Source organism: Rattus norvegicus, chromosome 4 (genome assembly GCF_021556685.1).
Source record: "Rattus norvegicus strain SHRSP/BbbUtx chromosome 4, alternate assembly SHRSP_T2T, whole genome shotgun sequence".
Classification (NCBI taxonomy): domain Eukaryota; kingdom Metazoa; phylum Chordata; class Mammalia; order Rodentia; family Muridae; genus Rattus; species Rattus norvegicus.
In genome coordinates, this window is record NC_141537.1 from 71846721 (window position 1) to 72419827 (window position 573107).

Below are 573107 nucleotides of genomic sequence, written 5' to 3' on the forward strand. Positions count from 1 at the left end.
TAGCTTCCTTTATGAATCTACAGCTTGGTTTCTTCTGCTTCAGTTACCCAGACACCAGAAGATAGGCAAATGGTATATCATAAGATTTTTGAAAGAGAGAGATACCACATTCACATAACTTTTATTTTATCATTAATAGTTGTTTAACCTCTTCAATGCCACATTTACAAACTAAACTTTTTACAGTAGAAGAAAGCATAGTATGTATAAAGTTTAGTGCCATGTTTTTTGTTGCAACAATCACTGGGGATCTTGGAGATAAGGAGACCATCACAATACTCACCATGTCTCAACACAATCAACAATTAGCAAACCGATGACAGTGTCAAAGGAGAGAATTCTTCTGCTGCTGGCTGAAGTGCCAGACTGCACTGTCATTCTCAATGTACACACCTGGTGAAATAAAGTACTCACATGCCCTTTGACTCAGAGATCCACCCCTGGGAAGGGTTCCAAGACAAGTTCTGGCACCAGTTCATAGAGATAAGGTCTCCTCGTGTCATTGACGTAATGAGTCCAAATCTCCCCAGTGGAGAGAATGGGTCAGTGAGGTGTGGTAGATAACCAGGGTAAAGCATGTAGCCGGCAGAAACAATTAACTCGGTGTGTTGATAGCAATGTAGACCATGTGGGGTAAAAGACATAAGCAGAAAAGCAAGATCTGTAGTACAGTGCTATTTATGGTTATGAAAAGCCCATCACATGCAAGATGATGCCACATATTAAAGAAGGTAACACTTAGACCCAAGGTTAACATTCACCAACAACAGCATGTGAATCTAGGAGACAGGCACACCAGCACCCAGGACAGAACTTATAGGCATGGCTTCTAGAGCAAGGGAACACTTGAGTTCAAGTCCTGACTCTTCCACCAACTTGCTCTGTCACCTTGGGGGTGGGAGGGGTCTCTTTAACATTTTCCTAAATCTGTTTTCTTAACTTTAAAGTGAGAGCTTATCATTGTAACTCTCTTATGGAACTGTTGTTAAGGACCAATTGGGTTACTATAAATTAATATGTACCCCTAGAGTCCTGACAGCACTTCTCCTTCCTGCTCAGCTTAGAATGTGGAGAAGAGACTCCCTCAAGCTCTTTTCTGGTCCTCAGGAAAGAGAAAATGCAAGGCACAGTGGTCACACCATGTCGTGAAAGCAGGAGAGGCAGATGAGGATGGCAACCTTTAAAATCAGAAGAAAGCAATTAGCAGCCAGAGGCAAATGGTCCTTATGGTCCTTCGAGCATTTGGTTCCTGAGCTCCTTGGCGGCCCACCCACCACGGTTGGCATGTGTGCGTGTGCGACAGGCTACCAGCTGCTGTGTTCGAAAGAAATCCAGCAGGCACATAGACTAAAGCAGTAGCCAGGATGTTATTTCATCCTAAGAAAATGGATCTTAGTCCAAGAACGGGATTTGTTCACCAGAGAGCTTACAAATCCCAGCTGAAAACACGCCCAAGATCTCTTCACATTTCTCCTGAAAGCACAAAAACGAAAATCCTTCAGCATCTTGAAATTTACTTTTGGATTTGCCCTACAATCAAGGACAAAAAAAAATATATATCACAGGGATTCTGTCCATTCTCTATAGACAGAACTGAACGGCACGTTCTCTAACTCAGTTCAGGCAGGAGGGATAGGCAAAGTTTAATCTTAAAAACTGCGAACAGTGTCTGAGGCAATCATTACGGTGTTCTGCATGGAATCCACAGAGGCAGGCTCAAATGGCAAAGCTTCCATTGCCATATCCAACATATAGGATATATGATCATGTACATGCTTTTTTTTTTTCCTATTGCTGTGATAAAACATCACAACCAAAACAACCAATAGAAGGAAAGGCTGATTTGGACCTTACGATTCCAGAAGGGGGTGGGGGGAAGAGAGAGAGAGAGAGAGAGAGAGAGAGAGAGAGAGAGAGAGAGAGAGAGAGAACAATGAGGACAGTGGGAGGCTTTTGAAGGTCCATTGACTCATCTCCTTCAATAAGTCACATTTAATCCTTCTCAGACACTTCCAGCCAGGGGAGCCACATGAGCTCATGGGAACCATTCTCATTCAAACGGCTACACCTACTGAACATCTGCTTTAGAAGTCTGTTGGTTTCGTAAAAAAAATCAATAACTCCAGCACAGTGCATTCTACCAGGGTGACCTTAACACTGCCCAGAGATATTAAGCAACTCCATCACCCAAAGGTTGTCCTTGTGTCAATTTTCAGCCAGTCCCTCTCACTGTCATGTCTCCTATGAGAATCATCCCATATTTTCTCTTTTCTATGGCATTACTGACTTACTGGGAGAGGGAGTGGCATATGCATCTGCACACATGTATGTCAGAGGTCAATTTGCACGGGTTGGTTCTCTCCTTTTCCCCTTTCATTTTCAAGTATGAACTTGGGGGTTTCAAGTTTAATACTGGGTATCTTTAGCCGCTGAGTCCTCTTGGTGGACCTGTGCTTCGTGTTTTTCTCAAAATTTCGTGTAAAAGACAGACTATGTAGTCTGCTATCATTTATACTAACATTTGATTAATGTGAATGGGATTTAGAGAATTGCTAGATCCATTTCAATGAGTACAGACCAGACAGGCCACAAAAATGTCCTGCAACAAAAGCATTAGCCTCCTACAAAGAAGAATTATCTCATCCTATGTGTCTAATGTGGAGGCAGAGAAAGTCGGCACTAGAGGGATGAATGAAGGTATTTATTACCGATGAATCTTTCAAACTTTAATTCACAGATTATTCTTAATGTCCTCTCAAAGTTCTTAAAAGGTCTCTAAAACATTTCCATCTAACATCTCATAGTTATTAATCAGATTTGTATTATCTCAACAAAGAAGCTGGGGCAACCAAATCCTAGTGAGAAAAAAAAAAAAACCTATTAATTTAGGTTATGATCCTGGAGACTTAAGTTCCAAATTGGATAGCCATACTTTGCTTCTCTAGTATTAAATGCAAAGAACTCATTAGGACAGTAAAAATAGGATTAGTAAGTGAGGAACATTGACAGATTTTGTACATGTTCCCTCCAAACATAAGCCAGAGCCAGCAGGATGCTGCCAGCTCTTAGCGTTCAATCTTCAGCTAAAGAACTGCCTCAAACAATGTCATGTCTCCTCTACCAGTCAGCTGGTACTGTGAGACGGATTCACCAAGGGCTGTGAAAGCTCAGCCAATACATCCTGAAGGGAGAAGCCAGAGGGCCAGTCATCCCAGGTTCATTGAAGGCTTAGCTGGGGCCTTTGATAAGACATCACACAACACTTGGGATGTAGCTCAGTGTAGAACACTAGCCTAGAATACAAAGGCCCCAGGTTCACTCTCAAGCTCTACTCAGATTCCTACCCTATCTTCCTTTCTCTCTTCTTCCCTCCCCTTCCTTCTCTCACTCCAGATTCCCCTGCCCCTCCTTTGCCTTCCCATCATACCCTTTCTTTTCCAGAGACCGTGAACCTGAGATCAATCCCTACTTCAACCTTCAAGACTCAACTGCTTGTTGGCTGTGACAGTGTCAAACAATAACTCTGACTTCTAAAAGTCATTTTGGAATGTGGAGACGTTTAAAATAACTTTTTAAAAAGGCTCTGCAGAGTAATCTACCATAAACAAAAACAGGTATGAGGAGGGAAGGCAGGAAGGGGTGGGGACATGGTTATAAAGGATCATCAGAGAGATGAGGGGGAGAGTGCAAGTGTTCACTGACACGGTGGCGATGAGGTTCATGGATGTACACCCATGCTGGAACTTAGAAGGTCCATTCTTTATATGCGTGTAGCTTAGGATGTGTGGGCTACAATGTAATGAAGCTGTTTAACAAAAGAGAAAGGGAGAAGAAGAGAAAGGAAAGAAAAACAGAAAGGAAGGGATTACACAGGCCTTATTTTTACAAAAAAAAAAAAAGCCTAAGAAATTAGGAAATTACACATGATCCCTAATTCATGTGAATACATGTTTTACAAAGGCATGCCAACATACACTTGCTATTCTCAGCTTCCGCTTCCGTGTTACAACATTGGTTTGTCCTAATAAACTCTGAGATGGGGAGGCTTGTCATTCATAACATACATCGTACCCTCCACTGACAGAGCTTCTGTCCTTGAATGCAGAGAGTGATATGTACCAGGGTAGAGCTGTAACAACATCAGCTCTCTGTCTCACATTCTGGTGTGACTGCGTAGTGAGAAAGCCAGCACATGGAATACTGTGGCACCCTCGCTGAGTCCCTGGGAAAATGTCAGGCTTCAGGAACTTGCGATGTAAATACTCGGTTAAATCTTGGCAAACATTACATCTTGATGCTGTTTCACACATGTTGCTGTATAGCTTCCCTAAGTGGAATTTTCCTTAAAGTAAAATATGCAAGCTGTGCTATGTCACATAAATGATATCTGCCTTCTAGCTCTCTGTGCTGTAAGTTCCTGAGGACGAGCCTCCTTTATTCACTTTTCTCTCTTCCTCCCTACTTCAGTCTTTTTTTTCTTTGCTAAAGCCCCACTCCTCCGTGCTTCCTTCCTTCACATTTCCTTTCTGAGTGTATTACCTGCCCACATTTTTTTCGGAGTACACCAGTACTAAGTATCATACACAGCAAAGGCTCTCTCCTACCCTGCCAGATAGCACAGCTCCTAAAAATAAAACAAATGATCTTCTAGTTTTCTGTCTTCTCTCAGCAGTGTAAAGAAGCAAAGCATTGCAGTGATGACTTATGAACCTGCCAGTCCGAGTGTAGCGACTGATGATCAGGATTGCTAAGCGATTCCTGATGGTGAGGGAGAATAAAAGCATCGACAGCTGGGCCGTTTATGCTGCATACCTGCAAGTCCAGTGCTTGAGAGATCGAAGCAGAGGGATCATGAGTTCAAGGCAAGCGTGAGCTATGTAGCCAGTTTGAGGTTATAGAAGCACTTCTGTATATGTGTCCATTCACACAGAGTATGCAAATACCTAAAAATGGTAATATATAGTATTTGATATGTTGATGCTTTCACACATTAATTTATCAGATTTATCTGTGGGATTTAATCTAAAATCTATATTTAGAAGAGCTTTCCGGAGCTGTAGAGAGAGTCTAGTGGTTAAGAGCATTGGCTGCTCTTGAAGGGAACCTGGATTCAGTTCTCAGAATCCACATGGCAACTCATACCCATTCATAACTCCAGGTTCAGGACATCCCAATGCCCGCTTCTGATATGATAGATGAACATATATGCCAGTCAACATTCATACACATAAACTATGGTATTTAAAAACCTGTAACAAGTGGGAAAGAGACCTCACCGCCTGGTCAGGTGGGCACTCCTGAGGCTGCAGAGCAGAAGAGACCACCAACACTGCCCACCCCTGCCCACATCCCTGGCACAAGAGGAAACTGTATAAGGCCTCTGGGCTCCCGTGGGGGAGGGCCCAAGAGCGGCAGGACCCCTGCCTGAGACACCGCCAGAACCTGAAGGAAACAGACCGGATAAACAGTTCTCTGCACCCAAATCCCGTGGGAGGGAGAGCTAAATATTCAGAGAGGCAGACAAGCCTGGGAAACCAGAAGAGACTGCTCTCTGTACATACATCTCGGACGCCAAAGGAAAACACCAAAGGCCATCTGGGACCCTGGTGCACTGAAGCTCCCGGAAGGGGCGGCACAGGTCTTCCTGGTTGCTGCCGCCGCAGAGAGCCCGTGGGCAGCACCCCTCGAGCAAACTTGAGCCTCGGGACCACAGGTAAGACCAACTTGTCTGCGGCAAGAAAGCTGCCTGGTGAAATCGGGACACACAGAGGCAGAATTCCTCTAGGACCGGGCACGTCCTGTGTTTACAGAAAGTCCCACACCCGCGGATCCCGGCCCGAAGCAACCCTCTGCTCCCAGACCCCGTGGGAAAGAGACCTCACCGCCTGGTCAGGTGGGCATTCCTGAGGCTGCAGAGCAGAAGAGACCACCAACACTGCCCACTCCTGCCCACATCCCTGGCCCAAGAGGCAACTGTATAAGGCCTCTGGACTCCCGTGGGGGAGGGCCCAGAAACGGCAGGACCCCTGCCAGAGACACCGCCGGGCCCTGAAGGAAACAGACCAGATGAACAGTTCTCTGCACCCAAGTCCCGTGGGAGGGAGAGCTAAACCTTCAGAGAGGCAGACAAGCCTGGGAAACCAGAAGAGACTGCTCTCTGCACACACATCTCGGACGCCAGAGGAAAAAGCCAAAGACCATCTGGAACCCTGGTGCACTGAAGCTCCCGGAAGGGGCGGCTCAGATCTTCCTGGTTGCTGCCGCCACAGAGAGCCCGTGGGCAGCACCCCTCGAGCAAACTTGAGCCTCGGGACCACAGGTAAGACCAACTTGTCTGCTGCAAGAAAGCTGCCTGGTGAACTCAAGACACAGGCCCACAGGAACAGCTGAAGACCTGTAGAGAGGAAAAACTACACGCCCGAAAGCAGAACACTCTGTCCCCATAATTGACTGAAAGAGAGGAAAACAGGTCTACAGCACTCCTGACACACAGGCTTATAGGACAGTCTAGCCACTGTCAGAAATAGCAGAACAAAGTAACACGAGATAATCTGATGGCGAGAGGCAAGCACAGGAACCCAAGCAACAGAAACCAAGACTACATGGCATCATCGGAGCCCAATTCTCCCACCAAAACAAACATGGAATATCCAAACACACCAGAAAAGCAAGATCTAGTTTCAAAATCATATTTTATCATGATGCTGGAGGACTTCAAGAAAGACGTGAAGAACTCCCTTAGGGAAACACAGGAAAAAATTAATAAACAAGTAGAAGCCTACAGAGAGGAATCGCAAAAATCCCTGAAAGAATTCCAGGAAAACACAATCAAACAGTTGAAGGAATTAAAAATGGAAATAGAAGCAATCAAGAAAGAACACATGGAAACAACCCTGGATATAGAAAACCAAAAGAAGAGACAAGGAGCTGTAGATACAAGCTTCACCAACAGAATACAAGAGATGGAAGAGAGAATCTCAGGAGCAGAAGATTCCATAGAAATCATTGACTCAACTGTCAAAGATAATGTAAAGCGGAAAACGCTACTGGTCCAAAACATACAGGAAATCCAGGACTCAATGAGAAGATCAAACCTAAGGATAATAGGTATAGAAGAGAGTGAAGACTCCCAGCTCAAAGGACCAGTAAATATCTTCAACAAAATCATAGAAGAAAACTTCCCTAACCTAAAAAAAGAGATACCCATAGACATACAAGAAGCCTACAGAACTCCAAATAGATTGGACCAGAAAAGAAACACCTCCCGTCACATAATAGTCAAAACACCAAACGCACAAAATAAAGAAAGAATATTAAAAGCAGTAAGGGAAAAAGGTCAAGTAACATATAAAGGGAGACCAATCAGAATCACACCAGACTTCTCACCAGAAACTATGAAGGCCAGAAGATCCTGGACTGATGTCATACAGACCCTAAGAGAACAAAAATGCCAGCCCAGGTTACTGTATCCAGCAAAACTCTCAATTAACATTGATGGAGAAACCAAGATATTCCATGACAAAACCAATTTACACAATATCTTTCTACAAATCCAGCACTACAAAGGATAATAAATGGTAAAGCCCAACATAAGGAGGCAAGCTATACCCTAGAAGAAGCAAGAAACTAATCGTCTTGGCAACAAAACAAAGAGAATGAAAGCACACAAACATAACCTCACATCCAAATATGAATATAACGGGAAGCAATAATCACTATTCCTTAATATCTCTCAACATCAATGGCCTCAACTCCCCAATAAAAAGACATAGATTAACAAACTGGATACGCAACGAGGACCCTGCATTCTGCTGCCTACAGGAAACACACCTCAGAGACAAAGACAGACATTACCTCAGAGTGAAAGGCTGGAAAACAATTTTCCAAGCAAATGGTCAGAAGAAGCAAGCTGGAGTAGCCATTCTAATATCAAATAAAATCAATTTTCAACTAAAAGTCATCAAAAAAGATAAGGAAGGACACTTCATATTCATCAAAGGAAAAATCCACCAAGATGAACTCTCAATCCTAAATATCTATTCCCCAAATACAAGGGCACCTACATATGTAAAAGAAACCTTACTAAAGCTCAAAACACACATTGCACCTCACACAATAATAGTGGGAGATTTCAACACCCCAGTCTCATCAATGGACAGATCATGGAAACAGAAATTAAACAGAGATGTAGACAGACTAAGAGAAGTCATGAGCCAAATGGACTTAACGGATATTTATAGAACATTCTATCCTAAAGCAAAAGGATATACCTTCTTCTCAGCTCCTCGTGGTACTTTCTCCAAAATTGACCATATAATAGGTCAAAAAATGGGCCTCAACAGGTACAGAAAGATAGAAATAATCCCATGTGTGCTATCGGACCACCACGGCCTAAAACTGGTCTTCAATAACAATAAGGGAAGAATGCCCACATATACGTGGAAATTGAACAATGCTCTACTCAATGATAACCTGGTCAAGGAAGAAATAAAGAAAGAAATTAAAAACTTTTTAGAATTTAATGAAAATGAAGGTACAACATACCCAAACTTATGGGACACAATGAAAGCTGTGCTAAGAGGAAAACTCATAGCGCTGAGTGCCTGCAGAAAGAAACAGGAAAGAGCATATGTCAGCAGCTTGACAGCACACCTAAAAGCTCTAGAACGAAAAGAAGCAAATACACCCAGGAGGAGTAGAAGGCAGGAAATAATCAAACTCAGAGCTGAAATCAACCAAGTAGAAACAAAAAGGACCATAGAAAGAATCAACAGAACCAAAAGTTGGTTCTTTGAGAAAATCAACAAGATAGATAAACCCTTAGCCAGACTAACGAGAGGACACAGAGAGTGCGTCCAAATTAACAAAATCAGAAATGAAAAGGGAGACATAACAACAGATTCAGAGGAAATTCAAAAAATCATCAGATCTTACTACAAAAACCTATATTCAACAAAACTTGAAAATCTTCAGGAAATGGACAATTTCCTAGACAGATACCAGGTACCGAAGTTAAATCAGGAACAGATAAACCAGTTAAACAACCCCATAACTCCTAAGGAAATAGAAGCAGTCATTAAAGGTCTCCCAACCAAAAAGAGCCCAGGTCCAGACGGGTTTAGTGCAGAATTCTATCAAACCTTTATAGAAGACCTCATACCAATATTATCCAAACTGTTCCACAAAATTGAAACAGATGGATCACTACCGAATACCTTCTACGAAGCCACAATTACTCTTATACCTAAACCACACAAAGACACAACAAAGAAAGAGAACTTCAGACCAATTTCCCTTATGAATATCGACGCAAAAATACTCAACAAAATTCTGGCAAACCGAATCCAAGAGCACATCAAAACAATCATCCACCATGACCAAGTAGGCTTCATCCCAGGCACGCAGGGATGGTTTAATATACGGAAAACCATCAATGTGATCCATTGTATAAACAAACTGAAAGAACAAGACCACATGATCATTTCATTAGACGCTGAGAAAGCATTTGACAAAATTCAACACCCCTTCATGATAAAAGTCCTGGAAAGAATAGGAATTCAAGGCCCATACCTGAACATAGTAAAAGCCATATACAGCAAACCAGTTGCTAACATTAAACTAAATGGAGAGAAACTTGAAGCAATCCCACTAAAATCAGGGACTAGACAAGGCTGCCCACTCTCTCCCTACTTATTCAATATAGTTCTTGAAGTTCTAGCCAGAGCAATCAGACAACAAAAGGAGGTCAAGGGGATACAGATCGGAATAGAAGAAGTCAAAATATCACTATTTGCAGATGATATGATAGTATATTTAAGTGATCCCAAAAGTTCCACCAGAGAACTACTAAAGCTGATAAACAACTTCAGCAAAGTGGCTGGGTATAAAATTAACTCAAATAAATCAGTTGCCTTCCTCTATACAAAAGAGAAACAAGCCGAGAAAGAAATTAGGGAAACGACACCCTTCATAATAGATCCAAATAATATAAAGTACCTCGGTGTGACTTTAACCAAGCAAGTAAAAGATCTGTACAATAAGAACTTCAAGACACTGAAGAAGGAAATTGAAGAAGACCTCAGAAGATGGAAAGATCTCCCATGCTCCTGGATTGGCAGGATTAATATAGTAAAAATGGCCATTTTACCAAAAGCGATCTACAGATTCAATGCAATCCCCATCAAAATACCAATCCAATTCTTTAAAGAGTTAGACAGAACAATTTGCAAATTCATCTGGAATAACAAAAAACCCAGGAGAGCTAAAGCTATCCTCAACAATAAAAGGACTTCAGGGGGAATCACTATCCCTGAACTCAAGCAGTATTACAGAGCAATAGTGATAAAAACTGCATGGGATTGGTACAGAGACAGACAGATAGACCAATGCAATAGAATTGAAGACCCAGAAATGAACCCACACACCTATGGTCACTTGATTTTTGACAAAGGAGCCAAAACCATCCAATGGAAAAAAGATAGCATTTTCAGCAAATGGTGCTGGTTCAACTGGAGGTCAACATGTAGAAGAATGCAGATCGATCCATCCTTATCACCCTGTACAAAGCTTAAGTCCAAGTGGATCAAGGACCTCCACATCAAACCAGACACACTCAAACTAATAGAAGAAAAACTAGGGAAGCATCTGGAACACATGGGCACTGGAAAAAATTTCCTGAACAAAACACCAATGGCTTACGCTCTAAGATCAAGAATTGACAAATGGGATCTCATAAAACTGCAAAGCTTCTGTAAGGCAAAGGACACTGTGGTTAGGACAAAACGGCAACCAACAGATTGGGAAAAGATCTTTACCAATCCTACAACAGATAGAGGCCTTATATCCAAAATATACAAAGAACTCAAGAAGTTAGACCACAGGGCAACAAATAACCCTATTAAAAAATGGGGTTCAGAGCTAAACAAAGAATTCACAGCTGAGGAATGCCGAATGGCTGAGAAACACCTAAAGAAATGTTCAACATCTTTAGTCATAAGGGAAATGCAAATCAAAACAACCCTGAGATTTCACCTCACACCAGTGAGAATGGCTAAGATCAAAAACTCAGGGGACAGCAGATGCTGGCGAGGATGCGGAGAAAGAGGAACACTCCTCCATTGTTGTTGGGGTTGCAAACTGGTACAACCATTCTGGAAATCAGTCTGGAGGATCCTCAGAAAATTGGACATTGAACTGCCTGAGGATCCAGCTATACCTCTCTTGGGCATATACCCAAAAGATGCCCCAACATATAAAAAAGACACGTGCTCCACCATGTTCATTGCAGCCTCATTTATTATAGCCAGAAGCTGGAAAGAACCCAGATGCCCTTCAACAGAGGAATGGATACAGAAAATGTGGTTCATCTACACAATGGAATATTACTCAGCTATCAAAAACAACGACTTTATGAAATTCGTAGGCAAATGGTTGGAACTGGAAAACATCATCCTGAGTGAGCTAACCCAAACACAGAAAGACATACATGGTATGCACTCATTGATAAGTGGCTATTAGCCCAAATGCTTGAATTACCCTAGATGCCTAGAACAAATGAAACTCAAGATGGATGATCAAAACGTGAATGCTTCACTCCTTCTTTAAAAGGGGAACAAGAATACCCTTGGCAGGGAAGAGAGAGGCAAAGATTAAAACAGAGACTGAAGGAACACCCATTCAGAGCCTGCCCCACATGTGGCCCATACATATACAGCCACCCAATTAGACAAGATGGATGAAGCAAAGAAGTGCAGACCGACAGGAGCCGGATGTAGATGGCTCCTGAGAGACACAGCCAGAATACAGCAAATACAGAGGCGAATGCCAGCAGCAAACCACTGAACTGAGAATAGGCCCCCGTTGAAGGAATCAGAGAAAGAACTGGAAGAGCTTGAAGGGGCTCGAGACCCCAAAAGTACAACAATGCCAAGCAACCAGAGCTTCCAGGGACTAAGCCACTACCTAAAGACTATACATGGACTGACCCTGGACTCTGACCTCATAGGTAGCAATGAATATCCTAGTAAGAGCACCAGTGGAAGGGGAAGCCCTGGGTCCTGCTAATAGTGAACCCCCAGTGAACTAGACTGGTGGGGGGAGGGCGGCAATGGGGGGAGGGTTGGGAGGGGAACACCCATAAGGAAGGGTAGGGGGAGGGGGATGTTTGCCCGGATACCGGGAAAGGGAATAACACTCGAAATGTATATAAGAAATACTCAAGTTAATAAAAAAATAAAAATAAAAATAAAAAAAACTTGTAACAAGAGCTTCTAAATTATTTCCAAATTTCCAAAATATTTTAGATATTAATCATTACATTGAAACTATCGTAGTGGGTTGGGGATTTAGCTCAGCGGTAGAGCACTTGACTAGCAAGCTCAAGGCCCTGGGTTCGGTCCCCAGCTCCGAAAAAAAAAAAAGAAAGAAAAAAGAAACTATGGTAGTGAGCATTTTCAAAGTATGTTCATTTCAAAGTATATGCTGCTATCACGAAAAGGGCTACAATAAATAACCTCATAGGAGAGAGAATTTCATGTTCCCTATGTGTCTTTAGGCCGTGCTTCATACATCCCTATTATACAAGAACTGACTGTGTCCAACTCTAGAGTCTAACCTGAGGTCTTCCCCAAGTTGGACAGAGGGAAAAACCACAGCTATAATGTCTATAGAGCATCATCTTTGATCTGGCCAATTATAAGTGGCCAAAAAGCAATCTAACAGGCATCACTCAGTCTTAGGACCCCAGCCAAGAGCTTCGGACTACATACATCACATAGATTCTGAGTAGCAGCTCCAGCCACCTAGGAAATACAGTTTACATCCCTGATCTTTCAAAGGCAACGTACTCAGTAGCCCCACCTAACCTCAAAATATAGTCAGTGGACTTGACAGATAGAAATGCATAATTAACATATGCCTGAACAGCACTGGTCAACATCTTCCAAGATAACAACTGTGTATAGCTTAAGAATAGAAAGAAGAGACGATACAATGGAGGCCAAACATTTTAAAAATCATGGATGACGTCATACTAAAGGGTGAAATGCTGACAACTCTTCCTCTAAAATCATGTACGAGGACGACCACATTTATTTTCAGCATAGGATTAGAAATTTTAGTCAGAGAGTTAACCAAGAGAAATAAACAGATATCAAAAACAGAAATGAAAAAAATTGAGGGGGAGGGAGTTTAAAAGACAGCTCAGCAGTTAAGAACACTGGCTGCTCTTCCATAAGTCAAGTGTTCAATTTCCAGCACCCACATGGTGGCTCACGACTGTCTAGAACTATAAGGGATCTAATTCCCTCTTCTGGCATGCAGCTATACCTGCAAACAAAACACCTATTATGTAAAATAAATAAATATTTTTAAAAAGAAGAAAAGAAAAAAGAAATGGAATTATTTCTGTTTGCTAACAACATATTCTTGTAAAAAAAGGGGGGGAGACTATATTTGCATCATACCTCATAAATATATAGAATTATGATCTTTTCGTCAGTTAAAAATGCAGACCAGAGAGGTAGCTCAGTAGTTAAGAGCACTTACTGCTCTTCTCGAGGACCCAGGCTCAGTTTCCAGCATCCACGTCAAGTAGTTCACAAACACCTATAACTCGTGCTATGTGCCTTCTGGCCTTGAAGGGCACACATTCCAGTGGTATACACAGATATTAAAAGAAAAAGAAGCTTTTTGTTTTGTTTTTAGAAGCAGAGCTTCTCTGTGGAGCCCTGGCTGTCTTGGAACTCGCTCAGTAGAACAGGCTGGACTTGAACTCAGAGTTCTACCTGCCTCTGCCTCCCCAGTGTGGGGATTAAAGTCATGAACACATAAATAACCTTATGTCACATTATACTTCATGTACAGGGTCATTTTTTCATAAATTCTCAAAACTATTGAAATCAAATGGTTTGTGCATTTGTAAATCAGAGAAATGGTGCTACACAGCCCTCGACAAAACCTTACCAAACTGTACTCCCTGTTTTTGCACAAGAAAATGGCTTTACACGAATTCCTTTGTGAGTCATCAAACATCTTGGTCTTTGCCAGCTACATAAGTAAAAGATATTGCAGTATAGCTTTAACTGGGAATGCTTGTAAGTATGTAGAAACAGGTTTATAATGTATATTGAGAGCCAGCTAATGCCCATTTCTATGAATATTTTTATTCTTTTTACTTGTACATTTTTCCACTAAAGTCCCTTTACTTTGTATGTTGAATTTCAGTTCTTTTCACACTAGGATAGTTGCTGGGATCCAGTCCTGACAGAGTCACCTTCTGAGGCAGGACATAGCCTCAGACAAGGCCAAAGGCTCATGATCTCTGGTCTTTAACTCTCTCTCTGTGTGTTCTGAGGGCCAGCAGCTGATAGCCTCTAGCAATTTAATTCTCTCTTGCTATTCTTGGACCAAAAGCTGATGATTTCTGGTAATTTAACTCTTACTGTTCTGGGGCCGGAAGCTGATTGGCTGTTGGCAATTAACTGTATTTGTTCTCCTAAGGCCAAAAGCTGATGAGTTCTGGCAATAAACTCCTACTGATAGCAACAGGGGATTAAGAAAAGAAACTCTTGGGCTCTACACTCTTTAGCTTAACTCTTAATGAGCCAGAGAAGAAGAAAAAGGATAAAGAGGAAGATGTGTGTGCACACACATAAACACACACACACATACACACACACACACACAAACACACACACACACACACACACTCACACACACACACACTCAGCAGCTGGGCCCAACCACCTGTTTCATCAATTTCACAAGTGCACATTCATACTTATATACATACATATATATCTACATACATATGCATGTACATACATGTAGACAACAGATTTATATACATATTGTGCATATATACATATTTTATATACATAAATACATACATGCTGACTGACTGACAGACAGACAGACACATTTGATGAATGGAACAGAGCCCCAATAGCCCCAAGTTATTTTTTTCCTTAGTCTTTTCATACCTTCTTAGACAAAAGTTCTTTATAAGATTACCTCATAGATAAAATGTTACACAAAAGGGGAATTACAGAAGGATGTCAGCAGTAAGTTGAAAGCAATATTTCATTCCATAGGTTCATTATAAATTCAAAACATTTTCACATGGTCTGCTTCATTACAGTGGACACCTGTGGTTTTATCCTTGGACCTGGCCTAGAATGAATGTTTTCCTTAATCACAAATCTGTCCCAAGCCTACTTCTCTTTTTAGTGCAATTTATGAAAGCTGATTGTATTCCTTATGATGCAGCTTTTACTTACTATTCTATGAGGAGGGGGCACATTCTATTCTTGATTTTAACTTTATTGCATCTTTCAGGCAAAATAACTAAAACAATCTCCTTAAACTTTCTTCCTAAAATTATATGAATCAAATCAGGAGTTCTATAAAGTCATGAATACATCTAAACAGCACTATTATATGAAAGTACATCTTCATATTGACCTGCTGGAAAATTGCCCAACAGGGTGGGCTTATGCTCAGGAACCATTAGCTTATGTTAATAGTGGTAGGAAAGGCACATCAGCAGCCAAGAACCAATCCTGGGACTAAGTCTCCGTGGCCACACCTCTCCAAAGTGTACCCATCCTAGCCATGCAGAATGATAGTTTATCTCCAGAAAACTCACTTGCTTGCCGTAGCCTTTCCTGAAGGCTTCTTTCAGATTGCTAAAATCAACTTGTGACTATGAAATAAGCACAGATTACATTTACTTATTTTTCCTACCCACTAGATTTTGCCAGACATATTACAATTATCCATGCTGCCCGTCATACCAGATGTTTATCAAGTGTTTATCTGTAACTGTCTCAGCTACTTCACCCATTTGTCTTAAACAATTGAGTAGTTGATGCTCCCAGTTTAACTGTGGTATATGTACCCAACTATATTTTACTAAAACCTCTCATGCTAATCCATGGATTGAATAATGAACCTTTTGCCAAATTGAAAGGGCAGCTTATTTAAAGCTTTTCTGAGAATAATTTATGGCTCTGTTTATTGAGGTTTCAAATATAAGCATTGTCTCTTAGTTACATAAGAAGATGAAAATTTCATTTATAAACGCCAACCTTTCCCTATATCCTCCAGTGTCTAGTAATTATTATTATGTTTAGTCCTTCTGTGGGTCCTTTGGCTACCTTATATAATTTTAATACTCTGTTTCAGCAGCTCTCAGCGGTGTCTAAGGGTCAACTGAATAAGCACATAACCAGTGTCTCCAGCAGTAGCTGAAGGTTATCTCTGTACCTCAAGTTTCTATTAAAAGAACTGCAGTGTAATTTATTGAAGAAATTAAGTGAGACAATTTAGGAGTTTCCCAACAAGTAGCTGTGTTTCAACCAATTTTAAGCAACTAAGTTTAATGAATCACAGGTAGTCAACCATCAGATGATCATGTCCTAGTACAGCCAACTCTTCATCATGACCAGCTATTTCTGAACCTTAATCACCCTTTCTGTCTGTCTGTAAATATTGACTGCCCACAGTGCAGAGTGGCACTCTCTGAACCCCTCCTGATGCTGAGGACTGTCTGAAGCATTCTTTGCCCAAAAGTACTCTAAGTTGTCTAAAGTTTTCTTTTAACACTAGGTATGACTTTCAGCCATAGAGCGATGTGAGAAAATAAAAGTAAATATATTTTTAATCAGTGAGTATGTGGTAAGTATGTCTGTTTGAGTATGGGAATGTGGGCACCCCACATCAGGAGGTCTGTCCTTGTCTTCCACCTTGTTTAAACAAGATTCTGTGGTATAAAGCAGTATATATGCCAAGGTAGGTGGCCAGGGAGCTTTCAAGGACTCTCCTAACTCACAGTAGGGATTACAGATGACTGCTACTAAACACAGCATCATGTGTACTCTGCAGATCAAAATTAAGGTCAACACAGTTACACAGTTGACCCACTAAACCACCTCCACAGACAAAAAGGGGATATATTTTTGTTGTCCCCCCCTCATATCATCTATAATGCCCAAACTTTTAATAATAGCTAATAACAATAGTATATGATTCCAGGATAGACAAGGCTACAACTCTAGACCCCATCTCAAAATAAATAAATAAATAAATAAATAAATAAATAAATAAATAATAGTAGTAGCAGATGAAGCCCCGTGCCTTCCCTCTTAGGATGCAAGTTATCCTTTTGTTCAATGTGACCACACTGTATACACTACCCACCACTATTTCTGCGACCACTCCGTTATCAGATCAAATGCTGTAGTGACGAAATACCTATGTTCAAGTAACACTTTTATTATAATAAAGCACAAATTTTTAGTATGATATGTCATGGTCCTTCTAGCATTCATTCCTAATGTGCCTAATTTGTATCTATGTATAGAAAAAAATCATAGTATGTGGATATGGTGTCATCTACAATTTCAGGCATCCCATAAGTGTGCTGTAATGTTTAGGATGAAGATAAGAAAAGACCACTATGTCGACTATCAAATTCATTCCAAACATTGTTCTAATCTCTGAAAAAGTAATACGACAAAAACAAAAAAAAAAAAATGTAATTCGGAATATCCACACTGCTGGTCTTTAAACCTCATGCAAATGCAAATTTGGAATCTTGTGCATTGCCATCTTGCTTGAGAGATTAAAGTTCCAGAGCAATCTAGAGACTCTGCTCTCCTTATTGCACTTCGCCTTTTTCATTCACCGTGCTACACCCCTAGGCCCGCCCCGTGGGGCGGGGCCCCTCCCGGAGGCTGCGCACTAGGGCCCTTAGCGGACCCGCCTGCAATTAGCAGACTGCGATTGGCTGCTTGCTCCTGACCCTATAGCACTTCTGCAGACCGCGGCTTCACGTTCGCTTCTCTCTCCACTACAGTATGGGGCCGGCGCCGCGCGTCCTGGAACTGTTCTACGATGTGCTGTCCCCCTACTCCTGGCTGGGCTTTGAGGTGACGCGGGGGGTGGAGGGGTTGGCTGTGGCCTGCGAAGCGAGTGCACAGTGAGGCACTGGTCACCAGGCTACAGAAATTCCTGGAAATGTCCTCAGAGTTAGAACAGGGTTCAGACCATACCCGGGTGGAGGTTCACTTTGTGCTTTTAAACGGACCATGACTCCTCCAAGTAAGGTCCTGATCCTAAAGTCTAATATTCTCTTTCCACAGACCCTAGAAAGAGCAGGGGCGACGCCAGTGAAGCTAGGTCAAGTTCGGGGAGAGGATCAGGGGTTCTAGGGTGCTCTACAGGATGAAAACCATACACTCTGGTATCTATTTCAAAGACCTGAGAGTTTTGTCTTTTTAAACCAAGCACTCCAGTGTGCAGTAGCCGTCCCTGCGCTGCACTTAGAGCCAGGAGACAGCCCTGTAAGCCACTTAAGCCATTTGTCCTCTCCAAATGCCACACAGGCTCCCTTTATCTCTGCACCTGTAGGTCCTATGCAGATACCAACACCTCTGGAATATCAAGCTGAAGTTGCGGCCCGCTTTACTCGCTGGGATCATGAAAGACAGTGGTAAGCATGGAGAAGTCGCCTTCACTGGGCAAGGAGGGTTGCTTTCTGTGGCCTGAGGGGCGTGTCCTTCACTGAGTATGCAGACCTCAGACTAAGCTCCTATTTTGCCTTCTATGGGAGGGGTTCCCCAAGCCTGAGACACTCATGTTCTCTCTCACCAGTTGTCTTAACTCTCCACTGCCAGGAAACCAACCACCAGCTATGGTTCCCCACAAAGGCCAGTACATACTCAAAGAGATTCCTCTCCTGAAGCAGCTCTTCCAGGTTCCCATGAGCGTCCCCAAGGATTTCTTTGGTGAACATGTTAAGAAAGGTGAGGAGGAGGCTGGAGAGATGGTTCAGCAGTTAAGAGCACTGGCTGCTCTTCCAGAGGACCTGATTTGTTTCCCAGGACCTACATGGTGGGTCACAACCATCTATAACTCCAGTTTCAGAGGAAATAAAAATAAATAAATAAATGAATGAATAAATAAATAAATAAGGTCAGAAACATTGGAGGAATCTAGTGGAGAACAGACCAGCCAGGGCTTTCTTAGGAGAGCTTTGTGGGGAACCCAGCATCAGCTAGCCAAAAGTGAGGGATGGGCAGAAACAATGACTGAGAAAATCCATTATGAGGAACTGGGATTGGATACAGACTGCAGGTGACTGAGCTTGGGGACATGTATGAAGTAAGGATGAGCTGGTCCTCCAACGGGGAATAAGAATCTTAGCCCTACGTGCCTCTGCCCCACAGGAACTGTAAATGCCATGCGCTTCCTCACCGCGGTGAGCATGGAGCAACCAGAGATGCTGGAGAAGGTGTCCAGAGAGCTGTGGATGCGCATTTGGTCCCGAGTAAGGGCTGGACTCTGAATCCTGGAGGGAAGGGGCAGGGAGCTAGACATTCTGACCTTGCCCAGGGCAATTTCCAGAAAGAGGATCCTGCAGTCATACCTGTCTCTTTGATATTTCCTTCTGGCTAAATGCTCTCTTCTTCTTAGGATGAAGATATCACGGAGTCCCAGAACATTTTGTCTGTGAGTGTCTGGACTGGACCACCCTGCTACTGTCACAGGGACTCTGAGAACAAAAAAAGGTTCTTAACTATTTAGGAAGGAAGTCTGTGTCTGAGGGGACAAGTTACTGTAAAGATAGAACACATAGGAGGCTTTGGAGAACGTTCTGTGGGCTAGGGTTGTAGCTCAGTTGTCAAGTAAAGCACAGTGCATGCTTAATCTGCTTGAGTCCCCGAGTTCAATCCCCAGCCACAACCACAAAAATGTCTACTGTGGATAACATATGAATAAAAGCGGGTTTGGTGACGTGAGTCAGCCTGAGAAGGGGAAGACCAAGTGGGACCCTTAGATGGGAAAGGATGGAGCCTTCTGTTCTCAAGCCTCCAGGGATTCCCAACACAAGCTTCACTACTGTACGCCTGTTACAAAGCAGGAGACTTTACACAGACAAAAGGATAACTGACAAGTGAGAATTAAACAGACGCTCAGTGAGAAATAAATGAAAAGTGCTCAGAAACACAGAGTGCATGCCAGACAGGGATGGGGCTTGAAAAGTTTGATGTTCTTTGGAATTAAGTTAAGAAGCTGAAAATGATCTTTTTTTTCCTGTATACAAATGATACTTGACACATATTGTCTTAATACATGAGACATCAAATCATTCCTAAGCTGGATATGCGATGAATGGCTAGACTTTCCTCTAGTGTCTATACCTAGTTTCTAAAGGCATATACATACGTGTGTGTGTGTGTGTGTGTGTGTGTGTGTGTGTGTGTGTGGTGTGTGTTTAGTCTGTGTTTACGTAATATTTACTAGATATTTTTAACAAGCCACTTCTTTCACTGGCTTATCCATTTCCCCTGTTGCTCAACTACTCTCTCATTTAACTATTAGAAGCAGTGGCTCATAGGAAGTCAAGTTGCAGCTTCTCAACCTAGGCTGTACACCGGCATAGTCATGAGTGCCGGGTGTCATCCTCAAGAAAGACTGATGTCATCAATTAGGGAATGACCTTCACACTGAGACTTTGACTAGGTCCTCAAAAGATTCTGGGTTGAAATGCCACTAATTCTAAACTTTAATGTGCATTCTGATCAGAAGCCTTCTCCTTGTCTGGAAGCCAAGCAGATAGCTGTAGCCATGACTCCATTCCAAAAATCTTCAGGAAATTCTGAAGGACTCAGAACCTACCCTGAGACTGGTAGCAATTCTGAGGCACAGGGGGGAATACACTCTGGGCTTGGATTTTAGGGATATGGCATTTAATGCTGCTATTGACAAACTCCATGCCTCTAAGCAAGTAGTAGATGACTGTTGAGTGCTGTGTTCTAATTGTGAAATGGAAAATGAGGCTAGGTGGTCTCTGGTGCAGTTTCTGTGGCTGTGATCTCTTTTTGCCTTCTGCCTTTTTCACTTTTCTAAAGACTGGGGAAAGTAGACAATTTGTCTTGACTAGGTTAGATAACAAGTTACTTGTAGCTAGTCAAAGATCTTTCCAGGAAACCTTTAGAAGAAAGAAGGAAAAGAATAGTGTTTTCTTCCACCCCCATGGTGCAGTCTCTGCTGCATGCACTTCCCTTGTCTCCCCAGGCAGCAGAGAAGGCCGGAATGGCCACAGCGCAAGCCCAACACCTTCTGAATAAGATCTCCACCGAACTGGTGAAGAGCAAGCTCAGGGAGACCACTGGGGCAGCCTGCAAATATGGGGTAAGCAACTACATGTGTATTCCCAGTCCCTGTCTAAAGATAGAGACGTCATGTTGCCATAGCTGCTCACGCTCCTGTGAGCTGCCTTCTCCCCATCCTAAGTCCTCCTCAGCTTTCCTAAACACCTCATCCACTCCCTTCCTCCCTAAGCCTAGCCAAGGAAGGAAAGGATGGTGGTTTTTAAAAATAAGAATCTATGTGCCACATAGGTAGAGATGAGAATACCTGAGGCCAACGAGTCTCTTAGCAGACATTTTATTTGCTTTGTCTTGTGTACCTCAGTCTTGTAAGCACCAGCTCTGTCACCTTCCCTCCTATTCACTGTTTTCTCCAGGCCTTTGGGCTGCCCACCACTGTTGCCCACGTGGATGGTAAAACCTACATGCTATTTGGGTCTGACCGCATGGAGTTGCTAGCTTACCTGCTAGGTAAGTTCAAGTTTTCATTCCCTTTACCATTTGACCCCAACCCAACACCCATTGTATCACATGCCCATAACAGCTACAATAAAAGGTTCTGGTATTTCTAACAGGGAAGCCTTACATTTAGTTGGTGCAGATCAAGGTTGAATGGAAGGGGAGAAGGAAGCCTTCTAGACCTTGAAGCCAAGCAGGTCCTAGCAGGTCCCGAGGCTTCCAGAACCATCTCCCACTGCCACCCTGTCTTATAACCATGTATAAACATCTGTGATTTTTTCTCTATCTAGGAGAGAAGTGGATGGGCCCTGTGCCCCCAACCCTGAATGCCAGACTTTAAGATTGCCTTAGAAAGTAAACTTTGACATCTCCATCTGATGAAGCTGTCTTCTGTGGCCCTGGGGGTTGAAACAAGAGTCCACCTTTAGCTGTGGCTGCCTTTACGTCTGTGCCTCCCAAGTGCCTCTTGAAAAACCTTAAGCTCTGCATTCCCATAAATAAACCCGATGCCACTAGACAACAATTCTGGGTCTGTGTCTGCCTAGCTGGTGTTGGGGTACCATGATCCTGTGATCACATGTTGCCCATTCCAGAGATTGGGCAAAAAGAGCTCTTTCTGGATTCACAGCCTTCCTTGCTCCCCAGAGCACACTGGGGCAACAGTGGGGTAGGTGCAGGAAACAGTCTCCCTTTCCTCTTGTTTATCAAAGACAGGAAACTAAACTCAGTAAACTTGGCAGCAACAAATCAGCTTGGCATTTACTGTCTCTGACCAGCCAGGGGAACAAGGAGAGAAGAAGGGCTGGGATCCTAAAACTGACTAGTGGAGGCAACCAGGAAAACATTCAGTCATGCTCAGATCTGAGTTCAGAACCAGAGCAAGGTAGTCTCTGGTCTCGTTGTGACCTTCAGATGTTGTTCAATCTTTCATCATTCCAAGATCTTGAGAATATTGTGAGCCTCTGTGCACTCTGCTGTAATGCCTGTTCCCACCTACGTCTCTTCAGCTCTTCCACACCCCTCTCCACCATTTATTTGCCTAAATCCCCACTTCTGTTTATTCCGTACTCTTCAGTAATCAGAAATGTCTGCATTTTGATATCATACTAACTATGTGAGAAGACTGTTCTGAGGCCGAACCCACACTTGGACACCTGATTGGAACTGGGGTCACAGCTTTCAATCAGGCTATGCCTTTTTGCCAGCCTCCCTTTGCTTGTTCCCTCTGGCTTTCTCATTTTTTTTTCTCATTTGCCCCTGTCACTTCCTGTCATTTTCTCTTCCCTTCTCTTCTTGTCTTGGCTCTATGCATCTTCTGGGAGCTAAAATCATCTTTACCCAGGTTCATTGTTGTGTAACACCTGAAGTACATCTTAGATGGACTATTTCCTTCTACAAAGGAGTCTTTAGTATGTATAGTTCACATAAAATAAAAACTATGAAGATCTCCAATGTTTAACACAAGGTCAAGGCAAAAACAATGAGAATCTTTGTATGCATCAGAGATGCCCAGGCGATAGGGACTGTAGAATTTTAGGAATAACTTTGGCCCAGTGGGTAAAAGTACTAAGTGCCAAGTCTGATGACCTGAGCGCAATACCTAGAACCTTCATAGTGAAAAAGAAAATACCCTGTCTTCTGAAACACTCCAGTCCACAGACACAACATGCACTGCGGCACGCACAGGCCCTCACACAAACATAAAATTGCATAGCAGTAGTTTACATATTAAATATGACAACAGAATAATTTAATATGATCTTAGACAGATGAAAAAAATGAAGAAATGTCAGTTTATAAAATCCCTCACTGTTAGTGCCTATGCTTACTTACTGGGCCAAGGTTACCTGATAGAACCTGTGAGAAATTAAACCATACTTGGTCTATCGGGATCACAGCAAGACCTAGGCAATCAGATTTTATGCCCTTATCAGAAATAAAATATAGTGGCAAATATCAAGATCAATATAGTTGTATTTGCCAGGATGCAGTGACATTTGCAAGCTATGCAGGGTACACAATATTAATGTCTAAGACCAACTTTCTTATCAACCTTTCATGCTTTCTTGACTTCTTAGGGAGCATACATAAAAACTCAAGGTGGTCTGAACATTCCACTGCCTAAGGGAGTGCCTTGGTTTCTCAGGAACTATAAGGCACATAGTGGCCCAGAGCAGTAGACCCTAAATAAATAAATAAATAAATAAATAAATAAATAAAGTTAAAATTAATTTTTTAAAAATTGTTGCAGTGATAAAATATCCTGAATAAAAGCAACTCAAGAAAGGAAGGGTTAGGGGTTGGGGATTTAGCTCAGTGGTAGAGCGCTTGCCTAGCAAGCACAAGGCCCTGGGTTCGGTCCCCAGCTCCGAAAAAAAAAAAAAAAGAAAAAAAAAAAAAGAAAGAAAGAAAGGGTTTATTTGAGGTTCAGTCCAGTATGATAAAGAAGTCAGGGTAGTTGAAGCCTAAAACAGCTCATTACTTTTTGCCCATATTCAGAAAGAAAAGAGAAATGAATGCTCATGCTCAGCTCACTTTTTTCCTTTGATTCAATCCAGGATCCCAGCTTAGGGAATTGTGCCACCCACGTGGGCAAATCTTCCCATCTCAACCTAATCAAAATAATTTCACAGACATGCTCAGAGGCCAGTCTCTCCAAGTTATTCTAGATATCATCAAGTTGACCATTGGAATTAACTAGCAAACTCCTGACAATAATGTGTACGCATCTGCTCAATAGAGAAGTGAACAGGCTCTGTACAAACAAATTTTAAGATTTTCATAAATACTGCTGAGATAAACAACAGGCCATCTACTTAAAACCTTCTTCCCCTTAAGAGACTGGAGCTTGGATTTTTCTATGTGGTCTGTCTCTTTTCCCACCCTTCCCCTAGGTTTGCCAGAAAGAGTAGCCACCATTAGTACAGTCATTTGAAAAAAGTTAAATGACTGTTCTCACACAAACTTAAAAGTAGAGCTACCATGTAGTCTAGCAGTAGCACTCTTAGATACATGTACAAAAGTACTGAAATCAGTGTGTCAAAACGATGTGCTTAGCTCCATTCACTGCACCATTGTCCACAGCAGCCAGGAGAGGGAATCGACATAAATGTCTACTAATAGTAACATAAATGAAACATGATGTAAATATAATGCAATGCTACCCAGCCCTAAAACAGAAAGAACTTACTCTTGCAAAGCATGAATGAGCCTGGAAGACAATGTAACAATTCAAATGAGCTGGGTACAAAGGCACATAAAAGCGCTACATGGTCTCACGGGGAGAATCTAAAAGTCAAGCTGGGCGTTTTGGTACACAACGGTAATCACCACACCTGAGAGGCTAGGGACAACAGAATTGTCACTTTCAGGCTGCCGTGGTCTGTATAGTATGAAACTGATAGAAGGAAAGGAGAGAGGATGGATGGGTGGGTGGGTGGATAGATGGGTGGGTAGGTGGGTGGGTGGATGGATGGGTGGGTGGATGGATGGATGGATGGATGGATGGATGGATGGATGGATGGATGGATGAGTAGGTGGATGAGAAAGGAAAACAATAAGAAATATAAAGAAGAGTCTGAATGTCAGTCTTATGTGTAGTAGAAAAGCGGTTACAGCAGGACAGGGCAGAGGTGAGGAAGACTGGGAAGATATTGACCAAAGGCTACAACATTTATGCTCAGCAGAAAGAATGTCTTTTTTTTTTTGTTAATCATTGTATTCATTTACATTTCAAATAATATCCCCTTCCCAGTTTCCCCTTCACATACCCCACATCCCATCCCCCCTTTCCACCTCCCCTTTGCCTCTATGAAAGTGCTCCTGTACCCACTCACCCACTCCTGTCTCACTGCTCCAGCATCTCCCTATGCTGGACCAAGACTCCACAGGACCAAGAGCCTCCTTCCCACTGATGCCAAATAAGGCCATCCTCTGCTACATATGTCTCTGGAGCCATGGATCCCTTCATGTATGTATACTCTTTGGTTGGTGGTTTAGTCCCTGGGAGCTCTGGGTAGTCTGGTTAGTTGATATTGTTTTTCCTATGGGGTTGCAATCCCCATTCAGCTCATTCAGGCCTTCCCTTAGCTCTTCCACAGGGGTCGCTAGGCTCAGTCTGATCATTGGCTGTGAGTATCTGCATCTGTATTGGTCAGGTGCTGGCAAAACCTCTCAGGGAACAGCCATGCCAGGCTCCTGTCAGCAAGCGCTTCATGGCATTAGCAATAGTGTAGGGGTTTGGTGTGTCTGCAGATGGGATGGATCCCGAATTGGGGCAATCTCTGGGTGGCCTTTCCTTCAGTCTCTGTTCCATTTTTTTGTCCCTATCTTTCCTTTGGACAAAAACAATTCTGGGTTAAAAATTTTGAGATGGGTGGGTGGAGGTAAGAATGTCTTTTCAAATCCTCTTGCATAATGTAATGGCTAGATTTATTTCCAAGTTGCAAAAGAAATTTACATTAACTATTTTCATAGGTGATGTTAATAAACGCACTGCAATCTTTCCACAGTATATACATGTATCAAAGCATTTGTACCACATGAATATATAGTAATATATCAAAACGTTAAAATAAAAAATCAGGAAAACATGTAAGGAGATTACAATTCTAAAGTGCTCCATATCTCTCCCTGCACAACCATGCAAGGTCAGTTTCAAAGATTGCAAATATGTGTTCACATGGCCTCAGAAATGGCTTATTGTTTCTACTGTCATGTGGGCCGTGAAAGGTACCCTGATTCGTGGTCGAGATAGGTCAAATCCCTGGGTGACCCTAAGGGATAGCAGGATTATTTCCAGTCTCCTAGAAGATCAGGCCCCTCTCTTGTAGCTACAGCCCCCTAAAACCCCCTGTAGAGAAGTTTGAGACAGATCAGTCAAGTAGGGCAATGCCCCAGCTCCTCCTTCACAAGTAGGGCAATGCCCCAGCTCCTCCTTCACAGGTAAGGACGTAACCACAGGTCAAGTAGGATCATCACATACAAACAGGACCATACCCACAAATATGTAGATGAGGTATTCCCAAGCGCTCAGACCAAACCCATAGGAAGCACCTGCTATCGGACACTGACCCACCCATCCCAAAATTGTATTTAAGAACCCTAGGGAGTAATGACCTGGGGGCAAGATCCCACCCAGCTAAGTTAGCTCCAGGCAACTTAGTACAAACCTTTAATCCTGGGAGACAGGCACACAGATCTCTAAATTCAAGGTCAATCTATAGAGTGAGATCCAAGACAGCCAAGTTTAGGCAGTGAAGGAGTTGGAAAAGAGGAAGCTAGTGACAGTGTAATAGAACAAGGAGGCCATGTTCCAGCTCCTACACGCAGCAGAACTCAGCAGCTTCGGCCATGTGTCTTAGCTGGAGCTAAGAAGGAGATCAACATCACTGAAGTGAAATCTCAGGGAAGTGTTTTTTGAAAGCTATGCTCCAGAGATGCCAAGGTTGTACCTTGTGCTGTGGCTGGACTTTGAGTGTGTAAGAGTCACCCAGGTGGTACCAGTTTTGAAGGCATGAAGGGGTCATGAAGAACAGCTGAGGCTGGGCATTGTGAGAGGCCATGGAAGGCCATTGGTGAAGGTGCACCCTCAGTTGCAACTGATGGTCCAGGACCAAAGAGGTCATGCAAAGGAGTTGCGGCTTGGCACCTGGAAAAGAGCCTGTGAGAGGCTACTGGTGAAGCCTAGTTTCAACAGAAGACCTCAGTGTATTGGAGATGCCAGCACTATGGGATGATCATCAAGAACAGCTGAGGCAGTGGAGTGACTCAACCTGAGGACAGAGCTGGAGAAGTGAAGCCAGCCCTTTGGAGGATCGTGTCTGGATCCAAGGCATTGAAACAAGCTGCCTTGGAGACCCAAAGATGTTAAAGATATCAGAGCCGCAGGCTATCTGCTGAGGAAAGCTGCTAACTGGGAGTGGAAACAAGTCAGGAGAAAGAAGTTTGTTGCAGTCAACGAAGATGAAAAAGGAGTTGAAGGTCTGAAGACCGCTTTGACATCAGACATGGAGATGGCAGAGTTTGAAGTTTGCCCAGCTGGTCGCCTGTCTTAATTAGAGGATTACAATTGAGTGATTGGATGGATCTCAGAAGAAACTGAACTTTGGACTTTTAATATTGTTGATATTGCTATAAACTATGGAAGTTGAAGTAAATGTACTTTTTTATTATGCTAAGTTTAGGTATGGCTTCCATAGACACATGTGTTTGAAAGCCTATGGAGGCCAGGGAATGGAATGTGATAGCTTGCATATGCTGGGCCCAGGGAGTAGCACTATTAGGAGGTGTGGCCTTGTTGGAGGAAATGTGTCACTGTAGGGTGGGCTTGGAGACCCTCCTCCTAGCTGCCTGAGGATGATGAGTCTGTTCCTGGCTTCCTTTGGGTGAAGATGTAGAACTCACCTCCTCCTGCACCATGCCTGCCTGGTTGCTGCCATGCTCCCGCCTTAATGATAATGGACTGAACCTCTGAACCTGTAAGCCAACCCCAATTGAATGTTGTATAAAACTTGCATTGATCATGGTGTCTGTTCACAGCAATAAAACCCTAACTAAGAAAAAAAAATCCTATTCAGAAGGATTAAAGGTATTCAGGAATTATTTGATCGTCTGAGAGCTTCTGTCATAAGAGCTCTAACACTGCCACTTGGGAAAGAGATCTGATCTTCTGGAAATGCTGCCAGAAGCTCCCCTGCACCCCTGTCTGTGCTAGTCAGTCGCCTGCTGGCTCAGCCAGGCTCAGAAGCTGCAGCAACGAAATGGAGGCAGTGCAGCACCAGCAGCGCAGGCCAAGAAAGCAGTTCCCCCTCCCTGCCTGAGTTCTCTCCACTTCTCCTGAACCCACGCACCTAGTCAGGCCAGAGGTCTCAGTGGAAAGCCTCCTGCACACAGGCCAACATCGTCACATTGAAATTCTTCATAATACTTTGAGATCACGTTCCTGGTCTTGGAAGCATAAAAACAAACTGAGTAAATTATCTCAATGAAAGGAAACAAAGTTTTTGAAAGGGGAAAAAGGGAGATGGTGGAGGTAGCAAAAACTTGGAGAAAACAAGTCAGAGGAGAAGGGAAAGTCAGTAAGTATAAAAGTCAAGTGCACACTCAAGGAGCTGATGTTTCAGGGGAGGCCAGAAGATTGAGAACATGGCAGTCTATGGAAAACTAGGATTCGGGGCCCATTAACCATCTTTTTCCTTCTGGAGAGATTTGCAGTCCTTCTCTATTCACCATTATTCGTAGGCAGAGACAATAATAAGAGCTCTTCAGACCCCGGAGTAAGAGGTCAGTGGAGGTTTGTCAGGCCAATGGAACTCCTGCATCCTCACCCTAGGCCTCTCATTCAAGGGTACAGAGTCTCTTCAATGAACTTAAGGACAACTAAAACCATTGGCTTGGACCTGATCGACTCTTTTATTTGTTTACTTACTTATTTATTTAAAATGTTGTATTAGTGGATTATATTTGTAATAGATTAATGAACATGGAAATTACATGTTGAAACATTCAGAAACACCAGAATGGGCTTTGGATGCTGCCAGTTGAACTGTGATTGCTGTGTACTGTTCATGGGAAATGTCTTTACTTATTTTTTTTTTATTAACTTGAGTATTTCTTATATACATTTCGAGTGTTATTCCCTTTCCCGGTATCCGGGCAAACATCCCCCTCCCCCCTCCCCTTCCTTATGGGTGATCCCCTCCCAAACCTCCCCCCATTGCCGCCCTCCCCCCACCAGTCTAGTTCACTGGGGGTTCAGTCTTAGCAGGACCCAGGGCTTCCCCTTCCACTGGTGCTCTTACTAGGATATTCATTGCTACCTATGAGGTCAGAGTCCAGGGTCAGTCCATGTATAGTCTTTAGGTAGTGGCTTAGTCCCTGGAAGCTCTGGTTGCTTGGCATTGTTGTACATATCGGGTCTCGAGCCCCTTCAAGCTCTTCCAGTTCTTTCTCTGATTCCTTCAACGGGGGACCTATTGTCAGTTCAGTGGTTTGCTGCTGGTATTCGCCTCTGTATTTGCTGTATTCTGGCTGTGTCTCTCAGGAGCGATCTACATCCGGCTCCTGTCGGTCTGCACTTCTTTGCTTCATCCATCTTGTCTAATTGGGTGGCTGTATATGTATGGGCCACATGTGGGGCAGGCTCTGAATGGGTGTTCCTTCAGTCTCTGTTTTAATCTTTGCCTCTCTCTTCCCTGCCAAGGGTATTCTTGTTCCCCTTTTAGAGAAGGAGTGAAGCATTCACGTTTTGATCATCCGTCTTGAGTTTCATTTGTTCTAGGCATCTAGGGTAATTCAAGCATTTGGGCTAATAGCCACTTATCAATGAGTGCAAACCATGTATGTCTTTCTGTGATTGGGTTAGCTCACTCAGGATGATGTTTTCCAGTTCCAACCATTTGCCTACGAATTTCATAAAGTCGTTGTTTTTGATAGCTGAGTAATATTCCATTGTGTAGATGAACCACATTTTCTGTATCCATTCCTCTGTTGAAGGGCATCTGGGTTCTTTCCAGCTTCTGGCTATTATAAATAAGGCTGCAATGAACATAGTGGAGCACGTGTCTTTTTTATATGTTGAGGCATCTTTTGGGTATATGCCCAAGAGAGGTATAGCTGGATCCTCAGGCAGTTCAATGTCCAATTTTCTGAGGATCCTCCAGACTGATTTCCAGAATGGTTGTACCAGTTTGCAACCCCAACAACAATGGAGGAGTGTTCCTCTTTCTCCGCATCCTCGCCAGCATCTGCTGTCCCCTGAGTTTTTGATCTTAGCCATTCTCACTGGTGTGAGGTGAAATCTCAGGGTTGTTTTGATTTGCATTTCCCTTATGACTAAAGATGTTGAACATTTCTTTAGGTGTTTCTCAGCCATTCGGCATTCCTCAGCTGTGAATTCTTTGTTTAGCTCTGAACCCCATTTTTTAATAGGGTTATTTGTTGCCCTGCGGTCTAACTTCTTGAGTTCTTTGTATATTTTGGATATAAGGCCTCTATCTGTTGTAGGATTGGTAAAGATCTTTTCCCAATCTGTTGGTTGCCGTTTTGTCCTAACCACAGTGTCCTTTGCCTTACAAAAGCTTTGCAGTTTTATGAGATCCCATTTGTCGATTCTTGATCTTAGAGCGTAAGCCATTGGTGTTTTGTTCAGGAAATTTTTTCCAGTGCCCATGTGTTCCAGATGCTTCCCTAGTTTTTCTTCTATTAGTTTGAGTGTGTCTGGTTTGATGTGGAGGTCCTTGATCCACTTGGACTTAAGCTTTGTACAGGGTGATAAGCATGGATCGATCTGCATTCTTCTACATGTTGACCTCCAGTTGAACCAGCACCATTTGCTGAAAATGCTATCTTTTTTCCATTGGGTGGTTTTGGCTCCTTTGTCAAAAATCAAGTGACCATAGGTATGTGGCTTCATTTCTGGGTCTTCAATTCTATTCCATTGGTCTATCTGTCTGTCTCTGTACCAATCCCATGCAGTTTTTATCACTATTGCTCTGTAATACTGCTTGAGTTCAGGGATAGTGATTCCCCCTGAAGTCCTTTTATTGTTGAGGATAGCTTTAGCTCTCCTGGGTTTTTTGTTATTCCAGATGAATTTGCAAATTGTTCTGTCTAACTCTTTAAAGAATTGGATTGGTATTTTGATGGGGATTGCATTGAATCTGTAGATCGCTTTTGGTAAAATGGCCATTTTTACTATATTAATCCTGCCAATCCAGGAGCATGGGAGATCTTTCCATCTTCTGAGGTCTTCTTCAATTTCCTTCTTCAGTGTCTTGAAGTTCTTATTGTACAGATCTTTTACTTGCTTGGTTAAAGTCACTCCGAGGTACTTTATATTATTTGGGTCTATTATGAAGGGTGTCGTTTCCCTAATTTCTTTCTCGGCTTGTTTCTCTTTTGTATAGAGGAAGGCAACTGATTTATTTGAGTTAATTTTATACCCAGCCACTTTGCTGAAGTTGTTTATCAGCTTTAGTAGTTCTCTGGTGGAACTTTTGGGGTCACTTAAATATACTATCATATCATCTGCAAATAGTGATATTTTGACTTCTTCTTTTCCGATCTGTATCCCCTTGACCTCCTTTTGTTGTCTGATTGCTCTGGCTAGAACTTCAAGAACTATATTGAATAAGTAGGGAGAGAGTGGGCAGCCTTGTCTAGTCCTTGATTTTAGTGGGATTGCTTCAAGTTTCTCTCCATTTAGTTTAATGTTAGCAACTGGTTTGCTGTATATGGCTTTTACTATGTTCAGGTATGGGCCTTGAATTCCTATTCTTTCCAGGACTTTTATCATGAAGGGGTGTTGAATTTTGTCAAATGCTTTCTCAGCCTCTAATGAAATGATCATGTGGTTTTGTTCTTTCAGTTTGTTTATATAATGGATCACGTTGATGGTTTTCCGTATATTAAACCATCCCTGCATGCCTGGGATGAAGCCTACCTGGTCATGGTGGATGATTGTTTTGATGTGCTCTTGGATTCGGTTTGCCAGAATTTTGTTGAGTATTTTTGCGTCGATATTCATAAGGGAAATTGATCTGAAGTTCTCTTTCTTTGTTGTGTCTTTGTGTGGTTTAGGTATAAGAGTAATTGTGGCTTCGTAGAAGGTATTCGGTAGTGATCCATCTGTTTCAATTTTGTGGAATAGTTTGGATAATATTGGTATGAGGTCTTCTATGAAGGTTTAATAGAATTCTGCACTAAACCCCTCTGGACCTGGGCTCTTTTTGGTTGGGAGACCTTTAATGACTGCTTCTATTTCCTTAGGAGTTATGGGGTTGTTTAACTGGTTTATCTGTTCCTGATATAACTTCGGTACCTGGTATCTGTCTAGGAAATTGTCCATTTCCTGAAGATTTTCAAGTTTTGTTGAATATAGGTTTTTATAGTAAGATCTGATGATTTTTTGAATTTCCTCTGAATCTGTTGTTATGTCTCCCTTTTCATTTCTGATTTTGTTAATTTGGACGCACTCTCTGTGTCCTCTCGTTAGTCTGGCTAAGGGTTTATCTATCTTGTTGATTTTCTCAAAGAACCAACTTTTGGTTCTGTTGATTCTTTCTATGGTCCTTTTTGTTTCTACTTGGTTGATTTCAGCTCTGAGTTTGATTATTTCCTGCCTTCTACTCCTCCTGGGTGTATTTGCTTCTTTTTGTTCTAGAGCTTTTAGGTGTGCTGTCAAGCTGCTGACATATGCACTTTCCTGTTTCTTTCTGCAGGCACTCAGCGCTATGAGTTTTCCTCTTAGCACAGCTTTCATTGTGTCCCATAAGTTTGGGTATGTTGTACCTTCATTTTCATTAAATTCTAAAAAGTTTTTAATTTCTTTCTTTATTTCTTCCTTGACCAGGTTATCATTGAGTAGAGCATTGTTCAATTTCCACGTATATGTGGGCATTCTTCCTTGATTGTTATTGAAGACCAGTTTTAGGCCGTGGTGGTCCGATAGCACACATGGGATTATTTCTATCTTTCTGTACCTGTTGAGGCCCGTTTTTTGACCAATTATATGGTCAATTTTGGAGAAAGTACCATGAGGAGCTGAGAAGAAGGTATATCCTTTTGCTTTAGGATAGAATGTTCTATAAATATCCGTTAAGTCCATTTGGCTCATGACTTCTCTTAGTCTGTCTACTTCTCTGTTTAATTTCTGTTTCCATGATCTGTCCATTGATGAGAGTGGGGTGTTGAAATCTCCCACTATTATTGTGTGAGGTGCAATGTGTGTTTTGAGCTTTAGTAAGGTTTCTTTTACATATGTAGGTGCCCTTATATTTGGGGCATAGATATTTAGGATTGAGAGTTCATCTTGGTGGATTTTTCCTTTGATGAATATGAAGTGTCCTTCCTTATCTTTTTTGATGACTTTTAGTTGAAAATTGATTTTATTTGATATTAGAATGGCTACTCCAGCTTGCTTCTTCTGACCATTTGCTTGGAAAATCGTTTTCCAGCCTTTCACTCTGAGGTAATGTCTGTCTTTGTCTCTGAGGTGTGTTTCCTGTAGGCAGCAGAATGCAGGGTCCTCGTTGCATATCCAGTTTGTTAATCTATGTCTTTTTATTGGGGAGTTGAGGCCATTGATGTTGAGAGATATTAAGGAATAGTGATTATTGCTTCCCGTTATATTCATATTTGGATGTGAGGTTATGTTTGTGTGCTTTCATTCTCTTTGTTTTGTTGCCAAGACGGTTAGTTTCTTGCTTCTTCTAGGGTATAGCTTGCCTCCTTATGTTGGGCTTTACCATTTATTATCCTTTGTAGTGCTGGATTTGTAGAAAGATATTGTGTAAATTTGGTTTTGTCATGGAATATCTTGGTTTCTCCATCTATGTTAATTGAGAGTTTTGCAGGATACAGTAACCTGGGCTGGCATTTGTGTTCTCTTAGGGTCTGTATGACATCAGTCCAGGATCTTCTGGCCTTCATAGTTTCTGGCGAGAAGTCTGGTGTGATTCTGATAGGTCTCCCTGTATATGTTACTTGACCTTTTTCCCTGACTGCTTTTAATATTCTTTCTTTATTTTGTGCGTTTGGTGTTTTGACTATTATGTGACGGGAGGTGTTTCTTTTCTGGTCCAATCTATTTGGAGTTCTGTAGGCTTCTTGTATGCCTATGGGTATCTCTTTTTTTAGGTTAGGGAAGTTTTCTTCTATGATTTTGTTGAAGATATTTACTGGTCCTTTGAGCTGGGAGTCTTCACTCTCTTCTACACCTATTATCCTTAGGTTTGATCTTCTCATTGAGTCCTGGATTTCCTGTATGTTTTGGACCAGTAGCTTTTTCTGCTTTACATTATCTTTGACAGTTGAGTCAATGATTTCTATGGAATATTCTGCTCCTGAGATTCTCTCTTCCATCTCTTGTATTCTGTTGGTGAGGCTTGTATCTACAGCTCCTTGTCTCTTCTTTTGATTTTCTATATCCATGGTTGTTTCCATGTGTTCTTTCTTGATTGCTTCTTTTTCCATTTTTAGTTCCTTCAACTGTTTAATTGTGTTTTCCTGGAATTCTTTCAGGGATTTTTGCGATTCTTTCAGGGATTTTTGCGATTCCTCTCTGTAGGCTTCTACTTGTTTATTAATGTTTTCCTGTGTTTCCCTAAGGGAGTTCTTCATGTCTTTCTTGAAGTCCTCCAGCATCATGATCAAATATGATTTTGAAACTAGATCTTGCTTTTCTGGTGTGTTTGGATATTCCATGTTTGTTTTGGTGGGAGAATTGGGCTCCGATGATGCCATGTAGTCTTGGTTTCTGTTGCTTGGCTTCCTGTGCTTGCCTCTCGCCATCAGATTATCTCTAGTGTTACTTTGTTCTGCCATTTCTGACAGTGGCTAGACTGTCCTATAAGCCTGTGTGTCAGGAGTGCTGTAGACCTGTTTTCCTCTCTTTCAGTCAGTTATGGGGACAGAGTGTTCTGCTTTCGGGCGTGTAGTTTTCCTCTCTACAGGTCTTCAGCTGTTCCTGTGGGCCTGTGTCTTGAGTTCACCAGGCAGCTTTCTTGCAGCAGAAAGGTTGGTCTTACCTGTGGTCCCGAGGCTCAAGTTCGCTCGCGGGGTGCTGCCCACGGGCTCTCTGTGGCGGCAGCAACCAGGAATACCTGTGCCGCCCCTTCCGGGAGCTTCAGTGCACCAGGGTTCCAGATGGCCTTTGGTGTTTTCCTCTGGCGTCCGAGATGTGTATGCAGAGTGCAGTCTCTTCTGGTTTCCCAGGCGTGTCTGCCTCTCTGAGGGTTTAGCTCTCCCTCCCACGGGATTTGGGGGCAGAGAACTGTTTATCCGGTCTGTTTCCTTCAGGTCCGGGAGGTGTCTCAGGCAGGTGTCCTGCCGCTCTTGGGCCCTCCCCCACGGGAGCCCAGAGGCCTTATACAGTTTCCTCTTGGGCCAGGGATGTGGGCAGGGGTGGGCAGTGTTGGTGGTCTCTTCTGCTCTGCAGCCTCAGGAGTGCCCACCTGACCAGGCGGTGAGGTCTCTTTCCCACAGGGTCTGGGAGCAGAGGGCTGCTGCGGGCCGGGATCCGCGGGTGTGGGACTTTCGGTAAACACAGGACGTGCCCGGTCCTAGAGGAATTCTGCCTCTGTGTGTCCCGATTTCACCAGGCAGCTTTCTTGCCGCAGACAAGTTGGTCTTACCTGTGTTCCCGAGGCTCAAGTTTGCTCGCGGGGTGCTGCCCACGGGCTCTCTGTGGCGGCAGCAACCAGGAATACCTGTGCCGCCCCTTCCGGGAGCTTCAGTGCACCAGGGTTCCAGATGGCCTTTGGTGTTTTCCTCTGGCGTCCGAGATGTGTATGCAGAGTGCAGTCTCTTCCGGTTTCCCAGGCGTGTCTGCCTCTCTGAGGGTTTAGCTCTCCCTCCCACGGGATTTGGGGGCAGAGAACTGTTTATCCGGTCTGTTTCCTTCAGGTCCGGGAGGTGTCTCAGGCAGGTGTCCTGCCGCTCCTGGGCCCTCCCCCACGGGAGCCCAGAGGCCTTATACAGTTTCCTCTTGGGCCAGGGATGTGGGCAGGGGTGTGCAGTGTTGGTGGTCTCTTCCGCTCTGCAGCCTTAGGAGTGCCCACCTGACCAGGCGGTGAGGTCTCTTTCCCACAGGGTCTGGGATGTCTTTACTTATTTACATGTTTATTTGTTGAGTGTAAGCTTGAAATCAGTCACTAACATCTACGTCCACATGATTCCAGAGTCTTGCTATCTCTTAATAAGTGGGAAGGCATGGTGACATACATCTTTAATATGAGCACTTGGAATACAGAGGCAGAATTGAGGCCAGGCTAATCTAAATAGCAGTTCCAGGACAGCTAGGACTACCTACGTAGAGAAACCCCCGTCTCAAAAAAAAAAAAAAAAGTAGATGTAGGAGGAGGGAAATCAAAAGATTAGAAGATTATGAGTTATTAGATCAATACCTATTGACTAATTACCATCAAATGACAAAGCAATTATTTATTTCCTACTCCATGATAATAACTAAGACACCCATAAAAGAAATGTGAGCAAACCCTCTTTGGGGCTCCACCCTTCCCAGAACTCAATTCCTCCTCTGACCCACAGTAGCACATTGCACCTTCCTTCCAACATTTATTATTTCACACCCGACTTTAGAGCTACCCATCCTTCTACGACAGACCATAAGCTCCTGCCAGTGAGTTTCCACGTTAAGCTGTTACATACACCTTACGGCATAAGTATGACAAGTGGAATATAAAAACATTTGTTGAATCTAAGTTTGCTAGCACTTCTTGGTGTGTGAAGGAGCCGGCACTTCTCTGAGTCAGCATACAAAGTGCTGAAACTTCTTTGTAGGATGATTTCGGCTATACCTACCAAAAACTTCACTTTGAAAGCTTATACCTGGAATGCCAACGCTTGGAAGGCTGAAGCAAGATGATCTGGGCAACTGTGTTCAATTTGTTTTAATTAATCATTTTATTTGTTTACATTTCAAATGATGTCCCCTTCCGGGTTACCCCTTCACAAACTCCTCTTCCCACCCCTCTTCCCCCGTCCCATTTACCTCTATGAAGGTGCTCCTGCACTCACCCACATACTCCTGCCTCCGGCTATGCTGGGGCATCCAGCCTTTCTCTCCTCCCACTGATGTCAGATGAGGCCATCCTCTGCTGCATATGTATCTGGAGTTATACCTCCCTCCATGTGTACTCTTTGCTTAGTGGGTTAGTCCTTGGTAGCTCTGGAGGTCTGATTGGTTGATATTGTTATTCTTCCTATGGGGTTGTAATCTCCTTCAGCTCCTTCAGTCCTTCCCCTAGCTCTTCCATTGGGGTCCCTGGGCTCAGTCTGATGCTTGGCTGTGAGTATCTGCATCTGTATTAGACAGTTGTTGGTAGAACCTCTCAGGAAACAGCCAAATCAGGCTCCTGTCAGCAAGCGCTTCTTGGCACCAGCAGTCATGTCAGGGTTTGGTGTCTGCATACGGGATGGACCCCTAGGTGGGGTGGTCTCTGGATGGCCTTTCCTTCTGTCTCTGTTCCATTTTTTGTCCCTGTATTTCCTTTCAGTGTCCACATTTTTAATATGAATAAATTACAGAGAGAAAAAGAATTTACCTTATTTACAAATACAAATAAAGACAGATATAAAAAGATACTGATCATTAAATCTTAAAGGCATTCTAAATGGCTATCATTTGGAAAGTCATTGATTAAATGAATGATTCCCTTAAGATAATCTAACTATACATTTGTGGCTCATGCTGTAATATGTTAACATTTAAAGAGGTGGAAAGAAAATAACACGTGCCTGTATAATTCACTGGGAAGTGGTCAGAAGGTACTTTCTAAGGGAGAGAGTGATTTGCATCTGAGTTGACACTTGGTTTTGCAGGTGTATGCTTGTCAGGGAGTAGCCTGAAAAAGCAATCTGTTTCATGGGAGAAGGAAAGAGCTTCTAACACTGAACTCTACTTCATTCGTGCTGAGGTAGTTAGGCAGATGTGTATTGCTGTCTGCAGTCTGCTTTGAACTGTACCAAAACCTAAAGTGCACTGAAAAAGTGAATAAGGTGATGATTTGGGTAAAATGGATATTCGTGTGATAAAGCAAATACAGTGTAGTGCTGATTGTAAAAACTTGTGGTATGTGTATTAGTTATACATTTTTCTCTATTTCTAATAATAAAATAGTATATTCACAGAGGTCAGAAATAATATCCATGAATAGTTACACGGAAAAAGCAAAATGAAAATAAATATTAATGGCGGGCTTCAGAATGTATTCAGGACAGTTTACCTGTCCATGGTCTTCAGTTGGGCAAACTGATGAGGTTTGGAGGTAGAAAGAATTCTTTTTTACTATGAATCTCATATGCATAAGTTGCATACTATAAATAGACCGTTTAAACGAACTGAAACAACTGTATTTTGGAGAAAGGGATTTTTGATTCATTAACAAACACGTTGATGCTTTCTCAGACCATCATTTATCATCTTTTAAATTCTATGTGTCTTATCATTCCGCCCACATCACAGAACCCTGGAGACCAAAATCAAACATGTTACTTCTCTAGGTAGCCCCTAGCATGGGGCTCTGTACAATGTAAACAAGTGCTCCTCCCTGAAATCAGGTTCTATCGACAAGATGGTGCCCTCTGCTGGTTTCACGAAGATCTACCCATTACAAGTCTAGCTTTGGCCACAGTTCACCAAATCAAAGGGAGGCACAGGGTGGGAAAGCACTGATAAGCAGAGGCTTTCAAAAGTTTGTAGATTAGAAACGGATGCTCTGAAAGGACACCGTGGTTAGGACAAATCGGCAACCAACAGATTGGGAAAAGATCTTTACCAATCCTACAACAGATAGAGGCCTTATATCCAAAATATACAAAGAACTCAAGAAGTTAGACCGCAGGGAAACAAATAACCCTATTAAAAAATGAGGTTCAGAGCTAAACAAAGAATTCACAGCTGAGGAATGCCGAATGGCTGAGAAACACCTAAAGAAATGTTCAACATCTTTAATCATAAGGGAAATGCAAATCAAAACAACCCTGAGATTTCACCTCACACCAGTGAGAATGGCTAAGATCAAAAACTCAGGTGACAGCAGATGCTGGCGAGGATGCGGAGAAAGAGGAACACTCCTCCATTGTTGGTGGGATTGCAGACTGGTACAACCATTCTGGAAATCAGTCTGGAGGTTCCTCAGAAAATTGGACATTGAACTGCCTGAGGATCCAGCTATACCTCTCTTGGGCATATACCCAAAAGATGCCCCAACATATACAAAAGGCACGTGCTCCACTATGTTCATCGCAGCCTTATTTATAGTAGCCAGAAGCTGGAAAGAACCCAGATGCCCTTCAACAGAGGAATGGATACAGAAAATATGGTACATCTACACAATGGAATATTACTCAGCTATCAAAAACAACGAGTTTATGAAATTCGTAGGCAAATGGTTGGAACTGGAAAACATCATCCTGAGTGAGCTAACCCAAACACAGAAAGACATACATGGTATGCACTCACTGATAAGTGGCTATTAGCCCAAATGCTTGAATTACCCTAGATGCCTAGAACAAATGAAACTCAAGACGGATGATCAAAACATGAATGCTTCACTCCTTCTCTAAAAGGGGAACAAGAATACCCTTGGCAGGGAAGAGAGAGGCAAGGATTAAAACAGAGACTGAAGGAACTCCCATTCAGAGCCTGCCCCACATGTGGCCCATACATATACAGCCACCCAATTAGACAAGATGGATGAAGCAAAGAAGTGCAGACCGACAGGAGCCAGATGTAGATCGCTCCTGAGAGACACAGCCAGAATACAGCAAATACAGAGGCGAATGCCAGCAGCAAACCACTAAACTGAGAATAGGACCCCCGTTGAAGGAATCAGAGAAAGAACTGGAAGAGCTTGAAGGGGCTCGAGACCCCATATGTACAACAATGCCAAGCAACCAGAGCTTCCAGGGACTAAGCCACTACCTAAAGACTATGCATGGACTGATCCTGGACTCTGACCTCATAGGTAGCAATGAATATCCTAGTAAGAGCACCAGTGGAAGGGGAAGCCCTGGGTCCTGCTAAGACTGAACCCACAGTGAACTAGACTGTTGGGGGGAGGGCGGCAATGGGGGGATGGTTGGGAGGGGAACACCCATAAGGAAGGGGAGGGGGGAGGGGGATGTTTACCCGGAAACCAAAGAATTATTATTACGTATTAAATAAATTAAAAAAAAAAAAGAAAAGAAACGGATGCTCTGTAATCCCATCCAGCGTCCTGTAAGTCTCCTTAAGTGACATAATTGAGATTTGAAACTAGGTCTGTCGATCTCAAAACTGCATACTTAACCCTGAGGTCTTCTGCTTGCTGGCATTTAGAGATGCATGGACATGCAACTCATTCAACTATCTGCTTTTTATTTGTCTGTTTACTTTTATTTTCAATACAGTGTCTTACTGAGTCACTCAGGCTGGCCTGGAACTCATGAGTCTCCTACTTGGGCCTGTGGAATGCTAGAGAGTGCAGGCCCCTGCCTGCACTCCTGGCTACATGTTTGTCTCTCTCCACCTCCGTTACCATTTGTAATGAACTCAGTGCTAACCTTAGACTAAGACTTCTGTTGTTGTTACTGGGCAACAACTGTAATCAAGTTCTCAAATTACATTAAAGCTTTTTGTGGCTTGGTGAATTCGTGCGTTAGACTGGCTGCCTAAAGCCCGCTGCCCGAGTCATTCCTTCCTAGTGAACGTTGTGCAACACTTAGCCTTGTATCTGAGGGTGAGATCATGTATTACCTCCTATGTTGGAGGATTTACAGCTCGGCGGAAGCAGTAAGGGATTAACAAAGAAGAAAGCACTACTGAATTAACAGGTCAAGGTCTGTTTGGTTCGAACTCATTCACTTTATCTGAACTGGCTAGATCCTCTGGAGAATAAAAATGATAATGAGCCTTACCCAGCAGGCTTCTGACCAAGGACCAAACAAGACCATTTCTTTTTTCACAGAATTCACGTTTAATAGATACTTTAAAAAAAAAAAAAAGGAAAGAAAAAAAAAGAATTAACAGGCTGGTTTCTGTGACTGCTATAAGATGGTCTGCCCATTACCAATAGTGGAAGAAGGACTAACCACCCCCCAGCCCTGTAGGAAAGGCTTATCTGGGATCACAGCGCATCATGTGTTTAAGCATGAGTAGAGTGCTCACTTCTGCTTAGAGAAATATTCTTTGCTCTTATTGACGCCAGGCTTGATGGTATCACTGCCAGGTTTCCGGCTAGCTGAGCACACTTCGCCATGTTTGTCAGTGAACTAGAAGGCCTGGACTAGTCTCAGAATCTCATCCACAGAGAGGCCAACAGGAAGATCATTTATTGTTATCTGGTGAAGGCTACCTTTATCATCAATAATAAAGAGGCCCCTGAAAGAGATAACCTTCATCTGCCTTTAAGACTCCATCATCCTGAGCAATGGTGCGCTTGGGATCTGATACCAAGGGAATGCTCAGGGGTCCCAATCCTCCTTGTTTCTTGGGTGTGTTAATCCATGCCACATGACAGAAGTGAGAATCCACAGAAGCTCCAATCACTCGGCAGTGGAGTTTCTTAAATTCTTCTGCTCTATCACTGAAAGCAACGATCTCCGTGGGACAGACAAAAGTAAAGTCAAGAGGGTAAAAAAAAGAATGCAACACATTTTCCTTTCTACTCACTTAGGCTGATATCTTTGAATTGTCCATCTGGCATAACAGCCGTGGCTTTGAAGTCAGGAGCAGGATGCCCACCTTTTGCATTTCCTGAAGACATCTTGCTATCAGCAGGGGCGAGTTACAGGTTTCTCCACAAGACCATTTTTTTTAAAACAGTGTCTCATTTAGACCCAATCAATTATTTCTATCCAAAGCTATATATCTAGGATGTGTGAGTCAACCTTCTCGCACTAAAACAAAATATGCAAAAAGAATGTGAAGCTTTGTTCTTGGCTTATGGTTTCAGAAGGTTCTGGTCAGCAATAGATCCATCGCTTTGACTGAGCAAAGGCAGCCAAAGCATCAGGCAGAGGAGGCTATTCACCTTGTAGTGAGCAAAAAAAGAAAGAAAGAAAGAAAGAAAGAAAGAAGGAAGGAAGGAAGGAAGGAAGGAAGGAAGGAAAGAAAGAAAGAAAGAAAGAAAGAAAGAAAGAAAGAAAGAAAGAAAGAAAAGAGAGAAAGAATAAGGGTAGGGTTTGGGGACAAAACATATCCTTCAAAGTCCAGCTCACTGGGCTACACTTGGGCAGGGGGTTCTGGCTGTATACAAATGTGAGGTGATCAATGTGCAAGGAGTAAGCCAGCCAGCTGCCCTCCTCCTATAGTTCTGTTTATTTCCTGCCATGAATTCCTGCCCCGACTTTCTTTTTTTTTTTAAAGATTTATTTATTTATTTATTTTGAGTGCATTGTAGCTGTCTTCAGACACACCAGAAGAGGGCATCAGATCCCATTACAATGGTTGTGAGCCACCACCTGGTTGCTGAAACAACCAGGACCTCTGGAAGAGCAGTCAGTGCTCTTAGCCGCTGAGCCATCTCTCCAGTCCCCTGCCCTGACTTTCTTCAATGATGGAGTCTGACCTGATGGAGTTGTAAGATATAATAAACCCAATATAATAAACCCTTTCTCCCCAAGCTGGGTTTTGTTGTTGTTGTTGTTGTTGTTGTTGTTGTTGTTGTTGTTCTTTTTATTTTTATTTTTATCATGGTGCTCATCAGAGCTATAGGAACCCTAACCAACTTCTCTAAGATGATGTGAGACTAATGGGCTTAGGGAATAATGGAAACTCAGGAGGATAAGTCAAGGTCTAATGATCCTGTGATGGTAAATTTTGTCAGCTTGACTGGGTTTAGAACTCTTAGGACATTAGTGGGACACACTTTGGGGACTAAAGAGGGAAGACCTGCCCTGACTGTAGGCTACCCCATCACATAAGCTTGGGTTCCAGACAGAATTAAAATTAGAGGAGGGTAAGTTGAAAGCTAGGTGAACCCAGGCACTCCTCTTTCTCTGCTTCCCATCCACTCTGATAGGAGCATGCTCAGCTGTCACATCTTCCCATTACAAACAACATTATTATCTTAGATCCTTAGTCAAGATAAACTTTACCTCCCTTAAACCGATTTAGCAGATGTCTCATCACAGCCACTGGAAAGTAACTAACACGGACACAGAGCTGATGAAAGGGAAGAACGTGTTGGCTTTTTGTATTCAGGGCAATAAAATCTATTTGTCTCTCAATAAAAACTTACTTATTTTATCCTCTTCTCAGAATTCATCATCCAATTTATAAAAACGAGGAGAAAGCACACATAAGATAGTCAGCGTGCTGTGTAGTCTTAGAAACACTCAATTCACCACTACCATCTAATAGTGGAATGTGTCTGCCACTGTTCAAAAAACCCAGTAACAAGCGGGGCAGTGGTGACATAGGCCTTTAAGTTCAGCACATGGGAGGCAGAGGCTGGTGAATCTCTGAATTTGAAGCCAGCCTGGTCTACTGAGTGAGTTCCAGGACAGCCAGGGCTACACAGTAAAACCCTGTTTTGAAAAAAGCAAAACAATGGCCACAACAACAAAAACCAACAACAATTGCTCCTTTGCTCCCCTCTCCCTTACTCTGGCCTTGGCAATCTCTCGCTATCCCCTCCAGCACGGTTTCAATGATGGAAGTGAACGAGGAGGCTGTTCCATTAGCCCTTCAGTAACCCTTCATAACAACATATGTTAACAGAATTGCAGCCTATCCACTTCATATGTTTCATAGATGTTATAAATAACTTAATGGGGCTGAGGATCAGTGTGTTATAGGTCAGTGTGTTAGCTTAGTATGTGCAAGGACCTGAGTTTGATCCCCAACCAGAAATTACTATAGTAAAGACTTTTATCATCAAGTGAAATGTATGTGACCTAATTTCTAAAATGTTTTAAAGCTGCAAAGCAATGTGTGTCCACTAGTATCAACTGGGTATGGTCTATTTTGTAAACAGCCTAGAATCACAAAACTTTTAAATGATATCAAGATATTTAACAATCGTGTTTCCTTTGCCTTTTAAATAGTTTATAACTTCTTGACAACTGATGCAATTGATTTCAAAATCCTGGGTTAGCGAATTAAAGAACACAGACAATCCAGACCCGCTGATTATATCACAGTTAGCAGTTCTCAAGGTTACAGCCTCCTCCTCTGTAAACCAAGAGCCTTAAACTATAGAGGTCCCCGTTCTGCAGCAGGAACACAGCCGGGACATCCCACACCCTCAGGGCCTTTGCCTTTTACCTCATTCCTCTTCCCCCCTCAAACTCACAACTTAAGACAAAGTACAGTTGTACAACAAAGTACACTGAGGACTCCTCAACAACTCCCTTCTGTTGGATTATTAACTGAGGTTTAGATTTGAATTCCAGCCGTACTTTCTCCATATGAGCTGAATAGGAAGGAAACTGGTACAAACAATGAAAGGAATACTTGGGTACAAGCAAAACTACAGGTTGTCTTTCCTGTCCCAATTCTTACTTTATATAAAGATATACCTCACATGGGTAGTATAGTCTACCATGATGCCCCATCCTTTCCTCCAGAGAAATCTTGGACAGAGGCTCCCTAGGAAGTCCTACCACTAACTCAGACAGGCTTGTTCTTATTTTCATATCCGTCCTCTCCGTCTTCTCCCTCCCTCCCTCCCTCCCTCCCTCCCTCCCTCCCTCCCTCCCTCCCTCTCCCTCTTCTTCCCTCTCTCTCTATTCCTGAGGACCCTAGATTATATTTCCAGTCTTTTTAGTTCTGTTGGGTTTGTCTAATGCTAATGAGGTGAGGGAATAGAGTCCACTGGGACACAGCAGACCACTCCCCTCTCTCACACTTACTCACAGCCCAAACTCACAAATAGAGCATTAAAAGCAGTTACAGGAGCTACAGGGTGCAGTGAAGCCCTTTGTGGGGCTAGCTCCTGATCAGAGCACAGATTTAAGGGCGTGGAGCAAGAATCCATTTACTTTCAGGGATTCGGTGAACATTGAAAAGAATTTTTTCTTGTAATGCTCAAAGCAAAATAACAGTAAGTAAACACAAAACACTAAATAATCAGGTAAAAGCTGAGGCAGAGAAAGGAACGATGTGGTTACGCAGTGCAGAATCCAAAGCAGGTTTCACATACAAGTAGGATTTGTGAAAAGTCTTCTGAGAAGCAAGAGTATACCTCCGACACTTCCTGAGACAAAGAATCCACAGACAGAGCAGCAGAGGCGTGATATGCCACTCCAATTTCGACCATGGCTCTCTTTATACCCAACAGTGTAAATACACCACCGTCTTTGCTCCAGTCTTTCAGGAAAGACAAGTACAAAACAACTCAGGAAGTACTTTGTGCTTAGGATTGTGACTAGCACCCAAGATGTTTTGAGTAGGACAAGGGAAAGACTAATTCCAACTCTGGTCCTAAGTACAAAGACCATTGGGAGTGGGAGGGGACAGGGTTTTACCGGGGAAACTCAGGTGGAGCAGTAACAGGAGGTCAGTCTTGGGAGAAAGGGGTGGAGAAAGACTAGGCCTGAAGGAAGGATTAGGGCAGAAGAGAGGGTGGGGCAAGTGGGCTCCGCCTTCTGCCACCAGTGTTCCAGGTCTGCTAGGGGTTTTCCGCGCGTCCCTGCGAGACAGGTGAGCCCGAGCTCCTGGGACCTCTACAAGGGGGCGGGGCGCAGTCCATGGGTGTCGGGCTGGTGTGGGCGGAGAGGGTCTGCGAGTTCTTGCTGCACTGAGTTCAGGAAACTGGCAGGGTGTTTGACCGATGTAAGCTGTCTTGAGACTGACTGTTGCTGTTTTCTCAGATGAGAAAGGGCGTCTTTTCCCAACAGCCTTCCAGCCTCTGTGGGGGCAGGAAACTTGAAATCTGAGATTAGCGATTTGTGGGGAGGAGGACTGGTCAGGACTACGTGGGCTAGTCATTAGGATTTCTAGTGGTTGCCCTAGGCCTTTCTAAGATTCTTCCTCACTTAGTTTGTGTCCTTGTGGCCTTGTTGTGTCTGGGTTCACATTTTCCTCCTTCTAGAGCATGGGCTGACTCAACTGTGACTTGAAGCAAACGTCACGCTGACAGGTAAGGGATGAGTACTCTCTCCATCGGGGTCATATTGGGGGCCCTCTGGCTGGGAAGAAAAAGAATAGAGGACTTTCTCAAAGCTTCATCTATCATATGGATTCCAGACATTCCAGTGTGCACTGAACACTGAAGCCACAGGCAAGGTGCCCTGGATCCTGCATGGGGTAGCTGGGAGCTAAAAGAGAAGGTTCAGTGGTTCAGGAGAGAGAGAGAGAGAGAGAGAGAGAGAGAGAGAGAGAGAGAGAGAGAGAGAGAGAGAGAGAGAAGAATGCAGGCAGTGCCATGGAATAGTAACAGGGTTGAGAATCAGAACTGAACTAATTTCCCAGCTTTCCATACCAATAACCAAGAGACAATAATGGAGCCGCCAGAAGCCCCGAAGATCATTGGTTTCAGACTGAACACTGGAAACCCAAATAAAGGAGCATGATATTTTTACCTTGGGGTCTGGCACTGCTGCAGTGCCAATCACTAGCTAACACACAACTATGTGTCTTTCTGCAGGTGCCTGGGAGGGGCGATGGTGCCAAGGCAGCTGTTGGGGAAACTGAAGCAGCCGTTTCTCTTCCTGAGCAGTGCCTCCCTCCTCCTGGGGCTGGCTTTACTGGTCATACAGCCTGATGTCGCCCCTGTTGCTTACTTCTTCCTCTGCTTGGCTGGCTTCTGCTTTATCGCTTGCCTCCTGGCCTGTGTTATGGAACGGTGTCTCCAACCAATGCCAAGTTCAAGGCAGACTGACAATCCAGAGGCCTCGGGCAATGCACAGTGAGTTAATGGGAGATGGGCAGGATGATGGGAAGACACCCTAGACCCTTGTTCCCTCTGTGCCCATCCCTTTTTAAGCATAGACTTTGCTTTCCCCTGTCACTGGTATCATTAAAAGCAATGCTCAGCAGACACTAGAGAGGTCTTTTGCAAGAGTGGAATAGAAAAAGAGGATCTTCTTTCAGGCAGCCACTAATGACCGCATTTCTCCTCCCACAGGGTCAATGAAGCTTTTGAGGTGCCAACCTACGAACAGGCTGTAGTAGTGATGGATTCACAATCACAGCACCATCTCCAAGAGCTGGAGCAACCACCGCCTTACAGCAGTATCATAATATCCCCAGGAATTGAGGGGGCACAGCCTAGCCAACCAGAGAGGCCTGACACAGGCAGTCAGAAAAGGCGAGTGGGCTCAGAGGGGACAATGACGCCCAGAGGAAACCCTGGAAGAGCTCTTCGACTTAGGGGTCCACGAGTTGTGTCCACTGCTCCTGATCTGCAAAGCTTGAGGGTGGCCCCAAAACTGGAGCCTAATACTCCACCCCCTGCCTATGAAATCGGTTTTGCTCACCCTGATGATGACAGTGTTTTCTATGAAGATAAATGGATACTTCCCTAAGCGATGCTCTCAGAACCTATCACCTGTGAACTCATTTGCCCAGCATTTCCTAATATCTATTGAATCAGAAGTTGGTTTTGCCCAAACATCACAATTGATGCCTTCAAAGCAGTGGGGAGTTGGGCTCCGGAATGTCCTTCACAGTCGAGATATAAATGGCATACCTGGATTCTTCTGGAAACATTCTGGAGCCTACCTGACGAGCAGTACTTCCAGCGTAAGGTGGAAGAAGAGAGAGATAAGTTACCAAGAGAAGCTGGAGGGGTACCTCGGAGTGACAGTTGTGTTTCTTCTACTGCAGACACCAAGTCTCGCTGAGATTCCTGATGGGGATGAGAGATTCTAAGGGTGAGGGGAGCTGAAAAGTTTGCGCAAGAACGGGATGCTAGTAAAAACATAAAAATAACTCGAATCGAATCCCAATTCCAGTGCCTATTGTTTTCAATACCAACCAGGCAATCCGCATTACTGGGGACAACTGGTAGATAAGAGAAGTCTAAATAGAGACAGAATGAGAGGAAACAGGGTAGGAGAAGCGCGACCTGAAGCGCCCCCAGCCTGGGAGAAGAGCGCCTCCTAGTGCTTTCCATTTTTCTTGCACCCTGGCCCTGGAAGTTCAAGGCGAGCAAGGATAACAAGAGAAGCCCAGCCCCTTTGGTTTCCTGGTAGTTGAGGCCGGAGGGACCGGAGGAACCAGGGGAGGGAGCTGCGGTTTCCGCGGGAATCGCTAGCCAATCAGATCCCCGAGTGGGAGAAACCTTGTTCTTTTCCCGCCTCTTCCCGTTCTTCCTAGAGTCTACTCTCTTCCCATTGGGCTGTGCGAGCCTCAGCGACAAGTGTGCGCTTGCGCATGTCCGGGCGTGGGTGGGGCTTGCTGACTCGGGGCGGGGCCGTGCGCAGGCGCGGCGCTGGCGGGGGCTGGGGGAGGGATGCGGGGGCTGGCGCGGCCCGTTTGTTTGTTTTGTGGGTGGTGCGCGTGCAGCCCGGGAAAAGCTGGAAATGGCGGCGTCGAGCGGGAGGTCTCAGTCTTCCCTGCACAGGAAGGGGCTGATGGCGGCTGACAGGAGGAGCAGGTGAGGAGGGCAGAGTCGGGGAGGCTGCCGAGCGAGCGGCGCGCCTTCTTGGCCTGGTCCCGCGTGTGCAGAAGCTGTAGCAGCCTCCCTTTCTTTGTCCAGCGCAGAGGAATCTATACGAGAATGGATCTTATCAGTCCTGCTACATGTCGCCTGCGGCATCTCACCTTTTCCAGAGATGCTCTGTCCTTTTCCTTCCAATTCTTATCTGAGGACTTAAACTCATGTCTCTTTAAAAAGCAGAGACTGTGCAGACTTCGCGGCTTGGCCTCGAGCGCATTTGATTAGGATTGACTATATCATGTCCTGGACTGCTTTTCCATATAATAAATGTTTGTTAGAGAATTCCACACAGGTTTGGGGGATTTGAATCTTTTGAGAGGATTAGATGGTTCCCGTTTCTCCGTCTCACTCAGTCAGTTTCGATGAAAACATTTGCACAGGACGACACAATTTAATATTTCCTGTCCAATCCTCTAACATTAATTTAGAAACGGGAGCCATTAAAGGACATGAAATCAAGACGTTAGAACCCTCTTGGTATTCTTTTTCTCCATTCTGTTTTCCTTGGGTGTCCGAAAATTCCAGGTGACTGGAAACTTCGAGAAAGTTCGTATTTAAGCTTCTCCTGGTAGTTTGAAATAAAAGGAAGTAGCAGGTGCGGGGAGTAGGTGGTGCTTCAGATAAAACATCGATGACTGCTTCGTTCAAAATTCAAGCCTGGGACATAAGAGGATTTAGAATAGAATCAGTAAATTGTGCCTGGGGATGAAATTGTCTAGAGAAGATGCCCGCCCCCTCCTGTTTTTTGCAAGGGAGTTCTAGTGCAATGTCAGCATTTAAAAGCTACCGGGCTGTAATCCTAGTATCCTGATGCCTGAGGCAAGAGGATCAGAAACTCAAGACCAGTTTGGTCTCCTGGCCTAGTCCTGTCAAAGAGAATGAGGTGGTGGAGGAGAAGTCAGATGCTCACTAGGAAACCGGAGCACGGTGAGCAGAGTGAACCTGGAGAGACTAGTAGAGTGAAAGTCAAGGGAATGGAGCCTTTTAAGCAACGGATGTCCCTAATGAAATAAGTCTGCTATATCATGCATCGTGTACCTAAGGATATACCCAACTAACAGCTGCAAGAAGATTAATTTTGTCTTCGCCAGATTCTATATTTAACATCATTACTGTGTTGTCTTGTATGGTGATTTTTAACTGAGATTTTAAATTCATGTAGAGCAGATTCTAGTGAATTTTGAAATAGCTGGTACAGTCTGAATACTTACTCTGCCTGGATACCTCTTGTTCATGCATTTTTCCCAGGACCCTATTTTGCTATCTAACTTTCCACAGAAAGGACTTAAAGGAGCCTTTGTGAGAGGGGCATTTGACCAGAGCATGGTTTTTCAGCGATGGAAGATGCTTCTTTGTTCCCCTATATTTTACCCACATTGAAATCAGGATTCTTGGTGTATAAAGTGAACTGTTATACTATCTATCACTCTATTGTCATCAGACCCTAAGCATTGTCTCATACTAAATAAACTGGAGATCAGAGTGTGTGTGTGTGTGTGTGTGTGACATACACACACACGCACACACATGCATGCACACACAAACACTGGGCACATATAGGGTATTTATTGGAAATGGGATTCTTTTATTCATGAGCATAAGCAGGTCTCTTCAAATTTGAGAGAAAAACTAGGGAACCTTTCAAATACATTTGTTGCTGGAAACTAAATTACCAAAATAATTTAACCATTGCTTGCACTATTCTTGTGATTACAAGTGACACCATGTTCACCATTGGTATCTGCCTCCTATGGCTTTCACTCAGTTTCTACTTACCCCATGCCTTGTAGGATTTTGATCACTTTTTAGTATTAGTTTATCATAAAAAGGTAAAATGTTTTTGATATAATTTATGTGGGCAGTCTAGAGCAAGTGTGCGGGTGTGTCTGAAAAATATGGGTGTCAGCTTTAGGCTTTTATTACTTCATTCCTATGTTAAGATCATTTTCAACTTAGGTTAGTTTTCTAAGATAAAAAGTATGTCATGTTTTCTGAACACTGAAGCTTGTCTATCAGAGGAGTGTTTCTTTACATTAGTTTGACCAAGATAGCTCTTTGCTCTCCTCATCAGATCATTATCTCAGATAGTCTGATGTAAACATTCTCTAGAGGGTTATACCTTATTTGCTTAATAAGTAATAGGTCAGCCTATTACTGCTTAGTACATTTCTATTTTAAGAGATTTAACAAAATATGCCTTATCTTGCTTATTGTTTTTTTTACTCACTTCTTTTCTCCTCTTGTGTGTTCGGGCTCATACTTGAAAGTCCCTGTGTCTGCCTTTTTCTCTGTAGGATTTTGGCAGTGTGTGGAATGCATCCTGACCATCAGGAAACTCTGAAAAAGAATCGAGTGGTGCTGGCCAAACAGCTGCTGCTGAGCGAACTGTTAGAACATCTCCTAGAAAAGGACATTATCACTTTGGAAATGAGGGAGCTAATCCAGGTATCTGGGGAGAAAGGCTCCAAGAAGAGAAACTGGTCTTAGGCAAGAAAGACTTTGAAAAGGGTATGCTAAGGAAGAGGAATGCCCTTCTCAGCCTTGAGTTTGTTTGATAGAAAATCTCACCCGTGTATTCGCACTCTATAAACAGGAATTCCCAAGATGAATGAGAACACTACTTAGGAAGCTCATGTGGAAAAATAGCATTGTGGCTAAATAAATAAATGTAATTCAGTATTTTATTCCTGTGCCTTAGGCCAAAGGGGGCAGTTTCAGCCAGAATGTGGAACTCCTCAACCTGCTGCCAAAGAGAGGACCCCAGGCTTTTGATGCCTTCTGTGAAGCCCTGCGGGAGACCAGGCAGGGTCACTTGGAAGACTTACTGCTCACAACCCTCTCTGATATCCAGCACATACTCCCACCGGTATGAAGCCCTAGGACTGTAGCCTGGGATGGGTTAGTTTGTCCAGAAAATATAGAGAGCAAAGGGTGTGGGAGAGAGAAACTTGATTTTCATTAAGACAGAACCATCTCTCTGAGGTCTTTCATGGTAAGTCTTGATTTCTTACAGTTGAGCTGTGACTATGACTCAAGTCTCCCCTTCTCGGTGTGTGAGTCCTGCCCTCCTCACAAGCAGTCCCGCCTATCCACAGGTGAGAACTAACCGGACAAAAGGAACCTCCCACATTGACTTACCTGCTTTTTGACTGGTTTCTGACTTTCCCCTAAAAGCAAGACGAATATCATGATAGGAACAGTTCTTTATGAATTTTGACAGGCTAGCAGGATAGGTTAGAGGGATATAAATCAGACTCGTTCCCCTCTGTCATAGGGAGAATTCAAAATAATCAGGTTTTTTTTTTTTTTTTTTTTTTTGGTACCATTCAGATGAGAAATACAATTTACTGTATATGTTTTGAGTTGGCTTCTCTGTAAAGCCAAACAAGAAAAGGCTACATTCAGGACTCCCTGTCTGTACTTCAGTGATTAGAACCTGGCTTGTCTCAGAAGTGCTCTCCACCATTCAGCAAGTTGAGTATCTACTATTTGAAGCCATGCATAGGGGGCCCAGTGATGAACAGAAGCCAGCAGGGTCTGTGCCAGCACGGAGCTTACATGTGGGGGAAGTAAACCAGAAAGCCTCAGTTAGAATGACTAATTAATGAAGTTACAAGAGCCCTGCTGAAATGGGTACTAACTTGGCATTCTCCCTACCGCAGATACTATGGAACACTCCTTAGATAATGGTGATGGTCCTCCCTGTCTTCAGGTGAAGCCATGCACTCCTGAGTTTTACCAGGCACACTACCAGCTGGTGAGTTTGCATAATTTCAACAAGAGAGGTGGGGAGTGGGAGGCTTTCCTGGTCTTCTGAACCTGGGCTGCATGTTTTGCTGTCTTTGCTTGCCCTTGTGAGAATGCCATTGATGATTGATGCCTTCTGTGGCTTTTCCTTTTTATCATAACTGGTATGATTTAAAAAAAAAAAAGTAAAGGGGATTAGATTGGGGAAGTTGTCTGCTTTTGGGATGTGAGTTCTTGTTTGGGGTGTGTTTTGAAATTTTTGATCTTGTAGGGTAACGACATTGCCTGTCATCAAGAAGCTCCTGGTCTAATTGGCCTCCTCCTTCTAGGCCTATAGGTTGCAGTCTCAGCCTCGTGGCTTGGCACTGGTGATGAGTAATGTGCACTTCACTGGAGAGAAAGACCTGGAATTTCGCTCCGGAGGGGATGTGGACCACACTACTCTAGTCACCCTCTTCAAGCTTTTGGGCTACAATGTCCATGTGCTGTATGACCAGACTGCACAGGTACATACGGCTGGGAAGGCCATGTAAATTGGGTGGGCTGCACTTTGGGTTGGTACTTCATTCCTCCTGTGCCTGCTGGATGTTTCCCACTGTCGTGCTGCTTCCTGCAATCTAGTAAAAGGAACTAGGACCAGCCAGTTGTCTGAACACTGCTGTCTCAGGGTTACTGTGCTTTCATGGAGTTATAACAGTCCACAGAGGCTTGGGTTCCCACATGTATGTGCTAAGAAATTTGACTCCCAGTCACTCAGGAAGTGATGAGACACCAAGATCCATCCAAACTCCAAAAGGGTATTTATAAATCAGACTACGCAGGCATTTACTTTATAGTTGATACTGTTACTTAAGAGACCGATTGTTGTTTAAATCGTTCCTTTTGGTAGATTCAGTAAATCGCACGTGGAAGAATATATGTGAGTACTATTTAGAAATAGTCTAAGTCGGTGTTGGATTGTTTTAGGGTATTCTGGACAAGTCTCATACATAAGCTTTAGTTATGAGTTATTCCTCACTGACTTCTTTTTGAGTATCACTGGTAGATCAGGAGTTAAAGTTCAAGGTCAGTCTCCTTTGCATAGTAATTTGAAGGGCAGCTCAGACTACATGAGACCTTTTCTTTTATAAGCAAATAAGTAAATAAATTTCCTTTGTCCCCTTGTGGTTAAGGATCCTGGTTTGTGTTGAAAGTTTATTGTGGTCATCTTAGCTGTCCCACTTCTGTGAAAATAATTACGTATTTGCTACATCTTGGGTGTGGCCACTCTCATAAGTATGTGCCTCAGTGCTGTCCTTGACATGCTGCTTTTGCCAGCTTGCCCATAATTGCCCATTTAAAATAGGTCCATTCTTGCTTCAAAGCCATGACTGGAGGTTGAAGTTGTGTCTTGGTGGTTAGAACATTTGCATAGTGTATGCAAAGCCCTGAATTTAATCTCCTACAAGGAGAGGGTGGGGGAAGCATAGCAAGACCAACCTTTTCCATTACTAGGGGACTGAAGTAGGTGGCTTGTCCTCAGTAACTGTTGAAGGGCTTGGTGGGCTACCTTACAAGGTTTGTGGTGTGTTTGTTTTCTAAGGGTTTGGTCTATCTTTTTCTTATATTTTTCTAAGAGACTATTATGTTATGGTTTTCTAAATTGTGTGTTGCTGACAATGAATCTTAGATGTCTCATAAAGGATTCAATTCTGTTTCACAATGTAGTTAAATACTGCTGGTTTTCATTTTACTTTATTTTGTTTTTGAGACATTCAGGAAACTTGATGAGTCTATGAAGTGAACTTTATACAGGCCACTTCCACTTAGTCTTTATTTAAGGCAGATTCGAGGGCTACTGAATTCTCAATTCCCAAGTTGTTCTGTCATATGAGTTGCAGTGGGGTGCTAAATTTTGAGCACCTTGTAATTTGAAGACTGTTGAAACACATACACACACATTTAATGTGGTTCCGAATTCAAGGATAGATGTGGAGGGAGCTTTTAACATTACTTTATCTAATAGGGCTGGAGCTTCTATTCTTACAGGAGCTATAAATAACTTGAGTCAGAAGAGTAAATACAGTGGTTGGAACTCAGAGAAGCAGTCTAAGTTGGGGGAAGTGTATAGAGGAGAAGAGCATGTCATAAGCCAGATGTTTGCTGTCAACATTGTACTTTACTACATTGGGAAGGTGCAGAATTCTCTTTTCCTGTTGGGCTTTCCAAAGACTACTTTTTAAAAACTATAATACATGGCAAACAGAGAAACACAACTAAGAAATCTAAGCTCCTCCTTTGTATCATTATCATTCATTTTGACTTGCAATAATTCCCTTGAAATGAAAAAATAATACAATGAATTGTAGAAAATTCTTTTCTGCTGTTGTTACTGAAGAGAACACTAGTGTTCTTACCACTTAGTTATGTATTCAATGTCTGCATTAGAGGTAACTTGACTCTGGAATCAGTTTAACACATTAGGAAGGAGAGATGTTTTCTAAGGTGGTAAGTTTTATTCTCACCACATGCTGTTGTTTTTGAATTTGCATTTGGGTTACAGAAAACAGGAAGACTGTAAGGACATTCTATGGGTCATCCCTGGAAAATGCAACTATCTATACAGCTTTGCAGATGATATACCACTCATATGGCCTCCAGCCCCCAGCTAAAGAATACCCAAGAACTGCAAACCCTGCTATCTATATAAGTACTGTGCTTTTATTTAAAAAAAAAAAATCTACAAATCCTATTTTAAGGATTTAAAGCTGTGTCATTTGTGGAAAAAAGTCCACCCAAATAAGTGATCTGCATTTGTTGAATGATTTCTCTTATATTCAGTTATAATGTATACATGTTCTCTTAGCTTTATTACCCCTTTTACTGATAAAAGAAGCAGCAAGTTTAACATGGCCAGGTGTCCAGGGGTGTGTGTGTGTGTGTGTGTGTGTGTGTGTGTGTGTGTGTGTGTGTAATTTTTATTCCATTCTTCAAGCAAAAGTAACTTTTAACTGGCCCTAGAACACTCACAGTTACTCATTCTCGCCAAATAAAGTCATAGTATTTATTAACCCATAACTATGTTATGGGTTGCTTCTGCTTACCCAGAAAATATGTCTGCTTTCTCACCAAAACCAGTTTCATCGTTTCCAGTTATATTCCGGAATATACAAGAAGTATCCAAAAGGCCAGGTATAATAATAAGTGTGTGTGATCCCTATACTAGCTTAGGAGACTGAGGCAGGAGGACTGAGGAGAGTTCAAGGCCAGCATGGGCTTCATAGTAAGTTTTGAATTAGCCTGAGCTATGTAGTATGTCCCTGTTTGTGAATAAACGCAAAAACAAAAAAAAAACAAATATCTTCAAGCAGATAGATTAGCAACTCTCAAATTTTAAAATATCAGATTTAGGGGGGTTTATTAACATCATTTGCTGAAGTTTTTCACATTTTGCATAACTTCTGAGTGCTGCCACAATCACTGCCTTGGGAGACCACACCTTTAAAAGCTCTAAACATTGAGAGTGGGAAGGATGATAAATTTGAATCTTGTGTGCTGTGACTGTTCTGCCTAGAGCAAATTCATCTTCATTTTATCCCTTAAAATTTGAAATAAGATGAACTAACATGATGCTAGATTTTTTTTTTCTCTCTGTCCACTGCAAGTAAGAAGGCTTGGTCTAGACCTCTTCAGTTGCAAAGGGAGAAGTAGATTTTAAAAGTAGAATGGATACTATGTAGTTTTCTTTCAAAGAACCAAATTCTTAAGTTGGTGGTATCTGTATAGTAAATCAATGAAGATAAAATTCTTAAGTTGGACCCCAGGTTGAGCGATAATAAGCTTCTTTGAACAAATATTGAAATTAACACTCTGACATGTTTGTTACAGTAATGGATGATCTTTGAAGTATGTGAGTAAATTCTTTCTTTGCAATATTCCATTTAACCTTCATAAACTAAGAGAAAATTGACTTGTAATGATTTTCTTATAACATGAAAATTGGAAGTTAGAGGGATTATGTCTCTTGTTGTAATATATGAATTGGGTTTCCCAATTAAATGGATATGATCTCAGCTATATGTGGTCTTCCCTGTATGGGAGTACATCACAGCTGCTTCTCCTGTGCAATGGGTCTTATGCAAACATCATTGTGGCACACTTAGAATCCAGACAGATACTCGATAAGTCCTGCTGTTCTCCATGGTCTTGAGACTTGATCCAGCATCACAGAAGTTTATGCTCTTGCAGCTAAGAAAGTGCTGTCTCCTTATATATAAGTGGGCCGAAGGTCTGGGAATGACACACTCAGAGTAACTTCATGTTTGCTTGTTTTTTTAACGTGTATATATATTTGTGTTGACTTGTGTTTAGGTGTGTGGGGGAGGGAGGGCCTTAATATTGATGTCAGAAGTCTTTGCTCTACCTTACTTGCTGAAGCAGAGTCTCCCAGTTGAACCCATAGCTTCCAGTGATTACTGTAGTTAGCCAGCTTGCTCTAGGAATTCCTCTGTCTCTGCCATTCAGTTGTAAGAATTATAGCCAAGGCCCTATGTTCACCCAGTATTACTCAGGTTCCGGGATCAAAGCTCTGAGTTCAGACTTTAATGGCATACACTTTACCTATGTGTGCATACCCACACACATCATGTGTCTTCTTTAGTAACTCACTTTAATTCCGGAGTTCTTCGTCTATTTCAGTGAACCCATGACTCCATATTTCAGAGATTAATGTCTGAAATGCATTTTTCTTGTGAGTGTATAGTTTTCTTTAGCCTTTCAGAGAGTTTATGAGTTATCAGTGATCACAGGAAAATGGAGGAAAACACTTACCTTCCAGTAGGTCAGTTTCTTTGAAACAAGCCAGAGATTAATTCAGGCATTGGAGGCTGATGCTGACTGTGGTGGACAGTACTAGCAGGTGTCTCTGTCTTCTAGGAAATGCAAGAGAAACTTCAGAATTTTGCACAGTTACCTGCACACCGGGTCACAGACTCCTGCATAGTAGCACTCCTCTCACATGGTGTGGAAGGTGGCATCTACGGGGTGGATGGCAAACTGCTTCAGGTGTGTATAGCTTTGTGAATGCTGACCATTGAAAATAGTCCATTCTATGTCCTCTCTGTCCGTCTGTATTAGCTCCTTTTCCTTGCTGTAATCAAATACCTGACAAGAAGCTTCTGAGGAGAAGATTTGCTTCGGCTTATGGCTTGAAGGCACACAGTCCATTGTGGCAATGGGAGCTTAGGGTGCTTTGTTAAACCATTTCAGCTGAAGTTTTAATACTGCGGGACATAGAATATCTTCATTGTTTGTCAGAGCTAATTATTTTTTTATTTTATAATCATCAGTGCTAAAAACACTGCTTAACATGAATACATAGCATAAAATGGCAGATGTGTGTTTTGGACTGTTTCAGAAATTGTTGGAAAAGCTATCCCAATCCCAACCCAAAATTCAATAATGTTTTTATGAAAATCAATCTAGCAATTCAAAAACAATTTTTAAAGTCAAACAAATTTCTAACTGTACATTCCAAAAATTACCAGTTTTACATGTTTGTGATGAAGAATGCTGAAAGAAAATTATTAAGTCAGTTTTCTATAATTAAACCATTGTGCTTCTCTAAAGGCAAAACTCTGTCCAACAAAGACACCGTAGGAATCTAAGTTAAGTATTCAAGGCAGCTTTACTGGGACATGCACTGCACATGCTACACGTTCATAACTAAGGCTGGGATGATAAATCCTTTGACAGCCCACACATTTAGAAAGTTATGACTAAAGGTTAGGAAACTCGGTTCTAGGGGCTAGAGAGATGGCTTCACAGTTAGGAGCACTTTCTGCTCTATAGAGGATGCAGGTTCCATTCCTAGCACCCACGTCTGGCTACTGAAGAACATGTCGTCGTAGTTCCCAAAGACCTAATACCCTCTAGCTTCTGTGGAACTCTCCATGCACCTGGTGCATATAAACTAGTGCAGGCGCACATGCACATAAATACAAATAATAAATCTCTACAAGAAAAAAGGAGTCTATACTTGTGAGTCTAAGTCCTATCATAAGGCACCCAAACACCACTTTTAAACCATAACCTGCCCCTGGTCCTCTTAAGACTAAGTGTGCATCTCATAGTGAAAAATACATTTCTAAGAATCTCCTAAGTTTTAGCTCTTTCAACACTGTTCAAAAGTATAAGTTTAAAGTATTGTGAAACTGGAGATAAAACTTAAAATACAACCAGTTACGTTCAATATACAATGGCAGGGTAAACTTTTCTGTTCCAAAAAGAAAGGAATGGGGTCATAATAATGAAGTGGACAAAAACATCACTGAAGCCCTCATGAGTGAATAACAAGCCTACAGCCCTATGCTCAGCATCCAGCTCCACGTTGCATCATTTGCTCCAACTAACATGATAAACCTGCTCTCCTAGCTCTGGCATGTGGCTTAGATGGCCTCTTTGGAGGCCTGCTTCACTTGGTGCCAACAGCTTTCTATAGCAAAGGTCCCATGTTTCTGCTTTCTCCATTACGTGATCCTCCATTTACATCTTAGTAGTTACTTTCTGTCCTACCTACTCAGGAGTTCTATACAGGTATCCAGCCTTGCCGAGGCTATACATTGCCGGCCTCCGTGGCTTTGTGGAACCTTGCTCTAAGTGTCTGATTCCACCTTCCCTGCTGCCAGCTTGAGATGTAGCCTGGCTGCAGCAGTCTTTGACTTCTAGCTGACCCTTGGAAAATACTCCCCTGGTAGCCTATGTCCAGCAGGATACACCTAAAGATTATTTTTCAGGTACTCTGTTTTATAGATGTTTGTATTTTCAACCCTGGAACTCTCTTGATTGAATTCTTTTCCCTCAGTTTTTCCCCCTTTGCTATTGTCCAATGTAGAGTTCAATTTTTGCCTTAAAGGCTCCAATAGAACTCTCTCCCATGATGTCTAGTACTGGTTCCAGTCATCCTTGAGGACACGTGTTTCCTAGAACCTTTGACACCTGAGAATCTGAAGGGTTCTGGTAAAAAATAAAGAATTTCTACCCTGTCCTTCATTTTAACCAAGCTCAAGAGCCTTTCTTAAAGTCGTTTTCATATCTTTATGCTATACACTTCACTCACTATGAATGTGAGTAAGTGTAATGAGCAGCAGCCTGAATGTTGTTGGAAAATGTCACCTGCAAATAAATTAGTCCATTATTTAAATTCACCTACAAGTTTTCAGAATACAGACAGCTGCATCCAATTCCTCACCAAAGTGGGACACAAGCTGACAAACAAGATTAAAGTCCTTGGTCTGTTCTGTGATCTATTGAGTCTGGCCTGTATCTTCATTTCTCTTAATACTTGGGTCTTTTGAATTCCCACGAAAGTGGCCCGTGAAGCCCTGCTTACAGGACTTTGTGACTACAGCTTCTAATTCTCCCACATTCCTCCAACAAACTAGTTCCAAAGGCCTATGAACCATGTGGGAAGGTTTATCACTATATCGACCCCACTCAGTTTTCACTATTAGTTTTTTTAGACTGAGACCAAATACTTAGCAAGAAGCAACTTAAGGGAGAAACAGTTCATTTTGGCTCCCTGTTTGAGGATATAAGCCCTAGTGGCAAGGAAGCCAACTCCGTGGACACAGGAGCATGAGGCTACTTACTTTATATAGGTGGTTCATGTAGCATCAAAGAAGAGATGCTGGCTTGTCTGGCTTTCTTTGCACCAACCCTTTCTTTCAGTCTGGGTTCCAGGTCTTTCCTCCTCAGTTAATTCTTTCTGGAAATTCAGTACCCTCAAAAGTAAACTAAGGTGTATCTCCTAAGAAGCTGTAAACTTAGTCAAGTTGACAGGATCAGCTGTCACCCCACCTTCAGATGACGGTTGAATTTGTGTGTTAGACTCCAAGAGGTCTCAATGGCTGCCTAACTTCCCCTCTCCTTTGTTTGTTTCTGGTAGCTCCAAGAGGTTTTTCGACTTTTTGACAATGCTAACTGTCCAAGTCTACAGAACAAACCAAAAATGTTCTTCATCCAAGCATGTCGTGGAGGTGAGTGCCCTGGCAAACCAGCATCTGGGTGGTGGCTCCTGGGCAGCCTCCACCAGCTCTCACTTTCCTGTTTGCTCCTCTCAGGTGCTATTGGATCCCTTGGGCACCTCCTTCTGTTCACTGCTGCCACCGCCTCTCTTGCTCTGTAAGTGTCTCCCAATGCATGGGGTGTGCTAAGACTCGAGCAGCCCACAGCTCTCAGTCTGATCAGCTCAGCACACCTCCATGGCTGTCAGGACTCTCTTCTCAGTGTGTGCCTTTTCCTAAGAACTTGGACTCCTCTGCTTATTAACTGCATTGTACTTTTTATTGTTTCTCATTCCAGTTAAGGATTTCTGCTTGGCTCTTCCAAATCTTCCTTCCTTCTCTTTCTTACCTTCCACTTTCTCCCTGTGCCGTGTTCATGCTCCCATGTGCTTGCCTGCTCTATACCATTCTCAGAGCATGCAGGAGAACAGTACAGAACTCACATCTGCCTTGGACTCTTCTGAGCTGCCTCTATCCTCTTCTTTCTTGCATGCAGTGTCTTCTACCCCTTTAAGAGCCAGGCCTGTATAGCATGGCTCAGAAGACACATAGGCCTCCTTCTCATCTTGAGGAAAACAGTAGTAATTAAGAATCTAAATTTGGAATCAGATTGTGACTCTACTGCTTAATAATTATGTGAAGTTAGAGAACTTTCACATCCCTCTACGTCCATTTCCTTCTCATAAACCATGTATAGTCAAGTTCTTTAACCTGTTCTGATGATTATCAAAATTTGTACCTAAGAGCTTTCAGGGTAAATGTGGAAAGAAAGCCAGCCATGGCTGCTACAACGTGATCAGCATCCTCATTGGGTTAAAGTTTGCATTATGCAAACATGCAGGTGCTTTATGTTTCCCTGTGTATCACTGCAGAGTATATTTTAAAGTCTTGCAGTGACTATAAATCCCATCACAGAAGCAGAATAAGATATCTAAGTAGTATATGGATTACTCAAGAAATTAAAGCAAGTATGTATGGAGCAGCTTGAGTTTGGATCTCATGCAAGGATGAAACTTGTGTGATAGCAGCTGTACAAGTAAGAGTATGCAGTAATGAGGTGTCTTATCTGAGGTGCATTTGAAGGGGCTTTTGTAGCTATAAAAGGCTTAACTTAGACCATTGATACATGCTTTATACAGGTGTGGATAGAGTCTTTCCCAGAAAAGGGATGGTGTACATGACAAACAGAAGGTTATAAAATTGATCTTCTAGGTGTACAGTGTGCCATCATTTATCATTCTCCACCAAATATATCTACAATGCTCAAATCTAAAAGGCTTAACATCTCTATAAGTGATGTAGTGAGATGTGACTGATCACAGGCTATTAATCCAGATAATTACAAACCTTTAGTCATAGCTGAGATTTTGAGCTACAACAGATAATACTTTGTGAGTTTAACTATGAAATTAATATGGTGCATTTTTCCAGGAAAGTTCCCATGGAAAGGGAGCTGTGCTAAGAAAAGAGCATGTGAGGGCAAGCATTTTTCACTCAGGTGTTTTTCTAGGCCTAGGGGCACTGCTTTACACACACGGTAGCACTTAAACATTTTGAATGAATAGAGGAAATTTATGTCTAAAAATGAGCAATAATATAGAAAGCAACTGTGAAGAAAGGGTAGATAATGTTTATTGATTAATATGCCTGAAATTTGAAGGCAAGAGGTAAGGTCTCCATCTCTTAAAGGACATCCTTAGCTTGGCCTAGATGGCAGTAACAACAAAATGGACCATTAGTGGCCATTTTTTCTCTCCCTCAGAAGTATATGTAGTGCTGGGGCTGGAGAAATGGCTCAGCGGTTATGAGCACTAGCTTGTTCTGTCAGAGGTCCTAAGTTCAATTCCCAGCAACCACATGGTGGCTCACAACCATCTGTAATGAGATCTAATGCCCTCTTCTGTGTGTCTGAAGACAGTGACAGTGTACTCATTCATACATAAAATAAATAAATTTTTTAAAAAAGAAATTTTCTTCTGGAGTAATTTTTGTTGTACCCCTCCAGTGTCTAAAATCAGGTTTATTAAAGTGTAATATAAAACCGATGCTTCCCTGAAAATTTGAACTTGTCACTCTTCCCAAAATACAAGAATTGACTCCCAGGTCAGAAGGACAAGTTGGATAAGAGCATAGGCTTTAGCTCAGTGTGCTATGTACCGAGCTCTTAGTAGGAGATGGTGCCTGGTAGGTACATGGACGACACTTAATTTAAATTTAAGAAAAAAAGTTTTTAAGTCAGTGAATCTTGGTCCTTTTACCCAAAGTTCCTTAAGTTTCAGTTTGTGTTGCATGCAGGAAGTCCTGAGAAAGGGTTATCTTGGTTTGGTGTGCTGACCTGTGCATCTTCACTGTTTCCTTCTACAGACAGACGCCTTCCTAATTCTAAAACAGTAGCATGTCCATTTTGTAGGAGAAAATGCTCATTTGTGCTAATTTTTAAGTTCTTCCATTTTTGAACTTCTCTAAGTCTTGAATGCTTATCAAGTTTGTCTTACAAACTTAACAAGTAGGAAAAGTTTTAGAAGTATGAAAAACTGAAAACCTCTGATCACATTTTCTCTCATTTTTTTAAATTGATAACATAGTTTAAGGTTGTAAATTTAATGTAGAATACAAATAGTAAGCAGACTTGTTTTTTTTCTTCTAAGACTGAGTATCACTATTTTATTGTCTAATGCAGGGGGAAAGTTTAATTTCTGTACACTATTACTAACTGAACAAGTTTAATGTTAGTATTCCTAACTGCATTTGCAAGGAGTATTTAATTTGGCACATTCAGACTTATGCAGAATAGGAATGTAGCTGCATGTGTCTGGCCTTTGGAAGTTACTCCTTGAGCAATCATGCGTGTTTAGAAAGCAGTAACTTTTTTAATTTTGTTTTAATTCTTTAGCTATAGGTTGGAGACAGCAGCTAAAAATAGCTCTTCGATCACAATTATAGGGAACTTGGATGTATCTATACAAATCTATAAAAGATGTGAGAAAGTAACATCTTCCTCTCTTCTGTTGGTCTGTTGCAGATGAGACAGATAGAGGGGTTGACCAGCAAGATGGAAAGAACCATGCACAATCCCCTGGATGTGAGGAGAGTGATGCTGGCAAGGAGGAATTAATGAAGATGAGACTTCCTACTCGCTCAGACATGATATGTGGCTATGCTTGCCTTAAAGGTATTTTGAGACACCATAAGAATACAAGAGGTTATATTGTCCTAGATGTGGGGTTTATTTTTTGTTTTGTCTTCGTACTAAAGTCTACTTCACACTAGGGAGGGTAGAAGATGGAATAGAAGTCTGACTTTGTGAGACTTGCCCATGACCTTCACACCCCTGGTTGTAGGCAATGCTGCCATGCGGAATACCAAACGGGGTTCCTGGTACATTGAGGCCCTCACTCAGGTGTTCTCTGAGAGAGCTTGTGACATGCACGTGGCCGACATGCTTGTTAAGGTAAGTCCATTCCAACGGGCTCCACAAGCCTTTGCATCTCCATAGTGTTGGTCTTCCTTGACTTGCACACTTTTTTCATCTACCCTTCTGGCTGGTCTGGACATGGAAGCACAAAGTGATCTCAGACCTTGGCCCATTGATTCTGCCTTCCCAGGTGAATGCCCTTATCAAGGAGCGTGAAGGCTATGCCCCTGGTACAGAATTCCACCGATGCAAGGAGATGTCTGAGTACTGTAGTACTCTGTGCCAGCAGCTCTACCTGTTCCCAGGCTACCCACCCACGTGATGCCACCTGCTAGTCATGCTGTTGGAGGCCACTGGACCACGGGGCACAATGGAGACTTCTCTTCAAGATGTTTTTGTTCTGTCTACTCCCTCAGGGATATGAGATTCTCCCAAGCTTGTTTCCTGTCAGCCATCTCCGTCTTTGGGGGTGAAACTTGAGGACAGCTCCTCTGGTGTGGTGTTCTCTTCCTGTAGAGCCAGCTATGAATGGATCTGTTGCCAGAAGCATTTTGGCTATAGCCAATGAGACTAGAAAATGACATTGTGAACACAGTATTATTGTGGGGAGAGGGCATACGGATTTCTCAATGTTTGTGATATTTTTGTTCCCAGGGCTCTTAGGGATACTTTGATTATTGCTTTTTTATATCAGTTAAGGACTTTCAGATATCATCTCCTACTTTTTTTTTCATATCTGCAACCTCATTTTTTCCATAGTGAAGATTTGGAAAATGTCCCAATTTAATGCAGTTGTTGTCATCTGTCATGAAGCGGCAGGTGAGACCCTGCTACTTGAGCAGAAGTTTCAGACCTTTGAGTTCAGGCCTTAGGTGAAGGACAGTCCCTCAGCCTTTCCATTGGTTTCTTTGTGTTCATTGTACCCAGCTTTTGAGCAGAGCCTGGGGTCTGCTTGCTGTGACACTGGAAGTTATGAATTGTCACTGAAATGAACCTTATTGGGCATATCAACATAAAAATGCAGTGACAGGTGAGTGTGCTGTGTCTCATACTGTCACTTGTCACCAGGATATCTCTCCTTCCTTACTGTGGTTTCTGCTGTGCAGTTAAACTACTTGATGGCTGACCTCCAAGAACCCTCTTGCTTTGCATTGGTTCCCCTCCTTGACCCATTCACTGCTTCTGCCACGTCTGTGAAATCTTCCTTTGTAGAATGTTTCTGGCCACTTAAGCAGTACTGCTTCAGCATAAGGTTTCTTCGGTTTTCTGCGGCAGTGTCTCCATTCTCACTGTTTCTCTGTTTTAGTGAGGATAGTACTATAGGTGATATAACCTAGAAGCACTTATCTCTGCTCTTATGAAACTTTCTTATTCTTAAAAACCTTTTGCATTTCCATTTTTTTCCTCTTTTCCAGTTTATTCTCCACATGACAGAGTAGTTTTGTTTTTTTTTAATATCTGGTGATGTCACTCCCTTGTTAAGAACATTAGCTTCCTGTTACACCTCATCTAAAATTCAAATTCTTACCCAGTTTATGAGATCCGGCTTTTACGTTCCCTTTGGATCTCATTAGATGGTGATTTCTCTCTGTGTTCAGCCCCTCAGTTCCTCAGCTCAGTGTTGCAAGTGTTCTGAGCTCTTCTTTAAGATAGTCTCTGATTCTTGAGTCTGGCGGAGGCCTCTTGACCGTGATGTTGATGAAGTAAGTCTTCTGTACCTCCTTAGGATGGCATCATGTTGGTCCTTGTGCTTACTGCAGGTTGTAATGGCACGTTTCACTTGCTCCCTCCAAAGCTGAAGGCTCCAAGAGAGCAGGACTGTACTCCTTACTTATTGGCTATTCAGTACGGCACTTACTAGGTCTTCAATGAATGTTTCCTGAGTAAAGGAAGGAGACAAGCAGCTAACTTTAGTTAGAGCCTATCTTTTGCGATTTCTAAATTGCTATTATAGTACTCAGTTTAATTAGTATTTGTACTCTTGTGGGGGTTTTTTTCCAGGTGTTTTATTTTTATCCACTGTTTTGTTGTTTTTTTACATTGTTTGAAGATGTATCACGTGTGAGACAACTTCTTTCACATCTCCATGGTGCCCCGCAAATTTGAGGCCTATGGTAGTTGAGGTGCTCAATTAATGTTTGTCGTATGAACCAGGTGGTTTGAAGACTTGCTGCCAAATTCTGCCTTTGGGTCAGTATAGGATGCATGAGTGGTAGACTCTTCACACTTCCCACTGCCAAGATTTTGTATTGCCATCAGGTGCCAAATAAATGTCGATACTTACTACTGATTTGTGCCTGGTGTCTGTATTTGTGCATGCTCAATCTTCTGAAATGTTTATTTCATTGGCCCCTTACACTGCATCATTTCTTCCCCGTCACAAGGCATGCTGAGATCCTCCTATTTTGTTACCACTGTTTTTCATTATGACCAGGTGTAGGCCTGTCTTCATTGGCATAACCTGGGATTTCTCATGTTCAAATGAGATGCAGGAACAAGTGGTTGTTCTGGCATGTTAAGTTACAGGACAGGAGCTGAAATAGCAGGTAGGACAAGAAAGAGGATGTGGAAGTGAGGAGAGTACTGGGATTCCATTTTTCATTCAACCCAATTAAAGATTTTTTCAAAGTAGACAAAAATGTAGCAAATTCTAGATGGTCATGAGGAGATGTAAGCAATGAATACTTAAGCTAGGGAACACTTGGAGTGCATGCATGGAAAAGCAGATATATTCAAGTTGTGGCCTAGGGAGGGTTGATGAGACCCAGGAAATGCTATTGAAGCATTGAAAAGTAAAGAGCTGTGGAAAGCTGCTGAGGGATGACAAGTGTCTGTCAACCAGTAGAGTCACGAAGCATGTCTCTTTAGCTAGAGGGAGTGCTGGTGAGGAGAACGTTGGGAGCAAAGGAGCTAGAGGCTAGGGAGATTGGCCAAAGTACTACAGAAAAACAGTATGTAGCTTAAGTGAGGGTGGATACAAAATTCTAGAAGGTAAGTGGACATAGGTACCCTTTTTCAAGATAGTGAGGACACAGGAGGTGTGGTAATTTGGAGAATTACAGAGTAGAGCCTGCCCTAAGTCCATGTCCTTCCCACCCGCCCTTGAATAAGGGTGTCAGGTTGAATTTCACAGCTCTCTTCCCTTCCCCTACTTACCTCTGCCAGGGGATTCTCTTCTAAAATTATCCCCTTCCCTGAGGTGGGGGCCGTCCTCTGCTGCCCTTCCCCATCCTGTTTTCTCAAACAGGAAAGGAAACAGGAAGAAATGAAACCACTGTTCACAAGAGCAAAGCTATAACAAGGGGAAAGGGAGGAGGCTAAAGAGGAGGAAGACACCCAGCTATAGCTGATAAAGTGTTGCTAACAGAGCTTCCATTCGGTCTTCCCTGCAGTCTCATAGGGAGTCACTTGGCCTCTTTTTGCCCAGAAGAGACAATGAGGCTCAGATACTTTGAGCTATCAAAAAAGCAAGAAATGCAGTATTGAGGGCATGTCTTGTACGATCACATAGATCGGATTTTATGATAGATCTGCTCTTTAATGAGACACTGGCTAAAAGAGCTAAGTCTCCATTTGCCCATACCTAAAGGTAAGGAAAGGGTTTGTGTCTTAAAAAGTCATTGTAATGGTTAAAAGGGAAGATGCCAGGAAAATAATGTATTTAAAAAGACAGAAATAAGGGGTTGGGGATTTAGCTCAGTGGTAGAGCGCTTGCCTAGGAAGCACAAGGCCCTGGGTTCGGTCCCCAGCTCCGAAAAAAAGAACCAAAAAAAAAAAAAAAAAAGACAGAAATAGGTTAAAGAAACTTCTAGTATCCTTCCAGTGGATACTACACTGGAAGGCCTTAAAGAGTGATGGTCAGGATATGACCCTTTTGGGCATTGCCTTATCTGCCCTTGAGTCACTGTGTCATTTGTCTGTAATGAACTGCCTGTTTCATGCGCGCGTGCGCGTGCACACACACACACACACACACACACAGTGACATTTGGGTGAGAATATGACTCAATGATAGGATGCTTGACTAGAATGCACGAGACCCTGGCTTTAGTCCCCAGTATTGCCCTATACACTGGGGAGGCCAAACTAGCAGAGGCTAGGATTGGAAAAGAAGCATAAACTGAAAGGGAAACCTGTTTCTTTTTCGGGTAAGGACACTAAAAGATAATCTCATCTCATACACAACTACCTATACCCCCATCTTCCTGTTTAATATGGCCTTTAATCTTAGTATCATGAGACAGACGTCGTCAGACGTTCGAACAATACACATACATGCTTGCATGTGAATTTGCATCCAAGTTTAGGAGCTTTCCAGCCCATCTTGGGGCTCTCCAGAACCTAAGCACTGAGCGCAATGAGGTGTCATAGTAAGAGGTGGGCACAGTTTAAATTTAGTTCTCTCGTAAAATGATAGCCCATGGGGTTTAAACTACTTACAGTCTTGAACACAAGGTGTTTAACTCTTAAGTCCTGCAGTCTAGAACTAGTTTTCTGTATATGTTCGTGCTCTTGCTTTGAGAATCTGGGTGTTAATCATTGCAGTTGGTGTTCATCTTGGCCTGATATCCGTGAGCACTTAGCAGTCCCTGCTAGTCTCTGCTTGCAAACCGTAGGCCATGACTACACCGTTCTGCTTCAGGGCTTATGTGCTCAGGAATACTTTGGAAGCAGCAGTCATATCTGACAGTTTTTTCAGAAAGTTTCCTAAGAAAGTAGTTACCTTCAGAGAGCCAAGGTCCACAAATGGGAAAAAAATCTTACTCTGAAGATCTCCAAGAGTCTTTGTTCTTTATTAGGGATCCCTTGATCTCCGTTTTCTGTTATCTTCATCTGGCCCTTACTCCCTCTCCTGTCCCACATGTGTAATCTTTGTGGGTGTATGTAAGCCCTGCAACCACAGGACTGATTCTGGAAAGGGCTTTTATTATTTTCAGCTTTACTGGTATATAATTGGCAATTGGAAATGATATAAAGTGAAAGCATACAATCTGATATATTAACATGTATGCATTGTAAAGTGACCGATCCCAGGGTCCAGATTCTGAACCATCACCTCCCATTACCCCTCTGTGTATGTGTGGCATCGTCTGTAACCTACCCTTAACTGATTTCAGGCACTCAGTGTGGTATTGTTACCTGTAGCCATCATGTAAATCGGCTCTCCAGAACTCAGAGCTGAATAACTGATGTGTGTCCGTGACCAGCATCTTCCCAGGACTCCCAAACCCCACTCCATCTCAGCCCACGGCCTTCAACTCTGGATATGTTCCACTACTGTGGATTCTGCATATAAAGCATACACAGTACTTGAATATGTCGAACATAGCTTAACATTGCCTAAAGGAAAGTCTTGTTTTGTCGCTGAGTCATGTGTGTAAACTTTATACCTTCACCGATTGACAGCCAGGGAGACGGTTCTGTGTCTTGACTGGTAGAGATATGCTGCAGTAACAAAAGAACACAGCTATCTGACAGTGGTTTGTTTTCCTCCATACAAACCTAAGTAAGACTGCTGGGTCAGACCGTAAGGACCATGACAGTTTCCCGCACTGTGAGTACCTAAAGGTCCCCATTGCTCTGCCTCTTCGCCAGTGCTTGCCATGCTTCTTGTTCTCACTCATCCTCGCAGGTGGGGGTGATGTCTCACTGTGCTTTTCCTGTATCTTTCCCTCTGATAAGTGATATTCCACACCTAGAAAGGTACTTTTGTGTATAAACACCATCACAGTATCTGAGTGTCTGACAGCATTGCCTTAAAAAAAGTGTTGCTTTTTGGGTTTTTTTTTTTTTTTTTTTTTTTTGGTTTTGGGGTTTTTTTGTTGTTGTTTTGGTTTGGTTTTGTTTGTTGGGTTTTTTTTGCTGCTGCTGAGTCATGTGTGTAAACCTCCTTCATACCTTCACCTGTTGACAGCTAGACAACTCAGAATAGAAAGGCGCTTGGAGTCTAACGACCTGAGTTCAAGCCCCAGAACCCACGTGGTGGAAGGAGAGAATCAATTCCCAAAAGTTGTTCTCTGACCCTCATACATGTGCCAAAGCACGTGTGCAGTCACAAAATGTACACACACACACACACACACTCTCTCTCTCTCTCTCTCTCTCACACACACACACACACACACTCTCTCTCTCTCTCACACACACACACACACACATACTCTCTCACACACTCTCTCTCTCTCTCTCTTTCTCTCTCTCTCTCACACACACACACACACACACACACACACGACTCCTGTTTGCTTTGTTTTTCATTTTAAAGGGGCCAGAAAAATGGCTTGATGGTTAGAAAAAACTTACTGCTTTGTTTAGGACCCCCAGCACCCATGTCAGGCCATACACAATTGTTAAAACTAGCTGCAGGGCATCTTGACACCCTCCTCTGGACTCCATGGGCACCCGTACTCATGTGTACTGCACCACACGTAAAGGCAGGTAACTAAAAATAATGACAATAAAAATTAAATTCCTTTTTGTAATTTTTTTTAATCTTTAAAAGAAAAGGTACTTTTAATGGCGTCTTACCTTCCCACTTGGAACAATCCCATTTAACATAGGTCAGAATCATTGCAGACCAGATATTTGGTGTGCATACCTTTCAGTCCTTGAGATGGTTACTTGTCCATCTTCTCCTGTTTCTTGGGTTCCTACTATCACCTGCCCTGTGACTAGCTAACCTACCCTGGTAGAACTGTCATTGGCACCACAGTCCAGTTGAGAGCTCAGTCCCTCCCTACTGATCTGAGCTGCTGCTGGGGCTCTCACATATGTCTAGGAAATGAGAGACAATCCACACCCAGTGGTGATATGGGTGGGGTCGAGGGGAAGGCCCCAGCGTGTTTTTAGCTGCTCTTGGCAGACTCAAGGGCCGAGAGCTGGAGGAGAAAGCTGGGAATCTGATGCATGTGGAGAGCTGGCTGCAGAAAAGTCCAGATGAAGCCTTAAGAGATACTGAGCTGAAACCAGCCCAACCAACAAGGAGAGATAGCAGAGAGGCGTCAGCTGCTCTCCCAGGTGAGTTGCCTGTCTAATGTTACCAAAACACTGAGTGGCTTCGTTCAACATTCTCTCTCCCCTCACTTACCACGAGGTCTGCGGGGACGCTCAGCTATACACACAGCCTAGAAATTTCAGTAGGAACTTTTTCACTCTGGTCCTGCTGATACTTAGAAAGGAACTAGTGAGCCTTGTAGGAAAGGAACAACGCTGCCGGCTGGCAGAGGGAATTCCCTGTTGGACTGTCCCATAGGTTCTCCTACCCCCACCCCCACACTCCACTCACACCTGCTTCGACCCCAGAAGGATCAGATGTGGCAGTGGGGGGGGGATGGGTCATGTGATGGAGAGACAGCTATAAATAGCTAGAGGTGGGCATGTTGCCCCAGACGCCTTGGGGACAGTCAAAAGCAGAGGCTTAAGGAGGTACTAGGGGGAGACTAGGAGCAAGCAGGCCAAGGCCTGGCTGGGGCTTGGGGGGAGGACACATGGAGCGGTCCCAGTCCCAGCAACATGGAGGTGAACAAAGCTGGTGGGGCACTGCCCCCCAGTACCAGTACATGCCCTTCGAACATTGTACCAGCTATGGACTGCCCTCAGAGAATGGGGGCCTTCAGCACCGGCCCCGAAAGGACCTGGGTCCCAGGCACAATGCCCACCCAACACAGGTAACGTGCTGGGGAAGGAAGGGGAGCAGCGGACAGTTGTCTGGGGCTGAGCATTAGTGAAAATTGATTGTTGTGTGAGAAGGAGGTACAGAATTTATTTGAAAATTAAATGGTAAATATATTCAATACATGAAAGCCTTTTAAAGATCTGAGCTTACTGTGTTTACTTAAGAGTTGCATGCACTTTTACATAGCCTTTACTAACAATGTTCAAACCATGTGGGGAACCAGCAAAGCCATACTTCCATGAAGAGTGCAAGCTTATGTGCTTACATAACCAGTGGGTTTTGTAGGAGCTGCAAATGCCGTAAGGATCGCCTCTGCCTTCACCTACATGTAGGCAACATAGGCTTTCTCTATACAATCCCCCAAGCAGAGGAAACAGAGTGAATGATTTCTCAGTGATCAATGACCAGTATTGAAATAAGCACAGAAATAGGGTCCAGTTTTTAAGGGCTTGGAGGTAAAATTCTGGTCCAGCATTGGCCTAGCTTGTTTGAGATCTTGTTTGTTTGTTTGTTGGTTGGCAGGGTTGTAATTGTTAAAAGGGGCCAACAAAATTATTAAGTAAAGGTGCTTGTCTGTAAACCTAACAACCTGAGTGTGATCCCTGGGACCCACATGGTGGAAGGAAAAACACAAAGCTTTCCGTGAAACATAAGACACTAAGGGAATTGCAGAGCTATGCCCAAAGGCAATTACCCTCCAGGACTTGGGGATCAGTGGTATATGGGCAGCTAAAACAGAAATAGGTGTGGGCACAAGATAAGGAAGGTGAAATTAATTGCCTTGGGAAATTTACAGGCCACTATTAGCACAAGTGAATGCCTCTTAACTGCAGAGAATGCAGTAGAAGAGAACGGAAGGGGTATGAGAAAGATCAGACTTTAGAAGTTTTGCTGACAGGGCTATGGGTCCTGGAGTCAGGCTCAGAACCTGGAGGTGGGCTGTGTAGGTGGTATCACCACAAGGGTCATGAGAATCTGTTCCCTGAGCAGTTGCTAAGGGTAGGTACACAGTGAGGAGGGAAATGTGTTGAGCAGGATATAAATGTCAGAGACAGCTCATTCTCACCCCAGTGCTGGTCATTTCTAGAGGAAGCTGGCTGACCACTTGAGCAAAAGTGCTATCAGAGCACTTTTCTTTTTGATTTCGGGTTTTCAAGATGGGGCTTCTCTGTGTATCCTTGCCTGTCTTGGAACTAGCTCTGTCCATCAGGTGGCCTAGAGCTCACAGAAATCCACCTGGCTATGCCTCCAGAGTGCTGGGCATAAAGGTATGCACCACCACTACCCAGTTAGTTAGAGCACTTTCTGGTGACTGGACACTTGACCAAAGGAAAAATAGCAAGCTTAGTTTGGGAGTAGAGTTAGTTCATCCAGATTCCAACCCACCTTGAAAGCAAGCAGGAATGTAATGTGTTTTCTTTTTGTCTAATGTTTCTGAGGGAAAATACTATACTTACACAGAAACCAGAGTCGTGTGGAGCTCCCAGGATACAAAAGTCATCAGCATTTTATCAATTTGGTTTTGCCACTATCCCCCACCTCAATTCTACACACACTAGAGGACTCACAGCATTTTGTGAACATGGTTCTGTGCCCAATCCCTACCTCAGTCTTGTACAGACAAGAGGACTCTCAAAACATTTTGTCAAGATAGTTCCCCCCCCTCCCCTTCCCACCTCAGTTCTGCACACACTAGAGGATTCTCAACACTTTACAGACATTTCGTCACTTGTACATTTTGGCTTTGATTTCTCCCTCTCTAAACCTGTCATAATGTGGTGGTTACTCCTGGACCAGCAGAATACATCTGGCTCTTAGCAGCATTTTCCCAGCCTGAGTGTTAGAAGGGACTAAGCACACTGTTTCCTCATTTTTTCCAGTCTGCAAGTAAGAGTGCTAAGAGCTGATCTTCAAGGGAAATGCTTTCTGATTGTTTTTGAGGACGGATCTTACTGTGTATCCCTAGCTGGCCTGGAACTCTCTATGTAGACCCTGTTGGCTTCAGATTCACAGAGATCTGCCAGTCCCTGCCTCCTGGGTGCTGGGACTAAAGGTGTGCACCACCACACACAGCTAGGGGTATTTTCTATCTCTGGGTTATTGATAGAGTTTGAAGAGAAATGCTGCTTTCCTCATGAGCAGGATATTTAGTATGTGCCTGCTCAAGACCGAAACATCAAACTGCTGCTCATATTGTGAAATAAGATCTCTTCTATCCGGGCTGTCCCAGAATCATGGCCTGGGCTGACCTGGCCCCAGAGGATGAGTTAGTGTGGAGTATGTGGGGCCATCATGAAGTGATTAGCACCCTTATACATTCTTCACAGACACACCCTAACACACGGATAGGTCTGCCCTCCTCACTTCTTGGTGGGACCCAGTTAGCTCACTTTGGGAAGTAAATTAACTTGTATTTTTTGAGCCCAGATCCTGTTTGTATATATAAATTCTGGCATGTGAGATGGATGGGCTTTGTACAACTTTAATAAGGAAGCTGAGTATCTCAAGGTAGACAAGCATTCCAAGGCAAGACACAAGCAGATACCATCCAGCACTGTAAATATATAACTACATTTACTATATAGTTATATAACTATATAGTTATATATAACATAATTAGCTAGGTTACTGTGGACTCTCTTTGTCTAAGTTGGATCTTGAGATGGTTACTCAATGCAGGGGTAACAGGGAAATACAGAAACATGTGGGACACAGGGTAATACAGGAAATGCCTGCCTGGTATGGGTAAGTAATTTCCACACAGTTCTTAGTACCTCCACTTCCAAGTAGAAGTTAAGTTTCTTGATAAAAGCTATTATGGACCAAGACATGTCTGGGTTTGGAGAAATGAAACAGAAGCAGGCATGGAAGAGCAATGGAAAACAGAACTGTGTAAATGGACAGAAGAGAGCTGAGAGAAGGGAAGACCGTAAAGTACTCTGCATGCAACTTTCGATGCCCAAGATTCAAAACAACTCCTCTCCGTAACTCTAAATCTATGTCATGCCTTCTTGACTCCTCAAAAAGATAGACAGAGACCATTCTTTATTCATACAGATATATGGCCATCACAAAGAACAATATTCATATCAGGCACAGGACAGGGGAATACCCAAGAAGACGGACTCCAGTTCTACTGTGGACAGCTTGGATGAGGACCACTATTCTAAATGTCAAGGTGATGGGGACTGAGGAATAAAGGAATCTGGAATAGGAGGTACAGGGGTTGGGAGAATAACCTAAACGCCCCATTACACATCTCCCAACACACGAGCATGTGCACACACACACACACACACACACACACACACACACACACACACACTTTGCCTTCTTTCCCAACCATAATAGTTTTACATGGACATTATATTTACAAGGACATTACAGGAGTAGGGCTGTAGTACTTTCTGGAATGACAGGGACAGCAACTGGCAGAGACATAAAGAGATGTCCAGTGACCAATACAGCAACGACTCTCACCTCCCCTCCTCAGGCTGCTCCCAAAGAAATGAGCAAAGAGCTGCTTTCTTCCTTCTTTACCCTTACCTCTCCCTAGACTGTGTCCATCGCCTGGGACGTGTGCTGAGAAGGAAGCTGGGGGAAGACTGGATCTTTCTTGTGCTCCTGGGCCTACTGATGGCTCTTGTCAGCTGGTGCATGGACTATGTTAGCGCCAAGAGCCTTCAGGGTAAGTTCTCCCTGGACTGCTGCCCTCCACCTTTTCCATGTAGAGACTCTTTCTGAGCTCTGATGTAGAGTAGACCAGGTGTGTTGGGCTAAGCATGTTGCAGGAGTGATCAGGTATGACTCTGACTCTAGATAAAACTAAAGTTATTGAGAACCTTAACGCCACCCAGGCCCTTTCCTGCCAGCTGCCATGCAGACTCTGAGTGCCCCTCTAACAGGGTTTCTGGCATATGCAGCTTTCCCAGGATTCTTCAGTCTCATCGCTGACATTTCTAAGCCTTAGGAACGCCTTCTGTTGTCAGTGGTTACCCTGTATCCTATAGCCAAGTGCTACATCATCTTACTCAACTGACTTGCACCACAGCCACCACCAACCTCAGCCAGAGGGAGCTTGGACAGGAGGCCACCAACCTCAGCTCAGAGTTTCTACATGTACAGTGAAAGGGATGCCCTGGGGCCAGGCAAACAAGATGTCCAGGGCATGGGGGCGTGGGGGACAGGATGAGATGATCTCACTGTCAACCTTTCCTCAATTCTAACTGACTCAGGGTCTGTGTTCCTACAGCCTACAAGTGGACCTATGCCCAGATGCAGCCCAGCCTTCCTCTACAGTACTTGGCCTGGGTCACCTTCCCACTTATCCTCATCCTCTTCAGTGCCCTCTTTTGCCAACTCATCTCTCCCCAGGCTGTGGGTGAGTACTTTCTATATGACGCAGTCTGGTGTTGTACAGACCTCCCACTCTGAAGTGCCCCCGTCCTCCTCAACATGGTTATTGTTTTTCCTATCTCTACTTTCTTCTCCCACTTAACCTCCAGCCTGAGCGCGTATATACAGTATCTGTTTTAAACCTATTTAGGCTCTGGAATCCCTGAGATGAAGACAATTCTTCGTGGTGTTGTCTTGAAGGAATACCTCACACTCAAGGCCTTTGTAGCCAAGGTGGTGGCCTTGACAGCCGGTCTGGGCAGTGGTATCCCTGTGGGGAAAGAGGTAAGTGTGCGCAGCCAAGGGAAGGGATGGCAGAGCTGACTGACCCGGCTAGGGCCAAAGGGCAGTAACGATGGGGAAGCCTTAGAAGTCTGTTACCCTGGGTTTGATGACACAGCTACTAGAGTTGGAGAACCTTATAGTAGCCCCTCGACTGGGCATAAGTAAGGTTTGGGGCTGGAAAACTGCTGGGAAGAGGGGTATTGCTCTGACCTGGGAGATGCTAACATTATCCATGACTTCTACCTGTAGATGCCAGTAGCAGGCCCAAGTTATAGCAACCAGAATGTCTCTAGAAAACGTCTGCCCTCTACATAATCTGCATAATCTGAACCAATCTCTCCTTGCCTTACTATTTATTTATTTATTTATTTATTTATTTATTTATTTATTTATTACTTATTTTTGGTTTGTGTTTGCTTGTTTGAAATAGTCTCATTCTATAGCTCAGGTTCACCTGGAACTTTTTTTTTCCTTTTTTTTTTTCCTTTTTTTTTTTTTTTTCGGAGCTGGGGACCGAACCCAGGGCCTTCCGCTTGCTAGGCAAGCGCTCTACCACTGAGCTAAATCCCCAACCCCCACCTGGAACTTTTATGTTGCCCAGGCTAGCCTCAAAATCAGCACAGTCCTTGGGTTTCCCCATTATTTTGACATGAGAAAACAGATCTAGAATGAGACTTCTTCCTTCAAGTTGCCAGCTAGTCTCCTTAGGCTTCATCCCTGTGAGCACACTTGCCATCCCCACCCCCATCACCAATCTGCACAGTAGCCAAAGCATCTTTCAAAATGGAATTGGAAGCTTCTGACCTCTAGTCAAGAAAGTCTTGAGAGCTTTCCATATCACTTAATATAAGATCTTCACTCCTCCCAACAGTTGGCCAGCCCCAGGCTGATCTACATCCTCGTGTCTGTCTGGTGTCCAGCCCTACAGTCTGCCTGCGACCCTGTGCTTGGATTATATATAAGGCTGTTCTCTATCTTTCTACCGTTCCGTGCTGGTCCCTAGAACACTTCCACTCTGACACCCATGAGGCTCTCTCATGTAATTATCACTTAAAGGACTAACTCAGGTGGTTACTGTCCAGGGCAGGCCATTTTCTCCAAGTCTCCACCTTGCCTCTTTTGCCTTACTCCTCTTCATTTGCTTCCTAGGCTGTGGCATTACCTGATAGCACACTGATTTTTCATCTCTTCCTTCCTTTAAGGCAGAACTTGTGTCTGGCTTCTCCATTTCTAGCAACTAGCCCAGGGCCTGGAACAGGAAACTGGTTTAATGTCATCACCATATGTCTCCTCCATCCCTGAGCCCTGTCTCTCCTATTCTCTTCCAGGGTCCCTTTGTTCACATTGCCAGCATCTGTGCTGCTGTCCTCAGCAAATTCATGTCCATGTTCTCTGGTGTCTATGAGGTAAGGTGAGGCAGTACAGCACAGCAGGAACCAGTTGGTAGAAGGAAGCCCTCAGTGTGTGCAGAGAGCAGGGGAGGATTGCCTGCTCTGGGCTGGCCTTGGTGCTGAAGGCGGCATCTCACTAACCTGTGCTCCAGTTCTCCATGTCCCTGCCTGCTGATCCTCTGTCCAGCCTCTGTCTGTCTTCCTAGTGTCTATCCCTTCCTGATCTGTGTGCCCCTTTGGTGACTGAGCCAGTCCTGCCCCATGTTACCTTCCTGCACACATGAACTGTGTCCATTCCTTTCCACGTTTCCTCCTGTGCTGTGCCCGTTCTTCTGTGGTCCCTGACACCCACCCACCTGGTTTACATGCCACCTGTCTGTTCCCCTCGGCCACCTGCCTTGCCTGTCGTGCTTCTCTGTTGCAGACCGTGCCTGGGCAGCTTGATCTCCTGGTGCCAGCCTGTGCAGTGGGCGTGGGATGCTACTTTGCAGCCCCTGTTGGAGGCAAGTTTCACTTCCTCCCTACCTTGGTTGCCTGAGCCAGATTTGGAAGGGTGGTTAGTGTCTGCTGTAGCTTTGGGGTTGAGGGGCCATGCTCACTGAAGAGACTTATGGGTGGGCAATCATGGAGTGACTGTAGATCGCCGCACCCGGGCTCCAGGGACCCATCCGTTTCTACCCAAGAGCTGAGTGCTCCTTTGACGTTGGCTGTTCTCACCTGATGGTTTTCTGTTGGCGAGGTCTTCCCACCTCTTGCTACTTCTCCTCAGCCCCCTTTGTTTCATCACTATTTGATCATTTACTGGGCATCTATCCACTCAACATTTTCCTTGGTATGTTTTTGGGTTGTTGGTTTAGAAGGTCACTTCCTGATTGCCAAACTCACTGAGTTTCTCCTGGCCTGGGAATCACAGGGATGATGGGACCGTGTTCATTCCTGTGATGTAGGCCTCTCATTCTCTTTTGTTTCCCAACCATGCTTATTCTCCTCCCATCTCTCTGCCTCTGCCCTTCTCCTGTCTGTCTGTCTGTCTCTCCCTAGTAGCAGCCATACTATTACACTGACATCCTGACAGTGGGCTGTGCCGTGGGGGTCGGTTGCTGTTTTGGAACACCACTTGGAGGCAAGTCTGCCCTCTCCCCAGTGCATGAGCCGACCAGCTGGTTCTTGTCAGCTTCACCAAGTGCTATAATTAACCATTTCCACTGTAACGAGAGCTGCTGCTCTTAGGTAGCACCTGCCTTGCGCCTTCTTCTGACCATTTTGCATGAATTCCCACCTAGTACTGCGAGTGCAGTTCAATAGAGCATTACAGAAAGACCAGTGGCTGGAGCAGGGCTGTGTTGGCAGCACACGCAGAGCCAGGTATTAGAAGCATAGCAGCTCTCCTGGTCTCCACTTACGCTGAAGCCTTTCTGCATTGCCGAGCCTTTTGCTTTACACATTCTGTTCTGTGTCAAGTGATTCTGTGTACTTCCTTCTCCAAGGGGAAACTTACCTCCTTTGTTTTATTAAAGACACTGGGATTTCAGTAGACTGTACATAGATTAATAATGCGCTTTAAAATGGGAAGCACTTATGGGAGCTTTAGAGTAAGTTATTTTTCATATGCCAGCAACTTAAAAGTGGGTTTAACTTTTTCTATCCATGTAAGAAAAAGAGTGATATTATCATAGGTTAGTAGCAACCAGACATGGTCACAAAAGGCAGGCCTCTTCATTCCCTTATCAAAGTTGAGTTGTAACTGTGTTAGCAGGGCAGGGATGTGTATCATTGAAATCACTGGTGATGAAAGTCCATGTTGATAGTTGAAGAAATGCAGTTATAGAAAGGCATGGGCTTCCTAAACAACCAGGTGCTAGAAGCCTCTTTTCAATGATGAAACTGCAATCAGTCTTTTCATAGAGGAGTTTTCTGGGTATCTAAAATGGCTTAACTTAGAGATGATGTATGCTGAGAGTACAAAATTAATGAAAGCTTATTCTGTATGCCTTGTTCTCATATGGGTGGAAGCTTGCAGCATAGGTGCATCCAGGAAACGTGTTCACCACTGGCATCCTGTTTACACTTCTGTTGTCAGCTCCAGTCATTAAAGTCATTAGCCCCTGTCAGTGAATAGTAGTGTGTTTGAGTTTCTGCACATTAGACATTCACAGCTATATTTATACAATGCTGCATTTATTTACCCCTTAGCCTTCCAAATAAAAAGGAGAATGTATGGTTGTTTTGGTTGTCAGGAGCATTTTAAAGGGAAGGGAGTCTGCATTCTCTTCCTGACACTTCGGTTTATGAGGACTCAGAGGTTCTTTCTGGTCTTACAACTTACCTTAGGTAAGGTATCAGGCATTGCTCTAGACACAGGAAATTGCCAAGCACTTGTAAGTGAAGGGGCTGTGCTCAGGCTGTTTGCATTATGCAGCAAATGACAAACCTATCTGCAGATGGCAGTACTTGATTCTTTTCTGTGAATATAGAGTAACTAAGAGAAAAAAATGTAGTGTGGAGGTCCTTTACTCACAGCATAGGCAACTCCTAATTCCTTGTACTGATCAAAGTAATATAATTCATCATCCTATCGAAATAACCAAAGCCCTTTGGCTCCCAGTGTGTGCCAGACAGTGGGGTTGGTCCTGCACTCTCAAGGGGCTTAGGCAGACAGGCACATAGATCATTGCAGGCAGTTAAGTGACCATGTGGCTTCCTAGGCAAAGTGCAATGAACCACCAAGGCAGCCTGGGGGAGCCTGTGAAGCGTTATGAAAGAGACATTGTTTGCCATGTGTGTAATTAGTAAGTAGAAGCCTAAAAGAAGGGAAGGAAACCCTGAACAGAATGGACAGTATCCAAAGTCAATATCTGCTGTTACAGTAATAAGTAGTACTAGGGAGAATGACAAAGTAAAATAGGAAGTGACTCAGAACAGATAAGTGGACCTGAACCATGAAGGTCTGCAGAAGTCGTGCAAGCTTTATTCTCTAGGGTAGGATTGCCCAAATATGTTTTTCAGAGCAGAGTTCTTCCCAGTGTTAGTAGGTGTAATGAGTGAAAACCCACTCCAAGTTCCAGTGGGTTAGAAAAATGCAAGATTAAAAGGAATAAACAAGTAGTTAAAAACAAATGAACTGGGTAGGCAGTGAGAACATCTGAGCTGTTGGGATGCATTATGAGTACCCAGGATGGCTGTAAACAGCATGTCCAACCAAGCCTTCTTTGTAGAGACCTTGTTATGGGACCTGTGACATCTCATGAGACTGACTTTGTGAAGTATTGTCATGGGTGAAGCGAAACCATGGAAGGATTTAAAACAAGGAAGTGACATGGTTAGCTCAGCCTGCCTATCCAATCCCTTTGGCACAAGTGTGCAGGATAGAGTTGGCTGTGGATTAACAGGATTGATCTAAGATTAACAAGAAGACTATTGTTCTCGTCCTGATTCTACACGATGACAGGCAGAATTGGGCAGCAAAGGAGATATAGGAGGGACTGAGAAACTCGAGTGGGATCAGGTCATATTGATGCTGCCTGGTGGCTGATATTTTTGTGAAGATAGGAGAGAGAGTTCTATGCCAACATCCAGGCTCACAGTGCTTGCACTGCAATAGACTACTATCAGCAAACATGAGAGAGGATGCAGGAAGTAAACTGGGTCTGGAGGGGAGTAAAAAAATTTTACTTAGAGGATATTGAATTTAAAGTTCCTATGGCATGCCCAAATATAAAATAGGCAACTAGGTTGATGAGTCTACCGTCCAGGAACTGAGTTGAATCTAATCAGTATCCATGGCTGATGCCACAGGCATAAGCAAAATTGAGAAAGAAATTGTGTTTGTGAGTAGCAGGAGATGGAGACCAAGAGCAGTGCCTTCAGTGGATAGGGGCGTGGCATGGGAACTAGACAAGAAGTCAGAAGAAAAGAGGAGAGCAGTGTTCCAGATCTAAGACACCAGAGTTTCTAAATGCTGCTCGTGTTTTTAAAGCTGTTTCCTTTTAGCAGCATATTTTATGTTTGTCTCTGGCTAACATGAAAGGTAGCTCTCACTCCCAGTCACACTGTGACAGACCCGCTATAGAAAAGGATCCCAGGTCTCCATCATGGAGGATAAATGGTTTTAAAATGTAAGTTGGAGGGGCTGGGGATTTAGCTCAGTGGTAGAGCGCTTACCTAGGAAGCACAAGGCCCTGGGTTCCGTCCCCAGCTCCAAAAAAAAGAACCCCAAAAAAAATGTAAGTTGGATAATTGCACTCAGGCAGAACAAAGATGTGATTCACACCGTGTACTCCTGTCCTTAGGATTTAAAGAGGAGAGCAGAAGAGTGGCTGGCATAACTCTTCATTACTCCGCTCCACTCTTTGAAATTCCCTCGCTGTGTTCTTTCCTCCTCCGTATCCTCCCTTCTCCTCTCTATTCCAGTATAGGCACTGAATCCCAAATGGGTGCTCACCACTACGCCAGGGCTTAGTTTCCAAGGAACCTCCAATCCCAGAAAACTTAGGAGTGTGTACAAGTAGCTACATCTGAAAGTGGAAAATACAATAATCCAAAATATGGAGAGAGTAGGATGAGAAACAGATGCTTTCTACTTGACAAGGAAGATCGGGGATGGCTTTCTAGAGAAGGCAATACCAGAGAAATCCACTGCCAAGACAGCTTTGGGCTCCACAAGAAAACAGCCCTAAGCCACCATCTCCTGAGTACATAGTCACTGTCCCTGCAAAAGAGAGGTTGGCGGTCATGAGGGATTTGAGAGATGTGACTTTTGAACACAGGGTGAGGAAAAGAAAATCCCTATTATGTGAGCTGCTGTCCGAATACGGAGGGGATGGCTGGCCTTGAACATACCAACAATGTACACCATGAGAAAAGGACAAAGTTCGCTTTGTTCGTTCATTTTTGGTTTGGTTTGGCTGGTCCTCAGCTCCTTCTCAGTCCTCTGTACTGTTTGATATGGAGGAGGCTTAGCTTAGGTTAAGGTAAAGTCATTGATGACCTAATCAAAGATCAACTCCCTTATCCTAAAGTTTACAGATACTCTTCTCTGTTGTTGCAAATGATGCTTTTATGGCCTCATTAGCATTGCTTCCTTTGGCTTAGCACGCCTTATGTTTGCTACACTCGCTTCCTCACTTTTTGCTTGAGCCTCTCCCCTCAAAACAAGAATTAGTGCCTACTGGCTACCATTCCTTTTTACCTCACTCACCTCGCTAAGCATGATGGGTTTCCCTTCTTCTCACCTAGGTTGTCCTGGCTTTGGTCCTTGTGAGTCACATCTTGTATCATTATCATTAGGAACGCTCCTCTGCTTTCTTTTTCTGGAATATTGAATCCTGTAGATGTGCATAATGCCCTATCCTGTTTTTCTTATTCCTCATAAACTTGCCCTTGGGTGGAGGGAGCAATAGGGAGATGAAAAGGGGTGTCAAGGAATATGCAAACCCTGAAGCCTCTTTGGCAACAATGCTGACCACCTGCTCTGGAAGCTTCTTCCCTTTTTAATAATTCTGCAGGACTGTTTTACCTTTCTGTAAATGTCCATGGATATCTGACAGTTGTGAACCCACTCTGTCCTATAATTTAAGTACAAATGTACTTGAGCTTGAGGTTCAGGGAGTTAAGAGCCTGTCCATCTCCCATCTCCTCCATACCTCATTGGTCCACATTCCTGGGCTGGGAGCAGAAAGTCTCCATAGACACGTATGCGGTCATAGAGAGGAGCTACAAGAAAGCATCACTTGCACTGGGGCTCCACAGACTCACAGTTCAGGGGAAGCTCTGCGGTCTGAGCCGTGGGAGGCGTGGGCGTCTGCACGTGACCTGCTTCCCTGCCCCACAGGAGTGCTGTTCAGCATCGAGGTCACCTCTACCTACTTTGCCGTTCGGAATTACTGGCGAGGATTCTTTGCAGCCACCTTCAGTGCCTTTGTGTTCCGCGTCCTGGCAGTGTGGAACAAGGATGCTGGTAACGGGAGGTCTCAGTGGAGGTGGTGTGAAACAGGGGTGGTGGTGAAGTGGCAGAAACCGTAACTCTGGAGCACTTCAGAAAAACAATGGATGCCGTTGTTTGGGGAGCAAGAGCAAGGCTCAGGGTCTAGGGAGGAATTAGATCATGGTATAGAGAGTATAACCATGGAGAGATGCTAGTAGGAAAAATGAAAATTCAATGGGAGAGAAGAGGTTGGGGTTGAAAGAAGGGAAGATACCTTGACACTTGTCTTCTTCTCCCTGCGGCTCTCTCCGAGCTCCCACCCTAATGCTGCCTTTTTATCCTACAGTCACTATTACTGCTCTGTTCAGAACTAATTTCCGGATGGATTTCCCCTTTGACCTGAAGGAACTCCCAGCTTTTGCTGTCATTGGGTTAGTGGGACCACTCTTTCTGGGTGTGGGGAGCAGAGACAGGGAGGGGCGTGGCTGCGGGCCAGGAAGAAGCCACGGAGAGCATAAATAAAAGTATGGATTAACCATGAGGCAGCTGAGCGGTGAGAGAAGGAGGGAAGCTGCTGGGTTGCTTCCCTACAGAGTCCGGGTCAGAGCTTCCAGCCTTGTGACTTGCACCCTTAGGATTTGCTGCGGGTTCTTGGGAGCTGTTTTTGTTTATCTGCATCGCCAAGTCATGCTCGGTGTCCGAAAGCACAAGGCTCTCAGCCAGTTTCTTGCTAAGCAGTGAGTCATTGCCCTTCCCTTGCCCTGCACACTTACCTTCTGATTTCCCGCCAGCAGCTCCTCCTTCAGGTGAATGCCTTTAGGTGGCCTTGCTGTGTTCAGCTGTGGGAAGCTCTGATACTGTGGGTAGGGGCAGCTGTGCAGGCTTTTCCCAAGCGGTCATTTTCTTGACCAAGAGAGTATTCGTTGTTGAAATGAATAGAAGGCTATGGGAAACAACAGCTCGGCAGCTGAGTGTGGCTGCTTTGTGGGCTGGCTAAGTGGGGGATAGCACTAACTTTTTTCTCTTTTTCAGCCGCCTGCTCTATCCTGGAATCGTTACTTTTGTCATCGCCTCACTCACCTTTCCACCAGGAATGGGTCAATTCATGGCTGGAGAGGTCAGCTCTAGGGGTGTCTAAGAGCAGGGGGTTAGCTCAGACCTGTGGCTCTGTATCTAAGCCAAGAGTGGGCAACTGCTCAGACTTGGAGCTTGCATAGTTTTGCCCAAGGGTAGACTTTCTCTCAGAGAAAAGAACAGAAAGAATTCTGGACTAACGAGGCTTGGGTATACGTTCTCTAACACAGGACATAAAATACATTTGTGGAAAACCTGCCCGCTCTGCTTCTTCCCTCACAGCTGATGCCCCGTGAAGCTATCAGCACCCTCTTTGACAACAACACATGGGTAAAGCACATAGGTGATCCCAAAAGCTTGGGCCAGTCAGCTGTGTGGATTCACCCCCAGGTCAACGTGGTCATCATCATCCTTCTCTTCTTCGTCATGAAGGTATTCTGCCCCTCTGAGCTTCTCTCTGTTTACAGTAGAGGGGCCCAGGCCTTGTACAGGAAGGATACAACTTCATCTGCTCTGTGTCCAACCTAGACAGAAATCATGAGGAAACCACAGCATAAGTTGCCTGTCTATCAAAATGAACCAGGGTGTAGTTTAATTGCTCCGTTCATGTCAACTTAGTGATGTGCACCATAATTATAATAACCCTTTTAATAGCTCCTCTTGTTATCTTTTTAAGGCATCAGAGCAGTCAAGTAAATTTGAGCAAGACAGAGTTTAGCAATATAGATAACTGTGTAAAAACCCCAGACCAATTAACCAAATTCCTCCCACGTGTTAGATAATTAGATATTTAATCTCCACGGATTTGTTATCCACTTCCAGGTGAATTGCACATAAATCTCTCTCATCTCTTTTCTAGAATTTTGAAGGTGATGAGATACCAAATCAACCTTATTAAGACTATAAATAATTTTTACAAATGTAATTATTCCCTGTTCAGCCAGTGAGAATATAAGGGGTTTTTTTCTAGACTAGACCAGCTTTTCTAACTTTAATTAGGAAATAAAAGCTGCTACCTTCGCATCCTTTCCTTTTTAGATCTGCCTTATCACAAATTATAAATGTGGGGACTTTACATTATTACCTCGTACTAAGATGTTTATAATTCCCAGACCTGATTGTGACACCTATATAGTTGATGATTGTTTGGTCTCCTTTTGGGGATTTCTCCTTTACTAGTAACATGCCTTAAATAACCAAGCCAGTATTTCCTGTGGGACTTGGGATTCTTATAGGTATCTCTGTCCAGCCTAAATTCCCCTGCTTTTCAATACCTTGCTCTTTTATGATATTTTCATGACTTTATATTATACAAAACTATGAACCACTAAGTCATATTGGTGTTATTCTTGTAAGACAGTGACTTTGGTTTTTCAATAAATGCTATGAATCCCATGTGCCAAGTACATAACTCTTGGTCATTGGCTTTTGGCTAATTTTGTATTTCCTAGTTTTCTGCTGTTGCTTGTTAACACACTTTTCAGTGATATTATTATTAAAGGTGCCAGCTGCTTCACACACCAGGTCTCAGATCTGAAGCGTAGGCTCCCAGAGTTTGCTGTGGATTTCTTCTTTCCCAGCCCATTCACTGATGGTGAACTAGCTTCATCAGTATTTGGATGCCTTGTTTTACCCTTTCTGTTTCTTTCTTCAAAATGAATGCTAATTTTTCCAGAAAACATTTCAAGAGTCTTCTTAAGGATTCAGTGTCTGGACTTTGATTTATAATTCTCATCTTCTCTAATTTACATGTTCTGGCTTTCTATACTGGTTGAACTTACTTTACTGGGGAGCAAAGTCAGGTTTTATTTTGTAGCGCATGCTAGCCTTAAACGTATAATCTCCTGCTGAGATTATAGCATGAGCCCCATACAATAACTGCATTGACTGCTGTGTCTACACTCCCATCTGCAAGAACCCAGTCCACGTTTTGATAGTAGTTCAGAATCTATGTTACAGCTTGGTCTAAGCTGTATGTTACCTCTGGGGTTCTATAGACTGCTAAAATATCAAGATTTTTCAAGCTTTCTAAAAAATAAAATATCTCTTAACACCATTTACTTTCTACCTTATTCATATCCCCAGAGTTCAAGTTATATATCTTCCCCAAATCAAGCTTATTTTCAGAACCCCACTTGGATGACATAGAAGGATTCATCTGCATGTCACTATAATTAACGTCTCATGGAATTATATCCTAGAGAACATTCATATTGTAAGTTTGCAAGAAAGAGAAACACGTTTTGGGCTATATTCAATCCCAACAGTTTATAGAAGATCTACAACATTCTTTACGACTTCTAATTACCAAAGTATTCCTTGCTGCAAAGTCAGCTTTCCCAGTCACTGCTTCCCAGTGTTTTCATTGCCCAATCACTGCACTCACAGTGGTACCCTTATTTTTTTTTCAGCTGTGAAAAATAGAACATATAGCCAAATTAAAATAAAGAAGTCCTTCTATCCATCTGGTTTTCTTTATTCTAATTAAATATCTGTGGTAGGCTGCCTTATAAGGAAAAGAGTAATTTTTGGCTCACAGTTTTGGACATCCAAGGTTACACAGTCACATCCGTAATGGCGCTCTTGCTAACAGAATCCTAAGCTGTGAGGAAGATCACGTGGCCAACAACAAGAAGCACCTGAGGTTGAGTTCCTGTCTGTTTCTCACTCCTCAGAAAGCTACCAGGAAGCCATCACTAATGTCTTGTCCAGTGTCTTGTCTAATCCTTAGAAATTTCCAAAGCCTCCACACCAAAGTACCACAGCTTGATTAGGTCCTCACCTTCTTGATATCACAACAGAGATGAATTTCCAAATGGAAGCCTGTGAGACATTCCAATTGTGATGAAGCCAAAGCAGGGACTAGTACTACTTTTCACAACTAGGTTTGAAATCTAGTCTGTGTCCATGTGGCCTTCTGGCAGTGTCAGGAAGGGAGCTTACATTCTCGGTTCAGCTGCTCCTTAATATTGGTGAAAGGCATGTCCTACTTCCCTGCCTTTCCCATCCTCAAGGTGTGCGAAGCGTCATCATGTTGTTCATGAAGGGATTTTCCATGAACATGAATGCATTTCTACCATCTCTGCTCCCTTTTACTAAGGCTAACACCATTGCCTATGGTTGTTGAGTTTTAGCACAGCCTGAGGCCCTATGGGAGCCTTTTAGCTTGATTTTCCTTGTGATGGGTATAAATATAATGATGTCAGTGATAATAGGTTTCTGGTTTCTCATTTCTTTAGAACTGGGTCTTTAAAATCTTAGAAGTTGCTTCTGTGCCACACGACTCTTGGTTTTTTTCTTCATATAGCAATAGCTAAAAAAAAAAGTTTGTTAATCTCAGTCACCCTGTTTGTGCCATGGGAGATGATAGCTTTAGCACCCCCTGGTCTGGATTTACACTTCTCTGGGAAGATACTGCTTTCGGCTTCAAAATCAGACCTATCTGTTGCCCACCATCTGTATCTCTGGAGCTTTCAGATAATCTGAGCCTACAAACTCCCCCTCTGACTACCATGTTCTTATTCCCAAGAATACATGAGAGTGCAAGGATTCTTGATGTGCTAAATGTCATCACTCAAGAAGCTGAAGCAACAAGTGCATGGGAATCCACCTCCAGATTGTCTGAGACACTCGCCTCCAGAGGCGAGCTCATCTGCATTCGTAGCATGCTCTCCGGATGAATATTACTTTGGAATGTTTGAGTAAATATTAAGCTTTGAGGAATCTTTACTGTTTTACATGAACATCACACCATCAATTTATTGTTTTTCTTTGCTTCCTGTCTACATTTATGGAGCTTAGGGCCACTGCGGAGGAGGCAGAAGTAAGGCTCACCCTCTTCCCGCAAAGAATCGTCAGTCTGAAGTCTTTTCATTTTGCACATGTAATTGCAGTTCTCAACCATCTTGATGATCATATTCTGACATGAAGTAAATATTTTGCTTCATCTCACACTTCTGGAGTAAAATCCTCTCTGGGTCTTCATCAGTACCTCTTGGGTTTAGCCTTGGCTTGAAGCAATGCTTTCTAAAGTTCATAAACTTAAGAAATTTATTTTTATTAATATATCACCCGTATAATTCAAGGAACTTCAAATATTTTAATCTTCACAGCTTGTTAGACTTTTAGCCATTTTCGTTTTGTACCCAGTTAGTTTGGAATCCTTTTCTAAGATTTCTTAGCTTACATAGGAAGTACCTTCAAAACTGTGCCTCATGCTTTCATTTTTTTTTTTCTCTAGGCATTTAATGTTTAGCCATTACTTCTGTTCTGCTCTATTTCTGAATTCTTCTGCATTCTTTGCCTCATACTGCTCTTGCTATAATTGCCCCAATTTCTGTTGGAATGGTGCCTTGCAAAGTTGACCTTGGATATCTTTTCTGTTATATTGAAAGACTAATCAGGTTCTCAGTTTGCCCCTGAGTCAAGACATATCAGTGATTTTTTTTTTCAGTACTGGGCATTGAACACAAGGCCTCACAGATTCTAAGAATACATTCTATCACCGTATGTCCCCAGGATCCAGATATAATTTCAATCCTTGTTTAAGGTGGTTTGATATCGGAGACAAAGGCTCAAGCAGAGCAGTCTTCTCTTCAGGTTCCCTGTGATCCTTACCTCCTCTATGGCTTTGTAAATGGTCAAATCAAAGCTAAATTAATCCTACAAAAGTTCAACAGACTTTAAGGTATCTGCTACATTGATTTGGGGCCCGTTTATAAAGATATCAGCTGGGAAGGTAAAAGCATCTTCCAGCTTAGCATTTCGGACTACTCCACAGAGGTAAACTTCCTGGGCTGACAGAGTTCACTGGTGTGGGTCATTTTGGAACAGTGAAAAAGGTATCCTCTTGGGCTCCCTTGTTCTAGGTTGCCAAAAAAAAATATATAGTCACTCAGAGTTGGAAGGATTTGTGTTAGCCATCTGGAGGAACTTTCTTATCCTGATGTCTTTGTTGATCTCTCAGCCTGAAAGCGCCAAGTTTTTTAGACTCTGGAGAATGGTGACAGACAAGAAGGCTTCCAACAGGGTTAGCTATCTCAGGACATTTCTGTTATGATTCTTGAAGCAGGAGGGAGGTGGGTAAAGAGCAGAGAGGGGAATGGGGGAACCTTTGGAAAGAGTACTGTAATGTTTCTTTTTTCACCCTAGTTTTGGATGTCCATTGTGGCCACGACTATGCCCATACCCTGTGGAGGCTTCATGCCTGTTTTTGTGCTAGGTAAGGGTTGATGGCATCGTACTAATAGCTACAGTCTGGGTGGTTGGTAGAAAAACCTAGAATGTTTGTACTCTTAATGCCTAAGCTCATATATTCCGAGAGTATAGAGACAAAGACATTTATCTTAATATTTTTCTTCTTTATCTTCCCCCTAGGAGCTGCCTTTGGAAGGCTGGTAGGAGAGATCATGGCCATGCTGTTCCCTGAGGGTATCTTATTTGATGATATCATCTATAAGATCTTACCAGGGGGCTATGCAGTGATTGGTGAGACTTATTCCTAACCTCTATAACCAGATATCGAGTCTGGTTACACATCTTCTTTCAATGTACAGCAATTTAGTTTAAAGACAACAATATATAATTCAAGTTTTGTTCAAACGACGAGCCCACGGCTCTGCCTCCCACTGTTTCTTTTTTGTAAGCCTTAGTCCTCCCTCCTGTGGAAAATGGACATAGGAATCAAATAAGAAGATGGGAAGGGGCAACGTGCATTGTCTTTGCATGGTTAGTGGGCTCTTTCTTTCCTGATAATTACGGAACCAATAATGCAGGCGATGGGCCAAGTCCAAACTGAGCTGTGCTGATGTTAATGGAGGCTAAGAAATCAAGAGTGAGAGCTGGGAAACATGAGCCCTGGACTTCTAAGATGACTTGTGAGGTAGACCTATGTATAGCACTCTACTGCCTGACCCTAGTCCATTTATAAAAGTTTCCTTATCAATAGGCGTCTTCAGTTCTCTTCATACCTCTCAAGCATCTCTCTTCTTCCATAATGTACATTTCCCACTTTACACATACTATGTAGTTTATGTTCTGAACTATGCTCTGTGTGTGCATCACCTACTAGGATCACACGTCCCAATGTTAGACTTTTGTGACCTTTTATTTTATATTTTCACATAAGCCTTCTTTTATATTTCCTCACAGGATATTTTCATTATTTTGTTGGCTTTAGGGTTTTTTCTTTTTTATGTTTCTTTAGCTTTATGGTTTACTATCTTTTAGGGGTTGTTGTTGTCATTGTTGTTGTTTTGAGACAGGGTCTCTTTACATAGCTCTGATGTCCTGAAACTCTTTAGACCAGGCTAGCCCTTTTCTCGTGTTTGAATAAGAAATACAGTTAAAGTATGAGTGACTAGTGAGTCGATAAGAAAACAATTTAAAATACATAAGATTGGTTCTATTGTATAGAGTCATAATGATTTAAATGTGTAAGAATTTTAGAAGATATTTAGTATCCATTTTAGTCAGTGGATGAGAGCACGGTATACCAAGGAAGTATGCCTTGTTAATATAGTAGACACAGACTCAAAACCGGTGGATCCTGATCAATAAAGGTAATGCCATTGCTCTATGTCCATAACATGATTCTTGAATTTTCACACTATTTATTTATAAACTGACATGATTGACACCTGAGGCTCAAAGTAAGATGCCATCGCTGGGTCTTTTAATGTTCAGTGGAAAAGCAATGAATGGGTAAGATATCACTCTGTTCACATTGTAAATGAAAAGCTCTGCATCTACACAAATTGTGACTTGCTGAATGTTATACATACATTAGATCAAAAGGATAATGTTTGAACAGGCCAGCTTTCTAGCCCTTACTCTTGAAAAATAGTAATCTAGAATTCCTGACACTAACCAGGTCCTGTCTCCTATTCTGTGTCATTGTCATTGTGCCCTCATTTATTGTCCATGTCAGGAAAGACAACTCCAATCCATTAATACATTCCTGTCATTCCAGGAGCAGCAGCTTTGACAGGGGCTGTCTCTCACACAGTCTCCACAGCTGTGATTTGCTTCGAATTAACTGGTCAGATTGCTCACATCCTGCCCATGATGGTGGCTGTTATCTTGGCCAACATGGTGGCCCAAAGTCTGCAGCCCTCCCTCTATGACAGCATCATCCAGGTCAAGAAGCTTCCCTATTTGCCAGACCTTGGTTGGAACCAGCTCAGGTCAGGGCCAGCCACCAGCTGGAATTAGTTTACATAATGATGGGAGGAGGGAGGTTCTGGAGTGGAAAATGAGACTAGATCAGTGTTGGGAAGCATTGTTTCTTAATTATTTTCATATCTGCACACACTTAGTAAATACTGTGAGTGAGAGGAAGCATGGCAGACCTTGTGGGAAAAAGGAAGGGCCAGCATAGGCCATGAGTGGGCTAACCCAGGATGCTTTCTCCCTCTTAGCAAATTTACAATTTTTGTTGAGGACATCATGGTACGTGACGTGAAGTTTGTTTCAGCTTCTTGTACATACGGGGAACTAAGAAACCTACTCCAGACCACCACAGTCAAGACTTTACCATTGGTTGACTCCAAAGGTAAGTGGAAAGTAAGGAAGCCAACAAAGACTACCCACCTGGTGACCAGTGAGTTGTACAGTGGCAGAGAACACCACTGTCACCTTAGTAACTCTCTAATGCTGATATTAAAACACCTAATGGAAACATGGTAGGGAGAACTGTTTATTTCAGTGTATGGTTTCCAGGAGTTCAGTCCATTTTGGTAGAGACAAAATGCTGGAACAGAGCAGCACACATCGTGGCAGGCCCCGATGCCAAGACGCACACCGCCCCCCCCATTTCTTGTGCTTCTATTTTTTCTTTCTGGGATGCAAAACTATAAGATCATGCTACCTATATTCAGAGTGGATCTTGCCCCCTCATTTAATCTCTAGGAATGTCCTCATAGACACACCCAGAAATGGGCTCAGCAGTCTTCCGGGTGAGTGGGAATCCAGTTAGGCTGACTGTAAGCTGCTGGGGAAGCTCAGCAAAGACTTACTGAGGAGCACACTCTTCCTGCAGAAAACAAACGTCCGTAACACAGGCCCACAGGCAGTTAAACTGCTATTAAGCCAGTACGCGAAGTTCTTACTCTTCATGGCCGCCATGAATCTTAAAGTCTTCCTGGGCTTGGGATTGGTGAATGTTCTGTATTCTAATGCAGAGCTAGGCCTTTAGACTCTGGTCACAGCATTTTTGCCAAGCAGTCAATACAGAGCTATGTTTTATATGTGTCTCTCTCTTAAGACACCTTATTTACTAGATTTTTTTTTCATTTATTAACCCTGAACATATCGCCAACAGCACTGTAATCCTACCCAGACAAAAACTCATCTAACATGTTTCCTCAGTAAGGCAAAGCACAGCCTTCCCTTCCTGTGCTCAGAAACAGTAGACGGCATCAGCAGTGCATCTAGGGGACATTTTAAAGAGCAGAATCACCACACAAAGCAGAGATTGGAGAAACACTGTGGCTCAGATAGACTGCTAACAGAGCCCTTGTTTCTCTGGCTGAAATGGGGAGGCCGCGTGCTGTTTGTTCACCTCAGCTGGGAACATGAGATTCACGAGGTTCACTTTGTTGTTGCTCTGTGCGTGGCTGTGAATTACAGCCAAGACATCTCTAGTATTGGAATCACAGATATATATTCTTGTGAGCAAGTGAGTTCACAAATAGGGACTAATAAACATGTGGGTCAACTGTAAATCCCCCCATACACACTTAATTAAATTCTGTCATTTCTTCAATGACCAACCTAAGGAACAGTGAAAACTCTTCCTCATGGAGGAGTGAATGACTTTGGTAACTGTGATTTTCACATTTCCTTCTCGTCACCATTCTTCCTGCCCACCACTTTCACTTAGGTGTGTGTCAGTTCTCCCTGTAGTCTGTCTTTCTCATTAGATTGGGTAGTCTTTGAATGTAGATGTCATAATCTCTATCTTTGGAGTTCTAATTATTAGCTGGACCTTCCTAGTCTGTGAATTAGAAAATAGAGATGAGGAGCTGTTTGGAGCCAGAAAAATTGTTAGTTTTCAACTTCAAATATTGAGTGTCCAAATTTCTCAAGCTACATTAGTCTAGGCATTTCCCTAAGCTCAGAGACCTCTAAGGAACTTCTGAAGCCATGGATCTTCCTGTTACATGGCAGCAAGGGCGCAGCCAGTGGGGTACAAGGCTTTCTTGATAATGGCCAAGAAGTAACCGTATATGGTACATCTAAGATCTAAGTGCCCTTGGTGCAATACTACGGTAGTAAACTTAATGCAAATGTTCAGCACTGTAGCAGAATTCCTATAAACACATAAAGGGCTCATGAAAAGTAAACACTTTGCTCATATTCTATCAGGGTCAGGTGCTTTAAGTGATGAGTCTTCTAAAATAGAAGACCCAGTACTAGGTTGCCCATAGACGTCTTTCAGAGTGTGATTGAGTCTAAGGTTGTCACAACTGCCTCTCACGTTTCATTGCATTTGGATAGGGTTGATCAGCCTATTTTAATAGTGAGCTTACATATTTGCAAACACTATGTTAGGGCAGCATACAGCTAAGTACAGATTAGCACCAATTAGTATGGTGCCAATTGAGTCTGTAAGTGCTAAATGTTAGGAATTACAGGGATCAAGTTAGGCCACCCTGGAGTTTAAGATGAGTTTTTAGTAAGAAAAGGCAAGAATTCGAATAAGAAAAGGCTCTCAGCTTCTATTTCACCTGACCTGGTAGCCGGGTGGATGTGGAGCTGGCCATCAAGGACACGTGGTTCTCCCCCAGATTCAATGATCCTGCTAGGCTCTGTGGAACGCTCAGAACTGCAGTCCCTCCTGCAGCGCCACCTGTGTGCAGAGCGAAGGTTGAAGGCTGCCCAGGACATGGCTCGAAAGTTATCAGAGCTGCCCTATAATGGCCAGGCTCAGCTGGCTGGGGAGTGGCATCCTGGTGGTCGACCTGAGTCCTTTGCCTTCGTAGATGAAGATGAAGATGAGGACGTCTCCCGGAAGACAGAGGTGACCAAGACAAAAGGGAAAGGGAGGCTGACAGGGAGAATTGTCAGTAGGTGTCACCAGTGGCATTGCTGGACTGGGTGGGGCAGGGCGGGACTATGAGAGGTGCAGGACAAAAGGAAGGGGGGAAGGAAAACACGGAAGAGTGAGAAAGAGACAACATGGAATCCATGGCAAAAGAGACTAGTGCCAGGATGGTGTTTTTGGAAAGAAAAAAAGGAATTTAGGAGGTTGGGGAAAGGGGTACAGTTAGATTTCCTGGGCACCTGTTCGTAAAGGTAGCGAGGTATCATGTGATGTGGGACTTCTCTGAATCTAAGAAGTTTGCTTATTTTATTTTTTAGCTTCCACAGACTCCAACTCCTCCTCCTCCTCCCCCTCCTCCTCTGCCTCCCCAGTTTCCTATTGCTCCATCATACCCTGAAGAGCCTAACGGGCCACTGCCCAGCCACAAACAGCCCCCTGAAGCTTCAGACTCTGCAGGTAACTGCCTCTCAACACGTCCTGGGAATTACATTAGGGACTCACCTTTCCCTAAGAGCTAGTCTTGTAAGGAGATATGAGGCTGCGTGATTTTAAGAGCTGACTCTAATTGGTTAATCTCTATAATGCTGTCTTAGGGAGTTGGGACAGAGGTAGAAAAGAGGAATCCACTGAGGCACAGCGTTGAGGAAGTGCACTTCTTTAATGGCACAGTGTCAGGGGCCACTGGAAGCCCCTGGCCACTTCCTCCATCTTCTCACTGCTCCTTTCAGATCAAAGGTCCTCCATCTTCCAGCGCCTGCTGCACTGCTTACTGGGCAAAGCTCACTCCACAAAGAAGAAAATAACCCAGGTAAGGGTGTGTTAGAGAAAGAAGGATGGTCAGTTTGTCTTTTAGGAATGGAAAACCAAAGTCCTTGGTTAGAAGGGCAGAGGTCCCACCAAGGTGATGGTTTGAAAAGGGGGCTTTTTGGAACCTGCCCTAGAGGACATAGTTTCTGAGAATCATGACTAACCTGAGAAGAGAAGGGAAGAACTTGGCCTTGTATCTTTGTTCCTTAGGATTCAACAGATTTAGTGGATAACATGTCACCTGAAGAGGTAAGAAAATCTATAGCCTGAGACGGATTGTTTCACCCAGTGAAGGTATTGCTTTTTTTTTTTTTTATAAAGAAGCCATTATTGAGGAATAAGTTTCAATAAAATTAAGCATTTAGTATATTTTAAGAGATTGATCACCTTGACAACATCAGGATGTTGATTTTGGTAAAAATCATATTAAGCATTACAGAAATTATGGAAAGAATTTCATGTGAAAAAAGTCACCTGGTATCCCAGCTATGATTTAAATCTAACATAGAGAGAGCTCGGCTTCTAACTGGTGCTGAACTTTTTATAAGACCCAGCAGCAGGCTGGAGAGATGGCTCAGTGATTAAGAGCACTGACTGCTCTTCCAGAGGTCCTGAGTTCAATTCCCAGCAACCACATGGTGGCTCACAACCATCTGTAATAGGATCTGATGCCCTCTTCTAGTGTGTCTGAAGATAGCTACAGTGTACTCATATGCATAAATAAATCTTACAAACAAAAAAAACCTATTAAAACAAAATGATCCAGCAGCAACATCTTCCCCTTGAACAGAAGCTGCAGTTGTATCTGGGTGTGGTCAGCTCACAAACACTAGAGTCCAGTAATGGCTGTCTATGGAGCCCTTGGCAGACTTAACACAGTGCATCCATACTTCATTTGCAAAATGTAGTTAGAGAGAAAGTTTTTAAGAGGATTCCATGAGCTATGATGTGCACAGCAATTAGAATTATGCCCAGCACAGATGAAGTTCTTGGCAAACGTTCTCTGAAAATGGTGTCTCTGTTACTGGGGAAAGGCAAAAACAAACAAACAAACAAAGCTGAGAAGTTCTGGGATGATCTTGAAGCAAGAAAACAGATCCTATCTAAGTCCTCTAGCCCCAATTTCTTTGCAACATTTTGGATAAGTGTCCTCTTATGCTAAAAGCTAGTTAGGCCCCACATGACCTTTGCGTCAGGCCATAGGAGTTTAGAGTATATATGGCTATGTCCAGAAATTTCACATGAAGGGAGGCTCACTGTTGACACCATACTAAATGTGAGGACAACTTTTACTGACATTTTCTTATGGTTTGAGTGCAGATTTGGACAAACAGATGAAGTGACATCACCCAGAAAGTAGGACCAAAGAACATCTTAGATTCAATTATAATGCTAGAGAGGATGGCTTATCTGGATTTGTACCTTAGTGAGTTAGTTAATAGACCAATAGAACAAAACCATGCACAACATAGACAGTTCAAGTCAACTACGTATGAAGTGGTACAGAGTCTGTTCAGATTCAATAAATATCCACTCTGCTTTCCACATAAGGGGCAACTGCTAGCTTCCTTGGACTTCACCTGTTGATATCACTTAGCACTCAATGAGTGCACATCCAGTAGGCAGAGCAAAGGTAAGTGCCAACATTCCAGACTGAGTATAAAAAGTGCCATTTCTGAAAGGCAAAGACTCACAAAGTGTCAAGGTACGATATGGATTATTAGACAGAAAACATGTCTGATTGGGAATGTCAGTAAGGTACAGAACGAAGGTTGGAAAGAAATGAAAATGGAGGTAATAAAAGTTAGAAGGTTTAGAGACACAGGAGAACTCTCAGAAGACTATGGGAAGGAGCCACTTTCTGGGTACCTGAAGGTGAAGGGTAAAGTTTGAGGCCAGATAACAGAGGAGAAGTAAGCTGTGAGTCTCTGAGAAGAAAAAGTATACCTATTGATCAATGGTTTCTGTGGTGGTTCCTATAGAACAAAGCCGAGTTGAAGGGGTCTCTGTGAAACTTTGTCAACAGATTGAGGCCTGGGAGCGGGAGCAGCTGAGCCAGCCTGTGTGTTTTGATTTCTGCTGCATTGACCAGTCTCCCTTCCAGCTGGTGGAGCAGACAACTCTGCACAAGGCAAGCCCTTGCTGATTGCTCAGGGCTAAGGGAGGGCAGAAGTGGGGACATGCTGACCTGTACTTTCCCCATCAGACTCATACACTCTTCTCACTTCTTGGCCTCCATCTTGCCTATGTGACCAGCATGGGGAAGCTCAGAGGTGTCTTGGCACTAGAAGAGGTAAGGATGAACAAATCTCACTTGACCAGAGAGAGGGAAGAATGGATCCAGGACAAGGGGACATGAATGGGGAACATATAATACAGATGTCCTATCAGAAGACTGCAAGGCATGTTGTGGTCACATAGTTTTCCAGCCCAGAAGGAAGCCTGTGTATTCTTCTCCCAGCAGCTTAACTTGGGAATGGGCTTTAGGTGTGAGCTATGGGGAGGGGTGTGGAACTGTGAGGGAGATATTCTTCGAGCACTAAGGAGAAGAAGGTTCCTGGGGGGTGCTTTCTCAGGGGAACTGGAGAGGAGTTGAAATACAGGAGTAGTTTGTCTTTCCATCTTCCCCTGTCTGTTCCCTGTCTGTTTCTTGCTTTCTTACTATTTCTGTTTCTGTTTCCTCCTGGTTTGTCTATTCTTGTGGTGTCTCTCTCATTGCCCTCTGTCTTCCTTTTTTCCTACTGTCTACCTCTTTACCTCTCCTCTTCCTTAGCTACAGAAAGCTATCAAGGGCCACACCAAATCTGGAGTGCAGCTTCGCCCTCCACTTGCCAGCTTCCGGAATACAACTTCAATTCGGAAGACCCCTGGGGGGCCACCCCCTCCTGCAGAGAGCTGGAATGTGCCTGAGGGTGAAGATGGAGCTCCTGAAAGAGAAGTCATGGTTCCTACCATGCCAGAGACTCCTGTCCCACCACCATCTCCAGAGGTCCCTTCCTGCCTGGCCCCAGCCAGAGTGGAGGGTGAGCTGGAGGAACTGGAGATGGTGGGGAACCTAGGGCCTGAGGAGGACCTGGCTGACATCTTGCATGGCCCCAGTCTGCGGTCCACTGATGAGGAAGATGAGGACGAGCTGATCCTGTGAACAACACCCTCCAAGCTTTCTTCATAAAAACCACAGGGCCCATGTCAGAGAGTGGGCTTGTATATGAAATGGGTGCCCTGAAGTTGGGGAGACCTCCATTTCATCGTTGTTCCTACCCCACTATGAAAGGTGATGGTGATGATCTTAAGGAGAACTTGATCTTGGGCAGGGAAGAATTTGGGTCCATCAGACCCCCCTCCCCATTTCCAGGGAGGGTTCAAGGCCCCATGCTCAAAGGACTTCTGTGTTCCTGCTGTGCAGGTTCAGTCCCTGTCACTCTAATGCCCCACAGTTCCCAGTGTCATTCTGTCACCATCCTGGCCCGGCATGCCTGTCTATATTTCAGTTTCCATATGGAGTAGGTGAGTGGAGGCCCAGATTGAAAGAATCCGCAAGTGTCACATTGGAAGGGCATGTGGGACCACAATATTGCCATGTGGATTGACTACCCTAAAATGTGCCCCCAAGCCTGCCAGCTGTACTTTCTACCTGTGTGCTCCCCCAAATTTGTCCTAGACCCCATCATTGCTGCCACTGTTTCTAGGCCAAGCCCTTTATCAGGGCTGAAAAAGCCAACCTTTGTTTCCACAGAACCATGTGCAGTTCCCTGGAAAGGAGGTTGATGATGTGTGTAGAGACAGGCGTCATGGCTCAGTACAGGTGTCAGACCCCTACAGCCGAGAGCTCTGTTTCTTGTCCCAGCCTCTTTGCCTAGCTCCTTGTTACACTTAACTAACTTAGCCCGCCAGGAGTCAGCTCTGCCTTGGGGCCACTCTTACTAGAGCTCCTCCCAAAACAGACAAGGCTCTGTCTCGTGCAGCTTTGGGGAATGCAGACTCCAGCCCTTTATAAACTCTGTGGGATCCTCTGGCATAAACTGGGGCACCCTGAGCGTGGCAAGCTTTAGTTTACTCATCCTTAGAGGACCCCCATCTTTTTCCTTTCAAACCAGCAAGGAGCTTGATAGTCGTACTGTACAGCATTGGCCTGCTTAGCCTAGAAATATATGCCGGGTGTTGTAACATTCAGACACCTTGGCTCATTCATGGGTTCTTTCTGTCCCTCACTGTATGCCTTTAGCTCTGTAGTTGAACCCTCATATATTCTCCCAGTTCTGTCCCTTTCCCCAACTCCAGGTTTCTTCTGTCCCCCCCCCCCCCAAATAAGACACTCATAGTCAGAGGATGCCACCACATTCTGTTTAGTGTTGTTCAACACAGTCTCTGCCCTTCTCCAACATGGGTTCCTTCCACCACCCCAGGCTAAGACATTGAGGCCTAGGTAGGAGGACTAGCAGGGGGCATCCAAGCCCATGCCCATGTGTATATAATCTATAATACTTATATATATTTATATAGAATTCTCTCTGTCATATATGTCATAGAATCCTTCCTGGGCCTGGGGTGAGAGTTTCACATTAAGAAAACATGCTAAGACTGACCATAAAAATGGGTATTTCTCAGACCTGGAAAACAGAGTGTGGGATCTATATGAACAAGGCTAAGAACTCGTCCTTCAAGATTCCCTTCTTAACACAAGGGAAAGAAAGAAGGTGTGTGGGCTGGGGGAGGCAATGGGAGGGAAGGAATGGAAGGTTTGGATTTTCATTTAATAAAGTCAATTGAAAATGAAGGTGTACCCCCCCTTAAAAAAAATCATTCAGCAAGAGCAGTTTCATTCACAAGAATATAAAAAACAGCCCTGCTCCCCGGCTGCTGTAAAACGTGCTGCACAGCCTTTAACCCCAAAGGAAAAGCAACCCTTCCCACCTACCCCTAACACCCTTTTCCTGCACATGCCCCACCCCTCCCCTAAAGTAGGCTAGAAGCAAACCCCCATGCACCCTGCCCCAGCACCAAAGAGGTGGTCCCTCCCTCTAAAAGAGTTCAAAATGGTCCTGGGCCAGCTCCTTGAGTCTTCTCTTTTCAGAGTGGGGTGAGCCTCTGTGGCAGTATGCCGCAGCCTGGGGACACCAAGCCCCTGCTCAGGTACAAACCCTACTAAGTTTCTTCAAGTCTTTTGTAGTCTTTCATTGGGGACCATTTAGCTTCCTTGAGGAATGGAAGGGGGAAAGAAAGCTGCTTTAGTTTACTCTTCCTAACTCTCCAGGGCCCTGAGCAAAGGGAACCAAGATGAATACACCTGCTCACTGGACTTGCTGTCCACGGTCACCTGGGGAAGAATACGGGGACACTGAGATGAGACAAACGTGTTGATAGAGCAGGATAGACAAGGCAAAGAGACCCTGGGAATAGGTTAGCTTCAACATGCAGATTCCCAGGGGGCTAGGACAGGAGGCCAGGGGTTAGGGGCAGTTACCAGGGTTGGCAGGTTAGCCCTTCCTAGTCCTAGAAATGAGGTCCTTGTAAGCTAAACCACAACACACTAGCAAACACGAGGTATCTTCTCCTCCCATTCAGGCAGCATTAGATGAGCTAAGTGACTGTTCACCTACTGTGGCTCTCCTGGTTTGTTCCCATGTTTCCTACATTAAGAGACCTTAAGATCCCATGCTTCCCCCTCCCCTGAAGGATGTGGGACACCTACTCTGGTTACACTTCAGTGTAAGAATGTGGTACAGGACAGCATCACAGATGAACAGAATCACTCCAACAGTGAGCCTCATCATTTTGATGGGTAGGGGAGTAATTTAGAACCCCTGACATTATAGTAGGACACAAGGCCTTGGGACTGGAGCTATGGATAGACAGGAGGAAGGAGAAAAACACGCTGACAAGCTTGGGCATCTCCTATCAAAACTCTGCTTATGCCAAGGACCAGATTGGACCTGTGGCTGTTGCAGCACCCTCACAACAATACTGCACTGACTTGCTGTTGCTTCCTGCCCCCATGGCCCACTCCAAATCAAAGGGAAAAGGAGGTAGGGGCAGGCAAGAGTATGTCTCACCACAGCTACTCCTATAAGGAACACTGGATTGAGGACCCCTGGGAACAGCTGACAAAAAGCAGAAGCAGCCCGTGTCCACCCTGGCCCTCAGCCAGCCACCCAGCCCAGCCAAGGCAGTGACAGCACCAGGCTCCCCATTCCACTCTGCTCAACCCTGAGTCCCCAAGAAGTTATAAAAATGTAGAAAAGGCAAAGATAAAAGTGTAAACAGCTCCAGAGAATTTGGGAAGGTAGAGGGAGGCCCGGCCCTCATGGTTCCCCACTGAAGGGGACACTGCATCCTAGGTCAACAATTTGAGACGCTTCCCCTCCTTGGGGCTGGGTGCCAGATGGAAGAAGGCAGAAAGAGAAGCCAGAACTGGACCAACCCCAGTGGGCTTAAGGTCCCCCTTCCAGCCATAAGACATTCAAGTGGCTGTGTTTATTCTTTGTCTCATTGGTGACCCTCTTGTCTCTGAGTAGGCCTTGATAAAGAATCATACTGTGACCCCTGTCAATCCCAGCTGCCATGTCCACCTCACCCTTGGCTCCTGATTGCAAAAGCCAAAGATTGCCTGAGCTGGGCCCACTGCCTATGCCAAACACAGAAGGGCCCTTCAGACCACTGCTTCAGGCAGGTACTCTGCTATACCTGCCAAGCCATGTCCAACAGCCCCTGAGGCCTGCTTCCCACAGTGGGGATGCACTGGTGCCATGGGCAGAGAAATCAGAATCAGGAAAGCAAGAGTGAAATGGAGAAAAGAGGCATTCAGACAGCACAGCCAAGGCTCCTGGAAGACGAAATCGGGGGTGTAAAAACTGAGATTCAGTGTTCGGCGCGACAGACCTGGGCATGGACCCAAGAGCCATAGCCATGGCTCATCTCCCACCACCATGCCACCTAATTGCCTGGGTCTCAGTTCTTGGAATGATGGTTTCTGAAGTGCAAGCCCAGATAAAACCCCCTGCTGATCCTTCACTTTCCAGGGTGGCTAGCGGCCTGGGGAGGGCTGAAAGCTCCCAGTTCCCTGCTGTCTTCTGCCTGGGTTTCATCTGTGCTGCTGGAGCTTGCGGGGGTATGGGTTGCAGCCATGCCCCTCAGGTCAGAGTGGGGTGGGAAGAAGCTAGTTGTTGGCATCCCCCTCCTCCTCATCAAAGGACTGCACACCTGAGGATGTGACATCAGACACCTTCCGGCTGAGAGCAGTGGACATCTCTGGGTCCTCTCGTGGGGAAAGTGACTCCAGATCCCGACATCCTGCATCTTCTTCCTCCTCAGGAGCCAGTGGTCTCTTCTCTTCCTCTACAGGTCCCCTAGCCAGTTCCACCCCACCAACTTCTGATGCCCAGTCAGTGTCTACCCCCAATAAAGGTGGAGGCTCCTGAGCAGAGTATCCTGAAGCAGGTTGGGAAGGCCCCATGTCATGCAGGCTGGGCTGTGAGTCATCAAATGCAGGGCCAAGATAGGATCCTGTAGCTGGAGATGCAATGAGGGACTGATCGCTTGCTTCCCAGGCGTCAGATGACCCCAGACAGTACATCCCCTGTGACACGTAGGAGTGAGGCCATCCATCCATGGGGGCTTGAGCTAGTGCATCTGTAAACAGAGTGGGCAGGGTTAGAGGAGACACGGAACATCACAGGCAGTAAGGAGAGCTCACAGAACTGTCCTATGGTTATGAGGCAAATGCAGGGGCACTGGAGGAGCTGAGACAAATGGAAAGGTCCTAGAAGAACCTGGATGGCTAGAGGGGGTCTGAAGCCCTTTCTCACCCTGACTTTCCATCAGCTCCTGGTAGTTGTCACTGTAATTGCAGTCCAGTGGCTCCTGGGTAGAATTGACACTCATGTCCTCGCCATCCATGGAAGACCAGGCCATAAGGGTAGCCTCAGAGATAGCAAACTGTTCCATGACACCTATGAGGAAAAATGAAATTGTCTTAAGGGTCCTCAGCCAGCATAGTGTCTCATGCCTTTAATCCTAGCACTCAGGAAGCAGAGGCAGGTGGATCTTTTGAGTTTGAAGCCAGTATGGTCTACAAAGCAAGTTCCAGGACAACCAAGGCTACACAGTGAGACCCTGTCTCAAAAAGCCAGCTCTAATCAAACTAAACCAAATCAAACGAAGAAAAGAGCCCTCAAATAACCCTTAGACCCATGTAAGGGGTATGGAGGAACCTATTGCTGTGTGGTTCAGTGGAAGTAAAATATAAACCATGTATGAGATCATTTTTAAAAAGTTACCAGAAATAAGTGAAATTAGTTTTAATAATAAATCTTATTTAAGTATAATATATGTGATTCTTTTTCAACATACAATCAATATAAACATTAATAAAGAGGTGCCTTACATTTTCCATATGAAGTAGCCAGCGGCTACTCTATTACTCTGATATAAGGCTGAACCATGGAGGATTTTTCCAAAGGTTCATATTTAGGATTCCTAGGGTCAAGGGAAAGGTGGGTTCTTCTGGTGAAACAACCTGGGGTATTAAAGTCAGAGTTCCAGAAGTTTGTCTTTGGAGGTTTTAGAATTTGAACCTGGACCAGGAAAGATGGCTTATGGGTAAAGAGAGTGTACTGCTCTAGCCAAGGGCCTGAGTTTGGTTCTGAGCACCCACACCAGGCAACTCACAGCTTCAGGGGATCCAACACCGTCCCAGGTCTCTTACATACATGTGAAACACATAAACATATGCAGGCAAACATGCATGAGCTTAAATAAAATAATAAGTATTGTTTTTAAAAAGAAAATAAACCTAGTTTCAGGTGGTCTAGGACATTCAAGATCAATGAAGACTCCCCAAGGGAGCATCAGGTAAATGTGGGTCCCCAGTCACATAAGGGGCTATATCAAGAGACTAGAAGGGCGGGCATAACAGTGAGGATGTGAACATTTCAGCATTGCAGATCCCTGTTCTAGTCAGAGCCACGAAAAAGCTGAAGCTCTCATTGCTATTACCTTGTCCTCCACATCAATCACCCAGCCCCACTCAGACTTCCTCCACCACCCACCACCCATACCAGCAACACTAAAATCCTTCCCCTCCCCTCAGACGTACCCCTCTTCTTGGGTATCTTCCTGATACCTGCCGACAGGATCAATTCACCTTTGTATACACACCACATAATTGTCATCAGACCTATACTACTTCTCTGGAACTAAACTACTGTCTCCAGGGCTATTCCCTTAATCATCTACTAGCTGTCACAGTAATGAGTACAGTAAGTCAATTCATGAAATCAAATGTTGACGAGCATGGCCTCAAGAAATTCCCCAGGCCTCTTTCATTTTTAGAAACAAATACAAGCAGAGTTATTTGAAGCCCAAGGCCACTGCATTTTTCTTCTATACTAAGAGAGGCCGGGGGGAAGACAGTACCATACCAGAGAAAAGAAAACATCTGGGACACATGGCCTTACAAATTTCATCAGAGTCCCATTTTCTAAGGCTATAACAAAAATGTACTGGAGGGCACTTATCAGAATTAGCCAGTCCAAAACAAACAAACAACAAACCTTAAAAATCAAGGCTGATAGAAAATGTGATCCTGTGGTCAACATGCAGGAAGACAATTTTGCCATCAGGAAGCAGATTAGAAGGGTCAGTCTCTGACCATCCAAACAACAAACTATCATTTGAAGGCTTGGGATTTGGGAGTAGAAGTACCTGCTAAGAAACGTGCCTCCTTCTCACCATCGCTGAGGTCAGAGTAAGCATCTGTATCCCTGCGCACAGCCTCATGGCTGTGTTGTGGCTGAATTGCTGGGGCCTTCCCCCAGCCCTGCCACTCAATCATGTGGGCCACCCGACCTTGGCCCATGGCTGTAGGCTTTGTCACATGGTCCTTCATGCTCCTTGAGATCCCTATGGAGTCAGACAATACCCACACCCTTCAGAATATCACAAAATACTTAGCAGACTCTACAGTCATCCCTACCCAGGACACATGGGATTCCATGCACTGGGGAAAGTATCCCCTCGTATCTTGTGGGCGATACTCAGGATTGGAGAGACTTAACATAAAACCAGATGTTTCAGAGCTGTGGGCATGAACCCCAGCAGGCTTAAGGAAAAGGGTCACAAGGAAGAACCTGTCAGCAGTCCCATTTCCAGGTCTGGAAGTCTCACCTGAGAATGATGACTTGGCCAGGGCCCCAATGCCATAGGCATTAGAGTTTCGCTTAAGCTTCGGGAGGATGGAAGTGGTGTCCTCCATGGAGAGCTAGGACAGGGAAGGTAAGAGAGTGGGCAGAGGAATAAGAAGGCTTGGGGTGCCTTATATACAGAATGGAGTTTCTGGCTCCCTGGAAGGTGGATACCCAAGGCAGCAATTGACAAAGAAAACCAAGGAAGTATAATCCTGGTACACCCCTGAGATCTGGGGGTCAGCAGAACAGTCTGTCTACACGGGGTCCCAATGAACAAACAAAGAAAAGAAGGGTCAAGGTGGATTGAGAAGGATTAGGGGTAGCTGCACTCACATTGATGCCGTCCCAGGAGAAATCTGTTCGTGTTTGCTGTAGGAGAGAGGAGAGGGGATGGTATCCGGGTACCTCTAGTAGTGCAAACAATTTTGCCTTCCTCTGAGGAACTTCCAGATATGCATAGAGAGGCAGACCTTCTAGAGGCCAAGAAAAACCTCAGTGTGGAGCATGTGGTGTGTGTTTTAGGGAAGCAGGGAGATTTATGAAGAGAATTCCCCCCTTGGGGCTTTATGGGATGATGAAATGGGTCAAGTAGCTAGGAGCTTGGGGGAGCTGGTGGGCTTCTGAAGCAACCAGCCTTACCTCTGTAGAAGGCCGATGCAGACTGCTGCCATGCAGTGAGCTGGTGCTGTCCATGTTGATCTGATCGACATCCTTGAGGCCTTTCCAGTCCACCGCAATCACCTCATTCCCTGAAGCAGTCAGATTAGTTTCTTACCTTCATTTCCCAGGCTCTCTGCTTGTTCCCTCTCCGTAAAAGGCAGAGGAGAGGCCACACCCTAGGATCCAGCCCTTCTCCTCTTCCTCCTCCTCCTCCTTTCTTTACCACCACCACCACCACCAGCACCACCCCAATGTCCCCCAATGTCATGCCTTCTGACTATCCATTTTCTTCTCTGTCTACCATCCCAAATTTCTGGAGAGAGAAAAAATACGTGAAATGAAACACTCATTTTCAGCTCAGTAGGGAATAGCATACTTAGGGGGAAAAATGCTCCCTGGCCTTTTCTGGTGTTGTTTACACAGAGAGGGAGGGGGTCAGAGACTGAGTTGTATTAGGAAAACCATTCTCCAGTATGTACTGAGCATTGTTCAGATTGTCTTTATTGGATCCAGACTGCTCACCAATTACTGCCCTAAAAACAAGGGCACAGTTTTCTCAGGGAACCTACTCTGCAGCTGGCTTTGATATTCGAGGGATGAGAGGAATGTGCTTTCCCCCTCTGGCTTTCCTAATAGTCAGGAACTTGGTTGATAGGAAAAGATATGGTGGGGATAGAGACAGCTGGGAAGTGAAAACTTGAGACTTTCCCCTGGAAGCCAGAGGGTTCCAAGATGAGGTGGACACTTTGAGCCCAATTCTCTTAGGGGACAGGAAATCGATTCAAGAGAAGAGTTAGAGATAGTAACAAGAAACATGAGGACTTTGTAATTTCAGAGCTAAAGGAAGAGAAATTTAAGGTGAGAAGACACAAAACAATGGTGGAGGTGGACAGGACACTTTGAAAACTGGTGCAAAACTAGGGGAACAGGAGGGAGATTCCCGACAGAAGTGAAGAATTACTTGACTATTTACAGAGATATTCAAGAATCGGGTGCAACCATCTGGCCTAAAGCCACTGCATACATGAACTTTGTCTTTGGCGTTTAGGATCATAGGTCCCTATTTTGAAAGAAGCGCACTGACTGGGTCTTGGGCAGGAAGAGGCATCCTGCATGCAGCAATAGAACTGGTAACTAACAAAGGGGATGGGGTCTCAGGGACGGACAGGAATCGGCTTGCCACACACCCAAAGTTGTTATGCTCTTTTGGGATCTTGTGAAACCGTGAGACAGGTAAGACCAGGACCTGTGGCTAGGTCAGAAAGGAAAGACATCTGGACCCAGCAGTAACGGGGCAGGCAGAGCAAGCTCTCTGGGAGAAGAGTGGGAGCTAGGGGAGGGAGGGGGTGGCCTTTGAGGAAGAGGGGGAGCTGAGTCAGAGCCTTAGGGGGCAGGGAGATGGAGGGGAGGAGAACAGGGAAAGAGGTGAAAGCAGAGGAGGGTCTCCATGGAAATAAACTGGGTCTCAGAAATCAGGCTTCCGGAGAGTGAGTTTGTTTGTAATAATAATACAAATTATTCTCTCAGCCTGAGGTCACTAGGGCGTGTAGGCGGGAGAAATTGGGAGTTAGGGAGGGGAAAATTGGGGGGTTGGGGAGAGGACTGTACTAATGTGTTCAGCCCTAAAGTGGAATGGATGCGTGGGGTGGGGGTAGGGGGGCGGTAGTAAGGCAAAAGCTGGAAGGAGAGGACCATTAAGGAAGCGCCTTTCTTCCCTCCCCTGCCAAAGGTAAATAAAAAGCCGGCCCTGCCCCGCCTGCCCCCGCTGACAGGTGCAGCCGGGTCCCAGGGTTCCTAGGGGGACCCCACCCTTCTGGGAAGCGGACTCCCGACCTCTCTCCGGGAGGTAAACCTCTACCTCTTCTCTGAGTGCACAGCTCTTCCAGAGCACCCCGGCCCAAGCCCATTCCCTCCAAGCGTGGAACCGGTTCCCTCCCGGTGGCACACGCTCTTCCCGCCCCCGCCCCAGAGGGAAAATGCACGTGAACAAAGCAAATCGGGGGAGGCAGGAGCGACGGGAAAAGGCTACCAAGAGGGAAATGGTTGGGGGCAAAACACACAAGCCATATGGGGAAGAGGGTGAAGATGGGAGGGGGCGTGCAGAAGAAAGTCAGGGATGAGGCTGGCGAGGATGTTCTGAGAAGAGGGGCTGCTCCAGAAAGAAGGGCTCGGGGAGGCTCTGGCTACAGCAGAGTAGACGCGCGAATGGCCGGAAGGTGGAGGGATGGGGCCATCGGGAGTAGGGAACAGCGACGGAGCAAGGAAGGATGCTGTGGAGATGCTACCAGGGAAGGACCGCGCCTGCGGGAGGGCGATGGAGAGAAGGCAATGAGCTGAGAGGGATGGAAGACCTGGAGGCGCGAGGGCACAGGAATAGAGGGACCTTAGCGGATGGAGTGAAAGTAAAGGCGCGAGGCAGGGCCGGGCGGGCACGGAGGGAGGTCCCCAGGGGCAAGGATGGGGATGGGGGAGGGGGCCGGAGGAGCGCCCCGGGGCGAGCTTGCCCCTGACCCGCGCCTGGCCGCGGTACCCACCCACAGTCCTCGAGCCGATGCAGCCCATGGCTCCGGGGGCCGCCGGGGGCCGGCCCTCACCGACTCCGGGCGCTCGCCGGGGGGAGCACCGGGAGCCGCGCCGCCGCCCCAGCCGCTCTGCAGCGCCGCGGCTGTCTCCGCTCGGCTCCGCTCCCCCCTCCCCTCTCCATCCCTCCCCACGGCAGCCTCCGTCGCCGCCGCTGCCGCCGCCGCCACCGCCTGGCTCCCCCGCCCCGCTCAGCTCTCGGCGGCCGGGGAGGGGGATGCTCGGGGATTGGCTGCGCGCGGAGCCTCCCCGCCCTGCCCCCGACCGGGCGCCGCGCTCCCCGCGCCCCTCGCCGAGCTGCAGCCAGGTCCCTCCGTCTGTCCTTCGCAGCCCCCGCCCCTGAGCTCTTTGCTCATCCCGGCTGAATGCTCTCGGGAGATGCTGATGAAGAGTGGATAATAACCCGCTGTGTCTCAGGAGCCCAGTCAGGAAGCCAGGGCCCACCCTTAGGATCTGCTTGTTGGACTTTGAGGGTCGAGGGGTGAGAAGGCCGAGAAAGAAAGTGGGGCGGAGATGAGAGAACACCCTACTGAATGGCCTTGGGTACCAAATTCCGCAAACATTTGTTTTCTTCCTGATGCTGCATCTGGGACGCACGGATCCAATCTGGGATTGGATGCCGTTCTGGTTGCCCTGCGTTTCACGTGCGTTGCTTTGCCCACCCAAACAGATCGTGAAGTCTTTGCCAGTGGATGCTGCGAGATGCTTCCCTGTCCTCTAGCTGTTCTGGGCTGGGTGTGGGGCTGGTGCAAGTAATATAGCTCTAGGCTTGGGCCCGGATGGGAGGAGAAATGGAATAATTCTATTGCAGCTATAGGAAAATGAAAATATCAGGATGCGAAGCCGGCCACAAGACATGGTTTTAAATCAGTTTTAACTTTTCTGAGCTTTATGTGTATGTCCGGAAGCAGCAAAGGGAGAATACTGCCCCCTGCCGAGAAGGGTCAGCGCTACACCAAGGGCCATATGGGAAAAAAGAGGGAGACCTGAGTTGGGAGAGTCAGACCAGCACTATTAACAACTGGCAAGAAGAGTCTAGAAGGCACACTAGGAAGGACAAGCAGACCCTTTCGACTTAGCTGAACCAGTAACCGCAACTCTGGGCAAGCAGGTCTGGGTGGTACCATTGACGAGAAGCAAGCACTAATTCTGGGTCAGTTTGCTTTCCACAGGTTTTGTATCTTTTCTGGGATGGGTGAGGAAGGAGAGCAGGAGCCCTTGTTGGTTTGAGGCAGAGTGAAAGGGCGTGCCTTACATGTGAAAGTGTGGCCTTTAGATTATGATTGAGGAATTACATCCGATGAAATCCCAAATGAAGATATGGGAGAAGATTTTTTTTTTGCTCATTTTCTGTTACCATAACAAAATGCCCGAGACTAGAAAGTTTATAAAGACTAGAAGTTTGTTTGGACGCTGGAAAGGGCAAGAGCCTGGTGTTAGTAACTGCTGCAAGTGTCCTAAGGGCTTTGATGCATTGTAACACTTGGAGGATATGATATTGGAGGATATGTGAGACAGGATGAATATTCTAGCTTCAGCCTCTTTCATAAAGCTGCTAGTGCCAACCTCTGTGACCTTCACTAATCCTTATTATTGCTCTAAGACCTTGTCTCCAAATAACATTAACATATGAATTCAGGGATTAAGTCCAAGTCATGGATTTGAAGGGCCACTTGCAAATTCTATCAGGAATTGACACTAACTGCAGATCTGGGAGGTGGATTTAGATCTGGGGATTTGTTCTGGCCAGCTGCCTTCTGGCCCCTGCAGACAGTTCCTTCTCAGCATGTAGAGGCATTCTGTCCCATTCTCTGAATCTCTTGAGGCAAGACTAACGAGCTCCAGTTTTCATAACAAAAACAAGCTTCCTGGAAGACAATTTGACAGTACAGGCCTCCTATATGAAACATATTTAAAATTGCATCTGCTTTTACACTTATAAAGACCTTAACATAAATTGTTCAGGAGGCCTAGAAGAAAGATTGAGAGTTCAGTCATGGCTGGGTTACACAGAGAGTTCAAGGCCAACGTGGCTAACTTTGTGAGACTCAAACAGACTTACAGTTTGACTCTCAGCAAAATCCTAATATTAATTAACTTATATTTGAAGTTTTATAACACAAGGCTCTGGCGGTGTCCGCATATGGCACTTTCTAACCGGGTTCCTTTTGGAACAGATCCGAAGGTGAAACCCTGTCTTTACTTCTCTTGTTGTCACTACTGCATGCCTGTGGCCCCTTGAGGGTAACTCTTGGATGGAAAGATACAACCACATTCAGTAATAGTATCGTGTATTATGCAGATTCTTGTCCTAGCATCTATGGGTGGAATAAAAGAATCCATTAACTTTGTATGGGGAAAAAAACTACATGCATATTCCCTAGCATATAACTGAAATTTTTCCTTTACTTGAGCTACACATATAAGGAGAAAGCCACAATAGTGTTACATCACCGATGTGTCTCCATCACCGGTCAAAATCACAGATGCTTGCATTACAAAACGGTCATTGAATTTCTTTTCTATGATATTTGTTATATCGCCACTCTCCTTTGAAATCATTAAAAAGTATAATTAAAATTACACTTGCTTTTTACATTTGTTATTTAATGGTTTTCTTGAGAAGCAACAAGGTCAGGGATATAACTCAGTGGTAGAGCACTTGCCTGGCATGAATAAAGCCCTAAGCTTTCTTTTGGTTAATCCAATGATATAGTTATATATTTTATCTGAGAGGTTTTTGTACATATACTGCAGACTGTGATTACATTTAACTACCATTACACTTTATTACCACTTTCCCTATGAACCACTTTTTCACCTTAGATCCCCAATGGCTATACAGTTGAAGAAAATGATCCATTTCCCCCAATCTAGTAACAATTTCCAGCCAACAGCTCTTTAAGAAGGGCCTTGTGGTACCTTCCCTATCATTGATGGGATGATGAAAGGTCAGTCTTTTCTAGTTGTTCATAACTGCTGTGTGTTCATGATTCCGGCAGCCATGGAAGGCAGTATTTAATGGAGTGCCTCATCCTCTGGTTCTTGAATTCTTTGTGGCCACTCTTTCACAATATTTGATGCTAGATATGGCAACAAAGGCCTACACTGGAAGGTGAAGACAAGAAGATCAGATATTTAAGGTTAGTCTTGGCTATATGACAAGTTCAAGGTTATCTGGGCTATAAGAAACCCTATCTGGGCTAGAGAGATGGCTCTGTGCTTAAGAGTACTGGCTGCTCTTCCAAAGACCTGGGTTCAAGCCTCAACACCCACATCACGATTCACAACTGTCTATAATTCCAGTTCCAGGAGATCTGACAGACTACCATGGAGGTAGGACACCAATGAGCATAAAATAAATTCTTAAAAATTTTAAAAAAGAAACCCTATCTAAAAAGAAGGAAAGAAAGAAAGAAAGAAAGAAAGAAAGAAAGAAAGAAAGAAAGAAAAAGAGAGAGGAAGAAAGCAGCTATATTACTATATTGGGGATCCAGGCATTAAAATATTTGAAGCCTCCTGAACTCTAAATATAATCATAGTAGATGATTTTCTTGTTCTTTGGAGGTTTAATCTGATTAAAAGTCACAAATGGAATGACCACTGGGATCTTCTGGAGATTGGTGGTATATATTTCATTTCATTGAAAGTATGCTGAAAGGGTACTGAAAGTCAGAGGATAAATAGTTCCCCCATGCACACACTCTTCCTCCCCCACTACCCAACCTTGAGGTATTTCTCAACAAATAGTCTAGAGCCCTGTAGCTTAATGATCTGTGTCATTTGTTTCAATCGGGCATCAGGTTAAGGTAAAGGGCTAAGAAAATTCCAGAGAAAGAGACATTCGAAGTCTGAGAACAGGCAAGATTAGTTCCCTGAGCAGGTAAGGAGGTGGGCAGAGGTTTACACAGGGGAATCATCACTGTTCCTTCATCCCATGGGTGGGAGGATGGGGGTGGTGAGTGCGAACCGGTCAATGCTAGCAGGTCCCAGAGCTTTAGTGTTAGGAAGATGAGGGATTCCATCTGATGGCATCCTTTTCTGGAAAGTAGAAGACAAGCTGATACGCTGAGTCAGGGCATGGAAAAAGATAATACACAAATATCACTTTGCACCTGGGAAAGACTTTTCTGTCTATTCATATAGAAACCCTAATAGGAAGCCGCACAGTTGGGATATATATATTCCTCCTATTTGCATGAATCCATGTTCATGTGTGCAGAGGACAAGAGCCAATGTGGGATGTTTTCCACTATAGCTTTCTGACCCATCATTTCTTTAATGTTTATTTTGTTTTACATGTAGGAGTTTTTTTTGATTATGTACACTTTGCTTGCCTGGTGCTTTCAAGGTCCAGAAGAGGGTGTCAGATCCTCTGGAACTGGAATTAGACACTCCTGAGCCACCATGTAGGTACTGGGAATTAAACCAAAGTCGTCTGGAAGAGCAGTAGTGCTCTTAACCACTGAGCCATCACTCCTACTTCCCAACCTTACCTTTCGAGGAGAGCTCTCCTAATGAAGTAGGTGCTCATTGATTTGGGTACACTAGCCGGAGCCTCCGAGAGAACTTACTGCCTCCACCCCCCTCGTCATCCCCCCAATGCTAGGGTTGCAAATGCACACCACCACACCCAGATTTTATGTAGGAGCTGGGGATCTGAACTGAGGTCTTCACATTCGCACAGCAAGTACTTTACTCCTTGAGCTATCTTTCCTAACCCTTCAACTGACTTTCTTGTCTTCAAGATTATACACCTAGGTTAAATCCATCCTAGTATTGTAGGAAAGAGCTTTGATTATGTGTTTTTTCATTTCCTTTTAAATAATTACTGTTAATGAATAAACAGTATTATGCATAACATTATGGAGACTGAACAGGTTATATTTAGGAATATACATGTATATACTTATAAATATATGCATATTAAAGTAATTAATGAAACAGGTCGTGAATTTGAAAGAGCAAGGATGGATATATGGGAGGACTTTAAGGGAGGAAAGGGAAAGTAATCATAATCCTCAAAATAAAAGAAAGAGAATTTAATTTGAGTGGGCAAGGAGGTGGGGGAAGATCTGGGGGGAAATTAGGGGAAAGGAAAAAACATAGTAAAATATATTATATGAAGAGTTTTCTCAATTAAAATAAATAAAAGCAGTATTACTCAGTTAAGGGAATTTTGGTTGATAACCCTTCTCTCACTCCTGACAGTCTTTAATTAAGGTGAACTCATAAGCTAAGAAGGGATGCGTCAACTTACATTCCTAATTTCTGAAATAGAAAAACAATTAACTCTCCTGAAGAGGCTTGCAGCAAGAGGTCTCAGGTGCTGTCGTATGATACTTATAACTCATATTCCATTGAACGTCTATGAAAAAAGTGTGGATCTTGGGCCATCGACGAAGAGGTTCAGAAAATCCCCTTGCAGAGTCAGCTTCGGGGCAACTCCCAGCTAGCTGCCCGTAGGAGGCCTGCTTGCATAAGGCACCGGGAGTGGGCATGAAACATAGCAGAACCTTGTCTGAGTAGAAATCACAGATTCTGAGAACTAGCAATGACAGTATATTTATTTAATATATTTGAGGTTTTTCTTTTTGGGGAGGGAATGATACATTGTCGTCTCTCACTACAGCCCAGGATGGCCTGAAATGTATTATGTCGTCCAGGCTGGCTTTGGGGTTATGGTCCTCCTCCTCCTCCTTCGTGCTAGAATGTGGAGCTTTCTTCACCTCACTCAAGCTCTCAGCGAGATGCTCAGAACGATCAATAGATGACGTTCCCAGCCCGTGTGCTGGTGGAGGGTCCTACACTGCGCAGGACAAGTCTGCTGAGACTCCAAACGGTCAGCTTGACAGATGCCGAGAGCCACAGCAGGTGCTTTCTGCCTTCTGTTGGCAGGAGAGGCAGAAAGGCCTGTGCTGACCAATCTCCAATCTGCTAGTCAATGAGGAAGACATAACTCTTTAGGCCAACACAGCTTGCTAATTTCCTGTGATCGGACACCTTTGCAACTCTGAGCCAGGTTCATTTCCATACGTAATGGGACAGAAGTGTATAGGTATGTTTCAGGGTGGTACGTACTGTCTTTGACGCTATTCCCAGCCACTCATCTCCTATGTGCAAAACTCTCCCTCCTGGGTGCGACGGTTAATTTTTATTGTCAACTTGACTATATTTAGAATTAAATAAAAGACATCGTTCTAGAGATATCCCCAAGGGAGTTTCCAGAGATAGTTAATGCAAGAGGGGAGATGCACCCTGAATGAGAGTGGTACCATCCCATGGCCTGTGGTACTGGACTGGATGAACAAGACAGCAAGCTAAGCCAGCATCCATCACTCCCCACCCCCTGAGAAGTATAACCAGCTGCCCCATATTTCTGTAGTCATGCCTTCCCTGCCGTGGTGGACTGTGCACACTCAGATTACAAACCTTCCTTCTGCTTTTTCTTCAGGTATTTTGTCTCAGTTAAGAGAGCAACAGATATCGTGGGTAAGTCAGCATCACCAATCCACGTAGCATAGGTCTACCGGATGCCAGTGCACAGACAGCTGCCTCCAGGAGACACTCACAGGAGCTGTGCTTCAGGCCACCAGCGGGATAGATGCACCTGTTTGCTGTTAAACAGATCTGTGTGAAAGCTCAGCAGAGGATGACTTCAGATTTGAATGTTCCATCCACCCCAGCTTAGATATAATTTGTCCACTAAGAATCATGTGCTGGAAGTTTCTTTTCTACTGTAACAGTATGGAGAGATGGTGGATACTTTAAAGGGTGGAGCATAGTGGGAGAAAATTAGATCATTGAGGGAACTCTCCTCAGAAGATTGGAGCCCTTCTATCGAGAGAGTTAGGGTTCTCAGAACCGGACTCGGTGTTGGAAGAGTGGGTAGTTAGAAAGCCTAGGGCCCATCTCTGCATCTCCCCTCGCTCTTTGTAGCCCACATATGAATTTTTTGCTATGTGATTCCATGTACCAGTTGTACTGGGCTGAGGAGGCATCCTCATGTGATAGTCGCCCTGTGACAGAGCAGAATGGGAACTAAGATACTATCTAAAACCCTCAAGGAGTAAGGCCAGTGCTAGGGATCTGGGATGAGTGGAGCTCAATTTCTCTCTCCAATGATCTAGTGCTCTTTTGCTGCTTCCCACCAGATCCCAAAGGTCACACAGGACATTGAGATGCTATCATTAAGCCCAAGTCAAAAGCTGGAGCAGACCAGGCAGAATGCTAGGAAGCAGGCCTTAGAAGTTCAGAAACCAGAAGTCAGAGGTGAGGAATTTGTAAATCTCAGATAACAGGACCAGATGGGGTTTCTGAAGTCAAGGAACCAGTCAACTGTCATAAACCCGAGAGGAAGAGAAGGAACTGGTCTGTCGTGCAGAGATTGAAACAGCTATGTACTCTGGCCCCAGTGACCTTCCCGACAGGGCTACAAATAGATCCTAGAACTGGAAGGCAGACTTCTCACCACAGGAGATTCGGTTCTTAGACAGTTCGAGTCGGTGGCAACACATACTCTGTTAGGCTCCGCACCTCCTGTGGGGCACCTTGAGCCCTCATCCTTACGTGGGCCAGGGGGAGATACCCCTGCCTGGTGCTAACAAGCCTGCTGGATAGAATTCTATACTACCTGTCTGTCTTCTTTCTTACCAGGTAACCAATGCTAGCTTCCCTTTTCTGAGGTATAGGTCAGGTCAGGTCCTTCTTTAAATGCTTGTTTGGGTAAGGATCTGCTGCAAAATCCAGTTGCCCAAAACTTACTTGGCAAATGCACGTGGTTCTCCCAGAACACATCCTACTCTAAGCAAGCCTGCTGAGTCCAGGGAAGGGTTCATGGGCCTTTATTTTTGACAATTAAAAAACAGTGAAAGCCAAGAGTGGTGGTGTTGGTGCGTGCCTGCAATCCTAGTATTTAGGAGGCTGAATCACGAGGTTTGCTGTGAATTTGAGGCCAGCTTGGACTATGAAAGGACTATGAAACCCTCAGAAAGGTTTTGTTTTGAGAAAACCAGCCAAACAAGGGCTGGAAAGATGGTTTATAAGTTAATAGCTCTTGTCCTTCCAGAGGACCTGGGTTTGATTCCTAGCACCCACATGGTGGTTCACAACTATCTGTATCTCTACTTATAAGGTATCTTTGGCCCACCCCTCTGGCCTCTACAGGCAGTGCATAGAAAATGGCAAAATACCCATACATAAAAAACACAAACAAAAGGAAGAGTGAAGGCTGGGTGTAGTGGCACACACTTATAATTTGATCATCAAAAAATGCGACCTGGTCATCCTGGGCTGCATATCTCCTTTGAGGCTATCCTGGGCTAATAGCAAGGTTACCCTGCTTCAGACAAAGAAAAGGTCATGCAATAATGAGAAAGGGATCCACCCAGAGTACAGCGTGCATTTCTTTTCATTCTTAGGCTGCCATTCTTTTCCCTACCACATGTCTCCCAGGTAGTTCTGTTGGATTATTTGTACATGATTTTTTTTTATTTTTTATTTTTGAGACAGTGTTTTTCTGTATATCCCTGCCTGTCCTGGACCTCGATATGTAGACTAGTCTGGCCCTGAACTCCAAGATCCACCTGGCCCTGCCCCTGCCCCTGCCCCTGCCCCTGCCTCAAGTGTTGCAATTAAAGTCATGCACCACCACTCCTGGCTTATAACTTTTTAAAATTGTGACATTAAACAATATTGAAATAAATCTAGACGTTATCTTCTTTTGCTCATGAGTTTAAAATAATGTTATGAAAGAGCAGATCCCATTGTGTATGTTTTACTACAATAAAATTTAAATATCACACACACACACACACACACACACACACACACACACACACACACACACACACATATTGAGCTACTTAAGATTTCCAGAGAACTAACTATTCTCCTGGTCTGTATGTTTAAGAAGGGGTGTGTAATGTTGTGGGAGGTGTCCCGGTCATTGTTAGTTAAAGTTTTGTCATAATAAGCTGATAGGAGAGTCTTTGCAGGCGTTCACTAGGTGAGTCAGTTTCGATTAGTCTGCCTGTTACTGTCTCCACCCAGGAGAGAAAATTCAAAGGAAGCTGCAAACATAATTTCAGATACTGTGTGCTTCTCTCTAACTTAATGAAAGTCCCACAAACAAATGTATTCATTGTAGAAAAAAATTAATTACAGATTAGTAAAACAAAAATACATCATTAATCTCTGTATCTTGTGCTATTAACATTTTTATTGGATTTTTTTAATTTACATTTCAAATGTTATCCTCTTTCCCAGTTTCTCATCCATAAACCCCCTATCCCATCCCCCCACTCCTTCTTCTTTGAGGGTGTTCCCCCACTCATCCACCCACCCCTTCCTGCCTCCCCACCTTGACATTCCCTTACACAGGGTGGGGGGCCCAGCCTTGGCAGTACCAAGGGCTTCTCCTCCCACTGATGCCCAACAAGGCCATCCTCTGTTACATATGCAGCTGGAGCCATGGGTCTGTCCATGTGTGCTCTTTGGATGGTGGTTTAGTCCCTGGGAGCTCTGGTTGGTTGGTATTGTGGCTGCAAAAGCCACTAGCACGTACCTTGTCTTCTCCTTTTTCTCACCTCCATTCAGCAGTTCCCACGTAGTCTATGTGGATAGATTTTGTTCTTTTCAACCTGGCTTTGGTCATGCATGAGGAACATCCATAAGATTGCACACCTCCTAACATTTCACCCCTTTTTAATTTTTTTGCTAGATTGCCATTTTTCTTTTTTGCTGCTTCTTAATTCCAAATTAAGAGTGTTTGTGCAGCACCTACTGTGTGACAGTACTGCTCCAGCTGCTAGATGCCTAGACAAGTGCTCTCTTGGTGTTTAAAGTCAAGGCAAAAGCTGCTGGGGAGAAGAACACAAGACAACAACAAAAACAAAACAACTAGACTAGATTGGTTGGAGCACACAGTGGGGAGCAGAGGCAGGCGGATTTCTCAGAACCTGGAGCCACCATGGTCCACATAGTGAGTTCCAGGCCAGGCAAGACTACACTACACATGTGTCAAAGACAAAACAAACCCCACTAAATTCAATAGTTGCATATATTAGCGTTAAAGCAAAAGGCTGAGTGATATATTAAAGATAATGAGTGCATTGAAGGGAAATAAAGGTAGGTACGAAAATAAATAGAGTCAGTAAGTATAGTTCTGAACAGGGTGGCCATGAAGTGGTCCACTCAGAAGACAGCATTTGAGAAAGGAAATAAAGGAATTGATACCATGAGCCATGTAGATACCTGTGGTTCAAACCTAAAACGATCACCTCCTGCAGTGGTTCTCAACCTGTGGGTTACCATCCCTTTGGTGGTCCAACGCTCCTCTCACAAAAGTCTAAGACCATCACAAAACACAGATATTTATATTATGACTTCTATCAGTACTAGAATTACAATTATGAAGTAGCAATGAAAATGAGGAAACTGTATTAAAGGGTTGAGGTAGTAAGAAGGTTGAGAACCACTGCCCTATACGCTTAATTATCTGAACACATACTCCGTAGATGGTGATATATTTGGGAAGTGGGGAACCTTTAGAAGATGGGACTTTCCTAGAGAAAGTGGATCTCTTTAGGAAGGGCCTATATCCAAGCCTTCATCAACTTCAAGTTCCCTCTGCTTCCTGGCGCAACAAACAGCTGTTGAACACTCAGTTACTACGGACAGGTCACTCTACCATTCCTTCCCAACCATGATGATCTTAAAGCCCCTGACCATGGTGCCAAAATAAATTCTTTCTCTATTAAGTTGCTTCTGTTAGGCATTTGTTCATAGTAAAGCAAAAGTAAATAAGGCAGAAATTTCGCACCAAGAATGGGTCCATTGCTGTGATGAACCTAGCCACATGGTTCAAACTAATTTGGAACTGGTTTGCAGGGGTTCCAGAAGCCTTACGAAACTGTAAGCAAAAATTAGTAGGCCATTCTGGTGGGAGTTCAGAAGACCAGAATGCTGACAGAAATGTGGCTAGTTTCTGAGGTTTCAGGGAGGAACAAGTATTATGTCAGAAAATGGGCTGGAGGTCACTCTTGTTTTATATTCTGGAAATGAATCTGTCTATGCTGTGCCTTTGACCTCCAGATTTCAGTGATGTTTGATTAAAAGTAGTTAAGTAATTAATTCAGTACAAAAATATTGGAAGACAGTATACCATCCAGTCTGTGATATGGTTATTACTCACTGCTTTTTCTTTTCTTATGTTATTTATTTATTTTTACACTCCAGATTTTATTCCCCTCCTGGTCCACCCTCCGACTCTTCCCAATCCCATACCTCCTCACTCCCAACCCCTGTGTTAACGACGATGTCCTCACTCCACCAACTCCACCAGACCTCAAAACTTCCTGGGGCCTCCAGTCTCTTGAGGGTTAGGTGCATCTTCTCTGACTGAACCCAGACCCAGGAGTCCTCAGCTGCAGATGACTTGGAGGCCTCATCTCAGCTGGTGTATGCTGCCTGGTTGGTAGTCCAGTGTCAGAGATCTCGGGGGTCCAGGTTAATTGAGACTGCTGAACCTCCTACAGGATTGCTCTCCTCCTCAGCTTCCTCCAGCTTTTCTCTAATTCAACCACAGGGGTCAGCAGCTTCTCTCCATTGGTTGGGTACACATATCTGCATCTGACTCTTTCAGCTGCTTGTCGGGTCCTTTGGAGGGCAGTCATGATAGGTCCCTTTTTTGTGAATGCCCTATAGCTTCACTAATGCTGTCAGGTCTTGGAGCCTCCCCTTGAGCTGGAACCTACCTGGGCCTATCGCTGGACCTTCTTTTTCCTCAGTCTCGTCTCCATTTCCATCCCTGTAGTTTTTTCAGACAGAAACAATTATGGGTCAGAGTTTTGACTGTGGGATAGCAACCTCATCCTTCACTTGATGCTCTGTCTTTCTGCTGGAGGTAAGCTCAACAAGTTCCCTCTCCCCACTGTATGGCATTTCATCTAGGGTCTGCCCCACACACACTTTGAGTCCTGAGAGTCTCTCACTTCCCAGGTGTCTGGTACAATCAGGAGGGTCCTCCTAACCTTTTTCCTCCTGAGGTTGCCTGTTTCCATTCTTTCTGCTGGCTCTCAGGGCTTCAATCCTTCCCCCCCAATACCAGATCATGTTCCCCTCCCCCACCGCAATCCGCTTTTCCTCCCCTGTCCCTCCTTCCCTTCCCCTTTGTGGTTGCTTTCTTCTCCCTCCCAAGCAGTACTGAGATGTTCTCACTTGGGCTCTTCAGCTTGTTGACCATTTTGAGTTCTGTAGACTGTATCTTGGGTATTCTGTACTTTTTTTTGGTGGGGAGGGATATCCATTTATTAGTGTGCATATCCTTTTGGGTCTGAGTTACCTCACTCAGGATGAAATTTTCTAGTTCCATCCATTTGCCTGCAAAACTCAGGATGTCCTCATTCTTATTAGCTGAGTAGTACTCCATTGTGTAAATGAACCACATTTTCTGTGTCCAGTATTCTGTTGTGGGCCATCTGGGTTGTTTCCCATTTCTGGCTATCACAAATAAGGTTGCTATGAACATAGTGGAACATGTGCCCCTGTGGCATGGTGGGGCATCTTTTTTTTAATGGAATTATATTTTTATTAGATATATTTCTTTATTTACATTTCATGGGGCATCTTTTTGGTATATTCCCAAGAGTGGTATTTCTGGATCTTTAGGTAGGTCTATTTACAATTTTCTGAGGAGCTTCCAAATTGATTTCCAGAGTGGTTGTACCAGTTTGCAATCCCACCAGCAATGAAGGAGTGTTCCTCTTTCTCTATATCCTCACCAACATGTGTTGTCACCTGAGGTTTTGATCTTAGTCATTCTGACTGGTATAAGGTGAAATCTCAGGGTTTTGATTTGCATTTCTCTGATCACTAAGGACTTTGAACATTTCTTTAGGTGCTTCTCAGACATTCGAGATTCCTCTGTTTAATTCTATACCCCACTTTTAGATTGAGTTGTTTGGTATTTTGGTGGTTAGCTTCTTGAGTTCTTTATATATTTTTGATATTAGCCCTCTATTGGATGTGAGGTTAGTGAAGATGTTTTCTCCAATCTGTAGAATGACGACTTGTCTTATTGACTATGTCCTTTGCTTTACAGAAGCTTTCCAGTTTAATGAGGTCCCATTTATCAGTTCTTGATCTTAGAGCATGAGATACCAGAGCTGTTTAGGAACTTCCCCCAGTGCCAATGAATTCAAGGCTCTTTCCCACTTTCTCTTCTATTAGTTTGAGTGTATCTGGTTTTATGTTGAGGTCCTTGATCCACTTGGAGCTTTATACAAGGAGATAAAAATGGGCCAATTTGCACTCTTTTACATGCTGACCTCCAGTTGAACCAGCACCAATGGTTGAAAATGCTGTCTTTCCCCCATTGGATAGTTTTAGCTCTTTTGTGAAAGATCGAGTGTGCATAAGTGTGTGGTTTTATTTCTGTGTCTTCAACTCTATTCCACTGATCAACCTGTCTGTTGCTGTACCAATACCAGGCAGTTTTTATCACTACTGTTCTGTAGTACAGCTTGAGGTCAGGGATGGTGATTCCGCCAGCCTTTCTTTTGTTTTTAAAGATTCTTTTCGGTATTTTTTTTTTTTTTTTGCCTTTCCAGATGAATTTGAGAATTGCTCTTTCCATGTCTTTGAAGAATTGTTTGAGATTTTGATGGGGATTGCATTGAATCTGTAGATTACCTTTGGTAGGCTGTCCATTTTTCGACATTAATTCTGCCAATCCATGAGCATGGGAGATCTCTCCATTTTCTGAGATCTTCTTCAATTTCTTTCTTGAGAGACTTGAAGTTCTTATCATATAGATCTTTCATTTGTTTGGTTAGAGTTACCCCCAAGATATTTTATATTCTCTGTGGCTATCATGAAGGGAGTTGTTTCCCTAATTTCTTTCTCAGCCTATTTATCATTTGAGTAGAGGAAGGCTAATGATTTATTTGAGTTAATTTTATATCCAGCCACTTTGCTGAAGTTGTTTATCAGTTGTAGAAGTGCTCTGGTAGAAATATTGGGGTTGCTTATGAATACTATCACATCATCTGCAAATAGTGATACCTTTAATTCTTCTTTGCCAATTTGTATCCCCTTGATCTCTTGTTGTTGTCTTATTGTTCTAGCTTGCACTTCGACTACTATATTGAATAGATATGGGGAGAGTGGGATCCTTGTCTTGTCCCCGATTTTAGTGGGATTGCTTCAAGTATCTCTCCATTTAATTTGATATTGGCTGTTGGTTTGCAGTAAATTGCTTTCATTCTGTTTAGGTATGGGACTTCAATTCCCGATGTCTCCAATACTTTTAACATGAAGGGGTGTTGTATTTTGTCAAATACTTTTTCTACAACTAAGGAGATGATCATGTGATTTTTCTTTCTTTTAGTTTGTTTATATGGTGGATTACATTAATGGATTTGCATATATTGAACCAACCTTGCATCCCTGGGATGAAACCTACTTGCTCGAGGGGAATGTTCGTTTTGATGTGTTCTCAGATTCGGTTTGCAAGAATTTTATTGAGTATTTTTGCATCAATATTCATAAGCAAGATTGGTCTGAAGTTCAAGGAAAAGAAACAGAGGGTAGAGTGGAAATATGAGAGAAGTTTCTGGGTTGGTATGTGTGAGTATTAGGAAGTTTCAAGTTTCAGACAAGATTATTGAGGGAAAGGCAGCTACAGTTGTTAAGGATATCAATGCAATTAATGAGGGACCAGACACTTTGCAATATGGAAGAACACCCAACCCACAGAGGCTCCAAGGTATTAAATTGAAACTTCATATGAAAAACATACATTATAAAAAACAGAGTGCCTGGAAAGATAGAGCCTTTTGGGGTAATTTGCTAGAGAAAGGCTATCTAGGTAAATGACTTCTGAGAGTCAGCTATAAGCACTTTTAACCATTGTCAGAAGAGGACATCTTGAGCTGAGAAGAGAGCTTGGTATTATCTATTCGATGCTGGTTTAGAAGACATACAGGATGCAAGAATAACGGGTACAAGGAGCCTTAAGCCAAGGTTTCAGAAAGAAAAAAATTAATACTCAATGAAACTAGACAGTGTGAACAGAGTCAGATTTTCTAAGAGATCAATATGTGAAACTTTGAGGATTTGAAGCTTAAGCTACAATAGAGACCTTAAGATGTTAGAGATGCCAGGAATGCTGAACACGTGCTGAGGAAAACTACATGCACCACATGTGGCCAGTTCAAGAGAAAGGTCACATAATGTTGTAAATTAAAGAACTGGTGTGGGGCAACCCAAGCCTATTGGAGCCCAAATGGTGCTACCATAAACCCTAAATGCCTTGTAGAAAAACAGGGTTTGATGTCTGACCTATTGTGTTTTAGTCTTGCTTTGGTCCAACCCTTTCTTGCTATTTCCCCATCCCATCCTCCTGTTTGCAATGGGGATGTTCACTATTTATCATTATATATATCGAAAGTATCTAATTCTCCTTTTCAGTTTATTAAGTTTGATTGAGACTTTGAGTTTCGAAAGTGCTCTGGATTTTGACTTTTCTTTTGGCTGCCCTAAACTGTTAATTGTAGGCCTCCCTTCTCTTTTCGGGGTCACTGGCCAGCCCCTCAAGGACAAAGGTAGCAGAAGCAATGAGAAGAGTTTAGGCAGCTGTAAGAAGGATAGATGCACTTCCAGAGATCACTGCACTGAGACAACTCTATTGTTCCAGGGATAGGGAGTATAAGGGATTTTAGGGGAACAGGTGGAAAGGGCTAATTGGTCATAACATAACCTAATTATCTTATGGGTGGGAAGGCTTGATTGGTCATAATACAGTACCTAATTGTGTGGGAAGCCAGAGTGGTACTCATGTGCTAAGTTATGCAAGGCTTGCAGAGAGTTCTGCACACAGCCAATTTTCAGATAAGTATGTGCTCAGGCACACTCTCTAGACAAGGTCAGGCAGAGGGAGGGAAACCCCACAAGAAATCCTCCATTTTGCACCAAGCTTGAAGAGCCATCCGGACATAGAGGCTTAATGGGAGGGTTCTCCAACAGTCCACTGATTATGAATTTTACAAACATTATGTGCATCAGATGGTAGAGATGGCTGGAGACTATTGCTTTCTCCAGGTGGCTCAGTGACAGTCACCAATAATGTGGTGGAAACTGTGCCCTGTCTACTAAGGCCAAGGCTCTTGCAGCCTACAGATGGCAGCCCACATATCTCCTAGTGCTTGTGGACTGGTTTGGTGATCCAATGGGTGTCAAGAATTCTTCTGATAGTTTTTACAGAACAGGTTAATGAAGGTAATCTCAAAGAATGTATAAGTTGCGTCGTTAGGAACTGGGCATGTGTAGGCACAGAGGACATGAATCTTTCATATGACATAAGCTTGCTAGGCCTTGTATCCTGGCCTGCCTGCTTTATCCAACTGTGTGGGATGGGAAGCCCTGTGTATTGCAGCGAGCTGCCAGCTGTGGATCCTCAGGAAAAAGTACATTGCATCCGACTGCTTCTTCTACTACAGCTCTTGGATATATTTGTATCCGTCTTGGCATATTTGATAGCTGTGATCAGACCTAGGCTTTTGAATGCTGCTGAAACTATTAATTACCATGGGGAATTTTGAAGCCAGACCGGATATGTTCTGCATTTTAAGATGGACATGAACCTTTGGGGACGAGAGTAGATATTATGGTTTGAAAATAAAATGCTCCTTCAGCCTCCTATGTTTGAATATTTGGTCCCTAATGGGAAGAACTATGGAAAGGAACTGTGGGCCACTTGGAGGACACGGGTCAACAGGGTAGCTCTGAGCATTACAGCCCAAGCCCCATTTCTGAACCTAGCCCTCTTAGCTTCCTGGTTGGTACCACGAGACAAGCAGCTGTTGAATAGTCTTGTTGCTCCAGACTAAGCCCCCTTACATGTCTTCCTCGCTGAGATGCTCTAAAACATTGAATCAAAATAAATTTCTGAACTGAGAATAGGACCCCCGTTGAAGGAATCAGAGAAAGAACTGGAAGAGCTTGAAGGGGCTCGAGACCCCATATGTACAACAATGCCAAGCAACCAGAGCTTCCAGGGACTAAGCCACTACCTAAAGACTGTACATGGACTGACCCTGGACTCTGACCTCATAGGTAGCAATGAATATCCTAGTAAGAGCACCAGTGGAAGGGGAAGCCCTAGGTCCTGCTAAGACTGAACCCCCAGTGAACTAGATTGTTGGGGGGAGGGCGGCAATGGGGGGAGGATAAAGAAGGGGAACACCCATAACGAAGGGGAGGGATTAGGGGGATGTTTGCCTGGAAACCGGGAAAGGGAATAACACTCGAAATGTATATAAGAAATACTCAAGTTAATAAAAAATAAATAAATAAATAAATAAATAAATAAATAAATAAATAAATTTCTCCTCTTTTTTTTCTTCTGTTAGGTAATATGTCACAAGAATGTAAAAGTAATATAATTGAAGAACACCGTGTTTTTGTTTTCTTTTATTCTAGTTTGGATTATATTTGAGGGCATCTTTGCTAGGATGTTGTAATAAAGCTGTTTCCCGTGCGGGTGACATGACCATCAACTCTTATGAAGAATATATCACCCTACAGAATACCTTAGCAGGCAAGTATGGCCACAAGATAAACAGAACAACACAGTGACAACTAGGCCTATAGTGATGGTATCGTTCCCTCACAGAAGGAGTGGGATAAGGACAGTCACGAAGGCCCCTTCTGGGATTCTGTTCACCACACTGTACTGTTCTGTGGAAGTAGTCTTAAAGGAGGAGTGTTAGAGTACAGAGTTGGAAGGTTGGGACTCTGGGGAACAGTTTTTTTCTGAGTTATCACCCATGCTGAGGTTGGGCTTTTAGGAGAAACAAGCTACCTTTGAGTTACCCATGTTCATGTAAGCAAACCCTCATAAACTCATTGATTCACCGAGAGAGCCACCGTGATGAATCCTCTCCATAGCTGTCTTTCCTTGTCAGTGCCAATCTAGAGTGATCTTTATGTGTACCTAGGCAAAATCATATGATACAAGATTATTGGCATGTCCTACCATGCTTAGCTTTGTGGAAGAACAAACTTGGCACAGGAAATGTCAAGTGCAAGGCTCCAAGGTAGGAGTGTTTTTTTTTTGTCTATGTTGTTGGAACACAATGAATAGATGAGGTCAAGGAATACTTTTGGCAGATATGTGGGAGAAGGTGTGGCTAGGGAAGGGTATGGCTAATTTTTCAATTAGATTGATTTCCCCAGTGAAACCAGAAGGAACGCCATCAGTTGTATGAGTGTGGTAGTTTGAATATGCTTGGCCCAGTGGGTGGCACTATTTGGAGGTGTGGCCTTGTTGGAGGAAGTGTGTCACTGTAGGCGTGGGCTTTAAGACCTTCCTCCTAACCACGTGGAAGCCAATCTGCTCCTAGCTGCATTCAGACCAAGAGGTGGAACTTTTAGCATCCTAGTTCCATACCTGCCTGGACACTGCCATGCTCCCACCTTGATGGTAGTGGACTGAATCTTTGACTCTGTCAGCCAGCACAAATTAAATGTTGTCCTTATAAGAGTTGCCTCAATCATGGTGTCTGTTCACAGCAGTAAAACCCTAAGACAATGAGGCCAAAGGGCGATAGGTAAAGATGAGGTCTAGACGTCTTCCTAGAGACTGGGAAAGTAAATGGACACGAAAACTGAATGTTTATGAGGAAACAGAACTAATTGCCAAGGGCCACTTGAAGTTCATTGTCAGGAGTTTTCAAATGCTATTAGTCAGAAGGTTTGTGTATTCAACCCTGCTGAAATGCATGGGTGCAGGCATGGTTATAGAGTGGAGGTTAACATATGATTAGGTCTTGCAAGTACCAAAGAGGAAGAAAGAGGCACAAAGGAACTGGGAACTGATTTAAGAGAGTCACTTCATCAGTTGTCTAAGGAATTGAAACTGATACAGAAGCATGACAATAGAAAATGGAATTGTCTCGGGATCCAAGACTTATCTGAGTTAAAGTAGAAGTAGAGGGGTGGTGAGAAATAAAAGAAAGCGGTCAGAGGGAGAGAAGCTTAGAATTTCAGAGGGAAGTCGTGGCTTATGTATTTGGAACTGTATTGTGATGTGATGGCCACTCGAAATGTGTCAATAATGAACACACACACACAAAAATCTTCAAACACACCAGAAGAGGGGATCAGATCCCATTACATATGTTTGTGAGCTACCATTGGGGCTGCTGGTAATTGAACTTGGGACCCTTAGAAAAGCAATCAGTGCTCTTAACACCTGAGCCATCTCTCCAGCCCCTGGCTTAGGTTTTTCTAATACTACTTTATTCAGGGTTCTTCAGTGGTTCAAACCTCTCTTCTAGCCCATTGATCAGAGGTAGGGGAAAAAGGGAAAGGGGGCTGTGGACCTGCGTAGTCGTTCCTTTGGGAGATTTTGTTCTTTACTGTCAGGTAACCAGTAGTCCAGTCCAATAGCAAACACCAATATCAATCAGTAGTGACAGGCTAGTCCAAGGCAAACACGAAACACGTATCAGTAGCAGCATCTCAATCCTGCAAAGCTTCACTGAATGAGCATGAGTCAGCGGAACTGGCAAGAATCAGCTGGAACACTACAAGTTCTTTGTTGAGTTTCTCTTCTTGAACTCAAGACAAGCGAAGTTCAGGGAAGATCAGTGAAGCACTGTACAGCATGGCAATGCAAGAGCATCCTTCACTTCTGTGGGGTTCTAGTTATACTCTTCCCAAACGTCACATGCCTCTCAAACGTCTGTTTCAGCAAACTATCCTCTCACAAGACAGCTTCCCCCCCCAAAAAAAAATATCACAACTGAGTTTACTCAGTTTTCCTTAGCAACGTGGCCCATGAGCCTGGGGTCGCCACTACACTCTTTCACATATGGGCAGTTTTGACTGTCCTCAGTGGGAGGAAGGAAAGGAGAAGAAAAAGGAAGAGGAAAAAGGGACTCATGGTTTGAGGGTGTGTGGGGATGTCCAGAAAGAGTTAGAAAGAGGTGTGAAAAGTGTACATGATGTAAATAAATTGCACTCATATATGTAATCACCAAAGAGCACATACAAATATTTTAAAAGATGTGCTATAGTGTAAATTGTGCTGAATTCTCATGAGTTAGTACCAACAAGAAATATTTCACTAATAGATTTTAAAATATAGGCCCTCCATAGAAATGGCAGGATTTTAAACATACTAGTTTAAGAAAGTATATCATGGGGGTAAAAAGATGACTCAGATGTTTAGAGCACTGGCTGCTCTTCCAGAGGATCTGGGTTTGATTCCTAGTACGCAGAGGCAGATCGTAAAATCTGTAACTCCAGTTCCAGGGAATCCGACACCCTCTCTGGCCTCCTCGAGCACCAGGCATATAAGCCGTACACAAACAGATGTGAAGGTGAGACACCCCCACAGAACTAACGCAAACACACAGTCCTGAAAGTATATTATTAAAAATAGTATCTCTCTATGGATGTGGATCATGTTTTTATTATATTTTGTCGGGAAAGTGGTGGTGATGGGTAAAGCTATGAAAGTAGGATTCATCTACAGGGGTATTATAATGTCTGAACACTCATAGTAGAGGCATTTTGGAATGACTGAAAGTGAACTAGAACATAGCAATCCTCTAGTAATGGTCAGGATGAAAAAGGATTGTACAAGTACATGCAGTAAGTAGTTCACAGTTTGATGACATGATGTTCAAAGCTGGGAGATATTAGGGAGGAACAAAGGGGAATTGTCTAGACATGGCAGTGAGGTTCCAAAGAGACATTTGTTCCAGGGTCAGCGCTAGCGGCACAAAGGCTGTGATAGAAAAACATTGCCACAATTTGACAGGGCTACAGAGGAGGTGTGTCACAGCAGATGCAGCTTAGTGCAGGAAGGGAGAGAATGCTTTTTGCTGAGAATGGCCTCTGAGTTCCAGATCCAACTGAAAGGTTCGGGAGTTAAACAAGAAAGTAAGATGTAAGGTGAATTGAAGAGCTAGGGCTTCTTAAGGGACTGACACGTATGGTGTTAGGAAACTTAATGAAATGCACTCTGGTGTTTTCCAGCCAGAAAACAAAGGGAAGGCTATGAGCACAGGAAGGTAGAGAGGAGATAGTCTCCTTTATTCTCCTCTGTAGAGGACATAGTAGATTGAGGAAATGGGGGTTATATTTGAGTCTGAGGTAAGGCTCTTCTACCTAGCCACCAAATGGTGATGTCCCTCGAGGTCCAGAATCCTAAGTGCTCTTAACTTCTCGTGCAATATTTGCACTATTGTTTGAGTGGTATAAACAAATGTAGAACAAAGGCCATATGGTAAAGGCTAGGCTGCTAGCCACAGGCACTATCCTGAGGTGATGGGACCTTTAGGTGGTATGGGCTGGTGAGAGAAATTTAGTTATAGGGACTGGCTTTCAGTTTCAGAGGTTTAGTCCATTATCAGCATGGTGGGAAACATGGCAGCACGCAGACAGACAGGATGCTGGCGAAGGAGCTGAGAATTCTATATCTTGATCTGTAGGCAGCAGGAAGAGAACTCTTAAGCATCTGAGACCTCAAAGCCTTCCCCCACAATGGCACACTTCCTCCAGCAAGGCCATATCTCCTAATAGTGCCACTCCCTTTGTGCTAAGCATTCAAACACAAGTCTATGGGGGCCATTCCTATTCAAACCATCACACACATGTTCCTGCTATTATCAAACTGTCCTACTGTGGCACTTATAAAATTCAAAACTCTTGTCATTCCATTCTATGTAATCTAAAACTCTGCAGTAGCTTCACATTGTTCTTAAGATGAAGCCGTACCTCTTCTTCAAGCTCTGGAATCCCCACATCCAGCCTCTCTTCAACCTGCACTGCCCCTCACCCTCAGACACCCTGTGGCCTTACCTCTCTGGGGTTCCAGCATGGGCTATGTTCCCAACTGTCACAGAGTCTTGCCAAAGTTGCTCCTTCCAGTTAACATGCCCATCTTCCTGATTCATATCGGAAAAACCTTGCTTGAGCTTTCGAGCTCAGGTAATACATGCCCTGATTCTATGGCCTTTCAAGTCTCTGAAACAGATCTACGTTGGTTTTATTTGATGAACATTTCCCCTAGTAGATCCCCTAAGGGTGCGGACTCTCTATGAGGGCTGGCAGCACATCTGCCTTCACTCAGTATTGTACTAGGCTTGATGTTAAACAAAAGGCTGAGAAGCACCTTTGTTCATATTATATACCACCACAGAATGTTCTATGTGTGGTACGCGCTAAATATTGTCAAATGAATGAATGAGTTGGGGTGTTATGAAGATCCTGAAGCTGTTTTCAACTACAGGGTCGGCCATCTACTATGGATTCTAGAGGTTCTGAAACTCAGTGTCAGTCAGTAAATGGATGATGTATGCCTCTAGATCTGTGCCAAGCTCTATGTTGGACTGCTACTAAGCCGCAACCAAGCAACTGTAGCAACCAAGTAGGAATTGAGAGATTTGGGAGGTGGCACGAGTATTACAGCTCATACTTCTGTACCAGATCTGCAATAGTTTGCCCAAGCAAGTCGTCGATCTTGGCATCTGCTGTTCTGGGTAAATTCCTTTCCTCTTTCTGACACAGCAGCCATTTGCCACATAGCTCTCATCCCTGGGTGTTGAGGTAAATAGCAACCAAGCAGGTGGCATAAGCAGACTCTGCTGGTTAACATGAGCAGCCACTTCCTGTGTTAGATCAACCCCTTGGGTGGGTTACTGACATTCAACTTGCCTTGCTGAAAGGGAGTGGAGGTAGGAAGCAGTTCCACATAAGTACTTTTCATCTCTGACACGATAGGTTGTCTATCCATACTCACCCGAGCCCCTGAAATGTTTACTGCCTGTCATGACATAGCTATTTTCAGTGACAAATGCTGCAGCTTCTAGGCCAGGCTCTTTGGTTCTGCCTTCCTCTGGGTACAGAAGACGGAAGCAGCAGATGCCCCACTACCGGTAGTCTCTGTGCCAGGAATCTGCCTGTGTTGCTGTGGGTGCCCTGGGCCTCTTTTCCTGTCTGCCCTTCACAGCTCCTATGATTGCTGACTCTTTGCCATTTGACCATCTGCCTTGCCTGGCCCCCACATTTGTGAGCTGATGCTTGCAATGCTTTTGGGTTCCCATCTGGCCCAGCACCAAGGGTGAATGAAGGTCTCATACCTGTTACTGCTCCTCTGACCACTGCAGACTTGGCCCCGTAGTCCTTTCTCTGCTACTTACAGACCTGATGGGATCCTCACAGAGTTTAGAGCTAAGAAGGCCACCCAGCTATTGTGTTTATGTCTCCTCACTAGGAAAGCACTGTGGAGTAGGTGATCAAACAAACAAACACACAACAAACCCAATGTAACTTTACTTTTCCTTCTGAGAGCAAGGACTTAGGTTGTTTAGAATATGGAAGTTATGTGAAAATATGGGTTGACCTGAGGTTGGAGAAAAGGAAGAGAAAGTACATATAAGAGGAGGCTGATATCCGTCAGCCATTTGGACTGATCTAGAAGTAATTGTTCTACCCCTCCATTGTGGATGGCAGCTGGGCATAGCAGGAAGCTGTTGGGTGGGGCCTTGGCCACAAAGCTTCACCTTTATCTCATCCCCATTCCCATCAACATTCTCAAGTCCAAGAGTCTTTTGTACTGACAAACAAGTGCCAGCAGGACCAGGGCCTCAACACTTTTGGCTACACGTGGGAAACTCTAAGTCATAATGTATATAGCACTCTGTGCAAAGAGAGCCCTCTGCAAAAGCAGAGGCAGGATGGAGTTTCACTTCTCTCATCTCTTGTTTCTTAGATTATAAAAGCAATCCATGTTCATGGGAAAATACAACCAATAAAAGTCTTTGGCTGTCCCTGGTTGTTTTTTGTTATGTGTTTGTTTGTTTGTTTGTTTGTTTGTTTGTTTGAGACAGGGTTTCTCTGTGTAGCCTTGGCTGTCCAGAAATTCACTCTGTAGACCAGGTTAGCCTCAACTCACAGAGTTGAGATCAGCCTGCCTCTGCTGGGATTAAAGGAAGGCATGGGCTACCATAGCCTGGCTACTATCTCTGATTCTAGTCCCCAAACCTAAAACCTGATGTTAATGATCTTCGGAAACTTTCTGGCAACGTGATACTATTTAATGATGTCATAAACAATTTATAGAGGCAGAATGCAAGTGCAGGTGAACAAGCACATACAAGGACAGAAAGACTCTGATGCTGACAGGAAGGAAAGGGTTTATTTGAATTATACTTCCCAGGTCACAGTCTATCATTGAAGGAAGCCAGGGCAAGCATTCAAGACATGGAGGAAGGAACTGACGCAGAGACCATAGAAGAATATTGCTTATTGGTTTGCTGCTCGTGGCTAGCTCAGCTTGCTTTTACGTATATCCCAGGACCCCCTGTTCAATGAATGATGACACTGCCCCAAGAGAGCAAGGTCCTCCCACATCCATCATAAAGCAAGACAATGCCTTCCAAACTTCCCTAGAAGCAATCTGATAGAGGTGTTTTCACATTTGAGGTTCCCTTTTCCAAGATGACTTTAGCTGTGCCAAGTTGTCAAAAAAAAAAAAAAAAAAAACTAACCAACATACTGTCTTACAAAAATTATGTAGTTTAGAAGGTGAGTCTCCAACATCTAGTTAGCTTTAGTTTCCTTAGCAGCCAAATATAATAATTATTATTAACAATAATAACAATAATATACCCTTACGGGTTTATTGTGAATATTAAATGGAAGTAATATACTCCCACAGCATAGAATTGTATAACAGCCAACAATATTAATGCATTATCTCTCTGTGTGTGTCTCTGTGTGTGCAGGTATGCCAGAGATTATGTTCACATATGGTCCTTGATGCTTATGGGTGTGTGTGCATAGCTGTACTGCTGGAGATCAAGTCTGAGGTGTCATGCATGCAAGGCAGGCATTGTACCATTGAGCTGTACCTAGCCTGAGTGTGAGTGATTATTGCAGTCATTGTTAATGTTTCAGCGGTTCACTAGTGCTTACGGTAGTGTGTCCTATCTTTACTCTTTTGTCTGCTTGCAGCCAGCATATTGGAAAGACTTCTTTCTGATAGTATCTTTGCTTTGCAATTCTTTCTTCGGTCATTATGATGTTTCTTCCAGGAACGCTTTGAATGTCACACTTGGTACCATATACCTTTGGGGGGAGGGGCTTCATAGCTCATAGTTAGTGGATATAAAGCCCGGGAAGTGTGTAGGATATTTTAGTAGCCAAGGTCAGTGGTCATTTTCTGGTTCCTTCTCTCTGGTTTACTATATGCCTGAAATGGAGACATTGACTGACTTCCTACACATCACTCATATTACCCAAGAACATCACATAGGAAAAACCATGGAGAATCATTAGGGTAGTTTCTGCTTGCTGTCTGCATTGACTATCACCTCCGCCCGAGACATCCTGGGACAGTCATTCTGACCCTTTCGGAGATTCTGTTTTGTTTTTAATTTGTATTTAGAGTGACTGGCTTAAAACTCCTAGCTCTAATATTTTGCATCTTAAATGCTCTTAGTTGTCTGTGAAATGGAGTCTGCCTACACACTCTCCTATTCTTGATTTATAAATAGGTTCAGCTGCCAACAATTACACATACTCTATTTTTCGATGCTCCTTAAAGAGGTTTTTAGAGGGTAGGTGGCTTTTACTCTTATAAACTTATCTGGAAACTCCACTTCCCCAACACGGGCATATTTGGAAGGATGCTGACGACTCGGTCTGAGAAGCCCAAGAAACAATCTCTAACACGCAGAATAAATCCAGTGTCAAATTTCTAACAGATCTTCATAGGAACAGGCCTAGGACCAGCTTGTGCATGTTAGGATGTGTATACCTGAGCACTTTTGTGTCATACATGGTCACACATGCAACGCAAAACACTGGTGATGGAAACATTAAGATGACGGAGAAAAGTGTGGGGCCTGGAACGATGATGAATGCACAGTCATAGATATGACTCAAGACATAAGGTTGACGGAAGGAAAAGGGCATTGAATCAACCAAGACACATTAAACTTGTCTGGCAAACTGGAAGGGAGCATGTGAGGGAAAGCTGCCTAGGTTAACTGGCTGGAAATTTCCGTTCTTTTCCAGCTTGGGACTTGCATGGAGGTAATTCTGTGAACTATATAGAATTTTCAGACATGGCATGCTGTTTATTCCTTCACATAAGGAAGCAGGCAAATGAATTAGATGCCATCCCTTTTACAGTCGAGGCAATGAAACCGAATGAAGAAACGTGTCCGTTGGGTTGGAAACTGGGCTCCCTGGCCTCACTCTGTACTGCATCTCTGCCAAAGGGGTTAATTAACTCGGACCTAAGTGCGCCCCCGGGGCCATCTTTTCAAATAACATACCCAGTTTCTCATCCTAAGTTCCTGGGGTTAGTTTGCATGCCCCTAAAGCACAGTTCAAGGTTTCTGGACCGTAGGGTGCAATAGATGGGGAGCGCCAAGGTTTGGAAACTCAGAAGACAGTGAGAACCTCAGCCAGGGATGACGGTAAAACCAAAGGAAGCACCGGAGGGTTGGATATTGGACTAGAGACTCTAACGCGTAACTCTATAATTTGGACGAAGTTTCCGTGTATAATTTTACAAAAAGAAAAGAAAAAGAAAAAAAAAGAAGGGAAGGAAAAGAAAAGGAAGATTAAGACAGTAAGAAAAGCAGACATCAGCTTTGTCAGACTTCTTTCATGTAGCCTGGGGCACAGTCTCAGGCTGAGGAATCCGGTTGGACCAGTGGGGGGCTCCACCGAGCTTTGTCCTGGGGGCCGCTGACAACCCAAATACTCTTGAGGGGCTGGGAAAGGCTTGAAGAGATCCTCAAGGACTGGTCCCCGGAGGCTATTTGGGTCTTTCTAGGTTGTTAGACCGCTCACCCTGACTTCGCCCTTGTACCTTCATTCCTGGACTCAAAGCACTGGACACTCTCCCCGGGGCAACAAATTTGCAGGCGGGTCTAGCTCTAAGCGAATTCCTAGAAGCCTTAAGAGGCAGTTTAGCTCAGGAAGTTAGCATTCCCCTAGAGCGCTTAGGCTCCTACTCACACACTACTGCGTTACAGAAGGCCGGCCTAGGAGCCGGGTGCCAGCAGAGCGAACGTCCCCTCACCATCCCCGCCCACCCACGAGTAGGGTCCCATCTCAGTCCTACGTTCCGGGACTGACCACAGGACACGTGGGACGCGGAGCTGAAGCTGCAGGGAGGGGCGGGGTCAGTCAATGGCAGGCAGGCCCGGGAAGCGGGACTGAGCAGCTTCGGGACCTCTGGGATACTCGCCGGCCTGCACAGCCCCGGAGTGCGGACGGTGAGTCAGTTCTCCAGCACTCGCGGGTCGGGAGGGGGGAGGGGGGGTAGGTGGCAGGTCAGGAAATGACATCAGAGGCCTGTGCTGGGGAAGGGTGGTCTGTGCCCGGCGGGGGCGGTGATGCGTAGGGAGGCCGCAGGCGGACCTTTGCAGAGCCTGCGGCCCAGGGCAGGACCCGGGCCCCTTCCTGGGGGAGTTTCCTGCCCGGCCCTCCCTCCCCGGCCTCTCCCCGCCCCCTCTCCGGGCCGCTCCTTGTATGGTCTGGGCGCCGCTCTCTCCCCGCCCCCTCCCTCCCTTCCCTTGCGCGTCGTCCCTCCCCGCTTGGCTAGAAGCTGCTCCGGACCGGGACGCAGAGTCCGTGGACTCGGCGCCGAGGCGGTCATCCGAGACGCGGCTCTCACGCTCCTGCCCGCGGTGAGGCGCGGGGAGAAGCTCCGCAGCCCCGGGAAGGGGACGCGGGGAGGCGAGGGTGGGGTCACCGAGGGGCTCTTGGACCGAGGAGTGTCAGCCCGGCACCGCTCTGCGTAACCTGACGACCCACCCCCAGCAGCCCGGCCTGACTATGGCGGCCCCCCGCCCGCCTCCCGCGATCTCCGTCTCGGTCTCGGCCCCCGCGTTTTACGCCCCGCAGAAGAAGTTCGCCCCGGTTGTGGCCCCGAAGCCCAAAGTGAATCCTTTCCGGCCTGGGGACAGCGAGTCTCCTGTGGCAGCCGGGGCCCAGAGAGCACAGATGGGCCGGGTGGGCGAGATCCCCCCACCGCCCCCGGAAGGTATGCGGCTGGGATTGGGGGCCCCGATTCTTCTCGGGCGCCAGGTTGGGGGTCGGTGGTTTGGGGAATTTGGGGTTGTCTGGAAAGGCTGTTGTGGAGGGGGCTGGGCTCTGGGTGGCTACCCTGTCCTGAGCAGATGTTCTTACCTCATCTTGGAGCTCCTGGCTAGGAGCCAGAACCCTTGGGACTGTTCCAAGACTCCCGCCTGGGGGTAGGAGGCGGGAATGTGGGCCAGGAATCTTCCCCTCTGGATCCGTTCTCTGAAGTGTAACGGGAGCTGCACGGTTCTTCAACCTAGCTCGTTCTCACTCGACCTGCTTCGCCCAGGGCATCCCGAGCCCCTGTTATGGTCTGCACACGCTCTTGGGATGCAGAAAAAGAGTTCTTGGATTAGGGGGTTAAAACAGTAGGCTGAGAGAAGGAACGAGGGCCGGTACTGATAGCCTTCTCTCTCCTTCCTACCCAGACTTTCCTTTGCCCCCTCCTCCCGTTATTGGGGAGGGCGACGACTCAGAGGGGGCCCTGGGAGGTGCCTTCCCACCTCCACCTCCCCCGTTGATCGAAGAACCATTCCCCCCTGCTCCTCTGGAGGAGGACATCTTCCCCTCCCCTCCACCTCCACTGGAGGAGGAGGGAGGACCTGAGGCCCCTACCCAGCTCCCACCGCAGGTAGGGAGGGCTTGGAGGGCAGCTTTGCTGGAGATGGGGTGGGGGACGCCTCCATGAGCTGGAGAGGAGTCTTTAACTCTCTCCCGATGGGAGTGGGACGACAAGGGAAGACTGGGATGGGTGCTCTGACCCCTGACCCTCCAGCCCAGGGAGAAAGTGAGCAGTATTGACCTGGAGATCGACTCTCTGTCCTCACTGCTGGATGACATGACCAAGAACGATCCCTTCAAAGCCCGGGTAAGGGGCAGGACAGTAGGAAAGTCTGGGCCTAGAAGGAGAGGAGGGGATACAGGAAGAGATGTCCACCTCCTCTAAGTACATCCCCCCCTTCTGCTTCTCCTTGCAGGTGTCATCTGGATATGTACCTCCACCAGTTGCTACTCCATTTGTTCCCAAACCTAGTACCAAGCCTGCCCCTGTGGGCACAGCACCCTTACCTCCTTGGAAGGCCCCTTCTAGCTCTCAGCCACCACCTCAGCCGCAGGCCAAGCCTCAGGTCCAGCTCCATGCCCAGCCTCAGGCCAAGCCCCATGTCCAACCCCAGTCTGTGTCTTCCGCTAATACACAGCCCCGAGGTCCCCTTTCTCAGGCTCCAACTCCAGCACCTAAGTTTGCTCCAGTGGCACCTAAATTTACTCCCGTGGCTTCCAAATTCAGCCCTGGTGCTCCAAGTGGACCTGGGCCACAGCCCAGTCAAAAATCGGTGCCTCTGGAAGCTCCTTCTTCTGTGGGCACAGGCTCCCCCCAGCCCCCTAGCTTCACCTATGCTCAGCAGAAGGAGAAGCCCCTAGTTCAAGAGAAGCAGCACCCACTGCCTCCACCAGCTCAAAACCAAAACCAGGTGAGGAAGCCACAGGCTGAGGCCAGGGGCTGGATGAAATAGGACTGCAGAAAAAAGAGGGCAAGAGGGTGAGGGTGGGGTAGAGAACTAGAGGAGCCAGAGTGGGTGTGGTGATGGGGGAAGTGTAGGGTTATCTGTCCTGGCAGAGAGAAAGTTCTTCTGGAGGAAGTCTGGGACTAGCTGGGGCCTGGGTCAATCGGTACAGCAGCTGGGGTTTAGAAGTAAGAGGATACAGGGGCTGGGGATTTAGCTCAGTGGTAGAGCGCTTACCTAGGAAGCGCAAGGCCCTGGGTTCGGTCCCCAGCTCCGAAAAAAAGAACCAAAAAAAAAAAAAAAAAAAAAAGAGGATACAACGTTTCCCCTGTGCCTCTGCCCTAGAATGTTAGAGAGGAGAATGAGATCATTAGCCCAACCTTAGTTTTTCCCATTCTTGGGCCTTGACTAAATCCCTAGGCTCCTGGGTTTTCTGAGCACTTCATTGCCTGAGGGCCCATCTAGAGATAAAAGTATAGTCAGCACCTGGAAACACTTGCTGGGCCAGCATCAGCTGAGTGCCAGGCACTGCTCTGTGCTCTGGAGGCTGGGTCTATGGGCTGGAGAGATCTCTCCAACAGGTTCAGTCTTCTGAAGTCACAGGTTCAGGGTAGAATTTCTAGCCTGTTTCTCACAAGTTGTTAGACCCTAGTAAAATTGGGTGAACTTTGAACACACACACACACACACACACACACACACACACACACATCACACACCCGTCTTTGAAATAGCTACCCATCCCAAACAACGGTGAAGTGCAAGTCAGCTTATCTTCTTAGTCTAGCACATAAGAGCTCAAAATAGAAACAGACAGTACAGTTGTTGCCTGTTAGTTCAGAGAAAGAGATCTTCTGAGTTGAAGGGACTTTCTGGGTATCTGACTGGTAACTGTAAACGTCTGGATGTACTCAGACACAGTGTAGGAATAAGTGTAGCTGGATTCTGATAGCTCAGAATCTGAGTTACAGGGATTTGAAACTATGACCCAGCATGGGGGCTGGCAACTTAGGAACAGCTTCACGAGGTTGGTCTGCCTTCAGGTACTTGAGGACTTGAGAATCCAGAAGGGATTGAGAAGAGGATTAGGTGGATAGAGCTTGTGGAGAATTCCAGGGTACGGATAACACAGGAGGGCTATTTGGAGAACAGAAAGCACAAGGCTCCTAGCAGACAGACTTTGAGCTGTGCTTGAGATGGGTGGAGATTTGTGGCAGAAGCACTAGAGAACAAAATCTCCAGTAGGGAGCTTGTGCGCATTGGAGAATCACTGATGGTGTCTCAGTTGTGTGTGGTTTGGCCAGGAGGACTGGTGAAAAGTAATACTGCAAAGCTTTTCCAGCCGAAGTGCATATTAGAGGTAGGGAGATCTGGGATGCAGGTGAGTTCACTCCTGGGCCACAGTAGTATTAGTTGCAGTGAGAAATAAGATCCATGGATGAGAGCTGTTCCAATGGAAGGGCCTACAGGAGGCTGCAACTGAGAGCAGCTGGGGTGGGCGAACACAAATGCCAGGGAGGCTCAGAGCTGGGTATGTTGAGGAGTAACAATATTACTGACAAAATAGAGAAGTGCAGATGGGGAAATGGTTTGAACGGGAAGAGGAGGGGTCTAGATGTCATTGTGTTGAGCAACAGGCTTCAGGAGCACTTGCCTTCAGCTGGAACTGTCATTCAGCTAATGTGGGACTGTAACACAAGGGCAGGCCTCAAGTTAGAGGTAGCTGACAAGTCTTCCAAGAATTCCATAGCAGGAAGTTAAGAGCCTCAGGGACCTTGGGCCACTTTGTGCTGTGCAGAGAGAATGGAGGAAGATCCCAGGACGGGATTCTTAGAAGTGGATGATGTGACCTTGGGAACTTCATGTAGGTTTAGGGAGCATGACTTAGATAAGCAGGGGTTCAACTCTTAGGACTTCGTAAGGACTTCGTTAGGACTATTTGGACCATATATGGTGGTGACAGAGGTTGAATGAATAATTGGTGGAAACATGGAAGTTGGTAGTGTAGCCTGATCTCAAAGTTTAGCTGTGAAGTTGAGTATGGTGGTCTGTAAGATACAGAACATGGAAAGTTGAGGCAGGAGGATTACTAAGAGTTCCAGTCAGACTAGAGTGTGAGTCTCAGTCCTTCTCAGTCTCTCTCTCTGTCTCTCTCTCTCTCTGTCTCTCTCTCTTTCTCTCTTTCTCTCTTTCTCTCTCTCTCTCTCTCTCTCTCTCTCTCTCTCTCTCTGTGTGTGTGTGTGTGTGTGTGTGTGTGTGTGTGTGTGTGTGTGTGTCTCACCAGCTTCAACTTAGGGGAAGAGAATCCAAGTATACATTTCAATCAGGAGGCAAAAGCCAGTGGGGAAGAAGCCAGAGATCTCAGAGAGCAGCAATTGACCCCAGAGAGGCACTGAAGGGAGGAAGGACAGGGTGACACACAGTGTTTGATTGGAGAGAAAGAAGGATGAGGGAAGTTAAACTGGCTAGCTGCCAGGCATTTAAGGGGTGAGGTCATCGGTGTGTGTGATGAGGGAGGGGGTGAAACTGTTGGGGGCTCGGGGAGATGGAAAAGGTTTGGAACAGCTGCTGTGGGGAAGGCAACTGGGAATCTGGCAGATCCAAATACCAGAGAGGTTGGGGCTGGAGGGTGGGAGGGTGTGGCAGGTGCTGCAGTGTTTTGGGAACTCTGCAGTGTTCAGTGGTCTCTCCACCTACTTTCTGCAGTGTGGAGGCAAAACAGGAAACAGGCAGTGCTGTGGCCCAGGGTTAGAGATTGGACCAGATAGCCTAGGGTGGTAGAAGAGGCCTTTGTTGAAAAAGCTAGACCAAGCCAGTCTAGGCACTTGATTGACAAGGCACGTGGGCAGGCCCTGGGACACTCAAGACCTTCTGTTTGGCTGTTAGTATGGGTGGTGAAAGGAGAGGTGGGAATATTTGGGGAGGATCTTGGGACCAAAGTTCTGATAAGTGTAGGTCCAAGATGTCCTGTGGTAGATGATAGGAAGAAGAGAATTTTGAAGCCGAGGGAGTTGAACAGTGACATTGCTGCTGACTGGCAGAGAAGGCAGCAGCTGATAGTGTCCTGCAGGAAGGACACGGGTACCCACAGGGAGACGTGCGGTTGAGCAGTTTATCCTTCCAAACGTGGGAATGGCCATTTATAGTAGCATTCACTAGAGAGCAAGGATGAGCTGCGTCCGTGTCCGTTTCCCTGTCCTCAAAGGGCAGGGAAGGGAACTTGGAAGAAGTGAAAGGTGAAGCTTGCATTCAAGGACTCCTGTTAGTGAAGAGTAGAGGGACTGCAGGAGTCAGTTTTAGGGAAGGTGACTAAGGTCTGGGGGACTTTTGTGCTTTTCTTGGGAAGGTACAGCATGGGAGGTAGAACTCTGAGTACTAGAGAGGAGATAGTGAAGGGCTCCAGAGGTGGAGGGATGGAGGCGTCAGAAAATGATTCAGGCCACAGTGTCCTGAGTGCATGTAAATCCTGCAGTCGACTAGACTCACCCAGACACGCTGGGACAGGTCATATAGTCCCTCAAGTTCTTGCCCTTAACCAAAGAATGTTCTCTCCCCTCAAGGATATTTAGCCCTCAGGGTCTTCTACATAGGAGGAGTGGGCTGGCTTAGGAACTGACGTTTTGCCCTCCCCTGGAGACTTTACTGGGGAAGGACTGGGGTCAGGTCGACTAGAAAACCCTCACTTTGATCACCGTGTCTGTTTGAAAAGCTTAGGGCTGGCCTCCTACACACAGCTTTTGGGGTTTAACCTATGCTTTCAACCTGTGTTACATCCTCATACTGACAGGCCACTCAGCAGCAGGCAGGGTGTGTGTGTGTGTGTGTGTGTGCGCGTGCGTGCGTGTGTGTGTGTGTGTGTGTGCGTGCATATGGTGTGGCATTTGTGGTAGGAGGAGGGGGCTGTCTGAGCAGGCCCTGTGAAATTGGTGTTGTGGTCTGGTATATCTGATGCTTTTGTGATCTGAGCTGCTGTGTGTGTGATTCCCCCTGCTTAGTTGCTCTGGCCTGACTGAATGCCAGGGGTTGCAAGGGTTTGTATTATATAAATGAAGATGTCCCACACAGTAGGAGATGGAGGCTAAGGATAGTGCTAGGGGTCAGGAAAGAGAGCCGGGGAGAGAGGAGCTTGAGGAGACCAAGCATCGGGAGGAGGTAAAAGCTGAGTCTCAGTGTAAGAAGGGGTCAGTAGGTCCATCTGGGAGGATTTAGAGAACATAAAGAGTGCTTTGGTTTCTTTTCTTTTTATTTTTTTAAGGTACGTTCTCCTGGAGGCCCAGGCCCCTTGACCCTGAAGGAGGTGGAAGAGTTGGAGCAGCTGACCCAGCAGCTGATGCAGGACATGGAGCACCCTCAGAGGCAGAGCGTGGCAGTAAATGGTGAGTCCAGCACCCGCTCTTCGGGGACACCTCACCTATTGGTGTGTTGGCTGGCTATGAACTTACAAGAGCTCTCGTGAGCTTCTGTCCTTCTGGTTGAGATGCAATTTTTGGTCTTCCCAGAGTCCTGTGGCAAATGCAGTCAGCCACTGGCCCGAGCACAGCCTGCAGTCCGTGCACTGGGACAACTGTTCCATATCACCTGCTTCACTTGTCATCAGTGTCAGCAGCAGCTGCAGGGACAGCAGTTCTATAGCCTGGAGGGGGCACCGTATTGTGAGGGCTGCTACACTGTAAGTCTGTCTGGGGACTTCCGGTTGCGGTGGGGCTGGATGAATCCTGGAAGAGACTTGGGTACTCTGGTTCCTTCACAACCTGCTAATTGTCTCCCAGGACACTCTGGAGAAGTGCAACACTTGTGGGCAGCCCATCACTGACCGAATGCTGAGGGCCACTGGCAAAGCCTACCACCCACATTGCTTCACCTGTGTGGTCTGCGCCTGTCCCCTGGAGGGCACTTCCTTCATTGTGGACCAGGCCAATCAGCCCCACTGTGTTCCTGACTATCACAAGTGAGGATCTGTCGTGTCTGTTTTCTGTTCCATCCATGTTTTGTCTTGTAACCAGGCTCCCACCTGGCTGTAGGTCAGCCATAGAGCACAGATCTTGGTTGCTGACCATAATTGTGGCCTTAGGCTGTTTCCACGTTAGCCTCGACTCCCTTGGGCTGCTTGGGATGTGCCTTGTGTTCAGCAGGTGGTCCTAGAGTGGCTAGAGTCACGTGTAGGCTGGGTTCTCAGAGTTCCTGTGCAGCACAGCTGCTTGGGGTGTTAGCTTTTTCTCAGAACTAAATAGTCTGTTACCGACTTGGACTGTATGTCTGGGGCATTTTTTGGGGGTGACTAGGATTCCCTCTTCTTTCTCTGGGGTCAGGCTGGAGAACTGCACATGCAGGTATCTTGTGTTCCGCTTCAGGGTTCCTGGTAACGTGTAGTGTGGGTGGGGTAGGGTGTGGAGGAACACCTGTGACCGAGGTGTGGGAGATGGAGCATTGTGTGAGTAGAGAGGCAGGAAATTTCTCTTGATAAGGGCCTGCTGTGTGCTACTTGCTCTTTGGCCTTTCTCATGAACTTGCTCCACCCATACATGTGGAATAAGCAGGTGTTCCTTGTGGCCACACAACCCGTGCTTCCTTATCCTGTGCCCTCCTGAGGGCTAAATGCCTGACAGGGTGCCTGGATCCACTGAACCTTCTGGAACTGCTTTCTGACCCTTTAGGCAATATGCTCCAAGGTGCTCTGTCTGCTCGGAGCCCATCATGCCTGAGCCTGGCCGGGATGAGACTGTGCGAGTAGTCGCGCTGGATAAGAACTTTCATATGAAGTGTTACAAGTGTGAGGTCAGTTGTCCCTTCTGTCTTGAGAGATCTCTGAGCCATGGGAAAACTAAGGGACTTGCCAATGGGAGGGAAGAGTTGTGGGTTTGCCTTGTGCATGTATGCACTGGAATTGGGGGTGTTGTAGCAGTGAGAAGCAGTCAGAATGCAGTTGGGATAGGATGGGATAGACTCCAACCCTGTGGTGGGATGGCAGTGGGGAGGTTCCCTGCAGACTGTACTCCTACAGAAGAGGCCTGGTAAGGAGCAGGGAAGGTAGTGTGATCAGGAAGACAGTGCGAGGCCAGGATGTCAGCCCTAGGCACACTTGGTCTTCCCACTTCAGGTGCAGCTGCAGCACAGTAGTGGGTGAAGCAGGCACCTTCCTGGCCAGCTTTCCTCACAGCTTTCCCCCTTTCCAGGACTGTGGGAAAGCCCTGTCCATTGAGGCAGATGACAACGGCTGTTTCCCTCTGGATGGCCATGTCCTTTGTCGGAAGTGCCACTCTGCTAGAGCCCAGACCTGAGTTGAAGATGGACCTCCTTCCACACCACAGGTCCATCCCCCACCGTGGACCACCCACAGAGGCCAGTCCTTGCCTCCACCCTCCCTGCATTCCAAATCCCTCCCTTGTGTCTCAAGTGCCCTGACCCAGGGCCCCAGCATGGCCTAGAAGTACTGAGGCTCCGTCCTGGTGCTGAGGCCCAGCCCTGGGCTCCAACCCTTGCCTCTTCTGCAGGGATCACCTATCATCCTGAGGCCCCCAACCCAAGGGTCACATTTAGTGCTGCTGCTTTCACTGCTGCACCAATGCCCTTGGCTGGCCTGAGCAGCCTATGCAATGTGCTTGCTGAGGGTGGAAGCCCCAACCCTCTGGGAACGTGGCTCCAGCAGCCTGGACACCCACCTTGCTCTGTGCTGCTAGGTTGTGGCCACAGCTAAGATTATAAAACCTCATTTTCCAGAATTGCTAGCACTTGGTTTTTTGATAATACCCTATACTCTTGGAGTTGAAATAAAGGGTCTTGATGGGGAAAAAGATCAGGGGAGGGATAAAAACTCAACTCTGTTTATTTACAAAAATAGATAATGCATATGTAAGTATATATATTAAACCCTCCCCCCAGCACCCACCCACCCACAGTCCCCTTCACTTGTACCCCACCCACCCCCTTTATAAACAAAGGCTCCTTGGTCCAAAGGCAGAGTTCTGATTGACTGGGCAGGAGCAGCACCAATAGCCTACATTTCGTAGGCTGAGGAAAGGCCCAGGGAGTGGACAGAGGGCTGGAACATCTTTTCAGTGGATGCTCAGTCCTTAAATCCTTGAATACTGCAGAGAATGCGCTTCTGGTGCCCTGGCAATGTGATTCCCATCTGCGTCAGGTCCCTGTGGAAGAGAGAAGGAGGCTGTGAGTCTAGAAGCTCAACCTCAGCCACCCTCCCATGCCCATGTTGGTGCTGCCTGGCCCCAGCGTTCTCACTCGGCTGTCAGCTCCAGCACACACTCCATGGTGTCCAGGCCTGCCGAGCGGAAGTGCAGGATGTAGCGCTTCATGCGTATGGATTCAAGCCACTCAGAGACACTTCGATAAGGGATCCCATCAGAGCCACTCAGGCTGGGCAGACGTAGGGTCACCCTATGGGAAACAACATCATGTTTGTACCCCTGAAGTTCAGGAGCTGGCTGGCCTGGGCCACCACATGGCAGCCAGCATTGAGTCAGATGCTTGTGTTAGCTCATCTAGGCTCTGCACATAAACTGGCTGCTACTTGAGCTTACTTCCTGGCCTGTTTCCTGGTATGCTCTGCTCTCTCAAAGCAGCAGGCAGGCAGCACACTGACCTGTCCCTTAGGTAGATCTAGAGGGTGGTTGCCGTGGCCATCTCTAGTGCAGTGAATCCTTTAGACATGAATGCTTGACTGAGAAACCAGGGGCTACGGCAGGGTGCTCCCTTCTCCTAAGATGTCCACCTAGGAGCAGCCCTCACTTGCCATATTCAACCCGGACTGTTATTCTTACACTCTGATAACCATAATACAATGAGTGTTCCTGTAGGAAAGCCAGCCAGAGCCAAAAACCATTAGCAAAGTAAATCTGCTGGGGGAAAAATATCCAGCATTCCAGAAAGATTAGCACACACAGTCTCCAGCGTCTGAGGGAGTTGTGCTCCAAAAGATAGTCTCAAAAGTTGGAACATGAAAACAATTTCTCCCAGAAACAAGGTTATATATGGTGGATTTGATACTCAGGCGGGTACACCAAGCTGCTTTTCCCGATAAAGCACTTGAAGTCCAGCCTCGCCTGGCTCCCAGCTTGACTCCCTCCCTCCTTCCACTTCATTCTCTACATTCTGGCCATGTTTCTGGACAAAGACAGTTTTGGGAAACTGGTCACCATCTCTTGTTCTCACAAAGTGCTACCTTTTCAGCATGGCTGGTCCTCTGTCCTGACCTTGGCTGCCTCCCATTCTCAGGGCTGCAGCCTCTACCATTCTGTCCTGTCTGTGATCCCGTGTTCCTCATGCTCCTGCCAGACTGGCCATGTAGTCAGAGGCCTCCTCAGACTCCCTTCTGTCCCTACCCTAATCCAGCTGCCTATGTTCTCGGGAGCAAGTTCAAGGCTGTAGCAAAAGAGCTTGAGCTAGTACGTCCTCCAAGATGTGTCAAATCTGTGATCTTTCCTCCACATTCGAGTATATGTGTGTGGGGAAAGGGAAATATCCCAATTTTCAGATGGCCACAGGAAGTGAGGCCAGAGGTGAGGGCCCAGTCATTAATTAACATAGTAGGGGTGACAAGCAAGAGTGACTTTAAAGGTTCCAAGGGAAAGAGTGAGAGGTGGGTAACCTACGTCTGACTCTTTAAACCGTACGTGCTCTCAGCTTTTTACCTTGCATCAAGTTAACACCATGGTAGCTGATCCTACCTCTGTCAGCCTGAGTTTCCCCAGAAGACACGGACTGGGTGCTATCTCATGCTGGATTCTGTCCAGTGCTCCCCAGGGCCCAACACTCAGTGGATAGGATGGAATGTCCATTCTTATTTTTCCAGATTTGACCTCCAAACCCCCATCCTTCTTGGACATACTTACCTAGGGTCAAAGTTGGCAATTGTCCTTAGGGAATGGGGGTCCGTGAGCAGCTGTTCCAGATGTGCCTGCAGCTGGAGGAAGTGGGGCCGACGGGCACGGTCGTAAGCCCAGCAGTTCTTCATGAGTTCATACAGGGGGGCAGGACAATCCACAGGAGGGGGCAGCCGGTACCCATCCTCAATGCTTTTCATTACCTGGTAAAAGAGATGGAGAGATGTCTAGGGAGGAAGTTAGATCCACTAGAAAACCACTTGTACAAGATGATTGAGATGTCACCTGTAAGTAACCCCAGCCAGGATAGCAAAGAAGTAACAGGGAAGGGAGCACAGGAACTAGTGCCAAAGGTTGGAGTTGAAAAGTAATACTCATAGGAAAAGACCGTGGGTGTGGGGGGTGGGATTAGAAGAGACAGGAATTGTATCAGGGATGACATGGGGAAATAGTCCAGGTTTACCTCTTGATTGCTCATCTCCCCATAGGGTTTGTCGCCAAAACTCAACACCTCCCACATTACAATCCCAAAGCTCCAAACATCACTGGCTGTGGTGAAGATCCGATGGGCAATAGCTTCTGGGGCTGTCCAACGGATAGGGATCTTTCCTCCCTAAGAAGGCATTGCAAAGAAGAGTGCTGTTTCAGGGCACGGACTAGTACAAAACTGGAAAGGAAATCTTGCTTGAGCATGGGTCAGCAAAAGAAGTGTAAATGTGAATGTGGATGGGGCTCCAACCTGGGTTTCATAGGTGCCATCGAAGTCATCCAGGAGGCGGGTCAGGCCAAAGTCAGATACCTTGCAGCACAAGTTCTGATTCACCAAGATGTTCCTGGCAGCCAGGTCTCTATGGACATAATTGTGGCCACTGAGGTAGTTCATGCCTGATGCTATGCCCAGAAGCATAGCCACTAGCTGACCAGGAACTAGCTGGTCCTCCCGTTCCTGTAGTAGGGCGAATGTATATATCAGAGGATGAAAAGTCTGTGAGACATGAGACTCCAAGGTGTGACCCCTCCTGAACTGACCCTCTGCCGGCCTCACCTTCAGAAAGGCATCAAGGGCTCCATTTTCCATAAATTCTGTGATGATCATGATCGGCTTTCCTGGGACACAGCACATGCATCACAGCTAGACCCTGGTTTTCTCCACTGACAGCCTACTCCCCTCCTCCATTGCTCGCACCCCTCTCCCACACATTCCACTCCAGTTCTTGGGGACCACTGCACATACTTTTCGTGATGACACCTTCTAGGCGTAGAATGTGTGGGTGGTTGAACTGGCCCATGATAGTTGCTTCTCGAAGGAAATTCCACCAGTAGCCATCTGGGGATGTGTCTTTCAAGGTCTTAATGGCCACGGTCTTGCAGTCTTGGCTGGGGATTCTCAGGGCTCCCCGATACACTTCCCCAAACTCCCCTAGATGAGAGGAAAATAAGGTTGTGGCTTGATGCAGTCAGACTATCCCATGATCAGGTGGTGTCACCTCCAGTCCTCTGGTTTCTCCTCATTGGGAATCTGAGGAAGGACAGAGCTCGGGTTGCCCTTCCAGAAAAGCGACAGTCTGGAACCAGCACGAAGCTATGCGACCCAACCAGTGCTGTCTTCCATGGCTAGCATGGTCCTAGGCGTACGTTAGGTATTCAGTAACTATGCACTGTGTTTATGAAGGATAAGTTGGTCCAGGGCTAATGACTGCATAACAGAAGGCCTGCCTGTTTCCTGTGAGTGAGCTCCCTGGTCACAGCTCTTGCTGGCTCAGTTGCACCACTGACAAGGACACTGCTAGGCTTTGTTCTCAGTTGAGATCTATTTTCCTTGGTGACCCAGGGGATTGGGGCAGCCCAAGGACACTGGGCCCCTGATGGGGTAGAATGCTCACTTAGGGAGGCTCTGAATCTCTCCTGTTTTGGGAATCCTCTGAGAACAACCTGCACCTTGTCACGTTCACACCTCTATGGGTAGAAATGGTGTACTTAACATTCTTTATCAGAAACCCCAAAACCACAGAGCAAAGTGTGTAGGAGGAAGAGGCTGCTCCAGGGCATAGAAATTCAAGGATACAGGATAAAGCAGGCATGGGCTCACGTGGGAACTCAAGGCTCGAAGAAAGGAACCTGGTAGCGGCCATGCGCCACCACACAGAGGAGACCAGATGGGGGTCACAGCAGAGCTTACCTTCTCCTATGACAGTGTCCACAATCAGCCAGGCAGGGTCCAGTTCCTGGGCAAAGTCTAAGGCTCCCTGTGCAGGGTCCTCATAGGCCTGGAGGTCCACATAGGGTTTTAGCCACAGCTTGTCCTCTGGGGGAAGGGGTGGGAGAACAAGAGAGCTCAGCCAATGTAGCACAGGGATCAGAGCACGGGAGGGATAGGGCTAGGAAGGGCAGACAGCTGAGCCCATTCCCAGTACTTCTTTGCTCTCTGAGGTGAGTCTGGCTTTAGCTCAAACAGAGAAAATCTCTATTCTTAGCCATAAAGCTACCATATGGACCCCAGCCTTTTTCTTGTCTATTTTCCAGGCTTTTCTGTCCTACTCTTCAGGGTACAGCAGTGGCTAGAATTCAGATCCTGCAGTAAATTCCCTGCCCTGAGTTACCCGATATTCCTATGACTTGTGACCCAGCTTCTGTCCCCATGTTGTCCAAGTCACTTACAGCTCATTCACTCCCAGATGAAGCCTCCCTTCAGTGCCAGCTACTCAGATAGACAGCAAATGCTCCCTTTGGCAGAGACAACTAATGAGGTGACAAGCAGGAAGCCTGCTACATGTCTCAGAGGACTTCAACCTCTTCCTGCCTGGCCTTAGCCCATAGACCTGGCCACCAAGCTGGGGAACATGGTCCAGAACCCAGAGAAGCTGTGCACTGGTATCGAGAACTCGTAGATAATTGCATCAGAGCTGCTTGCTGACAGCTATCAGGGCAGAGTTAATTAACCAAAATTAATTAGGTGGCAAAACACAAGATCCTTAGGGACAATATATTGCACCAGCATTCCCAGAGTTGACCTGGGTGTCTATCTGTCTGTCTGTCTATTTGCCTCTCTCTCTTTCTCTCTACCCCCTCCCCCTGCCCCTCTCACTTTTCCTCTCCTTCTTCCTCTCTCCCTCTCTCTCACCCTCTCTCTCACCCATTCACACTCCTGGCTCACCTCGATCGACATTGGTGGTGCGTTCACGCTGCCTCTGCTGTCTCTGTCGCTGGCCTCTCCTGTGGGAAGTAGGGCAACTTCTTCAGGGACTCGGGGAAACCTCAGTGGTCCAATGAGCTCTGGCTGAATTTGCCACAGACATGAGAACTGGGTGTAGGGCATGTCTAAGCTTTGGTTTTAGGGAACAGGAGGATCATTAGTGGGTACAGCCTTCTAACAAAGTAAAGGGACCCCAGATGAATGGGTAGGGAAGACAGCCAGCACCTTGAACGGAAGACATAAATCCCGATCAGCAGAGCTATTCCAAGCAGCAATCCAAAGATGATGGCCACAATCTCTCCTCCAGTCAGGCTTCTGGAAACTGGGTGTCAGAGTTCAGAAGGCTGAGGGCTCACAGCCATTAGAGGTAAAAAAGGCTAAAAGGTAGGGTCCCAAGTCTACCCAGGGTCAGTTTCTAAATGGACATTGGACCTATGCTTCCCTTAACAGAGATTATTGAATGGGCACATTATGTACATAAACACAGAGAAGAGCAAGGGTCACTTAAAAATCAGAGCTGAAGTGTCTGCAGGAGATGACAACTGTGTATGTTTGGGTGGGACACAAGATAAGTAACCTACCTGGTGGGCTTGTCCGGAACTCATGGTCAGGGGAGAAAGGGCCAGGCCCCAGTGGGGTCAGTGTTCGTACTCTGACAATGTATGTGGTATCTGGCTGAAGTTTTGTCAGCAAGACCCTGGGTTCCAGCACCATTTGGTGCCATTCTTCATCCTGTGGACGGGACTTGCATTAATAAGGTTGTGCTGAGCCAGGCTTGATAAAGAAGAGAGACATGGAAGGGCCTGGACAGGGTGGGCTGTCACAGTAAGGTCAGGGTCCTTCGCAGACCCTTTCTCTATCCTGAGAGAGTTTGCTTTGACTATTTCTCCCCATCCTATACCCCAAGTTAGGAATGTACCCAAAACCCTGCATGGTGTCTCCCAAGTGTTTTCTGACCTGGTTCAGCACGTGCAGCTCATAGCTCAGATTCCCCCCAGGGTTTTGGAGTCGGGACCCTGCCCAAGTCAGCTCCAGCTGCCTCGGCTCTTTCTTCACCAGCTTCAGTGACAGGCCAGAGAGTGACTCTGGACATCCGGAATGACAGCGTTGAATGGGGAAGATAAGGAGGAATGACTTAAGTTGTACCTCTGCTGCTTCCTGCCCATCACCCATCCCTGTGGTCTGAGGTGCCTCACCTGCTTGCCCCATGTTGATACTGAGAGAAGCGCTGCTAGGGCTGGAACTGTCCAGTCCCGACACTCTGTTCTGGGATTTGATGGTAAACGTGTAGTTGGCATAAGGCTCGAGGCCTTCAACTTGCACAGTAGATGCGGTGAGCCCGGAAGCTGCCGGGGAAAAGTGCACACCTTTTCCACAGGGTTGGCAGGGACCCCCATCCTGTGCAATGCCCCGACACTGCAAGCATTCCACACTGTATCTGATATCTTGGCGTCCCCCTGTATCTCTTGGGGGCTCCCAGCGTAGGGAGAGCTGAGTGCCTGATGCAGAGAAGCTCAGATTTTGGGGAGCTGATGGGGGACCTGTGGGAGAAGAGGCGTTATGAAATTAGTGTCCGTTTGCTCTCACCCAAGCCACTGACCCCTGCTTCTGTCCATCATCCCAATTACGTTTCCCAGTGAACTCTACCACAGAGGACGTAGTATATAACACACTTCTGCATTGTAGAGAGAACAGAGGGCAAGGGCAGCTATAATCAGTGCCCCCACTAACTGGGTCTCCACTACTTGGTAAGCTCTGGATTCTGGCCCGAAGGAGGGCCCTAGCACCTGTTGCCAGATCACCAGGCCCTGACTGCAAGACTTACGCGTGCATGCTACCTGGGGGCCCTCCCCAGGGGCTCGATAATGTCCATTCTCACAGGTACAGATGGTAGACCCCTCAGACTCTGCTACGCTATGTTGGGGGCACTTGAGACAGTGGAGAGTATTCATGTCCATTCGATAGAAACCAGTAGGACAGGCTGGAGAGAGAAGGTAGAACCATGGTTTTTGTTGTTTTATTTTACGTGAAGAACAAACCCTTTAACCCCCTTCCTTATCCTCCTTTGCTGGAATTGGAACACCCCCAAAGACATCCCACTCGGGTTAAAAAATCATGGAAGCCCCACCCAGGTGGTCCCTGGGGTTTCCCACGTCCCCATTTCTTACCAGTGCATTCCACACTTCCACCGCTTTCCTCATAGCCAGGCTCGCACTGGCACTGACCCACAGGCACCAACCACTCGCCATCAGGGCTGCAATGCATGCGTGGTGTACCTGAGGACCCCAGGCTGATCTGTGCATGGGAGAGGCAGGTTCCAGCTACTTCTACCAACCCTGTAGGTCCAGGGAGAGTGTGAGGGAAGTGGGCCAAGCCATGCACAGTCTCTGCGCAGCGCTGGTAGAACACCCTTACAGATACGAGCGCCACACAGGATCCCGGGTTGTGGAAAGCTAGGTAGAGACCACGGCGGGTGAGGTGACCCAAGGAGCAGTGCTCTACGTTCAGCTTTACAGAGCCAGAGGCCAGGTCTCTGATGGTGAAGCTCTGGTCTGCTGCCACAGTTGTTACCTAGGCGAGAAGAAGGAATGATGTTAAGCCCCTGCTTTATCCTGTATAATAAACAACTCTTGATTTAATATAGGATGGCTACCTCTAATCCAAAGATCTAAACCGCAAAGAGCTTCCAAACCTGACAATGCCTATAACATGCCCCAACGGGAAACTTTCTACATACGTGATCAATCACAGTGAAAGAATGGAATCGAACTAAAAAAAACTGTCTAAAATTCCTTCAAGCTACATGTATAAAACATAAATAAATTCATAATTAGAATTAGGTCCCATTCCCAAAATATGTCTATATAAATACTCCAAAGTCTGAAATCTGAAACACTTTAGACCCCAAGCATTGTGGATAAGGAACACCCAATGTATCCGGCCGTGACCAGCTCGTGATGTGCAAGGTCCCCAGGTGAGCATTTTATAGACTCGTTTTTTGGCTCAGGCAATAACCCTGTGAGACAAGATGCCTTATCGTTTTACCTGACAGAAAAGGAAATTAAGGCTACAGCAAACAAGTTCTTCTAACAGACAGTATAGCTATGACACAATGGAGCTAGGACTGGAACCCAGACAGCGGAATGCTACAGACCATAAAATTTCCACCACTGGGAAGTGTTCCCAAGCCTGATGCCAATGAGGTGATCAGTTACAGAGTGTGTCATAACTAATTTATTACCAATAACAAACTTTACAACCTTCGCTCTTTGGAAAGAAATGAGAGCACATCCTATAATAATAAGCTCGAGACTGGTTTGTATTCTAGCATGTTTCCACACTATGAGAGAACGGCGTGGGAGTGGTGAATAGCGGTCTGGAACTGTCCTGTGTAGTTCCAAGCAATACTCTTGGGGGCATGTCACCTATGAAAATCATGGGCACCGAAGTGAAACGTCTGAAAATCTCCACACTATGCTTTCCCTTCCAACAATAGCATCAAGCTATTTCAATGGATGCCAGCAATAAGGATATTATATGATGAGGTAACTCCTGTTCGGAGAGGTTAAATGATGCCCTTAAAGCCAGCGCACAGCCAGTGGTACTCAGTACAGCCTTTCTGTACTGGTGTCCGGTCCTGCCTTCTTATTCTACATTCGCACTTGTTTCCAGTTTCTTCTCGGTTTCTCCTTGGCTGAGTTGGGTCATGTTGAGGACCGAGGTAAGGATCTATATCAGAGAAGGGATGGCACGGCACGAAGGGGTGGCAGCACCTTTTGGAACAAAGGCCGTCGGAGTTGAATGCCCACATCCTGGTCACTCTCCATGTAGAAAAGGTTGAAGGTCTCTTTGCATCCCAGAGGCCCAGCTCCCCCTGGGAAACTTTTACAGTCCCGCACAGTGAACTGCAGCTCTACGTGGACACGTGAGGCTTCCTCTCCTCGGTAGATCCAGTTGGAGCGAAGCCAGTGGTCAGTATCTCCACCTTCCTGTATTGGGCAGTCTTGGTACATGTACAGGGGTGTCCCGTTCAGCATTTGTTGCACCTCACTCCACTGCAAGAAGAGAATCAGATTCAGTGAGCAGAGCTGATGAAGAGGGATATGGAGTCAGAGGTCCAGGTTAATGGACCTCACTGGACCTTCCAGCCCAGGATGGACTGGGAGAGATAAGAGAGCAACCCTTTAAGAACCTACCCAGCCCTGGTTGGTCCCTTAATTTCTTCTGCTTCAAATACAAGGGTATGGGTAGGAATTTTGTCCTACTTAGGCAGCAGAACTGTTAGGTACCCATAAAGGCAAAGCTCATTCAAAAGCTATCCTTCAGTTTCTTTAGAGCCTTATTTTTCAAACAGTAAAGTGTCTGCCCTTGGAGGAGCAGGCAAGCAAAGAACCATTTACCTGGGGATCTCACCATCTCCGATATGCCTCCTACTCATAGCCACTTCCAAAATCTCAACACCAAAATCCCATGTACCATCTAGTCTACCCCTTGACTTTCTTTTCACATTGAGAGAATTCTTAAATCTACTTATGATAATGGCTGTCATTACCATAACTTGCCACAGGCCACTGATACAGAACCAGTGTGGAGTGGCTTGCCCGATAACTGAGGCAGAGCTGGGGTGCAAAGGCAGGTACTCCAGGCACAGAATTTATGCTCTAACTTCACATCTAGCAGGTTCAGGAATTGACGGATAAAGGTTAGGTCTCCACATCCTTCCATCTTTATTCAAGCCATTATTTATGGTTGGAAATAAAACTGTCTAGACCACCTTCAAAGCCTCCTGAGAGATAGTCTAGATGGTTCTGCCTTGTTAGAATAAATGTCATACAAGGGTTATTCTGTAACCTCTTCTGTTGTAACAAATGATGCCCTCAAACTAGGCCTATAGACTACATACAGACCCCTCTCTTGCTGCAGTCTATAAACAGCATACGAGTATATGGATGCACCATAATCATCAACCATTCACCTGTTGTTGGATAATTACTTAGTTTCTAGCTTTTTTTTTTTTTTTCATTTTATTCTAGGAAAGCAGACTGATGAATGTGAGATTTCCAAGAGTCGCTGAATCAATAGATAGGTCTCAAATTTTATAAGATGTTGCTAACTTGGCCTCCAAAGGTTCTTATCAGTTTACACTTCCGTGACAAGTGCAAGAGAGTTCATTTTCTAAAAGGTTTGTCAGAAGAGATATTAATGTTCTTCTTACATTTTGCCAGGGCTGTTGCCAAGGCAGCCTCGTCGTATGCTTGACCGTATGTTTCTCTTTTGTTCATCGGCTATGAATGTTTACTGAAGTCTGTTATTCATTTGGGTGAGTTTTTAAAAAAGTGCAGTATAAATGCTAATTATTTGCTTGATATCTATGCTTCAAATACTCTCAGTCATGCCACAATTCTCAGTCATGCCACATTTTTGCTAATGGCATCTTTTATGTGAAAACACATTTTCATTTTTTGCATAATAACATCATGGATTTAGGGCTGTGTGTTTTGGCTGAGATCATAAAATTCTTTTTATCTGTTGGCTTGAAATTTTTGTAGGTTTTTTTTTTTTTTGGTTTAAACTTTATTCTTACTAGAATTTATTTTCGTATGTGCTCATGGAACAAGGAGCAGAGTTTTTCCTTTTTTCTGTCACAAACCTTAGAGACATCTGGTTGGCAATATGGTGACCAATCAGTATTTTGAGGGTCAGTGCACACCCCCAACTATATTTATGTGGCATTATTTGAGATGATTACTAGGAAAAAACTATAGATGCAGGATTAGCTCATACAAGCTGCCCTTTGGTAAAAGAAACTTACATCTTTGGAAGGGATTTAAATTAGTGAGCTAACACTGCCAGAAAGAAGGCTGCTCACTGAAAACTCCTCTAACCCCAGAGACTTGTAAACTGGGCACAGCAGGACAGCCTTTGTTCATTTCACACTTGGGCCTGTCACTACCTCCCCGCCCCCACTCCTTTCCAAAGCTCAGGGTAATATGTACGCTTCAACCCTCTGAACTTTGCTGGAACTTCATCCTGTGTGAGTAAAGGTAATTAAAATAGTGTTTCTCCCGTTCATTCATCATCCGTTGTCACTTTCACAGGCTCACTGAGGGGGAGGGTAGGAAGTATTTCTGTCCCCAGCAGTACTTTCCACATTGACTAGAAACTCCATGGTCACCCGCATGAGAACACTGTACATGTGGATCCTGTGTTTGGACTTTCTACTCTGTCCCACTGGCCTGGGTTTCTCATCATCATTCCAAGTTTTAATTACTGTTGATGTTCTGATTATCTGTGGGGACAGATACCGCACTTCATCAGTACCATTCTTTCTCTTAGGTGTTTCCTTGGCCAGATGTAGTTATGAAAGTCCACAGATTTCACAAAGTAGTTTACTGATATTTGGGATGTCATCCCATAACTCGATGGAGAGGAGACTGAGAACCTAAGAAAGTTCACTCTGAGATTTATCCCACTCCAGCGAGCGGGCCCTCATGACTTAAAAAAAAAAAAAAGTATCACTAATTAAGAATTGGTGGAGTGGAGCCATTTCGAATCATATAACTAATTCTGTATTATGTCAGAGTTCAAAGGTGAAGAGGGGAGTCCAAAGGCCACAAAGCTGGAATGAGAGGACGCCTGGAGTCTACTGAGGGCAAACTTTGCTAGGAGCCTAAGAGGAAGAAGGCACAGGGCTCAGGCAGGTGGATGGGGGTGATTGTGGTACTGTGGCAGACCAGTAGCCAGACTGCCAAGGCTGCAGCTGGAGCCTAGGGAGACAGATGCTCCCAGCTGTAACTGTCTCTTCCAGCTCCAACAGTGACAGATGGGGACAACTCTGGGGCCAGGAACAGCACTGAGGATCCTTTCACTTGACACTCAGGAGCTGTTGGTTGCTACACGGGTGTATTTTGGGAGCTTGGCTCCAAGGACTTAATCTGTTTTAGAAAGAGGGAAGGGACATGAAAGAGAGTCGGAGTACAGTTGCTGGTGCGTTGCCCTTCTAGCATCGGACAGGAAAGGGGCCTTGCTTCCACTGGGGCTCAATTAGGGACGAGTTATTTGGGTGGGGCTGGTGGAGCTTAAAAAAGAGCCACTGGGAGCTAGCAGATGGTCCTGCTGCCTTCCTTGTGGGTGATTAGCTGGTTTATGAGATGAGGCACCTATTAAAGCTGGCCTAATCCAGGATTTTCCAAATGGCCCCTCCTAGAGGATACATTATGATTTAGTCTATTAACTCTAATTGTAGGCCACTCTGTGGAAGAGCTCAAAGGGGAGCCTCGACCCTCCGGTCCAAGAGAGAAAGAAGGCAATAACCCCAATCCCAGAAACAGCAGCAGCACATTTTTTTAGGTATTGGAGGAAGGAAGGAAACCAGAGAATAGGTCCAGGACCAGTAAGTCTCCAACCCTAGAGGTACCATTCTGTGGTTCAGAGGCAGCTCTACTGGGTTCCAGCAAGGGTGTCTCTGGATTTTGGGTCTGAATGCAGTCGCTATGACACAGTAACTGTCCACCTCTGCTAACTGGGTCTCAGGGACATCTAAGGAGGTTAGCCACTTGGAGCTGTATTTTTTTCTTTCTCAAACAGATGGAATACATGGTGTTTGTGGAGCCTGCCTGGGAGGGGTGGAGAACAAGCCTAGTGTGCTGGGGCCTTGGACGGGAGCAGCTTTTAAGTTTGAGGGAGTCAAAATACCTTTGAAGACTTTGATGAAAATTTTGGCTCTCTCCTTCAGGAAGAAAAACCCATACATCATTTACACGTTTATGGAGCCCTCTAATGTTCTGAAATCCATCCACATGACTCCACCGTAATGAATAGAGCTGAGACTGGGGGATGCTTTCCAGGTGTCTCAGCTCCGGTCCAGCCTCCCTTAGCATAAGCATGCTCTTCCTAGGGGATGAGAGAGCTCATCCCCCACTACGGAAGGAGGGTGAGGGAGTGGAGATAGTCCCCGCTGAGTGAAGCATGACACCCCCCAACTACCCAGGAGTACCATTCTGGAGGCTCTGACTCAGCTTCCCCTCCCCCTCTTGAGGAGACACTTCCAGTTTTTCCTGCTCTTTTCTGTTCCTCCACCCACCTCTCCACCCCATTTCCCACTGGCCTTCAGATTTGAACTTCCCCCAGGTCGTTCAGACACTTACCCCAGTCTCTGGGGGATCCAGAAGCCAGCCCAACTCTCCTTGTGCTGTGCTCGTGTCCATTAAAGTGACTGGATAGGGGAGAAAAGGAGGATGTCATCCTAGGGAGGTGTCCGACTCCCTACATTGGGTATTCTGGGACTCCCCAGTCCTAGGCTTCCACAATGTCTTCCTAACTGTGTGACATCCTGAGGCAGAGGAGAAAGGCAGAGTGGGGCAAGGGCTGGGGGACTGGTGCCCGAACCAGAGCATTGGAAGAGCAACCCCAGACATGACACCAACAGAGCCCGGGAGAACATCCGCAAGGATGCCAAGGGCAGATGTCAGGGAAGCAAAGCCTAAATAGTCCTGAGTGGGACCCTGGCAGGGGGATCCTGCTGGATTTTGACTCCAGTTATCAGTGGCCTGCTCTGGAAGGTGAGGGTAGAGGAGGTGGGGCGCTAGGCGAAGCTATGATTTTGGGAAGTGGGAGGGGCATGGTCAGAGGGCGTGCAAAACTTTGGGTGTGAGGTTGGACCCCTACACCTGGCAATCCCAAAAGTTCTAACCCTTCCACCATTAGAGGACTATTTTGATCCGGTTAGGCTGGCAGAAGGAGGCTTTCCGCCTCAGACTTCTGAGTGCTGCAAGGTCAGGGGTGGGCACATGGAGGGTCCCATGGTGCTGCAGTGGGAGTGCAGCTTCCTGGCTGTGGTCAGGAACTCCCTCTCCACCCGCAGCGAATAGTGCTGGCCAACAGGGTAGGGGTGACTGATCCCGTAGGCAGGAGTCTAGGGTTAAAGATCAAAGATTGGCCTGGCCGATCGATCTCCCCGCTACTGGGGAGAAGCCAGGGAGAAGTAGTGGGGCGAGGGGAAGAGGGCCTCCTCAGGAATGCCGGCTCTTGCAGGCTGCTGCCGGTCAGCCGGGAAAGGGAGAGGGCGGGGGTCGGTACCTTCCTCGGCGCGCGCCCCCGGGGGCAGCGGGGCGCAGAGCAGCAGCAGCAGCAGTGCGAGCCCCAGGGGCCAGCGCCGCTCCATGGCGCCGGCCGGGACCCGGGACCACGGCCCCTACGGCTGGGCCAGGTCGCGAGGGACTGGGCGATCCAGGCCGGCAAGGCGGGGGCGGAGGGCGGGGCCAGATGAGGGGCGGAGCCTGGGCCTCACCTGGTTCACCTTCTTAAAGGGACAGTAAGACAGGAAGGAAACTTGTTCGACAGGTAATAAACTTTAAAACCTGGAGGCGTCTTAGTAGGAATGAAACTGAGGGCGCCCCCTAGTGGGTGTTGCTAGGAATTGACTAGACATTCTTAAGCGTATCCTAAATCCAACCCAGTTTTGATCCAGCTTTCAATCGAATTCAGCTTGACTTGAAAGAGATCTCCGTTTTACTCCTTTTCTTTTCTGTGGACTCGAGACTTGTCATGCCCACTTGGAATTCTAGGAGTGGGAGACACTCCTTCATCCTTTTCGGCTCCGATGACAACCATGCAAATTGGTACAATTCTTTGCAAAGTCTGGAGGAGTCCTCAGGGAGAAGCTGGCGTGACCAGGGTGTTTAGTGGCAGAGAAAGATTGAGATTGAGAAAGGCCTGCAGGCAGGGAGCCTCAAGGTGTGCTCAGGGAGTGGTACACGAGCCAGTTTGACTGCTGGGGTACAGCACTTGTCTTGGGAGCCAGGGCAGAAAGACAGGCGCGGACCAGAGCCAGGAGGTTTTGGTAAACAAGAGGAGGAGTTTGCACCTCCCACAGAGCATACACCAGGATCTAGATAGCATTCCCAGTATAGTTTTAGTGAAGAAAGGAGCTTGCTACTTAACACGACCTTAGTGGTGGCATATCTGGGCTCTCTCTTTGGGACTGCCTCCCATCCTACTTAACAGATGTCTGTTCAGCTTTCACTGTGTATGTCCTTTAAGCTCAGAGACAATACAGTCCTTGTCCTAAACAAACTATTTGTCTGAAGGGGTAGGGGGAGCTGAAGTCAGCACGCAGATGACTAAAAGGTAAGCAGGACTGAACCCCAAAGAGGTGAAAACAGGCTGACAGTGTGAGCTATGCAGACAGTCACTGATAGCTCCCGTCCCTGGGGCCCCTCTTTTTCATCCTTTTCTGGCTTCATCCCATTCATGTGACTCACACGTATCTTTTCTACCATTTACACTGTTGCATATTTTGATCATTGTTCTGGAGGGGAAGAGGTAGATCCTAGATACTATTAGAATTAATGCTTCTTATTATTTCCCATTGTTAAAAAATACAAGAATTGCTAGACAAATATGATCCCTAATTTCTTGGTCTAGCTTACTCTTGTTGACGTAATGTCATATATAACAGTCATTGGGGAAAAAAAAACCCATGTTCAATGGGAAGAACTAAGTGTTGAATAGAACTCTCCTTCCCTCACTCTGTAAAATGCCCCAAATTAATCACCATCTATTTTTCATAGTTCCTCTCAAAAATTTCTCCATGTCTGCGTACTATTTTATACTCCCCACCCCCTTTCCCTCCACCCCTCTACACAGACATGCATTTAAATTGTGGGCAGCGGCTAAAGGACAGAGGACACGCACTACTTTGCACTGGGGATATCTTCCCCTGATGTTTAGCATCTGGCAAGGAGAAGGCCCATGCCTGCTCTCTCCATGCGGAACTTTGTGATTTCAGCAGGGAGGAATGGATGAAGGGTGCAAAGCCAACAGAAGGGGGAATGGAGCAGCATTGGACAATCAATGCTAGGAAATAAGCCAGACTCTGGTGAGGTAATGCATGTGCTGTTTTGTGGAGTTTGTTAAAGTTAGAAGACCCTTGGGACTCTAGGGGATGAGGGAATTATGTCATGCAATGGAAGTCAGAGTGTTGTTGAGCTCTGGAAAGGAGACTTGCTTTTGTGTTAGGGTAAATTTTCTATCCCGGTGTGCATTTTTTTGTTTTGTTTTGTTTTGTCAACTTGACACAAGCTATAGTTATCTGGGAACACCAAACTCAGTTGAAGTACCGCCTCCATCAGATTGGCCTGTGGGCTAGTCTGTGGGGGGATTGCCTAGATTAATGACTAATGTGGGAGGACCCAGTCCACTGTGGGCGATGCCATTCCTAGGGCAGGTGGTCCTAGGGAGTATAAGAAAGCGAACTGAGTAAACCTTGGGATGCAAGCCAGGAAGCAGTGTTCTTTTATGATCTCTGTGTCAGTTGTTACCCCAGGTTCCTGCCTGGGACATCCCTTCACAATGGTTCGGTCCATAAACTGAAATAAATCCTTTCCTCCCTAAGCTGCATGTATATGGGACCTGAGTCCTTCACTTTCATTCAAGGTGATCTCAAGGTGACATTGCTTTCTGGTGTGTTACACACAAGAGGCACTTTCAATTTTGGACTCTGTCTTTGGTTAGCAGTGTGACCCTGTTGAGATATTTACATGCCCTGAGTCTATTTCCAGGGCTTTTCCTGGCCAGTGGAAAGACATCAGGACTCTGAGTCAGAAAACTTAGGCCAGTTCCCTTAATTGTTCTATGCTTTGGTTTCCTTGCCTATAAAATGAGATTAATCAAGCCCAGCTCCCAAATCAGGAAAGACCATCAGATGGGCGAAAGTCCTTCCTTATCTGTTCTACCCTGAGCAAATGCTAATTTTCTAGAAGAACACTGGGGCCTGGGGCTTGGGGTGCTCTCCCATGGGCTTCTTACCTTACTCCTGAACTCAACAACAACCTCTGTGACTAACATATCATTCTTTATTTTTTTCCTTTCAAAATAAACTTTATTGAGGATCGACATGAAATAAACTACACCCCTTCTGAGTATACAGTTCAGTAGGCTCTGACAAATGTGTGTGCCCTCATCACGGCCATCTCAACACCGATACAAATTGTTCCCATTACTTAGAAACCTTTCCTTGTACTGCTTTGAATGATCCCATTTCTGGCCTCAGGCATCTGTCAGCATAGATAAGCGTGTCCTTTTCCAGAATTTCATTAGTCTCTGGGGTCTGGCTTTTCCTCTTTAGCAGGATGTCACCAAGATTCCTCCCCATTGCACATGTGTCAACTGTTGGCACTTGTTGCTAAGCATCGTCCTCTGTGTGGATGTCCTAAGACATTACTTAACAATTCTAAGTGAAAACGGAAACTTCTCCACTCTGCTTCCCTAGCAGGCTAGGCCTCTGATCTGAGGGCCTTCCACTCGGCCACGGCTCCTTCCTAGCTGAAGTCTGGCTTCATCCCTACCCAGGAAGGAGAGTTGCAGTCTTTGCAGTTTGGGCTTCCCCTGAACTCTTGCTTATTCCTGTAACCCTGAACTTCACGCTGCTTTGGTGAGTTGAAACGTCCCCTACGTCATCCCCTGACTGGTTCCTTTCTGACCTAGGATAAGGTTAAATTACACCCAGCTTAGTTGAAGGCCTTGTAGATCCATAAAGCTCTGGTTAAAATGCAACTTAGAGCCCTAGAAGGGTGGCCTATAAGGCAGCTAGTAATAACGCTGAGAGCATTAGTACAAATTAACTTATCAGATCAGAGTCAGGTCTCCTAACAAGGGCTCATGTGGACGGGACCAGAACAGCTCTGCTAGTGAAAAGGGGCTGGCCCATACTTGCAGAAGCAAGATTTAGGAGATTGTGTGGGCTGTGGGAAGGAAACCCAGCTGGTACCTGGGCAGCGTTGGAGTGGATTCTGTACATCTTTGATCATAGTCTGGTCTGGTCCTTCCCTTCCCTTCTTAGCTGTGTGCTTACCTATCTCCCCTCTGATCCTAGTTTACTATCAGGCACAGGGGCGGGGATAATAATAGTTACCGTTTATTACAGCACCTACGCACGCTGCTAGGTACTTTACATATATTATGTCTCTTCTCACACCAACCCTTTGAGCAGTGTATTATTAGTCCATTTTATAGATGGAAAAACCCACGGCAGAGATAGGGGAAGGCACTTGTTAAAGTCGCTCAACTGTAGAACCAGTATTGAACTCAGTTCTGTAGGACCCTTTGGCTAACTAACTCGTGCTTTTCAGAAGCAAAGATGTCAGGTTCACTCCTTCAGCTCACTCCCCCCAAACCCCTGGGCACACAAACTAACCTGTATCTTAATATACAGTCTAATCAAATAAGAGTTTCCTAATTTTGCATTTTATAAAACAATGGAGTCACCTGGAATGAACTTTTTGGCATTTGAGGTCTTTGGTTCATCTTGCAGGTGTGAGATTTAGTCACGTGGTTCTATGTTGATTTCTTCTCCAAGTGCATGATTCACTCTTATTCATTGTATGAAGAACGTCTTATTTTTAAAGGCCTCTTGCTCTATGGTTAAGTATTCTACGCTTGAATTGCTACATTGGATGACTCCCATTGTTTACCTTGCTTGTCCGTGTGCCTTCCAAGCAGGTTTAATCCCACTGAGAGCAACTTCCATTAAGATTTGGCTAACTTTACAGTCATTGATTGATCAACATATACTGAGGCAGCCTGGGCCATTCTCTTTACTCCAGATGTTTTTTCTCTTGATCCACATACCACTTTGCTAGGAGGGAGACACTCAAATTGTTCAGGTACCTGAGTCTTTATATCAGAACCAGGTCTGTTCTGAGACAGTGACAGTTGGAAGTTTCTCTGATGTGTCTGGGGAGGTTTTAATACTGTTACCTAATAGCTAGTGTGACATTATGCAAACCACAGCTTCCTTAGCCTCAGCTTTGCTTGTATACAAAACGAGGGGGGTGGTGATGCTATGATGTGAATGTACTCCGTCCAAGCTTTATGTATTGAGAATTTAATCCCTGGTTCACATACTTGGGGGTCAGGCCTTTGGGAAGCAACTTGGATTAGATGCTATCACTAGGGTAGGTCTTATGAAGGCTTTATACAATGAAGAAGACACTCAGGTTTTTATTTTTACCCTGTCTCTGTCTTGTCCTGTTGTGATGCAACCAAAAGGCCCTTAGCAGAGGAGTTTTTGCTAAGATACGAACTCTATATTTTGACTTTTCCAGCTCCAGAACCTAAATCAACTTCTCTTCTTCACAAATCACTCAATCTCAGGTATTTTGTTACAGCAACAGAGAAAAGGAGGAGGAAGAGGAGGAGGAGGAGGAAGAGGAAGAGGAAGAAGAAGAGGGAGAGGAGGAGAAAAGAAAAAGAAACTAAGAAAGGTGGCAATAATATTGGTCATAGATAGAGCAAGGAAAATATGAAATATGAGAACAGAAGCTCCTGGAATCGGTATGTGACTTAAAGATGAAGGCATTTCATATGCATGTCCAGGTATATTTGTAAAGAAGGTTTGAGATGTCCATGGTGAAGTCTGCTGAAACAAAGAAGGACACTGATTAAAATTAGTCTCTGGGTTAAACAGGATGTTTGGCTGAAGCTAGCTGGAGATGAGAACAGACAAAGCTAAAAATAAAAGAGAAACAGAGAGAAACCACTCAGGTCGCCTATGTTAAGAATCATTAGGCGAATAGTACCTGTCACGTTGACACTTCCAAGATATACTGCATTTCTCTCTGTGTTTAGTTACACTGTATGCTCCCTGTATGTCTCTGAAGTATTAACGTTCTCTAAAGCATTCTGGTTTTCCTGGAATAAAAAGGGAGTGGAGAAGCTGGGAGCCAGTGTTACTTGCTTACTTAGCCTGGGTTATATGGGGTGGGGGGGGGGGAATCTCAGGTTGGAAAATGAGCACAAGGAGCCACAAAAGGGAGGTGAGCGGATTGTGAGGCTGCTAGAAGGGGAGGGGGCAGGCAGGCACTGTGTGGGAATTAGCTCAGGAGTTCTGCCTCACACCCAACTGTGTATTTAGAGAGGAGCCTTTACCTAAATACCTTCTTATCCCCGTTCTTATCAGATCTCACAACAGAGTGCAAAAGCATCACTACATAGCGACTTTAGTATTTCAATTCATTTCTGCATCATCAGAGTGTGAGAGTGGACAAGTCAGTGCTGCGAAAAAGCTATGATTCAGACTCCTTGTGGATAGTACTTGTGTATGTCTTGTGAGAAAGCCTACCTTCCTACCCTGCCTTGTTTACATGACAGCCTGAGAAGACAGCAATGCCAACCTGAGGAATTAACTGTGGTTTTTAGTAACACCCAGGCAGGCAGGTAGATGGGTGGGAGGAAAAGGAAGAGAGCAAATGTCTTAGTGAACCCAGGCATGTTAAAAATTTAATAAGGGCAGGCTGAGGCAAGCTCTGGATACAACCCCCCAGGAACACAGAGAGATCTTGGTCATTGTCAAAAGTTTACTGGTTAGATCTTGGGAGAGGAAAGGAAAATGGCAAACTGCTCGTGGTTTAACGTTGATTTTTAGTTTAGCAAGCACGAGAGAGGAGAGGGCTAAGTATGTCTTCCAGGCTAGTAGAGTTTATTTCTACAATGTGTTGCCAGTCTAGGCTGAAATCTCTCGGGAATTCACTTCTACAGAGAGCCAGGAAGAAAACTGGCATGAGCCACACTTGTTTTCCAAGTTAAAAGTCCCTTAGTTTTAAAATCTTGTTTTGTCTTGTCAAAGAAGTACTTCTAGTACTCGGGAGGCAGAGGCAGGGAGAACCCCGAGTTTTGGGGCCAGCCTTGCCAACACAGTGATTTCCAGAACAGCCAAGGCTACAACAGGGAAATCCTGTCTGTAAAACCAAAACCAACCCTCTCACCCCCAAATTGAAAAGAAGTTAGCAGTGTGAGACCTTTCATTTCAGCATAGATTGCATCTCTTTCAAATTTTGAACCAAAGATGTTTTTTTATCAAATAAATCTAATAGATAACTTAAAATCGTGTCTTAGTTAAAACACTTTTTTTTTTTATTGTGATATGAGTAAGGCAACCTATGAGGAAGCGGTTTTACTTTGGAATTACAGTTGCAGAAGGTTGAGGTCCATCGTGACACATCACAGCTAGCTGGGGCAGCAGCTAAGAGCTCACCTCTTGGACACCAAACAGGAAGCAGAGGATGAACTTGAAATGGTGTGAATCCTTCGAAATCTCAAGTCTGCCCTGCTGACGTCCTCAGGCTGCACTGCCTCATCTGTCCCCATGGAGCCACTCACTAGGAGCAAATTCAAATGGCTGAGACGTATGAGGGGCAGCTCATTCAAACCACCACAACTTTCTTCGAATTCCATTAGAAAGGTACTATTCTGATAAGTCGCTGCTACATATACTATATATTAAAAACACATCTTATAGAGTATTACAGGTGCAGTTTACATTATATGTTCCAAATACTACTATAAAGTTACTATTATACATACTATATATTACACGTATTCTATATACAGTTTTAAAGTTATTATTCTACAGGCGTACTTATGCATACACATTTGCACATAAAGACAATTACACTGCTAAATCTATCCCAGAGCTTCAGAGTCCCCCCCAACTCCCAAAACCAGGTCATATAGTCTGAAAGCCACCTAGTGATCAAGGTTGGTAACTGCATCTGCTCGCTAGCATTCCAGGTAGTCCAGCCAGTGAAATTTGTTTACAGGGATCATAGAAAACCAGGTAAACACTTTTCAGTGAAACGTGTTAGTGATAGGACTTAAACATATTACCATGATTATAGAGATGGGTAGTCTATGAGGCAGAACACTTCCTGATTTCCTCATCTCGGTAAGAACAGCCTTCCAACCAGGCCGGGAAGCAAAGGAAAAGTTTGGGATGAAATAGCTTAACTCTTGAACCCACGGCTTCAGATACAACAAAAAGCAGAGAGCAAGTGGTTGCGGAAGTGCCTGCGGTGATAAAAGGACAGCCGCCTGGGGCTTTTTGTGCTTCATTCGCCCCAGGAGAGAGGGATTTTACGTATTCTTATGCTAACTAACCTCTGGGTAGGGCAATGATTTACAAAAATGTAGAGTTCTTTTTCTTCCTCCATCCCCCTCACTTTCTTCTCTTTTTATTAATTTCTGTTCCTCCTTCCTCCCTTCTTTTTCTCTTTTTAATTCCCTCTCCTTGTTTGGAATTCCTATATAATAAAGTAACTGGAAGGCCTGAAACCTGAAGTCCTAGGTGTTTAATGTACTTAATTTTTGTTTATTTTAGTGCTCCTGGAGTTGTGGAAAGTGCGTAAGACCGTAAACTAACCTTCCTGAGTCAGAGAGACTTTTTCTGATGGAATCCATAGATTTCTATGATCCTTCTACGTCAGTGGCCAATCGCTGCATTATGTGAAAGGCAACCTTGTTAGAGACTGGAAGAGAGGGCCCAGGGAGTGTGGGAAGCTTGTTGGCAGGATATATATGGAAAAGGTGATTTTTATATTCATCCTGGCAGTGTGACTTCAGTTTGGGCCCATTCATTCCACAGAAGTTAACTGAGCTCACCCTGTAGACTGGAAACTGCTCTAAGTGTTGGAGACACAGTGGCAAGGAAAAAGAAAGCCCTAAAGAAGAAGAGGGCTGGGGAGGGGGGGGGGGGAAGAGGAAGAGGAGGAGAGAGAGGAGGAGGAAGAGAGAGGGGAGGAAGATAAAGGTAGTACCTTAATAAGTAACAAAACACACTTTTCATCTGGTTAAGAAATACTAGGAGACAGTTAAAACAGGTGAAAGGAAAATCGGATTATTGGAGGAGATGTCTATGATGTAGACAAGAGTGGGGCTTGACCAGAGTGTCAAAGAGTGGGAACATGCTCTATCTTTTATCAGAGGAAGAACAATTGCTGAGGGCTAGGCAGGAAGATGGGACACACAAGGAAAGCATGGCCTAAGCAGAACTTGAAAGGAGAATCCTTGAAACAGGTTTTCAGTGGGGCATGCTGGGACTGGGGACAAGTCAGTTGGATGCAGACACTACTTCAGGCCTGGGCAGGCAGGGTTTGATAAGCATACACTGAGAGAGTAGCATCTGCCCAAGAACTGTTGTGCAGTGTGGTCTGGTGAACAAGGCTGAGGTCAGTAAGGTGGAGGGGAGATAAACCTAACAACGTGGGCTGGAGCTGGCCTTGGAGACTGGCGTGTGGAGTCTGAACAACCTGCTCTGTAAATCAGAATCAGCAATAATTCTGTACATGGTAGCCATTTGTTTAGATGTATGTTCTTAGCCTGATTGTCTGAATCAAGGAAGAGGAGGTAGAGAGCAGAGGCTGGCCAGAGTAAAGAGTTCAGGGAAGAAATAACAATGGCTCATATTTGGGTTGTTGGGGAAGCATGATATTCACTTACAGAATCATAGGACATGTTGGCTGGTTAGAAGTGGAGGTGAGGGATGTTAACAATTTCCTAGCGTCATGCTGACAGTTGTGGTGTTTATTTTTCAGAGTTTGAAAGTAAGAGAGCTGGAATGACTTTCTTTTCCCCCTAGGAAAATGCTTTCAAGGCAAGAGTGAATGGGGAATGGAGAGGCAGTGTAGCAGTTAAGAGGATTACTGCTTTTGGAGGAACCTGAGTCTGGTTCCCAGAACTCACAAGGCAGCTCACAACCATCTCTAACTCCTATTCTGTTGGATTTTTTATCTCTTCTGGTGGCTGTGAGTACACACACACACACACACACACACACACACACACACACGAAACACCCATACACACAAAATAAATATAAAAGAGTGAATACATGAGAGAATTACATGAGTTCCTATGGGTTCAAACTCCAATGTGTATGCAGTTTTCAGGAGAATGCTGACTCAGATGAGCTCAGGAAGAGCTCTCCATGGTCATCTCAGACCCCAAAATAGTTACAGGACATTGTTTCTAGAGCATTCTGTGCCACTATTCAAGAGGGGAATGCCAGAGAAGAGGTGGGTGGGTGGGGGAAACACCCTCATAGAAGCAGAGGGAGGAGGAATGAGATAGGGAGTTAATGGATGGGGAAACTGGGAAAGAGGATAACATTTGGAATGTAAATTTAAAAATATATCCAATTAAATGTCAGAGTTGGGAAAAAGAATTAGCAAAGACTAATTAATATACTAATATGGGAAAAGCTGCAAGACTAGTGGTTGACTGAATAAAGTTATTTCAGAAAAATTCACACACATTTACTTTTTTATCAATGTAGAAAGTATATACACACAAACTGTAGGTGTCTGAATCAGAGCAGTCTTGAGGTGATGGGGCAAGAAAGAGCATCCCTGTCAGAAGCTCAAGGGGCTGTTGCAATGTTAAGGACACCAGAAAATCAAGGACTCCCCCGTGGGCAAGGCTTCCAAATACAATACACTTATATTGCCCAATTTGAAGGAAGATGCTTTACATTTAAAAGATCAATTCGTGTGCAGCCTGGGGGACAGATGTCAGATGACAATGGCACTAGACTTTCTGTACCAAGCCAGCATGTTGAATGGGTCTCCAGTGCGAGGCCCTCCCCTTGTAGGTTTGCACGCCCCCACACAGCTGCTCCAGCCTCTCCCACAGCTGTCGTATTCCCGCTGCTGCTGTCCATCTCTGCTGCGGCTTCCTACCCTAAACCTCCCCTAGTCACCGGCCTCCTGCTGCTCCCAGGAAGAAGGCCCACCTACTAGAAAGATGTTCTCTTCATCACCTTTGGATTTCTGGTTCTTTAAATGACCACTGAGACTTGCTCCCCCCAGAAGACTCACTTTAATTTCTTTTGAAGACTTTTCCATTTGGTTTTATGAATATGTTTTAAGGTCTGTGCCTGTGTAAGGTTTATATGCATGTACTGCCTGCAGAGCTCAAAGGGCCAGCGATCTCCTGGAACTGAAGGGACAGGTGTGTTCGTGAGCCACCTGATGGGGGTGCTGGGAACGGAACCTGGGTCCTCGGCAAGTGCAGTAAACGCTCTTAACCTCGGAGTCACTGTTCTTTCCCCAGGAGATAGTTTATTTTTATTTTTATATTTTTAGATTTATTCATTTTATTTTATGTATATGGTGTTTGGCCTGCGTGCATGTATGTGTACCATATGTATGCAGTGCCCGGGAAGTTCAGAAGAGGGCATCAGATCCCCTGGAACTGGAATTATGGATGGTTTAAGCTGCCATGTTTGTGCTGAGAGTCAAACCCAGGTCCTCTGTAAGAGCAGCCAGTGATCTTAACAAGTGAACCACCTTTCTAGCCCCTCATTTGCTCATATGATGGATGAAGAGGTTGAAACCAACAGAGGCTAAGTAATCGTCTCCAATAACTCTCTACTAGTGCCTCTACTCTGGTATGAACATGGGCAGGGGTTCCAAAGACCCTTATAGTAAGGACTGGTCCTCTGGGTAGTTCGTACGAGAAGTTTTGGACACTTTGAGAGCTGGGCACTGGCAGAAGATTTTAAAGCCACTGCAGTTATGACTTGAGAAGAGATTACTGGACTCAATGAGTCAGTCCTTTCCTCTGTCTTGACCCTTTTCCTAGAGCCTATCTTGCTATTTCTGCCACTATCTGCTACCCTCATCAGGTCAGAGCAGCCAGGCCTTCTGATGTTGGGCTTTGGAACTCCAAGGCTGTGAGCTAACCTAATTTTTTGTTTGTTTTTCTTTTTTTTTTTTAAATCAAATATATTACGTTACTTGTCACACAACCTTTTTCCAAGGAAAATCTTAGGGAATGAGTACTATACACTATTGAAATTAATGAATAAGACAGTATTTTAAAAGTATGATAAAAACCAAAAATAATGTCTTCATTATAACATAAAAGTATAAAGAAAATGTGTTTATCGTAAATAAATATTCATTTTGATCACTTGTCATGAGTAGATACAGGTGGCATAATGGAACACACAGTTGCTTGCCCCTGTGTATAGGGTTCAGATCCAAATATAGGCAGGTTTAAGGTGAGTGTTAGTAACTTAAACATTGTGGAAGAGTTGTCACCAATCCTTGTCTTTGCTCAGAAAGGTTCAAAGCAAACAAAATTTAAAAACTTCTGGATTTATTTGGTTGTTCTATTCCTGGAAAAATCATTACATCTTAGAGCAGTGCAAAAACTACTTTGTGTTTATATTTAGTGTAGTTAAATTCTTAGCTCAGATATTTTTCACCCACACAGATGTCTGGTGGAGAAACTCAATGTTATTGCTGGGGGAGCGGGATTTATTGTTGTGTGGGACAAACACATCTTGGCCTCTGTCAGTAGCAACCCCTCCCTTAACCGACGACCTAGAAACACCTAGATAAATTTCCTAAGAATGTCTAAGGAGGTGGTACTGTCCCCATTTAGCAGAAATGCTTTAATAATGACATTTATTGTTTTCCTTGCCCTTAAACTTTTTTTTTGAAACAAAGCATCAACTAGTATCCCTATATGTCAGAAAAATCCGCAGGAAGGATGTGGTGTATGGCATTTTAACAAAGGGACCTCATGAGTAGGTTTGAGCATGAGGTCTAACTTCTTCAGAGTAAAGTTTCCCTGTCACACTTTCCTTTCTCCTTTTTGTGTGACTCCAAAATGTAGTTTCACTTGGAAAAATCCAGAACCCTAACCTTAGCTTTTTGAGTCTGCTCTTCTCTGCATGGGGACACAATCATAATTTCAAAGAGCTCTCCCTACTCCATTAAGAATGATCCCGTCAGGTATTCCAACTCATCTCCTATAATCTAGTACTTGAATTCTTTTTTTTTTAAATTTTTTAAAAATTTTTTCTTTCTTTCTTTCTTTCTTTCTTTTTTTTTTTATTAACTTGACTATTTCTTATATACATTTCGAGTGTTATTCCCTTTCCTGGTTTCCGGGCAAACATCCCCCTCCCCCCTCCCCTTCCTTATGGGTGTTCCCCTCCCAACCCTCCCCCCATTGCCGCCCTCCCCCCATAGTCTACTTCACTGGGGGTTCAGACTTAGCAGGACCCAGGGCTTCCCCTTCCACTGGTGCTCTTACTAGGATATTCATTGCTACCTATGGGGTCAGAGTCCAGGGTCAGTCCATGTATAGTCTTTAGGTAGTGGCTTAGTCCCTGGAAGCTCTGGTTGCTTGACATTGTTGTACTTTTGGGGTCTCGAGCCCCTTCAAGCTCTTCCAGTTCTTTCTCTGATTCCTTCAACGGGGGTCCTATTCTCAGTTCAGTGGTTTGCTGCTGGCATTCGCCTCTGTGTTTGCTGTATTCTGGCTGTGTCTTGAATTCTTAAAGAGAGGTTTAATCCACATGTGACATCCCTTTGGTGGGTACATGATGGCTTGGATAAATGTCAAGTTTAGAATGGGAACAAGATAGGCAGAAGCTAATGTTTTTTGGCTGCCTTTGATGAGTAAGGTAACTTGATTGTGCATATGGAAGATTGCAGATGGCTGGAGGCATTTCTTGGAGAGACAATACTATTTTGGATGTGTGCCCAAAGCCCATGTATGGGAGCCCTTTTCTCTAGTGCATTAGCACTGGAAGACAGGACTTTTGAAAAGTGATTAGGTCATAAAGGTTCAGCCTTCATGAACAGATTATTGGCATTTCTGTAACAGTGCATTTGCTGGAATGGTGGGCTATGTCCCTGTTTGTCCTCTCTTGCCCATATCTACCTTCTGCCACAGGATGACAGGGTAAGAAAAGTTCCTTCAGGTGCCAAGCACCGCTTCCCTGCATGCCTAGCCTCCAGCACTGTTAGACAAACATTTCAGTGCTTTGTAAGTTACCCCGTCTCAGGAGTTTTGCAGTGCGACAATGGTGGGTGGTAAAGTTGGACTTTTTTTCCAGAGAGGCTGATGAAAAGGAGAGAGATCAAGGTTCCTAGACAGTAATGAGAAAAGGCAGGAGTCAGGATCCTGGAGTTACAATTGGCAGGAAGCTTGAGGGTTGGTCTTGGGCTTTGAACGTGATGCTGTGAAGGGGGAGCCTTTTAGGGTACCAGCGATGAAAGAGGAAGCTACTGAGTGTTCTGAGAGGAAGAAGCAGGACTCCACATTACTGAAAAGACGTGGTTAAAAGACTGCAGATTTATTTTATGCTAAAACACAATAATTACTTTCTGTTTAACCCAAGGAAAGCGTATGGGTGAGTTAGCTCTCTGGATAAAGGTGCCTGCTGCCAAACCTAATGACCCGAGTTCAATCCCTGGGACCCATGCGGTGGAAGGAAAGAACTGACAAGTTGTCTCTGACTTCGATCCACGTGTCATGGTATTCTTCCACCCCACACATGTACAAGCAAAATAAAACTTTAAAAGCCAACAAGAAAGAAGGCATTCTCGGCTTGCTTTCTGATTCTTGTTTTGGATCCACAACGTGTGTGTGTGTGTGTGTGTGTGTGTGTGTGTGTGTGTGTGTCTGTGTGTGTGTGGTGTGTGTGTGTGTCTGTGTGTGTGACTGTGTGTGTGTGTCTGTGTGTGTGTGTCTGTGTGTCTGTGTATCTGTGTATGTGTGTGTGTGTGTCTGTGTGTGTGTGGTGTGTGTGTGTGTCTGTGTGTGTGTCTGTGTGTGTGTCTGTGTGTGTGTGACTGTGTGTGTGTGTCTGCGTGTGTGTGTCTGTGTGTGGGTGTGTGTCTGTGTATGTGTGTATGTGTCTGTGTGTGTGGTGTGTGTGTGTGTGTGTGTGCTGTGTTTATCTTGCCAGTGACTGTAAAGAGCGTAGTGATGCACAAAGCACAAGCCTTTATTTATATACTTATATTATTTAAGACAGGGGCTCACCTATCCTAGGCGAGTCTACAGTTTTCTATATAGCTGAGGTTGACCTTGAACTTCTGATTTTCTTCTTTCCACCTTCCAAGCGCTTGGATTATAGGTGCCCACCCATTGCCATCCAGATTATTATAGTGCTGGGGATTGAGCTGAGAGCCTCATGCAAGCCACGAAAGCATGTTACCCAGTGGGTGGTAGCTGGAAATTGCTCCTAATGTGTTATTGCTTGCTCATGAGCTTGTCTCGTGTTACTATTACAGTGGCTTGAGGAAGAGGCATCTCAGATTAGAACGAGAAAGCAATGGATACTGAACTGAAGGCAGATCAGAATCCGAACTCCGTGCTTCTTTACCACAAACCAGCTCTACGTTCATTACATTCTGAGACTGTCAAGATGAGCGTTTTTATTTTGCACCTCTCTTTGGAATGATATGTTATTTTCTTAGACTGCTTCTAAATGTTTGCCTGCTTGGGCGTATTTATTCATTGCCACCTGGTGGTAAATAAGAAATATTATGAGGAACAGGAGAAGGAAGAAGGTGAGAAAACAGTTGTTAGTGACTCAGAAAGGCAATCTCAGTTCAGAAATGTGAAACAGAGTTAGTCACTGAAAACATGGCAACAGAGATAAAGCCTGCTCGTTTTGGCTAGGATAGGCAGCAGGGAATACAGAGAAGTCCTGCGCTTTTAGGATGCTCAATTCAGGGCAAAGGTGGACTTGCAGAACCTTCCCTTTATTTCTAAGAACACAGTGGAGCCATAGACTATGTATCTAATAATAAAGAGGAGAAGTGGGACCACATATGGCACTTTAAAATACAATTACACAAAGGGAAGATGATTGCAAATGAGCTAAGCACAGTGCCAGCCATACAGGCTTTCAAAATAGGTTAGTCAATTTGAGATCAAGTTTCTTTTCTAGGCCTACTTACATACCTTGTGATTAATTAATTTTTTTTTAAATTTTGTTCTACCCTTATGTTTGTTTCCCTGGTATGATGGGAAGAATTGATCTTACCTACCAGCCCTCCTATCTCAAAACACAAAGCTGTTGATTCATACAGAATGTACCTGGTGTTTGTGCAGCCACCGGCCGTCTTTCTCTAAGTTACCCTTTTTAGCCACACTGGATTCTCTCTTTTTATCTCATGCAGATAAACGCAGAGCTGGGATTTTCTGTAAGGATTGTCAGGGGATGCTACATTTTGGGGACTTTTTTCTCCACTATGTTCAAGGGAAATTGGGGGAATTTCCACATTGTTTTAGGGAAACAGTGAGTGCTTCTTAACTTGCCTCTCTTTTTTTTTTTTGGCAATAAGGCAAATATATTTTGAACATTATGAAAGTGAATTCCTTGAATAGTTATTTATGAAAAAAATAGAAACGAAACATCCAAATTTTAAAGAAACATCTTTTACAATGTGTGTACATTCGTACATTTACAGCGTGTACTCACATTATATATGAATCAGGAAACTGGAGGAAGGAACAGACAGAGTTTTCTATTTAACATGCACTAAGAACCATAGACACTATGGCCAAGTGAAGGCAGGCCTAGCTTTGTATTACAGTGTGGTTTGGTAAAGCTTTATCATGCTCTTCTAAGAGAAAACATCGGTTATTATAAGGGTGGATGATGAGTAGTTTTTCAGCTTACCCTTCTCTTAAGATGCATGCTTTCTTGGGCTGGAGAGATGGCTCAGGGGTTAAGAGCACCCGACTGCTCTTCCAGAGGTCCTGAGTTCAATTCCCAGCAACCACATGGTGGCTCACAACCATCTGTAAGGAGACCCGATGCCCTCTTCTGGTGTGTCTGAAGACAGCTACAGTGTACTTATATATAATAAATGAATAAATAAATCTTAAAAAAAAAAAGATGCATGCTTTCTTGTGTTTTCCAGAAACTGACCTCACCAGGAGACTTCTGCGACAAACAAAAACAAACTTTCACGTGAAGAGATGAAATAAATGAATTTTTTTTTTAATTCTTTTTTTTCGGAGCTGGGGACCGAACCCAGGGCCTTGCGCTTGCTAGGCAAGTGCTCTGCCACTGAGCTAAATCCCCAACCCCATGAATTTTTACCTAGAAGAAAAGTTATTTCCTGCTGTGTGTGTCCTCAGGCCTCCATAAAAATTCACAGGTTAAACTCTACCGTCTTTTTTTTTTTAATTTTTTTTTTATTAACTTGAGTATTTCTTATATACATTTCGAGTGTTATTCCCTTTCCCGGTTTCCGGGCAAACATCCCCCTCCCCCCTCCCCTTCCTTATGGGTGTTCCCCTCCCAACCCTCCCCCCATTGCCGCCCTCCCCCCCATAGTCTAGTTCACTGGGGGTTCAGTCTTAGCAGGACCCAGGGCTTCCCCTTCCACTGGTGCTCTTACTAGGCTATTCATTGCTACCTATGGGGTCAGAGTCCAGGGTCAGTCCATGTATAGTCTTTAGGTAGTGAACTTGCCTCTCTTTTATCCTCCAGTTCCCAGCACTAACTCAGACTGGTATGTAGGTCATTATGTTTTGGCCTCACCCCAAGAAGATATTTCTTCACCTGCTACCACCAACACTCCCCTCAGACAGACCTGTACCTGCAAGAAGAGATATGATGGCTGTTTAGGAATGGGAGGAGAGGGAAGGAGGGGAACATCGGTCAGAAAAAAAAATGAGAAGAAAATTACAATCAGGAGATGGAAATTTTGGGTTATGATTTTCAACGTAAGCAAGAAGATTACATAACTTCAGCAGATGTGACTCATATTGATTTTTACTCCTTTCTTCTTCCAAATGATTATGAAGATGGAATGAACTTGGAAGATCTGAATGAAATTATGAGAGTTAGGTGATTCTTATTCATGGAGGACAAAAGTCCAAAAGTGAATTGAAAGAAGAAAATGAACTTTTACTTTTAGGAGGTACCACCATTGGTAAACATCATGGGAATATAACTTGGCTTTTTTCTTCTTTTTCTTTTTTTTGCACATAGCCCTCACTCCGGTTGCTGCCTTTTCTCATTTTCCCCCTGAGATTTTGTCAAAATTACATTTGCATCTGTTCCAAGGAGTCAGATATTTGTACCCGATCTATTTTGAAAAAACAAAACAAAAGGAAAAAAAAAAACCTCTGAGAACCTTGATTCTTGTTCTTATCCTCTTTAATGTTCCCCTTTTATAGGAAGCCATTTTGATGTCTTTTAACCTTTTTGTGCGCATACATATATGTGTGGGTGTGGGTGTGCATGTGTGTGTACGTAAATTATATACTTGTGAATTTTTGATTTTTCAGTTATGAGCATGCTCTCCACTGTGGAAAATGAAACTCTTCCTGTATCCCACTATTTCCTGTAGTTCTAATATTTTTAAAATATGTATGCAATGTTTAGCTCTGACAGTAGAAATGCTCTTTATATCGAAAGCATGTTTTAAACTAAGACCACTTCTCCCCTTCTGGACACAATTTTTCTCCCAGCTTAACAGTTGCTTGTTTGTGTTTCACTCTTATACCCGTGTCATCAGTGTAAATCTTTCTTTACAATTTTATATGCACTAGTGTTCTGGTTAGTTTTTATTGTCAGCTTGACAGAGTAAGAGGAAAGGGGAAGAAAGTCTCAGCTGAGCTATTTCTCAGATCATACTGGCCTGTGGCCACGTCTGCAGGGAATTGTCTTGGCTATGTGGGAAGTCCTATCCCGCTGTCACCTATTGGCTGGTGGTCCTGGGTTTTATAAGGAGAGGGGCTAAGCATGAGCCAGAGGAGGACAATCCAGTCAGGAGTGTTTATCCTTGGTTTCAGCTTGAGTTCCTGCTCTGATTTCCCTTGGCAATGAACTCAAAATGTGCACTGAAGCAAACCCTTTCCTTCCTTAAGTTACTTTTGGCCAGAGCGTTTCACCACAGCAACAGGAAAAACAAAAACAAAAACAAAAACAAACAAAGCAAAAAACAAAAACAAAAACAAAAACAAACAAAGCAAAAAACAAAAACAAAAACAAAATAAAACCTAGAATAAGCAGGAGTAGCAGAATTTTATTTGCCTGGGAACATCCTCCCAGAGCCTCTTGGTCTGCTCCAGCTTAGACTTGTCATACTTAACACCCTCCTCCTGCCATCCCTCAGCATGAGCCTTCCTCTTCATCTCATCCCCATGGTGTCCCTTTTCTCTTCTACATCTTAGAGCATGTGTTGCTTACCCCTGTTTTCTTTTGCCTCAAGAGATCCTCTAACATTGGAGTACATGTTCTCCACGGGCTCTCAGGAAAAGTGGATATAGAATAAACTTTTTCTTGATTTTAATTTCTACTCTCCCATAAGCATGATGGATTTTGTCAGAGTATTTATATATAAATTATGTATAAGCATATATATATTTTACATGCCACTATACTCTGTATTTTTGATCTTCTTCTTTCCCTTCTGTCCTCCCCCACCCTGTCTTCCTCCCCAATTTTTCCCCTTTCTGCCTTCATGTCTCTTGTACTTCATTTCTCTATTTCTTCCCCATTCCCTCTTCACATTCTTGCTTAAGATCTCCTCAATCCCTTTCCAGTTTTCTTGCCACTTTTATTTGGATCTGTATGTACACACACACACACACACACACACACACACACACACACACACACACACCCTGTGAATCTAGAATCTTCAAATGAGAGAAATCACGCAGCATTTGTCTTTCTGAGGCTGTCTATTTCTCTTCAATGATCCATTTTCCAGCAACCATAATGACTTTATTTTGTGAATTTACCTTGTATAAAGTTTCTTGGAGCATTTGTCTGTAAAGCCTGCAAAGTTGCTCCTTGACCTACATATGGCCACAGTCCAGGAAAGCCATTGTCAGTTGAAAACAGTGTTAGCTAAAAGTGTGGTAAAACATCTGACCCCACGGGTAGCATTGTTGTCTAGGAATTGCCCAGCATCTTAACAACATATCATGGCCTCTGAAAAGCTTAACACACAAAATTCAAAATGCGATTTTAACCAACTTTTTATAGCTTTTGCACCGATGTGATGTCAGAAAAATAGTGGGTTTAATCCTGTAAGTCATGAGTAATTTACCGTTGGCACTGAGCAAGTAGAGAGTTCTAGGTTAGTGCCAATTTTCCTTCAGCAAGGGACACAGGTTTGTTCATCATGAGATTTGCAGTTTTAAGTATGTTCCCCTGTTTCTACTATGACAGTGCCTCTCAAAAAACCTCTTTATGCTCTGCAGAGAATACACATAAATCTTTTCCTAGGGTGAGGGACGGGTGGTAGCCCCAGTTATGCAAAATTCAGGAGATGATCTGGGAACTAGAGTTCTTTCCTCTGCACTCCTTCCCTTTTTTACTTCCTTTTCTGCCATGTTAAGGGTCAAACCTTGGGCCTTCTGCATGCTGGACCAAAGCTTTAGTTCTGAACCCAGTTGGTACAATCCGCATCCTACGTTGACTCTATACTTTCTTCCAGTGGTAGCCAGTGCCATTTTCTCCAAGTGCAGGTCAGGTACACTCCTAACTCTCTCTGCTACTCATGAAGGATTCATTTCTCACAGAGAACTTGTCTTTGACAGCTTGTCCAACTACCTTTCAGCTTTCCACGTGTTTTGTTTTCAAGTCTCTTTGTTATTATGACTTGATGCCCTTAAATAATTTATAACAATCTCTGTGCTGCTATTTAAGAAGAGTTTGGAGAAATGAAAGAATGAACAACAAAGTCCTGGCTTCTATCTGTCTTTGTCCACTTGGCTGTGTTTTGGTCAAGAACAATAGTTTTGGATTTGTTTTCTGCAGTGAAGTCCTGATTTTAAAATCTCCAGTGGAAACTCAGGATATAAAATAATTGTCAAGAGATCAGCTCTGTTGGATGAGAGCACCAAGTTTTCTTTCTCTATTTCTTTTTAGTTTTGGCCCATAAGAACATACTGGAAACAGAGTCTGCAAACCACTGAGTCAGAGGCTCTGAACATCTCTCCCATATACATGTTGAACTTCATGGCATTAAGAAAGGAGCATTGATTTATTCCTTAAAAGATTTCTGGTATTCTTTCTGGTTATTCAAATGGTGTAAGAAAGCAAAAAAGAGGGATAGAGAGATGGCTCATTGGTTAAGATTTTATACTGCCCTGGCCTAGGACCTCAGTTTGCTTCCCATCATCCATGTTGGGCAGCTTACAACTGACTGTGACTTCAGTTCCAGAAACCTTTGACTTAGTGTGCATATACTCACCTCCAATATACACCAAGTTAAAAACATCAAAAATAAACATTAAAAAAGTGTGAAGGCACCACTTAATGATTAAAATAAAAGTGTATGAAAAATCTCCTTACAACATAATCTTATAATTGTAAAAATAACCTGAAAGTCTTGTTTTTTAGTGGAAAAGAAAGTGTAGAGATTTATTTGAATATTAAAAATATTAACCATCTTTAGATAGTTTGTGTGTGTGTGTGTGTGCTATGCTGAGATTTTGATAGTTAAAAACTGTTTCCTTTTGCTTTTTTAAAGATTTATTTTTATGTATGTGTCCTTGAATGTGGATGTCAGCATGTGTGTTGGAGCTCACAGAGGCCGGGAGAGAATGTCCGATCCCTTGGAGCTGGACTTATAGGCAATCATGAGCTACCTAATATGCAGGGAATCGAACTCTGTTCCTCTCCAAGAGCACTAATCACTTCAACCTCTGAGCCATCTCGCTAGCCCCATTTTTTTTTTTTTTGAGACAGGATCTCATTGTATAAATAGTATAAGTGGGCTTTGCCCTTGAAACCCTCTTGCTCTTGAGGGCTAGAATTAGAACTTGAAGCCCCACACTCAGATGTATATTTTGGTGAATGGGGGTTATGGGAATTCTTCAAATTCATTTTCAGAGAGCTAAAATTCCATTTTATAGTGACTTTTTTTTAAAAATCAGAATCCATGTTACAACCTTAAATTATTTACTTAAAGAGAGTGCTGAGAAGTTTGTAGGGCCAGACAAAGATATTCAGAACATTTTTAAGGAAAACAATTCTTAACTTTATGCATGGTTTGACCTAAAATGTATATGTGGTTTAAACATTAAAAGAGAATTTCTTTCTCCAATCCCCTTCTCTTGTACAGCTATGTGCAGAAATTCTATAAGAGGGTTGGAGAGATGGCTCAGTGGTTAAGAGCACTGACTGCCCTTCCAGAGGTCCTGAGTTCAATTCTCAGCCATCACATGATGCCTCAAAACCATCTGAATTGGGATCTGATGCCCTCTGCTGGTGTGTCTGAAAATAAGATAGATAAATAAATAAATCTTTAAAAATAATAATACAAAAAGAAATTCTGTAAGAATATGAAAGTGTTTGTTCACTCGCCACAGGGCACACAAAGGTCCCATGGAGAATGAGCTAAAAGATTTTAAAAGCTTGCCAAATGTAGCACATTTTTGTGTGTCACAATGACATGTGACAATGTGTCACAGATGACACAATGCTTTGCAAGTAATAAGGAAAAAGGCAAAACAAAATGAAAAAATTAATGAACAGAAATGAACAAACAGAAACCATTTATTAGTGTAGAGATTTAAAAAGGAGATATGGGTAGCTCTTTGCAGACTTTTCCATCTGGAACCTGAGATCTTACTGGGACTAATTTGACACTAGCCCTCTCATAGAGGACTTAGGCTTCATCCTGAGAAACAACATAACCAATTATGGCACAGCAAAGAAGCTATTAGCTCATCTGGAGGCACCAGACACCTTTAGGAGAAAGAAACACCACCTAAAGTTTTATGAGAGTTGATGTTTTGATTGGTGTTCTGTATTTGAAGGACTGTTGAAAACAGCTAAGCTGATGGGTCTACTTATACTGTCATTTGTTGGTAGACTGTGAAAGTGTCGGAACTCTGAGACTTGTCACATGAACCACTGTGAGACAGAATCGTGTTTGAGGAATCCTCCTAATCCTTTTTCTCTTCTTTTTCTTTGTTTTTCTGAACCTAACTTTATAGCCCCGGCTAGCCTCAAATTCACTACATAGAATGATCCTCTTGCTTCCAGTTTCCAGGTGTTGGGATTGCAGGCATGTACCACCATGCGCAGTTGCTGAGGACTGAAATCAGCATATAAGGCAAGCATTTTCCCAACCTAGCTATATCCTGGGTCCAAATTCAGCTTTCTCATGGAAGGGAATTGAGACATGAGATTGTGTAGCTGTCAACGGAAGAGAAGGCAAAGTCTTCGGGGAGAAGGGACTGCTTCTGGCCAGGGATGTGCTTTGGTGGTAGAACAAGTATCTTGGAGATGCCTGTGAGCACACAATGTACACTTGGTTACACATGGCTACAACAGGGCGTGTGTGTCATGGCCTCAACTTGCTTGATGATGACATCAGGAAGTTGGCCTCTGGCCCAGGAATTTTGAGAAGAGCCAAAACATTGTGAAATGTTCAGAGGCTGCTCTCTGTTGCTATCTTCAAGGAGAAGCCGAGGGAAGCCTGCAAAGCACTAGGCCTAGATCCTGGAACTTCCTACTGGGTCAATCTATTTGCCTTATTGTTTCTTCGATAACCTTTTGCAAATTTACTAAAAGACAAAGCAATTCTCCAATCAAATGCCCTTGTCTAGTTGGCTGTCTGTCGTTTCCCTATAGTTTCCACTATAAATCTGTAAATACTTGTACCTGTTTTCACCTCTCTTTGATATTTCATACATAGGCCCCTCGCTTGTGGAGTATTGACTTGGGGGTGTCATATGAGGCCATTTTCTGTGAGCCCTCCTAGTAGACCCTGACTTCAGGATGACTGGCATCTCAAGAGGGAATTCCTGCCTTAACTTGCCCCAGCATCTTCACCTTGTTCTTCATCTTCACTTCCTCTTCCCCCTTTGCTTTGGTGTTTCTATGCCCGCCGTTCATGGGCATAGGTTCTTGGTTCCGTTTTCACTTGGTTAGATCCTTTCACTGCTCTCTGAGCTGGGCTAGCTGATCAGGACCGGCTTCCTTTGTATGGTTGGTGGTGAAGGCAAGATGCAACCTGTGCAACATAAATCACCTGGTGAACAGCAAGCCTTCTGGCAGGCTAGTTATTATGATCTTGGGTATTGTTTCAGAATGGAGCTCACGCCACGTAAGGCAGCTTCTTCTTTGAGGCCTAGATTTGCCTTGCGCTTGTCCTGATGGAGTTTGGTTTCTCAACTCCTACTGTGATGTACTCTCTGGGCCACTTTTCCTTCTCTGTCATCTATTCCTCCTCATTGCTGTTTGTTTGTTCTCTCTTCAGAGTCGTTTCAGGAACAAATACATTTTATTTTTCAAAACGTCAAAACTAAGGTGTGAATAGATAGCATATTTGAACATAGCGCATGAAGGAAGTTTGTATTTTAGCTAGGAACTCTGCTATAGAGTCTGATGTGAAGTTTGAGAGGTCAGTGGGTAGGGAGATTGTCTAAGCCTTGCACAGTCCCCTTTGCTACTGACCTAGGGAGTGTTAATATAGTGTCTAAAGGACACTATGAAATGTTTACTCAGGGCATGAGGGTCCCAGGGTTGGTTCTGTTTTAGAGAAGGAAATATGAATAGCATATCTTTTAAGAATTACTTTAGAGGGAGTTGGAGAGATGGCTCAGTGGTTAAGAGCACTGACCGCTCTTGCAGAGGTCCTGAGTTCAATTCCCAGAGCCACATGGTGGCTCACAACCATCTGTAATGGGATCCGATGCCCTCTTCTGGTGTGTCTGAAGACAGCTACACAGTACTCATATAACTAAAATAAATAAATCTTAAAAAAAGAGACGTCCTTTAGAAGGAAATAGTATACTGAAGCAATGTGTTTGCCAGTCAAGATGCTGTCACTAGTGCTGTAGTGATATGACTCTTCTAGGACTAACAACTGTTTTCTGACTGGATTTGAGGGCTTGCTATAGAATAGGGATTTCTTGCCTGCTTCTGTAAACCTGACCAAAAGTCCATGGTATGGGAGGTCATAGACTCTATCAGGGAATATCAGACTACTTTCTAAATATTTGTGCGTTATACCCAGAGATTTATACTGCTCTCAACATTAGTCAGTGAAGTTTCTTTTTGAAGTGGTTACAATTAATGCAGAGACTTTAACGCTAACGGGCTGAGAATAAGTGACTGTGTGAGACTCAGCTCTAAACTGGACATTTACATCCCTCTCCCTGACCCGCAGTAAACATCATGGAGGAAGTGATAGAAAGACTATAAGGACTGGGTGTGGAGGACTGCTGTGTGACACATATGACAGGCTATTGCACTGATGAACTCATTGTAGCTGTGGTTACCTGCACAAAACCTTCCCACAGTCAAGACAATCAAAATTTCAGCACGGCTAGAAGGATGTCATAAAGCCCCATCCTTAGCTGAGAAGCTAATTGAAGAGTCATTTTTCTTCAGAGATGTGGCCATGGGTAGGTTGCTGATGTAGCAGCGGAAGGCCGCATACTCATATCTCCGTGTCCATATGGGAAGCACTAATTGAATTTAGTTATATAAACCAAGCAAGGAAGCAAGGAAACAAGGAAACAAGGAAGCAAGCAGGCAAGCAGGCAGGCAGGCAAGCAAGCAGGCAAGCAGGCAAGCAGGCAAGCAGGCAGGCAAGCAGGCAAGCAGGCAAGCAGGCAAGCAGGCAAGCAGGCAGGCAGGCAGGCAAGCAGGCAAGCAGGCAAGCAGGCAGGCAAGTAGGCAAGCAGGCAGGCAAGTAGGCAAGCAGGCAGGCAAGCAGGCAAGCAGGCAAGCAAGCAGGCAAGCAGGCAAGCAGGCAAGCAGGCAAGCAGGCAAGCAGGCAAACTGAAAACTCTGAAGACATGAAGTTGCATGTGTGCATGGCATAATGTTCTGGGGGAGCTCTAGGAAGGGAGTGGATATTGTCGTAGGCTTTTGAGTGAAGAGACAGGATACTGGGGAGTTTTTAGAACAACAGCTTTAATATGCAGGCTCAGATGAACTCTGTTTTGTAACAAAACTGATGGAAAACTACAGTAAAACATGTATTTTTTAATGAATGTTTTTGGTTTGCCTCCGTGTTAGTAATATCATTCCATCGGTTATTTGATAGCCTGTGGTAAGATTCTAATGTTAGACATGGAGGAAGGGAGGAAGGAAGGTAGTATGGTCTCACATGAGTATTTTGCCAGAGTCTAAATCACATGGATGTCTCTCTCTCCTTCCCTCAAGGTCTCTGGGAAGGCTTATTAAGCAAGGATGGGGTCGCAGGAGAGATGTGGTCAAGGACATTGTGTGGCTCTTGTGGCTATTTTCTCCTTTCCTTTTCCCTGGTTATCAGGAGCCATATAATAACATGATCTGAACACATTGTGCCCATGTATGAAAAAAAAAAGAGAGAAGCCATTCAACATTTCAACATGGATGGGGGAAGGACTTGTGAAACCCCACTCCTACTGAGAAGCTGTTTTCATCTGAAAGATGTTGGGGGATAAAGACTCATATTTCTTTGTGTGTATGTGTGTGTGTGTGTGTGTGTGTGTGTGAGTGTTTGTGTGTCTATGTGAATGTGTATGTATGTGTATGTGTGTGGAACTATGTGTGTGTCACTATGTGTGTATATGTATAAGTGTGTGTAATGTGTAAGTATGTATGTGAATGTGTGTGTTTGTGTGTGTGTGTGTTTCTGTCTGTGTTTAGGTAGCTTGTACTTGAATGGATGGCCCTACATCCAAGTATATTCAGGTAATGCCAATAGGATGAAGCAGGTTATTAAAAACAGGAGATATGAAGGGGAGAGGATATATATGGAAAGGGGATTCACACACACACACACACACATATGACAAGATACATTGTATGCATGTGTGGAATTGTTAAAGAATAAATGAAAATATTGGAGAGAGAGAGAGAGAGAGAGAGAGAGAGAGAGAGAGAGAGAGAGAGAGAGAACACTCTTCCAGTAGGGGTATTCCCAACCACTCCTTAGTCTCTCCTTCTCACATTTGCCTGCACACCTGGCTGTGGCAGAGTAAGCAAATACAGGTTATACAAATTGGGACAGGTGTCATTGATCTGGGAGTGATTTGCATGTCTAGGGAGACTAATTATTATCATTCAAGTCCTAGGTACTGGAGTTTTGCTGCTGGGTGGGCTTTTGCATGAATCCAGGGTGGAAGTTTCAATGTTTTTAATCCTGATAGTGGTTTGGCTGTAGATTCTGTTTCCCCTGTAGCAGTTTCAGTGCTCTGGAGTCTGTCTGAGCAAATCCTCCCTCAACAAGATGCCCTCCACACCCACATTGATCTTCATTGTCATCTTTTTTCTGGTATCAGTGGCCTCTATGTTGCAGAATGGCTTCATGATCATTGTGCTGGGCAGAGAGTGGATGAGGAACCGGGCACTGCCGGCAGTTGACATGATTGTGGCTTCTCTTGCTTCCTCCCGGTTCTGCCTACATGGGATAGCCATCCTCAACAATTTCTTGGCCTCCTTTGATTTTTGTTACCAAGCAAACTTTGTTGGCATCCTCTGGGACTTCATTAATACTCTCATTTTGTGGCTTACTGCCTGGCTTGCCATCTTCTACTGTGTGAAGATCTCCTCTTTCTCCCACCCTGTCCTCTTTTGGCTCAAGTGGAGGATTTCCCAGTTAGTTCCCAGGCTGCTGCTGGTATCTCTCATCATGGGTGGCCTGTCAGCCATCATATCAGCTACCGGGAACATCATTGCCAATCAGATGATCATCTCCCAAGGTTTCCATGGAAACTGTACTTTTGGTCACATGTCACTGGACTTCTATCGGTATTATTACCTGTCTCACGCAGTGCTCATGTGGTTCACTCCTTTCTTCCTGTTTCTAGTGTCCATTATCTTCCTCATGTTCTCACTGTACCGGCATGTGGAGAAGATGAGGGGCCATAGGCCTGGGCCTTGGGATCCCCGTACACAGGCACACACCATGGCTCTGAAATCCCTTACTGTCTTCATCACCTTCTATATATTATTTTTTCTGGCCCTGATAATTTCTAGTACAAAAAGTAAAACTATGCACAGTTACTGGTATTGGGTCCGAGAAATTATCATCTACACTGGCATCTTTTTGAACTCCATCATCTTGGTGCTTAGCAACCCCAAGCTGAGAAAGGCCCTGAAGATGAGATTTTAGGATATACATGCTGCCTGATGATTAGTTTTGAAGGCCTTGGACTAAAGGTGTCTCTGTTCTCAAGTGATCAGTGCTGTGACAAAGGATCCATAAGATTTGGGTACACCCTTCTTTCTTTCCTTCTTTTACATTTCTGTCATAGTCCACATAGTCTTCTTCTAACTTTTTGTGTTCCTATTGTCCCCTTCATTTCTGTTAGTTCCTTGTCTGAGTTCCAAATCACCCAGGGTTTTCTTAACCAAAGTCCTCAGTTCCTCGGAGGCACTGGTGATTCTATGAAGGCAAGCCAAATAATTTTCTTCAAGCTTCATTCGTGTCTGTCCTCTATGTAAGAAGATACGTGATCATTATCAGTTGGTTTTGTGTCAAGGATTCCTGCAGGCCACCCACTTTGTGACCCCAGGTGTCCCCCTCAGCTAAGTTCTAACCTTTTTAAGTACCCGTCTTCTAACTTTCACTTCCTTCCCCACTTTTCTTTCTTTTACCAATCTTCACCACCCTCATAATGTGTACCCTGACTAAAACTGATCCCATCACAAGGCCCGTTTCAGATTGATCTAGGTGACTGAGGGCAGGAAGAGCTTGTCCTGTCCACAACTTCAAGTCCATTGCAGTTACATTATCTGACGTGAAAAGATCTTCAGGTTTTGGCCGATGAAGAGAGATGGAAAACAAAGGAAATTCTTAGATTTTGTTTAATTTGTGGTTGTGCTGGATATCCACAAATGGGTAGGACAGACTATAGATGAGGACTTTAAGATGGAGCTGTATTCCAGTACCTTGGTTTTTTTGAGATGACTTCTTAGAAAGCTCAAGCTGGTCACAATCTTCCTGCTTCGGTCTTCTGAGCTCATTGATTATTGGCAAGAGCTAAACTACACGGTGACTGTTAATTTGGATCATCTTAGTCCTCCTGATTTTGCTCGCCCAGGGGTACTTCCTGGATGTTGCTGCTGATCCGGTTTGCCTTCTCCAGACTGCAGCTTGTGAAAAGTGATCTACTGGGAGTGAAAAGGAAAATGTGGCAATTTTAATGTCCATTAACTTTTAACTTATCACCTTTTTGTGTGAGTATTTTACTATGCACATAACACAATGATAAAGCTGGGCATGAATATATTCAATAAATATGCATTTGGCTGTCTGTGTCTTCCTTGGTTTAGGCTCTGTATCAGAATATCATAGACCGTGTGACTCTTTCTTACAGGGCTAGAATATGTGGTGCCAGCATAGTTGGGCTTTTTTCTGGTGATTGCCTTCCTTCTGGTTGCAAACATCTACCTGTACACTAATATAGCAGAGAAGAATCTGGGGTTGTTTTATAGCCCAACTTTTTAACTAAAGACACCTTAAGTGAATCCCTGATGGAACTCAAGCCTAGTATAAGTGCATTTCTTTTAAATTTACTGTGTGTGTGTGTGTGTGTGTGTGTGTGTGTGTGTGTGTGCGCGCGCGCGTGTATGCCACAAAGGCTAGAAGGCTACAGTTATGGGATGTGTGAAGCTGCTGACGTCGGTGCTAGGAACCAAACTCAGATTCCCTGAAAGAGTAGCAAGCACTAAGCTCCCCTCAACCACAAATCCATCTTTCTGGTATAGATAAGTGTGTTTTTACTTCCTGTACTATTGCTTTACTCTTATGACACACAACACTGCCCTTTATTCCTCCCAACATTGCTGAATTATGTGTGTTGGGAGAGAGGACACATGACACAGGCTTTCAGAAGACAGCTTTCAGAAACAGGCTTTTTCTTCCACCATATGGGTCTTGGGGAATGGGACTCAGGTTGTTAGTCTTGTCAGCAAGTGCCTTTCCTTACTAAATTCTGTCACCAACTCCTCTGAAGCTGTGTAAGAGTTCTTGGGATGAACTGGACAGTACATAGCATTTAAAAGACAGTGCGCAGGGCACTTCTTTCTCTTTTTGATGTGGAGTATTGAGTCGAGCGTTCTAGATTCCTATTCAACTATTTTCATATTTACCCTTATAAAAACTATAAAAAAATTTGAAATGATCAGTTTTGTGTCAGCCTGAAAGGTACATCTAAGTAGGAGAAAGCAAAATGCCACAAACATAAGCAGTGATGGAAATCACCATAAATTCTGAGGCAGAAGAGATGTGGTAAGAGCACACACTGCTCTTGCAGAGGACCCAGGTTTGGTTCCCAGCACCCACACAGTAGTTCCCAAACATCTGAAACTTCACGGCCAAGGGATCTGATGACTTCTTCTGACTTTTATGGGCAGCAGACATGCACATGGTATCCATATAAACATTTATGCAAAACACTCCTACATACAAAATAGAGTAAATATTAAAAACATACTATAAAACAATTATATATTTAAATAAAAATGACTACTCATCTTTTTTAATGAATTCAATTTACACATAATACATGCACAGTAAATGTTTGTGGTTTATGATTTCTGTGTGAAAGCACTTCAACAGCAACTAATTCCCTGTTATAGCCCGACACTTTTCATAGCATTATTATCTAATAGGAGAGGCTTACAAATACTTGTTAAATCAATTGAGGTTAATTATACATCTTTAATCTTATGAGGCATCAATGGTCTAAGAGGTAGGGAGAAGCAATAGAAATTTTCCATACTTCAAGGTCTTTGGCTGTCCAAACTCCAGAGTTCAAAGACCCAGTTTCCCTCATTTCTCTAGGTTTGAGTAGAAAACGGTAAAAACTCAGCCAAAGAAACTAGGATGCAACCTCCCCCACTCCCACCCCCAGGCTGGTGGTCAGCAATGAGGTTACAGATTCTCAGTTATGCTTAGATTTTTCCGTGGTTGCTGGGGAGATAAACTCAGACCCTCATACTTGTGTGGCAAGCACTTACTGAGTCATTTCCCAAGTCGTAATAATTGCTTTTTAGTATTTTTTCCATTCTTCATTTCTATGTGTGTGTGTGCTCCTGTGCTCCCAACAAGGTGTTTGTGTAGAGGCCCGAGGGCAACTTTGTGAAGTTGGTTCTTTCCTTCCACTTCTGTGTGGTTTCCAGGGAAGGAACTCAGGTCTTCAGGGTTGTTGGCAAGTACTTTGATCCATGGTGCCATTTAGCAAGGCCCATGATTTTAAAGAAAGAGGGATCTAGTTGGAATCCACAGTTGCTAACTTTGAATCAGATAGAAGTAAATTATATTGCGAACTATTGTGAGAGAGCCAGGTCTTGGCATTGGTGTAGCTCTTGCTCTTTTGCCATGACTTAACTGTGATTTAGATATGGGTCTTAATCTGTAACTTGAGATAAAAGAAAACTCTTTTTTTTATGTAAAAGAAATGAGTTTTCTTTTATCTATGAAATTCATCTGATTTCTTAATGCTGCCAAATCCAGGCTTCAAGGAAAGTCAATGCATTAGAACAAATACTTTCCACGTTATAGAGGTGGGCATAAGGAAATGGAGGTGTTCTCTGCCATGCTCAAATGCTCATAGTAAGGAGTGGGGCTTGGGTTGAAGCCTGGCTCCTGGCCAGGACTCTCACTGCCTATTCCATTGGTTTTCAACTATTTTGGTGAGATTTCATTGTGAAACTCACTGCTAACCAAATATTCCCTTCTTCATTCTGTGCAGTTGCCTCTTCTGCTCTATTCTGTGATGCTGAGTCCTCAGCTGATTAGCCAAACTCTCTCAGGAGAGGCTTCGATCTGTTTCTGTCTCTCTGTCCAAGGGATGTTCTTACTGTACCTCTTCCATAGGGTTGCTGTAAGAGTTAACTAGTTTGTGGGCATCTAGCATACTATCTAGAACCTACCAATCACCTCTCACCCCTATCATGGACATGAGCTCCAATATTCAGTAGGGTGCATGCCCTGTGGATTTCATTACCAAGCATCCCCAGGTGTGTGGTCTTAAGTATCAGATTAGAGAAGCGTAACTGCCTATGTAAGAGACACCATATGCAAGGGCCTGATACATTATTCACACTGATGTTGACAATGGGTAGGGAATAGAAAACAGAGTAGGCAAATTCACAGGCAGACAGGGGGAGACTTTGGAAACTTAGCCTCGGCAGTATTTGCATCTATTCTGAGGAGAAGAAACCTTTTTATCCTTCTCGGAGAACCTGCATCCTCACCTCTGGCTTTACTTCTCTCCTTAGAGCTTGTGGAGAAACAAACACATTGGCGAGACTTCTTAGAGCAACAAACCACCCTCCATGGGACCCATCATGTCCACAGGAGAAACGAGCACAGCTCATACAGTTCTGGGATGTCAGATTACTGATAAGACAGTCATCACTTTATTTGTCATTTTAGTCTTTTCGTGTCTGGTGGCAGTGGTAGGCAATGGATTTATCATTATAGCATTGGGCATGAAATGGTTGCTCCGGAGGACATTGTCAGCTCATAATAAGTTACTGATCAGTCTAGCAGCCTCTCGCTTCTGTCTTCAGTGTGTGGTGATAGGTAAGAATATTTATGTTTTCCTGAATCCATCAAGCTTCCCATACAACCCTGTAATACAGCTCCTAAATTTAATGTGGGACTTCTTGACTGCTGCGACCATCTGGTTCTGCTCTTTGCTAGGTTTCTTCTATTGTGTGAAAATTGCAACCTTAACCCATCCTGTCTTTGTCTGGCTAAAGTACAGGTTGCCTGGGTGGGTACCATGGATGTTGCTTAGTGCTGTGGGGATGTCGAGCTTAACTAGTATCCTGTGTTTCATAGGCAATCATATGATATATCAAAACTATGCAAGGAGGGGCCATCAACCTTGGAATGCCACTGGAAATAGCTTAAGACACTCGCTTGAGAAATTCTACTTCATTTCTATAAAAATAATCATGTGGACAGTTCCTACTGTTATCTTTAGTATCTTTATGAGTTTGCTCCTCGTATCTTTGGTAAGACACATGAAGAAGACTCTCTTGGCCCTCTCAGAACTTCGGGATGTTTGGGCACAGGCCCACTTCAAAGCCCTTCTTCCTCTGCTCTCCTTCATCATCCTTTTTATCTCCTGTTTTCTGACACTGGTACTCAGTTCTGCCAGCAGCACGCCGTATCAGGAATTCAGGTACTGGATGTGGCAGGTGGTGATTCATCTGTGCACAGTGATACACCCCATTGTTATACTCCTCAGTAACCCCGTTTTGAGAGTGGTGATGAAGAGGGGCTGCTGCTGAAGCTGAGGGGTAACCTGAATGGCAGTCGATGTTAACCCTTGGACAGTGGAACGGAAGGCACAGGAGCAAAGGACACAGCTTCTTCTTTTGTTACATTCGATATCTATTCCCACTTTATTCCATGACGTATGAATACCATTAGCGCATAGGATTCAAGGTGGGCTCCAAGATCCTGAAAATGAGCTAGTGTCACCATGTTATCGGTGGGACTTGATGTCATCAAAGGACCTGAAAGCTATGACATTCCCTGTGATATCTCTTGGATGCTAAAATTATTGGCTGGGAACTGGGTGAAGAGACTCCAACACACCATATAATATTTCCTGTGTTGAGTGAAACTGGAGAAGATGCTTAGAACTTCCTTTTGCCTCTGGATGCATCCTGTGGACCACCCTTTCCTTTTCACTACTTCTCAGAACTTTAGCCATTTGCCATGGTCTTTCTGTCATCAGAGACAAAGCTAAGGCACTCCCTGATTTGAATTCTGATGCAGTTTGTATTTGGGGGCACCAGTATGTGCCATCCTGAATGTTTATGTTCTCAAGTGACCTTCTGAGACTCGTCAGAAAGCCCAGGGTCTTGGATCTGTTTATTGTTGAAATTCCCTAGAATGGCCTGGTTTGTCAGTCTTTTTCTGGAAATGTCAAGGTTACAGGTCATACTTCCCTTCTCTTGTGTTGATCCAGGGATGCACTAAAGTCTTTGATATGTGCGAGATCACCCGTGCTGTTCTGGGGCGTATGTTTAAGAACAGAAAGACTCTTGGTTTGATGAGGAACTGCACACTGCATCTCTGCGTCTCTTAATTCCTTTCAAGTCTTTGGTACACTCAGTTATCCCTTGAGCAGTTCCAACTGACATCTCTCAACTTCAGGTCCCATGAACATATCTTAGACAGCATTACTTTCTGCTTGTGACTGCTCCTCCCTCTGCATTAGGAGATTAATCCCTGCTTTTGGAGTTTCCAGACTGACATTTGTGCACCCAGCCACATTTCTCCATCCCAGCTCTTCAACTAAGACAACACACAAAGTTCCAGCCAGTCCTCCCTTATTACTCTCTCCTTCTTCACCAAATACTCTCCTAATGTTTCCTTTCTGAAAAACAAAACCATTCCTTTTCATAACTTCCCATGACAGAACATCTGCCGATCAGCCCCTTGCTGAGCGCTCTCTGTAGTCTTTCATGGCGTGCCTCAGTTACTCACGTTGAAGTGTGTTTCTGTAGGATATAGTTCATGTTATCTCAGCCCTCACCCTCTTATAGGTTTTGGTATATGACTCTCTTGATAGCAAGTGGTTTCTTAAGAAAGTTGACTTTTCTTTTTTCAGAACAAATGTTCTAAGTAATCTTTGTAAAGGGTTAAAAAAAGATTGTAAATGTGGCTAGCTTTTTATTGTCTAGGCTCTTTATCTCCTGAAATCCAATCCAATCCCTCTCCTTCTGCTGTCACCACTCACACAGCTTTATATATGGCCCCCAGGCAGGGAATTACCAAATTCTAAACCTGTATTTTCTTGCTGAACATTATTGCCTGACATTTCACAAGCACTTCATACTTAGCAAACCTAGATTTCTTCTTCCTCTCTTCTGTGCCCCTTTCTTGTCTCCCTGCTGGCCCTTTCCATTGTCCTGGTGCCTTTATTATGCTACCACTTTAGTGGGGCAAAGTCAGGCTTCTGAGTTTTCATTCCCCATTTGCTATCTGAACAGAACCAGCATAAGGACAGCATTGTTGACATGCCGATGTGGACAGGGGACATTCCACATTGTTCCATCCCTAGATGAAGCGCTACAAGTGGTTAATGAGTACCGAGAGAGGGAGAGGCAGTTGTCTCCAAGGCTGAACTCCATAAAGGTTGTGCAATCCCAAGGCATCAGCCCTGGACACGTGTACATATGAGCAAAACATACACAAGCTGAAGCATATACACATACACATACATTACATATACTTTACATATAGCTATACCCATATACATAAATATATAGAACACACACATTGATGCACGTGTGTGTGTGTGTGTGTGTGTGAGTGTGTGTGTGTGTGTGTGTAACACCAATAACTAAAGAAAAGATCACGAATTTGGGATTGGGGACAAGGGTAGAATTGGAGGTAGAAGATGAGGTGGCAGGAATAAAGTAATTGCATTGTTCATTGCCCTGTCTAGTTTTATGTTGATTTGATACAAACAAGAGTCCTTTGAGAGGAGGGAAACTCAGATGGGAAAATACATCCATAATACCTGGTTACAGGCAGGCCCATAGGGCATTGTTTTTAATTACCGAGAGGGCCCAACCTACTGTGAATGGTTCCATCCCTGGGTTCGTTGTCCTGGGTTCAATAAGAAAGCAGGCTGAGTAAGCCATGAGGAGCAAGGCAGTAAGCAGCACTCTTTCTCCATCAGCTCCTGCCTCTGGTTCCTATGCTTGAATTCCTGTCCTGACTTCCTTCATTGCTAAGCAGAGATAGGGAAGCATAAGTAAAATAAGCTCTTTCCTCCTCTAGTTGCTTTTGGTCCTGGTATTTTACACCAGCAATAGTAACCCTAAGAAAGACACTCAGCTGCGAAGATTTCAAAAGAAAAAAAAAGGTAAAACTATTAAAGAAGAAAGAATGCTTATATGTGCTCCTGTGACACCAAGCTGCACAAGGCAGCCCATGGAGTAATGGAGAATGAGCCCAAGATAGTTAAACCATTTCCTGAAATGGAAAATGATGTCTTAAAAATGAAAATTTAAACAAAGGAAAAAGGAGCAGTTGGGGAGATAGTTCACTAGGTAAGAGTACTTGCTTCAAGGCATGAAGATCTGAGTTCAAATCCCCAGCACCCACATAAAAAATTGGGTGTGGCCACTTCTATGCCAGTAGCCCCAGTACACTATAGGGGGACAAGACAAGGGCTTGCTGTGGCTTGATGGCTGCTACCCTAAGCCCAGGTTCAGAGAAAGACATTGTTTCAAGGGAGTAAGGTAGAGAGTGATAGAGCAGGACACCCGACACACCCCTCCGGCTTCTGTGAACTCACACACATGTAAACACACCACACACACACACTCATTTGTTATTTTTCTACTAGCTCCATAGCAATATATATATTATATATTATATACATATAAATATATATATAATTAAATTGCTAGTTGGTGGACTTAAGAAATAGCTTATCAGTATTTAATATATTAATAAGTTACATAATCTTAAAATTTTCTTTACACATACTTTCAAAAGATTTATTTATGTTTGTTTATGTGTTTGAGGTTTTGCCTTTATGTATGTGTGTACCATGTGTGTGCAGTGTATGCAGGTCAAACAATTGTGAGTTGCCATGTAGGTTCTGGGAATCAAATCTGGGTCCTCTTCAAGAGCAAAAAGGGCTCTTCACCCTTCGGCCATCTCTCCAGACTCCTATATACTTTTTTGAGGTAGGGTCTCATGTAGCTCAGCCAGGGAGACCTGCTATGGAGCTGAAGATAACCTCTTATCTTTACTTTCAGGTACTGAGTTGTTTCTATATTAGAAACTGGAAAGTTGTTAGAAACATTATTTGCAAAGAAATGATGGCTTATTAGATTGTTTCTGATATCTGTGTTGATAATTATGTATCAATTGAAATGTTCTTCAATACAACCAATAAATTATCACTTATAAAAGGAAACACCCCAGTCTCAGGCATTTTATTATCACAACACTAGCCGGACTAAGCTGACTCCCCTTGCCAAACTAATCTCTGGAAGGTACAGCTTTAATCTATTTCAAGAATACCTAACCATATCTTAGTACCTACCAGACAAAACATAGACCTCTGAACTTGACATTCAAGTACCTCTACCGTCTGGTAACAGCTTCTAGGAGAATGCCGTTTCAATGAATTTGGATTGTCATTGCAATGAGTGAACCTAAAGTTTCCTCTTTCACCCTGGGAAGTGTTTCCTATCACATGTGCCTGTCAGAATCCTACTCAACATTTTTGCACTTTTCTTTGACTTTTAAAGGTTGTCTCACATGCTTCTCCAATTGAAGCCTTTTTGGATGCTGCCCAAACTTTTAATCTTTCCCACTTTTGAGGATACCTAAGTTGGTATTCCCCTGTTGTGACCTGAATTCGACCTCGTGCTCCTGTTATTTGTTTGCTGTGTCCTCCCTATGAGATATTAACGTCTTGAAGGAATGGGTGATTCATGCTCTTGCACGTGTCCTCTGCAGTGCTTATAAGCACTTGCTGTCTTAAACAGATGGACTACTGCACCTGAAAACTAGGTATGACACACATACATTTGCCTGTACATTTATATGTGGGCTGTCTGTGACTCAATGCCTAGGTTTAAACTATAAGCCTTTCATTAAGTCACTGGCTTGCTTTCTAAAACTTTGTTTAGTTTTATATTTGAGGTATGTACCATAGAGGAATAATAAATGTAGAGGTGAGAGTGAAGTACCATTTTCTGATGTCTTTCCATCCTTCTTTATTATACATTAGTGTGTTGCTAAGCAACTGTGCACCATCGGGTGTATCACATCTACATGAGAAGCCAATTCTTGCCTTTGTTACTGCCCCAGACTTCCTCTGCAAAGTGCCCTAAAAAAAACCTTTCTTTGTTCCTTTTGGTTTTCACATCATTAGCTAAGAGATGCCCATAATCCAAATGACCTCCCCACAGGAACAAGTTCCTTTAGAGCTTGAACACATAGGACAATTCACAAGAAGCAAAGTTTGTTGCATTTAAGAATGTCTAATGACAATTGTTATAATGATCAACTTTTAGTCACAGACCAATTTTTGCATATATTACATTGGTGACGTTAATAATGCTCACTTATTGAATATATAGTTTGTGTAAGACATGAGGCTAGAATATTAATTTAGATATTTTATATGCTTGATTATTTATTTATTTATTTATTTATTTATTTATTTATTTATTTATTCTATATGTATGTCTTGTCTGAATGCATGCAAAGGTCAGAAAAAGGCATCAAATTTCCTGGAACTGGAGTTAAGAGATGTTGTGAGCTATCATGTGGGTGCTAGAAATCAAATCCAGATCCTTTTCAAGAGCAACAAATGCTTTAAACCACTGAACCATCTCTCCAACCCTTACATGCTTGATTTTTAAATATCATAACAAAGTGGAAGTTGCAACCTAGTCGTATTAATGTTAGGGTTAGTCAATAGTAAAAATGGAATTATTGAGTACTCTCACACTTAAAACAGTGCTGTCTGGGAATGTGGATCAGCTAGAGTACTTGGCTGCTATGCACAAGGCTTGAGTTTGATTTTTTTGGTGTTGAATGGCCATCACTACCAGACAGTACATACGTGAAAAACCATGATAGGCAAGAAAGCATTGTGAGCCGTGGGGAAAGGGACTATTTAATAGTGCATCAGCAAATTAATGTTCCAACCTGAAAGGACAAAAATGAAGTCATTTTAGTGTAATTTCAAAGTATGTCATACTTAATATAAATGCCTAAAATTTTAAAGCTCAGTTTATTTTTTACTAATGATTTAATTTGCTCCCTATATTTTATCCTATACAATACGATCTCTAAATTGTAAGGGGCCTAATGTGGTTTGTAGTCCACAGGAGGCTGAGGCAGTAGCTTGCTATTAGCTAAAGGACAGCCTGGGCTATATAGTGAGTTCCAGGTCAGCCTGGGCTACAGTGAGATACTGCTTGAAAATAACAAATCAATAAACCAATAAATAAACAAAGAAATGAATAATTTAAGGAAATGTTTGTATACATACCTCATTGCACTGATGTTGTTATACAGCCTGCATATATTCTTTAATTACCTCAACTAGAGAAACTTTGCTTCCTTAAGACGAAGATCAGAAATGTCAATCATAATGAAAATATTTCAAGACAGTCATCACTACAGCTTGCTATATGAATAAAACCTAAGAAAATTTGTGAGGCCATTGCCAGATGTCCTAGAATCCTTGAAAAAGTTTTAATACTAATTTTTGATAAACACAATATATTTAGTAATATGACATATTTATATTATCTGAAAACTCACAGCATATTTACTAAGTCTAGAGACAGTCTTACGAAGTTCAAAAAACTTTAAGAAGGACCATAACTGCCACTGCTTTTTTTCATTTTAGAAAATTTCTAAGTTGGAGAAAGAAATTAGGTTATAGGCAATAGAAATGTGAAGGAAAAATTAAAAACCATATTTATTTATTTGTTTATCTATTTTATGCATGTGAGTGTTTTGCCTGTGTGTATAGATATGTCCACCATATGCCTGTCCAGTGGCTTAAGAGGTTAGAAGGTCATCAGATATCCTGGAAGTGGAGTTAAAGATGATTGTGAATTACCAGGTAGGTGTGGAGGACTAAAACCAGGTGTTTTTAATTGCTGAGTCATCTCTCCAGTCCAGAAAAAATTGTGCAATTATATTTATATAATTGCCTAAATATATATGGACAAAGTCATGTGGGCACAAACATATGGACAAAGTCAAAGATTACCATGGAAGTTGAATGAAACCTAGAGGAAGGCAGTGAAACTAGACAGACTCTCTCCTATCTTAAAACATTGTATAGCTTCACTCTTTAAAAATATCCATAAAAATAAACAGAAAACACAGCCCAGGAAAGCAAACCTGGATACAAATAATAGTTTAGTATAAGTTCAGTGTGGCTTAATTTACAATTTCAAATTAGAGGAACATTCTGTCACTGATGTTTAGAAAACAAGATAGCTATCTGAAAAAAAGTGTTTACCTTCATTATCTCAAATCATAAACAGGATGAACTTCAAATGTACCAGTGATTTTTAACTCTAGAAATGACACCTGTTTGACAGATGAAAATGGGACAGTAAACATCTTTGAAAAGCCAGGGGTGTGGAAAGTCTCTTAAACTCACAGAAGAAATGATTGGTTTCTTAGAGTTAAATAAAATCTACATAACAGGGCTGCAGAGATCATTCAGCAGTTAAGAGCATGGATGTTCTTCCAAAGGACCCAATTTAATTCCCAGCACCCACATGGCAGCTCACAACTGTCTGTAATTCCAGTTCCAGGGAATCTGACAATCTCACACAGACATACAGGCAGGCAGAACACCAATGTACATAAAAGTAAATTATTGAAAAATATTTGCATGGCAAAATGTATAAAAATTACAGAACATCAAGTTGGGAGCATCTCTCCCATCAGTAAAAAACAAAACAAAACACTTTAATCTTCAATATATAGACAGGTCATAGAAGTAAAAGCAAAATAAACAAAAATTTAGAAAAGAGAGCAAAGATTGAATATGAAACTCACAGAAAGAAACAAAAGAAATATTTAAATATAATTTATAATTGGGGAAATGTAAATTTAAAAAGATTGTAGTCATACCACTTAAAAATTATCTGTTTGTCAAACTTCCTAAACGTTCAACCAGGTTTTCTTTTGCTAAGTTGTCAAGGAAACACTGCCCATGTACATTGCTGATGAGGATATAAATTGGTACAGTATGTACAGAGGCTTATTTGGCAATATGAAATTACACCCTTTGATTCAGCAATCCTTCTTGGGAGTTTGGTGTGGAGCACGCCTCTTCATATAGTTCATACCTCGCCCTCTCAGACCTGCTGTGACTGGAATCAGCAATGAAAGGAGGTGGGGCCTGGTTGTTAGCAGGCTTGCCAGGGCTTTGTAAGGAGTCCATTGTAGGATCTGTAGAAAGAGTGGTCTGTCTTCTAGAAAGAGCTGACTCTGGTGCTTAGGAAGTCCTGGCAGAAGGTAGGGTTTATAGTGCTAGTTTTATTGGGATAAACTCGTGTATATTCATCTCAGTTTTCTGGATCCTGCTATCCCCAGTTTGGTGTCCTGAGTTTTTCAGAGCATTAGCATGACACCAACACTCAGCCATTCACTATGTAGACTCCTGTTTTGTGTTCCAGAAGTCTCAGACTTATAATCAAGTGTGAAAAGAGAACTTTTTGTCAGCATGACAGACATAGAAGCTTTTTGGCCCTTTATCTAGATCCTGCATTTGACTTTGGCAGCCCTACACTAATTGCTTTCTCTTTGTCATGTTCTCTAGTACAGTCAGAGTCGCAACCTTGCTACCTGTCTATCCCAAGAACACAAGAGTGACTTGCACATGCAGCAGATGTACTGGCTTTAAGCTGACTTTAGAGTAGGCTGCTTCCCTTAAAATAGGAGAATTTACCCCAAAGTAATAGCCCTTAATTTTTACACACTATCCTCATTATAGAACACACAGGATCAGGAAGCTTCTGGGAGTGATTTTGCTGACCATTATTTCCAAGAGATCCACACAAAGAATCTGTGCTTCCCATCCATGTAGATTTAGAGTATGTGGGCATAAAGGTCTTGCTTCCCAAGAACATTACCAGAAGTGACACAAAAAGAGTCTTAAACAGTCTATGGCTTCCACCTAGTTATTTTATGTTTCTTATCCCAGAAGGCCAGGAAGTAAGGAAAAAGATGCCTTTTGGTGGGAATAATTGGCCATGATCATCATGTGAAAAGAGGGTTATGAGGAATATGTACCACATTCGCTGGACCACTGAGTGATCTCTTGGGACTTCTGAAGCTGTATCTATTGTACATGGGCAAGCACAGTTGACATGGCTTATAAAAGAGGATAATTAAAGTCTTAGGCCTCTGAGAGATAAACTCTGAGAATGGTTTATACTAGTTTTGATCTTATATCCAACATCAGAGTAGAAGTTGTCCATAGTTGATTTCATTAAAACGTTGTTTCTCTAAAAATTTCAGCCAGCCAGAGTTATGGGGGAAGCTATAAGGAGATGGAGTGAACCTATTGTGTCAGTCAAAACTGAATGGTGTCAGGGTAGGTTATCCTTTGAGCATCCTCTTCCTTTTCCAGTGCTCTACACAAAGTTGATGTACACATCATCTCCATCAGTTCACTGTTGGACTTTTCTGTTGAGTTGTGAGAGGTGCTTTACCTAAAGGACTCGTCTAGGAGATTTTCCCATACACTGTTTTGTGAGGATCTGGGGTAATGTCTCTCTGATGCAGGATGATAATAGTACCCTTTCCATAGTTTTGGGTGAGACAAGCTTTGTGGTTCAGTCTACACCACACAGGATCAAAGAGAATGTTTATTGACTATGTGATCACCTTGTATATTGTTCAGCATCTTCCTCATCCTTTTCAGTGGCTTTCATTTGAAAGTAACTCTTCCAAGTATCAGCTCTTCAGGTGTCTCCATCTCATGCTTTGCATCTGAGCAATGGAGCCTAGTGGTTCAGTCTTCATGAGGAATGTCTTGATCCACACACGAATATCTCTTCTTTACATATCCATATGACTGTCTATTTCAAACCCACATCAAAATCAACATCCTTGCTAGCCTCTGAATCTAATCCCTAACACGTGAGTAATCCTTTGTGTTGCAATTTCATTAGCTTTGTGTCAGTATATGGTTCTTCATCTTTCAGCTGCTTTGGTCAAAATCTTTTACAGTCAACATCCAATCACTCAGCAGCTAGAGCTAAACCATTTGTAGTTGACACACTTCTAGGTTGTGGTCCCATAAGAAGCCAAGTTGCTCCTACCATTTACTGAAATAAGATTGTGTCACCAAGGTTTGAAAACATTAGGGATAGAGTTTCAGTTGTCTACTTCCAAGAGTATCTGTAATTCTGTTCTAACTCACTACCTTCACAGTTATGGTCTGGTGCGAGCCACTGTTAGTACATGGCTGTATTGTTACAATTGCCTCCTAACTGGTTCTGCAGCTCTTACTGTTCTTATGCCTTTTGTTTGTTTTCAACACAATAGTCAGTAGGGTCCATTAAAAATACAAATTGAATCCTGTCGTAGGTCTTTCATAACTCTGTTTGCTTTCCACCTCAAGAGTACAGCTTAAGTCTGAGGGCAAAAGGAAATGCTTAACTCTGAAATCATCTTCTTGTAGCCAGTCATCTTCTCAGACTTTGTAGAAGGATATTTTTAATTTGTTCTTTGGCCGTTTCATGCATGCATACATTGTCTTGAGCACATCCAACCCAAATCCTCTTCACACTTCTTTTGCCTGTTTGGCTTCCTTGATGTTCCTTGAATACATCAGGTATGTTTCTCAGATCCTTGTTTTTGGTGCTTGAAATGTTCTCCTGTAGATAGAGACCTTACATGCATGTGCACTGTCTCCCTTTTCTAAACTGCAGTCTTCCATACTGCCTAGCCTGATATTTTTCCTACAATTATCACAATCCATTGTACTTCTTTGTATTGTCTACTGTTTATTCCCTCGCTATACTGCAAGCTCCACAAGTACACAGTTTTGTGCCTGGTAGGTACTCAATACATATTAGTTGAATACATGCATATATATTACAGGAAACGAGACTAATTTTATTCACACAAACATTTTTCTTTCTATATCACTGAGAATGACCATCAGAGGCTGGATTATCAACTGACATTATCTTATATATACTCAGAAATGTGAGTGATTTTTTGCTGGTTCCCTCATATAACACCTAGCTCTTACAATGTCTACAGCCATTTATTGACAGAGATAATAATATCATTATACTTCTTTCACTTTTTAAGAAGAATTTATAGGAACTGGGGTGATAGTTCTGCTGATAAAGTGCTTGTGTGTGCAAAGCCCTGTGCTCAATCCTTAGCATTATGTGAATGGCATGATGTTATGTGTCTATAACTCCACACTCAGAAGGTAGAGGCAAGAGGTCCAGAAGTTCAAGATTATGCTGGGCTTTATAGTAAGTTCAAGGTAAGCATGAGATAAAGGAAACCCTTTAAAGAAAAAAATTCCAGTTGACATAATTAAAAAAGAACTTATCAACCATCTAGATATGGTGATCTAGATATACACCCATCTACTGAGAGCAATGGGTATGTGCAAGCAGGGTGCTAACATTCAAGAAACATTCCATGCTGTTTTCTTCCTGTATGCATGAGCTAGTAACAGGAATGCAAAAACAACAAAGAACTAAAGAGACCATAAGTCAACTTCTACTAGTGTTTATTACTGAGAGAATTCTAAAGTGGAAATTACCCCAGGACAGCCATTACCTAGCATGATCTATTTATAATATGTTGCTGCAAATTCTGTTTGTTCAGATACTGTATCTTGGAGAATTTCCATCCATTTCTTATGACAATTTATCTGGTTTGACATTTCCTAATGCCATCATGATCTTTTAGGCCTCAGTGTTCATGGTTTGCCTCACTGGCTCCTCTTGTGTAAATCACTCAGGTGAAAATGGGTATTCTGCAGAAGAGAGCCATCTGAATGGGCCCCTAAGTGGGAGGAGAACTGTGAAGCAAGCTGGGCCTTTGAAGTCAGAGCAGAACTGTGAGGCTGAGAGCAATAGGATGTTTCTTCTGCTTCTTCTCCTGGTGTTGGCTTCTGTCATGGGTTTGAAATGGCTGTGGATAAAAGACTTGACAGTGGGCTTTAGCAGTGAGCAGCTTGAATGTGGTTTTGAACTTCAGTAAGCTGAGCTGACTGACAGAACTTCCAAATGTAAATAAGACTTATTCTGTTTGATAAGGATAGAGTCAGGTCTGAGGATGCAGGGACTGTGGTGGTGGCCAGTCATTCCTGAGTACTTCAATTTTTGTTTCTTGTCCTGTGAATGAAATGATTTTATAAGTGATTGAATAATTTGTTAAGATAGAATATTTATATAGTATCACTAATCACTATTTTGCATTTGGTGATGACTTTTAAAATGGAAAATTATGTCTTTGCTAATAGATTTTTCTACCTTTTGTATCAGAACTAAAATATGCTCCCTCTCTGTCTCTGTCTCTCTCTGTGTGCATGGCGTCATGTGTGGCACATGTTTCTATCTACATATGGAGGCCAGAGTCTTATGTTTAATGTCTTCCTTAATCACTGTTCTCCTTATATTGAGTCAGAGTTTCTTACTTGAACCCAGAAATCACTGATTCACATAGTTTAATTGTCCAGCTTGGTTCAGGGTGGGGATCTCCTATCTCCACTTTCCAAGTGTTAGGATTGCAGAAAGGTCTACACATCTACATGGCACTTATGCAAGCTCAGGAATTTGGACTCAGACCTTTATACTTGTACGACAAAGTACTCTGCCTACTGAGGCATCTTGCCAGCTCAAGTGAGAGAGAAAGAGATAAAGGATTTAGAACTAAAATTTGAGCTTCATGGCTCTCTGCTCTGCTGACAAACTCTTTGGATTGTTATGACTTGGGTCATCATTGAAAGCAGGTCCTACCTAATCCTGATGCAGAAAGAACTCAATGTATGATACAGTATTGCAGTCTCATCAGCAATGGACTATGGATATGATGGAGGTCTCATAATATAAAGAAACTAAAAAGTTCATAGGGGAATTATAACACAAAGGATTACTCACATGTTTGTGGGAATGCTGGTATAAACACACCTGGTGAATTGCTAGTCATAGAAGTAATCAGCACAATTATGTAAATAAGTAATACATGCTAATGAAAACCAAAGACTGTGCTACTGATTTATATCGTTACTATGCTATATGCTTTCCTGTTCCTTTAGAGTGTACTCCTGTCTATAGAAGCTTACAGTAAGACAGTATGCACATTCTCCCCACCACAGCTTTACACATCTTCATTTGCCACATTTCCTGATTGCATCAGGAGGCTGTGCGGAGGGACTGCCTGCACCATGCAGGCTTGGGTGAGTGTACTCTGGGAGGCAAATGCCAGATGAAACTGCTCAGTGACTCATTTCTCAGAAAATCTCCCCATTGTTAAGCAATGCCTGACTGTACTGTCCCTAATGGTGGGAAGTTTCAAAGAGAAAGAAAAATAGGCAGTTTAGAGATTTATAGTTAGAAGAAGTCTGGTTTTCTAACCCCCTTTTTAATATATTTAAAGAATCTTTACGAAGCTGGGGAAAGCTGACTTTCTTAAGTTAGATCCAGTGCCTTGTGTGTAGGTGTAGAAGCATTCCTTATGGTCACTGAGTTGTTAATTTATTATTGTGGTTATTATAATTGCTCCCAGAAAGTCATCCTCAACCTTCAGAACCGAGATGAGATTTCAGGGTCTCAACAAAAAGACTGTTTTATGTATGCAAATACATATACATATGCACATGCATATGCACATACATATGTATGTATGTATTTATGTATGTATATATGTATGAGTATATGTATATTTACGTGTCAGAAAGTCCCACTACACAACTCATGATGGTCTTAAACTTGGGATCTGCCTGTCTCTATTTCCTAAATGCTGGTATTACAGGCAATCATTATGCCATGGTTATTTTCCTTCTTAAATTTTAAATACTTTTCACTTTATTTAAATTTTACTATACTTACTTATTTTGTGTTTATATGGAGGCCACCAGGGTACACACCAGACAATTTTCAAGAGTCAGTTTTCTTCTCTCGTTGTATTGGTCTGGGGGATTACTCTCAGGACATCAGGTGTGGCAGCAACTGTCATTAACTGCTGAGCTATCTCATTGGCTCCTTACATTTTTCCTTCTGAGATAGGGTCTTGCGTAGCCCAGGGTGAACTACAACTCCTGATTCTCCAGTCTTAATTTCCGAAGTAAAACATCGTTGCTCTGGAGCCACATGCATAGACACCTCAGGAGTATGTGGAGTATACTCAGAAGTATATAAAGAAAATCAAGAAGATAAAATATCTCCCAGCGAGATGAGGGCTTCTCTGCTTCCGCTGTCATAACTTTATCAGAGGATTTACCAAGCCAGTTTCCTCAGATTACTAGATATTGAAAGCATCTGCTCCAAAAGATGTGGCCAGAGATCAAGATTATCTCAAAAAGGAAAAGCAGCCAACCCTCAGCCACAGGATAGATACTCTTTTGTGTTGCTATGTGGGAGTCGAAGGAAATCGTGCTTGTCCATTTGGAGAATGATGTGTTTATTGTAGGACTCAGAACCATGTCTATACTGTAGCATGTGTTCAAATGAGTCAGACTTTTACACTGTATTCAGCAAACATTCTTTGTGCAAATCTTTTTGAGAATCAGAAGTTGGATGGTGATGAACACTTTTTAAGGAAGGATTGAGAGTCACAATAAATAGAATTATTTGTAGACATTGCTGGTTATACATATATACATATATGCATATGTATTGTTTTAAAATATAATATGTAATTAGTTTTTAGAAAAAATTTAACTGAAGCTGCGAAGAGGGTAACATTGCAGAGTACCCAGTATGTAGGAACCACAAAGTCCTTCAGATGTGGGGAGCATCTTGGACACTGCTTTGTGGAGCACCACTTCAAGATTCTGGAAAGTTCCTAAGGTGGTGTGGGCATGCACATATTTCTGTGTCCTGTTTTCCTCTAGAAGGTACCTAAGGCTAGCTATGGTTCTCTCATATCAAAAGGGCCGCAAAGCCACTGAGTTTGGGGTACATGATCCCTGCCCTCACATCAATAGAGAGCATTCATTCTTAAGTAAAACTGATCAAAACCTTGAGATATTTTCATTACTTCTCTGTCCACATTTGCTTGCTTATTTAAACATTGGGTGGTGTCCTTTAAGTCTACTATAAAGCACACAATCTAGAAATTCCAATGAAAACACTGCTCCTGGCACCTTCCCTCCAGCCTGGGTCAGCCCTGGAACCACTGTTTTTGACCCATATTGTTGTTAGTCCCTATTGCTTTTGCCCTTGTTTTTGAAGTTGTCACCCTTTATGGAGTGTACCTTATTTCCCCTCTGTTTTCCTGATCACCCTGGTAAGAAAACAACCAGTCATGACGTAACCCTGAGAAGTCAAGTTGCTAAACCTTTAAGAGGCTTCCTGACTTCAGTCTCAATTTGTAATCTGTGAATGGCTTCTATGAACTTAGGGAATCTGTGGGGCCAGGACCAGAGAATTCGTAACAGAATAGAGTCATCGATCACAGCCAGATGTAAACCCAATCTCTCACTCCTAATTTAGAAACAGAGTGAGATGTTCTACAGGCGACACCTTCAGCAGCCCCTGAATCACCCTCATCAGCACACAGAGCTTTGCCAAGGAGAAGGTTGTTTAGGGGACAGGGCCATTCAGTCTTTGTTAAATACACCAGATTTGCTCCATTCCTACTGCTATGAGAAATACATAAAACTGAGTAATTTATAGACAACAGACATTTATTTTACTTCCACCCTGGAGGCCAAGAAGTCTTAGACTGAAGTTCTGAGTTCCTCTTCTGGGGAGAGCTTCTTTGTTTCTTTGTTTCTTATTAATAATTCCATTTGTTTACATCTCAAATGATATCCCACTTCCCTGTTACCCTTCCACAAGCTCCCCATTTCACAACCTCCCTCTCCTCCCTCCCCTTTCCATCCACCATGGTGTTCCTCCTCCCACACACCCTCATCTCCTGACCCACTCCTCCAGTATCTCCTGCTGGTGCATCTAACTTCCACAGGACCAAGGGCCTCCCCTCCCATTGATGTCAGACTAGGCCATCCTCTGCTACATACATGTCTGGAGCCATGGATTCCTCCTGTACACTCCTTGGTTGGTGGTCTAGTCCCCGGCAGCACTGGGTGGTCTGGCCAGCTGATGCTCTTCCTGTGGGGTTGCAATCCTTCTCAGCTCCTCCAGTTCTTCTGTCAGCTCCCCTTTGAGGGTCCCTGAGCACAGTCTGATGGTTGGCTCCAAGCATACACATAGGCATTGGTCAGTTACTGGCTGAACCTCCTAAGGAGCGGCTATACCACGTTCCTGTCAGCAAGCCTTTTGGCAATGGCAACAGTGTCTGGTTTGGTGTCTGCAGACAGGATGGATTCCAGGTGGGGCAGTCCCCAGATGGCCCTTCCTTCAGTCTCTGCTCCATTTTTTTGTCCATGTTATTCCTTTGGACAGGAACATTTCTGGGTTAAAAAAAAACCAGAGATGGGTGAGTGGCCACATCCCACCATAAGGGCTGTGCCTATTTACTGAAGGTGATCTCTACAGGTTCTATCTCCCATTCTCTGCTAAAATCATCCCTGTTGGGTCATGGGAGTATCTTCTTTCCCTGGCATCTGTGACCCTCCAGTATCCCCATTTCCTCATCCCCCCTGCTACATATTTTTATTTGATTTCCTGACACTGTACCTTTCTCCTGTCCCCTCCTGTACCTGATACTGGCCCCTCTATTTCCTCCCCCTCCTCTCCTCCTCCACCTCCCACTATAATTCTGTTCCCCCCTCAATGCGGGGCTGAAGCATCCACACCCTGTTCTTCCTTCCTTCTAAGCGCCATATGGTCTGTGTGCTGTATCATGGGAATTGTGAATGAGTGCATGTCGTGTGTGTTCTTTTGTGTCTGGGTTACCTCACTCAGGGTGATATTTTCTAGTTCCCTCCACTTGCCAGGGAGTTTCCTGAAGTCATTTATTTATTTATTTATTTATTTATTTATTTATTTATTTATTTATTTATTTAATATTTTCTTTATTTCCAATTCAAATATTATCCCCCTTTCTTGGTTTCTCCTCTGGAAACACCCTATCCCAACCCCCCTCCGCCTGCTTCTCCCACCCACCTACCCACTCTCTCCCACCTTCCCGCCCTTTACAGGGGCATCGAGCCTTCACCAGGACCAAGGGCCTTTCTTCCCAATGATGCCTGACCAGGCCATCCTCTGATAATAAGCAGCTGGAGCCAAGAGTTCCTCAATGTGTACTCTCTGGTTGGTGGTTTACTTCCCAGGAGCTCTGGGGTGTCTGGTTGGTTGATGTTGTTCTTCCTATGGGGTTGCAAACCCCTTCAGCTCCTTCAGTCCTTTCTCTAATTCCTCCATTGTGGACCTGTTCTCAGTCCAATGGTTGGCTGAGAGCATCCACTTCTGTATTTGTCAGGCTCTGGCAGAGACTCTCAGGAGACCGCTATATCAGGCTCCTGTCAGCATGCACTTCTTGGCATCCCCAGTAGTGACTGGGCTTGGAGACTGCATGTGGGATGGATCCCCATGGGGGGCAGTCTTTGGATGACGTTTCCTTCAGTCTCTGCTCCACACTTTTTATTTCCTCCTGTTCCCCTTCCTAAGAAGGACAGAAGCATCCACACTTTGGTCTTCCTTCTTCTGGAGTTTCATGTGGTCTGTAAATTGTTTCTTGGGTAATCTGACTTTTTGGGCTAATATCCACTTACCAGTGAGTGCATATCATGGGTGACTTTTAGTGATTGGGTTACTTCACTTAGGATGATATTTTATAGTTCCATCCATTTGCCTATGAATTTCTTGAAGTCATTTTTTTAAATTTTTAGTTTTCATTTATTTATTTTTTTCCATTTTTTAAAAATTGGGTATTGTTTGTGTATATTTCAAATGTTATTCCCTTTCCCAGTTTCCTGTCCATCAGCCCTTTAACACCCCATCTCCTTCTATAAGGGTGTTCCCCTCCCCATCCTCACCCCCTTACGACTCCCCCTGACAATTCCCTACACTGGGGGTCCAACCTTAGCAGGACCAAGGGCTTCTCCTTCTATTGGTACCCAGCAAGGTCATCCTTTGCTACATATGCAGTTGGAGCCATGGGTCAGTCCATGTATAGTCTTTGGGTAGTGGTTTAGTCCCAGAAAGCTCTGGTTGGTTGGCATTGTTGTTCTTATGGGGTTGAAAACACCTTCAGCTCTTTCAGTCCTTTCTCTAATTCCTCCAACAGGGGTTCCTTTCACAATTCAGTGGTTTGCTGCTAGCATTCGCCTTTTTTTTCCCCTCCATGTTTATTAAATTGGTTATTTCTTATTTACATTCCAGTTATTACCTTTCCAAGTTTCCAGGCAAGCATCCCCCTAACCCCTCCTCCTTCCCTTCTCTATGGGTGTTCCCCTCCCCATTCCACCCCCCATTACCACCCTCCCCCCAACAATCACGTTCACTGGGGGTTCAGTCTTGGCAGGACCAAGGGCTTCCCCCTCCACTGGTGCCCTTACTAGGCAATTCAACTATGCAGTTGGAGCCCAGGGTCAGTCCATGTATAGTCTTTGGTTAGTGGCTTAGTCCCTGGAAGCTCTGGTTGGTTGGCATTGTTGTTCATATGGAGTCTTAAGCCCCTTCAAGCTCTTCCAGTCCTTTCTCTGATTCCTTCAATGGAGGTAGCATTCTCAGTTCAGTGGTTTGCTGCCGGCATTTGCCTAGGTATTTGCCATATTCTGGCTGTGTCTCTCAGGAGAGATCTACATCTGGTTCCTGTCAGCCTGCACTTCTTTGCTTCATCCATCTTATCTAGTTTGGTGGCTGTATATGTATGGGCCACATGTGGGGCAGGCTCTGAATGGGCGTTCCTTCAGTCTCTGTTCTAAACTTTGTCTCCCTATCTCCTCCAAAGGGTATTCTTGTTCTCCTTTTAAAGAAGGAGTGAAGCATCCACATTTTGGACGTCCTTCTTGAGTTTCATGTGTTCTGTGCATCTAGGGTAATTCAAGCATTTGGGCTAATAGCCACTTATCAATGAGTGCATACCATGTGTGTTTTTCTGTGATTGGGTTACCTCACTCAGGATGATATTTTCCAGTTCCAACCATTTGCCTACAAATTTCATAAAGTCATTGTTTTTGATAGCTGAGTAGTATTCCATTGTGTAGATGTACCACATTTTCTGTATTCATTCCTCTGTGGAAGGGCATCTGGGTTCTTTCCAGCTTCTGGCTATTATAAATAAGGCTGCTATGAACATAGTGGAGCACGTGTCTTTTTTATATGTTGAGGCATCTTGTGGGTATATGCCCAAGGGAGGTATAACTGGGTCCTCAGGTAGCGCAATGTCCAATTTTCTGAGGAACCTCCAGACTGATTTCCAGAATGGTTGTATCAGTCTGCAATCCCACCAACAATGGAGGAGTGTTCCTCTTTCTCCACAACCTTGCCAGCATCTGCTGTCGCCAGAGTTTTTGATCTTAGCTATTCTGACTGGTGTGAGCTAGAATCTCAGGGTTGTTTTGATTTGCATTTTCCTTATGACTGAAGATGTTGAACATTTCTTTAGGTGCTTCTCAGCCATTCGGCATTCCTCAGCTGTGAATTCTTTGTTTAGTTCTGAACCCCATTTTTTTCTTTATTAACTTGAGTATTTCTTATTTATATTTCAATTGTTATTCCCTTTCCCGGTTTCCGGGCAACATCCCCCTAACCTCTCACCCTCTCCTTCTATATGGGTGTTCCCCTCCCCATCCTCTCCCCATTACCGCCCTCCCCCCAACAATCATGTTCACTGGGGGTTCAGTCTTAGCAGGACCAAGGGCTTCCCCTTCCACTGGTGCTTTTACTAGGCTATTCATTGCTACCTATGAGGTTGGAGCCCAGGGTCAGTCCATGTATAGTCTTTGGGTAGTGGCTTAGTCCCTGGAAGCTCTGGTTGGTTGGCATTTTTGTTCATATGGGGTCTCGAGCCCCTTCAAGCTCTTCCAGTCCTTTCTCTGATTCCTTCAACAGGGGTCCCATTCTCAGTTCAGTGGTTTGCTGCTGGCATTCGCCTATGTATTTGCCATATTCTGGCTGTGTCTCTCAGGAAAGATCTACATCCATGAACCCCGTTTTTAAATAGGGTTATTTGTTTCCCTGCCATCTAACTTCTTGAGTTCTTCGTATATTTTGGATCTAAGCCCTCTATCTCTTGTAGGATCGGTAAAGATCTTTTCCCAATCTGTTTGTTGCCATTTTGTCCTAACAACAGTTTCTGTTGCCTTACAGAAGCTTTGTAGTATTATGAGATCCCATTTGTCGATTCTTGATCTTAGAGTATAAGCCATTGGTGTTTTGTTCAGGAAATTTTCCCCAGTGCCCATGAGTTTGAGACTCTTCCCCACTTTTTTTCTATTAGTTTGAGTGTATTTGGTTTGATGTGGAGGTCCTTGATCCACTTGGACTTAAGCTTTGTACATGGTGATAAGAATGGATCGATTTACATTCTTCTACAGGCTGACCTCCAGTTGAACTAGCACCATTTGTTGAAAATGCTATCTTTTTTCCATTGGATGGTTTTGGCTCCTTTGACAAAGATCAAGTGACCATAGGTGTGTGGGATCATTTCTGGGTCTTCAATTCTATTCCACTGATCTATCTGCCTGTCTCTGTACCAATACCATACAGTTTTGTTTATTTATTTATTTTTATCACTATTGCTCTGCAATTCTGCTTGAGGTCGTGGATGGTGATTCCCCCAGAAGTTCTTTTATTGTTGAGAATAGTTTTAGCTATCTTGTTTTTTTGTTATTCCAAATGAAATTGCAAATTTTTCTTTCTACCTCTATGAAGAATTGAATTTGAGTTTTGCTGGGGATTGCATTGAATCTGAAGATTGCTTTTGTTAAAATAACCATTTTTTATGTTAATCCTGCCAATCCATGAGCTTGGGATGTCTTTCCATCATCAGAAATCTTCTTTAGTTTATTTCTTCAGAGACTTGAAGTTCTTGACATACAGATCTTCCTTTGCTTGGATGAAGACACACCGAGGTATTTTATATTATGCTATTATGAAGGGTGTCGTCTCCCTAATTTCTTTCTTGGCTTGTTTCTCTTTTGTGTCGAGGAAGGCTACTGATTTATTTGAGTTAATTTTATACCCAGCCACTTTGCTGAAGGTGTTTAACAGGCTTAGTAGTTCTCTGGTAGAACTACTTGGGATCACTTAAGTACACTATCATATCATCTGCAAATAGTGTTATTTTGACTTCTTTCTTTCCAATTTGTTTCCCTTTGACCTCCTTTGTTGTCTGATTCCTCTGACTAGGACTTCAAGAACTATATTGAATAAGTAGGGAGAGAGTGGGCAGTCTTGTCTAGTCCCTGATTTTAGTGGGATTGCTTCAAGTTTCTCTCCATTTAGTTTAATGTTAGCTATTGGTTTGCTGTATATGGCTTTTACTATGTTTAGGTATGGGCTTTGAATTCATGTTCTTTCCAGGACTTTTATCATGAAGTGGTATTGAATGTTGTTAAATGCGTTCTCAGCATCTTATGAAATGATCATATGGTTTTTATCTTTTAGTTTGTTTATGTAGTGGATTATATCAATGGATTTCCATATATTAAACCATCCCTGCATCCCTGGGATGAAGCCTTCTTGATCATTATGGATGATTGTTTTGATGTATTCTTGGGTTTGGTTTGTAAGAATTTTATTGAGTATTTTTGTGTAATATTGATTCATAAGGGAAATTGGTCTGAAGTTCTCTTTCTTTGTTGGGCCTTTGCGTGGGTTAGGTATAAGAGTAATTGTGCCTTCATAGGAAAGATTTGGTAGTGGTCTGTATGTTTCTATTTTGTGGAATAATTTGGACAGTAATGGTATTAGGCCTTCTATGAAGGTCTGATAGAATTCTGCACTAAACCCATGTGGTCCTGGGCTCTATTTGGTTGGGAGACTTTTAATGAGTGCTTCTATTTCTTTAAGAGTTATGGGGTTGTTTAGATGGTTTATCTGTTCCTGATTTCACTTTGGTACCTGGTATTTGTCTAGAAAATAGTTCATTTCCCCCAGGTTTTCAAGTTTTGTGGAATATAGGCTTATGTAGTAGGATTTGATAATTTTTTGAATTTCCTCAGATTCTGTTGTTATATCTTCCTTTTCATTTCTGATTTTGTTAATTTGGACACACTCTCTGTTTCCTCTGGTTAGTCTGGCTAAGGTTTATCTATCTTGTTGATTTTCTCAAAGAACCAGCTCCTGGTTCTGTTGATTCTTTGTATAGTCTTTTTTCCCCCTATTTGTTTGATATTAGCCGTGAGTTTGATTATTTCCTGCCTTCTACTCCTCTTGGGTGTATTTGCTTTTTTATTTTTTTATTTTTATTTTTTGTTCTAGAGCTTTTAGGTGTGCTGTCAAGCTGCTGATATATGCCCTCTCCTATTTCTTTCTGCAGGCACTTAGAGCTATGAGTTTTCCTCTTAGCATAGCTTTCATTGTGTCCCATAAGTTTGGGTATGTTATACCTTCATTTTCTTTAAATTATAAGAATCTTTAATTTCTTTCTTTATTTTTTTCCTTGACCAGGTTATCATTGAGTAGAGCATTGTTCAGCTTCCACGTATATGTGGGCATTCTTCCCTTATATTTGTTATTGAAGACACCAGCTTTAGTTCATGGTGATCTGATAGGATGCATGGCATTATTTCTATCTTCCTGTGTCTGTTGAGGCTTCTTTTGTGACCGTTTATATGGTCAGTTTTGGAGAAGGTACCATGAGGTGCTGAGAAGAAGGTATATCCTTTTGTTTTAGGATGGAATGTTCTATACATATCCGTTAAGTCCATTTGGTTCATAACTTCTGTTAGTTTCTCTATGTCTCTGTTTAATTTCTTTTTCCATGATCTGTCCATTGATAAGAGTGGGGTGTTGAAATCTCCTACTATTATTGTGTGAGGTGCAATGTGTGCTTTGAGGTTTAGTAAGGTTTCTTTTATGAATGTATGTGCCCTTGTATTTGGAGCATAGATATTTAGGGTTGAGAGTTCATCTTGGTGGATTTTTTTCTTTGATAAATATGACGTATCCTTCTTTATCTTTTTTTCTGATGACTTTTGGTCAAAAGTCGATTTTATTCATTATTTGAATGACTACTCCAGGTTGCTTCTTTGGACCATTTGATTGGAAAGTCGTTTTCCAGCCTTTTGTTCTGAGGTAGTGTTTGTCTTTGTCTCTGAGGTGTGTTTGCTGTGTGCAGCAAACTGCTGGGTCCTCTTTACGTATCCAGTTCATTAATCTATGTCTTTTTGTTGGGGAATGGAGTCCATTGATATTGAGAAATATTAACGAATAGTGATTGTTGCTTTCTGTTATTTTCGCATTTATAGGTGGGATTATGTTTGCGTGTTTCTCTTCTTTTGGTTTTGTTGCAAGAAGTCTACTTTCTTGCTTTTCCTATGTTGTTGCCTCCTTGTGTTGGGATTTTCCATCTAATATCCTTTGTAGGGCTGGATTTGTAGAAAGATATTGTGTAAATTTAGTTTTATCATGGAATATCTTGTTTTCTCTCTCAATGTTAGTTGAGAGTTTTGCTGGATATAGTAGCCTTTGTATTCTCTTACGGTCTCTGACATTTGTCCAGGATTTCTGACTTTCATAGTCTCTGGTGAGTTGTCTGGTATAATTCTTATAGGCCTGCCTTTATATGTTACTTAACATTTTTCCCTTACTGCTTTTAATATTCTTTCTCTTTTTTGTGCATTTGTTGTTTTGAATATTATGTGACAGAAAGAATTTCTTTTCTGGTCCAATCTATTTGGAGTTCTGTAGGCTTCTTGTATGCTTATGGGCATCTCTTTCTTTAGGTTAGGGAAGTTTTTTTCTATGATTTTGTTCAAGATATTTACTGGTCCTTTGAACTGGGAGTCTTCACTCTCTTCTATACCTATTATCCTTAGGTTTGATCTTCTCATTGTGTCCTGAATTTCTTGGATGTTTTGGATCAGTAGCTTTTTCCATTTTTCATTATCTTTGACTGTTGTGTCAATGTTTTCTATGGTATCTTCTGCTCCTGAGACTCCTTCTTCTATCTCTGGTATTCTGTTGGTGATGCTTGCATCTATGACTTCTGATCTCTTACCCAGGTTTTATGTATCCAGCGTTGTCTCCCCTTGTGCTTTCTTTATTGTTTCTATTTCCATTTTTAACTCCTGGATGGTTTTGTTCATTTCCTTCTCCTGTTTGTTTTTTTTTTCCCCCAGTAGTTCTTTAAGGGATTTTTGTGTTTCCTCTTTAAGGGCTTCTTGTTGTTTACTTGCGTTGTCCTGTATTTCCCAAAGGGAAATCTTCTTAAAGTCCTCCATCATCATGATAAAATGTGATTTTAAATCTAGATCTTACTTTCTGGTGTGTTTGGATATCCAGTATTTGCTTTGGTGGGAGAACTGGGCTCTGATGATGTCAAGTAGTCTTGGTTTCTTTTGCTTGGGTTCCTGCGCTTGCCTCCTGCCATCAGGTTGTCTCTGGTGTTAGCTTGTCTTGCTGTTTCTGATGGTGGCTTTATCCTCCTGTGAGCCTATGCACTCCTGTAGTCCTGTTTTCCTGTTTTCTTTCAGCCAGTTATAGGAACAGAGTGTTCTGCTCTCAGGCGTGTAGTTGCTCTTCAAGGCTGGCTTTCGGCTCTCTGTGAGGGCAGCAATTAGAAGGGTCCTGCCCCTACTTTTCCTAGGTCCTTGTGCACAGGGGGCACAGATGGCACAAGGCGTTTTCCTCTTGGGTCAGGAATGTGGACAGAGAGTAGTCTCCTTTGCTTTTACAGCAGTGTCCACACTTCTGAGGGTCTAGCTCCCCACCCCCACTCCCACGGGATTTGGGTGCAGGGAGCTGTTTTACCAGTTCGGTTCAGATCTGAGTTCAGATCTAGACCGAAGGGCTCCTGCCGCTTGACTGCTCCTATATTCCTGTGTCCAGAGGCACTATCCAGTTTCCCCTTGGGCCAGGGATATGGGCAAAGGTGGGCAGAAGTGGCAGTGTGTCCTGCCCTGCAGTCTCAGGATTGCCTGCACTTCTGAGTGTTCAGCTCTTTCTCCCATGGGATTTGGGAGCAGGCAGCTGAGGGCCATTCGGGCCACAGCCAGAAACTGGAAGTGCTGAGTAGTATTCCACTGTGTAAATGTACAACATTTTCTGTATCCATTTCTCTCTTGAGGGACATCTGGGTTCTTTCCAGCTTCTGGCTATTATAAATAAGACTGCTATGATCATAGTGGGGCATGTGTCCTCGTCATATGTTGGAGTATGTTTTGGTTATATGCCCACGAGTGATATAGCTTGGTTCTCAGGTAGTACTATGTCCAATTTTCTGAGCAACCTCCAGACTGATTTCCAGAGTGGTTGTACCAGTTTGTAATCCCACCAACAATGGAGGAATGTTCCTCTTTCTCCACATCCTCGCCAGTATCTGTTGTCACCTGAGCTTTTTATCGTAACTATTCTTACTAGTGTGAGGTGAAATCTCAGAATTGTTTTTATTTGCATTTCCCTTATGACTAAGGATATTGAACATATCTTTAGGCGCTTTTCAGCCATTCCTCAGTGGAAAATTCTTTGTTTAGCTCTGTACCCCATTTTTTAATAGGGTTTTTGATTTCTCTGGAGTCTAACTTCTTGAGTTCTTTGTATATATTGGATATTGGCCCTGTATCTGATGTAGGATTGATAAAGATCTTTTCCTAACTTGTTGGTTGCTGTTTTGTCTTAATGTTACTGTCCTATGCCTTACAGAAGCTTTGCAATTTTATAAAGTCTGATTTGCTGATTCTTGATCTTAGAGCATATGCCATTGATGTTCTGTTCAGGAAATTTCCCCCAGTGCCCATGTGTTCAGGGCTCTTCCTCACTTTTTATTTTATTAGTTTGAGTGTATCTGGTTTTATGTGGAGGACCTTGATCCACTTGGACTTGAGCTCTTTACAGGGTGATAAGAATGGATCGATTTGCATTCTTCTACATGCTGACTGCCAGTTGAACCAGCTTTTTTAAGTGCTTTTCAGCCATGTGAGATTTCTCAGTTGAGAATTCTCTGTTTTTTAATAGGGTTATTTGGTTCTCTGGAGTCTAATTTGATTTCTTTCTATATTTTGGATATTAGCCTTCTATCTGATGTAGGGTTAGTAAAGATCTTTCCCCAATCTGGGGGTTGCCATTTTGTCCTAATGACAGTGTCCTTTGCCTTACAGAAGCTTTTCAATTAGATGAGGTCCCATTATTCGATTTTTGATCTTAGAGCATATGCCATTGGTGTTCTGTTCCGGAAATTTCCCCTGTGCCCGTGCGTTCAAGGTTGTCACAGCTGATTTCACTTGTCATTCTTCTGCTTCATGTCATCTGCATAAGAGGGAGGACAGAAGGATTGTCCCATAGCTTTATTTGTTTCTCAAAGTCCCAATTCTTCATGCTCTAATACTGGTAATGCAATTTAACTTGAATTTTGGCTGAGAAATGAAGGTCATAGCAGCATCACTAATTTTTTTTACAATATAAAAATGTTGATGTCCTCTTTTTGATAATGTGATTAATGCAGAAAACTTAAAGACTAGAATGTTTTAAAGAAATTTTAAAATCTCTATGGCTTCCCAGGGATAATTGCAGCTAGCACTCACTACCCATTCTAGTTCTAGATATCCCTCAATGAATGGATAAAGAAAAAGTGGTACATTTACATAATGAAATACATAACTGAACTATTAAAAAATGACACTGGTGGGTGCGCAGAGGACACCCAGGAGCCTACCTGCCTCAGGAACCACTACAGTGTGCAAGAATGTGGTGAAGAGATGGGAGAGAAAGGAAAGCAGAAGGGTTTGAGAGCTATGAAGTGAGGCACTGCTGCCTTCCCACTTGAGGTCATGGTGAAGTTCTGGCGAATGCTGCTGCTGTGGGCCATGTCTAGGTCCTGCAGCCATAGGTATCTGTGTTGATATCTATGACTCGTATTATCACCAAAGTCCATGAGGATGTCCCTGGTCTGAGCTCCCTCCTGGGACCATGTTGATATATAAGGGCTGTGCAGAGCTATCCCTGCACCTTGACAGCTGCAGCACTTGGTAAAGTGGGCCCTATACCTTGCATGGGTTGCACAATAGAGCTTTTGATAAAGGCACAGGTGAGCTGGCCCAAGGGCATGAAGAGCAGAAGAGAGATGCTGCCTCTTACCTAGTATTAGGTGAGCTAGCCTGGGCAATGCTGGAGACCTCTCCTTGGTGGTGTGGGTATGGCAGACAGACCAGTTCACCTATGACACAGGCCCAGGTCCAGGGCTCTAAGTTGTCCCATCAGAACATCTACCCTATCTATGAATTGCAGGAGCACATGAAGGGGCTGGGCATGCAGATCCAAGGCTACAGGATCTTCATGACGCAGGGTAACAGCTAGATATGTGAGAGGAGTCCCAGTGAGGATTCTGTATGGACAGTGTAGAAAAAGCCAGAGGCCTCTAACCAGCCCAGTGACTCATTACATTGGACTTTTGCAAGTAAAGCTCTGCGGGCAAATGGTATACTGTGGGACATACTGTTACATAAACACTAGAGCTTGCACAATGAGGCTTTTAATGTCGATTTTTTATTTTTCTTTTTTTGGGAGGAGTATACAAGAGCAAAGGGTGGATATGAAGGGTTTGGAAATGAATGGAATTGAGGTGCATGATGTGACATTTACAAAGAATCAGTAAAAAGTTTTACAAAATGACATCTTGTACTTTTCAAGCAAATGGATAAAACTAGAAAAAAAATCATCCTAAATGAGGTAATTAAGACCCCAAAAGACAAATATGATCAGTGCCTTGTCCAGTCATCATCAGAGAGGTTTCCATTGGCAGCGGATGGGAGCCCCGTGGAGACCCACAGACAGACATTATGCAGACAGAGTCTAAATTGAAGATTTCCAATGAGTTCCTTCCCACTGGGTTGGGTGAATTTGGTGGAAGAACAAGCGGAAAGATTGTAGGAGTCATAGCGGATGAAGGACACCAGGAAAACACAGCTCACTGAATTAAACAAGCAGGGCATGCATGCATGGGCTCACAGACAGAAGCTGCAAGCAAGAGACCTGTAGAAGTCTGCACTAGGTCCTCTGCATATGAATTCCTTCCTTCCTTCCTTCCTTCCTTCCTTCCTTCCTTCCTTCCTTCCTTCCTTCCTTCCTTCCTTCCTCTCTCTCTCTCTCTCTCTCTCTCTCTCTCTCTCTCTCTCTCTCTCTTTCTTTCATGGGACTCCTAACTATGGGAGCACATGTGTCTTTAGCTCATTGAAACTCCTTTTCTCCTGTTTGGTTGCCTTGTTCAGTCTCAGTGTGAGGGCTTTTTCTTTGTCTTATTGCATTTTGTTTTGTTGTGTTTGGTTATCGTCTCCTGTGGGGGCTGTTCTTTTCTGAAGGGAGATGGAGATGAATGTATCTGAGGGAGAAGGGAGGTGGGGACAAGAAGGTGGGGCAAGTGGAGGAAAGGAAAACTGTGGTTGGTATTATATTAGAGAAGAATCTATTTTCAATAAAAAAAGAAAATTTAAATCACTATGGATCCTTAGATATAAATACAGTTAGCACACACTACTATTTTTAGTCACTTCTCACTTTGAATAGTGCTAGTCTAGGTATATTCTATAAAAGCAGAGCCAATATTTCAGACATATAAACATAATTTTACAAAATTGGGAAAACACACTTACATTCCTTCAACATGCTGTGCTTTTCTTTTTGTCTGCAGTGACAGCCACAAGAAGGCCTTTCTATGACTATGAAAAGAGTTTGAAATATAAAAATAAGTGAGATACATAAAAAATACCAAGCAATGGATAACAAGCTTAGCATTCTTTCCATTCCACAAGAGATATCATCTGTTTTGACAGATGGTAAAGTTCAGGACACCCAAATACCAGGAAGTATGCTATAACACAAGGAAAGCACCCATATCATTCTGTGGAGTAAAATTCTTTGGTTAAGTCAGTCACTAATAGAACTTTATTTTACATCAGCACAAAACTGTGAATGGAACCAGGATGAAATCAATACAGCGATGTTTCTGAACTGTTCCATCACGGCACCAATGACACTTCACTGACCCCAAAAGGGCAGCCAGAATGGGCACACATTTCAGGCAAGATCTTTCTATTTTTGCTCATCGTTGGAACATACCATGTGAGGGTTGTTGTAGAAATTCAGAAGAGAATGGGTAGGCTGATTTCTGTGTGCTCAGCCCTGTAACATCATGTCCCAAGTTGCATATATTCAGATAGTTTGACAACACTTATTTATTCAAAACTACTAAAGATGCGTGCTTTATTATCCAAGACAAGCCTGGGCACTGTTAATGGCTTTCACATTGAGCAATCTTATAACTGTTTTATTTTGTGTAGTTTTATATTGTTTATATCATATATCTGTCTGGTCTATCTATCATATATACAGTGAAGTAGATTTGATGACTCTGACATAATGTGCAGAGTGTAGGATTAATAATAGATTCATAATCCAAATCTAATCAGAAGATCTTCCTTTAGTGAGCTTGAGGAAGTCATATATATTCTTTGAACATATTTTTAAAACTCTGATTGTGCCGATTCCTATTCCATTATCTGTTCTGGGAATAAACTGTGGCAGTGTAGATAAACTGCTTAGCATTTTACACATTCCATAAATGTTGTTAAAATTCAAAGGAAGATGATATTTTCCGGTCTAAATACTCTGGTACCAATATCCTTTCCAAGAATTTGGATAAATATATTTGCAAAGTTACCTTAAATTCTTATTTAGGTTTTGGAAATTAACACAGAGATGAGTAATTTGCTCTTTCTGGCTATATCACCACCAGTCAATGGTCCGTACTGTAGGTTTCAGAGAACTTGGTAAAGAGATGGAATTGGTTTGCTATTGCTATGAAATAAATGACAAGCTCCCGTGGTTTGAACAGTGCCTACTTATTAGCTCATATTTCTGCAGGCCAGTACTTTGTGTTCTGCATGGCCGGAAACACTGCTTACCTTCCTGGTTTGATTTTGATTCTAACCTGAGTCTGGAATTCCTTTTCCTGCCTCACTGATGACTAAGAATTCATTTTCTCAGCTGTAAGATCGAAGATTTCATTTTAAAATTGACTTAATCTTTTGACAGTTTCTTAGTTTTATATAGTGTAACAATATCATATTACCTTATTGCCTTCTCTTATGACCCTCCCATTCCTGTCAAGTCTCTCCTTCTGCCAAACTAGGGCTCCTCCTGTTTTCACATTTTATGCATGTGTTCACAGTTGTTATACATTCATGACCACAGTGGCTATCTCATATTTAGAGGCTACCATTTTATTTTATTCGTCCCTACCTTCTGCTTCTATGGTCTTTCTTCATCCTCTTCTATGATGTCCCCTTGTTTTTGGAGCTGGTAGAGTAAATGGCATATTTAGGGCAGAGGACTTAGCAGTCTCATGTTCTCAGCACTGTCTGTTGATGAGCCTTCATTGTGAGTCTTTGGTGGCTACCCACTGGCAAGTGAGATGAAATCCTCATTTTGCTATTTTTTATCTGCATAAAAGTCATTAGTTCCTTCCACCTGGCCCTCACAGACAGCCACTGTTGCATATTTGATTTACTGGAGGCTAGACTGAGTATGACTTTCTGGCTTCCTCTTTTCATCTGCTAGGAAAACAATCATTCTTTCAACGTATAAATTACTTAGGTTAGCTGTGCATCATTGGCAAGAGTATCTCTAGGCTGAAAACGATCTTACTGGACAGTCTATGTATAGCCCATTCCTGAACAATAATGGGGCATGATGGTGGATTTATGGTGATATGGCGACAGAAGCATCCTTAAATCCACACGGAATGGGGAGAGAGTTAGTAGAAAGCATAATAGGATGTGGAAAGTTTCAAGCCGAGAGATTTGGATGTGTATTAAAGGTAGGCAACTTCACAGTGATCTATTTGAAAAATTAATTGTATCTATTCCTACAAATGTGGTCCCACGATGTTTGAAGAGGCCAGGATCCTGCAGGTGTAACTAAGTCTAAACCTGAGAAACATGATCGTACATGAACTACAGTTAATAATTAATGCTTAATTTATAACAGTGAAAACATCTACTGTGACTTGTGTGTTTATTGGCTATTTTCTGTGGACAAATTTCTATTCAAACATATTAGTAAATATGTTCTTTGACAAATATATATGATATATTCTGCTCATATTCAGCCTATCATCCTCTGCACTTTCATTCCAGCTTATCTCTTTCTCCTCCTCTTACTACCAACTTCCCACCTCTAATTTCAGTACTATTTTTATGGCTGAATTTTAAACACTCTATGTTTTTGGATTCAGATTTCTTCTCTGACTTGTGACTTGTAAATATTTTCTATCATTATGTGGTTATATTTCAGGTTATGATGGCAAAAATCACTTTTAGGTTTGATTAAGTTCAATTTATTTTTATCTTTAGATATTTATAATTTAGTGTTATATCCAAGAACACATTGTTTTACCCAGACCATGAAGATGTGCTCTTATAGTTTCTTCTAAAAACTTTATAGCTGTGGTTTTTGTATTTAGAGCCATGATCCATTTTGAGTTTTCGAACCATCTTAGCACCATTTTTGAAACTTCTTGAGTTTTTATGAAAATGAAAATATTACTATATTTAAAGCAGTTCAAATAGGGCAGGAGGAGGCATAGCAATCACAAGTATAAATTTGTGGTTATTATTTTTTTATCATTTATTACACCATTGGCTTGTTTTTCTCTCTGAAGAGTACCTTAGTCTTTATACCAATATGCCTGATCTATTATCTCAAAGACATGTGATGAAATAATTTTGTAGAATAGATGGCTAATAAGCAGGCCTTTTCTGATGAGACAGTCAGTGGCTAAGGCTTTGGGCAGATGCTATCCTCAACACTGACGACTTTATTGAACTTGACTTGTTTGCTACTGAGTTGAGCTGAGTGCTACTCAAACCTTAGGGCATGTCAGCCACATGTTCTTTTGTAATGAGATGTCATCCTAGAGCTCATGGCCTATAATCTCTGGGTGCAGATCACCTTGGGACCTAGCATAGAAATACTTAGGTATATTTTCCACTCCAGTCCTGCCACCCCCACCTTTCTGTGTCCTCTTTCCTTTGTTCTCGGTGTAAGCTCAGGATGGAGAAAGTTCTCTAGCATTAGTTTCAGCCGTTGTTCCTGGGGCTTCCAACGTCTAAAAGCTGAAGATATCACTCTTACTCCAGCACCCTTCACAGTCTCCACCAACATTCTTTGCCCAGATGATCTCATCCAGTTTAATAGCTTTAAGTACCATGTAAGTGTGATTCTCCAAACCTGTTACTCCAGCCTCTGCTGCCTACTGAGATCCAAACTTACATTTCAATTGTCTAGCTCATGTCTCAACTTAGATATCTAACAGGCATCTCAGGTGCTACACGACCAAAACAGATTTCCTCCCACAGACACGCTCTTCCATTCCCAGAAAATGACTCTGTGAGAGTCCCTCCAGTGACTAAAGTTAAACCTTTAGAACTGGTGCTACATTTCACCCTGTTTCTTAGTCCTATCCCTCAGAAAAGTTATATCAGCTCCACTTTCATGACGCAGCAGCCTCTTACCTTTCCATTGCTTTGTTCCCCTTGGGTTCCCACATGAGGAAAAACTCCGCTCTGCTTGTACAGCGTAGTTCCTCTGACCGTTTTCTTCCACTCTACCCTACCCTAGATCTGTTAGTTACATAGTTGTCTGAGGGATCCACTTAAAGAGATAAATTTGGTCAGTCATTCCGTACTTTAAATTATTATTATTATTATTATTTTTTTATTAACTTGAGTATTTCTTATATACATTTCAAGTGTTATTCCCTTTCCCGGTTTCCGGGCAAACATCCCCCTCCCCCCTCCCCTTCCTTATGGGTGTTCCCCTCCCAACCCTCCCCCCATTGCCGCCCTCCCCCCATAGTCTAGTTCACTGGGGGTTCAGTCTTAGCAGGACCCAGGGCTTCCTCTTCCACTGGTGCTCTTACTAGGATATTCATTGCTACCTATGGGGTCAGAGTCCAGGGTCAGTCCATGTATAGTCTTTAGGTAGTGGCTTAGTCCCTGGAAGCTCTGGTTGCTTGACATTGTTGTACTTCGTACTTTAAATTCTTGAATGGGTTTCAATTATACTAAAATACCATCCAAATTTCTTCCCAGGGCCAACATAAATTTCTTGATTTTGCTTTTTAGTTACATGATACTAAACACTGATATTTCTGTGAGGAGACAATACCTGATTTCATCCAGTTTAACCTTTATATGATTTAAAAGTACCTGCACAAAAACCTATCCAAATACCTTTGAAGCCCTTTAGTAAAACAAACAAACAAACAAACAAACAAACAAACAAACAAACAAACAAGTAGACCTGAAACGCTGAGATGGTTTAGGAGAGAATATTTTGTATAGATTAAATACTTGATGAACCTCTGCTAAGTTCATCCTGTAGTTTGTGGAGAGAGACTCTTTCCTTTCACCTCAAAACTCGTGGGGATCAGGGGCTTCCATCATGATATCCACAAAGCTTAGTGTACCATGCTTTCATTTGGAGTCATTACATATTTGGGGTCTTGCTTTGGCAGAAGGCCATAGAGAGTGTGCTGGTTAGTTTTTGTTGACACAAGCTAGGATCATTCGGGAAGAGGGAACTTCAACTGAGAAAATGAGTCCATGCCATTAGCCTACAGTCAAGTTCACAGTGCAGTGTCTCAATTAATGATTGATGTGGGTGGGCCCATCCCATGGAGACTGATGCTACCCTCTGGTAAGTAGTCCTGAATAGTAAAGCAGACTGAGCAAGCTACGATGAGCAAGCCAGTAAGCAGCTCTCCTCCATGGTCTCTGCTTTGGTTCCTGCCCTGAGTTTTTGTACTCGCTTTGCCCAGTGATGGATTGTAACCTGTAAGCCAAATATACCACTTTCTCCCTAAGTTTCTTTCTGAGGTCATGTTTATCACAGCAATAGAAACTCAGACTAAAACACAGGGTGAGACACAGGATGATTGGCTAGATTTTGGAGAACACAGATGTAAGTTTACACATATATATTCAACGGAACTGAATATGATTGGCCTGTGGGCAAATCTATGGTGAATTTTGTTAACAATTGATGCAGTTGGACTCATCCCTTATAATCAAGGACATCCAATGTGGTCATGACAGATTCCTCAATAAATTATGCCTAGGAAACTGAATATCCACATGTAGAAAGGTTTGATAGGAAATCTTCTGATATATGAAAGAAACCCAGGAAGGTGAAAGCTATATAAATCATTTCCCAGGCCTGGGAAGCACAAAGTCAGATTCTTGGTACTGGTGTTATTTGGTTCTTCTAGTCGTTATCTATTGTTTCTCAGCATCAGTCCAGCTCAGAGGTGGACCTGCTGCTACCTTCCTATCAAGCATTTACATACTGGGATGGATGGCCAAGGCTGCTTTATTACTTGAGGTGACCTTCTGATGAGTTATATGATCGGAAGGAAAAGAAAACCTGTGCATTCTGCTTTGGCTCATATTCTCTCTTGGAATGAAGTAAGAGAGGATGAATATGGTTATAATTACATAAGATTATGAAAAGAACATTGGTTGAGAGCAAGGCTCTGCTTCCCTGGGCCTCTCGACTTATATATATATATATATATATAGTGTCCTGAGTGTCCTGAGAAAATTTCTCCTAACCTTCTTCTTTTTTTTTTTTTTTTTTTTTTTTTTATTAACTTGAGTATTTCTTATATACATTTCGAGTGTTATTCCCTTTCCCGGTTTCCGGGCAAACATCCCCCTCCCCCCTCCCCTTCCTTATGGGTGTTCCCCTCCCAACCCTCCCCCCATTGCCGCCCTCCCCCCATAGACTAGTTCACTGTGGGTTCAGTCTTAGCAGGACCCAGGGCTTCCCCTTCCACTGGTGCTCTTACTAGGATATTCATTGCTACCTATGGGGTCAGAGTCCAGGGTCAGTCCATGTATAGTCTTTAGGTAGTGGCTTAGTCCCTGGAAGCTCTGGTTGCTTGGCATTGTTGTACTTTTGGGGTCTCGAGCCCCTTCAAGCTCTTCCAGTTCTTTCTCTGATTCCTTCAATAGGGGACCTATTCTCAGTTCAGTGGTTTGCTGCTGGCATTCGCCTCTATATTTGCTGTATTCTGGCTGTGTCTCTCAGGAGCGATCTACATCCGGCTCCTGTCGGTCTGCACTTCTTTGCTTCATCCATCTTGTCTAATTGGGTGGCTGTATATGTATGGGCCACATGTGGGGCAGGCTCTGAATGGGTGTTCCTTCAGTCTCTGTTTTAATCTTTGCCTCTCCCTTCCCTGCCAAGGGTATTCTTTTTCCTCATTTAAAGAAGGAGTGAAGCATTCACATTTTGATCATCCGTCTTGAGTTTCGTTTGTTCTAGGGATCTAGGGTAATTCAAGCATTTGGGCTAATAGCCACTTATCAATGAGTGCATACCATGTATGTCTTTCTGTGATTGGGTTAGCTCACTCAGGATGATATTTTCCAGTTCCAACCATTTGCCTACGAATTTCATAAACTCGTTGTTTTTGATAGCTGAGTAATATTCCATTGTGTAGATGTACCACATTTTCTGTATCCATTCCTCTGTTGAAGGGCATCTGGGTTCTTTCCAGCTTCTGGCTATTATAAATAAGGCTGCGATGAACATAGTGGAGCACGTGTCTCTTTTATATGTTGAGGCATCTTTTGGGTATATGCCCAAGAGAGGTATAGCTGGATCATCAGGCAGTTCAATGTCCAATTTTCTGAGGAACCTCCAGACTGATTTCCAGAATGGTTTTACCAGTCTGCAATCCCACCAACAATGGAGGAGTGTTCCTCTTTCTCCACATCCTCGCCAGCATCTGCTGTCACCTGAGTTTTTGATCTTAGCCAATCGCACTGGTGTGAGGTGAAATCTCAGGGTTGTTTTGATTTGCATTTCCCTTATGACTAAAGATGTTGAACATTTCTTTAGGTGTTTCTCAGCCATTCGGCATTCCTCAGCTGTGAATTCTTTGTTTAGCTCTGAACCCCATTTTTTAATAGGGTTATTTGTTTCCCTGCGGTCTAACTTCTTGAGTTCTTTGTATATTTTGGAAATAAGGCCTCTATCTGTTGTAGGATTGGTAAAGATCTTTTCCCAATCTGTTGCTTGCCGTTTTGTCCTAACCACAGTGTCCTTTGCCTTACAGAAGCTTTGCAGTTTTATGAGATCCCATTTGTCGATTCTTGATCTTAGAGCATAAGCCATTGGTGTTTTGTTCAGGAAATTTTTTCCAGTGCCCATGTGTTCCAGATGCTTCCCTAGTTTTTCTTCTATTAGTTTGAGTGTGTCTGGTTTGATGTGGAGGTCCTTGATCCACTTGGACTTAAGCTTTGTACAGGGTGATAAGGATGGATCGATCTGCATTCTTCTACATGTTGCCCTCCAGTTGAACCAGCACCATTTGCTGAAAATACTATCTTTTTTCCATTGGATGGTTTTGGCTCCTTTGTCAAAAATCAAGTGACCATAGGTGTGTGGGTTCATTTCTGGGTCTTCAATTCTATTCCATTGGTCTATCTGTCTGTCTCTGTACCAATACCATGCAGTTTTTATCACTATTGCTCTGTAATACTGCTTGAGTTCAGGGATAGTGATTCCCCCTGAAGTCCTTTTATTGTTGAGGATAGCTTTAGCTATCCTGGGTTTTTTGTTATTCCAGATGAATTTGCAAATTGTTCTGTCTAACTCTTTGAAGAATTGGATTGGTATTTTGATGGGGATTGCATTGAATCTGTAGATTGCTTTTGGTAAAATGGCCATTTTTACCATATTAATCCTGCCAATCCATGAGCATGGGAGATCTTTCCATCTTCTGAGGTCTTCTTCAATTTCTTTCCTCAGTGTCTTGAAGTTCTTATTGTACAGATCTTTTACTTGCTTGGTTAAAGTCACACCGAGGTACTTTATATTATTTGGGTCTATTATGAAGGGTGTCGTTTCCCTAATTTCTTTCTCGGCTTGTTTCTCTTTTGTATAGAGGAAGGCAACTGATTTATTTGAGTTAATTTTATACCCAGCCACTTTGCTGAAGTTGTTTATCAGCTTTAGTAGTTCTCTGGTGGAACTTTTGGGATCACTTAAATATACTATCATGTCATCTGCAAATAGTGATATTTTGACCTCTTCTTTTCCGATCTGTATCCCTTTGATCTCCTTTTGTTGTCTGATTGCTCTGGCTAGAACTTCAAGAACTATATTGAATAAGTAGGGAGAGAGTGGGCAGCCTTGTCTAGTCCCTGATTTTAGTGGGATTGCTTCAAGTTTCTCTCCATTTAGTTTAATGTTAGCAACTGGTTTGCTGTATATGGCTTTTACTATGTTTAGGTATGGGCCTTGAATTCCTATTCTTTCCAGGACTTTTATCATGAAGGGGTGTTGAATTTTGTCAAATGCTTTCTCAGCATCTAATGAAATGATCATGTGGTTCTGTTCTTTCAGTTTGTTTATATAATGGATCACGTTGATGGTTTTCCGTATATTAAACCATCCCTGCATGCCTGGGATGAAGCCTACTTGATCATGGTGGATGATTGTTTTGATGTGCTCTTGAATTCGGTTTGCCAGAATTTTATTGAGTATTTTTGCGTCGATATTCATAAGGGAAATTGGTCTGAAGTTCTCTTTCTTTGTTGTGTCTTTGTGTGGTTTAGGTATAAGAGTAATTGTGGCTTCATAGAAGGAATTCGGTAGGGCTCCATCTGTTTCAATTTTGTGGAATAGTTTGGATAATATTGGTATGAGGTCTTCTATGAAGGTTTGATAGAATTCTGCACTAAACCCGTCTGGACCTGGGCTCTTTTTGGTTGGGAGACCTTTAATGACTGCTTCTATTTCCTTAGGAGTTATGGGGTTGTTTAACTGGTTTATCTGTTCCTGATTTAACTTCGATACCTGGTATCTGTCTAGGAAATTGTCCATTTCCTGAAGATTTTCAAATTTTGTTGAATATAGGTTTTTATAGTAAGATCTGATGATTTTTTGAATTTCCTCCGAATCTGTAGTTATGTCTCCCTTTTCATTTCTGATTTTGTTAATTTGGACACACTCTCTGTGTCCTCTCGTTAGTCTGGCTAAGGGTTTATCTATCTTGTTGATTTTCTCAAAGAACCAACTTTTGGTTCTGTTGATTCTTTCTATGGTCCTTTTTGTTTCTACTTGGTTGATTTCAGCTCTGAGTTTGATTATTTCCTGCCTTCTACTCCTCCTGGGTGTATTTGCTTCTTTTTGTTCTAGAGCTTTTAGGTGTGCTGTCAAGCTGCTGACATATGCTCTTTCCTGTTTCTTTCTGCAGGCACTCAGCGCTATGAGTTTTCCTCTTAGCACAGCTTTCATTGTGTCCCATAAGTTTGAATATGTTGTATCTTCATTTTCATTAAATTCTAAAAAGTTTTTAATTTCTTTCTTTATTTCTTCCTTGACCAGGTTATCATTGAGTAGAGCATTGTTCAATTTCCACGTATATGTGGGCATTCTTCCCTTATTGTTATTGAAGACCAGTTTTAGGCCGTGGTGGTCCGATAGCACGCATGGGATTATTTCTATCTTTCTGTACCTGTTGAGGCCCGTTTTTTGACCAATTATATGGTCAATTTTGGAGAAAGTACCATGAGGAGCTGAGAAGAAGGTATATCCTTTTGCTGTAGGATAGAATGTTCTATAAATATCCGTTAAGTCCATTTGGCTCATGACTTCTCTTAGTCTGTCTACATCACTGTTTAATTTCTGTTTCCATGATCTGTCCATTGATGAGAGTGGGGTGTTGAAATCTCCCACTATTATTGTGTGAGGTGCAATGTGTGTTTTGAGCTTTAGTAAGGTTTCTTTTACATATGTAGGTGCCCTTGTATTTGGGGCATAGATATTTAGGATTGAGAGTTCATCTTGGTTGATTTTTCCTTTGATGAATATGAAGTGTCCTTCCTTATCTTTTTTGATGACTTTTAGTTGGAAATTGATTTTATTTGATATTAGAATGGCTACTCCAGCTTGCTTCTTCTGACCATTTGCTTGGAAAGTTGTTTTCCAGCCTTTCACTCTGAGGTAGTGTCTGTCTTTGTCTCTGAGGTGTGTTTCCTGTAGGCAGCAGAATGCAGGGTCCTCGTTGCGTATCCAGTTTGTTAATCTATGTCTTTTTATTGGGGAGTTGAGGCCATTGATATTGATAGATATTAAGGAATAATGCTTATTGCTTCCCGTTATATTCATATTTGATGTGAGGTTATGTTTGTGTGCTTTCATTCTCTTTGTTTTGTTGCCAAGACAATTAGTTTCTTGCTTCTTCTAGGGTATAGCTTGCCTCCTTATGTTGGGCTTTACCATTTATTATCCTTTGTAGTGCTGGATTTGTAGAAAGATATTGTGTAAATTTGGTTTTGTCATGGAATATCTTGGTTTCTCCATCAATGTTAATTGAGAGTTTTGCTGGATACAGTAATCTGGGCTGGCATTTGTGTTCTCTTAGGGTCTGTATAACATCAGTCCAGGATCTTCTGGCCTTCATAGTTTCTGGCGAGAAGTCTGGTGTGATTCTGATAGGTCTCCCTTTATATGTTACTTGACCTTTTTCCCTTACTGCTTTTAATATTCTTTCTTTATTTTGTGCGTTTGGTGTTTTGACAATTATGTGACGGGAGGTGTTTCTTTTCTGGTCCAATCTATTTGGAGTTCTGTAGGCTTCCTGTATGTCTATGGGTATCTCTTTTTTTAGGTTAGGGAAGTTTTCTTCTATGATTTTGTTGAAGATATTTACTGGTCCTTTGAGCTGGGAGTCTTCACTCTCTTCTATACCTATTATCCTTAGGTTTGATCTTCTCATTGAGTCCTGGATTTCCTGTATGTTTTGGACCAGTAGCTTTTTCCGCTTTACATTATCTTTGACAGTTGAGTCAATGATTTCTATGGAATCTTCTGCTCCTGATATTCTCTCTTCCATCTCTTGTATTCTGTTGGTGAAGCTTGTATCTACAGCTCCTTGTCTCTTCTTTTGGTTTTCTATATCCAGGGTTGTTTCCATGTGTTCTTTCTTGATTGCTTCTATTTCCATTTTTAATTCCTTCAACTGTTTGATTGTGTTTTCCTGGAATTCTTTCAGGGATTTTTGCGATTCCTCTCTGTAGGCTTTTACTTGTTTATTAATGTTTTCCTGTGCTTCCCTAAGTGTGTTCAGGTCTTTCCTGAAGTCCTCCAGCATCATGATCAAATATGATTTTGAAACTAGATCTTGCTTTTCTGGTGTGTTTGGATATTCCATGTTTGTTTTGGTGGGAGAATTGGGCTCCGATGATGGCATGTAGTCTTGGTTTCTGTTGCTTGGGTTCCTGCGCTTGCCTCTCGCCATCAGATTATCTCTAGTGTTACTTTGTTCTGCTATTTCTGACAGTGGCTAGACTGTCCTATAAGCCTGTGTGTCAGGAGTGCTGTAGACCTGTTTTCCTCTCTTTCAGTCAGTTATGGGGACAGAGTGTTCTGCTTTCGGGCGTGTAGTTTTTCCTCTCTACAGGTCTTCAGCTGTTCCTGTGGGCCTGTGTCTTGAGTTCACCAGGCAGCTTTCTTGCAGCAGAAAATTTGGTCTTACCTGTGGTCCCGAGGCTCAGGTTTGCTCGTGGGGTGCTGCCCAGGGGCTCTCTGCAGCGGCAGCAACCAGGAAGACCTGTGCCGCCCCTTCCGGGAGCTTCAGTGCACCAGGGTTCCAGATGGTCTTTGGCTTTTTCCTCTGGCGTCCGAGATGTGTGTGCAGGGAGCAGTCTCTTCTGGTTTCCCAGGCCTGTCTGCCTCTCTGAAGGTTTAGCTCTCCCTCCCACGGGATTTGGGTGCAGAGAACTGTTTATCCGGTGTGTTTCCTTCAGGATCCGGCGGTGTCTGTGGCAGGGGTCCTGCCGCTCCTGGGCCCTCCCCCACGGGAGCCCAGAGGCCTTATACAGTTTCCTCTTGGGCCAGGGATGTGGGCAGGGGTGAGCAGTGTTGGTGGTCTCTTCCACTCTGCAGCCTCAGGAGTGCCCACCTGACCAGGCGGTTGGGTCTCTCTCTCACCGGGTCTGGGAGCAGAGAGCTGCTGCGGGCCGGGATCCGCGGGTGTGTGACTTCCGGTAAACACAGAACGTGCCCGGTTCTAGAGAAATTCTGCTTCCGTGTGTCCCAAGCTCACCAGGCAGCTTTCTTGCAGCAGAAAATTTGGTCTTACCTGTTGTCCCGAGGCTCAAGTTCGCTCGTGGGGTGCTGCCCAGGGGCTCTCTGCAGCGGCAGCAACCAGGAAGACCTGTGCCGCCCCTTCCGGGAGCTTCAGTGCACCAGGGTTCCAGATGGTCTTTGGCTTTTTCCTCTGGCGTCCGAGATGTGTGTGCAGGGAGCAGTCTCTTCTGGTTTCCCAGGCCTGTCTGCCTCTCTGAAGGTTTAGCTCTCCCTCCCACGGGATTTGGGTGCAGAGAACTGTTTATCCGGTCTGTTTCCTTCAGGGTCCGGCGGTGTCTGTGGCAGGGGTCCTGCCGCTCCTGGGCCCTCCCCCACGGGAGCCCAGAGGCCTTATACAGTTTCCTCTTGGGCCAGGGATGTGGGCAGGGGTGTGCAGTGTTGGTGGTCTCTTCCGCTCTGCAGCCTCAGGAGTGCCCACCTGACCAGGCGGTTGGGTCTCTCTCTCACCGAGTCTGGGAGCAGAGAGCCTTTTTTTTTTTTTTTTTTTGGTTCTTTTTTTTCGGAGCTGGGGACCGAACCCAGGGCCTTGCGCTTCCTAGGTAAGCGCTCTACCACTGAGCTAAATCCCCAGCCCCCTAACCTTCTTCTTATCTCCTATAAGTATGAAAAGCAACTTTCACTCTCTAGCAATCTCCAGGAACATTCTTTTATTTTCTTCAAAGCACTAATAAATATTTGTTTCTTGCTTATCATTACTAACATTTTATAGGACTTCATTTTCTATAAAAGCTAAGATTTACTTGACTGGTCAACTGTAGGCTCAGGGACCAGAATCATGGCAGTCAATAACTAATAAGCTAACTAACTAACTAACTAACTAACTAACTGACTGACTAACTAAATGCTGTATGAGTGTGAGGGATATAGCTTAGTACTAGAATGATTTCCTAGCATATGCATGGTTCTAGGTTGAACTCCCTGAATCAAAACATCTATAAATATTTTATTTAGTAGATAAACAAATAGTTGAAAAAATATAAGAAGCATGATATAACCAGATGATTTTAGCGGAATTGATTGTTTTACTGTAGATTACTAATTTTCAACAGTGGTAGATGACCTATGGCTCTAGGTTGTTAGTTGATGGATTCAACCAGTAGCAACCGAAAAAACACAACAAAAACTGGCAGTCAATAAGACTTTTTTCTTGTCATTATTACCTAAAAAAAACCCTAGTGTTCTGCTGATACAGTATTTACATGAAACTAGGCATTTTAAGTAACCTAGAGATGCTTAAAGCATACAGATGTGCACAGATATTATACTGTGGGGATAAAATTTCAGATTATTAGTTGGACTCATTTTCTAAGGCAACTGTTTCATAACAAAATCATATTCTAAAAGAATAGGTGAATGCTTAAAAAGCAGGCACAGGCAAATTAAGACATATTTGAAGTATTGAACTGAAAATCTCTTAATGTAAATTACCTTGAATATATTTTCCTTCAGAAAATATTTTTTGGAATAAAATGGCAGACTAAGGGTCATGATCCATGACTTCTCACAGAACAGTAGTAACTTCCTACTGACAACAGTTGTTCTGGGAGAGCTCCAGAATATAAGCTTTGGCTCTGCACCAGAGATAAAGAACTAACATGGCACTCATTGATAAGTGGCTATTAGCCCAAATGCTTGAATTGCCCTAGATGCACAGAACATATGAAACTCAAGAAGGATGACCAAAATGCAAATGCTTCACTCCTTCTTTAAAAGGGGAACAAGAATACCCTTGGGAGGGAATAGGGAGGCAAAGATTAAAACAGAGACTGAAGGAACACCCATTCAGAGCCTGCCCCACATGTGGCCCATACATATACAGCCACCCAATTAGACAAGATGGATGAAGCAAAGAAGTGCAGGCTGACAGGAATCAGATGTAGATCTCTCCTGAGAGACACAGCCAGAATACAGCAAATACATAGGCAAATGCCATCATTAAATCACTGAACTGAGAACGGGACCTTCGTTGAAGGAATCTTAGAAAGGACTGAAAGAGCTTGAAGGGGCTTGAGACCCCATATGAACAACAATGCCAACCAACCAGAGCTTCCAGGGACTAAGCCACTACCCAAAGACTATACATGGACTGACCCTGGACTCCAACTCCATACATAACAATGAATAGCCTAGTAAGAGCACCAGTGGAAGGGGAAGCCCTTGGTCCTGCCAAGACTGAACCCCCAGTGAATATGATTGTTGGGGGGAGGGTGGTAATGGGGGTAGGGTGGGGAGGAGAACACCCATAGAGAAGGGAAGGGGGAGAGGTTAGGGGGATGTTGGCCCGGAAACCGGGAAAGAGAATAATAATCGAAATGCAAATAATATTTTCTTACAAAAAAAAAAAGAAGAAGAAGAAGAACTAGCATGTCTACACAGAAAAGGATAGGGAGCATTTAATGTATGTGACGTTTGCCAGTAATCATGGCAGCTCAAAACAGGAGAAAGGTTGCCCTCACCAGTGGAAAGTGGAAGAGTAGTCCTTTTGGGGCCTTCATTGCATATTCTAGCAGCCTTTCACTATCAGAGATGCCTGAAGCTCTTTCCACTGAGGTTTCCTGCAGTTTCCACCAACCCCAATCTCAGCTGATGGAGGTGTCCAGAATTCTGTGGTCCCTCTGCTCCAGGGCCAAAGACATTATATCATCAGGTGCTGAAGCCAACATTGTCCTGCCCATAACTGGAGGGTAATGTCCCATCTAGCCTGTGACTTCATACCTGCTCATATCTTAAAATTTTGTTTTTGTTTTTGACACAGGGTCTCATGTAGCTCATACTAACTTTGAACTTACTGTACAGCTGTAGGTGATTGTGAACTCCTAATCTTCCTGCCTCTACCTCTCAAGTGCTGGTATAACAGGTACTGGTCACTGTTTTTCATTGTTCATTTTGGTGTGGTTTCTTTGAAACTCAAATTTGTGGAATTTGTGAAAGATAGTTGCTTCTTTGACTATGCAGAGTTCACACCCAAGTTTATATGAACACAAAAATATCAAGGAAATACAACATTAAAGAAGTATAATTTTCAGCAACCATTCCAAAGGAATGTATAAAATATGGTACTGAAAACCAGACATATAGATAATGAGACACAGCAGAGAGATCAGACATAAGTTTACACATGTATGGTCAACTGAACTTTGACTAGAATGCCAAAAATATGCAGTGGGAAAAATATGATTTCCTCAGTTAACGATGCTGGGGAAAGTGGGGGAAACTGGATATCCATAGGTAGAAAGGTGAAGCCAGACCCTTATGTTATATGATACACAAACTTGCTTAAAATAGGTTGAACACTCAAGCCTAAGATCTTAAATCATAACACTATAAGAAATGAAGAAATATAAGACACGAACACTTCCTGACATTGATATGGACACTAAGCTTTGTGATATCACACAGAATATACAAAGAAGGAAAATCAAAATAGAGGAGGGTTTTATCAGATGAAAATGTTCGGTACAGCAAAGGAAGCCATCAGCACAGTGGTAAAGATTATTCCTTCAGGCATACAAATGTTACATACAATGCTATATGGGACGAGGAAGATCAAAGAAATACAAAACAGAAGGAACACAGTAAATTTCCAGTAACCAACCCAAAAGAATGCAAACAGCATGGTATTGTGATAAAACCAGACATACAGAGCACTGAGACACAACAGAGGGCCCAGACTCTATTCACACGCAGGCAACTGAACTTTGACTCGGCTGCCAAGAATGTGCAGTGTTGGAAGAATGGTTTCTTCACTAAGAAAGAAGAAAATTGTAAGGGAATTACACAACTCAATAGCAAAATCATCCTCAAACAACCTGATTTAAATGTGAGCAAAGGATCTGAGGAGATGATAGTTTCCAAAAGCAACATTCAAACAGACAAGAAATGTATGAAATGTGCTCAGCGCCATCAACTTTAGAGAAATGCAAATCCAAACCACGAAGAAGCATTACCTCACACCTGTTAGTGCTTACCAAAAGGAGATAAATGCTGGGGAGGAGACAGAGAAAACAAGCTCTTGTATGCACTGGTTGAAATGTAAATTGGTATAGACAGTTGAGGAAATAACATAGATGTTTGTTAGAGGGGGGCAAAGAACAATTAATTTATTATCCAACAGTCCCATTCCTAGGTATATGTTATATCTTAGTTTCTTTTCAGTCACTCTAAGAAAATACCTTAGGTTGGGTAATTTCTAAAGAGAATGATTTATTCTTACTCAGAGTTTAGAAGCTCAGGATTATGGCACTGGGGTTTGCTGATCTTCTGGTGAAGGAAGGTGGGTGTATGTAGAAGACAGTTGCACATCAAAAAACCAGGGAGACACAAGACACTGCCATTACTTTAGCTGTTCAACAAAACCAATCCAGTCCTACGAGAGAGAATGCACATGAAAATATTAATCATTTTTAAATGAATTTTCAGCCCTGAAAGTTCTCAACACCTTTTAATATGGCCACACTGGAATAGTATTCAGCATAAATTTTGGTGTGGACCAAGAACGTTCAAAAGAGAATAGCAAATATCCAGAGGAAGTGAAATCATAAATCAGAGATATCAGCATTTTTATGTCAACTACAGTATCAACTACAGTAGGCAAGACATGAAGGCAACCTAAGAAAGTATTAAGATGTAAATGAGTGGAGAGAACATGACACATAACCACTATAAAATATTATTCAGTCTTAAATAATGAAAAACTGCTATGCGAAGCAACAGAAATGAACATTATGTCCTAGAAAACATTAAGCTAAGCAAAGAACTCTAGACATAAAAAGACAAACACTAAAGGACTTCACTTAAGGAACCTAAAATAACCAAAATAAGTCAAAACCACAGTGATGTTGCCAGGGATCTAGGATAAGGAGATGAATGGAAAGATGTTGGTCAGGGAGGACATAATTTCAGCTATGTTAAACAAGTTAGTCCTGGAGGCTGGATGTTCAGCTGTGTGACAGCAGCTAGTCATACCGGAGTATACACTTGCAACTTGCTGAAAAAGTAGATCTTATATGTCCTTGTCACACATAAAAGTATTTGAAAAAGGAACTCTCAAGAAGACAGACATGTCAAAGTGCTTTTACTTTTCAACCTGGTTTAGTGGGGGTCCTTTTAATGTTTGTGCTAGTAGACAGGGGCTCTCATGTGTCTTTGTGGTAGACAAATCTGAGGTGGCTTTCATGAATACCAACCCAGACCTTTGTGAGGGACTTTGTGATCCCTCACTTTCCAGGTTGATAAGAGCTGTGACTTGATCTAGTCAAAGGAGTCCAACATATTGCGTATCCTGTAACCATGCTGTGTGTTTCTAGTCAATAGCACAGGCAAAGAAGGACAGGTTAACATGTCTAGACTGTGTTGTTTCTGTCTTGCTCATACCTCCCTCTGCTGGTCTAATGAAGTAAGTTAGTGGCCATATTTAAATATGGCTACATGGAAAACATTGAGGTCAGCCTCTGGTGCCTAAATGTATTCCAACAAACATCCCATAGGAAACCTAGGCACTCAGTCCTAGAGCCATGAGGAAATCTGTTCTTTCACTGGACAAAGAACAGTTTAGATGGTTATAAATTACTTATTGCATACAAACCATAGGGGATTTAAGTAAAGATTTGTGTAGAAAAGTAGACCTAGGTATTAACTTAGAAAGAGTGGCTATTCATGAGTGAGGGTAGATGTATGGCAGGGAAACTCAGCTAAGATAGACTTCTTTAGTGTCATGATTTTCCTTAGGTATCTCCTAGATATATCTATGCATTTATGTATGTACATATGTTCCTACCTACTTACCTGCCTACTTGTAATAGAAAGAGACAAGTGGTCATTTAGTTCAATGATGGGATAAAAATGATTGAACTCAATTACCAAGAAGAAAAAACTTGGGGTTGGGGATTTAGCTCAGTGGTAGAGCACTAGCCTAGCAAGCACAAGGCCCTGGGTTCTGTCCCCAGATCCGAGAAAAAAAAAAGGGGTGAGAAAAAAGAAGAAAAAACTTTCCCCAGTGATGCTATTGCAAGCATGGCAGCATGTAGGCAAAATCAGAGAAGGCAAATCATGAGCAGCTGGTGCCCCATGGTACCCGAGCCCAGGAAATATTTGCATCATATCTGAGCCAAAAGCACACCGTTTATCTACTGTCTGAGCATCATTCGCATTGAAAGTTGTGGCTCACATGCAGAAACCAACCATTTATCTCACATCTCCAGAAGGGAGTGTGAGGGACTGTGGGTAGGGGCTGGGAGGAGGCCAGGAACCAAGGCAACCAGTGGTGACAGGAGGGGCTGAAATGCTATCAACTGTATCAGTTTTCTTCATGTCGATCTTTGTTCTGCTCTGTTTCCTGGGAATCCTGGCAAACGGCTTCATTGTGCTGATGCTGAGCAGGGAATGGCTATGGCGCGGTAGGCTGCTCCCCTCAGACATGATCCTCCTCAGTTTGGGCACCTCCCGATTCTGCCAGCAGTGCGTTGGGCTGGTGAACAGTTTCTACTATTCCCTCCACCTTGTTGAGTACTCCAGGAGCCTTGCCCGTCAACTCATTAGTCTTCACATGGACTTCTTGAACTCAGCCACTTTCTGGTTTGGCACCTGGCTCAGCGTCCTGTTCTGTATCAAGATTGCTAACTTCTCCCATCCTGCCTTCCTGTGGTTGAAGTGGAGATTCCCAGCATTGGTGCCTTGGCTCCTACTGGGCTCTATCTTGGTGTCCTTCATCGTAACTCTGATGTTCTTTTGGGGAAACCACACTGTCTATCAGGCATTCTTAAGGAGAAAGTTTTCTGGGAACACAACCTTTAAGGAGTGGAACAGAAGGCTGGAAATAGACTATTTCATGCCTCTGAAACTTGTCACCACGTCAATTCCTTGCTCTCTTTTTCTAGTCTCAATTTTGCTGTTGATCAATTCTCTCAGAAGGCATTCACAAAGAATGCAGCACAATGCTCACAGCTTGCAAGACCCCAACACCCAGGCTCACAGCAGAGCCCTGAAGTCACTCATCTCATTTCTGGTTCTTTACGCGCTGTCCTATGTGTCCATGGTCATTGACGCTACAGTTGTCATCTCCTCAGATAATGTGTGGTATTGGCCCTGGCAAATTATACTTTACTTGTGCATGTCCGTACATCCATTTATCCTTATCACTAATAATCTCAAGTTCCGAGGCACCTTCAGGCAGCTACTCCTGTTGGCCAGGGGATTCTGGGTGACCTAGAAGGTTTGGTCTCTTTATATGTACCCTTTGAAGAGACTTAGGTGAGGGTGACTTCCCTTGGAAGTGATCTCATCTACATGGAAATGTCTTTGTAGGCTGACATGGGGTGATACTATGTGGTTCCTCCTTGGGAAAGAGGAGAAGAAAATACAGGGATTCTGAGCGTTCTTCCTTATCTTGGGATATTATGAAAATGGACATTCTGAATCCTGAACCAGTATTGATCTGAAGTGCAAAGTACAATATGCCTGTTCCCTTCATGTCTGCTATCCTCTTGGTACTTATTAATTCCTTAGAGAACAGTCTTGATCAACCGGATCATCTCGTCTTGTCTGGCTACTGGGGAGGTAAAAGAAGTTGTCTCACTGCTGCATTGCGATGAACATGGGTGGGAAGCAAGTGTCCTTGAGACAGAGTAGCACTCAGTATGAGAACCCCAAAGAACTGGTGGCTGTGAATGTGGTGGCTGGTGCAAGGAATCCTGATCACTCTTCACTGTATGGAGATTATTTGTCTCTTGACAAATTTGGGAACTTTGTCTTTAGTTTTGTGAAGATTACTGGGAAATTCTTAATGCTGTGCTGTTTCATTTCTTAATAATGTTTTCCTTTTCCTGCCTTTAATTTTCTCCTCTCTGCAGCTTCCCTTGCTAGTTATTCCTAAACAAACAAACAAACAAACAAACAAACAAACAAGAGACCAATCCACCTTTTCCTAACTGTCTTTGGGAACCATTTTACTACCCTCAGGCCGTGCTACAAAGCCACTTCTGTACTGAATAAACATGGTCTTACATTCAGGAAAAAACAGACTCAAAAATCTCACTTATTTTATATCCAAATTCCAATTTTTAAAAGAAAATCTTAGTATTAATTGTTCTAAATATTGTTTTTAAAAATAACTTGCTCTAATAGTTACATACATGTTCTGAAAGGTAATTTTGGAAAGAAAATATGATTAGACCTGGTGTTTGTAAGACAGAACCAAAGCTCTTAGAAGTCCATGCCAGCTTATTGCTCTTGCCTTCATAGGGCCTCTCTATATCCTGTAGCCTCTTATGCCCTTTTGTAGCCCTTCTGTAGATCTTTCTCTTCAGCATTGTAGAGAGAAAGAAGTTTCGATAAAAGGCATCAATTTGTAAATTTCAGAGACCGCTTTACAGCTGGATTTCTGATAGAGATTGCACTCTTCCCTGAGAGTAAAAGCAGTTGCTCTGCTGACTAGGGTATATGTAGCTAAGTGAACATAGGCTTGTGAAACTTAGGCTTGGAGAAACTGGTTCTCCATATTAAATTTAAACATTTTTCATATGCAATACTTAGAAAGGTTAAGAAATCAAACTATTGATGAATATATATGGAAAAGTCTCCCTTCTCCTTATCTTCTTTGAGGGCACTGTTTGTCAGTTTTATGTTTGTGCCTCTAGAAATATTTTATTCTGTATTAATGCCTGCCCAAAGAACCAGTCTATTGACTTACAAACCAGTAACTCTACACTCCTAACCAAATGTGGTGTTAACTATGCTGTGTTTTCTATGCAAATGGTTGTGCAATATGTGTGTTGCTCAGTTCTTTGCGCTCTCCATTTCACATTGTATCTCAGAAGTCTGCTTAAATGGGCACACATTGAGCTGCTGCTTCTTCTTCTTCTTCTTCTTCTTCTTCTTCTTCTTCTTCTTCTTCTTCTTCTTCTTCTTCTTCTTCTTCTTCTTCTTCTCCTCCTCCTCCTCCTCCTCCTCCTCCTCCTCCTCCTCCTCCTCCACCTCCTCCTCCTCTTCCTCCTCCTCCTTCTTGTTTTTCTTGTCCTTGTTCTTCTCCTTCTTTTTCATCCTCCTCCTTGTTCTTCCTTTTCTTTTTCCTCCTCTCCCCCTCCTCCTCCTCTTCCTTCTCCTCCTCTACCTCCTCCTCCTGCTTCTTCTTTAGTATAATGGAGCATGGTTTAGTTTCCTGACTATGGTTATCCAGGTTATTTCTTATCTTTTGATATTACGACAATTTAGGGACTGAAGGTCTAGATCATCAAGAAAGAGGACTTTCTCAGCAAGCATGAAGACCTAACTGAATTCTCAACAACACCATAAAAAGCTGGTTGTGGCTCTGCATTCTTATAACCATGGCACTGGGGCGAGGAGGTCAATAGATCCTAAAAGTCTGCTGGTAAGCTAGCCTAGGCAAAAGGGAGAGCTTCTGGTTCAGTGAGAGACCCCATCTCAAGGCTAAAGAGGTGAAACAGGAAGCTCTTTAATGTCTTGCTCTGGCTTTTGTATGTAATCATGTGTGTGTGTGTGTGCACTGACATACTCATGTGCATGTATCACATATAAATTCTACAAGAAATGTGCACATGCACACTCTTTATAATCTTGCATGTGTTCACATTCTATGAAATGTGCTTAGTCAAATGGCATGCAACTATCTGCTTTTGATGAAATCATCCTCGCTATGTTTGCAACAACTTATTTTCTCATGAGCAAGTGGCATATTTTTACACTTTTTTGATAAACCTGTTAGGTTAAAAAAACCATTTTATTATGTTTATATTTTCTATGACATTATGATAGAATTGCCATTACCTTACATGTTTTGAAACATTTTTGTTTTGTTTAATTTGGTCTTTGACCTTTTTCTTGATGATTGCTGGAGATCTTCTTGTGGAGAAATCAGCTCTTTGACACAGTAAGTGCTTACAGTAGGGAGCAGTAAAACACTCCCTAAATCCTGGGGTTTAATTTTTTTTCCTGATTTTTACTTATAACTTAAAAACGCACTTGGAGGAATGATGATTCATAGGAAGTTTCAAACATAATTGTGAGTGTTTTAACTTTTAAAAATGAAGATCTTTGAGCTTGGTGGCACACGCCTTTAATCCCAACACTTGGCAAGCAGAGACAAGTGGATATGAATATGAGGCCAGCCTAGTCTATAGGTCAAGTTTTAGTACAACCAGGACCACATAGAGAAACCCTGTTTTAACAAAGTAAAAGAAACAATATAAAAACAAAACAAAACTGCAGAACTTCAATGTTACTGGAAATGCATAATCCTAAATATAATTAATCCTCTGTGTTTCAGTTTTCTGGTATGTTAAATGAGGTGGCTACTTTCTAATAGCTGTAATGGGTGCACAGTGTATACATGACACATAAATAATACTCATAATTTAAAAATAGTTATAATAACTCATAATTAATGCTATTATTATTTTCTGTATTTGTGTTGGTATGAGGAAGGCAGAGTATGTATGGCCAGGACATCTTCTGGTCACGAACAAAGATTTTCTCTAACTCTTATCTTTGTCCCTAGTTTTCCATTTGTCTCCTTGTCAGACATGGGAACACTGTGTGTGAGGGGTGAGGAAAACACTTGTGGTAGGTAGGAAACTTCTGGAGAGAGAGAGAGATTCTGATATTGTAGCATGCTTTGGATCCACTAGACTGCTGTTTATGGATGTGGTTCTAATTGAAAACCTCACCCGAGTCGTATTTTAATGTCAGCCAATGGAGGCAAAATAGAAGATCTAAGAGAGATTTTACCCTTTGGAAGGGAAAAAGAAAATTATAATCAAGAGCTTCTGAATATGACTACTTCTTCAAACTTTTTTCTGAAATCAGATGGTATCAATGAGAAATCAGATGTTTGGGTGAATCCTGGACCAGGATCGCCATATCCACTGTCATTCCATGTCTGTGGTGTCCAGTGTTTGGTGTTAATGTCTTTTTACAGCCTTCATCTCACCACCAGCAAATACCACCCTTCCAGGTAAAGAGTGTTCTTCTCTCTCTCTCTCTCTCTCTCTCTCTCTCTCTCTTTCTTTGTTACTTTGTTTCTTCTTTCTGTCTTTCTTTCTTTCTTTCTTTCTTTCTTTCTTTCTTTCTTTCTTTCTTTCTTTCTTTCTTTCTGTCTGTCTGTCTTTCTGTCTGTCTGTTTTTCTTTCTTTTCTTTTTTTTCCAGTCTTACTATGTAGCCAAGTCTTGCTTGGAGTTCACTTGATAGTTAAGGGTGCCCTTGAGTTCAGAAATCTACCTGCTTCTACCTCTAGAGTGCTGAGATTAAAGGCACTCAGCACTTCTAAAGATGCTATAAAATAGAAAAATACGTTCCTACAGAATGATCTACAGGTTAGAATCAGTTGAGAACTAATTCAGTTAACACTTTTGAATATGCATGTTAATGCCTGTGTAACACAGTGGACTCACAGGTGCAGCCTCCTCCTCAGGGAACCAGCAGTCTTGTGGGAGTCAGGAATTACATGTCTGACGAGTAATCATATTGTTACACATTGGCAAAAGTGCCTGGAAGGGAAAGAAGATCGTTTATCAGTGCATACATTGGGAAAACATGGCTTTATATGGTAGACACTCAAGTTGAGACTGTCTTCACGAAGCAACTCCCTAATGAGGTGATAAGTGTGCTTGGGGTAGATCCAATTCCGGAAGGAGACACACCCTGAAGTCTGACAGTAGCTCCAGCTAAGATCCCCTGCTCTCTGCAGTAGGATTCCTAGTAGGGGGCTCTTAGGAAAGGAAAGTGCTGAATGGGGGATTTTACTGTGGACAAATGTTTGGATGTATTTAATCTTGGGGGAGCCCTGTTTGTGGATTAATCAGGCTTGTCAAGAAATTTCAATTGCTTTTTTTGACTTTAAGAAATTCTGTAAACATTTCCTAATTCTCGTCCCTATTGCCTGTGTCCTCACTGCTCTTCAGGAGACAGACTGAGTTCTTGATTATACTATGAGCAAGGATGCTGAATTTCGTGCTGGGCTTATTATACATTGACTTTTTTATTATTATTAAAATGGTATGAACTCTTTTCCAGGCTAGGAACTGGTGGGATTTCTGACTCCTATGTGAATCAGTATCAGAAAAGCAAGTTCCAAATACCAGCCTCACCTAGGTGGGACTTCCTAGTCAGGAGTTACCTTTCTGAAGCATGGTAGGAGGTCAAATGTGGTTGCTATCACCGGTGACAGGGAGAACACCAATGGAATTCTGTCTATTTTTGCTGAGCTTTCGTAGTGCTGCCTAGATGCTGTGGTGTCTTCTCATATCAACAATAAATAAATAAATAAATAAATAAATAAATAAATAAATAAATGACACTGGAAAGTAGAAGGCACTTTGTGGATATTTCATTTGGTTCAGTTCTCAATGTCAAGATTCATTTTTACTCCTAATATTTTTTGATGTTCTGAATAACTTCCAGTCTGTATGTCTAACTCACCAGTATTTTGGTCTCTGAACTCTCCCCTAAAGCCCTACGAAGTTATGAAATCCACCTCAACTAATGGAAGCTGAATCATAAATGTTTCATTGTTTCTTTCCCTCAAAACATGGGATAGAGACTCATTGAAGTAATGACAGAAGACAGTGCATCTTTTTTTTTTTTCTGTTGTTATCAGTAGTACAGCATGAAGGAAGAGAGCTTTTAGTTATTGTGGTGTAAGTGCTTCTCCAATACCCAAACTGGGCAATCTGTTCCTTGCCTATAATGCAAATTCCTTGGCCTTATTTTCTAAGATCTACTATATCTGCCCCTCTGTAGCCCCAGCTCTTCCCTGTAACTCCTCAGAATGAGATCTTTGCCAAACTGGTTTACTCACCTTTCAATAGCTCCTTTCTGGTCTCTGCTTCCTCACCTGGGTCATGCCATAGAAACAGCCCATTTTTCTCTACTTAGTCATCTACTGAAAATTGTCCATTTTCCAAGGCTCACCCTGTTTACCTTCTCTTTTAATTCCATTTCAAACCACAAGGATTTCTTACCTCTCTAATGGAACTCCATTAACTTGTAAACTTTTCTGTCTCTCTTTTGGCCAAGAGCTGATACTACAAACTGTATTTCTTGCACTGCAATATTATGTTGGAATTTGGTTTTATTTATTTAGTTTGACATTAATCTCTTATCTCTCAACAGACTCTCTAGGCTGTGGGAGGACCTGTTTTTTGTTGCACCTGACACTGGGTGCTGCATTCACTGGAGCTCGATGTTGTGTTTGTCTCTAAGACTCATGTGGTATTCCAGAAAGTGTGATTCGTGCAGCACACAGGAGGAAGGAGGTAGTAACAAGAGTGGTGATGACAGAAGCGAGGGTTAGGCACAAAAAAGATATCTGGTAAATGTAGCATTTGATTGATTGTGAATGGAGAACTTGATATTTAGGGCAATGATGAAAATGACTAGGGCAATTATCCTGATGTTCACTGAGTCAGCAAATGTGTGCATTGCATTTCTGGATGGCATAAACTGCTTTTGAATCTTGTTAGGAAAAGGGCAGAGTTATAAAAAAGATTCCAAGGCACATGTCATTATCATTCAGACTTTTAAAATTAGTATCCTCCAACCCCTCTGTCATTTCTTTGTACAATTGGACTTTTTCCGACCTCATTATAGGCTGTATTGTCCCAGGATCAGGCCTTTCCTTTCTATTCTCGAGTTTTTTATACTTAAGGTCTTACTCCACTGTTCAGCTCAATTGTCTGACAGCACCACTATTCTATTGCCCTGTGTGACACCCTGGTTGTGTGTGACTCTCCCCACCCTTGTGTGAGTGAGTGTGTGTGTGTGTGTGTATGTGTGTGTGTGTGTGTGTGTGTATGTGTATGTGTGTGTGATGCATTTTGGGCCAAAGGAAGAGGGACATGAGAAAAGGGAGTTGAAGGTATAGGAAGAGGGTATGCAAGGTCAGGAGGGTGAGCAAGTTCAGAAGGGTCAGCAGGTAGGTGACTTTAAATAGGACAAAGAGGTCAGCTTGTCCCTGGGGAGCTGCACTAGAGTGAGCTCACTGACCTAGCTTATACCATTACCTCATGGAGCAGATAAGTCAGTCTTCTGGGGGAGTTAAGGAAACCTAGTAGGAGTTCATGATTTGAAACTGAGTAAAGGACCTTGAAGAGGACTCTGGACATGAGAACATGCTTTTTACTAGATTCTAAGCTTCTTGAAGTCAGGATCTTCTCTGAATTTTTATATGTAAACATTCCTAATGTGTGTTTCTCAGTACAATTTTTGTTGAGTACATGAATAAACTCATCTAAGTTGTCTTTGAGGACTGTTTACTTGTGTGTGTGTGTGTGTGTGTGTGTGTGTGTGTGTGTGTGTGTGTGTGTGAAGTCAGGACAAAGGAGGCAGAGGCAGAGGCAGAGGCAGAGGCAGAGGCAGAGGCAGAGGCAGAGGCAGAGGCAGAGGCAGAGGCAGAGGCAGAGGCAGAGGCAGAGGCAGAGGCAGAGGCAGAGGCAGAGGCAGAGGCAGAGGTTCCTTCTTGCTCCTCCATAATTCACGTTAGGTCAATGACAATAGAAAAATCACTCATTTGGGTTCCAGTGATTAATCAAGCTTAATCTTCTGCTAATAAGATCAGGGTCAAATATAGGACATTATATCAATTACAATTATATCTGTGTTTTGAAATTTTGCTGTCTCCTTGGTGAAATGTTGGCATTTATTTGACTGTCGAAATGATTAATAAAAGACAAATGCGCATATCATGTTCAATGACAACATTTGGAAGCTGACAGTGCCCACAGATGAAGTCAGCAAGGGAGTGCCTCTCAAATCTTTTGGCTTTGTTATGGGTAAACTCTTTGTTACAGCAAAGGCATGTTTGCCTTCCAAACATCTCATTGTTTTGCTTGCTGCCTTTTTTTTTTTCTTAAAGCAAAGAATAAAGATCTCTCTCTCTCTCTCTCTCTCTCTCTCTCTCTCTCTCTCTCTCTCTCCCTCCCTCCCTCCCTCCCTCCCTCCCTCCCTCTCTCTGCAGTAGATGAGAAGAGGCTTCCTCTGCAGCCTTGGCTGGCCAGTAACTCACTTTGTAGATTGGGCTGAACTCAAAATTACAACGATCCTTCCACTTTACAATCAAAATGCTGGGACTGCCTGTGAAGACCACCATACTTGCAAGATTTGATTTATTTTTAGATATAGTTTTTGATAAGGGAATATGTTTTGAGATTAATTTAGAGGAGGAGAAAAAAATCATGATTCTTCATTCACACTGTCTGAGTTTAAATGATTTATGGTGAATCATGAGAAACTAATCCAGAATCTTAGCCTTTGCATAGTTGTAGTTACAATGGGACTGTTTCACTGCATTGTTCTGGAATATGCTAAATCAGGTGAGAACTAGTGGATATCAAATGAGATTAGGTATGAAAGAGTTGTTCATGATCTTCAGAGTATTATATAATGAAAATGATTAGTTTTAGGGTTAGGAGGGATGTAAGGGGAGGTTCTGATACTAAGGTCTAGTTTCCTAATTGGTTTTTGGTTTGTCAATAAAGAAGGCCGGCTGGGAGTCAATTACTGGGCTGAAAGTACATGTGGGACTTAAGGGTCCCAAGGGGAAAAGGAGGAACAGGGAAGGAGAAAGGGGGCTTTTTTGCCAAGCTTTGGAGGAAAAAGGACCCAGCAAACGTGTAAGACCTCAGGGAGGGCTAGGGCCTGCGACTTTGCTACAAGTGGGTGACCACGGATGTGAAGGAGAGATGGAGATAATAAATTGGTAAGGGCATTCGACTCCAGGCAGGGGATATTTGTGCCCAGCAATTGTGCCTAGTGGACAGTTGTAAAGTAACAGAGCAGTTTGTGTGTCTTTTGTCTGTGAATTCAAAGGTCCCAGGAGTAATGCCACCCTCCTGGAGCAAAAGCAGGTAGAAAAGGAAGTTGGGTTATGACTGGTGGCCGCTGATTCCAGAGCTAAGCCTGGTAGAACAAAAGGTAGCCCAGAGGGGCTGATAGTGCAGCTGTGGTCCTGGGCAAAGGCGATAATGTGAATTTTTAAAAACTACACGCTACAGAGGGATGGTTCGTAGGATCTAATGAAATAAAAAGAAGAAATATTTAACCCAAGTCTTTCTAATATGGTTAAAAGATGGGGTTAGACGTTGGTGGAGATGATGGGAGATCAGATGGGTTCAACCCTCCACCTGTTTACTTCCTCCTGATAGTTGTTCTGTGGCTGAGATGAGTTCCCTGTTTGATGGTTGAGACTAGAAACTGGTTTTGCATACTGTAACCATCTGCTGAGTTTCTGAGCCCAGCACCTGGGGCCCATGCTAGTTGAAGCTTTAGTTAAAGGGTTTGCTCTCTCTCTCTCTCTCTCTCTCTCTCTCTCTCTCTCTCTCTCCTTCCTTCCTCCCTCCCTCCCCTCCTCTTCCTTCTCCCTCCCTTCCTCCCTCCCTCCCCCTCTTCTCTCTCTCTCTCTCTCTCTCTCTCTCTCTCTCTCTCTCTCTCTCCTTCTTTCTTTCTTAGCCAGTACTAAGCTTTGGTCCATGACGTCCCTACTGAGAGACAAGAATACCCACTGACACTCTTATGTAAACACAATAATAACAATTGAGAATCACAGATAAGAATAAAGATAGAAACAATTTTTAGGGTCATACGTTTGACCCTACTGTTTGTCTCAAAATGCAGCTGAGGATCAGAAAGCAGATGTGATGACTTTGAGGTTACTTTCTAGATTGAAGTGGGGATATTTAAATAGATATAGACCAACAATGCCCAGTTTCTTCTGAGAACACCAACTGCGTTGTCACTCATGGGGCAGGACTGGTAGGTCTCAGTGTCTCATGGGAGGCGACAGAGGGTTTGGTTTGGGATTGAAAGGATGTCGGCAAAGTTTAGTGTTCCTTCTCTAAGGCTACGTGAGTCTCTACATTGCCATTAAGTTATATAGGAAAATGGCTTAAATATAGAATGGGTGATAGGCTGTGGGTAAATTTGCCAATCATATGGCCTCTTTTTAGTTTTATGTGTAGAAGGGAACCATTCATTCTATGGTTAGAATGAGAGTACAGAACCCACACATCTGGACACCCCATCTTTCTTGCAGTCATAATTAAAATTATACAGGAAAATCTTCACAAAGTTTATTGTTCTAAGTCTTTCTTTGTTCCCTTTGACTTGCAATGACCTGATTTAGAAACATGGCACATCTCCCCTTTTATTTGCTTCTCCTCTAGTTTCTAAATAGAGACTGCAATATGTTATCAAATTAAAATAACAACACACAGTGAAGCTCTTAAAAATGTCTACATGGCAATGAGTGACAGGACACTGCAATGTGGGATGTGGATGTGATGGTGGATCATGGGCTCATTCAAGGACTTTAAGGGAAGGGGGAGTTTTAAAAGCAAAACATGACTATTTTTAAATAAACATTCATTGGTTATAAGGACTCTTGGTGCTGATGTGTACACTGTTTATTGCTAGGAAACAAATTCATACCAGTGACTGACTGCTGGTTGAGATGACTTGAAGGTTGCAGTTAAGTTTGTTGTTGGATAGGCTTTAACTACAAGGTTGTACTTTTGGCTGTATGCACTGTTATGGAACTTTTCATCAAGTGAACATGCATGAGGCCTCCTTTGTTGATGACTTTATACATGTAATACAGGCTCCGACATGCCTGTTTTGCTTTTGCAGCTTCCACAATAGAGTTGGTGAACTGACAGGCTGAATGAAGACCATATAGAAAAGTCACTTCTTCAGGTCCACTTCCTCACAGAAGTGAGAGAACTATGCCGAGAGGGAAGAAAGATGATCTTAGAATTGCCACAACACTTGCCTGTGGCCATCTCAATACCCCCAAGAATGCTTCTCAGGAGTTCCTTGTATTAAAGATCTTATTCTGAAAGAAATGCTAAAACGTTTTTATAAAAAAGTTGTATTATTTTTATCTCATGTGTAGGAATGTTTGCCTGCATGTATGTATATTTACTATGTGTTTGTCTGGTGCTTGCAGAGGCCAGATGAGGGAATCAGATCCTTTGGAACTAGAGATATAGACTGTTTTTTGATGTCATGTAGGTTCTGGGAATTGAACCCTGCTCTTCTGCAGGAGAAGCAAACACTGCTGAGATATCTATCTAGGCCCCAGTGCTAACACATTCTGAAGATCCTGTATTCAGGGTTTGTTGTTCTTGTTTGTTTGTTTGTTTGTTTGTTTGTTTGTTTAGTCTTTTTGGAGAAAGTAGCATTTTCTTGTTTTCTTTAACATAATATTTCTATTAATTTTTTGGGGGGAATATCACATCATGTACCCCAACCATGCTCATTTCTTAGTCCTTCCATGACCTCCCCACTACCTTGGGACAGCCCCAGAAAATTAAAAGAAAAAAACCAAGTCAAATTTGTGTTATTTATATATTCACTGGAGCATGGTCAGACTGTCAGTGTCCTGCCTATAAAACCCAGGGATGGGTGTGGACTCATGAACCTCTCTCTCTCTTGAGAGAATGTTGATGGGTCCACTCTTGTACAGGTTCAGGTAATCATAGCCACTGTGAGTTCATGAGCACAATGAGTGTGGGATGCCTGGATGACAGTATTCTACGATACTCCATTCCTTCTTCTGGTTTATACACCCCTACTCCCCATTCCTCCCACTCTACCTCCCACTAGCTTCAGTGGTCTCTGGGCCTTGGAAGAAGTGCTATAGATGTCCCTTTTAGGGATGAACATTCAATAATTCTCAGCACTTTAACTGGTTTGGAGTCTCTGCACTAGCTGATGTCCACTGAGGGGAGACAGCTCCTTTGGCTAAACATGACAGCCATACTAATCTATAGACTTCTAATAATTAGAAGGTAATTTGATGTCTGCGACATACTTGGCAAAACTAAAGTCACCTTCCAGGTCTATATCCCTCCCAGCCAAAGGCTTTGACTAGGTTAAGAATATGAGTTATGAAGTTGCTTTTGTGGATTGGACTTCATGAACTAAGAACGTATTTGATTACCCCCATGATTGTTATGCCACTATTGTACTGGTGGACTTTTCTTGCCTAGCAGGTCAGTAGAGTAGTAGCATACTGAGTCAACAACAGAGTAGGACTCTGGGTGACTTTCCTCCCCCAGCAGCCTGTAGAGTGCCTTCTTGTACCATAAAAGCTAGTCACCTGGAGGGAAACATACAGCTCAACTTCATCTTGAATTTCTCTGTCTTACAAACAAACAGTGCAGTATCATCAGCAATAGGATCTTGTTATCTTGTTCTGGTGGGCAAACAAGAGCAGTGAACAATAAAAAGCAGGGGCCTTTGAGTCCTTCCTGACCAGTCATTGTAGCTCAACTCTGGCATAGGGATTTATTTCACAACCCATAACTTTATCAATGTAATCAGGGTAGCACCATTCATATACTCTTAAATTTTATTTTTAATTATTTTATAAAGTAACAAATTTCTTTATGGCTTTCCCAAACATTCTTAGTCTTGCTGAAACTTCTACCCAGTGTCCTTTTTATTCTTCCATGTCCATGACTCTCTATCCCATCTTTAACATTTTCATCCTCGGTAATTTTTCCCTTTTGTTTTTAGTCTGTACCTCATGTTGATAGCGTTGGATATGTAGTGGATACGTCTTGAGGTACATTACTTATCCTATGTATAACATATCAAAGTCTGGTTAATCTATCGGGCGTATAAATCCATCATGTTATATGTTGCTTTTCTTTTTTTTTTTTTTCGTTTTCCTAGAACAGATTTTTTTATCGTGTAACACAGAATCAACTTAAATTGGTCAGTATGGCTTACATTACAAGGTCCTGTGGGCTGAGAACTTAGCAGAGGTTGATTTCTCATAGCTCTCTAGCCCGAGAGGTCTGAAATCAGCGTGTTGGCAAAGGTCACTTCTGATGGGGCTCCCTCCCTGCCTTCCCTGTGTTCATGTGGTGAAGAGAGCCCGAGCTCCAACCTTATAAGGAGGTTACTATTCCACCACGGGCCCCACTCTCATGACTTCATCAGTCCAACCACTGCTCAAACGATCCACCTGATCTGACATAACACTAGAGGATTAGATCTCGTTCACTTTATGACACATCCAAATTTATTATTTTTCTAAGTAAATAAGGGATTGTCTGGAGCATTTTTCCCAGTAATATGCAGGGCAGTACATGCTCTGACATCTTTGGGTTTCCATATAGGAAGAATCTGCTTCTGGGTTCCTTTTCCATCCACGGTTCTACTTGACAACATTGTCAAATCTCAGGCCTTGCCAAGTGCTCTGATTCCAGAATCTGGAAAAGCAAGCCTAGTCGTCTTTTAGTTTAATTTTAGCTGATAAATTAATTTTTTCACTTTTTTTAGAGCTCCGTTGTCAAACAAGAATTATGTCTTTCGGGATCTTAAACTATCAATATTTTACAATAAAGTAAAGTTTTTTTTTTTTTATTAACTTGAGTATTTCTTATATACATTTCGAGTGTTATTCCCTTTCCCGGTTTCCGGGCAAACATCTCCCTCCCCCCTCCCCTTCCTTATGGATGTTCCCCTCCCAACCCTCCCCTCATTGCCGCCCTCCCCCCCATAGTCTAGTTCACTGGGGGTTCAGTCTTAGCAGGACCCAGGGCTTCCCCTTCCACTGGTGCTCTTACTAGGATATTCATTGCTACCTATGGGGTCAGAGTCCAGGGTCTGTCCATGTATAGTCTTTAGGTAGTAGCTTAGTCCCTGGAAGCTCTGGTTGCTTGACATTGTTGTACATACGGGGTCTCGAGCCCCTTCAAGCTCTTCCAGTTCTTTCTCTGATTCCTTCAACGGGGGACCTATTCTCAGTTCAGTGGTTTGCTGCTGGCATTCGCCTCTGTATTTGCTGTGTTCTGGCTGTGTCTATCAGGAGCGATCTACATCCGGCTCCTGTCGGTCTGCACTTCTTTGCTTCATCCATCTTGTCTAATTGGGTGGCTGTATATGTATGGGCCACATGTGGGGCAGGCTCTGAATGGGTGTTACTTCAGTCTCTGTTATAATCTTTGCCTCTCCCTTCCCTGCCAAGGGTATTCTTTTTCCTCATTTAAAGAAGGAGTGAAGCATTCACATTTTGATCATCCGTCTTGAGTTTCGTTTGTTCTAGGGATCTAGGGTAATTCAAGCATTTGGGCTAATAGCCACTTATCAATGAGTGCATACCATGTATGTCTTTCTGTGATTGGGTTAGCTCACTCAGGATGATATTTTCCAGTTCCAACCATTTGCCTACGAATTTCATAAACTCGTTGTTTTTGATAGCTGAGTAATATTCCATTGTGTAGATGTACCACATTTTCTGTATCCATTCCTCTGTTGAAGGGCATCTGGGTTCTTTCCATTTTCTGGCTATTATAAATAAGGCTGCGATGAACATAGTGGAGCACGTGTCTCTTTTATATGTTGAGGCATCTTTTGGGTATATGCCCAAGAGAGGTATAGCTGGATCCTCAGGCAGTTCAATGTCCAATTTTCTGAGGAACCTCCAGACTGATTTCCAGAATGGTTTTACCAGTCTGCAATCCCACCAACAATGGAGGAGTGTTCCTCTTTCTCCACATCCTCGCCAGCATCTGCTGTCCCCTGAGTTTTTGATCATAGCCATTCTCACTGGTGTGAGGTGAAATCTCAGGGTTGTTTTGATTTGCATTTCCCTTATGACTAAAGATGTTGAACATTTCTTTAGGTGTTTCTCAGCCATTTGGCATTCCTCAGCTGTGAATTCTTTGTTTAGCTCTGAACCCCATTTTTTAATAGGGTTATTTGTTTCCCTGCGGTCTAACTTCCTGAATTCTTTGTATATTTTGGATATAAGGCCTCTATCTGTTGTAGGATTGGTAAAGATCTTTTCCCAATCTGTTGGTTGCCGTTTTGTCCTAACCACAGTGTCCTTTGCCTTACAGAAGCTTTGCAGTTTTATGAGATCCCATTTGTCGATTCTTGATCTTAGAGCGTAAGCCACTGGTGTTTTGTTTAGGAAATTTTTTCCAGTGCCCATGTGTTCCAGATGCTTCCCTAGTTTTTCTTCTATTAGTTTGAGTGTGTCTGGTTTGATGTGGAGGTCCTTGATCCACTTAGACTTAAGCTTTGTACAGGGTGATAAGCATGGATCAATCTGCATTCTTCTACATGTTGCCCTCCAGTTGAACCAGCACCATTTGCTGAAAATGCTATCTTTTTTCCATTGGATGGTTTTGGCTCCTTTGTCAAAAATCAAGTGACCATAGGTGTGTGGGTTCAGTTCTGGGTCTTCAATTCTATTCCATTGGTCTATCTGTCTGTCTCTGTACCAATACCATGCAGTTTTTATCACTATTGCTCTGTAATACTGCTTGAGTTCAGGGATAGTGATTCCCCCTGAAGTCCTTTTATTGTTGAGGATAGTTTTAGCTATCCTGGGTTTTTTGTTATTGCAGATGAATTTGCAAATTGTCTGTCTAACTCTTTGAAGAATTGGATTGGTATTTTGATGGGGATTGCATTGAATCTGTAGATTGTTTTTGGTAAAATGGCCATTTTTACTATATTAATCCTGCCAATCCATGAGCATGGGAGATCTTTCCATCTTCTGAGGTCTTCTTCAATTTCTTTCCTCAGTGTCTTGAAGTTCTTATTGTACAGATCTTTTACTTGCTTGGTTAAAGTCACACCGAGGTACTTTATATTATTTGGGTCTATTATGAAGGGTGTCGTTTCCCTAATTTCTTTCTCGGCTTCTTTCTCTTTTGTATAGAGGAAGGCAACTGATTTATTTGAGTTAATTTTATACCCAGCCACTTTGCTGAAGTTGTTTATCAGCTTTAGTAGTTCTCTGGTGGAACTTTTGGCATCACTTAAATATACTATCATATCATCTGCAAATAGTGATATTTTGACCTCTTCTTTTCCGATCTGTATCCCCTTGATCTCCTTTTGTTGTCTGATTGCTCTGGCTAGAACTTCAAGAACTATATTGAATAAGTAGGGAGAGAGTGGGCAGCCTTGTCTAGTCCCTGATTTTAGTGGGATTGCTTCAAGTTTCTCTCCATTTAGTTTAATGTTAGCAACTGGTTTGCTGTATATGGCTTTTACTATGTTTAGGTATGGGCCTTGAATTCCTATTCTTTCCAGGACTTTTATCATGAAGGGGTGTTGAATTTTGTCAAATGCTTTCTCAGCATCTAATGAAATGATCATGTGGTTCTGTTCTTTCAGTTTGTTTATATAATGGATCACGTTGATGGTTTTCCGTATATTAAGCCATCCCTGCATGCCTGGGATGAAGCCTACTTGATCATGGTGGATGATTGTTTTGATGTGCTCTTGAATTCGGTTTGCCAGAATTTTATTGAGTATTTTTGCGTCGATATTCATAAGGGAAATTGGTCTGAAGTTCTCTTTCTTTGTTGTGTCTTTGTGTGGTTTAGGTATAAGAGTAATTGTGGCTTCGTAGAAGGTATTCGGTAGTGATCCATCTGTTTCAATTTTGTGGAACAGTTTGGATAATATTGGTATGAGGTCTTCTATGAAGGTTTGATAGAATTCTGCACTAAACCCGTCTGGACCTGGGCTCTTTTTGGTTGGGAGACCTTTAATGACTGCTTCTATTTCCTTAGGAGTTATGGGGTTGTTTAACTGGTTTATCTGTTCCTGATTTAACTTCGATACCTGGTATCTGTCTAGGAAATTGTCCATTTCCTGAAGATTTTCAAGTTTTGTTGAATATAGGTTTTTATAGTAAGATCTGATGATTTTTTGAATTTCCTCTGAATCTGTTGTTATGTCTCCCTTTTCATTTCTGATTTTGTTAATTTGGACGCACTCTCTGTGTCCTCTCGTTAGTCTGGCTAAGGGTTTATCTATCTTGTTGATTTTCTCAAAGAACCAACTTTTGGTTCTGTTGATTCTTTCTATGGTCCTTTTTGTTTCTACTTGGTTGATTTCAGCTCTGAGTTTGATTATTTCCTGCCTTCTACTCCTCCTGGGTGTATTTGCTTCTTTTTGTTCTAGAGCTTTTAGGTGTGCTGTCAAGCTGCTGACATATGCTCTTTCCTGTTTCTTTCTGCAGGCACTCAGCGCTATGAGTTTTCTTCTTAGCACAGCTTTCATTGTGTCCCATAAGTTAGGGTATGTTGTACCTTCATTTTCATTAAATTCTAAAAAGTTTTTAATTTCTTTCTTTATTTCTTCCTTGACCAGGTTATCATTGAGTAGAGCATTGTTCAATTTCCACATATATGTGGGCATTCTTCCCTTATTGTTATTGAAGACCAGTTTTAGGCCGTGGTGGTCCGATAGCACGCATGGGATTATTTCTATCTTTCTGTACCTGTTGAGGCCCGTTTTTTGACCAATTATATGGTCAATTTTGGAGAAAGTACCATGAGGAGCTGAGAAGAAGGTATATCCTTTTGCTTTAGGATAGAATGTTCTATAAATATCCGTTAAGTCCATTTGGCTCATGACTTCTCTTAGTCTGTCAACATCATTGTTTAATTTCTGTTTCCATGATCTGTCCATTGATGAGAGTGGGGTGTTGAAATCTCCCACTATTATTGTGTGAGGTGCAATGTGTGTTTTGAGCTTTAGTAAGGTTTCTTTTACATATGTAGGTGCCCTTGTATTTGGGGCATAGATATTTAGGATTGAGTGTTCATCTTGGTGGATTTTTCCTTTGATGAATATGAAGTGTCCTTCCTTATCTTTTTTGATGACTTTTAGTTGAAAATTGATTTTATTTGATATTAGAATGGCTACTGCAGCTTGTTTCTTCTGACCATTTGCTTGGAGAGTTGTTTTCCAGCCTTTCACTATGAGGAAGTGTTTGTCTTTGTCTCTGAGGTGTGTTTCCTGTAGGCAGCAGAATGCAGGGTCCTCGTTGCGTATCCAGTTTGTTAATCTATTTCTTTTTATTGGGGAGTTGAGGCCATTGATGTTGAGAGATATTAAGGAATAGTGATTATTGCTTCCCGTTATATTCATATTTGGATGTGAGGTTATGTTTGTGTGCTTTCATTCTCTTTGTTTTGTTGCCAAGACGATTAGTTTCTTGCTTCTTCTAGGGTATAGCTTGCCTCCTTATGTTGGGCTTTACCATTTATTATCCTTTGTAGTGCTGGATTTGTAGAAAGATATTGTGTATATTTGTTTTTGTCATGGAATATCTTGGTTTCTCCATCTATGTTAATTGAGAGTTTTGCAGGATACAGTAACCTGGGCTGGCATTTGTGTTCTCTTAGGGTCTGTATGACATCAGTCCAGGATCTTCTGGCCTTCATAGTTTCTGGCGAGAAGTCTGGTGTGATTCTGATAGGTCTGCCTTTATATGTTACTTGACCTTTTTCCCTTACTGCTTTTAATATTCTTTCTTTATTTTGTGCGTTTGGTGTTTTGGCAATTATGTGACGAGATGTGTTTCTTTTCTGGTCCCATCTATTTGGAGTTCTGTAGGCTTCTTGTATGTCTATGGGTATCTCTTTTTTTAGGTTAGGGAAGTTTTCTTCTATTATTTTGTTGAAGATGTTTACTGGTCCTTTGAGCTGGGAGTCTTCACTCTCTTCTATACCTATTATCCTTAGGTTTGATCTTCTCATTGAGTCCTGGATTTCCTGTATGTTTTGGACCAGTAGCTTTTTCTGCTTTACATTATCTTTGACAGTTCAGTCAATGATTTCTATGGAATCTTCTGCTCCTGAGATTCTCTCTTCCATCTCTTGTATTCTGTTGGTGAAGCTTGTATCTACAGCTCCTTTTGTCTTCTTTTGGTTTTCTATATCCAGGGTTGTTTCCATGTGTTCTTTCTTGATTGCTTCTATTTCCATTTTTAATTCCTTCAACTGTTTGATTGTGTTTTCCTGGAATTCTTTCAGGGATTTTTGTGATTCCTCTCTGTAGGCTTCTACTTGTTTATTAATGTTTTCCTGTGTTTCCCTAAGGGAGTTCTTCACGTCTTTCTTGAAGTCCTCCAGCATCATGATCAAATATGATTTTGAAACTAGATCTTGCTTTTCTGGTGTGTTTGGATATTCCATGTTTGTTTTGGTGGGAGAATTGGGCTCCGATGATGCCATGTATTCTTGGTTTCTGTTGCTTGGGTTCCTGTGCTTGCCTCTCGCCATCAGATTATCTCTAGTGTTACTTTGTTCTGCTATTTCTGACAGTGGCTAGACTGTCCTATAAGCCTGTGTGTCAGGAGTGCTGTAGACCTGTTTTCCTCTCTTTCAGTCAGTTATGGGGACAGAGTGTTCTGCTTTCGGGCGTGTAGTTTTTCCTCTCTACAGGTCTTCAGCTGTTCCTGTGGGCCTGTGTCTTGAGTTCACCAGTCAGCTTTCTTGCAGCAGAAAAGTTGGTCTTACCTGTGGTCCCGAGGCTCAAGTTCGCTCGTGGGGTGCTGCCCACGGGCTCTCCGCAGCGGCAGCAACCAGGAAGATATGCGCCACCTCTTCCGTGAGCTTCAGTGCAGCAGGGTTTCAGATGGCCTTTGGTGTTTTCCTCTGGCGTCCGAGATGTGTGTGCAGAGAGCAGTCTCTTCTGGTTTCCCAGGCTTGTCTCTATATGTTGCTTTTCAAACTATTCCAATTTCTTTTTTCATTTCTCTTTTGATATATGAGTTAAACAAACAAATGGTGTTTATTATCCAATTTCTTGTGGGGATTTTCAAATCTCTTTCTAGCATTGATATCTAATTGAATTACGTTGTATTTAGAATATACACTCTGCATTATTTCAACCCCTTAAGAGATTTTTGAGACTTGTTTTATGGCCAAGCCCATTATGAGTCCTGATCAATGCTCTTTAAGAAGCACACATGTCCTGCTTGTGTATTGGATAGCATTGTCCTTAAGTATCCTTTGGGGACACTGGCAGCATTGTTTCCATATTTGTGTCCTTACTGACTTTCTGATATTTTGTTCATTTATTAAGGTACAACTGCTGACTTGGTATTGGTTATTTTCTTGTAGTTTTATTTGTTTTTCTGTCATGTTGAACTTCTCTTACTTACCTTTATACATCGAAGAGAAACAAGCAGTGTGTAAGCTGCTGTCCACTTAGTGACATTATAACTTCAAATATTTTATGTTTTATTCTAAAGTGTCATTGAGATTCTTCCATTTCTATGTCTGTGTTAGTTGACTGAATTATTTCAGTCGTATTTTCCTTCTTTTCAAAAGTCAAAGGTCTCATAATTTTTATTTGCATGCTTAGTATCAAGAATTTAAAGGAATTGCATAATTGTTTTTGTTGTATTCTTTTGAATCATTTTATTCTCATAGTCACTTATTTGTAAGTTAGTTTAAACTTTTTATGGTTTTTAAATGAATGCAAGATAGTTATCATTTCAGAGATAATTTTCTTCTCAACTTTTATGTGTTAGCTTTTTCCATGCCTGCGACATGCTCTGCATATTCAGGACCACCTCCTCGTTCTAGCTGAGGAGTGCTGAAACGACTTTGTCCTTCATTTGAAGTATGGAGGTTGTTTGCTTTATAAGTCTTTGGCAATGTTTTGCCTCAAAATTTCTTTTTCCCAGTCTTGTGGTGCTTTGCTCTTCAGTGACTCCAGGGAAGCAAGAGGCTTCCAGGAGCCCATGGTGATGACTTTAGCTGAAATACCCCAAAAAGGGGAGATACAACCTGTAGAGACCACCTCCAGTAGATAAGCGTGACCTCCAGCTGAGGGATGGGGCCACCCATGCTTCTCAAAAATTTAAACCTAGATCTTGGTTGCTGGTTCCATACCCATCCCTACAAAACCCAGAGGAAGTCCATCACCCAGGTACTCTAACAGGCTCAGGATCACAGGAGAACAGGATCACAGAGGAAGCTTGACTCCCAGGAGATTGGACACACCTAGGAGCACTGGAGCTCTGACACACTCAAGGTCACAGTTGAGACAACAACATCTTCCCCAACACCAAGCATAACTGGGACCCACAAAGGAACCAGGGAAACACAAACCCCCACCCAGACACAGGCATGGGTTCCTTCCAGGTTGTATCTGTTTCCAGAGCAAACTCAGGGCTCTGGACTCCTACTCCTGCAACACCCAGAGAAAGCTTGACTCCCTGGAGCTCTGATACAACCTCAGGAGGTTGGTCACACCAGGACTTCAGTATCTCAGATGCAGCTTGGATCCTAGGAGCTCTGACACACTTAAGATCCCAGGATCCCAGGATCCCAGGATCACTAAGACTCTGAAGAGTTCTTAAACAACCAGGATCACAAGAAGGACAGGCTCCAGTCAGAGACAGCTAGGGCAGGCACTAGAGATAACCAGATGGTGAGCGGCAAGTGCAAAAACAAAAGCAACAGAAACCAAAATTACTTGGCATCACCAGAGCCCAGTTCTCCCACCAAAGCAAATACTGAATATCACAACACACCAGAAAAGCAAGATTTGGATTAAAATCACGTCTCATGATGGTGATAGAGGACTTTAAGAAGGACATTAATAATTCCCTTAAAGAAATACAGGACAAAACAGGTAAATAAGTAGAAACCCTTAAAGAGGAAACACAAAAGCCCCTTAAAGAATTACAGGAAAACACAATCAAACAGGTGAGAGAATTGAACAAAACCATCCAGGATCTAAAAGTAGAAATAGAAACAATAAAGAAATCACAAAAGGAAACATCGGGAGATAGAAACCCAGGAAAGAGATCAGGAATCATAGATGCAAACATCAGCAACAGAATAACAAGAGTTAGAAGAGATAATCTAAGGTGCAGAAGATACCATAGAAAACATTGACACCAGTCAAAAAATGCAAAATGCAAAAAGCTCCTAACCCAAACATCCAGGAAATCAAGGTCACAATGAGAAGACCAAAGCTAAGAATAATAGGTAAAGAAGATAGTAAAGATTCCCAACTTAAAGGGCCAGTAAATATCTTCAGCAAAATTATAGAAGAAAACTTCCTTAACCTAGAGAAAGAAATGCCCATGAACATACAAGAAGCCTACAGAACCCCAAATAGACTGGACCAGAAAAGAAATTCCTCCTGTCACATAATAGTCAAAACATCAAATGCACAAAAGAAAGAATATTAAAAATAGTAAGGGAAAATGGTCAATTAGCATATAAATGTAGACCTATCAGAATTACACCAGACTTCTCACAAGAGATTATGAAAGCCAGAAGATCCTGGACAGATGTCATACAGACTCTAAGAAAACACAAATGCCAGCCCAGGTTACTGTATCCAGCAAAACTCTCAATTAGCATAGATGGAGAAACCTAGATATTCCTGACAAAACCAAATTTACACAGTATCTTTCCATAAAACCAGTCCAACAAAGGATAATAGATGGGAATCTCCAACACAAGGAGGGAAACTATAACCTAGGAAAAGCAAAAAAGTAATCTTGCAAACATTCAGAAGAGGATAGACACAGAAACATAATTCTACCTCTAACAACAAAAATAACAGGAAACAGCAATCACTACTCCTTAATATCTCTTAATATCAATGGACTCAATTCCCCAATAAAGAGACATAGACTAACAGACTGTATGTGTAAACAAGACCTAGCATTTTGCTGCTTACAGGAAACTCACCTCAGTGTCAAAGGCATATATTACCTCAGAGTAAAGGGTTGGAAAAAGTTTTCCAAGGAAATGGTTCCAAGAAACAACCTGGAGTAATCTTTCTTTCTTTTTTTTTTTAAAGTTTGAAATTATATGCTTTAATAACAATTATTATTAATATAAATGACAAAAGCCACAAAATATGTTGAGACAAAAAGCACTCTTGTGTTATATCTTTTGACATCTAAAAAGCACTTCATTATTTAATTTTCTTCTCTCTAAATTTTGTTCTTTGTGGTTGGTTTACTAAACAAGTATCTATTAAGCTTTCACCATGTACCCAGTATTGATCAGACATTGAGGATATTAAACTGAATAGAAAGGGAGTCTAATGTTTCTTACTCACTACTCATTTAGTGTTTTTATTTTTTTTACTTTATTAGAATACTTTATTAGTTTTTATAATCAAACCCACGTAGATAAGACCTTACATATTTAATACAGTGTGTTACCCCTGTACAAATGGAAAAAACTTAAGTTCAACATTTCTAGACCAATATGGCTGTTAATTTCTGTACAGTGCCAACTCAACACAGTAAACGGGGATACTTTTTTCCAAAGTTGACAGCACAGCTAAAGTTTCAAAAAATTCAAATTATATATCTGTATATATATATTTATATTTATATAAAAAGACCAATAATAGCAGTGTGTTATGCATCAACAGCAGCAACAGCTTTTCCAGGTTCTGCAGTCATCTGAACAAAACTGTAGAAACATCCAGCACACTCCATTGAAAAAAAAAAAGTAAAAAAACAAAACCCGAGAAAACAGCACAGTTCTGTTACTCTTGTGGTACCTGGCACCATTTTTTTTTAAATTATCTTCTCAATCATCATCTGGAAAGAAAACATTCTGAGCAACATCATTAAAAACAGCTCTGATAAAGCACGGTCACTACTACGTATCATAAAGCAGGTACAAGCTATTTTACATCCACAGAGGTATGATACAGTACTGTCCTACATCTATAATACTAGAGGATACAATTTAAAAGGCATTATTTGAGACTTGATTCTACTTTTCCAGCAGAGGGCACAAAGGATGGTGTGACACAGCTTTGTAAAGAAACATACTCTAGACAAGATTTCCTTTCACTAGTGGCACAGTTCTAAGGATTCATTCTCTCCATGAATGTCAGCTAAAACCGTTATTAAAAAAATGAAATATCCCTAGAACAAAACCGTATAACCACCGGATTCACATGAAGATGACCTAGTGGAGACAAGCTGGACCTCACCTTACCAACAAGCTATCAAATCTGTTATGTTTAAACAGTGAGACCTCCAAGGAAGGAGATGCCAAGTAGTGCTTCAAAGCTTTGGACCACAATCAAACACAGCATCCTTTTCAACAGAAGCAGAAGCTCATCTGAATATGCTCAAGGATGCTGACATCAACATTTAATCATCTCCTCACTCATCCAGGAAGAAGGGGAGATCAGTTACTACTGTACTTTATTGTGTTCAACCAAATCACCATGTTACAAAAATAGCAAGCTGCCATAATAAAAAATAAGGCTCCTCTATCCAGCACCAGATAGCATCATTTTACTTTCAAGCCTAGAAATTGCACACTTGTATATAAACCAACCGAAGATGAGGATTGAGAGTTCATCTTGGTGGATTTTTCCTTTGATGAATATGAAGTGTCCTTCCTTATCTTTTTTGATGACTTTTAGTTGAAAATTGATTTTATTTGATATTAGAATGGCTACTCCAGCTTGCTTCTTCTGACCATTTGCTTGGAAAGTTGTTTTCCAGCCTTTCACTCTGAGGTAGTGTCTGTCTTTGTCTCTGAGGTGTGTTTCCTGTAGGCAGCAGAATGCAGGGTCCTCATTGCGTATCCAGTTTGTTAATCTATGTCTTTTTATTGGGGAGTTGAGGCCATTGATGTTGAGAGATATTAAGGAATAGTGATTATTGCTTCCTGTTATATTAATATTTGGATGTGAGGTTATGTTTGTGTGCTTTTCTTCTCTTTGTTTTGTTGCCAAGATGATTAGTTTCTTGCTTCTTCTAGGGTATAGCTTGCCTCCTTATGTTGGGCTTTACCCTTTATTATCCTTTGTAGTGCTGGATTTGTAGAAAGATATTGTGTAAATTTGTTTTTGTCATGGAATATCTTGGTTTCTCCATCTATGTTAATTGAGAGTTTTGCAGGATACAGTAACCTGGGCTGGCATTTGTGCTCTCTTAGGGTCTGTATGACATCTGTCCAGGATCTTCTGGCCTTCATAGTTTCTGGCGAAAAGTCTGGTGTGATTCTGATAGGTCTGCCTTTATATGTTACTTGACAATTTTCCCTTACTGCTTTTAATATTCTTTCTTTATTTTGTGCATTTGGTGTTTTGACAATTATGTGACGGGATGTGTTTCTTTTCTGGTCCCATCTATTTGGAGTTCTGTAGGCTTCTTGTATGCCTATGGGTATCTCTTTTTTTTAGGTTAGGGAAGTTTTCTTCTATGATTTTGTTGAAGATATTTACTGGTCCTTTGAGCTGGGAGTCTTCACTCTCTTCTATACCTATTATCCTTAGGTTTGATCTTCTCATTGAGTCCTGGATTTCCTGTATGTTTTGGACCAGTAGCTTTTTCTGCTTTACATTATCTTTGACAGTTGAGACAATGATTTCTATGGAATCTTCTGCTCCTGAGATTCTCTCTTCCATCTCTTGTATTCTGTTGGTGAAGCTTGTATCTACAGCTCCTTGTCTTTTCTTTTGATTTTCTATGTCCAGGGTTGTTTCCATGTGTTCTTTCTTGATTGCTTCTATTTCCATTTTTAATTCCTTCAACTGTTTGATTGTGTTTTCCTGGAATTCTTTCAGGGATTTTTGTGATTCCTCTCTGTAGGCTTCTACTTGTTCTCTAAGATAGTTCTTTATGTCTTTCTTGAAGTCCTCCAGCATCATGATCAAATATGATTTTGAAACTAGATCTTGCTTTTCTGGTGTGTTTGGATATTCCGTGTTTGCTTTGGTGGGAGAATTGGGCTCTGATGATGCCATGTAGTCTTGGTTTCTGTTGCTTGGGTTCCTGCGCTTGCCTCTCGCCATCAGATTATCCCTAGTGTTACTTTGTTCTGCTATTTCTGACCGTGGCTAGACTGTCCTATAAGCCTGTGTGTCAGGAGTGTTGTAGACCTGTTTTCCTGTTTTCTTTCAGCCAGTTATGGGGACAGAGTGTTCTGCTTTCGGGCGTGTAGTTTTTCCTCTCTACAGGTCTTCAGCTGTTCCTGTGGGCCTGTGTCTTGAGTTCACCAGGCAGGTTTCTTGCAGGGGAAAAGTTGGTCCTACCTGTGGTTCCGAGGCTCAAGTTTGCTCGTGGGGTACTGCCTAAGTCCTCTCAGCGGCGGCAGCAACCGGGAAGATCTGCGCCACTCTTTCCGGGAGCCTCCGTGCACCAGGGTTCCAGATGACGTTTGGTGTTTTCCTCTGGCGTCTGGATGTGCACAGAGTGCAGTCTCTTCTGGTTTCCCAGGCGTGTCTGCCTCTCTGAAGGTTTAGCTCTCCCTCCCACGGGATTTGGGTGCAGAGAACTGTTTATCCGGTCTGTTTCCTTCAGGTTCTGGCGGTGTCTCAGGCGCAGGGGTCCTGCCGCTCCGGGCCCTCCCCTACGGGAACCCAGAGGCCTTATACAGTTGCCTCTTGGGCCAGGGATGTGGGCAGGGGTGGGCAGTGTTGGTGGTCTCCTCTGCTCTGCAGCCTCAGGAGTGCCCACCTGATCAGGCGGTGAGGTCTCTCTCCCACGGGGTTTGGGAGCAGAGAGCTGCTGCAGGCCGGGATCCGAGGGTGTGGAGTAATCTTTCTAATTTCGCATAAAATTGACTTGGGTCAAAAGTTATCAGAAAGGAGAAGGAAAGGCACTTCAAACTCATCAAAGGAAAAATCCACCAAGATGAATTCTCATTTCTGTATATCTATGCTCCATGCAAGGGCACCTACATTCATAAAATAAACCTGACTAAAGCTGAAAGCATATATTGCACTATACACAATAATAGTGGAAGACTTCAACACCCCACTCTCAGCCATGGACAGATCATGGAAACAGAAACTGAACAGAGACAGTGAAACTAACAGAAGTTATGAATCAAATGAATTTAACAAATATTTATAGGACATTTCATCCTAAAACTAAAGAATATACCTTCTTCTCAACACCTCATGGTACTTTCTCCAAAATTGAACATATGATCAATCACAAAACAGGGCTTAAGAGTTACAAGAAGATTGAAATAAACCCAGGCATCCTATTAGATAGATCATCATGGACTACAGTTGGTCTTCAATAACAACAAAAACAAAGAAAGGCCACATACACATGGAAGCAGAACACTGCTCTACTTAATGATTACTTGGTCAAGGAAGAAATAAAGAAGAAATGAAAGACTTTTAAGAATTTAGTGAAAATGAAGACACAACATACCCAAACTTATGGGACACAATGAAAGCAGTGTTAAGAGGGAAAACTCATAGCTCTGAATGCCTCCAAAAAGAAACTGTAGAAAGCATACATCAGTAGCTTGACAGCACACCTAAAAACTCTAGAACAAAAAGAAATAAATTCACCCAAGAGGAGTAGATGGCAGGAAATAATCAAACTCAGGGCTGAAATCGACCAAGTAGAAACAAAAAAAAAAAAACCCAAAAAACAAACAAACAAACAAACAAACAAACAACAACAACAAACCTATACAAAGAATCAACAAAACCAGGAGCTGGTTCTTTGAAAACATCAGTAAGATAGATGAATCCTTAGTCAGACTAACCAGAGAGCACAGGGTCAGTATAAAAATTAATAAAATCAGAAATGAAAAGGGAGACATAACAACAGAATCTGAGGAAATTAAAAAACCATCAGATCCTACTACAAAAGCCTATACTCAACAAAACTGGAAAATCTGGATGAAATGGACAATTTTCTAGACAGATACCAGGTACCAAAGATAAATCAGGATCAGAGAAACCATCTAAACAGTTCTATAAGTCCTAAAGAAATAGAAGCAGTTATTAAAATTCTCCCAACCAAAAAAATGCCCAGGACCGGATGGGTTTAGTGCACAATTTTATCAGGCCTTCATAGAAGAGCTCAAACCAATACTGTCCAAACTATTCCACAAAGTAGAAACAGACGGAGCACTACCAAATTCCTTCTATTTCCCTTATGAATAACTATGTAAAACTACTCAGTATAATTCTTGCAAACCAAATCCAAGAACACATCAAAACCATCATTCATGAAGATCAAGTAGGCTTCACCCCGGGGATGCAGGGATGGTGCAATATATGGAAATTCATCAATGTAATCTATTATATAAAAAACTCAAAGAAAAAAACCACATGGTCATCTCAGCATCTAATGATGCTGAGAAAGCATTTGGCAAAATTCAATACTTCTTCATGATAAAAGTCATGGAAAGATCAGGAATTCAAGGCCCATACCTAAACATAGTAAAAGCCATATACAGCAAACCAGTAGACAACATCAAACTAAATGGAGATAAGCTTGAAGCAATCCCATTAAAATCAGGGACTGGACAAGGCTGCCCACTCTCTCCCTACTTAGTTAATATAGTACTTGAAGTCCTAGTCAGAGCAATCAGACAACAAAAGGAGGTCAAGGGGATACAAATTAGAAATCAAAATATCACTATTTCCAGATGATTTGATAGTATACTTAAGTGACCCCAAAAGTTCCATCAGAGAACTACTAAGCCTGATAAATAACTTCAGCAAAGTGGCTGGATATAAAATTAATTCAAATAAATCAGTAGCCTTCCTCTACTGTAAGGATAAACAGGCTGAGAAAGAAATTAGGGAAATGACACCTTTTGCAATATCCCAAATAACATAAAATGTGTGTGACTCTAACCAAGCAAGTGAAAGATCTGTATGACCAGAACTTCACGTCTCCGAAGAAAGAAATTGAAGATCTCAGTTGACAGAAAGATCTCTCATGCTCAAGGATTAGCAGAATTAATATAGTAAAAAATGGCCATTTTGCCAAAAGCAATCTACAGATTTAATGCAATACCCATTAAAGTTCCAACTCAATTCTTCATAGAGTTAGAAGGAACAATTTGCAAATTCATCTGGAATAACAAAAAACCTAGGATAACGTAAACTATTCTCAACAATAAAAGGACTTCTGGGGGACTCACCATCCCTCACCTCAAGCAGTATTACAGAGCAATAGTGATAAAAACTGCATGGTATTGGTACAGAGACAGGCAGGTAGATCAGTGGAATAGAATTGAAGACTCAGAAATTTACCCACACAACTATTATCACTTGATCTTTGACAAAGGAGCTAAAACCATCCAATGGAAAAAAGGCAGCATTTTCAACAAATGGTGCTGGTTCAACTGGATGTCAGCATGTAGAAGAACGCACATCAATCTATTTGTATTGCCCTGTAGAAAGCTCAAGTCCAAGTGCATGAAGCACCTCCACATAAAACCAGATACACTCAAAGTATTTATGTATTTATTTATGGATTCATTTATTTAATTTATTTATTCATTCACTTGTTAAAAATTATTGCTTTGGGCCTAGGGAGATGGATCAGAGGTTAAGGGTGTTTGTTGGTATTGCAGAAGCCCAGCACCACAGGGTTGCTTACAACTGTCCCCAACTTCAGTTCTGAGAAGACTGATGCCCTCTTCTAAATTCCAAGGCACCAGACATGTACCCGATAAACATAGATTCATGCAGGCAAGACATAAATAGAAAAATAAATCTAAAAAGTTTAAGAGGTGGTGCTTTGGTCTTTGTATATGCTATAGGAAAATTCAGTCCAGCCAATTATCCTATCTATCCCTTCATCAACATATTTTGTACTGAGTTGCTCAATGATTTATTTTCAGTATTGTAATGTGTGGTACATTATTAACTGTGGTCAAAATTGTCAAAGAACTAATAAAAACATATTGTTCAGTTTTAGCCTGAACAATAGCATAAAATGTGGAGATTTTGCTTTGGTGTTAGGAGTTTAATGGACTTAGTAAAGGAAATGGTATTTTCAATACTGAGAGAGAAACAACGACAGAAGGAACTGGAACCACAAGCAAGTTTGATAAACTTTTCTGAAGTGGATTAAAGAATTGGAAAACAAACACATAGATGTTTAGCCTCATTAATGATCAGGGATACACAAAATAAAACTACAGCATGATTGTAGAAGTAAAATTACAAAGAAGCAAATTTATTTTTGAGTTAAAATTGTTGCTTTTGGGCTGGAAAGATGGTTCAGAAGTTAAAGTGTTTGTTGCTATTGCAGAGGACCTCTGTCTGGTTCCCCACACCCACATGGTGACTTAGAACTGTCTACAACTCCTAAGGATGTCTCATTACCTTGTCAACAAAGAGTTAAATGTGTTGAGGATGCTGATAAATTGGAATCCTCACTTGTTGCTCGTGACCAGAAAGGAGGGCTCATCTTCAGAAAGTTAAGTTTGGCCATTTCTCAAAGAACTAAACAGAAATTCCACTTCTGGGTATCTCTGAACGAGCTGAATAAATGTGAATTAAACAGTGTAATGGTTCACAGCATCACTATGAATAGTGGTCAAAAGATGAAAGTACAAATATCCATTGTATCGTATGATAACTGGATTCACAAATGCAGCCGTGTATACACACAGCTGGGTGTGACTCAGCCACACAAGGGAGCAAAGACCTGTTATAAACGACAAGGATTGGGTTTGAAAACACCAAATGAGGTGAAGAAGAGCAGGTATTTCTTTTATAGGTCTACTTATATGACATTCCTGGAGCTTGCAAATCCACAGGTAGGCAGCATGTTAGTGGTCATTGGGAGCTAAGAAAAGGAGAGGTTGCTTAATGGAAATAAGATGCCTGTAGATTTTGTCATTGATTAAAATATTCTAAAATTACATAGATTCGAGGTTGCAGGATTCTGTGATTATATCAAGCACCAATAAAGTAAATGGAAAAAAATACATGAACTGTGTTATGTGAATTTAATCTTTATTTAAACTTTTATTAGAAATTTATGATGTTTCTCTTCTCCTTAAGCTTTGAGACCATTTCTAGTGTGTTGCATAAAACTTGCAATGCTCATTTTATGGTTTGTGGCATTGTTGTAGCCACCACACACTTGAGATCTGTCATATCTGGAATTAAAAAAATGCCTATTTTTTTCTCTTTTTAAAAGAAATAAAATTCATGTGGATGTTTTGCCTGCGCACGTGTCTGTGCACCACATGGGTGCAATGCCTGAAGAGGAAAGAAGAGAACAGCAGATCCCAAGGGACTGAAGTTGCAGATGAGTGGGAACTACCATGTGTGTTCTGGGAACAGAACCAAGGTCCCACGTAAGAACAAGCGCTCTTCCCAGCTGAGCTATAGCCCCAGCTCCAGGATGAGAGATCCTTAATTTTCATTTTAAAAAGTTGTTTTAAAGATTTGTCAGAATGAAATCACCATGGCTTTGCTTTATTGTCTAGGGTGTTTCGAAGAGACATGCCCACCCTGTGTATATGTTAGAATAGGTGAAGCAAAAGACTTCTAAAGGAAAGAATTCTTTCCTTGCTGTGTTCAGTGGCTCATCTCCCATTCTGTGGGCTGTGTCCTTTCAATCAAGTATGACTTCTGAATATACCCCCAAATTTTCAAAAGAGAATATGGCTTTGTATAGAAAGTATTAGTTTGAGGTTCTGATATTGTGTCTCTCTGACCTGCCACTTGCCTTCCTGGCAAGTTGGAAATGGAAGGAAGGCAAATGAAGCCCTTGGGACTTGCATGTGACCAAAGCTTACTTTCTAGGGCTCTGGAGATCATGAGTATGACATTGGCTCCTGATATGTGTGAAGTCCACACCCTGCTAAGGCGGGCTGATCAAATGGGAATCATATGGCATTTATTCCTCTGACCTAAGACCAATTTGAAAAGTTGGTAACTTACCACTTATTTCTTCTTCCTTTCTTTCTGACTTCTACACATTTGGAAATTTTAGCAATGAAAAGGCTCGTGACATAAATTATGTGCACATCTAATTAGAGTAATCTTCTTTTCTAATCTGTATGTCTGCTGGGTCATTCCTCCTTTCTTTTATATAAGAACAAAAAATATATATTCATTTTCTTATATTTATATAAGTCTTTCATAGGTTGGATCATTTTAAAGGCATGTGATTCACTTTCTTTGAATTAAGGCAAGGACAAAAAAAAAACCGAATGCAGAGTTAAAATGAGAGTTCTCTTTTAACTCAAAGGAGTATAGTCTATATCACAGATCTATGTATTTGTACGCATGCACACACACACATTTCATGTGCACCCATATATGCACACTTATATACATACAAAAGGAACTATATACATCAGTATACTTATATGTATATCACTATGAATTATATACCCAAATTCCCACTATATAGAGAGAAGGCTTCTTTACAGAATTGTTTCCTAATTCTTTGACTCAAAACTCTTCATCAGAACTCGACTGAAGGCGGCTTTCACATCCTTGTTCCTCAGGCTGTAGATGAGAGGATTCAGCATTGGGGTGACCACAGCATAGAAGACCACCACCACCTTGTCTTGCTCAGCAGAAGCTGTGGAGGTGGGCTCCATATGTGTGAAAAGGGCCATCCCATAAGACATAGAGACCACAGTTAAGTGGGAAGCACAAGTACCAAAGGCTTTGCGGCGTCCCTGGGTAGAGCGGATCTTTAAGATGGCAGCCACAATGTGGGCATAGGACAGAGAGACCAGGCAGCAGGGCACCAGCAGCACCACCACACTAGAGGCCAGAATCACCACTTGGTTGAGGGTGATGTCCACACAGGCCAACCTGACCAGTGCCAGTGTCTCGCAGGCCACATGGTTGAGCACGTTGTGCCCACAGGTAGGAAGGCGCATGGTGACCGCTGTCTCCACAGCAGAATTAACTAAACCCACAAACCAAGAGACGCCTGCTAGACCCATGCAGAGCCTTGGGCTCATCACCACTGTGTACCGTAGTGGATCACAGACAGCCACATAGCGGTCATAGGCCATGGCAGCCAGCAGCAAGAACTCAGTTCCTCCTAGGGCCAGAGCGAAGAAGTGTTGGGTCCCACATAGAGCAAAAGAGATGGTCTTCTTCTCCATGAGGAAGTGTGCCAGCATCTGGGGGACCCCACTGGAGGTATAGCAGATGTCTACCACTGACAGGTGACAGAGGAAGAAGTACATGGGCAGGTGGAGTCGTGGGTCCAGTGCAATGAGCAGGACAATGAGCCCATTGCCCAGCAGAGTCAGCAGGTAGGTGACCCCAAAGAGGACAAAGAGTCCAGCTTGGATGTGTTTGTCACTGGAGAGACCCATGAGGATAAACTCACTTACCCAGGTTGCATTGTCTTTCTTCATGGAGCAGCTGAGATTGCTGGCCAGGAGTAGGGGAAAGAGAGGTCAGAGGGGGCAAATACAGGTGTCAAGATAGGTTGTGCACTGACTCCTAGGTTAGGATTTCAGCTGGACCTGGAACACAGCTTGGTGCTTTAAGCTGGTGATTAGGGAGGAACATATCCAAAACAATGGAGAAAAGATTTGGCCACTGACACAAATACATGAGATTTGGGGGAGTAAATCCCTACTTTACTTGTCCCTTTTCATTTCTAGGACTCTGCAAGTTGAGACAATATAGGGTGTAGGTAATCTGCCAATGTAGAAGGATAGAACAAATAAAATAAATGATGGAAAAGAGTAGTGCTAGAGTTAAAAAGGAAACAAAGGAAAAAAAAGTCAGTAAGGAAGGTATCAAAGTGGACAAGGTCTTACAGCCAGAATACAGCAAACACAGAGGCGAATGCCAGCAGCAAACCACTGAACTGAAAATAGGACCCCCGTTGAAGGAATCAGAGAAAGAACTGGAAGAGCTTGAAGGGGCTCGAGACCCCATATGTACAACAATGCCAAGCAACCAGAGCTTCCAGGGACTAAGCCACTACCTAAAGACTATACATGGACTGACCCTGGACTCTGACTTCATAGGTAGCAATGAATATCCTAGTAGGAGCACCAGTGGAAGGGGAAGCCCTGGGTCCTGCTAAGACTGAACCCCCAGTGAACTAGATTGTTGGGGGGAGGGAGGCAATGGGGGGAGGACGGGGAGGGGAACACCCATAAAGAAGAGAAGGGGGAAGGGGGATGTTTGCCTGGAAACCGGGAAAGGGAATAACACTCGAAATGTATATAAGAAATACTCAAGTTAAAAAAAATTGTCACATAGAAAAAAAAACAAACAACAACAACAACAACAACAACAAAACAAAGAAACAAAGTGGACAAGGTCTTAATGACAATAGGGCAAGTGGAAAGAAAGGTAGCTTCTTCCCTGTCAAACAGTAGCAGCTAATGTCTTATATGTACTGCTGGGCCTGAGATGATGGGTGGCTCAGCATTTCCTTGAAACATTTTGAAAGCATCCGTTCTGCTCCTCTTCTTTCTCCCAATAAACTCCAGTGAGTGATAGTGATAGTGTGGAAGAGAATCTTCCCACATCCTCCTCATAATCATCCACCTTAGGAGGCATCTCTCGTTGAGACGGGTATCTGCTGTGTACTGGGAACAGTGTGAAGCTTCCTGTCAGTGAGAAAAACAAGGCAAAATTACAAGTCCCACCCTCTTGGTTCTTATAAATTAACCAGGGACACAGAGATTAATTTTAAAAATTACAAACATTAATTAAATTGTGTTGCGTGCTATGAAAAGAATAAATTCATTCCTTGGATAATTAAATTTCAGCCTTTGTAACTAAGTTATCATTGTTCCTATTCCTTATATTTTTATTACATGTAACTTGCACTGTACATTTTGACTATTTATTTAGATGTTTATGAAAGTGTCTGAGTTTTGAATGAACAAGGGGAGGCAGACATATTGATACCAAGCATGAAGTGATAAAAAAGCTCTCAATCCTTTTCACTGTGGTGAATTCTCCTTATTTATTTGAGTTTGCATTTGACTATCTACAGTCCATCATAGCTGAGTGGTTACTGAGAAAATCCAATTAAATTCCCTCAGATTTCTTACTGGCAGTATGATCTTTAGGTATGCTTCTTTTACTCAAAATAGTTAATGGGTCAATAATTCATTTATTGAATATAGCAGGCTTCATGCTTTCATCCAGTCTTTATAAAATCTTATCTTCCAATACTAAGACTCTGAGCTTTGAACATCAGTGTTTCACAGAACCAAATAGAAAATAAAAAATATTGGAGTTTGGTGTATTCCTTGGGAGTCGATAAACTGGTTTGTACATACATAGCTAAACAATATAAACACTACAAATTATCATTGACACAGCTAGAGTAGAGCCAAAGTATCAAACCAGTGAGTTTTGATGAAAAGGATGACTCCATTCTGATTTTCTTTGGTTCAAAGAGTGGTTAGAGTCCCATCTAATTGTTGGATGGGGAGAGTAGAGTGTTGCTGGGCATTGCAGACAGCTCTGGCCTTTCTTTGGTTCTGAATTGTAGTGACCAGAAAGTATCACAGTGAGAACCATGAAGGGTAAAAAGTGGCTTTGGGTTCCCAGTAAAAGTTAAGGCTTAGGGAGGTGCTAGCTGGGATTTAGAGCTGCATAGCAGTTTGAGGCCTGTTCTTTAAGTCTTCAGAGAGAGTGGTTGAGTTTGGACTTGGTACCACTTCCAGGCCACTTTGTTGCTGTACAAAGAATGCCCATCTGTATCCTAGTGGGAAGGATCTAGATTTCATCCAGAGTGCAGTGAACCCTGCTAGAAATGGAAGGGTTCCCTCTTACTTTCCACATAAAGAATCCAAGGGGCAAGGTGAGGTCACCTGCACAGGTCTCAAATTCACCTGAGAACCAATATGAAGCTCAGGTATCACCTAGCACATTAGTGCGAGGCAGAGGGGCTGTTGGCAGATATAGTCCAAGGAAGAGGATGCTTGAGGGCCATGGATGGTGGGGTCAGACTGGCATCTTGCCTTCTAGAACAGGGGATGCTCTCAATGTACAGCCAGGGAATCCCAGCTCCCGCTTGCCTACTTGAGCCGTGAACCTGCTCTGTTACAGGCTTCTTGACCTTTGTATTCCTATTTTTTTTCCACTGGAATCATGGGAGCAACAAAAATAAATAATACTTTCTGTAAAGTCTGTCAAGTAAGGTCAGATGAATCAGTGAACAGAAATACATTTTGGAAAAGCACTCTGTAAATCCTTACTGGACATTTTTCCTGCTCTCAGAGAGTTCACATCACTTAGGCTAATTTATTCACTAGCCCAAAGACAAGTGACAGAGTGACATACAGAAGATCAGAAAGTTAAAAGAATGGGGGAGGAGCACAAGATCATTTATAATAACTCCTAGTGATTAAACTTAATTTCAACCCCTTGTTGTAAGACATTTCAAGAATCTAGGTCAAATGTGTATATAGTCACTGTCAGCATCATTGCTATATGAAAGTCCCACCTACTTGTTTTAGTAATATTTGATGTTGGTTTTATGTAAAGATCAACTCTTTATTTGATCAATGGCCTTGTTCAGATATTTAGAAAATTTCAGTTCACCTTTCTGTATTTGATAAACATATGCTATATACTTGGTAGGACCTGACCAGTGACAGGAGCAGAGATTATCAGGGTCCAAAAGTGATCTCTCTCTCTCTCTCTCTCTCTCTCTCTCTCTCTCTCTCTCTCTCTCTCTCTCTCTCTCCAGACATTCATACTTGTATTAATTATGGAAAGGTGGTTGTGTCAATATGCTCTTATTAGAGGAGATTCCAACATCCCCTCAGTAACTGAAGACAGGTCCTGGCTGTGTCCCCAGGCAGTAGAAACACAGAAGTTATCAAATGGAAGTAAGTAAACAACCAGTGTTTGCTTCTCAAAACTGGGAGCAATGAAAAGAATGGTAGGACAGCGGGACCAATTTTCTGCTCAAATAAAATCTTGTCTTTTATCTTCGGGTCTCTAAGCTGATTATCACATTTAGGTCACACATAAACATTTTTGTTTTGCTTTTTGTTTTTGTTTTTGTTTTTTTTTCAGTTGGGAATGGGAGTTCAGTAAATGTCATTTCTTGTCTTAAAGACCAAAGGTCTTATGGATAAAGGGGCATATCATTAGTAGTAGGAAAATCAGTTGGGCTAAGAATAAAAACACTGTCCTCTGATGCATGAGCCTCTTTCCAAAGTCTTTCATCATTTCTACAGTGTGATGTTCACTAACTTTTTAAACACCAGGTAAGTATTAAACCTGCTTTTTTTCTTAATAACTATGCTTTAGACATTGGACAGTTGAGAATATTTATTGTCTTTCCTTTACGAAGAGCTGTTTTCTACAACATCCTTTGGATCACCCATCAACTCCCTCCCTTGTCCACTCCTGTTCACCCCAACTTCACAGGTGTTTTAAGGTCAAGAAAATAGCAACCTTTGATATCCAAAATTTTCTTCTAGGAGTGTTTATTTCTGGTATTTAGTGCATTGCAGTTGTATTTTCTGTTTCACAATTGACCACAAAGGAGGACTATGGACTGACTTATATAATCTAACTCACAATTTAAAACATGTGGAGCTGCAGCCAATGAGAACAACACACTAGTGATTACAAAAGCAGTTCTGGCTTCTCCCACAGGTTTGGGCTCCATCATCTCACTACCTCTTTACAAGTTTCCCTGTGGGTGAGTCATTGATGCAGAGTACTCACCTCAGGTTAAGGACTCAATTTGACTGGCTCATCTCAAAGAAAGTCCTTGAAGAACTTCTCTTTTGTCTTTTTAGACATGGAGATCTTACTCTATTAGTCTGGGCTGATAACTTTCAGAGCTTGGGAATCTCCAGAGGGCAATTACTTACTTTCGTTGTGTTCTTTTACACTCTTCCTCCACTTACATCTCTGTTACCAAGCTTCCCTTCTAAAGTTCCCTATGGAATCCACATTTTGAAAGCCTGTTACTCAACTTTTAATTGTCCTTGTAGTTTCTGGGCTAATGACACTGTGTATGGCTCATTTTAGACTTGGCAGGAGTCTGGAGCAAGGCATTGAATCCCTGACCTTGAGAGAGGAGTTGAAAAACAAATGGAGCAGTAGAGCATTGGTAAATCTGAGACCCTTGCTGTGCTTTATAGGAAGATCACCAACAATTCCTCCTTCCTTCCTCCTTCCAACTCCAAGTTGGTTTCTCTGATGTTGGAAGTATGGGCAACACAATAGAACTGTCATCAATGACTGGAGAGCCATTGACAAGTCCCAAGTTCACAGTCACTAAAATGATCTTAGTCTCCTTGGTGCTGATAATGCTTTCCTGATACGCAGGATCATCCCTTTAGTGACAATAGACTTGAATACTATTATTTTACTTGTTCTTCTTTAGATAATCTCCAGCTCATCTCTGCTCAGTTCACTCCTCTGTTCAACTTAGGACCCCAGAGGACTCTAAGGTTTCCCAGCTTCACTGTCTACAGTAATTCTAATTCAGAATTGTAGCCAAGAGAAAGAGGAAAGGCAAAAATATAAAAGAATAAATTGAAGAACATCATGGGAGAGAAGAGGAAAGAAGAGTGATGCTTAGAATTTGGACTGCAAAGTGCATGTCTTGTAAGAAGTGATGGGATTCTACCAAAGATAAAGGAGAACTATTAGTACCATTTTGCAGAATAAATATGACCAGATATAGCTAAAATGCTTTCTTGCTCATAAAAATGCACCTTATCTCCTTTAGGATACATTTTGATACAGATGATATATAACTCCATGAAACGTGTAGGTTGGAAAATGGTAGAAAATGTGTCCAAACAGTTGGATGACTATAGAATGCTCAAATGTCAAAAAGTAGTGATGTCTAAGAATAATCTACAGGTTATCTCTGGGTAATAAGATAATTGTTTGCATTTTGTACTTCCTTGATTATCAATACTTATAAATGTCTAGAACCAAGACAAAGAACAATGTTATCAAACATGCATCCAAAATTAGATGAAAAAAAAATCCTGAGATATGGCCCATCCTCATATAATGATATAGTAAGTAGTATTAAGAAAGTAACCTACCATTTATATATCCAGTACTAGTAAATTGTTCTCATGAAACTGAGTGCCTTTTAAATGGCTAAGGAAAGTACACATATTCTGTGTGCAACAAAACCATTGCAAATGTTAACTCACAGCAGCTGCAGTTGCCTGCACTGAGGCTGGGCCTGAGTTTCAGTGAAATTTGGCCTGATGATACATACTCATTGATTAGGACGGGATCAATGTCATCCTTTCCCTACCCATTGAAGTATTAGTTACTGGTGGATTTTGCAGTGCGATAGTCATAGTCTTTAGTAAACATTGGTAAGCCCATTAGTCCCAAATAAATATTTCCAAACTCATGACTGCACAGGTGTTTAGATTTAGATTTTTCTAAACCTACTTTAACAAAGGTTCTTAAATCCTTTAATCTCTTTTATAACCGTCTACCCACAAGAGGTAGTGGAAAGGAAAGGTTAATAGGGCAAAGGGCGATATGGACATATTTAGAAAAGGTTCTTTGGGGGCAATTACAATCTCCACTGTCAGTATATCAGCAGTTCAATTCACAAGAATCAGCAGTGGTAGCTTGATCCACTTGCAAACCCCATTCATGAATCATGAATGGTAGGTAGTTTCAGAAGCAGCAGCAATGCTCTGCCACTAGGCTTGAGTCTGGACTCTGCAGAAGTGGCAAGAAGTTGCCAGACTATCACAAGAACTTCATTGTTGTGTTTGTCTCTATGAAGTCACAATAAATGATAATCAGTGAATAAGGCAAGGCAAACTAATGCCACGTGGTCGTCAGTGAAGACCAGGGTCAGCAAAACCCAATGAAGACCACCAAAGAGCAGCATGGCAAAACAACGCTACAATGTCATCTACTGTCTGTTGGGTTATAGTTATACATTTTCCAAACATCACATGTTTTCTCAAGTGTCTGCTCTAGCAAAACATCATCTGCCTCTTTTTCAGGCAGCTTCCAGAAAAAACTCCACGTGTGTTTTCTCAGCAAAACATCCTCCCATATGTCTCAAACATTTCATAAGACAGTTTCCAGAAAAACATCACATGACACAACTGATTCTCCAAAGAAACCAGAGATTTCCACTTTACAGATGGCTCCTTTGTGATTCAATGGGTCAAAGAATAATCCATGAAAACATGAATGTGAGAAAAGCATTTTTAGGGAAAAGGAAGTTGAGTAGGTTGGGAAGAAGATAAGAGAAGGGTGAAAATAATTAGAATGTATCATACCATAGTTCATTAAATTGTCCAAGAACAAACTTAATTGAGAAAAAATTTATTGAAAGCAGAAAAAATGTAGTTAAAATTGAATCACATTTTGGCATGCCAACTAGTGCTACCAAATTTCAAGTCTTCCTTGGGTAACCATATAGTAACAACATCAGTTGACGTGTCAATGTGGATTAAGGCGATCTCACAACCCCTAGATGGAGAGCTATAGGCAATTAATACCTGCTGAGAGAGGAAGAAAGTATCTTTTCCGGGAAGGGGCCCTCTGATAGACTATCTAATCAAAAGGGATCAGTTTTAAACACATAATGATCAATACTTAAGGGACTCAACACATTGTATTTATAAATTTATATTTATATATGTAACAATATATATAGCATGGATACTCTCCAACCCATATTATTTATGCATTCAGGGTTAGAAGATAGGATTACAGTAGATATGAGTGATGTAGGACAGAATTGTTGATCTTACTTTAGATCTCTTTTCTTCCATGAAACAGGTTCCATACAACATCAGCTGCTGACTTTCTAGGCTCATGCACTTTCCCCTTTTCAGCAAGCATCAGTTATAAAGGTGCCCCCTGAGTGCACAGTGTAGTCATCAAACCTTTTTCTATTGATGAAAAAGACAATACAAAAATTGTAGAGATGTTCTTAAAAAGCTGGAAGAAACTTGGGAAACATTTTCAACCTCTTTTTCTCAAAACAAACAAAAAAACCAAAACCAAACAAAAAATAAAGATTGAATGTAGCTTAGAGAGTAGAAGTGGTGGGAACGATATTACATTCTAGATTAGAAGAGGACTAGAGCTGTATCTCGACCACATGACCTGACTCTCCACCTGCCACCAGTTGTGCTGTCATTCATAGGGCAGGAGAGATGGGTTCTTGTACTTCATGGGGAGCAGCAGAAGGTAAGTTGAACTTGTGGGTATGGTGAGGAAAAGCTTAGGTTTATGGTGTTCTGTCTGTGGGCTGGTTGAAGATTCTGACTACCACAGGATTATTCAGGAATCAGGCCGAAGAACAGCATGGGATGGCTAATGTACTGGAGGTTAAGTCAACAAGTCAACCTCTATCATGAAATGCTCTCTCTGTCTCTTAGAAAAGTTTCAAAATTTTGGATCTAACATTAAGGTTATTGATCCATTGATGTTGGAGTGAATAACTAATAAGAATCTAGTTTCATCTTTGTACATGTGTTTCAATTTTCCAAGCAGCATTTGCTAAACAAGCTGTCTGTCTTCTTTTCCCCTGTATCAATAATCTGACATGGCTGACATGGTTTTATTTTTGTCATTTTTGTTGTGAGCCTTAGCTTGTAGCAGCTGAGCTGTCTTTTCCAGCGTGAATTTGTTTCTCATTCAGCCAGAAAGAAGTAAAACAACTCATATTACTGCAGTGATAGAGCACAGAAGACATGCTAAGAGGGAAATCCAGACACAACAGGGTCCATTTTTTAGGACTGCATTTTTGTTTTTAAATACTCAAAGTTGACAGGTCTATAGATGGAAAGCAGTGCAGTGGTTTCAGGAGCTGGGTGAAAGAGCGGCTGAATTGTTGCAGTGGCATTTTGTTGTGGGTGTGATAAGAGTGATCTTAAGGTTGTATGATAAGAATGGTCTAAAGGTGGAAAGATGTGAGATTGTATGACATTGAGAGGAGGCTGAATGTCACTGAAACAACAGTCTCACTAGAAACTTAATATGTGCTCTATTCTGTCTTGCTCCTTCTCTCAACCTGTTCCCAATACATGGAATAAAAGTTTGAATAGTTCTGAAATAATGCTGCAGTGTTTCTTTAGTTTCGTTTGAAAGATAAATAAGAGATCCATTTTGCTTTGTTAAATGATATTTAGTTATGTTTTTTTCTAAAGTTGTTTTAAATATTAGGATTAGACCATGACTGTTTTGTCTCATCATCTGGTGTTATTGGAACTCGCTCATTTTTGTGATTATTAAATACTTTCTGCTGGAGAACAGAGTTCTTCCCTTGCTTAGTGTGTAAGCTCACCTCTGATTATATGTAGCCTTGTGTGTAATCTGGATGAATTTCTGAGCATTGACAAGAGTATATGGTTAGATACCTGTATTAGATATTTGTCTGAGATCTCTAATATTTGAATTAATGAGCTGGCATTTGTCCTCCATTTGGCAAAAGAAGGAAACCGATGCCTATAGACTTGCACATGCCCAGATCTGCAGGAATCCTGATGTCACCAGCCTTAGATCGTATGTGTGTTCTCTATGACTAAGGTGTACCATGTGACTCATACACTTCTGTTTTTGTATAGAATTGTGTTTGTTTGTTTGTGTTTGTGTATCACATATGACATATGACAACCTTGGGTGTCAGCCTATTTGACAAATCTGCTTAGCCAGTGAGCACCAGGAACCTTACTCCCTTTGCTAAGCCACTGAATTACAAGTGTGTTCTAACATGACAACTTTTAAATTTTTTAAAAAATGCTTATTTATTTTATTTTCATTTTATGTGTATGGGTGGTTTGCCTTTAAGCATGTATATGATGCATATGTGTACCACATATGTGCCTAGTGCCCACAAATACCTGAAGAGGGTATGAGATCTATTGGGACTTGAATCACAGAAAGCTGTTGTGAGTGTTTGGAAATAAACCCAGGTCCTCTGTGAGAGCAACAAGTGGTGCTAACTTCTGAGACAGCTCTTAAGGCATCACACCCATCATTTAATATTGTTTCTTGGCATTAAACTCAGATAATCATGCTTGGCCAGCATGTGCTTGACTGACTTCTCCTACCTGCTCAGCTTTTGTATTTCTGGTCTAAGGCCTGTTTAATTCTTTGGGCACAGACAAGTTTGAAATTTGTGGATATTCTGTTTTTATAGTCTGAAGAATAGTTAAATACATATTTATAGATTTTAGGATAAAAGTTGACTTGCATTTCATTCATTCATTCATTCATTCATTCATTCATTCATTCATTATGTGTGTTAGAGAAGGTCCAATTATGCCATGGTAGACATGTGGAAGTCAGAGAATAACTTGTGAATCAGACCTTTTCTTTCATCATGTGGATCCTAGGACTCAAATACAGGTCATCAGGATTGATGGTAAGTTCCTTAACCCATTGAGCCATCTATCATCACAGAACTAGAGTCTTAACAAAATGACTTCTGTGCACTTCCTTTCTGATTCAAACACACCACTATTCTGTTTTCTCTCTTCCTTTCAGTTAAGAAAATGCACACATTTCATTTAACCTTTTCGATGGTATTTACAACTTAAAGTTGTTGTAATTTGTTTTCTTTGATTCAAGCAGAAGCCAAAATAAAGACTAGTGGTAAAATTCTGCTTCCTTATTACTGCAAAGGAGCATCATGTAGATTTAGGTCCTGATAACAATTCCCTTATACACATACACAGGCACACTTAAGGGCAGGTTATGTGAGTGGCTCATACCCTAGGCATGGCCAGGATTGGAAAACTAAAGGAAGTGACAGACAACAGTTGTGGACCACACACAAAATCTGCACATTAAATGGATCCATAAACCTAGAAGGACAACTTTCCTTTTGAAAACTGTCTCCTAATTCTTTGACTCAAAGTTTTTCATCAGAACTCGACTGAAGGCAGCCTTCACATCTTTGTTCCTCAGACTGTAGATGAGAGGATTCAGCATGGGGGTGACCACAGCATAGAATAGCACAACTACCTTGTCCTGCTCAGCAGAGGCTGTAGAGCGGGGCTGCATGTAGGTGAAGAGGGCCATCCCATAAGACATGGAGACCACAGTCAAGTGAGAGGCACAGGTCTCAAAGGCTTTGCGGCGTCCTTGGGTAGAGTGGATCTTCATGATGGCAGCCACAATGTGGGCATAAGACAGAGAGACCAGGCAGCAGGGCACCAGCAGCACCACCACACTAGAGGCCAGAATCACCACTTGGTTGAGGGTGATGTCCACACAGGCCAACCTGACCAGTGCCAGTGTCTCACAGGCCACATGGTTGAGCACATTGTGCCCACAGGTAGGAAGGTGCATGGTGACTGCTGTCTCCACAGCAGAATTAACTAAACCCACAAACCAAGAGACGCCTGCTAGACCCATGCAGAGCCTTGGGCTCATCACCACTGTGTACCGTAGTGGATCACAGACAGCCACATAGCGGTCATAGGCCATGGCAGCCAGCAGCAAGAACTCAGTTCCCCCAAGGGTCAGAGCAAAGAAGAGCTGGGTCCCACATAGGGCAAAAGAGATGGTCTTCTTCTCCATGAGGAAGTGTGCCAGCATCTGGGGGACCCCACTGGAGGTGTAGCAGATGTCTACCACTGACAAGTGACAGAGAAAGAAGTACATGGGCAGGTGGAGTCGTGGGTCCAGTGCAATAAGCAGGACAATGAGCCCATTGCCCAGAAGAGTCAGCAGGTAGGTGACCCCAAAGAGGACAAAGAGTCCAGCTTGGATGTGTTTGTCACTGGAGAGACCCATGAGGATAAACTCACTTACCCAGGTTGCATTATCTTTCTTCATGGAGCAGCTGAGATTGCTGGCCAGGAGTAGGGGAAAGAGAGGTCAGAGGGGGCAAGTACAGGTATCACCAGAGGTTATGCACTGAGTCCTAGGCTAGGATTTCAGCTGGACCTGGAACACAGCTTGGTGTTTTAAGCTGATGATTAGGGAGGAACATACCCAAAACAATGGAGAAAGGAAGATTTGCCACTGACATAAATAAATGCATGAGATTCTGAGGGGCTAATCCCCACTTTAAATGTACCTTAAAAAATAGCACTAGTGATAAAAACTGCATGGTATTGGTACAGAGACAGACAGGTTGATCAATGGAATAGAATCAAAGACTGAGAAATAAATCCACATATCTACAGACACTTGATCTTTGACAAAGAAGGCAAAATATACAATGGAAAACAGAAAGCATCTTCAATAAATGGTGCTGGTCTGTCTGTATATTGAAAATTGAAAGTAGATTTGTATTTGTCATTTTGCACAAAGCTCAAGTCCAAATGAATCAAGGACCTCAACTTAAAACCAGATACACTGAATCTAATAGAGGAGAAAGTGGGAAAGAGCCTCAAACTCAATGACACGAGGGTTGGTGGATTTCCTAAACAGAACTCCAATGGCTCATGCTTTAAGATCGGGAATTGGTACACGGGACCTCATGAAATTGAAAAGGTTCTGTACAACAAAGAACATAGTTAATAGGACAAATTGGAAACCTACAGAATGGAAAAAAAAACTTCACTAACCCCACATCCGATAGAGGGCTAATATCCAACACATATAAAGAACTGAAGAAGTCAACCACCACCACCACCACCATCACTACCACCATCACCACCACCACCACAAAACCCCAGGCAACCCAATCAAAAAGTGGGGTATAGAACTAAACAGAGAATTAACAACAGAGGAATCCCAAATGGGTAAGAAGTACTTAAAGAAGTGTAAAGTCCTTAGTGATCAGGGAAATGCAAATCAAAACAACCCTGAGATTCTACCTTATACCAGGCAGAACAAGATAAAAAACTCAGGTGCTAGCACATGCTGGCAAGGATGTGGAGAAAGAGGAACGCTCTCCTCCATTGCTGGTGGGATTACAAGCAATCAATCTAGAAGTTCCTCAGAAAATTGGAAATAGATTTACCTCAAGACCCAGCAATACCACTCTTTGGGATATACCCAAAAGATGCCCCACAATGCCACAAGGGCACATGTTTCATTATTTTCATAGCAGCCTTGTTTGCGATGGCCAGTAGCTGGAAAAAACCCCGATGACCCATAACAGAAGAATGGATACAGAAAATGTGGTACATCTACACAATGGAATACTACTCAGTTATTGAAAACAATGACTTCATGAATTTTTTATGCAAATGGATGAAACTAGACTATGTCATCCTGAGTGAGATAACTCAGACCCAAAAGCACATGCATGGTATATACTTACTAATATGTTTATATTGGCCAAAAAAGTACAGAATACCCAGGTTACGATCCATAGAACTCAAAAGGTTAACAAGCCAAAGGACTCGAGGGAGGATGTCTCAATCCCACTTGGGAAAGAGAAAAAAAGCAATCATGGACAGGAAATGTTGGGGCAGAGGGAGGGAAAGATGTGGGAGAGGGGGAGGGAAAGGAAAGCGGAACGTGATCAGGCATTGGTCCTGGGAACCTGGAGTGAAACCCTGATGGTCAGCAGAAAGAATGAAACAGATGACTTTGGGAGGTAGGAGGTGGTGGGGAGGTCCCTCTAAAATGTACCAGAGACCTGGGAGGTAAGAGACTCTCAGGACATAGAGGACTTTAGATAAAATGCCCTATAATGGGGAGAGGGAATTTGTAGAGTTCACCTATAGTAGAAAGACAGGGCATCAAGTGGAAGGATGGGATTGCCATCCCACAGTCAAAAACTCTGACGCAGAATTGTTCCTGTCTTAAAAAAACAAAAGAAAACAAAAAACCAAAACAAAAATCAAAAACCAAAAACCCCCCAAAGAAACTGCAAGGACAAAAGAGCCTGAGGGAAAGGAGGTCCAGTGACAGGCCCAAATTGGGATCCAGCTCAATGGAAGAAGGCTCTAAGCTCTGACACTATTACTGATGCTATCGTGTGTTTACAGACAGGAGCCTAGCATGGCTGCCCTCCAATAGCCCCAACAAGCAGCTGAAAGTCAGATGCAGATATTTACACCCAACCAGTGGACAGAATTTAGGGACCTCTGTGGTTGAAATAGGGAAAAGCTGGAAGAAGCTAAGGAGGAGGGCAGTCCCATGGTAAGACCAGCAGTCTCAGCTAAGTTTTCTCAGATACTGAACCACCAACCAGTCAGCATACATTAGCTGATATGAGGCCCCCAACACATATACAGCAGAGGACTGCCTGATCTGGCCTCAGTGAGAGAAGACACACCTAACTCACAAGAAACTTGAGGCCCCAGGGAGTAGGAGGTATGGTGGGATGGGGGTGGTGGTAGGGTGGGGACATCCTCTTGGAGATAGGGGTTGGGGGAGGAGGTATGAGATGAAGAACAGTCAGAGGGCAGACCTGGAGGGGGATAACGACTAGACTGCAAAAATCATTAAGGAATAAAAAAAAATTCTTGCACTCTTCAAATTGAAACAATATAGGAGGTAGTTTGACAGTGTAGAAGGACAGAGAAAAAATAGATTAAAGATCAGAAAACAGAGAATAATATAAGATTTTAAAAATGAAAATAAAGGTAAAACAAAGAAAAGAAAAATCTCAGTAAGGAAAGCATGAAAGTGGAAAAGGTCTTAAAGACAATAAGGAATGTGGGAAGAAACGTAGATTCTTCCCTGTCAGACAGTAGCAGCTAACGTCTTATATGTACTTCTGGGCCTGAGATGATGGGTGGTTCAGCATTTCCTTAAACCATTTGAAAGCAGCCATTCTGCTATGCTTCTTGTTCCCAATAAACTCCAGTGTAAGTGATTGTATAGAAGAGAATCCTCCCACATCCTCCTCCCTGTAGCCAACAGCCACTAGGATGAGTCTCTCTTTGAGATGGACATCTCCTGTGTGCTGGGAGTGGTGAGGGGGGTCCCTGTCTGTAAGAATCACAAGACAGAATAATAAGTTCCATCGTCTTACTTCATATAAATTTATTCAGGGACACAGAGATTAATTTAAAAGAGTACAAACATTAATTAAACCGGGTTAAATGTTATGAAAGAACAAGGTCAGTAATTGGATAATAATTAAATTTCAGCCTTTATTTAGCTATCTAAGAAAGTGTGAGATTTTGGTGAACAATGGGAGTCAGACATATTGATACCAAGCATGAAGTCAGAAGAAAGCTCTCAATCCTTTCACTGTGGGAATTCTCCTTTCTCACCTGAATTTGTGATCGACTGTCTACAGTCCATTGTGGCTGAATGGTTCTTGAGAAAATCCAATTAAATTCCCTCAGATATTTTTACTGGCATTACAATCTCTAGGCAGGCTTCTTCCTAACAGTTAAATAATTCATTTAATAAATATGTCAGGCTTCATGCCTTCACCCTATCTTTAAGGAAACTTACCTTCAATACTAAGACTCTGTGCTTTGAATATCAGTGTTTCTCCAGAATCAAAAGGGAAAAAATATTGGAGTTTGGTGTTTTCCTTGAAAGTCAATAAACCAGTTTGGGCCTATATAGTTAAACAATATAAATATTGTAAACTATTACTAATACAACTAGAGCAGAGCCACAGCACCAAACAGGAAAGTTCTAAAAACTGTAATTCTGCTTTAATTTCCCATGGTGGAAACAGCGGTTAGAGTCCCATCTAATTGTTGGAAGGGGAGAGTAGAGTGTTGCTGGGCATTGCAGACAGCTCTGGCCTCTCTTTGGTTCTGATTCTGCAGTGAGCAGAAAGTATCACAGTGGGAAGCATGAAGGGTAGACAGTGGCTTTGGGTTTCACTTAAAGGATAGGGCAGGCTTAGGAAGGTGCTAGCTGAGACTCAGAGCACTGTGATAAGTCAGGGACGTTCCTCTGAGTCTTCAGAGAAAGAGAGAGAGAGAGTGGTTCCATTTGGTTTGATTTTACTCCCAGGTCACTTGTGACTGTAGAAAGAATCCTCATCTGTACCCTGTTGTGAAGGATCCAGATTCCATCCAGAGTGCAGTGATCCCTGCTAGAAATGGAAGGGTTCCCTCTTATTTTCCACATAAAGAATGCAAGGGGCAAGGTGAGGTCACCTGCACAGGTCTCAAATACACCTGAAAACCAATATGAAGCTCAGGTATCATCTAGCACATTAGTGAGAGGCAGAGGGGACTGTTGGCAGATATAGTCCAAGGAGGAGGATGCTTGAGGGCCATGGATGGTGGGGTCAGACTGTCATCTTGCCTTCTAGAACAGGGGATGCTCTCAATGTACAGCCAGGGAATCCCAGCTCCCGCTTGCCTACTTGAGTCATGAACCTGCTCTGTTACAGGCTCCTTGACCTTTGTATTCCTATTTTTTTTCACTGGAATCATGGGAGCAACAAAAATAAATAATGCTTTCTGTAAAGTCTGTCAAGTAAGGTCAGATGAATCAGTGAACAGAAATACATTTCGGAAAAGCACTCATAAATCCTTACTGGACATTTTTCCTGCTCTCAGAGTTCACATCACTTAGGCTAATTTATTCACTAGCCCAAAGACAAGTGACAGGGTGACATACAGAAGATCAGAAAGTTAAAAGAATAGGGGAGGAGCACAAGATCATTTATAATAACTCCCAGTGATTAAACTTAATTTCAACCCCTTGTTGTAAGACATTTCAAGAATCTAGGTCAAATGTGTATATAGTCACTGTCAGCATCATTGCTATATGAACTTCCTACCTATTGGTTTTAGTAATATTTGATGTTGGTTTTATGTAAAGATCAACTCTTTATTTGATCAATGGCCTTGTTCAGATATTTAGAAAATTTCAGTTCACCTTTCTGTATTTGATAAACATATGCTATATACTTGGTAGGACCTGACCAGTGACAGGAGCAGAGATTATCAGGGTCAGAAACTTATGCTTGCAAAAATAATAGAAAGGTTGTGTCAATATGCTTTTATCAGAGGAAGTTCCAACATCCCCTCAGTAACTGAGGTCCTGGCTGTGTCCCCAGGCAGTAGAAACATGGAAGTTATCAAATGGAAGCAAACAAACAACCAGTGTTTGCTTCTCAAACTGGGAGCAATGAAAAGAATGGTAGGACAGCGGGACCAATTTTCTGCTTGAATAAAATCTCATCTTTGTACCATCGGATAAGTTGTGATATTGCCATAGTATAGGTTTTTTTTCTTTTTGCTGTTGTTGTTGTTGTTTTTGTCTTTTCACTTAGCATATTAGGAATAGCATTAAAATTCCTTCTAGTTATACAGGTTTGTGACAAGTTAGAAACATTTATGGTAGTTTAAAACAGGATATAATGAAATACATAATTCTCTGCTCTTTTATCACTCTATGCATAAAGAGTAAAATTATTGGCAAGAAATAAGGGTCAGAGCTGGTGAGATGGCTCAGGGCGTGAAGAAGCCTGCCGTCAATCTTGACAACCCGAGTTTTCTTCTTGGAACCCACATGATACAAGTAGAGAACAACTCCTTCAAATTGTGTCTGATACACTTTTGAATGCCATTTTCATGTGTGTCCCCGCATAAATTAATAAAATAGAAACTATATTTAAAATGAAGGGTCTCTAAGCTGACCATTGCATTTAGGTCACAGATAAACAGTCTTTTTTTATTGGTTTTGTGTGTGTGTGTGTGTGTGTGTGTGTGTGTGTGTGTGTGTTGTGTGTGTGTGTGTTCAGTAAATGGCATTTCTTGTCTTAAAGACCAAAGGTATTATGGATAAAGGGGCATATCATTAGTACTGGGAAAATCAGTTAGACTAAAAGTAAAAACACTGTCCTCTGATACATGAGCCTCTTTCCAAAGTCTTTCATCATTTCTGCTTTTGACATTGGACAGTTGAGACCATTTATTCTCTTTCCCTTTGGAAATCCTGGGTTCCCTATCATCCTTCACATGAACTATCTACTCCATCCCTTGTCCATTCCTGTTTACACCAACTGTTCAGATATTTCAAGGCAAAGATAATAGCCTTTGAGCTCCAATATTTTGTTCTAGGAATGTTTATCTATGGTATTTTAGAGCACTGTAGTTGAATTGCATATTGAGTGACTAACAGCAAAGGAGGACTTTAAGGAATGACTTTTGTAAGTCACAATTTAAAACTTTTCCAGTTGCAGCCAGTAAGAACAATACACTAGCGGTAACAATAGCTATCCTGGCTACTCCCAAAAGCTGAGCTCTGTCATCTCACTACCCCTTACAGCATTCCCTGTGCGTGAGTCACTGATGCAAAGTACTCACCTCATGTAAAGGATTCAAGTGCATGGGCATGCGGCTCCTCTCAAACAAATCCTTGAAGAACTTATTTTTTTGCCTTCTTAGGCATGGAGGTTTACTCTGTCAGTTTGGGGTGATAACTTTCAGAGCTTGGGAATCTCCAGAGGGCAATTACTTACTCTTGGTGTGTTCTTCTACACTCTTCCTCCAGTTACATCTCTGTTACTCGGCTTTCCTTCTAAAGTTCCCTGTGGAATCCACATTTAAAGCCCGTTATTCAACTTTTAATTGTCCTTGTAGTTTCTGGGCTAATGACACTGTGTATGGCTCATTTTAGACTTGGCAGGAGTCTGGAGCAAGGCATTGAATCCCTAGCCTTGAGAGAGGACTTGAAAAACAAATTGAGCAGTAGAGGATTAGGTAAATCTGAGACCCTTGTGCTTTATAGGAAGATCACCAACAATTCCTCCTTCCGTCCTCCTTCCAACTCCAAGTTGGTTTCTCTGATGTTGGAAGTATGGGCAACACAATAGAACTGTCATCAATGACTGGAGAGCCATTGACAAGTCCCAAGTTCACAGTCACTAAAATGATCTTAGTCTCCTTGGTGCTGATAATGCTTTCCTGATATGCAGGATCATCCCTTTAGTGACAACAGTCCTGAATACTATTATTTTACTTGTTCTTCAGATAATCTCAAGCTCATCTTCCCAGCTTCACGGTCTATGGTAATTCTAATTCATAATTGTAGCCAAGACAAAGAGGCAAGGCAAAAATAAAAATGAACAAATTGAACAACATAATGGAGGAGAAGAGGAGAGAAGAGTGATGCTTAGAATTTGGACTGCAAAATGCATGTCTTGTAAGAAGTGATGGGACTCTACCAAAGATAAAGAAGAACTATTAGGTACCATTTTTCCAGAATAAATATGACTGGATATAGTTAAAAATCCTTTCTTGCTCATAAAAATGCACAGTATCAACTCTATGATACCTTTTTTTATAATAGATGATATGTAATTCTATGTAGGTTGGAAAATGGTAGGAAAAATGTCCAAACAATTGGATAACTATAGAATGCTCAAATGTCAAAGAGCAGTGATATCTAGGAAGGATCCATGGGTTGTCTCTGGGTAATAAAATTGTAATTTCATATTTTGTGCTTCTTTGATTATTAATATATATAAATGTCTAGAACCAAGACAAAGGTAAATATTACCAACTATATATCCAAGTGAGATGGAAGAACCTGTAGACATTGCTTCTCCTTATATAGCAGTGCAGTGATATTAATAAATTAGCCTACTGTTATCATATCCAGCACTAGTAATCTTTGTGAGACTGACTCGCGTTTGAAGGGTAAAAGAAGTATACATGTGTGCACAGCATAACTATTGCAAATGTTAACTCACAACAGCTTCAGTTCGCTGTACTGTACTTAGACCTGGGCCTGGACAAAATTGGGAGTGACAACAGCTATTTATTGGTGAGGGAAGGATTAATAGTTCCCTTTCCCTACCCACTGAACTATTAGTTACTGATAGAGTCTGGGCAATCCATAATCATGCACTTCAGTAATGATTGGTAAACCCATTAGGCCCCCAATGGATAGTTCTAGGCTCAAGAGTACACAGATTGCTCCCTTGTCACTCAATGGGTCCCAAAATAAAACATGAAGTTGTGACTGTAACAAAAGCATTTTTGCAAAAAAAAAAATAGAGGTTCAACATGGTGGGAAGAAGATAAGAGTGACAATAATTAGAATATTATAATAGTCATTAAATTGTCTATAAACACATTTAATTGAGAAAAGAATGTATTGAAGAGGGAGAAGGTGTAATTAAAACTAGATCACATTTTGGCATGCCAACTGGTGTTGTCAATTTTTTGGCATCCATATAATGACTCCATCAGCTGACATGCCAATTTCGATGTGGGCGATTTCGCAGCCTCTAGGTGAAGAGCCATGGGCAATTGCTGGCTTCTGAGAGAAGAAAAAACTGTCTGAGGAGTGGGTTGTCTGATAGCTTGTTCAATCAAAAGGGGTTAGCCCTAAACATATAATGAGCAACACTAATGGGACTCAGCATGTTGTATTTATAAATTTATTTTTATATATGCAACAATATATCATGGATACTCTCCAACTCACATTATTCATGCAGGCAGGGTTAGAAGACAGGATTATAGTAGGCGTGTGTGAGTGATGTAGGACAGAGTAGTTGATCTTAGTTTCGGTCTTTCTTCTTCCTCTGTAATAACGGAAGGAAAAGGTTCCACACATCAGCTGCTGAGTTTCTGGGGCCATGGCTTTCTCATACTATAATTATGTTTTAGCAAGCTTCAGTCACAGAAGTGCCTCTTGATTGCCCAGTGTAGTTATCAAACCCTTTTCTATTTATGAGAAAGACAATACGAAAATTGTAGAGATGTTTTTTAAAAGGTGGAAGAAGTTTAGGAAATTCTTTCAATCTATTTTCTTCAAAAAAAGGGGGGGATTGGGTGCGGCTTACAGAGTAGAATTAGAGCAGTATCTGGACCTTATGATCTGATTTTCACATTACACTAACTACTGTGCTGTCACTCAGGGCAGGAGAGATAGGTACCAGTACCTCGGGGAGCAGCAGAAGATAGGCTTAACTTATGGGTAAGGTGAGGAAAGGTTTAGGTTTATGGTTTTCTGCCTGTGGGCTTCTGACTACCACAAGATTATGCTGGAATCTGCTGAAGAAGAGCATGACATGGGTAGCGTACTAGAGGTTGAATCAACAAGTCAACCTCTATTATAAAATATTCTGTTTCTTAGAAGTTTCAAGGGCTTGGATCTTATGTTAAAATGTTTGTTTCATTGGGGTGATGTTGCAGTGGGTGAGCGATAAGAATGTAGTTTCTGTTTTTTACAAGTGTTTCCAAATCGCCAGCAGCGTTTGCTAAAAAGACTGCCTGTCTTTCTTTGATCCATGTCAAGAATCTGATGGCTGACTTGGGTTTATTTTTGCCATTTTTGTTGTGAGCCTTAGCTTGTAGCAGCTGAACTGTCTTTTCCAGCATGAATTTGTTTCTCATTCAGCCAGAAAGAAGTAAAATAACTCATATTACTGCAGTGATAGAGTACAGAAGACATGCTAAGAGGGAAATCCAAACACAACAGGGCCCATCCTTTAAGACTGCTTTTTTTTTTTTGAAATATTCAAAGTTGACAGGGCCATAGATCGAAAGTACTTCAGTGGTTTTTCAGAAGCTAAGATGATAGGGTGCCTTGTTGCAATGGCATTTTGTTGTGGGTGTGTTAAGAATGGGCTTAAGGTGGTATGATAAGAATGGCCTTAAGGTGGAAAGCTGTGAGGTTGTATGACATTGAGAGGAGGCTGAATGTTATTGAAACAAAAGTTTCACAAAAATCTTAATATCTGCTCTATTCTGTCTTACTCCTTCTCTCAACCTGTTCCCAAAGCATGACGTAAAGGTTTGAACTGTCCTAAAATTATGCTACTGTGTTTCTTTAGTTTTGTTTCAAAGATAAATAATGGATCAGTTTTCTTTGTTAAATGATATTTAATTATGATTTGTAAAAGTTGTTTTAAATGTTTGTTGATCACTGTTTTGTTTTATTATCTCAGGTGATTGGTACTCACTCATTTTGGTGTTTGTTAAATTGTTCCTGATGGAGAAACAGAGTTCGTGTCTTGCTTAATACCGTGGATGACCTCTGATTATGTGTAGTATAGCCTTGTGTTCAGGTATGTGCTCTGAATGAGTATTGGGGTTGATGTGAGTATGTCATGGTAAATGTGTATACCATGGATACCAGAGAATAACTTGTGAGTCAGACGTTTTCTTTCATCGTGTGGGTCTTGAGTGTCAAACACACATCATCATCATTGATGACAAATACCTTAACTCACTAATCCATCTTGCCATCCCAGAAGTAGCGTATTAACAAATTAGTGTGCATTACTCTGATATCTGAAATACCACTCCTTTCTGGTTCATACACATTGCTATATTGTTTTTTCTCTTCCTTTCAGTTAAGAAAATGCACATATTTCATTTAACTTTCTACACGGTATTTACACCTTAATGTTGCTGTAATTTGTTTTCTTTGAACTAAGCCACATTAAAGACTGGAGGTAAAATTCTGCTCCTATTACATAGGAGCATCACATAGATTTAGGTACTGATAACTATTCCCTTACATACAAACACGGGCACGCTTAAGGACAGGTTTTGTGAACTTCGTATACCCCAATACTGACCAGGATTGGGAGAGTAAATTCAGTGACAGGCATTGGTGTGTAGGAAATACACATGATCCATCTATTAAATGTGTTCATAATCTTCAGCAGGACACTTTTTTAAATGACATTTTTTTTCTAATTCTTTGACTCAAAGTTCTTCTTCAGAACTTGATGGAAAGCAGCCTTTACATCCTTGTTCCTCAGACTGTAGATGAGAGGATTCAGCATAGGGGTGACCAAAGCATAGAAGATCACCACCACCTTGTCCTGCTCAGCAGAGGCTGTGGAAGTGGGCTGCATGTAGGTGAAGAGGGCCATCCCATAAGACATGGAGACCACAGTCAGGTGGGAGGCACAGGTCTCAAAGGCTTTGTGGCGTCCCTGGGTAGAGCGGATCTTCATGATGGCAGCCACAATGTGGGCATAGGACAGAGAGACCAGGCAGCAGGGCACCAGCAGCACCACCACACTAGAGGCCAGAATCACCACTTGGTTGAGGGTGATGTCCACACAGGCCAACCTGACCAGTGCCAGTGTCTCACAGGCCACATGGTTGAGCACATTGTGCCCACAGGTAGGAAGGCGCATGGTGACCGCTGTCTCCACAGCAGAATTAACTAAACCCACAAACCAAGAGACACCTGCTAGTCCCATGCAGAGCCTTGGGCTCATCACCACTGTGTACCGTAGTGGATCACAGACAGCCACATAGCGGTCATAGGCCATGGCAGCCAGCAGCAAGAACTCAGTTCCTCCTAGGGCCAGAGCGAAGAAGTGTTGGGTCCCACATAGAGCAAAAGAGATGGTCTTCTTCTCCATGGGGAAGTGTGCCAGCATCTGGGGGACCCCACTGGAGGTATAGCAGATGTCTACCACTGACAGGTGACAGAGGAAGAAGTACATGGGCAGGTGGAGTCGTGGGTCCAGTGCAATGAGCAGGACAATGAGCCCATTGCCCAGCAGAGTCAGCAGGTAGGTGACCCCAAAGAGGACAAAGAGTCCAGCTTGGATGTGTTTGTCACTGGAGAGACCCATGAGGATAAACTCACTAACCCAGGTCATGTTTTCTCCCATGGAGCAGCTGGCCCAGCTGGCCAGAAGTATAGGAAGTAGAATCAAGGACAGGCAAGTTAAAATATCATTTCACATTGTGCACTTAGTCCTAGGCTACTACTGGAATAAGAGGTGGGACATAGCCTTTTATTTTTAATCTAGGTGGTTAGGGGAGGAAATAATAGAGACAATGAATTTATTCTCCTGAAAAGAAAAAAGAAAAAAAAAAAAAGCAGAGAGGGTGTTGGACAAGGGAGAAACTACAGATAGGCATGGTGGCACTTCCTGTAATCTTATCGTGGGGAAGTTGGAGACAAATGTATCAGAGATCAAGAACAGTCTGAGCTACAAAAGGGAATTTGAGGCCAGTAGGGGCTCAATGAAACTCTTTCTCAAACAAGCAGACAACTAAAGCAGAAAGGGAGACTTGGCTTCTCATACTAAAGTATCAATTTCTGAAGGTTAATACCCCTGATTTGGCCATTAATTTATATCTAGCATCTTTTGCCATAGCAATTATAAGTAATCAATCAATGTAGAAGGAAATATGATCCATAATAGGGGTGGAGGAAAAGAAAAAGTTATCACAGATATAAAGAAACAGTAAGGGAAAATTAACATCTAGTAAAATTAAAGACTTGGGCATGGGCAAGGGCAAGGGCAAGGTAGTACTGAAAGTTATCAGGACAAAAAAAGTACATTGTATAATGTGGTGGATCAGTGGTCATGTCTTCCGATCAAACACAAGAAAAGAATAAGCATGCTTTCATGACTGCCAGCATCATTTCCAACATCCCAGTTCTATTGTTATCCACGCTTCTTGCAAGTCTAGGTCATGGCCTTGCATGGAGTCCTCTCAAATGCTCTTAGTTTCATGAATCTGTGTTGAGGAAGCTTATGTCCCTGAGATGAACATGTGTTAAGAAGCTGATTGTTCCAGGAAATGTGCAGGGCATTTTGTTCCTGTCCATGAGCACAAAGACAGAGACATTGGTCATTCTTTCTTGGCTCTTATAATATAGAGATTAATTTAAAAAGATAAAAATAAGTATACTTGTGCTAAGCACTATGGATAAATACAAGGTTAGGACTTAGTTAAGTAAATTTTAATTTTGGTGGATATTCCTTATATCTCAATAATATGCAATGTATATTGTGTATTTTAAAGATATCTAAGTAAGCAATAATACAGTAGTTGCTGAGAGATTTTGGTGAACAGTGGCATGTATATTGATGCTGAGCGTGAGGGTTTGGAACGGTCTTGACCTTTTCCACTATGGTGAATCTCCTTTTCTGTCTGAGTTTGTACTAGGTCATTGCCTTTTATGGTGGTTAACTGTTCCTTGTATAAAGTTAGTGTCATCAGATACTTAATTCCAAATTTTAGGTGTATTTCTTTCTAGTATTTATCTTTCCAGATCTATACTTTATTTATTCTTTTGCTCAATGTTATTTTATTGTTTTACTCGATTCTTTTTCAATTTCATTCACATATATAACATTCTTTGATCAACCCCCCCCCTTGTTACTATCCTTTCTTGTCTTTTTTATACCTACCCACTCCTTTTTTTTCCTTGAGTCCTTCTGCCTCCCACTTTCATGTGTCTTCCTCATGTGTATGTGACCTTCTGCAATGAATTAGGGTTCCTGTCATAAGCATCAATGAAGGGATTATTTGCTTGAGTTGGGGGCGATGCACCAAGCTTATTGTTTCTTAATTTATAATGTTTGGGAAATAGAATAAGCCTAGAAATACATTAAGAAATGAATGGATAATGACAGTGTGGTACATATATACAGTATAATTATACAATGTGAGATCATACACAGTAAAATTATATTTTGCTCTGAAGAAAAATAAAATTATAAACTTTCAGATAAATGGATGAAATTAAAAAAAATATTGAGTGAGGTCACACAGGCCTCCCATGTCATTTCTCTTTTGTGTGTATTAGTTTTGAAGCTTCAGCTTCACGTTTTTAACTACCTATAGAGGCCAAGAAGATAGGAAGGGGATTTTTGGGAGGAGGCGGTAAAGGGGGCGAGATGGTAGGGCACAGGTGATATGGAGGTAGAGCAAACAAGTACGAGGGATGGAAGAGTTTGAGTAGAAATGTGGGTGGGGATGGGGGAAGAAAGGGCTTGGAAGAAAGCTTAACCCAGTTTTTCAACTCACCTGGATGAAATACTTCCTTTTGATATGAAGTGTGCATTTATGGACTGACCCTGGACTCTGACCCCATAGGTAGCAATGAATATCCTAGTAAGAGCACCAGTGGAAGGGGAAGCCCTGGGTCCTGCTAAGACTGAACCCCCAGTGAACTAGTCTATGGGGGGAGGGCGGCAATGGGGGGAGGGTTGGGAGGGGAACACCCATAAGGAAGGGGAGGGGGGAGGGGGATGTTTGCCCGGAAACCGGGAAAGGGAATAACACTCGAAATGTATATAAGAAATACTCAAGTTAATAAAAAAAAAAACATCAGAGGTTTCACAGAATAAAATAAGAAAATTTAAAAATTGGACCTTGGTATATTCTTTGGAGGTGAATGACTTCATTATACCTAAATCATTGTAGCAAACTAGAGGACATTCAGTGTATCAAGATTATGGCAACCAACCAGATTAGAGACACAGCTTCAACTATAAGCGGTCCGAAGAGCATAATTCCATTCTGATCTCCCTGTCTGCCAACAGTGGCTGGAGCCCTAATTGTTGGAGTGGGAGAAGAGTATTCTAAGATAGAGCAGGTCCCTGGCCTCCCCACAGCTCTGATCCAAAGTGTATATTTCATTCTTTTCCAGCTTTACTTACATATATAACATTCTTTGATCAAAGTAACCCCGTTATCCTCTTTTACCTTATTTCCATTCTCACCATGAAGGTGCCTCTGGCTAGAAGGTATCTCTATGGAAACCAGGAGAGGGGGCGTTAGATTCTCAGTGTTAGAGGTTGGTGATAGGGTCAGATCCTAGGGAGATGCTGGTTGGGATTCTGAACGCTGCCCAGGGAGCCTGTGACAGTCTGCGAAGCTTGTCCTCTGAGTCAGCAGAGGGAGTGATTCATTAGACTTATTACCAATCTGAGGCCACTTATTACTTACAGACAGAATTTTCACTTTCAGATTGGAATGAGGGATTCAGATTCCCTCCCAAAAAAATGTGGTCAAAAAAATGTAGAGATGAAAGGAACCACAGAGCAAGGAGTCAGAATTTCCTTCATCTTATGCACAGGGAATCCAAGGGCCTGGGAGAGGCTGTCTGTCTCTGTCTTAGATCTACCTAGGGACCAAGATAAAGGCAGTCTGCCTGACAGACAGAAGTGTCTTTGGTCAGATATGACTCATGGAAGGGGACTTCTGGGCATCTTAGATGGAGGTCTCAGGAAGGTATTCTGAGATACCAATAGATGTGGAGAGTAGGCAAAGCTTTGAATGAAAAGTTAGGAAATCTGCGTTGTGGTCTACCTGTTTCATGAATGAATCACCTGACCGCCATAACTTCAGATTCTTCATCTGAAATGTGTGGATGATGACACATTTCCTTGGAGTTTTTGAATATATATCAGATGAACTAATAGATATAAATTTGTTTCAGCCACGTACTCAGTAAAATCTTAAAAGGCGTGATCCTTACACTCAGAAAGCCTACAGTACTGAGGCCAAATCTGTCCACCAGTATGAAGACAAGTGACAGGTAGGAACAAGTGCTTTTAAGGTCAGAAAGTTAACAGGATGTGGCTTTAAGACAATCTGCAATAAACCACAGTGCCTAAGCCCAATAACAGAATTCCTGCTTCAATACATTGCAGAAATTAAGTTAGACTATCCATACACAATGCCCATTGCACACAGCGCCAACTCCCTATCTTTTTCTTCCATTTTAGACCCCAGCTAAACTTTTATTCTTGATAGATGACTTTGCTGTGAGTTCTTTTGGACAATTAGAGAAGAATTTCATCCACTTTTCCTATTTCATAAACAGTTGATGAGAGCATGGCAGGGCCTCGTCAGTGGGAGGAGCATGAGCTCCAGGTACTATCGAAAGAGGACCCTCTCTCTAGAAGCTCACCCAGGCAGGCGAGCTAGAGACAGCAAGTTGTTAAGCTCCTTTGTTACATAGGAAGCTTCAGTAGCATCCCACTAACTAAAGAGAGACTGCCTATGCCAGCAAACAATAGATGTATTTTACATGGGAGCACAAATACTCCTATATAGATATAAAGTAGAAGTAAAGAAACAACTAATATTTCTGTTTCTTTGAAGATATGTTTGAGATTATGGTAAGACATGCTTGCACCATGTATTAAATTCCATTGACACATCATCTGGTTAGCTGCCATATGTGAAGTGTGCACGTTCATCTGCAGAGTGAAAGTGTTAGATTTAGTGAGCATTACAATATCTTGTAGTCCTAAAGGCTTATGACAAGTTAAGATTCATACATTATAGTTCAAAGCCACAAAAAAAGTAAAAATAAAGTATTTGGTCTTCCTGCATTCTATGCATGCCTGAGAAAGTTATAGGTCAGATAGTATTATTGGTCACAGGGTTTCCTATTGAATTATTCAGACTGAACATAAAACTGTTTGTGGTGATGGTTTTTAAAATCAGGGACCAAGGAAATAAGAATGTGGCTATGCGATTAGATACCATACAACTCTTTGGTCAAGCCAAAGTGCTTATAATCTCCCATGATACGAGTCTTCATTCAAAGTCCAATCTAGATAAAATCCAGGGTGAAAATTCCACTATAGCAACAAATTTCCTATCAGATCAAGAATCAAACTTTTCTTTCTCTTATTGGAATTATTTTCCCAAATGCCGAGATGGTTCATAATTTTGCCTTTTAGAGAGGGAGGGCTCTATATCTGCCCTTGGATCTTCTACCAACCCTATACCTTCTCCTTTCCTTCTCATGACAACATTGGAGAGATGCTTCAAGACTAGGCAGTAACTTTTGATTTATACTATTCCATTCCGTAAATGCCTGCCTGCATCGAACATTTTGTTTAATAGTTCATTGTTGGGTAACAGACCTAGAAGGACTCTTTAGTGGCCAGAAATCAATGAGTTGCATCAATAAGTCACTGGAGGAATTCAAAATGCCTTTAACTGTAACCGGTGAGAACAACACAGGAGATGTTAACAGAGCCATGCTGGCTGCCTAGGTGGCTTTGATGGCAGATGCTCATCACCTGCTCTGATCTATCCCTGTAGGGAAACCACTGAGGCCAGTGCTAACCACCGGTACAAGACTCACTTTGGCTGGGAGGTGGGACAACCCTTAGGAAGTCCTCGGAGCACAGTGTTTCCTCTTCTTGGGCATGAAGGGTTTCTTTGTCATTCTGAGCTGATAACTTTTCAGAGCTTATGGATCCCCAGAGGGCAATTATTTGCCTTAAAAAAGTATCTTCTTCCCCTAGCTACTTCTCTACAATCCCACCTCTGTCTTCTAAGTTCCCTGTGGAATAAACATGCTGAAAGTATTTTACATAAACTTTTAATTGTCCTAGTTCCTAGGCTAAAGAGACCTCTGACTTTTGAATCTTTCAGTACATTCTAAGGCTTCTTCTGTATTTCTAGACACTTTTTCTACGGTCAGGGGACAGGGATATTTGTCTTTGTGGCCTGATTACTGGGGATTGACAGTAATTGGAACTTAACAGTATCTGAAATGGCTAGAGAGATACATGGTAAAACCCTTCAAGACATAGGCACAGGCAAGGACTTTCCAAAAAGGATATGGACAGTGCAGGAAATGACCCAAAGAGCTGACATATGGAATTGCAAGAAATTAAAATCTTCTGTATAGCAAAGGAAAAAAATCTGCAGGGGGAAAAGGAGCAGACAGAGTGTGTGGAAATTTTTGCCAACCATTTATCAGGTCTGTCTGACATGTAACTAGGTATGTTACATATAGGATATGCAACAAATTAGCTGCAAAAATTAAGCATCAATGAAATAAGTCTTCCAATCAATAAATGAGCTAATTAACAATCAACAATTTTCAAAGGAAAAATCCAAATGGCAACAAATACTGGAAATTTGATCAATATATCCTAGGTCATGAGAGCAATAAAAATTAAAACTACCTTGGCATTCTGTCTTACTCCAGTCTGAAAGCTATTATAAAAACAAACGAAACAAACCAAAACAAAAAATAAATTCTGGCAAAAGTTTTGAAGAAAGAGGAACCCTTAAACACTACTATTGGATGTGGAAACTTGTGCAGTCACTGTGGAAATTGGTGCGGAGTTTTCTAAAAAACTAAAACAAACAAACAATCATAAAAAACCTGAAAAAATAATCCCCTGAAAATATAGTTTATCAGACAGCCAGCTCTATTCTACTTTTGGTAGGTATACTTGAAGGAATCCAAGTTAAAAGGCCACAGTAATACTTGCACATCTATGTCTACTGACGCTCTACTTACAATAGCTAAGATACAAAACCAACCTAGATGTCCATCAGCAAGCGAAAGGATAAAGAGGCCCATATAAATGATAGAATTTAGGCCCATATAAATGATAGAATTTTAGTCAGTCATAAGGAAAGATCAAATCATGGCATTTGCAGAAAAATAGATGAAACTGGAAAACATGATGTTAAGCTAAATAAGCCAGACTGACCAAGACAAGTTTTGCATGCTTTTCATCCTGTGTACTTCTGTGTATTCACATGTACATGCATATATTTACTTGTAAGTGTCTATGAGTAGGTCATGAAACTAGAAAGAGAATCATGCGAATAGGGGAACAGATCTTAATGGGGGGAGGAAAAAGAGAGAGGGTCGTCAAATATACGTGTCATTAAAGCTTAAGGGATGCCTATTTGGGGGCAGGAGGCTTTGGTGACTGATAATCAGAATAGAATATAGTGCTACACATACATGAAAATGCCACAATGAGTTTCAGTACCTTTTTTTGCTAACTTTAAATTTTAATTTAAAAAGTTTTGGAAAAAAAGACTATACATGGACTGACCCTGGGCTCCAACCTCATAGGTAGCAATGAATATCCTAGTAAGATCACCAGTGGAAGGGGAAGCTCTTGGTCCTGCCAAGACTGAACCACCAGTGAACATGATTGTTGGGGGGGGAGGGCAGTAATGGGGGGAGGATGGGGAGGAGAACACCCATAGAGAAGGGCAGGGGGAGGGATTAGGGGAAAGTTGGCCTGGAAACCGGGAAAGGGAATAACAATCGAAATGTAAATAAGAAATACCCAAGTTAATAAAGATGGAGAAAATGAAAAAAAGTTTTGGAAAAGGGTTAAAGTAATTGGGAAAAGGAAAGGAAAGAGAAATTAAATTATAGAAGCTAGATTCTGTCCTAGAGGGAAAAGATACAATTTCCTTCTCTTCTATATCCAACAACTCATGTGGGTGACAAGGGAATTGTGTGTATACATCACATAGTTGAGCAGTTATTTCCATGGAAATGAGCCATTGAGAAATCTCATGTTCAGACTTGTTCCTTCCCAATAGCATCCTTGGTGAGTTCCTGTCTTATCTATTTTATTGTATTTCCTTTGTGTATTTGCACAGCATAAAAGTTTGCCTTTCTAGATTTTGTCATTTCCACCACTTTTAAATATAAATATGAAAATTTAAAGTATTTGCATATGCATGTCTGTGCAGGCATATGTGCATTTGCATGTAGGTGACTTTAGAGTCCAGAAGAGAGCATTATATGCCTTGAAACTAGAGCTATAGTTAGTCATATACCTAATATAGATACCGGTAATCAAAATCAGGTCCTCTTGGAAGAATATAAAGCCCATGAGAAGATTTTATTATAACATTTACATATATGACTTAATGAAAATAAATATATTATTTATCAATTGGAAAGATACTACTTTGTATGACTGAGTAATTTTTATATTATTTGACCATTGCTAGGCAGATAGAGATGTCCTGATCTGTAGTTATGATTTATCTCTATAATGGATCAGGGAATGATCATTTGACTTCATGCTCTCTCCTCTTTGACAATCTGAAAATCACCTTTGTTCTCTCTACCACTGAGCATAATATCAGGTCCTGGAAGGCTTCTCAATTTTAAGGTCCATGGGAAAAAATTCTGATAGGAATTTCCACTGGTAGTTGTAGCCAAATATTAAGAGGGAGAGCAGAAGTGAAAAACAGTTGGAAGGAACCAAAAGTGTAAAAGAAAATAATATCTGAGGGGTGGATCTTCCAGTAGTAGATTTGATATGGACAGATAGAGTTCATACCAAAACTGAAAGATAAGAACTGTTGGGTACCATTTTTCTATTATCATATAATAAAATGCTTTCTGCTTGCCAAAAAGAAGTTGCATCTTTTCTATCTTCTGAAAAAAATAAGATTACAAATGATATAGAGCTAGAGTAAAAGAGGGATTGGAGAGTAGAAAATATTAGTGTTAAATTCATCATTGAGACCCCACATGAGATCAAACCAGTTAACATTCAATCATAGAATGGATATGGTCTCCCAAGTCCCAATTCCTAACTGAGGAGTTATTGGTGGTCAGTAGCTTCTAGGAAAGATAGAACGAGTTTTCTTTAAGAGTATGTTCCCTGGTAGGTCAAACATGCTTCAGTAAATGATGCCTGACCTGTGAGTATAGATATAACACAAAACGGGCTTGGTGAGTTACCAAAAAAGCAGAGGACATAAAGCTGGAAAGGAGAGAGGCATGGATGGAATCTGGGAATAATGGAGGGAGAAGCCAGAGGTGGATGAATAGGTTAAACTACATTGCACACATGTATGAAGTTATGAAAAACAAGTATCATGTTAACAAAAGAATGATACATCAAAAATGAATTGGAAGACAAGAAAGTATTTGTGAGTTATTTCTGGCTTCTAAAAATCTAATGTTTCTAAAAGAAACATTCTTTTGCTTATCACTATTTAAAAATTGTCCAAGGGGTTGGGGATTTAGCTCAGTGGTAGAGCACTTGCCTAGCAAGCGCAAAGCCCTGGGTTCGTTCCTCAGCTCCGGAAAAGAAAAAAAATTGTCCACAGTAAACATATATTTGAATTCTGAGTACAAATTAAAATGAACAGTCTTGGAAATGTGGAGATAGATCAACAGGTAAGGTGCTTGCTAGGCAAGCATAAGGACTTTGGTTGAGATCCATGGAACCCACATAAAAGTCTGGCATGGCATACAAAAGCTTGTAACCCCAGTGCTACAGTGGGGTAGAGGTAGGAGGATTGCTGGAGCTTTCTGGGCACCAGCCTAGTTTCAGGTTAATAGAAAGACTTCTTCTCAAGGGAATTAAGGCAGAGGGCAATAGAGCCTACTGGGCCCATATATGTGTACAGACAACATAGGTGTGCCCATATAGCTCTACACATGTGTACAGCACACACACACACACACACACACACACACACACACACACACACACACACACACACACCTTTAATATTGATATAGACCTGTCTCATTGAGATAGTGATATTAGGAAATAATCTTTCTCTCTTAACATTTAGCAATAGTAAACTGCCTTTCAGTGACATGGATAGCTGTTACAGAATAAAGGAAGATATAGTAAAATTGTATCTCATCAAAATAGATATAACCACAAGTTTTAGGTTATTTATACGAACAAAGGTAAATCTCTTTGTACTCTCTGGTAGGACATAGTGGACTAGAGCACTAGAGCAAGCAAAATGTCCATACTTTGCCTTTAGCAGAAAGACCTCTGTATATTTCGCAAGATACATGATATCAGATTCACCCTATGTGAAATAAAGGGGTTCATTGCCTGCAGATCTGGAAATCTGTTTTAGTGTGTGCATTATAGTAGTTCCTTTTCACTCACGATTCTAGATTCTGTACTATCGCACTAAACTATGACCATGTTGTGCTCCTGTAGGCATAACAGGCTACATGTGATTCTCCTTTGAGCCTGATCCACACCAGGAGATTAATGTCAAGAAACAACATTTTATGCACAATTTAGACTCCAAGGCCTTGGACATAATGCATTTCCTGCAGCCCCATCCTGGCTGCTTGCCTGGATCTTTCTCTTCATTCATTTGGAATTATCCCATGACTCCCACTTCCTTACCCCTCCCCTTCTGTGTCTAATGTCTCATTGTCACGAAGTTTCAGGAAACTACAGTAATAGCAAGCTATCAATAATTTATCTCACTCCCATTAAACTGTTAAACCCAGTTCTTGGTTACTAATCTTTTCAGCTAAGATCTTCCTAATGTATTTTTTAAAAAGGGTTACTCTTCTATATATACTATTTACTTTTTTTCCCTCATAGATTCTGAGGTTTCCATCTACAGTCACTTTGAGGGACATCATATCTTGGCTGCATAACCCCATGACAAAAGACAATTAACTCATAATGATAAGAAGGGGGTGGGATTAGAAAAAGATACCCCCAAGAGCCCACACCTAATGATTCACTTTTTCCAGCTGAATCCCATCTTCAAAATGTGCCAGAATTTTCCAGTACACAGCCAACACCTGCGGACCAAACTTTGAACACATGAGTATTCTGGAACATCCTTTCATATTCAAACTACATTATTCCATCCTTCTCCAGGAAAATTTAAGAGGATTCTCGGATAGGAATGGCACTTGAGCATTGCTGAAATATTTCACAACAGTTCAAAAGCCTTGGACACAATTCATCACATTCAATTCTTATATATTTGGTTGTGAGCCTAGCCTTTAACGGTTGAGCCATCTCTCCAGCCCATCACATTCAATTCTTATAGGGAGAAAGTTATAAAAGTTGGGGTTTTTTTGACCCTATATAGAGAAATTTGAAATGTAATCCCACATGTTGGTCTTCTGTCCCAGTTAGCATTAATTATTAACTTAATAAAATATAGAATTAACTGAAGAGTCTCAATAGAATAATTGTTTTTGTCAGGTTAGTCTGTGTGTATGTGCATGAGGGATTGCTTTAACTGATAATTGATACAGTATCATTCTCTGGGCAGGTAGTTGGTAGAAAAGGAAGCCAGCTGAGCATGAGTCTGAGTGAGGTAAAGAACGAGAAAAAAAGCAGAGTTCCTCCATGGTTTTTACTTTACACTCCTGCTTGAACTCTAGTCTTGTAGTGAGAACTGTAAAAGTTTGGTTTCTTTGAAACACACACACACACACACACACACACACACACACACACACACACACACACAGAGGGGGGGGGGATTTGTTTTAATACCAGGTGTGGGGTGAGGCTGCTTCACAGCAGGTGACTATGATTTGCTGTATTCTCTAGCAAGTAAATTCTGAGAACTTCTCAGAAGATGTATAAATACTAGAGTCCAGAGAGGTGGGGATGTTTTTGGTGGTTCTTTCATGGTTGGACGTTGTTGGTGGCTGTTTGATAAGTAGTCTGTGCACAAAGAAGTGAAAAGAAAATTAGATATCAACTTGCCCCAAGGTATTTGACAACTCTAATCAGCAGGAAGTAATCTAAGAGAACTTTGTTTTCTTTTCCCCTCTATTCTGTTTGTCTTTCCTTTCTAGTGAGAGGGAGTTAATAAGTGTAGAGAAGAGTGGAAGAGTGAAAAAGGAACCAACAAAGTAGCAAAAGCCAGCTACACTGATTTCCTTCAAGGAGGAACTATCATCTGGGTTTCTAAAACAAAAACACTCTTTTGCTTGCCAAAGTTGCTTTTGGTCAGATTATTTTATCACAGCAACAGGAAGAAAACCAGAAATATAACTGTGTAGCTTTGGAGAAAATACTTCCATGGTCACAGTGGGGACAAGAAAAGCTTGGCCTATGATTCCATTAGCACTCCATGTTTTACAAGTTATTTTATTGAAAGTTTATGTAATTGACTATTATATATTAACATTGCATACACAGCTCATTTTAAAAAAGAAGCCTTTTCTTAATATATTACAATTATAAATATGATGGAGTCCATAGCAATCTGCACTTCACGATCAGCTTGCTCACGTACCAAGATTTTGAGTTTAAAATACTCTCCGTTGAGGTCCATGAGCATATATACTTCTTTGTTTTCTGCAATGATCTTAACTTCCCAAGTCACTATCCTGGTGGATAGTCTGTGAACAGGATACCAACAGGAGGAGGGGAGAATCCATTTTTTCCCTAAACAATAAACTGCATCTTTTCTCTTCAAATAATCCTTCTAGGTACACATTCTACCAATTTGATGATCAATCCTGTTTTAGAGTGATGTATTTATTTTTCTCCTTTTCCACCATGGCTTCTAAACTTAGGATAAAAATTCACAGCGTTGGTTTATTACGCTTTGGAAAGGAATACACAATCACATTTCACGCTGGTCCTACCATTTGACTCCACAGCCAGGCAACCGCATTCATCTTCATGCATTGATGTAGTGGCTTTCTGTGGAGATTCAGATAATGTGCATCAGGCTGTGGTACTGTGCTGATCTCTGTGGTCAAAGGATGTCTGGACTATTTGTACCTTGGTTTGGTTTTATATGGCTCAGTGGTAGTCTTTTTGTTACATGATCTCACTTTTTTTTTTTTTTTTTTACTTTCTGATGCTATAATTCCTTCATGCTCACACACAGTCATGATATTCTGACACATTGAATCCCAGAGTGGGAAATCTATTTTGCAGACCTCATCTGTAGGATTTCCAAGCTGATTTCTCCGAGAAACCTTTGGTTGAACTTCCAGTTGCCTTTAGCACACTCTTCTGGATGCGTGCATGAACGGATCACTTTTTAAAGAGAACTGGGAAAGGCATCAGGTGGACTTTTTCTATTTTGTGCCTCAACACTTTTGAAGCATCTGGATCTTCCTAAGCCATAGCCTCTGCCAGGGTTCAAAATGATCAGTAAAGCACTTCTACTTTGTGCCTTTTCTGACTTTACCATTTCTTACTCTCATGACAGCTCCTTAGAATTACAATCAGAACACATAGTTTTAATTGTGTTTCCAGCTTTTCTTTGTCTTATTTGATTAATAATTATTGTATGTATATAAGCACATATACATATGTGTGTATATGCATCTCTCTCTTTGTATGTGTGTGTGTGTGTGTGTGTGTGTGTGTGTGTGTGTGTGCGCAGTATATGTGTGCATGCTTGGGAAAATCAGAGGTCAATCTTAGGCAATGTCCTCAGATGTCATTCACTTTGGTTTCTTTTTAAATATATTTTTATTTTTTATTTTCACTGGAGTTACATGTGGTTGTAAATCCCATGTGGGCATTGATAATCAATCCTGGGTCCTCTGGAAGAGTAGCCAGCGCTCTTAATTGCTCGTCTCTTCAGTCCCCATCCACCTTGGTTTTTGTGTTAGAGACTTTATTGTAGGACTTTCATGAATGTCCCTGTGGTATAAAGAAGACCCAGAGACTTCTGATAGAGTTTAAAGCTTAGGCCCTTTGCTGGGGCAATTTCCCAGCTACTTCTAATATAACCCAACTTCTTGGCCTATGTCCCAGCCTCTGGGCTAACTCTTTGCCTGTTACTCTCTGTTACTGTATGTTCTGTTCTATATCCCTCTTAATATTCCTCCTTCAGCTTGCATCTCCCTGAGTAATTTTCTCTGCTGGGAAGTTTCATCCTAAGTTTCACCCTTGTACTTCCCATTCCAACAAATGCTTATCAGATCTTTATTACAGCCAATCAGCAACAAGACAACACCTGATACATCTCTTAAATTGCCTCTAGGCATAGTGGCATGACCTTCATGTTTTTGAACATGTGTGGAAGGACAAGTATTTACAAATATAATTCCAGTGATGGGCCATAGAAATGGCTATAAAATCCTGCCCGCACGTAGCTCTTTGCAGTCACAGAATTTACAACTGAAGACACAGAGACATGTCATCACAGAATGTGAAGGAACCTTACCCCAACAGGTCTTGCATGCCTAGAACTTACTGATTTGGATAGGCCGGCTGGCTAGCAAGCTTCAGAAATATTTTTAGTTCCACCTCCTCAGCACTGAGGTATTACAGATGTGCACGACTTTTTAAAGCGTTTTCCCCCACACGAATTCTAGGTGTCAAAATGAGGTCTTCATGTTGGCGTGGAAAATACTTTATCCAGTGAGCTGACTTCTGAGGCTATCTTTTCTTTTAATTTCCACCCAATCTTTACAAGAGAGGGACTCTTCCCCACCCCCTGGCTTAAGCGTTTCTCTTACGTCATCTTTCGTTCTCAGTACTCCTAGTTTATCCTAAGGCTACACAAGTCACACAAGTGACCAGGACCTTAGAAACTTGAAATGCACAAGGACAAAAACATGTTGATTCAATAATCATGACTCTAATTTTCCATTTAGTGTCCATCTTTCATAGAGAATCAGTTTCTGCTCTCCTATATTCCACTCACTCTATCTGTCCCCAGTGAACAGACTGTCTCCATGTTCAATTTCATGTGGTTACCCATCTCTTGGTCTATAAAAGTTATTCTTCTATGGGGCTTGTCTCTATGAGCTCTTAAGTCTCTTTTATCTTGTTGCTCCACATACTTTCTGCTGTTAAGTCAGTGTTTAGCTATATTTCAGCCTTTGACATGACTTGTCGAGTGTTCTGCTCCAGTCCCTTAATTCATGTATGCAGTTGCCTGGGGCTGTAGAAAGATGTGGGCAGAGGGAATGAAGGAATTCATCTAGGACAGGTCAGATTGCAGCACTAAGCAGCTCTGAACAATCAGGTTAATCACTTGGTCTATGGCATGTGAAGAATTTTGTTCAAATAACCATCTGAATCATTTTGAAAGGCACTTCTTACTTCCAGTAACTTAGTGTCAACTTGATCCTAAAGACAAGATTGGATATGATGAGCATATTCTAGTGAGGAAATCTCATTCTGTCAAATTTACAAGTCTATGAAAAGGCATAGACTTGGCTAGAGTAAGACAGTTAGTAGAGACCCTCGGATCCCGGCCCGCAGCAGCTCTCTGCTCCCAGACCCTGTGAGAGAGAGACCCAACCGCCTGGTCAGGTGGGCACTCCTGAGGCTGCAGAGCGGAAGAGACCACCAACACTGCTCACCCCTGCCCACATCCCTGGCCCAAGAGGAAACCGTATAAGGCCTCTGGGCTCCCGTGGGGGAGGGCCCAGGAGCGGCAGGACCCCTGCCAGAGACACCACCGGACCCTGAAGGCAACAGACCAGATAAACAGTTCTCTGCACCCAAAATCCCGTGGGAGGGAGAGCTAAACCTTCAGAGAGGCAGACAAGCCTGGGAAACCAGAAGAGACTGATCTCTGTACATACATCTCGGATGCCAGAGGAAAACACCAAAGGCCATCTGGAACCCTGGTGCACTGAAGCTCCCGGAAGAGGCGGCACAGGTATTCCTGGTTGCTGCCGCCACAGAGAGCCCGTGGGCAGCACCCCACGAGCGAACTTGAGCCTCGGGACCACAGGTAAGACCAACTTTTCTGCTGCAAGAAAGCTGCCTGGTGAACTAAAGACACAGGCCCACAGGAACAGCTGAAGACCTGTAGAGAGGAAAAACTACACGCCCGAAAGCAGAACACTCTGTTCCCATAACTGGCTGAAAGAAAACAGGAAAACAGGTCTACAGCACTCCTGACACACAGGCTTATAGGACAGTCTAGCCACTGTCAGAAATAGCAGAACAAAGTAACATTAGAGATAATCTGATGGCGAGAGGCAAGCGCAGGAACCCAAGCAACAGAAACCAAGACTACTTGGCATCATTGGAGCCCAATTCTCCCACCAAAACAAACATGGAATATCCAAACACACCAGAAAAGCAAGATCTAGTTTCAAAATCATATTTGATCATGATGCTGGAGGACTTCAAGAAAGACATGAAGAACTCCCTTAGGGAAACACAGGAAAACATTAATAAACAAGTAGAAGCCTACAGAGAGGAATCACAAAAATCCCTGAAAGAATTCCAGGAAAACACAATCAAACAGTTGAAGGAATTAAAAATGGAAATAGAAGCAATCAAGAAAGAACACATGGAAACAACCCTGGATATAGAAAACCAAAAGAAGAGACAAGGAGCTGTAGATACAAGCTTCACCAACAGAATACAAGAGATGGAAGAGAGAATATCAGGAGCAGAAGATTCCATAGAAATCATTGACTCAACTGTCAAAGATAATGTAAAGCGGAAAAAGCTACTGGTCCAAAACATACAGGAAATCCAGGACTCAATGAGAAGATCAAACCTAAGGATAATAGGTATAGAAGAGAGTGAAGACTCCCAGCTCAAAGGACCAGTAAATATCTTCAACAAAATCATAGAAGAAAACTTCCCTAATCTAAAAAAAGAGATACCCATAGGCATACAAGAAGCCTACAGAACTCCAAATAGATTGAACCAGAAAAGAAACACCTCCCGTCACATAATAGTCAAAACACCAAACGCACAAAATAAAAGAATATTAAAATCAGTAAGGGAAAAAGGTCAAGTAACATATAAAGGCAGACCTATCAGAATCACACCAGACTTCTCGCCAGAAACTATGAAGGCCAGAAGATCCTGGACTGATGTCATACAGACCCTAAGAGAACACAAATGCCAGCCCAGGTTACTGTATCCTGTAAAACTCTCAATTAACATAGATGGAGAAACCAAGATATTCCATGACAAAACCAAATTTACACAATATCTTTCTACAAATCCAGCACTATAAAGGATAATAAATGGTAAAGCCCAACATAAGGAGGCAAGCTATAACCTAGAAGAAGCAAGAAACTAATCATCTTGGCAACAAAACAAAGAGAAGAAAAGCACACAAACATAACCTCACATCCAAATATGAATATAACGGGAAGCAATAATCACTATTCCTTAATATCTCTCAACATCAATGGCCTCAACTCCCCAATAAAGACATAGATTAACAAACTGGATATGCAACGAGGACCCTGCATTCTGCTGCCTACAGGAAACACACCTCAGAGACAAAGACAGACATTACCTCAGAGTGAAAGGCTGGAAAACAACTTTCCAAGCAAATGGTCAGAAGAAGCAAGCTGGAGTAGCCATTCTAATATCATATAAAATCAATTTTCAATTAAAAGTCATTAAAAAAGATAAGGAAGGACACTTCATATTCATCAAAGGAAAAATCCACCAAGATGAACTCTCAATCCTAAATATCTATGCCCCAAATACAAGGGCACCTACATACATAAAAGAAACCTTACTAAAGCTCAAAACACACATTGCACCTCACACAATGATAGTGGGAGATTTCAACACCCCACTCTCATCAATGGACAGATCATGGAAACAGAAATTGAACAGAGATGTAGACAGACTAAGAGAAGTCATGAGCCAAATGGACTTAACGGATATTTATAGAACATTCTATCCTAAAGCAAAAGGATATACCTTCTTCTCAGCTCCTCATGGTACTTTCTCCAAAATTGACCATATAATTGGTCAAAAAACGGGCCTCAACAGGTACAGAAAGATAGAAATAATCCCATGCGTGCTATCGGACCACCACGGCCTAAAACTGGTCTTCAATAACAATCAAGGAAGAATGCCCACCTACACTTGGAAATTGAACAATGCTCTACTCAATGATAACCTGGTCAAGGAAGAAATAAAGAAAGAAATTAAAAACTTTTTAGAATTTAATGAAAATGAAGGTACAACATACCCAAACTTATGGGACACAATGAAAGCTGTGCTAAGAGGAAAACTCCTAGCGCTGAGTGCCTGCAGAAAGAAACAGGAAAGAGCATATGTCAGCAGCTTGACAGCACACCTAAAAGCTCTAGAACAAAAAGAAGCACATATACCCAGGAGGAGTAGAAGGCAGGAAATAATCAAACTCAGAGCGGAAATCAACCAAGTAGAAACAAAAAGGACCATAGAAAGAATCAACAGAACCAAAAGTTGGTTCTTTGAGAAAATCAACAAGATAGATAAACCCTTAGCCAGACTAACGAGAGGACACAGAGAGTGTGTCCAAATTAACAAAATCAGAAATGAAAAGGGAGACATAACAACAGATTCAGAGGAAATTCAAAAAATCATTAGATCTTACTATAAAAACCTATATTCAACAAAACTTGAAAATCTTCAGGAAATGGATAATTTCCTAGACAGATACCAGGTACCGAAGTTAAATCAGGAACAGATAAACCAGTTAAACAACCCCATAACTCCTAAGGAAATAGAAGCAGTCATTAAAGGTCTCCCAACCAAAAAGAGCCCAGGTCCAGACGGGTTTAGTGCCGAATTCTTTCAAACCTTCATAGAAGACCTCATACCAATATTATCCAAACTATTCCACAAAATTGAAACAGATGGAGCCCTACCGAATTCATTCTACGAAGCCACAATTACTCTTATACCTAAACCACACAAAGACACAACAAAGAAAGAGAACTTCAGACCAATTTCCCTTATGAATATCGACGCAAAAATACTCAATAAAATTCTGGCAAACCGAATTCAAGAGCACATCAAAACAATCATCCACCATGATCAAGTAGGCTTCATCCCAGGCATGCAGGGATGGTTTAATATACGGAAAACCATCAACGTGATCCATTATATAAACAAACTGAAAGAACAGAACCACATGATCATTTCATTAGATGCTGAGAAAGCATTTGACAAAATTCAACACCCCTTCATGATAAAAGTCCTGGAAAGAATAGGAATTCAAGGCCCATACCTAAACATAGTAAAAGCCATATACAGCAAACCAGTTGCTAACATTAAACTAAATGGAGAGAAACTTGAAGCAATCCCACTAAAATCAGGGACTAGACAAGGCTGCCCACTCTCTCCCTACTTATTCAATATAGTTCTTGAAGTTCTAGCCAGAGCTATCAGACAACAATAGGAGATCAAAGGGATACAGATCGGAAAAGAAGAGGTCAAAATATCACTATTTGCAGATGACATGATAGTATATTTAAGTGATCCCAAAATTTCCACCAGAGAGCTACTAAAGCTGATAAACAACTTCAGCAAAGTGGCTGGGTATAAAATTAACTCAAATAAATCAGTTGCCTTCCTCTATACAAAAGAGAAACAAGCCGAGAAAGAAATTAGGGAAACGACACCCTTCATAATAGACCCAAATAATATAAAGTACCTCGGTGTGACTTTAACCAAGCAAGTAAAAGATCTGTACAATAAGAACTTCAAGACACTGAGGAAAAAATTGAAGAAGACCTCAGAAGATGGAAAGATCTCCCATGCTCATGGATTGGCAGGATTAATATAGTAAAAATGGCCATTTTACCAAAAGCAATCTACAGATTCAATGCAATCCCCATCAAAATACCAATCCAATTCTTCAAAGAGTTAGACAGAACAATTTGCAAATTCATCTGGAACAACAAAAAACCCAGGATAGCTAAAGCTATCCTCAACAATAAAAGGACTTCAGGGGGAATCACTATCCCTGAACTCAAGCAGTATTACAGAGCAATAGTGATAAAAACTGCATGGTATTGGTACAGAGACAGACACATAGACCAATGGAATAGAATTGAAGACCCAGAAATGAACCCACACACCTATGGTCACTTGATTTTTGACAAAGGAGCCAAAACCATCCAATGGAAAAAAGATAGCATTTTCAGCAAATGGTGCTGGTTCAACTGGAGGGCAACATATAGAAGAATGCAGATAGATCCATGCCTATCACCCTGTACAAAGCTTAAGTCCAAGTGGATCAAGGACCTCCACATCAAACCAGACACACTCAAACTAATAGAAGAAAAACTAGGGAAGCATCTGGAACACATGGGCACTGGAAAAAATTTCCTGAACAAAACACCAATGGCTTATGCTCTAAGATCAAGAATCGACAAATGGGATCTCATAAAACTGCAAAGCTTCTGTAAGGCAAAGGACACTGTGGTTAGGACAAAACGGCAACCAACAGATTGGGAAAAGATCTTTACCAATCCTACAACAGATAGAGGCCTTATATCCAAAATATACAAAGAACTCAAGAAGTTAGACCGCAGGGAAACAAATAACCCTATTAAAAAATGGGGTTCAGAGCTAAACAAAGAATTCACAGCTGAGGAATGCCAAATGGCTGAGAAACACCTAAAGAAATGTTCAACATCTTTAGTCATAAGGGAAATGCAAATCAAAACAACCCTGAGATTTCACCTCACACCAGTGTGATTGGCTAGGATCAAAAACTCAGGTGACAGCAGATGCTGGCGAGGATGTGGAGAAAGAGGAACACTCCTCCATTGTTGGTGGGATTGCAGACTGGTAAAACCATTCTGGAAATCAGTCTGGAGGTTCCTCAGAAAATTGGACATTGAACTGCCTGAGGATCCAGCTATACCTCTCTTGGGCATATACCCAAAAGATGCCTCAACATATAAAAGAGACACGTGCTCCACTATGTTCATCGCAGCCTTATTTATAATAGCCAGAAACTGGAAAGAACCCAGATGCCCTTCAACAGAGGAATGGATACAGAAAATGTGGTACATCTACACAATGGAATATTACTCAGCTATCAAAAACAACGAGTTTATGAAATTCGTAGGCAAATGGTTGGAACTGGAAAATATCATCCTGAGTGAGCTAACCCAATCACAGAAAGACATACATGGTATGCACTCATTGATAAGTGGCTATTAGCCCAAATGCTTGAATTACCCTAGATCCCTAGAACAAACGAAACTCAAGACGGATGATCAAAATGTGAATGCTTCACTCCTTCTTTAAATGAGGAAAAAGAATACCCTTGGCAGGGAAGGGAGAGGCAAAGATTAAAACAGAGACTTAAGGAACACCCATTCAGAGCCTGCCCCACATGTGGCCCATACATATACAGCCACCCAATTAGACAAGATGGATGAAGCAAAGAAGTGCAGACTGACAGGAGCCGGATGTAGATCGCTCCTGAGAGACACAGCCAGAATACAGCAAATATAGAGGCGAATGCCAGCAGCAAATCACTGAACTGAGAATAGGTCCCCTATTGAAGGAATCAGAGAAAGAACTGGAAGAGCTTGAAGGGGCTCGAGACCCCAAAAGTACAACAATGCCAAGCAACCAGAGCTTCCAGGGACTAAGCCACTACCTAAAGACTATACATGGACTGACCCTGGACTCTGACCCCATAGGTAGCAATGAATATCCTAGTAAGAGCACCAGTGGAAGGGGAAGCCCTGGGTCCTGCTAAGACTGAACCCACAGTGAACTAGTCTATGGGGGGAGGGCGGCAATGGGGGAAGGGTTGGGAGGGGAACACCCATAAGGAAGGGGAGGGGGGAGGGGGATGTTTGCCCGGAAACCGGGAACGGGAATAACACTCGAAATGTATATAAGAAATACTCAAGTTAATAAAAAAAAAAGAAAAAAGTAAAAAAAAAAAAATTCTGGCAAACCGAATTCAAGAGCACATCAAAACAATCATCCACCATGACCAAGTAGGCTTCATCCCAGGCATGCAGGGATGGTTTAATATACGGAAAACCATCAACGTGATCCAGTATATAAACAAACTGAAAGAACAAAACCACATGATCATTTCATTAGACGCTGAGAAAGCATTTGACAAAATTCAACACCCCTTCATGATAAAAGTCCTGGAGAGAATAGGAATTCAAGGCCCATACCTGAACATAGTAAAAGCCATATACAGCAAACCAGTTGCTAACATTAAACTAAGTGGAGAGAAACTCGAAGCAATCCCACTAAAATCAGGGACTAGACAAGGCTGCCCACTCTCTCCCTACTTATTCAATATAGTTCTTGAAGTTCTAGCCAGAGCAATCAGACAACAAAAGGAGGTCAAGTGGATATAGATCGGAAAAGAAGAAGTCAAAATATCACTGTTTGCAGATGATATGATAGTGTATTTAAGTGATCCAAAAAGTTCCACCAGACAACTACTAAAGCTGATAAACAACTTCAGCAAAGTGGCTGGGTATAAAATTAACTCAAATAAATCAGTAGCCTTCCTCTACACAAAAGAGAAACAAGCCGAGAAAGAAATTAGGGAAACGACACCCTTCATAATAGACCCAAATAATATAAAGTACCTCGGTGTGAATTTAACCAAGCAAGTAAAAGATCTGTACAATAAGAACTACAAGACACTGAAGAAGGAAATTGAAGAAGACCTCAGAAGATGGAAAGATCTCCCATGCTCATGGATTGGCAGGATTAATATAGTAAAAATGGCCATTTTACCAAAAGCAATCTACAGATTCAATGCAATCCCCATCAAAATACCAATCCAATTCTTCAAAGAGTTAGACAGAACAATTTGCAAATTCATCTGGAATAACAAAAAACCCAGGATAGCTAAAGCTATCCTCAACAATAAAAGGACTTCAGGGGGAATCACTATCCCTGAACTCAAGCAGTATTACAGAGCAATAGTGATAAAAACTGCATGGTATTGGTACAGAGACAGACAGATAGACCAATGGAATAGAATTGAAGACCCAGAAATGAACCCACACACCTATGGTCACTTGATTTTTGACAAAGGAGCCAAAACCATCCAATGGAAAAAAGATAGCATTTTCAGCAAATGGTGCTGGTTCAACTGGAGGGCAACATGTAGAAGAATGCAGATCGATCCATGCTTATCACCCTGTATAAAGCTTAAGTCCAAGTGGATCAAGGACCTCCACATCAAACCAGACACACTCAAACTAATAAAAGAAAAACTAGGGAAGCATCTGGAACACATGGGCACTGGAAAAAATTTCCTAAACAAAACACCAATGGCTTATGCTCTAAGATCAAGAATCGACAAATGGGATCTCATAAAACTACAAAGCTTCTGTAAGGGAAAGGACACGGTGGTTAGGACAAAACGGCAACCAACAGATTGGGAAAAGATCTTTACCAATCCTACAACAGATAGAGGCCTTTATCCAAAATATACAAAGAACTCAAGAAGTTAGACCGCAGGGAAACAAATAACCCTATTAAAAAATGGGGTTCAGAGCTAAACAAAGAATTCACAGCTGAGGAATGCCAAATGGCTGAGAAACACCTAAAGAAATGTTCAACATCTTTAGTCATAAGGGAAATGCAAATCAAAACAACCCTGAGATTTCACCTCACACCAGTGAGAATGGCTAAGATCAAAAACTCAGGGGACAACAGATGCTGGAGAGGATGTGGAGGAAGAGGAACACTCCTCCATTGTTGGTGGGATTGCAAACTGGTACAACCATTCTGGAAATCAGTCTGGAGGTTCCTCAGAAAATTGGACATTGAACTGCCTGAGGATCCAGCTATACCTCTCTTGGGCATATACCCAAAAGATTCCCCAACATATAAAAAAGACACGTGCTCCACTATGTTCATTGCAGCCTTATTTATAATAGCCAGAAGCTGGAAAGAACCCTGATGCCCTTCAACAGAGGAATGGATACAGAAAATGTGGTACATCTACACAATGGAATATTACTCAGCTATCAAAAACAACGACTTTATGAAATTCGTAGGCAAATGGTTGGAACTGGAAAACATCATCCTGAGTGAGCTAACCCAATCACAGAAAGACATACATGGTATGCACTCATTGATAAGTGGCTATTAGCCCAAATGCTTGAATTACCCTAGATGCCTAGAGCAAATGAAACTCAAGACGGATGATCAAAATGTGAATGCTTCACTCCTTCTTTAAAAGGGGAACAAGAATACCCTTGGCAGGGAAGAGAGAGGCAAAGATTAAAACAGAGACTGAAGGAACACCCATTCAGAGTCTGCCCCACATGTGGCCCATACATATATAGCCACCCAATTAGACAAGATGGATGAAGCAAAGAAGTGCAGACCGACAGGAGCCGGATGTAGATCGCTCCTAAGAGACACAGCCAGAATACAGCAAATACAGAGGCGAATGCCAGCAGCAAACTGCTGAACTGAGAATAGGACCCCCGTTGAAGGAATCAGAGAAAGAACTGGAAGAGCTTGAAGGGGCTCGAGACTCCATATGTACAACAATGCCAAGCAACCAGAGCTTTCAGGGACTAAGCCCCTACCCAAAGACTATACATGGACTGACCCTGGACTCTGACCTCATAGGTAGCAATGCATATCCTAGTAAGAGCACCAGTGGAAGGGGAAGCCCTGGGTCCTGCTAAGAGTGAACCCCCAGTGAACTAGACTGGTGGGGGGAGGGCGGCAATGGGGGGAGGTTTGGGAGGGGAACACCCATAAGGAAGAGGAGGGGGGAGGGGGATGTTTGCCCGGATACCGGGAAAGGGAATAACACTTGAAATGTATATAAGAAATACCCAAGTTAATAAAAAAAAGAATATAAAAAAAAGAATTAGTACCTCATCTTCAAGCCATGACAAGAATTCTTTTCACTACCATGAGTTTCTGACAAAGTTACCTAACAATAGCCTTTCTCCAAATGCATTTCTTTTACTATCACCAAAGAGTTAATTTGAACAAGGTGTCAGTACCTCAGAATTGTTTCTGTAAACTCCTGTAAATTCACAGAGTTAATACAGACCCTCTTGTCTCTTGGTGCTTAGTGTCTTTCGTGGTGCTGTCTGTGAATATGGGCCACCCCATCCCCTACAGGAGCATACACCATGAGTCTTAACACTCCCAGTGTAACCAATGAGCTGAGCTATTGCCTACTTCGGTACCCAGCTTCTCTTGGTGCTCACAGGTCCTATTCTTTTATGCAGAAAGCCAGCAACTCATGCTTTACTTCACCAGATCTCAGTGTAGTTAGTAAGGACATTTTCCTACAATTACACAAACATTTTCTGTATTTTTTTTTCAGGTCTAGGAGGAAATGACAGATATGTTTCCTTCTCTTTTTGGACAGGAAGAGAAAACATTACATTTATATTTGAGTCACTGAAAAGGTGTCAGAAAGGGTTTCTGTTCTCATAGCTGAGGGCAAAGTAAGCAAGGTTTAAGTGGATGTCCTTTCAGACCCTGTCTTTCTCAGGTGAACGTTTACTCAAAAGAATTAATTTAGTTAAAAATGGGAAGGTCCAGGGACAGGCCCAAAGTGGGATCCAGCTCAAGGGGAGGCCCAAAGACCTGTCACCATTACTGAAGCTATGGGGCATTCAAAAAGAGGAACCTACCATGACTACTTCCCCCAAAACCCAACAAGCAGCTGAAAGAGTCAGATGCAGATATGTGCACCCAACCAAAGAGCAGAAGCTGCTGACCCCTCTGGGTGAATGAGAGAAAAACTGGCGGAAGCTAAGGAGGAGGGCAACACTGTAGGAGGACCACCAATTCAATTAACCTGGACGCCTGAGATCTCTTAGACATTGGATCACCAACCAGGCAGCATACACCAGCTGAGATGAGGCCTCTAACACATATACAGCAGAGAACTCCTGGGTCTGAGTTCACTCAAGGAAGATGCACCTAATGCTCAAGAGACTAGAGGCCCCAGAAAGTATAGGGGTCTGGTGGGGTGGGTGGGGATATCCTTGTGGAGACAGGGGGATGGAGGTTGTGGGGAGGAGGTATGAGATGTGGAAACCTGGGGCGGGTGGTGGACCAGGAGGGGAATAAAAAAAAAAAAGACAGTTAGTAGAGAGCCAGATGAGATGAAAAATGAGGTATTTCTAATATCGTCTTATTTTCTTCTTGACCACCCTGCTTCTTGCATTCTTTCCATTCTGAAAGGAAGTGGTTATAGTAGCAGTCTTTTTATATGCTCTGGCATTCTGAAATTCTGTGCATGAAGCTTACGGAAGTATCTGTCTGTGATCTGGATCATTTTCTTGCCTCAAGTAAGAAATCAAATGAAATGAAATCATAAAGATATGGAAAGAAACAGAAAACAGTGTTTTGATCAGATGTTTCTTGACTCTTGGATATAATTCACTTTCTGGCATTATGATAAGCAAGCTTACTTTTCCCTCTAGATATGGCTGAGCTGGGCCTAGGCCTGAGCATTTTTTTTTAAAGTTTTGTCTGTGATGGACTAAGCAATGACCACCATCTGTATATCCACAATATATGGGGTCATTTTTGTGTATGGCAAAAGAGATTTTTCAGATGTGATTAAGGTTTTTCTTTGTATTTATTTTATATCCTGACTGCAGTTTCTCCTTCTTCCTCTTTTCCCAGTTCCTAGTCCCTACCTTTCCTCTCCCCTACCATCCTCTTCAGAAAATGGCTGGCCTTGATGGATATCAACCAGCCATGGCATATTGAATTGCAATTAGACTAGGTTCCTCCTATTGTGTTAAAGCTAGACAAGGAAACCCAGGAGGGGGAAAGAGTTCCCAATGCAGGCAATAAAGTCAGAGAGAAGCTCCTGTTTCTACTGTTAAGAGTTCCACAAGAAGACCAAGGTACACAACTGTAACATATTTGCAGAGGGCCTATGTCAGTCCTATGTAGACTCCCTGGTTGTTGTCCTGATTCTGTGGGATTTCTTGTGGTCTTCTTGACCTTTTTGGCTCCTGCAATCCTTCCTCTCCCTCTTTTGTGTGATTATCCAAGTTCCACCTAATGTTTATCTGTGGCTCTCTGCATCTGTGTCCCTCAGTTGTTGGGTGAAGCCTCTCTGATGACAGTTGGGCTCTATGCCAATCTATGAGTATAGCCTAGTATCATTAGGAATAATGATTTCAAATGAATGATTCCAAATGAATTATTTATTTCATTGAATTTTTTCACTCATGTTTGGTTCTATTGTGGGACTCTGGGATATCCAGAGTTAGTCTCCTGGCCCGCCCTCTAGGTAGTGTCAGGAGTGGGCTCCCTTTCATGGCCTTAAGCTGGACCAATCATTGGTTGGCCACCCCCACAATTTCTGTATCACATTTACCCTAGTATATCTTATAGGCAGGACAAATTGTAGGTTGAAAGTTTTGTGGCTGTGTTGGTGTCTCAATCCCTCTACTGGAAGTTTCACCTGGTTATAGGGGATGGCCAATTCAGGACCCATGTCCCCCATTGCCAGGAGTTTCACTTAGGGTCAGCTTTCCATTGTCCTAAGTTTCTAGCTCATCCCAGATGTAGCCTGTCTCCCAATTATCCTAATATCTCTCAACTAGGGAATGCAGGTGGCCCCCAAAGCAGAAAACAAAATTGAATTCTCCTTCAAAGCATCCAGACTCCTGATAATATCTTGATCTTAGCCCAGTAAAAGTGATTTCATACTTTGGATCTTCAGACCAATAAGAGTAAGATATGTGCCATTTAAAGTCATGAAATTAGTGTTCATTAGTTATGTTAGTAAAGGAAAACAATCGGTTTCAAATCTTTCTTTTTATATCCATCCCCAGAGTCTCTAGTTTGGATTGATCAGCTTTGTTTTTTATACCTTGCCTATTTTTCTTAACTCCTGCCTCATTATTACTCTTGTTCCTCTTCATTAATCCATTGTTTCTGTCTGTGGAAACTCCTAATCATTGGCCCTCTCAGTATTTATTACAACCGAGAAGTCATTTCTCACAATCAATGATTGTGCTGCCTACTCTGAATTCTATAATGAAGGAATGCCTCTTGCTGACTTGGTTTTAGGACCCTCCCTCTCAGCTGAGCCTCGTCACTTTATTGGTTCTGAGTGAGAGTATTTTAGGGACACAATTCACAAGGTCCTTATGAGTCACTGGTAGCTCAGGCCTCACAGTCATTGTGTACCTTAACAGCTACTAACTGTCTGCTTCTGTGTAGCAAGAGTTCTTCACTATTAACGGCTCTCTCCTGTTTATGTAAAGACTTGGCTACTTGAACAACAAGACAGTAAATTTGATTCTCAGTTTTGACTTTGTGTGACAGAAACTGGATCAATGCTCACACTTATAACTTCCAAAGTAGAGTGTTTGCCCACCTAAGCAATGTCTTCAGAGATAGTCTCCAAAATTATTTGATGACTCTTGTCCTAATTGAAACTGTCATGTCTCAGTAGAGAAATCACAAGGTAAAGGCAGGTACTGGAGAGAACTCTGTAGAGACCTGGTATATTTTGGTATATCTTCTCCCTTATCTCCACAAAACAGGGATGGCACATTTCTCTTTCACTTCAAGGTGTGCATGCTTTTGAACCAGTTACTATGTACCCTTTGAAGCTTGGGAAGCCCAAGGACTGGTAAGAACAATGGCTAGAGCATCTTGAGAGGGCAGAGCAGAGAGTTAGAGAAGGCTGCATAGCATCTTTACTTAAACCACAGTAGAGATGCTCAACGCTCCTGTGAACCAGAGATGGGCTTTGAGGAAGTAAGCTGGTGTAGTCTCATTTTGACTCCCTTATAAGAGATGCTTTGGGGGTTATAGAAAACATGGCTCCAATGGTGTAGGTAGATACTTGTCGCTAAGAGGGAAAGTTGTAAGTGGTCAGCCAAAGGGAATGAATGATGGCAGCAAAAGTGGTGAAATGAAGTTCTGCCTGAATCCTGGGAGCTGCAAAGTGTCCATTAGAACTGTTAAGGCTACCACGGAAATACAAATAACCAGCCTTGGGACTCTGTTTATAGATTATACAATTATATATCAATGAAAACATATTTTTTATACTCAACCCAGAGGTAGCAGAAGTCATCTAAGTAAGCTCTCCATGGAAAAGAACAGTTGGAACAAGACAGAAGAGAAGTTGACTTAACTCACCTTAAGTTTCTGAGACAGAGGGTGTTTAGTCAGGGTTTCTACTGTTGTGAGGAGACAGTGTTGCCACAGAAACTCTTATAAAGGAAAACATTTAATTGGTTCTGGCTTACAGTTCATGATTTAATCCATTATCATCATGGTGACATACAGGAGACATGGTGCTGGAGAGGGAGCTAAGAGAATCATGCATGAGAATCAGCAAGCAATAGGAAGAGAGAGTCACTGCACCTGGCTTGAGCATTTGAAACCTCTAAGACCACCATCAATGACACATTCTTCCAATGACGTCTCATTTTTTTAAAAAAAATTTTGTGGTAGTCTTTATTATGATTTTAGCTATTGCTAACACAGCATGGCAGCAAATTACATGAGTAATGTAATATAACACAATCTTTTAAATTGAAGCCTTATACCTTACTATGCTTGAGGATATATGGAGCTCCCAATTGTGATGCCTCTACTGTAAGGCCACACTTTTTTAAATTAATGAACCTCTGGAGACCATATTGATTGAAACAACCACAGAGGGCAAGAAGCCCTGGAAGGAGGCACAGAACCATGGCTTTCCATGGCACTAGATATTTCTGATAATGAAATGAATATTTTGGGAGGGCATAAATGACTGAAACCATCCTTATTTTACAAGAAGAAAAAAGAATTTGTGTGACATATTTCATGTTTGGTCTAAATGAGGAAGAAATTTTTCTCCCATTGTGTAGAAATGAGGGAATGAGGGTAAGAAAGAACAGTTATTTTCTGCCATGAATTCAGCTTGTATAGTAAATAAGTCTCTTTATTTGCAGAACTCTAAAGGTTTGAGATCTCTTCATCTGGATCTCGATACTCATCCCCACTATGACATTTCCTGAGACTCTCAAATCATGTGCACATACAGCATGTATTAGGGAGAGCATGCCTGGTGCCTAACACGGTAGATTATGCAATCCAGATGCCCCAGTTGAACTCTTGGCTTCACTGTAATTTATATAGGCAAGCCAAGGTATCTGTTGCCTTAATTTTTCCCAAGGTACAAAAGATGGCTGATAATGTCTGTCTCAGAAGACTTCTGTGAAAATGAAACGAGATAATTCATGCACAGCACATAACACACAGTACAGTGTCTGTTAAACTCTCCAGGAATGTTAAGTATTTTTCAACTCTAGAAAAATGGTACTACCCAAGCCAAATGCTACAAACAGATTAATTTTTATTTCCACTCACATTTTCTTGTATCTTGTTGAGTCTTGTAAACTCAAGCCTTTTTCTTTTTTTTCCTCCCTCTTTTTCAAATACAAGCTGTTCTAACAGTTTTCTGTAGCAAAACCAGCGTGTTTTATGCCACATTTAGTATTGTAGAACAGATTTTGGAAGCAATTTTTTAGACATTCCATTGGTTAATGCTGCTCCTCAGGCTTGGTCTTATGTGTATAATGCTTTATATAGCCTTAACTGAATGACAACTGTGGCCATAGTCAGGGCTTCTGCATGTGAAGGTTGAGTGGGCCAGTGTGGGCTATAGGGATACACTGCAAAGACTGCATGGATCCCTTGTTGAAATCTTTTCTGGTCAAGATAGTACACAGTATCTTGGTCAAGACTTCTGGACATGACACTGAAGCCAGACTAGAGGCAAATTAAGTATATTAAGGTGGAAACCAGGAGCGAATTTAAAGAGGGAAACTGGATTTGGAAGCTATTTGTGGATGGAACAAGAGATTTTTCTCATTTTCTCTGTCCCTACGAATGATCATCACTCTGCCTGAGTCCTGAGGAAAGGGAAAAAGTGTTTGCATGACTCTGTCTTACATACTTTCTTCACCTTCCTTCAGGTCTGTTTAAAAAAGCCCATAAAAAGTCAACCAGCTTCTTTGATAGACCACTCTTTGGTTCTGATCTTGTTAGGTCAGGTTTGCTGATTTGCTGAGGAAGAGAAAGCATGCTTCCATGTATGTACCTCTTCATCTCAAAGATATCCATAAACACTGTCCCACTGAGAAAGAGAATGTGAACAAGACATCCTAGAAGGAAGCCACATCTCACTTCGAAGTTTCTACATGTTGGTTCGCTTATTAGGACTTTAATAACTGGAGAGGTTGCAGTGCAGCAGGTCCAAGCTTAATACTAGTTTATTTTTGGCTATCTTTAGCCTTATAGCGATTCCTTGCTCACCTCTGTGTCTGAACTAACATCCCTGTGATTATCAGGTGAAATGTTTTAGAATGTTATTTTTCTTTTCTTTTATTGGGTATTTTCTCATTTACATTTCAAATGTTATCTCCCCTTTCCCAGTTTCCCCTCTGGAAACCCCTATCCCATTCCCCACTCCTGCTTCTATGAGGGTACTCCCCCACCCACCCACCAACTCCCTCCCACCTACTCTCTCCCATCTCCATGCCCTGGCATTCCCCTACACCAGGGCATCAAGCTTTCACAGGACCAAGGGCCTCTCATCCCATTGATGTCAGACAATGCCATTCTCTGCTACATATCCAGCTGGAGCCATGAGTCCCTCCATGTGTACTCTTTGGTTGGTGGTTTAGTCCCTGGGAGCTCTGAGGGGAGGTCTTGTTGGTTGTTCTTCCAATGGAGTTGCAAACCCCTTTAGCTCTTTAAATCCTTTCTCTAACTCCATTGGGATCCCCATGCTAAGTCCAGTGACTGGCTCTGAGCATACCCCTCCAAATTTGTCAGGCTCTGGCAGAGCCTCTAAGGAGACAGCTATAACAGGCTCCTGTCAGCATGCACTTCTTAGCACCCACAATAATGTCTGAGTTTGGTGTCTGTATATGGGATGCATCTCCAGGTGGGGCAGTCTTTGGATGGCCTTTCTTTCAGTCTCAGCTCCAAACTTTGTCTTCGTATTTCCTCCTGTGAGTATTTTTGTTCCCCCTTCTAAGAAGGACTAAAGCATCCAAACTATGGTATTCCATCTTTTTGAGCTTCAGGTGGTCTGTGAATTGTATCTTGGGTATTCTGAGGTTTTGGGCTAAGATCCATTTATCAGTGAATTCATACCATGTGTGTTCTTTTGTGACTAGTTTACCTTACTCAGGATGATAATTTCTAGTCCATCCATTTGCCTAAGAATTTCATGAAGTCATTGTTTTTAATAGCTGAGTAGTACTCCATTGTGGCAATGTATCACATTTTCTGTATCCATTCCTTTATTGAAGGGCATCTGGGTTTTTTCTAGCTTTTGGCTAAGATAAATAGGGCTGCTATTAACATAGTGGAGTATGTATCCTTGTCATCTGTTGGGTCATCTTTTGGGTATTTGCCCAGGAGTGGTATAGCTGTGTCCTCAGGTAGTATTGTGTCCAGTTTTCTGAGGAACCTCCAGACTGATTTCCAGAATGGTTGTACCAGCTTGCAATCCCACCAACAACGGAGGAGTGTTCCTCTTTCTTCACATCCTGGCAAGCATCTACTGTCATCTGAGTTTTTTTCTTAGCCATTCTGACTGATGTAAGGTGGAATCTCAGGGTTGTTTTAGTTTGAATTTCCCTGATGACTAAGATGTTGAACATTTCTTTAGTTGCTTCTTGGACATTTGATATTCCTCAGTTGAAATCTTTGTTAAGCTCTTTATCCCATTTTTAATATGGATATTTGATTCTCTGGAGTCTAACTTCTTGAGTTCTTTCTATATATAAGGTATTATCCCTCTATTGAATGTAGGATTGGTTAAGTTCTTTTCCCAATCTGTTTGTTGCCATTTTATCCTATTGACAGTGTCCTTTACCTTACAGAAGCTTTGCAATTTTATGAGGTCCCATTTGTCAATACTTGATCTTAGAACATAGGCCATTGGTATTCTATTCAGGAAATTTTCCCCTGTGCCCATGTGCTCAATGCTATTCCCTAGTTTCTGTTCAATTAGTTTGAGTGTCTCTGGTTTTATGTAGAGGCCCTTGATCCACTTGGACTTGAGCTTTGTACAACACAAGGAGGTAAGAATGAATCAATCTGCATTCTTCTACATGCTAACCTCCAGTTGAACTAGCACCCTTTGTTGAAAATACTACCTTTTTTTCCCTTGGATGGTTTTAGCTCCTTTGTCAAAGATCTAGTGACCGTAGGTGTGTGGGTTCATTTCTGGGTCTTCAATTCTATTCCATCGATCTACCTGCCTGTCTCTGTACCAATATCATACAGTTTTTTAAACATTTTTTTAATCACTATTGCTCTATAATACGACTTGAGGTTAGGGATGGTGATTCCCCCAGAAGTTCTTTTTTTTAGGGAATATTTTTCCATATCCTGGGTGTTTTGCTATTCCAAATGTTTTGAGAAATTGTTTTTTGTAACTCTATGAAGAATTGACTTGGCATTTTGATGGGGTTTGTTTTGAAGGTGTAGGTCGCTTTTGGCAAGATGGACATTTTTACTATATTAATCCTGCCAATCTATGAGCATGGGATATCTTTTCATTTTCTGAGATCTTCTTTGATTTCTTTCTTCAGAGACTTGAAGATCTTGTCATACAGACTTTCACTCGCTTGGTTAGAGTCACACCAAGGTATTTTATATTATTTGTGAGTTTCAGAATGTTATTTATTGAGCAGACTACTAGCTTCCACCAAGCAGAAAGCTAGGGATGTCATATCATCTGGAGCCTACAGCAGAATTTCCTCCACTTAGTTATAACCTACTACCTGCTCTTTTTTCATATTTGTTATGACTTTGTTTTGTTACTATAATATCTTCATGAAACAATTGCCATGTTGTGGCATGAAATTTGGGGAAACCAAACTCTGATTCTTAGGCCATAGTCACTCATATTAGGCTCCAGAATACTTTGGTATGTCTTTTGAGACATCTTGTCATTAGGGATATACCCCCAATGATATCATGGATCTCAGTTGTGGAAATCTCTTTGTGTCAAGTGGACACAGACACTAAAGCCAGACTGGAAGACAAACAAGTAAAGTAAGGTGTGGGTTCAGAGTTCTTATTCATGGAATTGGGTTTGGAAGCTATTTGTGAAAGCAATAAGACAACAAAATTGCATCAACAAGAAAATTGTAGCTGAATTAGGTGACACAAGTCTGGCCTAATGTCAAATGTTGCCACAGTAGAGTAGTGGGGTCCTGGGGATTCCTGACTTCTAGGTCCAATCAGATTGGAGGGTTTTTTTTTTTTTTTAGAGATTTAGGGAGCGAAATCATAGCCTTTATTAGCACTGCCAACATCAAACATACACAGAATCTAATTCTACCAGCTTTTGGATCACTGGATTGATGTTGAAACCTTGTGGTTATAAAAGGGATGTTTATACTCCTTATTTAGAGGAAAGATCTCTACTTAAAGCACTCTTGGAAAACAATTTTTAGATCCTTAGGCTATTAAAATTTACCTGAAATTTTTTTTCTAAGAAAAACAATAGGAGCGTAACTTATTACCACAGGTAGCACGATATTTTTCTCAGTTCATATTTTTGTGATATGTATGTGTTTTTTAAAATAGAGATCGTGGCTTTAAAAACAAGTTCTGGGTCCCTGTAGAGGAGGGCCCAGGAGGAGCAGATCCACTGCATCTGAGACAACGCCAGAACCTGAAGGGACCGACCGGATAAACAGTTCTCTGCACCCAAATCCTGTGGGAGGGAGAGCTAAACCTTCAGAGAGGCAGACACGCCTGGGAAACCAGAAGAGACTGCACTCTGCACACATCTCTGACGCCAGAGGAAAACACCAAACGCCATCTGGAACCCTGGTGCACAGAAGCTCCCGGAAAGGGCGGCACAGATCTTCCTGGTTGCTGCCGCCATGGAGAGCTCGTAAGCAACACCCCACGAGCAAACTTGAACCTCGGGACCACAGGTAAGACCAACTTTCCTGCTGCAAGTGAGCTGCCTGGTGAACTCAAGACACAGGCCCACAGGAACAGCTGAAGACCTGTAGATAGGAAAAACTACACGCCCGAAAGCAGAACACTCTGTCCCCATAACTGGCTGAAAGAAAACAGGAAAACAGTTCTACAGCACTCCTGACACACAGGCTTATAGGACAGTCTAGCCACTGTCAGAAATAGCAGAACAAAGTAACACTAGAGATAATCTGATGGCGAGAGGCAAGTGCAGGAACCCAAGCAATAGAAACCAAGACTACAGGAGAGCTCGTAGGCAGCACCCTATGAGCAAACTTGAGCCTCGGGACCACAGGTAAGACCAACTTTTGTGCTGCAAGAGACCTGCCTGGTGAACTCAGGACACACAGAGGCAAAATTCCACTAGGACCGGGCACTTCTTGTGTTTACCGGCAGTCCCAAACCCGTGGATCCCGGCCCGCAGCAGCTCTCTGCTCCCAGACCCCGGGGGAGAGAGACCTCACCGCCTGGTCAAGTGGGCACTCCTGAGGCTGCAGAGCAGAAGAGTCCACCAACACTGCCCACTCCTACCCACATACCTGGCCCAAGAGGAAACTGTATAAGGCCTCTGGGTTCCCGTGGGGGAGGGCCCAGGAGCAACAGGATCCCTGTGCCTGAGACACCGCCTGAACCTGAAAGGACAGACCGGATAAACAGTTCTCTACACCCAAATCCCGTGGGAGGGAGAGCTAAAACTACAGAGAGGCAGACACGCCTGGGAAACCAGAAGAGACGGCACTCTGCACACATCTCTGACGCCAGAGGAAAACACCCCACGAGCAAACTTGACCCTGGGGACCACAGGTAAGACCAACTTTTCTGCTGCAAGTGAGCTGCCTGGTGAACTCCAGACACAGGCCCACAGGAACAGCTGAAGACCTGTAGAGAGGAAAAACTACACGCCAGAAAGCAGAACACTCTGTCCCCATAACTGGCTGAAAGAAAACAGGAAAACAGTTCTACAGCACTCCTGACACACAGGCTTATAGGACAGTCTAGCCACGGTCAGAAATAGCAGAACAAAGTAACACTAGAGATAATCTGATGGCGAGAGGCAAGCGCAGGAAACCAAGCAACAGAAACCAAGACTACATTGCATCATTGGAGCCCAATTCTCCCACCAAAGCAAACACGGAATATCCAAACACACCAGAAAAGCAAGATCTAGTTTCAAAATCATATTTGATCATGATGCTGGAGGACTTCAAGAAAGACATGAAGAACTCCTTTGGAGAACAAGTGGAAGCCTACAGAGAAGAATCGCAAAAATCCCTGAAAGAATTCCAGGAAAACACAATCAAACAGTTGAAGGAAGTAAAAATGGAAATAGAAGCAATCAAGAAAGAACACATGGAAACAACCCTGAGTATAGAAAACCAAAAGAAGAGACAAGGAGCTGTAGATACAAGCTTCACCAACAGAATACAAGAGATGGAAGAGAGAATCTCAGGAGCAGAAGATTCCATAGAAATCATTGACTCAACTGTCAAAGATAATGTAAAGCGGAAAAAGCTACTGGTCCAAAACATACAGGAAATCCAGGACTCAATGAGAAGATCAAACCTAAGGATAATAGGTATAGAAGAGAGTGAAGACTCCCAGCTCAAAGGACCAGTAAATATCTTCAACAAAATCATAGAAGAAAACTTCCCTAACCTAAAAAAAGAGATACCCATAGGCATACAAGAGGCCTACAGAACTCCAAATAGATTGGACCAGAAAAGAAACACCTCCTGTCACATAATAGTCAAAACACCAAACGCACAAAATAAAGAAAGAATATTAAAAGCAGTATGGGAAAAAGGTCAAGTAACATATAAAGGCAGACCTATCAGAATCACACCAAACTTTTCACCAGAAACTATGAAGGCCAGAAGTTCCTGGACAGATGTCATACAGACCCTAAGAGAGCACAAATGCCAGCCCAGGTTACTGTATCCTGCAAAACTCTCAATTAACATAGATGGAGTAACCAAGATATTCCATGACAAAACCAAATTTATACAATATCTTTCTACAAATCCAGCACTACAAAGGATAATAAATGGTAAAGCCCAACATAAGGAGGCAAGCTAAACCCTAGAAGAAACAAGAACCTAATCGTCTTGGGAACAAAACAAAGAGAAGAAAAGCACACAAACATAACCTCACATCCAAATATGAATATAACAGGAAGTAATAAGCACTATTCCTTAATATCTCTCAACATCAATGGCCTCAACTCCCCAATAAAAAGACATAGATTAACAAACTGGATATGCAATGAGGACCCTGCATTTTGCTGCCTACAGGAAACACACCTCAGAGACAAAGACAGACACTACCTCAGAGTGAAAGGCTGGAAAACAACTTTCCAAGCAAATGGTCAGAAGAAGCCAGCTGGAGTAGCCATTCTAATATCAAATAAAATCAATTTTCAACTAAAATTCATCAAAAAAGATAAGGAAGGACACTTCATATTCATCAAAGGAAAAATCCACCAAGATGAACTCTCAATCCTAAATATCTATGCCCCAAATACAAGGGCAGCTACATATGTAAAAGAAACCTTACTAAAGCTCAAAACACACATTGCACCTCCCACAATAATAGTAGGAGACTTCAACACCCCACTCTCATCAATGGACAGATCATGGAAACAGAAATTAAACAGAGAAGTAGACAGACTAAGAGAATTCATGAGCCAAATGGACTGAACAGATATTTATAGAACATTCTACCCTAAAGCAAAAAGATATACCTTCTTCTCAGCTCCTCATGGTACTTTCTCCAAAATTGACCATATAATTGGTCAAAAACCGGGCCTCAACAGGTACAGAAAGATAGAAATAATCCCATGTGTCCCATGGGTGGTCCCATCGGACCACCACGGCCTAAAACTGGTCTTCAATAACAATAAGGGAAGAATGCCCACATATACGCGGAAATTGAACAATGCTCTACTCAGTGATAACCTGGTCAAGGAAGAAATAAAGAAAGAAATTAAAGACTTTTTAGAATTTAATGAAAATGAAGGTACAACATACCCAAACTTATGGGACACAATGAAAGCTGTGCTAAGAGGAAAACTCATAGCGCTGAGTGCCTGCAGAAAGAAACAGGAAAGAGCATATGTCAGCAGCTTGACAGCACACCTAAAAGCTCTAGAACAAAAAGAAGCAAATACACCCAGGAGGAGTAGAAGGCATCAAATAATCAAACTCAGAGGGGAAATCAACCAAGTAGAAACAAAAAGGACCATAGAAAGAATCAACAGAACCAAAAGTTGGTACTTTGAGAAAATCAACAAGATAGATAAACCCTTAGCCAGACTAACGAGAGGACACAGAGAGTGCGTCCAAATTAAGAAAATCAGAAGTGGGGCTGGGGATTTAGCTCAGTGGTAGAGCGCTTACCTAGGAAGCGCAAGGCCCTGGGTTCGGTCCCCAGCTCCGAAAAAAAGAACCAAAAAAAAAAAAAAAAAAAAAAGAAAATCAGAAGTGAAAAGGGAGACATAACTACAGATTCAGAGAAAATTCAAAAAATCATCAGATCTTACTACAAAAGCCTATATTCAACAAAACTTGAAAATCTGCAGGAAATGAACAATTTCCTAGACACACACCAGGTACCGAAGTTAAATCAGGAACAGATAAACCAGTTAAACAACCCCATAACTCCTAAGGAAATAGAAGCAGTCATTAAAGGTCTCCCAACCAAAAAGAGCTCAGGTCCAGACGGGTTTAGTGCAGAATTCTATCAGACCTTCATAGAAGACCTCATACCAATATTATCCAAACTATTCCACAAAATTGAAACAGATGGAGCACTACCGAATTCCTTCTATGAAGCCACAATTACTCTTATACCTAAACCACACAAAGACCCAACAAAGAAAGAGAACTTCAGACCAATTTCCCTTATGAATATCGAAGCAAAAAACTCAATAAAATTCTGGCAAACCGAATCCAAGAGCACATCAAAACAATCATCCACCATGATCAAGTAGGCTTCATCCCAGGCATGCAGGGATGGTTTAATATACGGAAAACCATCAACATGATCCATTATATAAACAAACTGAAAGAACAAAACCACATGATCATTTCATTAGATGCTGAGAAAGCATTTGACAAAATTCAACACCCCTTCATGATAAAAGTCCTGGAAAGAATAGGAATTCAAGGCCCATACCTAAACATAGTAAAAGCCATATACAGCAAACCAGTTGCTAACATTAAACTAAATGGAGAGAAACTTGAAGCAATCCCACTAAAATCAGGGACTAGACAAGGCTGCCCCCTCTCTCCCTACTTATTCAATATAGTTCTTGAAGTTCTAGCCAGAGCAATCAGAGAAAAAAAGGAGGTCAAGGGGATACAGATTGGAAAAGAAGAAGTCAAAATATCACTATTTGCAGATGATATGACAGTATATTTAAGTGATTCCAAAACTTCCACCAGAGAACTACTAAAGCTGATAAACAGCTTCAGCAAAGTGGCTGGGTATAAAATTAACTCAAATAAATCAGTAGCCTTCCTCTACACAAAAGAGAAACAAGCCGAGAAAGAAATTAGGGAAACGACACCCTTCATAATAATCCCAAATCATATAAAATACCTCGGTGTGATTCTAACCAAGCAAGTGAAAGATCTGTGTGATAAGAACTTCAAGCCTCTGAAGAAAGAAATTGAAGAAGACCTCAGAAGGTGGAGAGATCTCCCATGCTCATGGATCGGCAGGATTAATATATTAAAAATGGCCATTTTACCAAAAGCGATCTCCAGATTTCAATGCAATCCCCACCAAAATACCAATCCAATTCTTCAGAGAGTTAGACAGAACAATTTGCAAATTCATCTGGAATAACAAAAAACCCAGGATAGCTAAAACTATCCTCAACAATAAAAGGACTTCAGGGGGAATCACTATCCCTGAACTCAAGCAGTATTACAGAGCAATAGTGATAAAAACTGCATGGTATTGGTACAGAGACAGACAGATAGACCAATGGAATAGAATTGAAGACCCAGAAATGAACCCACACACCTATGGTCACTTGATTCTTGACAAAGGAGTTAAAACCATCCAACGGAAAATAGATAGCATTTTCAGCAAATGGTGCTGGTTCAACTGGAGGTCAACATGTAGAAGAATGCAGATCGATCCATGCTTATCACCCTGTACAAAGCTTAAGTCCAAGTGGATCAAGGACCTCCACATCAAACTAGATACCCTCAAACTAATAGAAGAAAAACTAGGGAAGCATCTCAAACACATGGGCACTAGAAAAAGTTTCCTGAAGAAAACACCAGTGGCTTATGCTCTAAGATCATGAATCGACAAATGGGATCTCATAAAACTGCAAAGCTTCTGTAAGGCAAAGGACACTGTGGTTAGGACAAAACGGCAACCAACAGATTGGGAAAAGATCTTTACCAATCCTACAACAGATAGAGGCCTTATATCCAAAATATACAAAGAACTCAAGAATTTAGACTGCAGGGAGACAAATAACCCTGTTAAAAATGGGGTTCAGAGCTAAACAAAGAATTCACAGCTGAGGAATGCCGAATAGCTGAGAAACACCTAAAGAAATGTTCAACATCTTTAGTCATAAGGGAAATGCAAATCAAAACAACCCTGAGATTTCACCTCACACCAGTGAGAATGGCTAAGATCAAAAACTCAGGTGACAGCAGATGCTGGCGAGGATGCGGAGAAAGAGGAACACTCCTCCATTGTTGGTGGGATTGCAGACTGGTACAACCATTCTGGAAATCAGTCTGGAGGTTCCTCAGAAAATTGGACATTGAACTGCCTGAGGATCCAGCTATACCTCTCTTGGGCATATACCCAAAAGATGCCCCAACATATAAAAAAGTCACGTGCTCCACTATTTTAATCGCAGCCTTATTTATAATAGCCAGAAGCTGGAAAGAACCCAGATGCCCTTCAACAGAGGAATGGATACAGAAAATGTGGTACATCTACACAATGGAATATTACTCAGCTATCAAAAACAATGACTTTATGGGATTCGTAGGCAAATGTATGGAACTGGAAAGTATCATCCTGAGTGAGGTAACCCAATCACAGAAAAACACACATGTTATGCACTCATTGATAAGTGGCTATTAGCCCAAATGCTTGAATTACCCTAGATGCCTAGAACAAATGAAACTCAAGACGGATGATCAAAATGTGAATGCTTCACTCCTTCTTTAAAAGGGGAACAAGAATACCCTTGGCAGGGAAGAGAGAGGCAAAGATTAAAACAGAGACTGAAGGAACACCCATTCAGAGCCTGCCCCACATGTGGCCCATACATATACAGCCACCCAGTTAGACAAGATGGATGAAGCAAAGAAGTGCAGACCGACAGGAGCCGGATGTAGATCGCTCCTGAGAGACACAACCAGAATACAGCAAATACAGAGGCGAATGCCAGCAGCAAACCACTGAACTGAGAATAGGACCCCCGTTGAAGGAATCAGAGAAAGAACTGGAAGAGCTTGAAGGGGCTCGAGACCCCATATGTACAACAATGCCAAGCAACCAGAGCTTCCAGGGACTAAGCCACTACCTTAAGACTATACATGGACTGACCCTGGACTCTGACCTCATAGGTAGCAATGAATAGCCTAGTAAGAGCACCAGTGGAAGGGGAAGCCCTGGGTCCTGCTGAGACTGAACCCCCAGTTAACTAGACTTTTGGGGGGAGGATGGCAATGGGGGGTGGGTGGGAGGGGAACACCCATAAGGAAGGGGAGGGGGGAGGGGGATGTTTGCCCGGAAACCCAAGAATTATTAAGTATTAAATAAATTAAAAAAAATAAACTGTAACTTATCAATCAAAAAAAAAGAAAGAAATACTCAAGTTAATAAAAAAATAACACAAAAATTACAAAAAAGAGAAATACTCAAGTTAATAAAAAAAACAAAAAGAATAAAAAGAAGTTCTGGCTGTGCACATTTTGTCAGGCATTGAAGTATTTATTTTTATTTTAAATTACATGATCATTTTCTTTTGTACATTTTTGACCATATAGAAAATTAATATAAGAACAAGATTTATTCAGAAAACTAATTTTTAATAATTTAATTCTTATAGGAAAATTCAATAAGTTATATAATTATATAGTTGTCACTTGATAACAGTTTTCTAGATTCATGCATAAAGTGATTGTTAAAAGTTTGGGAGTTGTGGCTAGAGAGATAGCTCAGGGATGCCAGTCCTTGCTGCTCTTGCACGCGCCTTATTTTTTGTTTCTAAGCACCCTTTTGATAGCTAACTACTATATCACATTTTGCTCCAGTTCCAGGATATCCACCCCTCCTTCTGACCTCTGTTGACACTTCTTGCACATGGTGTTTAACCATATATATAGGCCAACATTCTTTCACACAAAACTAAAATATTTGAGTACATTTTACCCTGCAGCTTTACGATCAGCTAGCCATGTAGGCATAACTTTTTTTTTTTTTTTTACCAAAGATAAGACTACTTTAATGCATCTATAGACTTCATAGAGAAGTAATAATACTGAACATTGATATTGAACATTGAAAAGAAAAAGACTGAAATGGGTCCATGTAATGAGGTCTTCTCGGATGTATATCTTCCTTACCATACATCCTAATGCAATGGAAGGGAGTTGTGATGACAGGTAATTTATCTTTCTGTGGAAGTGGATCCATAGAAGGAGACTGTGCTCACAGAACACCTAACAATCGTGTCTAAAATCATCCAAGTGTCTTTGCTCTCTTGACATCCCTTGCCTGACTAGAGGTGACTACACTGCTGGAATAGAGGCTTCCTCAACAAGGTACTCGTTTGAGTCCTGGATTTAGGAAACAGTGATGGGAAAAAGCAGGTATAACCCATGCTCAGAAGAGAAATCCCTCACTTCATCTCATCTACGGAATCTACATTCAAAATTATATTTGTGTGTATACGTGTGTGTGTGTGTGTGTGTGTATGTGTGTGTGTGTGTGTGTGTGTGTGTGTATTTGTAGATTGTAATAATAGATATGGGGACAGGGGCTCCTGAGAGGAGAAGTGATCTCACAAGAAGGACAGGGAAAGGAGGAGTAACGGAATACATATGACACGAAAGCAGAAAGGGAGAGTGATCTGGAGAAAGAAAAGGGATCTGCCAGGAGCGGGACGGCTCCAAGGATGGCATTTGAATAGTGGGGTGACTTAGAACAAAATAAAACTACATGTATGTGTGAAAATGTCACGATACAGTCCATAGCTGCATCTAAGAACCTAAAATATTACCAATAACAAGCAGCATTTTCTGTAGAGAAGGTGGTGTCTCATCCCTTGTCTCATGCCTGACTTGTCCTTCACAGTGGAATTATGGGGCCTTTTCTAAAGCAACGCTGTGGCGAGATATGAATAGTTATTGCCATCAATGTCCATTTCTACATCTATATAGTTCTATAGACACCAAGGGCATTTAATATTCCTTGTGAATGGGTTTTCTGCTTAAATGCCAGAATAGGTTAATTTGAAAAAAATGCATCCAAACTACATCCAGGCATTTTGCTTGTGTTTCCATGATAACTTCCTTATATAACAACAAAGAGAATCAGAGAGTAGCTCAGCAAAACAGAGACCATTGTGGGATCAGAGAAATCAACACAATCACAGTGAACACAAAATTTGGAGAGAGACCTATTCAAACCCTACCCATGAATTGGAGACCATATAGTGGAAAGTTACTCTCCCCAGGAAGTTCTCTATGCTTTACTGTGTTTACACCCACTTCCCCCACCCGCAGCATGCCATTCCCTGATCCAGGACTGAACATACTGGGTGTGATTTGCTTTGTAGGGAAAAGTTCTGTTCTAAACACAAACCTTATTTTATCTCTTAATATCTTTAATCTTCTGTATTATCACAAATTACCAGGTCCCTGTGAGACAAATGCTAATATCAATTTCAGCTTATTCAGTGAAGTCCCAAGGGCTCAAAATGGTTACTGAAACTTGGTCAAGGTCATAGTCAGAACTCAGGGTCAGAGAGTCTGACTTCCAGCTCCTGCAACAGGGCACTGTCACTGATTTCTCTTCTCGAATGGCACTGAATTCCAGCAATATTCAGATGAATGATGTTACTTTCCTCATGTGTATTTAATGGTAACAATACAGGGTGGGTTCCTGTCTCCCTGTGAATTCTTTACTAGAAAGCTGCATCTCTTTTAGGGAGCCCCTGAAACCCAGAGCTAGCATGAACCTGCTTGCTGAGGCATCAAGAGAACAAACCAGGCAGAGGAGGGTGTAGACACTGCAGGGAACGTAGATCCTCAGAACAGCTGACTGAGCTCCTGATATCTGGAAGAGAAGTCTCCTGTCTCTTATGATGCAGTGGGAAAAAGGATTTGCCTTTTTCCTCCATCATGGAAATCTTCATTTCCACATATGGGGTTGGAATTTCTGAAGTTCTAGGTAGGGTTTTATTAGTAGACCGAGTTCCTGTTTAAATTCTTGTTAGTATCTTAGAGAAATGTTGCCTATGAAAGGTCTATAAAAATATTGCTTCTGCAAGTAGGTCAGGGCTTAGATGTGGAAAATGCTTTATGTGTAGCCAGACTCCATCGGGGATTTAATAAGTATTTTCTGTGTTTACTTCCCCTTTCCTTTCTCCTTTTGGATGACTGTGTTCCAGTTCCCTTGTCCTGCCTCTCTTTTAATCTGTGTATCCCATTCCACACTTAGCCTGGGGAGAAATTCACGGTCTGGGAATGAAAAAGTTTCTAGTACCGCAACCATCTTCTTAGCAAGGATTTAGCCTTTTAAGGAAAAGGACCTATGCAAGCAGAGTAACTGGAAGGTTTTTTCTTTTTTCTTTTATCTCAGAGGAAACTTCATGTACCTGGGTTCATAGTATATGGGGGACCACTCTTCAGAATTGGAGAAGAAAAATATGGAATCTGAGCAGAGGGCCTCCATTTAAACTGGAAGGAGGCATCTTCATACGCAGTCTAGGGCAGGAGCAGCTTTACAGAGGTTCCCAAGCTTGGATTCAGTTCAGAACAACAGGGGAGAGGGGTGAAGCAATGCTTAAATCGCACCAAGATCACTAAATCAAGATCTCCTGTGAGTCCAGCAGCCACCATCTTTCAAAGTATCTCGTAATTCCAGTGTGTTTACTTGACACTACTGTTTCAGACCAGAGAATAAAGTTCAGCTCAGTTTGAGTTTTGTGAATAATAGTGACTGGAGTACCAAAAGTGGGAAATTGACATCATCAGTTCTGAATATCAGAGTCTTATTTGTGGAGTTGGAGACTAGGAAAAATGTTTGTATTTTGGATATGTAAAACACAGACACAATGAAGAGTGTTGGTTTATAGACATCTGGCAGTGGCCATTGTCCTGTTGAGGAACCAAGGAAACATTTGATACTACTCACATCGTCTTAAGCACTACATGGAGATTCTGCATTTTCTTTCTTTCTTTCTCTCTTTCTTTCTTTCTTTCTTTCTTTCTTTCTTTCTTTCTTTCTTTCTTTCTTTCTTTCTTTCCAGTCTTGTGAATATATTTATTTATTTTTTCCCCATCTTTATTAACTTGGTATATCTTATTTACATTTCGATTGTTATTCCCTTTGCCGGTTTCCGGGCCAACATCCACCTAACCCCTTCCCCTCCCCTTCTAAAAGGGTGTTCCCCTCCCCATCCTCTCCCAATTACCACCCTCCCCCCAACAATCACTTTCACTGGGGCTTCAGTCTTGGCAGGACCAGGGCTTCCCCTTCCACTGGTGCCCTTACTAGGGTATTCATTGCTACCTATGAGGTCAGAGTCCAGGGTCAGTCCATGTATAGTCTTTGGGTAGTGGCTTAGTCCCTGGAAGCTCTGGTTGGTTGGCATTGTTGTTCATATGGGGTCTCAAGCCCCTTCAAGCTCTTTCAGTCCTTTCTAAGATTCCTTCAACGAGGGTCCTATTCTCAGTTCAGTGGTTTAATGATGGCATTTGCCTATGTATTTGCTGTTTTCTGGCTGTGTCTCTCAGGAGAGATCTACATCTGGTTCCTGTCAGCCTGCACTTCTTCGCTTCATCCATTTTATCTAGTTTGGTGGCTTTATATGTATGGGCCACATGTGGGGCAGGCTCTGAATGGGTGTTCCTTCTGCCTCTGTTCTAAACTTTGCCTCCCTATTCCCTGCCAAGGGTATTCTTGTTCCCCTTTTAAAGAAGGAGTGAAGCATTCACATTTTGGTCATCCTTCTTGAGTTTCATGTGTTCTGTGCATCTAGGGTAATTCAAGCATCTGGGCTAATATCCACTTATCAATGAGTACATACCATGTGTGTTTTTCTGTGATTGGGTTACCTCACTCAGGATGATATTTTCCAATTCCATCCATTTGCCTATGAATTTCATAAAGTAATTGTTTTTGATAGTTGAGCAATATTCCATTGCGTAGATGTACCACATTTTCTGTATCCATTCCTCTGTTGAAGGGCATCTGGGTTCTTTCCAGCTTTTGGTTATTTGGTTATTTGTCTCCCTGCAGTCTAACTTCATGAGTTCTTTGTATATTTTGGATATAAGCCCTCTATCAGTTATAGAATTGGTAAAGATCTTTCCCCAAACTGTTGGTTGCTGTTTTGTCCTAACCACAGTGTCCTTTGCCTTACAGAAGCTTTGCAGTTTTATGAGATCCCATTTGTCGATTCTTGATCTTAGAGCATAAGCCATTGGTGTTTTGTTCAGGAAATTTTTTCCAGTGTCCATGTGTTCCAGATGCTTCCCTAGTTTTTCTTCTATTAGTTTGAGTGTGTCTGGTTTGATGTGGAGGTCCTTGATCCACTTGGACCTAAGCTTTGTACAGGGTGATAAGCATGGATCGATCTGCATTCTTCTACATGTTGACCTCCAATTGAACCAGCACCATTTGCTGAAAATGCTATCTATTTTCCATTGGATGGTTTTAACTCCTTTGTCAAGAATCAAGTGACCGTAGGTATGTGGGTTCATTTCTGGGTCTTCAATTCTATTCCATTGGTCTATCTGTCTGTCTCTGTACCAATACCATGCAGTTTTTATCACTATTGCTCTGTAATACTGCTTGAGTTCTGCAATAGTGGTTCCCGCAGAAGTCCTTTTATTGTTGAGGATAGTTTTAGCTATCCTGGGTTTTTTGTTATTCCAGATGAATTTGCAAATTGTTCTTTTTAACTCTCTGAAGAATTGGATTGGTATTTTTGTGGGGATTGCATTGAATCTGTAGATCGCTTTTGGTAAAATGGCCATTTTTACTATATTAATCCTGCCAATCCATGAGCATGGGAGATCTCTCCATCTTCTGAGGTCTTCTTCAATTTCTTTCTTCAGAGGCTTGAAGTTCTTATCACACAGATCTTTCACTTGCTTGGTTAGAGTCACACCAAGGTATTTTATATGATTTGGGACTATAATGAAGGGTGTCGTTTCCCTAATTTCTTTCTCGGCTTGTTTCTCTTTTCTGTAGAGGAAGGCTACTGATTTATTTGAGTTAATTTTATACCCAGCCACTTTGCTGAAGCTGTTTATCAGCTTTAGTAGTTCTCTGGTGGAAATTTTGGGATCACTTAAATATACTGTCATGTCATCTACAAATAGTGATATTTTGACTTCTTCCTTTCCAATCTGTATCCCTTTGATCTCATTTTGTCTGATTGCTCTGGCTAGAACTTCAAGAATTATATTGAATAAGTAGGGAGAGAGTGGGCAGCCTTGTCTAGTCCCTGATTTTAGTTGGATTGCTTCAAGTTTCTCTCCATTTAGTTTAATATTAGTTACTGGTTTGCTGTATATGGCTTTTACTATGTTTAGGTATGGGCCTTGAATTCCTATTCTTTCCAGGACTTTTATCATGAAGGGTTGTTGAATTTTGTCAAATGCTTTCTCAGCATCTAATGAAATGTTCATGTGGTTTTTATCTTTCAGTTTGTTTATATAGTGGATTACGTTGATGATTTTCCGTATATTAAACCATCCCTGCCTGCCTGGGATGAAGCCTAGTTGCTCATGGTGGAAGATTGTTTTGATGTGCTCTTGAATTTGGTTTACAAGAATTTTATTGAGTATTTTTGCGTCGATATTCATAAGGGAAATTGGTCTGAAGTTCTCTTTCTTTGTTGGGTCTTTGTGTGGTTTAGGTATAAAAGTAATTGTGGCTTTGTAGAAGGAATTCGGTAGGGCTCCATCTGTTTCAATTTTGTGGAATAGTTTGGATAATATTGGTATGAGGTCTTCTATGAGGGTCTGATAGAATTCTGCACTAAACCCGTCTGGACCTGGGCTCTTTTTGGTTGAGAGACCTTTAATGACTGCTTCTATTTCTTAAGGAGTTATGGGGTTGTTTAACTGGTTTATCTCTTCCTGATTTAACATTGGTACCTGGTATCTGTTTAGGAAATTGTCCATATCCTGCAGATTTTCAGGTTTTGTTGAATATAGGCTTTTGTAGTAGGATCTGATGATTTTTGAATTTCCTCTGATTCTGATGTTATGTCTGCATTTTCTGCACTACTGATGTTCCATCCTCTTGGAGTTTTGGCTGACTTGGAGAATGCAATATTTTCTAGAATTAACCAATTCCCAGAAAGAGTAAACTGTTGTCCTGTGAGTTTAATGTTAATACATAAACCACACAACACATCCATCAGGAGCCTCCTTTTTTTAATTTTCCCATATCAAGTCAGCATTTCCTCTGTCCTAAACAACCCTGGCTGATCTGCTTAGCAGCTATGTATAGCCTAGAGCCCATAAAAATGATTAAAACTACCCAAAGTGTACTTGCTCAAGCTTTCTGCTTCTCTTTGCATTTCTCCACACAAACACCATCACTGAGCCTCTGGGCCATACTTGCCTCTTCTGCTCCTGACTCATACAGGTGCCTCATCCTTTAGCCCTACATGACTTGGGCTGCTATTTCTATGTTGTCACCTTCAGTATCTGTTTGAGACAAATCTCAGGTACACATGTTAAAACTGTTAAATATTTCAGCACTTGCAATGAAAGCCAAGGTTGCGTCTTCCCCTGGCAGGTGATTAAACAGGGCTGAGCTGGCGCTTCTGGTTTTATCAGCATTAGCTGGGGCTAGAGTCATTGTTTATCTCTGGAAGGACAGCTTTTCTGGATGTGAGCTTTGATACCTAAAAAGTAGCGTCTGTGTATGGGATGCCTAGGTTTGCACAGGCTAACTTGGTGCTTTGGTCTAGTCTTTTCTAGCTTTAGAACCATAGCTTCCTACAAATAATAGTGCTATTGGTAACTCCTCAAAAATTATTTTAGTTTCCATGACACCACAATCTCTTGGATTTTCTCTTCCATTTCTGATTCTAAACACTAGAGTCCTACTACACATCTCACTTCTTCCTTCAGCAACTTACTGAAAAGGTACGCCGGGGAAGACACTCGTGAGGACCTGGAAATAGTACAGAGATAAAGGAGATCACATTTCACTGAGTTTCATCAAGTTTATATTGTGTTGTGAAGATCAATTACAAAGGAAAACAGAAAAGTGAAGATGATTTCCTGTAATGAAAGGTGGTTATAAGTTGATTGATGATCATGTGAGGGAGGAGGCAGAAGTGACAGTGTGGTATAGGTAATGAATGGCTCTTTCAGGAGGTAGGAGTCAAGCTGGAGCAGCCAGTGAGTAACTGGAAGGCAGCCTGGGAAGCTTGACAGGAAGAGCCATCCAGAGAGTCAGCCAGGGTCATTAAGGAAAGTATGGAGCCAAGGATGAGTACTCCAGAGTGCTGTCATTTCATGCTTCTCAAGGTAAAGTTGCTGCATTCTTTTTGGCTGTTGCATGGGCTTACAAAGCAAGCATGAGACAGAATGTATATTCATCATATATAAGTAATTCATCATATATAAGTAATGGAAGGAATTAGGCAGTAGGTAAAGCATACATTGATAGAGAGAATCCTGACATTCCCTGGCATGTTGAGGTGAATAGTGTTAATGATAATGTAGTATATATTTCAAAATAAGTAGAAAAGAGAATGTTTGATGGCTAAATACAATGTAGTGGTAAGAAATGAGGTCATGGATATAGCAATTGTTCTCGTTTGATCACTGCATAAACATGTATCAAAATTTTATGTGTATATATGTGTATATATATATGTGAATTCTTTACATTATAGTCCATGCATTGCCAAGTAAAAATAAATTTCCATTTGGGAATTGTGGAGTGTTCTGGTACTGCTTGTATCTTGATGTTAATTATGCGTCCCCAAGAGGCGCTGCCTAGGACAAGGAGTGAATCACATACTCAGGTGACTTCATTGGAACCTTCTCCCCATTTTAACTTGTAAAATAAAGGCTAAAGCCAGTGATTGGGCAGGGAAAGGGAAGGTGGAGCTGAAGAGTTTGGGGGAGAGAGAGAAGCAGGAGAAAGTGACGGAGGAGGAGGAGGAGGAGGAGGAGGAGGAAGAGGAGGAGGAGGAGGAGGAGGAGGAGGAGGAAGAGGAAGAGGAAGATGTGGAAGAAAAATAGAGCTGAAGCACATGGCCTGGAGACACCGAAAGTTATAAGGGATCCCATAACTAGGGAATAGTGTAGTGTAGTGGTAGATCTGCCCATCTAGGCTCGTAACTTGTATTCATAGTAATCGAGTTGTGTTTTCACTGCATGGGTTTATTTGGGTTGGAGAATTTACTGCAACAAAGAATGTAGCTAATTGGGAGAAAGGGCTGGGCTGGCATACAAGAGGGGCCTTGGGTTTAAACCCCAGTACCACCTGAAACAGAAAGTAGATACATACTTCTAGTTTGTTATTAATTCAAATTATACTGGCATGAACATATTTTGCCATAACCTTTTTTGTCCCAAGGCAAATAAATATGTAAGGTTGAACCACTGAAATAAAATTATTGAAACCAAGCATACATAACATTGTTAATTAATCTTTCCCAGTACCACTTTTGGCAGTTGCATAAATACATATCCTCGTCAACCTGTATGAGAATGGGTATTTCATATTTCTGGACTTGAACTAGTCATCTTAAAGTATTTTAAGTTTCACAGCTTCAAACACTGTAGTGTAATTTTCCTTTGGAATTCTCTTCTGAATGTGACATGTTTTCTAGGTTTAAAAATCTATTTGCATTTCCTTCCTATGAATAATCTATGCCTTCTGCTCATTTTTCTTCAAGGCTATTAATCGGTTTTATTGAAAGAGTACATATATATATATATACATGTATATATATACATGTATATATATATATATAATGAAATGAGTCTCTTTCACATCTTTAGTACAGTCTCTTAGCACAACCCACATGGCATCTCTTTGTCCCATCATTGCTAACAAGAATATGCCGTGTTGACTAATTTTTAGAGTTCCCTATGTGTACTGGCTGAATTTATGTGTCAACTTGACACAAACTGGAGTAATGTCAAGGAACTTGAGGAAATGCCTCCATGAAATGCAGCTGTAAGGCATTTTGTCAACTAGTGATCAAGGAGGGGAGGGCCCATTGTGGATGGTTCAATATGAAAGCAAGCTGAGCAAGCCAGGAAACCAGTAAGCAGTATTCCTCCATGGCATCAACATTAGCTCCTGCCTCCAAGTTCCTGCCCTGTGTGAGTTCCTGTCCTGACTTCCTGGTGATGGACAGCAATGTGGAAGTGTAAACTGAATAAACTCTTTCCTCCCTAACTTGCATCTTGGTCATGGTGTTTTGTGCAGGAATACAAACCCTGACTAAGACTAACTGGTACCAGCAGTGGGGTATTCCTATGAGAGCCTGACCATGTTTTGGGGGAGGACTATGGAAGGACTTTGGAACTTTGAGCTAGAAGAGCCATTGGGATGTTAAGAGCTCTGTGGTAGCTTGGAAGGTAATATTGAAAACTGCAAATGATGGAGACCTGGCTTGTGAAAATTTAGAGGGAAGATTAAAGACTCTTATCAGAGCCATTGCTATTTTGATTGTGAAGATTCTTTGGTTTTGGCTAGCTGGGGCTGAAGAATCATCTGTGATTAACAAGATACCAGAACTACTGAAGCAAAACCTTTGCATTACTGGATTGATTGATGCTAGTTACCTGGAGCTAAGAAATTAGCAGTGATTAAGAAGAGACAAGCAGGGGTTGGGGATTTAGCTCAGTGGTAGAGCGCTTGCCTAGGAAGTGCAAGGCCCTCAGTTCGGTCCCCAGCTCCGGAAAAAAAAAAAGGAAAAAAAAACTGCTAAGAAGAGACAAGCATCACTAGGGTGAAATTTTCTGGGTAGTGTTTCCTGAGAGCACGAGAAACTGTGTTCCAGAGGCAGACACTGTTGTATCTTACATTGGCAGCCAGATTTGGTAATGTCATCCTGAGTCACACAGGAGGTACTTGTTTTGAAACATGAAGGAACAACAGTTGATGCTTGGCACTGTGACAGGCCAGGAACATTGGTGAAGGTGCAGCCTCCGTGGTAGTTGAAGGCCTAGGACTGAAGGGGTCATCCAGGGAAGTTGAAGCTTAGCCTCATGAAAAGAGCCTTTGAGAGGCTACTTGTGAAAGTGCAGTCCAGTTGCAGCAGAAGACAGCAATATTTCTGAGATTCCAGTACCATGAGATGACCACCAAGAACAGCAGCAGCAGTGGGGTATAGGTAGCTGGAGCCTAGAAGATGTGTGCTACAAAGGGCAGAGTTGGAGAAGTGACCCAAGCCCTTGTAGGAGCCCAGAAGATCATGAGTGGATCCCAGACATTGGACTGTTAGAATCTGATTTTGCTTTTGATTGTGACTGTGCCCTGATATTTTTCCCTCTTGAAGTAAGAAAGTATTTTAGTGGAGCCCACAGTTAAGAGACTGTAAATTGTAAAAAGACTTTGAATTAAAAAAAATGAATATTTTAATGGAATTGAAAATTTAATATGTAAGAGGTAAAGACTGTGGGATTCCTAAAGTTATTTAAATCTTGGTGATGAATAAGAAAGTAAGGGTTGAGGCTTAATAGTGATGTGTTTGTGTGTCAAGTTGACAAGGAGTCAGTTGTGCTGGCTCGTTTTGTGTGTCAACTTGACCCAAGCTGGCATTATTACAGAGAAACAGGAAGTGCCTCCATGAGATCCAGCTGTAAGACATTTTCTCAATTAGTGATCAAGGGAGGAAGGGCCCACTGTGGATGGGGCCATCCCTGAACTGGTAGTTCTGGGTTCTTTAAGAAAGAAAGCTGAGCAAACCAGGGGAAGCAAGCCAGTAAGCAGCACCCCTCCATGGCATCTGCATCAGCTCCTGCCTCCAAGTTCCTTCCCTGTGTGAGTTCCAGTCCTGACTTCCTTTAATAATGGACAGCAATGTGGAAGTGTAAGCCGAATAAACCCTTTCCTGCCTAACTTGCTTCTTGGCCATGATGTTTTGTGTAGCAATGCAAACTCTGACTAAGACACCATGGAGTGTTTGGCCCTGGAGCTTATACATGCTATTCCTTCTACCTGGACTCTCATTTCTCTTCTGCCTGTCTCTGGCTATCCCTTTTGGCTTTAGGTCTTACACATTATTTATGTGATAAGTTATCATAACTCAAGACTTGTACTACTCAAAGTCTAGCTCTTTTTCTTACAGAATCTTGTATTTTCCACCCAGTGTAATATATATGCAGTTTGCAACATCTTTTTTTTCTTTTTTTCTGTTGAGCAGTGTAGATTTTAAATTCCTTTCAAGTCCAAAGTTTATTTCTCTAATTATCAGGACAGATGCTAGGGGTACATTAACATTTTGATTATTGTTGAGTCCACAGTTGTTCAGTTCTTGGCATGGGACACCATAAACAGTTATGGGTTGCACATTTGGGTGGATAAAAATGTTTGGATATTTTCTAGACTGCATATATTTAAATTTGTGCCCATTTATGTTCTTTAATAAATTAGGACACATTGAAGCAATATAGAGAGAGTCATATCAAGGAACTTTATTTTCACTAGTCATCTGTCATAAAGCAATGTAGATTATATTTTTTCATTCCCATATCTTTGCCTTTATTAATGACAATATTTCTTTTGAATTGCTGACTGATACCAATCCTCATACTACATAAATATAGCTTTTCATCTACTTCTGGACCATTATACCCTTCCTGATAGAGCTGGAACCAGGCTTTCTTCTCCTTATTATATGATTGTAGGTGAAGACTGTGCACGCATGTGTGCACACTCAGCTGTGTATTTTTGTTTGTGTGTGCATACTTAAGTATATATAATTATTATGGGAAAATTGATAGACAATAACAAATAAAATAAAGGGAAACAGTCAATAGCTTACTGTTTAAAAGATTTGACCAAAAACAAAATGAAATGAAACAAAAAGCCCACAAATATACGAACAAACAAACCCCATTGAGTTCCTTTTGTGTTTGCCAACTACTTTCCAGTTTGAGGCCTGTCTTGGAGTGTGGTTGACATATCCAATGACACCCCATTAGAGGTATCAGTTGTAAATATTTTCATGGCTAAGAGGGTACTTTGTATCCATTTCCCCTTCTCCATGCTGGGATTTGGGGAATTTGTATGCTTTGGACTTGTGCAGATATTTGATTGTATGTCTTTTTGTTGAGAGAGAGAGAGAGAGAGAGAGAGAGAGAGAGAGAGAGAGAGAGAGAGAGAGGGAGAGTCAGAGAGACAGAGACAGAGAGTGACAGATACACAGAGAGAGACAGAGAGACAGAGAGGAAGGGAGAGGAAGGGAGAGGAAGGGAGAGGAAGGGAGGAATAGAGAGAAACTATGAAAGTTGGTAAGTAGGGAGATGGGAAGATCTGGATAAGATCAAACTATATATTTTTTCAATAGATAAAAATATTTTCTTAAAATTATTTATTAAAAAATAAATAATTCAGAGATAGCAATGTCAATAATTAATTACATGCTGCTTTAGCTCAACTCTTGCTACTAATAAGTCTCACACATGGCCTAGTATAGCATTGTACAAGGCCACACCTACTCCAACAAAACCACCTCCTAAGAGTGCCACTTCCTAGGACCAAGCATTCAAACACTTGAGCCTACATGGCCATACCTATTTGTACAACTACATTCCACTCCCTGGTCTCCATAGGCTTGTAGACATAACACAATGCGAAATGCATTTAGTCTGACTTCAAAAGTCTCTATAGTCTATCACAGTCTCAATGATATTTAAAAGTCCAAACTTAGAAGTATCTTTTGAGATTCATGCAATCTCTTAACTGTAATCTCCCATAAAATCAAATAAGAATGCAGATCCCATTCTTCCTACATATCATTCTATAGGATATACATTACCATTCGAAAAGATAGGGAAGAGGACATAATGATGAAATACTGGACCAAAGCAAGACCAAAAATCAGCTGGGCAAACTGCAAATTCTGGGTCTCCGTGTCTGATGTCAAAATGCTCTTCAAATCTCCAGCTCCTTTCAGCTTTGTTGACTGCAAGACACTTCTTCCCTTTGGGCTGCTAGCAGCTTTCCTCAGCAGGTATACCATGACTCTGGCATTTCTAACGTCTTGGGGTTTCCAAGACCTTCTGGGCTTCACCTTGATAGCTTCATGTAACGGCCTTTCTAGGCCTCCATTCAGGGATACCATTGACACATGTGTAGCCTCAGCAGCTTTCCTTAGTCATGGGAGGAGACTCCATAACCCCTTTCTTCCATCCTTGATTGCAAAGCCAGAACCATATGGTCAAAGCTGCCAGGTTCCACTGCTTGCTGGGTCTGGAACATGTCCCATCATTCAGTTACATCTTCACCAGCTTTCTGTTTTCCATAGTTTCCTTCACTGCCTAAACTTGGTCATCCTGGAACTTCCTCTGTTGATTAAGCTGATCTTGAACTAAGAAATATGCATGTCTCTGTCATGTGAGTGCTGGGATTAAAGGTGTGTACCACTATGCCTGGATCTAAACTTTAATTTCTTTTCACAAGATGGAAGGTTAGCTGGGTGGGATCTTGTCCTTAGGTGGCCACTCCCTTAATTCCGTTTAATATCTTTAATCTGTTCATCTCCTTAAGCCCGGGCTTTAGCTTCTTACCACTTCCTGGTAGTATGTCTTTAATCATTGAACCAAAAATTTTGTATTTTTTTTCTACAGCTTGCTGCATTTCATCAAAATGTTCTTTACAAGAGTTAACCTTAGGACTCTCTATGCTAGGTTGTTTTAAGATTTCCATTGCTAATGAAACTAATCTAAGTCTCTTCACCTTAGCCTCAGGCAGACGTTCCATACAAGGGCACAAAGCAGCCACATTCTTCAACAAAATATCACAAGAATACTCTCTAGGAGTACAAAAGTTCTTTTCTGAAACATCTTGATCCAGGCCCCCACAGTTGAAGTCACCCTTAGCACCATTGTCTTCTATGTTCTTACTAGAATGGCCAACTTTGTCCAACTTAATGCTTTCAACTGCTCTTCTAATCCACAGTCTCAAACTCCACATTCCTCCAAATAAAACATATTCAAGCCCATCACAGCAATACCCCAGTCCCAGACACCAACTTCTGTCTTAGCGCTTTATTGCTGTGAAAAAACACTATGACCAAAGCAACTCTTATTTAAAAAAATTAATTGGGGCTGGTTTATAGTCACAGAGGTTTAGTCCATGATCATCATGGTGAGAAGCATGTCATCATGCAGGCAGACATAGAGTGGAAGGAGCTGAGAGTTCTACATCTTGAACCACAGGCAGCAAAAGAAGACTGGATTCCACACTAGGCAGAGCTTTAGCATAGGAGAACTCAAGGCCTGCTCCCACAGTGATGCACTTCCTCCGACAAGGCCATACCTCATCCAACAAGACCATATCTTATAATATTACCACTCCCTGTGAGCAAGCATTCAAATACATGATTCTATGAGAGCCATACTTATACAAAACATCACATTTTGCTTTCTCTATAATTGTCTAAACATCATTAAATCCTCCAAAAAATAAAGTTAAATGTGGCCAAATGGCTCAACATATCTTTATACTAGCTGACTGAATAGCTGAAAGGTCTCATGGATAGAAGTCTAAACTGTATTCTTACTCTTTGGAAGGATAGAGAAGCTATAGGTAGCATCTTTATTAGTCTACGAACAAAGTCTTAAACATTCAGAAAGTCAGTCATTCCACAAAGAGAATGATTTTGCAGGTCATCTGCTCATGGATTACACTTGTGCAATATTTTTTTGAGGTGTTGCTTCTTTTTTCTGTTTGCCAGTAATTTTTTGATAATAACAACAGACCCTCTTCTAAGTGCATCACCAATACTGAATCATTTAATCCTCATGGCAACCAGCTGTGGTATTTTTCCTTCTTCAAATTACATGTAAGTGATGGGAATATAAACATCTGCTTGATCATACTCTACTTCCCTTAAAGTGGATTACTTCATTTCAGTCTTTGTGTAAAGAAATATTTGAAAACATGAAGACCTAGGGTAGAACCAAGCTTGACCAGAAAAAATAAGTCCATGAAATGATTCCTAATGATACTCTGCTATTCTCATAGATTGATGCCTTGACCAGTCTTAACATAGAAGCTTCCTCCAGCAGCAGATGGGAGTGAGTTTAGAGACTTACATTTGAACTTTATGCAGAGAGAGAGAGAGACTCTAAATTGTAGGTCTTCACTGGATCCCTCACCTAGGAGAATGGAAAACCAAGTAGAAGAAGGTATGAAAAGGTTGTAGAAATCAGAGAGGATATAGAACATGGTCCATTGAAACAGCTAGCATGGTGCATATGAACTCACAGAGACTGAAGAGGCAAACATGGGGCCTGAATGGATCTGCACCAGGTCCTCCATATATGTATGTTATAGCTGTTAGCTTGTGTGTGTGTGTGTGTGTGTGTGTGTGTGTGTGTGTGTGTGTGTGTGTGTTTGCCTGTTCTTGGGACTCTTTTCCTCCTATTGGGCTGCCTTGTCCAGCCCCGGTGGCTTGAAGGCTTTTGCCTTGTCTTAATTGTATCTTGTTCTGTCCTGTTTTCCTACAGTCTTTTCTGAAGAGAAACAGGGGAAGTGGATCTGAGTGGAAGGGGAGATTAGGGGAGTTGAGAGGAGTAGAGGGAGGGGAAAGTTTGGTTAGGATGTATTGTATGAAAGACAGATCTGTTTTCAATAATTTTTTAAAAAAAGAAGTGAAATTAATGGGTCAAAGAAGAGAAATATTGCCAGAAACGAGGATGTAGGAGGTGAAACTACACTGAGATAGAATTGCTGAAGAAAACATTTAAGAGTAATCAAGTGAAATTTTATTGTTAAAAAGGTTTTGTTGCTAGCTAAGTTGGAATTTAAGAAAAAATACTTTCATAAAGTAACCTTCTGAATTGAGTATTTGTCTTTATTTCTTATTTAGAGGAGTAGGAAACAATTGTGTGGGTAAGAATTATTATTAGCTATTTATTTGTTGAAATTCCATATTTTTATTTGATTTATATTTACATATACATAAGCATACATATATACACATTATATCAAATTAATAGACACAGACTTTAATATGTCAACTGGGAACTCTATTTGTACTTTTCTTTTTGTTGGAGAAGCTTTCTTTGCTTGTCTATTGGCTGAACGCAGAGCTTCACACATACCAGAGAAGTGTTCTTTCTCTGAGTTATGTCTTTAACCCTCCTTTTCCTTATTAACTTTTAGAGGGTATTGGTCTCACTGAGTTGCTCAGGCTGGCATTGGGTTTACTTAGGAGTTTAGGAAGACACTGGAGTTTTGGGTAAATACCTAAGTAGCTGGTATTTTTATTTTTGTTGTAATTTTCCAGCACATTTTATGGTTGTGTATTTCAGATTTAAATCTTAAATCTTTCTTCTCCTCCTGTGTGCTTGAATGTGTAAACCTTATTATTTATTGTACCCAGCTATTGTACCCAGCTATTTTTACCTTCCCACAGTGCTGTATGCTCTCTTTACTACATTTTACCTTATCTCTTCCTGTCTTTCCACATCCCCACTGCATCGCTAGTTCAGACCATTATGCCCTCTTCTATGGATTATTGCTACAGACCCCCACTTGTCACCTCTTTCTCCTTGTCATATTGCTCAGTCACTTCCTTAATGTACAAGTGTTTTTGTACCATATACATACCCCCACATACTCAAAAGTGAATGCCAAATGTGTCATTGAGACCCCTATGCTAGTTTCCTTCAAAAACACTGGATGATGGTTACCGCAGCAGTCACCCTGAGATAATGATCAGTCATTCTGACAGCAAGTCTATGCACGCATGGTCTTTAGAAAACACATGTAATGTCCTAAGACTCTGCTGCTTATGGGAGAAAGGGCCTGTAACAGCATGTGCTTTTCTTCCTACCACCTCCTGCTCCTGTAGGCATTCACAGTGGGGGTTAAGGAGAATCAAGTTAACAAGTAGGGCATGTGTGGCTGTCAGTGGACTTCCAGGTGACTCAATCACTTCTCCAAAAGCTGTTTTAGATAGCTTAATATCCATCAGGCACCTCTCATGACTGCTACCTGTGTCTGGTCATGTGGATCAGTTAGACTTTGCCCTGAGACAACTGAGTCTGGAAAGGTAGAGGGAAGACGCAGGCCCAGGGAGCAACCCTCTAGTCTGCTGACTGCTCCTTACCTCTATCTCTGTGCATGTATCTGCCTCTGGGTACTGGCTCAACCTCTTCTTTTCCATTTATCTATGTTCCCTGTCTAGTACCCGCCACACCCATAGTCTCAACAGCCACCTACAATCCCCAATTGATTCATCTTCTTGAGCCTGCATCCTGAACCTTTGGTGTGTGTCTTTTCTGCTCTATCGTGATCTTCCATGTTTGTCCCAGCCACATACCAAAACAGAGTGACAAGGTCTTTCCTCCATGGCTTCTGTGCCTGGGCTCTCATTTCAGCAATAGCACACCATTAAGCAAATGACCTGGGTTAGAAATGGTCCCCAAGCCCGTTTCTGCCCAGATTTTGATGTTCTACTTCTTCATCTCTTACTCTTCTAGAAATATCTAATTTTCTATGCAGGAACTCTGAACCGGTTTCCATTGCCTCCCACACAGGAGGTGGAAACTGATTCCCAATTATGTCTGTCTCACTGCATCCAAGCTATCGCACAAAGGGCAGGGGAGGACAGCAGCTCACAGTGCAGATCCTCCGGCCATTGCTGAGATCCTTTTCAGTTTGCTTCAGCCTTTGCTAACCAGTTTTGCTTGGTGCCTTCTCCATCCTTCTCTTCTGGCTAACACCTACTTATCCTCTAGTATTCCAAGTAGCCACCTATTGCCCCAAGACGCCTTCTGGAACAACTCCCCCCAGCCTTGACAAGTCTAGCATGATTAAGTGGTCTCCAAGCTACTCTCTCCGTATGCTGTTACTCGTCACATCTGTCCTTCCAAACACAGGCAGAGTCTAAGTCAGTCACTGGCTTGCACAGGCCTGGGAATTATGGGGGAAACTTGACAGGGATCAAAGGATGTCTTCAATGTAGATCAAGGTTTCTCCACTTCTTGATATTCCTCCAGGATGGAATGAAGGACACAGTTACCCCCTGTGTCTCTTCTCAGGCAGTTTCCAAATTCTTATTCCTGAATCTCACCCTTGAGTTCCCAGGAGTCTTACACTAGGGGACACTTCAGCATGTGGGAGCTCCCCTCTCTGTCTTGGCCTCTGCCACTTATCAGGGCTCACATAGACCCTGATCCACGGAGCCCCAGGACTCTGTGAATGGCAGAAGTGATCTCCCGGTTGCGCAGGCTGTAGATGAGAGGATATAGAAGTGGTGTGACGTTGGTATAAACCAGCGCTAGTGTGCGATCCAGTCGCGGGGAGTAACTGGACTTGGGCCGCACGTACATGAAGGTGGCACAGCCGTAATGCAAGAAGGTGACAGCCAGGTGTGAAGCACAGGTCGAGGCAGCCTTGCGTCTGCCTCCACCACCGTGCAGGCGGCGCAGGGCAGAGGCAATGGCCCCATAGGAGGTCAGGATGAGCATTGAGGGCAGCAACAGCAGCACCAGGCAGGCTCCTAGCAAGGGCAGCTCATCTATGTAGCTCCGTGTGCAGGCCAAGTGCAGCAGGGCGGTGATGTCGCAGAAGAAATGCACCAGCAGGCGGGAGCCACAGAAAGGGAGGTGGAACACTGCCACCGTTAGTCCCACGGATACAGCTAGTCCGCCAAGGCAGCAGGCCAGGGCCAGTCGTGCACATAGACCTGGGGTCACAATGGATGCATAGCGCAGTGGGTGGCAGATGGCCACGTAGCGGTCATAGGCCATGGCTGCCAACAAGAAGCACTCAGCCCCACCCAGTGCCACAAACATCTGCATCTGGACAGCACAGCCCAGGAAGGAGATGGGGCTGCCCCTGCCATGGCCAGGCATGCTCAGGTCGGCTAGAGATCGGGGCACCACCACTAGCGTGTAACAGAGTTCAATGGCTGACAACTGACAAAGGAAGAGCAGCATGGGTGGCCTGCTGGGCACTGAGACCACAGCCACCAGGATGAGCAGGTTACCACTCAAAGTGGCCAGGTGCACAGCCAGCAGCACCAGGAAGAGAAGGGGCCTCAGATGCGGAAACTCAAAAAAGCCTTGAAGGAGAAAGCCACGGGATATGGTGCTATTGCTGGGGCTGTCCATGCACTGGAGTCAGGCGGCACCTGTGGGAGAGAAGCAGAGGAAGGGTGAGCCTGTGGGGGTGGCCTTTCTGACGGCTGAGAAAGGGTTATTTGGGAGTTAGAACACTAGGGAGCGGTGGCTATAGAAATGGTCCACGGTTCATTACTGGTCCCTCTTCCCTACCACATCTCCAGAGGGACACTTTACTAAATACTGCGGCTTTTCCTGCCTTCCACACTAGAATTGAAGTAACTGCTTTCTCAAATCGCAGTTTCCAGAGGAGTTCTGCTTTCCAGAGGAGACTTTGGTCACATCACTCCTAACCTCCACACAAAGAATCAAGCACCAGCCACATTTGAGTTATTTTACGGGTTCTATATGATCATAGGTTTTAGACTTCAAGGTATCCCAAAGCAGGAAATGTCTCTCTCCTCTCTACTTCTCCATCCTCTTCTTTAGTTAACTATCACTCTGAACTGCCTTCTGAGGTATGTCATGGAGTCACAGAGTACAACATATATACAGGTCTTCCAGATCATCATCTCATGCAGCTTCTTATTTTTAAAGGGAAACATAACTGAGCTGGGGTTGGGGCTGGATATAAAGGCTTTGTCTTCTCAGAGAAATTAATAAAAAGAAACAATGAAAGAAAGGAAGAAAGACAGAAAAGAAAGAAAGAAAATGAATTTCCGAGACAGAATCTGGAAGTCCCCACAGCCCATATAATGTTCTGGAAGGAGGTCACTGGACTCAATCAGATAATATATATTAGTTCAGCAGAAACCCATTTCCATGGTACACACTGGAATAGACATTTGGGGAGCAAGGATGCTCTATAAGAGGGCCTTGTTGGACTTGTCAGGATCCAAATTCACCACACATTGTGACTGATACTCGAGGAAAAGTGGTGCATGTCTTGCTGGCTCAACTCTCAAAGTGATCAGTGCCGTCCACAGTCGTCATCAGACCCCAGTTTCTCTCTATCTGCTGTCTCAGCTATAAGTAACAGTTGGGAAACGTTATCATTGTGAAGGTCTACTACTGCTGTCTCAGCTATAAGTAACAGTTGGGAAACGTTATCATTGTGAAGGTCTACTACGCTGCTCAGAGTCTTCTGAATGAAACAGATGCAGGGTGTAATGAAGGCTGTGTGGCCTGCAGGAGGATGTTTGACCTTTTAACAGATGTTAATCACAATTTCGTTATGTCCTTTAAACATTTAATTCCAGACTCATCCATTCAATGTTCCTTTTTTTTTATTAGATATATTTCTTTACTTACATTTCAAATGTTATTCCCTTTCCTGGCTCCCCTGTCCCCAAGTGCCCCTCATCTCCCCCTCCCCCATACAGGTATTTCCCCCATCCATCCCCCTTACTGCCAACCCCACCCCCATATTCCTCTGCACTGGGTGTCCAGCCTTGGCAGGACCAAGGGCTTCCCCTTCCACTGGTGCCCCAACAAGGCCATTCTCTGCTACATATGCAGTTGGAGCCCAGGGTCAGTCCATGTATAGTCTTTGGGTAGTGGTTTAATCCCTGGAAGCTCTGGTTGGTTAGCATTGTTGTTCTTATGGAGTTGCAAGCTCCTTCAACTCTTTCAATCCTTCCTCTAATTTCCCCCAAGGGGGTCATGTTCTCAGTTCAGTGGTTTGCTGATAGCATTGACCTCTGTATTGGACATGCTATGGATGTGTCTCTCAGGAGAGATCTATATGGCCCTTTCAGCATGCACGTTTTAGCTTCATCAATCTTATCTAGTTTTGGTGGATATATATATATATATATATATATATATATATATATATATATATATATATATTTATGCCACATGTGGGTCAGGCTCTGAATGGCCATTCCTTCAGTTGCTGCTCTAAACTTTGATTCCAGCCATTCAATGTTCTAATCAACATGGACTGTGTAATTTGTTCATAGGCCTCATGTCAGGGTGCATGAGTGGTGAAGTCAGGTGAAAACAGCCACGTATTGTTGAATGAAAGAACTGCAAGGAGAATGGCTTTTGCTATTGAGTGCACCTTTTAGAGAGTTTTGATTTATGGGTGTCATCCTATGCTCTTTCTTTGTAGTGCTTGGTGGGAACATTTGTTAACACATTTTAGTCTAGTGGAGGTGGGTGGGGCAGGAATAGTCTTGAGACTCACTTCCCGTGGAGTTTAAACCCTTCCCTCCTTTGGGGGGGCAGATGGGTTTTTCCTCTGTTGAACACATTCAACAAACCTGAGTCCTGTGCTCGTTCTCAGCCAGATGTTGTAGCATTAGGAATGAAGTTCAGAGAGACAGAATTGGTGTCTTCAGGTTTTAGGCAGATAAACCTTCTGGAGTGCTCAAGACAGAGACAGCTCTTGAGCTGCCTCTGCTGGCCTCCTTACCACTTCCTTTTCATCTCTGAAGAGAAGAGAGTGGAGTGGGCTCTGGAAGGAGAGACAGATACAATCTCTTTTAATTTCTTCCATTTTCATGATGTAAACCAGACCAACGACAATAAGCACTGGGTGATGGATCAAGAACCTGCATTAAGTTGCTCAAGAAGAAACACATTTCAAAGTGAGACTGTCTAAAACAAACCAAATGGGTCAACTCATTGAACATGACCAATGGGGGTTATTTCTGCTTTGCTTAGCTCTTCAGGAGGGATTGATATAAACCCCAGGATTGTAAGCTACTGTAGTAGACTAAGAAAATGAAAATGAAACTGGGCATGGTGGTGCTCAACTTTAATTCTAGCACAGAGGCAGGTGGCACAGACTCTTCCAAAGCTTCAGTGGTTCCAACCTAGAGGGGAAGAGAGAGAGAGAGAGAGAGAGAGAGAGAGAGAGAGAGAGAGAGAGAGGATGAGAGAGAGAATGAGAGAGAGAGGCAGGAGGAGGAGAAGGAGGAGGAGGAAGAGGAGGAAGAGGAGGAGGAGGAGGAGAAGGAGGAGGAGGAGGAGGAGGAGAAGGAGGAGGAGGAAGAGGAGGAGGAGGAAGAGGAGAAGGAGGAGGAGGAGGAGGAGAAGATGCCTGTGCCACCTTCTCTCATAAAGATAAAGGTGGAAAATTTCACTTTTCTGGGGAATTAATAACACCAACAAGAGTAATGAACACTTAAGAGGGTTCTAGGAAAGTGATCATGAGGACTTGAAGCATAACCCGTTTAACCTAAGAACAACCCAGTGGGAGTTTTCTCCACACTCACTTTATAGGTGAGGAAACCGAATGTCTTATGGCTAACTAGCTAATGCTAGATCAAAATTTGCACCCAAGCATCTTAGCACCGGATAACTTTTGGTTTTATACATTTGTTCTGCATAGTCTAGACAATGGTCTGTGATGGCTATACTTTTGGTTTTGAATTACTTGATTAAGTATCTATCAAGGCAAAGTAAAAGAATAAGTAACAAAACAGCTATAACACCACTGATAAATTAGGTGCTCAAAACATGCAGCAGAAGTAGCTGGAAAGATGGTTCAATGGTTAAGAACACCTCTGTCTTTGCAAAGGCCACAGGGCTTGGCTCCCAGCATGCATATGGTGGTTCAAAACTATAACTCCAGTTCCAAGGAACCTAATGCCCTCTTCAGTTCTCTGTAGGCATGAGGCAGGCATGTGATACACAGACATACATAAAGGAAAGATGCATATGCATAAAATAAAAGTTAATAAATCTTTAAAGATTTCTTAAAAAGAACTCCAGTATTAATAAAAAACAATCAGCAGAAATGGCTGGTAGTAGGTATTTTGAGGCAGCCAGCCCATGTTCTGACTAGAGAGAGGTCTGAATAGTGCAACATCTCCTTGAGTGAGGCTTCCACATAAAAGAGCAAATAACAGCAGATATAACATAATCAAATCAAGACACAGAAAGCAAAGACTGACTGCAGTAGCCCCTTTGAGACAGCCAGATACAATTGCTCATAGATTTCAGGAAGAGCAGAGTGCCTTCTCTGCAGAGGCTTCCAAGTCAAAGGAAAACCAGCCCCAGATACAGACAAGGTCAACAAATCAGGCATTCAAAACACCCAACAGAAACCAACTCAGGGAGCTGAGCCAGCCAGCTGACTGTTCCTGAATGGTGAATTTTCCATGGCTGAATTTTTGGCTTCTTTTCTATCCCTATAGGCACTTTTACATCATGTGATAAACAATAGCAACCTCTGTGGCAGACAGTTCATCTTCTAGCTGTTTTCCCTCTCTCTCACACAATTAGGAGACATATCCCATCTAAGACAAGGGACCTTAGAGGACATGCTGAGACAAGTAAGCTTGTGGTTCTGAAATGGGATAGGGGCAGTCCTGCTCCACGAGCCAGCTTCTCAGTGAACTCAAATAACACAATTTATATACGTAACGAACATCATAACTTTATGTGGCCCTTCTCATTTAAATGCTGCCTCAGATGGCCTGCACACAAGAGGTATATGCTATCTCTTTTCTATGGTTTCCTGCAGACTAGAAACGACTCCCAGACTCTCAGACATTTTTGTCCTCAGATTTATCTTCACTGACATTTCTCTTGAGGACAGTGGATGTGAACAGTAATGCAGATAATTTAAGAGAGCAAACCTAAAAATAATTTCTCTTTAGTTTTGACATTCATCATTGGTCTTGTTATTGTTCTAGCAGATTCTTGTTTCTAATTGTGTAAGGCTTCACAAAACACCCACAGAGTCATGGCTGGCTGGTGGCCCGGGACATCTGGATGTGGTTGGAAGGTTTTCTGGGTTAGGGATTCTGACCTTGGATTCAATTTTTGCTGCATAGAGCAATAAAAATGATCTGTTATAATAATGTTTCTTATTGGCCATTTCAATAGCCAATCAAAGCACTGCTAAGCACAGTTGTATAATGAGTAGAAGAGGAGATAGGAGAGACAGACAAGTCAGACTCCTCCAGCATTTGAGAGTTCCATACATGCTAAGCTCTCCAGCATTAAGGGTTAATCAAGTTAGATTAAGGGTTAGTCAAGGTAGATTCCACACCTTAGTAAACTCATGTGAGTCTCAGAGAGACAGCTACCCACTCTGGAGCTTCAATAATGGCTGTGGGCAGAACTGGACTGGTCCCAGTACTTTTGACAGAATAGTTCTAGTGTGTGTGTGTGTGTGTGTGTGTGTGTGTGTGTGTGTGTGTGTGTGTGTGTGTAATAATTGCCTTACAGTTTAGACTGAAACTCACTTGTCTATCCTTTTTGTAAGCTAGCATCCTAACTTACAAAAGAACTAATAAGAAATATGCCATAGCAGAAGTCTTTGTCCTAAAATAAATCAAGTTTCACAACTTATGAATAAACCTGGATATCCTGAATGGACTCAGCCTCTGATCTAAGACTTTCTATAAATGATAGTGAAATAATTTATTTGGTGTTTTTTTTTAAAGAAATAACATATATTCAAAATATGTTTTATTTTCCCCCTTAATTTTTGCTGAAGGACAAGGAACACTCACAGTTTAGGGGTACTTTGTTTTCTGGATGCCTGAGTTGGAAAGGAGGGGGCAAATGAACTAACTCTTACAGGCTTGGTGCTTCACTGTGGAACAACAAAAGAGAAATTTGATGAGGACTCCACAGAGAATGTGGAGACACTTCTAGAACAGATTTGGCACACAGTAGGCATACAGGCACACTGTGGGTAGTCTTACTCTTATGCTTTCTTACTTGGAAGCCTTAGGTTTATTATCCTTTTAGTATTCATCTTTCTTTCCTGGAAAATTCACCCCTTGACTAGTCCGATACTTCAAGTTCTTTGGCCTGTGTGCTTGCTATCTTCCTGAGGTCCCAGTGTACATTGTATGCTGGGTGGGTATAAATAGATATAGCTACAGATTACTTTATCCACAATCTATAGATCTCTGCTGGCTGTCTGTCTGTCTGTCTGTCTGTCTGTCTGTCTGCCTGCCTGCCTGCCTGCCTGCCTTCCTTCCTTTCTTCCTTTCTTTCTTTCTTTCTTTCTTTCTTTCTTTCTTTCTTTCTTTCTTTCTTTCTTTTTCTTTCTTTCTTTCTCCTCTCTCTCTCTCTTTCTCTTTATCTATCTACCTATCATCTGTCTGTCTGTTTACATTTTCTGTCTTTACTATCTATGTACCCTCTCCCTGCTTCCCCTCCCTCTCTCCTACCCCACCTTTCTTTTCTCTTTCCACCCCTCCTTTTCCCTCCCTCTTTCTTCTTTCTTTCTAGCTAGCATCTACCTACCACAATATCTTTATGCTACTATTTTTCTCCTGGGTTTGTAATTATCTTTATGCCACTGCACCAGCTATATATATTTCTCAGTTGAAATATCATCTTAACTACTTGCCAGCTGTACTAATTTTGGGCAAGGTCCTCAATTTCTCTGATGCTTCACCTCTTTATATGAATGAAGGTGATGACATTAGCTACCTAGAGTCATTACAGAGATTAGGAATAGTAAAAGGAAAAGCCACAGCACAGTGGCTACCACAAAGAAAGTAACTCACATATTGAGATGTAACTTTCGCTTCTACATTGATGTCTTAGCCTTTGGGCTCTGCCTGAAAAGTGACTGTAGTAGCTGCTTTTTCTAGTCCTTCACCTTGTTTTATGTCAGATGTCTTGAAATGCATTAATTTTATATGTTTATGTTATTATATATTTCAATTAAACATTGTGGAATAAAGTCCCTTGAATTTAAGCTTTTCGTGTTGGTATATTTTACTAATGCGAACATTCCCTGTGGTGTCTTTCCATCAGTGTGACAGTTTATTTACTCAGGGTTGCTGAGTCACATCTCGATTTAGTGATTACATTGTGTACTCTTTTTTTTCCAGCTATTTATGATCTCAGCTTTGATTCCTGGGAGATGTATTATTTGCCTGTGTGGCATTTTTATCCACTGGCTTTGTTTCTTTTACAAGATAAAGTAGCTTGCTAAATCCTTCCTGAGTATGACATGAGACCTTGTCAAAGGCTTTTTGTGAGTCTCAGTGTAAGAACTCTTGTTAGTTTCTTGGTGTCATGTTTATTCCCTAAGAGCAGCTAAGCGAATTAACAGAGAAATTTTTGTTTTACACAGACATTCTTGCTTTCTTCCCATTATTGCATTTTTGAAGTATTTAAAGATCCTACATTTTATACAGATGAGGTGATCTTGACAGTTTTTGTGGCTACCCATGAGTTCTTAAAATGGTAGCCACATAGGTGACCTTTGTCCAGCTCTGGGTCAACATGCTACCATGGACATTGACTAATATTTCCCAGACTTAATGCTTCCTGATGATTCAAAGGGAGCAGGCCCAACATTACTGAGTTCATCTGTTTAGAGGATACAGTACTGAGTGTATCTGTTTAAAGCACTCTGGATACTTTGCATGCTTTGTTCTCCTTTTCCAAAAATCAATTGTGTGGGATTAGGACTTTCGGAAGAGGATATTTTCCAGGCATCCTGCTCTCCCTTACCTTCAATTGGATAGGAACTTTGAACCATGGAAATCTAGGAGCCCTACTGATTGTAGAGCTGGCTCGCTGCCTTTGATGTGTTGAAAGAGATTCTCTCCCTGAATGAAACAGCAGCCATTTTAATGAATGTCTTTAACACAGGCTTCCTCCAGAGGCAGATAGATAAGCTTCAAAACCAAGCACTTTAATGTTCTACATAAAAACTGTCTGGTGCAGAGACTGCCCCAGTTCTGACACTGTGAAGGTCAACCCTATGACAGGAAATGAGTGATCACTGTGTTGTTAGATTTTGAAAAGTATCTTAGGTCCAGGGATCACTTACTTTACTGGAAAGTATCAATATCTTTGCTCTGTTAGAAAATTGGTTCATTTACAAAATTTATTTTTAAATCAATTACTGTTTTTTATGAAGGTGATTTTTGAAAATACTCCTGATTTAGATTTTTTTTTTGTCATGCTACAAGACAGCAAGAGGGGCTACCTTGTAAGACTGAAAGGCTCTCCTTCTAAAAGATGGGTTCTTCTTCCTTGCTGGCCACAGAGTTAGAGGTAAATGGTGGGTAATATAGATGTATAGGGAGGGAAACCAACACTATTTCAATATTGCTAGAACATGTTCACTGAGATGAAAACAGACAAATAAAAAGGTCAGCCCTTATGGGGAAAAAAGTGCTTATTTCTGTGATAAGTGTTTTTCTGAGGGAAGTGGCTTCCTGGAATCATCTGGCTGTTTTGTGATCATGAATGCATCATATTTTTCTTCCTTACTTTCCATTTTTCTACTTCCTTCCAGTCTGAATTTGACCCCCAAGTTTATGAGAAGACAGTAAACAATTAGATTAAATAAGATCAATGCAGGCTGTTCAACCTGCTGCAGCCAGCCTTGGACAGGGACCTATATTCTCCACAGTGGAAAGACCTATGATAGGTGTGGTCCCAGGACCTGAGGACTTCATTCCAAAACAGAAGGGATAAATGGAGTCTTTCCTGTTTTGTTCTTGTCATTGGTAAAGTTTCGACTTCCATAAAGCTGAACAATGACCTTAGACCTGGTCATCCTGAATACTCTCTCTTCTGTCTCTAAAAACTGAAGCATGGTTCCTTCTTTGTCTTCTTACAAATTATCTTATGGGACCCATGCATTTTTGGATTCCCCTCTTCATGAAAGCCTCTGTTTACACAGGGACACAAAAATCTCCTACTTGTGAATGGGGAAGCAGAGACAAGAGGGTCAGCACATAATCAAAGTAATAAATAAAATGAAAGAAACTGCATAGTCCTGGCGCCTATGGTTGCTTCATACTATACCTCAGTGTACTCAGAAAGGCAGAGCTCTGCAGATGAGAGCACACTGAACATGTGCACTGTGTAACATCCTGAGGAGAGAGCTATTAGATCTGACAGAGAGAAGATGGGGTAATGGAATGGATACCTACTTCATCAGTGCTATCTTTATAGTGCACACTCAATGAGAACATATTTTACTTTGTTATTCCTATGGTCTCTCTCTTCTTTTCTCTCTTCTTTTCTCTGTCTGTCTCTGTCTCTGTATCTGTCTCTCTCTCTCTGTCTCTCTCTGTCTCTCTCTGTCTCTCTCTGTCTCTCTCTCTCTCTCTCTCTCTCTCTCTCTCTCTCTCTCTCTCTCTGTTTGTTGTTTGTTTATGAAATCCATCACCAGTCTTCTGCTTACCTGAATTCAGAGCAGGATGGCTTGGGAATGTTGAAGAAGTGACTCAGGTCATGGTCTCTAGAGGCTGGCAAGATCCTGGGTAAAATGGCAAGCAGATGCTGCAGTGGGTAAGTATGGAAAGAAAGGGAGAAACACAGGGAGACTGACAAGAGATGGTGATGCTGATGGGGATGAGAAAAAATGAGAAGTGGGGAGACAGCAAACCCGGATGGAGGATTGTCCCAGGTGTTTCCGATGAATTGTGTCTGGTTGGAGCTATAATCTTAGCTTGTTTTATGTCCCTGGAGAGTTGAGGTGATGGGGAAAAACGGAGTACACTAGTCCATTCCAATGGGAAGGCAAGAGCAAAAATATTCTGTGATTAATTATCCCCACAAAGTCTCTTCTCAAGGTTGGAGACCAGGGTGGAGCTTGGCAAAGGTACAACTCTGTAGTCGTCCAGAGAGAAATGACTTCCTATTTTGAGCTGCCCATCTGCCCAGAGCCTGGTCCTCCCCTTTGGCATCACACTTTCCCCAGAGTGTTTCTTTCTTCTCTATCATCATGGCAATTCCTCTCTGATGTGTCCATGCTACTCCAAGCAGCAGCTCAGACTGTGCTGCAGAAAGTCAGGCACTGGGGAGGTCCAAGATGACAACATTCTAGCAGTTTCAGCAATGAGAACTAGGATTAGGATGTCTGAATGAATCCCCTAGCTCCCACACATGTACAAGGTCCCCAGAAAAGAGCCGTGAAAATCCTAATCTAAGCAATTCTTTTGACCCTGCTATGTGAGTGAGACAGTTCAGGCAGGGAACCCTAAAAAAACAGAACTGAATACATGCTCTTGATGGCTTTGTCATTATCTTTCATGACCATATGTGCACCAGAATCATATTTCTTAAGAGCTGACTGGTTTTAATTAATTATCTCAATCAATCTCTTATTTATTAGGCTAGCAAATGTTTATTGAAAGGTAATATGTGCTTCCAGGTATTGACTTAAAACTTGGGTGATGGTGACCAGACAACAAAATTGTTAAACATTCTTGCCTGTATACAACTTACATTCTAGGAAAAAGAAATAGACAATAATTACATTAAGGTAATTGTATACTGTATTCGAAACTAATAAAGCTAATAGGAAAAAGTAGAAGCGGAAAGAAAATGTGGGAGCTGGTATGTGGAACTTTAAAGGGGTTGAGGTGAAGTTTTATTTGATGTAGAGAAGTGAACCATGTGGGCATGGGGGAACATGTGAGAAAGGCCTCTGCTGAGGCTGTGTAGTGGGGAATAGGCCTGATATGCTTGTGTCACTGTGATAAAACCAGCGTTTCCGAAGAGTAGCACAAGGAAGGGCAAGAGGGTGGTAAGAAGCCAGTAAGAAGTACCTTGTGAGAGGTTTTTGTGTGAAGACTGAGGGCTGAAATATTATTCAAGTTTCCTTTCCTCTGCTGTGTTTAGAGTTGATTGTAGGGGACCAGGGAAGAACTCAGGGGAGAGAGGTTAGGAAATTCTGTTACATATATATTGGTAGAAAAATGACTTGGATCAGATTAGCAGTAGATTGATGAAAAACATTGGATTAGGATATATTTTAAATTCAGAGCAATCATGGTTTCCTAATGGGCTGGATATGGGTTGGGGGAAAAAGAGGAGGTATGGTTACCTGAGAGTAGGAAGCTCCACATGGACAAAGGTTTAGAAACTCAATCAGGCATTTCAGTCAGGATATACTAAGTTTCAAACCCCTGCCAGACAGCTAGTCAATGTGAAGTTTGCCATTTACCTTATGAGAGAGGTATAAGTGTGGTCAGCAGTTATTGCCATTAAACTGATGGGAATTTGAATCCTGGTACACTCAAATGTTAGTTTACCAAGTCAAGAAGAGACCAGAATAGAAGTCTGAGTGAGAGTCTATGTGCTGGGTTTTATTTGAGACCATTTGTTTCTCTTCTACATAACTCCCAGTCTTCACATTTACATAGTTATAAAATATAGATGATTCTATACTACATTAGTATGACTTCCTCTGTTGACAATAAGCAATGGCGTCAGTCCCTACCCAGTTAGTATGGAAAGGTCTTGTGTCAGATTGGATAAGAGTATATGAGCACATCTCCCTCTTCCACCCGGTGTGATGTGAGGGCACACCAAAAGGCCCTTAATGGAGAAACATTTGAAAATAAAAATGGTGGCTTCTGAAGTTCCTGGTTCCTATCCCAAAATTTGACAATGTTTTGGCTACATGGACTCTATGCATTGCTTCTTTTGCGTAAGCGTGCATTTGCACATGGTTATGCTTGCATGTGGAAGAGGTTGGCATTAGGTATCTTTCTTAATTGCCACGTAGTTTTTTTGAGACAGCGACTCTCACATATCCCCAACTAGCTAGACAGGCTGGCCAGTGAACTCCAGGGACTTCCTTGCCTCTCTCTGCCCCTCCAACCTCGGTATTGTAAGCGGCACCTATATTTTCATGTTGCTGTGGATCTGAACATAGGTTCTCATGTTTGCACAGCAATTGTTTTGGTAGCTGAGCCATCATCCCAGGCCCTGTATGTAACTCATAGGCCCTGATTGGAATGGCTAAAACAAGTGAATATAATTTGTGTCTAAAGCTCTCAGATTTGTAAATGAGATCTTGTTTACATGAACACTTTGTAAAGTCTAAAACACCACACAAATCACACAATTATGGTCGTGATGCACAGACACCATCGTTGTATTTTTTAGTCTGAGTTTCCTCCATCCACTCTTCCTAGGCATTAAATTTTCAGAAGTTGCCCTTATTCTCAGTCTTTCTCCACACAGTTTTCTGTAAAGTGAGAAGCGACTGGGCTGGGACAGTCTGGACCAGCTTCCCTAGTAGTTAGGAGTCACAGAAGGATTTCATTCACAAATAGCAACATAATTATGCTTCTGAATTTTAGAAATGGAGCCAAATGAGTCTTGGATATAAATTTTAAGATGTATTAAGTCTTGAGCGAAAGCAAAGTTTATTAATAACAGGAGTTTGGGTTCTTCTATATAATGTTCTATTTGACTGCAGGCTGACTTCTTTTGAAGACTTAGTGTCAACAAATGCATATCTCTTCTTGGGTCCTGGCATTCCTCAGACTGGTGGTGCTGTTATCCAGCTTTCTGGGACTGCTGTGAGTTTTCTCAGACAAGGGGTCATGTGAGAGCTGTGTTTAAACAAAAGCTGGGGATCCTGACTGACATCATCATTCCCACATTCATTAGCCATTTGTCACCAGATAGCTTGCTGGGGCCCTGCTTCTGGGGAGAAGGTGGATATGCTTTCTAATGAACTGGATGAGCTAAGAAGATGCTCCATTATTTATGGGAATATTGATTTTAGGAGAAAAATAAATAGAATAAACCTAAGTTATTAAAAACAAATTGAATAAGGAAATCAATGACATAGAGACAGGTCACCATGGAGACTCATGTTAAGCCTTTAAGGGATTGTCATGGTTTGAATGAGAAATGTTCTCCACAGTTAAGTGTTGCTGAACACCCAGTAGGTGGTACCCTTTGGAGACACCTACTTTGTAGATGGTGCAGCCTTGTGGCTGGAGGAAGTACATCACTGGGACGGGCTTTTAAAGGTCTGGTAATGCTGACCTTACACACTTCCTGTTCCTGTTCATGGTCTCGGCCTTGCACTTGTGATAGCTTCCTGCTCCTGCTGTCATGCCTGCAGCTGGATGCTGTCTCCTTTACCACAATGAATTCTCGTTCCTCTGTAATATAAGAGGAGATAAACTCTTTCTTAAGTTGCCTTGGTCATGAGGTTTTATCACAGAATAGGAAGGTGACTAATATAAGGATTCTCTAAAATTTCTAAGAAAATAATTCACAAGCAGGAAAAACTGTATAAACAGACAAATACAGAATTAAAATAGGCATAGAGGAGATTAAAAAATAAATTTAAAAACTATGTAAAAGTTAATAAAAGCTGACTTGCCCAAAAAGAAATAGAGGAGTTGAACATTAACATCTAGAAGGCCATCCTTTGTCCTGACTGCTTTCAATGTAAATGCAAAAAAATTGCTCAACCTATTTAATGTGTGCATTTTGCATAATTTAGATTTATGGCATACTTTCAAGTTTATTATAATTGTCCACTTTTTGGAATTTCATTTGAATTATTTGGGGATTATGCGTCCTTTCAAATGAAGATAAAAATCTACCTGTAAAATTCATTTATATTGGAAGCACTGAGGACAAAAGATGACCTTTTCGATGTTAATGTCATTCATGATCATTAACTGCATTCAGTTCTTTTATTTCTTTTTGGGAAAAATCAGCATTTAATTTCAGATGTTTTTACTGTATCTACAAATACCTTTAAATAATTTCTTATATTTAATAATAAAACATTAATATTAAGCAAATTCAGTGTTTTTAATTTTTATTTAAAAACATCTATTAATTCATTTTGGTATATGAATATTTTGTCTGCATGTATGTCTGTGCACCTCATGCATGCCTGTTATATGTGAAGGCCAGAAGAGGACATTGGTCCTTTGGAACTGGAGTTAGAGACGGTTATAATCTACCATATGTGCGAGGAACACAAAGCTCTTTCCACTCACAAATAGCACTAGGACAACCAGGAATGTTAAGCGTGCAGGGTTGTCTTTTCAAAGAAACAGATGTACGCAAAGGAACATGGGGAGGAAGAACGGTAGGAGCCAGAGGGGTTGAGCACACCACAAAAACACAGCCCACAGAATCAACTAAGCAGGGCTCATAGGGGCTCACAGAGACTGATGTGGCAATCATGAAGCCTGTATGACTCCTCCATAGGTCCTCAGCATATCAGTTGTCATTGTTAGCCTCATATTTTTGTGGGATCATTAACAGTGGGAGTGGGAGTATCTCTAATTCTTTTATTTGTTCTTGAGACCTCTTTTTTCTTACTGGATTGCCTTGTCTAGTCTTAATATGAGGGTTTGTTCCTTGTCGTATTGTGACTTATTATGCAATGTTCCATTCATATCCTTGAAAGGGCTGTTCTATTCTAAGGGAAAGTTGAAGAGGAGTGGATCTATGGGAGGGGTGAGTAGAGGTGGGGCATGACTGGGAGGAGTGGGGAGGCTGGGAGGAGTGGTGAGAATGGAAACTGGACTCAGGATGTATTGAAAAAAAAGGAAAAAGAAAACGAAAGAAAGAAAATGAAAAAAATATGTATCATTTGGATTTCAACCCTGAAGGCTGAGAATGGAAATGGTTAATAACCTGGTGATCTGAACTATCTGCAGGGTCAGGCCATAGCAAGCTCTCAAAACCAGGACCAGAGGGAGCTAATAGTGTAGGTGACCTATGTGTTATCTGTATGGTCAGGAGCTTCCAAGCTCCCACTTCTAGGACCCGAGGTGACTTATAGACTAGATGACCTGTGCCTTATCTGAATGAGCAAGAACACACCAGACCCTCCCCCTAGGCCCTTAGGATACACACATAGCCTATCTCTAGAGCCCATCTTCATGGAAGAAGCTTTGTCTCCTTGTGCCTGGGAGATTGTGTTAGACAAGAAAACATTTTCCCAAATTATATGGTACTACATATGCCTAAAATAAACTGTCTAGGCACCTCTAGATTTGAACTAGCATCAGCTAAGTCATGTTGAATTTGATTTTCTTCTTACTTCACATGGGTTGTTACTCTTCCTGCTAGTGGGGTTTACAGATACCCCCCCATGGGTGTTGGACATTGAACCTGGGTTCTCTGCAAGAGCAGTAAGTGCTCTTAACTGATGAGCCATCTTTCTATCCTCCAGTGTTTGGTAAACAATTGTTTTAAAAACCACTTGTCACTTTGCCAGGAATGTAGGCAAGGCTCAACCTCAGGAAATGTGAGAGAGAAGATGACGTACATGAGAGAAATGATGAGAATGAATAGAAAGATAGAAACAGGGCCTTTTAATTTCATAAAACATATGCCTACATTCCACAACAAATGTCATATTTGAGGGGTAAATCTGGGGTACCCTTGTGAAGATTCAAGATGAACATGTGAATAAATCTGTATAAAGAATACTTATTGGTGAAGTATTTATGACCCTCGCCAATATAGTACCAAAAGAAAATAACTGACATGGAAAATAGATTGAAATTTCTTGATGATGACATAATTTGTATTTGAATGCAGTGGGATGAAAGACAGTTTAGTCTCACTGGGTCTCTTACCTGCACTTAGAAGTAGATGGCCACCACAAAATGAACTCAATGTTAGCATCTCTTCTATGCTTCCACCTGTACCCCCATATGGCAGATGAGGGGTAACCAGGTCAACTGTGCTCCCTTGTGTTGCCCAGGGGATATGAGGTGGTGCTGTACTTTCAAGTGCTGCAGTCAGTGAGGGGTAGGGCCAGCTCTTCTACTGTCATGCCCCTGGGACCTCAGGTGGCTGGGGTGGGGGTAAAGAGAGAGAAAGACATGGAATGGGGCCAGCTCAGAACAAGGGTCAGACATGAACATGGCTTCAGGCAACAGCCCAAACCAGGGATCTCTGCATGGCCTTTGGTGGTAGTGAAGGCCTCAGTCATCAGCATAAATCCTGACTGGGATGTGACTATGGGCCCAGACGTTGCCTCCAGGGGCATCATGAGACCAGTAACAAAGTGGAATTATATACAGCAAGGTAAGAGTGACATAGAAAGGATGCCAATTGCAGAAATGAGTCCTGCTGTTCGTGAGTTATTCAGGAGATTATACAAAAGAGCTGCTGTTGGAGATACAGAGGTAGAGGACAAAGGTCGGGGCGGAATATAATATCTTGGGTTATATTATAGTTAAGTACCAGGTGGAAGAAGACTAGTATGGAGTCTGTGAACTTATAGGCAGTTTGTTCTAAAGAGTGTCTGGAAACAGAAAACCCAGTTCCTAATTTTTTTGCCACTATTTCTTTAAAAGTTTTGTCAAATTAATCATTGGCCAAATCTCAGCCATTTAGGGGCAGTGAAGTTCTTTTTTTTTTTTTTTTTTTTTTTTTTTTTTTTTTTTTTTATTAACTTGAGTATTTCTTATATACATTTCGAGTGTTATTCCCTTTCCCGGTTTCCGGGCAAACATCCCCCTCCCCCCTCCCCTTCCTTATGGGTGTTCCCCTCCCAACCCTCCCCCCATTGCCGCCCTCCCCCCATAGACTAGTTCACTGTGGGTTCAGTCTTAGCAGGACCCAGGGCTTCCCCTTCCACTGGTGCTCTTACTAGGATATTCATTGCTACCTATGGGGTCAGAGTCCAGGGTCAGTCCATGTATAGTCTTTAGGTAGTGGCTTAGTCCCTGGAAGCTCTGGTTGCTTGGCATTGTTGTACTTTTGGGGTCTCGAGCCCCTTCAAGCTCTTCCAGTTCTTTCTCTGATTCCTTCAATAGGGGACCTATTCTCAGTTCAGTGGTTTGCTGCTGGCATTCGCCTCTATATTTGCTGTATTCTGGCTGTGTCTCTCAGGAGCGATCTACATCCGGCTCCTGTCGGTCTGCACTTCTTTGCTTCATCCATCTTGTCTAATTGGGTGGCTGTATATGTATGGGCCACATGTGGGGCAGGCTCTGAATGGGTGTTCCTTCAGTCTCTGTTTTAATCTTTGCCTCTCCCTTCCCTGCCAAGGGTATTCTTTTTCCTCATTTAAAGAAGGAGTGAAGCATTCACATTTTGATCATCCGTCTTGAGTTTCGTTTGTTCTAGGTATCTAGGGTAATTCAAGCATTTGGGCTAATAGCCACTTATCAATGAGTGCATACCATGTATGTCTTTCTGTGATTGGGTTAGCTCCCTCAGGATGATATTTTCCAGTTCCAACCATTTGCCTACGAATTTCATAAACTCGTTGTTTTTGATAGCTGAGTAATATTCCATTGTGTAGATGTACCACATTTTCTGTATCCATTCCTCTGTTGAAGGGCATCTGGGTTCTTTCCAGCTTCTGGCTATTATAAATAAGGCTGCGATGAACATAGTGGAGCACGTGTCTCTTTTATATGTTGAGGCATCTTTTGGGTATATGCCCAAGAGAGGTATAGCTGGATCCTCAGGCAGTTCAATGTCCAATTTTCTGAGGAACCTCCAGACTGATTTCCAGAATGGTTTTACCAGTCTGCAATCCCACCAACAATGGAGGAGTGTTCCTCTTTCTCCACATCCTCGCCAGCATCTGCTGTCACCTGAGTTTTTGATCTTAGCCAATCGCACTGGTGTGAGGTGAAATCTCAGGGTTGTTTTGATTTGCATTTCCCTTATGACTAAAGATGTTGAACATTTCTTTAGGTGTTTCTCAGCCATTCGGCATTCCTCAGCTGTGAATTCTTTGTTTAGCTCTGAACCCCATTTTTTTTTTTTTTTTTTTTTAAAATTTTAAAGAATTTTTTCTTTTTTTTTTTATTTTTATTTTTTTATTAACTTGAGTATTTCTTATATACATTTCGAGTGTTATTCCCTTTCCCGGTTTCCGGGCAAACATCCCCCTCCCCCCTCCCCTTCCTTATGGGTGTTCCCCTCCCAACCCTCCCCCCATTGCCGCCCTCCCCCCATAGACTAGTTCACTGGGGGTTCAGTCTTAGCAGGACCCAGGGCTTCCCCTTCCACTGGTGCTCTTACTAGGATATTCATTGCTACCTATGGGGTCAGAGTCCAGGGTCAGTTCATGTATAGTCTTTAGGTAGTGGCTTAGTCCCTGGAAGCTCTGGTTGCTTGGCATTGTTGTACTTTTGGGGTCTCGAGCCCCTTCAAGCTCTTCCAGTTCTTTCTCTGATTCCTTCAATAGGGGACCTATTCTCAGTTCAGTGGTTTGCTGCTGGCATTCGCCTCTATATTTGCTGTATTCTGGCTGTGTCTCTCAGGAGCGATCTACATCCGGCTCCTGTCGGTCTGCACTTCTTTGCTTCATCCATCTTGTCTAATTGGGTGGCTGTATATGTATGGGCCACATGTGGGGCAGGCTCTGAATGGGTGTTCCTTCAGTCTCTGTTTTAATCTTTGCCTCTCCCTTCCCTGCCAAGGGTATTCTTTTTCCTCATTTAAAGAAGGAGTGAAGCATTCACATTTTGATCATCCGTCTTGAGTTTCATTTGTTCTAGGGATCTAGGGTAATTCAAGCATTTGGGCTAATAGCCACTTATCAATGAGTGCATACCATGTATGTCTTTCTGTGATTGGGTTAGCTCACTCAGGATGATATTTTCCAGTTCCAACCATTTGCCTACGAATTTCATAAACTCGTTGTTTTTGATAGCTGAGTAATATTCCATTGTGTAGATGTACCACATTTTCTGTATCCATTCCTCTGTTGAAGGGCATCTGGGTTCTTTCCAGCTTCTGGCTATTATAAATAAGGCTGCGATGAACATAGTGGAGCACGTGTCTCTTTTATATGTTGAGGCATCTTTTGGGTATATGCCCAAGAGAGGTATAGCTGGATCCTCAGGCAGTTCAATGTCCAATTTTCTGAGGAACCTCCAGACTGATTTCCAGAATGGTTTTACCAGTCTGCAATCCCACCAACAATGGAGGAGTGTTCCTCTTTCTCCACATCCTCGCCAGCATCTGCTGTCACCTGAGTTTTTGATCTTAGCCAATCGCACTGGTGTGAGGTGAAATCTCAGGGTTGTTTTGATTTGCATTTCCCTTATGACTAAAGATGTTGAACATTTCTTTAGGTGTTTCTCAGCCATTCGGCATTCCTCAGCTGTGAATTCTTTGTTTAGCTCTGAACCCCATTTTTTAATAGGGTTATTTGTTTCCCTGCGGTCTAACTTCTTGAGTTCTTTGTATATTTTGGATATAAGGCCTCTATCTGTTGTAGGATTGGTAAAGATCTTTTCCCAATCTGTTGGTTGCCGTTTTGTCCTAACCACAGTGTCCTTTGCCTTACAGAAGCTTTGCAGTTTTATGAGATCCCATTTTTCGATTCTTGATCTTAGAGCATAAGCCATTGGTGTTTTGTTCAGGAAATTTTTTCCAGTGCCCATGTGTTCCAGATGCTTCCCTAGTTTTTCTTCTATTAGTTTGAGTGTGTCTGGTTTGATGTGGAGGTCCTTGATCCACTTGGACTTAAGCTTTGTACAGGGTGATAAGGATGGATCGATCTGCATTCTTCTACATGTTGCCCTCCAGTTGAACCAGCACCATTTGCTGAAAATACTATCTTTTTTCCATTGGATGGTTTTGGCTCCTTTGTCAAAAATCAAGTGACCATAGGTGTGTGGGTTCATTTCTGGGTCTTCAATTCTATTCCATTGGTCTATCTGTCTGTCTCTGTACCAATACCATGCAGTTTTTATCACTATTGCTCTGTAATACTGCTTGAGTTCAGGGATAGTGATTCCCCCTGAAGTCCTTTTATTGTTGAGGATAGCTTTAGCTATCCTGGGTTTTTTGTTATTCCAGATGAATTTGCAAATTGTTCTGTCTAACTCTTTGAAGAATTGGATTGGTATTTTGATGGGGATTGCATTGAATCTGTAGATTGCTTTTGGTAAAATGGCCATTTTTACCATATTAATCCTGCCAATCCATGAGCATGGGAGATCTTTCCATCTTCTGAGGTCTTCTTCAATTTCTTTCCTCAGTGTCTTGAAGTTCCTATTGTACAGATCTTTTACTTGCTTGGTTAAAGTCACACCGAGGTACTTTATATTATTTGGGTCTATTATGAAGGGTGTCGTTTCCCTAATTTCTTTCTCGGCTTGTTTCTCTTTTGTATAGAGGAAGGCAACTGATTTATTTGAGTTAATTTTATACCCAGCCACTTTGCTGAAGTTGTTTATCAGCTTTAGTAGTTCTCTGGTGGAACTTTTGGGATCACTTAAATATACTATCATGTCATCTGCAAATAGTGATATTTTGACCTCTTCTTTTCCGATCTGTATCCCTTTGATCTCCTTTTGTTGTCTGATTGCTCTGGCTAGAACTTCAAGAACTATATTGAATAAGTAGGGAGAGAGTGGGCAGCCTTGTCTAGTCCCTGATTTTAGTGGGATTGCTTCAAGTTTCTCTCCATTTAGTTTAATGTTAGCAACTGGTTTGCTGTATATGGCTTTTACTATGTTTAGGTATGGGCCTTGAATTCCTATTCTTTCCAGGACTTTTATCATGAAGGGGTGTTGAATTTTGTCAAATGCTTTCTCAGCATCTAATGAAATGATCATGTGGTTCTGTTCTTTCAGTTTGCTTATATAATGGATCACGTTGATGGTTTTCCGTATATTAAACCATCCCTGCATGCCTGGGATGAAGCCTACTTGATCATGGTGGATGATTGTTTTGATGTGCTCTTGAATTCGGTTTGCCAGAATTTTATTGAGTATTTTTGCGTCGATATTCATAAGGGAAATTGGTCTGAAGTTCTCTTTCTTTGTTGTGTCTTTGTGTGGTTTAGGTATAAGAGTAATTGTGGCTTCGTAGAAGGAATTCGGTAGGGCTCCATCTGTTTCAATTTTGTGGAATAGTTTGGATAATATTGGTATGAGGTCTTCTATGAAGGTTTGATAGAATTCTGCACTAAACCCGTCTGGACCTGGGCTCTTTTTGGTTGGGAGACCTTTAATGACTGCTTCTATTTCCTTAGGAGTTATGGGGTTGTTTAACTGGTTTATCTGTTCCTGATTTAACTTCGATACCTGGTATCTGTCTAGGAAATTGTCCATTTCCTGAAGATTTTCAAATTTTGTTGAATATAGGTTTTTATAGTAAGATCTGATGATTTTTTGAATTTCCTCCAAATCTGTAGTTATGTCTCCCTTTTCATTTCTGATTTTGTTAATTTGGACACACTCTCTGTGTCCTCTCGTTAGTCTGGCTAAGGGTTTATCTATCTTGTTGATTTTCTCAAAGAACCAACTTTTGGTTCTGTTGATTCTTTCTATGGTCCTTTTTGTTTCTACTTGGTTGATTTCAGCTCTGAGTTTGATTATTTCCTGCCTTCTACTCCTCCTGGGTGTATTTGCTTCTTTTTGTTCTAGAGCTTTTAGGTGTGCTGTCAAGCTGCTGACATATGCTCTTTCCTGTTTCTTTCTGCAGGCACTCAGCGCTATGAGTTTTCCTCTTAGCACAGCTTTCATTGTGTCCCATAAGTTTGAGTATGTTGTATCTTCATTTTCATTAAATTCTAAAAAGTTTTTAATTTCTTTCTTTATTTCTTCCTTGACCAGGTTATCATTGAGTAGAGCATTGTTCAATTTCCACGTATATGTGGGCATTCTTCCCTTATTGTTATTGAAGACCAGTTTTAGGCCGTGGTGGTCCGATAGCACGCATGGGATTATTTCTATCTTTCTGTACCTGTTGAGGCCCGTTTTTTGACCAATTATATGGTCAATTTTGGAGAAAGTACCATGAGGAGCTGAGAAGAAGGTATATCCTTTTGCTTTAGGATAGAATGTTCTATAAATATCCGTTAAGTCCATTTGGCTCATGACTTCTCTTAGTCTGTCTACATCACTGTTTAATTTCTGTTTCCATGATCTGTCCATTGATGAGAGTGGGGTGTTGAAATCTCCCACTATTATTGTGTGAGGTGCAATGTGTGTTTTGAGCTTTAGTAAGGTTTCTTTTACATATGTAGGTGCCCTTGTATTTGGGGCATAGATATTTAGGATTGAGAGTTCATCTTGGTTGATTTTTCCTTTGATGAATATGAAGTGTCCTTCCTTATCTTTTTTGATGACTTTTAGTTGGAAATTGATTTTATTTGATATTAGAATGGCTACTCCAGCTTGCTTCTTCTGACCATTTGCTTGGAAAGTTGTTTTCCAGCCTTTCACTCTGAGGTAGTGTCTGTCTTTGTCTCTGAGGTGTGTTTCCTGTAGGCAGCAGAATGCAGGGCCCTCGTTGCGTATCCAGTTTGTTAATCTATGTCTTTTTTTGGGGAGTTCAGGCCATTGATATTGAGAGATATTAAGGAATAGTGATTATTGCTTCCCGTTATATTCATATTTGATGTGAGGTTATGTTTGTGTGCTTTCATTCTCTTTGTTTTGTTGCCAAGACGATTAGTTTCTTGCTTCTTCTAGGGTATAGCTTGCCTCCTTATGTTGGGCTTTACCATTTATTATCCTTTGTAGTGCTGGATTTGTAGAAAGATATTGTGTAAATTTGGTTTTGTCATGGAATATCTTGGTTTCTCCATCTATGTTAATTGAGAGTTTTGCTGGATACAGTAATCTGGGCTGGCATTTGTGTTCTCTTAGGGTCTGTATAACATCAGTCCAGGATCTTCTGGCCTTCATAGTTTCTGGTGAGAAGTCTGGTGTGATTCTGATAGGTCTCCCTTTATATGTTACTTGACCTTTTTCCCTTACTGCTTTTAATATTCTTTCTTTATTTTGTGCGTTTGGTGTTTTGACAATTATGTGACGGGAGGTGTTTCTTTTCTGGTCCAATCTATTTGGAGTTCTGTAGGCTTCCTGTATGTCTATGGGTATCTCTTTTTTTAGGTTAGGGAAGTTTTCTTCTATGATTTTTTTGAAGATATTTACTGGTCCTTTGAGCTGGGAGTCTTCACTCTCTTCTATACCTATTATCCTTAGGTTTGATCTTCTCATTGAGTCCTGGATTTCCTGTATGTTTCGGACCAGTAGCTTTTTCCGCTTTACATTATCTTTGACAGTTGAGTCAATGATTTCTATGGAATCTTCTGCTCCTGAGATTCTCTCTTCCATCTCTTGTATTCTGTTGGTGAAGCTTGTATCTACAGCTCCTTGTCTCTTCTTTTGGTTTTCTATATCCAGGGTTGTTTCCATGTGTTCTTTCTTGATTGCTTCTATTTCCATTTTTAATTCCTTCAACTGTTTGATTGTGTTTTCCTGGAATTCTTTCAGGGATTTTTGCGATTCCTCTCTGTAGGCTTTTACTTGTTTATTAATGTTTTCCTGTGCTTCCCTAAGTGTGTTCAGGTCTTTCCTGAAGTCCTCCAGCATCATGATCAAATATGATTTTGAAACTAGATCTTGCTTTTCTGGTGTGTTTGGATATTCCATGTTTGTTTTGGTGGGAGAATTGGGCTCCGATGATGGCATGTAGTCTTGGTTTCTGTTGCTTGGGTTCCTGCGCTTGCCTCTCGCCATCAGATTATCTCTAGTGTTACTTTGTTCTGCTATTTCTGACAGTGGCTAGACTGTCTTATAAGCCTGTGTGTCAGGAGTGCTGTATACCTGTTTTCCTCTCTTTCAGTCAGTTATGGGGACAGAGTGTTCTGCTTTCGGGCGTGTAGTTTTTCCTCTCTACAGGTCTTCAGCTGTTCCTGTGGGCCTGTGTCTTGAGTTCACCAGGCAGCTTTCTTGCAGCAGAAAATTTGGTCTTACCTGTGGTCCCGAGGCTCAGGTTTGCTCGTGGGGTGCTGTTCAGGGGCTCTCTGCAGCGGCAGCAACCAGGAAGACCTGTGCCGCCCCTTCCGGGAGCTTCAGTGCACCAGGGTTCCAGATGGTCTTTGGCTTTTTCCTCTGGCGTCCGAGATGTGTGTGCAGGGAGCAGTCTCTTCTGGTTTCCCAGGCCTGTCTGCCTCTCTGAAGGCTTAGCTCTCCCTCCCACGGGATTTGGGTGCAGAGAACTGTTTATCCGGTCTGTTTCCTTCAGGGTCCGGCGGTGTCTGTGGCAGGGGTCCTGCCGCTCCTGGGCCCTCCCCCACGGGAGCCCAGAGGCCTTATACAGTTTCCTCTTGGGCCAGGGATGTGGGCAGGGGTGAGCAGTGTTGGTGGTCTCTTCCGCTCTGCAGCCTCAGGAGTGCCCACCTGACCAGGCGGTTGGGTCTCTCTCTCACCGGGTCTGGGAGCAGAGAGCTGCTGCGGGCCGGGATCCGCGGGTGTGGGACTTCCGGTAAACACAGAATGTGCCCGGTTCTAGAGAAATTCTGCTTCCGTGTGTCCCAAGCTCACCAGGCAGCTTTCTTGCAGCAGAAAATTTGGTCTTACCTGTGGTCCCGAGGCTCAAGTTCGCTCGTGGGGTGCTGCCCAGGGGCTCTCTGCAGCGGCAGCAACCAGGAAGACCTGTGCCGCCCCTTCCGGGAGCTTCAGTGCACCAGGGTTCCAGATGGTCTTTGGCTTTTTCCTCTGGCGTCCGAGATGTGTGTGCAGGGAGCAGTCTCTTCTGGTTTCCCAGGCCTGTCTGCCTCTCTGAAGGTTTAGCTCTCCCTCCCACGGGATTTGGGTGCAGAGAACTGTTTATCCGGTCTGTTTCCTTCAGGGTCCGGCGGTGTCTCCGGCAGGGGTCCTGCCGCTCCTGGGCCCTCCCCCACGGGAGCCCAGAGGCCTTATACAGTTTCCTCTTGGGCCAGGGATGTGGGCAGGGGTGAGCAGTGTTGGTGGTCTCTTCCGCTCTGCAGCCTCAGGAGTGCCCACCTGACCAGGCGGTTGGGTCTCTCTCTCACCGGGTCTGGGAGCAGAGAGCTGCTGCGGGCCGGGATCCGCGGGTGTCGGGGCAGTGAAGTTCTAATCACAAATACTTTAATGCAGGTTAAATTAAATAATATTGGTTATAAAGTTGTTTTTCAAATTATAGCAGGCTGGGGTCAGAAGAGATAGCTTAGTTGATACCAATTGCTGAACTTGCAAAAGACCACTTAGGGTTGGTTCTCAGCATCCACATTATGGCTCATAAGAATTTGTGACTTCAGTTCTAGGAGATCTGACTCCCTCTTCTCACTTCTGTAGGCTATAGGCATGTATGAGGTACACCTACACACACGTAAGCTAAACATTTATACACATAAAAAGTAAATCTTTCACCAGCAAGTCCCAGATGCCAGGAAAACAAGAGGCTCCCAGGACCCAGTAGGGCTGAGACTAGCTGATGCCCAACAAAGAGAAGGGAGAACCTTTAGAGACCATATCCAGAGGTTAGGCAAGGCTCCCGGTTGGGGGATGGAGTCACCCACCCATCTCCAAATTTTTTTTATTGTTTATTTTTATTAAATGTATATAGTCACCGTACAATCTGATTATTACACACCCTCTTCCAATATACCCTCAATCAGATCTTCCCCCATCCCACCCCCTACTTCACCTTTGCAAAAGATTTCAAAGTGTCTGTTTATGTACCAATATTATGCAGATTTTATCATTATTGCTCCTTAGTACAGCTTGAGATCAGGGCTGGTGATTTCTCCCTAGTTTCTCCCTGGGTTTTTGTTTTTCCATATGAAATTAGAATTGCTCTTTTAAGGTCTATAAAAATTGTCTTGGAATTTGATGGAGGTTGCATTGAATCTGTAGATTGCTTTTGGTAAGATGCCATTTCCACTGTTAATTCTACTGATCCTGAGCATGGGAGATTTTTCCATTTTCCGACATCATCCTCAATTTCTTTTTTTTGTTTTATTTTTTTATTAACTTGAGTATTTCTTTTTTTTCATTTTATTTTTCTTTATTAACTTGAGTATTTCTTATATACATTTCGAGTGTTATTCCCTTTCCCGGTATCCGGGCAAAGATCTCCCTCCCCCCTCCCCTTCCTTATGGGTGTTCCCCTCCCAACCCTCCCCCCATTGCCGCCCTCCCCCCACCAGTCTAGTTCACTGGGGGTTCACTCTTAGCAGGACCCAGGGCTTCCCCTTCCACTGGTGCTCTTACTAGGCTATTCATTGCTACCTGTGAGGTCAGAGTCCAGGGTCAGTCCATGGATAGTCTTTAGGTAGTGGCTTAGTCCCTGGAAGCTCTGATTGCTTGGCATTGTTGTACATATGGGGTCTCGAGCCCCTTCAAGCTCTTCCAGTTCTTTCTCTGATTCCTTCAACGGGGGTCCTATTCTCAGTTCAGTGGTTTGCTGCTGGCATTTGCCTCTGTATTTGCTGTATTCTGGCTGTGTCTCTCAGGAGCGATCTACATCCGGCTCCTGTCGGTCTGCACTTCTTTGCTTCATCCATCTTGTCTAACTGGGTGGCTGTATATGTATGGTCCACCTGTGGGGCAGGCTCTGAATGGGTGTTCCTTCAGTCTCTGTTTTAATCTTTGCCTCTCTCTTCCCTGCCAAGGGTATTCTTGTTCCCCTTTTAAAGAAGGAGTGAAGCATTCACATTTTGATCATCCGTCTTGAGTTTCATTGGTTCTAGGCATCTAGGGTAATTCAAGCATTTGGGCTAATAGCCACTTATCAATGAGTGCATACCATGTGTGTTTTTCTGTGATTGGGTTACCTCACTCAGGATGATATTTTCCAGTTCCGACCATTTGCCTATGAATTTCATAAAGTCATTGTTTTTGATAGCTGAGTAATATTCCATTGTGTAGATGTACCACATTTTCTGTATCCATTCCTCTTTTGAAGGGCATCTGGGTTCTTTCCAGCTTTTGCCTATTATAAATAAGGCTGCGATGAACATAGTAGAGCACGTGTCTTTTTTATATGTTGGGGCATCTTTTGGGTATGTGCCCAAGAGAGGTATAGCTGGATCCTCAGGCAGTTCAATGTCCAATTTTCTGAGGAACCTCCAGACTGATTTCCAGAATGGTTGTACCAGTCTGCAATCCCACCAACAATGGAGGAGTGTTCCTCTTTCTCCGCATCCTCGCCAGGATCTGCTGTCACCTGAGTTTTTGATCTTAGCCATTCTCACTGGTGTGAGGTGAAATCTCAGGGTTGTTTTGATTTGGATTTCCCTTATGACTAAAGTTGTTGAACATTTCTTTAGGTGTTTCTCAGCCATTTGGCATTCCTCAGCTGTGAATTCTTTGTTTAGCTCTGAACCCCATTTTTAATAGGGTTATTTGTCTCCCTGCAGTCTAACTTCTTGAGTTCTTTGTATATTTTGGATATAAGGCCTCTATCTGTTGTAGGATTGGTAAAGATCTTTTCCCAATCTGTTGGTTGCCGTTTTGTCCTAACCACAGTGTCCTTTGCCTTACAGAAGCTTTGCAGTTTTATGAGATCCCATTTGTCGATTCTTGATCTTAGAGCATATGCCATTGGTGTTTTGTTCAGGAAATTTTTTCCAGTGCCCATGCGTTCCAGATGCTTCCCTAGTTTATCTTCTATTAGTTTGAGTGTATCTGGTTTCATGTGGAGGTCCTTGATCCACTTGGACTTAAGCTTTGTACAGGGTGATAAGCATGGATCGATCTGCATTCTTCTACATGTTGACTTCCAGTTGAACCAGCACCATTTGCTGAAAAAGCTATCTTTTTTCCATTTGATGGTTTTGGCTCCTTTGTCAAAAATCAAGTGCCCATAGGTGTGTGGGTTCATTTCTGGGTCTTCAATTCTCTTCCATTGGTCTATTTGTCTGTCTCTGTACCAATACCATGCAGTTTTTATCACTATTGCTCTGTAATACTGCTTGAGTTCAGGGATAGTGATTCCCCCTGAAGTCCTTTTATTGTTGAGGATAGTTTTAGCTATCCTAGGTTTTTTGCTATTCCAGATGAATTTGCAAATTGTTCGGTCTAACTCTTTGAAGAATTGGATTGGTATTTTGATGGGGATTGCATTGAATCTGTAGATCGCTTTTGGTAAAATGGCCATTTTTACTATATTAATCCTGCCAATCCATGAGCATGGGAGATCTTTCCATCTTCTGAGGTCTTCTTCAATTTCTTTCCTCAGTGTCTTGAAGTTCTTATTGTACAGATCTTTTACTTGCTTGGTTAAAGTCACACCGAGGTACTTTATATTATTTGGGTCTATTATGAAGGGTGTCGTTTCCCTAATTTCTTTCTCGGCTTGTTTCTCTTTTGTATAGAGGAAGACAACTGATTTATTTGAGTTAATTTTATACCCAGCCACTTTGCTGAAGTTGTTTATCAGCTTTAGTAGTTCTCTGGTGGAACTTTTGGGATCACTTAAATATACTATCATGTCATCTGCAAATAGTGATATTTTGACCTCTTCTTTTCCGATCTGTATCCCTTTGATCTCCTTTTGTTGTCTGATTGCTCTGGCTAGAACTTCAAGAACTATATTGAATAAGTAGGGAGAGAGTGGGCAGCCTTGTCTAGTCCCTGATTTTAGTGGGATTGCTTCAAGTTTCTCTCCATTTAGTTTAATGTTAGCAACTGGTTTGCTGTATATGGCTTTTACTATGTTTAGGTATGGGCCTTGAATTCCTATTCTTTCCAGGACTTTTATCATGAAGGGGTGTTGAATTTTGTCAAATGCTTTCTCAGCATCTAATGAAATGATCATGTGGTTCTGTTCTTTCAGTTTGTTTATATAATGGATCACGTTGATGGTTTTCCGTATATTAAACCATCCCTGCATGCCTGGGATGAAGCCTACTTGATCATGGTGGATGATTGTTTTGATGTGCTCTTGGATTCGGTTTGCCAGAATTTTATTGAGTTTTTTGCTTCGATATTCATAAGGGAAATTGGTCTGAAGTTCTCTTTCTTTGTTGGGTCTTTGTGTGGTTTAGGTATAAGAGTAATTGTGGCTTCATAGAAGGAATTCGGTAGTGCTCCATCTGTTTCAATTTTGTGGAATAGTTTGGATAATATTGGTATGAGGTCTTCTATGAAGGTCTGATAGAATTCTGCACTAAACCCGTCTGGACCTGGGCTCTTTTTGGTTGGGAGAACGTTAATGACTGCTTCTATTTCCTTAGGAGTTATGGGGTTATTTAACTGGTTTACCTGTTCCTGATTTAACTTCGGTACCTGGTATCTGTCTAGGAAATTGTCCATTTCCTGCAGATTTTCAAGTTTTGTTGAATATAGGCTTTTGTAGTAAGATCTGATGATTTTTTGAATTTCCTCTGAATCTGTAGTTATGTCTCCCTTTTCATGTCTGATTTTGTTAATTTGGACATACGCTCTGTGTCCTCTCGTTAGTCTGGCTAAGGGTTTATCTATCTTGTTGATTTTCTCAAAGAACCAACTTTTGGTTCTGTTGATTCTTTCTATGGTCCTTTTTGTTTCTACTTGGTTGATTTCAGCTCTGAGTTTGATTATTTCCTGCCTTCTACTCCTCCTGGGTGTATTTGCTTCTTTTTGTTCTAGAGCTTTTAGGTGTGCTGTCAAGCTGCTGACATATGCTCTTTCCTGTTTCTTTCTGCAGGCACTCAGCGCTATGAGTTTTCCTCTTAGCACAGCTTTTACTGTGTCCCATAAGTTTGGGTATGTTTTACCTTCATTTTCATTAAATTCTAAAAAGTCTTTAATTTCTTTCTTTATTTCTTCCTTGATCAGGTTATCATTGAGTAGAGCATTGTTCAATTTCCACGTATATGTGGGCATTCTTCCCTTATTGTGATTGAAGACCAGTTTTAGGCCGTGGTGGCCCGATAGCACGCATGGGATTATTTCTATCTTTCTGTACCTTTTGAGGCCCGTTTTTTGGCCAATTATATGGTTAATTTTGGAGAAAGTACCATGAGGAGCTGAGAAGAAGGTATATCCTTTTGCTTTAGGGCAGAATCTTCTATAAATATCTGTTAAGTCCATTTGGCTCATGACTTCTCTTAGTCTGTCTACGTCTCTGTTTAATTTCTGTTTCCATGATCGGTCCATTGATGAGAGTGGGGTGTTGAAGTCTCCTACTATTATTGTGCAATGTGTGTTTTGAGCTTTAATAAGGTTTCTTTTACGTATGTAGGTGTTCTTGTATTTGGGGCATAGATATTTAGGATTGAGAGTTCATCTTGGTGGATTTTTCCTTTGATGAATATGAAGTGTCCTTCCTTATCTTTTTTGATGACTTTTAGTTGGAAATTGATTTTATTTGATATTAGAATGGCTTCTCCAGCTTGCTTCTTCTGACCATTTGCTTGGAAAGTTGTTTTCCAGCCTTTCACTCTGAGGTAGTGTCTGTCATTGTCTCTGAGGTGTGTTTCCTGTAGGCAGCAGAATGCAGGGTCCTCATTGCGTATCCAGTTTGTTAATCTTTGTCTTTTTATTGGGGAGTTGAGGCTATTGATGTTGAGAGATATTAAGGAATAGTGATTATTGCTTCCCGTTATATTCATATTTGGATGTGAGGTTATGTTTGTGTACTTTCATTCTCTTTGTTTTGTTGTCAATACGATTAGTTTCTTGCTTCTTCTAGGGTATAGCTTGCCTCCTTATGTTGGGCTTTACCATTTATTATCCTTTGTAGTGCTGGATTTGTAGAAAGATATTGTGTAAATTTGGTTTTGTCATGGAATATCTTGGTTTCTCCATCTATGTTAATTGAGAGTTTTGCTGGATACAGTAATCTGGGCTGGCATTTGTGTTCTCTTAGGGTCTGTATAACATCAGTCCAGGATCTTCTGGCCTTCATAGTTTCTGGTGAGAAGTCTGGTGTGATTCTGATAGGTCTCCCTTTATATGTTACTTGACCTTTTTCCCTTACTGCTTTTAATATTCTTTCTTTATTTTGTGCGTTTGGTGTTTTGACAATTATGTGACGGGAGGTGTTTCTTTTCTGGTCCAATCTATTTGGAGTTCTGTAGGCTTCCTGTATGTCTATGGGTATCTCTTTTTTTAGGTTAGGGAAGTTTTCTTCTATGATTTTTTTGAAGATATTTACTGGTCCTTTGAGCTGGGAGTCTTCACTCTCTTCTATACCTATTATCCTTAGGTTTGATCTTCTCATTGAGTCCTGGATTTCCTGTATGTTTCGGACCAGTAGCTTTTTCCGCTTTACATTATCTTTGACAGTTGAGTCAATGATTTCTATGGAATCTTCTGCTCCTGAGATTCTCTCTTCCATCTCTTGTATTCTGTTGGTGAAGCTTGTATCTACAGCTCCTTGTCTCTTCTTTTGGTTTTCTATATCCAGGGTTGTTTCCATGTGTTCTTTCTTGATTGCTTCTATTTCCATTTTTAATTCCTTCAACTGTTTGATTGTGTTTTCCTGGAATTCTTTCAGGGATTTTTGCGATTCCTCTCTGTAGGCTTTTACTTGTTTATTAATGTTTTCCTGTGCTTCCCTAAGTGTGTTCAGGTCTTTCCTGAAGTCCTCCAGCATCATGATCAAATATGATTTTGAAACTAGATCTTGCTTTTCTGGTGTGTTTGGATATTCCATGTTTGTTTTGGTGGGAGAATTGGGCTCTGATGATGGCATGTAGTCTTGGTTTCTGTTGCTTGGGTTCCTGCGCTTGCCTCTCGCCATCAGATTATCTCTAGTGTTACTTTGTTCTGCTATTTCTGACAGTGGCTAGACTGTCTTATAAGCCTGTGTGTCAGGAGTGCTGTATACCTGTTTTCCTCTCTTTCAGTCAGTTATGGGGACAGAGTGTTCTGCTTTCGGGCGTGTAGTTTTTCCTCTCTACAGGTCTTCAGCTGTTCCTGTGGGCCTGTGTCTTGAGTTCACCAGGCAGCTTTCTTGCAGCAGAAAATTTGGTCTTACCTGTGGTCCCGAGGCTCAGGTTTGCTCGTGGGGTGCTGTTCAGGGGCTCTCTGCAGCGGCAGCAACCAGGAAGACCTGTGCCGCCCCTTCCGGGAGCTTCAGTGCACCAGGGTTCCAGATGGTCTTTGGCTTTTTCCTCTGGCGTCCGAGATGTGTGTGCAGGGAGCAGTCTCTTCTGGTTTCCCAGGCCTGTCTGCCTCTCTGAAGGCTTAGCTCTCCCTCCCACGGGATTTGGGTGCAGAGAACTGTTTATCCGGTCTGTTTCCTTCAGGGTCCGGCGGTGTCTGTGGCAGGGGTCCTGCCGCTCCTGGGCCCTCCCCCACGGGAGCCCAGAGGCCTTATACAGTTTCCTCTTGGGCCAGGGATGTGGGCAGGGGTGAGCAGTGTTGGTGGTCTCTTCCGCTCTGCAGCCTCAGGAGTGCCCACCTGACCAGGCGGTTGGGTCTCTCTCTCACCGGGTCTGGGAGCAGAGAGCTGCTGCGGGCCGGGATCCGCGGGTGTGGGACTTCCGGTAAACACAGAATGTGCCCGGTTCTAGAGAAATTCTGCTTCCGTGTGTCCCAAGCTCACCAGGCAGCTTTCTTGCAGCAGAAAATTTGGTCTTACCTGTGGTCCCGAGGCTCAAGTTCGCTCGTGGGGTGCTGCCCAGGGGCTCTCTGCAGCGGCAGCAACCAGGAAGACCTGTGCCGCCCCTTCCGGGAGCTTCAGTGCACCAGGGTTCCAGATGGTCTTTGGCTTTTTCCTCTGGCGTCCGAGATGTGTGTGCAGGGAGCAGTCTCTTCTGGTTTCCCAGGCCTGTCTGCCTCTCTGAAGGTTTAGCTCTCCCTCCCACGGGATTTGGGTGCAGAGAACTGTTTATCCGGTCTGTTTCCTTCAGGGTCCGGCGGTGTCTCCGGCAGGGGTCCTGCCGCTCCTGGGCCCTCCCCCACGGGAGCCCAGAGGCCTTATACAGTTTCCTCTTGGGCCAGGGATGTGGGCAGGGGTGAGCAGTGTTGGTGGTCTCTTCCGCTCTGCAGCCTCAGGAGTGCCCACCTGACCAGGCGGTTGGGTCTCTCTCTCACCGGGTCTGGGAGCAGAGAGCTGCTGCGGGCCGGGATCCGCGGGTGTCGGGGCAGTGAAGTTCTAATCACAAATACTTTAATGCAGGTTAAATTAAATAATATTGGTTATAAAGTTGTTTTTCAAATTATAGCAGGCTGGGGTCAGAAGAGATAGCTTAGTTGATACCAATTGCTGAACTTGCAAAAGACCACTTAGGGTTGGTTCTCAGCATCCACATTATGGCTCATAAGAATTTGTGACTTCAGTTCTAGGAGATCTGACTCCCTCTTCTCACTTCTGTAGGCTATAGGCATGTATGAGGTACACCTACACACACGTAAGCTAAACATTTATACACATAAAAAGTAAATCTTTCACCAGCAAGTCCCAGATGCCAGGAAAACAAGAGGCTCCCAGGACCCAGTAGGGCTGAGACTAGCTGATGCCCAACAAAGAGAAGGGAGAACCTTTAGAGACCATATCCAGAGGTTAGGCAAGGCTCCCGGTTGGGGGATGGAGTCACCCACCCATCTCCAAATTTTTTTTATTGTTTATTTTTATTAAATGTATATAGTCACCGTACAATCTGATTATTACACACCCTCTTCCAATATACCCTCAATCAGATCTTCCCCCATCCCACCCCCTACTTCACCTTTGCAAAAGATTTCAAAGTGTCTGTTTATGTACCAATATTATGCAGATTTTATCATTATTGCTCCTTAGTACAGCTTGAGATCAGGGCTGGTGATTTCTCCCTAGTTTCTCCCTGGGTTTTTGTTTTTCCATATGAAATTAGAATTGCTCTTTTAAGGTCTATAAAAATTGTCTTGGAATTTGATGGAGGTTGCATTGAATCTGTAGATTGCTTTTGGTAAGATGCCATTTCCACTGTTAATTCTACTGATCCTGAGCATGGGAGATTTTTCCATTTTCCGACATCATCCTCAATTTCTTTTTTTTGTTTTATTTTTTTATTAACTTGAGTATTTCTTTTTTTTTCATTTTATTTTTCTTTATTAACTTGAGTATTTCTTATATACATTTCGAGTGTTATTCCCTTTCCCGGTATCCGGGCAAAGATCTCCCTCCCCCCTCCCCTTCCTTATGGGTGTTCCCCTCCCAACCCTCCCCCCATTGCCGCCCTCCCCCCACCAGTCTAGTTCACTGGGGGTTCACTCTTAGCAGGACCCAGGGCTTCCCCTTCCACTGGTGCTCTTACTAGGCTATTCATTGCTACCTGTGAGGTCAGAGTCCAGGGTCAGTCCATGGATAGTCTTTAGGTAGTGGCTTAGTCCCTGGAAGCTCTGATTGCTTGGCATTGTTGTACATATGGGGTCTCGAGCCCCTTCAAGCTCTTCCAGTTCTTTCTCTGATTCCTTCAACGGGGGTCCTATTCTCAGTTCAGTGGTTTGCTGCTGGCATTTGCCTCTGTATTTGCTGTATTCTGGCTGTGTCTCTCAGGAGCGATCTACATCCGGCTCCTGTCGGTCTGCACTTCTTTGCTTCATCCATCTTGTCTAACTGGGTGGCTGTATATGTATGGTCCACCTGTGGGGCAGGCTCTGAATGGGTGTTCCTTCAGTCTCTGTTTTAATCTTTGCCTCTCTCTTCCCTGCCAAGGGTATTCTTGTTCCCCTTTTAAAGAAGGAGTGAAGCATTCACATTTTGATCATCCGTCTTGAGTTTCATTGGTTCTAGGCATCTAGGGTAATTCAAGCATTTGGGCTAATAGCCACTTATCAATGAGTGCATACCATGTGTGTTTTTCTGTGATTGGGTTACCTCACTCAGGATGATATTTTCCAGTTCCGACCATTTGCCTATGAATTTCATAAAGTCATTGTTTTTGATAGCTGAGTAATATTCCATTGTGTAGATGTACCACATTTTCTGTATCCATTCCTCTTTTGAAGGGCATCTGGGTTCTTTCCAGCTTTTGCCTATTATAAATAAGGCTGCGATGAACATAGTAGAGCACGTGTCTTTTTTATATGTTGGGGCATCTTTTGGGTATGTGCCCAAGAGAGGTATAGCTGGATCCTCAGGCAGTTCAATGTCCAATTTTCTGAGGAACCTCCAGACTGATTTCCAGAATGGTTGTACCAGTCTGCAATCCCACCAACAATGGAGGAGTGTTCCTCTTTCTCCGCATCCTCGCCAGGATCTGCTGTCACCTGAGTTTTTGATCTTAGCCATTCTCACTGGTGTGAGGTGAAATCTCAGGGTTGTTTTGATTTGGATTTCCCTTATGACTAAAGTTGTTGAACATTTCTTTAGGTGTTTCTCAGCCATTTGGCATTCCTCAGCTGTGAATTCTTTGTTTAGCTCTGAACCCCATTTTTAATAGGGTTATTTGTCTCCCTGCAGTCTAACTTCTTGAGTTCTTTGTATATTTTGGATATAAGGCCTCTATCTGTTGTAGGATTGGTAAAGATCTTTTCCCAATCTGTTGGTTGCCGTTTTGTCCTAACCACAGTGTCCTTTGCCTTACAGAAGCTTTGCAGTTTTATGAGATCCCATTTGTCGATTCTTGATCTTAGAGCATATGCCATTGGTGTTTTGTTCAGGAAATTTTTTCCAGTGCCCATGCGTTCCAGATGCTTCCCTAGTTTATCTTCTATTAGTTTGAGTGTATCTGGTTTCATGTGGAGGTCCTTGATCCACTTGGACTTAAGCTTTGTACAGGGTGATAAGCATGGATCGATCTGCATTCTTCTACATGTTGACTTCCAGTTGAACCAGCACCATTTGCTGAAAAAGCTATCTTTTTTCCATTTGATGGTTTTGGCTCCTTTGTCAAAAATCAAGTGCCCATAGGTGTGTGGGTTCATTTCTGGGTCTTCAATTCTCTTCCATTGGTCTATTTGTCTGTCTCTGTACCAATACCATGCAGTTTTTATCACTATTGCTCTGTAATACTGCTTGAGTTCAGGGATAGTGATTCCCCCTGAAGTCCTTTTATTGTTGAGGATAGTTTTAGCTATCCTAGGTTTTTTGCTATTCCAGATGAATTTGCAAATTGTTCGGTCTAACTCTTTGAAGAATTGGATTGGTATTTTGATGGGGATTGCATTGAATCTGTAGATCGCTTTTGGTAAAATGGCCATTTTTACTATATTAATCCTGCCAATCCATGAGCATGGGAGATCTTTCCATCTTCTGAGGTCTTCTTCAATTTCTTTCCTCAGTGTCTTGAAGTTCTTATTGTACAGATCTTTTACTTGCTTGGTTAAAGTCACACCGAGGTACTTTATATTATTTGGGTCTATTATGAAGGGTGTCGTTTCCCTAATTTCTTTCTCGGCTTGTTTCTCTTTTGTATAGAGGAAGACAACTGATTTATTTGAGTTAATTTTATACCCAGCCACTTTGCTGAAGTTGTTTATCAGCTTTAGTAGTTCTCTGGTGGAACTTTTGGGATCACTTAAATATACTATCATGTCATCTGCAAATAGTGATATTTTGACCTCTTCTTTTCCGATCTGTATCCCTTTGATCTCCTTTTGTTGTCTGATTGCTCTGGCTAGAACTTCAAGAACTATATTGAATAAGTAGGGAGAGAGTGGGCAGCCTTGTCTAGTCCCTGATTTTAGTGGGATTGCTTCAAGTTTCTCTCCATTTAGTTTAATGTTAGCAACTGGTTTGCTGTATATGGCTTTTACTATGTTTAGGTATGGGCCTTGAATTCCTATTCTTTCCAGGACTTTTATCATGAAGGGGTGTTGAATTTTGTCAAATGCTTTCTCAGCATCTAATGAAATGATCATGTGGTTCTGTTCTTTCAGTTTGTTTATATAATGGATCACGTTGATGGTTTTCCGTATATTAAACCATCCCTGCATGCCTGGGATGAAGCCTACTTGATCATGGTGGATGATTGTTTTGATGTGCTCTTGGATTCGGTTTGCCAGAATTTTATTGAGTTTTTTGCTTCGATATTCATAAGGGAAATTGGTCTGAAGTTCTCTTTCTTTGTTGGGTCTTTGTGTGGTTTAGGTATAAGAGTAATTGTGGCTTCATAGAAGGAATTCGGTAGTGCTCCATCTGTTTCAATTTTGTGGAATAGTTTGGATAATATTGGTATGAGGTCTTCTATGAAGGTCTGATAGAATTCTGCACTAAACCCGTCTGGACCTGGGCTCTTTTTGGTTGGGAGAACGTTAATGACTGCTTCTATTTCCTTAGGAGTTATGGGGTTATTTAACTGGTTTACCTGTTCCTGATTTAACTTCGGTACCTGGTATCTGTCTAGGAAATTGTCCATTTCCTGCAGATTTTCAAGTTTTGTTGAATATAGGCTTTTGTAGTAAGATCTGATGATTTTTTGAATTTCCTCTGAATCTGTAGTTATGTCTCCCTTTTCATGTCTGATTTTGTTAATTTGGACATACGCTCTGTGTCCTCTCGTTAGTCTGGCTAAGGGTTTATCTATCTTGTTGATTTTCTCAAAGAACCAACTTTTGGTTCTGTTGATTCTTTCTATGGTCCTTTTTGTTTCTACTTGGTTGATTTCAGCTCTGAGTTTGATTATTTCCTGCCTTCTACTCCTCCTGGGTGTATTTGCTTCTTTTTGTTCTAGAGCTTTTAGGTGTGCTGTCAAGCTGCTGACATATGCTCTTTCCTGTTTCTTTCTGCAGGCACTCAGCGCTATGAGTTTTCCTCTTAGCACAGCTTTTACTGTGTCCCATAAGTTTGGGTATGTTTTACCTTCATTTTCATTAAATTCTAAAAAGTCTTTAATTTCTTTCTTTATTTCTTCCTTGATCAGGTTATCATTGAGTAGAGCATTGTTCAATTTCCACGTATATGTGGGCATTCTTCCCTTATTGTGATTGAAGACCAGTTTTAGGCCGTGGTGGCCCGATAGCACGCATGGGATTATTTCTATCTTTCTGTACCTTTTGAGGCCCGTTTTTTGGCCAATTATATGGTTAATTTTGGAGAAAGTACCATGAGGAGCTGAGAAGAAGGTATATCCTTTTGCTTTAGGGCAGAATCTTCTATAAATATCTGTTAAGTCCATTTGGCTCATGACTTCTCTTAGTCTGTCTACGTCTCTGTTTAATTTCTGTTTCCATGATCGGTCCATTGATGAGAGTGGGGTGTTGAAGTCTCCTACTATTATTGTGCAATGTGTGTTTTGAGCTTTAATAAGGTTTCTTTTACGTATGTAGGTGTTCTTGTATTTGGGGCATAGATATTTAGGATTGAGAGTTCATCTTGGTGGATTTTTCCTTTGATGAATATGAAGTGTCCTTCCTTATCTTTTTTGATGACTTTTAGTTGGAAATTGATTTTATTTGATATTAGAATGGCTTCTCCAGCTTGCTTCTTCTGACCATTTGCTTGGAAAGTTGTTTTCCAGCCTTTCACTCTGAGGTAGTGTCTGTCATTGTCTCTGAGGTGTGTTTCCTGTAGGCAGCAGAATGCAGGGTCCTCATTGCGTATCCCGTTTGTTAATCTATGTCTTTTTATTGGGGAGTTGAGGCCATTGATGTTGAGAGATATTAAGGAATAGTGATTATTGTTTCCTGTTATATTCATATTTGGATGTGAGGTTATGTTTGTGTGCTTTTCTTCTTTTTGTTTTGTTGCCAAGACGATTAGGTTCTTGTTTCTTCTATGGTTTAGCTTGCCTCCTTATGTTGGCCTTTACCATTTATTATCCTTTGTAGTGCTGGATTTGTAGAAAGATATTGTATAAATTTGGTTTTGTCATGGAATATCTTGGTTTCTCCATCTATGTTAATTGAGAGTTTTGCAGGATACAGTAACCTGGCCTGGCATTTGTGTTCTCTTTGGGTCTGTATGACATCTGTCCAGGATCTTCTGGCTTTCATAGTTTCTGGCAAAAAGTCTGGTGTAATTCTGATAGGTCTGCCTTTATATGTTACTTGACCTTTTTCCCTTACTGATTTTAATATTCTTTCTTTATTTTGTGCTTTTGGTGTTTTGACTATTATGTGACGGGAGGTGTTTCTTTTCTGGTCCAATCTATTTGGAGTTCTGTAGGCTTCTTGTATGCCTCTGGATATCTCTTTTTTTAGGTTACAGAAGTTTTCTTCTATGATTTTGTTGAAGATATTTACCGGTCCTTTGAGCTGGGAGTCTTCACTCTCTTCTATACCTATTATCCTTAGGTTTGATCTTCTCATTGAGTCCTAGATTTCCTGTATGTTTTGGACCAGTAGCTTTTTCCGCTTTACATTATCTTTGACAGTTGAGTCAATGATTTCTATGGAATCTTCTGCTCCTGAGATTCTCTCTTCCATCTCTTGTATTCTGTTGGTGAAGCTCATATCTACAGCTCCTTGTCTCTTCTTTTGGTTTTCTATATCCAGGGTTGTTTCCATGTGTTCTTTCTTGATTGCTTCTATTTCCATTTTTAATTCCTTCAACTGTTTGATTGTGTTTTCCTGGAATTCTTTCAGGGATTTTTGTGACTCCTCTCTATGGGCTTCTACTTGTTTATTTATGATTTCCTGGAATTCTTTCAGGCATTTTTGCGATTCCTCTCCATAGGCTTCTACTTGTTCTCTAAGGGAGTTCTTCACGTCTTTCTTGAAGTCCTCCAGCATCCTGATCAAATACGATTTTGAAACTAGATCTTGCTTTTCTGGTGTGTTTGGATAATCCGTGTTTGCTTTGGTGGGAGAATTGGGCTCCGATGATGCAATGTAGTCTTGGTTTCTGTTGCTTGGGTTTCTGTGCTTGCCTCTCGCCATCAGATTATGTCTAGTGTTACTTTGTTGTGCTATTTCTGACAGTGGCTAAACAGTCCTATAAGCCTGTGTGTCAGGAGTGCTGTAGACCTGTTTTCCTGTTTTCTTTCAGCCAGTTATGGGGACAGAGTGTTCTGCTTTCGGGCGTGTAGTTTTTCCTCTCTACAGGTCTTCAGCTGTTCCTGTGGGCCTGTGTCTGTTGTTCACCAGGCAGGTCACTTGTAGCATACAAGTTGGTCTTACCTGTGGTCCCGAGGCTCAAGTTTGCTCACGGGGTGCTGCCTATGAGCTCTGTGTGGCAGCAGCAACCAGGAAGATCTGCGCCGCTGTTTCCGGGAGCCTCCGTGCACCAGGGTCCCAGATGGCGTTTGGTGTTTTCCTCTGGAGTCAGAGATGTGTGCAGAATGTAGTCTCTTCTGGTTTCCCAGGAGTGTCTGCCTCTCTATATGTTTAGCTCTCCCTCCCACGGGATTTGGGTGCAGAGAACTGTTTATCTGGTCTTTCCCTTCAGGTTCCGGCGGTGTCTCAGGTGCAGGGGTCCTGCCGCTCCTGGGCCCTCCCCCAAGGGAACCCAGAGACCGTATACAGTTTCCTCTTGGGCCAGGGATGTGGGCAGGGGTGGGCAGTGTTGGTGGTCTCTTCCGCTCTGCAGCCCCAGGAGTGCCCACCTGACCAGGCAGTGAGGACTCTCCCACGGGGTCTGGGAGCAGAGAGCTGCTGCGGGCTGGGATCCTCGGGTTTGGGACTTCCGGTAAACACAGGAAGTGCCCGGTCCTAGAGGAATTTTGCCTCTGTGTGTCTTGAGTTCACCAGGCAGGTCTCTTGCAGCAGAAAATTTGGTCTTACCTGTGGTCCCGAGGCTCAAGTTTGCTCGTGGGTTGCTGCCTACAAGCTCTCAGCGGCGGCAGCAACCAGGAAGACCATCTCCAAATTTTTTAACCCAGAATTGCTCCTTTCTAAAGGAAATACGGGGACAAAGTGTGGAGCAGAGACTGAAGGAAAGGTCATCCAGAGACTGCCCCACCTGGGGATGCATCCCATATACAGACACCGAACCCAGACACTATTGCTGATGCCAAGAAGTGCTTGCTCACAGGACCTTGTTATAGCTCTCTCCTGAGAAACTTTGCCAGAGCCTGACAAATTCAGGTGTTGATGCTCACAGCCAACCATTGGACTTAGCACGGGGACCCCAATGGAGGAGTTAGAGAAAGGACTGAAGGACCTGAAGAGGTTTGCAACCCTATAGGAAAAATAACAATATCAACCAACCAGACCCCACAGAGTCCCCAGGGACTAAACCAACCAAAGAATACACATGGAAGGACCCATGGTTCCAGCCACATATGTAGCAGAGGATGGCATTGTCTGACATCAATAGGACGAAAGGCCCTTGGTCCAGCGAAGAAGGCTTGATTCTCCAGTGTAGGGGAATGCCAGGGCAGTGAGGTGGGAGTGGGTAGGTGGGAGGGGGAGCACCTTCATAGAAGCAGGGGTTGGGGGATGGAATAGGGGGTTTGCAGAGGGGAAACTGGGAAAGGGGATAACATCTGAAATGTAAATACATAAAATAACCAATAAAAAAGTAAATATTTTAAAATGTTAAAGGACTGAACCAGCTTTGGCTCTATTGTGAATTGTGATTTGAAGAAGATGGAGATAAAATGTAAACTCCATGTTCAGAAGTCAGCCCCAGCACAAGCTGGCAGAGACTACAAGTCACTGTAGTTCATGTCTTTACACATGCCAGGATCTGCAGGAATGACTGTTCTTACAAGAGAAGCAAAAATTTGTAATGAGTCCTGGGAGTAATAATTAGGGCCCCACTCATCAGGAATTTAACATCTGAATGGACAGACCGCAGGGAATGAGGTAAGATACTCAAGTAGGTTTGAGGTAGAAGACAAGGACATCCACTCCTAAAGCTTGTAATATCCAGAGTAGAGGCAAAGATAATCTTAATGATATTAGGTAGGTGACCTAATGAGAAGACTTTGTTTCAGAGTTAGTGTGACCTTGAATCCTTAAAAAATAAAAATACAATAATTACAGTCAATTAACACTCTAAGCCAAGAACTATTTGTCTTTATTTAATTATACTGAGGAAATAATTTAGTCTCCAAATGATGTCATTATTATTAATCCCTCCACTTTGAGTTTTTGAGACAAAGTCTAACTCTTGCAGCCTGGTGTACTGGCTGGTTTTGTGTATAAAGGGGACACAGACTAGAGGCATCAGAGAGGAAGTAACCTTGGTGAGAAAATGCTTCCATAAGATCAAGCTGTAATCCATTACCTTAGTTATCAATGAGAGTGGGTCCAGAACATTGTGGGTAGTGCCAGGCCTGGGCTGGTGGTCCTGGGTTTTATAAGAAAGCAGCTGAGAAAGCCAGGTAAAGCAAACCAGTAAGCAGCACCTCTCCACAGCCTCTTCATCAGCTTCTGCCTCCAGGATCCTGCCCTGCTTGATTTCCTATCTTGGCTTCCTTTGCCCATGAACAGCAATGTGGAAGTACATGCTGAATAGTCTTTCTTCCACAGTTTGCTTTTTGGTCATAGTGTTTTGTTCAAGCAAAACAAACCTTAAGACACCTAGCCTGCTCTCAATTCCTTAGAAATTCTGCTCCATTTGTCCACGTGGTTGAAGTTACAGACATGCCTGGGTTTTCATTAGCATTTTACACATGGTGAAACCAAGACCTGGTTAGCTCAACCAGTAAGCAGTAGAGCCAGGCTCTATAAACCCTGGGAATGACTTCAGAATCAAGATTCTGCAAGTGTGTGCTACAGCTGTGGGTGTTAGAGAGGTAGAGGAAAGGGCTAGTACACCCACCACCCTCAATATCTGAAGACTTGGAAGTTTGTTCCTGCTAATGCCTGTACTCTGCATTTCTCTGTGCCCCGGGGTCCCTTTATACCACTGATCAATGTACTCACCATCACTAGATGGTAATCCCAAGACAAAGGGCGTCTTGCTTTTTAATGCACTGGACTTCTGACATGAAGGTGGTACAATCCAGTGAAAGACAGTGTTTAGGATCAGAGAAGGTAGGACTTTAGTGCTGGCTCCCCTCACATGTGACTTTGTAGCCTTAGGTGTGTTATTTAAGTTCTATTCCATCTTATCTTGTCATTCGCTGTTAGTGTTGTGTACAAGGTCTCCATGAGCAGGTTTTGGAATTAGACCTTTGAGTCCTGGATTGTCCGTTTATGATGAGTGAGCGTCATGGCACATTACAAGCTTTTCTATTTTGAGTTTCCCTTTTTCAAAAACAGAAATGATAGCAAGTGTACAGCCACCAGGGAGTTTTAAGGAAGATATAATGGAGTATTGGCATGATGCCTAAGAACTGGTGAGTGCTGGGCAGGCGCTCTCCGTATTTACAGAGCCATAAAATTTTAACCTGGTTTATAGAGCTATTTATAGTTTATAATGAGAAGGACACAGAGTGAAAACTCTCTTTCGTACATATGCTGTGCACGGCACCAAGGAGGCCCTCACTGTGCATCAAGTGTTATTACTGTTCACCTTAGTGAACTTACACAGAGAAGCTACCCACCAAGCTCATCTTCTTCCTCTAGAGGCCTCGTGCTCTGCAAGTTCTCTGCATATGTCTCTTAAATGCAGAAGACCTCTACAGGCAGTGAACCTAGAATGCAAACCTTTTAAATTAATTTTCATGTGTATGGATGTTTTGCCAACATGTTTATGTGCACACCACACACATGCCTGGTGCCTGTGGAGACCAGGAGAGGGCACTGGATCTCCTGAAGCAGGTGTGACAGATGGTTGTGAGCCACCATGTGGGTGCTAGCAATTGAACCCATGTCCTCTGGAAGAGCAGTCAGTGCTCTTAATTATTGAGCCATCTCTGTAACCCTGAAATTCAGTCTTGTTACTGATAATGTAAGAAAGTCGCACCACAGAGGAACGTTCAGCCGGGCTGTTTTCTCCAGGATCCTTCCCAGAGCTGTATCCGGAGATTCTCCTGCCTCCTTAGCAGGTAGCTTAGTCCCTCTGGGTTATTGGGGCTGTCTCTTCTTGCTTAGGCTTGAATAAGCCTCTTTCATGGCTGCTTCATCACTTCTTATGAAAGTTCCTGTTAAGAAAATAAAAATTACTTTAGTTGCCTCCTTATCATAAGTAAAATGAAAACAAAGCTATGAAAGGCTGAGTTGTGGTCTTCAGTTTCCATTCCATTAGCTATGTCTTCTGACACTTAGAAATATTTTTTCTCCTATTTTATTAATTTTTTTCATAATTTCCCACAATGTATCATGGACATATTCTTCTCTGCCCCCAAGGCTAAATAGGGTAGGAGGAAGGAATATGGGGAGGAGTAACTAGCATTAAAGACATTTTGAAACATTATATGGCATTTTTAGAAATATATTTTTTGTTCGTGTGCTTGTATGTACATATGTGTGTGTGTGTATTCATGTGTGAACAGGTGCTGCCTGCATGTGTGTGTACTTGTGTAGGCCAGAATAGCCTCAGTTGTTCTTCAAGTGCCATCCACCTTGTTTCTTCTTTTAATGTTTATACTACCATAATATTAATTATTATTATTCATCATACTTGAAGGTCTCTCATTGTCCTGAAGCTTACCAAATAGGCTGATGGTCTAGCTGGTAAACTCCCATAATCACAAGTGAGCATGTTACACTAACGCCACCCTTCCCTTGGTTAAATGTGGCTTGTTGTAGAAGAAGTCAAACTTGGGTCCTTATTTTACAAGGCGAGAATTTATCAATTGCCATTGCATTTTTAAATCTTTTCTTGTATGTGTTTTATTATTTTCAATTTTGCTTACTATTTCCCAGCTTACTGCTGTGGAAACGAGATCTTGGCTTTCTTATATCCCTTTCTAACATAAACACGTACCAGAGAAACACACACACACACACACACACACACACACACACACACACACACACACACACACTTCCTTTCCTGGCATAACAATGACATCATGACTTGGGTATTGAACAATACTGTGAACAATTATACTCACCTTAATTATGACTGGGTTATAGGTTATTTTATCACCCCTAATTATTATGTCTTCTTTCTTGTAAAGTTTTTACTCCCCCTGAAATTAATAATTACCTCATTGATTGTTTGGGTAGCACTCTATGTGGCTATCAATACTTTCCCTGAACACTGAGACAGTAGTATGTCTTTGAGTTTATTTTAACCATAACAGGCTGTCATGGAGACATTTTCTCCACAGTCTTGCCTCTTTTTCCACCCCATGGACCACTTATTCTTACGTTGGTATTTCTTGATTCTTTGTTCTTATTTGTAAGTGGGTCAATATAAAACATAGACTATTGTTTGGTAGGCTTTGGAAATTGGTTGGTACCTCAGTGATTTCAGTGGAGATCTCTAAATGACAGCTCTAGCCGCCTTCCATGGACATGCCAGCATACTTAGAAAGGGATATATTGATCGTCACCTGTCAGGAATAAACCTAGCTGCTCACAACCTAGAAATCTCTAGGCAAAGAGACAAGAGGATAGAATGTTGGAGGAGTCTTTGTCAATGCTCCTCTTCTGAGCATAGGACCTGCTGTGCACTATGTATGGTGTCTTTAAATGCGGAGTTCACTCACTCGACCTTCCTGCTTTCTGCTGGGAACAGTGTGGCAGCTACTGTCGGCAGCTTCTGAGAAGACTTTTAAACATGTCTGTATTTTACGCTCCCTGTCATTGCACTCTTCCTGGGTTCTGGAGACTGTCTGGTAATCTTCCATACACCTCTGCACTTTCAGGCTACTTTCAGCTTAGATCTCTGGTTTCCTTCATCTGCCCCATTGATTTTTCTACCCACCTGTTCTGTCAAGCTTTAAACTTCTTGGCTCTCACCACTGCTCTCATTTCTTTGATTCTTGAAGATGAATGTCTTTTTAAAGCTCTTGATTGTGGTTCTAGTGACATTTGCTAAAAACGGGTGTGAATGTATATAAGACTTATGCACAAATGCTCTGCTTTGAGAGGGACCCCATCGTGTGCAGCTTGGCAGTACGGAAGCTGAGATTCTCTTCCTTACACATGTGTTCCCTCCTGACAGCAGCTAGGTCCTTGCTATTTGTACCCCTCTTTTTCCTTCCCTCCTTTTCCTTTCTCTCCTCTCCTCACTCTCACTCTTTCTTTCTACCTACATTTTTACTAGTTGGATGAAACTAAACAGGGATATTGCTTTCTCCTATTTAATGTGGCCCACATTAAACCAGTTACCTTTTCCTTTTTCATGGGATAATGTTACAATGTGTCCATATATTCGTCCCATGGCATCTTCATCAGAATCCTTCATTCCATCATTCCTGATTTTGTTGCCTTCTAGATTCCAGAAAACTTTTTGGTGCCTATTGTTATTAAATATCATTCTTCAGCCTCTAGTCAGTTCTTGTCACTCCTTATAAGGTTTATTGACTTCTCTTTTGTTGAAATTGTCATGATTGTATGCAATCAAAGAACTGTAAGTGATACAAGATATGAGGTACTCTCTATGGTAATTTCTTTGCTTTTGTAGTCTGAAAAACAAACACTGATTTGAGGGATTTTTCTCTCCAACATATTGAATTAATTCATGATTAGAATCATATTCTTATGAAATACTTTTTTGAAGAATAGAGATAAATTATGGAATGGGGCTTAGTTTCACTCATCTGTAACTACAAACCAAAACAAAATGACAGCTTGTCAGTGACAAGCAGTGAGCATTTAGTTTTTGCTTCTGTGTTTGGGGTTGACTTAGTTACCTTCTTCACACCGTTGGTTTGTAAGTAAACCGTTGCTCTCCTCCGTGTGTTTTGCTCTGGGGACCGTGCTCTAGGGGCAGAGGCTCCCACGGATATAATTTCTTTTTTCCAGGAAACGTTCTTTTTTTATTAACTTGAGTATTTCTTATATACATTTCGAGTGTTATTCCCTTTCCCGGTTTCCGGGCAAACATCCCCTCCCCCCTCCCCTTCTCTCCCCTTCTTTATGGGTGTTCCCCTCCCCATCCTCCCCCCATTGCCGCCCTCCCTCCCACAGTCTAGTTCACTGGGGGTTCAGTCTTAGCAGGACCCAGGGCTTCCCCTTCCTCTGGTGCTCTTACGAGGATATTCATTGCTACCTATGAGGTCAGAGTCCAGGGTCAGTCCATGTATAGTCTTTAGGTAGTGGCTTAGTCCCTGGAAGCTCTGGTTGCTTGGCATTGTTGTACCTATGGGGTCTCGAGCCCCTTCAAGCTCTTCTAGTTCTTTCTCTGATTCCTTCAACGGGGTCCTATTCTCAGTTCAGTGGTTTGCTGCTGGCATTCGCCTCTGTGTTTGCTGTATTCTGGCTGTGTCTCTCAGGAGCGATCTACATCTGGCTCCTGTCGGCCTGCACTTCTTTGCTTCATCCATCTTGTCTAATTAGATGGCTGTATATGTATGGGCCACGGATATATTCTTAGGAGGATGACAAGAATGCTAAAACAAAAGCCAACCATGCATGCTCATTTCAAGCCTCTACTCATACCACATTTAACATACTAGCCCAATAGGATACCGGCAAAGTAAGTCACTTAGGTAAAGATTGGAAACTTTATTTCTACAAGTCCACAGCAAGAATGTGAATGTTTGGTACTGTTATAGGAAAGTGAATATTTTCTGTAATACTCCATTCTATCAGAGTCTGCATCTCTGTTGTGATTACTCATATTTCCCAAATTTCTTCTGCCTCCATCCAACAAAATCACATCCTAAAGTCTTTTGATCTATATCTGTGACATACATTGTCTGGATATATATTTATATTAAAGACTGATGAATGATTTGGAGAACATGAGTACCTGCCACACACTTCACATATAATCACAGAGTAAGAATTCAGTAACAGAAATAAACACTTCCACCAGAAACTTTAAAAAAAGTGCTAGATAGAATTTCTGAAGCCCTGCTGGGCAAAGAAATGTTTCTAGGTCCATAGATTTGGACCTGGCTATTTTCTATAGGAATCACATTCTGCTCTGTTGTTTAAATTTGTTTTGAACCTTGGGAGACCTTTCTGTGTCAGTCATTACTGAGTTTCTTCCAGAGAGTTGAAGACATAGCATTTATTTTTGTATCTCACATGCTCTCAGCTTCTTTTAGCTGAAGCTGGTAACAATTTTGACAATATCATCTTCTCAAAAACAGTGTGAGTTTTCTATGGGTTTCATTCCGTGTAAAAACATGCTAAAACATGACCAGTTCTTTATGCAACATACCTTCTTTCTAGAGTTACTGGGAGATGAGTAATTGAGTGGTACCAAGCTCTGTTAGGGCATCCCTGAAAGCTTTATACTCAGCTGCAAAAATCAGAAAAGATGAAGCCTCAGTCTCCCACAAAGTGATATTGAATGCTCCAACTTCACCCTTGATTTGGTCTTTATTCTGAGGCTGTTTAAGAACTATCACGTGTTTTATCTGAGTCCATCTTTCAACCTTGCAATTTCTTATGTTAAATCTGCCCCCCCCCCGAGTGTTTGCAAACTGACCATTTATTTCCTCAGTTCTACCATTTCAGGCAATATCATAATAATGCCGCTACAAGAAATTAACTCACCTTTCTAAATTCTTCTCCAAAAGTTCTTTGCATGATGCCATAATTTAGTAGTTGTATTTTCTGTTAGTTATCTCAGGAAAGTACTATACCATCTTTGGCAGTATATGATATCTGTTACATTTTTCAGTTTTTACTCTCAGTTTTCTTGCAGCCGACAGCCAACATTACATCTGTAAAGCTTTAGCAGTGTGTGCTCTGTGCTACCAATGTGTTTTCTAGTTGGGTGTTTGTATAAAAAAACAACCTGCATAGCAGTCGTTACGGGGTGTGCTTATTTTTACTGCATATACATTTGTGGTTCAACTGGAGCAGTTCTGTTCTTTGCTGCTTATTCTGGGCTCCAAACAGGAAGGAAGCCATTACCTGGAGTTTGTTCTTTTTAAGCTGATAACAACAGAGTGAAAAAGGAAGTTCATCCGCACAAGTAACATTTTCAGTATTTGCTTATGTCAGAGAGATTTTTCTAATATTGCTGATCTGATACCAAGTTAGATGCTGCTGTCACAATCATGGGGGAGATGAGTGAATTCCATTCATATGACACCATGAGAGCGGATATACTGTAATACTCTTACGTGGGGGATGAATTGGTACCATAATTAAATCCTTCATGAGACATGCTAGAAATATGAAAAAATTAAGTGGATCTGAGGAAGGAAAAGATTTTTCTTAACTCTCCTCCACTCCCAGGGTCTGGTTTACATTCTTTGGGAGCTGAGTCAAGAATTTCTTCCCAAAAGGAAAACGCAAAACTGCTGTGGAGACTTCCTGTGTATAGATGATACCTCCTTTCCTGGAAAATTTCCTAGTTAAGATGATTGCAACAGCTGATCGACTTTGGTCAAGGCCAGATCACGTGTCTTACATCTTAATGGCCTTTGACTTTAACCCTGCCATCTGTAAACCTGAACAATTCAACCACAACCACTTCGCAATTTTATCTAATAAAAGAAATTAAGATAAGATAAATAAGTAGACACATTTTAAATTTGCTTTTAAAAAGCTTTGCTTAATCTTGGAAATTGTAAATTATATCCTTTGAACAACTCACGAGACCTCAGAAGTGGTGACATCACATACATAGCTATCAACAGGTAAACATGCTCTTAACCTAAAACTCACATTCTGATCCTGTCTTTAGTGTATACTTGTGGGCTTTGTTAGTTTTTTAATAAACTCCAACTTTATTTCAAACAGATTGTCCTAATTTTTTTTCTGTAAGTTAAATCAAAAGCCTCCAACCTGGAATCATTCAGCTGGCTAGGTCAGCCTGCAATACTACCATGGGTATTGTCATCTCTCAGAAGTACACCCTTGATCTAAAAGCCTTCCTTCTTACAGTAAGTATTTGTTTCTCCTCTGAAGAAATTGTTCCATTTTTAAAATGAACTTATTTCTTCCATTGCTGAATACATCTTTTGTTAAAAGAACAAACAATTCTTTCATGCCCCACTTTTCCAGGGAAGCAAATGCTCAAAGTAAACAATAAGTCGCACACACTAAAAGAACTAGTTTATGTTGGCAGAGATCTTGGGGATGTTTCTGACAATGTGTTGAACACTCGTGGTAATACTTGATGGAAGAGAGCAGCCATAATTTAAGCTTTCACTGCATTCGTTGGGTTTAGGTTCATGATGGCAGTTATACCGGAGGCTCTAACATTTGCAATAATGGTGAATGCAAACATAGATCCACAGCCTTCTGGACACAGTAAGTCGCCTGAAATCTACTGGAAAACAGGTTAGATAATTAGGCAATAGAACTCATGACACAGGTCTATCTAGTCCATGCTAGGTTTTATGTTCTCTAAAACCAAAGGACTTAGGACAGGAGTTCTTAAACCTTTTCATCACTGGCATCTAATATATATAATACATAAAAATGTTAAGAAATGGTGATAGAAAACAATAAGTATTTGTATGGTTAAATCGGTATAATTAGGTAGGACAAGAAATATTTGTGTGTACAGTAAAAACACTGTAGTTCATAATCCACCAATCACAAATCGAGACTGAGGGGCTTCTAGGCTGCCTGCACTGATTGGCAGTGGATGGCATGTTGATGTGCACAGTGCAAAGTGCACACATATCATGTGTTCAAATATGGAGCTACAGTGAAATCCCATAATGCAACATGGTTGAGCACCACCCAAATATCTTGGATCCACTAAGCCCTTGAGTTTGAATCAATTTCTGCTCATTTCACATCAAGAAATCATTTCCCGTTGTCAAGGGTTTTAGAATTCCCCCATTCATTACTGCATACGAGACTTTAACTGCAGAGTTAGAAGTTGTGGCTTAGGGGATCTTGATCTCATCAAACACTATAGTATGGGGCATAGTAGTATGTATTGTCTCTATATACTAGACGTTCTTCAGAACCTGATAGGTGGAGAGAACCAGGGCAATCTCAGTGAACTTCTGATTGACGTGAATAGAATCCCTTTTTTTTCTGTATTTTTTTTTTACTGCATCTTAACATATTTAGAGTCCCTTTTCATTTCACATAGCTTGTGAGTATAATCACTGAGTCTTGTCATAAGGTATTCAAACTTTTAAGAACCACACAAGCAAGCAAATTAGAGATGGTACAGCATTCCAGAACCTCATATCCTTACAGAGGCTCTCCTGAGACTCAGTGGTTAAATGAGTCAAGTTTTAATGGGTGAGGACTCTACCATGTTGTTAGATAAGAGAATCCCTATTACTGTTATTGTTATTATTGTTGTTGTTGTTGTTATTGTTATTCATCTGCCATTAGATGAAGAATGGGACCACATCAGCCCTCAAAGCTCCACAGTTCTAAATCAATCAACTCCTGCCCATACCACTTCTAAGATGTATGCCTTCCTTTTGGGTCCATTCCTTCCTGCCTGTAGTTTCCATGGCACGCTGAGGGCTGGAGATCATGCAGCTGTCCCACCTTCTTCTAGGAAACAGCAGCTGCCATTGCTTTGTGTGAGCCAGGGAAAGAGTTATGAGATTCAAAAGTAAATTTAATCTTGTCAAATTTGCCTCAAAATAGATCAAACAGTTCTCTAAAACCATATGGTGGTGGTTTTCTCAGTTTTCCAATGTATATCTGACAAAGAAATTCTTAACAATTGATAGAATTCCAATTCTCTGATATCCTATGATGAAAAACTCACATTTTGTTAAATACTAACCTCACAAGGAAAAACTTTCTCGATTTTTTGTTTGACGATGGTCCTTTAGATTTCAAGTCACTGTTCTTTCTTGATAATTCACCTTCTAAACCCTGCTCTAAGTGTGCCTGGCACGCTTACCATTCTGGTTGAGCAGGTGGTTAGAACAGCAAGGCTTGAACCAGAGCATGGGAAAGATGCATGATAAATACAAGTTTAGAAACTGAGTTTAAAAATACATCACATTGCCTATTATCAATTTATCATCAATTAAAAGTACAGGAATATTTTTACCCCATTTATAAACCAGATACTTTCCTAGTCTATTCCTATGAAATTTATTTTTTAAGCTATAGATTTTTCTAGGTTCAAAGGTGATACTTGCTTACAGGATAAAGGCTTGGAATTCAAAGAACCTAAAAGGCAGAAATATTATTATCTATAAAAGCACGATATGTTGTTTTACTGATGATTGCTTAACAATAAAGACATGTTTATAAAGCATACATACTAACTTTAAAATTATTTCTTAGTAATTATAAAACAATATTCAGTATTCTTAATAGTGAAGAAGAATTAGATCTTGGGAAGTGTGAAGAAGACCAAATGGTCCTAATTGTCTTTGCTTGTGTTGCTGGAGTTCCAGATGGTCATGAGTTGCCCTAACATGTGTGAACTAAACTCCAGTTCTCTGTAAAAGCCCTGCATGCTCTGAACCACTGAACCATGTTTTTTCAGCTCCCCAAAGCACAAAGATTTTAAATTTTCATGAACTATGTCTTTTCAATTTTTTTCTTCATGGATTGGGATTTGTCATGTCTAATAAGTTTTGGCTTAACTTAAGACATTAAAAATTCTGTCCTATTTTTCCCGAATTATTTTTTGAACACTTAACATATATTTATATTACTTATCAAAATTTGCATTCAGTTTTTGTACATGGTGCGAAGTATCAATCATGTTTTATTTTTTTAACGCGGACTATCAAATCTATAAGAACCACTTGTTGAAAGATTATATTTTATTGAATTTTTTGAACTTTAATAAGAAATGTATTAGTTACATATATGTGAATGTATCTGTAGACTGGATTTGTTACACTGATCTAATGTTTGCCCTTTTAGTAGCACCACACTGACATGGTTTTGTGTATTAATCTTGATTTTTTAATCATGATTAATCAAAGTCTAAAAATGATGCTTCTACGTTCTCCTACTTTGCCTGTTTCACAATTGTTTTAGCTCTTCTAGCCTCCTTGATTTTTCCATATAAAGTCTAGCTTGCCAAGTTCTAAAAAAATAGAATCGTGTTAGGAAATTTTATTAAGATTATAATAAATCTTTGGGGAAATTTATAACATTTTAAAGCTCAGTCTTAGTATTTAAGAGGTTGGGGAAGGGGAGTCAAGCATTTGAGCTAGCCCAGGTTAGATGGTAAATCATGGGCTAGGCTAGGCTAGATAGTGAATCACAGGCCAGCAGGCGATACATGATCTTACCTCTAGACAACAACAAAATATTGCCATCTTCAATTTATAGGGAATACTACCAATTTGAGTCAGTAGGTATTTGGGACTTCTTTTTTGTTGTTTTAGAATTTTAGAATACAAGTCATAAATGTATTTTGTTAAGTTCTTTGCAAAGTTTCTCAGATTTTAGATTCCCATGCCCACATTTTTCTCCTGTTTGATTGAATTTATTAGTGATGCTTTCTACAGTGTGTCTGGTTGGTTGGTTGGGCTTAGTTCAGCTGCGGTTTTTGGTTATTTATTTTCTGATTTGTGAGACAGAATCCTACTCCATAGCTCAGAGTAACCTGTACCTACTATGTAACCCAGGGTGGACTAACACAGCTGTATTCCTGTCTCTACTTACATGCTTGATTACAGGAATGAATTCTCATGATGAGATCCAGTCTGCTTCCTAACACATTAAGTTTCTAATTTCCAAAGTTCCCATTTTTCAAAATCTAATTTCCTTTCTTATTTTTAGACATTTTTTATCCAGATAGGATTCTTTCCTATATGTCACTGGCTTTCCTCTCTAGGTTATGAATTGTCTTCCTCATTTTATTAGTTTTCCTGTTAAGAAAGGAAACTCTGATCATGACAAAATCAAGTTGGGCACATTAAATATACATTCATGATTAAATATGTCGAGTATAGTAATAGAAAAAATCTCCCTGCAAGAAATAGTATGTCCACTGTCAGAGACCTCCTGCAAGAATTATATTCATAATTAAAATATCATAAGCACTTATGTTAAACTCAAGAAAAATAAAATATATACTCACCTTTACCTTCAGCATATCCTTAGACATGCTTAACAATGCATTACAATAAGGAAAGAAAAATAGAAATAAAGGCACAACACATTCATGCTCTTTAGCAAGTGTGGTCCTCTATGCTTGTGAGATGGGACAAATATCCCCGGATGATGAACGGAACGTGACAGGGAGCAGGAAGCAGTGACCAAGGATGAATTCTGGCTTTTGACCTGAGCTGTCACTGGAATTCACACCTTCAAATGAGTTAATGGTAAATTTTAATATAAAAATTAAGAAAAATATCAAAGTTTTAATATATGAGTCTAGATTTTTATCTGAGGAAAAGGTCAAGAGGAGATGTAAGATATCTTGGATAGGCATCATAATAGATGCCTATTTAGATCTCAGTGCAGAGGTTAGGACTAAAAATACAAATTCAGATGTTATCAGAATATGTACGGCACTCAAAAATTTGGGCCAAATGGAATTAGTTAAGAAGATAATGCTACAGGCTACTACTTTAAGGAAAGCTAATGACACCGGAAGAGACTAGACCCCATAGACAAGACAAAAGCCTGAACTTACCTTATTATCACTGAACTGTGGGAGAGAAATACTTTTTCAATGGTCATCAGGAAATAGATCAATAGGAAAATGTTACTGAACATTAAATAAAAAGTTATGGGTAATGAAGGCAGTGGAAGCTATTGGTCAGGTGGGAAGACAATGACCCAGAGCCCAACCAGGTGGGTTCAGGAAGGTAAAGAATCTCAGATAGCAAAGTCAAAATGCTCTTGATATACTGAGAAGTGGGGAGAAGCAGGAAACTTCAAGGGTAAAGCTCCAAGGGAAGAGCTTGTTTGCTAAAGCAATAGGATAGTTATATATAGTTGTAAGGAATCCAGTATGGAGGAGCTGGAGAGATGGCGCAGCAGTCAGGACACATACTCCTTTGACAAAGGATCCAGCATTCATATGGGACAGCTTACAGTTGGTCTTTAACTCTGGACCAGAGGTATCTGACTCATACACACATACCTATACACAGATGAACACACACACACACACACACACACACACACACACCTATGGACACACACACACAAAATAAAAATCTTTAAAACAAATTAACCCAGTGCATCAAGAGAAATTGTGATATGGGTCAAAAGGAGAAAAATTAAATTTATTTTCTCTGAAATTATAGTTTTTCTAGGAGAAGAATGAGATAGAATATTAATAACCCAAAGTGATAACCCACAGATCATTTTCATAACATAGATTACCTTTTTCCCTCTCTCAGTTCATTCTGTTTAACTTAACCAGACACAAGGAGAGGAATATTTCCTTTCCTTTTCCTTCCCGCCCCATCTCTCCTCCACCCCCTCAGTCTCTGTCTCTGCCTCTCCATCTATCTATATATCTTTTCCTCTCTACCACTCATCATTTAGGCCTGATATAGTTTAAGGTACCCTAAATGAGTGGGAAATATGTCTTTACAGTTCAATAGCTAAAAGTCTCAACTATATATCTTTTCTTATAACTCTTGCAGCTAAAGCTCATCCAGTCAGCCCAGGGCCATCAGGATGTTGAATTTGTAACAGATGACACAAATGTAGCTTAAACAATGATTAAAAAGAAATGATTCATCCTGCTAGTAGCCTCAAGTGGCCAATGTCTACAGCCCTAGTATTATAACCAAACTCTCCTCGTAGCATTTTTCCTCTCTGTGGTTTTGAACTTGTAGATGCTGGACCCTATCATATTTAAACTCAGGTCTCTACATGTTCTATGAGCAATGGGTGCCTTAGTCACATCTGCATCATTGTGACAAAAAAACCTCGCAAATATTTACCTTTGGTTTATGATTTGAGGGTTTTAATCCATTTGGCGAGGAAAGCATGAGAACAGCCATTCATGGATGTGTGGTTATGGGGCAAAGGATAGACAGCTCTCTACATCCTGGTGTGCTAGAAAGTGAAGTGTGGCAGAAGCTAGGAGCAGAGCTACAACAGTTACCCCAAATGACCTTCTCTCAGCTAGGCTCTACCTCCTAAAGGTACACAATCTCCAAAACTATACCTGCCCCTGGGAACTAGCATTTGGAAAAAGAGCCTCCCTGGGGGGGGGCAGTTCAGGCACAGTACAGTTCTCCAAATGTTTTCTAATATTTCCTTTCCCTGTGAAGCATCCCAAGGATTTTTTTCTCTTGTTTTCTAACCAAGAAGCTGGAGCAGAGCAGTACACTGCATGTATGCCCATCATAACCTCCTTAGCAAAATATCAGAGCAATGGAACAACCTCTTCCTACAAGCATTCTCTCCATCTGTTAGAATTTTTGGAGACTTAAAGAGGGGTTAAATATCATTTGTGTTAGCTTTGTTTGGTTCATGAAGCTCTAAGTCTTGGCCAGCTAATGTTTATAGAATCAGACACAGGCAAAAGCATATTTATATCCAGGATATACGTGTTAAGAAAGTATAAATCATTCTTGTTTCACCTTGGGTACAGCCTTTTCTAATGGCCAACCTGTGTGTTACATAAAGAGAATTCAGTGTATATCGGTTAAATAAATGACGCCACTAGTGGTCTAGGTTGTGTTGAGATAGGGACCATTAAGTACAACATCCTACTTTTTGCCATTTAGAGACATTCTCTGTGTGAATGTCTTATTTATATAAATTATTTATAGAAATGAAGACACAAAACAGATTTAAGCAACTTTTAGTTCAGGAGTTCTTAGAGTACAGAACACATATACTTAAGATTGGGTACTAGAATTCTGAATAATCTTGAACAAGCTAAAAGCTCTTTTGTTTTCCCTGGCACACAAGGCAATAACTGTAGACTTTGTGAACTGGTCAATTGTCGGTAGCAAGGAGCTCATGTTGGCACACTCAAGCAAGACGCCCCATAGGAAGGTGCTGATGTCTGCTGTGATCTGTACTTCAGTGTTAATAGTAAAGACCTTCTCAGAGGGAGGAGCAAGCCCACTCCAGGCAGTCCTTCCTAAGGCTACTCTTTTCCTTCACACAGTGAAACTCACTGATGCAAATTGCTCAGCTGGGTTTTAATTAAAAGTCTGTTCCCTGGGGTTTCCTGATGTACCTACTTCTCTTCCTTCTCTCTCCTTTAGTCACTTCTCTTTTCCCACAACACCCTGTACACAGGCCCATGGTAGAGAGCCTGACAATAATGAGGCCCCAGAAACAGTTCAAAGGCGCTGTAAAACTTTGAAAATTAAGCCCTGGAGATTTCAAGAGCTGTAATTAGAATCCATGGTTAGTAGTGACCTAAGATAACCCTACCCTCTAACTGGAAATTTCTTATGCCCACGAGTCTGCTAGAGCCTGGGTGGGAGTCAGTGGCCTTCTGGACCCAAGAGTGAACAGAGTCTTCCTGGAACCTTTTGAGTCATGCCCCAAATTTCCTCTAACATAGCAGTTAGGGTGCATTTAGTTCCTCACTATTAAAATAGAATATTTTAATGAATAGCTGCAGTGACAAATGTTTGCAGTTGTTCAGTTTTTTCAAAATAAACTTCCGAAAGTGGAAGTGTAGTTTGGAAAAGCAGGAGTAGTTTAAGGATTCATTAGAAATATCAACTCACTCATTTATGCAAACATTTATTTAACAGTTAATGTATGCACACACACATGTGCGCACACACACATACACACACACATACACACACACACACACACACATACACACACACATACACACACATACACACAGAGTACTCATTAGGTTCTGGTTTCCAGGAGTGAACAAGACAAAGTTTCTAACTGCCTAGTGGCCAAGGAATACACACGTACTAAAAAAAATAAAATATAAAAAATAAAATAAAGAAAAACAAGGCCTAAACTAGACATCTTTATTATATTTCCAAGGTTCAAGGAACATTGTGCAAGAGGAAGTGGAAAGACTTCAAAAGCCAGAAAATGGGGAGGAATGCCGAGAAAATGTTATCTGGATGTGGAGGGTGGTTACACTCATGAGTTCACAGTACCTGTGGTTATCTGCACAAGACCAGCATAAGATTGAGCCTCGCAACATTTCAGCAAACAGGAAGATGGATCGCCTCCTGAGGCCCTACCCTGTCCTGTGCAGCTACTGGCAGGTAAATGTTCCTGAGGATTAAGAAAAAAAAATTCAGTGAAAAAATTTTCATGCTCCAGTTAATAACTTTACAACCTGGCTAATGTAAACGACTCTAATTAAACTCTGTATGTCACTAAAATATTAATAATAAAGACATGAAATTAGGAGGGGGCATCTTGAAAAGAAGAGTCTAGAAAGAGTTGGGGGGTAGGGAAGGGTAATGGGGGATGAGTATGATCAAACTATGTTATATATTTATCAAAGGATAAATTAAAACGCAATTTAATCTTCATAAAAGGCACTGACTTTGAGGTTATAAAACACAACAGTACTTTGTTTCTACTTATGTCCCTGCAGGCTTCCTACCACAAAGATTCAAAAAATAGTTACTTTGAAATTGTATAAATTTTTAAAAAAATTAAACCCAACAGCTATTAAATTCACACCACACACCACACACACACACACACACACACACACACACACACACACACACACACACACACATATATATATATATATAAACATAGTCACATAAATACTTAAGATTCAGAGAGTACAGAGTCAGGGATGGCTTTATTCTCTCTCTCATGCTATCTAACATTTTTGCAAAACAATCTTTTCTGTTGAAGACCATACAAGTTTGGTTTGGACTTTGAAATAGCTCCTTATTGGTCTCACTTCATTCCTCTACTTCCCCCAAAGGGAGAATTCTCTACTCTTCCTGTAGTGGTTGAGTGATTCTCTTGAAGTTAAAGTCAGATCTCATAATTCAACTGTCAGTATGCCAATAGTCCCTTCTTCTCAGAATGAACGCCAGCCAAAGAGTGATGTTCAAAGAATGGATGTTGAAATCCGAAAATCAGAGACATGGTGATGTCAATTCTCACTGCTTTCGTAGCATTGGAATTTTTCTGAGAACAGTTAAAAAAAAAGAAATAGAAGACTATAATAGGGACACACAGGAAAATGAAAGAATGTTCACCTTTGAAGATAATGTGATTATATAATTAGAAATCATGAAAGAATCTACAAGAATAGCATAATAACTAAAAAGTAAGATTAATGAGACAGAGTAGGCAGTTAATTATGTCCAATATGGAAAACCAATTATACTATACCTGTGTTCTGTATACCGAGAAACACTGTTATCTGCATATGGCTACACTCATGAACTCACACCTGGGAGTTATCTGCACAAATCCTGCATGAGATCTGGCCTCTCAATGTTTCGGCAAGTCTGAGGCCTCCAGAGGCACTACCTTATCTTGTGCAGTAGAAGCGGAAATGGAAGTTTTAGACACTGCAACGTCCTACCAATCTTTCAAAGAATAGCTAACATTAACATCCCTCAAACTGTTCCATAAAACAGCAAGTGAAGCAGCACTGATTCTACAGAGCTAGAATCACCCTGTGGTCAAAATCATAAAAGGACAGAACAAAACAAGAGCTCTACAGACTGGTGTCCTTGTTGAATATACATACAGAGATTCTCAATAATATACTTGCAAACTGAATTCAAGAACACCATTACCAAGTTGGTTTCATTCCAAGGAAGCCCAGAGGATTCAACACACACAAATAAATAAAAACACAACAGATAAATACACTTAAGGACAGAAACCATATGTTCATCTCAGTAGCTGCAAAAGAGGCCTTTAATGAACTTCAACTTTCTTTAAGAATAAAAACCCTGAGAAATCAGAAAAGAAAGAGCAGGGGGATCCTAAAACTATGTGTGAAAACATACAACAAACAATGTATTAAATGGAAAAACCTGGGAACATTTCCTGTAAAGTCAGGAATGAGTCAAGCATGCTCACTCTCTCTGCTCCTTCTCAGTATACTGTGTGATGTCTAACCTTCAGTGATAAGACTGGAGAAGGAAGTAAAAGGCTTATAAGTAGGAAAAGATTAAGCTGAAAGCGCCTATTTGAAGATGAGATGATCTTATAATTAAATGACGATCCCTAAGGACTCCAACAGAAAATTCTTAGAATTCATAAACCTAGCAAGTTGGCAGTGCGTAAAATCAACATCTAAATTCTGCTAGCTTTTCTATAGGTCAATAATGATCCTACTGAGAAAGAAATCAGAAAAAAAAACCCTCCTACTCATTGTAACTTTAAACAAAGTCTAAGAGTCATTCCAATTGAGGAGTTGAAAGATCTCTGTAAGGAAGAAAAAAAATTAAAACAATAAAGAAAGAAATTGAAGAAGACAATAGAAGATGGAAAAATCCCATGCTTATGAACTGACAGAAATAGTATTGTGAAAAGTTGCTATACTCCAGAAGTGGTCCACAGATTCAAAGCAGTCTTGGTTGAAATCCCAATTAAATTCTCCACAGAGTTGACTTTAGAGGGAAGGAGAAAGGACACAGAATAGGCAGAGTACTGCTGGGGGCATCAAAATACCTAACTTTAAATTACATTACAGAACCTAGTGACAAGGACAGCATGCCACTGACACAAAAACTGACATGTAGATCAATGGAATAGAATAAAGTATCCTGAAATAACCCTCCACAGCGACAGCTTTAACAGCGGTGTCAGAATGTTTATTAGAAGAAAGCCTGTCCAACAAATGGTGCTGAAAACGTTGCACTTAAACACACAAATACACACACACACACACACACACACACACACACACACACACACACACGAAAGAATGAAACTAAATCCATGCCTTTCTCCTGCAGAAAGATCAATTCAAAGTGCAACAAAGACTTAACATGAAAATCGGAAATGCTGAAATTGTTAGTGGAAATTATTAAAATATAATTATTTTAAAATTATAAAATAGGTAAAAATTATTAAAATATAGACCTATGAAAGGTAATGTGCTGTGAATAATACAGAAAATATGGTTAAGATCAGAGGGGATTGCATAACATTGAGAAACTTCTGCATGGCAAAGAAAACAATCAGCATATTGGAAAGACAGTCTCAGAATGGCAGACAATCTTTTCCAACAATATATGACTGGGGATTAATATATAGAATTTATAAAGAGCACCAAAAAATTGCGTACTGCTCCAAATCAGCCAATCAGTAGGTGGGCTAATGAATTCAGTGGACTGTTCTCGAGAGAAGAAAGACAAACGGCCAGTAACTATTTGAAAACAGTGAAACACAAAATAAAACTACTCTAGGATCAATCTCATCTCTGTCACGAAGGCTATTGTTAAGAAAATCAGTGACAACCAATGCAGATAGAGAGGGCAAAGAAAACTTTATATGCCACTGAGGAAAATAGAATTTTGTTCCTCTCCTGCAGAAATCATTATGGAAGTTTCTCAAAAAAACTAAAATTAGAATTAGGATATGACCAGCTATGCTATTCTTTGGGTACATACCTATGATGGCTATTGTTCTACTAACCTGCCAGGATAGAGAATCATCTGAGAGATGGGGCTCTCAACATGCCTGTGAGGATTATCTTAAATACACTGAGTGAGGTACCCACAGTGGGTGGGCACTCATTCCCTAAGACTGGGATTCTGGACTGAATAAACTGAAAAAAGCCACCTGAGCCCCAGCATGCTCTCTGCTTTTGAGTGCAGATATGATGTGGCCAGTTCCTCCAAGCACCTCCTGCTGCAATTCTCCATCATGATGAACTATAACCTGGAAATGTATGCCAAAATAAACCTATCTTATGTAGCTTTTAACTCTCTGTCTTCATTACAGCAACAAGAAAAGAAACCAAGACAACACCCTAAGGATTCCCAGTGAGAAGACCACAGAGTTACTCGCACATTAATGCTGTACTGTTTGTTCAGAATAGGCAAGATTTGGAACTAGCCTAGACGTCCATCAACAGACAGATGGATGAAGAAAATGTGATATGTATACACAATGGAATTTTATTCAGCTGTAAAGAAAAACAAGCTGATCACAACCACGGGGGGGGGGGGATGTATTCAACTGGTGATCACTGTATGAAGCTAAATAAGCTAGTCTTAAAAAGAAAAAATCTTTGTGTTTTCTCTAAGCGTGTGTGTGTGTGTGTGTGTGTGTGTGTGTGTGTGTGTGTGTGTGTTAGGGGGAACAGTTAGGCCATGAAAGGAGGAAGGGAATTATTACAGGGTATGAAGAGGGAGTGGTGATGGAGGTAAAAGAAAACAGAAGCCAGAACCACTTAGGAGGAGGAAGGGGGTCACTAAAAGTGGGAGACAGAAGATAAGTAATATTGGCAAGGGAGTGAATAAATACAAAATATCTGATAATTTTGTAGGAAAATGTCACTATGAAACCCAAATTTTTTTTTTATTAACTTGAGTATTTCTTATATACATTTCAAGTGTTATTCCCTTTCCCGGTTTCCGGGCAAACATCCCCCTCCCCCCTCCCCTTCCTTATGGGTGTTCCCCTCCCAACCCTCCCCCCATTGCCGCCCTCCCCCCATAGTCTAGTTCACTGGGAAACCCCAAATTTAAGAAAAAATGAATAGAATGTTTTTTCTTATAATCTATAAGTTCTGCAACTGTGTAAATGTATTAAAATGATATACTTACATTCTTAAGACCTCTCCTGCCTCTCTGTAATTTTTTTATTTTAAATTTTATTTTTAATAACACACACACACACACACACACACACACACACACACACACACACACACTCCCCTACTGTACCTTGAGTATATCTTGACTATATTAATTTTCCCCTCTCCCTTTTTAGTTTCCCCGTGGGTACACATCTCCCTCCCAGCTTAATGTCCTTTTTTAATAGCTTTTAATCTGTTAATGGATGTTTTTATCCTACCGAGTTCCACTAGTCTTTCTTATGTGCATGGACATGGAGTCATCTATTGCGGAATGGAGAATTTACCAGTGTTCACACTTCTCCCTCAGAAAAGCGATTCTCCCCCAGGAACTGCTTCAGCTTCTTCCCTCTCTCAACTTCCTATAGTTTTTCAGCGAGGAGCTTTTAGCTGGGTTTGAGCCTGTGCAAGTCTTGTATAGGTAACCACAACTGCTTTGAGTTCATGTGTGCAACCTCCGTGCCATGTCCGGAGGACGGCATTTCCCAACCCTCCTGCCCATCTCTGGCTCCTACATTCTTTCAGCACCACATTCTACGATGTTTCCTGAGCCTCGGAATGGAAGGGTTGATCCAAGCATCCTATTCGTATCTAAACATGAACAATCACTTACTCTCAGCGCTCTGAACACCAGTAAGGCGTCTCTGCCTTAGTCACAACCCACTACAGTGAGGAACTTCTCTGAGTGAGACTGGGAGCAGCACGAATCTTTGGATAGAAATGTAAATATTTAGAAGGCAGTTTGACAACATGACCATTTAGAAAAGGATCATTAAGTTCTTCCTTAGGGCTTATGACTTCCATAGCCATTGGTTTTCAATCACCGTGTTTAAAATACCAGCACGAGCACTCCTATCCTCAGATACTACTGGATAAGAAGGCACATCTTGCCTGCCAGGTCAGGTGGTAGCGTGCAGTGTCTAGCTCTTGATGTGACCACTGATACCGGGCCCCCACAGCACCCTGAAACCGTCTCTTCACACACCTTTCACGGCTATTCCTGTTCTTTGTAGTTTCTTATTTGGAGTGGGCTTTTGGTTTCTTGGCTCTTTTCCTTCTGTTTTTCAAACACTGAGACAGAATTTTGTAAAAGACCTCTTTATTTTTTTCCTTCAGTCTGAGGCTGCGGTGGCGGGGCGGGGATGGGGGTGGGGCGGAGATACACAGGTACAGACACTGCTGAAGTTTCAGCCTGGACTTACTGCGCCATCTGGAGGACAAACAAGAAAGAACCCCAGTTATTATTCTTTTTATTGGATTTTTTAAAATTTACATTTCAAATATTAACCCCTTTCCCCGATTTCCCATCCATAACCCCCCTATTCCACCCCTTCTTGTATAACAGTGTTCCCTCACCCAACCACCCACCCCTTCCCGCCTCCCCACCTGGACATTCCCCTACACTGGGGTGTCCAGCCTTGGCAGGACCAAGGGCTTCTCCTCCCATTGATGCCCAACAAGGCCATCCTCTGCTATATATGCAGCTGGGTCTGTCCATGTACTCTTTGGATGGTGGTTTAGTCCCTGGGAGCTCTGGTTGGTTGGTATTGTTGTTCTTATAGAACTGCAAACCCCTTCAGTTCCTTCAGTCCTTTCTCTAACTCCTTCAATGGGGATCTCATTCTCAGTTCAATGGTTGGCTGCGAGCATTCGCCTCTGTATTTATCATGCTCTGGCAGAGCCTCTCAGAAGACAGCTATATGAGGCTCCTACCAGCATGCACTTCTTGGCATCAGCAATATTGTTTGGGTTTGGTGGCTGTATGTATATAGAGCCCTGGTTATTTAGCTGACAGAAATAAGCTATAGGAATGTTCTTGGACTATACATAGTTGAAAGATGTGGGTCATAATACCTAGACAAAAAAAGAGCTTCTTCAAAGTTAATGTTTGGTGAGATTCAAGTGGACAGGGAGAAGAAAAGGGGCTGGCAAGAAGGAAACCAGAGGCCCAGAAATGGAAGATTGAGGAGTCTATTTAAAAGTTGATCTTTTTCCTTGAAAGTTTCTGTTTTCACCTCCCACAAAACATTGCTGAAGCCATTCTCATAAGAACTAACTCTTGCATGTGGAAAATGGGAAAGGGTAGATCAGTTCTTGTTTGTCCAATTTGACCATCACTATGGTAATATTTTATGTTGCCTGTTATTAGTTAGAAGAGAATAGGAGATCTTTTCCTTGATCTTGTTATGCTAGGCAAATGAGTACCGTTGGGCTACATCATCCAAGGCTCTACAGATGTGGATATGTGCTCCCATAGGCTGATGGTCCTGTTTCTGGAATGATGTACACCTTTTAGACCTACTTAAAGACATAGACTACTGGGGATTGGGTGGGTCTTGAGAGCTATAATCTAATTTTGCTTTCTGCTCTCCCTGTTTTTGATATGCTGAGATAAGAACAAAGTAGATAGCAAGCTCCTGAAATTCCAGGAACCATCAGACCATTTCTGACACAATGCACTTTTTTCTTCTTCCTTTTTCTTTTATTTTTTAAATTTTATTTGTCTTTGATATTTTATGTATTTACTTTTCAAATGTTATCTCTTTTCTTCCTTCTCCCATACCTCCTTCCCCGACCTCCTACTTCTATGAGGATGCTGCCGCTTCCACCCACCCACTCCACCCTCAATGCCCTGGCATTACCCTACATTGGGGAAATGAGTCTTCACAGGACCAAGGGCTTATCCTCCTACTGATGCTGGACAATGCCATCCTCTGCTACATATGTGGCCAGAGCCATGGGTTCCTCCATGTGTACTCATTGGTTGGTAGTTTAGTCCCTGGGAACTCTGATAGGGTCTGGTTGGTTGGTATTGTTGTTCTTCCTATGGGGTTGCAGACCTCTTCAGCTCTTTCTGTCTTTTCTCTAACTCCTCCATTGGGATCTCCTTGTTCAGTCCAATGGTTGGCTGCAACCATTCTCATCTGTATCAGGAGGGCTCTGGCAGAGCCTCTCAGGAGACACCCATATCTGGCTCCTGTCAGCAAGCACTTCTTGGCATCAGCAATAGTGACTGGATTTGGTGGCTGCATATAAGATGGATCCCCAAGTGGGGCAGTCTCTGGATGACCTTTTCTTCAGTCCCTGCTCCACTTTTAGTCCCTGTATTTCCTCCCGTGAGTATTTTGTTCTCCCTTCTAAGAAGTAATGAAGCATCCACATTTTGGTCTTCCTTCTTCTTGGGCTCCATATGATATGTGAATTTTTTCTTAGGTATTCCAAGTTTTTGGGCTAATATCCATTATCAGTGAGTGCATACCATGTGTGTCCTTTTTGTGACTGGGCTACATCACTTAGGGTATTTTCTAGTTCCATCCATTTCCCTATGAATTCCATGAAGTCATTGTTTTGATAGCTGAGTAGTACTCCATTGTGTAGATGTACAACAATTTCTGTAACCATTCTACTGTTGAAGAACATCTGGGTTCTTTCCAATGTCTAGCTATTATAAATAAGGCTGCTATGAACACCATCTTGGTAGATATTTCCTTTGATGAATATGAAGTGTCCTTTCTTATCTTTTTTGATAACTTTTGGTTGAACGTCGACTTTCTTTGATATTAGAATGGCTACCCCAGCTAGTTTCTTGGGACCATTTGCTTGGAAAATTGTTTTCCAGCCTTTTCCTCTGTCCTTTGTCACTGAGGTGTGTTTCCTGTATACAGAAAAATGCTGAATCCTGTTCACATATCCAGTTTATTGGACTATACCTTTTTATTGAGGAATTGAGTCCATTGATGTTAAGAGATATTAAGGAATAATGATTGTTGTTTCTTGTTGTTTTTATTGTTAGAGGTGCATTTATGTTTGTGTGGTTCTCTTCTTTTGGGTTTGTTGCAAGAAGATTACTTTCTTGCTTTTTTCTAGGGTGTAGTTTTCCTCCTTGTGTTGGAGTTTTCTATCTACTATCCTTTGTAGGGCTGGATTTGTGGAAAGATAGTGTGTAAGTTTGGTAATCTTGATTTCTTCTTCTATGTTAATTGAGAGTTTTGCTGAATATAGTAGCCTGGGCTGGCACTTGTGTTCTCTTATGGTCTGTATGACATATGTCCAGGATCTTCTGGCCTTCACAGTCTCTGGTGAGAAGTCTGGTGTAATTCTGATAGGTCTGCTTTTATTTGTTACTTGACCTTTTCCCCTTATGCTTTTAATATTCTTTCTTTGTTTTGTGTATTTGGTGTTTTGACTATTATGTGATGGGAGGGATTTCTTTTCTGGTTCAATCTATTTGGAGTTCTGTAGGCTTCTTGTATGTTTATGGGCATCTCTTTTTTAGGTTAGAGAAGTTTTCTTCTACAATTTTGTTGAAGATATTTTCTGGCCCTTTAAGTTGGGAATCTTCATTCTCTTCTATACCTGTTATTCTTAGGTTTGATCTTCTTATTCTGTCCTGGATTTCCTGGATATTTTGAGTTAGGATCATTTTGCTAGTTGCATTTTCTTTGACTATTGTGTCAATGATTTCTATGGTATCTTCTTCTCCTGAGATTCTCTCCTTAATCTCTTGTATTCTGTTGGTGATGATTGCATCTGTGACTCCTGATCTCTTTCCTGGGTTTTCTATTTCCAGGGTTGTCTCTCTTTGTGATTTCTTTATTGTTTCTATTTCCATTTTTAGATCCTGAATGGTTTTGTTCAATTCCCTCACCTGTTTGGTTGTGTTTTCCTGTAATTCTTTAAGGGATTTTTGTGTTTCCTCTTTAAGGGCTTCTACTTGTTTACCTGTGTTCTCATGTATTTCTTTATGGGGGTTTATTTATATCCTTCTTAAAGTTCTCTATCAGTATCATGAGATGTGATTTTAAATCTAAATGTTGCTTTTCCTGTGTGTTGGGATATCCAGTATTTGCTGTGGTAGGAGAACTGGGCTCAAATGATGCCAAGTAATCTTGCTTTCTGCTGCTTATGTTCTTGTGCTTGCCTCTCACCATCTGGCTATCTCTGAGGTTAGTTGGTCTTGCTGTCTCTGACTGGAGCTTGTCCCTTTTGTGGGCCTGTGAGACTGTGATCATTGGAGTGAGAGCTCTCCTGGCAGAACAGCTCTCTGCCTGCAGGTTTTGGGTCTGAAAGCTGTGGGACAGCGCCAACTCTGGGTGTAGATTGAGACCATAAGGGTCCTGTCCTAGGCTGCCCTGAGGCTCCTGTGTTCCATGTGCTCCAGGCTTGTCTCTCCTTGGACAGTCAATGGGGAGAAAGTGGGGTCTCACCTGTGGGCTATGGCTTAGGAGGGAGAGTGCTCTTGGCAAACCAGCTCTCTGAGTGCAGGTTTCGTGTCCCCACAATGCATTTTATTTTCTAAAATCATGAACAGAACTAGACTTCTGCTCCTTTGGGTCACTTCTGTTAGATATTTGGTTACAGCAATGTGAAGACTAAATGATACTCTTGATGACCCCCTGGTCTACATTTTCATCAGAAGTAAACTATCTTGTGTCTAACTGTCCTCATATGCTGAAACTTAGGTCATATGAACTAAAGAAAGACATGGAACAAGGAGCACATATTCCAGAGAAAGAAGACAGGTGCCATACTGCTCAAGCTTGAAGAAAGGGAACTTGTTTTTTTTCCATATGACAGGTAAAAGAAACGCAAATCAACAGAAGCAAGGCAACACCTTATTGATTTACTAAATAAGACAATATGAGTCCCACTATGGAGCTTGAGTCATGACTACATCAAGATTCTTGAAAAATGTCCTTGGAGACATCATTCTTTATTTTTTGATATCTCATCAACTTTTATTTACAAAGTCTTGTGTGTGTGTTGGGGTGTATGTGTATGTGAAGATAATGGTAACACAAGACAATTCAGGTTCATATGATTTGTAGACACCATGATTTTAAAAAGAAACTCTTCCCTAACTATGTTTTTTGTGATGCATTTAAAATAGGGCGGTGATTGGCAGGTTTACTTAAATCTCTAAGCATATGTAGTAAAGTCACTGGATCCAGCAACTTGAGGGTGTGGTTGACCATTCATGGATTCATGCTTACATTTGTGTTGGGGGTATCAGGATCTATGATTAACAGCCCATTTCAGCCATGTAGAGATGAAAGTCAGTTCTTAGTAGGAAATTTTACAAAACAGGTAAAAACATATATTCAGATAAGGGCAGTGGAACTAGCATCCTATGATCTATCTTATTGATATAGTAATTTTTCATTTTATGTGTATTTTTACAAGGTACACACATGTATATATACATGTGTATGTCCCATGTGTGTTCATGTGTGTATGTATGTATGCACATGGATGTGGGGGGTAGAGGTTGATGTCAGGAACCTTTCTTCTTTCTCTTCCACTTTTTTTCTTTATGGTAAATCCCCTGATCAAAGTCAAAGTTTGCCTGTTATGGTTTGTTTGCTATCTAACTTGCTTCGAGGATCCCTTCTCTCTACCTGCTAAAGGTGAGATTACAGATAGGCCATTATACCCACTCAACTCTTCTGTGGGTTCTGGGTATCCCACTCTGGTCGTCTTACTTGTGTGGTAAGTGCTTCAACTGTTGAACCATCTTCTATTTTAAATTTTTGCTCTATCCCTAATTGGTCACCTTAAAATTTAGGCTTCCTCACCTGGAGGCTGTATTTGTATACATAGCTATTCAATGTTTACACATCATGGAGTTGCAAAGACATTTATTCTCCGAAACAGAAATCTAGTGTAAGTTTCTGACCACAAACTGCAGCATATCTTACATAGATTTCATAGTTTGTATGGCATAAGCAAATCAAATATTTACTTTCTTGGTCTTAGTCTATCTGATATTAATAAAAATGTTTTTAAGGATAACAGATATAACTTTCAGTGAATCATTCAGTTATTTCTCAAAGGAAAAATGTCTGATATTTGGTAAGCAGTGTGGCCACTGTGTGGCAGAGGTGAGGTGTCTACTTGTGGTAAAAGCTACATGCTAAGAGAACAATTCTCAGTAATATTATAAAGACACATATATATTTGTATATATATATATGTATTTATATTTGTATATATGAATCCATATCACCCACTGCCTTCATGGAGTATATATGTCTATGAATTTCAGTGTGTTATATAAATGCTTTAACTTCCAGTAACATACTAACTTGAGACAGGCCCGCCTGTGATAGTTCATAAGTGTTCCTGTGCACAAAGGTTCACCTGAGTTAAGCAAGCGAGTTCTTCACCACAATATCACTAATATTGACAAAGCAGATGTTAATCACCTACTCTGTTGAGACGACTCAAACAAATGATATTTGCACATTAATTTTAGGAAGAGCACAAAGTTTTTATAAACAAAATATAGTCCTTCAATTAAGTCTTTGGCTTTGAGCAGCTTTTGTGAACAAGCAGAGAACATAAAAAAATGCTAAACAAGAAGGTCAGGAAACAAATCGCACAGTTTAAAATTAATCTCGAGGCAATAGATTGAGTCAGCTACATTGCAAAGTTTGAAAGCCGCTGCATAATTTAATCTCTACCCTGCAAAAGAATTAAGATGATTCTAACAATGGGGGGTCGCCCCTAAAATTGAATTTTGTGGAACCATGAGAGCTTTTCTATTGCATCTCATAAATGATCTTCTCTCTGAGAGAACAGCTAGTGTGTGTTCACTCTGTATGTTCTGTACCTTCGGCTGTATACATTTTCATGGGGTTTTCCTGCCACTCTGGCAAAGAGGCAAGGCTTTTGGCCACAGCATGTTGGACAGGCCAGCCCCAGGCTTTAAAGAAAGGGGCTAGATTCTTCTGTACGACCTCAGAGAACTTCTTCACCCACAGATTCATCTTGTCTTCATTGTTTTGAGGAAGGCCAGTGAGGGTTTGGTAGTTAGCAAAGAGCTGGATGAATGGCTCCCACCCAAACCCCTCCTGGAGCTGCAAAGAGAAGGGAATGGCAGAGTGACATACAACCTGCAAGTCAGCTCCCGAACACGTGCATAAAATCACATGGTGGGTTTTAGTTATAAACCACGCTGTTATGATGATCTAATTTGTCAGTGGTCTCTCCTTTCTTTTCCTCCAGAAGCTTATCCCCTGTGATAGGTGTCCTATCTCAAGCTTCCTCAGTCCAATCTCAGGCAGGTTTTGTACTGTGACTCATTTGATTCATATCAAGGTCTCAATAAGTGGCAATTAATTTAAGCAGTTATTACCATTGCTGCTAAGCCTAATGCTGAAGATCTGGATCTGACTGACGAGAGTGATATCCTTTCATCTTGTGCAGCTAAACATTGGAAATGGAGTGCTGGGATTATTCCACTTTAAATGTGATGCCTCATAGTTTGGGAATCTGTGACCCTTGGGAATAACAGCCTTGAGCAATCCAGCTCCAACCGGTTCTTTTATTCTTGCCCAACTGTAACCACAGCCTGGACTATTAGGAGATGATTTATATTAGCTATAACCAGGTATCGATGGAGCTGTGCTAAGAGGCACATGCATAGACAGTCAATGAATGTTCATACAAGCCACATTAGAATGTCAGGCAGGGAATAAACGTTGCAAAGGAAAATAATAAGAAAAAATCCCCAAAGGCTTCAGAGAAACTCATGTTAAAAGCTAAATGGGCGATTCTTGATATTTATAGGATGCAAAACTGTTCGTCAGGTGGAAAAGGGCATCATTAGTAAATGTCAGTAGTTATGAGCAGTGGTGAGCCATTCTGAAGGTGAGATGTTTGCAGCTGTAGCAGATTGGGTAACAGGTGAGGACTGGAACTGGATGTGTGGTGTTCTACAGGAAGGGGCAGGGAACTACTGGTGGGTTTCAGGTTTATAGCACTTGCTGGCAGCACTCTGCATGACTAATCCAGTTGAGAAATAGGGAGACTATGAAAAGAGTACTGGAGAACCAGATTGAAAGGTGCGGAAGAACTGATTTTACTTGCGACATTGGAATATGGAACACCAGTAATGGGGGAGGTGGCTACCTGACCAGAAATTCAGTCTCAGACCCCAGACCAGTGGTTTGTCTCCAAAGGCTTTGAATTGATCATGAATATCAATGTTTTAACTGACACCATGATTGGGTCCTATAGCTTTTAAGACAGATTTCCTATTAACAAGGAAGCTGATGTGATCCAGAAGTTATCTCAGACTCCCTGAAATCACAAAGGCAGTGAAAACCCAGAGACAGAGTGCTATACTGACTAAAGCATTAAAACTGGCCTCTAGATTTGTCTTTACTAATTAATTAGGTCAATTAGGTTATCTTATCTCTGTTTCCCTGGAAATATGAGCACGTAGTATGGCTATGTGAATATATTTTTCAATGTGTTTCCCACAGATAGTAGGGAAGTGGTGGGGAAGGGTTTTGAAATGTTGTAAAATACTGCATATTACTTATTTTACAATGAAGTACGACTTCATGCATATGTGATGTTTGCTTAAGAAAATGGCATTTTGAACAATTTGTTACCATGCTACTGTCCCTACACTCTAATACATTGTTGGAGTAGGGTGACATTAATTTCTCCTAAGCTATCAAGGATGCTCAGGAGAATCTATTTGCATTTGGTTAAGTTGTGTTTCAACATAGATTGTCTGAGCACAGCTCTATAATTCTGCTGTGTTTTCCATAATGATCCCATATATTTTATTGATTTCCACAGAGTAGAGAAGAGGAAACACACTTAGTTATCCACATCATATGTGCCATGCCTAACCTACAAGAAGATCCACCATCTACCCATCTCCCTACACTGTGTAGGGATCTTGGGATTACCAGGAAGTCTGGTGGTTCCCGCCCCCTGAATATATACACAGTACCTGGAGATAAGTTTCTAGAGCTGTCCATACAATCCAGTTACTCAGAGGTGCTCCCTTGTTCAGATGGTCTTTGATTCTCTGCTTCCTAAGCTCGGGATTCAGTGAAGGATGCGCTTGATCCCTGGGGATGTTTAAAACCGTCTCGTGCACATAAATACTCCAGAGATTACACAAAGCTTCAGTGGTGTGAGGTCGAAAAGTCCATCCAGGCTTCTGATGATTGTGGCCCAGTTCATGTGTCACACCCCAAACACCATGTGACCTTATTTTGAACTCATTAATGATGCCTTCCACTATAATAATTAAGCCCATAATGGGGTATCCAGAATGAAGAAAACCTGAGGGAAATACCAGGAAGTAAGAGGAAAAGCGACACATATGATGCCTTTTTGTAATTTGCATCTTCACTATCACCCCAGAAGACCTAGAATATGAGTAAGTTCACGTGGGCTCTACCCACCACCTAAGCTTATTTGCAGCCCATAAAGCTTTCTTCTCTGTTTCTTAGACAGAATTTGATGTCCATCTGCGTTTCACTGTGAATGGTTGATTATGTGGAATGTATTGCTGGCTGACAGCACTCATTATTATTTCCTTTATTTTCAGATGGGTGATGTGTGCATGTCATGAGGTCTTATGTCTAGATGAGGAAACACATCAAGAATCTTCTCCAGGTTAGTCTTAATCTTAAGGAATCATTTTTGAAGGTCAATTAGTTTTTCCTCATTGTTCCCTCCACAACGATTATTTCTCCTGTTTTATTCAGCATTAACAAGTCCTCTTGGCTCCTCTGAAAGGTACTGAGTACCCATCTCTTGTCTTTCTTCTTCCCAGTACTGTTTTGTACACTGTGTAAAGATTATCCTTGTACTATTCAAATACTGACTTCTCTGCCCCGTATCTGGCTACATTCCAGACATGGCACTGTAATGCTTGTTCTAAGTTATCTCCTGCCTCAATGTTGTGCAAACATTGCTCCTATTTACTCTCTTCTTTGTCAGTAAAAGCTGGTTAGCCAATGGCTGGGTAGAAGAGAGGGAATCTGATTCCAGCCAGGATGGCAGAGAGGGGAGAGAGAGGAGAGAGAGAGAGAGAGAGAGAGAGAGAGAGAGAGAGAGAGAGAGAGAGAGAGAGAGAGAGATTCACCATGAGGAGAGAGTTCAAAAGACACCATAGAAAAACACTTGGGTTAGAGAGAGTCAAATCAATACTAAAATGCAAGTAAGTATCTTGGGGATTGGCAGGGAGGTAACCAGATTATCTTCTAAGATTAGAATAGATTAATAACTGCCAGTTATTGTGCTGTAATGCTTATCAAATAAATCCTATAGTTTCTTCTCATTTGTTTGGGAACTAGCTGGGATAGAGAAAAGATTATCACTTTTAGAAATGCATTTTTACTTGCCCAACTTTGACTCCATTTAATTATGTTCCTTAATAACATGGTTTCATGTGGTTTTCTATGTGAAAAATTTACAGATTTTGCTTTTCAGTCTTACTATCCCGTAACTCTTTGTATGTTTGAGATTTAAAGGATGTGGACTATGCCCCCTTTCCCAGCTGGTCTCCATAAAATTATGTCAGTTCAACTGAAAGTCAACTCTCATAGATTTACCATGAAGTACCTACCAAATGAAATCTGCTTGTCAAGTACAACCCTCTCAGGTCTTTGGAAAGGGAAGGGTCGGGCTGCCAGCTTGGCTACAGCCTTTACTATCTTGTCCCAGAGTTGGAGCAGTGGGTAGGGGTCCTGAAGGACTTTGAGGTTTACTGTTGGAATTGTCAGGATGATATTGTCTGTGGCTAGTTCTCCCCATGGAGCTTTGCTGTGTTCGATCAGATTCTTCCATTCCTCCTGGGTCGTCTTACCTGGAAATAAAGGTTACATAGCCTGACCCACACCATCTTTTTTCTAGATTTCAACTTTGACTGTAGACCACACAGTAATAAATCTCCTTTGTCTTTCCATGTCTCCTTTCTGATCTCCCAGAAGGGAGTGTTCAGATTTTCATTCCACTTTCTGTCTTGAGACTCACCTTTCCTCCAATCACTCCATTGCCTTCTCTCAAACCAGATCCCTTCTTTTCCTCTAGTTTTCCCTCAGCTTTGTTTCCCATTATAAAATCCGTCTTCTACTTACCCAGTCTGAAGTATGGAGCAGACACAGCTCCACTGATGGTGACAGACACATTATCCTGATTGTATTTGTTGGGCACCATGATGTAAAGAAGGCCCCCATAGAGCCAGGAGATGGACGTCTGGGATGAAGTTAAGTGGTACACATAGGTCATCACAGGAGGACGGATGTAAGTTTTTGCTTGGCTTATGTTGTCTATGTGGCAGCCAATGAGGACCTATCATAGTGAGCACAAGTCTTCATGAGAATGACAGAACCATCCTCTCTTATATATAGTTAAACAGAGTCAAAGTTGAGGAAGTAAGAGTGGATTTCTAAAAGTGATAATCTTTTATCTATCCTGACTAGTTCCCAAATAAATGAGACAGAAACTATAGGATTTGTGTGTGTGTGTGTGTGTGTGTGTGTGTGTGTATCTAAAAGACCTGGTAGAGGTGGAAAGAAGATAACCTCAGAATGATAAATGTCTCATCTCATGCATAAGTAAAATATTAGTACCATTTATTCACTTTCTTTAGGGCTCCCTTATCTGTTCATAAATACTTGGGGCTTATAAAAAGGCAAAAGGAGTTCCAAGGTAAATATTAACTCAGAAAACACACTGCCTATGGCTATGTCAGAAAACACTCTGCCTATGTCTATGTCAGGAAACACATTGTCTATGGCTATGCCATTTTCCTTGGGTCTCAAGAAGAGATGACTATGGAAATGGTTTATGGAGTTGAAGCTTGGAAAATATTTAGATAATATTTCAGATACCCCAGGAAAGAAAAACAATGAGAGAAACTTTGATAGTAAGGTAATAAAAGAAATGAGTCTCTTAACCATCTATTATGTGCCACAACTCAGCTTTTTAGTGACTATTGTCTTTGTTTATTAAAAAAAAAGTGTGTTTCTGACCTATGTCTGGTAAGAACGTTGGGAGAATCTAAAATACTGCTGAAGCGAGGCAAGAAGATCTACCCAGCAAGTTTCATGACAGCCAGAGCAACATAGAGAAACCCTGTTACAAATAAGAAAAAAAAAATATGACTAGACGAGGCGGTAAAGTTGCTATGGACGCGTCAGAAGGGAAACAAATGCTTTACCTTCAGTTTGGCATGAGTGGCTTCAGTCGGAAGTGTTACTTGTGCAACCTGCCCTTCAGGTAAGTAGAGTCCTGTGCTTACCCAGGAGTTGTCGTTGCCTGATGAGAGTCATAAGAAAGGTTGTAGTCTTTCCATCCACGATTCCACTTTCTTCCAAAACTCCCCAAGCTCCCCCAATCCTAGAGCTACAGGATCTCCCAGATGTCCTCAAAGTGCCCCAGCTGCCTGTCTTCCTAGACTTAACTTCGCTAAAGATTATAGAGAAGAAAGAAGATGGACTTTGGAGCGGTGGGGAGGTGGGGCACCCTGAAGTGATGCTGAAGCTAGCCGGCTCTCTTTCTTTATGGGCCCAGGACCCGCTCGCTCTCCATTTCTTACCTGTGCTTATTTTAATAGTCATTGGAGATTCCGTAGGAGGTAGTAAGGTGGGAGGGGGAAGTAGCTGAGATCTGTCAACTCCGGATTTGAATAATTCATAAGCCAGGGACAGCAGAAAAGCCTGAGAGCTGCCCTTTGTGATTGGGTGTTGCTCAGTCACACTTGGGAAGCCCTGGCTTTGGATCATTTTCAGGGCATGTTCCTTCACAGAATCGTAGATGGAAATCCTCTGATGCGTCATTTGAAACATGTAGAAACAATCTTGTGAGAGCTTATTCAACCAGCCCTCTTGTAAGCTACTACCCTGGCTGTGGATCACGGACTCATATTGAGACAGGGCTCTACGGATGTGATAGTTTATCACCTCAGGATTGGGGACTGGGAAACGGCCCCGCTGGACCACCTGGCTAATGATGCCAAGGCCAAAGCGTTTAAGGATGATGTTATTTGGGTATTGTGTCATACAGTTAGAGTCTGGGTTCCTGCGGCCCCACATCCAGGCCTCTGCACCAATTAGCAAGCCTCCACCTTCTGCAACAAATTCCTCTACCTTCTTGGGATCTGTTTTGCCCAAGGAGCAGCTGCAAAACACACTCAAGTCATTGGTTAGAAGTTCTGTTTCACTCCACTCGAAACTGCTGTTTGGTAACACAGACTTCAGTGCTTTCATTTCTGAAGCTAACCCAATTCTGCCTGTCTGATTCCCCATCAGCCAGCGCAAAGCATTGAGTACAAACGGCAGCATAGTTTGATTAAGTATCAAACTCTCATGCCCCGCCAGCACCACCCGACCACGGCCGAAGCGGGCAGCTGCAAGAAAGCAGTTGAATGAATTGTCTACTCCCAAGGGAAGTGCTCGCTGTCCATGCACAAGTAGCTGGGAGGGGACTGGCCCTGTCTCAATGTCCATCTCAGACATCCCTTTCAGGAGCTGCTGCTGGTCATACTTGAGCTCATCCTCGCACCTGGAAAGAGACAGTTTTCACATCAGTGCCTGCCAAAGAAGTGAGTATAGCATTGGTAGGTCAGCAGAGACCTCCCTGCATCTCAGCCCTTTTGGTCCAAAACCTTCAAGAGCAAACAGAGGAGAATGCTATTTTTACCTCACTAGGATGCATCTTCAAATCATTTTTAACTGAGAGGAAAGGTAAGGTGAGAAGGGAAGAAAGGAAAGAAAAATGATAAAACTGATCACAGCAGTTGTGTGTGCATATAAATAAACACCAAAACAAAACACTGCAAAACCAAAGCAAACAGACAAAACCGAATTATTGAGCAAAAGGTGGGAGGAAATATTTACAATATGTTAAAAAGTCAAAGAGTAGCATCTCTAGTACTACGAAGAACACCTAATCAGAGGAAAAGATGGACGTGGAAAAAAAGGAGAGGAAGAACTTTAAGAAAGAAGTGAGAATTGCTATAAATGCATTGGTAACAGAAAATACAAGTGAAAAGTGACATTAATATCAACCAAAAAGTCAAAATATTCGATACTCATAATAATATAAGCTATATTTTGTCATAGATTAATATGGTTTTTTAAAATGGCAATTTTCAATTTCAATAAACACGTCATAAACAAATACTTTTGAATCCAGAATTCACCTTCTTAGACTAGGTGGGAAACTTGTATGTGATATAATTTATATAGATACTCATGTGGAATCTTTAACAACACATATTAATAATAATTTATACCTTTGCTCTCCTCCATTATGTGGTATTTACTCCTTTTTGTTTAGTTTGGTTTTCATTTTTTGACACAGGGTTTCTCTGTATATCTCTGCTTGTTTTAAAACCTGTTCTGCCTGCCTCTGCTTTCAAGTGCTGGGATTGGACCAACTCCCCCCCCCCCCCCCAAAAAAAAAAACTTTAGTTACTCTTAAAGCCATCTTTTTGGAGTCAAAAGCATTGGGTAGTTGGTTCAATCCTTCAGTCATTGAAAAGCCCCCTATTTTTCTAATTTTTATCTCATCTTTATGTAGAATCCTGCTCTGTAGGATACTGCAAGGCTGGCCCTCGCTATCTCACCACACTCTGCTCCTGGAGAGAGAGGTTTCTGAATGTAAAGCTGCACAATTTATTCATGTTACATTTTCCTTGCTATTTGTGGAATAGGTTGACATTGTATTTAATTGACTGATTGATTAATTCATTGATTTATTGATTCATTCATTCACACTTAGTCCCTACTTACAATGTCAGGTCCTGCACAGTGTTTGAATAATACAATGGTAAGGAGAACAGACACAATTCCTTTTCAAAGTCTCTCTGTGTGAGGGGGTATGTGTATACACGCCTGTTTACTAGTGTGTGTGTACTCACATCTGTGTGTAGACACAGATTTAAGAGTGTGCATGCACATACATGGTGGCCTGAGGCTGATGTTTAGAAATCTTCTTTGATCACTCTCCACCTTATCTATTGAGGTTGGATCTCTCAGTTGAACCCAGAGCTTACCTGTTCACATAGCCCAATAGAAAACTTCCTCTGGGGATCCCTTATCTCTGCCTCCTACCTACTGGGATCATTGGATGGCCTCCATGCCAACCTAGCATTTATGTGGTTGCTTGGGATTTAATTGTAGTCCTCACACTTGCTTGGCAAGCACTTTTTTCTTTCAAATCATCTCCCCAGACATAAAACAAACACAATTTATATTTTATATACTTTGTGGATCTTTTCATAACTTCCCTTTTAAGTTGTAACCACTTCTCTCTAATTACTAATAATGAGGCTATTTAATTGTAAGTACAACAAAATACCCTGACCTCAAGATATTTAATAACCAGTCTACTAGAGAACATAAGATATTGTGGCTTAACTACTGTGGTAGTTTGTATAGCTATGGCCCCATAAACTCAAGTATAAAATAGCACTAGGGAATGGTACTCCTTGAGAAAATGTGTCACTGGGATGGGTTTTGAGGTTTCAGAAGCTCAAGGCAGTTCCAGAGTCTTTCCTTTTCTGCTGCATGCCAACCTAGATGTAGAAGTCTCAGCTTCTTCTCCAGCGTTGTGTCTGCCCGTGGGCTACCCTGCTTTTCATTGGGATGATAATGGACTAAACCTGTGAATGCGTAAAACAGCCCCTAGCTAAATGTTTTCCTTTATAAGAGTTTCTGTGGCCATGGCATCTTTTCATACAACAAAACATTAACTAAGAAAACCACCGTATGTGATAATTGCATTAGTAATTATAATTATTTCACTCTGTGATAGCCAATTTATCCACTGTTAGGCTGAAATCTCCTTTAAAAATGGGGTAATTGGACTGTTATTTAACAAGAACGAGATTCCCACGAGGAAAGCATCACTTACTGGACGTAGAGTGTGAGATTGGGTATCTCCTTAGAAACCTTGAACCAGTCTCTATTCCCAGAGATATCTGTGAAATACACTCCAGCCACACTTGTCACCTGGTTTCCAGGAAAACTGGACAGCACCTTTTCATGGCCATGGTGAACAGCCCAAGTCAAAGCCTGGCCCCCAATTAGCAAGCCTCCTCCATTCTTCATGAACCGGATCAGCGTCTCAGTCAAGGTTTCACTGTAGGCATCAATGCAATAAACTCCAAGAGCCTCTCTAGGTTCAGGCTGAACCACTGCGTTTACCCCAGAGTCCCCGAGGATTTTAACTAATGATGCCAAGGAAGAATGCACTGCAATGGGAGCCTCCGGGTAGGGGCAGAGCCAGCTCACTGCATTGAGAAGAAATGGAGCCAAGCCAGCATGCAGCAGGTAGCTCTCATGGGACAGGACCACCAGGCGGCCGTGGCCATAGAAAGAGGCAGCAATGAGCACCTGGTCCTTGTCATTCACCATCACTGGGAAGGCTGCCTCTCCAGTAAGGAGAAGCTCACTGGGAGTGGGTTCTTTGGGAAGATTCCAACTGGTCACTCCATTCATGAGGGCCTCAAAAGCAGCATCGGGAGTTGTTGCCATGGTTCTGCCAGCTGCTGCAGAGGAAGCAGAGACTCAGCATGGTGAATGAATGAATGGATGCCAAATAAATGTAATCAAGAAGTGTTTTCACAATCTTACACAATGAAGTCTGTACTCAAGCTTTGATTTCCTCTGGAGATCTTCATCCTCAGGATGCATTTTCACTCTTTGCTTATTTCTTGCTATCCTCTCCTAACTTCCACCCAGATGCTCACTATGGCTTTTTTCCATTGTCTTAGTTCTCCTCTCTTCTAGCCCCACGATGCCCACCAGACACTGTACTTAGGGCTACTCTTCATGTAGAAGAGCTGTAATGACTCCCATGACTGACCCCGGCCCAGACTCCTGTGATGTACACAACTCTTGTTTTCATAAGCATATCAGTTCCTACTGCTATTTGTGAGGAACTGAGCTCATCTACCTTCTCAAAGGAGCAAACATTTGAATTTATTTCCTTCTGTGTAAAGAAGATACCATCAACCTTGAGAAGTCTGATGTAAAGGTTGATTTGTGTAGAGACTGGCATAGGCATCTACATCTGTCAAAAGCTGACTTCCACATGCGTATCGCTCTCCCCAGTTGCTCAGAATGATGGAGAACAGCCCAGTTTTAGAATCTTATTTGCCCTCTTCCTCTCTCTACTTCAAACACCCTATCATCAAACTTTGCAAAATATCAGTTACATCTCTTTCCACTACTGGCGCCTCTAACTTGTTCCCGAATCTTCAGATTTCAGGTGCCAATTGTAATTATCAATGATCACACAAACTCCTCGTCTGGTCAGAAACTTTCTGTGCTAGTTACTGTCCAGTTGACACAACCTAGATCCACCTGGGAAAAAGAATCTCAAACAGGAATTATATGGATCAAGTTGTCCTGTGAGCGTGTCTTGGGATGATTGTCTTGATTGTTAATTGAAGTGGAAAGACCCAATTTGACTTGGAGAGGCATCATTTCATATGTTGGGTCATGGACTATTGTAAGAGTAGAGAAATCTGGCTAGTTCTACAGCAAGTCAGTAGTAGGCACGATACATGCATCTGCCTGTGTTCATGACTGCGGGTGGATGTGGTGTGATATCCTTAAGCTCCTTACCCTGTGATGCCCTTGACACGATGGACTGGACCCTGGAATTATGAAGTCAAATAAAGCCTTCTTTCCCTATGTTATTTTTTGTTAGGGTACTTGTTAGCCCAAGAGACATGTAGCTTGAAATGGTGCCTCACTCCTGGGAAATAGGAACCCTGCTTTCAGCCCACAAATGGAAGTCTAGGATCCTCTTTGCATGACTTTTCAGCTCTATATTCTGTTCTATTCTCAATAAAGACTCTATTTAAAAAGCTTGTGGTTTTTAGTGTACAAGAGGTCATTTCGTGTAAAATGCCATCCCCTTCCTCCCCCTTTTTGCTGTTTGACAATACGAATTTACTAACAATAGAAGCCAGATCCCAAAATTTCCGAGAACAGAGACTTGTTCTTAGAAGGCGTGGGGTACAGGATCTTTAGACTCAAAACATGGCTTTGATTCATGTCGAAGTCAGATTGTGAGCAGGCATCGCCTTCCCAGTGAGATAACTCTGCGCACTCTTAGATATGAAGAAAAAGCTCTTTGCTAAAGTGCCTAGATTGCTGGGGCTAACGTCCAAATAAGAATTAGGGCTGAGCAAAAGGTTTTAACTTACACACACCTAGGCTTATGCGTTCATCAAACACTGTCATCTTTAAATCTTTGTCCTGGCCGAAGGTCACACTGTGAACAATTTAAACAGAGACAGGAGACTACAAGTCTGGTTGCTTAGGTAGTAAGGAGATTTACACAGCGAAGCTATTGCCAAAATTATTTCTTAGGGTCATCTTGTCCATCTAGTAAAATTATATTTTTTTCTGATAAGAGCACAGGTGACTTAATGGCAGACTAGGACTTAATGATGATTGTGACCCAGTGCTGCCCCCTTGAGCTGCCTTTGCAGGTATGACATTGGGGAAGGGCATAATGGCTGGTTAGAATTCAGGACAATCTTCTTTGTTGTGGGAATGGAGCCTAATAGGAAAATAAACATGTAAATTCCAGCACCCTAAATTCAGCTTATCTCTAGCTGGTTAGCATACTTAGAGGCATTTTGGAGGCAGTGCTCTTTAAGCTAAAGTCCACTTGTGTAACCTAATGTCTCTTAAGCAAATTGATTAGCCAATCCTTTGTAATAGTGGTTCTCAACCTGTGGGTTGTGATCCCTTTGTCAAACCCCTCTCTCTAATTATATTTACAGTATAATTCATGAGAGTATATTTCCTAAATGAAGGAAATTCGTGCAAAACTGATGGAGAAGAAACTCAAAGAAATAAAATTGATGTTAAAAAACAGTGGTTCTCAGCCTTCCTAAGGCTGTGACCCTTTAAAACAGTTCCTCATGCTGTGGTGACCCTTAGCCATAAAATTAGTTTTGGTGCTGCTACTTTATTACTCTGAGAGGTTTCCCAACCAACACGTGAAGTGAGAGCTTTGTTCATTTTGAAAAACATGAAGGCCACAAAAGACACCCCAGTTTCAGCACTAGCTCGACATGTCAGCTATAGTCGATGACTAGTTTTCAGACAGTTAAAAGACCTGCCCACCCTATGCAAGTTTCAGAAAGAGCAGGTGTGAGCACACTATGCCCTGCATGCTCTTTCTATAGCTGTAGATTTGCCAGTGTTCTACCTAGCACATGGGTTCTTTGGACTGTTATTGAGGTAGCCTGAGACATATACAAAGAAACTTTTACTTGAACAAAGAAATGGGAAAGGTCAATCAACAAATTCCAGGAGGAATACTCCTCGAAGTCAGCATCATTTCAGAAGGAAATGAAAGGTTTAAAGACTCATCTACTGTCTTTGCTTGAAGGTGGAAGGATAGTTGGATCATCTTAGGAGATCTTATCATAAATTCTCAGTATGGTAGAATCAATCCAGAACTGGGAGAGAGAAACACACAGTCACCCGCCTAATGATAGGAGATGGGAGGCCATGAATAGGATAGATGGTCTACAAAAGCTGCTGACTTCAGCATCTGTTAAGTGAGGGATGAGGAGAAGGCATCTTGGGTAAAAGGACACAGGTAGAGATTTGTCTTAAGGATATGGTACACATCCCTATTCAAAATTATTTAACAAGCTGGGTAAGATGGCTCAGGGAATTAAGGTGCTTGCCTTTAAGCCTGACAACTTGAGTGTGATATCTGGAATCTACATGGTGGAAGGAGAGAACTGATTCTCAAGAGCTGTCTTCAGACTTCCATATGGGCATCACATCTCTCTCTCTCTCTCTCTCTCTCTTTCTCTCTCTCTCTCCCTCCCTCCTCCTCCTCCTCTCCTCCTCCTCCTCCTCTCCTCCTCCTCCTCCTCTTTCCTTTGTTTTTTTCAAAAGCATGATCTCTATCTAACCTAGGCTGGCCTCAATTCTCTAACTGATGATGGCCTTGAACTTCTAATGTTCCTGCCCTTCCTTCCTGAAACCCAACATAAGAAACATGTACCACTGCACCCACTTTTCAGTACTGAAGATCAGATCCAGGGACTCATGCATGTTAGCCACACATTTTACTAACCAAACTAACTGAATCAAGCCCAACACTTATGCCTTTAGTAATACATGGGTCCAAGTCCACACCACCTCTCTGTGAGTTATGGATTAAGTATGTATTTCCCCCTCAGAACTCATGCAAAAATTGATTGCTAATGTAATATCACTGAGAGTTGTGGGGCATTAATAGGTGATTGGGTCTTCGAGAGGCATTCTACCTTACTCCAGGAACACCGTTCATACATTCAGGAATGAAGCATTCTTTCTAGGATCTGAATAAGCCCCAAGAAGATGGGTTTGCATAAAGTGAGGCTTCTCCTCACACTTCTTCTCCCACATGAATTAGTTTGTCTTGCCCTTTTTCTAGTATGAAATAAAACAATATAAGTCTGACTCTTACCGGTGTGGCTGCTAGATCTTGGACTCTGCAGCCTTTGGATCTATGAGTCCACATTAGCATATTTTCTTTATAAACCACTCCTTTTAGGGTATTTTTTACAGCATTGGAGAACATAATAAGCAGTGATCTTAGCACAGCCCAAAGCATAGCTCTTAACTCTAAAATCCAAAGAAAGGATGCTTTTATACCCTCCTCCATACCTACACAGCAAATATTTTGGTAAGAGTCACATCACTCACCTGTATGTCTTCTGACTGTAGTTCAGGTCTCCTAAGGAGGAGAGATGTCTCTGTCAACTTAGGGTGGACAAACTGGAGATTCTGTATATAAGAAGGGAGGTGTGTTCACCTTGTCCTTCCTGCTTCCTCTTGGAAGGGTGGCGCTTGGGTTAGAGACTTTGTTGAACCTTGGAGGGACACTCAAGCTGTACTTCTTGTAAGCCTGTGAGTCATTTCTTGAGGGGTCTGCATTCATAACCCTTGCTGAAGTGACTTAAGCTCTGAGATTTTCTAGTTCCTTCAGGTGCAGCAGTAGCTCAATTTCAGTTATCACCTTCTTCCTCTTTAAACTGGTCTGTCTGTGTGGTAAGCAAGGAGATCTCTTAAAGTTTCCATCATATTAAACAGTAAACAAGAAAAATGCTAGCTTTAATTATCAACCCGATTCAAGAGAACCTTGAATGATCCAGTGAGAGAGTTTCAATAAAGAATTGTCTACATTGGGGGTTGGTCTCTGGTTATGTCTATGGATGATTGTATTTTTCCCAAGAACCACTTTAAAAAACTTTTTATTGATTCTTTGTAAATTTCGCACCACACTCTCCAGCCCCACTTAGCTCCTCAAGCCTTCATATTAGCCCTCTGCCCTTGCAATGACCTCATCCCGAGAAAATAAAAATCCGAAGTACACAAAGTACAGAAAAGAAAAACACCGCCACCACTACCAACAACACTCTTAGTGGAAGCTGAAATGTGTCCTAGTGTGTTGCACAGTATACCATTTTGTCCACATGTTTACTTGTAAATGCTCATTGCAATGAGTCATTGGTCTGGTTCGAGGCCTCTGGCTTCTGCTACTTCACTGGGACTCCTCTCAGATATCATGTTGTTATCCTGTGTCATGGAGATCCTGCAGCTTTAGATTTAGAGCAGAAGGACCTGCTCCTTTATGAGTTCCAACATCATTGTTGGGGTAGATGTTGGGTTGGGCCAACTCATAGCCCTGGATCTGGGCCTGGATAGTAGCTGAGTTGATCAGTCTGCCAGTTCTCCAATACCCTCACCACCAGGGTGAGCTCTCCAGCATTGCCCCAAGTAGCTCACTCAATGCTGCAGCCAGCAATAGGCAAGGCCAGCTCCCCCTGCCCCCCAACAACCCAACCACTACCAGGGTCTGGTCTATTGTGCTGACCAGGTAAGTTACAGGGCCCTCCCTCCCCAGTGCTGCAGCCTATGAGGGACAGGGATAAGTCTCCCATTCACAAGACTCCAGAGCTAGCTATCTCTGAGGGGAGACAAGGAAGGGTATCTCTCCCTCACCCACACCCATTCCACTGCATGTCAGATGAGAGACAGTGACAGCTCTCCTGTGCTAAAGCCCTCAGTTCTGGCTGGCTCCCATCCGTACCATGAAGGCCAGCTCTACCTGCCTGGGAGGGTTGCAGGACCTGTTTTCCAGAGTGTTGCAGCTAATAATGGGTGGTGCCAGCTCTCCTGAGTGCTGCAATCAGTGAGGAGTGGGGCCAGTTCTGCAGAGCTCTTGGACATCAGCATGGTTCCTGGGAAATCCATATGGTCTTTGGTAGTAACATGGGCTATAGATACCAATACAGACCCCTGCTGCTGCATGGCCACAGACATGTCCTTCTGAAGCAGCATGGTCAGGGACTTCACCATGTCCTCAGGTGGCATCGCAGGCTACCCACATCAAGCCTCTCCACCCTCGAGTCTCCAGAGCTGCTTCTCTTCATTGTGCTCAAACCATTCCATACACTTTCTCTCCCATTCCTCCACCTCATACTTGCACATTATAGTGGCTTATGCTGCAAGGCAGGCCATGAGGTTGAGGGGCCTCTGGGTATCTTTAAATGTTTATCCAACCCAAAGATTACAAAGGAAATAAATTTCTGGCTACCGTTAAACACAGCACAGTAAAACTAATTCAATGTAGAGTCAAGCAGTCTCATGGCTGAATGGCCACCACAACCTACTAGAGAGATTAGCAGATAGGCCAATGATAAGAAGTAAACACAGCAGTACACGTCCTCTCAGTTGTGGATCTCATTTCTGCAGGTACTGTAACTCACATAGTGGTTGATTTTCTCAAAGGAAGAGGACACAGGCCCACTGCCACGTGTGTTTGTTACTGGTTCTATTGATGGACAGTGTAGTTCATCATTTCCCAAGGAACCAGAACAGCACCCAACCATCTTCGTCTTTCCAGTTCTACCTCACTTCACAGTGCATAAACCTCTTGGTTTCTCTTCATCTGCTATTGTTCTGCCACCTATTTGCTTGCTTCTTTCACTCTACCACCTACTTACTCACTTCTGGCTGCAACTGGATTGACCAGGATCACTAGGGACCAGTCATGGACTGAGGTATTGTTGTGGCACTTCCTTAGCACTCCTGGGTCATCAGAGACCTTCTAAGATTCTCTTAATAAAGTTAGTTGATATTGGAATATTCAAGCCACTGTGGTTAGTATCATTCCTTAGGCAGTGTATGCAGAGCTGTTAAAGAGTAGGGGAAATGAGCTGAGTACAAGCAATAAAGTGAGAAGCAATCATTTATTCTCCTTCTGCTCCTGACTATGGATTCAATTGGTTGTTTCAAGTTCCTGGTACCTTGACTTCCTCACCGGACTGAAACCTGAATTGGTGAGCTAAATAGACCCTTTTGCTCCTATGTTTCTAAATGAAACTTGGACAATGGTTAAATATTATAAACAATAGTGGCTGACTGAGGCAAAGGCTTTAAAATATGAGTGAAGGCAGTGAGATCTTCAACCATTCTGGGCAAACCCCACTGAAGAATTTCCTGAGAAAACCTGTTCTTTTTCCTTTGACCTTCAGTGAGGAAACTGGAATATCAGTACTAGTGAGTTGGGTGGCAGTCACTGTGATGAGAGGCACAAAACAATGTAGTGGAATAGGTCATGGGCTACTTAGCTGTGACCCCTCTTAAGATTCCCAGGCACAGTGCTAGTTTATCCACTGACTCACCAAAAGGCAACAGGTCAAGCATCATTCACTAGAATCTACTCACTAGTCCACTGGCCAAATGCTTACTACCTAATTTGCTGAATTCATTTGTTTCTTTTTGCTGCTTATAAAGTGCTCACTGTTTTGTACCAAATGAGGAATATAGCTTAATAAATTATAAAAATATCTATGTAATTTAAATTTGGGCTAGTTTTTATTTTAATTAATTTAACTTATTTTTCTTTTTGCATGTGTGGGGGACATATTCATGTGAGTGTGCATGTTTGCATATGTCTTTGTAGGGTGCTCATGGACAAATGTGTGTGTATGTCAAGGTCACAGGTTGAGTGTGGGAATCTTCCTCAATGGATCTTTTACCTTGTGCATTATTGCAAGGTCTCTCAGTGAACCCAGATCTCACCAACACCACTAACATGGCTAGCTTTCTTAGTTTGAAATTTTCTTGTCTGTGTCTTTGGAGGCCAGAATTACAGAAGCTTTCATGCCCTCCCAACACTGACTTTAGATTTGGAGGTCTTCACATTTGTGTGACAAATACTTTCTTTACTTTTGAAGCCTGCTCTCTGGCTCCATACTTTATAATTCATACCTGCAATAGGAAGAACTACTGAAAAATCTTCCCAAATATGTCAATAGTATAGAATCTGAGTCAAACAGAGTAGGTAAGTGGTGAAGAGGCCTTTAAGGTCAGGAAAGGTAAACTTGTACACTACCATGCTTATTTTTAACTGACATACAATCATTGTACACAATCTGGGAATGCACAATGATATTTCTTTTTTATTGATATTTCTTTCTTTTAAAATATATCATTTTTATGTATGTATATGTCTGTGTCAAAGTATTCAGAGGAGTTTAGGGAAGCCAGAAGATTCTGTTAGAGTCCCTGGAGCTGGGGTAAAAGGTAGTTGTTAGTGGTCCAATATGGATACTGAGAATTGAACTCTGTTTCTACCATGAAGTATGGTTACTATACCCAGTGAAAGTCCACTGGGGAAACTTGATTTTTCTTTCCTTTGTCAGTGAGTATCAGTTGCAGATAGCGTCTTGGTTGTGGCTGGGTCTGTGTATACTTCCCCCTCTTAGTACTGGAAATCTATCTGACTTGAACTTATACAGACCTTGGGCATATTGTTACAGTCTCTGTGAGGTTATATGTGCATAAGCTCCGCTGTGCACATGAAATGTTACCCACTGGCTCATATCTCTAAACACTTGGTCCCCAACTAGTGGTGCTGCTTTGAGAGATCATGGAACCATTAGGAGGTGGATAGAGCCCAACTGCAGAAACTGCATTGGCATTACTGTCCTGACAGTAATTGTCTAGCAAGGTTCTGCCCCAGTATGTCTCTGCTTTCTGGTCTGCAGAGGGGGTAGGAGCCTCAGATGTACACTACTACTAGCATGCATTTTAACAAGCTTTGCCTTCATGAGTAACTGTATCCTCTGAACTGTGACCAAGAGAAATCCTTTCTCCCTTAGATTGTTCTATCAGGAATTTTGTCACAGCAATGCACCTATAACTCATATGGTGGATTACATCATTCCAGGAATTTATCCATGTTTTCTAAGATTTAATTGGCACATGATTGCCCATGAGTTTCTCCTATGAGTCTTTTATTTCTTTGTATCAACTATAATGTTTCCTTTTACCTATTAAATTCCTTCTTTCTCTCTTGTTAGTCTATACAAAACCTGTTGCTTTTGTGATTTCATTAAAAAAAAACTCTATAAAATCAATATTTTGTATTGCTTTTTGAGTGTCAATTTCATTTACATATATATGCACTGGTCTTTGTTCTTCAAATAATCTTCCCTGATGCAATAGACTGTCAAAGTCTTCAGATATTATATTTGAGTCGACTTCCCTATTTATTTCTAAGAATTTTTGAAATTACAATTGTGTGTATTCAGCATTAAGCACATTCATGTCTATAATTGTTATTTCCTAGCAACAAATTGATCTTTATTAATATACAATAATTTTTTGATGTAAAGGCATTTTTTTCAGCTGTACTTACCTGCTTCTCCCTTCTTGCTTCTGTTTTCCTCCACAGTAAATCCTTATTTTCTGTTTACAAATTCCTTCACCATTGAAGAGAGTTTCTTCTCAGAGCACAACATTGGGTCTTACCATTAATCTATTCATCCTCTAAATTTATTTGCATACATGCTTCTTGCTGATAGACAAGGACTGTCTCCTGCCATTTTATAACTCTTCAGTTGCTTTCCATGTCTTTTATGCCTTTCTTCATCCCTTTTGGTTTTCTGCTTTCTTTATTAATGAGTTTTGATACTCTTTCTCTTTTGTGTATCTGATCTATAGAGAGAATTATTTTCCTGCTGTTTTCATGATGATGGCTACCATTCTTTCTCTCATTCAGAATAATTATTTGTCTTAAACACTTAGAGGGCTGAGATGGTGTAACAAATTCTCTTGATTTTTGTTTTCCCTGCAAAGGCTATTTCTGCTTCACTTCTAAAACACCTACTCACTGAGATAAATGCATATGTATATTGGAAATGGACTGAAAATAAAGTTATGTGTTAGGTATTGTATATACATAACATGGAAGTCCCTCTCTATATATACATTCCATTATATATTATTTCATGATCTCTATCTATCTATCTATCTATCTATCTATCTATCTATCTATCTATATCTATGGTATATGAAAGTACGAGGAAGAGAAAGAGGATTAGTGGGAAGGAGTGGGAGAAAGCAGTGTAGGGTGTATGAGGTGAACATATATTATACAATAATGTGCAATATATATTATATAGAAACCTAAAAACAATTTTCAAAGAAGAGATTACAAAATCTGGAAACCAAAGTCTTAATTACCACATTTGAAAACATTTATGAGTGTTCCCCATCCATCTTTCTATTTGCTGAGTCCTCTGGAGCAAGTCAAGAGGCTCCCTGAGCTGCCTGCTATCCCAAGGTACCACCCCCAACCACTCCTTCCATCAGATCTGTGGATCCTGAACCATACATTGTAAGCTTCTCTGCTCCCTGAGTCCTTTGGGAACATTGAACTGCCTCGAACAACCTGTTATCCTGAGTGGACTTCTTTTCTCCCACGACCTCTCTGCCCACCTTCATTGGATCTGTGACTCTTGAATCATATAGACCTGCAGATCCTGAATCACAACAACCCAGGAATGTCCATCAGATGACTGCTACACCAAGACCATCAAGGTTAACCTCCCTTCTAATACCTACTACAGCAGGAAAATATAGGAACTAAAGCCATCTAGATGACCAAAGACTCTTCAAAGAACACAATTCACGAAAGCCAGGGCAATATGACAACTTCTGAGCACAGCTACCCTACAACATCAAGCCCTGAATATCAAACACAACTGAAGCACAAGAAAATGACCTTAAATCCAATCTTATAAAATGATAGGGGCCTTTAAAGAGGAAATGAATAAATTTCTTAAAGAAACACAAGAAAATATAATCAAACAGGTAGAGGTCTTTAAAGGGGAAACAAATAAATACCTTAAATAGATATATGAGAATACAATTAAACAGGTGAAGGAAATAAACAAACCTGGGTAAGACCTGAAAGGGGAAATAGCAACAACAAAGAAAACATAAATTGAGGGAATCCTGGGGCTGGAGAACCCAGGAAAGAGAACAGGAAGAACAGATGTAAGCATCTTCAACAAAATACAGTAAATGGAAGAGAGAATCACAGGCATAGAAGATACAATAGAAGAAACTGATACAATTTCAGTCAAAGAAAATAAATGTTAAATCTAAAAATTCTTGACACAAAATGTTCAGGAAATCTGGGATACCACGAGAAAATCTAACCTAAGAATAACAGGAATAGAAGAAGGCGAAGAGTCCCAGCTCCAAGGACCAGAAAGAAATGTAAACAAAGCCATAGAAGAAAACTTCCCCAAACTAAAAAAAAAAGATGCCTGTTAACATACAAGAAGGTAATAAAACACTAATTAGACTGGACCAGAAACAAACACCTCCTGCCACATAATAATCAAAATGCAAAATGTATAGAACAAAGAAAGAATATTAAAAACAGCAAGGGAAAAAGGGCAGGTACCATACAAAGGCAGGCCTATCAGAATTACACCTGACTTGTTAACAGAAACTCTAAAAGCTAGAAGGGTCTGAACAGATATCTTCTAACCTCTAAAAAACCCACATATATCAACCTAGAATACTATACCAAGCAAAATTCTCAATCACTGTAGATGGAGAAAACAAGATATTTCAAGACCAATCCAAATTATATCTATCCACAGATCCAGCCATACAAAAAATACTAGAAGAAAAACTCCAACTGAAGGAGGATAATTACATCCAAGAAAACACAGGAAATAAGCAATAAGGTCTCTGGATGTTCCTGTTGTGGTAGGCATTGGGAGGGAGGTTAACCTTAATGGTCCTGGTGTGACAGGCCTTTGATTGGTATCCTTGGACTGTATGGTTCTAGATCAGCAGGTCTGTATGGGTCAGGATCTGCATTCCTGATAAAAGTGGGCAGAGAAGTGGCAGGGGAATCAGGTACACCATGGATAGTAGACTGCTCAGGGTAGCTTGGGGTGCCCCAGAGAATTCAGACAGCAGGGAAGATGGGTGGAGGAAGGGAAGCTAAACTGTATGCTTCAGGATCTGCAGGTCTGATGAAGATAAGCAGAGAGGTTGTGGGAGAATTGAGGTCTGGAGGAATAGCAGACTGCTCAAGCAGATGAGTGGAGGAAGGAAAGTTAACTTATATAGTTCAGTATCCACAGGACAGATGAGGGTGGACAGAGAGGTAGCTGGAGAATGACAGTCCACTGTGGATGGCAGACTTCTCAAAACTTTTGACCCCCAATTTATTCTGTTTTCAAGAAATGCAGGGACCATGGATGAAGCAGAGCTGAGGGAATGGCCAACCCCCAAACTGGCCCAATTTGAGACCCATCCCATGGGCATACCCCAATCCCTGACACTATTAATGGTATTCTGTTAGGTTTGCAGACAGGAGTCTAGAATGGCTGTCCTTGGAGAGGCTCTGCTGACTCAGATGGATCTAAACACCCAGAACCAAACAGTGGATGCATCTTTGGGGACTCTTATGGAAGAGTAGGGTTGGGATTGCAGGCCTGAAGGGGATAGAAACTCCACAGGAAGACCAACAGTGTCAGCTAGTCTGGACCCTTGGGGTTCTCAGAGACTGAACCACCAGCCAAAGAAGATACATGTGCTAGACCTAGGCCTCCCGCACATATGTAGCAGATGTGCTCCTTGGTCTTCATGTGGGTCCCGAACAAATGGAGCAGGGGCTGTCCTGTCCATGGTATATATTCTTCTAGCTGGCCTGCCTTGTCTGACCTCAGTGGAAGAAGATGCACCTAGCCCAGCAGAGACTTGATGTGCCAAGGTGGGGGATACTCAGAGCCCTCCCTCCCTCTCAGAGGACAGGGGAGAAGAGTAGGGGGAAGTATTGTGGAAGGGGAAGATCTGAAGAGGGCAGTGAGGGGGATGTAAAGTGAATAAATAATAAAGAAAAGGGGGTTGAAGCTTAATTTAATTCTGGTGTTGAGATGTGAAACCTTCAGGGTATACAAACACACACACACACACACACACACACACACACACACACACACACACACACACCATCTGTGTATTTCTTGTCTTTTGTCCTGTACACATAAACATCTTGCATGAAGAAGGCCATTACAAGATTTGGCACTTTAACTTTGCATCTCCAGAACTGTATACCAACTAACCTCTGTCAAGTGCCTATCTCTAGTATTGTTATAGCAAAGGAAAAACAGACTAATGCATACTAGATGTTTTTCTATGGGTAGATTGATTGTGTTTGTTCAGCTCAAGGGGCGGTTGCATCTGGCCAAGTGACCTTTTCTGAGCCAAATATAAAGTCAGCTTTTATTGTGGTTCCATGATATCTTTGGTTTCATATTACTTCTTTTCTCCAGCAGGAGGGAGGTTACCAATTTATGCATACTCCAGATATGGGAGCTCACAGATAGGCACTGGAGCACCAGGAATGTTAAACATACAGGGTTGTCTGATCAAAGGGAGAGATAAATAATCTGTTTTCTACCCAGAAGGCTGGGAGCAGATGTGGTTAATAGCTTGTGACATTTACACTGTGTGGCTAAGACACTGGATCTTCCCTCAGACCCTTATCATGAGCCTGTCAATCTATAGAAGCCATCTTTATTGGAGCTGTTACATGTAAGCAACCTATAGAACTCATCTTTATTAAAGATTTCACCTGTACTTTACAAGGATCTTTGATGCAGTCCTGTGTTAAGCTTCATTGTGCTCATGGATTGAATTATTTATCACCAGGAAAAAGTCCTCCACATTGTGCTGTGCCTAAACATGCCTAAAATAAATTACTTGGGGTCAGACTTCTGAAGTTTGAATCGACAATAGCTACTCAGTCATGCTGAATCAAACTACCTTCGTGCCTTCCTCAGAGACTCTCGTACCCAGAGGATTGGATAGGAGAAGTCTGTCCAAATATTAAATGATATATTTAAATTAGTTATAACATCATAATGGCCTGCCAATGTTTTCTTCACAAGATGATGTTTAAGTGAGAGAAGTCATGTTTGTTTGAAGGGCACATTTCTTTGCAGACTAGATGTTGTGACAGCCCAAATCATGTGACATCAGTTTTCAAAAGTTCTTGAACTGATTATTTCTAATAATTATTTATCCTTTGAAGATATAAGCTGAACGGGGTGTGATTTAGATATATTGCATGTATTTAATTGGTGAAGGCAAAGCTGTTGTATCCTAAGATCTTAAATCCATCCTTGCACAATATTGTGAACTAAAGTATATGTGAACATTTCCCTCCAGCTAAAGCATATTCACTTGGGAGAATTTTAGAGACAGAGAATTAAAATCATATTGAAAAATAATTTGCTTCAGGAGAAAGGTAACATAATATTTTGTTTTAACTAAAACTAGGACAAAGGACTGTTTACCTTGATAGAGCAGTTTCCATTATATTTAAAGGGGAGAAGCTGTAATGTTTGTGAGTGGACACAAGGGGGCGAGAAAAACACAGTAGGTGACACAGAATGTACTGTAAGTGGGGCCCAGCCACCACAGAATTGACACCACTCCTCTTAGTTGTGTTGGTTATTTCCTTTTGGCAGTATTTCTCGGTGGGAGGTTGTTTTGTGTCTCACTTAGTAAGACAAAATATGAAACTTCTGTTTTTCTGATATTAATCATCCATTCTGTTAATAAGTTAGTAGTTATATCCTATTCTGCAAAGGGCAGGGAGGTAGGATATTTGTGTCTTCTTTACAACTAGTAATAAGTCATCCCCTAAACCTTGTTAGGGCAACTTCTTACCTCAGATTATATCTGCATGCTAGGGAGGTAGAGTTCATATACACTGGGTCTAATACCCTATACAAAGGTCGGGATTTTCCTGTCCAATATGGTAACAATGCAATTGGAGTTCCTTAAAAAATATATAGGCCCAAACTTAAGACCAACTTTCTCTAAGACTCTAGAGAACTCTCATTTTTTTGAGGGTTTAAATCCTCTCAGGTAGGGGGAACATGATGTTAATAATGCCCTAAGGCAGTGGTTCATAACCTGTGGCTTGTGACCACCCTTGGGGGGAATCTAATAACTCTTTTACATGGATTGCCGAAGACCATGGGACAACACAGATATTTACATTACAATCCATAACAATAGCACAGTTATGAAATAGAAACAAAATAATGTTATAGTTGGGGGCCGGTCACCACAAAACGAGGAACTATATTAAAGGGTTGCAGTATTAGGAAGGTTGAGAACCATTGGTATAATGTGTGCCTTGGAGAGATGACCTTTATCGTCCAGTAATCATTTTCTGCTTGAATCCAGACTCTGGGATCCAGAAGCTGAGGAGGGTTTGATGCAGGCAGAACCATGCACTGTGCTGGTCTGACAGCAGGTTAGCACTGTCCTGTGAGAAGGTCTGGAATCCAGCTGCCTCAGTCAGAAGTTCAGCCTTTCTGTCTCTCATCTTTGTATCTTTATTTTCTCCTCCAGAAATGGGGGCAGTAACACAACTTCTTATTTGGTTCCTGGGAGGGGGAAATAAACACAGAACATTTTAAGCACCAAACCACTAGATCCTTGGTAGTGGATATAAATATAGGCTGAAATATAGACTTTTAGCTTATTTGGTTTTAGTGAAATTCTATAAGGGCAGAGTTTTTTGTTTTGCTCTTGTTCCAGCCACCCCTCCCCGACTACTATAATTCAGAGTGGCTCTTAGTGACCATCCACTCACTATATCTGCTCAAATGGTCTACTCAGGATCAGCCAAGAGAAATGAAAGTTGTGTTTCTGAAGAGTGGACTGCAAGGGCACCCTAAAGGCTGCATCTTTGATAAAGTTGTCTTGTTATCTGACGGAAGCAAAAAGCACCTCAAGTTCCTGTCCCTGCAGGAACAAGAAAGCATTGGTTTTTTGCCTCAACTCCATTTCTAAGTGTAGACAATTTATTTTTAATCACTGTGAGTTGCTTTACATGATTTGGTTTTCCAGTGAGGCCACTTATGTTGGATGCTAATTTTCCATGGTAAACCTTTGCTGGTTCAGTAATTGAGTGTTGAGGTTTGGTCTTTTGCAATGTATTGTAATACTAAGTACTGGTCCCCAAGGTCTGGTTGCCTCCAGGGATGAGAGAATCCAATCTTAGACCCAAGTGTTGCTATGTAACCTTGCCCCAAGTTATCCCTGATTAGTGAATAAAGATGCATACAGGCTACATAGCTGGGCAGAAGAGAGGTAGGTGGGGTGTTTGGTTCCCAGACTTGGGGTCAATGGAGAGACTGAGAGGGGGAGAAGGAAGAATATGGAAAGAGGAGAGACACCATGTGTTAGATCAGTAATGAGAACATGGTCATGAGGGCTGCTTGATTGGAGTTAAGAGCAGCCCAGATGCAAAACAGCAAGTTATAGCTTGGGGCCATTGATAGGGAAGTAGACATAATAGCCTGGAGGGTAGATATCTGTCGAGCTCTAGTGCATTAAAAGCTTATAACAAACATAAAAGTTGTGTGTCTTTTATCTGGGAACTGAATGATCAAAGGCAGGGTAGAAAATATTGATTGCAATTCAATATTTACTGTAACAATGGACACATAGTCATTGTGATTGTGGGGCGGGACTCATGGACTGGAAGTAAGAGGAAGTAGCTTTTGAATTGCTGTTTTTATTGCTTCCTTCTCTCCTTCCACATGTAATCCTCAATAAAATAATTTGATTTTCTTATCCTATTCTTTATGAAAGAACAGAAAATTCTTTTATATATAATTATTTTTTAATTGATATGGTTGTACCTCCCCAAACTCTTCCCAGATTCTCCCCACCTACCCACCCCTTGTCCACTCAAATCTACATCCTTTCTCGATTTCTCTCTGAAAACAGGCATTACGAAATAAACAAATTGCATAAAAACAAAAAAGAAATGAATAAATAAGATGAGAACAAACAAATCCAAATAGAACAAAACAAAGAAATAAACAGAAAAACAAAGAGCCAAAGAAAAAGTACAAGAAACACACATCGGCATGAACACAAAATTAGAAATCATAATAAATAGGCAAAGACCTGTATGGTAAGGAGACACATAACAAACGAAAATACAAAAAATCTCTCTCTCTCTCTCTCTCTCTCTCTCTCTCTCTCTCTCTCTCTCTCTCTCTCTCTCTCTCTCTGTCTCTCTCTGTCTCTCTGTCTCTCCTCTGTCTCTCTCTGTCTCTCTCTGTCTCTCTCGGTCTCTCTCTGTCTCTCTCTGTCTCTCTCTCTCTCTCCCTCTCCCCCCCCCCCCTTCCTCTCCTGGCTTGACACGATAACCTGAAAAAAAAAAAAAAAGAAAATACAAAAAAAATCCAAGCTAAAGCATTATAAGACAAAACAAGAAAACAAACAGCAACAATGACAACAACAGCAAAACCTCCCCAAAATATTATTCATCTTGAGTTCATCTTGTCATTTACCACTGGGCATGAGTCCTTTAGAGTGGTTTGTATATCCAGTGAGACTCCATTGGAAAAAACTAATTTTTCATTTCCAAGTGTTTTTATTTGGAGATTGCTTCTGGGTTAGGGATGGGTTAGGGATTCACTTCCCCTGTCAGCACTGGGACCCCACTGGGCTCAGGTCTGTGCAGGCCTGTACGTGCTGCCACAGTCTCTGAATGGTCATATGCACATCAGTCCTGTGATGTTTAGGTCTTTACTTGGTGTTTTCTATTCATTTCAGCTCTTATCTCTTTCCTTCTCTCTTCCTTTGGGTTCTATGAGCTTTGAGGGATGGGAATTGATGGAGACACCCCACATAGGATTGAGTATTCCATGGTTTCTCACTCTCTGGACCTTGTCCAGCAGTGGCTCTGTTTATCATTGTTTACTGCAAAAAGAAACTTCTTCAATGATGCCTGGGTGAGGCACTGATCTACGAGTACAGCAGAATGTTATTAAAAGCCATTTCATTGCCGAATGCTATTAAAAGTCCTTTTATTACAATGTTCCTTTAGCAAAATAATAGTATTTGGTTTGCCCCCAGGTTTCTGGCCTATCAAATTTCAGGTTCTTGGCTACTCAAGTGATATCAGGGATGGGTTTGAGTGGGTCCTGAATTCAATCAGATATTTGTAGGTAGCCTCACAAAATTTGTTCCACTATTTCACTAGCACATTTTACATGCAGTTCTGCATTGCACATTGAAGACTTTGTAGCTAGTTGGTGTTTGTCTTTCTCCTTTGCTGGTGTGCTGAGTAGCTCTAAGTACTATGAACACTAGTCATTAGGAGGGAAGATTCTACGTAGGCAGCAGCTCAAATTCTCCAAGTTCAACAAGTTGTGTAGGTGTTGTCTTCAACAACAAAGCCTCACTATCTGTTTGTGGAGAGCAACCTAGAACCTTGTTGATAGCCTGGGTTGTTGGTGGGTTCCCATGGGGTCCCTTTGGTCAAAACTGTGATTATATGTAACTTATTACTGGTACTGGTAGCTTCATATGATAATGAGAGATCTCAGGTTGGGGTTCTGTTTTCCCTGTTTATTTGGTAATTCCATTTAGATAATTTTCATATATGTATATACTTAGGAAGCTTCTATTGTATTAGGTTTTCTTTTTTTTTTTATTAACTTGAATATTTCTTATATACATTTCGAGTGCTATTCCCTTTCCCGGTATCCGGGCAAACATTCCCCTCCCCCCTCCCCTTCCTTATGGGTGTTTCCCTCCCAACCCTCCCCCCATTGCCGCCCTCCCCCCACCAGCCTAGTTCACTGGGGGTTCAGTCTTAGCAGGACCCAGGGCTTCCCCTTATACTGGTGCTCTTACTAGGATTCATTGCTACCTATGAGGTCAGAGTCCAGGGTCAGTCCATGTATAGTCTTTAGGTAGTGGCTTAGTCCCTGGAAGCTCTGGTTGCTTGACATTGTTGTACTTTTGGGGTCTCGAGCACCTTCAAGCTCTTCCAGTTCTTTCTCTGATTCCTTCAACGGGGGACCTATTCTCAGTTCAGTGGTTTGCTGCTGGCATTCGCCTCTGTATTTGCTGTATTCTGGCTGTGTCTCTCAGGAGCGATCTACATCCGGCTCCTGTCGGTCTGCACTGCTTTGCTTCATCCATCTTGTCTAATTGGGTGGCTGTATATGTATGGGCCACATGTGGGGCAGGCTCTGAATGGGTGTTCCTTCAGTCTCTGTTTTAATCTTTGCCTCTTTCTTCCCTGCCAAGGGTATTCTTGTTCCCCTTTTAAAGAAGGAGTGAAGCATTCACATTTTGATCATCCTTCTTGAGTTTCATTTGTTCTAGGCATCTAGGGTAATTCAAGCATTTGGGCTAATAGCCACTTATCAATGAGTGCATACCATGTATGTCTTTCTGTGATTGGGTTAGCTCACTCAGGATGATGTTTTCCAGTTCCAACCATTTGCCTACGAATTTCATAAAGTCGTTGTTTTTGATAGCTGAGTAATATTCCATTGTGTAGATGTACCATATTTTCTGTATCCATTCCTCTGTTGAAGGGCATCTGGGTTCTTTCCAGCTTCTGGCTATTATAAATAAGGCTGCAATGAACATAGTGGAGCACGTGTCATTTTTATATGTTGGGCCATCTTTTGGGTATATGCCCAAGAGAGGTATAGCTGGATCCTCAGGCAGTTCAATGTCCAATTTTCTGAGGATCCTCCAGACTGATTTCCAGAATGGTTGTACCAGTTTGCAATCCCACCAACAATGGAGGAGTGTTCCTCTTTCTCCACATCCTCCCCAGCATCTGTTGTCCCCTGAGTCTTTGATCTTAGCCATTCTCACTGGTGTGAGGTTAAATCTCAGGGTGGTTTTGATTTGCATTTCCCTTATGACTAAAGATGTTGAACATTTCTTTAGGTGTTTCTCAGCCATTCGGCATTCCTCAGCTGTGAATTCTTTGTTTAGCTCTGAACCCCATTTTTTAATAGGGTTATTTGTTTCCCTGCGGTCTAACTTCTTGAGTTCTTTGTATATTTTGGATATAAGGCCTCTATCTGTTGTAGGATTGGTAAAGATCTTTTCCCAATCTGTTGGTTGCCATTTTGTCCTAACCACAGTGTCCTTTGCCTTACAGAAGCTTTGCAGTTTTATGAGATTCTTGATCTTAGAGCATAAGCCATTGGTGTTTTTTTCAGGAAATTTTTTCCAGTGCCCATGTGTTCCAGAGGCTTCCCTAGTTTTTCTTCTATTAGTTTGAGTGTATCAGGTTTGATGTGGAGGTCCTTGATCCACTTGGACTTAAGCTTTGTACAGGGTGATAAGCATCGATCGATCTGCATTCTTCTACATGTTGCCCTCCAGTTGAACCAGCACCATTTGCTGAAAATTCTATCTTTTTTCCATTGGATGGTTTTGGCTCCTTTGTCAAAAATCAAGTGACCATAGGTGTGTGGGTTCATTTCTGGGTCTTCAATTCTATTCCATTGGTCTATCTGTCTGTCTCTGTACCAATACCATGCAGTTTTTATCACTATTGCTCTGTAATACTGCTTGAGTTCAGGGATAGTGATTCCCCCTGAAGTCCTTTTATCGTTGAGGATAGCTTTAGCTATCCTGGGTTTTTTGTTATTCCAGATGAATTTGCAAATTGTTCTGTCTAACTCTTTGAAGAATTGGATTGGTATTTTGATGGGGATTGCATTGAATCTGTAGATCGCTTTTGGTAAAATGGCCATTTTTACTATATTAATCCTGCCAATCCATGAGCATGGGAGATCTTTCCATCTTCTGAGGTCTTCTTGAATTTCCTTCTTCAGTGTCTTGAAGTTCTTATTGTAGAGATCTTTTACTTGCTTTGTTAAAGTCACACCGAGGTACTTTATATTATTTGGGTCTATTATGAAGGGTATCGTTTCCCTAATTTCTTTCTCGGCTTGTTTCTCTTTTGTATAGAGGAAGGCTACTGATTTATTTGCGTTAATTTCATACACAGCCATTTTGATGAAGTTGTTTATCAGCTTTAGTAGTTCTCTGGTGAAACTTTTGGGATCACTTAAATATACTATCATATCATCTGCAAATAGTGATATTTTGATTCTTCTTTTCCGATCTGTATCCCTTTGACCTCCTTTTGTTGTCTGATTGCTCTGGCTAGAACTTCAAGAACTATATTGAATAAGTAGGGAGAGAGTGAGCAGCCTTGTCTAGTCCCTGATTTTAGTGGGATTGCTTCAAGTTTCTCTCCATTTAGTTTAATGTTAGCAACTGGTTTGCTGTATATGGCTTTTACTATGTTCAGGTATGGGCCTTGAATTCCTATTCTTTCCAGGACTTTTATCATGAAGGGGTTTTGAATTTTGTCAAATGCTCTCTCAGCGTCTAATGAGATGATCATGTGGTTTTGTTCTTTCAGTTTGTTCATATAATGGATCACGTTGATGGTTTTCCGTATATTAAACCATCCCTGCATGCCTGGGATGAAGCCTACTTGGTCATGGTGGATGATTGTTTTGATGTGCTCTTGGTTTCAGTTTGCCAGAATTTTGTTGAGTATTTTTGGGACGATATTCATAAGGGAAATTGGTCTGAAGTTCTCTTTCTTTGTTGTGTCTTTGTGTGGTTTAGGTATAAGAGTAATTGTGGCTTCGTAGAAGGTATTCGGTAGTGATCCATCTGTTTCAGTTTTGTGGAATAGTTTGGGTAATATTGGTATGAGGTCTTCTATGAAGGTTTGATAGAATTCTGCACTAAACCCGTCTGGACTTGGGCTCTTTTTGGTTGGGAGACCTTTAATGACTGCTTCTATTTCCTTAGGAGTTATGGGGTTGTTTAACTGGTTTGTCTGTTCCTGATTTAACTTCGATACCTGGTATCTGTCTAGGAAATTTTCCATTTCCTGAAGATTTTCAAGTTTTGTTGAATATAGGTTTTTATAGTAAGATCTGATGATTTTTTGAATTTCCTCTGAATCTGTAGTTATGTCTCCCTTTTCATTTCTGATTTTGTTAATTTGGACACACTCTCTGTGTCCTCTCGTTAGTCTGGCTAAGGGTTTATCTATCTTGTTGATTTTCTCAAAGAGCCAACTTTTGGTTCTGTTGATTCTTTCTATGGTCCTTTTTGTTTCTACTTGGTTGATTTCCGCTCTGAGTTTGATTATTTCCTGCCTTCTACTCCTCCTGGGTGTATTTGCTTCTTTTTGTTCTACAGCTTTTAGGTGTGCTGTCAAGCTGCTGACATATGCTCTTTCCTGTTTCTTTCTGCAGGCACTCAGCGCTATGAGTTTTCCTCTTAGCACAGCTTTCATTGTGTCCCATAAGTTTGGGTATGTTGTACCTTCATTTTCATTAAATTCTAAAAAGTTTTTAATTAATTTCTTTATTTCTTCCTTGACCAGGTTATCATTGAGTAGAGCATTGTTCAATTTCCAAGTATATGTGGGCATTCTTCCTTGATTGTTATTGAAGACCAGTTGTAGGCCGTGGTAGTCTGATAGCACGCATGGGATTATTTCTATCTTTCTGTACCTGTTGAGGCCCGTTTTTTTTTTTTTTTTTTTTTTTTTTTTTACTTTTTTTTTTTTACTTTTTTTTTTTTTATTAACTTGAGTATTTCTTATATACATTTCGAGTGTTATTCCCTTTCCCGGTTTCCAGGCAAACATCCCCCTCCCCCCTCCCCTTCCTTATGGGTGTTCCCCTCCCAACCCTCCCCCCATTGCCACTCTCCCCCCATAGACTAGTTCACTGGGGGTTCAGTCTTAGCAGGACCCAGGGCTTCCCCTTCCACTGGTGCTCTTACTAGGATATTCATTGCTACCTATGGGGTCAGAGTCCAAGGTCAGTCCATGTATAGTCTTTAGGTAGTGGCTTAGTCCCTGGAAGCTCTGGTTGCTTGGCATTGTTGTACTTTTGGGGTCTCGAGCCCCTTCAAGCTCTTCCAGTTCTTTCTCTGATTCCTTCAATAGGGGACCTATTCTCAGTTCAGTGGTTTGCTGCTGGCATTCGCCTCTGTATTTGCTGTATTCTGGCTGTGTCTCTCAGGTGCGATCTACATCCGGCTCCTGTCGGTCTGCACTTCCTTGCCTCATCCATCTTGTCTAATAGGGTGGCTGTATATGTATGGGCCAAATGTGGGGTAGGCTCTGAATGGGTATTCCTTCAGTCTCTGTTTTAATCTTTGCCTCTCCCTTCCCTGCCAAGGGTATTCTTTTTCCTCATTTAAAGAAGGAGTGAAGCATTCACATTTTGATCATCTGTCTTGAGTTTCGTTTGTTCTAGGCATCTAGGGTAATTCAATCATTTGGGCTAATAGCCACTTATCAATGAGTGCATACCATGTATGTCTTTCTGTGATTGGGTTAGCTCACTCAGGATGATATTTTCCAGTTCCAACCATTTGCCTACGAATTTCATAAACTCGTTGTTTTTGATAGCTGAGTAATATTCCATTGTGTAGATGTACCACATTTTCTGTATCCATTCCTCTGTTGAAGGGCATCTGGGTTCTTTCCATTTTCTGGCTATTATAAATAAGGCTGCGATGAACATAGTGGAGCATGTGTCTCTTTTATATGTTGAGGCATCTTTTGGGTATATGCCCAAGAGAAGTATAGCTGGATCCTCAGGCAGTTCAATGTCCAATTTTCTGAGGAACCTCCAGACTGATTTCCAGAATGGTTGTACCAGTCTGCAACCCCACCAACAATGGAGGAGTGTTCCTCTTTCTCCGCATCCTCGCCAGCATTTGCTGTCACCCGAGTTTTTGATCTTAGCTATTCTCACTGGCGTGAGATGAAATCTCAGGGTTGTTTTGATTTGCATTTCCCTTATGACTAAAGATGTTGAACATTTCTTTAGGTGTTCCTCAGCCATTCGGCATTCCTCAGCTGTGAATTCTTTGTTTAGCTCTGAACCCCATTTTTTAATAGGGTTATTTGTTTCCCTGCGGTCTAACTTCTTGAGTTCTTTGTATATTTTGGATATAAGGCCTCTATCTGTTGTAGGATTGGTAAAGATCTTTTCCCAATCTGTTGGTTGCTATTTTGTCCTAACCACAGTGTCCTTTGCCTTACAGAAGCTTTGCAGTTTTATGAGATCCCATTTGTCGATTCTTGATCTTAGAGCATAAGCCATTGGTGTTTTGTTCAGGAAATTTTTTCCAGTGCCCATGTGTTCCAGATGCTTCCCTAGTTTTTCTTCTATTAGTTTGAGTGTGTCTGGTTTGATGTGGAGGTCCTTGATCCACTTGGACTTAAGCTTTGTACAGGGTGATAAGGATGGATCGATCTGCATTCTTCTACATGTTGCCCTCCAGTTGAACCAGCACCATTTGCTGAAAATGCTATCTTTTTTCCATTGGATGGTTTTGGCTCCTTTGTCAAAAATCAAGTGACCATAGGTGTGTGGGTTCATTTCTGGGTCTTCAATTCTATTCCATTGGTCTATCTGTCTGTCTCTGTACCAATACCATGCAGTTTTTATCACTATTGCTCTGTAATACTGCTTGAGTTCAGGAATAGTGATTCCCCCTGAAGTCCTTTTATTGTTGAGGATAGCTTTAGCTATCCTGGGTTTTTTGTTATTCCAGATGAATTTGCAAATTGTTCTGTCTAACTCTTTGAAGAATTGGATTGGTATTTTGATGGGGATTGCATTGAATCTGTAGATTGCTTTTGGTAAAATGGCCATTTTTACTATATTAATCCTGCCAATCCATGAGCATGGGAGATCTTTCCATCTTCTGAGGTCTTCTTCAATTTCTTTCCTCAGTGTCTTGAAGTTCTTATTGTACAGATCTTTTAATTGCTTGTTTAAAGTCACACCGAGGTACTTTATATTATTTGGGTCTATTATGAAGGGTGTCGTTTCCCTAATTTCTTTCTCGGCTTGTTTCTCTTTTGTATAGAGGAAGGCAACTGATTTATTTGAGTTAATTTTATACCCAGCCACTTTGCTGAAGTTGTTTATCAGCTTTAGTAGTTCTCTGGTGGAACTTTTGGGATCACTTAAATATACTATCATGTCATCTGCAAATAGTGATATTTTGAACTCTTCTTTTCCGATCTGTATCCCCTTGATCTCCTTTTGTTGTCTGATTGCTCTGGCTAGAACTTCAAGAACTATATTGAATAAGTAGGGAGAGAGTGGGCAGCCTTGTCTAGTCCCTGATTTTAGTGGGATTGCTTCAAGTTTCTCTCCATTTAGTTTAATGTTAGCAACTGGTTTGCTGTATATGGCTTTTACTATGTTTAGGTATGGGCCTTGAATTCCTATCCTTTCCAGGACTTTTATCATGAAGGGGTGTTGAATTTTGTCAAATGCTTTCTCAGCATCTAATGAAATGATCATGTGGTTCTGTTCTTTCAGTTTGTTTATATAATGGATCACGTTGATGGTTTTCCGTATATTAAACCATCCCTGCATGCCTGGGATGAAGCCTACTTGATCATGGTGGATGATTGTTTTGATGTGCTCTTGAATTCGGTTTGCCAGAATTTTATTGAGTATTTTTGCGTCGATATTCATAAGGGAAATTGGTCTGAAGTTCTCTTTCTTTGTTGTGTCTTTGTGTGGTTTAGGTATAAGAGTAATTGTGGCTTCGTAGAATGAATTCGGTAGGGCTCCATCTGTTTCAATTTTGTGGAATAGTTTGGATAATATTGGTATGAGGTCTTCTATGAAGGTTTGATAGAATTCTGCACTAAACCCGTCTGGACCTGGGCTCTTTTTGGTTGGGAGACCTTTAATGACTGCTTCTATTTCCTTAGGAGTTATGGGGTTGTTTAACTGGTTTATCTGTTCCTGATTTAACTTCGACACCTGGTATCTGTCTAGGAAATTGTCCATTTCCTGAAGATTTTCAAATTTTGTTGAATATAGGTTTTTATAGTAAGATCTGATGATTTTTTGAATTTCCTCTGAATCTGTAGTTATGTCTCCCTTTTCATTTCTGATTTTGTTAATTTGGACGCACTCTCTGTGTCCTCTCGTTAGTCTGGCTAAGGGTTTATCTATCTTGTTGATTTTCTCAAAGAACCAACTTTTGGTTCTGTTGATTCTTTCTATGGTCCTTTTTGTTTCTACTTGGTTGATTTCAGCTCTGAGTTTGATTATTTCCTGCCTTCTACTCCTCCTGGGTGTATTTGCTTCTTTTTGTTCTAGAGCTTTTAGGTGTGCTGCCAAGCTGCTGACATATGCTCTTTCCGGTTTCTTTCTGCAGGCACTCAGCGCTATGAGTTTTCCTCTTAGCACAGCTTTCATTGTGTCCCATAAATTTGAGTATGTTGTATCTTCATTTTCATTAAATTCTAAAAAGTTTCTAATTTCTTCCTTGACCAGGTTATCATTGAGTAGAGCATTGTTCAATTTCCACGTATATGTGGGCATTCTTCCCTTATTGTTATTGAAGACCAGTTTTAGGCCGTGGTGGTCCGATAGCACGCATGGGATTATTTCTATCTTTCTGTACCTGTTGAGGCCCGTTTTTTGACCAATTATATGGTCAATTTTGGAGAAAGTACCATGAGGAGCTGAGAAGAAGGTATATCCTTTTGCTTTAGGATAGAATGTTCTATAAATATCCGTTAAGTCCATTTGGCTCATGACTTCTCTTAGTCTATCTACATGTCTGTTTAATTTCTGTTTCCATGATCTGTCCATTGATGAGAGTGGGGTGTTGAAATCTCCCACTATTATTGTGTGAGGGTGCAATGTGTGTTTTGAGATTTAGTAAGGTTTCTTTTACATATGCAGGTGCCCTTGTATTTGGGGCATAGATATTTAGGATTGAGAGTTCATCTTGGTGGATTTTTCCTTTGATGAATATGAAGTGTCCTTCCTTATCTTTTTTGATGACTTTTAGTTGAAAATTGATTTTATTTGATATTAGAATGGCTACTCCAGCTTGCTTCTTCTGACCATTTGCTTGGAAAATTGTTTTCCAGCCTTTCACTCTGAGGTAGTGTCTGTCTTTGTCTCTGAGGTGTGTTTCCTGTAGGCAGCAGAATGCAGGGTCCTCGTTGCATATCCAGTTTGTTAATCTTTGTCTTTTTATTGGGGAGTTGAGGCTATTGATGTTGAGAGATATTAAGGAATAGTGATTATTGCTTCCCGTTATATTCATATTTGGATGTGAGGTTATGTTTGTGTACTTTCATTCTCTTTGTTTTGTTGTCAATACGATTAGTTTCTTGCTTCTTCTAGGGTATAGCTTGCCTCCTTATGTTGGGCTTTACCATTTATTATCCTTTGTAGTGCTGGATTTGTAGAAAGATATTGTGTAAATTTGTTTTTGTCATGGAATATCTTGGTTTCTCCATCTATGCTAATTGAGAGTTTTGCAGGATACAGTAACCTGGGCTGGCATTTGTGTTCTCTTAGGGTCTGTATGACATCAGTCCAGGATCTTCTGGCTTTCATAGTTTCTGGCGAGAAGTCTGGTGTGATTCTGATAGGTCTACCTTTATATGTTACTTGACGTTTTTCCCTTACTGCTTTTAATATTCTTTCTTTATTTTGTGCGTTTGGTGTTTTGACTATTATGTGACGGGAGGTGTTTCTTTTCTGGTCCAATCTATTTGGAGTTCTGTAGGCTTCTTGTATGCCTATGGGTATCTCTTTTTTTAGGTTAGGGAAGCTTTCTTCTATGATTTTGTTGAAGATATTTACTGGTCCTTTGAGGTGGGAGTCTTCCCTCTCTTCTATACCTATTATCCTTAGGTTTGATCTTCTCATTGAGTCCTGGATTTCCTGTATGTTTTGGACCAGTAGCTTTTTTCGCTTTACATTATCTTTGACAGTTGAGTCAATGATTTCTATGGAATCTTCTGCTCCTGAGATTCTCTCTTCCATCTCTTGTATTCTGTTGGTGAAGCTTGTATCTACAGCTCCTTGTCTCTTTTTTTGGTTTTCTATGTCCAGGGTTGTTTCCATGTGTTCTTTCTTGATTGCTTCTATTTCCATTTTTAATTCCTTCAACTGTTTGATTGTGTTTTCCTGGAATTTTTTCAGGGATTTTTGCGATTCTTTCAGGGATTTTTGCGATTCCTCTCTGTAGGCTTCTACTTGTTTATTAATGTTTTCCTGTGTTTCTCCAAGGGAGTTCTTCACGTCTTTCTTGAAGTCCTCCAGCATCATGATCAAATATGATTTTGAAACTAGATCTTGCTTTTCTGGTGTGTTTGGATATTCCATGTTTGTTTTGGTGGGAGAATTGGTCTCCGATGGTGCCATGTAGTCTTGGTTTCTGTTGCTTGTGTTCCTGCGCTTGCCTCTCGCCATCAGATTATCTCTACTGGTACTTTGTTCTGCTATTTCTGACACTGGCTCGACTGTCCTATAAGCCTGTGTGTCAGGAGTGCTGTAGACCTGTTTTCCTCTCTTTCAGTCAGTTATGGGGACAGAGTGTTCTGCTTTCGTGCATGTAGTTTTTCCTCTCTACAGGTCTTCAGCTGATCCTGTGGGCCTGTGTCTTGAGTTCACCAGGCAGCTTTCTTGCAGCAGAAAAGTTGCTTTTACCTGTGGTCCTGAGGCTCAAGTTCGCTCGTGGGGTGCTGCCCACGGGCTCTCTGCAGCGGCAGCAAACAGGAAGATATGCGCTGCTCCTTCCGGGAGCCTCAGTGCACCAGGGTTCCAGATGGCCCCTGGTGTTTTCCTCTGGCGTCCGAGATGTGTGTGCAGAGAGCAGTCTCTTCTGGTTTCCCAGGCTTGTCTGCCTCTCTGAAGGTTTAGCTCTCCCTCCCATGGGATTTGGGTGCAGAGAACTGTTTATCCGGTCTGTTTCCTTCAGGTTCAGGCGGTGTCTCAGGCAGGGGTCCTGCCGCTCCTGGGCCCTCCCCCACGGGAGCCCAGAGGCCTTATACATTTTCCTCTTGGGCCAGGGATGTGGGCTGGGGTGGGCAGTGTTGGTGGTCTCTTCTGCTCTGCAGCCTCAGGAGTGCCCACCTGACCAGGCGGTGAGGTCTCTTTCCCACGGGGTCTGGGAGCAGAGAGCTGCCGCGGGCCGGGTTCCGCGGGTGTGGGACTTCCGGTAAACACAGTATGTGCCCGGTCCTAGAGGAATTCTGCCTCTGTGTGTCCCGATCTCACCAGGCAGCTTTCTTGCAGTAGACAAGTTGGTCTTACCTGTGGTCCCGAGGCTCAAGTTTGCTCGCGGGGTGCTGCCCACGGGCTCTCTGCAGCGGCAGCAACCAGGAAGCTGTATTAGGTTTTCTTATAAACACCTCAAATAGCTATCAGTTTTAGTCCTTCCTCCCCATTTCCCTCCTTAGTTCTCCCTTTTCCTTCTTCCCTATTTGATTCTCTTGTTCTAGCATCCCCCATCTATCTATACCTATCTATTTTATTTTCCCTTCTTGGGATGATACAGTCCTCCCCTAGTTCCATACTCTATACCTGACTCATGTGATTATATGTATTGTAGTCTACATATTAAAGACCTAATAGCTAGCATCTACATATAAATGAATACATACCAGCCTTTTGTGTCTGTATTACCTAACTCGGGATGAATTTTTTCTAGCTATTTATCTGCAAATTTCATGCTATTGTTTTTTAACAGTTGAGTCGTATTCTACTGTGCAATGTACCACATTTTAAAATTCATTCTTCTGTTGAGAAGCCTTGAAATTGTTTCCAATCTCTGGCTATTATAAATAGGGCAGCTATAACCATGGTTGGGTTTGTGTCTGTGTAGTAGAACAGCGTGTCCTACCCCCAAGAGTGGTGTAGTTGAATCTTGGGGTGGATCAATTCCCAGCTTCCTGAGGAATGACCATAGTGGCCGTACAAGTTTGCACTCCTACCACTAGTGGATATGTGTTCCTCGTACTTGATGTCCTCCCCAAAATGAGCTATTATTTGTTTATTGGTCTTAGCCATTCTGACTGGTGTAAGATACAATCCTAAAGTAGATTTAATTCTCATGTTCCTAGTGACTAAGGATTCTGAACATTTAAGTATTTCCCATTCATTTGTGTTTTCCCCTTTAAGAATTCTCTGTTTAGACGTGTACCCCGTTTTTAATATTTTTTTGCATTCTTGATTTCCACTTTTTGAGTTCTGTAAGTATTTTAGATATTAGTCCTTGTGATGGCTATTCTTTTTTTTTCCCTCCATCTTTATTAAATTGGGTATTTCTTATTTACATGACAAATGTTATTCCCTTTCCCGATTTCCAGGCCAACATCCCCCTAACTCCTCCCCCTCCCCTTCTAAATGGGTGTTCCCCTACCCATCCTCTTCCCATTACTGCTCTCCCCCCAACAATCACGTTCACTGGGGGTTCAGTCTTAGCAGGACCAAGTGCTTCCCTTTCCACTGGTGCCCTTACTAGGCTATTCATTGCTACCTATGAGGTTGGAGCCCAGGGTCAGTCCATGTATAGTTTTTGGGTAATGGCTTAGTCCCTGGAAGATCTGGTTGCTTGGCATTGTTGTTCATATGGGGTCTCGAGCCCCTTCAAGCTCTTTCAGTCCTTTCTCTGATTCCTTCAACAGGGGTCCCGTTCTCTTTTCAGTGGTTTGCTGCTGGCATTTGCCTATGTATTTGCTGTATTCTGGCTGTGTCTCTCAGGAGAGATCTACATCCAGTTCCTGTCGGCCTGCACTTCTTTGCTTCATCCATCTTGTCTAATTGGGTGGCTGTATATGTATGGGCCACATGTGGGGCAGGCTCTGAATGGGTGTTCCTTCTGCTTCTGTTTTAAACTTTGCCTCCCTATTCCCTGCCAAGGGTATTCTTGTTCCCCTTTTAAAGAAGGAGTGAAGGATTCGCATTTTGTTCATCCCTCTTGAGTTTCATGTGTTCTGTGCATCTAGGGCAATTCAAGCATTTGGGCTAATAGCCACTTATCAATGAGTGCATACCATGTGTGTTTTACTGTGATTGGGTTACCTCACTCAGGATGATATTTTCCAGTTCCATCCATTTGCCTATGAATTTCATAAAGTCATTGTTTTTGATAGCTGTGTAATATTCCATTGTGTAGATGTAGCACATTTTCTGTATCCATTCCTCTGTTGAAGGGCATCTGGGTTCTTTCCAGCTTCTGGCTATTATAAATAAGGCTGCTATGAACATAGTGGAGCATGTGTCTTTGTTATATGTTGGGAAATCTTTTGGGTATATGCCCAAGAGAGGTATAGCTAGGTCCTCAGGTAGTTCAATGTCCAATTTTCTGAGAAACCTCCAGACTTATTTCCAGAATGGTTGTACCAGTCTGCAATCCCACCAACAATGGAAGAGTGTTCCTGTCTCCACATCCTTGCCAGCATCTTCTGTCACCTGAGTTTTTGATCATTGCCATTGTGACTGGTGTGAGGTGGAATCTCAGGGTTGTTTTGATTTGCATTTCCCTTATGACTAAACATGTTGAACATTTCTTTAGGTGTTTCTCAGCCATTTGGCATTCCTCAGCTGTGAATTCTTTGTTTAGCTCTGAAACCCATTTTTTAATAGGGTTATTTGTCTCCCTGCTGTCTAACTTCGTGAGTTCTTTGTATATTTTGGATATTAGCCCTCTATCAGTTGTAGGATTGGTAAAGACCTTTCCCCAATCTGTTGGTTGATGTTTTGTCCTAACAATAGTGTCCTTTGCCTTACAGAAGCTTTGCAGTTTTATGAGATGCGATGGCGATTCTTGGACGTCAATTTGACTCCACCTGAAATTAATAAACAGCCAAATGACTGGATACACATGTGAAGATTTTTTCTTAATTAACATTTGAAGTGGGAAGACCCACTTCTAATCTAGATCTTTAAGATGGGGAAATAAACCTTTAATCCAAGTCTCTTGAAGCAGGATATATTACCTTTGATTTGGATCACATCTTCTGCTGCCAACCTATACAAAGAACATAAGGGAAGGAAGCCCTTTCCCTTGTCGGGCACCAATGGGAGGAGAAGCCTTTGGTTCTTCCAAGGCTGGACACCCCAACGTAGGGGAATGTCAGGTTGGGGAGGTGGAAAGGGAGAGTGCTTGTGGAGGGGAACACCCTTATAGAAGAAGGGGAGGGGATGTGATAGGGTGCTTAAACCAGGGAAGGGAATAACAAATGAAATGTAAATAAAAGCAATATCCAATTTAAAAAAAAAGAAGGAAGCCCTTCCTAGCAAGTCCATTATCTTACTGGCATTTGAAATTCTTTGGGATTCCATGATGCACTGAGGTTCAGATGAGACAGCCAGCCTTGTGAATTGAGACAGCAACTATTGGAGCCTTCCATTCTTAGGCATTCTTAGGATTATCTGGGCCACAGCCTGTAAGTCATTCTAATAAATCTCTCTCTCTCTCTCTCTCTCTCTCTCTATATATATATATATATATATATATATATATATATATATATATATATATATATGTTCTGTTACTCTAGAAAACTTTAATATAGCCCTCTTTCAGATTTGCAGTTGGTAAAAATAAAAAAATAAAAAACTTTTCCCATTCTGTGTTCTGCTGATTTGAGAGAACAATAAAGTCAAACAGTGTTCACAAATTTACCAGATAAAAAAGGGAGGGCACGGGGCACAGGGTCAGCTGAAAGAATTTTTACATAAAACGGGTCCAGTTGCTCACCTGGGCTGCCAAGATGTTGGATCCCCTTTGTAAGATGTAATGTGACATATTTTTTTTTGTTCTTCTTCTTTTTTATTAGACATTTCTTTAATTACATTTCAAATGTTATTCCCTTTCCTGGTTTCTCGGACATATGCACCCTATCCCATCCCCCTCTGTCCCACGCTACGTCTCGCCAGCAAGAATGACGCAGGACACAAAGGATCCTTCTGCAGAAATAGCTTTAATGCATCTTGAGAGCGAGAGCACAAGCTTACAATACGGAGACCCCGAGTGAGGGAAAGACCATCCCTTATATAGGAAACTATCCTCGCCTAGGACGTGTCACTCTCTGGCTGGTCGCTGCCAGATGTGCCAGATGACGTACCACAGCATACGTGTCCCCCTGAGTGAGGAATTTACCAGGCACTTGCGTATTGCCCTTTTATTAGGTGCATCCTGCTGGATATCGGCGCCATCTTACAATGGAGAATGTGAGGATGGCCCTCCACATCTCCCCCTTATCTGTTTTTAAGCAAATAGGACACCCATAAATAGGAGGGTGAAGGCAGAGGTCATATCCTTGCACAAAGTTGGCGAACCTGTACAAGAGAGATACCCTTAAGCTGTTGTTGAGACCCAGGGCACTCCCGACCCGTCGCACTGCCATTTTTTCGAGGGAGGGAAAACTGGGGCAGATACCCTCATGTAATATGACATGCCTTCCAGGGAGCATGTTTGGTAGAGCTTCCCTGTGCGATGCTAAGCTCGTCATCCCTCATGGGCTGCTCAAGCCGGGCACTCTAATCCTGTGCAATGAACCGAGGTTCTAGGAGTGCAAGAGCTGTCCAGCCGGCGACCTATTGCTTAAGCATGGTTAACCAAATATCGGCTGATGCTCCTTGTTCAAGGGCTATAAGCGCCTGGGCGATCACAATTTTGTCCCTCTTTGTTTGAAATCTTAATTTGCAAAGCAACCAGAGGAGTAACACTAATCCACAGCAGAGGACTGCTCCAAAAATCCCACCCCCACCCATTCCTTAAAATAAGAGACTGCTGAGGTGATCCAGGATGACAATCCTTCTGTCAAAGACATATCCAGTCGGGTAGAGTTTACTTGAATGATGGCCGCTCTCAATTCCCTGAGCGTCTGCTCAAAATCCGAGGTCCAATTCTGTAACAAATGCTGTGAAAGGGTTTTAGACAAATTGGCAGCTTTGGTAAATTGTTCATACTGTATAGACATGAAACAAAGGCCGGGGAGCTTTTGTTCACAGCCAAGCTGGGCCAGTTGCCATAGGATGTCTAGTTGCTCTTGGACCAGATCTATACGTTGGTTAACAAGCATGAGGCCTCCTTGTATCTGAGTATTAGCCGAGGCCTGCCTGTCCAGAGCCACAGAGACGGTAGTCAATAAATCATTGATAGTTTGGGTTGTCTGTACTGTGTTTGACAAGGCCAATGCCGAAGCAGTAACTGAGGCAGCAACTGCCGTTGTAGCAATAATGCCAACAATGATCGCAGAAATGCCAAAATCTCTCTTTCCTCTAAATAAGGGTCCCCGGAGTCTCAACAGGGACCGGGAGAAAGCAAGGCATACGGGTAACTACCGCTATGGGATATTGGCTAGCATCCCAACACAGGGCATAAAAACATGAACCGTCTGTACAATTCAATTTAGAAACTTTAGTGGCATTACTTATAATCCACACAAATGGCGGCCAGACACAAACCGGAGCAGGGTTAAACCCCGTGCTCCAGTAAGGTTTATATTTTATACGAGTAGCTGTCCAGACAGAGGCTGAAGGGTGGATATTCCCCGTCCAGGAAAATGATAACCGTCCCTTTTCGCCCTTTCCTCCAAGTAGCATCGCCATGGGCGTAAGATCAGTGCAGCTACCATTAACGCCACAAAGCATCCATTGATCAAAGGGATTATTATTGGACCGTCTAGGATCAATGGTGGTGAAGTTCACTCTGCCTCCCAAATCAGGGGAGAAGGAGAAAAAATTCTGGACTGCCCAGGCAGAGTCCCGGGACTGGCAACCAGTCCACGTCAAAGTAAGTTTTTCATCCTGGGTCCCTCTACAAAAGGGTGCCAACTTTGGTTGACGGAGAGGGCAGGTGGAGGAGTTAATGTAAGGCCACCAACCATAGAGAACTGTGGCGTTAGCCACAATGTCTTCCTCACCAGTTCCCCATGTGGCCTCCCTTAACCAAGCAGAAGATTGATTACTCAACATAATGCAAGGAAGATCAGAAGATATTTTGTTGAAATGCCAAAACAAAGGCTGCCCTTAAGGGGAATAATCCTATTTTCTTTTACTTGCTCTATTTGGGAATCTAGTGGTAAATAGGCTAGTCCCAATTCTTTGTTGGTAGTAAAGAAACGTGGAAACACTTGGGCATTATACATCACCGGCATCAGGAGGGGGAAGGTTGACATAATTCCCCACCGTAGTTCGCTCTGCACTTTTATTGGCACTCCCTGGATCAGCATGAGGATCACCAGAGTTGTCATCTTCTTGGTCCTTTGTCTTGATATTCCGAGTAAGTCGTCCTGGAACCCAAACTGGATTTTCATTATCCTGTGGAAAAACACAAACAGCTCCCCTGGATCTTATCAAAACAGGATCCGGGCCCTTCCATTCGTTTGTCAATACATCCTTCCATTTAACTAATTCTTTTGTCCTTTTTGGCTCTGAGCAATGTCGCTCAGCCGCTGTTTGCCCAGCTTCATCAAAATTTAAAAAATTTAAGGGAAAAAGGGCCAAAGCAGTGGCCACTCGGGGTGTTTGGGGGAGTTCTATCATAATTTCCCCTCTTTGTTTTATTAAATATGATTTGAGCGTCCGATGAGCGCGCTCTATGATTCCCTGTCCTTGAGGGTTGTAGGGCAGGCCCGTCAGATGGGTAACTTGCATCTGAGCACAAAACTGACGGAATTTTTGAGATGTATAGGCAGGGCCATTGTCAGTTTTTACACATCTTGGCTTTCCCCAAGCACTCCATGCTTCAAGGCAGTGCTGAATGACATGTGTTGTTTTTTTCTCCTGTAAGTGGGGTGGCATGTAGAATGCCAGAACATGTATCTATAGATACATGCACATACTGTAATTTTCCAAAAGTAGAATTATGAGTAACATCCATTTGCCAGATTTGCAATGGCTGTATTCCTCTCGGGTTGACCCCGATGTGAGGAACTGGGAGGAACTGGCAGCACTGTTGGCATTGGGTGACTATATCACGTGCCTCTTTTCTAGTTATAGAGAAGCGGCGGTGTAAAGTTTCCGAGGTAACATGGAAATTGCCATGAAAAGTTTTAGCGGCCTCTAGAGGAGAGGCCAGGGCCACAGCTATCATTTTTGTGGCTTTGTCAGCCAAATCATTCCCTGAACTCATTGGACCAGGGAGTCCAGAATGGGCCCGTATATGAGTAATATATACAGGGAATCTCCTATTTATTAAAATAATTTGGATTTTTTGGAAACTCTCTGCTACCTTGCTAGTTGTCTTAATTACGCCGGCGGTTTCAAGGATATTAACAGCATTGACCACATAGGAGGAATCTGAAACAATATTTAGAGGCATCTGGAATTTTTCAAGGACCTCCATGACCACTAGGCATTCTACCACTTGGGGTGAGGTTTCAAAGTATTGTCGTGAGAACACTTGGGAATTTACCACATATGCTCCTACCCCTGTTTTTGACCCATCCGTATACACTGTTATCCCTTATTTTAACGGTCTGTGGGATGTGACGCTAGGGAAAACAACAGGTTGTGATCTAGCAAAACATAATAGGGGGTGTTTAGGATAATGATTATCTATCTGTCCAGCAAAGGAAGTAACTAACACTGCCCAAGCATTTGAGGTAGCAGCTAATGTTTGAACCTGAATGGCTGTATATGGTACTATCAAAGTTTTGGGTTCTTTCCCAAAATGAGTAATAGCTGCCTTCAACCCACGGAGTGCAAGCTGAGCAACCGCATCGGGATACCAGTCAATAATCTTAGCAGGAGATGCATTGGGATGGATCCATAATAAAGGCCCATTCTGCCACAAGACAGCTGTTGGTAATTGCATAGTTTTGAAAACGCACAAATCAAAAGGTTTGGTTTCATCAATGCGCTGCAATTGAGCATCCTGTAAGGCCTTTTCTACAACTTGTAAGGCCCGGTTTGCGGCTGGGGTCAATGCTCTCGGAGAGGAGATATGAGAGTCCCTTTCCAAAATATCAAATAAGGGCTTCAACTCAGCAGAGGAAATCTTTAAAAATGGTCTCAGCCAATTTATATCTCCCAATAACTTTTGGAAATCATTTAAGGTATGCAAATGATCTCTGCAAATCTCTAATTTCTGGGGAACTATTTTTTCAGGATAAATGACCGATCCCAGAAATGAGCCAATTTCTGCAATTTGAACCTTTTCTACAGTGACTTGTAGTCCCCATCGTCCCAATGTTTTGATTAAAATGGGATATGAGGTCTGTAAGGTTGTTAAATCTTTATCACATATTAAAATGTCATCCATGTAATGAGCCAGAAGCAAAGATGGAAATTGCTTCCTTATAGGTTCAAGGGCTCGTTGCACATATAGCTGACAAATAGTGGGGCTATTGGCCATGCCTTGAGGTAGGACCTTCCACTGAAATCTCTTATCAGGTTCAAGATGATTAGTAGCTGGTATAGTAAATGCAAACCTCTGTCTGTCCTGTGGACACAAGGGGATGGAAAAGAAACAATCCTTAATGTCTATAATTATTATCTTCCATTGCTTAGGTAAGGCGGAGAGTAAGGGTAGGCCTCGTTGGATCGAGCCAAATAAATGCATCTGTGCATTAATGGCTCTCAAATCATGGAGAAGTCTCCATTTTCCTGATTTTTTCTTTATCACAAAAATAGGAGTATTCCATGGTGAAATGGACGGTTCTAAATGACCAAGCTGCAATTGTTCATTAACCAATTTAGTGGCAGCTTCTAATTTTTCAGAGGATAGATGCCATTGAGGAACCCATATAGCTTCCTCTGTAAGCCAGGGTATGGGCATAGAACCCTCAATGGCACCTAGGAAAAACCCAGGCCTTGTTTATGGGGGTTTGCGACTGGTTCAATGGGCGTGAGACAGCCCTGTTCTAATAGCTCTAGGCCTTTCCCTTCCTTATAGCCCATCCTTGACATCATGTGGGCCACTTGTGGGGGGTATTCATTAGATAAGGTTAGTCCCATGGTCTGCATAACATCTCTCCCCCAAAGATTAACAGGTAGGGGAAGTACATAGGGAACAAATTGTCCCTGTCGGCCATCGACAGTTGTCCAAGTTAGAGTGGCAGAGCTGATTTTAGGGCACGACTGGTAGCCTAAGCCTTGTAGCGAGTGAGAAGACCTTATGGTAGGCCATGATTGAGGCCACCATTTTGAGGAAATTATACTTTTATCAGCCCCAGTATCCAGAATGCCTTCAAATTTCTTTCCATTAGTTTCTAAGCTCAATTTTGGGCGGTTGTTAAGATGAACCACCAAATATGCCAAATCATTACCAGTGGACCCCATGGGCCCCTTGGTATCCTGTATTGTGGTTTGGGAGCACAGAAGGAGTAATAACTGTGCTATTATATCTTTTTCACTTATGGAAAAAACCCCATTGGGACTTGAACAAAGAATCTGAATATCAAGAGAGTGCTGAGCTTCAACAAGGCCTGGATGGACTATCAGTCCTTGTAGGGCGAGAGATCCTCTCCCAAGGACAAGGCCTATGGTTCCTGGGGGCAAAGGCCCCACAGTCTGAGCAGGAATTGGCTGAATGCCCATCTGGGGCATTAGAAAGAAGTTGGAGGCGGCACACAGGTCCAATTTTGTGTCACCTCTTGGGGACTCTCCTGTGTCAGGGCCATGGCTTTCTGAAAGCGCTTCCCATATCTTTGAGGGCCCTGGGACCGGGGGCCCAACGATCCGTTTTTTGACATCCCATTAGGCTGAGCTTCCAAAGGAGGGAGTAGTTTTCCCTTAATATCCCTCACTGAGCGGCACTGGTCAGGCCTTTGGTAGCCCTTGCCACATCGGGCACACATAGTTGCAGGCCTCCTGTCTCCCTTGGTTATCCTACAGTCTCTTTTTAAATGGCCCATTTTTCCACATTGAAAACATGATCTTGTATCTGTCCCTTTAAGGGGGCGTTGCCGGGACTGGAGAATGGCGGCCGCCAAGCCTGCGTTAGTAAGAGGCCCGCCAAGTTCTCTGCAGACTCTGAGCCAGTCCTGTAATCCTTTGTTTTTTCTGGGTGCTATAGCCGCCCGGCATTCCTGGGTGGCTTGCTCGTAAACGAGCTGTTCTATAAGCGGTGCTGCTTGCTCCGCATCACCAAATATTCATCCTGCAGTCTCTGTCATTCTGGCTATGAAGTCTGAGAACGGTTCCTGAGGTCCCTGGATGATACGAGTAAGTTGATTATCGGCCCCGCCTTTCCTAGTGAGTGCCTTCCAGGCCTTAATGGCCGAGCTGGAGACTTGAATATAAGCACCCCAATGGTAATTAGCTTGGTCCACTGCGAAGCGGCCCTGTCCTGTCAAGAGTTCAAACGTCCATTCCTGCTGTTCAGGCGTTAGAGCCGTGGCGTTAGCTCTAGCCTGTGTTTGAGCCGCCTCATACCAAAGCACTTTCCATTCCATATATTGGCCCATGTTAACAAGCGCCGCCTTCGCAATCATCTGCCAATCGGCAGGTGTCAGATGATTTAGAGCCAGCCTTTCAAGAATGGTTAGGGTGAAATTGGCTGTAACTCCGTACTTTCTGACAGACTCCGCCAGCTCTTTTATCTGATTATATTCGACTGGGGCATGAACCCGCTCACCCTCCTGCGTTTCAAAGACCGGGAACGTCATCCGCAGCTTCCTTCTCACCCTATCGGGGACTAAAGAGAATGCACAAGAGCGCGCCTCATACGGAGGGGGTGCGGTTGGCGACTGCCGCGGCAGAAGCTTTTTATTACCTTTCTTTCGTTCCTCGGGGTGATATTTCTCTTCCTCATATCTAGCTGCTTCCTCATCTAATTTGGCCTCCTCCTCTGAATCTAAGATTCCATTCTCAGAGCTATCAGAACTGTCGAGGTTCAGCGCTTCTAGCTCTTTCACAGGGTATATGCTGGCTCCCCCTCCCGGTTGCTGTGTAGAGAGGGAAGTGCTGGAATCTGAAAGCTTTAACACTCCCTTATCCGCGGACTTAATGGGAGGGCTCTTTTTCTTTCTCAGGACGTCCTTTTTCTTGTGCGCGCCTAATCTCTCACTACGTTCAGTTTCTGACATACTCTCTCGAAATACCTCGAGTGGTCTGCCCTCCTACAACTGCTGCCTTGCACACTTCATCTGCTAAGCAATTTTTGACTAGTTTCCATATGGCTTTAGTTCCTAGACGCAGATCTTTCTCCTCCAATTTTCTGTCTAGGTCCCTTCCAAGTTTGTCCCATGAGGCAATTGTAAACGAGCCTGAGCAGGCAAACCACGGAGCCACTCTGTCCACTTCTTTCACAAAGTTTTTAAGTGTTCTTCCTCCAATTTTAATGTCCCTCTGCTTTAGCACCGTTTCCAGAGCCGTGATCACAGACTGTGAGGATCCCATGAGGGACCAAGAACGCCCAGCGGCTTATCTACGTCCATCTGACAAGGCGTGAGTAGAAACAGACATGCCGCTCTCTTATATACGGGAGTCTTACGCTCACTTCCCGGGCGGTGCTATCGCGTCCCTGCTCCCCAACAGTAAAGGGGAGCTGCGCGAAGCTCACTTATTTACGAGAGACTGAGACGCGCCTCCAGCTGCTGTCCTTTTAGCAGCGGAAACGGTGAAAACAGTACATAATAATAAGAAAGAGTAGGGTGGCTCCGAGAACAAATATCATAGCCTCAACAAATCCTTCCCAAGGCGGCGACAACCCCAGACCAAAATCCAAGAAAGGCATGCCTCTCTGAACATATTTTTTTTACCTGCAGTTCTGAATCCTCCTTGTCAAAAAGGGGTCTCCGGAGGTGCTGATGAGGTCTTTTTTCCGGGTTTCGCCACCAAATGTCCCACGCTACGTCTCGCCAGCAAGAATGACGCAGGACACAAAGGATCCTTCTGCAGAAATAGCTTTAATGCATCTTGAGAGCGAGAGTACAAGCTTACAATACGGAGACCCCGAGTGAGGGAAAGACCATCCCTTATATAGGAAACTATCCTCGCCTAGGATGTGTCACTCTCTGGCTGGTCGCTGCCAGATGTGCCAGATGACGTACCACAGCATACATGTCCCCCTGAGTGAGGAATTTACCAGGCGCTTGCGTATTGCCCTTTTATTAGGTGCATCCTGCCGGATATCGGCGCCATCTTACAATGGAGAATGTGAGGACGGCCCTCCACACCCCTCCCCTTCTTCTCTAAAGGTGCTCCCCTCCCCATCCACTGCCCCCCCAATATTCCCCCTACACTGGGGGTCCAACCTCGGCAGGACCAAGGGCTTCTCCTTCCATTGGTGCTCAACAAGGCTATTCTCTGCTACATATGCAGTTGGAGCCAGGGTCAGTCCATGTATAGTCTTTGGGTAGTGGTTTAGTCCTTGGAAGCTCTGGTTCATTGGCATTGTTGTTCTTATGGGGTTGCAGGGCCCTTCAGCTCTTTCAGTCCTTTCTCTGATTCCTCCAGCGGGGGTCCCATTCTCAGTTCAGTGGCTTGCTACTAGCATTTACCTCTGTATTTGACATGCTCTGGCTGTGTCTCTCAGGAGAGATCTATATCTAGTTCCTGTCAGCATCTTACCTAGTTTTGGTGGCTGTATATGTATGGATCACAGGTGTGGCAGGGATACTTTTCTTTTCTTTTTTTTTTCATTAACTTGAGTATTTCTTATATACATTTCGAGTGTTATTCCCTTTCCCGGTTTCCGGGCAAACATCCCCCTCCCCCTTCCCTTCTTAATGGGTGTTCCCCTCCCCATCCTCCCCCCCCTTGCCGCCCTCCCCCCAACAATCTAGTTCACTGGGGGTTCAGTCTTAGCAGGACCCAGGGCTTCCCCTTCCACTGGTGCCCCAACAAGGCTATTCTCTGTTACATATGCAGTTGGAGCCATAGGTCAGTCCATGTATAGTAGTCTTTCAGTCATGGTTTAGTCCCTGGAAGCTCTGGTTGGTTGGAATTGTTGTTGTTTTTTTTTTTTTTTTTTTTTTTTTTTTTGCTTTTGGAAGTTTTTTTTTTTTTTTTTTTTTTTATTAACTTGAGTATTTCTTATATACATTTCGAGTGTTATTCCCTTTCCCGGTTTCCAGGCAAACATCCCCCTCCCCCCTGCCCTTCCTTATGGGTGTTCCCCTCCCAACCCTCCCCCCATTGCCGCCCTCCCACCATAGACTAGTTCACTGGGGGTTCAGTCTTAGCAGGACCCAGGGCTTCCCCTTCCACTGGTGCTCTTACTAGGATATTCATTGCTACCTATGGGGTCAGAGTCCAGGGTCAGTCCATGTATAGTCTTTAGGTAGTGGCTTAGTCCCTGGAAGCTCTGGTTGCTTGGCATTGTTGTACTTTTGGGGTCTCGAGCCCCTTCAAGCTCTTCCAGTTCTTTCTCTGATTCCTTCAATAGGGGACCTATTCTCAGTTCAGTGGTTTGCTGCTGGCATTCGCCTCTGTATTTGCTGTATTCTGGCTGTGTCTCTCAGGAGCGATCTACATCCGGCTCCTGTCGGTCTGCACTTCTTTGCTTCATCCATTTTGTCTAATAGGGTGGCTGTATATGTATGGGGCAATTATGGGGCAGGCTCTGAATGGGTGTTCCTTCAGTCTCTGTTTTAATCTTTGCCTCTCCCTTCCCTGCCAAGGGTATTCTTTTTCCTCATTTAAAGAAGGAGTGAAGCATTCACATTTTGATCATCCGTCTTGAGTTTCATTTGTTCTAGGGATCTAGGGTAATTCAAGCATTTGGGCTAATAGCCACTTATCAATGAGTGCATACCATGTATGTCTTTCTGTGATTGGGTTAGCTCACTCAGGATGATATTTTCCAGTTCCAACCATTTGCCTACGAATTTCATAAACTCGTTGTTTTTGATAGCTGAGTAATATTCCATTGTGTAGATGTACCACATTTTCTGTATCCATTCCTCTGTTGAAGGGCATCTGGGTTCTTTCCATTTTCTGGCTATTATAAATAAGGCTGCGATGAACATAGTGGAGCACGTGTCTCTTTTATATGTTGAGACATCTTTTGGGTATATGCCCAAGAGAGGTATAGCTGGATCCTCAGGCAGTTCAATGTCCAATTTTCTGAGGAACCTCCAGACTGATTTCCAGAATGGTTTTACCAGTCTGCAATCCCACCAACAATGGAGGAGTGTTCCTCTTTCTCCACATCCTCGCCAGCATCTGCTGTCACCTGAGTTTTTGATCTTAGCCAATCGCACTGGTGTGAGGTGAAATCTCAGGGTTGTTTTGATTTGCATTTCCCTTATGACTAAAGATGTTGAACATTTCTTTAGGTGTTTCTCAGCCATTCGGCATTCCTCAGCTGTGAATTCTTTGTTTAGCTCTGAACCCCATTTTTTAATAGGGTTATTTGTTTCCCTGCGGTCTAACTTCTTGAGTTCTTTGTATATTTTGGATATAAGGCCTCTATCTGTTGTAGGATTGGTAAAGATCTTTTCCCAATCTGTTGGTTGCCGTTTTGTCCTAACCACAGTGTCCTTTGCCTTACAGAAGCTTTGCAGTTTTATGAGATCCCATTTGTCGATTCTTGATCTTAGAGCATAAGCCATTGGTGTTTTGTTCAGGAAATTTTTTCCAGTGCCCATGTGTTCCAGATGCTTCCCTAGTTTTTCTTCTATTAGTTTGAGTGTGTCTGGTTTGATGTGGAGGTCCTTGATCCACTTGGACTTAAGCTTTGTACAGGGTGATAAGCATGGATCGATCTGCATTCTTCTACATGTTGCCCTCCAGTTGAACCAGCACCATTTGCTGAAAATGCTATCTTTTTTCCATTTGATGGTTTTGGCTCCTTTGTCAAAAATCAAGTGATCATAGGTGTGTGGGTTCATTTCTGCGTCTTCAATTCTATTCCATTGGTCTATCTGTCTGTCTCTGTACCAATACCATGCAGTTTTTATCACTATTGCTCTGTAATACTGCTTGAGTTCAGGGATAGTGATTCCCCCTGAAGTCCTTTTATTGTTGAGGATAGCTTTAGCTATCCTGGGTTTTTTGTTATTCCAGATGAATTTGCAAATTGTTCTGTCTAACTCTTTGAAGAATTGGATTGGTATTTTGATGGGGATTGCATTGAATCTGTAGATTGCTTTTGGTAAAATGGCCATTTTTACTATATTAATCCTGCCAATCCATGAGCATGGGAGATCTTTCCATCTTTTGAGGTCTTCTTCAATTTCTTTCCTCAGTGTCTTGAAGTTCTTATTGTACAGATCTTTTAATTGCTTGGTTAAAGTCACACCGAGGTACTTTATATTATTTGGGTCTATTATGAAGGGTGTCGTTTCCCTAATTTCTTTCTCGGCTTGTTTCTCTTTTGTATAGAGGAAGGCAACTGATTTATTTGAGTTAATTTTATACCCAGCCACTTTGCTGAAGTTGTTTATCAGCTTTAGTAGTTCTCTGGTGGAACTTTTGGGATCACTTAAATATACTATCATGTCATCTGCAAATAGTGATATTTTGAACTCTTCTTTTCCGATCTGTATCCCCTTGATCTCCTTTTGTTGTCTGATTGCTCTGGCTAGAACTTCAAGAACTATATTGAATAAGTAGGGAGAGAGTGGGCAGCCTTGTCTAGTCCCTGATTTTAGTGGGATTGCTTCAAGTTTCTCTCCATTTAGTTTAATGTTAGCAACTGGTTTGCTGTATATGGCTTTTACTATGTTTAGGTATGGGCCTTGAATTCCTATTCTTTCCAGGACTTTTATCATGAAGGGGTGTTGAATTTTGTCAAATGCTTTCTCAGCATCTAATGAAATGATCATGTCGTTCTGTTCTTTCAGTTTGTTTATATAATGGATCACGTTGATGGTTTTCCGTATATTAAACCATCCCTGCATGCCTGGGATGAAGCCTACTTGATCATGGTGGATGATTGTTTTGATGTGCTCTTGAATTCGGTTTGCCAGAATTTTATTGAGTATTTTTGCGTCGATATTCATAAGGGAAATTGGTCTGAAGTTCTCTTTCTTTGTTGTGTCTTTGTGTGGTTTAGGTATAAGAGTAATTGTGGCTTCATAGAAGGAATTCGGTAGGGCTCCATCTGTTTCAATTTTGTGGAATAGTTTGGATAATATTGGTATGAGGTTTTCTATGAAGGTTTGATAGAATTCTGCACTAAACCCGTCTGGACCTGGGCTCTTTTTGGTTGGGAGACCTTTAATGACTGCTTCTATTTCCTTAGGAGTTATGGGGTTGTTTAACTGGTTTATCTGTTCCTGATTTAACTTCGATACCTGGTATCTGTCTAGGAAATTGTCCATTTCCTGAAGATTTTCAAATTTTGTTGAATATAGGTTTTTATAGTAAGATCTGATGATTTTTTGAATTTCCTCTGAATCTGTAGTTATGTCTCCCTTTTCATTTCTCATTCTGTTAATTTGGACGCACTCTCTGTGTCCTCTCGTTAGTCTGGCTAAGGGTTTATCTACCTTGTTGATTTTCTCAAAGAACCAACTTTTGGTTCTGTTGATTCTTTCTATGGTCCTTTTTGTTTCTACTTGGTTGATTTCAGCTCTGAGTTTGATTATTTCCTGCCTTCTACTCCTCCTGGGTGTATTTGCTTCTTTTTGTTCTAGAGCTTTTAGGTGTGCTGCCAAGCTGATGACATATGTTCTTTCCTGTTTCTTTCTGCAGGCACTCAGAGCTATGAGTTTTCCTCTTAGCACAGCTTTCATTGTGTCCCATAAGTTTGAGTATGTTGTATCTTCATTTTCATTAAATTCTAAAAAGTTTCTAATTTCTTTCTTTATTTCTTCCTTGACCAGGTTATCATTGAGTAGAGCATTGTTCAATTTCCACGTATATGTGGGCATTCTTCCCTTATTGTTATTGAAGACCAGTTTTAGGCCGTGGTGGTCCGATAGCACGCATGGGATTATTTCTATCTTTCTATACCTGTTGAGGCCCGTTTTTTGACCAATTATATGGTCAATTTTGGAGAAAGTACCATGAGGAGCTGAGAAGAAGGTATATCCTTTTACTTTAGGATAGAATGTTCTATAAATATGCGTTAAGTCCATTTGGCTCATGACTTCTCTTAGTCTGTCGACATCACTGTTTAATTTCTGTTTCCATGATCTGTCCATTGATGAGAGTGGGGTGTTGAAATCTCCCACTATTATTGTGTGAGGTGCAATGTGTGTTTTGAGCTTTAGTAAGGTTTCTTTTACGTATGTAGGTGCCCTTGTATTTGGGGCATAGATATTTAGGATTGAGAGTTCATCTTGGTGGATTTTTCCTTTGATGAATATGAAGTGTCCTTCCTTATCTTTTTTGATGACTTTTAGTTGGAAATTGATTTTATTTGATATTAGAATGGCTACTCCAGCTTCCTTCTTCTGACCATTTGCTTGGAAAGTTGTTTTCCAGCCTTTCACTCTGAGGTACTGTCTGTCTTTGTCTCTGAGGTGTGTTTCCTGTAGGCAGCAGAATGCAGGGTCCTTGTTGCGTATCCAGTTTGTTAATCTATGTCTTTTTATTGGGGAGTTGAGGCCATTGATATTGAGAGATATTAAGTAATAGTGATTATTGCTTCCCGTTATATTCATATTTGGATGTGAGGTTATGTTTATGTGCTTTCATTCTCTTTGTTTTGTTGCCAAGACGATTAGTTTCTTGCTTCTTCTAGGGTATAGCTTGCCTCCTTATGTTGGGCTTTACCATTTATTATCCTTTGTAGTGCTGGATTTGTAGAACGATATTGTGTAAATTTGGTTTTGTCATGGAATATCTTGGTTTCTCCATCAATGTTAATTGAGCGTTTTGCTGGATACAGTAACCTGGGCTGGCATTTGTGTTCTCTTAGGGTCTGTATGACATCAGTCCAGGATCTTCTGGCCTTCATAGTTTCTGGCGAGAAGTCTGGTGTGATTCTGATAGGTCTCCCTTTATATGTTACTTGACCTTTTTCCCGTACTGCTTTTAATATTCTTTCTTTATTTTGTGCGTTTGGTGTTTTGACAATTATGTGACGGGAGGTGTTTCTTTTCTGGTCCAATCTATTTGGAGTTCTGTAGGCTTCTTGTATGTCTATGGGTATCTCTTTTTTTAGGTTAGGGAAGTTTTCTTCTATGATTTTGTTGATGATATTTACTGGTCCTTTGAGCTGGGAGTCTTCACTCTCTTCTATATCTATTATCCTTAGGTTTGATCTTCTCATTGAGTCCTGGATTTCCTGTATGTTTTGGACCAGTAGCTTTTTCCGCTTTACATTATCTTTGACAGTTGAGTCAATGATTTCTATGGAATCTTCTGCTCCTGAGATTCTCTCTTCCATCTCTTGTATTCTGTTGGTGAAGCTTGTATCTACCCCTCCTTGTCTCTTCTTTTGGTTTTCTATATCCAGGGTTGTTTCCATGTGTTCTTTCTTGATTGCTTCTATTTCCATTTTTAATTCCTTCAACTGTTTGATTGTGTTTTCCTGGAATTCTTTCAGGGATTTTTGTGTCTCCTCTCTATGGGCTTCTACTTGTTTATTTATGTTTTCCTGGAATTCTTTCAGGGATTTTTGTGTCTCCTCTCTATGGGCTTCTACTTTTTTATTTATGTTTTCCTGGAATTCTTTCAGGCATTTTTGCGATTCCTCTCTGTAGGCTTCTACTTGTTCTCTAAGGGAGTTCTTCACGTCTTTCTTGAAGTCCTCCAGCATCATGATCAAAAATGATTTTGAAACTAGATCTTGCTTTTCTGGTGTGTTTGGATATTCTATGTTTGTTTTGATGGGAGAATTGGGCTCCAATGGAGCCATGTAGTCTTGGCTTCTGTTGCTTGGGTTCCTGTGCTTGCCTCTTGCCATCAGATTATCTCTAGTGTTACTTTGTTCTGCTATTTCTGACAGTGGCTAGACTGTCCTATAAGCCTGTGTGTCAGGAGTGCTGTAGACCTGTTTTCCTCTCTTTCAGTCAGTTATGGGGACAGAGTGTTCTGCTTTCGGGCGTGTAGTTTTTCCTCTCTACAGGTCTTCAGCTGTTCCTGTGGGCCTGTGTCTTGAGTTCACCAGGCAGCTTTCTTGCAGCAGAAAATTTGGTCTTACCTGTGGTCCCGATGCTCAAGTTCGCTGGTGGGGTGCTGCCCTCGGGCTCTCTGTGGCGGCAGCAACCAGGAAGACCTGTGCTGCCCCTTCTGGGAGCTTCAGTGCACCAGGGTTCCAGATGGTCTTTGGCTTTTTCCTCTCGCGTTCGAGATGTGTGTACAGAGAGCAGTCTCTTCTGGTTTCCCAGGCTTGTCTGCCTCTCTGAAGGTTTAGCTCTCCCTCCCACGGGATTTGGGTGCAGAGAACTGTTTATCCGGTCTGTTTCTTTCAGGTTCCCGTGGTGTCTCAGGCAGGTGTCCTGCCGCTCCTGGGCCCTCCCCCACGGGAGCCCAGAGGCCTTATACAGTTTTCTCTTGTGCCAGGGATGTGGGCAGGGGTGAGCAGTGTTGGTGGTCTCTTCTGCTCTGCAGCCTCAGGAGTGCCCACCTGATCAGGCGGTTGGGTCTCTCTCTCACCGGGTCTGGGAGCCGGAATTGTTGTTTTTAATGGGGTTGCAAGCTCCTTCAACTCTTTCAATCCTTCCAATAATTCCCCCTCAAGGGGATCCTGTTCTCAGTTCGTTGGTTTGCTTCTAGCACTGACCTCTGTATTGGACATGCTCTAGATGTGTCTCTCAGGAGAGATCTATATCTGGTCCCTTTCAGCATGCACGTTTTAGCTTCATCAATCTTATCTAGTTTTGGTGGATATATATATGTATGTATATGTGGGCCACATGTGGGGCAGGCTCTGAATGGCCGTTCCTTGAGTCACTGCTCTAAACTTTGCTTCCATATCCCCTCCTAAGGATATTTTTCCCCTTTGAGGAAGGAGTGGGAGAATCCGCATTTTGGTCATCCTTCTTCTTGAGCTTCCTGTGGTCTGTGGAATGCATGTTCGGTCATTCGAGCTTTTTGGCTAATATCCACTTATCAATGAGTGTGTTTTTCTGTGATTGAGTAAGCTCACTCAGGATAATACTTTCTAGTTCATTCCATCTGCCTATGAATTTCATGAAGTCATTCTTTTGATAGCTGAGTAGTACTCCATTGTGTAAATGTACCACAGTTTTTTGAATCCATTCCTACATTGAAGGGCATCTGGGTTGTTTCCAGCTTCTGGCTATTATAAATAAGGCTGCTATGAGCATAGTGGAGCATGTGTCTTTGTTGTATGTTGGAGCATCTTTTGGGTATATGCCCAGGAGAGGTATAGCTGGGTCCTCAGGTGGTGCAATGTCCAATTTTCTGAGGAACCTCCAGACTGATTCCCAGAGTAGTTATACCAGTTTGCAATCCCACCAACAACAGAAGAGTGTTCCTCTTTTTCCATATTCTTGCCAGCATCTGCTGTCACCTGAGTTTTTTATCTTAGCCATTCTGACTGGTATGAGGTGGAATCTCAGGGTAGTTTTGATTTGCATTTCCCTGATGACTAAGAATGTTGAACATTTCTTTAGGTGCTTTTTGGCCATTCGATAATCCTCAGCTGAGAATGTTTTGTTTAGCTCTGTATCCCATTTTTAATAGGATTATTTGGCTCTTTGGAGTCAAACTTCTTGAGTTTTTTTATATTTTGGATATTAGCCTCTATCAGATGTAGGATTGGTAAAGATCTTTTCCCAATCTGTTGATTGCCATTTTGTCCTAATGACAGTGTCTTTTGCCTTACAGAAGCTTTGCAATTTTATGAAGTCCCATTTGTCGATTCTTGATCTTAGAGCATAAGCCATTGGTGTTTTGTTCAGGAAATTTTCCCCAGTGTCCATGTGTTCAAGACTCTTCCCCACTTTTTTTCTATTAGTTTGAGTGTATCTGGTTTGTTGTGGAGGTCCTTGATCCACTTGGACTTAAGCTTTGTACATGGTGTTAAGAATGGATCAATTTGCATTCTTCTACATGCTGACCTCCAGTTGAACCAGCACCATTTGCTGAAAATGCTACCTTTCTTCCATTGGATGGTTTTAGCTCCTTTATCAAAGATCAAGTGACCATAGGTGTGTGGGTTCATTTCTGGGTTTTCAATTCTGTTCCACTGATCTATCTGCCTGTCTCTGTACCAATACCATATAGGTTTTATGACTATTGCTCTGTAATACTGCTTGCAGTCAGGGACGGTGATTCCCCCAGAAGTTCTTTTATTGTTGAGTATAGTTTTCGCTATCCTCGGTTTTTTGTTATTCCAAATGAATTTGAAAATTTCTCCTTCTATCTCTATAAAGAATTGAGTAGGAATTTTGATGGGGATTGCATTGAATCTGTAGATTGCTTTTGGCAAAATGCCCATCTTTACTATATTAATCCTGCCAATCCATGAGCATGGAAGATCTTTTCATCCTCTGAGATCTTCCTCAATTTCTTTCTTCAGAGACTTGAAGTTCTTGTCATAAAGATCTTTCGCTGTCTGATTGCTCTGGCTAGAACACTGAGTACTGTATTGAATAAGTAGGGAGAGAGTGGGCAGCCTTGTCTAGTCCCTCATTTTAGTGGGATTGCTTCAAGTTTCTCTCCATTTAGTTTGATGTTAGTTGCTGGTTTGCTGTATATTGCTTTTACTTATGTTTGTGTATGGGTCTTGAATTCCTGGTCTTTCTAGGACTTTTATCATGAAGGGGTGCTGAATTTTGTCAAATGCTCTCTCACCATCTAATGAAATGACCATGTGTCATTTTAAGTGATCTCTGAGGGCCTTCACCCTCTTTTACTCCTCATGCTGATAAGCTTCCTCTTTCCATCTGTCTTCAGTGCTTCTCATTCAGTTTTGTTCATTTGACCTGGACTTGATAGAGCTTACAGTTTTAATTCTTATACTGCCACATAATCCCTTCTTTGTCATTTACCCTTAGCATGTACAAGTGATGCTCCCTTCTTTCATCACCTGTATGTATGTGTACATGTGACTTTTTTTTTCATGAAATAAGCTTTGCTTTTCTGGCTCACAACCATTTTTAACTCTATTCTGAGTGATCTAATGACATCTACTGGTCCCTGGTGCCCCCAGGTAACAGCAGAACACTCATACACAGAATATTTTTTTAAAGTAATTGGAAAAGCCATGCTCACAGGCAAGCAGGCTACACATAGAGAATAGCAACTGTACCACTAAAGCTTTTCTTGGGAAGAGCGAAAATATTTTCTTGAACAGTGTTGGATAAGGATGGCCTTTGAAGACCAAGCAGAAACAGATATTGGCACTCTGCATCTGATCTTCCCTGCAATTATAAGCTTATTTTGAGTATGTTAGTGCAGGGAATACCCACAGACAACCTGGTATGTACTGGGAGTAGCAGGTGAAAAGAGTTATGGCCTGTGCCTTTGACTGTCCTCATGTAGTGGGAGACATTACACAAGTCATTATCAAGGGTGTATAAGGAAAATCACAGGCTGTATCAAGGCCTGAAGCATGAGGACATGGCCTGAGAAAAGTATCTTTAGACTAGGAGCTTGAAAAGGAGGAAAAAATAGAAGAGGGTGAATAAGGGTGAGTGAAAGAGAGGAGACCTTAAAAGTAACAACCTATTAATCCAGGTTATATGGAGAGGTCTCTCCTTTGAAGCCAGACCAGATCATGTAGTGTTTTCATATGTAAAAGACCTCTCTTGACCCCAAGTAGTTAGATGCCCCACTATGATCCTATAGTGTGGGTCTCAAGATGACACATCTTTTCTTACAGGGCAGGATTTTATTAAATGTGATATTAAACCATATGGGTTATTTTTTACTGGTATTTATATAACAGATAAGATGTAACTTGAAATTATTTGTATTGCCAGAGGATTTGGAAGGGTTTGATTCACTCATAGCGGAAGAGAGCACAAGATCCCAGCTTGGCACATCTGAGCCATCCATACCTTTTAACCTCGACTACTTCTAGTAATGGAAGGTGATTTATGTTTGCTGTCTGGATAAAGATTATGGAGTAGTTAATGACATACAATGAGGAAAATATTACTTTCTTATGATAAATGTAAGTCATGTATTATGACTCTTCACTTTTGAAAATATAATACTGGGTAGAATATGTGCTTTGTTGGTTTGTTCATTTTCTTTCTGCCAAAGAGGAAGCTACTCTTTGATGTCTGTACTCTTTGATGAAGTACAAGAAAGCCAGGTAGACAGAGGCAAGAAAGATACAGAAGCAGAGAACAGTCTAGAGATGAACACAAGGGAAATACTGACATAAGTAACATGCGCATCATGACTAGAAGGAAAGGAGAGACATATGAGACACAAATCTGGAAATAGATACAGGGATCAAAGCATGAAAAGCTGCATCATCTTATTTATCATTTATAGGGAAAGAACATAAAGCTGGGTAGTAGGGAGGTGGGGAGGACCTGGGAGAATTTGGGTTAGGGGAAAGAATATGAAAAAATTCAAAGAAAATGTAGTGTATGCAAAAACACAATTAAAATTCAAAACAATCAGGGCAGTGTACAGCAGAAATAAATTATTGAATAAATAGCAAAGAACTTAAACCAGTGCTGGTCCATTCCAGCCCTTCTGTCACCATCTCTCCACTCTTTCAAACCTCCTTGTCCTAAGAAATTATTTCAATTATCTTTTTAAAACATACTTCTCGGAGCTAGAGGGATGGCTCAGCAGGTGTCAGCATTAGTTGCTTTTCCAGAGGAGCTGTGCTGAAATCCCAGCAATCACATGGCAGCTCACAACTGTCTGTAGTCCAGCTCCAAGTGATTTGACACCCTCACACAGACACATATGCTGGCAAAACAATAAAATAAAAATAAAAATAAATTTCTAAGCCAAAAAAAAAAAAAAAGAATAACCATCTCAGCTGTCTCCTGGACTAACTATAATGACTAAGGTTTGGTCAATCTGACCAAGCTTTTCTCCCTGATACCAAAGGTAATGACTGTTTCCCAGTCTATTCACTAAAAGTCTATGAGATACACTTAAACACCTTGTCATAAATCACCTTCCATTACCAGAAGTGGATGAGATTAGAGGGTATGGATCAGATGTGCCAAGATCCTGTGCTCTCTTTTGCTACAAATGAACCAAACCCTTCCAAACCAACTTAACTCTTTATATTGACAACAAGGAAGAACTGATGATGTTTTAACCTAAAATAAGAAGGGAGCTCAAGAAAAAGCCCCAACCAAAGCAAACCAGTGACCTGTACAGGGAGTGACCAAGCCAAAGAGTTTAGTTTAAGAGAAATCACAAGAAAAGCTGGATTTACATATAGCTTTTTATTCATTTTTATTCGTTGAAAATTCCATACATGGATATAAGGTGCTTTTATCAAAACCATAATGCATGTCCTTCTCATTCATCTCCTAGTCCTACATATCTATTTCCACCTAAACTCATGTGCTTTCTTTTACAGCTCACTGAATCCCTTAGCGCTGCCTATATGTAGCGCTAAGTGCAGGTGTACAGCATGGGTAGCCTCTCAGGGACCACATATCTGACGAAAGCTGACTCTCCTCCCAGCAGTCATCCCAACAGATCTCCAACTAGGGATGGGACTTCCTGATCCCTACCCCACTTATGCTGAGACTTTGACTGAGCTTAATACTCTTCAATATTTTTCTCCTAAATAAGATTTCTAAACACAGAACTATAAAATTTTGAGCAGAAAAAAGTCTTGTTTTTATGTACACAAGCATAATCTGTGGGTATTGCAGTCACAGATAACCAAGAGCATAAAAACGAGAGGCAGAGCCAGGATCTCTTTTCAGGAATGAGAAGAAAACCCCACAGGGCTCCAGATCCTCCAGAGAGGTGGTGTGCACAAGGTTAGGATTTGGTCTGATCTCTTAGGTAACCCCCCAATTCCAGCATTATCTGTCTACTCACCTCTCCCTCCCATCACAATGAAGATGATCACCAGTTTGGAAAATGAATTTCCTTGGTTTAAATTTTTTTCCCAAGGCCAGGTTCCTTCCAAGACAAATGAATGTCTGGCAAGGTAAAGAGAAGATTAATTACCAAAACATTTAGAGATCCAATTTGGTATTTTGTCACATTTCAATAATGAACACAGGAAAGCAAGTAAAGGTCAATAAACTTTCATGTATCTTTTGGGCAAAGTTTTGTTAACATTCTCAATCCGTTGAGGATAAGATCCACAGTTTATCACCCTTATGGACATCTGTGAAATTTGACACTTTCTCTTCTCAGTCTTGACTGCAGAAGTTGTTTAATATCCATGCTATTTTCTCCTGTACGATAAGGAGATATTAACTGGTGGAAGATTATCCCAGTAACTCAGAGAAAATGCTGTACACAGTCTTAGGACCATGCACTGACTGTTCCTTCTATGTCACAACACTTTAGTGTTCTTTCATATAGCAAGTATTTTTTTAGTGCTTTTCATGTGCCAAGAAGCTGCCAAGGGATACAAGTAGTATCAGAGGAAAAAGTCCCTGAGTTTGGGATATGCTGATGGGATGTGGAAAGGAACATTCACTAGGTTCACTATCACAAGTAGTTTTTGCAAGAAAGCATGGAATGATATTTAAAACCGCCCAAAATATATTTGAAAATCAAACAGTAGAGAAAAATAGTTAAGCAGTGAGTGTCTCAAGCTAGACCACAGTGAAGCTAGTACTGTGGTCCTTCCTTATCCCACCCATTTCCCCCTACCCAATGACCTCTCCCACCCCAACTGTCTCCACAGCCCCTACTACTCCATCCCAATGTACATCTTCAAGGGGTGATCCTGCCAGGAAGGAAAGCAGGCCAGGGCTTCAGCCACTGCCTTCTGGATAGGCCAGCCCCAGGCTTCAAAGAAAGGAACCAGGTTCTTCTGCACTTTCTCAGAGAACAACTTCAGCCATAAGTTCATCTTGCTCTCATTGTCTTTGGGGATGTGAACAATGCATTGGTATTCAGCAAAGAGGTTCATGAATGGCTCCCACCCAAAGACCTCCTGGAGCTGGAAAGAGAAAGAAGGGGAAGAGCGTGGTATTGAATTTGCCAAAGTGACTGCTGCCTGTGTTCATCGTCATAGGTATTTCTATCTGTGAGTACTTCCTATCATCAGCTTGAAACCCATTGTTTGCCCTACCCGATTTCCTGTCTCCATACAAATGCTACCTCACTGGATCACAATAGCACCTGGCCATCAAACTTTATCCCTCAATCTAATAAAGGTATTCTCAGGAACTCTAATGTATAAAAAAGAGTTAATAAATCACAGTTACTGTTATTAACTTTTTAAAAAATAAATGTGTTATCCAGATCATAAGCACTTACTGCAACCTGACTGAGAGGAGGTACTCATTGATTGAAAACCGATCTCATTCACTCTTTAAAATCAGTGAAGGGAAAAATTAGTGTAGCCAGTGCTTGCTGATAACTCCTATTCTCAATTCTATATCTATCATTTCAGAGAGTTTTTGCTTTTGGGCGTGGTGATTAAATTCTTTATGACTTATTAGGCCCCTGTGATAAATGAACCATATAAGCCCTATTATAGGGCTACAATAGACAACTTCTCAGAATACCTTTCATTTTCATGTATGTTCCAAAAATCATGGGTCGGGGAGTGGGATAGGTGTCACTCTGATCATACAAGTATATAATCTGAGAAGTACCACCAGTGATCCACACCCAGCAGTGATGGTAGTGGTGGTCTCAGGTTTGTTGGAGAACTCTAGGGAGGCAGGCTACCAAATGACTTGGGAGTCTGCCATCACCGTCTTCCTGAATTTGAGCTTGGTACCTGCAGATATGTCTCCAGTGCTGTCCAAACCTTCCAGTCACTCAGGGGTGCTCCCTTCTGAAGGTGTTCTTTGATCCTCTTCTCTCTTTCTTCAGGTTTCAGTTGAGGGTGGGCCTGAGCTCTGGGAATCCCCAGGACTGTCTCATGAACATAGACTGACCAGAGATTGCAGGTGGCCTCGGTGGTATGTGGGCGGAACTCCCAACCACTGCGTTGCTGATTGTGGCCCAGCTCATGGATGGGTCCCCATAGGCCCTTACTTCTTATGTCTGCCAAACTGACTAGTTCTTGCACAGATTCCACATGGCACATGATGGGGTATCCTGAATGCATCCAGCCTGGGGGTGCAAAGAAACAGATGGATCATGAGAGCAGGGTCTGCTTCAACTTTCTCCTTCTGTCTCCTCCATTGCTAATCTCCTACAATGCTGGATAGGTATATCCAGTGATTCCAGAATATCTGAGATGGTTGGAAAGCACATGAATTTCCTCTAGTAATTGACTCCTTCCCAGATTCTCCCAACTGAATTTGGGCCTTGTCCACACTCTGACCCTAAAGGGTGAGAAAATGCATTATATACCTCTTTCTCCTGGAATTTGATGCCTTGTTTCCAAGAGCTTTCTTTGCCTGTTCAATGCCTTATGTCTGGACTGAAGTAGGTAGTGTAATCTCATTTTTCCCCAAATTGGCCTTGCTAACCAGATTTGCCTGGCATACATAGAGATAGTTTTGCCTATAAGAATTTATTTTCCTTATATGAGAATCAGGACACTGAGTGGTTTCTCTATAAGTATGTATCTTCGTGGCAAAGGACTTGGTACCACAGACATCTTTAGTCACCCTCCCCTTTCTCTTTACAATTCTGATGTGTATCTGAAGAGAGTAGTCCTTTGAATATTCTTTTTGAAGAGGTCTTCGCAGACACTGGTGACCTCCCCGCACTGAATTTCTGGGCATGATTACGGTCTGAGGTAACTGTATCATGGCAGATGTCTGATTTGTCTTTTATTTGTAAATGTCTTTCACTTCCATCATGAATCATGATTTTATCCTTCCTGCTTGTACATTAATAACATAAATATGATTTACAACTCTTAGAAAGTACAAGAATGATAAAGTAATCACAAAGCGAGCCTCATTTACTAGGAGCACTCCTCTGGAACACTCACCATTTGATATCTGAACATCAGTGACAATTCTCTCAGGCCTTTCAAAAGGGAAGGGCTGGGCTGCCAGCTTGGCCACAGCCTTCATAATCTCATCCCAGAGTTGGAGCAGAGGAGCTGGATCTTCCAGATTCTTCAGGCTTTCGGTTGGCACTGTCAGGATGACACTGTCTGTGGCCAACTCTCCCCAGGGCCCCAGGTTCTTCTGCATGCAGCTCTTCCACTCCTCCAGTGATGTCTTACCTAGAAATAAACAGCATAGAACCTGCCACCCATTTCTGTTTGAACAATACGTGTGTGTGTGTGTGTGTGTGTGTGTGTGTGTGTGTGTGTGTGTGAGAGAGAGAGAGAGAGAGAGAGAGAGAGAGAGAGAGAGAGAGAGAGAGAGAAACATGCCGGTCCATAGGATGCAGGTAAAGGGGTGAAGGACAAGTCGTTAGACCCCTCTATTGTACCCAAAATCTCCACTGACACAGGGTGATCTACACCTGCCAGCAGACTCATGTTGATTAGTTGTGTCTTTGTTCTCTCTACTGATCCTTGCTACTAACAACCCCACAGTCACCGAGACACCCACAGCTCAATCTTTCCTCAATGCCCAGTGTACTCACCTAGCTTGTAGTATGGGGCAGGCACTGCCTTTGTGATGGTGACAGATACAGGGCCAAGTTGACAGCCTTTGGGCACAATGATGTACAGGAGACCACCCCAGAGGCAGGAGACTGACCGTTGGGTTCTGTCCATACAGCACTGATACGTTACCACAGGGGCTCGGAACAGCTGTCTGGCATGACTGAGATTATCAGTGTGACATCCGATCTGCACCTGGACAGACAATTGCACCCCATGAAGGGAAGGAAATCATTCAGGAAGCATGCAGGATTTCGTTAGGGGCTTGCAGAGGGTGGTGATTATATATGAAAGCCCAAATTCTCTTTTCTGTGAAGGATGCATACAATGTACTAAACTGGAGCACTCCGAAGTCTTCTGAAATTCACAGGATGTTAGAAATTTGGGGGGATATAAAACAGTCCAACAATGGACTTCCATTTGGTATGTGTGAGTGGCTTGGTCACCAGGTCACTGATGAGGGACTTGCCCAGTCTCATTACCAGGCAGAATCTTGCACTCTTACATGAGACTTAAACATTAGGTGGCTCTGATGGTTTAAGTGGGGCATGGCGTCCCACTCTACCCTCTGTGAACAGATATAGGTCCATCCAGATATTCCAGCGTTAGGCTAGGAAGCAGAGAACTCGTTCTCTCTCCTCTGCCCAGCTCAACCCTACTTACTTTCTCTAGAGTCATGGATTTCCTTTTTGCCTTTGATTGAAGTAATAAATCAGAGAGATCCCCTATTAAAACTGGTGATGTTGGCACATGCCTTTAATCCCAGCACAACACCTAGGGCTACACAGAGAAACCCTGTCTCCAAAAAGAAATCCTAATTGTAGTAGGAAATGATACTCAGAACTGAGAAGGCGAAGACGTAAACTTCAAGTCTCTGCAACCAGGAAAATGGGTGAATGCTGTAATATAAGGTCACTGCTCTTCCTTATCCATCTACGTAGTTAAGATTGTCACACACGGAACGAGATTGGGTCACTAGTAGCTTGAACTTTCTGCTGTTCCATCTACAAGAGGGGCAGAATAACCTTCCCCTGAGCTCCTGCTGAACAAACTCAGTAGGAGAGATAGGAACATCTGTGTGGTTTGGGGAAGAGTCTTGGCTGTGCTTGGGAAGGTGCTGGTTCTGGATATCTTGCCTTACCTTCAGGCCAGCCGAGGCAGCAGGTTCAGAGAGAGAAATCTCTGTGCTTTGTCCTTCCAGGAGGTAGAGCCCAGTACTCATCCAGACATCACTGTCACCTGACAGACAAGTCACAGAGGAGGTTGAGTTCTTTGTTTGTACATGACCTAATTCTACTTGGAGCCTTCTACACACTCAGATTTCTTTCCATGAACTCCAAGTCATTCATCCACACTTCCTGGACCCATTCGTCCTTGGCTTCACTAAGTACAACCTTGGTTCCCACTGTCTTGGAAAGATCTAATAAAGTGTGGAGATAGCCTTCCTGAGGAACAGAACCTGAAAGGAAGTTAGCTAAACCCACCTTCTCCCAGGCCAAGAATACTCTGAGCATTCTCTGCCAATTTCATACCTGGGTTGGTTCCATTGATCTCCACTGTAATGGGATGTTCTGAGGAGCAGAGATCGGAGGAGCAGGTCTGAGTGCCATGGTTATGAGCTATCTGGGAGCAATCAGTCCCAGAATGTGCCAGCTCTGTGGCTAGACAGAGCAGTGCAGCCTCACAGGAGTGACTGGACACTGGGTTATTCTTGCTCACAGCAGGGAGGCCTGCCTGACGTAGCATCTTCCTCAGGATCCGGTGCACAGATATATAAGCAGGAACTCCCTTTGCAGGAATCTGAAGAAAGCCTGCCCCATCTACTCCCAATTTTCCAAAATACTTCTTTTCCAAGTTCCCACCGTGGTGGTTCACCATAGCCTGCAACTCAGAAAGAGCCCTTCGAAAATGGTAGTCCCTTATATCTATGGGAAGGACGGGGAAACAGTCTGGGCTGATGGTCTGAGGCAAAATGCTGAGGCCAAAGGGATTGAGGATGACATTCCCAGGGAAACTACGCAATGCAGAGCTGCCTTGGTTCTGGGAAGCCCACCACCAGGACTGACCACCAATGAGCAACCCCCCACCCTCTGCTACAAACTCCTGTATTTTCTTGGCATCCTGGTCACTATAAGCTACACAGCAGTAGACACCCATATCACTGGTCAAATGGGACTCCAGGCTGCACTTCACTCCATGCTTCAACAATAGGGAATTCAGATTCTTGAGACTTTTGTTCACCCCAATATTCCTTCTCTGGTCTCTGGACAACCAACGTATAGCATTGAGCAAAAAGGGTTTCATCTTAGGAGCACAGAGTATGGCCTCGTGTGCAGCCAGCACCACCCGACCACGGCCATAGCGGGCAGCTGCTAGGTAGCAGCTAAGGAAGGACTTATCAAGGCCCACAGGGAAGGCCAGGGACCCATGTACCAACAGCTGTGAGGGAACACCCCCAGTCCTGATGTCCAACATAGAGATCCCATGCAGAAGCTGCTCCTGGTCACGCCTGAGCTCCTCCCAACACCTGGGAAGACGATGAGAGATGGAGAGGATGTATTCCGTTAATGAGCCTCTCATTACAGCCCACCGAGTGAAGAAACACGACACGGTTTGTACCGATCTCCTGTTTATTACCCATACTATTTTGGAATTTAACAATGTATGTCTTATCAACCATCTCACATTTAAGCTCTAGGTTAGCAAAACAGTGGTGCTTCTTATACTTGAGGTTTTCATAAATTTGAAGAGAGAGCTGATTGCATTCACATGAACTAAAATTCACACTCTCCAAATAAATCTTTCCTTGAATTCCTGATTAGTCAGCCAAGTGAATATTCTGTCTCACATTTCATGTCTTAAACATTATTAAGGCATATAAACAAAACTGTAAAACCCAACAGTCTGAGAGAGCACTCCTACTGGGCATCTTCTGGAGTGGGTCTTCAGATGTGGTACCATAGAAATACTACAACAGGCTCCCCACGGGCTTGTTCAGAAACGAACAAGTTACAAGTAAAAAAAAAAGTTTTTTTTCCTACTGATTTATATAGCCATATATCTTTTAGAAATTTTTACCTAGGGCAGGTGAGATAGCTCAAAGGATAAATGTGCTTTTTACTGGGCCCGGTGATCTGAGTTCAATACCTGGAATCTATGTAGTGGAAGGAAACAGGTGACTCCTAGAAATTCTCTAACCCTGGCATGTGTACCCAACCCATACCCACATCCATGCACATCTGACTCTCTCACACACATGCATGAACATCACACAATACTCTCTAAATAAGTGTAAAAAGAAATTTAAAAAAAATCATTACTTAAATATGATAGGCGGATTTACTACTCTTTACTGAGATGTGGTCAACATAAAAATAAATTTTTAGAAGGTTTTGTATTTCAGGAATTAAAAGAAACAATTTCTATAGGAGATGGATTAAATAAATCATGGTAACCTTACATAATAAGTCAGTAATTAGATTGTATTGGAAAGGCTTAATGGAATGTAGAAGTTATACCCTCAAGAAACTAAGTCAATTTCTTAAAAATGCTAAAAATTCAGACATCAAAAAATACTGAATTTGTTTATGTATGACTGCTTATCTGCATGTACACCTGTGAGCCAGAAGAGGGCATCAGATCCCACTATAGATGGTTATGAACCACCATGTAGTTGCAGGGACATGTATGCTAGGTACTCATTGATAAGTGGATATTAGCCAATTGTACAGACTACTCGTGACACATCCCACAAACCCTAAGAAGTTAGCAAGAAGGAAGGCCCCAGTGATGATGCTTAAATTCTACTTAGAAGGGAGAGCAAAAAAAAAAAAATCATGGGAGGCAGAGGGAGACAGGGACCTGGGTAGGAGAGGAGAGGAGGAGGGTAAAGGAGGGGCAGGATCAGGTATGCTGTGTGTTTGGGAGAAGACAGGAGAGAAATCCAGAGGGCCAGGAGAATGAATGGAAATATTCAGCTGTGGTGGTGAGGGGGTGGAAGGTGCATAGTGGAGGGAACCTCTAGAAAGTCCCAGGGACATGGAATGGGGGAGGCTCCCAGGACTCAATGTCGATGACTATAGGTGAAATGCCCAACGCTGGGGATACAGAACATGATAGACCATCTCCAGTAGTCAGACAGGACCCCCAGTGGAGGGGTGAGGACATCAACCCACCTACAATTTTTTGATCCCAAATTGCTCCTGTCTAAAAGAAACGCAGGGAAAAGGTGGAGCAGAGACTGAAGGAATGGTGGACCAGTTACAGTCCTAACTTGGGATCCATCTCCTGGGCAGGCAGCAGTCTCTGACACCATTACTGATGCTATGTTGTGCTTGCAGACAGGAGCCTAGCATGGCTGTCCTCTGAGAGACTCTACCAGCAGCTGACTGAGATGGATGCAGATATAAGACTTAGGGGAAGGCTTGAAGGAACTGAAGGGGATGGCAACCCCATAGGAAGACCAACAGTCTCACCTGTCTTGGACCCCTGGGAGCTTCCAGAGACTGAGTCACTAACCAAAGAGCATACATGGGCTGGTCCGAGGACCTTGGCACATATGTAGCAGAGGGCTGCCTAGTCTGGCCTCAGTGGGAGAGGATGTGCCTAATCTGGTAGAGGTGCAATGCCCTGGGGTGGGAGCATACCTGGGGGAGGGCACAATCTCAGAGGCAAAGGGGTGGGGGAAGAACTCTGTGAGGGGGACTGGGAAGGGGCAACATTTGGAATGTAAACTGATAAAATAATTATTAAAAAACAAAGACCCCCCCAAAACCCAAACAAACAAACAAATAACAACAACAACAAAATCCTAGACATTGAAATAGGATGTACCCCCATAACTGTCAAAATGTCTTCTGGGATCATCCTATTAGAGTTATAGCCCATTTAAATCATTTTTATATAATTCTGCCATTTCAGCTTTAAATCCAACATACTTTTAAATAAAAGTCACATATTTCTAAAGGTAAAATTAGTTAACTCATTTAATCAGTAACACAGAAAGCACAAGCATTATATATCATGTCTCAAGTTTCATCAGGTCATTTTCAAACAAGTGCAGCGAGTGTCTTGTGAGGTCAGGGGTCAGTTTGCTTTTCTCCCCTTCTAGAGGATCAAGCCTTATTCTGAGTTGTCCTGACACTGAACTATAAGAACTGGTAACCTTGCTCCTGTGGTCATTTTGCCTACATATCACTTGCATGGCTTTCATTAATTTATATCCTTTATAAATATTTGTTGGCCTCAGCTTTTTCACACAGTGGGTACTTTAAATCGAGAGAGTAGGAATTAGTGTCCCTAGTAGGCAGACAGGTATGACAGGAGCTTACCAGACTGTACACCTTGGACAATGTCTGTATGCTATCTATCCAAGTTTACTGTCTCATTTTGTTACCACCTTGGAGTCTTGGTTGGTTTCGTTTGTTCTGGCAGGTAAAAATGAAAAGGCATGAAGAATATCTAGTGTGTACAATCTGGTAGGCTACAGACATTAGCAAGTGACCCGGTACTAACATGGAGATGGTGCTAGGTGAGAGCCCCGGAACTGGGAAAGTCTGGTAAAGTGAAACTCTAAGATAGTCCTGTTTTAATAGGGCTGGGAGAAGGTTCCTATGATCAGGATGGTGGTGTTGACTCTGTATAAGGAAAATTTGCAGCATAAGAGATGAGAGTCTTATAGAAAAAGCAACTAGAAAGTCAAGTCTTTGATGGTCATTGCTTAGCTTTATTTTTTTTAAATAACCAGATTCCCAAATACCTGGATATCTTAATTTCTTGATAAAGCAAGACATTTAATGCCACATTTTGTGGTCTTTGCGTTGCTAGGGAGTGCCAAATTATTTTAAAGACACGAATTGATCATGAAAGGATTAGAGTGTCTTTGTTTTCTCTCCCTCAACATACAAAACTATAAAATTCTGCATATTCAAAAAAGGAAATAATTAAGTACTTATGGAAAGTTAGGAAATTATATTGTGACTAAAAATTTTCATTAAGGAGATTGTTTTTAAACATCAAATTATCTAAAAACAGAACGTAAAGTAGGAGTATGTAAGGACTCCGACAATTGAATGCACAGTAAGGAAAGATGCATGTAGATAAACACTTTGTGAGTCACATTAATAAAAACTATGAAAATTCCAGTACCTTAATGTCATACTGACTTTGCAACTAATAAAAGCTAGCAATGTGAAAAACTATTTTTACAACAATCATCTCTGTCAAAATTTAAATACTATGGCTGAGAATAATATGTAGGATTTAACAGGCATCAACAAACTATATATGAACTAAGTAAGAGATATTGTATACTAGAAAATAAACTCATTCATTTTTTGTTGTTCCTGTCATTGCTTTGGGCATCAGTCAGCACAAATGATGCCTGATGGGGTCAAGTAACTGCTCGTGAACTCAAAGCAAAGCAAAGTGAAACATGAGGACTCAGCCTGAAGTCCCATGACTTTAGTTAAGTCTTTCTTGGCTATAGCAGAAATACTGTCAACAGATAAATAGCTAGATAGTAACATATCAGCAAATGTAGCCTTCCCTTCACAGCATAAAATTATGGAAGCTCAGAGTCAAAAACAAAAATGGTATAATAGTCACTGACCTTTAAGAAATGAATTAGAAAATAACATATACATAGAGTTGTTTGTTAAGGAGAATTTATTTTTGCTTGTACAAGAAAGCTGACAGAGATTTACTGACTGCCAGTGATTAATTACATTTATTAAAAGCATGTTTCACTTTTATTTTTTCTCTAAAATTATAAAACAATACCTAATGCCATTTTTTATTTCTAAAAGTATTTGTTAATATATTGGAATTAAATTAATTAAAAATTAATGTGTATTTGAATGTTTTTAATTCGAATTCAAACATTTTATGGGTATATGTAAATATGAGATATGTAAAATACGTGGATTTTTATATGAACAGAAATTATAACTTTCTTGGATTACTTGGCATTTTTTGCACATTAGTGCTTTCAAATGTCGCTTTGAATTATCTTAAACAGATTTTAACTATTTAGTCAAATCCTCATTAGCTGAAGAGTAAAAGTTCAGGTGGGACAGGAAGAGTCGGTGTTAGTGGTGTATCACATGCCATGGTAATGATTATACATACTTCTGTGTACTTCAAAATTGCTAAGAGGCCATTGTAAATGACTTCATTATGAGCAATGATAAATATGTGAGGTAATGGACGGATATACCAATTTGTTTTACTCTAGCATCCCGTTTGTATATAATACAAGCATATACATCATGGCTTCAAATTATCCTCCATATATATGCACTTACATATATGCATATTAAGATAGAACAAGTTAAAAAATAAAAATCAACATAAATCATGTTAGCCATCTCTTTGCCATTGTGACAAAAATGCCTGAAGAAAATAGTTTAAAAGAGGAAAGTTCATCCCAGCTCTTCATTTCAGCCCAGGTCAGCTGGATCCATTGTTTTGGCCAGTGCTGAGGCAGAAGATTCCAGCTGGAGCATGCTGAATGGATGCCTGCTCAACTCAATGGATGCCAGGAATCAGAAAGTATGCAAAGAAAGAAAGAAAAGGGCAGGGAACAAGACACACCCTTCTGTGGAATGTCTCCAGAGTACTACTGACACTGGCTGTGGTCCATGTCCTAGTTTCTACAGCCTCCCCAAAATGCCATCAAATTATGAATCCATCCATCGATTTGCCCACTGGTGAGGTCAGAGCTCCCATGGGCTAAAACCCCAGACTGTCAATGCACATAGCTGTGAGAGCCATTTCATACTAAAATAACAACATGACATTAGGAGAAAAATAGTATCTTACTATGATCAAGAAGCATCTTCCTGCTGCTAAGGGTTTAACAAGATAAGGCTATTTAAAATGTATTTTTTAATATTGTAATAATTTGGTGAAGGCTTAAATGCTTATAGTTGAAAATAATCACTATCAGCTCACTCCAGTTATAAAGTACCCATTGTCATATCATTTTGTTCTTCTAATTTCATACTCTATTCTCATAGAGAATAACCCTCTGTATAGGTACGGGTTTCATGAGTTATACATAATTTTAACAGAATAGTGTGTCTTAATATTGTTGACTGTATCCTGAGCATTCTGCTTTCCTTTTAAGAGCTCTGAGCAGAGGCTGTCCTATATGTGGCCCATACATATACAGCTAAGATAAGATGGATGAAGCAAAGAAGTGCAGGCTGACAGGAACTGGATGTAGATCTCTCCTGAGAGACACAGCCAGAATACAGCAAATACATAGGCGAATGCTAGCAGCAAACCACTGAACTGAGAACGGGACCCCTGTTGAAGGATTCAGAGAAAGGACTGAAAGAGCTTGAAGGGGCTTGAGACCCCATATGAACAACAACGCCAACCAACCAGAGCTTCCAGGGACTAAGCCACTACCCAAAGACTCTACATGGACTGACCCTGGACTCTGACCTCATAGGTAGCAATGAATAGCCTAGTAGGAGCACCAGTGGAAGGGGAAGCCCTTGGTCCTGCGAAGACTGAACCCCCAGTGAACGTGATTGTTGGGGGGAGAGCGGTAATGGGGGGAGGATGGGGAGGGGAACACCCATATTGAAGGGGAGGGGGAAGGGTTAGGGGGATGTTAGCCTGGAAACCGGGAAAGGGAATAACAATTGAAATGTAAATAAGAAATACCCAATTTAACAAAGATGGAGAAAAAAAGCTCTGAGCATAGGATTGTTTAATGGTCACATAATTATTCACTCTATAACTGTAGTACATACCAAATATTATTAAGGAGTCTTCTATTGCAGACAATGTGTGTCTTACTGTGTTTCAATTAATAGAGACAATATTGCTAAGAAATATGTACTAAATATTTGCCTCATAGTTTACCTTCTGTCCTTACTCCATTCTTTTTCTCTTTCTGCATTTGAGGATGCTTCTTAATGAAGTTCCAAAACATAGTTCCCTGTCTGTGAGTTGGTTTCTTAGGAACCCAACTTATAATAGGGGTAACAGCAATGTTAACCAAATTACACATTCACATCCCCGTCAAAGAGCCATCTCCATTTCGCGGATGCAGTAAGGTTATAGAGATAGATCTCTTGGAGTATTCACTACAGACCATCTGTATCAGTAAAAATACCAGAAAAATAAAAATTCATACTAGAAAATCAAATGTCTGATGTTAGGAAACTTAAGAATAGAGTATATGACATCCACACAAGGAAGCACAAGAGAACGAACATTCAGGACATCTTGGCGTTCTGTTCTGTAGCTATACCCAGTTTGAAGATATAGAATGCCATTGCATGACAAAAGGAAGTGGAGAAAATGGAGTGTGCCACTACTTCTTTTTTTTTTTTTTTTTTATTAACTTGAGTATTTCTTATATACATTTCGAGTGTTATTCCCTTTCCCGGTTTCCGGGCAAACATCCCCCTCCCCCCTCCCCTTCCTTATGGGTGTTCCCCTCCCAACCCTCCCCCCATTGCCGCCCTCCCCCCATAGACTAGTTCACTGTGGGTTCAGTCTTAGCAGGACCCAGGGCTTCCCCTTCCACTGGTGCTCTTACTAGGATATTCATTGCTACCTATGGGGTCAGAGTCCAGGGTCAGTCCATGTATAGTCTTTAGGTAGTGGCTTAGTCCCTGGAAGCTCTGGTTGCTTGGCATTGTTGTACTTTTGGGGTCTCGAGCCCCTTCAAGCTCTTCCAGTTCTTTCTCTGATTCCTTCAATAGGGGACCTATTCTCAGTTCAGTGGTTTGCTGCTGGCATTCGCCTCTATATTTGCTGTATTCTGGCTGTGTCTCTCAGGAGCGATCTACATCCGGCTCCTGTCGGTCTGCACTTCTTTGCTTCATCCATCTTGTCTAATTGGGTGGCTGTATATGTATGGGCCACATGTGGGGCAGGCTCTGAATGGGTGTTCCTTCAGTCTCTGTTTTAATCTTTGCCTCTCCCTTCCCTGCCAAGGGTATTCTTTTTCCTCATTTAAAGAAGGAGTGAAGCATTCACATTTTGATCATCCGTCTTGAGTTTCGTTTGTTCTAGGGATCTAGGGTAATTCAAGCATTTGGGCTAATAGCCACTTATCAATGAGTGCATACCATGTATGTCTTTCTGTGATTGGGTTAGCTCACTCAGGATGATATTTTCCAGTTCCAACCATTTGCCTACGAATTTCATAAACTCGTTGTTTTTGATAGCTGAGTAATATTCCATTGTGTAGATGTACCACATTTTCTGTATCCATTCCTCTGTTGAAGGGCATCTGGGTTCTTTCCAGCTTCTGGCTATTATAAATAAGGCTGCGATGAACATAGTGGAGCACGTGTCTCTTTTATATGTTGAGGCATCTTTTGGGTATATGCCCAAGAGAGGTATAGCTGGATCATCAGGCAGTTCAATGTCCAATTTTCTGAGGAACCTCCAGACTGATTTCCAGAATGGTTTTACCAGTCTGCAATCCCACCAAAAATGGAGGAGTGTTCCTCTTTCTCCACATCCTCGCCAGCATCTGCTGTCACCTGAGTTTTTGATTAAAGAACGAGTAATGTTGTGGTTTGCCCTGGAGTTATCTCTATTTTGATGCTAATTTCACTGCCCCAAGGACAGCTGCCTAGTGAAGAGGAGAAGGGAGCAGGAGAAAGCAGAGTAGCCCCTGAACAATCTTATCAATTGGGTCAGTGGTTATTATGTTGTATGTTCTTTCACATTGTGATTTAAGTTTAAGAGAGTATGTAACAGCTGGGACACTGAGCCACCACAGAATTAGAATGTATATTTCTGCCATGGTGGCAGCCTGCCTTGGGAACTGGATGGGTAGGGAGATTGCTGATGGCTCAGAGAGAGGCCATCGGCAGTGTGATATGGAATGGAGCAGGGCGGGTGAGAGGCTTTGCTGACTGAGATTAAGGTATCTATCAGATATCTCGGGGCACTATGGTGCCGGACCTAGTGTGAGATAAAGCCATTTATTTTTTATAATTTTACAACAACAGATGGCGATCTAATGTCATAGGCAAGGATCCACTAGTAATCCTAAGAGTTGAGAGAAAGTTTTATTTTCTAAGTAAGAGGAGGCCAGCAACATGTTGATCCATGTGATGTCTCAAGCCCCAGAACTTTAAACAAAGAAACACAGAAGCAGCCTGGGTTGGCAGGCTGTAGGTCCCCTTCTGTGTGATAAGTAATGGCAGCTCAGAGAGTTAGAGATTAAAGTTGCTTTTTAAAGAAAGTTGTTTAGAAAGTCTTTCAGGATACTCATATTCCTTCTAATGTGGGCTCCATGGGAATTTTGGGTTGAAATCCTAGTTAGACAAGCTACTTCTTAATGACAGATATTATTAAAAGGTGACTAAGTATGTTTCTAAAAAGAAGAGAGTACAGAGATTACCCGAGTCACATGGGAATTTTCATCCATGGTTCGAAACTTAGGGAAAAATTAGTCACTAACTCCAAGTATTGTGATATTTACAAGTTATTAAGGTTAAATAAAATTCTGTGGCTCCAGGTAGAGAGCTTAACAGATGGATATATTTTGGACTAAAGTCCTGATTTCATAAGTTACTTATTGATATTAGAGTTGATAGAAGGTGTTTAGTTTGTTTTATGAATTACCCCGCTAAAGGCCATATGGCTCATTGATGCCGGCTGGAGAGGGTTTGTGGTTATTTTTGATATTTACCACAACAGGAAGCTCAGATTCTCTTAATGTAGGCTCCACAAGAATTTTGGATTTACTTCCTGATATCACAGAGTATAAAAGCCTATCAGGATCATTGTTTAACACTATTGTTTAGCTTACTTCCTTTTTAAAAAAAATTGTTTAATCTTCATAATGGGTGTGACTTTGAGTTTTATGTTTTATTATTACTCTGGATATCTGGCTACAACATTTGCTTCATTCTTCCTACCCCCTATACCCCCAAGGATATCTCAATGCCCATGTACAGCTTGAAGAAGCTATAGAAGAGTTTTTGCCCTAATTCCCTGGACTTTTGGGGGGCTGAAAGTGATTATTATAAGGTTGTTTTATGAGAAATCTAGAAATGGTTGTTAATTTAACAGGCAGGAATTAGCTAGATTGAATTACCATAATCTTATTTGGTAACTAAGCTAAAATCATATCCTTGCTTTGATATAGAATTTATTTGTCAAAAAAAATTAAAAGTACAAGGTTTAGAGACAATCCTTCTATTGATGACATTACAAAATTCTGAGTTGATTACACATGTGATTTAAGGGCCAAATGGCAAATTCATGGCTCCAAGTTTGTTAGAATACTTTCAAGATAATAGATCGTTAACAGACAACAGTCCAGATAATCTTACATAGATAGTTTTCAAAATCAACAGAAATCCACAAAATGTGAGATTTAAAGTTAATTATCTTTTGTTGAGACATATCTGCTCCTAACAGTTCCCCTTTGGTAGATTTAATGAAGATTGAACATCTCTACCTCCAGGTGAGGCAATACTTTGTGGCTAGGCAGCCACTGGACAAAACTGCCTATTTCATCTGCAGACTAATACTGTACAGAGAAGGACAAATTATGCAGATTAGGTGACTGATAAGCTCTGCCAAGACAGGGTGATCAGTCCTTCAAAAATCTGCATTTCAAGAGTCTGTCAGTTGATTTTGGGCTGGAAGGCTAAAGACTTACACTCACCTGTTGCTAACAAAGGACTGTGCTAGTGGAGATTTTCAGTTCTGGAAGCTGTGTTAGGCTTCCTACGATATTTCAGTTCTGGAAGCTGTGTTAGGCTTCCTACGTGTATAGATATTTGGTCATTCTCAGATTTCTGACATAGTTGAAGACTGGTAGTCTCATAGACAACCCAAGCTGTTTAGCATTGAGAAAGAAAATAAATTTGAAAGGGTGGTTTTTCAGATGGCATACAATCTCAAACCAGGATATAAGTCAGGTATAGAATTTAGTCTTTTAGGATAGATGAAAAGGTGCTTTAGTTAATGGACAAAATTGATGGATTGGGTGTTGAGGGTATCCTATATTTTATAAATTGAAGAATGGTAATAATTGTACTCAATTTATATATAAGTGAAAAGGCCTTCTAACTGAACAAAGAGGGAGAAATATTGTGGTTTGCCTTGGAGTTATCTGTATTTTGATGCTAATTCCATTGCCCCAAGGAAGGCTGCCTAGTGACAAGGAGGAGGGAGTAGGAGAAGGCAGAGTAGACACAGGACAACATGGAGGTTGATGTTAAGATAACATGCTGTACATTTACAGGTTGTTATGAATGTTCTTAAGGTATGGATGCGTACCGGGTTGTATGTTTAGGTGGGAAATTATATCTTATCAATTGGATCAAAAGTTATTGTGTTGTGTGGTCTTTCATGTGTAGATTTAAGTGTAAGGGAGTGTGGGGTGGCTGGTCTGGGCCACCACGGAGTTGGGATGTCTGTTTCTGGCATGGAAACCTGCCTTGGGAACTAGATAGGTAGAGAGATTGCTGCCAGGTTCAGAGAGAGGCCTTCAGCAGTGTAATATGGGATGGAGCAAAGCGGGTGAGAGGCTTTGCCCTGAGATTAAGATATCAATCACATATCTCGAAGCACCACAGTGCCAGATCTAGTGGGGGATAAAAGACATTTTTTAAAATATTTTTACAACAACAGAGAAGGATACTGACACATATGTATAATAAATAATGCAGTATTAATGAATTTAAACAGGGAGGAAAAAAGGAGATTGCATGAGGGAGCAGACAATGTTTTAAATTTTATTCTCTCTCTCTCTCTCTCTGTGTGTGTGTGTGTGTGTGTGTGTGTGTGTGTGAGAGAGAGAGAGAGAGAGAGAGAGAGAGAGAGAGAGAGAGAGAAAGTGTGTGTGTGTGTGTATGTGTGTGCTTAGCACAGTTCTAAAAAGTTAAATAGCAAAGGCTAATAAACAAGTGACCAGAAATTTCCAATTACACAGTAGTATGAGGACAAAAAGGGGAGCCATTCTAAAGGGCAGAAGACACTAATCTAACTCTAATATATCTCTAGGAAAATATGTTATGAGGATGAGAGGCACAAGAAATAATTGCTGCCATAGTTAATTACTAAGAAATGTTTGTTGCTATTTGAGTACCTTCTCCTGCTCCATTGTTCCTCTTTTTCCCCACTGACAGAAGTTTTAGAGGAACTTCTCACCAATTACTGTCTGACTCAGCTTCCTGAGAAGCCCTACCTGCAAAGGGGAAATCACTATCTCTCCATCTCTTTTCTTAGGAAAGCCAACCTTCAAAGAAAACCTGGGAAGGCTAACAAATACTGCTTGCAATGTCTCTGTCACTCATCGATCTCGCATCATTTTGCTGTTGATAGCATTGTCATTTGGATTATCCAACTGTTGGGTATAATGAACAAGACATCATTGTGATGGTGTCTTACAAAATGGGAGGGGAAAAGTAAACAGATCTCAAGAGGAGAATGTGGAGATTCAGTAAAATCCCTGCTGTCCTGAATTCAAATAAGAAGTTATGAGTATGAATTCTTTGATCAATAGGAATGTCTATAGATGCTTATCAACTTAGTACCAATAAACATGAACCACAAAAGGAACAGAATCCATCTAAAAATCATTGACACCAGCTCTGACACAGAACCCCTCACAGCAAACTGTACAGAAGCCTGTCAATGACTGTACAGAGGCCTTGGTGACATCCCTGTGGTTATGTTTTCAAGAGTTTGTGTCTTTAGAAATATACAGCAATGCAGATGGAATGTTCCAGTGTGCACTGTTTGTTTCAAAATAATCAGAGGTGAGGTGGTAGTTGAAAGGAAAACCACTGACTCCCTGAAACCATGGCCATAAAACAGGCTGCAAGAAACCTGCTGTCCACAGAATTTGAGAGCCTGGATCTGGAAAGAGGCAAAAAGAGGCAATGTGGCTTATCACTTCTCAGCACATAGCTGATTATGGGCCTACTGCAGTGTAGAAGCTGACTGTCAGACCACATGGCAGGTTCTCCTGAACCTTCCCAGACTGAGGCCCACGGCTTGGGAGAGTCTGCTCTCTCTCTTTGAGGTGGGCCTGTTTCCATTTTCTTCCAATGACTTCCTTCCCTAGGTGAAGACTGATCAGGAGTTGACTGTTCTTGTTGTTGGATCACAAGTGACCAGAGAATATTGGTTGTTCTTTCCACATTCGTGTATTCTTGAAGTTCCATGGGAAACAGAATGACACCACAAAGCCAGGAAAGTTCGGATGTAGTAGCCGAGGTGGAACAGGTAGGTGGAGATGAAGAGAAACAGGTTTCTTTTGTTGAAAGAAGGGCTCTTTGAGACAACTGAGACAATTATGCTTCTGAGTCTTAATGTCTGGAGACATTTCTTAAAGGGCCAGATCGATTGATAGTTTTGGGATTCATGGATTCTGCTGAAAGGATTGCTAAGACTTGAAGACAGCCACAAGCAATTTGACTGTGTGAGATCATGGCTGTGCTCTAGTAAAACACTATTTCCAAAATCATGGGGATGGACCACAGGCCTGAGCTTGTCAGTTGGCTATAGAATTAAAGCCAGCTCAGAGTGAATCAGGTTCTCATCTGTGTTACCCTGTCTGAAACCCTCTCCGTAAGGAAAAAAATCTCAGGCACCATCCCCGGGGCTGAGGATTTCAGGGAGCTACTAACTGCTTCCCTTTTCTTCTTTGCAGCAAGATTTTAATTTCTTCACAGATGATAATAAATATCCTCAGACCCTTTGGTCCTTAAATTTTGACTGCTTGATCAAGTTTTGATCACTAAAAATCAATGGACTAATACAGGTAAATATCCTTTGATTTAAGACCTTTGGTGACTAGCTTGTTACCTGACATATGGTAAAGCCAATAGGAATCTGTTAGATATGTGAATCACATTAACTTTTTTAAACTCAAGATTCTAATGGAATCTTTGGGGGTGGAATAAATCAAAAGTTTGGAATTGGGTATACAATATTATGGTTTTAAGCATAAAAATAAACAGATTAGTTTCTCAGATATGTTAGTATTTCCTGTCTGTCTTAAAGGAGACCAAGAGTACATTTAGTAGGTTATAGAACATAGAAGAGAGGAGGAATGACAAGGACACTATAAGGTCAAGAAAAAAATCTAATGTGAAAAGGTAAAGAAATGGGAATATGTGTTTTAAGAATATCAAGCAATTATAATAAATCTAATGTCTCTCATTCTCAAAAAAATAAAATATCTAACAGAGTAAAATATCAACGGAGATCCATTTGATGATTGGTACTACAAGAAAATAGATTATTTTCATTTTTTAAAAAGATAGACCCAGCTAGTGTATCTGCTCCAGCAATCATTGCCTGGGTGTAATTATAGAGCCTGGAGCAGTGTAGGCCATCTTGTAACCATGGGGAAAATTAACAATCCACAGGGGAAATAGGAACATCATGGAGACACCGCCAAGATCCCGGACTGGCTACCTGAGTGTCCTGCTTCATAAGAAATGGAAAGTCAGACAGTGTTAATCCACTGTGGGGAATTCTTTACTTGTGGATAAAGCACACTGTGTCTTCATGCTTACCTCCTGGCAGGGCAGTCTTCCTTTACCCATCTCCAGCCACTCTGGCTTTCTCTGTGTTCCTAGGATCCACCAAGCTGGCTTCTGTTTAAGGCGATTGTTTTGCTCCCCTGAGCTGTTAGCACAGACAATTCTGGTGTCCTTTCAAAGGCTACCTTCTAATCTGTGCATTTGTACTCACTGCCATTGTCAATATTCTGCCATCTTCTCTGTTGCATCTGCTACAATATAATATCTGTGCCTGCCATGAAGGCACTTGAACACTTAAACAGCCTTTACTCTCCCCCTCATTCTGATGCCTCACATCTGCTTTCTCTCTTCTTGTGGCTCTTATCAACATCTGACTAGTTCTGTTACATGGATTTGCTTACCAGCTGATTTTTCCACTCATATATAGGTTTCCAGGTAGCTCACGTGGTTTTCATTTCTGCTACATTCCCAATGTCCAGCGTAGGTCTGGTTCCAATTGTTGATGTTCACATAGATACACCAGTGTTTTCTGACTTATTTAGGACATGGATAAGCACTCTAAGTTTCAGGTATGTGTAAACATACTGGCAAATAGATCTAGCTTTTATCTTTAGTAGATGATTGCTTTTCCAAAGGAGAACCAGCTTTTCTTGGGCCTTGATTTACTTTAGTGACCATTTTAGTGACTAAGTTTTTGATTTTCAGTGGTTAGAAGACAGTAAAAACAATCATTTGCATTGAAACAGATACTAAGTGAAGAAGGGATATCAGCACTGTATAAAAAAGAGTATGTATAAATGGTTGGAATGGAACACTCACCTGATATGGAGGGGGATCTTGGGTACCTTCTTAGAGACCTTGAACCGGTTTATACCCCCATAGACATCAGTGAAGTACACTCCAGCCACACTTGTCACCTGGTTCCCAGGGAAACTGAACAGCACTTTGTCACTCCCCTGTTGACTGGCCCAATTGCAGGCCTGGCCTCCAATGAGCAAGCCCCCACCATGCTTCACAAACTGAACTAGCTTCTCGGTCAAGGTGTCATTGTAGGCATCAATGCAAAAAACTCCCAGAGCCTCTCCAGGCTCAGGCTGAACCAGTGCGTTTACCCCAGAGTCCCTGAGGATGTTAACTAAGGATGCCAAGGAAGAATGCACTGCAATGGGAGCCTCCGGGGAGGGGCAGAGCCAGCTCACTGCATTGAGAAGAAATGGAGCCAAGCCAGCATGCAGCAGGTAGCCCTCATGGGATAGGACCACCAGGCGGCCTTGGCCATAGAAAGAGGCAGCAATGAGCACCTGGCCCTTGTCGTTCACCATCACTGGGAAGGCTGCCTCTCCAATAAGAAGGAGTTCACTGGGAGTGAATTCTTTAGGGAGATCCCAGCTGGTCACTCCATTCATGAGGGCCTCAAAAGCAGCATCAGGAGTTGTTGCCATGGTTCTGCCAATTGCTACAAAGGAAGCAGAGACTCAGGTTGGTCAAAGCAGAATGAGGAAGCAGTGAGAAAGGCAGTTAACTAAATGCATTCAGTCCACAAAATGTATTTGTTTCTCCCTTTGAAGATAAATTGAAGTGCAAAACAGACAAGGATTCCACTTTCATGACTCAACATATAAGAAGAGTAAAGACAATAAATAAATAGGCTTATAAATAAATACAAACGCAGCAATTTCCCATTACTATCTGTTGATGAACTGTGGACCAGTCGACGGGAAGGCTGCTTTAGACTGCATGACAGGAAAGACCTGGTTGGTAGGAACATGTGAAACTTAAAGCTGAAACCTGAAATGGTGTGGGAGGAACATTTTGATAAGAGGAACACCAGGGCAACAGCAGAGCAAAAGGCAGAGAGGAACAGGTCCTTTGAAGGAGGTGCAGCTTCCAGTAGGATCTGATGAATCCAATGTAGGGGTTGACTTGCTGTTTGTTTAATTCTTTCTGAGAAAAGGGTCATATGACCTGCTAGAAAGTCCATTAGTTGGGGTTGCATGACCTTTCAGAAAGTGCATCTCTCCTGACAGCCTTGTTTACCTCATTGGAAATGGCTTCCAAATGATCAAGTCTGCCATAGTGGAAACTCCCCATCCAACCCCTTTCAACTGTCTGGGCAAGGTCTTTTTAAATTCTTCTGAAGCCTAGTATGCTGAGAGCTGAGCTTACTCCAGTTCTCCTTTCAGACTTTTCTCTTTCTGAACCAGTCACTCAGGCCAGAGGGCCATTGTTTTACAGGCTACACTGTAAGTGGTACAGGCATAGTGAGCAATGTGAGGGCCTCTATCTCTTCTCCCCTGTCTCCTTTCCTTGAGTGCCATGGAGTGTAGCTGGAAATCCACCCAACTTAGCTATTCCCACCTCTGAGTAGCTCACTATGGAGGACCTCCTCCACAGTCCCTCACATGATTGACAGGGAACCCCACCAATGGTTGTAAACTGACATCCAGTTAGTTTCAGGCACTGGAGGGAGCCATGTATACTTGTCCAGTCCGTTTAGTTCATGGCCATCACCTTGCTGAGCTGACTGGGCCTGGGTGGGAAGAATGCATTTTCACCTTCAACTTCCTGGTCACATTTCAGCCACACCTCTGTGGGGTTAAATGCCTAATGGGCTTTGGCATGTCTGTGTGTGCCTCAGGAGCTCCACCTCCCACAGCACTTCATAGCACTGCTTCCAGGGAAGTGAACTGTGGGGAAATTCTGCTTAGGGGTGGAAGAGGCGACAGGTAGATCAGGAATCCCAAGTACAATGTCTCATTAAGTTCGTTTGGGAAGAAAGTCCTCAAACTTTTCCCCAAGTTTGGCAGGAAGAGCAAACAAACAAAAACAGTCCCAGCACTCTGTAACTAAAAGCGCTTGCACGCGGGAACACTCACCTTTTTCAAATCTCTGACACAGTTTCAAAGAGCGGAGATAAATGAGTTCTGAATTAACTAGAAAGGTGTACCAGACAAATGAAACTGAAAGAAAAACAGACCTGCGAGAAGATTCACTGACTGTCCGGAATGGCGTCCAGTAGCCTTCTGGAACTTTAAGGGTTTCCTCCCCGCGTGGCCCAAGTGCTCGGACACCCAGCCCTACACTGGGAGAAACAGGGACCAGACTTTTGTGGTTGCTGCTGGCAGACCGTACCTGCCGAGGAGCGGAGCGCTGTTTGAATAAGGGTCTTCCTGGGGCGGGGCCTCCAGGAGCGGAGCTGAGGAGGGCGGGGCTATTATGAAAGCCAAGTGAAAGGCTTTCTTGAGGACCGAGTTGAGTCTCGAAGGCGGAGCTTCTCAGGGGCGGATCTTTTCTAGCCCAGGGCTATCCAGGGAAAGTGGCTGGTTATTAGGGGGTCCTGTTGGATGAGCTTCCCAGGGAACTGCTTAGTTGTGGGGCTGTTCCGGACGCAAAACCTTCTGTGAAGCTGGACTATTTCAGTATTTTGGAAGTGCGGCCGCACTCGGTGTGACCCTTGATCCTCCTATTGCTAGCCTTATGTTGAATAGGCTGGCACAGACAAGCCTAATTCTGGACCAGATCCTACCTGGAGAGGGGAATCTCTGAAAAACTGTTGACGAACCAAGAAGGAAAAAAAACATCAAACTCCAAATCTCCAGTTAGCAAGATTCAGGGCGAATATCACCTAAGGGCTGCGCTTCCAGACTAAGTGGCTTGGCCACACCAGTGCCTAACTGCACAGTTAACATGTCCTAGCTCTGGCTGCAGTTCAAAATACCCTGCCCGCTAATTGGCCATCACTGGCAGTTCAGCTGTTGGGATCAATCTGGGGAGAGGAAGGACAAGACTTTTTTTTTTTTTATGTGTTTACTCCCCCCCCCCTTTTAATAAATTAGGTATTTCTTATTTACATTTCAAATGATATTCCCTTTGCCGGTTTCCAAGCCAACATCCCCCTAACCCCTCTGCCTCCCTTTCTATATGGGTGTTCCCCTCCCCATTCACCCCCCATTACCGCTCTCCCTGCAACAATCCCGTTCACTGGGGGTCAGGCCTTGGCAGGACCCAGGGCTTCCCCTTCCACTGGTGCTCTTACTAGGATATTCATTGCTACCTATGAGGTCAGAGTCCAGGGTCAGTCCATGTATAGTCTTTGGGTAGTGGCTTAATCCCTGGAAGTTCTGGTTGGTTGGCGTTGTTGTCCATATGGGGTCTCAAGCCCCTTCAAGCTCTTCCAGTCCTTTCTCTGATTCCTTCAACAGGGGTCCTGTTCTCAGTTTGTTACTGGTATTCACCTATGTATTTGCCGTATTCTGACTGTGTCTCTCAGGAGAGATCTACATCCGGTTCCTCTCAGCCTGTAGTTCTTAGCTTCATCCATTTTATCTACTTTGGTGGCTGTATATATGGGCCACATGTAGGGCAGGCTCTGAATGGGAGTTCCTTCAGTCTCTGTTCTAAACTTTGCCACCCTATTCCCTGCCAAGGATATTCTTGTTCCCCTTTTAAAGAAGGAATGGAGCATTCACATTTTGGTCATCCTTTTGAGATTTATGTGGTCTGTGCATCTTGAGTAATTTGAGTATTTGGGCTAATATCCACCTACCAATGAGTGCATATCACGTGTGTTTTTCTGTGATTCGGTTACCTCACTCAGGATGATATTTTCTAGTTTCATGCATTTGCCTATGAATTTCATGAGGTCATTGTTTTTCATAGCTGAGTAGTACTCCATTGTGTAGATATATCAAATTTTCTGTATCCATTCCTCTGTTGAAGGGCATCTGGGGTCTTTCCCGCTTCTGGCTATTATAAGTAAGGCTGCTATCAACATAGTGGAGCCTGTGCCTTTGTTGTATGTTGGAGTGTCTTTTGGGTATATGCCCAAGAGAGGTATATGCAAAGAACCTGGGTCCTCAGGTAGTGCAATGTCCAATTTTCTGAGGAACCCCCAGACTGATTTCCAGAATGGTTGTAGCAGTCTGCAATCACACCAACAATGGAGGAGTGTTCCTCTTCCTCCACAACCTCGGCAGGATCTGCTGTCGCCGAAGTTTTTGATCTTAGCTATTCTGACTGGTGTGAGGTGGAATTTCAGGGTTGTTTTGATTTGCATTTTCCTTATGACTGAACATATTGAACATTTCTTAAGGTGCTTCTCAGCCATTCGATATTCCTCAGCTGTGAATTCTTTGCTTAACTCTGAATCCATTTTTAATAGGGTGATTTGTCTCCCTGCAGTCTAAATTCATGATTTCTGTGTATATTTTGGATATGAGCCCTCTATCAGTTTTAGGATTAGTAAAGATCTTTTCCCAATCTGTTGCTTGCCATTTTGTCTTAAAGACAGTGTCCTTTGCCTTACAGAAGCTTTGCAGTTTTATGAGATTCCATTTGCCTATTCTTGATCTTAGAGCATAAGCCATTGGTTCTTTGTTCAGGAAATTTTCTCGAGTGCCCATGTGTTTGAGATTCTTCCCCACTTTTTCTTCTATTACTTTGAGTGTATCTGGTTTGATGTGGAAGTCCTTGATCCACTTGGACTTAAGCTTTGTACAGGGTGATAAGAATGGATCGATCTGCATTCTTCTACATGCTGACCTCCAGTTGAACCATTTGCTGAAAATGCTATCTTTTTTCCATTGGATGGTTTTGGCTCCTTTGTCAAAAATCAAGTGACCATAGGTGTGTGGGTTCATTTCAGGGTCTTCAATTCTATTCCACTGGTCTATCTGTCTGTCTCTGTACCAATACTATAAAGTTTTTTTTAACAGTATTGCACTGTAATACTGCTTGATTTCACGGATAGTGATTTCCTCAGAAGTCCTTTTATTGTTGAGGATAGTTTTAGCTCTCCTGGGTTTATTGTTATTCAAAATGAATTTGGAAATTGTTCTGTCTAACTCGATGAAGAATTGGATTGGAATTTTAATGGGGAATGCATTGAATCTATAGATTACTTTTGGTAAAATGGCCATTTTTGCTATATTAATCCTTCCAATCTATGAGCTTGGGAGTTCTTTCCATCTTCTGAGATCTTCTTCAATTTCTTTCCTCAGAGACTTGAAGTTCTTAACATACAGATTTTTCACTTGGTTGGTTAAAATCACACCGAGATATTTTATATTATTTGGGACTATTATGAATGATGTCGTTTCCCTAATTTCTTTCTCGGCTTGTTTTTCTTTTGTATAGATGAAGGCTACTGATTTGTTTGAGTTAATTTTATACCCAGCCACTTTGCTAAAGGTGTTTTAGAGTTTTAGTAGTTCTCTGGTGGAACTTTTGGGATCACTTAAATATACTATCATATCATCTGCAAATAGTGATATTTTGACTTCTTCCAATCTATATACCTTTGATCTGCTTTTGTTGTCTGATTGCTCTGGCTAGGACTTCAAGAACTATATTGAATAAGTAGGGAGAGAGTGGGTGGGTAGCCTTGTCTAGTCCCTGATTTTAGTGGGATTGCTTCAAGTTTCTCTCCATTTAGTTTAATGTTAGCTACTTGTTTGCTGTATATGGCTTTTACTATGTTTAGATATAGCCTTGAATTCCTGTTCTTTCCAGGACTTTTACCATGAAGGGGTGTTGAATTTTGTCAAATGCTTTCTCAGCATCTAATGAAATGATCATGTGGTTTTTATCTTTCAGTTTGTTTATAGAGTGGATTACCTTGATGGTTTTCCATATATTAAATGATCCAGGCATACCTGGAATGAAACCTTCTTGATCAAGATAGATGATTGCTCTTGGATTTGGTTTGCAAGAATTTTACTGAATATTTTTGTGTCGATATTCATAAGGGAAATTGGTCTGAAGTTCTCTTTCTTTGTTGGATCTTTGTGTAGGGTATAAGAGTAATTGTGACTTCATAGAAGGAATTCGGTAGTGCTCCATCTGTTTCAATTTTGTGGAATAGTTTGGATAGTATTGGTATGAGGTCTTCTATGAAGGTCTGATAGAATTCTACACTGAACCTATCTGGACCTGGGCTCTTTTAGGTTGGGAGACTTTTAATGATTCCTTCTATTGCTTTAGGAGTCATGGGGTTGTTTAAATGTTTTATCTGTTCCTGATTTAACTTTGGTACATGGTATCTGTCTAGCAAATTGTCCGTTTCCTCCAGATTTTCAAGTTTTGTTGAATATAGGCTTTTGTAGTAGGATCTGATCATTTTTTGAATTTCCTCTGATTCTGTTGTTACGTTGCCCTTTTCATTTCTGATTTTGTTAATTTGGATACACTCCCTGTGTTCTCTGGTTAGTCTGGATAGGGTTCTTCTATCTTGTTGATTTTCTCAAAGAACCAGCTTTTTGTTCCGTTGATTCTTTCTAAAGTCTTTTTTGTTTCGTTTTCATTGACTTCAACTCTGAGCTTCATTACTTCCTGCCTTCTATTCCTCTTGGGTGTTATTTGCTTCTTTTTGTTCTAGAGCTTTTAGGTGTGCTGTCAAACTACTGATTTATGCTCTCTCCTGATTCTTTCTGCAGGCACTCAAGGCTATGAGTTTTTCTATTAGCATAGCTTTCATTGTGTCCCAGAAGTTTGGATATGTTGTACCTTCATTTTCATTACATTCTAAGAAGTTTTTAATTTCTTTCTTTCTTTATTCCTTGACCAGGTTATCATTGAGTAGAGCATTGTTCAACTTCCATGTATATGTGGGCGTTCTTTCCTTATTGTTATTGAAGAACAGCTTTACCCCATGGTGGTCTGTTAGAACACATCGGATTATTTCTATCTTTCTGTATCTGTTGAGGCCAGTTTTATGACTGATTTTATGGTCAATTTTGGAAAAAGTACCATGAGGTGATGAGAAGAAGGTATATCCTTTTGTTTTGGGATAGAATGTTCTATAAATATCTGTTAAGTCCATTTGTTTCATGACTTCTCTTAGTCTGTCTATGTCTCTGTTTAATTTCTGTTTCCATGATCTGTCCATTGATGAGAGTGGCATGTTGAAATCTCCTACTATTATTGTGTGAGATACAATGTGTGCTTTCAGCTTTAGTAAGGTTTCTTTTATGTATGTTGGTGCCCTTGTATTTGAAGCATAGATATTTATGGTTGAGAGTTCATTTTGGTGGATTTTTCCTTTGATGAATGTAAAGTATCCTTCCTTATCTTTTTTTGATGACTTTTGGTTGAAAATCAATTTTATTTGATATTAGAATGGCTGTACCAGCTTGCTTCTTCAGACCACTTGCTTGGAAAATTGTTTTCCAGTCTTTTACTCTGAGGTAGCATCTGTCTTTGTCTCTGAGGTGTGTTTCCTGTAGGCAGCAAAATGCTGGGTCCTCATTGCACATTCAGTTTGTTAATCTGTGTCTTTTTATTGGGAATTGAGTCCACTGATGTTGAGAGATATTAGGTAATAGTGATTGTTGCTTCCTGTTATATTCGTATTTGGATGAGAGATTATGTTTGTGCGCTTGTCTTCTCTTTGTTTTGTTGTAAAACGATTAGTTTCTTGCTTTTTCTAGGGTGAAGCTTGCCTCCTTGTGTTGGGCTTTGCCATTTATTATCCTTTGTAGCACTGGATTTGTAGAAAGGTATTGTGTAAATTGGGTTTTGTCATGGAATATCTTGGTTTCTACATCTACCTTAATTGAAGAGTTTTGATGGATATATTAGCCCAAGCTGGCATTTGTGTTCTCTTAGGGTCTGTATTATATCTTTCCAGGATCTTCTGGCTTTCATAGTCTCTGATGAGAAGTCTGGTATAATTCTGATAGGTCTGCCTTTATATGTTACTTGATCTTTTTCCCTTACTGCTTTTAATATTCTTTCTTTGTTTTGTGCATTTGGTGTTTTGACTATTATGTGATGGGAGAAATTTCTTTTCTGGCCCAATCTATTTGGAGTTCTGTAGGCTTCTTGTATGTTTATGGTCATCTCTTTCTTTAGGTTAGGGAAATTTTCTTCTATGATTTTGTTGAAGATATTTACTGGTCCTTTGAGCTGGTAGTCTTCACTCTCTTCTATGCCGATTATCCTTAGGTTTGGTCTTCTCATTGAGTCCTGGATTTCCTGTATGTTTTGAGCTATGAGTTTTTTTTTTACATTTTACATTATCTTTGACAGTTGTGTCAATGTTTTCTATAGTACCATCTGCTCTTGAGATTCTCTCTACTATCTCTTGTTGGTGATGCTCACATCTTTGACTCCTGATCTCTTCCCTAGGTTTTTTATCTCCAGGTTTGTCTCCCTTTTTGCTTTCTTTACTTTTGCTATTTCCATTTTTAACTCATTTATAGTTTTGTTCATTTCCTTCTCCTGTTTGGTTGTTTTTTTCCAGTAGTTCTTTAAGGGATTTTTGTGTTTCCTCCATAAGGGCTTCTACTTGTTACTTGTGTTGTCCTGTAATTCCTTAAGGGAGTTATTTATGACCTTCTTAAAGTCCTCCATCATCATGATAAAATGTGACTTTAAGTGTTACTTTTCCGGTGTTTTTGGATATCCAGTGTTTGCTTTGTTGGGAGAACTGTGTTCTGATGATGCCAAGTAGTCTTGGTTTTTGTTGCTTGGGTTCCTGCACTTTCCTCTAGCCATCAGGTTGTCTCTGTTTTTAGCTGTTTCTGTGGTTTCTAATGGTGGCTTGACCTTTCTGTGGGCCTGTCTGCCAGCACTCCTGTAGACCTGTTTTCCTGTTTTCTCTCAGCCATTTATGGGAACAGAATGTTCTGCTCTCATGTGTGAGTTGTTCCTGTCAGCTGACTTTCAGCTCTCCATGAGGGCAGCAGCCAGAAGGAAGGGACTTGGCCTTACTGTTTCTAGTTCCCTGTGTGCAGTGGGCACAGATGGCACTAGGCATTTTCTTCTTGAGTTGAGAATGTCTCATTTCAGCTCTTATATGCTTTATTTCTCTCTTCCACTGGGTTCTTTCTCTTGGTGGGAATTGATGGTGACACCCCACATAGGACTGAGAGTTCCATGATTTCTCACTCTCTGGACCTTGTCCAGCAGTGGGTCTAGTAATCATTTATTGCAGAAAGAAACGTCTTCAATGATGGCTGGGTGTGACACGGACCTATGAGTACAGCAGAATGTTATTAAAAATCATTTCATTGCATAATGTTATTAAAAGTTCTTTTATTACAATGTTCCTTTAGCCAAATAATAGTATTTGGTTTGCCCCCAGGTTTCTGGGATATCTAATTTCAGGTTCTTGACCACTCAAGTTGTATCAGGGATGGGTTTCAGTGGGTCCTAAATTCAATCAGATATTTGTAGGTAGCCTCACAAAATTTGTTCCACTATTTCACTAGCACATTTTACATGCAGTTCTGCATTGCACACTGAAGAGTTTGTAGCTGGGTTGGTGTTTGTCTTTCTCCTTTGCTGGTGTGCTGAGTAGCTCTAAGTACTGTGAACACTAGTCATAAGTAGGGAAAGCTCAAATTCTCCAAGTTCAACAAGTTGTGTAAATGTTGTCTTCAGCAATAGAGCCTTACTATCTGTTTGTGGAGAGCAACCTAGAGCCTTGTTGATAGCCTGGGTTGTTGGTTGGTTCCCATGGGGCCCCTTTGGCCCAAACCATGATTATATGTAACTTATTCCTGGCACTGGTGGCTTCATTTGATAATGAGAGATCTCTGGTTAGGGTTCTGTTTTCCCTGTTATTTGGTAATTCCATTTAGATAATTTTCATATATGTATATACTTAGGAAGCTTCTATTGTATTAGGTTTTCTTATAAACACCTCAAATAGCTATCAGTTTTAGTCCTTCCTCCCCATTTCCCTCCTTAGTTCTCCCTTTTCCTTCTTCCCTATTTTATTCTCTTGTTCTAGTATCCCCCATCTATCTATAAGTATCTATTTTATTTTCTCCTTTTGGGGTGATCCAGTCCTCTCCTAGTCCCTTACTCTATACATGACTTCTGTGGTTATATATATTGTATCCTATGTATTGAACACTTAATAGCTAGCATCTACATACAAGTGAATACATACCATATTTATCCTTTTGTGTCTGGGTTACCTAACTCAGGATGACGTTTTTTCCTAGGTCTATCCATTTACCTGCAAAGTTCATGCCATTCTTTTTAAACAGCTAAGTAATATTTTTTGTGTAAATGTACCACATCTTAAAATCTATTCTTCTGTTAAGAAGCCTTGAAATTGTTTCCAATCTCTGGCTATTATAAATAGGACAGCTATAAACATGTCTGTGGAATAGAACAGTTTCCTTTGGGTATATACCTATGTGTAGCATAGTTGAATCTTGACGTAGATCAATTCCCAGCTTCCAGAGGAATGCCTACACTCATTTCCATAGTGGCCTTACAAGTTGTACTCCCTCAATCAATGGATATGTGTTCCCCTTACTCTACATCCTCCCTGGCATGAACTGTTCCTTGTTTTATTAATCTTGGTCATTCTGACTGGTGTAAGATACAATTTCAAGGTAGTTTTGGTTCTCATGTTCCTAGTGACAAAGGATTCCGAACACTTAAGAGTTTCCCAGCCATTTGTGTTTTCTCCTTTAAGAATTCTCTGTTTCAATGTGCACCCCTTTTTTTAAATTGGAGTATGTGTGTGTGTGTGTGTGTGTGTGTGTGTGTGTGTGTGTGCATGTGTTATTGATTTCCACATTTTGAGTGCTTTACGTATTTTAGATATAAGTCCCTGATGGTTATTCTTGGATGTCAACTTGACTACACCTGAAATTAATTAACAGCCAAATGACTGGATACACATGTGAAGACTTTTTCTTAATTAATATTTGAAGTTGGAAGAGCCACTTCTAAACTTGATTATTAAGGTGGGGAAATAAACCTTTAATCCAAGTTGGCACTGTGCATCTGATCTTCCCTGCAATTACAGGCTTGTTTGGAGTATGTTAGCGCAGGGAATACCCATAAACAATCTGGTATGTACTGGGGGTGTCAGGCACAGCCAAGAATAAGAGATATGGCCTGTGCCTTGACTGTCCTCATGTAATGGAAGACATTTCACAACTCATTACCAAGGTGTATAAGGAAAATCACAGGCTGTGGCAAAGCCCGAGAAAAGGATGTTTAGACTAGGAGCTCGAGAAGGAAAAAAAAAGAAGAGGGTGAATAAGGATGAATGAAAGAGGAGGAGGAGACCTTAGAGGTAACAACATATTAACCTAGGTTAATATGGAGAGGTCTCTCATTTGAAGCCAGACCAGCTCATGTAGTGCTTTCATATGTAAAAGGCCTCCCTTGACCCCAAGTGGTTAGATGCCCCACCATGATCCTATAGTGTGAGTCTCAAGATGACACATCTTTTCTTACAGGGCAGGATTTTATTAAATGTGATACTAAGCCATATGGGTTATTTTTACTGATGTTTATATAACGGATAAACTGTAAGTTGAAATTATTTATATTGCCAGAGGATTTGGAAGGTTTTTATTCTCTTGTAGCAGAAGAGAGCACAGAATTCCAGTTTTGCACATCTGAGCAATACCTTCTAATTTTGACTACTTCTAGTAATGGAAGGTGATTTATGTTTGCTGTCTGGATCAAGATCATGGAGTATTTAATGACATACAATGAGGAAAATATTACTTTCTTATGATAAATGTAAGTCATGTATTATGACTCTTCACTTCTGAAAATATAATTCCAGGTAGGATATGTGCTTTTTTGGTTTGTTCATTTTTTTTTTCTACCAAAGAGGAAGCTACTCTTTGATGTCTCTACTCTTAGATGAAGTACGAGAAAGTAAGGTAGACAGAGGCAAGAAAGGTATATAAGCAGAGAACAGTCTAGAGATGAACACAAGGGAAATACTGGCATAAGTAACATGGGCATCATGACTAGAAGGAAGGGAGAGATGTGTGAGACGCAAATCTGGAAATAGATACAGGGATCAAAGCATTGAAAGCTGCATCAACTTATTTATTACTTATAAAGAAAGAACACACAGCTGGGTGGTATAGAGGTGGGGAGGACCTGGGAGAATTTGGGGTAGGGGGAACAAATATGAAAAAATTCAAATAAAATATAGTGTATGCAAAAACACAGTTGAAATAAAAGCAATCAGGGCAGTATACAGCAGAAATAAATTATTAAATAAATATTAACTTAAACCAGTGCTGGTCCATTCCAGCACTTCTGTCCCCATCTCTCCACTCTTTCAAACCTCCTTGTCCTAAGAGATTATTTCAACTATCTTTTTAAAAAATACTTCTCGGAGCTAGAGGGATGGCTCAGCAGGTGTCAGCATTAGTTGCTTTTCCAGAGGAGCTGTGCTGAAATCCCAGCAATCACATGGCAGCTCACAACTGTCTGTAGTCCAGCTCCAAGTGATTTGACACCCTCACACAGACATATATGCTGGCAAAACAATAAAATAAAAATAAAAATAAAAAATCTTTAAAAATAATTTTCATTGCTATGACCAATATGCTTACATCATAAAATTTCAAAGTGCAGAATATGAGCATGTTATGAACTTTCTAAACCCCCCCCAAAAAAGAATAACCATCTCAAGTGTCTCCTGGTCTAACTATAATGACGAAGGTATGGTCAATCTCACCAAGCTTTTCTCCCTGATACCAAAGGTAATGACTGTTTCCCAGTCTATTCACTAAAAGTCTATGAGATACACTTAAACACCTTGTTGTAAATCACCTTCCATTACCAGAAGCAGACGAGATTAGAGGGTATGGCTCAGATGTGCCAAGATCCTGTGCTCTCTTTTGCTACAAATGAACCAAACCCTTCCAAACCAACTTAACTCTTTATATTGACAACAAGGAAGAACTGATGAGGCTTTAACCTAAAATAAGAAGGGAGCTCAAGAAAAAGCCCCAAACAAAGCAAACCAGTGCCCTGTACAGGGAGATACCAAGCCAAAGAGTTTCGTTTAAGAGAAATCACAAGAAAAGCTGGATTTACATATGGCTTTTTATTCATTTTTATTCGTTGAAAATTCCATACATGGATATAAGGTGCTTTTATCAAAACCATTCTCCGTGTCCTTCTCATTCATCTCCTAGTCCTACATATCTATTTCCACCTAAACTCATGTGCTTTCTTTTACATCTCACTAAATCCCTCAGCGCTGCCTATATGTAGCTCTAAGTGCACATGTACAGCATGGGTAGCCTCTCAGGGACCACATATCTGACGAAAGCTGACTCTCCTCCCAGCAGTCATCCCAACAGATCTCCAACTAGGGATGGGACTTCCTGATCCCTACCCTACTTATGCTGGGCCTTTGACTGAGCTTAATACTCTTCAATATTTTTCTCCTAAATAAGATTTCTAAACACAGAATTATAAAATTTTGAGCAGAAAAATGTTTTTATGTACACAAGCATAATCTGTGGATATTGCAGCCACAGATAATTAACCAAGAGCATGAAAATGAGAGACAGAGCTAGGAACTCTCTTCAGGAATGAGAAGAAACTACCAGAGGGCTCCAGATCCTCCAGAGACATGGTGTGTACAAGGTTAGGATTTGGTTTGCTCTCTTAGATAACCCACCAATTCCAGCATTATCTCCCTACTCACCTCTCCCTCCCACCACAATGAAAAGGATCACCAGTTTGGGAAATGAATTTCCTCGGTTTAAATATTTACCAAGGCCAGGTTCCTTCCAAGACAAATGAATGTCTGGCAAGGTAAAGAGAAGATTAATTATCAAAACATTTAGAGATTCAATTTGGTATTTTGTCACATTTCAATAATGAACACAGGAAAGCAAGTAAAGGTCCATAAACTTTCATGTATCTTTTAGGCAAAGTTTCATTAACATTATCAATCCATTGAGGATAAGATTCACAGTCTATCACCGTTATGGACATCTGTGAAATTTGACACTTTCTCTTCTCAGTCTTGACTGCAGAAGTTGTTTAATATTCATGCCATTTTCTCCTGTACGATAAGGAGATATTAACTGATGGAAGATTATCCCTGTAACTCAGAGAAAATGCTGTACACAGTCTTAGGACCATGCACTGACTGTTCCTTCTATGTCACAAGACTTTAGTGTTCTTTCATATAGCAAGTATTTTCTTAGTGCTTTTCATGTGCCAAGAAGCTGCCAAGGGATACAGGTAGTATCAGAGGAAAAGGTCCCTGAGTTTGGGATGTGCTGATGGGATGTGGAAAGGAACATTCACTAAGTTCACTATCACAAGTAGTTTTTGCAAGAAAGCATGGAATGATATTTAAAACCGCCCAAAATATATTTGAAAATCAAACAGTAGAGAAAAATAGTTAAGCAGTGTCTCAAGCTAGACCACAGTGAAGCTAGTACTGTGGTCCTTCCTTATCCCACCCATTTCCCCCTACCCAATGACCTCTCCCACCCCAACTGGCTCCACAGCCCCTACTACTCCATCCCAATGTACATCTTCAGGGGGTGATCCTGCCAGGAAGGAAAGCAGGCCAGGGCTTCAGCCACTGGCTTCTGGATAGGCCAGCCCCAGGCTTCAAAGAAAGGAACCAGGTTCTTCTGCACTTTCTCAGAGAACAACTTCAGCCATAAGTTCATCTTGCTCTCATTGTCTTTGGGGATGTGAACAATGGTTTGGTATTCGGCAAAGAGGTTGATTAACGGCTCCCACCCAAAGACCTCCTGGAGCTGGAAAGAGAAAGAAAGGGAAGAGCGTGGTATTGAATTTGCCAAAGTGACTGCTGCCTGTGTTCATCGTCATAGGTATTTCTATCTGTGACTACTTCCTATCATCAGTTTCATTGTTTGCCCTATCTAATTTCCTCTCTCCATACAAATGCTACCTCACTGGATCACAATAGCACCTGGCTATCAAACAGTATACCTCAATCTAATAAAGGTTTTTTCAGGAAGTCTAATGTATAAAAAAAAGAGTTAATACATTATGGTTTCTGTTATTAACTTTATTTAAAAAAATGTGTTACCCAGATCAAAAGCACTTTCTCCAACCTAACTGAGAGGATGTACTCATTGATTGAGATCCTATCTCATTCACTCTTTAAAATCAGTGAAGGGAATAAATTAGAGTGTAGCCAGTGGTTGCTGATAACCTGTATTCTCAGTTCTAGATCTATCATTTCAGAGGGATTTTGCTTTTGGGCATGGTGGTTAAATTCTTTATGTCTTATTAGACCTCTGTGACAAGGGAACTATATAAGCCCTCTGCATAAGGTTGCAGTAGACAACTTCTCAGATACTTTCCATTTTCATGTATGTTCCAAAAGTCATGAGTCAGGAAGTGGGATAGATGTCACTTTGATCATACAAGTATATAATCTGAGAAGTACCACCAGTGATCCACACCTGGCAGTGATGGTAATGTTGGCCATACATTTATGAGTGTCATGTAGGAGTTGGAGAACTCTAGGGAGGCAGGCTACCACATGACTGGGGAGTCAGCCATCACCATCTCCCTGAATTTGGGCTTGTTACCTGCAGATATGTCTCTAGTGCAGTCCAGAACTTCCAGTTACGTAGGGATGCTCCCTTCTGAAGGTGTTCTTTGATTCTCTTCTCTCTTTCTTCAGGTTTCAGTTGAGGGTGGGCCTGAGCTCTGGAAATCCCCAGGACTGTCTCATGAACATAGACTGACCAGAGATTGCAGGTGGCCTCGGTGGTATGTGGATAGAACTCCCAACCACTCCATTGCTGATTGTGGCCCAGCTCATGGATGGGTCCCCATAGGCCCTTACTTCTTATGTCTGCCAAACTGACTAGTTCTTGCACAGATTCCACATGGCACATGTTGGGGTATCCTGAATGCATCCAGCCTGGGGGTGCAAAGAAAGAGATGGATCATGAGAGCAGGGTCTGCTTCAACTTTCTCCTTCTGTCTCCTCCATTGCTTATCTCCTATAATGCTGGGTAGGTATATCCAGTGATTAAAGAATATCTGAGCTGGTTGGAAATTGGACCTTGTCCTCACTCTGACCCTAAAAGGTGAGAAAATCCACTACATAACTCCCCTTCCTGGAATTTGATACGTTGTTTTCAAGAGCTTTCTTTGCCTGTTCAATACCTTATGTGTGGACTGAGAAGGTAGGGTAATCTCATTTTCCCCCAAATTGGCCTTGCTAACCAGATTTGCCTGATGTACATAGAGATAGTTTTGTTGATAAGAATTTATCTTCCTTATATGAAAATCGGCACTCTGAATGGTTTCTTTCCAATTATGTATCTTCGTGGCAAAGGACTTGGTATCAGTACCTACCACAGACATCTTTAGTCACCCTCCCCTTTCTCTTTACAATTCTGATGTGTATCTGAAGAGAGTAGTCCTTTGAATATTCTTTTTGAAGAGGTCTTCACAGACACTGGTGACCTCCCCGCACTGAATTTCTGGGCATGATTACGGTCTGAGGTAACTGTACCATGGAAGATTTCTGATTTGTCTTTTATTTGTAAATGTCTTTCATTTCCATCATGAACCATGATTTTATCCTTCCTGCTTGTACATTAATAACATAAATATGATTTACAACTCTTAGAAAGTACAAGAATGATAAAGTAATCACAAAGCGAGCCTCATTTACTAGGAGCACTCCTGAACACTCACCGTCTGATATCTGAACATCAGTGACAATTCTCTCAGGCCTTTCAAAAGGGAAGGGCTGGGCTGCCAGCTTGGCCACAGCCTTCATAATCTCATCCCAGAGTTGGAGCAGAGGCGCTGGATCCTCCAGATTCTTCAGGCTTTCGGTTGGCACTGTCAGGATGACACTGTCTGTGGCCAACTCTCCCCAGGGCCCCAGGTTCTTCTGCATGCAGCTCTTCCACTCCGCCAGTGATGTCTTACCTAGAAATAAACAGCACGGAACCTGCCACCCATTTCTGTTTGAAGAATACGTGTGTGTGTGTGTGTGTGTGTGTGTGTGTGTGTGTGTGTGAGAGAGAGAGAGAGAGAGAGAGAGAGAGAGAGAGAGAGAGAGAGAGAGAGAGAAAGAGAAACATGCCGGTCCATAGGCTGCAGGTAAAGGGGTGAAGGACAAGTCGTTAGACCCCTCTGTTGTACCCAAAATCTCCACTGACACAGGGTGATCTACACCTGCCAGCAGACTCATGTTGATTAGTTGTGTCTTTGTTCTCTCTACTGATCCTTGTTACTAACAACCCCACAGTCACTGAGACACCCACAGCTCAATCTTTCCTCAATGCCCAGTGTACTCACCTAGCTTGTAGTATGGGGCAGGCACTGCCTTTGTGATGGTGACAGATACAGGGCCAAGTTGACAGCCTTTGGGCACAATGATGTACAGGAGACCACCCCAGAGGCAGGAGACTGACCGTTGAGTTCTGTCCATACAGCACTGATAAGTTACCACAGGGGCTCGGAACAGCTGTCTGGCATGACTGAGATTATCAGTGTGACATCCGACCTGCACCTGGACAGACAATTGCACCCATGAAGGGAAGGAAATCATTCAGGAAGCATGCAGGATTTCGTTAGGGGCTTGCAGAGGGTGGTGATTATATATGAAAGCCCAACTTCTCTTTTCTGTGAAGGATGCATACAATGTACTAAACTGGAGCACTCCGAAGTCTTCTGAAATTCACAGGATGGTAAAAATTTGGGGGGGATATAAAACAGTCCAACAATGGATTTCCATTTGGTATGTGTGAGTGGCCTGGTCACCAGGTCACTGATGAGGGACTTGCCCAGTCTCATTACCAGGCAGAATCTTGCACTCTTCCATGAGATTTAAACTGTGGGTGGCTCTGATGATTTAAGTGAGGCATGGCGTCCCACTCTACCCTCTGTGAACAGATATAGGTCCATCCAGATATTCCAGCATTAGGCTAGGAAGCAGAGAACTCGTTCTCTCCTCTCTGCCCAGCTCAACTCTACTTACTTTCTCTAGACTCATGGATTTCTTTTTTGCCTTTGTTTGAAATAATAAATCAGAGAGATCCCCTATTAAAACTGGTGATGTTGGCACATGCCTTTAATCCCAGCACAACACCTAGGGATACACAGAGAAACCGTGTCTCAATAAAGAAATCCTAATTGTAGTAGAAAATGATGCTCAGAACTGAGAAGGCGAAGACATAAACTTCAAGTCTCTGCTACCAGGAAAACGGGTGAATGCTGTAATATAAGGTCACTGCTCTTCCTTATCCATCTACGTAGTTAAGATTGTCACACACAGAACGAGATTGGGTCACTAGAAGCTTGAACTTTCTGCTGTTCCATCTACAAGAGGGGCAGAATAACCTTCCCCTGAGCTCCTGCTGAACAAACTCAGTAGGAGAGATAGGAACATCTGTGTTGGGGAAGAGTCTTGGCTGTGCTTGGGAAGGTGCTAGTTCTGGATATCTTGCCTTACCTTCAGGCCAGCCGAGGCAGCAGGTTCAGAGAGAGAGAGATCTCTGTGCTTTGTCCTTCCTGGAGATAGAGCCCAGTACTCATCCAGACATCACTGTCACCTGACAGACAAGTCACAGAGGAGATGGAGTGCTTTGTTTGTACATGACCTGACCCTACTTGCAGCCTTCTACACATTCAACTTTCTTTCCGTGAACTCCAAGTCATTCATCCACACTTCCTGGACCCATTCACTGGCTTCACTAAGTGCAAGTGCAATCCTGATTCCCACTGTCTTCGAAAGACCTAATAAAGTGTGGAGCTAGCCTTCCTGAGGATTAGAACCTGCAAGGAAGTTAGCCAAATCCACCTTCTCCCAGGCCAAGAATACTCTGGCCATTCTCTGCCCACTTCATACCTGTGTTGGTTCCATTGATCTCCACAGTAATGGGATGTTCTGAGGAGCAGAGATCAGAAGAGCAGGTCTGAGTGCCATGGTTATGAGCTATCTGGGAGCAATCAGTCCCAGAATGTGCCAGCTCTGTGGCTAGACAGAGCAGTGCAGCCTCACAGGACTGGCTGGACCCTGGGTTATTCTTGCTCACAGCAGGGAGGCCTGCCTGACGTAGCATCTTCCTCAGGATCCGGTGCACAGATATATAAGCAGGAACTCCCTGTGCAGGAATCTGAAGAAAGCCTGCTCCATCTACTCCCAATTTTCCAAAATACTTCTTTTCCAAGTTCCCACCCTTGTGGTTCACCATAGCCTGGAACTCAGAAAGAGCCCTTCGAAAATGGTAGTCCCTTATATCTATGGGAAGGACGGGGAAACAGTCTGGGCTGATGGTCTGAGGCAAAATGCTGAGGCCAAAGGGATTGAGGACGACATTCCCAGGGAAACTACGCAATGCAGAGCTGCCTTGGTTCTGGGAAGCCCACCACCAGGACTGACCACCAATGAGCAACCCCCCACCCTCTGCTACAAACTCCTGTATTTTCTTGGCATCCTGGTCACTATAAGCTACACAGCAGTAGACACCCATATCACTGGTCAAATGGGACTCCAGGCTGCACTTCACTCCATGCTTCAACAATAGGGAATTCAGATTCTTGAGACTTTTGTTCACCCCAATAGTCTTTCCCTGGTCTCTGGACAACCAACGTATAGCATTGAGCAAAAAGGGTTCCTTCTTAGGAGCACAGAGTATGGCCTCGTGTGCAGCCAACACCACCCGACCACGGCCATAGCGGGCAGCTGCTAGGAAGCAGCTAAGGAAGGAGTTATCAAGGCCCACAGGGAAGGCCAGGGACCCATGTACCAACAGCTGTGAGGGGACACCCCCAGTCCTGATGTCCAACCTAGAGATCCCATGCAGAAGCTGCTCCTGGTCACGCCTGAGCTCCTCCCAACACCTGGGAAGACGATGAGAGAGAGATGGAGAGGATGTATTCCGTTAATGAGCCTCTCATTACAGCCCACCGAGTGAAGAAACATGACACGGTTCATACCGATCTCCTGTTTGTTACCCATACTATTTTGGAATTCAATAACATATGTCTTATTAACCTAATGCTTTTTTTTTACCATCTCACAATTAATCAAACATCATCGTTCATATTTGCTCTTGCTTACCAACAAACAGAACATTGGTGTTTCTTATACTTGATGTTTTCACAGATTTGAAGATCTCGCTAATCTAATGGTTGTAATGTATTCACATTCTACAAATGAATCTTCCAAGAATTCCCGATTAGTCAGCCAAGTGAATATTCTGTCTCAAAATTCATGTCTTAAACATTATTAAGCCATATAATCAAAGCTATAAAACGCAACAGTCTGAGAGAGCACTACTACTATGCCTCTTCTGGAGTGGGTCTTTAGATGTGAGCCCATAGAAATACCACAGGCTTATTCAGAAATGAACACGTTACAAATAAAAAAAAGTTTTTGCTTCTACTGATTTATATAGCCATAAATCTTTTAGAAATTTTTACCTGGGGCAGGTGACATAGCTCAAAGGATAAATGTGCTTTTTCCTGGGCCCACTGATCTGAGTTCAATACCTGGGATTCATGTAGTAGGAAACATCCTTTTAGGAAACAAGCGGCTCCTAGAAATTCTCTAACCATGGCATGTGTACCCATCCACACCCACATCCATGCACATCTGACTCTCTCACACCTGCATGAACATCACACAATACTCTCTAAATAAGTGCAAATAATTTTTTTTAAATCCTTACTTAAATATGATAGGAGCATTTATTACTCTTTAGTGAGATGTGGTCAATGTAGAGAGCGGCGCGGCGAAACAAAGATGGCGCCGACATCCAGCCTTGTCGGGATATAAACGACTTACTGCGCATGTGCAGGCTTGTCCCCTTGCTAGGGCTCCCTCTAGTGGTGAACAGCGGTACTGCACATGTGCGGTTTATGCACCAGGTGTTAGTTGACCGTTAATATGCTAATGAGGTGATTCATTCTCCGCCAATCCCTGGAGGACAAGTAGTGGGGTGATCCAAGCCCCACCAATCCCTGAGAGATAATTAGCATACTGTTGTCTATATAAGCCGAGCGATTTTGCTGCTCGGAGTCCCTGTTCAAGAGAGCTGTAACACTAAGAGAGCTGTAACACTAAGAAGAGCTGTAACACAGTAAAGGCTTGCTCGCAGAAGAATCCTGTTGCCACGCGTCGTTCTTACTGGCGGGACATTGGGCGCTCGACAAGTGGTGCCGAAACCCGGGAACCAACATCGCCGGTGCCAGGGGACCCTTCAGTGTGCTGAAGAGGATTCAGAACTGCGAGAAGGTAAATTAAAAGGTAAGCTTCGAGAGGCATGCCCCTTTTTGGAAGAGAGCATGTCAGAAACGGAGCAGAGTGAGAAATTAGGCTTCGAGAGGCATGCCCCTTTTTGGATTTAAGAGAGCATGTCAGAAACGGAGCAGAGGCAGAAACGGAGCAGAGTGAGAAATTAGGAGCTCAAATTAGGAGCTCGCAAAAAGAAAAAGGTTACTAAAACAAAAGTGAAAGAGATACAAAAGGCAGAAGAAATGCCGCTGGAGGAAAAAATAAGAGTGCCCCGGAGGACGAAGTACAAGTCATCCGGAGAGGATACTTTGTATCCATTAAAAGAATTAGAAGCCTTAGAACTGGTTGGCAGTGACTCTGAGCAAGAGTTGTCAGAGTCCGAGGAGGAGGAATTAGAGGAAGAGGCAGCCATATATGAGGAAGAAAGATATGGGCCTAGGTGGAGAGCCACTGTGAAGAAACCTAAAGTTATGGATCCTTTGTGGGCAAGGCTGGTAATTTTGTTTCTTTTTTTCTTTGTGTGGGATAGAGAAGCCACAGACGGCAAGCTTAAGCCCGGACCAAAACCTCTTTGGCAAATGGTCCCTGCCTGCTTAGAGGATAAACAATGTGAGGAAGCCGTTAGAGCCGTTAGGACAGGTCAGAGGGTCCTTGCAGAGCAACAAAGTATGTCAGAGGGAGAAAAGGTCTCCAAAGAAAAAAAGAAAAGAAAAGGAGATAAAAGGAACAGAGAGAAGGCAGAGATAAAAAAAGAGGATAATCAGGACCAGGAAACAAATAAGATATATTCTTTAAAAGCCTTGACCTTAGAAATGTCAGACAATCTAGAAAGCATCACCGACAGCTTAGAGAAAGTGAAACTAAAGGTAGAACCATCGGGTCCCGGGCCTCCCGCAGAGCAACAAAAGGAAGCGCAGGACTCGACCTCAGTTCGACCACCAGACTCGTATTGACCCCTCGAATGGGAACTCAGGTGGTGGATACAGATTTTAAAGGCCCCAGTAAGCAGAATTCAGAAGGATCACAGAAACTGAAAGCATGTGCAAAGATAAAGATTTGGGGTAGTGGTAGTGGACACGGTAATAATGGTAAAATGTTTTTGTGTATGTGTTCTTTTAGAGTTATGTTAAAATCTAGAGAAACAAAGTTGATTCTCATAGATGCTTTTAGTCTTTGGACCCTGACTAGAGACAGTTTACACCCTAGACAAAAGAGAGAATGGGGTTGAGAAAAACAGTCCTCCCGAACTCTCCACAGATGCTTTGGCAAAAGAAGGAAATGAGCTTAAGTTTTTTGAAGCTCTCCTGGGAACAGAAGGAGGTGGGAGACGTCTTGCCTCCTTGCTGGCTCCTATTGGAGAAGTGCTTGTTTCTGGTTCTGGGTTCTTTAGGTAGGATGTCTGGGTTCCTTTGGTGGAACACCATCTAGTTCTTTTCCTCTGTGTCTATTGTCTGTCCTTGGTGCACCAAGCTGTGGATGTATGTCAATTTATGTCTGGGTTTTGCTTCTCGTTGCTTGAATGTTTTGTGTTTCATGTTTAAAAGAAAAAAAAATGGTTAAAACTTTAAATGCTGGTTGATTCACCCATTGATGTAGCTTTAACTCCTTTCAAGAAAGGAACAAATAAATAAAAAGTTTCAATTGGCTTTTGGAGCCTACATCTGTAGCTAGAAGCCTAAGTTGGCTGGGCAAGCTCCCCAGGGGGCTGGCTAAATGTTTATACTAGCCGTCCTAGAAGAGGCCTATACAAAAGTGGTTAAGGTGCTTAAAAACAATCAATTGTTCATAGCACCTGAGAAGGTTCAAATGGGCCAAATGGGAGAATATTTAGGAACTAAAATCACTTCTCATAGCATTTCTCCTCAAAAAATTGAATTACCATTTAAAAACATTAAATGACTTTCAAAAATTACTTGGATTCGACCCTATATAAAAATGCCCAATGTAGATTTACAACCACTTTATGAGGTCCTGAAAGGGGATTCTCAGCTTACTTCACCCCGTGTTTTAACCAAGGAAGCACGATTATCCTTGAGGAAAGTAGAAGAAAGACTAGAAAAGGCAATACTAAAAAGGTATAAGGAAGAGGAAGATCTGCTTTTGTGTATACTGAGAACTTTTCGTCAACCTACAGGAGTATTATGGCAACAAGGTCCACTTCTTTGGATTTATCCCCACATTTCTCCTAATAAAACCCTTGAATATTACCCTTCTGCTGTTGCACAGCTAGCTATATTAGGCGTTAAATCTTGCATTCAGCATTTTGGTATTTCACCAAAGAAAATTATTATACCATATACAACCACTCAGGTAGAAACATTGTGTGCATTGATAGATGATTGGGCCATATTGCGCTGTAGTTTTGATGGAGAGTTTGACAATCATTATCCTAAGGATCCGTTGCTACAATTTTTTACTGAACATCCAGTGATCTTTCCTAAGATCACTGCCTCAGAGCCTTTGTCTGGAGTGTTAGATATTTATACAGATGGCTCCAAAACCGGTGTAGGTGCCTATATGGTTGATTCTCAAGAACCAGTATTAATTCAATATAGTCCAGGTACCCCCCAAATTACAGAATGTAAAATTGTATTGGAAGTTTTCAAAAGATTTCATGATTCTTTTAATTTAATTTCTGACTCTGCTTATGTGGTTAATGCGGTACGCTCACTTGAAATTGCAGGGCCAATTCGGTCGACTAGTACTGTATGTCAAATTCTTTTAGAATTACAAAATTTGATTTGGGCCAGAAAAAATAAATTTTTCATACAACATATTCGAGCCCATACTAATTTGCCTGGTCCCATGACCAGTAATAACACCCTGGTGGATGCTAGTACTCGTAGAGAGTTTATTTTTCATGCCACTCCGGTTGATCTCGCTAGAGGATTTCATCAAAAGTTTCATGTACCTGCTTTTACTCTTCAACAAAAATTTAAAATCTCTAGAGCTGCAGCTCGTGATGTGGTGTTAAGTTGCCAAAATTGTGTTCAATTTCACCACCCTCCTCATGTGGGATTAACCCTCGTGGCCTGATCCAGCTAAAATTTTGGCAGATGGATGTCACACACATATCTCAATTTGGAAATTTAAAATATGCTCATGTTTCTGTTGATACCTGTTCTGGTATTATACACGCTACTCAGATGACTGGTGAAAAGGCTCGTAATGCCATTAGCCATTGCTTAGAGGCATGGACAGCCTGGGGAAAGCCTGATAGTCTCTAGACGGACAACGGGCCTGCCTACACTGCAAAGTCCTTTCAGGCATTTTGCCAGACAATGCAGGTCAAACATACTACAGGATTGCCATACAATCCCCAAGGTCAAGGAATTGTGGAAAGAGTACATCGTACCTTAAAAGAGCTGATAAAAAAACAAAAAGAGGGAATTGCCAGCAGCCGAACACCAAAAGAACAACTTTCTTTAGCTCTTTTTACTCTAAATTTCTTAGTTTTGGATGCGCATGGCCGCTGTGCTGCGGATCGCCATGCTGCTACTACACCTATAACTAATGCAGAAGTAAAGTGGAAGGATGTCTTAACTGATAAATGGTGTGGCCCAGATCCCGTGATCTCGAGATCTAGGGGAGCTGTTTGTGTTTTTCCGCAGAATCAAGAAAATCCAATTTGGGTACCTGAGCGCTTGACTCGAAAATTGCCTTCTGCTCTTCCTGAAGATGAGACTACGAACCCTACTATTACTACTGGGAATGGTAATACAGGTTAATTCTCTCACCCTGTGGGCTATTGCCAGATCCTGGCCAGTACCCATGCCAGTTCATAGCAATTCTACTGTTTTGAGAATAAGACTGACAAGCATAATCTCTGGTCTTGGTTTCAATGGGTGCTGTCCAATGAGCAAGGGGCATATACATCCCTGACCCCCTTTGCTAGGTTGATGGGAGAGAACTTCGTGCTGTATAATGTTTCAGCTACCAGAAAAAGGTGATACCAGGTTGATCAATATTCAATATAATAACCTCTTGGTAAATAATACTGCCACTAGTACTTCAGTATGTGCTAGATCACCTTTTTTCTGATAAGCACTAATGTAAGCAGTGGTGCTTTAAATTGTAATAGCTCTGATGTAGTCTGCTATTTAGCTGAATGCTGGGATGGCACTAATGACACCGCAGTGATAGTTAAGATTCCCTCCTTTGTGCCAATCCCAGTGGAGGCAAACCCAGATAGCTTTCCTATTCTTAATTTGCTGAGAGCCAAAAGAGATTTTGGAATTACGGTAGCCATAATTTCAGCCATTGTGCTGTCTGCTGCCACAGCTACCACAGCTGAAATCGCTATGACCAATCAAATACAGACGGCTGAGACTGTCAATCAGATTGTAGAAAGAACTGCAGTGGTGCTAGAGATACAAGAAGAATTTAATACCCATTTGGCATCTGGCCTTCTATTAGCCAATCAAAGGATAGATTTAGTTCAAGAACAAATTGAAGCACGGTATCATATGACACAGCTGTCTTGTGTTTCCTCCCTTAGAGGTTTATGCATTATTCCTTTGTGAGCTAACTTTTCTCAGAATTTTCAACAGAGCAAAGAAATCTCGAATTATCTGAAAGGAAACTGGTCCATGAAAGCAGAGCAACTATCAAGACAATTGCTGATGCAGATTGCTGTCCTCAACAGCACTAGGCTGGACCCCATCACAGTTGAAGACTTTACCTCATGGATTACCAATGCTTTCTCCCTTTTCAAGGAGTGGGCGGGCATGTTTGTCCCGGGGAGCTATTGTCCTCCTGGGATGCGGAGTAGGTCTCTGGCTTATTGGCTGTTTAAAAAGAGAACATGCCAGACACAAAATGGTTGTTTACCAGGCTATGACCACCATTAAAAAGGGTGCTTCTCCCAACATATGGCTGGCCTCTTTGAAAGATCAAGAGTTCGCCCTAGATCATTTTTGTCACAGTCATGTGGAGTCATTGTATCCAGGGACGGGCAACTTTCCTCGAACTCGGACCAACCTAAGACACGGGGCCCGGTGGCGATAGGGTAACTCTATGACGGGTAAGGCCGAGTTTGGATGAGAACGACCTAAGACAGGAGCAATGACAAGATTGACGTGACACCCAGATCTAGACCAGTCATTTTATTAAACAAAAAAGGGGGAGATTCATGTCTTAAACATTATTAAGCCATATAATCAAAGCTATAAAACGCAACAGTCTGAGAGAGCACTACTACTATGCCTCTTCTGGAGTGGGTCTTTAGATGTGAGCCCATAGAAATACCACAGGCTTATTCAGAAATGAACACGTTACAAATAAAAAAAAGTTTTTGCTTCTACTGATTTATATAGCCATAAATCTTTTAGAAATTTTTACCTGGGGCAGGTGACATAGCTCAAAGGATAAATGTGCTTTTTCCTGGGCCCACTGATCTGAGTTCAATACCTGGGATTCATGTAGTAGGAAACATCCTTTTAGGAAACAAGCGGCTCCTAGAAATTCTCTAACCATGGCATGTGTACCCATCCACACCCACATCCATGCACATCTGACTCTCTCACACCTGCATGAACATCACACAATACTCTCTAAATAAGTGCAAATAATTTTTTTTAAATCCTTACTTAAATATGATAGGAGCATTTATTACTCTTTAGTGAGATGTGGTCAATGTAGAGAGCGGCGCGGCGAAACAAAGATGGCGCCGACATCCAGCCTTGTCGGGATATAAACGACTTACTGCGCATGTGCAGGCTTGTCCCCTTGCTAGGGCTCCCTCTAGTGGTGAACAGCGGTACTGCACATGTGCGGTTTATGCACCAGGTGTTAGTTGACCGTTAATATGCTAATGAGGTGATTCATTCTCCGCCAATCCCTGGAGGACAAGTAGTGGGGTGATCCAAGCCCCACCAATCCCTGAGAGATAATTAGCATACTGTTGTCTATATAAGCCGAGCGATTTTGCTGCTCGGAGTCCCTGTTCAAGAGAGCTGTAACACTAAGAGAGCTGTAACACTAAGAAGAGCTGTAACACAGTAAAGGCTTGCTCGCAGAAGAATCCTGTTGCCACGCGTCGTTCTTACTGGCGGGACATTGGGCGCGCGACAGGTCAACATAAAAATAAATTTTTAAAAGGTTTTGTATTTCAGGAATTAAAAAAAACAATTTCTATAGGAGATGGATTAAATAAATCATGGCAACCTTACACAATAAGTCAGTAATTAGATTTTATTGGAAAGGCTTAATGAAATGTAGAAGTTGACCCCCAAGAAACTGATTCAATTTCTTAAAAATGATAAAAATCCAGAAATCATAAATTACTGAATTTGTTTATTTTTTGTGTGAGTGCTTATCTGCATGTTCACCTGTGAGCTAGAAGAGGGCATCAGATCCCATTATAGATAGTTATGAGCCACCATGTAGTTGCTGGACATGCATGATATGTACTCATTGATAAGTGGATATTAGCCAATTGTACAGACTACTCGTGATACATCCCACAAACCCTAAGAAGTTAGCAAGAAGGAAGGCCACAATGATGATGCTTAAATTCTACTTAGAAGGGAGAGCCAAATAATCATGGGAGGCAGAGGGAGACAGGGACCTGGGTGGGAGAGGAGACGGGGAGGGGAAAGGAGGGGCAGGATCAGGTATGCTGTGTGTTTGGGAGAAGACAGGAGAGAAACCCAGAGGGCCAGGAGAATGAATGGAAATGTTCAGCTGTGGTGGTGAGGGGGTGGACAGTGCGTAGTGGAGAGAACCTCTAGAAAGTCCCAGGGACCTGGAATGGGGGAGACTCCTGAGACTCAATGTCGATGACCTTAGGTGAAATGCCCACTGGGGATACAGAACGTGATAGACCATCTCCAGTAGCCAGACAGGACTCCCAGTGGAGGGATGAGGACATCAACCCACCTACAATATTTTTTTGATCCCAAATTGCTCTTGTCTAAAAGAAATTCAGGGAAAAAATGGAGCAGAGACTGAAGGAATGGTGGACCAGTTACAGTCCTAACTTGGGATCCATCTCCTGGGCAGGCAGCAATCTCTGACACTATTACTGATGCTATGTTGTGCTTGCAGACAGGAGCCTAGCATGGCTGTCCTCTGAGAGACTCTACCAGCAGCTGACTGAGATGGATGCAGATATAAGACTTAGGGGAAGGCTTGAAGGAACTGAAGGGGATGGCAACCCCATAGGAAGACCAACAGTCTCACCTGTCTTGCACCCCTGGGAGCTCCCAGAGACTGGATGTGAATGTGTACCGGGCTTTGTATGTTTTAGGTGAGCAATTATGTCTTATCAGTTGGATCAAAGTTTATTGTGCTGTGTGGTCTTTCATGTGTAGATTTAAGTGTAAGGGAATGTGGGGTGACTGGTCTGAGCCACCACGGAGTTGGGATACATGTTTCTGGTATGGAAACCTGCCTTGGGAACTAGATAGGTGGATCGATTGCTGCCAGGCTCAGAGAGAGGCCTTCAGCAGTGTGATATGGGATGGAGCAAAGCAGGTGAGAGGCTTTGCCCTGAGATTAAGACATCAATCAGATATCTCGTGGTACTGCAGTGCCAGATCTAGTGAGGGATAAAAGACAGTTTTTATTTTTTTATATTTTTACAGCAATAGAGAAGGATCCTGACACATATATATGTCTGCTTTCGTGTATAAAGAAATAATGTGGTATTAAGGAATTTAAATAGGGAGGGAAGAAGGAGATTGCATTGCGGAGTAGACAGAATGTTTTAAATTTTACTCTCTCTCTCTCTCTCTCTCTCTCTCTCTCTGTGTGTGTGTGTGTGTGTGTGTGTGTGTGTGTGTGTGTGTGTCTTTGTGTGTGTGTATGTGGCCCAGTTCTAAAACATTAAATAGCAAAGGAAATAAATAAGTGACCAGAAATTTCCAATTACACAGTAGTATGAGGACAAAAATGGAAACCATTCTAAAGGTCATCAGAAGGCACTAATCTAACTCTAATAAATCTCTAGGAAAATATGCTATGAGGATGAGAGGCACAAGAAATAATTGCTGCCATAGTTAATTACTAAGAAATGTTTGTTGCTATTTGAGTAACTTCTCCTGCTCCATTGTTCCTTTTTCCCCATTGACAGCAGTTTTTAGAGGAACTTCTCACCAATTCCTGTCTGACTCAGCTTCCCAAGAAGCCCTACCTACACAGGGGAAATCACTATCTCTCCATCTCTTTTCTTAGGAAAGCCAACCTACAAAGAAAACCTGGGAAGGCTAACAAATACTGCTTGCAATGTCTCTGTCATTCATTGATCTCGCATCATTTTGCTATTGATAGCATTGTCATTTGGATTATGCAACTGTTGGGTATAATGAACAAGACATCATTGTGATGGTGTCTTTCAAAATGGGAGGGGAAAAGTAAACAGATCTCAAGAGGAAAATGTGGAGATTCAGTAAAATCCCTGCTGTCCTGAATTCAAATAAGAAGTTATGTGTATGAATTCTTTGGCGTACATATTGATCCTAAGTCAGGAATATATTCCTTAGTTTTGATCACTAGGAATGTCTATAGATGCTTATCAACTTAGTACCAATAAACATGAACCACAAAAGGAACAGAATCCATCTAAAAATCATTGACACCAGCTCTGACACAGAACCCCTCACAGCAAACTGTACGGAAGCCTGTCAATGACTGTACAGAGGCCTTGGTGACATCCCTGTGGTTATGTTTTCAAGAGTTTGTGTCTTTAGAAATATATAGCAATGCAGATGGAATGTTCCAGTGTGCACTGTTTGTTTCAAAATAATCAGAGGTGAGGTGGTAGTTGAAAGGAAAACCACTGACTCCCTGAAACCATGGCCATAAAACAGGCTGCAAGAAACCCGCTGTCCACAGAATTTGAGAGCCTGGACCTGGGAGGACACAAAAAGAGGCAATGTGGCTTATCACTTCTCAGGACATAGATGATTATGGGCCTACTGCAGTGTAGAAGCTGACTGTCAGACCACATGGCAGGTTCTCCTGAACCTTCCCAGACTGAGGCCCAGGGCTTGGGAGAGTCTGCTCTCTCTCTTTGAGGTGGGCCTGTTTCCATTTTCTTCCAATGACTTCCTTCCCTAGGTGAAGACTGATCAGGAGTTGACTGTTCTTGTTGTTGGATCACAAGTGACCAGAGAATATTGGTTGTTCTTTCTACATTCGTGTATTCTTGAAGTTCCATGGGAAACAGAATGACACCACAAAGCCAGGAAAGTTCGGATGTAGTAGCCGAGGTGGAACAGGTAGGTGGAGATGAAGAGAAACAAATTTCATTTGTTGAAAGAAGGGCTCTTTGAGACAACTGAGACAATTATGCTTCTGAGTCTTAATGTCTGGAGACATTTCTTAAAGGGCCAGATCGATTGATAGTTTTGGGATTCATGGATTCTGCTGAAAGGATTGCTAAGACTTGAAGACAGCCACAAGCAATTTGACTGTGTGAGATCATGGCTGTGCTCTAGTAAAACACTATTTCCAAAATCATGGGGATGGACCACAGGTCTGAGCTTGTCAGTTGGCTATAGAATTAAAGTCAGCTCAGAGTGAATCAGGTTCTCATCTGTGTGCCTGGTTACCCTGTCTGAAACCCTCTCTGTAAGGAAAAAGATCTCAGGCACCATCCCTGGGACTGAGGATTGCAGGGAGCTACTAACTGCTTCCCTTTTCTTCTTTGCAGCAAGATTTTAATTTCTTCACAGATGGTAATAAATATCCTCAGACCCCTTGGTCCTTAAATTTTGATTGCTTGATCAAGTTTTGATCACTAAAATATAAATGGAGATCCATTTGATGATTGGTACTACAAGAAAATAGATTATTTTCAATTTTTTGTAAAAGATAGACCAAGCTAGTGTGTCTGCTCCAGCAATCATTGCCTTGGTGTAATAATAGAGCCTGGAGCAATGCGGGTCATCTTGTAACCATGGGGAAAATTAACAATCCACAGGGGAAATAGGAACATTATGGAGACACTGCCAAGATCCTGGACTGGCTACCTGGGTGATCTTATTCATAAGAAATGGAAAGTCAGACAGTGGTAATCCACTGTGGGGAATTCTTTACTTATGGAAAAAGCACACTGTGTCTTCGTGCTTACCTCCTGGCAGGGCAGTCTTCCTTTACCCATCTCCAGCCACTCTGGCTTTCTCTGTGTTCCTAGGATCCACCAAGCTGGCTTCTGTTTAAGGCGATTGTTTTGCTCCCCTGAGTTGTTAGCACAGACCATTCTGGTGTCCTTTCAAAGGCTACCTTCTAATCTGTGCATTTCTACTCACTGCCATTGTCAATATTATGCCATCTTCTCTTTTGCATCTGCTACAATGTAATTTCTGTGCCTGCCATGAAGGCACTTGAACACTTAAACAGCCTTTACTCTCCCCCTCATTCTGATGCCTTACATCTGCTTTCTCTCTTCTTGTGGCTCTTATCAACATCTGACTGAGTTCTGTTAGATGAATTTGCTTACCAGCTGATTTTTCCACTCATATATAGGTTTCATGGTAGCTCATGCGGTTTTCATTTCTGCTACATTCCCAATGTCCAGAGTAGGGCTGGGCCCAATTGTAGATGTTCACATAGATACACCAGTGTTTTCTGACTTATTTAGGACACAGATAACACTCTAAGTTTCAGGCATGTGAAAACATACTGGCCAAGAGATCTAGCTTTTCTCTTTTGCTTTTCCAAGGGAGTGGCTCGGAGAACCAGCTTTTCTTGGGCCTTGATGTACTTTAGTGACCATTTTAGTGACTAAGTTTTTGATTTTCAGTGGTTAGAAGACAGTAAAAACAATCATTTGCATTGAAACAGATACTAAGTGAGGAAGGGATATAAGAACTGTATAAAAAAGAGTATGTATAAATGGTTGGAATGGGACACTCACCTGATATGGAGGGGGATCTTGGGTACCTTCTTAGAGACCTTGAACCGGTTTATATCCCCATAGACATCAGTGAAGTACACTCCAGCCACACTTGTCACCTGGTTCCCAGGGAAACTGAACAGCACTTTGTCACTCCCCTGTTGACTGGCCCAATTGCAGGCCTGGCCTCCAATGAGCAAGCCCCCACCATGCTTAACAAACTGAACTAGCTTCTCGGTCAAGGTGTCACTGTAGGCATCAATGCAAAAAACTCCCAGAGCCTCTCCAGGCTCAGGCTGAACCACTGTCTTTACCCCAGAGTCCCCGAGGATATTAACTAAGGATGCCAAGGAAGAATGCACTGCAATGGGAGCCTCCGGGGAGGGGCAGAGCCAGCTCACTGCATTGAGAAGAAATGGAGCCAAGCCAGCATGCAGCAGGTAGCCCTCATGGGATAGGACCACCAGGCGGCCTTGGCCATAGAAAGAGGCAGCAATGAGCACCTGGCCCTTGTCGTTCACCATCACTGGGAAGGCTGCCTCTCCAATAAGAAGGAGTTCATTGGGAGTGAATTCTTTAGGGAGATCCCAGCTGGTCACTCCATTCATGAGGGCCTCAAAAGCAGCATCAGGAGTTGTTGCCATGGTTCTGCCAATTGCTACAAAGGAAGCAGAGACTCAGGTTGGTCAAAGCAGAATGAGGAAGCAGTGAGAAAGGCAGTTAACTAAATGCATTCAGTCCACAAAATGTATTCGTTTCTCCCTTTGAGGATAAATTGAATTGCAAAAGAGACAAGGATTCCACTTTCATGACTCAATATATGAGAAGAGTAAAGACAATAATTAAGTAGGGTTATAAATAAATACAAACGCAGCAATTTTCCATTGCTATATGTTGATGAACTGTGGACCAGTTGACGGGAAGGCTACTTAGACTGCATGACACGAAAGATCTGGTTGGTAGGAACATGTGAAACTTAAAGCTGAAACCTGAAATGGTGTGGGAGGAACATTTTGATAAGAGGAACACCAGGGCAACAGCAGAGCAAAAGGCAGAGAGGAACAGGTCCTTTGAAGGAGGTGCAGCTTCCAGTAGGATCTGATGAATCAAATGCAGGGGTTGACTTGGTGTTTGTTTAATTCTTTCTGACAAAAGGGTCATATGACCTGCTAGAAAGTGCATTAGTTGGGGTTGCATGACCTTTTAGAAGGTGCATCCATTCTGACAGCTTTGTTTACCTCATTGACAATGGCTTCCAAATGATCAAGTCTGCCATAGTGGAAACTCCTCATCCAACCCCTTTCAACTGTCTGGGCAAGGTCTTTTCAAATTCTTCTGAAGCCTGGTATGCTGAGAGCTGAGCTTACTCCAGTTCTCCCTTCAGACTTTTCTCTTTCTGAACCAGTCACTCAGGCCAGAGGGCCATTGTTTTACAGGCTACACTGTAAGTGGTACAGGCATAGTGAGCAATGTGAGGGCCTTTATCTCTTCTCCCCTGTCTCCCTTCCTTGAGTGCCATGGAGTGTAGCTGGAGATCCACCCAACTTAGCTATTCCCACCTCTGAGTAGCTCACTATGGAGGACCTCCTCCACAGTCTCACATGATTGACAGGGAACCCCACCAATGGTTGTAAACTGACATCCAGTTAGTTTCAGGTACTGGAGGGAGCCATGGATACTTGGCCAGTCCATTTAGTTCATGGTTATCACCTGGCTGAGCTGACCTGGCCTGGGTCAGAAGAATGCAGTCCCACCTTCAACATCCTTGACTAAGAACTCTATAGAATGTTCACATTTCAGCCACACCTCTGTGGGGTTAAACGCCTAATGGGCTTTGGCATGTCTGTGTGTGCCTCGGGAGCCCCACCTCCCTTTGCACTTCATGGCACTGCTCCCAGGAAAGTGAACTGTGGGAAATTCTGCTTAGGGGTGGAAGAGGAAACAGACAGAGCAGGAATCCTAAGTACAATGTCTCATTAAGTTCGTTTGGAAAGAAAGTCCTCAAACTTTCCCCAAGTTTGGCAGGAAGAGCAAACAAACAAAAACAGTCCCAGCACTGTGTAACTAAAAGCGCTTGCACGCGGGAACACTCATCTTTTTCAAATCTGATAAATTTCAAAGAGCGGAGATAAATGAGTTCTGAATTAACTAGAAAGGTTGTCCAGACAAATGAAACTGAAAGAAAAACAGACATGTGAGAAGATTCACTGACTGTCCAGAACGTCGTCCAGCAGCCTTCTGGAACTTTAAGGGTTTCCTCCCTGTGTTGCCCAAGAGCTAGGACACCTTGCTCTACACCAGGACAAAGTGAACACTTTCCTGGTTGCTGCAGGCAGATGTTAGCTGCAGAGGAGCGGAGCCCTGTTTGAATAAGAGTACTCCAGAGTCGGGGGACTTCAGGGGCGGAGCTGAGGGGTTGGGGCTATAGGCTTTCTTGAGGGCGGAGTTGCGTCTTGAGGGCGGAGCTTCTCAGGGGTGGATTCTTTCCCAGAACTCGGCTATTCAGGGAGCATGGCTGGCTTTGAGCAGAGTTGTCCTGTTGGAAGAGCTTCCCAGGTAACTGGTTAGTTGTGGGGCTGTTCCAGATGCAAAGCCTTCTATGAAGCTGGACTATTTCAGTATCTGGGAAGTCCCGTCGCACTCGGTGTGACCCTTGATCCTCATATTGCTAGCCTTACGTTGAATAGGCTGGCACAGACAAGCCTAATTCTGGACCAGATCCTACCTGGAGAGGGGAATCTCTGCAAAACTGTTGACGAACCAAGAAAGGAAAAAAAAAAAAAAAACACATCAAACTCCAAATCCCCAATTAATAAGATTCAGGGCGAAAATCACCTAAGGGCTGCTCTGCCAGACCAGGAATGTGACTTCAACTGGCTTGGCTACACCAGTGCCCAACTGCGCAGTTAACATGTCCTAGCTCGGGCGGCAGAGCCTGCTCCCCTGTGGCCATCACTGGCAGTACAGCTATCGGGATCTGGGAAGAGGAAAGACAAGACTTTTTTTTTTTTTTTAACTTGAGTATTTCTTATATACATTTCGAGTGTTATTCCCTTTCCCGGTTTCCGGGCAAACATTCCCCTCCCCCCTCCCCTTCCTTATGGGTGTTCCCCTCCCGACCCTCCCCCCATTGCTGCCCTCCCCCCAGAGTCTAGTTCACTGGGGGTTCAGTCTTAGCAGGACCCATGGCTTCCCCTTCCACTGGTGCTCTTACTAGGATATTCATTGCTACCTACGAGGTCAGAGTCGAAGGTCAGTCCATGTATAGTCTTTAGGTAGTGGCTTAGTCCCTGGAAGCTCTGGTTGCTTGGCATTGTTGTTCATAAGGGGTCTCGAGCCCCTTCGAGCTCTTCCAGTTCTTTCTCTGATTCCTTCAACGGGGGTCCTATTCTCAGTTCAGTGGTTTGCTGCTGGCATTCGCCTCTGTATTTGCTGTATTCTGGCTGTGTCTCTCAGGAGCGATCTACATCCGGCTCCTGTCAGCCTGCACTTCTTTGCTTCATCCATCTTGTCTAATTGGGTGGCTGTATATGTATGGGCCACATGTGGGGCAGGCTCTGAAGGTGTTCCTTCAGTCTCTGTTTTAATCTTTGCCTCTCTATTCCCTGCCAAGGGTATTCTTGTTCCCCTTTTAAAGAAGGAGTGAAGCATTCACATTTTGATCATCCGTCTTGAGTTTCGTTTGTTCTAGGGATCTAGGGTAATTCAAGCATTTGGGCTAATAGCCACTTATCAATGAGTGCATACCATGTATGTCTTTCGGTGATTGGGTTAGCTCACTCAGGATGATATTTTCCAGTTCCAACCATTTGCCTACGAATTTCATAAAGTCATTGTTTTTGATAGCTGAGTAATATTCCATTGTGTAAATGTACCACATTTTCTGTATCCATTCCTCTGTTGAAGGGCATCTGGGTTCTTTCCAGCTTCTGGCTATTATAAATAAGGCTACGATGAACATAGTGGAGCACGTGTCTTTTTTATATGTTGTGGCATCTTTTGGGTATATGCCCAAGAGAGGTATAGCTGGATCCTCAGGCAGTTCAATGTCCAATTTTCTGAGGAACCTCCAGACTGATTTCCAGAATGGTTGTATCAGTCTGCAACCCCACCAACAATGGAGGAGTGTTCCTCTTTCTCCACATCCTCTCCAGCATCTGCTGTCACCTGAGTTTTTGATCTTAGCCATTCTCACTGGTGTGAGGTGAAATCTCAGGGTTGTTTTGATTTGCATTTCCCTTATGACTAAAGATGTTGAACATTTCTTTAGGTGTTTCTCAGCCATTCGGCATTCCTCAGCTGTGAATTCTTTGTTTAGCTCTGAACCCCATTTTTTAATAGGGTTATTTGTTTCCCTGCGGTCTAACTTCTTGAGTTCTTTGTATATTTTGGATATAAGGCCTCTATCTGTTGTAGGATTGGTAAAGATCTTTTCCCAATCTGTTGGTTGCCGTTTTGTCCTAACCACGTGTCCTTTGCCTTACAGAAGCTTTGCAGTTTTATGAGATCCCATTTGTCGATTCTTGATCTTAGAGCATAAGCCATTGGTGTTTTGTTTAGGAAATTTTTTCCAGTGCCCATGTGTTCCAGATGCTTCCCTAGTTTTTCTTCTATTAGTTTGAGTGTGTCTGGTTTGATGTGGAGGTCCTTGATCCACTTGGACTTAAGCTTTGTACAGGGTGATAAGCATGGATCGATCTGCATTCTTCTACATGTTGCCCTCCAGTTGAACCAGCACCATTTGCTGAAAATGCTATCTTTTTTCCATTGGATGGTTTTGGCTCCTTTGTCAAAAATCAAGTGACCATAGGTGTGTGGGTTCATTTCTGGGTCTTCAATTCTATTCCATTGGTCTATCTGTCTATCTCTGTACCAATACCATGCAGTTTTTATCACTATTGCTCTGTAATACTGCTTGAGTTCAGGGATAGTGATTCCCCCTGAAGTCCTGTTTTTGTTGAGGATAGTTTTAGCTATCCTGGGTTTTTTGTTATTCCAGATGAATTTGCAAATTGTTCTGTCTAACTCTTTGAAGAATTGGATTGGTATTTTGATGGGGATTGCATTGAATTTGTAGATTGCTTTTGGTAAAATGGTCATTTTTACTATATTAATCCTGCCAATCCATGAGCATGGGAGATCTTTCCATCTTCTGAGGTCTTCTCCAATTTCTTTCTTCAGTGCCTTGAAGTTCTTATTGTACAAATCTTTTACTTGCTTGGTTAAAGTCACACCGAGGTACTTTATATTATTTGGGTCTATTATGAAGGGTGTCGTTTCCCTAATTTCTTTCTTGGCTTCTTTCTCTTTTGTGTAGAGGAAGGCTACTGATTTATTTGAGTTAATTTTATACCTAGCCACTTTGCTGAAGTTCTTTATCAGCTTTAGTAGTTCTCTGGTGGACCTTTTGGGATCACTTAAATATACTATCACATCGTCTGCAAATAGTGATATTTTGACTTCTTTTCCGATCTGTATCCCCTTCACCTCCTTTTGTTGTCTGATTGTTCTGGCTAGAACTTCAAGAACTATATTGAATAAGTAGGGAGAGAGTGGGCAGCCTTGTCTAGTCCCTGATTTTAGTGGGATTGCTTCAAGTTTCTCTCCATTTAGTTTAATGTTAGCAACTGGTTTGCTGTATATGGCTTTTACTATGTTTAGGTATGGGCCTTGAATTCCTATTCTTTCCAGGACTTTTATCATGAAGGGGTGTTGAATTTTGTCAAATGCTTTCTCAGCATCTAATGAAATGATCATGTGGTTTTGTTCTTTCAGTTTGTTTATATAATGGATCACGTTGATGGTTTTCCGTATATTAAACCATCCCTGCATGCCTGGGATGAAGCCTACTTGATCATGGTGGGTGATTGTTTTGATGTGCTCTTGGATTCGGTTTGCCAGAATTTTATTGAGTATTTTTGCGTCGATATTCATAAGGGAAATTGGTCTGAAGTTCTCTTTCTTTGTTGGGTCTTTGTGTGGTTTAGGTATAAGAGTAATTGTGGCTTCATAGAAGGAATTCGGTAGTGCTCCATCTGTTTCAATTTTGTGGAATAGTTTGGGTAATATTGGTATGAGGTCTTCTATGAAGGTCTGATATAATTCTGCACTAAACCCATCTGGACCTGGGCTCTTTTTGGTTGGGAGACCTTTAATGACTGCTTCTATTTCCTTAGGAGTTATGGGGTTGTTCAACTGGTTTATCTGTTCCTGATTTAACTTCGGTACCTGGTATCTGTCTAGGAAATTGTCCATTTCCTGCAGATTTTCAAGTTTTGTTGAATATAGGCTTTTATAGTAAGATCTGATGATTTTTTGAATTTCCTCTGAATCTGTAGTTATGTCTCCCTTTTCATTTCTGATTTTGTTAATTTGGACACACTCTCTGGGTCCTCTCGTTAGTCTGGCTAAGGGTTTATCTATCTTGTTGATTTTCTCAAAGAACCAACTTTTGGTTCTGCTGATTCTTTCTATGGTCCTTTTTGTTTCTACTTGGTTGATTTCAGCTCTGAGTTTGATTATTTCCTGCCTTCTACTCCTCCTGGGTGTATTTGCTTCTTTTTGTTCTAGAGCTTTTAGGTGTGCTGTCAAGATGCTGACATATGCTCTTTCCTGTTTCTTTCTGCAGGCACTCAGAGCTATGAGTTTTCCTCTTAGCACAGCTTTCATTGTGTCCCATAAGTTTGGGTATGTTGTACCTTCATTTTCATTAAATTCTAAAAAGTCTTTAATTTCTTTCTTTATTTCTTCCTTGACCAGGTTATCATTGAGTAGAGCATTGTTCAATTTCCACGTATATGTGGGCATTCTTCTCTTATTGTTATTGAAGACCAGCTTTAGGCCGTGGTGGTCTGATAGCACGCATGGGATTATTTCTATCTTTCTGTACATGTTGAGGCCCGTTTTTTGACTAAGTATATGGTCAATTTTGGAGAAAGTACCATGAGGAGCTGAGAAGAAGGTATATCCTTTTGCTTTAGGATAGAATGTTGTATAAGTATCTGTTAAGTCCATTTGGCTCATGACTTCTCTTAGTCTGTCTACGTCTCTGTTTAATTTCTGTTTCCATGATCTGTCCATTGATGAGAGTGGGGTGTTGAAGTCTCCTACTATTATTGTGTGAGGTGAAATGTATGTTTTGAGCTTTAGTAAGGTTTCTTTCATGTATGTAGGTGCCCTTGTATTTGGGGCATAGATATTTAGGATTGAGAGTTCATCTTGGTGGATTTTTCCTTTGATGAATATGAAGTGTCCTTCCTTATCTTTTTTGATGACTTTTCGTTGAAAATTGATTTTATTTGATATTAGAATGGCTACTCCAGCTTGCTTCTTCCAATCATTTGCTTGGAAAGTTGTTTTCCAGCCTTTCACTCTGAGGTAGTGTCTGTCTTTGTCTCTGAGGTGTGTTTCGACCAAGGTAACTCTTATAAGGACATCATTTAATTGGGGATGGCTTAAAGATTCAGAGGTTCAGTCTATTGTCATTAAGGTGGAAACATGGCAGCCTCCAGGCAGGCATGGTGCAGGAGAAGCTGAGAGTTCTACATCTTCGTCTGAAGGCTGCTAGAAGAATGCCAGAATACCATCTTCATCTTCCAGGCAGCTAGGACTAAGGTTTTAAAGCCCACTCTCACTGTGACACACCTACTGTAACAAGGTCACACATACTCCCATAAGGTCCTACATCCAAATAGTGCCACTCCCTGGGCTTCGCATATACAAACCATCACAATCATTAACAGTGCCACAGATCGGTTCTTGCCCATGGAATGGGTCTCAATTAGGACCAATCATTGGTTGGCCACTCCTTCAGTTTCTGCTCCATTTTGACCATGCACATCTCCTAGGCAGGATACATTTTGGGTTGAAGGTTTTGCGCATGGGTTGTTGTCCTTATCCCTCCAATGGGAGTCCTGCTTCGCTACAGGGAATGGCCACTTCAGGATCCATATCCTCCACTACTAGAAATCTCAGCCCCCATGGACCCTCTGAGGCCTCCCTGCATCCCAGGTCTCTGGGTCATCTTAGAAATTGTGCCGCCCCACACCCAATCTCCTTTCTCAGGTGCTATCCCTACATATGATCTCTCCCTCCCTTGTTCTGCTCCCCACCCCATCCCCTCTTCCACCCAGAACTCCCCTTTCATTGGCCTCCAATATTTACTTTGTTTGCCCTTCTAAGTAAAGTTCAACCATCCTCCCTTGGGCCCTCCTTGTTATTTGGCTTCTTTAGGGCTGTTGACTACAGCATGGTTATTCTGCAAATTATGGCTAACATACACTTATAAGTGAGTACATACCAAAAACATTCTTTTGGGTCTGGGTTACCTCACTCAGGATGATATTTTCTAGTTCTATCCATTCGTCTGCAAAACTCATGATGCCATTGTTTTTAATGACTGAAAATGAACCACATTTTCTTTATTCATTATTCAGTTAAGAGACATCTATGTTGTTTCTAGTTACTGGCTATTATGAATAAAGCTGCTATGAATATAGTTGAGTAAGTGTCCTTGTGGGATGGTGGAACATCTTTTGGATATATGCACAATAGTGGTATAGTTGGATCTTAAGGTAGAACTACTCCCAATCTTCTGAGAAACTGCCAAATAGATTTCCAGAGTGCTTGTACGAGTTTTCACTCCAAAAATGAAGGAGCACTGAGGTTGTTCCACAAGTTCACCAGCATGTGCTGTCTAGACATTTTGATCTTAGTCATTCTGACTTGTATAAGGTAGAATCTCAGAGTAATTTTTATTGGTGTTTCCCTGATGATTAAGGATTTTGAGCATTTCTTTAGTTGCTTCTCAGCCATTTGACAATCCTCTGTTGAAAATTTTCTATTTAGCTCAGTACCCCATTTTTACATTGAGTTATTTGAATTGTTTGTGTCTAACTTCCCAAGTTCTTTATGTGTTTTGTATATTAGCCCTCTGTCAGATATATGGTTAGTGAAGATCTTTTCTCAATCTGTAGGATGTTGTTTTGTCCTAATGATGGTGTCCTTTGACTTATGGAACTTTTAAGGTTCTTGAGGTCTCATTTATTAATTCTTGACCTCAGGGTCTGAGCCCTTGGTATTCTGTTCAGGAATTTGTCTTCTCTACTGACAAGTTCAAGGCTATTTCCTATTTTCTGTTCTATTGGATTTAGTGTATCTGGTTTTACATTGAGGCCTTTGACTCATTTGGACTTGAGTATTTTTTTTTGTACAGGTGATAGATATGGATCTATTTGCATTCTTCTACATGCAGACATCTTCAACATTTGTTGAAGATTCCCTTTTCCATTGCATGGTTTTGGCTTCTTTGTTGAAAAATTAAGTGTCTGTAGGTATATGGGTTTATATCTGGGTCTTTGATTCAATTCCATTGTTTCTATACCAATACTATGCAGTTTTTATTACTATTGCTTTGCAGTACAACTTCAAATCAGGAATAGTGATATTTCCAGAAGTTCTTTTATTGTTCAGGATTGTTTTAGCTCTCCTGAGTTTTTTTGTTTCTTCATATGAAGTTGAAAATTGTTCCTTCAAGATACATAAAGAATTGTGTTGGAATTTTGATGGGATTGCATTGAATCTAGATTGCTTTTGGTAAGATGGCCATTTTCACATGTTATTCCTACTGATACATGAACATGGGAGATCATTCTATCTTCTGAGATCTTCAATTTCTTTCTCCAGAGACTTGAAGTTGTCACACAGGTCTTTCACTTGCTTGGTTAGAATTACACCAAGGTATTTTATATTATTTGTAGCTATTGCAAAAGGTACTGTCTTCCTAACTTTCCTTTCAACCCCTTTATTACTTGTGGAGAGGAGGGCTACTGATTTCTTTCAACTAATGTTGTATCCGCCAACTTTGTTGAAGGTATTTATCAGCTGTAGGAGTTCTCTGGTAGACTGGGGCCACTTATGCATACTGTCATTCCATCTGCAAATAGTGATACTTTGGTTTCTTCCTTTCCAATTTGTATCCCTTGATTTCCTTTAGTTGTCTTATATTGCTCTAGGTAGAACTTCAAGAACTACATTGAAGAGATAGGGGGAGAGTGGACAGCCTTGTCTTGTCACTGATTTTAGTGGTAATGCTTAGCATGTCTCTCCATTCAAGCTATTTTACAAAGTAGAAGCAGAAAAATACTGCCAAACTATTCTATGAGGCCACAGTCACCCTGACAACTAACCCACACAAAGCAACAAATAAAGAGAATTTCAGACCAATTTCCCTCCTGAACATTGATGTAAAAACACTCAATAAAATACTCACAAAACTAATCCAAAACCACATCAAAGACATCATCCCCTGTGATCAGGTAGGGTTCATCCCAGGAATGCAGGGCTGGTTCAATATACAAAAATCTATCAACACGACCCATTCTATAAACAAACTGAAAGAAAAAAACCAATACAATCATCTCACTAGATGCCCAAAATAGCATTTGACAAAATCTAACACCCCTTCATGAAACAAGTCTTGGAGAGAGCAGGGTAAAAGGTACACATCTATACAAAATAAAGGTGTTATACGACAAGCCAGTAGCCAACATCAAGTTGTTTTTACTTCTATGACATGTTGTTTGGTTAGTTTCTTGACAAGAAGGAAGGGGACAACGAAAGAAATAAAAATATTTACAAAGGGAATTTAGATTCTTTGGGGCTACCACTAGCCATACATTTAATCACCAAGTTTTATAACATTATGTATTAAGTTTTTAAATTGCTATGTGCTTGCCTTTTTATTTACATTATTTAAAAGAAATGGTTATTATCATAAACTTCACATTGGATTTTTGCATCAATTCCTCTGCCTTGTCAAGCCAGATCTCTTGCCCATTCCCTCTATAAATGAATAGAATCTTCCCAAGGACCTTGATGGATAGTTGCCCATCATTTTACATTTTTATTTTGTGTTCCCTGACAGTTTACTTGGCCAAACTCTTTCATGCTTTTATGTATACACAGGTATACACAGGATGTTTGTTCCTTCATTCTACCTTCTGCTATGTCAAGGAACATTACAAAACAGTTTCTGCTTCTGGTGCTTCATGTCCTTCCCTGGTCACCCATAGGTGCGTGCCTTCCCTTTTCTACTTCAACTCACAGCTAGCAATTGTTGACTGTGTTTGTGTTTGGAATTTTATCAAATACATTTTCAGTTAAATTCTGTCTAGGGCAGCCTCCAACTTTGAGATCTTATATAGTAAATGTTAATATTTTATGCCTCCACCCTCGAATTGTCCTATGAAGTTGCAATGTCCAGTATCTCATAAAATAACTGTATTTGCAGGGGAAATCCTTAAAGAGACCATGAAAGTGGGACTCCAGCCAAATAACCAGTACTCTTTTGGGAAGAAAAGGAGATGGGAAAGCAGAAGAAATATTTTACAATGACACAGTGAAAAGATTGTCATCTACCTGTAAACCAAGGGGAAAGGCCTCAGAGGAAAGCAGACTTTGAGTGCCTCTTGAACTCAGACTGCCAGGCTCCAGAGCCGCTGGAAGTGCCTTTGTTCAATTCATCTTTTTGGTGACAGGTTATGGCTGTCCTGGCTAAGAAATACACATGACTTTCCCTTCCTTTAAGCAAGTGACAGAATGTTAAAGATATATTTCTTTATTTTTTTGAAGAGATGCATTTTTATTTTATTTTTTATTGTATATTTTATGTATTTATATTTCAAATGTTATCCTCTTTCCCTTTCTCCCATTACCCTTCCCCCTCCCCCTGCTTCTATGAAAATGCTCCCACTCCCACCCACTCTTACCTCAACACCCTGGCATTCTCCTACACTGGGGAGATGAGCCTTCACAGGATCAAGGGCTTCTCTTCGTATTCATGCCAGAAAATGCCATCTTCTGCTACATATACAGCTGGAGCATGGGTCCCTCCATGTGTACTCTTGGGTTGGTTGTTTAGTCCATGGGAGATCTCCCATGCTGATGGATTGGCAGGATTAATATAGTAAAAATGACCATCGTGCTGAAAGCAATCTACAGATTCAATGCAATCCCCATCAAAACACCAATTCAATTCTTCATAGAGTTAGAAAGAGCAATTTGCAAATTCATTTGGAATAACAAAAAACCCAGGATAGCAAAAACTATTCTCAACAATAAAAGAACTTTTGGGGGAATCACCATCCCTGACCTCAAGCTGTATTACAGAGCAATCATGTTGAAAACTGCATGGTATTGGTACAGAGATAGGCAGATAGATCAACGGAATAGAATTGAAGACCCAGAAATGAACCCACACACCTATGGTCACTTGATCTTTGACAAAGGAGCTAAAACCACCCAGTGGAAAAAAGATAGCATTTTCAACAAATGGTGCTGTTTCAACTGAAGGTCAGCATGTAGAAGAATGCAGATCAACCCATTCTTACCTCCTGTCCAAAGCTCAAGTCCAAGTGGATCAAGGACCTCCACATAAAACCAGATACACTCAAACTAATAGAAGAGAAAGTGGGGAAGAGCCTCAAACACATAGGAACGGGGGAAAATTTCCTGAACAGAACACCAATGGCTTGTGCTCTAAGATCAAGAATCGACAAATGGGCTCTCATAAAACTGCAAAGCTTCTGTAAGGCAAAGGACACTGTGGTTAGGACAAAACGGCAACCAACAGATTGGGAAAAGATCTTTACCAATCTATATCTGATAGAACTTAAGAAGTTAGACTTCAGAGAATCAAATAATCCTATTAAAAATTTGGGTACAGAGCTAAACAAAGAATTCTCAAATGAGGACTATCAAATGGTCATGAAGCACCTAAAGAAATGTTCAACATCCTTAGGCATCAGGGAAATGCAAATCAAAACAACCCTGAGATTCCACCTCACACCAGTCAGAATGGCTAAGATCTAAAACTCAGGTGACAGCACATGCTAGTGAGGATGTGGAGAAATAAGAACACTCCTCCATTGTTAGTGGGATTGCAAGCTGGTATGATCATTTTGGAAATCAGTCTAGAGTTTCCTCAGAAAATTTCACATAGTACTACCTTAGGACCTAGCTATGTCACTCCTGAGCATGCACCCAAAAGATGCTCTAACATATAACAAGATGTATTTCTTAGGAAAATCAAATAATTACTTTGTATTGTTGCTTGGGTATGCACAGACCCAGAACAAAGCAGGTGGGGATCAGTTGGTAAAGTGCTTGTGTCTCAAACATTTAGAGATTCTATCCCAGAATTTGCATTAAAATGTTACATGTAGTGCTTCACACTGGTAATTATAGCACTGGGAGACAGCAAGAGGAGGATCTCTGGGGCTTTCTGGCCAGGCAGCCAAGTCTAATTGGGCCAATGAGAAAGCCTGTTTCAAAAGGAGGTGGACAACATCTCTGAGGATGTTACTTGTTGTCCTTTGGCCTCCATATGCACGTACACATGACACATCTAGTCCCCACACATGTAGACACATATACATATACATGCATAAAATTGAGCCCAGTTATTGATTTGGTTTTAAGGTAAACTATATGTTTGCTAGGTTCACTTTTGCAACCACATCATGTCCTCCTTTCACTTACTGTTAGAAAGAACCAATAAAATTTAAATAAACAAACAATATTAGTGATAAGAATAACAAAAGCTGAGAGTGTTAATTAAAGTATTGTGTACCTGTGCATGTGCAAGTGTACATTTCTGCATGGCCTAACAATCACAGTTTTATGGATGTGAAGATTTCTGCAGACGCTGTTTTGGGACCACTTGGAGATGTGTGAATACTGTGGCGTGAGTTGTATTTTCATGGAACATAAAGAACATAAAAAGGGAAAAGTTGGTTTGTTAACGTCTGAAGCCTCAGAGAAACTGAAGTCAGTGCTTGTCTCCGATACTAAAGAGCGGAACTCAAGGTACCTCAGAGGAAAGTAAGGCCCTACTCCCTGGATACATTTCCCTAGCAGTTTCCAAAGGTGACCAGAAAGAGCACTTCAAAAATCCTGGAAAGACCATGGTACTCTAATGAATAGATGATTAACATTTTTTTGTTTGTTTCTGATAACTGAACTTCAACAGAACCAGTAAAAGCGAACGTTGTAAAAAAATGTGGCTTTAAAGTACCAATATTTAAATTTTTATTTCTCCTGTGGTTCTAAAATACACTAGTAACTTGGAAATAAGATGTTTTGGAAAGCAATTTGTCCATTAAGATCTCAATTATGTCTCATAAAATTTATTATCCTGGCCAAAAAAAAAACCAATCAGTTTTAGAAATTCACTCATATAAATGTATAAATGGATATTTAGGAATCCTCCCACAACAGTTCCCATAAGTACTGCGATTATAGGTGTGTATCACCATGCCCACCTCATTTTGTTCTTATTAAGGAAGGAGGAACTGGAGTAAACAGGTGCTTAGGAAAGTCCAGAGAAGCACTGATCAAGGGAGATACAAAAAAGTTCATTTTTTTCAGAAGAAAAATTTCTCTTTGACAGAAAATGTACCTGTGCATTCTATAAACTAAATATGTTACTTTCTTGTCATTTTAGTGTCTGGTCTGCTGCTGTGAAGAGACATCATGACCACAGCAACTCCTTTAAAAGAAAGTATTTAATTGGGGCTTGAAGTATAAATTTTGGGTTTCTTTGAAAAGTCAGTTATGTCAACTGATGTTTTGCTGAAGCAGACACAGGTGAAAGGATGTTTTAAGCAAGCACATGAAAGTACGTTTGATGAAGGATTCTTTTCTAACAACATGCATATATTGGTTTGCCTTACACTGTGTTGGTGAGCTCCGTTTGTCATGCCTCCACAGACAAAATGGACCAAAAATTTCTAGTGGCCACTTCTTGTTGATTCCACAGACTCAGGCCAATTGGCAAATCGATGTCAGGTCATACGGACTCACATGGAGTTTTGCTAAGACAGACTCACATGGTAAGTGAGGCAAGAATAGTGAGAGGCCTGCGATGTTTGGAGGGAGTATAAATAAGACCCAACAGTCTACTAGACCTATCAATAAGACAGTGATGGAGCTGGCACAGCAAGCTTCGCAATGCTTCTTGGTCTCACATCTTTCTCTTCACTGATCTTCACTTTGTTGAGAGAGGCATGGCAGAGAACTGCTCCTGGTGACCCTGTTGGTCCTGGTTGCTCATGCTGATTCAGCTGAGGCCTGGCTGTTTCTGCTAGGTTGTGTCACTGCCGCTGATTTGTGTTTGCTCTCCCGAACTAATCGCTAGTATATTCATGAAGTGTTTGTGAGTGAATTGAGATGCTGTTACTGATTTCTGCAAACTGAACTGCTGATTTCCTGTCAATGCAAAAAACAATTTCTAAACAGGTCCACTTTCCCTGCATCCTAATAACCTCTTTTTTCCACGACCTCTGGTGAGTGGTGGGTTAGAAGGGAGATTAAAGCATTGAAGAACCATTATTAAAAGTAGATTTTTAAAATTCAAGCTTGCAGGGGCTTGCTTACAACTTCAGAGGTTTAGTGTGGTTGTCATGGAAGATTGCATGGTGGCACAGAGGTAGGCAGAATGTTGAAGAAATAGCTAAGAGTTCCACATCCAGATCCACAGACACAGGAAGAGGGAGCCACTGAGCTTGGCTTTGGCTTTTAAAGTTTCCTCCAACAAAGGCACACCTACTCCAAGAAGACCAGGCCTTCTAATCTTTCTCAAGTAGCTCAAGTATTTATATTCTTAAATATATATTTCCATGATGGCAATTCTTATTCATGACACACAGGTCGTAAGTCTTAGACTTTAACTTCTGAGCCACCTCTCCAGCTCCAAAAGAAAAAATAAAATGGCTTTCTGGGGGTCAAAGGGCAGAAACAAGCCTGTCGTTGCCAGTATATCTGCCATTCAAAATGACGTCCTTCCTGAGGAATGGAACTAAAATAGTAGAAACATCACGTAGGTCATTAACAATTAGGAAATGAGATAGTGAATAGCATGGAAGTGAGCTTAAGGGGCATCGCTCATGCAAAAATACGGACCCCAGAACCCCCGCTAGCTAGGCTTAAACAGAAACTATTGGGTGAAAGTTGAACTGCTCCTTCTTTGAATGTCCACTCTGAGGACACTCAGTCAGACAGATATGATACTAGGGTTGATAAATTTATAGGAAAATATTTAAGTAATGAAGCCTATAGTATCAGAGCTAAAATTTCTTCTAAGGGCCAAAATTTGGCTGCAAATTAAATGCAAGAGAGGAAAGGGGAGAAGTAGTTATTGATGTTCAAGGGATCAGAGAAGAACTTGGAGACAAAACAACAACAGCAGCAACAACAACAGCAGCAAAAAACCACACAATGCCCATGAGGGTCTAGTGGAGAATGCTAGAGTATGAAACAGTGATAGATCCAAAAGCAAAGATAGATGAATATGAAAAACTTCATTTGAGAATATGTCCGCCATCATGTGAACTTGTCAATAGGCCTTAAATGCAGGAAGTTCCATGGAGACTTTTGTGCTGGGTTTTGAGGGTCTTTCTCTGCTCTGTTAAGTTACGACTGTATTCTACATTCCGCAGTAGAGAACAGTAGCAGTTGTGGGGTGGAGCTGGACTGAGCCTAGGAGACAAGCATTGTATGCTTTAGAGAAAAAGCCCCTTGGAACCCAGAAGGTCATCTTTTTGCACTGTTGGACTTAGGCTTTGTTTTGATTTGAATATAAATATGCCCTGGTTATTCCTTCTTGGAATAAGAAAGCATTTAGCTTATGCTTAGACTTTATAGGAGTACGCAGTTAAAAGACTTTAAGAGAGACTTGGATATTTGAGAGAAGCTTTGAGTTTTGAAAGAGATGATGGATACTTTAAAAGACTGAACTTTGAGAGTGTTTGCTATTTTGAAGACTGTGGGAGTTTCTTACGTTGTTCATGTTTTATATTGTGATATTGATATTAATGTGAGATCTTGGAGATGAACAAGAAAGGAGTGGTTATGGTTTAGTAGTAATGTACTGTTGTGTCAAGATGACAAGGGGTCAATTGTACTGGTTAGAGTTTGCGTCAGCTTGACAAAAGACAAAGTTATCTGGGAAGAGGAACCTCAGTTGAAAAGATTCTATCTGCGTGCTTGTAAGGAACTCTGTAATACATTTTCTTAGTTAATAATGGATGTGCATGGACCTAGCCCATGATGGGTTGTTGCTACTTCTGGACATATGCTCCTGGGGTGTATAAGAAAGTATTCTGAACAAGCCACAGAGAATCATCCAGTAAGCAGTATTTCTCCATAACCCTGCTTCAGTTTCTGTCTCCAGGTAAATGCGTTGAGTTTCTGCCTTGGTTTTTCTCAGCGATAAACTGTAAGCTGTACGATGAAAGAAACCCTTAACTCTTCCCATTGCTTTTGGTCATGGTTATTTTATCATAGTAAAGAAATGTTATAAAGATATATATAATAAATAAGACTTAATTGTATACCATACAAGAGAAAATTTAAATGATTATTGTTATTCATGGTATATTAGTCCAGTTTTGTCAAATAGAATGTCTGTAGTGATTCCAGTTTATGAGGAAGCTAAAGGCAGGCATAGCTTCATACGCGTGCTTTCTAATTGTGGACTACCATTAATGGTCCCTGGTCTTCTTCAATTATTTTTAGCCATGAGTTTAAATTAATGTGGTCTTTTATAGTCTTTCCCATAATGTTCTTAAGAATGGGGGAAAGATTAGCTCTGATCTAATTTAGGAAAAGAGATGGTTGAAACCACCTCTTAGGTGCATTTAATGGTATGAGTCACTGGAGAGCTTCACTAAGCCACAGAGATGTTCCAAAACAGGTGTCTACAGAATAAATAATTTGCCAGCCATGAAAGTGCTGTTCTCAGATTTCCAAATGCAGGACATGCAAGTGCCAATTGGTCACAGCTGGTGTGTCCTAGGACCCTTGGCGCCAGGGCAGTTCTGCCCAAGGGCTTCTCCCAGGCAGTGACTGAATATAACAGAGATTGTAGGGCAGGCCTCAGCACTCCTAGAAGACAGGAGATGCTGATGATGGTAATTTTGGCTCAAGAACTCCACAGTGGCCTTGAAGAAAATTTCCAAGACCTGTATGCAAGGTCACACTTTGCTTTCTCCTTTCTTTCACATTACAGCCTCCATCCTACGCCCAGCCTCCTCTGCTTCCTTGTTCACATCATCTAACAGTCACATCCCCTTAGTAAATGTCTAATATGCGGATCATATCTTTGCTTCTTCCTTTTGATGGAGACAGGAGATCAAAAGCACTGTTATAATTAGAGCACCACACAGTCTATTTTTGTCAAGTGTATTTTTGAAGTTATCTTCTAATAGGAGCAAGGGGAAATTTATTAAGTTGAGCATATTTGGGGAGGACTCACTATTTCATATTTCACTCTCTGGCACATTTGTGATAACTTTTATTCAGATTATTTCCTGGTGTGTCGTCAAGGGCAAGCATTGACCTGCTTCATTGAAAACAATGAACCTGGACTTCTTTGCTTCTTTTGACAGGTAGTCAGTTCTAAGTTATATTTAGAAAAGCTTCTATATTCTCCTTCTGTAGATTTGTGAAATTAACTGGAATCTCCATTTTCTTCTCTGACTGTATTAGAGGTGTGTGAACATCTGTGGTGGCGGCCACTAGTATCCTAGGACAGAAGTACTTTAGAGTACATAACTGCTGTAGACATAGTGATGCTTATATCCCCCCTCTAGTAAGAAGCAAGGATTGTCTTGTATCTGTAAACTCAACCACCTCTAGGTCACATATTATTGTATTAAAGAGTTGAACTGTCTGGAACTTAGCACAATTAAATTAGTTAGTCTTGAACTAACTATGGATGTTTCTCAGAATCTGAAATATCAGATCCACTAGGCAAATGTACGATAGACAAATAATCTTAATCACATGACCAATGTGATATCTATAATTTCCTACACAGTTTCATACACAATCTTATGCATGCTGAAGATACTAAGATGCGAAAGTGGTTACGGTGTGGAATTTGTGACTCACTGATGGTCAACGTCCCCACAAGAAGGATTGGGAAAGTCTCTTAGCGATAGATAGCTTACCTAACCACGTTCAAATTTCTTGGTTCTAGACATCCATCGAAAAATAAAGGTTCTCTGCAAAACATCCTAATGAAGAGAATGAGTGAGCTAACCTCTCTGTGCACACAAAACCCAGCACCTTCACTGCTTTATTTTGCAAACATAAACAGTTATTGATTTATCTCCCCAACCTTTTTATGATACTAAAGCCAACCCTTCTCAAGGTCTCCCATTATATTGACGTTTCTGATTAGGGGTATCTTTAATTTTAACTGAAGCCAGTTTGACATTATTTTCGTCAGTAGGCTGAACGGTGGCTATGAAGTGAGACGCCTAGAATAGCAGAACTTGAGTTGCTTAATACACATATCTTTTGTCCACAGGAGCCCCAATAAGTAAGATTAAAATTTCATTGTTGAGCAAACTGACTCAATATTTTAAAGTCAATAATCTTCATATGAACTTTGTTCAGAATTCTACTTACCCTGAATGTATCAGATCACTGATAGTCACCCAGATATAGTATATTAAAGTATAGAGTTTTGTTTCCATTCATTATCCTTGAAAGAAGACAAAGAAACCATGAAAATGGACCCATTATGCTTCCTATGAGACAGTAATTTCAGAATGGAGAGACCAAAAGCTTATTGCATAATAGGATTTTATTTAGAAGTTTCACAGCAGCAACTCAAAAGTTGTAAATTTCCACTAGATCTATGCTTTGGTCAGTTATGCATTCTCATGGCAAGATACCTGAGATGATAAACTTGAAAGAAGGAAAGATATTTTTGGAAGTTTAAGACACTTCTACCCATGGTCCTTCTCCTGTTGCTTTTGGATGAGAGCATCATGGCAAGGGAAGTGTACTATATTGTACTTGTTCTATTCATGGCATTGGGGAAACAGAGAGGTAGGAGCCAAACTTTCAATACCTCTTTCAAGTCTATATTCCTAATGACTACATTTCTATTAGGTCATGCCTCTTAAAGTTTCAGCCACCTTTGGAGTCTAAGCCAGTGCACAGGAGTAGTTTTATGTTTGGAAGGGTAGGAGGCATGACAGTCAGTGAGTCTTGATAATGGTTATACAAGAAACTGTGAGCAAGACTTTCATCTGGTTGGGGCTGGAGGGATGGCTCAAGAGTAAAGAATGCTTGCTGCTCTCAAGGGGGAAGCAGCACTTATGTTGAGTGACTCACAAGTAGCTGTAGCTCATGGACCTGATGTCTCTTTTTGGCCTCCTTGGGCACCTGTATACATATGACATATACACACATTCATAGATACATACACATGCACATAGATAAAAATAAATAACAGGCCCGGCCCGCAGCAGCTCTCTGCTCCCAGACCCGGTGAGAGAGAGACCCAACCGCCTGGTCAGGTGGGCACTCCTGAGGCTGCAGAGCGGAAGAGACCACCAACACTGCTCACCCCTGCCCACATCCCTGGCCCAAGAGGAAACTGTATAAGGCCTCTGGGCTCCCGTGGGGGAGGGCCCAGGAGCGGCAGGACTTCTGCCCCTGAGACACCGCCGCCGGAACCTGAAAGAAACAGACCAGATAAACAGTTCTCTGCACCCAAATCCCGTGGGAGGGAGAGCTAAACCTTCAGAGAGGCAGACAAGCCTGGGAAACCAGAAGAGACTGCTCCCTGCACACACATCTCGGACACCAGAGGAAAAAGCCAAAGACCATCTGGAACCCTGGTGCACTGAAGCTCCCGGAAGGGGCGGCACAGGTCTTCCTGGTTGCTGCCGCTGCAGAGAGCCCCTGGGCAGCACCCCACGAGCGAACCTGAGCCTCGGGACCACAGGTAAGACCAAACTTTCTGCTGCAAGAAAGCTGCCTGGTGAGCTTGGGACATGGAAGCAGAATTTCTCTAGGAGGCACGGTCTGTGTTTACCGGAAGTCCCACACCCGCGGATCCCGGCCTGCAGCAGCTCTCTGCTCCCAGACCCGGTGAGAGAGAGACCCAACCGCCTGATCAGGTGGGCACTCCTGAGGCTGCAGAGCGGAAGAGACCACCAACACTGCTCACCCCTGCCCACATCCCTGGCCCAAGAGGAAACTGTATAAGGCCTCTGGGCTCCCGTGGGGGAGGGCCCAGGAGCGGCAGGACTTCTGCGCCTGAGACACCGCCGGAACCTGAAAGAAACAGACCGGATAAACAGTTCTCTGCACCCAAATCCCGTGGGAGGGAGAGCTAAACCTTCAGAGAGGCAGACAAGCCTGGGAAACCAGAAGAGACTGCTCCCTGCACACACATCTCGGACGCCAGAGGAAAAAGCCAAAGACCATCTGGAACCCTGGTGCACTGAAGCTCCCTGAAGGGGCGGCACAGGTCTTCCTGGTTGCTGCCGCTGCAGAGAGCCCCTGGGCAGCACCCCACGAGCGAACCTGAGCCTCGGGACCACAGGTAAGACCAAACTTTCTGCTGCAAGAAAGCTGCCTGGTGAGCTTGGGACACGGAAGCAGAATTTCTCTAGGAGGCACGGTCTGTGTTTACCGGAAGTCCCACACCCGCGGATCCCGGCCTGCAGCAGCTCTCTGCTCCCAGACCCGGTGAGAGAGAGACCCAACCGCCTGGTCAGGTGGGCACTCCTGAGGCTGCAGAGCGGAAGAGACCACCAACACTGCTCACCCCTGCCCACATCCCTGGCCCAAGAGGAAACTGTATAAGGCCTCTGGGCTCCCGTGGGGGAGGGCCCAGGAGCGGCAGGACTTCTGCGCCTGAGACACCGCCGGAACCTGAAAGAAACAGACCAGATAAACAGTTCTCTGCACCCAAATCCCGTGGGAGGGAGAGCTAAACCTTCAGAGAGGCAGACAAGCCTGGGAAACCAGAAGAGACTGCTCCCTGCACACACATCTCGGACGCCAGAGGAAAAAGCCAAAGACCATCTGGAACCCTGGTGCACTGAAGCTCCCTGAAGGGGCGGCACAGGTCTTCCTGGTTGCTGCCGCTGCAGAGAGCCCCTGGGCAGCACCCCACGAGCGAACCTGAGCCTCGGGACCACAGGTAAGACCAAATTTTCTGCTGCAAGAAAGCTGCCTGGTGAACTCAAGACACAGGCCCACAAGAACAGCTGAAGACCTGTAGAGAGGAAAAACTACACGCCGGAAAGCAGAACACACTGTCCCCATAACTGACTGAAAGAGAGGAAAACAGGTCTACAGCACTCCTGACACACAGGCTTATAGGTCAGTCTAGCCACTGTCAGAAATAGCAGAACAAAGTAACACTAGAGATAATCTGATGGCGAGAGGCAAGCGCAGGAACCCAAGCAATAGAAACCAAGACTGCATGCCATCATCGGAGCCCAATACTCCCGCCAAAACAAACATGGAATATCCAAACACACCAGAAAAGCAAGATCTAGTTTCAAAATCATATTTGATCATGATGCTGGAGGACTTCAAGAAAGACATGAACACACTTAGGGAAACACAGGAAATCATTAATAAACAAGTAGAGGCCTACAGAGAGGAATGGCAAAAATCCCTGAAAGAATTCCAGGAAAACACAATCAAACAGATGAAGGAATTAAAAATGGAAATAGAAGCAATCAAGAAAGAACACATGGAAACAACCCTGGATATAGAAAACCAAAAGAAGAGACAAGGAGCTGTAGATACAAGCTTCACCAACAGAATACAAGAGATGGAAGAGAGAATCTCAGGAGCGGAAGATTCCATAGAAATCATTGACTCAACTGTCAAAGATAATGTAAAGCGGAAAAAGCTACTGGTCCAAAACATACAGGAAATCCAGGACTCAATGAGAAGATCAAACCTAAGGATAATAGGTATAGAAGAGAGTGAAGACTCCCAGCTCAAAGGACCAGTAAATATCTTCAACAAAATCATAGAAGAAAACTTCCCTAACCTAAAAAAAGAGATACCCATAGGCATACAAGAAGCCTACAGAACTCCAAATAGATTGGACCAGAAAAGAAACACCTCCCGTCACATAATTGTCAAAACACCAAACGCACAAAATAAAGAAAGAATATTAAAAGCAGTAAGGGAAAAAGGTCAAGTAACATATAAAGGGAGACCTATCAGAATCACACCAGACTTCTCGCCAGAAACTATGAAGGCCAGAAGATCCTGGACTGATGTCATACAGACCCTAAGAGAACACAAATGCCAGCCCAGGTTACTGTATCCAGCAAAACTCTCAATTAACATTGATGGAGAAACCAAGATATTCCATGACAAAACCAAATTTACACAATATCTTTCTACAAATCCAGCACTACAAAGGATAATAAATGGTAAAGCCCAACATAAGGAGGCAAGCTATACCCTAGAAGAAGCAAGAAACTAATCGTCTTGGCAACAAAACAAAGAGAATGAAAGCACACAAACATAACCTCACATCCAAATATGAATATAAAGGGAAACAATAATCACTATTCCTTAATATCTCTCAATATCAATGGCCTCAACTCCCCAATAAAAAGACATAGATTAACAAACTGGATACGCAACGAGGACCCTGCATTCTGCTGCCTACAGGAAACACACCTCAGAGACAAAGACAGACACTACCTCAGAGTGAAAGGCTGGAAAACAACTTTCCAAGCAAATGGTCAGAAGAAGCAAGCTGGAGTAGCCATTCTAATATCAAATAAAATCAATTTCCAACTAAAAGTCATCAAAAAAGATAAGGAAGGACACTTCATATTCATCAAAGGAAAAATCCACCAAGATGAAGTCTCAATCCTAAATATCTATGCCCCAAATACAAGGGCACCTACATACGTAAAAGAAACCTTACTAAAGCTCAAAACACACATTGCACCTCACACAATAATAGTGGGAGATTTCAACACCCCACTCTCATCAATGGACAGATCATGGAAACAGAAATTAAACAGTGATGTCGACAGACTAAGAGAAGTCATGAGCCAAATGGACTTAACGGATATTTATGGAACATTCTATCCTAAAGCAAAAGGATATACCTTCTTCTCAGCTCCTCATGGTACTTTCTCCAAAATTGACCATATAATTGGTCAAAAAACGGGCCTCAACAGGTACAGAAAGATAGAGATAATCCCATGCGTGCTATCGGACCACCACGGCCTAAAACTGGTCTTCAATAACAATAAGGGAAGAATGCCCACATATACGTGGAAATTGAACAATGCTCTACTCAATGATAACCTGGTCAAGGAAGAAATAAAGAAAGAAATTAAAAACTTCTTAGAATTTAATGAAAATGAAGATACAACATACTCAAACTTATGGGACACAATGAAAGCTGTGCTAAGAGGAAAACTCATAGCGCTGAGTGCCTGCAGAAAGAAACAGGAAAGAGCATATGTCAGCAGCTTGACAGCCCACCTAAAAGCTCTAGAACAAAAAGAAGCAAATACACCCAGGAGGAGTAGAAGGCAGGAAATAATCAAACTCAGAGCTGAAATCAACCAAGTAGAAACAAAAAGGACCATAGAAAGAATCAACAGGACCAAAAGTTGGTTCTTTGAGAAAATCAACAAGATAGATAAACCCTTAGCCAGACTAACGAGAGGACACAGAGAGTGCGTCCAAATTAACAAAATCAGAAATGAAAAGGGAGACATAACTACAGATTCAGAGGAAATTCAAAAAATCATCAGATCTTACTATAAAAACCTATATTCAACAAAATTTGAAAATCTTCAGGAAATGGACAATTTCCTAGACAGATACCAGGTATCAAAGTTAAATCAGGAACAGATAAACCAGTTAAACAACCCCATAACTCCTAAGGAAATAGAAGCAGTCATTAAAGGTCTCCCAACCAAAAAGAGCCCAGGTCCAGATGGGTTTAGTGCAGAATTCTATCAAACCTTCATAGAAGACCTCATACCAATATTATCCAAACTATTCCACAAAATTGAAACAGATGGAGCCCTACCGAATTCCTTCTACGAATCTACAATTACTCTTATACCTAAACCACACAAAGACACAACAAAGAAAGAGAACTTCAGACCAATTTCCCTTATGAATATCGACGCAAAAATACTCAATAAAATTCTGGCAAACCGAATTCAAGAGCACATCAAAACAATCATCCACCATGATCAAGTAGGCTTCATCCCAGGCATGCAGGGATGGTTTAATATACGGAAAACCATCAACGTGATCCATTATATAAACAAACTGAAAGAACAGAACCACATGATCATTTCATTAGATGCTGAGAAAGCATTTGACAAAATTCAACACCCCTTCATGATAAAAGTCCTGGAAAGAATAGGAATTCAAGGCCCATACCTAAACATAGTAAAAGCCATATACAGCAAACCAGTTGCTAACATTAAACTAAATGGAGAGAAACTCGAAGCAATCCCACTAAAATCAGGGACTAGACAAGGCTGCCCACTCTCTCCCTACTTATTCAATATAGTTCTTGAAGTTCTAGCCAGAGCAATCAGACAACAAAAGGAGATCAAAGGGATACAGATCGGAAAAGAAGAGGTCAAAATATCACTATTTGCAGATGATATGATAGTATATTTAAGTGATCCCAAAAGTTCCACCAGAGAACTACTAAAGCTGATAAACAACTTCAGCAAAGTGGCTGGGTATAAAATTAACTCAAATAAATCAGTTGCCTTCCTCTATACAAAAGAGAAACAAGCCGAGAAAGAAATTAGGGAAACGACACCCTTCATAATAGACCCAAATAATATAAAGTACCTCGGTGTGACTTTAACCAAGCAAGTAAAAGATCTGTACAATAAGAACTTCAAGTCACTGAAGAAAGAAATTGAAGAAGACCTCAGAAGATGGAAAGATCTCCCATGCTCATGGATTGGCAGGATTAATATAGTAAAAATGGCCATTTTACCAAAAGCAATCTACAGATTCAATGCAATCCCCATCAAAATACCAATCCAATTCTTCAAAGAGTTAGACAGAACAATTTGCAAATTCATCTGGAATAACAAAAAACCCAGGATAGCTAAAGCTATCCTCAACAATAAAAGGACTTCAGGGGGAATCACTATCCCTGAACTCAAGCAGTATTACAGAGCAATAGTGATAAAAACTGCATGGTATTGGTACAGAGACAGACAGATAGACCAATGGAATAGAATTGAAGACCCAGAAATGAACCCACACACCTATGGTCACTTGATTTTTGACAAAGGAGCCAAAACCATCCAATGGAAAAAAGATAGCATTTTCAGCAAATGGTGCTGGTTCAACTGGAGGGCAACATGTAGAAGAATGCAGATCGATCCATGCTTATCACCCTGTACAAAGCTTAAGTCGAAGTGGATCAAGGACCTCCACATCAAACCAGACACACTCAAACTAATAGAAGAAAAACTAGGGAAGCATCTGGAACACATGGGCACTGGAAATAATTTCCTGAACAAAACACCAATGGCTTATGCTCTAAGATCAAGAATTGACAAATGGGATCTCATAAAACTGCAAAGCTTCTGTAAGGCAAAGGACACTGTGGTTAGGACAAAACGGCAACCAACAGATTGGGAAAAGATCTTTACCAACCCTACAACAGATAGAGGCCTTATATCCAAAATATACAAAGAACTCAAGAAGTTAGACCGCAGGGAAACAAATAACCCTATTAAAAAATGGGGTTCAGAGCTAAACAAAGAATTCACAGCTGAGGAATGCCGAATGGCTGAGAAACACCTAAAGAAATGTTCAACATCTTTAGTCATAAGGGAAATGCAAATCAAAACAACCCTGAGATTTCACCTCACACCAGTGCGATTGGCTAAGATCAAAAACTCAGGTGACAGCAGATGCTGGCGAGGTTGTGGAGAAAGAGGAACACTCCTCCATTGTTGGTGGGATTGCAGACTGGTAAAACCATTCTGGAAATCAGTCTGGAGGTTCCTCAGAAAATTGGACATTGAACTGCCTGAGGATCCAGCTATACCTCTCTTGGGCATATACCCAAAAGATGCCTCAACATATAAAAGAGACACGTGCTCCACTATGTTCATCGCAGCCTTATTTATAATAGCCAGAAAATGGAAAGAACCCAGATGCCCTTCAACAGAGGAATGGATACAGAAAATGTGGTACATCTACACAATGGAATACTACTCAGCTATCAAAAACAACGAGTTTATGAAATTCGTAGGCAAATGGTTGGAACTGGAAAATATCATCCTGAGTGAACTAACCCAATCACCGAAAGACATACATGGTATGCACTCATTGATAAGTGGCTATTAGCCCAAATGCTTGAATTACCCTAGATCCCTAGAACAAACGAAACTCAAGACGGATGATCAAAATGTGAATGCTTCACTCCTTCTTTAAATGAGGAAAAAGAATACCCTTGGCAGGGAAGGGAGAGGCAAAGATTAAAACAGAGACTGAAGGAACACCCATTCAGAGCCTGCCCCACATTTGGCCCATACATATACAGCCACCCAATTGGACTAGATGGATGAAGCAAAGAAGTGCAGACCGACAGGAGCCGGATGTAGATCGCTCCTGAGAGACACAGCCAGAATACAGCAAATACAGAGGCGAATGCCAGCAGCAAACCACTGAACTGAGAATAGGTCCCCTATTGAAGGAATCAGAGAAAGAACTGGAAGAGCTTGAAGGGGCTCGAGACCCCAAAAGTACAACAATGCCAAGCAACCAGAGCTTCCAGGGACTAAGCCACTACCTAAAGACTATACATGGACTGACCCTGGACTCTGACCCCATAGGTAGCAATGAATATCCTAGTAAGAGCACCAGTGGAAGGGGAAGCCCTGGGTCCTGCTAAGACTGAACCCCCAGTGAACTAGTCTATGGGGGGAGGGCGGCAATGGTGGGAGGGTTGGGAGGGGAACACCCATAAGGAAGGGGAGGGGGGAGGTGGATGTTTGCCCGGAAACCGGGAAAGGGAATAACACTCGAAATGTATATAAAAAATACTCAAGTTAATAAAAAAAAAACATATTAAAAAAAATATCTTACCAAAAAAAAAATAAATAACAGGAAAAAACAATTTACTTTTGGGAAGGGAGCTACTTAGGAACGACATTCCAAAATATATGTCTTGTTGTTTCTTTAATGTGCTTCGTAGCAGTTTATTTCCCTTCTTTAGAGTTAATTGCAGGGTTGGCTGCATCATTCTTTTTGAGAATCTGCTTAAATACCACTTTCAGAGGCTTCCCTAGACCATTCCATAAAACAGCAAGTGTGCCCATTCATGGGACTGCACTCAGAAATCTACTTTCCCAAATTTATTCACACTATTTTCTTTCGTACTACTTCATACATCACATCCAATATGCTTCTTCTTTTAAACGTTAAAATTGGAACATAGCCGTATGAGGGTCAGTGTACTAGTTAATTTTACCTAAACTGTACACAGCCTAGAGTCACCTGAGAAGGGAGTCTCACCTGAAGGATTGCCTGAGTCAGAGTGGCCTTTATTTGATACAAAGACCCTGCCCACTGTGGGTAGTACCATTCATTCCCTGGGTAGGTAGGCGATCCTGGTCTGTATAAGTAGGCTAGCTACGCATGTGCCAGTGAGGGAGCCAGCAATCAAAGTTCTTCCATGGGTTCTGCTTGAAGTTTTTGCTTGAGTTTCTATACTGACTTTCTCAATGATGGAGTAGAACTTAGAATTATAAGTCAAATAAATCCTTACCTATCTAAGCTATTTTGAGTAGAGTGTTTTATGAAAGCAACTGAAAAGAACTAAAATAATGAGGGATTTGTTTTATTTATATTTCTAGACCATGGAACAATTAGGTAAATGTACATAGATATTTATGAATAAATTTACTTGCTAGACTAAAATAGGGCACCCAAATGTTGGAGTAGCTATAACACAAAAGTTCCAAATTTGTGATGTTTGTATGGATGTTTATGAGACATATTTATGGATAATTTGAACATTCTGTTTCAGTGTGTATGGGTGGTTTGCCTAAATATAATTCTGCATACCAAATGTGGGCATGGTTCTCTGAAGAGGCTTGAAGAGGGTACCTTTGAACTAAAGATACAGTTGTGTGCTGCCAAGTGGGTGCTAGGAATCAAACTTTGGTCCTCTGGAAGGGTAGCAAGTACTTTTCACTTCTAAGATATTCCTCTAGAACCCCATGAAGTTGTTTTGATTTAACACAGGGAGGTAATTGTTCATGTGGTTTTATTTAATTTTTCAGTGAAAGTGAAAGTCAAATGAAGCCAAAAACTATTACTAGCATTGTTTCCTGTCACACACAGGCTGAAAATTTAATGAGGTAATTTGGGTACTGAAGAAATTTTTTCTATTCATATATATGTATATGTGTATGTGTATATGATATATATGTGCATATTCATGTATATGTGTATATAAACATATATATCCAAGTGAAAATAAATATTCAGGCTTATTTTGATTTTCAGTTCTTTCCACATGGTCCAATTATAGCAGTTTGCAAGTAAAGTTTATGAATATTTGTGAAATGGGTCACTGGCTGGAGGGTTCATGGACCCTAATAACATAGTTATCTCTCCCAAGGAAGTGCAGACTATTGCCCCAATTCACTTCCTGTTCTTCCAGGAAAGGGTCAGAAAATCTGTCCTTAGGAAGTGATGATGCTTCCAACCATCCGACAAGAGATCAGAAGACCTGACATCATTCTAGTTTCATTTTAGTTTACCAAACTCTTCTACCAATCAGACAGTCATTGCCCAGGGTATCTCTTGAGTACCTTATACTAATTTTATTTAAAATTTGTTCTTTGTACTTAGTCAAGAGGAATGTACATTGGAACCACTGTCTGAGGAGCAAAGGCTTCTCCTCTGTGAATGTCTCACGTGCTCAGGAACTTTTGTTGCATACTTAGCCAGACCATATTTTCCTACTGTAGATAATCAGGTACCTAACACACTATCAGACTAGGCCATTGTGAGGCCACAGTAAAATGAAAGAAATATAGGTTGTCTGAGCAACTCAAAAAATATTGACAGCCTTCTGTCTTATCTAACATGAATTGCTGAAACTTGTTCAAACAAGAAACACCTTTACATCCTTGTTAGTTAGTTTGCCTCTTTCCTGAGGGTTTTATTAGAATTCTGTCTGAAGAACTGCCAGTATTCCTGGGCAGCATCCAATCCACAGGAAAGTCTTGTCTCTTCCCACCCTCCCTTAAAGTATCCAAATCGAAGCTCCACGTCATATAGTAGCTTCCTTCTGGTATTTTTTGATGGAAATGCCCATAGTTCCCACTGTGTATATTTTCCCACACTACATAAATAATAAATCCAGCTTGTGCCACTCTCCATGTGTTACTGTGGTCTCTGGTAAAGGGCGTTGACAATGCCACCTGCAATCCCTCAGTGGTTTCTCCATTATCCCCTCATTAAATGACTCTTCTTATATTCTTGGTTGTGAGCCTAGCCTTTAGTGGCTGAGCCATCTCTCCAGCTCTAAATGCCTCTTCTTGTCTCAGTCCTGGATATCTAGCAGGCTTATGCCAAGTAGGGAGAGGGGAACTCAGATAAGAAATAATGTTATTGTAAGTATTTGTCTTTGGTTAGTTATGGTAATGAGCAAAAAGAAGAAATAGCTACTAAGAGAGTAGAAACTTAAAAAACTGGTAGCATGAATATTTCTATCAGATATTCTCCTTAAAGGCAGGGGGAAAATAGCTGAAAACTAGATCATAATGTACAGACAGTGGCAAAAGAAAAAAAAACATATCAAAGGCACTGAGAAATGGATAGGAATCTTCTTATATCAACTGGCCCCATGTAAGAGCAAGACTTGTTAAAGTTACTAAATGAATAGAACTGATCATCTTAAAGTCTTATTTGGATCTTCATTAGTGTTTCATACACTAATGTCTTGCGAAAGAACAGAAGTTAACAATTGAATACCAATGCCCTTTTGAAGA

At 42.2% G+C, this 573107-nt stretch overlaps 18 protein-coding genes, 2 long non-coding RNA genes, 1 other non-coding gene and 1 pseudogene across 45 annotated transcripts; 11 read left to right on the forward strand and 11 right to left on the reverse strand.

The window, feature by feature from the left end:
• The first annotated feature begins 17824 nt into the window (after positions 1–17824).
• On the forward strand, positions 17825–22136 carry Gstk1 (glutathione S-transferase kappa 1). The gene is made up of 8 exons (NM_181371.2): positions 17825–17930; positions 18412–18493; positions 18678–18806; positions 19230–19330; positions 19477–19512; positions 21082–21198; positions 21533–21626; positions 21905–22136. Exons 1-8 carry the CDS (start codon positions 17859–17861, stop codon positions 21952–21954), a joined length of 681 nt encoding a protein of 226 aa, NP_852036.1. The 5' UTR covers positions 17825–17858; the 3' UTR covers positions 21955–22136.
• Positions 22137–41160: 19024 nt separating this feature from the next.
• LOC147994826 (peroxiredoxin-1 pseudogene) lies at positions 41161–41905 on the reverse strand (annotated as a pseudogene).
• A 3800-nt stretch (positions 41906–45705) lies between these two features.
• On the forward strand, positions 45706–48014 carry Tmem139 (transmembrane protein 139). Of its 3 annotated transcripts, NM_001431872.1 has the most exons (4): positions 45706–45765; positions 46157–46204; positions 46712–46972; positions 47192–48014. In NM_001431872.1, the coding sequence occupies exons 3-4, from the start codon at positions 46728–46730 to the stop codon at positions 47589–47591; spliced, it is 645 nt and encodes a 214-aa protein (NP_001418801.1). In that variant the 5' UTR covers positions 45706–45765; positions 46157–46204; positions 46712–46727; the 3' UTR covers positions 47592–48014. The 3 variants fall into 3 exon arrangements, with proteins under 3 accessions (NP_001418801.1, NP_001418802.1, XP_087515317.1); NM_001431873.1 differs by lacking the exon at positions 46157–46204; XM_087659191.1 differs by lacking the exon at positions 45706–45765 and having other exon boundaries at positions 46119–46204; positions 47192–48008.
• A 484-nt stretch (positions 48015–48498) lies between these two features.
• Casp2 (caspase 2) lies at positions 48499–66221 on the forward strand. Of its 9 annotated transcripts, XR_015685808.1 has the most exons (14): positions 48499–48664; positions 51022–51172; positions 51426–51593; positions 51741–51822; positions 52390–52484; positions 52804–52980; positions 55017–55163; positions 55592–55645; positions 57389–57517; positions 60399–60489; positions 60574–60634; positions 63539–63688; positions 63858–63967; positions 64122–66221. XR_015685808.1 is itself a non-coding variant. In XM_087659166.1 (13 exons), the coding sequence occupies exons 1-13, from the start codon at positions 48591–48593 to the stop codon at positions 64251–64253; spliced, it is 1431 nt and encodes a 476-aa protein (XP_087515292.1). In that variant the 5' UTR covers positions 48499–48590; the 3' UTR covers positions 64254–66221.
• Positions 59380–59468, forward strand: LOC120102741 (small nucleolar RNA SNORD88). Its single transcript, XR_015687343.1, has one exon. It is a non-coding gene; the product is annotated as a small nucleolar RNA SNORD88 (small nucleolar RNA).
• A 5096-nt stretch (positions 66222–71317) lies between the features above and the next one.
• Positions 71318–100303, forward strand: Clcn1 (chloride voltage-gated channel 1). Of its 2 annotated transcripts, NM_013147.1 has the most exons (23): positions 71336–71598; positions 74664–74784; positions 75163–75294; positions 75859–75987; positions 76153–76286; positions 77615–77692; positions 78722–78800; positions 83508–83633; positions 83947–84031; positions 84236–84337; positions 84633–84717; positions 84957–85106; positions 89826–89895; positions 90051–90161; positions 91645–91858; positions 92093–92226; positions 94463–94695; positions 95037–95175; positions 95448–95527; positions 95737–95775; positions 97553–97657; positions 97733–97819; positions 98300–98800. In NM_013147.1, exons 1-23 carry the CDS (start codon positions 71419–71421, stop codon positions 98669–98671), a joined length of 2985 nt encoding a protein of 994 aa, NP_037279.1. In that variant the 5' UTR covers positions 71336–71418; the 3' UTR covers positions 98672–98800. The 2 variants fall into 2 exon arrangements, with proteins under 2 accessions (XP_087512309.1, NP_037279.1); XM_087656183.1 differs by lacking the exon at positions 84236–84337 and having other exon boundaries at positions 71318–71598; positions 98300–100303.
• On the reverse strand, positions 99857–109153 carry Fam131b (family with sequence similarity 131, member B). 3 transcript variants are annotated; one of them, NM_001025046.1, is given in 7 exon segments: positions 99857–103155; positions 103332–103475; positions 105229–105426; positions 105691–105784; positions 106044–106079; positions 106350–106459; positions 108905–109044. In NM_001025046.1, coding segments are annotated over 7 exon segments (1083 nt in total). In that variant the 5' UTR covers positions 108933–109044; the 3' UTR covers positions 99857–102682.
• On the forward strand, positions 107928–115664 carry LOC120102260 (uncharacterized). The gene is made up of 3 exons (XR_015686516.1): positions 107928–108099; positions 114583–115008; positions 115405–115664. It is a non-coding gene; the product is annotated as an uncharacterized LOC120102260 (long non-coding RNA).
• Positions 115665–136171: 20507 nt separating this feature from the next.
• Zyx (zyxin) lies at positions 136172–145524 on the forward strand. 5 transcript variants are annotated; one of them, NM_001415801.1, is given in 10 exon segments: positions 136172–136258; positions 136809–137028; positions 137495–137697; positions 137842–137934; positions 138044–138538; positions 142827–142947; positions 143071–143240; positions 143341–143519; positions 144226–144346; positions 144745–145524. In NM_001415801.1, coding segments are annotated over 9 exon segments (1695 nt in total). In that variant the 5' UTR covers positions 136172–136258; positions 136809–136820; the 3' UTR covers positions 144850–145524.
• Positions 145380–159823, reverse strand: Epha1 (Eph receptor A1). Its single transcript, NM_001107858.1, is given in 18 exon segments — positions 145380–145713; positions 145808–145963; positions 147418–147611; positions 147872–148021; positions 148148–148354; positions 148454–148515; positions 148643–148828; positions 149588–149713; positions 150563–150621; positions 150827–150923; positions 151183–151333; positions 151559–151686; positions 151798–152142; positions 152427–152582; positions 152770–153172; positions 154375–154656; positions 158749–158816; positions 159680–159823. Coding segments are annotated over 18 exon segments (2934 nt in total). The 5' UTR covers positions 159765–159823; the 3' UTR covers positions 145380–145634.
• Positions 159824–161263: 1440 nt separating this feature from the next.
• LOC120102261 (uncharacterized) lies at positions 161264–418624 on the forward strand. Of its 6 annotated transcripts, XR_015686519.1 has the most exons (6): positions 162858–163034; positions 220823–220944; positions 294323–294442; positions 413886–414115; positions 417792–418344; positions 418517–418624. It is a non-coding gene; the product is annotated as an uncharacterized LOC120102261 (long non-coding RNA). The 6 variants fall into 6 exon arrangements; XR_015686520.1 differs by lacking the exon at positions 294323–294442; XR_015686521.1 differs by lacking the exons at positions 220823–220944; positions 294323–294442; positions 413886–414115; positions 417792–418344; positions 418517–418624 and adding exons at positions 173574–173710; positions 176113–176352; positions 176688–176852.
• Positions 186397–187281, forward strand: Tas2r143 (taste receptor, type 2, member 143). The gene is given in 1 exon segment (NM_001025061.1): positions 186397–187281. A coding segment is annotated over 1 exon segment (885 nt).
• Positions 191454–192419, forward strand: Tas2r135 (taste receptor, type 2, member 135). The gene is given in 1 exon segment (NM_001025062.1): positions 191454–192419. A coding segment is annotated over 1 exon segment (966 nt).
• Tas2r126 (taste receptor, type 2, member 126) lies at positions 239371–240297 on the forward strand. Its single transcript, NM_139335.1, is given in 1 exon segment — positions 239371–240297. A coding segment is annotated over 1 exon segment (927 nt).
• Or2r11 (olfactory receptor family 2 subfamily R member 11) lies at positions 272043–272984 on the reverse strand. Its single transcript, NM_001001004.1, is given in 1 exon segment — positions 272043–272984. A coding segment is annotated over 1 exon segment (942 nt).
• On the reverse strand, positions 283426–284367 carry Or2r3 (olfactory receptor family 2 subfamily R member 3). The gene is given in 1 exon segment (NM_001000977.1): positions 283426–284367. A coding segment is annotated over 1 exon segment (942 nt).
• Or2r3b (olfactory receptor family 2 subfamily R member 3B) lies at positions 295076–296014 on the reverse strand. Its single transcript, NM_001000853.1, is given in 1 exon segment — positions 295076–296014. A coding segment is annotated over 1 exon segment (939 nt).
• On the reverse strand, positions 355957–356910 carry Or10ac1 (olfactory receptor family 10 subfamily AC member 1). The gene has a single exon (NM_001000852.1). The coding sequence runs from the start codon at positions 356908–356910 to the stop codon at positions 355957–355959; it is 954 nt and encodes a 317-aa protein (NP_001000852.1).
• A 7272-nt stretch (positions 418625–425896) lies between the features above and the next one.
• Positions 425897–440172, reverse strand: Fam115e (family with sequence similarity 115, member E). 2 transcript variants are annotated; one of them, NM_001009534.1, is given in 8 exon segments: positions 425897–426506; positions 428399–428736; positions 430028–430267; positions 430539–430752; positions 431624–431721; positions 432002–432966; positions 435322–435958; positions 440142–440172. In NM_001009534.1, coding segments are annotated over 7 exon segments (2745 nt in total). In that variant the 5' UTR covers positions 435945–435958; positions 440142–440172; the 3' UTR covers positions 425897–426239.
• Positions 440173–473215: 33043 nt separating this feature from the next.
• LOC148006261 (endogenous retrovirus group K member 7 Pro protein-like) lies at positions 473216–474022 on the reverse strand. The gene has a single exon (XM_087659726.1). It carries the CDS (start codon positions 474005–474007, stop codon positions 473255–473257), a length of 753 nt encoding a protein of 250 aa, XP_087515852.1. The 5' UTR covers positions 474008–474022; the 3' UTR covers positions 473216–473254.
• Positions 474023–484999: 10977 nt separating this feature from the next.
• Tcaf2 (TRPM8 channel associated factor 2) lies at positions 485000–512593 on the reverse strand. 2 transcript variants are annotated; one of them, XM_087655452.1, is made up of 10 exons: positions 512385–512567; positions 510227–510863; positions 494447–495441; positions 494056–494153; positions 492896–493109; positions 492288–492527; positions 491118–491455; positions 490096–490328; positions 489248–489351; positions 485000–488146 (listed from the first exon to the last, which is right to left on the reverse strand). In XM_087655452.1, the coding sequence occupies exons 2-10, from the start codon at positions 510847–510849 to the stop codon at positions 488130–488132; spliced, it is 2862 nt and encodes a 953-aa protein (XP_087511578.1). In that variant the 5' UTR covers positions 510850–510863; positions 512385–512567; the 3' UTR covers positions 485000–488129.
• A 10624-nt stretch (positions 512594–523217) lies between these two features.
• Positions 523218–542932, reverse strand: LOC134486765 (TRPM8 channel-associated factor 2-like). The gene is given in 8 exon segments (XM_087659725.1): positions 523218–524919; positions 525724–526061; positions 526847–527086; positions 527459–527672; positions 528615–528650; positions 528653–528714; positions 529011–530005; positions 542263–542932. Coding segments are annotated over 8 exon segments (2760 nt in total). The 5' UTR covers positions 542886–542932; the 3' UTR covers positions 523218–524667.
• Between the last annotated feature and the right edge of the window lie 30175 nt (positions 542933–573107).

Bases quoted from the DNA above. Each gene is read 5' to 3' on its own strand.
- Gstk1 (NM_181371.2), top strand. From the start codon at position 17,859: ATGGGGCCGGCGCCGCGCGTCCTGGAACTGTTCTACGATGTGCTGTCC. The intron at 19,331-19,476 runs GTAAGGGCTGGA...TCTTCTTCTTAG, and splicing joins GGATGCGCATTTGGTCCCGA to GATGAAGATATCACGGAGTC. The intron at 21,627-21,904 runs GTAAGTTCAAGT...TTCTCTATCTAG, and splicing joins GTTGCTAGCTTACCTGCTAG to GAGAGAAGTGGATGGGCCCT.
- Tmem139 (NM_001431872.1), top strand. From the start codon at position 46,728: ATGGTGCCAAGGCAGCTGTTGGGGAAACTGAAGCAGCCGTTTCTCTTC. The intron at 46,973-47,191 runs GTGAGTTAATGG...CTCCTCCCACAG, and splicing joins GAGGCCTCGGGCAATGCACA to GGTCAATGAAGCTTTTGAGG.
- Casp2 (XM_087659166.1), top strand. From the start codon at position 48,591: ATGGCGGCGTCGAGCGGGAGGTCTCAGTCTTCCCTGCACAGGAAGGGG. The intron at 51,173-51,425 runs GTATCTGGGGAG...CCTGTGCCTTAG, and splicing joins AAATGAGGGAGCTAATCCAG to GCCAAAGGGGGCAGTTTCAG. The intron at 52,981-57,388 runs GTACATACGGCT...TCTGTCTTCTAG, and splicing joins TGTATGACCAGACTGCACAG to GAAATGCAAGAGAAACTTCA.
- Clcn1 (NM_013147.1), top strand. From the start codon at position 71,419: ATGGAGCGGTCCCAGTCCCAGCAACATGGAGGTGAACAAAGCTGGTGG. The intron at 75,295-75,858 runs GTAAGTTCTCCC...GTGTTCCTACAG, and splicing joins TAGCGCCAAGAGCCTTCAGG to CCTACAAGTGGACCTATGCC. The intron at 97,658-97,732 runs GCAAGCCCTTGC...TTTCCCCATCAG, and splicing joins AGCAGACAACTCTGCACAAG to ACTCATACACTCTTCTCACT.
- Fam131b (XM_087658675.1), bottom strand. From the start codon at position 108,932: ATGGGCTGCATCGGCTCGAGGACTGTGG. The intron at 106,460-108,904 runs GTGGGTACCGCG...TGACTGCTTCAG, and splicing joins CATCGGCTCGAGGACTGTGG to GGAATGAGGTGATTGCGGTG. The intron at 103,156-103,331 runs GTGAGAAAGGGC...CTCTGTTTACAG, and splicing joins GGAGCTGATGGAAAGTCAGG to ATGCACTAGCTCAAGCCCCC.
- Zyx (XM_087655571.1), top strand. From the start codon at position 136,821: ATGGCGGCCCCCCGCCCGCCTCCCGCGATCTCCGTCTCGGTCTCGGCC. The intron at 143,241-143,340 runs GTAAGTCTGTCT...ATTGTCTCCCAG, and splicing joins ATTGTGAGGGCTGCTACACT to GACACTCTGGAGAAGTGCAA. The intron at 143,520-144,225 runs GTGAGGATCTGT...CTGACCCTTTAG, and splicing joins TGTGTTCCTGACTATCACAA to GCAATATGCTCCAAGGTGCT.
- Or10ac1 (NM_001000852.1), bottom strand. From the start codon at position 356,910: ATGGACAGCCCCAGCAATAGCACCATATCCCGTGGCTTTCTCCTTCAA.
- Fam115e (XM_087658513.1), bottom strand. From the start codon at position 435,944: ATGGCAACAACTCCCGATGCTGCTTTTGAGGCCCTCATGAATGGAGTG. The intron at 428,737-430,027 runs GTAGGTACTTCA...TATTTCCCTCAG, and splicing joins TGACAAGCAGATTTCATTTG to GTTTTCTTCATTCTGGATAC. The intron at 426,507-428,398 runs GTACTGTGTATA...TTCTCTTTGCAG, and splicing joins CTCTAGAAACTTATCTCCAG to CTCCAGGAGGGGTTTGGGTG.
- LOC148006261 (XM_087659726.1), bottom strand. From the start codon at position 474,007: ATGCCCCAGATGGGCATTCAGCCAATTCCTGCTCAGACTGTGGGGCCT.
- Tcaf2 (XM_087655452.1), bottom strand. From the start codon at position 510,849: ATGGCAACAACTCCTGATGCTGCTTTTGAGGCCCTCATGAATGGAGTG. The intron at 492,528-492,895 runs GTGAGTACACTG...GTTTATTTCTAG, and splicing joins TGCCCCATACTACAAGCTAG to GTAAGACATCACTGGAGGAG. The intron at 489,352-490,095 runs GTACATTGGGAT...TTACCTTGCCAG, and splicing joins CAGGATCACCCCTTGAAGAT to ACATTCATTTGTCTTGGAAG.